Here is a 576,716-nt window from a genome sequence, read left to right on the forward strand (position 1 = left end):
AGACTTAGTACAAATGTTATAGTTAAATGTAAAATAGAAGTTCTATAGCAAATTCGAATTCGATTTCAGAATTTTGTCACCACTGGGAAATGGCAGCACTTTAACGAGAGAAATTCTAGGGCAGGGAATAAAATGTAATATGAGTTGTGCCAAATATCAAGACAAGCCTATTGACTCAATAACCTATCATTAAAATTATCCGTTGTAGCTGAAGACTGGATGGTGGCCAGTGTAACCCTGACATATTAAAAGGACTCCAGAGGTGATCCAGGAACCTATCGACAGGTCAGCCTGTCTCAAGTGCCTGGAAAAATCATGGAAACTATTTAAAATAATAAAATCACAGAATATATAGACAGACATTATTTAATGGGACACAGCTAGCATGGATTTACCCAAGGGAAGTCTTGCATCACAAATCTACATTTTTTTGAAGGAGTGAATAAACGTGGATAAAGGTGAACAGGTAGATGTGGTGTATTTGAATTTTCAGAAGTCATTTGACAAAGTCCCTCATGAGAAGATAAGTTCTTGGAGGAGAAATCCATTAACTGCTATTAATCAAGTTGACTTAGGGAATAGTCACTGCTATTACTGGCATTAGTAGCATGGGATCTATTTAATGTTTGTACTTGTCAGGTACTTGTGACTTGGATTGGCTACTGTTGGAAACAGGAAACTGAGCTTGATGGACACTTGGTCTGACCCAGTATGGCATATTTTATATTCTTATATTCTAGAATATTGTGTCCGAATACAAACACCCAACTTCTGTTTGTTGCCTGACTTTCTGACTACCTATTTAAAACAAAACACGTGAACACACTAAATAATATACCACAATAGTGGTATATTATTAAGTAAACAATAGTTTACTTCTCACCAATAATTTTAAGTTTTAAACATTTCTCCAAGCAGTATTTACTGTTTTTTTCCAGCCACCAGTAAGGTGATCCTCTCCTCTCAGTGCTCCTATCAGTGCTTACCAACAAACTGTACAGATAGATTATTGCCTGCTTTTTTTCTACTAGTTATACCTTTCCCTATGCACCCTAACATTCCTGTGATTCTGTTTGCCATCTTATCATACCGTTTTGCTAACTTGAATTCATCCATATGATCACTCTGAGTCTCTCTCCAGGTTGTTGAACATCAGTATCTCACTGCACATCATGTACTGCTGACCTGGATTTCTGCAACTCAAGTACAGAAAGGGAATAGGGAATAGAAAAAGAAGGGAGACAGAAAAGGAGTAGGATTGAGGACTGGAGGTACGAGGAGAACAGTTAATTTTTCAATTTGGCTTTCATGTTGCCCTTTGTCCCATTCACCTTCTTTTATCTATTGCTTAAGAACATAAGAACATGCCATACTGGGTCAGACCATCAAGCCAAGCATCCTGTTTCCAACAGTGGCCAATCCAGGCCATAAGAACCTGGCAAGTACCCAAAAACGAAGTCTATTCCATGTTACCATTGCTAGTAATAGCGGTGGTTATTATCTAAGTCAACATAATTAATAGCAGGTAATGGACTTCTCGTCCAAGAACTTATCCAATCCTTTTTTAAACACAGCTATACTAACTGCACTAACCACATCCTCTGGCAACAAATTCCAGAGTTTAATTGTGCGTTGAGTGCAAAAGAACTTTCTCCGATTAGTTTTAAATGTGCCACATGCTAACTTAATGGAGTGCCCCCTAGTCTTTCTATTATCCGAAACAGTAAAAAAACGATTCACATCTACCTGTTCTAGACCTCTCATGATTTTAAACACCTCTATCATATCCCCCCTCAGCCGTCTCTTCTCCAAGCTGAAAAGTCCTAACCTCTTTAGTCTTTCCTCATAGGGGAGCTGTTCCATTCCCTTTATCATTTTGGTAACCCTTCTCTGTACCATCTCCATCGCAATTATATCTTTTTTGAGATGCGGCGACCAGAATCGTACACAATATTCAAGGTGCGGTCTCACCATGGAGCGATACAGAGGCATTATGACATTTTCCGTTTTATTCACCATTCCCTTTCTAATAATTCCCAACATTCTGTTTGCTTTTTTGACTGCCGCAGCACACTGAACCGATTATTTCATTGTGTTATCCACTATGACGCCTAGATCTCTTTCTTGGGTAGTAGCACCTAATATGGAACCTAACATTGTGTAACTATAGCATGGGTTATTTTTTCCTATATGCATCACCTTGCACTTGTCCACATTAAATTTCATCTGCCATTTTGATGCCCGATTTTCCAGCCTCACAAGGTCTTCCTGCAATTTATCACAATCTGCTTGTGATTTAACTACTCTGAACAATTTTGTATCATCTGTAAATTTGATTACCTTACTTGTCTTATTTCTTTCCAGATCATTTATAAATATATTGAACAGTAAGGGTCCCAATACAGATCCCTGAGGCACTCCACTGTCCACTCCCTTCCACTGAGAAAATTGCCCATTTAATCCTACTCTCTGTTTCCTGTCTTTTAGCCAGTTTGCAATCCACGAAAGGACATCGCCACCTATCCCATGACTTTTTACTTTTCCTAGAAGCCTCTCAAGAGGAACTTTGTCAAACGCCTTCTGAAAATCCAAGTACACTACATCTACCGGTTCACTTTTATCCACATGTTTATTAACTCATTCAAAAAAGTGAAGCAGATTTGTGAGGCAAGACTTGCCATGCTGACTTTGTTCCATTAAACCATGTCTTTCTATATGTTCTGTGATTTTGATGTTTAGATCACTTTCCACTATTTTTCCTGGCACTGAAGTCAGGCTAACTGGTCTGTAGTTTCCCGGATCGCCCCTGGAGCTCTTTTTAAATATGGGGGTTACATTAGCTATCCTCCAGTCTTCAGGTACAATGGATGATTTTAATGATAGTTTTCAAATTTTTACTAATAGATCTGAAATTTCATTCTTTAGTTCCTTCAGAACTCTGGGGTGTATACCATCCGGTCCAGGTGATTTACTACTCTTCAGTTTGTCAATCAGGTCTACCACATCTTCTAGGTTCACCGTGATTTGGTTCAGTCCATCTGAATCATTACCCTTGAAAATCTTTTCCAGTACAGGTACCTCCCCAGCATCCTCTTCAGTAAACACCGAAGAAAAGAAATCATTTAATCTTTCCACGATGGCCTTATTTTCTCTAAGTGCCCCTTTAATCCCTCGATCATCTAACGGTCCAACTGACTCCCTCACAGGCTTTCTGCTTCGGATATATTTAAAAAAGATTTTACTGTGAATTTTTGCCTCTACGGCCAACTTCTTTTCAAATTCTCTCTTAGCCTGTCTTATCAATGTCTTACATTTAACTTGCCAACGTTTATGCATTATCCTATTTTCTTCTGTTGGATTCTTCTTCCAATTTTTGAATGAAGATCTTTTGGCTAAAATAGCTTCTTTCACCTCCTCTTTTAACCATGCCGGTAATCGTTTTGCCTTCTTTCCACCTTTCTTAATGTGTGGAATACATCTGGATTGTGCTTCTAGGATGGTATTTTTTAGCAATGACCACGCCTCTTGCACACTTTTTACTTTTGTAGCTGCTCCTTTCAGTTTTTTTCTAACTATTTTTCTCATTTTCTCAAAGTTTCCCTTTTGAAAGTTTAGTACAAGAGCCGTTGATTTGCTTACTGTCCCCCTTCCAGTCATTAATTCAAATTTGTTCATATTATGATCACTATTGCCAAGCGGCCCCACCACTGTTACCTCTCTCACCAAATCCTGTGCTCCACTGAGAATTAGATCTAAAATTGCTCCCTCTCTCGTCGGTTCCTGAACCAATTGCTCCATAAAGCTATCATTTATTCCATCCAGGAACTTAATCTCTCTAGCGTGTCCCGATGATACATTTACCCAGTCAAAATTGGGGTAATTGAAGTTTCCCATTATTAACGCACTACCAATTTGGTTAGCTTCCCAAATTTCTCTTAGCATTTCACTGTCCGTCTCACCATCTTGGCCAGGAGAACGGTAGTATACTTCTATCACTATAGTCTTCCCCGACACACAAGGGATTTCTACCCATAAAGATTCAATTGTGCATTTAGTCTCGTGCAGGATGTTTATCCTGTTGGACTCTATGCCATCCTGGACATAAAGCACCACACCGCCTCCCGGGTGCTCCTCTCTGTCATTGCGATATCATTTGTACCGTGGTATAGCACTGTCCCATTGGTTGTCCTCCTTCCACCATGTCTCTGAGATGCCAATTAAGTCTGTTATCATTCACTGCTATACATTCTAATTCTCCCATCTTACTTCTTAGACTTCTGGCATTAGCATACAAACATTTCAAAGTTTGTATTTTGTTTGTATTTGTTTGTATTTTCATTCTGCTTTTTAATTGATAGGGATAAGTTACAGTCTTTTAGCTCAGGTGAGTTTTTAGTAACAGGCACTTGGACTACTTTTCTTATTGTTGAAACCTCACTGTCGGGATGCCCTAATTCTAATGCATCATTATCCACTTGAATTTACAGAGAGAAAGTTCAACACATAAAAACAAATATGAGATGATACCTTTTTATTGGACTAACAATACATTTCCTGACTAACTTTTGAGAGCTAATACTCTCTTCAGATCAGAATTCAAACGAACAATAGATGACATTACCAGGAAATATAAAGTAGTGTGTTTGCCATAAGTGAAGCATAAAAGGTATTCCAGTGATAGGGTGAAGGGGACGAATGCCTTTTATGCTTCACTTATGGCAAGATGAGTCTCTAGAATGAGTTATGCAAAATGTAAATTTGTTATAAACTGGTAAGTAAAGTAGATTGGCCAGAGAGCCCTATAGTTAAGTGTTCAGCTTTCTTTATGACTAAAATATCTCTTTTCTATGCAGAAAGTATAGATCAGTGCTTCAGAAGGAATTACATATGATGAATATGAGAATACCTGCATTAGCCTTAGATGTGTATTGTTTCCTATCGGGTGCCACATTTAACTCCTCTCATAACCAAAGTGCATTTTCACATCTCACGTGCTAAACCTGCTAAGAAGTGGAAATACATACTTTGAAATAAATATAATTCCTACAGTAGTGAATCCACCATTTATAATTATATACAGCCCTCTAGTGTCAAGTTTTATATTTTGATATATATATATATATTTATTTATTTATTTATTTTGATAGGCATGGAAAAATATTTACAAAGCTTAAAATGCTAACAAATTTTTAACACAGAGAAATGTTTTCCCTTATAATTAAACAGTTTTCTTTTCCTTTGGGCTCTTCTTTTGTTTCAGCTATTTTTTTATTTTATTTTGCTTTTTCCCTTCCTTCAGCCTCTCTCCCAGTCTCCTCTACCTCAACCATTACCGTTCCGAGTCACTGGGTATCAAGGGGAAGCCTTAGATTGCAGCATTTCTCCTTGACCCCAGGCCAGCAACAGTAGCTCTTCTTGGCCCTGGACATGCTGCAACACCAGCTTCTCTTGGCTCCAGTCCAATGACTCCTCTTGGTCCTTGCCAACCCCAAGCAGGCATCTCCTCTTGGGCTCAGACCAGTAGCAGGTACCGAATGCCAAATTTTAGGTGTCCAGGAGCCCAGGATATTTCCACTCCTGTACATAACTCTTCTGTTTTGAAATATATGCTCCTCTATTTTCATATTGGTCTTAGAATGAACCTTATATCTAAATTCACTGTTGTTTGTGTTCACACTAGAAGAGAGTCAGAGAATAAGTTAATTGTTAATCCTAGGGTACTTAAATCAACCCAGGATGGTAATTTTATTCCTGGAGTAACTAATACCAGATTGAATATATGTAAATGGAGTTTTGCAGTCAAAACAAAGATTACATTTGATCACAAATAAAAACTAATATACATTTAATACTGGAATAATTCCCCAGTGTTTCTTTTTGTACTCATAAAATGTTTTGTGTTTTCTTTTACACTTTCAAAGAGAAAATTTGACAACATAGCCAACTTAATCAAAGTGAAAACAAAATTTACCCTTTTGTCTAGCCATGTTAATTACTTTGAGCTTGTTTCACCCAAATTCAGAATTTAAAAACATTTCCAGTACAGAGATATTCATTGATTTTGCTGAATACAAATAATCACATCTTAAACTAATAATAATGATATAGAAGCCTTGAGTATTCCAAAGAAATGGAAGCAGCACTCTTTATGTCAGCTTTTTAGACTAGTTCTTGCTCCCAAGCAGATAATACATTATCAGATTCATTAAAATATACATGACCTTCATTTAAGGTTGCCAAGTCTAGATCAACCAAATAATAGGCTGATCCCCATTGTATACATGGATGTGTAGTTCTGATTATTTAAGCAACTTATTTAAAGGTATTTATCTTGAAAACTGCATGGGAGGGACACCAAAGGTGGCCTCCCATGCTTGTACATGAAATATTTTTCTATTTTATGGTTAGGGAATCCTCAGTCTTTGACAACAGTGAATTATATGTTAATAGTTAAAACTGAGTTCCGTAACTTAGGTGTAATGTGGGATTCCACTTTGATGCTGAAGGCTCAGGTAAAAGAAATAGCCAGGAGACCATTTTTCATATTGAAGGTTTTAAGATCATTAAGAAATTTGCTACCATTATAGGACTTTCGACTGATAGTCCAAGCTCTTGTGCTCAGCTATTTAGATTACTGCAATGCTATTAATCGGGCCAATACAATACAGTGCACTCCAGTGGAGCGCACTGTTAGCCCAGGTTTGGCCACGCATTTTCTGGATCACCAGGAATAACTAATAGGGCCATCAACACGCATTTGCATGTTACGGGTGCTATTAGTTTCGGAAGGGTTGGCCACGTGTTTTCGACACGCCAGCTTTACCCCTTATACAGTAAGGGAAAAACTGCTTTTCTGTACACCCTCCGACTTAATATCATAGCGATATTAAGTCGGAGGCCCCAAAATTTAAACAAAAGTAAAAATTTAAAAAAAAAAAAATTTAAAATGTGCCCACGGCCCGTGGGTCGGAAGATGGATGCTCAGTTATGCCAGCGCCCGTTTTCCGAACCCGTAGCTGTCAGCAGACTCGAGAACCGATGCTGGAAAAATTGAGCGTCGGCTGTCAAACCCGCTGACAGCTGCAGCTCCTGTCAAAAAGGAAGAGCTTGGGACGTTCTAGTGTCCCTAGTGCCTCCTTTTACCTCAGGCCCTCATTTGCATACTAAATTGCGCGTTCAGGAGAGTAGCCTGGGCGCGCGTCGGGAGAGCGGGCACTTGCCTCGGAGCACCGGCTCTCCCATGGATTTTACTGTATGTGGGAATGCTGGCAAATTTGGTAAAAGTACTCCAATTGACACAAAACACTGCTGTTAGGGTGATTTTCAACTTATCATGGGGGCTATCTCTAAAGTCCTAAGTTGCACTGGCTCTCAGTTATATATATAGAATTCAGTTTAAGATATATACTATAATATATAAATCAATTATGCAGGAATCTTATGGATTGGCTGGTAAAGTAGACAAATATGTACCTAGTCATACAGTGTGATCGGCCTCTGAAGAATTGTTAAGAATACTCTCTAAAAGTCTATCGGCTAGCCAGAATAAGATTGAGGGCTTATTCCATCATGGCTCCTATTATGTGGAAGAGGTTGCCATTATGGCTTCGCCAGGAGCAAGATTATTTCGATTAGAAAATTGCTGAAAGCAGAATTATTTAAAAGGGTATACGATAATGAAGAAGAGGGAATGCTGAGGTGAAGTGTGACAAAGTGTAAGATTCGTTAATTTTGTAATGATGTTTTTAACTGTTGTTTTTACTGTTTTTGATTTTTTATGTATGTTTTTTAATTAATCCACAATGAACAAAATGGATTTTGCAGAATAAAAGCTGTAAAAATAAATAAAGAAAATACAAAGAAAAAACATTTTGGCCTCTACATCCTGCAAGGCTGCACTAAAATACCTTTTTGGGATATGCAAAGCCACTTGTATGATATAGCCAACATCTGGAATTAGGAAGAGAAAGGGCATGCTGCTGGCATGACATCAACTTGAATTAATGGTGGGAAGCAAAAAGTACCTGCCCAAACTTCAGTCATCACACAGCCTCATTTAAGTATCCACAAAGCTATTCACAAACATCTCCAGCTTGACCTCCAGATCCCACTCAGACTCCACACCTCCACCAGACCGATTAGAGAATTGTACAAAGGATCACTACACATCCCCTCTGCCAAAGCATCTCGCTACACAGCCACCAAAGAACGAGCATTCTCGATAGCAGGTCCCACCCTCTGGAACTCTATCCCACCAGACCTCAGATTGGAACCCTGCTTACAAACATTCCGGAAAAAACTTAAAACGTGGCTTTTCCGCCAAGCTTTCCTATAACAGGTCCAACTTTAAAAACCTTTTTATTTTACTTCCTCGCCAGACATGTACCTAACCCTGCTTTATTCTACACAAAATGGTTATTTATTTATACAAATGGTTATTCTCTCCCTTCCTCTTCCTTCCTGCGTCCAAGTTTTTTATACACCTTGTTAAATGTAACTTTCTGACTCCTGTTAAAGCCCTATTGTTAAACAGTTGATAATGTATGTTAACCCTGGTTTATTGTAAACCGATCTGATATGACTCATGCCATGAAGGTCGGTATATAAAAGAATTAAATAAATAAATAAAATAAATAAATCTTCAGGAGCAGGTACATGCCTCTGTTCACTGGAAACAAGTGGGCAAAGTAAACTATTACCAAGGGCATACTCTGAAACTCTACACATGTTTCGCAGCACACAAATAAAGTTAACTGAATGCATGTCCAAAAATGATGACAAAAAATATAAAACTTTATGGATTTGGAATAAAGATATGGATTGTATTATGTTATCGCTCTTTGAATTTTATGCCTGGAAGCGCAGAACCTTGCCTATAGATTGCAATGGGGATTTTTTTGCCGTTTCTCAGCACCATTGCTCATCTGCCCTTCCTGTGTCTGTGAGATCCTCATTTTTGAGTACTATGGTTATACCCTGACTAGCAAGAAACTGGGGCCTCTTTTTTTCCCCCTGCTACCCACTGTAGAAAGTGCTAACAGGGCCACTGTCACTCTTACTCCTGCTAGTATTTTTCTCTTGGCCAAAGGAGGCCCAGGTTTGCTGTATGTACCAGATTCTTATTGCGGTCATGAAGATGATGGTGATAATTTGGGGGCTGGAATAATGATTGGGAAATCACCTGCTGTCTTCTAAGAGTCTGTGGATCCACTTGTGGTAATTCTTTCTTTCTCCAGAGCCTTTTCTTTTGGATGTAACTGATGCTACTATTTGTTTTGCCAAACTCTGTCAGCATATATTAAGCAGTACTAGTGTCAGTATACTCAATGTTACCAAGTATAGTGTCTTTTGTTAATTTGCAAAACAAACTGTGCACACAATAAACAATTTTACATTTATTTAAAGTGACATATTCCAACAGCTAAATGTAGAATATTTTTTTCTACCTTTGCTTCTAAGTATTCTTTTACCAACTCTTCTCTGCTTTCATTTTATCAGTGATTATCTGGTTCTCTTTTCTCTCCTATTTCTCTTCTACTTTTCCATCTTCCACCATTGTCTTGTGATATCTCTCTTTCAGTACATTCCTCTTCAGCTCTTTTGGCTCCTTCCATCCCTCCCCATGTCTTTTCTTTAACCCTAATCCATCCAGCTTCTCCTCTGACCCTCCATCTTTTCATTTCCCTCTCTAATCTTCACTGCCTCCCACCCCCCATACCCCTCCACTACATATTACCTTCTATGTCTTTGCCCCATCCCAGTCCTCCATCTTCCTGTTTTTCTCTCACTTCACCCATTTCCCTCCTATTTCCATCTCTGCTTCTCTACTGTCATCCATCTCTCACTTTTTTGTTCAGCCCCAAGTTCCCCCCATCTCTCATTATCTCCGGGCCTCAGGAGACAAGAGGGGGAGCGGACGGACCGGGAGTCTGCTTCTTCTCCCTCTCCCGGGGCGCCGAGGCTCTCTCCCAGGCCCCGCCCCCTGCGCGACAACTCCGACCCAGGAGTTCTGGCACTCACGCTGCACTATCCGCGCGCCGCACCTGCACGGCCGAGCCTCTGCTGGGCTCCCCCACAGCGGAGCGGTGACGTCGCCGAGACCAGCGCTGTGTCCGAGCTGGGCAGCAGGCGCGCGCGCGTGACCTCCCCCCCCCCCACCCTGCGGCGCCACCCCCACTCTCGCGCTTTACACCTCCTCTGCTGCCGAAGAGCGCGACTGGCACCCAGAGCTGGGCACCGGGGGACACTGAAGTAGACAGCCGTCTCGGCGCGCGCAGGTGAGAGCACATTCCCGCACGAGCATTTGCAAACTTGCAGCCAGTGGTGGCGATGGAATGCATAAGCCCTGGGAACTGTCCGAAGGACTGACTCCGGAGTGCTGCTGCGCGCAGCGCCTGAGTCAGTAGCGGACGAACCTCAGAGAGTCCGAAGTATGAACCGGTTCCTTCCCTAGCGTCTAGGGATTGGCATTGGCAACATAGAGATGAAGTTGTAGATTAGATATGCATACCCTTGCGTTTTATTAATATTAATTAATGTGTTTTATTCATATTAATTTGTTGAGCATTATCGTTGCAACCCACGAGTTGGTGAGGCGGGAAGTTTCTGAGTCTGGGGCGCTTGCTTTGCATCGGGAGGGCGCAAGACTCAGTCCAAAGCGAGCAGGGCAGCTTCGCATTTCAGCGCTAACTGCCCCCCCCCCTCCCCCTCCTTTCTCTACAGTAATCTACAGAGAAGAGTGAAAGACGTGAACATGTCCGAGTTCTGGCTGATTTCTGCTCCTGGGGATAAAACGAACCTGCAGGCCCTGGAGAGGATGAACACAGTGACTTCCAAAGCCAATCTGTCCTGTAACTCCAAATTCCTCATCCCAGACCTGAAGGTAAAGCAGGAGGCACTGGCATGCCATTCCCTTCTTGACAGAGGGGCCTCTCAGCTACGCACTCTACACTGTGGCAAAAGAAAAAAAAATGTTACTGAAGGAAAGTGTTTTGTTTTATTCAAAACAGGATTCTGTTTATTAAAGCAGCACTCCCGTGCCCATAGGAAAACCAAATCTTAAAGCTCTGCAGTGCTGAGTTTTCAAAACTTTTAAGGGTTGTAAAAATAAAATAGTTTATGCCCCAAAATTATGTCTTAGTTTTCCTTGTATTGAAAATAGTGGTGAAGTTCCTTTTCCCACTTTTTAGTGATAGAACATTGCAGGCATTTTTTTTATGACGGGAATTATATTATGTTTGTTGCACCTAATAGTTCTTCATTCCAAAAGAAGGATGAAAAATGGAAAGAGAGACTAATGGTTGAGTAAGCAGTCATACACCCATCTTGTGAAATCTTTCCATTGACAGAAAGGCACCACAAATTTAAAGCGAAACACTGCTAATTTTTTGTTTGTAAAGTGTACTTATTTTAATATGCACAACATTGCACAAGTAAGGAAAGAATTGCAGAACAATTCATATGAGCACCTTTCCCCCCTAAAACTAGATCCATAAGTTTAAAGGGAAAAAGTAATTTTTTTTCAGTTTTGGACTCAATCTATACATTTTCTGGGAAAGCATTATTTTGATTTCTATAGCTATGCCTATTCTGAAAATGTAGTTGCTTCAGGAGATATGTAGACATACATTTTCATAAGCATTTTTTTATTTTAAGCAAAAAGTGCTAAAAAGTACTGTTAAGAGCATTATTACGATATATCAAACTGTACTTCTCTATATGTGTAAAGTATACAGTGTTTGGTCTGTTGCAGGTGGGGACTTTAGATGCTCTTGTTGGTCTCTCCGATGAGTTGGGGAAACTTGATATCTTTGCTGAAAGGTAAAATAGAACTTATTTACTCCATACAAATGAGGACCTGACATTGTTTTTACAGTACACAGCACTCTTGCTCAGACCGGACTTATGCTTGCTTACACCTGGTGCTAGAACTCAGCTCAGGTGGATCAGTTTGGTTTGACCAGTGCGGAAACCAGAATGTTAGTATATGAGATGCTGGAAGAATGTGCATAGTCTTGTTTGCCAGTGAAGGTCAGTGGGGTTTAGTTTTGAGGCAGGCTATTTTTCTGCAATGCAAGATGCAAGAAAGCAGATTTAAAGAATCATTTTTATGCTGTGCTGTGCAAAACTCTGTTGCACAATATTTAGATGTCCAGTATGTGTCAGTTACATTATTGCATTAACATTTTTTATTTTTAGTCTTTTTCCCTCATGGCACCCTGCAGCCCTTACATTTTGTTCAGCTGTCATGCTGGTTTTTTTTTTGCATTTCCTTTAAGACATACTGTTGATTGTTGAGATATTTTTGCATGCGGAAACAGATGTAGTCCTTATCTTGAGATTTCTCTTCCTGCCTGATCCCTTCTGTGATATGATAATCTAAGATTTCTATCACGGTTGCATTCACATGGAAGTTAACTGACATGTTCCAGACATTCTGAAATCACTGACTGGTAGAAGCAGGAGTTTAGTCTTTTGCCATTCTTCTCTTCTGTGTTGTCTCCCTCTGTCCAATAAAAAAAAAAAGCATAGTTACATTATACTCTTTTTATAATTAGTTTGAAACTACATGGTTGGCATAAAATATGCACTGTATTTCTACTACATTTTCATGAGTGTTAATTTAAAGCTGTAGGGCTTGGGTGATATGGTCATAGGTTGAAGAAGATCCAGAGGTTTCTGGCAGTTTTGATCCGGCAGTTTCTTATAAGAAAATAGTGCCGGGCGGGCCCTGAGACTTGAACCATTTTGACATCACAATTAGCACCAATTTCAGGGCCATCCAGCATAATTTTAAAAAGGATTCTGGCAGGGCAGGAGCGAGTGGGGAAATTCTCCTGCCCCTTTCTTGTGCCTAGACCCCATGGAAGGGTAAAGTGAGTGCCGGGGATCTTCCCTGGCCCCTGAAGATTTATTGAGGGGGTTGGAGGGGCGACAGAGGAGGCTGGAAAGGCCCCAGGAAGCAGCATTGGAGTTTGAGGAGGCCCCATTTCAATATGTATATATATATTTTGTTTTGGGGTGGTTTTGTTTTAATGTTCATTTTGGGTCGGCAAACAAATCAAACTGAAATAAACATTATGACAAAACAAAAATACAACTCCTCCTCCTTTTCACTCCCCGAAAAGAAAAAATGAACTGCAATGAAAACATTTTGGCTAAACATCCCAGACACATAAGCCTGCATCAGTAGCTGTCTTACCTTGGACCAGCCTGATGGGACAGTGACAGTGCTGGGCACTGTTATACGGAGGCACCTGAGTTTGATTCCTGCCTCAGGTCTTCCACTCCCTGAGTCAGCCAAGCTGGGGAACCATAGTCATCATGCAAGGGCAACAAGAAAGTGGTGCTGGTCGTTTTTATATCACATTCGGCACTGATCTCAGCGCCCACCAACACTATTTTTAGAAAGATTCTGGTGGGGCAGGAGCCAGTGGAAATCCTGCCTGTCCCTTTCTTGTACCTGGACCCCCCCATGGGAGGGGTAAGAAAGAGAGAGAGAGAAACAGAAAGGAAAAGAACATCAGTTTACCCAAAAGGTACTGGGAGGGCTCAGGGAGGAAGGGTACCTGCCCCAAAGAGGTTACCTACCTGGGAAGAATGTGGAGAAAGTGAAAAGAGACTGAGTTTGTTTTTTGTGCTATTTTGGACTTTTGAGTTACAGTAAGTTGGAGCATTGCCACTGGTGTTTCCAGATTTCTGGATTTTGTTTTTCCTGCTACCAGTTTCAGAAAGGACTTTAGTTTTGAACAACAGCTTGAGCATCGGAGTAGTGATTCGTGAAGAGACTGGGTTGTAAGAGCAGAAGGACCCCAGCATGAATAAAATCCTAAGGGTCTTGAAAAGTCAGTCATGGGGATTTGCGTGGTCTGTGACTCTCCTTAAATGCCCCTGTGCCCGAGAGCTGACTGGGACAATGGTTACATGCACATTATGAAGCGTGCCTGAAATGATCAGAGTTGATCTAGCTTTGTACCCTACTCAAATTCCTTATATACCCAGTACTGCCACTCACTCTCTAAGGATTTCTAGTATGCCACTGGGAATGGATGCTATTGATTCTGACAGTGCCCTCGAAAGCTCATGCTTTAATAAATTGGTTTCTCTATAAGGTGCCACTCGACTCCTGTCATTGTTGATTCTGATGTTATTGTTCATGGAATTAGGTTGAAGGAAGACTGTTATTAGCTATTTATACTTTGATGTAATGTTTTATAGTTAAATCTTTTTATTTATTTATCAAACAGCAATACATAACATGATGCTGGGTTACCGATGGGCTCTTATCGGTGACCAGCTTGAACAATAATCAATACAATAAGTCAAGTATCCCATAAACCCCCTCTCCCCCTAGCCCTACATGCAGTTTAGAGCAGAGGTCGACTAACTAACAAAACAACATATAAAAAACAGCCCTTCTGTGATTCTATTGGTCAAGACATGGAGATATTTTGTCTCTTTATTGAAGTTGGGGAGTAAGATCTCTCAATTTTTAACTTTAAAGGGAAATAAGGCTTTTTTTTTTAACCAATGGGCTACCTAAGGTTTGAGGAATATTTCACAGTTCTTTGATGAGGAAGCACATATTCAGACTTTTCAAATGCTAATGTCTGGATATGATTTGGAACAAAAGCATTTTTATGCTTATTTGCAGACCAGACATTACATACACTCATTGCAGCTGAAGGATTGGACACAATCGTTATACAACAATTCTTAGTGCTTGGGAAAAAGAATTGGGAACTACTTTTAGTCAAGATCAACATGCCAAGCTGTTTAAAAGAATATGCTCATTCACTTGTAATGTAAACCTTTAGGAATTGCAATTCAAATTCTTGATGCATTATTACCAGTATATTTATTTATTTATTTTATTTATTTTTAATTTTTATATACCGAAGTTCTAGTAGGGACTACAAATCACTCCGGTTTACATAAAACGAAGAACTGCTCAACAGATAGCGGAGCTTTACATGGAACCGTATAACATATGGAACAGAATAACTGGTTGACAATTTAACATAGTGCTAAATAAAGTGATAATATTTTAACTGGTAATAAATAAAGAAATATAATTTTTTATATAAGAAGTATAACTATTTAATGTAGCAATAAATATAAATATAAGCAATGCCTAATATATATATGAAATAAAGTGAATTTTATTTCATATTTATTTATATTTCATATTTATTTATTTATATTTCATATTTATTTATTCACAGCAGAGGGCATTTAATATGAGTATTTCTACCACTGGCCAATGTAATAAATATCAGGCAGCATTAGGGACTTTAGGCCACCTTTTTTGGGACGTTTGAAGATTGCATCTTTTTGGCATTCTATAATAAGTTATGTTTCTACATCCACTGGAATAATATTCCCTTTTCAAGCTAAAATACTTCTTTTGGATGTTCATCCTGACGATCTTGGTACTGATCATTTTCACACCTTATAGGTGGGTAAAATACTTTTAAAAGCAAAAAAATGTACTTTACAATGCTGGCTTGTACCTAATCCCCCAACGATAACATTGTGGAAGAATCAAGTTCATCAGCTTTGTATTTTTGAAAAGTATATAGAGCGGATGGATATTTTCCAGAGAAGGAAAGATTTCTAACGTGTTTGGGACCCCTAGATTCAATCATTGTCTCCTTGTGCGAAGTTGATTTAATGTTTTATAAGTTGACAGAACCCTTGAATTGATAATGACCTTAATTTGTGGTTGGAATTGCATCCCTTCTATTTTGACTAGTGTGCAATTAAAGGTTAAATTATTTAAACCTCCCCATTTGCGGGAATATTGGTCTTTTATTTTTTTATGTTAGGCAGGAATAAATCCAGGGCTCAGTTTGTGGGGGAACGGCCTGGAATTTTCTGGCACTTCTTGTCATGCTTAAGAGGGTGTTCTGCTCCAGCACCTGCAGGGAAGAGAAGGGGATGGGTTGAGCATGGAACACGCAGAGAAGAAAACAGCCAATGTTTATAGTTTATAGTTTACTGATTTTATAGACCGTCACATCAGCCGTAGCCTTCACAAAAGTGTACAAATTATAATTAGAATAAGAAATACAATAATCCAGCCCCTTTTCTCTTATTCCCCGTCTATCCCCACCTCTTGCATGGAAGTAGAAGGGAAAGGGGTGATGCTGAGAAGCAGACACATTGCAGAGCAAAGAACAGACTCAGAAAAAGGGTTTGAATTAGCACAAGTTTGAAACTTGGGAGCAGTAGTGCTAATTGTCAAGGCTTCAATGGCACTAACAGCTCACAGCTTTCAAATTTATGCTAATTCAACCCCTTTTGGTTACCATTAGCGAGGGTTTAATTCCTGACAGAACAATCCAGAACGTCATTCCGCCACTTTTTTCTGGGACCCATGAAAGCGGAGCAAAGCTGGCAGCGTATATCAGTTCTAGATCCCTTGAGGAAACAACAGAGGCAGTAGTTGCATGGTTATTTATGGCCTCCCCCCCCCCCCCCCTCCATCCTTGGAGGAAACAGAGATCAGAGAGTTTACGGCTGAGACAAGGGCAGCCGCATGGCTCTGATTCCTGTATGTGTGAGTGTGAGAAAGTTCACACCTGGCCCTGGTGCCGTCCCTTTACACAGGTCACTCCTAGCCCCGCCTCTACTGTTCCACTTCCTTTTTGTCTACAAAGTAAGCCCTGAGTAAATCTCTGTTTTGCTGTTTTCTACAGTCACTGACAACGTCTCTTGCATACTTCCAAACTTCTGTTATCCGTTCCATGCTTACCTTAAGAACATAAGAACATGCCATACTGGGTCAGACCAAGGGTCCATCAAGCCCAGCATCCTGCTTCCAACAGTGGCCAATCCAGGCCATAAGAACCTGGCAAGTACCCAAAAACTAAGTCTATTCCATGTTACCGTTGCTAATGGCAGTGGCTATTTTCTAAGTCAACTTAATTAATAGCAGGTAATGGACTTCTCCTCCAAGAACTTATCCAATCCTTTTTTAAACACAGCTACACTAACTGCACTAACCACATCCTCTAGCAACAAATTCCTGAGTTTAATTGTGCGTTGAGTAAAAAGGAACTTTCTCCAATTAGTCTTAAATGTGCCACATGCTAACTTCATGGAGTACCCAGTAGTCGTTCTATTATCCGAAAGAATAAATAACCGATTTACATCTACCCGTTCTAGACCTCTCATGATTTTAAACACCTCTATTTATTTATATTTATTTATTTATTTATTTATTTATTTATTTAAGGTTTTTATATACCGGCAATCATGAGCACATATCTTGCTGGTTTACATGGAACGGGAGTGCATTAAATACAACAACTAGAACTGTGGTGATCGAAGGAGCAGTTACAAATAACAAGGGTAGCAGAACTTGGATAAGAAGGAAGAGATAGGAAAGAATAAACGGTTGAACGGTATACAAATAAATTAAATGCTATGTAAAAATGGCATGATTAATGGCTGAATATTTGAAGTCCTTGGTTTGTATCTATAACGTGATATTAGATTGTGTCTGGGAAAGCTTGCTTGAATAACCATCATATCCCCCCTCATATCATATCCCCCCTCATATCCCCCCTCATATCATATCCCCCCTCATATCATATCCCCCCTCATATCCCCCCTCATATCATATCCCCCCTCATATCATATCCCCCCTCAGCCATCTCTTCTCCAAGCTGAAAAGTCCTAACCTCTTCAGCCTTTCCTCATAGGGGAGCTGTTCCATTCCCCTTTATCATTTTGGTAGCCCTTCTCTGTACCTTCTCCATCGCAATTATATCTTTTTTGAGATGCGGCGACCAGAATTGTACACAGTATTCAAGGTGCGGTCTCACCATGGAGCGATACAGAGGCATTATGACATTTTCCGTTCTATTAACCATTCCCTTCCTAATAATTCCTAACATTCTATTTGCTTTTTTGACTGCTGCAGCACACTGAGCTGACGATTTTAAAGTATTATCCACTATGATGCCTAGATCTTTTTTCCTGGGTGGTAGCTCCTAATATGGAACCTAACATTGTGTAACTACAGCAACGGTTATTTTTCCCTATATGCAACACCTTGCACTTGTCCACATTAAATTTCATCTGCCATTTGGATGCCCAATCTTCAAGTCTTGCAAGGTCCTCCTGCAATGTATCACAGTCTGCTTGTGATTTAACTACTCTGAATAATTTTGTATCATCTGCAAATTTGATAACCTCACTCGTCGTATTCCTTTCCAGATCATTTATATATATATTGAAAAGCACCGGTCCAAGTACAGATCCCTGAGGCACTCCACTGTTTACACTTTTCCACTGAGAAAATTGACCATTTAATCATACCCTCTGTTTCCTGTCTTTTAACCAGCTTGTAATCCACGAAAGGACATCGCCTCCTATCCCATGACTTTTTAGTTTTCCTAGAAGCCTCTCATGAGGGACTTTGTCAAACGCCTTCTGAAAATCCAAATACACTACATCTACCGGTTCACCTTTATCCACATGTTTATTAACCCCTTCAAAAAAAATGAAGCAGATTTGTTAGGCAAGACTTCCCTTGGGTAAATCCATGTTGACTATGTTCCATTAAATCATGTCTTTCTATATGCTTTACAATTTTGTTCTTGAGAATGGTTTCCACTATTTTTCCCGGCACTGAAGTCAGGCTTACTGGTCTATAGTTACCTGGATCACCCCTGGAGCCTTTTTTAAATATTGGGGTTACATTGGCCACCCTCCAGTCTTCAGGTACAATGGATGATTTTAATGATAGGTTACAAATTTTAACTAACAGATCAGAAATTTCATTTTTGAGTTCCTTCAGAACCCTAGGATGCATACCATCCGGTCCATCCAAGCTCTATTGTTTGGGGGAATTTCAGTGGATGCACAGAGTTAGAGAACTGGAGGTGCAGGATTTATATTGACATTCTGTCCCTTCCTATAAATTCCAGACTTCACTCTCATAGCCATATAGAATTAGTTGAATGAGGCTATCAAATAATTTTATAGTAGTTTTACTAGAAGGGTGAAACTGGCCAGCTTTTTAAAATTACGCAGAAGCCCCTTTGGACTTTTTTATTAACACTTTTTTTTAACCAATTTTAAAGCAGGATCCATGCTATAGAGGTGGGTATGATGAAGAAATGTCATTTTGGCTCTCCCCCCCCCCCCCAAAAAAAAACCCTTCTTCTGTCTAGAGATGCCACTGATTTTCTGTGACCTTAAGCATTAGTACAAGAAGGATTAAGGGGGGGGGGATGCTGGAAAGGCACACAAATGCATTGGCCCCTGGGCGCCGGAGACCCTTGGAACGCCACTGGGTGTGAACCATATGGGGCCGCTAGCGGTGGCAAAGAGGAGTGGAGATTTGGTGGGCCGCGAGCAGTGCCCAACCTCCTCACAACCCAGAAAACCACACAGCCGGTGGGCGTGATCGAGAACGATGTAAGAGTCGGGGCCGAGACCGGGGGGGGGGGGGGGGGCGCAAGGGAGACGGCTTGCCTAGGGCGCCTAATCCCCTTGCACCAGCCCTGGGAGTAGAAGAACTTTGTTGGAGGGAAAAGAGGAAGACAATGGTGCGCACACACAGGTAAATCATAAAGTCAGCACCCATGTAGTGGCTTATGTTGAAAGAGTGGTGGTCTTAGTTCTTTTTCCCAGTAAACAGATGTCTATATCACTATAAAAAATACCATCATAGTTTGACCCTAATCAGCACCCTTCTGAGCAGAGAGGTGTTCCCTCCAGAGCAGGACTGAGGCACACTGACGGGCTGTTGAAAGGAAATTTGCACTGCCACTGTTTGCACTGTACCTGTTCTCTGGATAAATGGTGGGCTGTCAATCAAGAACCTTTCAAAAGCACTACAAAATTCACAAGAAACAACAAAGAAAAAAGAAATGGACCGAACACGCAGCATGCTTAGCAATGAAAAAGGTAAGAGGAAAACAAGTGATCAAATAGGGTCCACGGTATTATAGATAGTAGGAAAATTTGGGCCTAGCACTCTTTACTACCAGTCTGGGTTTCAATTTTTGTGTATGAATACCTAAAGAAAAGAAGTTCATAGGGACCATATGCCAAGATGTCTTCTAATTGCTTGTTACAAAATACATATATGTTATTAGCATGATTTTACCATCATATCCTATCTAACATTTGGTATTTACAATAGTATAGTGGTTAATGAAAGCAACATTTGATAGCTCTGGAATGGGAATCAGGGAAATAGTTATTTATTTATTTAGATTTGATATATCACCTCATGGCAATCTCTAGATGGTTTGCAATAAAAATCATATACAGCATAAAAACAAAATCATTAAAAATAGCAATAAAATACAAAAGCAGTACAAACAGAACAGCAAACATAACACAGCAAGAATATAAAATAACCCATACCAGTATATTGTCTTAGTATCTCATTTCATTAGTTCTCCTACCTTAACAATAACCTATAAGTATTTCAGCTAATGGCTCCAGACATGACTTTGATCCTCCGTTTCCTGATGTTCCAGGTTCCTTGATGTCCTGCTCCTGTGTCTTTGTCTTCAGCGCTCTTGAGCCTTCTGGTACCTGTTAGGCCGGGGGAGCCTCGGATGATGTCTTGCCCGAGCGTGGACTAGCCTACAGGTGGACGTGTGTTCTGTGCTCCTGAGCAGTCATGCCCTGCCAGCCGTTGGTGGAGCTTCGGACGACATTGGCTCCGTCGGAGTTCTGCTTCGACTGGATCCTTCCCTGCACTTGTCCCGCTCCCAGCGTGGTCCATGCCCAGCCTCCTCGGGCTGTGTAGGGCGTGCAGTGGGACAGAGTGGTCCGCGACTCAGTCCCGCGGGTGGGCTGAGTAGGGCGCCCTGAGAGACAGTGCCAATGTCCTTCCGCCCAGCTTCTCGTCTCGTCTGGACTTCGTCAGTTCCTCGTCTTGTCCTGGATGCCGTTGCATCACTCTTGGTATCATGTCTTGTTCCTGATGTCGTTGCATCGACCCTGGTTCGGGATGCCATCGCATCGACCAGTGGTCCGTGATGTCTTCACATCAGCTTTGGTGTCAAGTCTTCGTCCGCAATGCCGTTGCATCGATCCTGGTGTCATGTCTTCGTCCGCGATGCTGTAGCATCGATCCTGGTGTCATGTCTTCAGGTCAAGGCCCGTCTGCCCTCGACCTCAGGCCAGACCTGCTGCTCCATGCTGTTTCATGCAGCAGGTCTGTAAGGGCTTGGAATGGTCGGAGGACCATTCACATTCCAACATCATCTGTTGTTGGCCATGGGAGCTTGCCGGCCTGGCAGAGGGTAAGACCGTCAGCCTGGTGGAACACGCCGTCAACCCTCGGTTTGGTCCTGGATCCGTCTGGGGTCAGGCTGAGGCCCAAGGGCATACTAAAACAACCGTTACGTAACAGAATGCAAAGCCTTTCGAGGCCGATCTCAACAGAATGCAAGGCCTTTCGAGGCCATCTCTCTCAACAGAATGCAAGGCCATGTGCCCGACGGTGGTGCTTCACCGATGGATCCGCCTTGTTTTTGAGTCTTGTTTGTTCCTGGACTGGTTATGGGACCTAAAAGTTTTTTCAGGATTTTTTATGTCCTCGACCCGCTGGAGGTGCCAGTTTTGCCACTGTTACGACCTACTGGAGGCGCCAGCTGTCTGGATTTTTTTTTAACGACTTGCAGGAGGCGCCTGCATCCAGACCTTTTTGTAATTCTGTTTCCAGTGTTGGGGTTTTTACGACCTGCAGGAGGCGCCTGCACCCCTACTGGGTTCCCTCCCCCAGGTCTTTTTGGTGTTTCGTGGTGCTTCTTGTCTGGGTCTTGTTTGTTGTTTGTTGTGTCTTGTTGTTTGTTGGTTGCTCGTTTGTCCTGTTCTCTGTTTATTCATTGTCTGTTTTGTTTTCCGCTTGTGCTTCCCGGTTATGTGTTTCCCGTCTCCTCGTTCCCGTGTTTTGTTCCCTCGTTTCCCTTCTCTCACTCTTCGCTCTTTCGCCCTTCACTCCTTCGCTTTCCGCTCTCTCGCTCTTTGTTCTTTTGCTCTTTGAGCTCCCTTGCTCTCCGCTCCCTCATTTGTGTTTGTTGTATTGTCGGTCGCGTGGTCACCGTTCGCTTGGTCGCGGCTCGCGTGGTCACCGTTCACTCGGTCGCTGCTCGTGCGGTCACCGTTCGCTCGGTCGCTGCTTGCGTGGTCACCGTTCGCTCAGTCGCTGCTCACGCGGTCACCGTTCGCCCGGTCTCTGCTCGCGCGGTCACCGTTCGTCCGGTCACCGCTCGCTCGGTCTCATGTTCCCTCGGTCTCGTGTTCCCTCGGTCTCGTCTGCTCTTGGTCTCGTGCTCTTTGGTCTCTCGTTGTTGTCTTCTTGTGTCTGTGTTTCTACTGTTCTTGCTTTGTTGATTTCCTGTTGCTTTGCTTTGTTCATTCTGTCCACGGATTTACCAGCTTCCATTTTTTGGACCCTCGAATCCCTCCATCCAGTATAGACTGATACCCTTATCCTCGAACTGTTGATAGGAGGTTTGAGGAGGGGGGCGTTGAGGAGGGGGTATTGTTATGAATCCCTCTGCCCGCGGGTCTCCCGCGAGCAGGCTCACTCACCCCATGCTGCTTTCTGCCCGACGTGGCTGGTGCCACCAGAGTCTGGCCTCCCACGTGGCCGGAGCCGCGGACTTTGTGCTCCCCTGTGGCCCGGAGGCCATCCATCGCGGCCGGAGCTGCGGGCCTTTTGCCCTCTTCAGCGCGGCCGGGAACACCGCCATCGTCAGCTCCTCTTCGCGGCACAGAAGCCGCAAGCCCCAGGCTCGAGTAGTGGCTGGAGCCGTGCCCGGGGCCTCCTGCAGCGGCTGGAGCCGCTGCCGTCATCAGGCCTGCTCCTCAGGCCCTGCCCTGCTTCCTCTGCATCTGACGTCGGTGCAGGCCGCTGTCCACGGTCCTGCACAGCTCTCCTGCTCCTTAGGCGCCGGCGCGCGCCTCTCTACAAGATTTAAAGGGCCAGGCACAGGAGGTTTGCTGGCCCCACCTAGGGAGTGGACTTCCTGTACCAGCCCTATAAAAGGGCTGCTCCGTCAGTCAGCCTTTGCCTTGTATCGGAGTTGCTTCACTTTGGAGGCTCCTGCCTGCCAGAGCTCCATCAGGTCTTCATCGTCTTCTCCATGGAGTTCTTGTTGTCACGCCATGTCAAGTTATGTCTTCGTTGCCTGAGGTCCCTGTCCAGGTATCCTGGTGTCTCACTTTGATCCTCCATTTCCTGATGTTCCAGGTTCCTTGATGTCCTGCTCCTGTGTCTTCGTCTTCAGCGCTCATGAGCCTTCTGGTACCTGTTAGGCCGGGGGTCCCTCGGATGATGTCTTGCCCGAGCGTGGACTAGCCTACAGGTGGATGTGTGTCCTGTGGTCCTGAGCTGTCATGCCCTGCCAGCCGTTGGTGGAGCTTCGGACGACATCGGCTCCGTCGTTGGAGTTCTGCTTCGACTGGATCCTTCCCTGCGCTTGTCCCGCTCCCAGCGTGGTCCGTGACCAGCCTCCTCGGGCTGTGTAGGGCGCGCAGTGGGACAGAGTGGTCCACGACTCAGTCCTGCGGGTGGGCTGAGTAGGGCGCCCTGAGAGACAGTGCCAATGTCCTTCCGCCCAGCTTCTCGTCTCGTCCTGGATGCCGTTGCATCACTCTTGGTATTATGTCTTGTTCCTGATGTCGTTGCATCGACCCTGGTCCGGGATGCCGTCGCATCGACCACTGGTCTGTGATGTCTTCGCATCAGCTTTGGTGTCAAGTCTTCATCCGCGATGCCGTTGCATCGATCCTGGTGTCATGTCTTCGTCCGCGATGCCGGTGCATAGATCCTGGTGTCATGTCCTCGTCCGTGATGCCATTGCATCGATCCTGGTGTCATGTCTTCGGGTCAAGGCCAGTCTGCCCTCGACCTCAGGCCAGGCCTGCTGCTCCATGCTGTTTCATGCAGCAGCTCCGAAAGGGCTCGGAATGGTCGGAGGACCATTCACATTCCAACATCATCTGTTGGCCATGGGAGCTTGCCAGCCTGGCAAAGGGTATGACCGTCAGCCATGGTGGAACACGCCGTGAACCCTCGGTTCGGTCCTGGATCCGTCTGGGGTCGGGCTGAGGCCCAAGGGCACACTAAAACAACCGTTATGTAACAGAATGCAAGGCCTTTCGAGGCCGATCTCAACAGAATGCAAGGCCTTTCGAGGCCGTCTCTCTCAACACATGTACCCTAAACCCCCTTACTATAAATTTGCTACAGGTTTGATATAGAAGGAATTTAATTCAAAAGAAAAGTCAATAAAATGGGTAATTAGATAGTTATAAGTAGGTTACTTGTAGTGTGTTGTGGGTCATTGACAGTCAAATATAAAATAAATCAATAGGCTAAAAGTACTTTACATAAGAACATAAGGTATGCTATACTAGGTCAGACCAAGGGTCCATCAAGCCCAGTATATTGTTTCCAACAGTGACTAATCAAAGCCACAAGTACCTGGCATGTACCCACTAATGCTCACGCCTCACCGCAACCAAAGAAAGAGCATTCTCGATAGCAGGTCCCTCTATTTGGAACAATTTACCTCCAGACCTCAGACAGGAACCCTGCCTACAAACATTTCGAAAAAAACTTAAAACCTGGCTATTTAGCCAAGCTTTCCCTTAATCTATTCACTTTCAGAACTCCACATCTCAAACCTACAGGACAATTTACATAGTGATACCCTTTTTATCACAATGGTTATCCCTCTGTCTTTCTCTTTCTTCTATTCCCAAGTTCGATCTCCTTGTTATATGTAACTTTTTACCTCCTCTGATTATTTTACTGTTAAATGATTGATAACAATGTTTTTTTTCCCCTTGTTCCATGTAAACCGATTTGATATGACCCCTGTCATGAAGGTCGGTATATAAAAGAATTAAATAAATAAATAAATAAATAAATAAATAATGCTGGCAACAAGTAGTGGCTATTCCCTATTGATTAATAATAGTTTATGGACTTCTCCTCCAGGAACTTATACAAACCTTTTTTAAACTCAGCTACACTAACTGCCTTAACCACATCCTCTGGCAATGAATTCCAGAGCTTAATTGTGCATTGAGTGAAAAAGAATTTTCTCCCATTGTTTTAAATGTGCTACTTTCTAACTTTATAGAGTGCCCCATAGTCCTTGTATTATCTGAAAGAGTAAATAACTGAATCACATTTACCCATTCAAGTCCTTCTGTGATTTTGTAGACCTCTATTATATCTGCCCTCAGCTATCTCTTCTTCAAGTAGAACAGCCCTAATCTCTTTAGCCTTTCCTTAATCAAGAGCCATTCTTTTCCCTTTATCATTTTGGTCACCCTTCTCTGTACTTTCACCAATGCAATTATATCTTTTTTGAGATGCGGCAACCTGAATTGCACACAGTATTCAAGGTGTATTCTCACCATGGAGCGATACAGAGGTATTATGACATCCTCTGTTTTGTTTGCCATTCCCTTCCTAATAATTCCTAACATTCTGTTTGCTTTTTTGATTGCCACAGCACACTGAGCTGATGATTTCAATATAATATCAACTATGATGCCCAGATCTTTTTCCTGGGTGGTAACTCTTAATATGGATCCTAACGTCATGTAGCTACAGCATGGGTTATTTTTCCCTATATGCATCACCTTGCATTGTCCACATTATATTTCATCTGCTACTTGAATGCCCACTCTTCCAGTCTCGCAAGGTCCTCCTACATTTTATCACAATCCACTTGTGATTTAACTACTTCAAATAATTTTGTTTCATTTGCAAATCTGATCATCTCACTCATCGTACCCGTTTCCAGATCATTTATAAATATATTGAAATGCACCGGACCAAGTACAGATCCCTGAAGCTCTCCACTGTTTACTTTTATGAACTGTGAAAACAGACCATTTAATCCTACTCTCTGTTTCCCTTCTTTTAACCAGTTTGCAATCCACAAAAGGACATCGCCTATCCCGGGACTTTTTAGTTTTCTTAGAAGCCTCTCATGGGGGAAACGAGAGGAGAAGCTGGGAGCTGGTGGTGAGCTTTTCTTTCCTCAACTGCCTATTATTGCAGAGGCATCTGACATCATTGGGAGACCCCAGACTGCCTATATCAACTGAGCGGCAGTGGCATTCGAGGGGGAAAGAGAGGAGAAGCCGGGAGATGATGATGAGCTGCCTTTCCCCCAACTGACTGTCATCACAGAGGTGTTTAACGTCATTGGGAGATCCCGGACCGCCTATATCAACTGAGCGCCGGCTTTTTTGGAGCATCTTAATCCCTTATGGGGAAGAAACGGAAGGTTAAGCCCTTTTTTCAACATTGTCTACCATTCAGGGTCTGATGGATTGTCATCTTATCCAGCAAATTGATGGTGCCACAGTGAACAGTGTTGGGGAAGCTTCCTCTAACTCAGGGGCCTCTTTAAGTCCAGGCATGAATTTATCCCCTCTATAGCCTAGGTCAACCATAGATACTACCGAACATATCAGCCCTCCGGGAGGTGATTCTTCCTTGTGACAGCTGTGTGGTCCTGATGTTCAACTAAACAGTAATTTTTCTTTTGTTCATCTACCTTTGACCATGGACTAGGCCAGAGCTTTCCAAACTTTTCATGTTGATGACACACTTTTTAGACAAACATAATTTTGGGACACAGTAATTCAGTAACCAGAGGTTAAAGGTTAAACGAACAAAATGTATTTCGACAATTTATGTATGTTTCCTTAAATATATACATAATAAAATGTTTCACGACACAACCTATCTTGTGAAAACCTTTCATTTTTATTAAAAATATATAATATTCCAAGATTAATGTTATTGTTATAATTTTTGAGTAACAATAATAAAACAAAGTTATTGTGTTATTCAATTTACCTCTTTAATGAGATATATGAGCTTGATGGGATGAACACAGCTTTTGAATATTTGGTGTTAATAAAAAAAGTCCAAAGGGTCTTCTGCATAATTTTAGAAAGCTGGCCAGTTTCACACTATATAATTATTTGATAGCCTCATTCAACTAATTCTATATGGCTTTGAGAGTGAAGTCTGGAATTTATAGGAAGGGACAGAATGTCAATATAAATCCTGCACCTCCAGTTCTCTAACTCTGTGCATCCACTGAAATTCCCCCAAACAATGGAGCTTGGATGTTTCCCTTACAGCTCATCATACTAAAAGATATTTTCAAATTCTGGTGTCACCTCACAGTAACAGCAGCACAAACACCTTCCACTGCCAAGCACATTGTGAACTAACACAAAACCCTGCAAAAAAGACACTCAAAATCTATTCTGCAATCCCATCATAACATAACAGTAATATCACCAAGGACTCAAACAACAATAATCCTACCTGTGAAAAAGCAAGGGTAAATATTACACTGGGTCCTAGAATACCAATACACCACCTACTGAGGAAACAAAACAAACCAGATTGCTATAGATCCCTATACAGACACTACTGTTTGTATTGTGTGACCATGATGAGAGATTCTGCTAGCAGTTAGTCAGCCTGAGTGACTCACTGTTCTGTTGATTAACAAATGTTGGTTCCTATTCAAACCCAATCACACTACCTCAACACTTTTCCAAGTGAGTAACTGAGCTGAACTATTCAACTTTTTTACTTAGATATACACTGCTCCTAGCTTATTTCTAGCTTCTGGCTACTTTTTGGGATGTTTTTTTTTTGTGGGTTTTTTTTTCTCTACAAACACTCAGTATTAAATACAAACACTCAGTTCTTTAAAAGTCTGGAGAAAACCTTCTCCATTACGTCTGGGGATAGGTGGCGATGTCCTTTCGTGGATTACAAACTGGCTAAATGACAGGAAACAGAGAGTAGAATTAAATGGACAATTTTCTCAGTGGAAGGGAGTGGGAAGTGGAGTGCCTCAGGGATCTGTATTGGGACCTTTACTTTTCAATATATTTATAAATGATCTGGAAAGAAATACGACAAGTGAGGTAATCAAATTTGCAGATGATATAAAATTGTTCAGAGTAGTTAAATCACAAGCAGATTGTGATAAATTGCAGGAAGACCTTGTGAGGCTGGAAAATTGGGCATCAAAATGGCAGATGAAATTTAATGTGGACAAGTGCAAGGTGATGCATTTAGGGAAAAATAACCCATGTTATAGTTACACAATGTTAGGTTCCATATTAGGTGCTACAACCCAAGAAAGAGATCTAGGCGTCATAGTGGATAACACATTGAAATCGTCGGTTCAGTGTGCTGCGGCAGTCAAAAAAGCAAACAGAATGTTGGGAATTATTAGAAAGGGAATGGTGAATAAAACGGAAAATGTCATAATGCCTCTGTATCGCTCCATGGTGAGACCACACCTTGAATACTGTGTACAATTCTGGTCGCCGCATCTCAAAAAAGATATAATTGCGATGGAGAAGGTACAGAGAAGGGCAACCAAAATGATAAAGGGAATGGAACAGCTCCCCTATGAGGAAAGACTAAAGAGGTTAGGACTTTTCAGCTTGGAGAAGAGACGGCTGAGGGGGGATATGCTAGAGGTGTTTAAAATCATGAGAGGTCTAGAACAGGTAGATGTGAATCGTTTTTTTACTCTTTCGGATAATAGAAAGACTAGGGGGCACTCCATGAAGTTAGCATGTGGCACATTTAAAACTAATCGGAGAAAGTTCTTTTTCACTCAACACACAATTAAACATTGGAATTTGTTGCCAGAAGATGTGGTTAGTGCAGTTAGTATAGCTGTGTTTAAAAAAGGATTGGATAAGTTCTTGGAGGAGAAGTCCATTGCCTGCTATTAATTAAATTGACTTAGATAATAACCACCGCTATTACTAGCAACGGTAACATGGAATAGACTTAGTTTTTGGGTACTTGCCAGGTTCTTATGGCCTGGATTGGCCCCTGTTGGAAACAGGATGCTGGGCTTGATGGACCTTTGGTCTGACCGAGAATGGCATGTTCTTATGTTCTTAAGCTGCTAATGACCTCTGATTGTATACTGTGTCACAATTTAGGCTGCTAGGCAGCCTCCCAGCCAGAAGCTATGCTCTGCCCACTCTAGCCATCTCCTTGAAGGCTGTATGACTCAGCAATAAAAGCCCTATAAAAACCTCTCTCACAGATGGCACAGTGCCTCTTCATTAAGTCACCTTGGCTCTTGTCAACCTTGCTTTTATACTTGTTCCTGTGTGGCCTTTGTGCCTTGCCATATTTTCATGTGGTCTTAGATGCCTTCTTGCTCTGCCTTGCCTTATTTCCAGTGTGGCCTGTCTTGTCCCTGCTTTATTTGTTTCCCTAGTTTCTTGTCCATTGCCTTGTCTTGTATTTTCCCTGTCTCAGCTTTGGTTCCTGTTTGCCTGTGTATACTTTGTCCTGTTCTTGTGTTCTTATCCTATTTTTGTCTTGCACGACTGCACCTTCCTCTGGCCCTTCTGCTCCTTGTCGGCCTCCCAGCGGCATTTCTTGCCTGTGGGTCTAAGTCTCCCATTGGCCCAATCAATCTGTATATCTTTCTGCTTTGTCCGTGTTCCCAGTGTGACCTGTTTTGGCTTTCTTATCTTGTTCTGTTTGGTCCTGTGTTCATTACTTGTCTGTCCTGTTCCCTGTGGGCCTCCCAGTGGCCCTCCTGTTTCTGTGCTTTGCTTAGGTCTCTCAGTGGCCTATCCTATTTCAGTGTCCCTTGTATTGCCCTTGTGTTGTCCAGGCCTGTCTAGCCTGTCTAGATCCTGCCTTGCTCCCCTGTTACTGTTTAACTCATGTTTTACTTTGTTCATACCTGTGTGTGTTACCCTGTTCCAGCCTTGCCTCTCCATGCTCCAGCCCTGCCTGCCTTGCCTCTCTGCCCAGCCTCGTTTCTGTGCCCTGCTTTACCCTGCCTCCCAGTCGGCTTCCCTTGGACTGATCTGCTGCTGAATCGGCTTGACTGATTCTGCCATTGCCTGCCTTGACCTCAACCTGAACCACTGACCTCATTTGAACTCTGCCTGCCTTGACCACAATATGCCATGTACTCTGCCAGAGAAGTCATACTGGCTACCAGAACCTGCGGGGCTACTCAACCCAAGGGGAAGGTGGCCGGCCAGGCAGAAGACCCTGCCCTGCTCTACCGTAGAGCCCTATACCATACCCGAATCCAGCCTGCCTGAGCATGACATACTATTTTTCTGTTATGTTGTACACTTTTCTATTATTAAAATGCTAATATCCTATGAATATATGGTGCTATTTGAACATATACCTTGCTTTGGGTGAATTTCATATTCAAAAGGGCAGGTAATAAAGCCTAATAATAATAATAATAATAATAATAAATAATGGGCTTTACTGCAGTTTTGCTCCCTCGGACAGAAACCTGGTTTTGACCATTGCAGGATCCCGGATACACATGTCTGCTGCCGGTCGCTGACAATCGGCTGGACCTTGGCTATGCTGCCTGCCTGTGACCCTAGCTACTATGGGCCTTCCTTTATGTTGTCAGCAGAGACCCCACCTAAGTCCTGCTGGCTCCAGCACTTAAAGACTGAACCCAAGGGGAACGTGGGCTGATACAGGTGAAAGTCCCGATGGGTCTCTGTTTTGTCTGGGTCCGCCTGCTGACAGTGGGAACCTGCAGGGCTCCTACCTGCAGGTAGAGTCAATCCTACCTCAGTCTAAGGGTCCATGGCTAGAACAATGCTTTTGAATTCCATTAGCTTACTGCATCAGGGGTTAACTCATTTTTAATGCATACGTAAAGAAAATGTGCACAGAATACATTTTTTACTCATGTTTTATTACATCGGCCCCTAGGTGAGTTGAAGAAAAGCAGAAGCCAATAAAAATTAAAATTATGAAAAAAATCGAAGGACAATACTGAAATTTCATTTGACTATAAAGAAATTGTTTGCCTTCAAGGAGTGTTTCTTGTTAAAATATCCTGTTTTGGGAGAAAGAGATAAAATATTTTTATCGGCAGTAGAAATGTCTACCTATATGCAGTTGAGAGCCATGTTTGTTTTTGATTGATTTTGAATAAAATTTGAATAATGGAACTAAATAATCATGCATGCCTTGTATAGTAGTAGTCGTAACATAGTAATGACAGCAGAGAAAGACCATCTGGTCCATCCAGTCTGCCCAGCAAATTTCCTATGGTTGTGACTGCCACTCCATGCAGGTTGCCCCCAAGCCTTATGTTAGGGGTAGTAATATTAATCAAAACCAAGCAATTGTCAAACCCATAACAAAATTACTGCTAGTAACATTTTTCAGAGTGAGCAGTCTTCTTGATAATTCAGACAATACTGTTTGAACATGCTTTACTTTTGGACTTGACCAAAGAAGCAGTCCTGTGCTTTTCCCCTAATGTCTATGTACCAGTATCATGGACCATAAAATCCAGGGCCCAGCATTCACCATCAAAGCAGAGAGCGCTGTTGCAGTTGTGTTAAAATCATGTAAGCTAATGGGTTAAGGGTAGTAATCTCCATGCCTTCTGATAGGGGTAGTAGCTGCTGCTCCTTGCAGGTTATCCCCATGTCCCCTTTTCTTCATTTTTGGAATTCCATGCCAGAAGAGATGTGAAGATGAAAACAGTAAGCAAATTTAAAAAGGTATGAGATAAATACTGTGGATCCCTAAAGGCTGGAGGTGGAATGAAGAAACTGATTAAAAGACAGGAAACAGAGAGTAGGATAAATGGTCATTTTTTTCAGTGGAAAAGATAAACACTGAAGGGATCTGTACTTGGACCAGTGCTTTTCAATATATTTATAAATAATCTGGAAAGGGGTATCATGAGTGAGATGATCAAATTTGCAGATGACAAGGTTATTCAGAGTAGTTAAATCACAAGCAGATTGTGATAAATTGCAGGACAAACATGCGACACTGGAAGATTGTGCATTGAAATGGCAGATGAAATTTAATGTGGACAAGATCAAGGTGATGTATATAGAGAAAAATAACTCATGCTGTAGTTACACAATGTTAGGTTTCGTATTAGGAGTTACCACCCAGGAAAAAAATCTAAATATTATAGTGGAAAATACATTGAAATTGTCAGCTCAATGTGCTGCGGTGGTCAAAAAAGGAAACAGAATGTTAGGAATTATTTATTTATTTATTTATTTGTTGAGTTTTATGTACCGTCATTCGGTGAAGCCATCACATTGGTTTACAAAATTCAAAAGGTATTTTCTTAACAATTGTGAATTAAGGGTATAACAGGATACATATTATAAACGTAAAGTTAATCTTTTTTTATAGTCCAGAATAAAATCATTAGAAAGGGAATGGTGAATAAAACAGAAAATGTCATCATGCCTCTGTATAGCTCCATGGTGAGACCGCAGCTTGAATATTGTGTACAGTTCTGGTTGCTGCATCTCAAAAAAGGATATGGTTGTATTGGAGAAGGTATAGAAAAGGGCAACCAAAATGATAAAGGGGATGGAACGGTTCTCCTATGACGAAAGGCTAAATAGGTTGGGGTTGTTCAGCTTGGAGAAGAGATGGCTGAGGGGGGATATGACAGAGATCTACAAAATCATGAAAGGACTTGAATGGGTAAATGTGAATCAGTTATTTACTCTCAAATACTAGAAGGACTAGGGGGCATGTCATGAAGTTAGCTAGAAGCATATTTAAAACATTGGAGAAAATTCATTTTTTACTTAGGGCACATTTAAACTCTGGAGTTTGTTGCTAGAAGATGTGGTTAAGGCAGTAGTGTGGTTGGGTTCAAAAAATGTTTGGATAAGTTCTTGGAGGAGAAGTCCATAAACTGCTATTAATCATGTTGATTTAGGGAATAGCCACTGCTTATTACCAGCATTAGTAGCACGGGATCTTTTTAATGTTGGTACTTGCCAGGTACTTGTAACCTGGATTGACCACTGTTGGAAACAGGTTCCTGGGCTTGATTGACCCTCAATCTAACCCAATATGTCAACTTCTTTTGTTCTTATGAAAAGGGGGCATCGGGTTAACACTTTACAATCTTCAGAAGAAAGCTCTCACTGGGCACTGTGCCAGTTGTAAGAAGAGATTGAGATCATACCCAAAATATCATGGTTTATAAGTGGGGTTCAGTCCTGTCATAGTATTGACAAAGCAAATCCAGCTGGAGACATTAACCTGAGAGAGAAACACTCAAGTGAAATTAGGGAAAAATATGCAAAGAGGAAATCTTCTTGCTGAGAAGGGAAAGTTAGTATCTCTGGAATGGCTGCCCTGTGCTGTCCTAACACGATGAGTGTTATTGGACCTCCAGAATAGAATATATATACAGAATGTAATGCACATAGATGTGAAAAAGGGAACTATGTTTTAAGGTACAACATTATCTTTGGATAATTCTTATGTTGGTCCACAAAATGAAAAAAAAAATGCATATAACTATCAATTTTGTAGTATTAAACTAAAATCCATTTTATGTATCTATTGGAAACTTGAGTCATTCCTGAGTAGTAATCTAATTTCTAATGAATACCTATGATCAATAGGATATCACTTTGTAGCACCTTCTTCTGATTGGTTTTTCAGTGTTACTTGTCACTAACAAAGTTTCTCTTTTCTCTCTAAGTGTAATAAAGAAAATTGCACAGTATATAGCAGAAGTTATGGAGGACTCAAAAGACAAAGTTCAAGAGAACTTACTGGCCAATGGAGGTAAGGAATGTGAATACAACTTTATTATCCTGTTGAGGTGCTGTTTTACAGATTGTGATTTGCACACACAGCTTATTTTTTCATTATTGATAAAAAGCCTATTGCATGATATAGAAACCAAACATTGTCACTCTATGTTACATAGTTGGTGTATTTAGGATTCAAGGATTGGATGAAACAGGCCATTGATGTTGCACATTTTTATGGAGTTGTTAAACGCATGATTTATTTTTGCACTTGCTGGATGTTCTATTGATGGGCCACAAGTTTTCAAAACCAGTATAGCAGTCTTCATTTGTTAGAAATTGAGAAGACTCATCCAGGCTGTTCCTGTGCAGTTTTGCCTGGACAAGACATTTTTACAATAAGATTAAAATCTTGCTAGCAATTGACTAAAGAAAAAATGGTTTAGAATTAAAAGACCCTGGGCCTGGTTTACTAAGATTTTTCTTTCATTCTGTGTCTGTAGAAAAAAAGCTTAATAAATCATGCTCCTTATCCTTCAAACCTACTCAGTAGCCATGTTTAGAAAGTCATAGTCATTTTTAAAGGATCCCTAAAAATGTAGTATTTAAAATAACACTGAAAATACACACTTGAAATGAAAAAACATTTCAGGAAGATTTAACAAAGCCTCCCTAGACCTCAAGGGACAACCTTAGGCCTGCACCTCCAAGTGGAGGAGTAGCCTAGTGGTTAGAGCAGCAGGGTAGGAACCAGAGAAACCAGCATTCAAATCCCACTGGTGCTTCTTGTGATCTTGGTCAAGTCATTTTATCCTCTATTGCTTTGGGTACAAACTTTGGTGGTGTGCCCTGTAGGAAATACCTACAGTACCTGAATGTAATCTGCTTTGATGTGTTGAAAATCAAATTAAAAAAAAATCACACTCCATTCCTAGTTAAAATAATCAAATACATAGCCTTCTAACAGCTTTAAACCCTGGTGGAGGAAGGGCAAATTATCAACAAATTTCAGTTAGGTTTCAGGAAGAGCCATAACACAAACAGTCCTCTTGGTTCTACTAGAGGACATCCTCAAGGCCTCTGATGCAGTAAAGCCCTTTACCCTGATCCTACTTAACTGTTCAGCCTCTTTTGTTACCATTGATCATGATATCTTAATAAATAGACCAGAGACATGCCAAGCCTCACATGTTTATGCATGAGACGCACACATCAGGAAGAGGTCTCATACTCTCACACTGTGATCCCTTCCTCTCATGCATTAACTGTAGCAGCACAATGATGATGTGCCTACAGGGTACCCACCTCCTAGTGGGCAGAAGAAAAAATATGGCAGCATCTCAGTGACATGGCTGTGGGATTCCCATACCCCATGGGCATAAGAAAAAAAAAAAACCATGGCAGCACAGTGTTGACATGCCCACAGAGTTCCCATTCCCTATAGGCTGAAGAAAAACCATGGAGATGCTGAGGAGCCTGTAGGCCTGGCAGGCCAGAGGAGGGTAAGTGAGATTGGTAGTGAAAGGGAAAGGAGGTGGAGGGAGAATGAGAACTTCTCACTTCTCTGCTTCCTCCTCTCTCCCCTTCCCACTAGGAATGGAGGGGAGGAAAGGGGAGCTGAGCTAAGCAAGTGAAAGGGAAGGGAAAGAAGGGGTGAGTGAGAGAAGGGAAATGCATGAGAAGGGAGGGAAAGAGATGGGTGATAAGGAAGGAGGAGGAAGTGAAGAGAAGGGAATAGAGGGGAGGAAGAATGAAGGAGAGGAAGGGATAGGGGTGAGTTGGGAGGGAAGGGAGGAGGTAAAAGTAAGAGGAAGAGAAAGGGAGATGAGTGAGATGGTAGGGAAGGAAAAGGGGAATGGAATGAGAGTGAGTGAGTGAGAGGGAAGGGGTGAGAGAGGAGGGGAGAGAAGAGAGAAATATGAGCAAAGGTGTAACAGGAGCAGCCCTCCAGCTGCTCCTTGAGTCCTTTTGGACTGTTCAGAGGTGGACATGTGAACCCTTGGTTCCATTGCTGGGAAAAGAAGGACCAGTCTACAAATAGACCAGCTTTAGTCAGCTGACAGGCCATAACCAAGCCATAACCAAGCCAAACCAGTGAGCAGGCAAAAGTTAAGGCAGTTGCTAAACAAGGCAAACCTCAAAGACCCAGGACACACAAGCACAACCCTATTGTTTAGGCATCACTCAACAGAATGAGCAAGCTTATATGCAGGAAGATCAAGGACTAGGGATGTGAATCGGCTTCAGTCGATTGAAAATATCGGACAATATTTTCAAAATCGTCAGAAATCGGGGGCTCCCCCGAAACGATAGGAAAACCCCACGATATTGATCATGGGGGTTCTCTTATCGTTTTGGGGGAGGGCGGGAAAAACGGCACACAAAAATAACCCCTAAACCCACCCGACCCTTTAAAACTAACCCCTTTGCTTCCCCCACCCTCCCGACCCCCCAAAAAACATTTTACAGGTACCTGGTGGTCCAGTGGGGGTCCCGAGAGCGATCTCCTGTTCCCGGGCCATCGGCTGCCACTAATCAAAATGGCGCCGATGGCCTTTGCCCTTACCATGTGACAGGGTATCCGTGCCATTGGCCGGCCCCTGTCACATGGAGGGAGCACTGGATGGCCGGCGCCAAGATGGGAACGGGAGATCGCTCCCGGGACCCCCACTGGACCACCAGGTACCTGTAAAATGTTTTTTGGGGGGTCGGGAGGGTGGGGGAAGCAAAGGGGTTAGTTTTAAAGGGTCGGGGCGGGTTTTTTGTTTATCGGCTCGGGCGCAGCCGATAAACAAAACTGCGATCGGGCCCGATTGAAAAAAAAACACATGTGAATCGGAACTGGAATCCGAACCGATTCCGGTTCTGATTCACATCTCTATCAAGGACCTCATCAAGGTGAGCCACAGGAAGTCCAGGGTGGTGGACCTATAAAACCAGGAAGTGAAGCAAGGCTAAATCCAAGCAGGAAACAGACATGGGGCTAATGTCAGAAACTATGCCAGAATTCTCACAGGCGCCAGAAGTCAATGCTGGAGTTATTTTACAGAAGGAAAGAGGATGGTTGGGTGATTAAGTGAGTGAGAAGCAAGGGGGCTGAGTGAGTGAGAGGGAAGGGGGAAAGGGAAGGAGGATGGGTGAGTCAGTGGGAAGGATCAGGAGCAGAATTGGTCCTTGTGGCCAGAAGAAAAGAGCAGGAGCAGCATCTGGCCATGATACAAGAGGAAAACGTAATAGACCGATTGGCTCTATGGGCTGAAAGTGAAAGTTGCCACAACTTGTGCATTCCAGAGGGGGAGAAGAGTGTGTATGTTTGTGCATGCATGTGAGAGTGCAAGCATGTATGTACAAGAGGATGAACCATGTATGTTAGTGTGTGTAGGTAAGAGGGGGGCAAGGTTTGTGTGCCACCCCCCCCCTCCCTCAACTATTCTCAGCAATCTCAGGGTGACTGGAAATCAAACGTTCTCAGGTATGGAGCATGGAGAATTTCTTTTATCCTTAGTTTTAATTAATGGTTACCTTTTGATGAGTCTGCTATTTTGAAATATTTTTTCAATTGAATCTTTATTGGTCTTTTCATATATGGCAACATATTGAAGAAATAGAATTTGAACAAGAGTTTGAAATTACAGTAGTTCAAATGCTACAATTCCACATCATGGAGCCTATAAAGAAAAATAAGTAACAAATAAATACAACTCACTTCAGTTAAACCTCACCAAAACTATCTATCTAAGAAATATGTTACCCCTTAACAATCACACCTCTTCAACAGTTAAAGCACTATTATCTCTAACAAATAATTCCCAGTGCGAGGGATCAATGAAGGTATACTTATTCCCCTGGAGGGTAATTAAGCACTTATAGGGATATTTTAAGAAAAATAACCCCCCCCCCCCCCCCCATGGATTGAACCTTTGCTTTCAAAGAGAGGAATGCTTTCCTACACAACTGTGTCTCACATGCAACATCAGGAAACATTTGCATAGCTGCTCCACAGAACTTTTCTGTCTTGTATTTAAAGTGTTGATGCAGAATCAATTCTATATCTGCTTCAGCAACAAAAGAAATAATCAAGGTAGCTCTTGTTGATATTGTATCCTGGGGGTTAGTTAGGAAAGCTGACCCATTGGAGCTATTGAATGATGTAAATACATGTATATTTCCTTCTTCCATAATTTATTTGTTATTCTCAGTTTCATAAAAGCAACTTGAAAGAACAATTCCTTTCTCCTTAACTGTTTGTAATACCTTTTTAATATATTTTCTAAAAAACACTCCACTGAAAACATTAACCTAGCTTTTGGAAAATTAAGTATTTGAAAATTGTTTGCCCTCATAATATTCTCTAAGGACTCCATTTTAGAGTGGACTCAGTTAGTGAGGCATTTTGATTCTTAATTCTAGAGGCTAGATTGTCTAACTCAGAAAATTTAAAAACTGCCTCCGCTGTAAAGGAAATAGAATGATGAAGATTCATTTCAGTTTGAGTCACGATCTTCCAAGCATCTCTCAATGTTATTTTAGCTGGTCAGATGTTTTGCCTCCTTTTGCCCCCTCCTCAGTTGCACCAGATGACAGGTTCACTATTACTGGAGCAGGGGATAGGTACAACTGCTGCCAGTTGCTCTCTTAGGGGTGGTGGACTAACCTGTCCACCTCCACAACAGAGAGTACCCTCCAACTGGGCTAGAACTGTAGTAGTAGCCGCACGTCCACCTTCATCTACCACCACAGAAAGCGGCAAATCCAAAGAACTCTTTCGGGGTACACTACTAAATCCAGAGATATTCATAGTTCCCAAGTCTGCGCTTCCCCCTCCCAAAGGAGAAGAGGTAGGTTGGGGTGGTGGGGAAGAGGTCTCACATGAAGTCTCGTGCGGGATACTTCTCGCCTGGTCTCCAGAAGGTGTTTGATAAAGTTCCTCATGAGAGGCTTCTAGGAAAAGCAAAAAGTCATGGGATAGGTGGCGATGTCCTTTCGTGGATAACAAACTGGCTAAAAGACAGGAAACAGAGAGTAGGATTAAATGGACAATTTTCTCAGTGGAAGGGAGTGGAGTGCCTCAGGGATCTGTATTGGGACCCTTACTTTTCAATATATTTATAAATGATCTAGAAAGAAATACGACGAGTGAGTTAATCAAATTTGCAAATTATACAAAATTGTTCAGAGTAGTTAAATCACAAGCAGATTGTGATAAATTGCAGGAAGACCTTGTGAGACTGGAAAATTGGGCATCCAAATCGCAGATGAAATTTAATGTGGATAAGTGCAAGGTGATGCTATAGTTACACAATGTTAGGTTCCATATTAGGTGCTACAACCTAAGAAAGAGATCTAGGTGTCATAGTGGATAACACATTGAAATCGTCGGCTCAGTGTGCTGCAGCAGTCAAAAAAGCAAACAGAATGTTGGGAATTATTAGGAAGGGAATGGTGAATAAAACGGAAAATGTCATAATGCCTCTGTATCGCTCCATGGTGAGACCCACCTTGAATACTGTGTACAATTCTGGTCGCTGTATCTCAAAAAAGATATAATTGTGATGGAGAAGGTACAGAGAAGGGCTACCAAAATGATAAGGGGAATGGAACAACTCCCCTATGAGGAAAGACTAAAGAGGCTAGGACTTTTCAGCTTGGAGAAGAGACAGCTGAGGGGGAATATGATAGAGGTGTTTAAAATCATGAGAGGTCTAGAATGGATAGATGTGTATTGGTTATTTAGTCTTTCAGATAATAGAAAGACTAGGGGGCACTCCATGAAGTTAGCATGTGGCACATTTAAAACTAATTGGAGAAAGTTCTTTTTCACTCAACGCACAATTAAACTCTGGAATGTGTTGCCAGAAGACATGGTTAGTTCAGTTAGTATAGCTGTGTTTAAAAAAGGATTGGATAAGTTCTTGGAGGAGAAGTACATTACCTGCTATTAATTAAGTTGACTTAGAAAACAGCCACTGCTATTACTAGCAACGGTAACATGAAATAGACTTAGTTTTTGGGTACTTGCCAAGTTTCTTATGGCCTGGATTGGCCACTGTTGGAAACAGGATGCTGGGCTTGATGGACCCTTGGTCTGACCCAGTATGGCATGTTCTTATGTTCTTATGTTATGTCATCCATTGGCCCTCTCACTAATGTGGGGCAGCTGGAGAACAAAAAGACTTCCTTTTCCTTTTTCTCCCCATTATTCCTTACACAGAAAAAAACCCACTCTAAAGGGCATTTCTTTTTGGCATGCGAGCAGTGGCTCACAACAGGGCATCCGCATATGAAGTTTGGCAAGGACCCCACATGAAAGCTGTCCTCCTTGGGCCAGATAAAATAGCAGTGAGTAACAGCAGCAATTCAGGCAGGCTCACTTCTCTCACCGGGGCGTCCGCCTATGAAGTGTCGGCAAGACTCCAGATGAAAGCTGTCCTCCTTGGGCCAGATGAAATAGGGAGTAACAGTGGCAATTAAGGCGGGCTCCCAATTTAGGTGGGCTCTGCTCTTCTGAAATATTTTGATTTTTGAGTACTTTTTTAAAATGTTATATATTTAATTATTGAATGTTCTGTTTGTCTGCTGGTTTGAAATATTCTTGAACATTATCCCAAAGTGTGTTTTTACACCTTGAAAGTGCATAAACTGCACTAACCTTGCATGTCCTGCTATGATAAAAATAAGGTGCAAAATCCTTAAGTTTGGCCCTGTGACTTGTATTTAGAAAGAAGACTTACGTGATAGCTAGTTTTTTGTAATATAGGGAGTTTCACAGATTTACTTCCTCTGAACAGTAACATTTATGTTCATCGTTACTCATGTTACAATAAAATGGGAAGAACGTATTTAGCCAAATGATTTTATGAGCTGTTAAAGCTCCAAGCGTCCATTGATAATTATGGACTGAATTCAAGAGCTCTCTGGGAACCAGAAACTCAGCCTTGTGATGTTATGAAGTTTTTGTTTTTCTCACTTGCTTTGTTCTAGGAAAGAAGAATAAACTGCAGTGTTTACAGAGTATGTTGAGTATTGAATGTTGCCTTCTTGTGGCCATAACTAGCATGCCCTTTGCCTCTCACTCCTGGAGGAGTCTCAGTCTGGTTGTAGGGGTACAGTGATCAGGTTATGATGGATTTCTCAAGTAACGATCTCGTAGCTTGGTCACGATATCCGTATGACTCAGATAGCAGCACGTGCATGCCTGTTTTTTGTTTTCCCTTGTTTCTTCGTCTCTGACTGGTCTGCATGCCCAAGGACCTGTGTGAACTATCTACACTTGAATGTAAGACCTGCGATATGGTTTTCAATCATTGCAAGCATCTATTTTTCCCTGTTCATTTTCATATGAAAAACTGAATGTTTTCTTCCTATAGCTAAGGATATATTTGTATAGTATAAATGTTAAGTTGAGTACTCTGGCTGTCCAAAAATTGTATTGCTGCATGTTTATACTATCTAAGCTTATTCATATTGCATAAAAATATATAAACTCATCTCAAATGAGCAACATCAATTTTGAATTTAATTTACCTTTTTTTAATTGACCTGGTTATTCCACCTTTCTCTTTTTTTCTTCCAACTCAGTTGGAAGCAGTGCTAGGATTCTGGCATCATAAGCTTTCATTTACAACCTCCAGGGATTTTTTTTCCCCTATTTTAATAGACCTTCCTACCCACTGTTCCTAGTCTGGTCATTGCTGCAATGGTCTGAGGCTGGAAGCCGTGCATCAGGGCTCCTTCTGGAAGACCTGGATCATGGGCTGTATAGCCTGCTACCACGTGTCATCTTTAATGATGATCATGACTCCTGCCGGGGCTGTGAGCACCACTTCTGCAGCATCACCAGCTCGTTGCTGACCCAGGTGTGGAAGATCCAGGAATCAAAATAGGTACTTTCCACTTAGCAACGCACAGTAGTTCCAATGATCCACCAGGCTACCTGATGTTTATGCTTTGCTAGGGTGCCTAACTGCAGAGGTACACCTGTACTTTTAAACCCACATAAAGCAACCCATAGTCAAATACAAAGCACCCATGCACATTGTGCAGGGATCTTGGCATGCTATGAGGTCAAAAGTATGTGCAAAGTTTCAGATGGCTAAAACTCCACTTACCTGAATATGGTTGATTTAGACAGGATAACTATTTTATCTGCATAAAAGGCACCTTAATCTTTGAAAATGTGCCCCTTCCTTTCAGAGCAGTTGCTTTTGTAATGGTTAATGACTTCACAAAGGCACCCTGACAGTTACAGCAAACCAAAATAACCAGAACAAGCAACATTAGAAGCTTTATATAATTTTAATTTAAAAAATTATTTAACATTGCTTTTTTTTTGGACTGGTATGGGTTTTCTTTGTATAGACTTTCTTCTCTTAGTGTTTCAAAAAATGTCTGGATTAATTAGTATCACACAAATAGTAATAGCAAAGTGAAGAAACCAAAATATTTAGGATGGGGAAAAAAGCACATTTTTATATTTTAATACTGGTGAAAGATAACTAAGCTATAAAAGGATATTATAGTGTCCTTTAGATATAGGAAGGATTAATTCTCACTGCTGTTTTGAAGGGCATTCCATGACTAATGTGTGACTGATACTCATGAGATGTGGAAAAACCCTGCTTCAGTCATGATTTCATGATTTAGTAAGAACAAAACCTTTATCTAGTGGGCAATTATTATAGATTCTTCATAATAAAATAATGACAGCAGAAAGAGAAATTGAGCCTCTGGTCTGCTCAGTTATTCTGATCTTTACAGTAAAGGATGTCTCCCAACTGCCAGTCCTAAGAGCTTGACCACTTGTAGGATATTACTCCTTATCCGAGTCAGTTTTTTTTTCTCAGTGGTTCTCTGCCCCTAGGTAGGTGATCATACATGATTTCATACTTAATCCAATAGCCAGCTCCCCCACGTCTTATCACTAACTATTTACTATTCTGAAGTCCTGCCAAAACTAGTGAGGCTGTTGCCCAGATATCTGATCTCTCACTAGGTTAGGCCCCCAAGGACTGCTAGACAGTACCCGCCACCACAAACTTGCCAACGCTGACCCAGCTGGTTTCTGGGGAGTTGAAGCCTGCTAGTACCAACCTAGCTACCCCATAGCTTGCAGTATCAATAGGTCCTGCTTCCTTTATTTTGCTTTATCACCCCTCTCCTTGCCTCTGCTCCAGAGGGTGTGAAGGGTGAATTGTTTTTAATACTGGACCTTTCAACCCTGTTCCTACCACAGTCATAGAATTTGAGAGCAATTATGAGACCATGAAGCAATAAGGGGCCATGCCCAGGGAAGATCTCCACATCTGCCTATGGAGAGGGTTATTGAGAAATGGATGAGAAACAGGAATGCCTAGTGGGCTGATCTGTCTTCTAGTCAGTGTGCCTTAAAAAAACAGTGCAGTGAAGCTTGAAACATGATCAACGAGCAGAAAGACTATCTATGGTATAGCAGTACTAAGTAAAGGAAAGAAATAACTAAGATGATTATCATAACCTGACGGAAACTCTTCTTTTCACATTTCTTCCCATCTAGCTGCTGCCTGCCTGCCTGACTCCTGATGGCTGCAATCAGAGAGCAGCTCACAGAACTGATGGCTGGGGGCTCTGTAGAGTTAGAGCTGTCATGAAGGGCATAATTAGGGATTTAATGTGGGACAAATGAAATCATGGGACAATTTTAATATTTTTTCAATCTTTCCTTTCAAAGGAAGTTTAGTGCACTCAATACTTTTTCTAGTATGTTGCAATTTGGTTTCAGGACTTCATTTTTATAAATTAGATTCATCCAGTTCAGAGAAATCTTAGGTTTTATAGGGAAGAGGCTAAGGGACACAACCAAAGTGGGACTGGAGTTTTCATTGCCAAGTGTTGGCTGTACATATTTTGATTTGCTGCTAATGTGTTTTTGTCTGCAGGCACAGACGAGAGCTTTTGACTTGCTTCTCATTTCCCCTCAAGCTCTGTGGCCTGAGATGTTGCTGCTAACCATAAAAACTTTTATAATAATTATTTGAAATAAGCTTAATCTTTACTTGATCAATAGAACATCTACTAGCAAAAACAAATTTAGCATGGACCAACCAGATGGTTCAGCACAGCAGTGCTGCCATATGAGAGACTGGCTAATTTTCCTGAGCCTGGCTCCTGGTCTCCTGATCCTCAGTCCAGCAGGGGCTGGGGATGCTGTGGAGTCAGCATTCATAGTCCCCAGGAGAGAGGAGTACTAGCTATCATGCCACAATAATATTGACTAGCTAATCTCAGAGTGCATGTGTACTGGATTCCAGAGGGAGCCAGGTTCTGTGACTTCTCACTTTCAGGTCAATACAGTAAAGTGCGGCTGCGGTGACCCTGCTTCTAACCCGCTTTCTACTCACTTTTCGGCCGCGTAAGTCCAACCCGCGATACACTATTCCCTTTAACCCATTCTTACCGCCTCTTTAAATCACCGGGTAACCCCTTCCGCCCGCGGCATGTATATTAGCCTGACTTATAACTGCCTGACTTATAACTGTTCAAGCAACTGTGTATATAAATAAGCGCTAAACCATATATATAAATTATTAGAGAACTTTAACAAATTATCTTGAGGACTGCCCATGGCCTCCCTCGCATATTCCAATGTATATTATAATCTTTATTCCCCCTCTTATTTCCTACTCCAAGTTTACACATCCTTGTTATAATGTAACTTTATTCTCCTTCAAATTGTCTACTGTTTTGGTTGGTTATAGTTTCTACTTGTTCGATGTAAACCGAGTTGATTTGATTTGTATCAAGAAATTCGGTATATAAAAGCCTTCAATAAATAAATAAATAAATATTCGATGTAAACGATCGAATTAGCTATTCCCTCCCATACAGTAACGCGCGCCCCGACTATCGCTTTTTTACCCTGTTGTTTTGCCGCGCGTTTAACCTGCTAATTTACCGCCTACCCCTACCCCTGCATTAGAGGCAGGGGTAAGGGTAGATGGCAAACTTTCCCCCAAAAGGAAACCTAAAAACCTAAAATCCCCTCCTCCCGAAGCGACTCGACATGTTACCAACTTACTTTTTGTTGCTTTCAGCCCCTTCCCTTCTCTGCCATCCTCCGGAGGGGGGCAGCCGGCGGCGAAAGCGGCTTGCAGTGGTCCCCCCCCGCGCAGGTCCCGGTTCTCCTGGCTCAGCCCTCATCTGCTTAAGGAAGATTGTGAAGTCAGGTAAGAGCCCACTGTTCTGTGCCCTCTCCAGTCACGGCACGAGTGGAGCGAAGCGAAGCGTACTTTCATTGGCTTGAGCGCCCGTCAATTTGGGCACTCAAGCCAATGAAAGCACATGGACGGGTGTGCGTGACGCACGCCGAGACATCACGCACGCCCGTCCATGTGCTTTCATTGGCTTGAGCGCCCGTCAATTTGGGCGCTCAAGCCAATGAAAGCACATGGACGAGCGGGCATGACATCACCCACCCGTCCATTTGCTTCATTGGCTTGAGCGCCCAAATTGACGGGCGCTCAAGCCAATGAAAACACATGGACGGGACGTGCGTGATGTCTCGGCGTGCGTCACGCACACCCGTCCATGTGCTTTCATTGGCTTGAGTGCCCAAATTGACGGGCGCTCAAGCCAATGAAAGTACGCTTCGCTTCGCTCCACTCGTGCCGTGACTGGAGAGGGCACAGAACAGTGGGCTCTTACCTGACTTCACAATCTTCCTTAAGCAGATGAGGGCTGAGCCAGGAGAACCGGGACCTGCGCGGGGGGGACCGCTGCAAGCCGCTTTCGCCGCCGGCTGCCCCCCTCCGGAGGATGGCAGAGAAGGGAAGGGGCTGAAAGCAACAAAAAGTAAGTTGGTAACATGTCGAGTCGCTTCGTGAGGAGGGGATTTTAGGTTTTTAGGTTTTCATGGGTTAAAGTTGGGATCCACTTCCTGGTGCCTGTCATTTCAAATGTCATTTGAAATGACATTTGAAATGACAGGTACCAGCGCACCTAGGATACTGTATAGGTGCTGTATTAAGCGCCTATACAGTAAAATGGTTTGTGCGGGCCTAACGCATCACAGACGCTTCTTGGACGTGGCTTGCATTTGCAAGCTATTTAAATACAGTATCGAGCGGTAGGTGAGCAGGACTGTGCGTGCGGCAAACGCGGGTGCGCCCGGCACTAACGCAGCTCTTCCTACCGCTCCTTACTGTATCGGCCCGTTTGTGTGGGGAAACCCTGGGTGGCTGTGAATGAAGGCTCATCATGGCACCATAGCCTTAGTAGGGGCTGGTTCCGACTGAGGTAAAGAACCAGAGTAGCAGGAGCAAGCAGCCAAATCAACAACAAAAAAAAACCATTAAAAAAATAATAAAAAAAGTGTTACTGCATTTGTTTACTGTAATGCAATACTTTTAGTTATAATAAAAGACACTAGTTACATTGCTCTGCACACCATCTGGCTGACAGGACAGAAACAAAGTTTGCAAGTTTACTTGGATAAATTTACAACCAGTATCCCTTACAGTGTTCTTACAGTGTGAGATGGAAAGAAACAGAGAGCCAGAGTCAACTGTCAGTGAGTCAACAACTCCAGAGGGGCTGAGCTGTCCCTGGTGTCAGCAGTGAGATAAGATGATGTCAGTCTTGCTCAAAGTTTATTTTATTTTATTTTTTTATTTTAGCCTTCCTTGAACTTATTTCTCAGTTCAAAACCTTTCCACTATGTTCCAGACAGATCATTCCTCTGAAGGCACATATACCTTCCAAGAACTGTTAATTGATGATTTTATTCTCATTGTATGTTATGAGTTTAAACAAAACACTTTTTTAAGTCAGTTAGGGTAGGTGCTAACAAATACAAGTAAAAGAATGAAAGGGAAGTTTGGGGAAAATGTATATAATCAGATTGAATGGAGGCAGTGGAAGGGAGTAAAAGCAAATAAAATACAATATATTAAAGGTTCAATCACATAGGATCCACACAGCAGAGCAAGTTGTATGCAAAGAAGCAAATGGAAACTCTAGGAGGCAGATGCAGTACCATGCACTTTGGCTAGCGCACCACTTAACACGCGATTGGATGTGCGTTTTGGACCCGCTAAAATAACTCCCGATGCAATACAGGGATTAGCATGTCCAAAACGCGCTTCCAAACCATCGTGTAGCTAATAGCGCCAATCACATGTAAATTGCATGTAGATGAGGCTATTACCCTGTGATTCAAAAAATTCCAATGCATCCATTGTAATGTGGCAGGTTTTATGCCAGTCTGGGAGCTGACGTTCAGGCATGCCGTGCTCCAGGACTCAACCACTAAAACAAAAACCTTGCTTTCTCTAGTTTCTCTTATTAGTATTGTCGAGATACTAAGTAGGAGGAACCACAGAAATCATTTAAAAATAAAAAGTCTTGAAGAAAAAAGGAAAAATGTCTGGTGGGGTGGACAGCTCAGTGTCTGCTCTGCTGCTCAAATGGAGAGGTAGCAGGCTGGGGTGACGTTTGGTGGCTCCGGTGACTCACAGAGGGAAGGTGCTGCCACTCAAAAATTCATTTATTTACTCCATCACATTGCCAGTTGGTCTATTCATTGTCACATGTCAGAATGCCTTCCTGAAAGGGGATTGGTCCTTTTAATGACAAGTGTCAGTGAAAAGGACCAATCGGGAACAGCCTTGCTGGGGGGTGGGGAGGGAGCTCTGGCCAGCTGCTGGGCACTTGATGCTGTTGGTGCACAGCCACGTCTCCTGGGCGCCCGATGCTTGAACAATAGGGCTGCACAAGTTTTACCTAGCGTGTCCCTTTTAGCGCAGCAGCTCATTAACATATTACATCGCATGTCCAGGAGAGGTGGATGTGCGCACGTTGAAAAAAACATGCGCCCAGTTTGGAAGCATGTTTTTACCAGTGATACTGCATCGGCCTGTAGACGTGTGGGACAGAATTAACAGGAATTTGAGGCATATTAAGTATAAGAGAGTCCAAAGAACCAGTATAATGGGCAGCAAAAGCTGCTATAAGCTGGAGGGAGTTTCTAGGAGCACCTTACTAAATTACTGTATGAAAGTAAGGAGCATCTTAGCAAGCAAATCAGAGCTGGCCAGAGCCCCATTGATAAGGATTTTGTAATCCATCCCTGCAGTAAGCTCCGTTTAGCTAATTCACGGATCTTTTGCTGTGGTTTTTCATTGCTGCCACATCATAGTCCATTATGCTCCCCCCCGACCCCTGAGTTGTGCGTGCTGCCCTTGCACTGTGCCTCAACAGCTCAATGAGCAGGAGCCTAGTCTTGGTAATTCATCCCAGGTCTCCCACATGAGACATTTCCACGCCCTATAAATGTAAATGTTTAGCTGGATGACAAGAACATTGAAATAATTATTAGGAGACTGGGTACCAAGGGATGGTTCTGAATATCCAGGCATCCTCTTACCAAACTTTCCAAATATGATCAGTAACATATACCATGTTATGTTATTTGTGTGTTTACAGCTGTAGTTGTTCAGCGTATGGCTGTGTTCCAACATTACGGTCCTGATCACACTCTTTCAAATGGGATTGCAATGCATTAGAATGCTATGTATGCAATAAAAACAAATTTGAAGGCAAAGTCCCATGAAGACTGCATTGTACTTCCCCAAATATAGCCCAGAGGTGCCATGATCCTACATATACCAAGATTCTTTACGCGTCTCTTTACCAAACCTAAGACCCACCTCCCCCACCCACCATATTATTCCCCAGGTAAAGGAGCATGTGATTGCATTCTTACCTCCACACTGTACCTCAGGTATATAACTCATATGGCTGAGCTCTTACCTCAGTGTAGTGCTCATAATCCTTAAATGTTGTATGATATCTATATGTAATATCTTCAGTCATTTAACATTTTGCTTTGTTACTCTAGCTTATGCACACGTTCTTGTGCTCTGAGAGCTCTGATCTTATTATGTAAAGTCTGAGATACTTCCATTGCAAAGGATTTCCTAATGTTGGTATCTCTCCAACTGTGTCTCACAATAAGAAGTAACAAGTTCTTTCCACTGTTATGAGACTTGCAATGCCAGAGAAATCTAATAGGGTAAACTGAAGCGCTTCAGAGTTGAAAGGTCTTAAAGAAAGGATAGCAAAGCAGTGTAATGTAATGTTGATAGTATCACAACTGGAAGCTATTTTTTGCTGAACTCCCGTAGCTGTAGCTGACTTCATTAATGCTGGTTGTTAAATGGAGCAGAAACAATATTGTTATTACTATTCAATTACTGTTCAGTAAACAAAGTCACAAAGGGAGAGAGCGATTTAGTCATATAGACACTGAGGACGGTAGAGCTGAACTCTCTCCTGGGAATTCTCGTTATTTATAATTTAATGCTCTAATCACTAGACCAAATTCTTTCCCTACTACTCCATTATACAGCGTAACAGGAGACTATTAATGGTAAGATGTATTTCATTATTTCATTTATATAATTGAAAAGATAACAAAAACAGCCTGCAAGCACTTTATTCAAGCCTGCTGCGGGTGTGCTGAAAACTTATGATTGCAATTGTAACCTGGGCCTCTTAGCCAAAGACTTTCCAGCAGGCCTGGTGTATAGGATTATGGTCATCAATCACAATGGAAGTCTAGAGAAATAAAAGGAAAAGAACCCAATGGTAAGGTATAGGCTAAACAATTTCACTGCTGCCCAGAAACAGCTAAAGCGGTACTGAGTTTATATATTTTCACTCCATGATAATTTCACTGAGCAATGTAATTAGAAGTAAAACACAATTGAACTGAACAAGCAAGTAGTGGAGCACAGGTTGAACACTAGCAATAGATTATGGGGTGAAGATGAAGGGAGCAGTAAACAGCATCCATTAAAATGACTGCTTGTTCTCCTGTGCACCTTTCTCTGCCCCTCCTCCCCACAGCGCAGTGATGTGCTAGATAAGAACACTTCATCATATTCTTTTCAGCTGTGGTCCGAAGATGGTTGGATCCCCCATGAAACTTTTCAAGATGAGTTTGAAATGCAGGATGGCTCGAGGGACATTTATGACAGCATTAAGACACAGCTGCTTAGGTCTGATGGGACATTGTGGGATAGGACTATACTCTCATGGGTAGAACGGGTCTCGATATTAATTGGACGGGGAAGGAAAAATATATTGCTGCTATATAGAGCCATCACCTTGACATATGAAGCGGGGGAACCTATACTGACCTTGATCACACAATGGAACACGGATTTAAGGTTGACTGACTGATAAAGACTGGGGGGCAGTCTGGAAAAAGGGGTCAAGGTCTCCATTTGTAGTCGCAGGACTGAACTGATGTACAAGTTGGTGAGGAGAATTTAAAGAACTCCACTCTACTTTGCCAGGTTTTCTCCTTCCACGTGCTGGTGGAGGGGTATTGGGGGGGGGGGGGACGACACACATATGTTCATGTCTGGTGGGAATGGGCCTTGGTGCAGGGTTTTTGCAAGCAGGTGGCATCGATGATTACGGATATACTGGGACACCAAGTGCTCTTTTGCCCATAACATGCCTGCTTGGACTTTGAGTAGATGTATCTTTGGCAAGCCAGCAGCGTAAGCTGTGTACATCTCATACACATGGCTAGATTTACTATTGCGACACATTGGAAATCACAGCTGCTGATCTCTCACTGGTACAAGCTGCTCCATGATACAGCGGTCATTGAGAAAACGTTTTCTCTCTGTAAGAAGTTGTTTTTATATCGTAGAATATGGGAACCTTACTGGAAATATCTGACTGACAGAGGAGGGGGATCCCTGGGATGAAGCTTTTCAGGGTTTAGTATGTACTGTGAGCCAAGATGATTTGTATGTAATGTATTCGTTTCTCTAGTCCTCATGTACTCTAGTAAACATTAAAATGTGTGATCAAGGCATATGTTTGTTCTTAAGACATGACTGGATGGTATATTGTTAATTGCTTTTGTGAATCTCTGCCTTTGGTTTAAATAAAACGTTAAAAAAAAATCATATTCTTTGGTATTCTTTGTTTATATGATTTGTATGCAAAGATGATTTGCATATCTGCTGCAATCCAAGACCTCTGAGTAAATAAGATGCTGTGTTTCATGAGTAACATTTCAAATTAACAAAGTGAAATAGATTTTATGATGAATGGTTGCACATTGTAAATTGATGAAGCCATTAAGTTTCTTGTTTACAACATGATGATTCTATTGCTTTGACTGTGTACTTGAACATACATGAAAGTCTAATGGAATTATTTGTATCTTTGTAGTTGATGTGATTAGCTATCTGACCCGTTTTGAATGGGACATGGCTAAATATCCAATAAAACAGCCACTGAAGAACATAATGGATGCATTGTCAAAGGTAAATCACACTATGGAAATATGGAAATCTTGCAGAACATGCAAATCCTTACTCTGTTTTAGGTTTCTCATTTCTTTTGAATCATAATTACACAAGGACATAAAGTTTGGTTGACAGCCTATCTCTGTACTAGCATGTGATTTATGGACTGTGAATCATCATGTGATGATGATGATTGAATTCTGTATGATATAAAGCACCAGACTGCACTGAGGGAGAAGGAGAAGCTATAGAATACCAGGACTGGAGTTCAGTCTTCTGGTGATAAAGAAAGCACATGTTTTGTTCCGAACCCCCACAGTAAAAGCAAACTGCAGAGCTGAGAGATGCTGCTAGCAGCTGTTTATTGCTAAGGGGTAAATTGAAAAATATTCTGAATATTCATTTTAAGGAATTTAAGACTATAATCCCTAATTTTTCCATTCAGGAGGGAAAACCTGAATGCTAGATATGTGGATGCCCCTCACCAGAAGGTCCAATGTATCGCGTGAGCTAAACATAGAGGTCTTAACATTTACAAGAACACAAGTGAAAGTCTAATGGAACATAAACTCTTTTCTTGAGAGTAAGATGCGTTAACTGTATTTCAAGAAACAAATTGCAACTCAGTGCCATTAAAGCAATCACTAGTATGCTAACAAGACATAACATCAGTAATGAACTCCCACCTGCAGAAAGAAGATAGTACTGGATGGGATAATGAATTTTTCAAGCAGAAAAATGTGTAGCAGTAATGAAGAGCTTTCATCGCAGGCAGGAGGAGGGAAGGCAAAGAGGGCAAAGAGGGTTTGACCTCCCGAGCCTCTTCCTTTTATTGTACATTCATACAAAGGCAGATGATGTGTCATTACATGATTGGCTACTTTCCCATAGCAACAGAAGAGTCATTACACCATTGGCTTTGGCTCAGGGGGTGTGCACGGATCATATCATTGGCTGCTGAAATCTATACCTCCTGACTTTGTCCTGCCTCTGACTAGGGAAAACCCAGCCCTTCTTTCAGGCTAACAGGATTAATTATAGGCCAGAGAAATACATGAAGTCAGGTATCCTCTCCTAGGCAGAGGGGCTTAAGCACAAGTGATGCTTTTATTCAGGCAAATGTCAGGGAGAAGGGAAGTTAGTGTTTAACCCTGAAATGGCTTGCTGGCAAGCGCATATTTCCCACATCTCACCCTTTTTGTTTTTGTTTAGGGCAGCACAGTAAAGCTTTAGACCCTAACTGAAATCTGTTATGTCTTGGTATGGGCTGGAAATAGGGGAAGAGGGATTATGGAGAGAAGAAAGCTGATTCGACGTGGTGTGCCAGCTGCCGATGAGCTTCTGAATCTCCATATCACCCAGAGCTGGTGCAGGTGGTGTGCCAACTCTGCAGGGCTCCGGATTCCCTATTAGGCATCTTACAAGACATCTTTGTATCCGGGCTGAGAGCAAGGTTTCAATATGGATATGAGGGTTGGGTATGCACTGAATACAGCATCACAGGCAGATAGTTAAGATAATCACAGTAATTATAATAGAAATCATCCCTTTTGAGACCAGAAATATCAGGGAGCCAGGACCATAGCCAGTCCCATGGAGAAGTTGGTATTCTGTCTGAAAGTGGTGCATCAGCAACCATGGTTTCTATCTGCTCTATGGTATGTGTGAGGTTTGCTTTATAAACTGATATGTACACACAGCAATGAGATCCAATTAATGCACAAACACCACCCTTTAAGGCTAAAATGTTGTCTAAGGTTAAAGCTAAAATAGTGTCTAAGGTATAGCTGTTCTGTAATGCTACTTCTCTAATCTGAGAAACTTCTGTTGTGAGTAGTTTTAATGCATGAACTGTCTGATTAAATATGGCAGTCGTCCAGTTAGCTAGGATGTGTAAGTCTCTGTAATTTATAGCTGTCCCCATTGGAGGAAACAGGCTTCTAGCTATCTGAGTTTTTGTATACTTTTCTATGGGATTATTTATCGCCTCCCTTTTGTTACGGAGCCTTGCTTTGGGTAAATTTTTGACTGCATAGTATGAGGGGAGGATGTAGCCTAAAGTGCATCTGTCTCTCCATCTTGGGGAAATGTACATATATGCTCTACGCCCACATAACATCCGTATGTTTCCTAACAGATTAGTGGACATGTCATTGGTTATCATTTGGGCTATATAACTACAAAAGGTAAATCCTTCATTCCCTCTATACTTTCTGTACTTGCTTGGGTTTCCCACTGCACATCCTGAAATCTGCCAATTGCATACATATGTGGTATAACTATGCAAGTGTTCAGTGATTAATACAAATGTTCAGTTACAATATGGATATTTCCCACCTGAATCCCTTTCCATCCCCTGTATCATAGTCCCAACAAAGAGCGGCAGTCTCTTGAATACAGCTACCAATGTGTAGTATGGTATTATTAACTGGAGAGTTAATGAAAACCTCTCTGTAAAGGATAATTAGTCCATACTGTAAGGTTAAATGGTACAGCATGCATCAGTAGTTCTCCGCGGGCATGGGTTGGCATGTGTGTGCAGATCTAACAGTCTGTTCGATACAACAGGTGTGAAAAGTTCTGTGCATCGAGGATGTACAGTTGTCCTGTCAGAGTCCTTGTTCTGAAATCGCCATAGCTGGAGAAATAAGGCAAAGGAGGATGCAGAACACAATTGTTAATGAGTTGGCATTCAGGCAAGAAAAACGGCTAATAAGTTCTCTGGAGTTTTCTCAAGGCCTTGCTGTTCTAAGAGTTGTGCAGATTGGTTGGATAGGGCCTTGATCTGTCCCCAGGTCATGTGGTGCTGCTTTTTGCAAGGAGTCCGGACTCTGTCCTTCTGAGGGCTGTGGAGGCTCAGGGAGAAGTTTGGGATCGGGTCCTGTAGACCTGGACACCTTTCCATCTTTCCATCTTTCCACGGCTTGATACCTGTGGAAGCAAGCAGAGAAACATATCCTCGTTCCCCATTTTAAGGGAACGGGACCGTACCAGACATTAAATATTCTATACAAAACTGATGGCTGTGGGTGACTAACCCTAGTCCCATAATGATTACTCATGGCTGTGGTCTTAAATTTATTTTAAGTGATTTAAACAATACTTTGTTCAGCCAGTCCTGTTTAGGGGAAAATCCGGGGGCAATCCCCCTTTTTTCTTTTTGTTTGGTCCAGAGCTCTTAAGCGTATGGTTGGCTCTCTCCACAATGGCTTGCCCTGTGGTGTTGTAGGGGATGCCAAATAAGTATTTAATATTCAATTAACAAAATTCATGCAAAGGAATGGCTGCAGTAAATAGAGCCATTTTTAGTTTTCAGAACGTAACCCCATTATCAAGAAAGTTTTTATGCAGTGATCAATTTTCATTCAGTAAAATAGCAATAAATGTAAATTAATCATTTAAAGGAAAAGTCATTTGCAGTAAGCAGGATCAAATGACAAGTATATTAGACATTACATTAAACATATGTTACACAAGACTGACATATATTCATTCATCTTGCAAATATTAATTTACACAAAACTGACACATATTCATCCATCCTGCAAATATTTCTTGCATCAAGACAGACAACAGATAACACATAATATGAGCTAAAAATCTTATCAAAAAGTTATCAAAAACAAAATTAGATCAAGGATCAAAAATCAAAAGTCAAAAGGTGTTTAGAAAAATGTTTGAAAATGTTAAAATAAGCTGCAAAGTGTTCATCTTCACATCTCCTCATGGCAGTGTCAATCTGGAAAATATTAAAAACTGGCATACAGCAAAAAATTACTAAGGTAAGGATAAAAGTGAAATTCTTACTTTTTTAACCTTGAAGAAATCAATTCTATGATTCAATTTAATAAAATCAATTTGGAGTTGCAAGAAAAGGCTTGGGAGGGATTGCTTTAGATGTAGCAACCTCTATCAGTAAAAATTTTAAGGTTCAGAATTCTGTATAAATTTTGTGAAAAAGAAAATAAAACTGAAGTGTCCTTAATACAGAAGGTCTGTAGGCCTGAAAAATAAAAACTATTATACAACAGAATTATTAAAACAATAATATAATATAACTTGTAGAATAACATAGCGCCTCCTAGTGGAGACCCCATCATTACTTTATAGATTGCAACTATTGTTCCAGGTTGCAATCAATAATACTCTGAGCTTAAATTCAATGTTGAATATCAGAATAGAATTTCTTCTTATAATTATTAGAATAGGAAATTAAACACGCTGTTTGCTCAGCTCTGTCTGCTGCATGCTAAAGTTTGAAAGTATTAAAAGATTAAAGACATATAGAAAGTAGAGAGAGAAATCGCAGGACTAAGTCCAGTTTTTTTCTTTTCAAAAGTTCTCCCTCCCTCCCCCATGAGTGGCTAGCAAGAGTTACAGAAAAAGGGGGGGAGGAGCAGTGTTTCTCAAAAGAAAAGAACTACACCCAAGGAGTTAATCCTTCAGTCAATAGAAACTTAAAGATAGCTTTGTTTAACAAATTAGATAACATCGACCACAGACAATGGCTTGGCAAGGACTGGTTCCTTGCAGACAGATACTATTTTTCTCCTATAGGAAAATTGCAATAAGAAACTGTGCGCTGGCAATTCAAACTATAAACTTAAATCTCAGAGAAATGGAGTCATTTTAAATGTGAGCCAAATAAACTTTGCAAAAGGGAAACTTTCACATGTAATTTACACAGAATATTATTCAAATTTCAGTACAGTTTGTAACATAAGCTCTGCATACACTTTGTGTGGGGGAAATACTCTCAGAGTATGCAGATTTTTTGTAACAATTCAAATAGGAATAGAAACCATTTTTTCCAAATTTGTACTGTTTGTAAAGAGAAACCATTTTTTTTTTTTTTTTTTTCATAGTGATATTTTCTTTGCTTGTAACGCAGGAGTCTAATTAAATCCTTTTTTTCATAATGATATTTTCTTTGCTTGTAACACAGGCCCAAGGTCTTACACGCGGATTTCTTTGAAGACCTGGGGGCATAGTCACTGCACATGGCACTCAACTCTATTGCTGCCACACCTAGTTCTTTGTTTCTTTCTGTAATGGGAAGGGCTTGAATCCCTTTCAATAATTCCTCTCTTGTGAGATTTCCATGTTCTAGGTGAAATCCCATGGTGGTTGGTGGGGGGAAGGGCTTGCAGGCAAGATGGAGGAAGGCTAGTTTTTCTGACCTCAGTGTTTTCTATTTCCTGGGGCATTTTCTCTGAGGTGGATGCAGAGGAAGCCACAGGAGCCATGTGAGTGTGTGTCCCCAGATGTTCTATTTCATTTTCTGTCCCCCTTTGTTCATGGTTCTTTTCTGAGATGGGGAAGGCTTGAAGTCCTTCTAATAATTCTGTTTCTGTAAGGTTTTCTTTCTGCAGTTTCTGCTGAAATTCAATGCTAATCGCCCCACCCAGGCCAGGTGGTGGCTCTATTGTTCTCAAGGGTTGCTTTTCTGAAGAAGGCGGAGATGTGTGAATGGCTTGTGCCTTGAGTGTAGGTATGGGGAGCTGAGGATACAAAGAATTTGCTGTCTCTGAGGAAGACTGAGAAGATGGGGGAAGGGTATGTCTGCCTGCTTCTAAAAGCACATGGTGTTCAATGGCTTCGGTACATTTTTGCCAGATTAATCTTAGTTTTATGGGAGCTCTGGGAGCCGTATGAAGATAATTGCCGATTGAAATCCAATTCTGGGTATTTAGAGTTCCAGACTCCATAGAATACCAAGGGCAACGGCAAGCTATTTCACTTATTAATGTTTCTAAGTCCCCCAGGCTGACTTGCGCTATTTTTCTTCTGGTGATGAAATAATGATTATTGATGATTTGCTGCAACTTTCTGGCATGTAGCCGCTGCTGTACAGTCAAATCATTACCCATTCTTACGAGTGTGGGGAACAAACTTGCTGAGAAATACTTAAATATACTAAAAAGTACTTTAATATACTTACGATTGCAAATCTGTTGAACGATACGTATCTAGGCTATGACCAGCCGAAATAAGCATGGAGTTTATCATCACTGTCGCGGGTCACCAGATGTAGCAGTAATGAAGAGCTTTCATCGCAGGCAGGAGGAGGGAAGGCAAAGAGGGCAAAGAGGGTTTGACCTCCCGAGCCTCTTCCTTTTATTGTACATTCATACAAAGGCAGATGATGTGTCATTACATGATTGGCTACTTTCCCATAGCAACAGAAGAGTCATTACACCATTGGCTTTGGCTCAGGGGGTGTGCACGGATCATATCATTGGCTGCTGAAATCTATACCTCCTGACTTTGTCCTGCCTCTGACTAGGGAAAACCCAGCCCTTCTTTCAGGCTAACAGGATTAATTATAGGCCAGAGAAATACATGAAGTCAGGTATCCTCTCCTAGGCAGAGGGGCTTAAGCACAAGTGATGCTTTTATTCAGGCAAATGTCAGGGAGAAGGGAAGTTAGTGTTTAACCCTGAAATGGCTTGCTGGCAAGCGCATATTTCCCACAAAAATGACTGATAACCTTAACATTCCCAAATAAGAAAACCCAAAGAAGTTAGGTTATGGCTCAGATTTATAAACTCTCCTGGTCAGGGGTGCTGAGAAACCTCTAAATCTACCTCATATTTATCATGTTTGTATGTATGTATTTATGAGCACAGTGCCTTGTACTTTATTTAATATGCCTTGGGCCTACTTTTAGGAAAAGGTAGAATATAAACAAATAAAGGATTTTCTTGAAGAATGAAAATGATATGGGGCTTGATATTCAGTTCTTATCCAGCTAAGTTAGCCAGTTACAATTATCTGCCTAATTTAGCCAGGATAGCTGAGCCACTGAATATACCCAAACAAGTTTTAAGTTAGCTGGGTAAGTTTATCTGGTTAACTTTAGATCTGCTCAATAGCAAGTCTGACTTATCTGGCTAACTTACAGAGTCATTTATCAAAATGTGATGTGGGCTTATCGCGTGCATTAGAGCATTATTGCACGTCATAACGCTCTACCGCACGCGATAACTACCGCATCGCAATGGTAAAATTTAAATTAAGGGAAGGGGTGGAGTTAGGAGTTTGGGCGGGGTTAAAGCAAATGAGGTGGCAGCACCACCACAGGCGATAATGTTTTGGACATTATCGCCAGCAGTAGTACGGGTAATACCACATTTTGCTGTGGTGCTATGGGGGCAATAGTGTGCAGCATGGCTGCAATCATGGCAGGCGAAAATGCACTACCATGATGTGGCTGGCTGCACACTTTCAACCCCCCGCCTTTTTTTGTTTCACACGTCATCATTCTGCTGTCATCATCGCAGAATGATGAATCCCCCTGTTAGTTGGATAAATCTGATTATCGGCACTTATCTGGATAAGGGGGTCATTTTCTATTGGTATCGCATGCGAAAGAGACTTTTCCACACGCGAAAAGTCCCCTTTTGCATGTGATAGCTTGATAGAGGCGGAGTTGGGGTGGAGTCGGGACTGGAAGAGGAGGAGTCGGGCGTCATCGGGGGGGACGGGGGGGACGACGCAGCGGTAACTTCGCTGGTGGCGATAAGGTAAGACCCGTTATCGCCGCCAGTAGTGCGCCCAATAGCGCCAGCTTTCACGGTGGCACTATTGGGTGTGAAAGCCGGCAGCGATAATACCGCAGTGGTGCGATTGCTGCCGTCTTTCGCAGGCCCACTCCCCCCCCCGCTCCCCGTTACCGCGGAATTCAGAAAGCCATGCGATATTAGAAAATCCAGCCCTAAGTTAGCTGGTTAAGTAGCTCTTCCTCGTTACACCCCCATCCTGCCCACCACTTAGCTGGATAAATAAGCGGCAGCTGCTGAACGTGGCTGAATATTTAAATGCTTCTACTTACCTGGATAAGACCCTAGATATCCAGCTAAGTAGTGCTGAATATGCGCCTCTGAGGGTTTGGAGAATCACAAACCTTTTGTGGTTTTTTGTGTGGAGAACCTGGGTTTCTATCAATAAGACTGGATCACAGAAAAATAGCTGTAGGTTGTATGCACAGAGGACGGTATTACCCATAAAAAAGGTGATAATGCTCAGTATAGGTAATTAATGAATGTCATTGGGAGTATTATGTCCAGTTCAGGAGGCAGTACTTCTAAAAGGATATAGACGAGTAGATGCAGTCCAAAGAAGAACTTTCAGAGTCTGAACCTAAAGCCCCATGAAATGAGATTTAAGAACATAAGATAAGCCATACTGGGTCAGGCCAGGGGTCCATCAAGCTCAGTATCCTGTGTCCAGTGGCCAACCAAGTCACAGGTACCTGACAAGTACCCAAACATTAAATGAATAGATCCCAAGCTACAAATTCTTAATAGTAGTTTATGGAATTCTGCTCTAGGAATTTATCCAAATCTTTTTTAAACCCAGTTACATTAACTTCCATAACCATGTCCTCTGGCAATGAATTCCAGAGCTTAATTATGCATTGAGTGAAAGAATTTTCTCTGATTTGTTATAAATGAGCTACTTGCTAACTTCATGGAGTGCCCCTATTTCTTCTATTATCTGAGAGAGTAAATAACCAATTCACATTTACCCGTTCAAGTCCTTTCATGATTTTGTAGACCTCTATCATATCCCTCTCAGCCGTCTCTTCTCCAAGCTGAACAGGCCTAACCTCTTTAGCCTTTCTTCAGAGGGGAGCCATTCCATCCCTTTATCATTTTGATCGCCCATCTCTGTATTTTCTCCTGTGTAACTATATCTTGAGTTGCGATGAACAGGACTGCACACAGTATTCAAGGTGCGGTCTCACCATGGAGCGATACAGAGGCATTATGATATCCACCATTTTATTCGCCATTCCCTTCCTAATTCCTAAGATTCTGTTTGCATTTCTGACCGACACAGCACACTGAGCTGATTTCAATGTATTATCCACTATGATACCTAGATATCTTTCCTGGGTGGTAACTAATGTGGAACCTAACATCGTGTAACCACAGCAAGAGTTATTTTTCTCTACATGCATCTCCTTGCACTTGTCCGCATTAAATTTCATCTGCCATTTGGACGCCCAATCTTCCAGTCTTACAAGGTCCTCCTGCAATTTATCATAATCCAATTGAGATTTAACTACTCCGCATAATTTTGTCATCCGCAAATTTAAGCATCTCACTCATCATGCTCCTTTCCACATCATTTATAAATATATTAAAAAGCACCGGTCCTAGTACAGATCCCTGAGGCACTCCAATGTTTACCTTTTTCCACTGTGAAAACAGACCATTTAATCCTACTCTGTTTCCTGTCTTTTAATCAGTTTGCAATCCACAAAAGGATATCACCTCTTATCCCATGAATTTTTAATTTTCTTAGAAGCCTCTCAAGATGGACTTTGTCGAACACCTTCTGGAAATCCAAATACACCACATCTACTGGTTCACCTTTGTCCACATGTTTATTCACCCTTTCATAAAAATGTAGATTTGTGAGCAAGACTGCCCTTGGGTAAATTCATGCTGGCTATGACCCTTTACTCCATGTCTATCTAAATGTTCTGTGATTTTATTCTTTATAACAGTTTTCACAATTTTTCCTGGTATTGAAGTCAGGCTCACTGGTCTGTAGTTTCCTGGATCTCCTCTGGAGCCCTTTTTAAATACTGGGGTTACATTGGCCGCCCTCCAGTCTTCAGTTATCATGGATGATTTTAATGATAGGTTACAAATTTTTACTAATAGGTCTGAAATTTCATTTTTTAGTTCCTTCAGAACCCTGGGGTCCAGGCGATTTACTACTCTTCAGTTTGTCAGTCTGGCCTACTACATCTTCCAGGTTCACCATAATTTGGTTCAGTTCATCTGAATCTTCACCCTTGAAAACAGTTTCCGGAACGGGTATCTCCCTACATCCTCTTCAGTAAACGCCAAAGCAAAGAATTTGTTTAGTCTTTCCACAATGGCCTTATCTTACCTAAGTGACCCTTTAGCGTCTCGATCATCTAACGGTCCAACTGACTCCTATAAGAACATAAGAAATTGGGACAGACCAAGGGTCCATCAAGCCCAGTATCCTGTTTCCAACAGTGGCCAATCCAGGCTACAAGTACCTGCAAAGTACCCAAAAACTAAGTATATCCCACGATACTGATGCTAGTAATATCAGTGGCTATTTCCTGAATTAACTTGATTAATAGCAGGAAATGGACTTCTCCGAGAACGTCTCCAAACTTTTCTTAAACCCAGCTACACTAACTGAACTAACCAAATCCTCTGGCAACAAATTCCAGAGCTTACTTGTGCGTTGAGTGAAAGAATTTTCTCCGATTAGTTTTAAATGTACTAAGTGCTAACTTCATGGAGTGCCCCCTAGTTCTTCTATTATCTGAAAGAGATTAAATAACCGATTTACATTTACCTGTTCTAGACCTCTCGTGATTTTAAAGACCTCTATCATATCCCCCCTCAGCTGTCTCTTCTCCAAGCTGAACAGCCCTAACCTCTTTAGTCTTTCCTCATAGGGGAGCTGTTCCATCCCATTTATCATTTTGGTCGCCCTCCTCTGTACCTTCTCCATCACAACTAGATCTTTCTTGAGATGCGGCGACCAGAATTGTACACAGTATTCAAGGTGCAGTCTCACCATAGAGCGATACAGAGGCATTATAACATCCTCTGTTTTATTCACCATTCTCTTCATAATAATTCCTAACATTCTTTTTGCTTCTTTGAGTGCCACAGCACACTGAGCCGACGATTTCAAAGTATTATCCACTATGACGCCTAGATCTCTTTCCTGGGCAGTAGCTCATATTATGGAACCTAACATCGTGTAACCACAGGATGGGTTATTTTTCCCTATATGCATCACCTTGCACTTATCCACATTAAATTTCATCTGCCATTTGGATGCCCAATTTTCCAGTCTCACAAGGTCCTCCTGCAATTTATCACAATCCGCTTATGATTTAATTACTCTGAATAAATTTTTATCATCCGCAAATTTGATTGTGTCACTCGTCGTATTCCTTTCCAGATCATTCATAAATATATTGAAAAGCACGGGTCCTAGTACAGATTTTTGAGGCACTCCACTGTATACCCTTTTCCACTGAGAAAATTGTCCATTTAATCCTACTCTGTTTCCTGTCTTTTAACCAGTTTGTAATCCATGAAAGGACATCACCTCATATCCCATTACTTTTTACTTTTCCTAGAAGTCTCTTATGAAGAAATTTGTCAAATGTCTTCTGAAAATCCAAATACACTATATCTACCGGTTCACCTATATCTACATGTTTATTAACCCCTTCAAAAAAGTGAAGCAGATTTGTGAGGCAAGGCTTTCCACTATTTTTCCTGGCACTGAAGTCAGGCTAAATGGTCTGTAGTTTCCCAGATCGCCCCTGGAGCCCTTTTTAAAAATTGGGGTTACATTAGCCACCCTCCAGTCTTAGGTAGAATGGATGATTTTAATGATAGGTCACAAAGTTTAACTAATAGATCTGAAATTTCATTTTTTAGTTCCTTCAGGACCCTGAGGTGCATACCATCTGGTCCAGGTGATTTACTACTCTTCAGTTTATCTATCAGGCCTAGCACATCTTCTAGGTTCACCGTGATTTGGTTCAGTTCATCGGAATCATTACCCATGAAACCTTATCCTGAACGGGTATCTCCCCAACATCTTCTTCAGTAAACACTGAAGCAAAGAAATCATTTAATCTTTCTGCGATGGCCTTATCTTTAAGTGTCCCTCAATCATCTAACAGTCCAACTGACTCCCTTGCAGGCTTTCTGTGTTAGCACCCCCGGCCACGGCAAGCCGCGACCGGGGCCAAGTGTCATGGCCGCCTGTCATGGCAGTCCGCGGCTTAGACTGGGCCGGCGGGTGCAAGGATAATAGTACCTGGGGCTTCGGGAGTCGGTCGGGGCTCCGGCGGGGCAGGCTGCCCTTCTGCCTCTCTCCTGTGGCCTCTGCCGCGTCTGTTCGGGCCGGCTGGCTCCTCGGGGTTGGCTCCGCCCCCATCACTTCCTCTAGGGCTGCGCGCGCGTCTGAAGACTATTCTTAAAGGGGCCATGACAGGAAACTGTCATGGTCCTCTCAGAAACTTCGCCTCCAAACATCCTGTATTTAAGGCAAGGTCTGGTTCTCAGACCTTGCCTTGGTATTGAGGTTCCTGCCTGGGTTTGCTCCTGTGTTCGCTATTCCTGGTTCTTCGTCCCGCTCTGCTTCCCTGCTCCGTGGATAGATTCTTGGCTTCTGACTTCTGGACTGGTGGACGTGTCTTCTCCTGGCTTGATCCTGGAACGGCGTTGGACCCTTCTCCTGGCTAGATCCTGGTATGGCTTTGAACCATTCTCCTGCCTAGACCCTGGACCGGACTTTGACCTCGTCTGTGTCCCGAACCCCTGGACCGGCTTTGGACTACTCTACGACTCCGTCCTCTGACTGCTTCGACCTGCTGGAGACGCCAGCCGTCTGGAATCCACGACCTGCAGGAGGCGCCTGCATCCAGACCTTTCTTCAGTCCTCAGAGGAGTCTCCTAAGTCCCAGCGGCTGGATCCCTACAGGCTCCTCCTGGGGGGGTTGCGTGCTTCCAGGGTGAAGTCTTCAATCAACTTCTTCCTGTCCAGCGGCCTCGCCCTTCAACGGTAGTTGCCTACCTCGAGACAGGGGTCCACTTTCATAACATTCTGCTTTGGATATATTTTTAAAAACCATTGTGATGGCTTTACCGAACGATGGTATATAAAACTCAACAAATAAATAAATAAATAAAAGATTTTACTGTGAATTTTTGTCTCTAAGATCAACATCTTTTCAAATTCTCTCTTAGCCTGTCTTATCAATGTCTTACATTTAACTTGTCAGCGCTTATGCTTTATCCTATTTTCTTCTGTTGGATCCTTCTTCCAATTTTTTAATGAAGATCTTTTGGCTAAAATAGCCTCTTTCACCTCACCTTTTAACCATGTTGGTAATCATTTTGTCTTCCTTCCACCTTTCTTAATGTGTGAAATACATCTGGACTATGCGTCTAAAATGGTATTTTTAAAAAATGACCACGCCTCTTGCACACTTTTTACCTTTGTAGTTGCTCCTTTCAGTTTTTTTTCTATTTTTCTCATTTTATCAAAGTTTCCCTTTTGAAAGTTTAGTGCTTGAGCCGTAGATTTACTTACTGTCCCCCTTCCTGTCATTAATTCAAATTTGATCATATTGTGATCATTATTGCCAAGCAACCCCACCACCATTACCTCTCTCACAAAATCCCCTGCTCCACTAAGAATTAAGAACATAAGAACATAAGAACATGCTATACTGGGTCAGATCAAGGGTCCATCAAGCCCAGCATTCTGTTTCCAACAGTGGCCAATCCAGGCCATAAGAACCTGGCAAGTATCCAAAAACTAAGTCTATTCCATGTTACCGTTGCTAGTAATAGCAGTGGCTATTCTCTAAGTCAACTTAATTAATAGCAGGTAATGGACTTCTCTAAAATTACTTCCTCTCTCATCAGTTCCAGAACCAATTGCTCTATGAAACTGTCATTTATTCCATCCAGGAAATTTATCTCTCTAGCATGCCCTGATGTTACATTTACCCAGTCAATATTGGGGTAATTTAAATCTCCCATTATTATTGCATTACCAATTTGGCTAGTTTTCCTAATTTCTCTTAGCATTTCACTGTCCGTCTCACCATCTTGATGGTAGAATACTCATTTCTCACAGGAGAAGCAGGATGGTAGTCCTCACATATGGGTGGCATCACAGGATGGAGCCCAATCACGGAACATTTCTGTCAAAGTTTCCAGAACTTTGACTGGCCCCTACTGGGCATGCCCAGCATGGCACTAACCCTGCAGCCAGCAGGGAGCCCCCTTCAGTCTTCTTTTTTCCGCGCAGCAGTAACCACGCGGTTAAGGAGCTCTGCAGAAATTCCTGGGCAGAATTATTCACGGAATTACTAAAATTTAATTTACCCCACAGGGGTGCCTCATTCAACGTTTTTCAAGCCGCGGTACTCTGGTAAATTTTTTACCCATTTTCCGTCGATTACCGTCGAGTTTGGCCCTCGCGGCCTACTTGCCGTCGACTGTACCGCGGCTCAATTTTTTCATGGCCATAGCATTGGGGTTCCGCCGGTGCCCGGACTGTAATCGCACCATGTCCATCACAGACCCTCACAAAGTCTGTGAAATGTGTATCGGAAGTGAGCACGATGTCCTAACCTGTACCAAATGTGCCCTTATGATACCAAAAGGTCGCAAGGCTAGAATGGAGAAGATGGAGCTTCTCTTCCGTGCTCAAACCCCGATGCTGTCCATTGCATCGGCGTCAGAACCGGCACCGTCAACTTCGTGCCAGCATCGACCTCCAGCCGGTGACCGTCCGGCATCGACGACTTCTCGGCCTTTGTCACCCTCTACTCCCCCTCAGGACCGAGGGGATCATAGAGATAAACATCGCCACCGGCATCGAAAGTCTCGGACCATCGAGGGAGCAAAATCATTGACCTCGCCATCGTCCGAACCGTTGTCGAAGAAATCCCCATCCAGAAAAGGCACCGACCTTTTCGACGACTGGGTCATCGAGGCAACCCTCACCCAACAGGGTATCGGGAGCCGCGACTCTGCTTTTAACGGTGGTCCCTCTGGCTATGCCTCTGCCTCCTTCTTCTGTTCTGGAGCCGGGGCTGTTTGCTCCAGGTGTCCAAGAAGAACTGAACCGGATGGTTCAGGAGGCCATCGACAAGGCAATGCATCGACTCCAGGTTCCTCTGGCACAGACACCAGTACCGATTGCAGAACCGACCACTGACCTGATTCCAGCAGCGTTGGCACCGCTGCTGTCGAGGATGGAAGTGCTTATGGCTGCTTTTCCACCGATGGACACCGGGTCACCGATTGCTCCGGTGCCCTCCCCGCTTGCGTTGTCATCGGGAGGAGAAACACCGTTCCGCATCCCTCCTTCAGGAGTTCTGCCGATGCCTCAGCCATCGATGCCGATACGTCCGGTGCCACCGATCCACCCATCGATGCCGACGCGTCCATCGGCACCATCGAGCCATCCATCGATGCCCTCGATGCCTGCACCGGTGCCTTCGATGCCTTCATCGGTGCCTCCAGTTATTCATTCGAGTCCTTCGGAGCCTTGACCAGGACCTTCAGAGATCCCACTGCCCCATCCTCCTCTAGCCCCTAGAGGAGCAGGTGCTGATCCCTACGACACCTGAATTGATGATTCTTCACCAGACATTGATGATTTTCCTTCACCACCTTCACCTACTGAAAGTAGAAAGCGTTCTCCTCCAGAGGACTTTTCCTTCATAAATTTTGTGAAGGAGATGTCTGAATTGGTACCCTTCCAATTGCAGACTGAACAAGATAACAGGCATCAATTGATGCAGCTGTTACAATTCCTGGATGCTCCCAAGGAAATAACCTCCATCCCTATCCACCAGGTTCTTCTGGATCTCCTCAAGAAGAACTGGGAACATCCTGGCTCTGTGGCTCCAGTGCACAGGAAAGCTGACACCACCTATCTCATTCAGTCAGCTCCAGGTTTTTGCAAACCTCAATTTGATCACAAATCTGTGGTTGTCGAATCTGCCCAGAAAAGAGCAAGGAGATCAAAACCTCACACTTCCTTTCCCCCAGGCAAGGAAGAGAAATTTCTAGATGCCATTGGTCCTACTTAGTCCCATCTCAAACCTTATCGTTCATTGGGGCAGACTTGGACACCTTGCAGGCAAAGGCTTTCCTGCCTCGACAGCGAGCTCTCACTCTTGTGTCTCTTGCACACCAGCTGCAGTCTCAACACTCCACGACTACACACCACTTTCTCATCCTCCTGGGACACATGGCATCCTCATTTCAGGTCACCCCAATGGCGTGCTTGGCCATGAGAGTCATGCAGTGGACTCTGGGTCACAATGGACTCAATCCATTCAGCCCCTGTCTACCATTGTCCACGTAACCGACTCACTACGTCTGTGTTACGCTCTCCTCCTCCAGAGGGGAGAAGATAGCAATCTGTTATCGCTCACCCTGCCAGGAGGGCAGAGTTAGCAATCTATTCTGCTTTTTTCCTGAAAGGGGGAGGAGTTAGCATTCTGTCATGATCTGCTCCTCCAGAAGGGAGGAGTTAGCTATCTGTAATGCTTACCCGCCAGGAGGGCGGAGTTAGTAATCTTGTTAGCGAACTGCTGTTAGATACTCCTGTAAGGAAGGAGGTAGCAATCTGTGATGGATCAACTCCCCAAGGAAGAGGAGTTGGTAATCTGTTCAATGATACTCTTCTGAGGAGAGGAGCTAACAATAGATATATTGTACTTCGCTACTGAGATAGCAATCTATCATGCCTCCGCTACGGAGTAGCAATCTGTTATATATAGGCTGCTGGCAAGTCCCAAAGAGAGAGAAGGTAGCTATCTATATAATACTTCCGTAAGCGGTGGTAGTGGTCGGTAGTGGTTGGCTCCCACAAAGTGATAGTAATGTAAGGAATGACCACTTAGAGGAAATGGTGAATCCCTGGGCTGATGGCAGATGACAGCACCCCCAGGAGGAGATCCTGAGAGGAATCACCGGCTAGGCTAGAATATGAAATAAACACAAATATGTCTTTATTAAGCTGGAAGCTGGACCACCAGGGGGTGGCAGTAGTGAGTCGATGTGTTCGGCAAGACTGAAGTCCTTCTGATACTGGAATATAATCTTGGGGTTACTGAGCTGTAGAGAGAGACTAGAAGTAGTGAGTAGACAGGGTATACTGGATACAAGATGGTACACTCACAATAGTAGATGTCTGCAATGGTCCCTATGCCACAGAGTCTTCAGTATATTCAGGACAGGAGCCGTAGGCGAGCACAGGTTCCTATAAACAGTCTGTAATAAGATCTCGCAATAGCTGTATATGAAATGGCTTCTAGAGTAGAAGATATTCTGTAAAGGATTCTAGGAACATGGGCCCGCGTGGAGCGAGTACCGGTTGCTATCTGCAATCTTGCCAATATAACTCTCGATCTCCATTACCTGCGATAACGTCTTGGACGGAAGGGAGTCTTCAGAGCTATAGGAATGTATGCTCTCATGGAGCGAGTACCGATTCCTATCTACAATAGAACTCACTGTGTTCATGTCTGCGATTGCTTCCAGGCAATGAGGAGTCTTCTGAGTATGCAGGGACGTAGGCCCTCGAGGAGCGAGTACTGGATCCCGTCTTGGCAATCTGAAATCAAGAAAAGAGAACAGAGCCCCCGTGGAGCGGGTACTCCTGGTAAGTTTGAAAAGGCCGAGCAGTGGAGAAGGATTCCCCTAGCTGACTCGGATCGTTGTTGCAAGTATCGTGGACTGCCGAAGCAAGTCCTGTTGGAGTTCCTTGCTAAATCATTAGAGGTTAGCAAACAAAGACCTTTTAAAGTGGAAATGGATGACGTCACTATGGGGGGACGCCCCCAAGGTTCGTGCCCTTGCTGGTACAAAGTCTGGAGCGCGTGCGCGCCCTTACGTCATCAGGAACATGGCGGATCTGTAGCGTCAAGCCAGCCCGGGGACACCGGGACCAAGAGGCAGGGAGAAGCCGCGGCTGCATCTGTCCATCAGAGCCGAAGGGAGTCGCTCCCAAGGTAGAGAGGGTGGAGCGAGGGGCGAGAAGAGGCACGAATGCAACAGTCTGTCTCTCGCCTGGTGGAAAAATCAGATCAATCTCCTTCAGGGCTTGCCCTTCCAGGCTCCAGACCCTCAAATAACTCTCACCACCGATGCTTCCAACCTCGGCTGGGGAGCCCACGTGGCCGATCTGCAGACACAAGGATCTTGGTCTCCAGAGGAAGCCAAACACCAAATAAATTTCCTGGAGCTGCGAGCAATCAGATATGCTCTCAGCATATTTCAGGATTGCCTCTCCAATCAAGTCATCCTGATCCAGACGGACAACCAGGTGGCCATATGGTACATCAACAAACAGGGAGGGACAGGCTCCTAGCTTCTGTGTCAGGAAGCTGCACAGATATGGGCAGAGGCCCTCTCCCACTCAATATACCTCAGGGCCACCTACTGTTGCGTTCGTGCTTGTTCTCGCCCTCGCTCCACCCTCTCTACCTTTGTGGTGACTCCCTTCGGGTCTGACAGATAGATGCTGCCGCGGCTTCTTCTCACCGTTCTTCCTGGAATCCCCGGGCTGGCCTGACGCTGTGGATTCGCATGTTCCTGATGATGTAAATGCGTGCGCTCCAGAGTTTGTACTGACAAGGGTGCGAACCTCGGGGGCATCCCCCGTAGTGACATCATCTGCTTCCACTTTAAAAGGTCTTTGCTTGCTACTTTGAATCGAGTTAGCAAGGGGAATTTTTCTACGCTGCTCTGCCTCCACCACCTTACCAGGGGTACCCGCTCCTCAGGGGCCCCGCTCTCTCTTCTTGATTTCAGATTGTTAGGATGGATTCCGGTACTCGCTCCATGAGGGCCTACGTTCCTGAATGCTCAGAAGACTCCTTACTACCTAGAAGCAATCGCAGACGTGAACACAGTGCATTCTATTACAGATAGGAACCAGTACTCGCTCCACGAGGGCCTATGTTACTAATCTCCGAAGACTCCCTTCTGTCTAAGACATTATTGCAGGTACGGAGATCGTGAGTCATTATTGTAAATTGCAGATAGGAACCAGTACTCGCTCCATGAGGGCCCATGTTCCTAAATCCCTTCTCAACTCTCTTCTATATCAGAAGTTATTATATACCTTTATCTGGTACATTACTGTTAGATTGCAGATAGGAACCGGTACTTGCTCCTTGAGGGCCTATGTTCCTAAAACCCTCCAAATACTCTCTTCTATTCTACAAGCCATCTCCTACACAGATAATGTGAGTTCTCATTTCAGACTGCATATAGGAACCAGCACTTGCCTACTGCTCCTGTTCCTGAATATACTGCTCTGTTGCATAGAAGCCATTACAGATATCTACAGTTGTGAGTGTATCATCTTCTACTGGTTATGTATCCAGCATACCCTGTCTACTCACTACCTATAGTCTCTCTCTACAGCTCAGCAACTCAGAGACCGCAATTCCAGTATCGAAGGGACTTCAGCCCTGCCGGGCACATCAGCTCACTACTGCCACCTCTGGTGGTGCTACTTCCTGTCTAATAAAGAACTATCTGTGTTTGTCTCCATACTCCAGCCTAGCTGGTGGTCCCTCTCAGGATATCCTCCTGAGGGCGCTGCCATCGGCCCAGGGATTCACAATTCATCTCAGTGTCATCCCTTACACTACTAGAGCGGTATTATAAAACTGCCACTCTGTGGGAAGCCAATCCACCACAGATCATTAACTCCGCCTACGGAGTATTATAATTGTTAGCTCTTCCCCTTGGCAGGGGGATTCATAACAGATTGCTGACCCTCTGGCGGACTTATAACAGATTGCCACTCTTAGTAGCATGGATTGATAACAGATTGTTAACTCCTCCCTCTCCAGGAGGGGATCCATAACAGACTGCTACTCCTCCCCCTACTGGAGGAGCTCGATAACAGATTGCTAACTCCGAGCAGCAGAATTACAAGCGATTGCCAACTCCTCCCCTCTGGAGGAGCAGATCGCCAACACCTACTTGCTGGGAGTGGACAATGTGTTGGCAGACAAGCTGAGCCGCACCTTTCAACTGCAGGCGTGGTCTTTCAACCCCTCAGTAGCGAACCCGATCTTCCACCAATGGGGTTATCCTCAAATAGACCTCTTTGCGTCACCTCAAAATCGCAGACAACTTCTGCTCTCTCACTCGCAGCCAACACTATCAGCCAAGAGACGCGTTCTCCCTATCATGGGTAACCAGTCTCCTATACGCATTCCCTCCACTTCAACTTCTCTCGAAGACTCTTGTGAAGTTACATCAGAACAAGGGAACCATGATCCTGATATCAACCCACTGGCTGTGCCAAGTGTGGTTTCAAATACTTCAGGATCTCTCCATTCGCAGGCACATTCCCTTGGGAAAGGACCCGCTTCTAATCACTCAAAATGCCGGGTGCCTACGCCACCCCAATCTTCAAGCCTTGTCCCTGACGGCATGGATGTTGAAAGTTTAATCCTTCAGCTACTTAACCTTTCTGAACCAGTTTCCCGTGTCCTGATTGCTTCACGGAAGCCTTCCATGAGAAAATCGTATTCTTACAAATGGAACAGGTTTATGTCATGGTGCTCTTCTCAATCCCTTGACCCCTTTATCTGTCCAATCACCAAGTTTCTGGACTATCTCTGGCACTTGTCAGAGTCAGGTCTAAAACCTTCCTCCATCAGAATGCATGTCAGTGCGGTTGCTGCCTTCCATACAGGTGTTGGGGATGTTCCTATTTCAGTACAACCCCTTGTAACACATTTTTTGAAGAGCTTGCTTCACTTCAAGCCTCCTCTGCGTCCTCCGGCCCCTTCTTGGGACCTCAACCTAGTTTTGGGTCGGCTCATGAAACCACCATTCGAGCCTCTTCAATCCTGTGACCTTCGATATCTCACATGGAAAGTGATTTTCCTTTTGGCAATCACTTCCGCTCACAGAGTTAGTGAATTACAGGCTCTATTACTTACCCGCCTTACACTAAACATCTGCAGGACCGGGCAGTACTCCACACTCACCCTAAATTCTTACCTAAGGTAGTTTCGGAGTTTCATTTCAATCAATCCATTATACTACCTATCTTTTTTTCCCAGGCCCCATTCCAATCCAGGAGAGCAGGCTCTGCATACCCTTGACTGCAAATGGGCTTTAGCGTTCTACTTAGACCGTACAGCTGCCCACAGGAAAAGCCCTCAATTGTTTGTCTCTTTCCCTCCTATCAAATTGGGCCAGCCTGTGGGTAAGCAGACTCTCTCCTCCTGGTTAGCGGACTGCATATCCTTTTGCTATCAGCAAGCAGGCATTCCACTTCAAGACCGTGTTAAAGCACACTCTGTGAGGGCCATGGCGACTTCAGTAGCACACCTATGATCGGTGCCGCTTCTTGACATTTGCAGGGCTGCCACCTGGAGTTCTCTCCATACCTTTACAGCCCACTATTGCTTGGACAAAGCCGGAAGACAAGATTCCATCTTTGGCCAGTCTGTCTTGCGCAATCTGTTTACAACGTGATGTACCAACACTCTTCCGCCTGCCCGGTGGGGTTCAGGATGCCCTCAGCCAAATTTCATCCCAGGCCTAGTGCCTTGCACGACTGGGTACATTTGGTGCATATTCGGACATCCTCTGCTCGGTACTTACCCATATGTGAGGACTACCATCCTGCTTGTCCTGTGAGAAAGCAAATGTTGCTTACCTGTAACAGGTGTTCTCACAGGACAGCAGGATGTTAGTCCTCACGAAACCTGCCCACCGCCCCGCGGTGTTGGGTTCGTAACGTTTTCTTATTTTATTTTTGGCACTACCTGTAGCTTTTTAACAAGACTGAAGGGGGACCCCTGCTGGCTGCAGGATTAGTGCCATGTTGGGCATGCCCAGTAGGGGCCAGTCAAAGTTCTGGAAACTTTGACAGAAATATTCCGTGATTGGGCTCCATCCTGTGATGTCACCCATATGTGAAGACTAACATTCTGCTGTCCTGTGAGAACACATGTTACAGGTAAGCAACATTTGCTATCACTATACCTTTCCCCAACACACAAGGGGTTTCTACCCATAAAGATTTGATTGTGTATTTAGTCTCATGCAGGATCTTTATCCCAGACATAAAGCACCACCCCGCCTCCCAGATGCTCCTCTCTGTCATTTTTTATAATTGTTGATGCGAGATCCATCCACACACTATTTATCGACATCTCACCCCTTTTTTTACACGTTAATAATTTTATTTTATAATTTATGTTAATTTGTTTTTTCTTTTGGTTGTTTTATTTATTATATTATATTTTTTTCATTCATTCATTCTTTATTTTACTTTACCTTTTATATACTTTTCTTCATTTCTTCTTTTTTCATTTTTTATTTTTCATTTTTAATTTTTCCATTTTGAATTATTACAATTTTTTGCGTTGTCTATATGTGCACACAACTTGCATTTGCACTTTTGTTTGAAGTGTATGCCTAATGTAATTTATACACACACATGCATGCTATGAACTATGCCAATATGGATATTAAATACTATGTAGTTTTGATAGTGATTCACTATTTTGTTGCTTAACATTTCAGTACATACGTGTTTATACGGAGATATATTCAATTTTAATATGTAATTTTAATATGTGTTTATTATTTATTATTATTTATTTATTATATATGTTTGACACACATTTTATTTGTTGTCTCAAATTTTACATGTATGTGTGTGATTTTATTTGTTTATACTAGCCCCTGAGGCAGCTCTTTGAGCAAAACTCAGCCAGAGTCAGGCAAGGTTCAATAAAATCCTGTTTTACACCGATCCATCCACTTGTGTTCATTGCTGACAGCCACCTTGGATCGATTACCGGTTTGCTTTCTTGGATCATTCACTGCTATACATTCTAATTCTCTCTCACAGGCTTTCTGTTTTTATTATGAGTTTTTGCCTCCATGGCCAACTTCTTTTTTTTTCAAATTCTTTCTTAGCCTGTCTTATCAATGTCTTACATTTAACTTGCCAAAGCTTATGCTTTATCCTATTTTCCTCTGATGGATCCTTATTCCAATTTTTGAATGAAGATTTTTTGGCTAAAATATCCCTTCACCTCACTTTTTAGCCTCTTTCAGGACATATATCTCTCTATTCTAGCAGGGGAATAGATTTGATTGATGCATTTGACTGTCTGTGACCTTGTATCAGAGGCCAAACCACAGCAGCCACAAACTTATACTTTGGAGGGTTTTTGCTACATTGTGTAGAAGTGTCACATCCTGATTTTCAAAGTTATCATCCTGTGGTTTTACTGTATGCATGAGTGTGGCCAGCAGCATTGGCCAGAACTATGGTTTGTAGTAAATTCAGCTGGCAGTTCTAGGACCACACTGAAGACAGAAAAAAGAGCGACGCTAGGACCCTTTCAAATATTAAGACTACGGAACAATCCATGAAACTAACAAGTAGTAAATGTAAAACAAATCGGACAAAGTATTTTTTCATTCAGTACACAAGCTGCGGAATCTGTTGCTGGAGGATGTGATCAAGGCACTTAGCACAGTGGGGTTTAAAAGAATTTTGGACAAGTTTCTAGAAGGGAAGCCCATAACACATTATCCCAGTAGGTTTAGGGGAAAGCCACTGTGTATTCCTGGGCATGAGTAACAAGAAATTGGATCTATTCTTTTGGATCTGCTGGGTACTTTCTAGTGACACAGAATGACCACTGTCAGACAAGATGCTGGGCTCAGTGGACCTTTGGCCTGATAAAGCATACATTTCTTATGCTGTTATGTTCCACTTCACTACCTGAGGGTGAGAGACTGCTGGAACTCAAGAATGCCACTCCCAAATGTGTTCTTTTAGGGTTATACACTTCTCATACCTGTTTAACAGAAAGTAGATTTTACAAGAAGGGTTTATAATATGTGACTCAAAGTGAGTAGACTTAGGAGTAACAAAAGAAGATGTTTCTTCATAGAAAGGGTGATGGATATGCAGTGCAGACTCGCATCAGATGGTAAAGGCATTGCATAAGCACAGAGAATCTTTAGATAAGAGGATGTCAAGGTAAAGTTTTGGGTTGGGAAGGATCTGTAGTACTACATGAGGACTGGGAAGACTAGATGGGCCTTGTTATCTATGATTCTATATTTGTTATGAATACCAGTTGTTTCTTTTCTGTCTGAGTAACTCAATATATGTTAACATTGCTTAGTTATTCTGAAAAGTAAAAACTGAATGTAACTTTGAAGGTGTTACTAAATATATGCACAACCGTTTATGAATGCACAAACTCAATAGGAAAAAAGAATTAGAATATTAATAACCTAAGGGTTAATTCAAAACATTGGCTGACATCTATTTTTCTATCCTTTTATGCAGATTGCCAGTGAGGTCAGTGAGTGCTACTAGGGCGGGGTTTTCCAAACCTGTCCTGGTGACCCCACAGCTATTTGCATTTTCACGATATATGCATGAAAGAAACTTGCATACATCGTAGAACCTGGATATGCAAATCTTTTTCATATATACTGTATTCATTATGGATATCCTTAAAATCCAACTGGCTAGGGGGTCATCAGGACAGGTTTGGGAAGCCCTGTACTAGAGCAGTATGATGTAGGTCCACTCTAGGAAAAGTGTTGATTCACATCCGTATGCTGATCACTGAAGTGGTGAAGGAATAATTTTATTATTTTTTTTTTTTACTGCTGCAGAGTTGGCTATAAATAAACTTTTTTGCTTTCTCCTGTATTGCACTTGGAGATAACTGTTAGGGAACTAAAAGGTTAGACTTGAACCTCTTTAGTTGTCTACCAACTTAAATAACTATGGGCCAGGTTCATTAAGGCTTTTCTCCCATTTTGTGTCTACGGGAAAAGCCCTTAGTGAATCAGGTACTATATTTAACTTTCTGATATCATTAACAGCTAGATTTGGAGATGTGTATGGCGTCGAGATCTGGCACCAATGCCTCGAGCATTCCCGCCCCCCCCGATGTCACCCTGACTTAAAGAAAACATTACACATACAAAAAATTAAGTGGATGAAGAAGGCCACAGCTTTATTGTTGTTAACAACAGATTAATCAACCCTGGTGCAAGCCAAATACACTCCCGGCCCCAAACCGGTGCTCCTCCGGGCTGCCAGCCGTGTTTCCTAGCGAGGCAGCCTCTTATGCCCGGCCTCCCGCCGTGATTTCCAAGCAGGGGGGCCCCACCTGGGTCGACAAAGTCACCCTACCGGCTCGATCACCTTAGTTTTTTCTCAGCACGGTTCCTTAACAAAAATGTAAACCACAAGGCTTACTATAACAATGTGTTTTACTTAAACAATAAAGGAAAACAGAAATTGTGTGGGTTCATATATTACTAATTATCCCTGAGCAGAGACCCCATTTACCACAATTTCTCTCACTAAGGTCACTCATTAGCTCGCTGTGCATGCTGTTTTAATACTTTGGATACAGCAAAGTGTATGAAGCAGCACCACATGAATGGTTTTGGAGGTTTGTGTAATTATGGTTAGAGCAACGATCTCTCTTCTCATCCATTGTAGGGGGCCTTGTGATCTGTTCAGTCAAGAAAACAGCTCCTGCTGTTGTAGTCTGAGTTCAAAGGTTGGATTACAGCAGGGATTGCCAACTAACCTATCTTAACACTGACAAGTTGATGGAATCCTACTCTAGTCCTGTTGGCCTATGACTTTCAGCCCTCCTTTTCTTACAGAAATTGAAAATGACCTGGTGACATTGCAACAGTAATTGTAGTAAAAATGTATAGAGGAGATATTGACTCTTGTTTTAGAGTGACATGGGGAAGGAGAAGGGTGAGGAGTTGACTTTTGAATAAGGACCAGACCATTCAGTTGCACAGAGAGGACTATGTAGGCCAAGAGCTGTTCCCAGGGTCAGTGCTCCCCCCCCCTTCCAGACAGTTCCATATTTTCTGCCTCTTTTTCATGGATCCTCATGGATCCTCTCACCCTCTCCCATTGGCTTCACCAATTGTTTCCTTTCTTCTAACTGCTCACCTCAACTCACCTGTTTTGCTGATGCGGCAGAGTTGTGCACCATAGCCCTCTGCCTGGCTGCTATCTCCAAGCAGCACTAGCCGCTGCACTATGTCAGTAAGCAGAAGGAGTGAATGGGGAATCAGAGGAGGCAGGGGAGGGGGGCAGAAAGGGCAGGAAAAGGGAGTGAGCGGAGGCTCATGAGGAAAGTGAGTGGGGTTGCAGAGAGGGGAGGGACTGAAAGCATTTGGCACCCTAAGCAATCTGCTAGTTTAGGTTGTTGCCTATACAGCCTTTTGGTAGGTGAATATTCTCATTGTGGATGGACGATTATAATTTCATTTGATAGTATCATTTGATAGTATCTAGTGTCTATAAAAGTAAGAGAAGGCTACGCAAAACTTATGGTCCTCAGAAGATTGAAACCATTACTCACACCTGCCCACTTCAGAACAGTATTGCAAACACTTATCTTTTCCAGCACTGACTACTGCAATGCACTCTTACTAGGACTCCCAAACACATCGATAAGACCACTCCAGATACTTCAAAATACTGCAGCCAGAATACTGATGGGGAAAAAAGAGAAGCGACCGTATAACTGAAACTCTAGCAGACTTACATTGGTTGCCCATCGAATACAAGATAAAGTACAAGGTCTTATGCACCATACACAAACTAATATATGATAAAGAAGCAGACTGGCTAAACACAGCCTTACGAGTACACGTTCCACAAAAAATCCTCCGCTCAGCAAACAAAGCACTACTAACAATCCCTTCAGTAAAGTCAGCAAAACTAACCCACGTGAGAGAAAGAGCTTTATCATTGGCTGGGCCCATACTATGGAACACTATGCCCCCTGAACTCAGATTACAGAATAATCTCAAAACTTTTAAGAAAAATTTAAAAACATGGCTCTTTAAAAAAGCCTTCACTAAAGAGTGTGGAGGGTAGAGAATGAAAGTACAGGGTAATGCAGATGAGAATGAATTTACTCAATCCTACATTTAAGAAGTAATATCTCAAAGAGATAGTAACTCAATAATATACCTGGACTAGACCAACCTTGCTCAAATATTGATTTTATTTATGAAATTGTAACCGAACTTTATTGGCACCTGTTAGAATGTACAATAACCTACATTACATACCTTAGTCTGTGTGCCTATTTGTAAACCGTTGCGATGGTGTATAACTTAGCGACGGTATAGAAAAGTTTTTAAATAAATAAATAAATAAATAAATAAATAGTAAGCAGTGGTAAAACACCTCTTTCTAGGAGATATTTTGTTCCCTTCACTTCTATTCTTTGGGTCCTAATTAACTTCACTGCTTCATCTCATGCACTTATCTTCAGTGTAAGTGTAACCGATAGATTTACTGTATTTACTTATTTAAAAGTTCTTCTATATTGGCCATACACTGCCCTAAGTGGTTTACAAAGTAAAAATGTTTGTAATCATAAAATAAACAAAAACTTAAGCAAAAGACAACATCCAAGTTTCCATTAGTGTTTTCCTTACTTTTTTCTTTCTTAAAGGGTGGAACAGACTTAGGCCTGGATGGATTAGGAGAACTGTCACAGCTTTATATTATCTTTTACCTTTAGGCCATTGGTTCAATCCAGCTCATATCAGTGGGCACTTAAGAATGTGCCCTATATGAACTGAGCTGGTAGCATAATTTCTGGGGCCATATCAGAAGCATTCCTATCAGAGTTCCTGTCAGATTCCTACAAATCTGTAAATTGTGCTGTACTCCTTGTCTCTGATTTGTAACATGAAGAGTTCTCTGTTTAGCATTTTGTTTAGAAGCTGAGCCTCCAATTCTCTATTTTCCTGTTTGTCATGTATAGAGCCTTTGCAGTGGAGTCTTTTGTATTTTCACTTATGAGTCTTTTAATCTTGATTGATTTTTTTTTGCTTTTGTATTTTAGCAAATGTCACAGATAGATACTGATCTCAAGTCCCGGGCAACAACATACAACAACATCAAAGGAAACTTGCAAAGTCTGGAAAGAAAAACTGTGTACGTATAGTCATTTATATGCATATATTTGTCTTTCATTGTTCTTAGTTACATCATTTTAACACCTGCCATGGACTTTCACTTCTTTTTTAAGAAGTGCATATTATCACTGCCCTCAGAGGGAGGGTGGAATTCCAGCTATTATCCAACAGAAACACTTATGAGTGGGACTCAGGTGCTTGCATGTTAGTCTCTACTAAGGATTGTTGCTGCAATGAAGGGCTTTAGAGAGGATGGTGGAACCTGTAGGAATTTCACAGATGTGGATACCTTATAGTACATTACTAGATTTAATCAATAACCTTATACAAATGCATTAGCTTTAGGGAGACGTTAAATACACTTTAAGGTAGTCAGTAAATTTTATTTTAGTAGCATAAGGTAAAACAAGGTTTAATACAGTATAATTATTTCTTTTCTTAGTTGTCTTTAGTTTTAAATGAACAATCTGTGATTCATACAGAAGACTGTCTCATATGAAGTTGCCAAGATCGTCACATGACTGCAGACTGCAGACTCCATGTTTGTATTGCTTAGGCTTGCACTTTTGGTTCAGTCTGTGTACACAGCAGCAGGCCTCAAGTTCAATGATGCGCATCCTTATTTAGGAGCAATAAACCCCTAGCAGTAATAAGTAAAAACCCAAGAAACCTCAGCTGTCTAACCCTCTTCTCACATCTATCAATGACAATTAACAGGACTGGGGCAAGTTCTAACGGGACTGGAAGCTGGGGTGTGGAAGACAATTACCACTACACCAAAGCAGACCACTGCTGGAATAAGCACTGAACACTGACAGTTGGCAAAGAGAAATTCTTTATTAATAAGATATCTTAGGAGCAATACATAATACCACACCGAAGTACAGAACATGTAAAGCTCAGAAGCTGTGCAGCAAGTTTTATACATCTCTTCCTCCAAACCTTTACGTGAATGGGTTAGTTCCTTTATTTGCATATTATCTTCTGACTGGTTAATACTTTTATTTCTATGTTAAAAATACTGAATTCTTGTAGGTCATATGATTTCTTGTAAGTTAAGCCCAGAAGGCAGAAGCAAAATGTAATGCTTTCTCATTAGCATTCCAGCAGCCTTGGCAATTTCTGCAGGTCTGATCAGTTCATTCTTATTATGCTGCTATTATCTTTCTGCTTCTTCACCGAAACCCACTGATCTATCTCCATAGAGAACCTCCTTGGAGCAATAAACACCTTACAAAGGGGTTTATTAAAGCATGCTTCACTGCTGTTCAGCATGATGGTCTAGACAGTTCCTGTGCTCACAACATAGTTAATAGTGGTTTTTGAATTTTTGAAATGCACTAAAACATATATACATTGAGGATTTGTGCAGAATGTATTTGCATGTATTGTGCAAGGGGACAGGGTGAGTGCATTTGATCCCAAAGCTATCGCCATGGGATAACTGTTTCCCCCATCATTGCATCTGCTTTAATTTTGCTCCTTTCTTCATCCCTGCCCTCTGTTCATGAAGACCACACACCTGAGCTGATCAGGAGTTGTAGGACCATTGCCGGGTTATGCAGCTCCCTGGGTGGTTGAAGGAGGGGGTCCCATATCAATATTGTGGTAGGCCCAGGCAGGTGGAGATCCCACTCTGTTGCATCATTGCAGCTAGCTGGCTCCACTTTTAATGATGTGACTGTATAGGAACGGTTGTGCAAGAGTTTATTTCCGCTACCTCTGTAATGACATCAGTAGTGGTGGCAGCATGGCACCCTGGGTGACAGCCATGAGTAGTAGTATACATAGAGCTACAAACCCAGCTCCTCTGTGCTTTGCTGCTTTTACCTTTGCTTATGCAAACCAATGTTACACACACAGCAGCAGAGTAGAAGCTCAGATATTGCTAATCTGTCAATGTTTGTAAACTGTTCTTTAGTTTGGATGAGAAGTAAAAATATGTGTAGAACGTTAGAAAACTGGCTCTCAGACCTCTGGATAATCTGGTTACTGATTAAGAGGACTAGCTATGTTATAATGTTCTATCCAATATGGCATACTATAATAGCATTATAGAGTCTTTGACTAAGAACTTAACACCTGTATATGCTGGAAGTTGCAATTAGGATGTCCGAAAATAGAATTTGTACAGAATCTTTAGATATATAGATGTATGCAGTTTATAGCACCAGTAACTATTTTAAAGCTCAGGAACATGCATTCCTTTTGCTCCAATGAATTAGATTTTAGCACTATGAATGTCTGCATGTCTAAGAGACCTGACTGTGTTCTTATATGTTCATCTGGGGCAGATTTGGCTATTGGGCATTTGGGTAATGCCCTGGTGAGCTGGTCTGGCTGTAGCAGACTTATTCCCTGAAAGATGCAGGGGTTTGCAAACCCCTTGTCACAACTGAGGGTCCAGCTAGGGCTGGGGAACCACTATAGGGGCAGCACAGGACTTCAAGCAGGGCAGAGTGGATCTTCTGCCTGAACCAGCTGTCTTCCCTGCAGGTTGAGCCTTTGAGTTCTGGTGGTCGGCAGGTCTTAGACTGAACCTGAACATTGAGGCGTGCAGAACTGGATACTGAGGCAGGGCAGGGATGGTCCAAACACGGACAGGACTAGACAAGACAGACCAGGACAGGACAAGGACAAGATAGAACAGAACAAAGAACACAGAGGCCTAAGGCAGCGTTCAGAAGGCCTGAAGGCCACTAAGCATAAGGCCCAGAGACTTCTAAGCAAGGGGAGGCCTGAATAGGCCACAAAGTAAGGTTCCAGGTAATAGAAGGCTCTGAGGCCACAAGGCAAGGTAAGACAGAGATGGAAGGCCCAGAGGCCACAGGATTAGGCAAGGTAAAGCTGGAAGATCCGGAGGCCTCAGGACTAGGAAAGGCAGTGCTGGAAGGCCTGGAGGCATAGGACTAGGCAAAGCAGAGCTGGAAGGCCCAGAGGCTACAGAGCAAGACAAGAACAGGGCCAAGCAGGAAGCTGAATAGACTCAATGACAAGGCATCAGGTGTAAGAGGCAGGGCTAAATAGGCCAAGCCCTGCTGACTCATGATCCTGTGGAGACAATGGCTGAAATGAGAGCAGGTGTATCTCCAGAGGTGGCAGGGAGGCTGCATAGCAGGCTGGATCAAAACATCCCTATACCTTGTGCTGTAACTACACTGGCCAAACCAGTGAGTTTAGCAGCTCTAATGCAGCAGTTCTAAAACTGACCTGACTTGCACCCCTTTGGAGGTGACTTGTTATGCATGTTCAGCCACTTACGTAGCTATTCTTTTTGTAGGCTCTACCATACTGCCAAGTTGAAGCTGGCATGCATGTCCTGCCCCATTGGGAGGAGACCATTGCTGCTGGCTGGCAATGAAACACATGTGCTGTGGTGGTGAGGCGAAATGGCAGTGTTAAGCCCCTCACCTCTGATCCAAAGCAACTCTGCATAGCCTCCAGCAGCATGTTCCAAGGACCTGGGATAGAACTTCCTGTAACTATGGACATCCTTTTGTTATGAAAGTGGACCCCTGTTTCGAGGTAGATAGCTACTGTCGAAGGGCGAGGCCGCTCGGACTGGAGAGGCTTGATAGAAGACTTCACCCTGGAAGCACGCAACCCCCCCAGGAGGAGCCTGTAGGGGTCCGGCCGCTGGGACTTAGGCAACTCCTCTGAAGACTGTAGAAAGGTCTGGATGCAGGCGCCTCCTGCAGGTCGTGGGTTCCAGACGGCGGGCGCCTCCAGCAGGTCGTAGCAGTCTGAGGACGGAGTCATAGAAGAGTCCACAGCCGGTCTGAGGTTCGATACACAGGCAGGGTCTGAGTCCAGTCCAGGGTCTAAGCAGGAGAAGGGTCCAAAGCCGTACCAGGGTCAAGCCAGGAGAAGGGTCCAACGCCGTACCAGGATCAAGCCAGGAGAAGACACGTCCACCAGTCCAGAAGTCAGCAGCCAAGAATCAATCCACGGAGCAGGGGAGCAGAACGGGACGAAGAACGAAGAACCAGGAACACAGGAACACACTCAGGCAGGAACCTCAATACCAAGGCAAGGACTGAATGCTCAGCCCTTGCCTTAAGTACAGGAAGCCAGGGGAGGAGTCTCAGGGGGAGCCATGACACTTCCTGTCATGGCTCCTTTAAGAATACCCATCAGCCGCGCGCGCAGCTCCTAGGAGCAGTGGAGGAGGAGCCAGATCGCCGCTGAGCCATGCCACCGATCCCAGCAGTGGTGGCGGCTGTCAGAAGAAGGGGCTGCCTGCTCCCGCAGGAACCCTCGGCACTACCCGACGTCCCAGGTAAGCTATTTCCTGCGCACCCGCCGGCCCGGCCTCAGTCGCGGTCTGCCGCCGCCGGCGGTGCTAACACCTTTTATAGGTCCCCTAACTAGGACTTCCTAAGGTACTGGCTGATGACATCACATCCTCCATGAGTATATAACGAAGTCCTTTGCAACCAGCTGGTGCCTCAGCAACAAGTACCCTGGCATTCTTGTGTCCCATTGTGTGTTACTAGTTGTCTTTTGTGCCTTGATTGTGCCTTGTCTCCTTGGTTGCCTTCTTGTTGTCTTGTTCCTTGCCCATCCGGTCCTGGTTTTCTGTCCCTGCCCATGCCCTGTCTTGCTTGCCTCTTTAGCCTTGTTTGTCTTCTCTGTCTTCAACTTTTTTTTTTTATAATTTATATTTTTATTAAAATATAACATTTTGAACAAATGAATATATTCAGGAATTCCAGAAAGTAAAAACAAAAAATATACACACATTATTATTTAACACTCATTTTCAGGATATCTAGCCCACATCTAGGGAGAGTGGGAGTAAGGTCAGGTAAACTGATATATTTCTAATTTCAACCATTATTTATACAGCCGGTATTTCTACTGATGTCTTATCCCTAAGAAACCGCTCTAAATGTAGCGGGTCATTAAACACAAACTTATTATTACGATACACTATATGACACTTACAGGGGAATTTCAAATAAAAACTCGCTCCTAAATCTAACACTGATTGCTTTTGAGACAAGAACTGCTTTCTGCGCGCTTGTGTAGCACGCGAAACATCAGGAAAGACCTGGATCTTCTGGCCACAAAAATTCTGTTCTTTAAATTGAAAATATTTTGCGAAGAATAGGTCTTTCTCTTGTCTCAAGGAAAATGAAATTAGTAAAGTTGCTCTAGACGAGATATTGTCCATGGAGTCTTCTAAAAAAGTAGAGACCCCAGGACTTTCTAAAATATCAATTCCCCCTTCTTGTGTCTGTAATGTTTTACCTTTTGGGATATAGTACATCTTTGAGAGTAAAGGAATCTGTGTAGAATCATAAGACAAGATCTCAACTACATATTTTTTATATAATTCAAAAGATGACAATAATCTAGTTCTCGGAAAATTTAACAACCGCAAATTACAAGAACGTAACTCATTTTCTAATAATTCTATTCTATTATGTAGGATGATATTATCTTTAATGGATGATGCCACTATTGCTGGAATATTAGTAACTGTAGAGTTCAAATTTCCAATCAAAGTTTCAATTTTATTAGTTCTATCTTCTAACTCCACAAACTTTTCCCTGGTTTCCACAGAGAAAGTATGGACCTTAGAAACAGAACTAGACAATTTCTTGTCTATTTTGGTTGTTAACCTCCATAGATCCAAAAGTGTAACACTTTCAGGTTCTACCTCATTTTCGAATCCCTCATCAGTTACATTAAAAATTATAGCGGGACATTTGACTGTTGAATTAACAGCCAAGTTCCCCCCATTCACATTATTAATTTGCAACTGTATATTTCCACTTGGTACTGTCACCCCCTTAAATTCAATAGGAGGTGAACTTCCCAAGGGATTTATACCTCCAATAGCCTCAGGAGTACCATCCCTTCTAGGCTGTATATGAGGTTGTAAGGGCCTAGGACTTAAGGATATCCCCAATTGGGAATCACCTTCTATCACGTCCTCTACAATGGACTCCCCAATACGAATTATATGGGAGTCCATGGGTCCTGTCGTTCTTGGCACCGCTGATATAGGAAAAGAAGAAAAATTTTTCGACTTACGTTTTCTACCCATAATTATCTCACAACAAAAATTTTTTACCAGGGGCGCGCCCCTTTGGCGCGCGGCTTCGGCTGCGCGCCAACGGCTGCGCGCCGCAGGGCCCACGATCTTATAGTGTCCGGGTGGCGCCCGACACTGACGTCACAGCCTGGGTCCGCCCACTCGGTCTGGGCTCGCTCCTCACCACGTTCTCGAGGGGATAGTAAGTCTCTGGCTGCACTCCTGCAGCAAAAACGGATGCCTCTCAGCTCTCTGACCTTCCTCCGCGCTCCCCAGTCAGTCGCCGCAGGGCCCACGATCTTATAGTGTCCGGGTGGCGCCCGACACTGACGTCACAGCCTGGGTCCGCCCACTCGGTCTGGGCTCGCTCCTCACCACGTTCTCGAGGGGATAGTAAGTCTCTGGCTGCACTCCTGCAGCGAAAACGGATGCCTCTCAGCTCTCTGACCTTCCTCCGCGCTCCCCAGTCAGTCGCCGCAGGGCCCACGATCTTATAGTGTCCGGGTGGCGCCCGACACTGACGTCACAGCCTGGGTCCGCCCACTCGGTCTGGGCTCGCTCCTCACCACGTTCTCGAGGGGATAGTAAGTCTCTGGCTGCACTCCTGCAGCGAAAACGGATGCCTCTCAGCTCTCTGACCTTCCTCCGCGCTGCCCAGTCAGTCGCCACAGGGCCCACGATCTTATAGTGTCCGGGTGGCGCCCGACACTGACGTCACAGCCTGGGTCCGCCCACTCGGTCTGGGCTCGCTCCTCACCACGTTCTCGAGGGGATAGTAAGTCTCTGGCTGCACTCCTGCAGCGAAAACGGATGCCTCTCAGCTCTCTGACCTTCCTCCGCGCTCCCCAGTCAGTCGCCGCAGGGCCCACGATCTTATAGTGTCCGGGTGGCGCCCGACACTGACGTCACAGCCTGGGTCCGCCCACTCGGTCTGGGCTCGCTCCTCACCACGTTCTCGAGGGATAGTAAGTCTCTGGCTGCACTCCTGCAGCGAAAACGGATGCCTCTCAGCTCTCTGACCTTCCTCCACGCTCCCCCTTCTCTGTCTTCAACTTTGATTGATTCCTGTCTGCTGCATATCTCGATCTCTGGCTTGGTATATGTTCTGCAGTCTGCTTTCCTCGACCTCTGGTTTAGTAACCATTCTGCTGTCTGCTGCCTGCCACACCCTTGCTTGGATTGGACACTCTATCTGGACAGCCCCAGGGACCACCTAAGTCTTGCCGGCTGGCAGAACCCAAGGGCTCAACCTGCAGGGAAGGTGGCTGATATAGGAGAAGCTCTAGTTGGACTTGCCTAGGCACTTCTCTGCCAGCTGCTGGTGTGGGCCTAATTGGTTTGCTTGTTAGGCTGCATCAACACGTTCTCTGTCGGTGTTACGCTTCATACCCCCAACATGTGGTGTTTTCAACAACAAGCTATCCCACAATCTTAATTAAAGCATAATCATACCCCCCAATCAAGGCTCACACATTCCCAACCACTCATACCATAATACACTCATCATATTTCAGTATCCCAAATAAAATTACATGTAGTAAGAGAACAAACCCCTACTGACAAGGAGGTTAACCATCCATGGAAGTATGCTGTTGTGAAGTTCTATGGAAAAGAATTGTGATTATAATTGGTGTTTTAAGCACGCTGTTGTGCTGTGGTATATATACTGCAGTGCATGAATTGGAATTCGGGTGGGGCCAAAAACCTTTGGATAGTGATCGATTTAAGGAAGATATTTAGAGAAGATTTGAGCGATGTGAAGAAGCGGTGTGGGAAGATTGGTGAAAACAGTGATGCTTTGATTTACAAGACAATATCGGAGTTCTGGAGGGATTTTATCCAAAATTCCCTTTGATGAATGTCCCCTGAAGAAGCCCGTTGAGGGTGAAACGAGGGTCCTTGTTGGGAGCCGTATGAGTTATACCAATCGAAGTTGGGAATTCAGACTTCTTATACTGAGGGGAGCTGTTTGAGTTAAGCCAATTGATGTTGGGAATTCAATCTACTGATACTGTGTTGTCATTGTTATTATTGAACCTTATTGTGGATTTTGGGTAACTTCCATATTGTATTATGTGGCACAATTTACTGTAGTGGGGGGGGGGGGTTGTTCTCTTACTACATGTAATTTTATTTGGGATAATGAAACATGTATTACTGAGTGTGTATGAGTGTATTATGGTATGAGTGGTTGGGAATGTGTGAGTGTCGATTGGGGGGTATGATTATGCTTTCATTATTAAGATTATGGGATAGTTTGTTGTTGAAAACACCACTTTAGGGGTATGAAGATCTTTAAAAAGATAGTTTGTATAAGAATGTTAATAAAAAATTATTAGGTGATTGTGGAAATAAATGTTATTTTAACATATATGTACCTCTGATCATTTTGATGATGTTTATGTGATATATTTAGAGGGTCTGTACTAGACCAGGTGACCCATCTGGATATGTTACTGATGTCACAGCCATCTCACCTCCAGTACCTCCTCCACCAGCCTTGCCACCAGCACCACAACTTCCTCCATCAACCTACTTTATTAGATTTTTATATTCCACTTTTTTTCAGCACTTCAAAGCAGATTACATTCAGGTACTATAGTTATTTCTCTGTCCCCAGAGAGCTCACAATCTAAGTTTGTATCTGCTCAAAGTCACAAGGAGCAGCAGTGGGATTTGAATCCTGGTCTCTCTCGTTCAAAGCCAGCTGCTCTAACCACTAGGTTACTCCTCCACACTCAGATGCTGGGGTTTCATCAATGTTGGATGCATTTTGACCTGCAGGCTCCCCTCTTTCTGATTGACAAAACCAAGGTGATGTACAGTACATCTTGTCCTAGCTAGGGTGTCCTGCGTTAGCCTGGGCCTCGGCTCTGTGGAAGAGGGATGACCCCCATACTCTCCAACTTGGACCAATTCCTTGTCAAGTTCCATTTGATTTTCCATTAACTTGGTTATTCCTCTTTGGCTACTATGGAGCTCCTTCAGATCCAGCAAGGCTGCAGTTCAGTGGAGGAGTATGCTGTACATTTCCAAACCTTGGCCTTGGAGCTTCAATGGAGAGAAGACAGCCTGACTGCAGTCTTCTGGCTAGGACTCTCAGAGGCAATCAAAAACAAGCTGCTGTCTTTGTGGACCCTTGGGCTCAAGTAGGATTGACTCTCCCTGCAGGGAGGAGCCCTGCAAGTTCCCACTGTCAGCAGGCAGACCCAGGCAGCACAGAGACTCGTCGGGACCTTTACCTATACCAGCCCTCGTTCCCCTTGGATTGAGCTTTTGGGAGCCAGGGCCAGCAGGACTTAGGTGGGGTCTCTATGGATGGCAGGAAAGGTCCACAATGAGGTGGGTCATAGGCAGGTGGCAATCATACGTAGTGGAAGTCCAGGCAATGGTCAGAGGCAGGCAGAGGTCAGTCGTATCTGGGGTCCAAGCCAAGGTCATAACCAGGAATCAGTCCAAAAGGAGTGAATGGAGATGGATAGGCAGAATAGGCAGGCGAGGACAATCATAGGAAGGCAATGAGGATGGAGACGAAGACAGAAGACAAACTGGAGACACCTGGATGAGGAACATAGAAACATAGAAATGATGGTAGAAAAGGACCGATGGTCCATCCAGTCTGGCCAGTCTGCCCAGCAAGCTTCCCATTGTGGACAAGCTGGACAAGGACCTGAAGAAAAACTGGACAAGGGTAGGAATGCTGTAAGCAACACACTACTCAGGAGTAGGTGGACCTGTTTCAAGGCAATGAGGGAAGGAGTGAGTAAGCCCTTTATAGGGCTTAGCTTGTGAGGTCATCAATGGCGCTGCAGGGCTTTTCCTGCCACGGGCTCTTTAAATAAGGAGAGGTCAGCTGTGCACGTGCCTATGGAGGGGTGTGGCAAGTTGTAGCTGTCAGCGTCTTGCCACATTGGGAGCCCAGGGTGACGGCTCAACCAGGGAGGTGAGTGCGGCAGTTTGTGGTGGCTGTCTGTGAACCATCAAACGTAACAGTACTCCCCTCTTAAGCCCCCTTCTCAAGGCTCTGGGCTTCCTGGGATACTGCTGGTGAAAGTCCTTCAGGAAATTGGTGTCCAAAATGTTTGAAGATGGTTCCCAAGAGTAGTCTTTTGGGCCATAATTTTTCCATGAGATTAGATAATCAATCTTTTTACCTCTCTGACGGGAGCCCAGGACTTCTTGGGTTTCATAAATATTGTCTCCATCGGCTGCGACTTCCTGCGGTTCAGGCAGGATTCTGGAGGACCATGAAAGCACCACTGGCTTTGTTCTCCTTTACTTTTATCTATGAAAGCTGGTCTGATCACACTACCAATCACCCTGTTTCACTCATGTGAAACATGTTATGGACTTTTAGGGTGGGAGGTAGCCTTAGCTGGTACGTGAAGGGGCCCATTTGTCAAAGTACCAGGAAAAGTCCAATAAAATGTGGGGCCAGGCACATGGAAGGAAGTCCTGGAAGAAAGTGCTGGGTACTCAGCCAAACTTTTTCCCCATCTTGAATTGGGGAGCTGGCCTCCTATAAGTGTCAGCCTTTCTCTTAGCCTGGGCAGCAGCTTTCTCAGTCAATTGATTATTTTGGTCCCATTGTTCATGAAATTCCTGGACGGACAGCTTAGCTGCTGGCGACGGAACTGTCACAGGCTATGGCAGAAGAGGTAGAGGATGTTCCCCTTAAACCAGTTGGAAGGGCAAGGAGGCCATGGCTGCATTGACATGGTTATTATGAGAGGATAAAGGTAGAAGAGGAGCCCAATTGTCCTGGTGATTATTGACATACGAGTGAAGGAAAGTCTTGAGGCTACGGTTGGTTCAGTCTGCTTGTCCATTGCCTTGCAGGTGGAAGGCTGTTATATAATAAACCCTAATGCCATACTTTCTGCAGAGAGAACGCCAGTACTATGCGGTGAACTGTACTCCTCTATCCAGGAGTATATGTTTTGGTAGTCTATGTAAACAAAAAATGTGGTGGACAAAGACGTGCCACTTCTGGAGCCGAAGGAAGGCCTGATAGTGGGATAAAATGGGCCATCTTGGAGAAATGATCAATCACCACCCAAATTACGGTGGTGCTGTTAGAGACAGGAAGGTCAATGATAGTCCATGGATAAGGGGTCCAGAGTTCCCTGGGGGATGGCAATGGCTGCAATAGACCCCAGGTTCAGCCATGCAGCGCTTTTTGCTGTGCGCAAGTGGGGCACAAGTCAACCTAGGCCTTGACATCTTGCTTCATGTGGGGCCATCAGTAGTGTCATTGAAGCAATTCAAGAGTTTGTGCCCATCTAGAGTGACCTATGACATGGTTGTCAAGGGTCTATTTCAACACTTTCTTATAAAATCTAGAAGGTACAACCATCTTCCCTGGAGGGACAGGTACCGTAGTGGCCAAAAGTATCTTAGCAGGATAGATGATGTACCTAGGAGGTTCTGGATCATCCTCAGTTTGGATGGAGCGAGAAAAGGCATCTTCCCATTGGTTCTTGAATGCTGGGCAATACCATAGTTCAAAACCAGAGTGACCGAAGAACAAAGACAAACGGACCTATCTTGCATTAAGTTACTGAGCTTGGTGTAGATGTTCAAGGTTCTTGTGGTCTGTATATATTGTAACATGGTGCTGAACTTCTTCGAGGAGGTGACTCCACTCCTTAAGAGCTAGTTTGATGGCTAGGAGCTCTAGGTCTCCAATGCTGTATTTGCATTCAGCTGGCGAGAACTTCTTAGAAAAAAAGGAATATGGACAGAGTACCCCTTCAGGGGTGTGTTGGCTGAGGACAGCCCCTCTCCCCAGGCTAGAGGCATCTACCTCTAGGATGAAGGGGCATGTAGAATCCAAGTGACATAGGCAGGGTTTGTCAGCAAAGACCTTCTTTAACTGTTGGAATGTGTCAATAGCCTCAGGGGCAAATCTTTGGTGTTGGTGCCCTTGTGGGTGAGGGCGGTAAGTGGGGGCTGCCACAGAGGAGTAATTTGGAATAAACTGACAGTAATAGTAAATCCTAATAACCTTTGCAAGGCCTGAATGCCTACTGGGTGAGGCCAGTATATGATAGCTTCAGGGTCCATCCAGAATCCGTCACATGAGACTATGTATCCAAGGAAAGGAAGCTCCTCTTGCTTGAAGAGACAATTTTCCAGTTTGGCATTGATTATTCTCTCAGCGCGAATGTCTCTGTTGCACAGGAGATGGACCCATGGGCCAAGGTGGGGTTGACGCTACCCGCAGGGTGAGCCCTATGGGTCCCCACCATCGGCAGGCGGAGCTGGCTGATTGACAGAGGCCGGCTGGAGCTTCGCCAATACCAGAATATTGCAATTTGCAGCCTAGATTTGATGCACCTTGTATTTTGTATAAACCATTTGTTACCAAAACTGGTCTTTTCACAGCTTCAGGATTTTATCCCAATAACAGTAAAGTGCTCTATGACAATGAAAATAACAAACCAAAAGTGTAATAACAAATGTGTGTACCTTTATTCTATGTAATCATGAACACTAAAACCAAATTAGCTTCCAAAATCCCAAATGGAAAAACACGTTCTTTTCTTATCAAGTACTGTTCAGAAAGGCTCTTTAGCCTAGTGGAATGGTGAGAAAAGTTAGGAATGTGTCTTGAGGGTTATATTCTTGGGGTTGTTGGCTACTGACCTACTGAGTATTGAATACCATTGGGGGATGATCTGTTTAGTCTTCAGCTGTCTTGATTGAAAAGCCAAGTCTTCAGTTTGTAGTGAAGAGTCAAGTAATCGTTAGTGTCTCATAAGGAAGAGGAAATTAGTTCCTCAGTTAATAATGCCTTTATTTAGCCCACCAGACTGGCCCATTTTTTTCTGTTCTTAATTCTATAAACTATTTTTTTTTCTATTTTTTAGGGGTAATCTCCTCACTCGTACCTTAGCTGACATAGTGCACAAAGATGACTTTGTCCTGAACTCTGAATATCTTATTACTCTTCTGGTTGTAGTTCCCAAGTAAGTTGATCAGTTCTGTCATACTTACTTTTTAAAATCTTTTTTCCTACATGAGGGAGAATAATTTTCAAAGGGATTTCTATGATGTGCTTTCCCCGTAGAAATGGCTCTTTTGAAAACTACCTGGCCAGTATGTGTGAAATTTTAAGCACACTGGGGAGAGGCATTCCAGGTGGTTGGGTTGGAGTAGGGTTTGCATTTAAGCACATGGGGGCCAGTATTCAGCTTTTATCTGGATGAGCAAGATAGCTGGATAAGCTTATTCGCTAACTTGGCAGAGATTTTCTAATTTATCCAGCTAACTATAGCATAGCCAGATCGCTGTCCTAGGCTTATCTGATTAAGCCAGATATGGTGCTTATCTGGCTAAATTAGCCGGATAAGTAGTTGTTCCCCAATAAGTCCCATCTTGCTCCTCACTTATTTGGCTAACTAATTTGCAGATAAAGAGTTAGCCGGCTAAGTGGTGCCCGTCCCAAGGGCCAAACTTTCAGACAGCGCTACTTAGCTGGCTAAGTTGGAACTTAACGGGTTAAGTGGTGCTGCATATAGACCTCATTTTTTTCAAGTTTTAAAGTATGCACATACATTTTCCCGAATACCTTTCCCACCCAAAGTAACAGGAGCAACTTTGTGTGGGTAGGTTTCACGGGATGATTTTCAAAGCAAATTTACACTCAAATTCACTTTGAAAATTGGTGCAAATTTATGCAGGCGCTTAAAAAATTACCTCTTTAATGTATGTTTTGTCTTCCAAAGGACAACCTATGCTGCTTGGCAGAAAACGTATGAATCCCTCTCTGATATGGTGGTGCCTCGTTCAACAAAGTAAGTGAATTTTTCTATTAGCTCCTTTGAGCAAACCAAGACATTAAAATTGTGTAGGGAATAACTAATAGGAAGTACCTTCAGTTGAATATCAAGGGGCAAAGCTTCTTCTGTTATGTTTATATTTATTTAAAATGTATTTATCGCCTATACACTAAGGTGTAGATTTTATAAATCTACGCACGTGCGTACTTTTGTTCATGCACCAGGCGTGAACAAAAGTACGCCGGATTTTATAAGATATGCAGGAGAGCGCTGCTTTCAATCAATTTACCCAAAAAGGGCAAAGATGAAATTGGCCTGTAGTTATGAGGATCAGTCGGATCTAAAGCAGGATTCTTTAGTAGGGGCTTAACAGAAGCATTCTTAGGACAGGCAGGTGGAGTGCCCTGAGAGAAGGAGAGATTAACTAGTACTTGAAGAGATGGAAGATGGCTTCTTCGAGCCCCTTCAACATAACAGTATTGCAGGGGTTCAAAGAGCACTGAGCAGGATTCATTTTGGTGATGATTTGACCAAGTTCCAATGAAGTTCCAGTTATTACTTTCCTTGTGATGCTTCACAAAGAAAACCTATGGCTCCCACATGCTCTGATCTATATTGCCAGAGAGAACTTTGCACTTCTTTTTCCAGCCAAGCTGCGAGACTTCCACAAAGGTAAAAGCTTGTATTTGATTTCCATGGCTGAAATAGACATGTTTCTGGCTTCTTTGACTGAAGAAGGACCTCATGGACTAGCTGAGGGCATGTGTGCAGATTTTTGTTTAAGTGCTGAGGCCCAGGCACATGTGTTGCAGAAAGACTTTTCAGGAATCTGTTCTTCCATGCAGGTGGAGATCTGTGTTTTTACTGGCTTAAATGGGAAGGGTTTACTTTCGTCCCTGGCTAGTTGTTCTTTTTGGGATTTTTCTCTGTTCCTAACACAGATGGGCAATGCTCATCTGGGCCTTTGGCTACTTTTGGAACTGGATTTTGACTGGTGGGCAATTTGTCTATAAAATTCAAAAGGTTGTTCAGTTCTTAAAGTTGGGGACAAATTTTCCCCTCTTATTTTGAAAGGATGGGTTTTCATCTATTGCACAGATATTTGTGTTTGACTTTTACTCTTGCAGTATTCTTTTTACTTAAATATGTAGTTCTTTAGGAGGAATGCTGCATGGGCACACCCTGGATGATAGAGGTGGTGGTCACTGGTCCCTTGGAGCAGAGGGAAAAGTGTGTTCAATTGTATGTGTGTTTTGTTTGGTATTGTGTGAGAATTGATATGAGTGGGGGTTCAGTGATGCCAAGTTGTGGGTCAAAATTCTGGAGCATATTGCTTTCAATTCATATGCATGTTCAGAAGTATTATGGAGCTTAGACTTCTGTGTAAGTTACACAGGCTATGGTACTTATTTGGCTATTTTTGATGGTTAAAATCAATCTTGTTACACTCAGTGTAGATGGTATACACTCATCAATTAAGGGGTAGATTTTAAAAAGCATTTACTCGAGCAAAACTGGTTTTTGCTCGAGTAAATACACTTTACTCAAGTAAGTGGGCTTTTCAAAATTGCTACAATATATGCCATTGAATTGTCCATAGGATTTACTCAAGTAAGTGCACTTTACTCGAGTAAATAGCTTTTGAAAATTGCTACGATAGTATGTCACATTTACATGCGTAACTCCTTTGAAAATGACCCCCTAAGTGTAAGAAACTTTTTTGTTTATTTCAGTGGTTACAATCTCCTGTTCTTCTACAGGAGACTCCTCTTTCTGAATTATTAGGATTATTAGGAAGGGAATGGTTAATAGAACGGAAAATGTCATAATGCCTCTGTATTGCTCCACGGTGAGACTGCACCTTGAATACTGTGTACAATTCTGGTCGCCGCATTTCAAAAAAGATATAGTTGCGATGGAGAAGGTACAGAGAAGGGCGACCAAAATGATAAAGGGGATGGAACAGCTTCCCTATGAGGAAAGGCTGAAGAAGTTAGGGCTGTTCAGCTTGGAGAAGAGACGGCTGAGGGGGGATATGATAGAGGTCTTTAAGATCATGAGAGGTCTTGAATGAGTAGATGTGAATTGGTTATTTACACTTTCAATAATAGAAGGACTAGGGGGCATTCCATGAAGTTAGCAAGTAACACATTTAAGACTAATCGGAGAAAATTCTTTTTCACTCAATGCACAATAAAGCTCTGGAATTTGTTGCCAGAGGATGTGGTTAGTGCAGTTAATGTAGCTGGGTTCACAAAAGGTTTGGATAAGATCTTGGAGGAGAAGTCCATTAATGGCTATTAATCAATTTTACTTAGGGAATAGCCACTGCTATTAATTGCATCAGTAGCATGGGATCTTCTTAGTGTCTGGGTAATTGCCAGGTTCTTGTGGCCTGGTTTTGGCCTCTGTTGGAAACAGGATGCTGGGCTTGATGGACCCTTGGTCTGACCCAGCATGGCAATTTCTTATGTTCTTATGCAGAGCATGCAATACTAAAAAGGGAATGGAAAGGGGTTCCTTTTCCCCTTTCTTGTGCAGACAAAGGGTGTAGCTATTCTTGCTGGTATGGTGGTTACTTCCTTTAACCAATAAGCCTTGAAACTGGTGATGCAACTACAACAATGCTCTCTGCTTCAACAGCAGGGGGGGAAGGGGAATTGGATTCAGACAGCAACCAGCAAGGGTCCAGACTTTTACAGTCTAGAGAACAAATAACTATGGGGTAACTTGCCGATGTGGCTGTTTCTACCCTTAACCAATAAGCTGGATACTTTTGATGCAACTCCAACATTGCTGTCTGCTTCAACAGCAAGGGGTAAAGGAGAATTAGATTCAGACAGCAACCCCATTGAGGGCCCTGACCTTTACAGCCTGAGAAACTGATAAGTATGTGGATAACCTGCACGGCAAGGCAGATACTACCATAAGCTTGCTGGGCAGACTGGATGGATCATTTGGTCCTTTTCTGCCGTCATTTCTATGTTTCACAAGCAATACCCCTTTTTGCTAGGTACCAGTTTATAAGATGAAGAAGGGAGATATTGTTGCAGAGGTGGACCCTTGGCCAGAGGTGGAGTTGATGCTATCCGTGGGGAAGCCCCCACAGATAGCATCGGGAGGCGGAGCAGAACGGGAAGCGGAGGCCGACTGGAGCTTCGCTAATACCAGCCCTCTTTCCCCGCAGGTTGAGTCCTTGGGTACTGGGGCCAGCTGGTCTTAGGTGGGCCTCCTCATGGATGATCTCATGAAGGATGTTCAAGGCAGGGATCCAAGAAGCAATGGAGACACAGGGTCCAAAGGAGCTGAGCTCAAGACAGCCTGGATCCAGAAGCCCGGACAGGCTGAAGTAGGCTAGAGAACAGGAACAGATTAAGTCAGGGCTTGTAAGTAGGCAAGAGCCTAAGAAAGTCCAAGTAGTCAGCTGGAGGCAAAGTCAGATTCAAGCTGGAGTCAGGGCAGGTGGCTGAAGACAAGGTCAGGAGCAAGTGGAAGTCAGGGCAGGCGGCTGGAGACAAGGTCAGGTGCAAGCAAGGGTCAGAGCCAGAGGATCCGTCCAAAGCGTGGTCAGGAACAAGCAAGGGTCAAAGCCAGGAATCCGTCCAAAGCCTGGTCAGGAACAAGTGAGGGTGAAAGCCAGGAATCCGTCCGAAAGGTAATCAGGAACAAGCGAAGGTCAGGAAGAGGATGAGCACAGGAGCAAGAACACGGAAGAGTAGCAACTAAGCACATGACTGGAAGCTGGAGACCTGTTGCCAAGGCAAAGACCAGATGGCGGGGCCTGCCTTAAGTAGCAGGACCCGGCGAAGTCATCATCTGGGGCCGCTGGAAGGTTTTCTGCTGTGGCCCCTTTAAAGTCGGGGGAAGCACGCACGCGCCTAAGGCAGAGTGACTGGAACTACATGGTGGTGGCATCTTTCCTCCGCGCATTTGGGGATACCTGACTGGGACTGGAGGAGGCTGCGGAGCTGCCGGAGGTACCTGGGAATGTGGTAGGAGCACGAGCGCATAGGCGACTGCCTACCACTGCCAAAGAGTAAGGGCCAGGTCCGGGACCTGGACATTGGGGGTGAGTAGGGCCTGTTGCGGGCCTTCCGCAGCCGGGACATGCAACAGATATGTTATCATAGCTTTTTGCAGCATAGATGCACCTAACACATATTCCCATGATTTCTTTGTGAATTTAGTGGGTAAATTACTTCAAAATCTGAATTACCACCTCGTTGTAGGCGTTGATTTCAACATAGTAGCAGATAGAAGCATAGATTACAAACTGTCGAAGGTATCCAAAATAGGGGATCAAAACGTGGGAGTTAACTTCCTATGAAAAAAGTTGGGAGTTATTGACATCTGGTGCATGCTGCACTTTGGAGAGGTGAACTTTACTTTCTATTCCAATCCACATAAATGCTATTTGAGATTAGACTATCTGTTAATATCTGAGTCGTCATTCCCAATGGTCCAAATGTCTTATTGAAATATCTGTTTCTGGTCATGCATCTGACAATATGGGTTTGGAATTAGGGGACCCGCCAGTAGGTCTTTTGGATGGAAAATAAATCCAGGGCTAATACAAATGAATCTTTTTAGAAATATTTGCAGTAACAGTGGGCAGACTCTGTCTTGTAATGATCAGTCACAAATAGCTTCCTTTTTGTTATGGGAATCAGATAAGGCGGACATGTGTGGGGCCATTGTCGCATATGTCAGTAAGCAAAACAGATAAGAGATGCAGAAATATTAAAGTTAACTAAAGCAATACAAGAAGCAAAAGAGATCCATCAAAGCAGGCTGGAAGATTAATAAAAGAAAGTAGTAGATCAACCATGCATGATATTGAATCTTTGCTATATTTGAGAGCTGCCAACTATTATATATGATATATAAATGTGGGAATAAAATAGGGAAAATGCTTGCTAAATTAGTGAAAGTAAAGGGATCCTGCTTCTTTATTACTGGGATCAAGGATACAAGGGGGAAGATTGCTACTAATACTGAAGATATAACACAAAGATTTGTAGAATTCTTTAAGGAATTGTTGGCCTTCAAGGAGGAAGCTAGATATAAGACATGAATTATTTTGAGATATAGGTTGACCCTGGATAATGATGATAAAAAGGGTTGCTTTAAATCAACCAATAAAGGTTTCTGAAGTTTTTGCTGTGGTCTAAAAACTGAAGCTGAGAAAGACTGTAGGACTAGATGGACTGGGATCGGAATTTTATAAACATTTAAAATTCCTGCTCCTACTTCCTTTAACAAAATTATATAATGGCATACTTGTACAGAGTACACTCTTGATAGAGATGGATCAAGCATTTATTGTAATATTGTCCAAAAATAAAGATCTGATAGAAGTGGGATCTTATCGGCCAATATCACTAATTGATGTAGACAAGTTATTAGCAGCAATACTGGCAGCTCAACTGATTGTGGTTCTACCAGGTCTGTTAAATCACGACCAGGGCCAGAAATGTATGCAAACTAATTGTAGCACTTCATACTGATAAAAATAAATCTAATATGTACTTCAGAAAAAAAACTTTTGGCTCTGAGGTATGGAGCCATATGGTTTGAGGCCCTACAAACTTTGGTGTTCAGGATAATTTCCTTGACTGGATCTGTGCTCTTTATTCTAATCCCAGGATGAGGGTATTAATGACCAGTTTTCTAGCTCCTTGAAATTGAAGGGTGGAGTATGCCAAGGCTGCCCTTTGTTACCATTATTATCCATTCTCTCTGTGGAACCATTGACGATAAAGTTGCGGACCAAATTACAGTTTAAAGGAATAAAGGTAGGTGCAGCAAATCTCACATTTTCCATATTTGCAGATGATATTCATTTATTTCTGGGGGATGCAATACATGAGATCCCAATGCATTTTTTTCAGATTTCCAGAAATTTGCGGGACTGAAGATTAATTTTGAAAAATCTGAGGCATTCTCTTAATAACACACTACACTTGACATGGCCAGGCCATTTTCCATTTAACTGGGCTACGGAGGCTTTAAAGTATCTAGGGCTCTGGATTCCAAGGGATCTTACTAAGCTTTATGTGAGAAATGTTTGTGGTACTGTTTCTCAAATAGAATCACAGTTGATGGTATGGAAAAACTTGCCTATTTCCCTTTTGGGGAGATGTGCTCTTTTGAAAATGACCATCTTCCCTAAAATGTATTCAGACTTCAAATGTTGCCCTGTTGGTTGAATAAAACTCATCTAGCATTGCTCATATCACATTTTACAGCCTTTATTTGGGGATGCAAAAAAGGCAAGAGTGAATTTTGAAAAATTGATGAGAAGTAAGGAATTGGGATTAAATTTATCAAATTTTAAGATAACACACTTGGCAAGATGCGTTTCATACGGGAATGGTATACTGTAGATTACTACTACTGTGTGCCTGGGTTGGTGGTTGGTATGCTTCAGCCATGGTCCCCAGTGTCCCATATACATTTACATGGCACTTAGGAAGCGAAGTTAGCTAAAAATAATATCTTAGAGGTAGATTTTAAAGGGCCAGGATGAAACATAATCAGGAAATACATGCACAAGTTGAACTCGCGCATGCCCACTGGATTTTAAAAGCTGCTCAGATGTGTGCATATCTCCCGCTGCACAACATCTTAAAGGTTTTCAAAAAGGGGTGGAGCGAGGATCTAATCTGGGCTGGACATGGGTGTTTTGGGGCGTGGCCAAGAGATATGCTTGTAAGTACTTAACATGCCTGGGTGCACACCCAGATCCCCTGCTGCATAAATTCCCTTCTACTAGGGACGAGGTATAAGTTTAAAAAAAACCCATTTAACCATACCTGAGGGGTTTTAAGGGTCTGGGGTAATTTGGGGAAGGGGGGGGGGGGGGGTTTGTACGCCATTCAACCAGGTGGGTTGGGAGGACCTAGCTGTTAATTGAGTGAACTGGTAGATGAACTGGTTCAACTAGCAATGGTGTGGATGCGCACCCCTTTTAAAATTCCCAGACTTCAAAGGTAGAAACAGGATTTACGCACATAGGCATGCACCTACTTAAAATTGGGAAGACATGCGGTTAGGCTATTTTATAACATGCATGCATATATGTGCACAAGTTATAAAATGGCCACGTATCTGGGCACACACCGACACACATGTGCCAAAGTGCGCCCGTGCGCCAGTTTGAAAGTTACTGTCCCTGTGAGGGCAGATATGATGGCCTGGAAATGGTTTGCTACTTGGTGGGATATGAATAAGTCAGACACAATGCTGTTGCCATTGGTGGGTGTTGTGGGCTTGGACCCTTGGACAGAGGTGGAGTTGGCACGACCTGCAGGACCCCACCATCAGCTTGCAGAGTCGGATGAGGCAGACACAACTGGAGCTTCACCTGTAGCAGCCAGTGTTCCCCTTGGGTTGAGCCTTTGGGTGCTGGGGCCAGTGGGTCTTAGGTGGGGGCCTTTTTGGATGGTCAGAATATCCATAGAGGAGGCTGGAGTGTGCAGGCGAAGTCGAGGGCAAGCTTGGGTCCAAGGCAGATGGCATTTTAGGATGGGCAGAGGTCAGTGGCAGGTGGAGTTTAAGAGGTGTCCAGGAAGCAAGCCATTATCAATACCGGGTATCTGTCCAAGCGAAGGCCAGACGGATAGGCAGGCAGAGCAGCATGGAGAAGACAGACAGGACATGGAACATAGCAGAACTGAAGAACTGATCAGACAAACTGAAGGACAAGGACAATGAAGACTACTGGAACTAAAGACAAATGAAGACCAGAAACTGAAGACCAGATGAAGACCGGGAATGCTGAGGCAACTCACACTACAGGGACTGTAGGAGAACTATTGCTGAGGCGAAGACTAAAGAGAACCAAGGCCTTCTTAAAGGCCAGAGGCAATGAGGTCATCCATGGGAGGTGCGGGTGATTTCCCACCGTGGGCCCTTTAAATCTGGCACCATCAAGTGCGTGCAAAACTAGGGAGGGCTCTGGAGAGTGCCAGTGACATCCTGCTATGAGGGTGTGGAGATACTGGTTACAGAGATGGTTTTCAAGGGTGATGAGTCAGATGAACTGAACCAAATCACTGTTAACCTGGAAGATGTAGTAGGCCAGATTGACAAACTAAAGAGTAGCAAATCACCTGGACCGGATGGTATGTATCCCAGGGTTCTGAAGGAACTAAAAAATGAAATTTCAGATCTATTAGTTAAAATTTGTAACCTATCATTAAAATCATCCATTGTATCTGAAGACTGGAGGGTGGCCAATGTAACCCAATATTTAAAAAGGGCTTCAGGGGCAATCCGGGAAACTATAGACCAGTGAGCCTGACTTCAGTGCCTGGCGAAATAGTGGAAACTATTCTAAAGATCAGACTAGGGGGAATGCCATGAAGTTAGCAAGTAGTACATTTAAAACTAATTGGAGACAATTCTTTTTCACTCAACGCACAATAAAACTCTGGGATTTGTTGCCAGAGGATGTGGTTAGTGCAGTTAGTATAGCTGGGTTTAAAAAAGTTTGAATGTTCTTGGAGGAGAAGTCCATTAATTGTTATTAATCAAGTTGACTTAGGGAATAGCCTCTGCTATTACTGGCATCAGTAGCATGGGATCTACTTAGTGTTTGGGTTCTTGCCAGGTACTTATAGCCTGGTTTGGCCACTGTTGGAAACAGGATGCTGGGCTTGATGGATTCTTGGTCTGACCTAGTATGGCAATTTCTTATGTTCTTATGAGGTGTCTGGCCTGGAGTAGTGCAGCGGCCTGCTGCGCAGCTGCACCACCATTCCTTCATAGTGTTAGGGGTCAGTGCTGGTGGTCTGGGCCTGGAGGTAAGAGCAGCAGTATGCGGGGGAGACCTACAGACCACCAAATGCAGCAGTGGGTATTAGGAATTTCTCCCTAGGCTTGGATCAAGCAGTTTTTCGAACAAAGTATCTTAAGGGGTTAAGATTTTTGGAATATTTGTATGTAGATGAACATAGTCGGGCGGATTTTAAAAGCCCTGCTCGCGTAAATCCGCCCGGATTTACGCGAGCAGGGCCTTGCGCGCCGGCGCGCCTATTTTCCATAGGCCGCCGGTGCGCGCAGAACCCCGGGACGCGCGTAGGTCCCGGGGTTTTTGGACGGGGGCGTGTCGGGGCGGGGCCGAACGGCATGGCATTTTGGGGGCGGGACGTGGCGTTTTGGGGGCGGGCCCGGGGCGTGGTTTCGGGCCGGGGTGTTCCAGGGGCATGGCTGTGTTCTCCGGAACCGCCCCCGGGTCGGATCTCGGTGTGCCAGCAGCCCGCTGGCGCGCGTGGATTTACATCTCCCTCTGGGAGGCGAAAATCCATGGATAAAGGTAGGGGGGGTTTTAGATAGGGCCGGGGGGTGGGTTAGGTAGAGGAAGGGAGGGGAAGGTGAGGGGAGGGCGAAAGAGAGTTCCCTCCGAGGCCGCTCCGATTTCGGAGCGGCCTCGGAGGGAACGGAGGCAGGCTGTGCGGCTCGGCGCGCGCCGGCTGCCCAAAATCGGCAGCCTTGTGCGCACCGATCCAGGATTTTAGAGGATACGCGGCTATGCGCGTATCTTATAAAATCCAGCGTACTTTTGTTTGCACCTGCTGCGCAAACAAAAGTACGTAATCGCGCAATTTTTAAAAATCTACCCCAGTGTGTTGAAATGCAAGTGGAATATGATCTTCCCCGCTCTCACTTGTTTGCCTACTACAAGCGAGACACTATTTGAGCTCAATAAATTGGTTTACCAAAAAAGTAAAACTGGGAAAAAAATGATTGAAGTGCATGAGGTAGTGTCAAGAAAAATTCTATGTCTCAGTGATATGCGTTCTGTATGTCTAAACTTTCCCATAGGGTGCTTACTGAACTGAGCAGCTACTGGAACAGGGAGTTGAAAGTGGAGATCATCCAACAGGCAGACTTTTTTTCAAAATTTGCATGCTGACACTATTGACAGCTCTGTGAAAGAAAGGTGGTTTAAACTACTGCATCATTTTTTAAAAATCAACAATGTCAAGAGGCAATGTATGAGTTTAGATAGTTCCTGTGGAGCCGATGTAATAAGGCTCGCGCTGAAATTGGTGCATATTTCCTTTTTTTTTTTTTAGCATGCGCGGCAATAGCAGATGCCTTTATGGGAAGTAATATAGGGGAAGGAATGCAAATTAGAAACACGGAAAAAACGTGCACATTATTCAAAAATAATTGTTTCAGCTCCTACCAAGCCTTTTACTTCATTGCTGCATTGGTGTGGTTGTGTGTCTGTGCAGCCTTTTCCTCGCTGGGCGCCTGAGGCCGCTTGGCATGGATCAACCCTGCTGAGGGGGAGCAGGAGGCGATGCTGCCTGGAGCCACAGAACTTTCACTTAACTCCTGCCCTGACCCAGGCACTAAAAAACCTGCTTTAAAAAACCCACGCTAACCGATCTCCCTGCTAAGCCCGTGAATAGATAATTACCTCCTTTACATGCATGTGCTTGCACTCATGCAAAACTTGTTGCGGGTTAATGCGCAGGTATGTGTGGGGTTTTTTCCACGCTAAATGCATTATTACATATGCACGTAAGATTAGCATGGAAAACCATGTGTAATTATCTGCGCAAAAACCCATGGCAGGTTTTTTTTTTAAGATGGCGCCGGTCGTCCATTGCTACCATGTGACAGGGGCCGGCCAATGGCACCGATAGCCCCTGTCACATGGGTGGTCCAGTGGGACCCCACTGGACCACCAGGTACTTTAGGAAAGTTTTTGGGGGGTCGGGAGGGTGGGGGATTCTAAATAATTAGATTTAAAGAGTCGGGGTGGGTTGTTTTTTTTTGGCTCGGGACAGTCAAAACATGATACCGGAAACGATTCTGGAACCTATTCACATCTCTAAAGGTTTATCCATTTTGAGATACTCTCCAGAGTGGAAATAATATGATGTATCTGAGGAGGGCATCACTGTATTGGGGGTTGGGGAGGGGGGCCATGAGGGGATAAGAACATAAAATATGTCATACTGGGTCAGACCAAGAGTCCATCAAACCCAGTATCCTGTTTCCACAGTAGCTAATGCAAGTCACAAGTACCTGGCAAATACCCAAACATTAGATAGCTACTACTGCTTCTTATTTACTGTCATAGCAGTTTATGGATTTATCCTCTAGGAACTTATCCAAACCTTTTTTAATCCCAGTTACACTAACTGCTATAACCACATCCCCTGGCAACGAATTCCAGAGTTTAACTATGCGCTGAGTGAAAAAGAATTTTCTTTGATTTGTTTTAAATGAGCTACTTGCTATCTTCATGGAGTGCCCCCTGATCTTTCTATTATCTGAGAGAGTAAATAACTGATTTACATTAACTTGTTCAAGTCCTGAAGTCAGGCTCACCGGTCTATAGTTTCCCGGATCACCCCTGGATCCCTTTTTAAATATCGGAGTTACATTGGCCATCTTCTAATCTTCAGGTACATCGGATGATTTTAATGATAGGTTACAAATTTTTACTAATAGGTCTGAAATTTCATTTTTTAGTTCTTTCAGAACCCTGGGGTGTATACCATCCGGTCCAGGTGATTTAAAACTCTTCAGTTTATCAATCAGGCCTACCACATCTTCCAGGTTCACCGTGATTTGGTTCAGTTGATCTTCATCACACATAAAAACCTTCTCCGGAACGGGTATATCTCCAATATCCTCTTCAGTAAACACTGAAGCAAAGAAATTGTTTAACCTTTCCGCGATGGCCTTATCTTCTCTAAGTGCACCTTTAACCCCTTGATCATCCAAATGTCCAACTGACTCCCTTGCAGGCTTTCTACTTCAGACATATTTTAAAGTTTTTATTGTGAGTTTTTGCCTCTAAGGCCAACTTTTCAAATTTTCTCTTAGCCTGTCTTATCAATGTTTATATTTATTCTATTTTCATCTGATGGATCCTTCTTCCAATTTTTGAATGAAGATCTTTTCACTAAAATAGCCTCTTTCACCTCACCTTTTAACTATGCCAGTAATTGTTTTGCCTTCCTTCCACCTTTCTTAATGCATGGAATACATCTGGTCTGTGCTTCTAGGATGGTATTTTTTTTTTTTTAACAATGTCTATGCCTGTTGCACACTTTTTACCTTTGTAGCTGCACCTTTCAGTTTTTTTCTAACTATTTTTCTTATTTTGTCGAAGTTTATCACTAGAGCCATGGATTTACATACTGTCCCCCTTTAGTCAATAATTCAAATTTGATCATATTATAATCACTATTGCCAAGTGGCCCCACCACCATTACCTCTCTCACCAACTCCTGCATTCCTTTGAGAATTATATCTAAAAATGCTCCCTCTCTCGTCGGCTCCTGAACCAATTGCTCCATAAAACTGTCTGTTATTCCATCCAGGAACTTTATCTCTCTAGCATGCCCTGATGTTTCACTTACCCAGTCAGTATTGGGGTAATTGAAATCTCCCATTATTATTGCACTACCAGTTTAGTTAGATACCCTAATTTCTCTTAGCATTTCACTGTCCTTCTCACCATTTTGGCTAGGTGAACGGTAGTATACTCCTATCACTATTCTCTTTGCAACACACAAAGGATTTCTACCCATAAAGATTCCATTGTACATTTAGTCTCATGCAGGATCTTTATCCTGTTGGAATCTATGCCATCCTGGACATAAAGTGGACCCTGCCACCAAGATGCTCCTCTCTGTCATTGCAATATAATTTGTGCCCCCATATAGCACTATCCCATTGGTTATCCTCTTTCCACCATGTCTCTGAGATGCCAATTAAGTTATGTCATCATTCACTGCTATACACTCTAATTCTCCCATCTTACTTCTTAGACGTCTGGCATTTGCAAACAAACATTTCAGAGTGAGATTTGTTTTTGTATTTACATTCTGCTTTTCAGTTGATAGGATAAATTGGAATCTTTTAGCTCAGGTGAGTTTTTAATTATAGGCACTTGGGCTACTTTTCTTATTATTGGAACCTCTTTGTTGGGATGCCCTAACTCTAAAGCTTTATTAGTAAAATGCATAAAGAAAAAAAAACAAAACAAAACCACGTTGACTCTTCCTCATTAAGCCAAGTCTGTCTATATAGCCAGTGATTTTATTCTTATAAATGGTTTCTACTATTTTGCTTGGCTCTGACGTCAGGCTCAGCGGCCTGAAGTTTCCTCGATAACCCCTAGAACTCTTTTTAAATATCGGCGTAACATTGGTCACCTTCCAATCTTCAGGAATCATGGCTGATTTAAATGATATGCTTTCGTTTCGAACAAATGCAAAAAAAAGTAACAAATTAGGCCATTTTTGGTTCATACAAAATGATATGAACTGAAAATAGGCCTCGGATGAATATTAATGAAAATTTGTATGTATATTCATATTAATTTGGTAAAAAACCCCAAAATTTAAAAAACGGGCTTCTGGCAGGGCAGGCCTTCGCCTAGTCCCATCCCCAGGCCATTCCATTGCAAAGGCCCAACCAAGACTGGGTCCTATTGCTGAGGCCCAGGCCTGGCCCAAGACCAGAAACCAGTCACCTAAGCCTGGGTCAAAATGCTGGGGGTCTAGAAAATGACTGGTCCCATCACTGAAGCCTGGGCTGAGGCCTAAACCTGACTCAGGCTCCTGGTCTCCGAGGGCTGGCCAAGCCCTGGGCCTGGGAGCAGGCCTTCCGGCAAATTCTTTTCTTGCTCTAGTGACTAAAAATGATGATCTCTGCCTGGAGGATGTGCTGCAGTGATGATGCTGGGCCCCAGCTTGTTTTTCATTTACAGTGATATCAAAGGGGTTTTCCCCCATTTACTTCAATGTTAAATGAAAAACAAATGGAACAATTTTTTTTTTCATTCCAAAACTAAATAAACCAATGAACTGAAACTTTTTTTTAAGGATGCATATCTCTAGTACAGATTATTAGTAACAGGTAGCAATTGGCTTAGTATGCAACAGCATCAAAATTGCAAATAGAACGTTAAGTATTATTAAGAAAGGAATGAAAAATAAAATGGAATGCCTCTGTATCAGACCATGATATGACTGCACCTTCAGTATTGTGTGCAATTCTCATTGCCCTATCTCCATAAAGATATAGCAGAACTAGAAAAGTACAGAGAAGCGCGACCAAAATGATAAAGGGGATGGAATGACTCCCCTATGAGGAATGGCTAAAGAGGTTAGGGATCTTCAGTCTGGAGAGGAGATATGATAGAGATCTGTACAATCTTGACTGGGGCAGAATGGGTAAATGGGTAACTGTTTACCCTTTCCAATAGTACTAAAACTAGAGGACACACTATAAGGCTAATAAGTAGCATATTTAAAACAAATTAGAGAGAGTATTTTTTTAACTCAGTACACAAACTATGGAATTTTTAAATTTTTATTTGTACCTTCTTATATTCCACAGCTTCCAATCCAATTGTCCAGTGTGGATTAAAAATGAACATTCATAACTGGATATCAACAAACTCACAACAAATATATAATCAATAAAATATAAACAAAGATGATTTTAAGAACATATAATAAATAATTAGTATATAATTAGTATATATCTTTTTTCGATTCTGTTCCTCATTGTTTTATGGTCAAAAGATTTGGGTTCACCCTGATCTTACAAGGATCACTCAATCTCATTGAAAAAAATTTCTTTTATTGCGCTCCGAGGTACAATCTAAAGGGGGTCATTTCATACTTTTTTACCCTTGCAAATGCCTGGTAAGGTATAATAATGCTAATTATGTTTTTTTGAACCAGTTTAACTTTGGGTGATTTTGGATGCTCCATTGTAGTACACCCGACTGGTGGTTTTTCTCAGTGTTTTCTTATTTTTTTTCTTTTTAAATACCTTAATTATAAAGACCGCTCGATTTTCTCTTGCCCTCCCTCTTTTCTTGAAATATATGGGGTTGTATGTTTATTTCTAAGATGATATTGTAAGATTCTTTTTTCTGTTTTTTCTTGTACACCTCATTTTCTAAACAAGGTGCTGCTTGTAATTTTGAAATTGTAGAAAAATAAAATAAAATAAAGCCTTTGGCTTTTTCCTAAAACCAAATAGTCATGGTCGTCCCTTAAAACACAATATATTACAGGCTACTGAGCCTACAAATGGAAAGGCTCTGTTTCTGATCTCTTGCAGCCTATAGTTATAGAGGGAGAGAATCTAAAGATGATTTTGACCTAAGGAGTGAATTTGACACTTTGGAACATAATAGATAAGCAACTTTTTAAGACATGAAGAGTTCTGATAAAGTGATTTATGAATAATGGTGCATAGTTTAAGTAGAGCCTTTTTGTACTGGAAGCCAGAACATGTGGTGAAAGCAGTTAGCACAGCTGGATTTAAATAGGGATTAGACAGGCTCCTGGAGGAAAAGTCCATAAACTACTATTAGCCATGTAGACTAGGGAAAGCCACTGCTTATCCCTGGTTATGAGCAAGAAGGACTGAATCTATTTTTTGCAATCCTGCTGGTTACTTGTGATCTCGATTAGCCACTGTCAGACAGGATGCTAGGCTTGATGGACTTTTGATCTGACCCAGTATGGCATTTCTTATGTAGGAATCATTTGGGGTCTCTATTGCATGCTGGTTACAATAACCTTTAGCAGAAAAATATCTTTGTATCTGTTTGTGAACTAATGGGGATTTTTTTTTTTAAATCTAATCACATGAGGAGCAGGCATTCAGGTTTACCATTGTCCCAAAACATATGAATTCTTTTCTTTCTGTAGGATGATTGCAGAGGATGCAGAAGCAGGGCTCTTCACAGTCACACTGTTCAGAAAAGTGATGGATGATTTCAAAGCCAAAGCAAGAGAAAACAAGTATGTTTTAATCGCTTTTACTACCTTGGGAATTTAGAAATGTGATTAGGAGAGTTCCCACTTGCCTGAGAATCTCACGTTCTAGGACACTGTGACTCCAAAACCAAGACCACCCACTGCATGCAAAATGGAGAGGTGATTTTAAAGTTTTATTTTCGCTTTGGGGCCTGTTTTCAATATGTTAGATTCTGTAGCATTATAAATAAAGGCAGAATGTCACTGTGTTTGCCGTTTTTCCTGCAGGGAAATATGAGATTGGTAGTAAAGTAAAAGAGAAGAGTTACCACCAAGCTAATGAATTTCTTATCTTTCAGGTTTATAGTACGAGAGTTTTATTTTGATGAGAAAGAAATGCAGTCAGAAAAGGAAGAAATCACACGATTAGCTGCTGATAAAAAACAGCAATATGTAAGTAATCATTTCTTTTAAGACTTATGATGGTAACTTCTGGATTTGTCAAGGATTGCATACTCCTAAGTGCTGTACATTTTACAGAATCTAAACTATATGCATCTAGTGAATGCAGAATTTAGTCTGCAAAGCCTGAAAAGAAGTGTAACCCCCCCTTTTTTTAGTGGGTGCCTGGAATGCAGAGGTTCACAGTGTCCCAGGGCCACAAACAGCCTTTCTCAGTCCACAAGCCCCAGGGTGCCAGGGCTCTTTCCGCTGGGTGTGGGAGGATTTAACCTTCAAGGCCCTAGACCAACAGGGAGGAAAACAGTCTTTCTCCCTCTCTCACGGGTGTATTCATGGTTGGATGACATGGACTTAGGATCACTTTCTGGACACTGGACACTGGACACTTGGGTGGGATGTTCCAGCATAAAAATTTACTGTAAACCAAAGAAATCTCCAAAAAAAATCAAGTTTCCAATTATCTTCACAAAAACATCCAAATGTTCTTTTTTGGTCTTGGGCCTACTCCTCTGAATAAGTGTTCCCTAGTGGTGGATACTGGATCCTTCTGTCTTCTTCTGGTGTTGAAAAGGACCTCTCAGGTAGAGAGTCCCAAAACAGAAAAAAAACAATGTCCTTCTCAGCTTCATCTCCTGGGCAGGAATATTGGCACAAAAATTCCTCCCAAACCAACAAGAACCAAACGTTTCTCAAAAACTCAAAGTCCTCTCCTGAGGCAAGAATTGCTTCCCCTCCTTTTCCTTAGGGTGTTGGCCATCAATTTTCTTTTCTCTGTCCTGATCCAAGTAGGGGGTACAATCCTCCTGATGGCAGAAACAGGGTGTCTCCTTAGTACAGAAAAAGAAATGGCTCTCCAAAAGACTGTTCCTCCACCAAGACAAACCCTGCCACACTGGTTTGCTGGGCCAGGAGTCTCTCTCTACATCTACCGGTATGATGTATGCTTACTAATACCGGTATATAAAAGTTTTTAAATAAATAAATAAAATAAATACTTTCCACTTCTCTGGTATCAAGCTGTGGGGTCTAAAATTGAGCGCTACTCTAACATATACCTACAGTACCTGGATGTAATCCACTTTGAAGCGCTGAAAAAAGTGTGAAAAGCGGAATATAAATCTAAATAAATAAATAAACCCCCCTTTCCTACTTTGAAATCCAAAACAAAATGGCCACACCTGCTCCCTGCTGGCTGACCAATTCAAGCAGCCTCACAGGAGGTACTTACTTTAGGGATAGTCCGCCAAACTTTCTCTCTTACACCCTAACTAATAGGTAGATTTTAAAAGTGTTGTTCACGCAAAAACGGCCCCATACACGCATACGTGGGCCATGCATGAGCAATGAGAATTTTAAGAAGCCGGGAAGTACGCGCATATCTGCCTGTGCGCACGTCAAGAATAAGAAGGCAGAAAAAGGGTGGGGCAGGGCATTCCAGGGTGGGGCCAAAACTTACATGTGTAACCCCTGAATTTTATAAGGCTAAACATAGCAACACATGCCATTTTACCTGCGTAACTTTATTACTGGTCCTGATGAGGCACAAGCCTGGCCTGGCCACTGTTGGAAACAGGATGCTGGGCTTGATGGACCTTGGTCTGACCCAGTATGGCATGTTCTTATGTTCTTATTTTGGGCCAGAGGCATCCTGAACATGGGGGAGGGAAGAGGAGTAGAGAGAGAGAGAGAGAGAGAGACAGCCTCTGTTAGAGAGCCAGTCTGATACTCTGTATATCTCCCACTGTAAGAGGGGTACTTTTAGCTCATAGTGGGTTTTTGGGGGGGCAGTGTTACAATGACCTGTCTAGGATGCAAGGGTCTGTAGACCCTTGTAACACTGCCCTCCTCAAAACCCACCCTGAGTTGAAAGTGCTACTCTTAAAGTAGGAGATTATATAGTGTCATATTGTCTCTCTCCTCCCCCCCCCCCCATTGTCACTCGTGAGTACGCGCGTAAAGGCTCCACACATACGCGCGATAGGAATATTTTAAATGATATGCGTAAAATTAAGCATATTTTTGCTCACATGCCCAATCTGTTAAAATTTACCTGTTAAACCATAAGCTAGGGACAACACAGAATAGGGAAAAGGAAGGTCCATATAGAAGCATTTGATTGCGAAATGTGAACATTTATATTGGAGTAGTTTATAGTTTATTTTGCTAAGTACTGCAATGCAGTCTTGGATGGTAACTTTCAAACTGGCGCGCCAGGCGGCCATTGGTGCTTGTGCATCAGCGTGTGCCGAGGGAAGCAGCCATTTTATAACTTGCCCGCATATATGCGTGTATGTTATAAAATAGCCTGGCCGTGCGCCTAATTTTAAGTGAGCGCGTGCATAAGCACGCAAATCCCGCTTCTACCACTTAAGTCGAGAGATTTTAAAAGGGGCAAGTGCCCACGCTATTGCCAGATGCACCAGTTCTTCCGCCAGTTTGCCCAGTTAAAAGCTAGGTCCTCCAGATCCCCCCCTAGTTTAATAGCCTTCACTACCCCCATTTAGCCTAGATCCTTAAAACCCCTCAGATATGGCTAGTTTTTTGTTTTTTTTTTATAAACTTACATGGCACTAGACCTTGGTGTGTACCCAGGCACATAAGTATCTGTACACACATCTCTCGGCCCACCCTGGAATGCTCGTGCCCAGCTCAGACTGCACCCAGACCATGCCCCTTTGTGAATCTGTGTGAGGCGTGCACCCAGCGGGAGATATGCACGTATCTGGGCAGCTTTTAAAATACAGTGGGGACACGCAAGTCTGACTTATTCACGCATCCCCTAATTGAGGTTGTGCGCGCCAGGCTTTTAAAATTCACCTTTTAATTTGTGGCTAACTTCTTTCAGAAAACTCATTTTGCTGAATATTGTACTCAGTCTGTACTAGGGAACACTATGAACTGGATTGTTGAGTCCCAGGATCACGTCAGACTAAAACATTTCTCTAATTTGTCCAAAATCTTCCTTCTTACAGAAAGACAGATGAGATATAAGTAAAGAAGAAGACATCTTTTTTTTCCCTACTTTTTGGAAAACTTAAGGGGGAATTCATTGGCACTTATTTTAAGCAGCAAAAAAAAAAAAAAAAAAAAGCCAGTTAAAATAAATGGCTGATTTTTGGTGACAGGTATGGAATTAAGAAAATGAACTTATTCATCGTGGTGAAGACTTGCATAAACATATTCCTTACGCTTATCGCTCAGACTTCACATCAATGAGCTCTTTCCTGAAGATTAGCCAAAAACATATCACGTGCTATACAATCATTGTAAAACATGCCATGTGTATCTAACCCCATCTCTGGTCTAGGGAGGGCAGGGCACATGAAGGTCCTGGGGCCAATCGTTTAACTTTCTACCACTCTGACACAGTCCAAGGGCCCTGGGAGGGGGACTAAATCCTCCAAGACCCAAGATGGCTGGGATGGCTTTTTAATTGTTACTTGGGGAGGGGGAATGTGTGTGCCAACAAATTCACTGGAGGCTCATAACGGCTATCCAAAAATAAATCTTTACTGTCCAAGTTCCGAAATAGTAAAACAACACTGTTTGCATCAGTTCTTGGCATAAGATGGAATTTATAGTTCTGCAAGTGTCTCAGTACTGGGCAGGGAAACTCTCACCCTCCATGGTTGGGCTGAGTAAGGTCCCCAGGTGGACAAGATATCCTTAATTGGGATGGAAAACGTCTTTCAAAAATACTGACGGAAAAAGGATTACAATCTTTGCACAGTCTCCCACAAAGTGTCTCTTTCCCAGAGTGAAGATGCCAGATGAGTGTCCTCAAAGTAGAGTTTTAGGTCTTATTCACAGTTCTCCTCTTCAGTTGGCGCAAGGTGATTTTTTTTTTGTAGAAAAAGTCCGGTAGCAGCAAACACCTCATCTCTCCACAGATGCTCTCTCTTCAGCAGGAAGAGTGGCCACAAAATTTCTCCTGGGAACACAGAAAAATCTTCGCAAAAATGTAGAAACTCTGGAAACCTCCTGCAGCGGGTCACTTCTGATCCAACCCCCTCTGTGAGGGCTGGAGAACATTGGAGTATTCCCTAACCCCTTATGGAACCTAATTGTTGGCTTCCTCACATCCTCCAGCCAGGGATACCAGGGCTCTTGCAAGAAGGAATCCTCAAAAGACAAAAACATCCAAAAATATGGAACTAGCACCAAGTAGGCACTGGCCCAGGCTGTGCAACCCAGTATCCAGGCAGGGGAACAACTCAAGAAAACAATCCTACACTCTCAATCTCCTAACCAAAGAGCTGCACACTGCTTTTATATACAACAGGGGGGGCTGACCATTCCAGCAAACTCCGTAGAGGAGCTGTAACTGCATCTACATGGCCCAAGCATGAATAGATGATGTTGGGCCTCTCTTTTCCATACCATCCCTATTTGTGTGGTACAACAAAACGTAATTACAATTAAAAGTGCACATTATATTAAAATAGAATGAAATACCATGAAAACAGTGAAAAATTCCAGTAGAAAAACTCAGCAAAACTGTTAAAAAAAATTGGATGATAGAAATGATGGATTTATATCATTCGCTGTCTACACGGCTCAGCAGATGCTACAACCATAAGCTTACTGGGCAGACAGGATGGACCATTTTGTCCTTTGCTGACATAATTTCTATGAGTCTATGTTTCAATAACTCATGAGATCAGGAATCAAGTGATACAGACCACTATATACATATACACACATTTACACAGAAAAAAAACACTCCCTGCGGAGTGGAGTAAAGCACAATTGTGGTGTTCGAAATTACTTTTTTTTATTAAATTCATAGAAAAATATCATGGATGCGATTTATAGACATATTTCTTGTATGGAAGAGGTCTGAAAGAGGTTTAAAAAATTGTGTCACATGGCTCAATACAGTAGATGGTAACTTGCAGTTTACTTTAACAAGTCATAGAACATCTGTATCTTTTTTAGATCTGAGGGTATACAAAGATCAAGGAAAGCTAGTTACGACGATTTATTCCAGACCCACAGACAGAAATCATTTATTACACTATAACAGCTCCCATCCCCTAAATTTGCGAGATAATATACCCATAGGAGAGTTCTTACGTCTCAGACGATTATGTGATGGAATAGAAGAGTATAGAAAGCAGGCGTTGCATATGCAAGAGACGTTTTTATCTAGAGGTTATCCCAAAAAAGTCACATCATAACAACCTGTCATTCATTATTAGTCATTTGTATAGCACATGTCAGCTGCACAAGACAGACAAGACACACGGCAAAACCATAAAAGAGGTTTTGCATTAAGTGAGCAAGGCCATGACTGAGGAGGTTTAAAATAGGAAGGAACAAGCAGGCTGATGCAAAAAGCTGCTTTCAACAGCACGCACATTTTGTGTGCATAAACCTTACTGCCGATGCAGCAAAGAGTTATACATGCGTAAAATGTGCATTTGAAACTGTGCCTTCAGCTTAGCGCCCTTGCATGGAAGTTCCACGCAAATGAGGGCATTAACCCTTACCTCCCAATGCAGAGAGGTGTGATGGCTTAACTAGCACTGGAAGTTTTACTCCTGGTCTGAGGTGGAGTAAAGTTTCCAGTGCTAGTTAAGCCTCCTCTAAAAAGGTTGAGGTCCATATTCAAAAGCCATGCCCCCCCCCCCCCCAGTACCTTAGTTTTGGCCCACTCCTGGCGCCTCCAGTGCTTATGATTCCAGCACTGCCTCTGTCAGAGCAGCGCTGGAGGCATCGGGAGCAGGGCAGCGTATCCCTCACTCCTGGCAAGCAAAAATAAGGTAATGGGGGGGATGGGGGATAGTTAGGAGGGAAGGGGCGGGGGGGGGGGGGGGGGGGCAGCGCCTCATCATCCTTGCGGGTGGATGGGAGGCTGATTTTTCGATTTCTGAAAAACTGAGACAAGGGGCCCCGGAAGCAATTTTAGCGATTTATGCAGGATTAAAGGGCTGAGGAGAGCATGGCCCAACAGAGCCTTTGTATGATGTTTTTGGTGGGGGAGGGAGGGGATGGCCCGCTGGTCTTTTTCATTTCTTTTCTTTTGTTTCGTTATGACAGCAATACTTATCTTTTAAAGATATCCGGCTAAGTAGCAAGCTATCCAGGCACAAAAGGTCGGATAACTAAAAAAAAAACCAACCTACCTGGCTATATTCAGATAATGCCTGGAATATTTTTTAGTTATCTGGCTACATGTAGCTAGATAACTTTAGAATAGTAAATTTAGAAGGATGTTTTTCCCACTGAATATATGGGACATGTTATCCGGCTAACATTAGCAGATTACCAGTAACTTGTTCACTAAATGACCTTCTGAATATTGGCCTAGTTGATTTTAGTGGTTTCCCCCCATGTTTTAATAAAAGGCTAAATAGTTTTGAGATGGTACCTGCCTGCGAGTTTGGCTCCCCATAGCAGCTGTCCATTTGGGCAAGACCAAACTTGCATCAGTTCTTCCCTCACTGTAGCTCCATCTTGCCCCTCTTGAGGACATCAGAGGCACCTCTCCTCCTGCTGGCTCACTCCCCTGCTCTAGCCAAGGCCAAATACCCAGGTAGGGGAGACACCGGAGGCAGCCTTTAAGAGGCAAACTGCCGAGTACCTCCACCTGCAAGAGACTCCCCCTGCTCCCCCAAGTTAAAATGCGCCTTCAGCCTGCGCCGGGTGCACATTTTAATAAACCTTTGCAGTCAATGCATTTTTTTAAACTTCTGATGCATTTGCATCACATTAGCTTACTTCATCAGGAATTAAAAAAATAAAGTAGCTTGTGCATTAGGAAACTGTGCGTTACGCACAGTTTTAACGCACAGCTTTCTGCATCGGCCTATAAATCTGGTGGCTGGCAAGTGGGCCTAAATAGTAAGAAGCTTTAAGTAAAGTGGTAAAGAACCAACAGTTTACCTAATTGGTGAATCGGCCACAAATTACATTTTTGTCCCAGAAGTAATTTATAAAAGAAAAGGAAAAGGTGGGATGCATGGTTCAGGGGAGGGAGGGAAGAAAGACAGTAAGCAAGCAGAGTATACATGCTGTGCGCCTCCAACTTCTGCTGGGGCCTAAGCTCCACCGCTCTGGAACTAGCGTCACCCATAACATTTCCTCCCACGTGGGACCGGAAGCGGAAGTAGTGTAGCATGGGCTCGCACGAGCAGGAAGGAGTAAATGCTATGGCTGCCGCAGCCCCTGCCTTCAGGAATAGTAGCATGAACTAGTAAGAAGCAGAACCAGCAGACGAGTGAGCCACGGGGCCTGTTCAGCGTCAGAAGCAGCGGGAGGAAGAGCCGTGGGCTGCCCAGCATTAGGAGCATCAAGGGGAAGAGCAGCAGGGCCTGCCTGTGGCCTCAGGGAAAACTAGGAGGAAGAGCCATGGGACCCAACCACAGCCTCTGGAGAAGTAGGAGGGAGAGCCACTTAGCCTGGCCGTGGCTTAGGGAGCAGCAGGAGGAAAAGCCGCAGGCTTGCTCATGACATTGTGAGCAGTAGCAGGCCCCACAGATCTTCGCACATTTGTCCAGGAACAGGAGGAAGAGCAGGGTTGCAGCCCACATGGTCAGAAGAATAGGGAGCATTCCATCAACTGGTAGCTGAAGGAGGAAGCTGCTGTGTGCCTCTAGATGGAGGAAAGGTGAGAAAGAAAAAGTATGTATGTGTGCATATGTGAGCAAGAGAGTATTTGTGTATGTGTGAACAAGATAGAGAGCATGTGTGGATGAGAGAAAGGAGAAGGTTTATGTGCAACAAATCTCCCTCTCCTCCTGCTAATCCAAGATAATCTCGGCATCTGGAAATGAGAAGTTCCAAGGTCTGAAGAGTAAAGGATTTTTTAAATCCCAATTTGTTTTAATTATTGGTGTTATTTGAGGGGGGTCTTCTGTTTTTGAATTATTTTATTAATGTTTGGAAAATTTTTGTAAGTTTTTTAAATTATTGGATGGTCTATTCATCAGTTTATTTAAAATATTTGTTCTTTTTATTAGTATGATTTTGCTATTATGATTGATGCTTTATATTTCATGATTTGATGTTTTATGAGGAATGGTAAGGTCTTGGTTTTTCTATTGTATACTGGGCCTTTCTGTTTGCTTGTTTCTATTTTCTGTTTTATGGTGTCTTTATTCTGTATTAGGTAAGGGTCAGTCTGTGTTCTATATGTGTGACAGAGATGAGGCATTCTGCTAGCATGTAATTGTAGAGATCTTGGGCAACCTGGCTTGTTCTGTTTTCCTAATATGAGATGTATTGGTATTTAGGGCCTGGTGTAATATTTGCAGGGCTGGTGGTTGGTGCTATTTTGGCATGCGAGGTTTACTATATTGTATTGTAATTTAGTTTTTAAGGATTTCTGAGGCCTAAGCCAGCCAACATGCATTACAATAGGCCTGGTACTATGAATTCCAAGTGTCTTTTTGCAGGGTCTTCGGGTTGGCACCCCAATAGTGCATGTAAATATATATGTTGTAAGTGATATTTTTTCCTCAGTAAACTGTACTGTGAATGTCCTTTTTCATGTAAAATCTATTATAAATGTGTGCGAGGAGGGTGTGACTGGGGGAAGTGCGCACAAGGCCATAGGTTTCACTTAGGGTGCCTAATGCCCTTGCACTGATCCTGGGCCCAACCTGGTCTCCTTGGGGATTTCCCTGAGGTCAAAATAGTGCTGGTCTCAAGGTCAGCCGATACTACTTTCCTATATAGCCGTACAACAAAATGGCGCTGGCCGGCCCCGAGACCAGTGACATTTTAACATTGCTATGATGAAGGTCTCATGGTCAACTGGTGCCATTTTTAAGGGATGTCAGTAGGGCAAGAGGAGATTGATAATCCTTCTTGCCCCTTTTTCTATGCAGGACCCCCATGGAATGGGTTAATTGGGGCTGGGTGGGTTCCTGCCCCAAGCACTTTTTTTTCAAGGGTGGGGCCCAGCCCATACAAGGTAGCACCACCAACTTGGTCAGTCACCTTACACCCCTGCTGCCTTATGACTGTTTACAGGAAAATAGTTCTGTTTGCACGAGGACTGAGGGAAAATGAGGAGCGGGAGTAAGACTAGAGAGCACACAACAAAAAATGAAAACTGCTCTGCTCCTTCATGAACCCCTCCCCTGCTGACTGAAGGAAAGATGCTGAACGCCATCTCCATGTCCTGCGGGTAATGTGTACCAGCAAAAACTTTCTTACCCATACTCCATACTTGCTTATTTGCAGCACTGATTCATTTCCTAATGTTTTTCAGCTCCAGATGGCAAATACCTGGAGATATTCGCCAAACTGTCATAAATGAGGATTTGGGTACTATTTGGTATGGCTCAAACCCCTCTTCCCCCCCCCCCCCCAATAAAAAGATATTTATTATTTCAAGTTTTAGACTGATAGATCATAAAGAAGATTCTAAGCGGGTAACAGCAAAAGCCTGCCAATTAGGTGTGCAAATATTGTAAAGAGCAACTTAAAACAATTTTAAAACATAATTGTACCATTCTCATCTTAAGTATGAAATCTAAACATTAAACAAAAAATCATCTTCCATAAATGCCCTAGTGTCATAAAAACAGTTTCCAGTATATAGCTTGCATAACCTAAATATGACCCAAGGGTCAATCCACAGACATGCACACAAGGAATCATTCACCCCCACACTTAACATGGTTTATAAACTGCCACCCTGAAGCCAAAATGCTAAGTAAATTTACTCCTGCCTAGAAATGCAGCTCTTATTATAGAGTACAGAGTATAGAAGTGACTGTCACTTTTAATTTATTTTTATCTTATGGCAAAATAGGCAAACCCTTCTCAAACAAGCTATGCTTTTTTTCTGTCACATACCTTGATAGAGAAGTTCTTTTTTTATAAAGCGATCAATTGCCTTTTCTTATGGTAAAAGTAACTTTTAAAGTTACTTTTCTGGCGTAGATCCTGACATTCCTCTTTTGAAAGTGCCTTGCCAGACTCTTATGTCTTACACTACCATCCTAATTCTCCCAGGTACTACATATGCCCCTTCCTTTTCAGTCTTGCTTTATCTTCACATTCTCAGTTTCACAAATACATTAGCTATAACACATACTCTGTCAGATAATGCCTCAGCACTAAACGACGCCCACTTAGAGTTATTTATTTATTTTAAGTTTTTCTATACCGGCATTCGCGATGAGTATCGCATCATGTCGGTTTACAATTAACAAGTGAAGAGGTAACAAGAGGTCATAAATAACAATAAATAACAAAAATTAAAAAAGGTAGTAGTAAAGTAACAATATACAAGTGAAAGTTAAGGGTTGCAGTTACAATAAAACAGGGTAGTAATAACTTGGAACAGAGAAAAGAGTTATCCCCTTGGATAACTTGGAAAGAGTTATCCCCTTGACTACTCAGAGGGTCTTTCCAAGCCCTGCCCAGGCTCAACTGCACCTGTGCACATACTCCTACACTGGCAACCTCCCACCTGCCAACTTAGGGCCTCATTTACCAATATCGCATTAAGGGGCGTTTCCCATGCAAATGAGGCTTTTTTCGTGCAGTGGGGAAACTTTGCGATTCGCGAATACATTTTCCGCAAATCGCGAAAACATTGCAGCACACGAAGTTTCCCCACTGCGCGATAAAACACCCAAAGCATCATCACAGTGCACGAAAGTGTCCAGACAGCCTATTTCAGTGTTGAGAGAGAGAGAGAGAGAGAGACTTGCTATAGTGTCTCTTCCCTAGACAGGTAGTTGTATCCCTATGAGAGGCCCACCTAGTAACTTGAGGTGGGGATTAGGTATTAGTGTAGGGGGTTGGGGGCCACTTTCACATTCAACATGAGACGTACGAACAGAACAGTGGTCTCTTGTGAAGATTTGATGGCCTTCGGCGTGAGGAAACTCACTCCAAGATGAGATTTGGACAATGTTCTCTCCACCTAGCTTGATCTTGGAGTGAGTTTCCTCACGCCGAAGGCCATCAAATCTTCACAAGAGACCACTGTTCTGTTCGTACGTCTCATGTTGAATGTGAAAGTGGCCCCCAACCCCCTACACTAATACCTAATCCCCACCTCAAGTTACTAGGTGGGCCTCTCATAGGGATACAACTACCTGTCTAGGGAAGAGACACTATAGCAAGTCTCTCTCTCTCTCTCTCTCTCTCTCTCTCTCTCTCTCTCTCCCCCTCCCCCTCCCCCTCCCCCTCCCCCTCCCCCTCCCTCTCCCTCTCCCTCCCCGGATACTGAAACAGGCTGTCTGGAAACATCATGAACCACGATAAACCTTTACCGGCCTCTAGCGCTAACACTGTGGCTGTTTTGCCGCACATGATAACTCTTTCCTACTTTACATATGCTCCGCCCCCTGACTACAAAATTAAAAATTTGCATTCGCAAATCGCGTTAACGGCTGTTAGCGCGATTTGCGGAATTATCTCCTGCGGCAACTCCTTGGAAAATGACCCCCTTAGTTTCCTGCTTACCTCTAGGCAACTATCCTGCCTGTAAACTATCCCTTGGTAGTTTCTAGGGCCACCAAGACTCAACACAACCCAGGGGTCACACGGTTTTTGGAAATGCACCCACAGATCAAAGAAAATAGTGGTATTATGAATCAGTCACAAAACAGAGCTAACAAATTTAAAGAGTTAATTAATAAAAAAAACCAGGAACAGTGAATGGAAGAAAGATTCAATTTGCAAACAGTAATAGATAAGAATTTAGCTAACCACTTTCACTATATTTATCTCGTGCCTAGGGAGCTACAGAATAGGCTGCCAATACCTGCTGGAACAGTTCTTTAGCACAGAGATCTTATCATTCTGTACTTCCAGCCAAGTCTAGCAACTTCAGAGCTAGTTCTCTATGAGCTGTATCTGAAGGGCCAATCAGGGCACAAAATACTAGCAATAGCCCTCTGGACAATGGCTTTCTGACCAGTAATGACTTTCTGACCAAGGGCACTGAAGGATGTTAGTTTTACAGCTCCCTAAGGATACTGGGAGGTTATGCTTTTTAAGCCTCAATTTGAGTAGAGCAAGCAGCCCAAGCCAATTTGAACTACAGATCGCTTACAGACCAGCTTAACAGAAATGAGTTTTCTCTGGGAAAATATAAGTCCTATAGCAAAACAAGAAATCACAATGTGCATAAACCCCCTGTTTTCCCACAAATATATCTGAGATACACAGTCATCTATTTCAGCTTCTCTTTAAGAAGTATATAGTGTACTTGCTTCTTCTGCAGAACACACATCACCTCACACCAATGACTCCCAAACATGTCATGACCCCAAAGTCAGAGTGTACTGCCCAAAGGATGCATGAGAGATCTGCTCTTCGAGAAACAAGTAAAAAAAAAAAAATCTGTAAATCCTGTATGTAAAATTGTGCTCTTCTGAATACTTACCACAGGAGAACTGTCATGGACATTGGTAAACTGGCTAAATAGAAGCAGCTTTTGCAATTTTTACACAATGTCAAAAGGTCCAAACAAGACCCTTCATCACCACAAAAAAAAATTCATACTGCTAGCAGGGAAACTAAAACCTTCCATGCAAGTTTTCATGAAGGACCTGCAATCCCTAAAGAAGTGGTGAGCACACTTTCTGGGCCATGCTTTGTCACCTTCCCTCCCCTCTCTCCATCCAAGCAATTGGTTGCATTCTTTGCTTCACATTAATCAAAAAAAAAATGTTTTCTGGAAATGGAATCAGGCTTAGTGTACCAAATACATTTTTTTTATTGGAAAACAATATTTAATATCAATTTATATCCACTGAATGCTATTTTCTTACTAGCTGAAATCTGCAAAAGATTTGCAATTGTTTGTGTCTTTATTGTCAAATCTACTTCTTCAGGGGTCTTTCTCCCTCCATCCACCCTCCCTCACTTGTTTGTTTCTGTCTTTCTCCTTCTCCACCCGACATTCTCTCTCGTTCTCTTTGCCTTCCCCTTTACCTTACCTCTATGCCATTGATTACTAATCTTTGGGCTGTGCGGGGAGCGGGTAGCTCATACACCTGGCCCATCACTCGTGCCCCTGTACCGTATCATTCACACCATCGTCCTAAAAGGTACTGATGACAGTGAATCATGGTGCAACTAAAGAAGTTAAAGTAGAGCTGACATCCTTTACAGCACAATTCTCTTTATTTCAAAAGAGTGGATGAACTGGAGGAAAGGACTTCCTTGTTGGAAGAGACTGTGACACTACTACCAGGTTAAAGTCAAAATTATTACTGAACTCAAAGGAGACTTCAAAGATGCAAACCGAAGTTGGAGAAACAGTCTGACAATTTTGGGGATTACAGAAGGAATAAAAGTTGAAGATCCAGTGAACTTAATGGATACCTCTGCAAACGTTAGTGGAACTTCAGTTTATGAAGACTTTGAAATTGAAAGTGCATAGAGTGGCTTATCTGAACACTAGCAACAAACATACTCTAAATCAGTAGTGATTCCTAACTTGACATAATCTCAGCTATTGGAAAACTTGAAAAAAGTCAAGCTATGGGCATCTTTGCCATAAGGAAGGAAAGAAAAATGTTTCTTATGCATCTACTGTATATAATATCATAGCATAATGAAGAAGATTCAGGCAATACAGTTTCTGGGGCATTAGATTTACTGAAAATTTACTGCTTTCCAGCTGGGCTAAAAGTTTTTCAGTAGTGAACAGCCCTCTGCTTCCTGTTCCAACCCCTTCCCTTCTAAGCAGTGTACAGTGAACAGGAGTGGAAGGGGGTGAGCCTGGAGCAGACATAGCAGAGCAAAGAAGAGCCACTCTGGATTAGGAAGCAGTCTGTCTCTTCCAGTCATGATGGGAGAGGGGTGAACCTATAACAGAGCAAAGGGGGATCATTTTGGGGAGATTAGGAAGGACTGAGTTGGAGATGATTGAGGATGAGAGAGGATCAGCTGAGGGGCATGTGTCTGTTTGTGGGGGGGAGGGAAAACAGTGTTTGTGTGTATGAGAAAGAAGGGGTTGGTGCAAGATGCATTTATGCATGCTAGATTGGGTGGGAGATTAGAAAGGGGATGCAAGGGAGAGCAGGACCAAAGCACAATAGGGACACTTGCGTCCTCCTGATCTCCAATTAAGATCATATTTCTCTTGATCTTGGATTTTATCCCTCACATTCTGAAACATCCCTTCCATCCTACCTCTCCCTTCTCTCCAGATCCTGAAACCCACCTCCAAACCCTTCCTCAATGCCAGAACATCCATCTTCTTCCCCTAACTCAGGTTCCTGATATTTCCCCTCTCCCACACATTGTGAGGCCACAGGGCTGTAGTGTTGTCCATCTGTCAGCAGGGACCCTCAGGGTGCTAAGTTATATGCTGCCTCAGTCCTCCAAGCTCTTATGGCTTGGAGGTCCTTCTGGCAGCCATGTTGCAATGTCTCAGCACTGCCCCACTCATTTAAGCTGCCTTGCCCTCAATACTCTCTCAGCTTCGAATCCCTTTGCTCTTAATTCTGTTTCTAGAAACTTTGACTAGGCACACTGAGCATGTGGGGTCCCTCTTCAGTCTCTTTTTTCTGCAGATGCGTGAGCTTCGCAGTTTGATTGACCTCTTAAAAACTTGGCTTTTGCCTTGTGGGAAAACTATTTTTTCGCAGTTTTTCGCAATCATTTTCTTTGAGTCCATTGTCTAGTCTCTCTCGGTGTCACCCTATAGAGTCCTTAATCAGGGTTTTCAACATTTCAGGTAAGTTTCTTTTCTCAGTCGGTTCCCCCCCCCCCCCCCACTCCCTGATGGCAGTGCCTCAGTGCCTGTTGGCCGTTGATGCCAGCGGTTATCATTCCATCCTTCTACCCTTTGTTTCGCCCCGGCATGACCACGTCCAATTTTCGCTGATGCCCCCAGTGCTCGAGGACCGTGTCTATCACTGATTTTTGTGACACTTGCATCCTCTGCCTGGGGACATCGTATGACCGCCGTGGTTGCCCCTTGTGCGCTTAGATGACCACAAAGGGATGTTGACTCTTCGGGTCAAAGAAGTCCGAGCCATCGGCATCAGTGGCATTGGCATTGGCGGACCTCTGAGCTGCACCGATGGAAAACCATGCCATTGACATCGGCAGGACCGTCTGTTACATCAAGGTCACCAATGGAGAGGGGTGCCGAGACCGATCGCTGTTGATCTCCGGTCCAAGGATGCTGCATTAATTATTCTCGACCTAGGCACTAGGGAAGGATTAGGACAAGCATCGAGGGAAGCCAAAGAAGCATCAGCACTGGTCCCCATCTATGCACGGTGCCTGGCACGAGGATGCACCGGCTTTTGCCAAGATGTCCCCAAAGCGATCCCGTGGTGAGAAGCACCCAGGTCCATGATAGTCTCCACCGGTCTTGATGCTAGTTGCCGATCCCCCTCGTGGATCCGAGGAGGATCTGGCCACCCCTTCTTCCTCCCAGGCATCGACAACATTTGAAGAGGAGCTGGAGCGTCAAATCCAGCTGGTGAAGCGAGAGCTACAGGGCTTCAGTCCTGTGGCACTGACAGCACTGGAGGCAGTGCCACCCATCCTTGTACCACTTCTGGAGAAGCTCAGTGTGTTTATCAGGGTATTACTGACCCAGCTGGAGTCAGTTCCCGGGATAGCATTGGTGCCTAGCAGGGCACCGAGGCCTCCCCCTACAGATACTGTGGTCATTGCTGGTTCCACTGAGAAGGAAGCTCCACTGAGGCCTGCAGTCCCCCGTCTAGTTCCATCGATGCCTGCACCTCTGGACATAAGGCGAGCACCTAGGGCCCCATCCCCTGTGGCATACAGTGATGATGAGGATCCCTATGATCCTTGGGGGGATGATCAAATGGAGTCCTCCTCTGAGAACTCAGATGGTCTCCCATCAGACCTTTTTCCTCCAGATAAGCAAAGGAAGTCTCTGCCTGAGGACTTAATCTTCTTAGGGTCTGTGAGGGTGATGGCAGAGGCCACCCCATTCCAGCTTTTGACAGAGGAGGATGCCAGGGACAAAATGCTTGAGAGCCTTCAGTTTGTGGGGCCTCCTATGGAGATCATGGTGGTCCCGATGCATGAGGTCCTTAAGGAGTTGCTGCTGAGGATTTGGGAACACCCCCTCATAGTGCCTCCCGTTAACAAGAAGGCAGATGGGGTTTAGAAGGCTGCTGGATTCGTTAAACATCACCAGTCGGTGATGGTCAAATCTGCCCTCAGGAGGGCTAAGCGCTCTTGAACCCATTCCTTGGTGCCCCCAGGGAAGGACACAGAGCGATGGAAACTTTTGGGAGGAATGTGTTCCAAGGTACCATGTTTATTGCCCACATCGCTGCCTACCAGATCTACATAAACCAGTCCTCTTGGGACATCTGGAAGCAGGTGCAGGAGTTGGCTGAGCAGCTGCCTCAACAGCAAAACACCCTCATGTTGCTGGTGCACAAGGGACTGGAGTGCAGGAAACATGAGATCCATGCGACCTACGATGTTTCGAGATGGCATCAAGGGACTCTGCAGAGGGAATCTGCGCCCTCATAATGGCATGACTGCGGGACTCGGATCTCCAACCAGACGTACAGGAATGACTTACTGACGTGCCATGTACTGGAGAGAATCTCTTCGGAGATAGAGTGAGGGATGCTGTGGCTCAATTCTGGGACCATCATGAAACCCTCAAACTCTCCACCAGTACTCCAGACCTGTCTTCTTCCTCCTGGACCGTCAAGGCTGGGACCAAGGAAGTCTTTTGCCAAAAGAAGTACTATCCTCCGCCTCCTTGATCCCATCAACACCATCAGAGCTCCCACAGCTGTCCCAGGAGGCAGAGAGCTCCCAAGCTCCAGACAGCTCCACAGCAACTCCAAGGACAAGGTTTTGAGTGGGCTGTAGGGATTGTAAGCCAATCGCCCGTACCCAGGTTGATGGACCCTTTGGTTGGGGGCAGTGGCCCAGTGTAACCTCGGACCAGTGGGTTTTGTCCATCATCCCCAAGGGTGCCAATTAAATCTATTGGGTGTCCCGCCAAGTTGCCCTCCATTTACATAATAGGAGCCGGTAGCACTTCAGGAGGTACTACAAACAGAGCTCTCCTTCCTCTTAACAGCCAGAGTGGTCGACCCATACCACCAGTGCAAAGAGGGCAGGGATTCTATTCCAAGTACTTCCCGATTCTAAAGAGAACAGGACTCCGTTCCATCCTAGACCTGAGGGCCTTGAACAAGTTTCTAAACAAAAGAAAAGTTCAAGATGGTTTCCCTGGGCACCTTGATCCCCCTTTTGCAAAAAGGTGACTGGTTATGCTCCTTTGACCTAAAGGACGCATACACCCATATCTTCCACTGTCTCAAGAAGTATCTCCAATTTGTGGTGGGAACACAGCACTTCCAGTACCGGGTATTGCCGTTCGGGCTTGCGTTCACTCCCCAGGTCTTCACAAAATGCCTGGCCATGTTAGCGGTGCACTCTGGATGATTGGCTGGTCAAGAGCATGTCTCAGGCAGGGGCTACCAGGTGCATGCACTTGACGATTCGGATGTTGGAGTCACTAGGGTTCGTTCTCAACTACCCAGAGTCCCATCTCAGCTCATCACTTACATAGAAACATAGAAACATAGAAATGACGGCAGAAGAAGACCAAATGGCCCATCCAGTCTGCCCAGCAAGCTTCACACACTTTTTTCTCTCATACTTATCTGTTTCTCTTAGCTCTTGGTTCTATTTCCTTTCCACCCCCACCATTAATGTAGAAAGCAGTGATGGAGCTGCATCCAAGTGAATATCTAGCTGATAAGTTAGGGGTAGTAGGGGTAGTAACCGCCGCAATAAGCAAGCTACACCCATGCTTATTTGTTTTACTCAGACTATGTTATACAGCCCTTATGGTTGTTTATCTTCTCCCCTGCCGTTGAAGCAGGGAGCTATGCTGGATAGCTTGAGGTATCAGTTTATTCTTCTCCCATGCTGTTGAAGCAGAGAGCCATGTTGGATATGCATCGAAAGTGAAGTATCAGGCACATTTGGTTTGGGGTAGTAACCGCCGTAACAAGCCAGCTACTCCCCGCTTTGTGAGTGTGAACCCTTTTTTCTTCTCCCCTGCCGTTGAAGCAGGGAGCTATGCTGGATATGCGTGAAGTATCAGTTTTTTCTTCTCCCCTGCCGTTGAAGCAGAGAACTATGCTGTATATGCATAGAAATAGAAGTAACAGGCTTATTTGGTTTGGGGTAGTAACCGCCGTAACAAGCCAGCTACTCCCCCCTTTGTGAGTGCAGATCCTTTATTCCACATTTCCTCTTGCTGTTGAAGCTAGAACGATGTTGGAGTCACAGTAAGCATGTGTACGTTTATTGAATAAGGGTATTGTCTCCAGGCAGTAGCCATCATTCTGGTGAGTCACCCACTCTTCATTGGCGGCCTCTTGACTTTATGGATCCACAGTGTTTATCCCACGCCCCTTTGAAGTCCTTCACAGTTCTGGTCTTCACCACATCCTCCGGAAGGGCATTCCAGGCATCCACCACCCTCTCCGTGAAGAAATACTTCCTAACATTGGTTCTGAATCTTCCTCCCTGGAGTTTCAAATCGTGACCCCTGGTTCTGCTGATTTTTTTCCTACGGAAAAGGTTTGTCGTTGTCTTTGGATCATTAAAACCTTTCAAGTATCTGAAAGTCTGTATCATATCGCCTCTGCTCCTCCTTTCCTCCAGGGTGTACATATTTAGATTCTTCAATCTCTCCTCGTACGTCATCCGATGAAGATCCTCCACCTTCCTGGTCGCCCTTCTCTGTACCGCTTCCATCTTGTCTTTGTCTTTTTGTAGATACGGTCTCCAGAACTGAACACAGTACTCCAGGTGAGGCCTCACCAAGGACCTGTACAAGGGAATAATCACTTCCCTTTTCTTACTCGATATTCCTCTCTCTATGCAGCCCAGCATTCTTCTGGCTTTTGCTATAGCCTTGTCGCATTGTTTCGCAGACTTCATATCATTAGACACTATCACCCCAAGGTCCCTCTCCTGCTCCGTGCACATCAGCCTTCCCCCCCCCATCAAATACAGTTCATTCAGGTTTCCACTCCCCATATGCATGACTTTGCACTTCTTGGCATTGAATCTCAGCTGCCATATCTTCGACCACTCTTCCAGTTTCCTTAGATCCCGTCTCATTCTCTCCACTCCTTCCGGCGTGTCCACTCTGTTGCAGATCTTAGTGTCATCCGCGAAAAGACAAACCTTGCCTTCTATCCCGTCCGCAATGTCGCTCACAAAGATATTGAACAGGACCGGTCCCAACACCGATCCTTGCGGTACACCATTTAAAACCGCTCTCTCTTCAGAGAATGTTCCATTTACCATCACACATTGTCTTCTGTCCGTCAACCAATTTGCAATCCAGGTCACCACCTCGGCACTCACTCCCAAGCTTCTCGTTTTATTCACCAGTCTCCTGTGCGGAACCGTGTCAAAAGCTTTGCTGAAATCCAAGTATATGATATCGAGCGCTCTTCCTCGATCCAATTCCTTGGTTACCCACTCAAAAAAGTCAATCAGATTTGTCTGACAGGATCTTCCCCTGGTGAATCCATGTTGCCTCTGGTCCATCAATTCTCCGGACTGTAGATAGTTCACTATTCTCTCTTTCAGCAGTGACTCCATTACTTTTCCCACCACCGAAGTGAGGCTGACCGGTCTGTAGTTGCCAGCCTCCTCCCTGTTCCCACTCTTGTGAAGCGGGACCACCACCGCTCTTCTCCAATCACTCGGCACCACTCCCGTTTCTAGGGATCTATTGAACAGGTCACACAGCGGAGCCGCCAGAACATCTCTGAGCTCCCTCAATATCCTTGGATGAATCCCATCAGGCCCCATGGCTTTGTCCACTTTCAGGTTCTTTAGCTCTTCCCACACATTTTCTACTGTAAAAGGATTTTCATCTATTCCACTTCCCACCAGTTTTTTGTTGTGTAGAGATGGTCCTTCTCCAGGGTCTTCTTTAGTGAACACAGAGCTGAAGTATTCGTTTAATATTTCTGCCATTTCTTCGTCTCCCTCCACACATTGATCATTACCACCTTTCAATTTCACTATACCACTTTGGATCTTTCTCTTTTTGCTGATGTATCTGAAAAATGTTTTGTCTCCATTTTTTATCTCCTTGGCAATCCTCTCTTCCGCTTGACTTTTTGCCAACTTGATTAATTTCTTTGTCTCCCTCAGTTGAATCAGATATTCTTCTTTGTGTTCCTCCCTTTGGGATCTTTTATATATCTTGAATGCTGTTCTTTTAGCTTTAATTTTGTCAGCCACCTCCTTTGAGAACCAGATAGGTTTCAATTTTCTTTTGCTTTTCTTTACATTTCTAACGTATAGAGCAGTTGCCTTGGTGATTGCTCCTTTTAGATTGGTCCACTGCTGATCCACATCTCTCTCGTTCTCCCATCCTTTAAGTTCTTCCTCCAGGTACTTCCCCATTTCCTCAAAGTCTGTGTTTTTGAACTGTAAAACTCGGGTCTTTGTGGTTCTTTTCCCTATTCTTTTAGTGATATTAAACCATACCGTTTGATGATCACTGCTGCTGAGGTGGGCACCCACCTGGACATCTGAGACATTATCTGCATTAGTGAGCACTAAGTCGAGTATAGCTCCTTCTCTGGTGGGTTCCAACACCATTTGTTTGAACAAAGATACTTGCATGGCATCCACTATCGCTCTACTATTTTTAGTTTCTGCAGATGGGATTTTCCAGTCTACATCTGGCATATTAAAGTCACCCACGATCACTACTTCTCCCTTCTTACCTATCTTATGGATGTCTTCAACCAGGTCTCTGTCCAGCTCTTCCTTTTGGTTTGGAGGCCTGTAAACCACTCCAATATAAATGGATGCTCCGTCATCTTTTTTTAGGTCGAGCCATAGAGCTTCTTCCTTACCCCAACTTCCTTGTAGCTCAGATGCTTGGATGTTGTTTCTGACATAAAGGTCACACCTCCCCCTTTTCTATCCTCTCTGTCCTTCCTTAACAAGTTATAGCCTGGTATTGTTGTATCCCAATCATGAGATTCTGTGAACCATGTCTCTGTGATAGCAACAATGTCCAATTGTGCCTCAGCCATTAGGGCCTGCAGATCTGGGATTTTATTTCCCAAACTATGAGCATTTGTGGTCATAGCCTTCCAGGTACTCTCTTTAAGGTTATTGCTTTTCCTGGACTCCTTATAAGATATTAGTTGAGGTTTGCTATTCACTTCACTCTCTCTTTTTTTAGTTGTGCCACTGTTGACAGAGTTATTCATCTGAATAAGATTTTTCTTTTGGTTATGGATCATGAAATACTGCATGCATTGTGTTTTTTCTCTCATTTCTGGTAACACTTCAATGTTTTTCTGAAGAACTTCTTCAGTTTTTAATATAGAGATGGCTTGTTGTTCTTTTTGCATTTGGTACATTGTGTGTCTCCTCATCACAGGTCTTATTCTACCTGAGCCCACTGTATTCCTGGATTTTAAAGAACTTAATGACCTGTTTGAGTGGGGGGGGGTGTACCTGTTGGCTGCCCATCTGTCAAAAATGGGTGACTGTGGGGCCTACCTGAGCCTAATGAATCTCCTTTTCTTGACTCCTGGTTTTTTTGTGATATTGGGGAATTATGTTCTGAGTAATGCAATGTGGGTGTATTACTTTTAATTGAAGCTAATTGATCTTTAATCTCAGACAGCTCCTTTTTCAAGGAAGAGAGTTGTGCACAAATTGGGCAAGCTCTAAGTGTCCAGATGCTTTCCCTCAGAATAAAGGCTCCACAGCAGTTACATTGGATAGTCCTCATCATGGGAATTTGTGAATTGTATTTTCTTGACTTTTACCAATGCACTAATTTATCTCGCCGCCAATGGTACTTTAGGCAGTCTTTATTAGAAAACAAGCCCCAGGGGTGGGTGGGTACAGGGGCAGGGTGGGAGGGAGGGAGTCAAACAGTTAAGCCTGGTACAAGCTGGGTTAAGCAGGGCACTTCTGGACGGCTCCTTGCTTTTGGCCAATTGTTTTAAAAAACAGTCTTTATGCCCCAATTTTTGTTTGACCAACTTATTTATGCCAGCTAATTTCAAAACAGAGAGACTTAAACAGTTTACAAGCTGGAGAGCGATTTGGTATGGGGGGTGGGGGTTTTTTTTGGTTTTTTTTTCTTTTTTCAACTTATGCAGCAGACAACAAAATTAACTTACTAGAGTAATATCTTACTATCAAGAACTGAAACACACACTATAATTAAAATTAAAACACACAGGAATTAAGAAGAGAAGCTTTCTACACAAATTCTAAGCAACAGCAGATATACTTAGCTCAATGCAATATACACTGCCTCCAAGAGAACACACTCTAACGTGTGCCCAGGACCACAATGGCTCTCCTGCTCAAGGTCTGAGACACAATGGCTCTCCTGCTCAAGGTCTGAGACACACCCAATTCAGTTAGATTACGTCACTTCAGGACGGCTCCTTGCTTTTGGCCAATTGTTTTAAAAAACAGTCTTTATGCCCCAATTTTTGTTTGACCAACTTATTTATGCCAGCTAATTTCAAAACAGAGAGACTTAAACAGTTTACAAGCTGGACTTCAATTAGACTTCATCAGAGCCCTGCTAGACACAGCTCAGGCCAAGGCCTTTCTACCGCGCCAGAGGGCCGTTGCCTTGGTGACCATTGCGGCAGACGTTCAACAGAGCCAGCAGGTATAAACCTGGCACATCTTGAGGCTGTTATGCCATATGGTTGCAACAGTCCATGTCACTCCCTTGGAAAGCTTCCACAGGTGCAGAACCCAATGAACCCTGAGGTCACAGTGTTGTCAAGCCACTCAGAGCTTCCAGATTGCATCCAAATCATCCCGTTTGTCAGGGACTCCTTGTCCTGGTGACAGGTATTTTCCAATCTGGAACGGGGGATTTTTCTTTCAGAGTCTCCCTACTCAAATTGTGCTAACCATGGATACATCTACCCTGGTGTGGGGAGCTCATGTGGATGGGCTCAGCACCCAGGTCTGTGGTCTACCCAGGAACGTTCTTTTCAAATCCACTTCCTGGAACTCCGGGCGATCAGGTAGGTGCTATGGGCTTTTAGAAATCAGCTGTCCAACAAAGTTGTCCTGATCCAGACTGACAACCAAGTAGCCATGTGGTATGTTGTCAAGCAGAGAGGCATGGTATCATACCTCTTGTGTCAGAAAGCGATCCAGATCTGGTCATGGACCCTGTCTCATGTGATGGCACTCAGGGCCATGTACCTGGGTGAATGAGGTAGTGGACAGGCTGAATTGAGCCTTCAGACCCCATTAGTGGTCCCTGGACTAGGTGGTAGCGAATTGGATATTCTGCCTCTGGGGGACCCTGGATGTAGATCTGTTTGTTTCCCCCTGAAACAGGACAGTACCTCTGTTCAGCATCCTGTCCAGGTAAGATGGCAAACCAGTCTCAGATGCCCTAGCCTGTCATTGGGGCAAGGGTCTTCTGTATGCATCTCCTCTGATTCCCTTAGTAGCAAAGACTCTCTTGAAGCTTTGCGAGGACAGAGGGACTATGGTCCTGTATCTTGGGCCTCAACGTGATTTAGCTCAGCTGATGAAAGCTCCTTTTGAGCCAACGGGCACCTGTGACCAGAAGTACCTGACCTGGAATGTCAAATTTTTGGTGGTGGTCACTTCAGCACACAGGGTCAGTGAGCTCCAGGCTATAGTGACTTATCCAACTTGCACTAAGTTTTATCATGTGTAAACTTGGCACTACCACTGCACAGGGGTTGAATACTTCTGCAAGAAGCATTTTTCAGTTTTTAATTTTATTTTACAAAAAATAAAGAGAAATAATGAATCGTGACTTTGAAAATTTACTTTAACAGCCTACTGGTTTGCAATAAACATCCTGTCTGGAACAATCTGTGTATCATTTGTAATTCACACAAAACTACTGACTTTTAGGGGGTTGAATACTTAAACCACTGCAAATTAAACCATGTCTTTCTAGATGTTCTGTGATTTTGATCTTTAGAATAGTTTCCACTATTTTTCCTGGTACTGAAGTCAGGCTCAACAATCTATAGTTTCCCGGAATGATGGTTTGGAATGATGTATCTTTGAAAGATATAAGGGCCAGATATTCGTACTTACGCATGGGCGTAGATTTGTGCGCGCAACAGCGTAGCGGATCAAGTATGCCCCATGACCACAAAAATTCTCCATCCAGACAAGGAAAACAGGAAACCCTGGTTTACACCCGAGTTGAAGTCGCTCAAACAAGAGCTCAGATGTAAGGAGCACAGATGGCGAAAAATCCCCTCCACAACAACCCTCTTGGCTTATAAATCTTGTCTAAACTCTTACAGAAACGTCATCAACAGAACCAAGAAAGAATTCTTCTCAAAAAAGATCCACCACTTTATATCTTTGACTCTAGAGCTCTGTTCTCCTATGTTTCAGCCATCACAAAACCAACTGCCCCCCTCATACCAGACACACAAGCGTCCAACAAAGCCAACGAACTGGCAGTCTACTTTGAGAAGAAAATCGACACCCTCCTCGCACCACTCAAGGGGCCCCTTCCTCAACCGAACTACTCGACCACTACTGGACCACAACGCTCACACCCAACCCCCCAGCATCAAAAATCAACTACAGCTCATCTGGCCTCCCTCGAGCTAACATCCACCTTAGAAATTGAAAACATCCTTAAGAAGATGAAGCCCTCGTCCCACCCACTAGACCACATCCCTTCCAATCTGATGTTTTCCATTCCTAACACTATCGCCAAACCGATAGCAGACATAATAAACTGCTCCCTGTGCCAAGGCCAGGTCCCTGACCATCTCAAACTTGCAATTCTCAAGCCTCTCCTCAAAAAACCTAACCTTCCAACCACCGACCCAGCTAACTTCAGACCCATAGCTAACCTCCCGATGATCGCCAAGATCATGGAGAAGGTTGTAAACAGACAACTAGCTGAATTCCTAGAAGAAAATGACATTCTCACTCCAAACCATTTCGGATTTCGAAAGGCATTGAACACTGAATCACTTCTAGCCTCGCTCTCGGATACCATCCTCATTAATCTGGAAAAAGGTCAACCTTTCCTTCTCATCCTACTGGACCTCTCCTCAGCATTCGACACCGTGAACCATTCTTACCTCCTTCAGCATCTAGCAGATATCGGTATAACAGGTTCAGCGCACAGCTGGTTCAAATCTTTCCTTGAAAACAGGCAATACAGGGTTAGGATCAACAACAAAGAGTCACTCCCAATCAGATCGAAGCGGGGGTACCCCAAGGATCATCCCTTTCACCCACACTATTTAATATTTATCTCCTCCCACTCTGCCATCTTCTATCCAACCTCAAGCTAACTCACTTCCTATACGCGGATGACATCCAGATCCTCATCCCGATAGCGGAATCCCTCCACAAAACGTGGTCTTACTGGAACAGCTGCCTTTCAACAATCAAAAACCTGCTCAACAGCCTCAACCTTGTGCTAAACACTAGCAAAACGGAAATCCTCATAATTGCCCCAGACAATTGCACCCTGCTCAACCAACCTAGTTCCGCCCAACTCTCTTCCACATCAATAGACCACACACCGCAAGTAAGAGATCTTGGGGTGATTCTAAACCAACTCAACTTCACCAAGTTCGTAAATAACACCACCAAAGAATGCTTCTTCAAATTGCAAGTTTTAAAAAAACTAAAACCACTTCTACACTTCCGAGACTTCCACTTGGTACTACAAGCTATCATCCTCCCTAAACTGGACTATTGCAACTCACTCCTCCTGGGCCTGCCCGCCAGCACCATCAAACCACTTCAGATGGTTCAGAATGCGACGGCTAGAATCCTCACTAACACCAAAAAAAGGGAACACATCACCCCTATCCTCCAGAATCTTCATTGGCTGCCGGTAAAATTTAGGATACACTTCAAATCCCTTATGATGATTCATAAGGCTCTTCACAACATCTCCCCCCTCAACCTATCATTCCAACTGCAGCAGCACACTTCCAAGAGACTGATCAGAAGTGCATACCAGAACATGCTTCACACCCAGCCGGCTAAAACCTTACTGAGGAAACGAGCTATGTCCACAGCAGGTTCCCCCCTTTGGAATCTGCTCCCACCGGACCTCCGCCAAGAACCATGCCTTTTGACTTTCAAAAAGAAGCTTAAGACTTGGCTATTCACCCAAGCTTTCCCTGAGAGCTAAAACCTGATAATACAATAGTCGTTATATATACCTATGTACATATGTTTTCTGAATTTGGATCCTAGTTTCAGTTAACTGAGTTTTTGAATGTCTCCCTAAAAGTGTTCCTGTACACCTGTTTTAATGTATTCAGCCCCAGAGGCGACTGTTCAGTTCCATGTAAACCGGTGCGATATGTATTGTATACAGGATCATCGATATATAAAAATAAAAAAATAAACAAATAAATAAATAAATGCCCTGACCCCGCCCCTTTAGTTAAGCCCTGGGACTTACATGCGTCCTGGGGCTTTACGCGCGTCGCTGTGCCTTTTGAAAATAGGTCCGGCGCGCATAAATCCAGAGGATTTATGCGCGTAACCTTTTTAAAATCCAGCCCTCGGTATCACTATTCAATCTTATTTCTTCATACCTTTATATCAGGATACACTCAAAAGGTGACAGTAACAAAAACCACAACATACAGACATCTTTTGAGCATTAAGCATGCTGTTCAGTCTCTGTGATGACCTGGGATGTGCACATTTATCAGATGAAAATTAACCAATGCTCACCTAATTGCTTCACCACATTTTCCTCTGGCTATGTTTTAATCTCATAACTGATTTTTGTGCTTGGATTGATTGACTTTTCATTTTGCTGTATTACTTTTTGTCTTGATCATTATGCAGTGGTTTAAAGTGCTATATTAATAAATAGAACATATATTTATTTATTTAACAGTTTTATATACCGCAGTTCCGATAACAAAGTTACTAATCACTTCGGTTCACATTTCAACAATTACAATGACAATATAAAGAATAATTTATAATGTCTTACATAGAACAGGGTGAGTGAAACTTGGATAATAACTTACAATGAACAGGGAGATACAATGAACAGGGAGATACAATGAACAGGGAGATATTTTTTCTTACAAGATATATATATCTTGTAAGAAAAAGAAATAGATATTGCCTTTCTTAAGTAAGGTCTTGCTACTGGCCTTTTTGAATGAACTTGAGCCAGAGATCAAGAAAGTAATGGGAACTACCCACAAATCAGAAGCATGAGTATATTTTCTGTATAACATGATTATGCTAAGTCATCCCCTTCAGTGCTTCAGGCCCTCATAGCTCACAGCAAGGAACACTACCCCTAGAAGAGGTGAACTTTTTTTAATTTTAAGCATTTTCTGTAATTTTGTTTTAATATGAATGTACTGTATGGTTATTGTTTGTAAATTTAGTTGTGTGTGAGGCAGTGGTTCCAAAATTTAACTTTGTGACCTCACAGCCAGTCAGTTTTTCAGGATATCAAAGGGAAAAGCAGCCTAGTTGATTAGTGTAACAGGCTGAAAACCAGATCAGCTAGGTTAAGTTCAAATCCTGCTTCTTCCACTGACACTTCTTGTGACATTGGGCAAGTCACTTCACCCTCCATTGCCTCAGGTACAACAGATTGTAAGCCCTCTTAGGCAGGGAAGCAACTATAGTACCTGGATCATAACTCTTCTCTAGCTCAGATTTGGACAAAGAGAGTAATTAAAATTTAAAATCCAAATTGAATATACATGAGGGAAATTTGCATACATTGGAAAAGTATATATACATTTTATTCTATGCACATAAATTATGAATAGCCTAAAACCTGATTGGCAGTGGGATCACTATATTTAAATACATTTTTATTGAAGTATATAGTTCAATATACAATTTGAGCAAAACACCATTCACTCTGGGAGGATGCCATCATCCTATTGACAACATAGTTTATCCATACTACATTTTAGTATTAGTACAGTTACCCTAGAACAAACATTTGGTCCCACAAGTTGCATTCAGAAGATCTATTGAAGAAATCTGTTCAGCCTTTCCCTACATGCTACATGTCTCACAAAAGACCTTACATATCCTTCCCAATTTGTCTAAAAACAGTGAACTAACCCCATATATTTGAAATGATCCATAAGAAAGGCAATCGCCTCCTGTTTTTCTTCCACTCATCACTTTCTTGTCTCAGCTTACTTATTCCAGATATACAGTGTGTTTCAAAATGATGGACGCAATTTCATGATGGGTCCATCTTTTTGAAACACCCTGTGTTTCTACATTGTTTCTTCCCTTTCTTGTAAAAAAATATTTTATTTAATCCCCTACACTCAATGTAACAGTATACTAAATACACAAACCATTTCCCATTGCCGTATCTATAAATTAATTATGCAGCATTCTCCAGAGCCAACATATAAATAACTATTGCAATCATGTTGATATGGTACTACCCCTCTCAAATCCCAGCATTGTGACATATCTCGGTAACTAACTTATTACATTCAATTTTTTCCCTAATTATTATTATGGCTATTTTATTATGTACCTTATGCATCTTCCAGATAAATACTGGGGAATCTGCAAGTTTAATCTCCTCAATGCTATCTTAAGACCCATGCATATATATTGCAGATTACAACACTTGTAATGCAGAGCATAGTCCCATATATGATCCCTACCACATCATGCATTTTTAAACCTTCTCCTAAAAATTCTTACATGAAACAATGATCATTACTAAAATGTAATAAATCATAATTAAAGTTGAGAGTTGTATTAACTAATAGCTGGGCATTTCCCAGCAATTTTCTGGAGCCTTTATGCTGTGGAAACAAACCAGCTAGGTCTTTTTATTGTGTTTATAGTTAAATTTACATTGTTAGTTTTCAATTCCAAAGATAGATTCACCATCAGATACAAACACAAATCATGTCATGTGTGCATGATCCTCATCAGTTTTGCTGACTCCCCCATCATGTGGAGATCATTGTATCTCCCTGGAATATTCAGATTGCCTCTTTTTCCCAAGAATGTAAACTCAGAGCCTCCATAATAACTGATTGCAATTAGGTTTGCCACTTTTAGGTCAATGCGCATGTTCTCACACCCTTTGTAATACAATAACATACAACCACAGGTGATCTCTATTACTTCATGGGTTCTCATATCCAGTGAAGGATCTAGGATTTCGTTACTCGTATGCAATGTGGTGCTGTTGAGCCTCCTGTCTCCCCCCCACTACCACCACATAAGGTCAGACAAGAGGGGAGCAAGAGGCCCTGCACCACTTGCAACAGAAGAGGGCCGGAAGGCTCATCTGCATAATCTACCCAGCAGCCTCGGGAGAGGACTCCAGAGATCACAGTAAGCTATCCAGGCTTCGAACTCCACAGTCCCAGTTTACAGAGGCCTTGCACCACTTGCAGCAGAAAAGGACCTAAAGCTACATCTGCATATTCTACCCAAACTTCCTTACTATACTCTATCCACTTTCCTTGCTATACCTTGTCTTTTACTAGACCTTATCTGTTTTTATTTGGATTTATATGTTTTGATTTTACATGGTATTGTGCTTGTTAGGAGTAATTTATTGCAGATTTAATCATAAGGAATCTAATTCAAAACAAGAAATAATAAGTTGGGTAACTAGGACGATATAGGTAGATTAATTGTAGTGTTTTGAAGGTTAATGCCAGACATATATAAGATAAATCCATAGACTAAAAGTACTTTAGGTTAGCTTTACATCCCTACTCCCTTAGACATTTTAAATCGATAATAAATCAGCAAAATAATGATGCAGGAAGTGGTCCAGCAGCGAGAGGGAAGCTTTCCAGTCTTTTGCACTGAGTACCACATGTATGATTATTTCCCAGCTGGCGAGCGGTCATATGTGTGCGCTAAGAGCAAAGAGCTTCAAATCCTCAGAGGAGGAGTCTGATCTCTGGAGGCTAGAGTGGCAGACCTGGAGGAGCTAAGGGAGACAGGTGTATATAGAGGAGACCTTCAGGGACATAGTCCCACCTCAAATTTGGTAGTCCCTGTGTTGCTTTGGAGGAGAAAGTTCACCTGGAAAGAGAGCATCAGCTTGATGAGGCAGGAAGCAATCCTGAAGCTAGGACCTGCCCTCAAGGTGATGTAGTATCCTCTCACACAGAGGATAGGTCTCCAGGGGCATGTGCTCAGAAGGGAAAGGTTAGGATGGCCGTTATAGTTGGTGATTCAATTAAAGGTTGATAGCTGAGTGACTGGTGGATGTGAGGATCACTTAAACTTGCCTGCCTGGTGTGAAGGTGGCGGACCTCACGCATCATATAGTGGAGGAGCCGGCTGTCTTGTTACATGTGGGTACCAATAACATAGGAAAGTACAGGAGAGAGGTTCTGGAAGCCAAATTTAGGGTTTTAGGTAGAAAGCTGAAATCCAGAACCTCCAGGGTAGTATTCTCAGAAATGTTCGGTGTTTCATGTGCAGGACTCCAGAGGCAGGCAGAGCTCCAAAGCCTCAATGCTTGGATGACGGTTCAAGGAAGAGGGTTTTAGATTTGTTAGGAACTGGGCTTCATTTTGGGGAAGGGGGACCTTTTCCAAAATGATGGGCTTCACCTAAACCAGAGTGGAACCAGGCTGCTGGCAATAACCCTTAAAAAGGAGATAGTGCAGCCTTTAAATTAGATATTGGGAGAAAGCTGATAGCTGCTCAGAAGCGTATAAGAACATAAGAAGTTGCAATCCTGGGTCAGACCAAGGGTCCATCAAGCCCAGCATCCTGTTTCCAACAGTGGCCAATCCAGGCTACAAGTACCTGGCAAGTACCCAAACATTAAGTAGATCCCATGCTACTAATGCCAGTAATAGCAGTGACTATTCCCTAAGTTAACTTGATTAATAGCAGTTACTGTACTTCTCCAAGAACTTATCCAAACCTATTTTAAACCAAGCTACAATAACTTCACTAACCACATCCTCTGGCAACAAATTCCAGAGCTTAATTGTGCATTGAGTGAACACATTTTCTCCAATTTGTTTAAAATATGCTACTTGCTAACTTCATGGAGTGCCCCTAGACCTTCTATAATCCGAAAGAGAAAATAACAGATTTACACTTACCCGTTGTAGACCTCTCATTATTTTATAGACCTCTACATTATCCTCCCTCAGGTATATCTTCTCCAAGATGAACAGCCCTAACCTCTTTAGCATTTCCTCATAGGGGAACCATTCCATCCCCTTTGTAATTTTGGACGCCCTTCTCTGTACCTTCTCCAGTGCAACTAATTATTTTTTGAGTTGTGGTGACTAGAACTGTACATAATACTCAAGCTGCAGTCTCATCAAGGAGGATAGAGACATTACGACTTTTTCCGTTGTATTCACCATTCCCGTCCTAATAATTCCTAACATTCTGTTTGCATTTTTAACAGCCGCAGCACACTGATCCGACGATTTCAATGTATTTTCCACTGACACCTAGATCTTTTTCCTGGGTGGTAAGTCCTGATATGGAACCTAACATCGTGTAACTACAGCAAGGGTTATTTTTCCCCCGATATGCATCACCTTGCACTTGTCCACATTAAATTTCATCTGCCATTTGAATGCCCAATCTTCCAGTCTCGCAAGGTGGACCTGCAGTTTATCACAATCTGCTTGTGATTTAACTACTCTGAATAATTTTGTATCATCTGCAAATTTGATTAACTCACTAATTGTATTCCTTTCCAGATCATTTATATATGCTCGAAAGATGGACTCTGGCACTTTTAGGTTAAAGCACCTTAAGCTCTAAGCTCGAAAGATGGACTCTGGACTCTGGCACTTTTAGGTTAAAGCACCTTAAGCTCTAACCCACATCCTTTATTATTATTATGTTACAATACTTCCTGCCTTTTTTCTTCCAGCTATATTTAGCTTCCAAGTTTCTACTCCTTGTTAAATGTAACTTTACCTTATTCTCCCCTATTGTTATTCACTTTATTATTTATTGCTTCAGTTATCCTTGTTCTATGTAAACCGATCCGATATGGTTATCACTATGAAGGTCGGTATAAAAAAGTGTTAAATAAATAAATAAATATATATATTGAAAAGCACCGGTCCAAGTACAGATCCCTGAGGCACTCCACTGTTTACACTTTTCCACTGAAAAAATTGACCATTTAATCCTATTCTCTGTTTCCTATCTTTTAAGCAGTTTGTTATTCACAAAAGGACATTGCCTCCTATCCCATTACTTTTTAGTTTTCTTAGAAGCCTCTCATTAGGGACTTTGTCCTACACCTTCTGAAAATCCAAACACACTACATCTACTGGTTCACCTTTATCCACGTGTTTATTAATCCCTTCAAAAAAATGAAGCATATATGTGAGGGAAGACTTCCTTTAGGTAAATCCATGCTGAATGTGTTCCATTAAGATTCCAGATCTACTTACAAGTCAGTCATATTAATTTGTGCATCTTTCATGTGTGGCTTCTCCATCCAATATAAAAATCAGCATGAAGCTAGACAATATTGCTAAACAAAGTATTCTTGTTGTGTTATCTTTATTTAACCTCTTTAAACATTGGCAATACCATAGTACTGGGCATGCAATATTAAACTGAACTAGATTTAAAACTTACTGCAAAACAGAAACAAAAGGTTAAAATCTATTAAACCTGTATTTTCAGGGTCCATTGTTACGTTGGCTAAAAGTGAACTTCAGTGAAGCATTTATTGCTTGGACTCATGTGAAAGCCTTGAGAGTTTTTGTTGAATCTGTTTTGAGGTAAGTGAATAGAGTTTCAATAATACAAAATAAGTTAGCAGAATATCATTTTAGTAATTTTAGATATGGAAAGAATCTGCTATGAGCTTTTGGGTACTATATATAGATGTATATATATGTATACCTCTCTCTCTCTATATATATATAAATATATTATTCAGATTTATTATTTTTTCAAGTGTAAGTTGAAAAGGAAAGATGCTTCTTCCTCTGCTCGCCCGTCCCCCCAAAAAAGAGAATGAGATGAAAGCACGTGAGTGCATCTGTATCATCTATATCTATACACACACATGCACACGCACAGTAGATATGATATAAAACTGGCAATGGGGTCCAAAAAATTTGATCTGCATTATAAGTGAGCCTGTGTTATATCAATTTTATATATTTTGCTGTGATAGATAATAAGAAAGATGTGATAATCATATTGTACAATTTTTTTTGGATGCTGAAATTAAAGATTTTATGGAAATAAAGGTTTTATTGCTAAGAACAAAACACCTGCACGCTGTCATTATCAAGTAAAAAGAATCATGAAATAGGAGCCAACCTTTGACTACGTTATAAGCGATTTAGCATTATAATTGGCCTATAGTGTGTGTGTGTGTGTGTGTGTATATATATATATATATATAAAAACATAAGAAATTGCCATACTGGATCAGACCAAGGGTCCATTGAGCCCAGTATCCTGTTTCCAACAGTGGCCAATCCAGGTCACAAGTATTTGGCAGGATTCCAAAAGGTAAATAGATTCCATGCTGCTTATCCCAGGGATAAGCAGAGGATTTCCCCAAGTCTACTTTAATAATGGTTTATGGACTCTTCTTCCAGAAAAAGGTGGGAGAAGCATCTTTTCCTTTCAACTTATCTTAGGCATGAAAAAATGATTGAATTAGGAAACATTCAAAACTTATGAACAATAATACCAGTGTGAAAATTTCACACCATATTACTGTTTAAATACTTGCCTCTTAAACTTTCAATTCAAACACCTATCTTATGAACAGGTTAAAGCCTTGGCAATGGTATTGCTGCTTAGCAATTTCAGCTGAGCTAATTCAAGTATTTTTCTGTGTACTATAAAAGTACTTAGCATATGTTTCATATCATGTGCTTTGTAAAAGTCATCACATCCTTGTATATTTTTCACATTTTGCTGTTTAAAAAAATGCATAAAAGTAGGAGCTTATTTTACTGATCTACCTAATATACTCCACACTTTCATTGTGAAAAGCAATTATAGAAATATTCCACAATAATTAAGAATAAAATCCCAAAAAGTCTTGATTTCATAAGTCATCATATCCTTTGTCATAGCAATCCTAAATTAACTTCGTCTCCAAAATTTGCCTTAATGCGGCCATGATAGTTTAAAGCCCACCTATGCCCAATCACAGTAGTTAGTGTAGCTGATTTGAATACTCTTGGATGAAGAATCAAGCTGTTCCAGTTGCATGAAGTGGATCTGAAGCAGAGGTCAAACATATTGAATAAGATGCTCACAAAATTACTCAGGGATAACCTTAATCAAAGGTACAGTTGAAGACTAAGAACATTTCAATGTATTTTAATATTATGTGGCTTTATTACTTGCCTTTTTGAATACAAAATTCAATCAGTGATTTACTGCAAATCAAAATAGCATATAAACAGAAATCATTTGCAGATTTACAGTAAAAAAAATTTATCACGGATTATTACAGCAAAAAATAACAGCAAGTAAAAAGGTATACTGTAAGGGGATTTCTGGGTTTTACCCTCTCCACACTGCTTCCTTTTTCCAGCTCTTCCTCCAATTACCGTGAAATACACATACCGACCATTTATCTGAGTAAATTCTTATTTATTCAGGAGCTATCATAATGATACTAGTACAGGGACAGCCCTTATCGTTAGGGAAACAAAAATAAGAAAACAATAGATACAAAAACATATTTGACATCCAGTGCTTATCAGATTACAGAGTTAATGCTAGCATCACATCCCCTAGCGTAGACTTGCATACCAGAGCTAAAAAGCCTATCTTTCTAACCCACTGATAGGGATGGAGATTGGAACTCTTAGTTTCTCACCAACGCAACAGACATTTAGTGCAGTCTGCTCCCTGTGAAATGGCCTCTGGACTCCAAGATGGCAGGATCTGCCTCCTGCTGGCAAGGTCATTCAGAGCTTAGGAGAGCTTCACCTTATCACTGGCTAGCAACAAGGTGCACTCAGCTCCTCTATTCCTGGACATCTTAGAGGGATCAGTCTCTCTCTCTCTCTCTCTCTCTCACTCTCAGTGCAGGTGCAGGGAAGCACAAGCATTACTCAGATCGATCTTCTTCTTCTGGATGGGTAATGATTGACCAAATGTGAGTGCTTGCCCCTGCTGCTTTTAAGGAGTCACCCATGCATAATTCAGCAGCTTCATGTGTAGTCAGGGAAATACACAATTAAGGCTTTTGATAGGCTGCAGCTTCGTGCGCTTTTTAGAGTTTTTTGTGTTTTCTCCAGGTTCAGAGATAGGCCAGCATGACAACTGCTAGTTGTTCACATCTGACAGTGAACTGATAAGCCATGGTCTGGGATTGGTCCCAGGGTCATAAAGAGGCCACTAGTGTTCTGCTGCACATATTCGCATAGCACTAATTATCCTTACATTTTCTCTTGCCATCATAGGGTGCCATCCAGGCTGATAGATGCCCATAAATCTGTCGAGCTGGTCACGTACACAGCAAGTGCAAAAGTCTCTCATCTCTGTATTTGGCTGCAGATAGCCATACAGGCCAATGTCCATTTTTTCTGAAGTCAGAGAGTCCATCTTAGCTCCTTGTCCTATTAGCAAGAATTAGGATTGCCCTACATTATCTTAGGACTAAATTTAGCTAGATCAACCAACACTGACTAAATTCTACTAGCAGTACAATAGAAATATTAGGGACTAAAAATAAACACTGTGGCAAAACAGTTTTGAGAAGCACCTTTAAGGCATCTGAGGTGAAGCCAGGCAGTTTCACATAGTCAGTTTAGCATCTTTATGTCCTGTATTGGGCATCAAAGGCGTGACACAAAAGCCAGGCTTTTATTTGCTTCCTGAAATGGAAGTGGTCACATATTTATTAGAACTCTTCTGTGAGAGACTTCTAGAGGGCAGGTACTGCTCCTGTGAAGGATCAATTGCACGTGTTTGTTCTTTTGATTTCTTTTGACAATGGAATTGACATTGAGGATCTTAGTGGTCTGGACAGCGTGTATAGTATAAAGATAGTCTTTAGTTAGAAGGTTCAAGATGTTCAGAAAGTCAATTTTGCCTTGATCCAAGATAAAACCTTTTTGTAGACATCTAAACCTTCGGTTCTTGAGTTTTCCTAAATTATCTGGGTCTTGGGCAGAGACATATTAAAAAGGTATTTCATTGATGTCTTGGGAATGCCAGAAGGGAGTTGTTCTATTAGTAAAGCTTTCTTTTTTTTTCTTCTGGAAGAAGAGGTAGAGTTTCCTCCGGGCTCCCCTGTTCAGGACGGTGGATTAGATGTATCGGCTTTAATTGAGAGTTCATCTTTAGAAGGAGAAGAAAGAGGGACCCTTGTGGCTACCCTTTGGGCTTGAACAGGATTTAAATATTGTTAGATTTGGTGGCTCATGGGATGCCTCATTCAGTCCCAATGGCACCAGCAACTTACTGCGGCCAATGCTGCTGAGTGCAGGACTAGATACTGCCATGCTGTTGCTCCTCTAGTTCTCCTTAGACACACGCACCCCCGATGCTCGCCCTCTTGAAGGGCTCATGGCAAGAACTCAACCACAGCACCTCCAATGACATCACTGGGCCTCCACCTTAAAAGACTCCTCCTGAGGAGCATCTGACACCTCAGCAATAGGTCTCCTGCTATGCCTAGTGCTTCAGTGCAGGTTGCTTCGTTCCTATGTTTCTGTTTGGGTTCCTGTCTTGTCTTCACTTTCCTGTCTTATTCCTGAGTTCCTGTCTGCCTTGCCTTGCCCTTACCTAGCCCCTCCTCCTGATCTGCCTTGCCCAGCTGTGCCCTAGCCTTTGTCTAGGTCTTTATCTTGTTTCTCTGTCTTATTCTCTGGCTTGCCTTCCTGGATTCTGACCTCTGTTTGAACCTTGACCTTTCTTTGACTGCTGCCTGGATCTCACTAAGCCTTGCCTGCTGCCTGCCCCAAACTCCAGCCTGTCTTCAGTCTGCCTTCAGACTCTTATCTGCCTGACTGCCCCAGGGACTCACCTAAATCTTGTTTGCCACCAGATCCCAAGGGCTCGACCTGCGGGAGAGGCAGCTGGTATAGGTAAAGCTCCAGTTATCCTGCCGCAGGATATATCTGCCAGCTGTTGGCATGGGCCTTGCGGCCTTGTCCGCTAGGTGGTGCCAATCACACCACAGAACTAAGGGTCCACTGATACTGAGCTAATAACAAATAAGATATTGAAAGTTTATTTTCATAAAGTGTTCTGTCCCCAGCAGTGGGTACATGTTTGTGTCTGTATATACTGTGCTTAGTGTTGAAACACCTTTTTTGTAACCCACGATAAAAACCTGTGAGCCTTGCCTTTAAGGGAGCTTGCCCTTAAGAGAAGTTCCCTTCATCCTTTGCTTCTCCCACTTGGGAAGGGTCTATATGCCCTCACAATCTAACTTGAGTCTTCTTAAGTGCATTATTGGCTCAAGGGACTGCCCTTCATGTCCCCCCCCCCCCCCCCGTGTCACATGGATCCTAGGCTCGCTACCATTGGATCTTGCCCTCTAGCCCCAGCTTATGGGGACGTTTCCTATAATCACTCTCCAAGACTGTTAGTCAGTCTCAGCCATGCTGCCTCAAAGCTGGAGGTGCTTGCAACCTGTGATGCAATCAGCTTTTTAACATTCCTTCTTATCGCTTTAATTCTAAAGATTAAATCAGCTTCAAAACCCCTTTGTCTTCTCACCCTGCATCCCAAGAAACTCCGTTCTCCTTTCTCCTGCCTATTTCCATCTACAAAGGTCTTTGCCTGGGGCTATACGCTTGGAAGCAACAATTGTAAGTAATGGAAAATTATCTGTACAATAAATAATTTCAAACTTAAGAGATCTTTGTCCGAAGACTGATTGGGAAGGAAAGTTAGCTGTCTGGATGAGGGAAACTCTGACGTTTTCTATTGAGCAGGCACATAAAGCTCAAACATTTTTTGGGAAGAAAATTTGGATCTATCCAGTTGTTGCAAAATCCACCCAGGAGAGAAGAAAATTTCTTGCCATGCATCAAATAACTTTGGCTGTTGGAGCCACTGTTTTGCTCAGGTACCCTTGCAAATGTATTATAAAATATGCTGGCTCTAGATATCAATTTTTCTCCCCTGAGCAGTTATGGTTTTTTTCCTTCATCAAAAGATTGTCACCAATACTCAGGCTGTTTAATGTTGGTGCTCTAGAGACACATTAGGCTTTTTCTTATATTTTTTTGCTCTCTTAGTCTTTATTTTTTCCACCCCCCTTTCTTAAATTGTGGGCTACTGGGAATTAAGTATTATATACTGTTCTAATTGGAATTATAAAATATTCCATGTTTCTTTACAAGTTAATTCTTGTTTGTAAATCAGGAAATTTAAAATAAATTTAAGAAAGAGAATAAAGAGATAGTCTTTCATTCACGTAGTTAAGCCAGACTCCTTTTAGATCTTTGATCAGTATCAGCATTCTGAATTTCATTCTAAACGGTACTGGTAAGCAGTGTAATTTGTATAGGATGGGTGTGATATGGTTGCACAATTTGCATCCCTCTATTAGTCATTCTGCAGAGTTTTATATTATCTGGAGGTTGTGAAATGCCTAGACCCTTGTATAGTGCATTGAAATAATTAAACCATGTGGTTATTATGGCATGAATAACTAGATTTGTCTTCATGATGAAAGGGCTAAGTCTTCTTAAGTTTTGTAATAGAAAGTGACAGAATTTTGGGACTTCTAATGATGCAAGTGAGCTAAGAGTTTGCATTGGAGAGAGATTCATAGAGGTTGCTATTCATCTGCATTATTTGGGGCCAGTGAAAGTATTCCAGGTAACTTATCGCAAGGATTGACAGCTATTTTCCTAAAGAAGAGCAGTGGAACAATTTCCTTGATCACATTTATGACATCACAAATGCTAAGGCCTGCTAGAGATGAGCGTAAACATTCAAAGATCAAGATGGCAGCTGAAACAGCAAGTGTGTTGTGTGGCATGAAAGATGAGATGATAAAAGAGATCTCTAAGAACACGTCCACTGCTTGGAGAACTGGCTGAGCAGGTTTAAAATGTCGATGGATAAAATAAGAGAAGAGTTCAACAATATAAGCTGCCCAAATGTCTGATTTAGATCATTGTGTAACTGCATAGGAAATTATGAAGGGAAACATTGAAATACAAATTGAAGCATTGTGCAAAAAAAAAAAAAAATGCAGTGCCAATGGAAAGGATTGAAGACCAAGAGAACTGCAGAAGAAGGAGCATTTCTATTATTGGTCTTCCCGAACTGATGAAAGATGTTGATTTTCTTCAATGGGTGCAAATTGGTTACTTGAGCATTTAGGCCCATCTTTGAGATAGAGCCAGTAGTAGTAGAATGAGCACACAGGATTGGGCCTTACAAAGAAAATTCTAAATGGCTGAGGCCAGTCATTGCCTGGATTTTGAGCTAGGCAGAAAGGTAAAAATTTGGAAAGGAGATCTCCAATACAAAGGAGTGAAAATTTTGCTATTTATTGACTATTCTATTAAAGTGTCCAAGAAGCAAAAGGCACTCAATACTACTTATAAGGACATAAGAAATTGCCATGCTGCCCAGCATCCTATTTCCAACAGAGGCCAAACCAGGCCACAAGAACCTGGCAATTACTTGCACTGAACTGCATCAGAGAAACATTACATTTATCTTGATCCCAGCAAAACTAAATTACTTATGATGAGAAAATGCTGTTACAGTCAAAGGAACAAATTCATAACTTTCTGAAGCAATTGCCATAGTCATTTTTAAGTGGAGCAGTAGCATTTAGAGCTCTACCCAATGTTCTCTTACATTAAACTGCTGTGGTAAAGCCAACATATTTAAGCAACTAAAGGTAGTGCTCAGGTATATGAAGTGGTCTGGATGTTTAAAATTATGACATCAAATCAGAAGACTTCTGCTTTGGGATTCTTATTCGCAAGTTATTTTGACTCTGCATTTTTGTGTCAAGATGTGAGCAATACCATAAGGAAACTGTTAGTTTTGTTTGTGAAATCATTAGATAAAACAGCCAGAATATAATTTCAGCATTTTTGGTCATATGACTGTTCTAGAATTTAATAGATTTGGTTTACTTTTTTATTTTGATCATAATGGTGTCTTCTAGTATGTTCTGGAAAAGCCAATGTTGCTGTGCCACAATGAGATAAAGCAAACAATATTGGTAATATATACAATAAAAAGTCAGATTAAATTAGATTTAGCCAAAGCAGGAGACCAGGAACAGTGCTGGAGCCAGGTGAGCTGTCCTAGAATTTTATGTGTAACTGGACTTTAGTAGTGCTTGGCTTAATTATCCCTTAGGGGTAGATTTTTAAAAACGGCGCGTTCGCGTACTTTAGTAGATACGCGTGTAGCCGCGCGTATCTGCTAAAATCCAGGATCGGCGCGCGCAAGGCTGCCGATTTTGGGCAGCCGGCGCGCGCCGAGCCGCGCAGCCTGCCTCCGTTCCCTCCGAGGCAGCTCCGAAATCGGAGCGGCCTCGGAGGGAACTCTCTTTCGCCCTCCCCTCACCTTCCCCTCCCTTCCGCTACCTAACCCCCCCCCCCCGGGCCCTATCTAAACCCCCCCCCCTACCTTTGACCGGGGATTTACGCCTCCCGGAGGGAGAAGTAAATCCCCGCGTGCCAGCGGGCTGCTAGCGCGCCGAGACGCGACCCGGGGGTGGTTCCGGAGGGCACGGCCACGCCCCCAGACCGCCCCAGGCCGAAACCATGCCCCCGGCCCTGAAACGCTGCGTCCCGCCCCCAAAACGCCGCTTCGATCGGCCCTGCCCCCGACACGCCCCCGACACGCCCCCGACAAAAAACCCCGGGACTTACGCGCGTCCCGGGGCTCTGCGCGCGCCAGCAGGCCTATGGAAAATAGGCGCGCCGGCGCGCAAGGCCCTGCTCTCGTAAATCTGGGCGGATTTACGCGAGCAGGGCTTTTAAAATCCGCCCCTTAATGTGCAACTGATTATACCACACCCAGAAAGTCTAGTAGTTAGAGTCCTATGTTCTCGCAAAATATTATTGTAAACCTCTTCCCTACTGTGGGAGGGGCCCCAAACATAACTCCACTTCTCAGCTGCGTGTTTAGGGACAGGCACATGTAGTGCACCCACACAACTAAAGGGTCTCCCAGGGATGGGGAAGAGAGGTTGGAGCAGAGAATAGATCAATAAATGATAACATAAAACCCACCTTATGTAGCCACAGCAAGTATTGCATATAAAATCAGTGCATGCACAAGTTACACAGTGCATTTAGATTCTTATACTCTATAGCAAACACAGACAAATGGCATTATAATAAAAAAAGAAAGATTTTAACATGGAAAAGTGGGGAAAATCAGGTTGTAAGATATAAAAGAAAAATCACTAGCCATTCTCTGTATCTCAGTTCAGTTAATTTGCAAAATACTTCAAACTCCTACCTAAATTTTGGCCAGAATAACAATATAAGTTCTCAGTTAAGTCTCACGTGAGTTCTGTTTTCCTTTTCTTTAGGCAAGCTGATCCACTTTGTGCTTGATGCAGATTCTTGAAATCCTGAGCTCAGTTCAACTGCAGTGTCCACTTGCTTCAGGAGATTGGAAGTCCCGATTCTCACAAAAAAAAAAAAAAATTCCCTCTACTCTATATGAAATTGTGACAAATTTTCTGAATTTCCCTGCAATTAAGTCAGCATGATACTGGGTAATCACGTGATGCTCTGAAGGGTGAGGATGTGTCTCTCCCTTCTCCGTTCCCCACCATCCCCCACCATTTCCCCCCTCAGTCGCTTAATACGGGACCCCCCACCTAGTTTGTGGTCACTAAACTCCCCCGATTCTGTGGCAGACGCAGCAGGTCCGAAATTGTGGTATGGTGGCACGCTTGGCAAAACGTGACAAAGAAAAGGACAAGGTTCGGCCCCCGGAGCCACAGCCAGAGGACGATTTGGGATCTCCCGACTCCCCGTCGGTCGCGGCTCTCACTGATATTAAGGTGGCAGTGCGGGAAGCGCTTCAGCCAGAGCTGCAAAGCATTTCCACAAAATTAGATGAACTGACCACCTCTATTACAAGCTTTGAGATGCGGGTGGGGGAAGTGGAGCAGCATATTTCGGAACTCCAAGATGGCTACCGCGACCACAAGGCCGAGCTCCAGGCTCTCAAGCTTACGTTGGCCAAATATGCTGATCGTATAGATGATCTGGAGAACTGTTCGAGCTGCTCAAACCTCTGCTTCATGGGATTGCCAGAGACCCTGGGAGAGAGAGACCTGGCAGCCTTTTTGGAGACATAGCTCACGAGTGAGCTGAAGTTGTCAGCTGAGCATGGCCCGCTGCGAATCGAGTGCGCACATTGTCTGGGGCCTAGATGAGAGGATTCTGACCGCCCGAGAGTGCTGATAGCAAAACTTTTAAATTTTACCCATAAAAGTGATATTCTGCGGGCAACTCAGGCGGGTAAATCTCTCCTTTATGAAAACCGAAAGGTCCTTATTTTTCAAGATTTTTTGGCCTCGCTAAGTGCCCAACGTAAAGCCCTAGCCCCGTTCTGCACGCAACTTTACGCTAGGGGACTAAAGGCTACGATTATTTATCCGGCCCGCTTGCGCGTTTCTACAAAAAATGGGGTCCGCTGGCTCGCCACACCGGCAGAAGCTAAAGCATTCCTGAGCCTGGAAGAGGCCCAGCAGGCAGCATTGCCCAGGAATACCTCCTCTTGATCATTTGCGGCCTGACATATACACTGCAGCATTGCTCAAGAAGCCGGGGGCAGAAATTTTTTGTCAGGCTGTCTGGCTTGTTTGATATAATGCTAGTCTGCTTCACTGAGTACAACTACTGGACCCGGGAAAAGCTTATCCGCCGCGATGCCAGGAACTAGTGAGTGGTTTGAACTCTGTATTACCTGCATTAAGAGTTGAACTTTCTGGGGGGCTTTTTTCTCCAGGACAGTTACAGGCATCTGAGTTCCTGACTTAGAGCTGACTTTTGTTGCTATTGTTAGCATTCTATCTGGGGGGGGACAACACACAAATGTAATCTCTTAGCCTGTTTTTTTGTGGTGGGCTCAGATGGGAGGGGGGGAGATTGGGTGGGGAACGGAATGCATGCGGGTGATCTCCACTAATTGAGGGATTGGATGCAGACGGTTATTGGGATAGCGGGAAGAAGGGGAGGGGGGAGTGTGAGGGAAGGGAAGGGAAGGGAGGGATCATATTTCGAGGGGTTTGGGATATTCAGTGGGGAAGTCATCTGATCTTATATATAGAAACATAGAAACATAGAAATGACGGCAGAAGAAGACCAAATGGCCCATCCAGTCTGCCCAGCAAGCTTCACACATTTTTTCTCATACTTATCTGTTTCTCTTAGCTCTTGGTTCTATTTCCCTTCCACCCCCACCTTTAATCTAGAGAGCAGTGATGGAGCTGCATCCAAGTGAAATATCTAGCTTGATTAGTTAGGGGTAGTAGCCGCCGCAATAAGCAAGCTACACCCATGCTTATTTGTTTTACCCAGACTATGTTACACAGCCCTTATCGGTTGTTTTTCTTCTCCCCTGCCAATAAGCAAGCTTCTCCCCTGCCAATAAGCAAGCTACACCCATGCTTATTTGTTTTACCCAGACTATGTTATACAGTCCTTATTGGTTGTTTTTCTTCTCCCCTGCCGTTGAAGCAGGGAGCTATGCTGGATATGCGTGAAGTATCAGTTTTCTTTTTTTCTCCCCTGCCGCTGAAGCAGAGAGCTATGCTGGATATGCGTGAAGTATCAGTCTTCTCCCATGCTGTTGAAGCAGAGAGCCATGCTGGATATGCATCGAAAGTGAAGTATCAGGCACATTTGGTTTGGGGTAGTAACCGCCGTAACAAGCCAGCTACTCCCCGCTTTGTGAGTGCGAACCCTCTTTTCTTCTCCCCTGCCGTTGAAGCAGAGAGCTCTGCTGGATGTGTGAAGTATCAGTTTTTCTTCTCCCCTGCCGTTGAAGCAGAAAACTATGCTATATATGCATTGAAAGTGAAGTATCAGGCTTATTTGATTTGGGGTAGTAACCGCCGTAACAAGCCAGCTACTCCCCTCTTTGTGAGTGTGAATCCTTTTTTCCACATTTCCTCTTGCTGTTGAAGCTTAGAGCGATGTTGGAGTCACAGTAAGCATGTGTATGTTTATTTAATAAGGGTATTGTCTCCAGGCAGTAGCCATCATTCTGGCGAGTCACCCACTCTTCATTGGCGGCCTCTTGACTTTATGGATCCAGAGTGTTTATCCCTCGCCCCTTTGAAGTCCTTCACAGTTCTGGTCTTCACCACATCCTCCGGAAGGGCATTCCAGGCATCCACCACCCTCTCCGTGAAGAAATACTTCCTGACATTGGTTCTGAATCTTCCTCCCTGGAGCTTCAAATCGTGACCCCTGGTTCTGCTGATTTTTTTCCTACGGAAAAGGTTTGTCGTCTTTGGATCATTAACACCTTTCAAGTATCTGAAAGTCTGTATCATATCACCTCTGCTCCTCCTTTCCTCCAGGGTGTACATATTTAGATTCTTCAATCTCTCCTCGTACGTCATCCGATGAAGATCCTCCACCTTCCTGGTCGCCCTTCTCTGTACCGCCTCCATCTTGTCTTTGTCTTTTTGAAGATACGGTCTCCAGAACTGAACACAGTACTCCAGGTGAGGCCTCACCAAGGACCTGTACAAGGGAATAATCACTTCCCTTTTCTTACTCGATATTCCTCTCTCTATGCAGCCCAGCATTCTTCTGGCTTTAGCTATCGCCTTGTCACATTGTTTCGCCGACTTCAGATCATTAGACACTATCACCCCAAGGTCCCTCTCCTGCTCTGTGCACATCAGCCTTTCCCCCCCCATCGAATACAGTTCATTCGGATTTCCACTCCCCATATGCATGACTTTGCACTTCTTGGCATTGAATCTCAGCTGCCATATCTTCGACCACTCTTCCAGTTTCCTTAGATCTCGTCTCATTCTCTCCACTCCTTCCGGCGTGTCCACTCTGTTGCAGATCTTAGTGTCATCCGCAAAAAGACAAACCTTACCTTCTATCCCGTCCGCAATGTCGCTCACAAAGATATTGAACAGGACCGGTCCCAACACCGATCCTTGCGGTACACCACTTAAAACCGCTCTCTCTTCAGAGAAGGTTCCATTTACCATCACACATTGTCTTCTGTCCGTCAACCAATTTGCAATCCAATTATGGTTTGTTGGGAAGCTTGTTCACTAGAGCACTCAGGTAATCGTTTATTCTGGATGTGGGGTGCACTGTTGGAGGTGGGGGTCTTGGCTGGGGAGACCCTCACTTTGCTAAATATTCTTCTTTTTGTTATAAACTATGTCACCACTGTTTTAAATGGCTAGCAGTGATATTAAGATTTTTTCCTGGAATATCTGTGGTATTAACTCCCCTATCAAACGCACTAAAATCTTAACGACTCTGCAGAGGAAATCAGCGGATTTAGTTTTCTTACCAGAAACACATCTAAGCGATGTGGAGCACACTAAACTGTGTAGAAGCTGGGTAGGAGCAGTCCACTTTGTTTCCACTACTACCAGATCTACTGGGGTTGCGATTTTGGTTGGGAAACATGTCCCTTTTAAGGTTATAACTGAAATCAAAGACCTCTGAGGCAGATATTTAATCTTGGTCACTGAAATTCACCATTGCATATATGTTCTATGTAATTTATATGCCCCCAACAGTCCCAGTCTGGACTTCTTCAGGGCAATCCACACTCAATTACTTCCTTATGCAGATCATGCAATAATCGTGGGGGGAGATTTTAATTCAGTCCGGGAGCCTCAGCTAGACAAATCCACATCCAAGGTGGGTGGCTCCACCACGGACAATGGTATTCTTTTTCTGGAACGATCGTTGCACTTGATGGATACATGGCGAATGCTGCATCCCCTGGAAAGGGATTTTACCCATGTCTCCCAGGTACACCCTACCCAGTCCAGACTGGACTATATACTTATTAGTGATCATATTTTCTCTAAAGTGCAAGAGGCTCGCATAGATGACCTGATAATTTCTGATCATTCCCCAATGTGGATCTCGTTACTTGGCTCTCATTCCTTACTGCAGACATTTCTTTGGAAATTCCCATATTACCTGGCCGATGATATCCACTTTACCGATTTTCTTCGTGAAAAGTGGAAGGACTATCAGCAACTAAATAGAGAGCACTTGAATGACCCCATTCTTTTTTGGTACACAGCGAAGGCAGTTCTGAGGTGGGATATTATTGCATATACGGTGCATCGACGGAAAATGCTAGACAAACAACTTTTGTCTCTGAGCACCCAATTACAGGCAGCAAAACATTCTTTGACCAACGTGCATACACATCCTAATAAAAACCGATTTCTCACCTTGCAAAATTCCATTAACACCCTGTTATACCAACGGGCGAAAAAAGTTTAATTTATTATCAATATAAGCTATTTCAATTTGGCAATAAATCTGGCAGACTGATGTCTCACTTGATAAGAACTCAACGGAGCTCCTGTTATATATAGGCCATCCAACACCCTTCTGGGCGAATGGCATTTGACACCCCGACCATCCTGAAAATATTTCATGCTTATTACTCCGACCTTTATAGGTCTTAATCCTGGGACCCCATGGCCTGAACCCGATTCCTCTCCTCACTTGAGTTGCCTCGCTTAACTTCGGCACAACAGCACTACTTAAATCAACCTATTTTGGAAGAGGAAGTTAGGCAAATTATTAAGCAGGCTAAGAATTTTAAGGCTTCAGGACCCGATGGCTAGACAGCAGAATTCTATAAGCCACTGTCAGATTTATTAGTTTCTCCCCTTATGTAAACCTTTAACACCCTCATTTCCACGGGCTCATATCCTCCTCATACCAATACCGCACACATCACTCTCATACCCAAACTGGGGAAGGATCACTTAGCTACCAAGGCTTATCGACCCATCTCTTTATTAAATCAAGATAAAAAATTCCTGGCTAAAATTCTAGCAGACCGATTGGCGTCTATAATCCCCTCCCTAATTGACCCATGTCAGGTAGGCTTTGTGCAGAAACGATACGGGTTCACTAACATCAGAAAGGTACTGTCAGCTATAGCCCTTTGTACGCAGGTGGGTGAGCTGTATCTTGCGGTAAGCTTTGACGCTGAAAAAGCGTTTGATAGAGTTGAGTGGGATTATCTCTTTCAGATTCTCCTGCATATGGGGTTTGTGTGGCCTTTTGTGGTCGCGGTCAACCTCTTATGTCACTGTCCAACGGCAGTGATTCTAGCTAATGGGTCGCGATCCGAAAATTTCCCAATTAATAGGGGTACCAGACAGGGCTGCACCTTGTCCCCATTATTATCCTCCAACTTGAACTCCTACTACGCATGATCTAGCAGGTTTGTGCTGTGCGGGGAGTTTGATTTGCTACCGAAACATTTAAGTACGCTGCCTTTGCAGATGTTTCTAACCCATCCCACAACCTCCCTCCCGGCTCTTTTACAGATATTCAAAGATTTCTGACTTTTTTCTGGCCTTAAGCTTAACGCTGACAAGTTGGAGGCATTAGTTTTCCCTCAGTCTGGGAAAACTGGGAAGGTCCTTTCCTCTCCTGTGGGCACAAGAGAAGTTAAAATATTTGGGGGTTTGGCTGTCTACCCACTTGTCTCAACTCTACTCCTTAAATATATCCCGTTTACTTACAGACACCCAGGAGAGATTGCGGACTTGGCAGTCCCTCCCTTTGTCCTTAGGAAGTCGCATTAACCTGTTTAAAATGGTACTCCTCCCCCGGAGGCTCTACTTATTCCAGAATCTACCTCTGATATTAAAGCATAGTGACCTGGTGAATTTGGAAAAGGGAATACAGGCTTTCATCTGGCGTGGTGGGAAGCCACGGATCTCTCTTAGTTATTTGAAACTACAGTGGACGAGGGGAGGCCTGGGGATCCCTGATATGGGGCTTTATAATTTGGCCAGTAATCTAAGACTAGTTTGTGATTGGGTGCTGGGAAATGCTGCTTACATGAACCTTATGGTGGAGCGCGCTCTTATTGCCCCTTTAGACTTGCTCTATGTACTTCAAGCTCCCAATGGGGTCCTGCCTTTTTGAGCTCCGTTGACTGTCTTAATTGCTCCAATTCGACATGCCTGGCTGCTGCTTACTAAATTGCTGTCCTTGCCTTTGCTGTGTGCCTACTTATTGCCGCTTCGGGATAATGCGGGGTTCTTGCCGGGGTGACAGTCGGCGGATTTCTGACGTTGGGATATTCTGGGGTTTGTGCAATTGGAACATGTTTTGGATGGTGCAGGCCAATTACTACCTCTACTGGAACTGCACATGCTGTATGGTCTGAGTGGTTTACAGGTCTTTCCATACCTGCAGCTTTGTCATTATGTTACCTCCTTACCCCAATCTTCTTTGCAACCCGCTGTATTTCAAGCCTTAGAAAAATTCCTATCGCTAAACAATCAACAAGCACCCTCGCTTTCCTACTATTACAAGCAACTGAGGCTGCAGAGGAAGATGGATCCCAGTTTGCAGCTAGCTGAGCATTGGATTGCAGAAGGAATATTTACTACACCATGATTCTATCTAGCTTTTACTTATTACCCACAGTGTCAACCAATATGTATTTCCGTGAAATGCAATACAAGTTCTTATGGAGGGCATTCATTTCCACCCCGCTAGACCCTTATGTTCAATCTTTGCCGCATAAATCCAGGAGCTTGATTCTGAACAATTGATGGACTACATCCAGATCTATTCTAAGTAATAGAGTATGTCTCTATCCTATTGTAATGATTATGGTGACTTCATCCTTTCTTTTAATGCGGGGGGGGGGGGGGGACAAAAACGGGGGGGGGAAGAAAACAGGGGGTTAGCAAGGGAGAGAATTTGATATGGAGGGGGAGGATCAGGGGAGGAAGGGGGTCCGAGTAGATTGGGGAACACTCTGTGGGAGATAAATGGATTGATCTGCTGTTGTTTTGTTGACTTTTATATATTATTCTGTGTGGATGCATAAGGATACCTATCTCCATACAGCAGTTATATGTCTTTTGTTACTAAAACAATAAAAGTGGTTAATAAAAAAAAAAAAAAGTCAGCATAATACTGAATGTATGCAGATACTATTCTAAATATTGTTGTTATAGCTATAAATGAAACAAAAGGTCAGAAAATTCTTGAAACTCACACTCTCTTCCCTCGCTACAAAATAAAAAAAATCACAGCTTTCTCAGCACTGCTATATAATTACTATTTACAGACTATGGATAGAAGGAATGCTCCCCTCTGTCTGCAGCTGCCCTTTCCATTGTGGTAGCAGCCATGTTGCTGGGGGAGGAACCTCACCTCATTGCTATGTCTTTCTGTCCTTTTCTCGCTCTGCCTGTCTGACTGTACACAAAAGACAACCTTTTCTTTATACCTAATTTAAAAAGTTAATTAGCAATAGATCCCTTGCTCCTCATTGGCTCTGGTCCAGGATTACATCCCAAGTTCTGATTCCAAGAACTGTCATAGGTCCATTGAACTCAAAATGATCCTTCTGCCAAAATATCCATTTAATCCCAGCAAATGTAGCCAGGTCCACTTGGTGTCACTGAAGTTCAAGGGAAATACCACAGGCTTCCAGCCATGTCACCACGCCCCCGCCCCCCCTCTCGTAGTAGAGTCAGAGGGGACTTCTGTAGGCTTCAAAGGAAAGCATTTGCATGGCTGCTCTCTGTCTGACCAACAAGGTTTTGCCATGTAATTCACAAGTCACCATTTGCTTTTATCCCTGGCATTGATTACTTCAAATAGAGAGTGAACTGGGGTTCTCCTCTTTACAATTTAATTCACCTTTGCTAGTCAGAGCAAGAGCAATATCTTAAGCTTCTGATTTACATTATATTACCACAACACACAAGACATATAGGGGTGGATTTTCATACTCCGCGAATAGGCCTACTTTTGTTTGCGCTCCAGGCGCAAACAAAAGTACGCTGGATTTTAGTAGATACGTGCGGAGCCGCGCGTATCTGCTAAAAACCTGGATCGGCGCGCGCAAGGCTATCGATCTTGTATAGCCGGCGCGCGCCGAGCCGCACAGCCTACCCCCGTTCCCTCCGAGGCCGCTCCGATTTCGGAGCGGCCTCGGAGGGAACTTCCTTTTGCCCTCCCCTCACCTTCCCCTCCCTTCCCCTACCTAACCCACCCACCCGGCCCTGTCTAAGCCCCCACCTTACCTTTGTCGCGGGGATTTACGCCTCCCTCTGGGAGGCGTAAATCCCCGCGCGCCAGCGGGCCTCTTGCGCACCGGGCCGCGACCTGGGGGCGGGTACGGAGGGCGCGGCCACGCCCCTGGACCGCCCCAGGCCGTAGCCACACCCCCGTACCCGCCCCCAAAATGCTGCCGACACGCCCCAAAAACGCCGCGATGACCGGGACCGCCCCCGACACGCCCCCCTCGGAGAACCCCGGGACTTACGCGAGTCCCGGGGCTCTGCGCGCGCCGGTAGGCCTATGTAAAATAGGCGCACCGGCGCACAGGGCCCTGCTCGCGTAAATCCGGGCGGATTTACGCGAGCAGGGCTCTTAAAATCCGCCCCATAGTAAGAACCTGCATACATAAGATTACTATCTACTGGAGAATTTGGTTTTTGTTATATTCAGCCACATACAAGACAGAAGTAGGAGAATTAATCAATATCTATTAGAAAACAATAATCCTGCCCACCAAAAGAACAGAACAGATTATACAGTAGAGATATAAAGCAAACAATATTGGGAATACACTCAATAAAAAGTTAGATAAATTAGATTTAGCCAAAGCAGGAGACCAGGAGCAGAGCTGGAACCAGGTAAGCTGTCATGGCTATTGATGCTGCAAAAGGGATTTCTACCAAGTGTTGAATCAAGGGGAACAAAAAGTTATGCAATCAAAGCTTTCTGATTTGGCATATTTCTATAATTGTTTTCATAATTTACGTGTAACGCATAATATATAGATCAGTGAAACTACCTCCTAGTTTATTGCATTTTAAATTTGTATTTTTTAGACAGCAGAATATGAAACATGTTTAATGGTGTTGTGGCATTCGAGCTGTCAAGGACTTGAATTCAGCCAGAGAAATCACACTCAGACTCTGCTGTAACTTCAATGTATTTATTTACAGTGCCACAGAAACAAAGTCAGAATGGCAAACACAAATGCAAACACTTAAGATTTTTATCTGGTCTCAGCAACTCAAAGTAACTAGGCACTTCCCAGAAGTCTGCCCATCTTCACAGTATCTCTCAGGCACTTTCCAAAAGTCTGCCTACCCTCTCCCAGAGAGATCTGGAGCTCCTACTCTCAGATTCATGGGGGCCCATCCTTTCCCCGCTGGCTCAACAACTTAACCTCCCACCCAGCAGGGTTCCACCCATAGACATTCTCCCTCTAGGGGATTTAAAGGGGACAAGGCTCCTGGTCTGGTCCTACAAATGCTCACAAGGGGACAATAGGGGTGCTAATTCACAGCCGTGAAGACTTTTACAAGGCACTTTGATTTTAACTTCTAAGCAGACTTCCCCTTGATTGATCTGAAGGCTCTAATTTATTTTAAAAATTCTGTACAGAGAATTTTTCCCAACATCTGAATGAGCTCTTACACATCTGTTCGTAAATTTGTATTTACTTTTGTATGGCAGTCAACAGATACAATACTCTGACCATTGTATTTGAATTCTACCCACTTTAAAAGTTGACCACTTCGAAAATTAATTTTTTAAACCCCACTCTATTATATGTTTGTGTTTTTCATTCTCAAAATCTAGCACCAGATCAAATACAATGAAGAAAATAAAATCAAAGAATCAAGGGGTGAGACTTGCTAAGTTTGTTATAATAAATTCAGTCTAAAAATATATCATGTAGTTAAATCCTATAACAAGAGCAACAGAATACAATATTTGGGAATTAGTCTGTCTTCACATCCAATATGAAGGATATCCTGAGGCAAGACAGGAGGACTTATATTCATAAGTTCCATCTTCTCCGCCAGAGGATATGGAAGATAAAGATAAACATTCAAATACTTCAAAAATACATAAAAATGCTCAAGAGGCTTAGGACAATAGTTTTGAGTTACATGGAATACAAACATTCTAAATAGTTTTGGTGATAAAGGAAGTTCTAGAGTGGGGTTGGGGGGGTCATAGTATGAAGCTGGAAGGAGGACTCAGAGGCAGAGGACAGCCTCCCTGTGGAGGTTATGGAAACAGACAGTAACTTTCAAACGGGTGCGTGGGCACGTGTGCGCGCGTTCGTCAGCCTGCACCCAGAGATATGCAGGCATTTTATAACATGTGTATGTATGCATGCATGCATGTTAAAAAAACAGCTTGGCCGCGTGCACAAGTGGGCGCGCACCTGCTTCTACCGCAGAAGTGGGGAAATTTTTAAAAAGACGCGCGCTGATGCAATAGCCTGTTTTACCAGTTCCTCCAGTCCTTCAACCCCCCATGGTTTGGTAACCTGTATACCTCCCAGTTACCCTGACCCTTAATCCCCTTTAGATATGGTTCGTTTTTTGTTTGTTTTTTTTAACGTTCAGGCCATCCATAGCAGAAGTAAAGTTATGCGACAGGGGACCTCAGTATGTGTTAGATCGCGTAAGTATTTACATGCAAATTTCTGATTCAAGTTCCGAAACATCCATGTACTGACCCTTGCCCTGCCCACACCCCTTTCTGAGAAGCACGTACTCGCGTATCTGCTCAGCACACGGGAGCCCAACATATTCGCATATCTCGTAATTAATGCGCATGTTGGGCTTTTAAAAGTCATCTGAAAGAGTGTGTATTAGAATTTAAGAAAACATGGGACAAGCAGAGGGTCCTTAGCTGTAAGGGTAAAACCAGAACCCAAGTAGAATTGGCTGTCTATCAGGACATCATATTCTGTTTCTATTTACTGTGATTGCTACTTTACAGAAATTTCTGTATTTATCTTTCATTAACTTTATGCTTTAAAATTTCATGAAACCACAATTGTGGGTAATATAGAGAATCCAGATTCTTAATTTTATTTTTTTAATTGAAGAGCTTTAGAAAAATCTCATTGTAAATTTATATACATTTTTTAAACTTTTTATTTATGATTTATTATTAACAAGACAAATACATACTTTGTAAGAGAAACAGTAAGGACAATAATAAAAAAAAACCAGGACAACATAAATGTCCTTACATTAGTCCATAAGAAAATAACAGGTAAGGGGGCGGAGGGAAATAAAAGGAGTATAAAAGAAACAAAGTAAAGAAATGTGTTAGCAAGAGGGAAAAAAAAAGAGTCTGTAATTAAATTAAATTAAATACAATTCAAGGTTATTAAGACAACAGGGGAACTGGAAAACATGTTACAATTCTCCTTGCATCTAATAAGGATTTAAGCTGTTCAGGAAAAAGAAAACAAAAAGAGCAGATTGAAATTTAACAAAACATTTGCATAGCTATCTGAAGGTAAATGTAGCTCCCAAATCGAAAGTATTTTTCCAAAAGGCCAAAAAACCCCATCTCTTTTCCTGGATAACTCTAGAAATGTCAGGAAAAATTCTTACAATCTGACCATAAAAAGGAAAATTCAGATTTTTAAAATAAGACATCACAAAGCTAACGTCAGATTCTGAAACAAAAGAAATTAAGAGGGTTGCTCTTTCAACAGTTTCTGGGCCTAATGTCTCAAGAAAGTCAGTTAAATTAGCCAAGGCCGAAGTTAATTGAGCCACTTGCCCAGAAGAATAAGCTGAGGTTGGCAAAAAGGAAATTTTACTTGTTGAAGGAAACTTTTCAGATGAAATTTTTAAGACCTCAGCAAAATATCTTAAAGTCACCAATGGCACTTCCCCAATAACCTTAGGAAAATTTAACAAACTAAGGCCTGGATTTATCAAAATGCGATAAGTATCGCATGCGATAGCAAAAGGGGTGAGTTTGTTGTATTCAACCACTGGTGGATCAGAGAGAGAGAGAGAGAGAGAGAGAGTGAGAGAGAGAGAGAGAGAGAGTGAGAGCACCTAGCCATAGTGTCCTCTCCCTAGATAGGCATTTGTATCCCTATGGTAGGCCCACCTAGTAACTCGAGGTGAGGTTTAGGTATTAGTGTAGGGGGTTAGGGGCCACTTTGACAATCAATGTGAGACATACGAACAGAACAGTGGTCTCTTGTGAAGATTTGATGGCCTTCGGAGTGAGGAAACTCACTCCAAGATGAGATTTGGGCAATGTTCTCTCAACCTAGCTTGATGGACACTCTACCTGGGTAACATCAAGCTAGGTGGAGAGAACATTGCCCAAATCTCATCTTGGAGTGAGTTTTCATAGGGATACAAATGCCTAATCTAGGGAAAGGACACTATGGCTAGGCTCTCTCTCTCTCTCTCTCCCCCTTCCCCTCCCCAGGAGCTTGAAATCTACTCAAACAAGCCTTTCTGGAGACATCGCACAATGCGATAAAACCTTACCGCCCGGTAATGCAAGCTATCGTACAGTTTAACGCTATTCAAAAAGGTGTAGTTAAAATCGGCGTTAAGTCTGTGCGATAGCATTTCACAGACTGGCAAACCCGGCCCACTCCCTGCCCCTAATTCCTCCTCTTTTTGAAATCTGCATTGCACCATACGATATGGTGCTATCGCATGCGATAAAGACGTTTTCACATGTGGTAAGGGCCTATCGCATGCGTTAATGGGGCTTTTCGCATGTGATAAGCCCTTAACGCATGTGAAAACGCCTTAGCACATTTTGATAAATGACCCCCTAAGGCATAAATTAATTTTGCTATAATTAGGCTAATTTTCCTGATACCGCATTGCATAGGTATTTTTTCACAACTCAAGTTAAATTTTTCGCACCCGCGTTATTTTCACATCGCAAGCTGAGAAGTCTATCGCAAGCTGCATTACCGACAAGATTTTATCGCAATTGATGATTTGGGCTGCTGGCTAGGGGGAGAGAGAGAGACTCCGTAGAGGCTCACAAGAGTTAACTTTTTATAGCACTTTAAGAGGGGCCACTACTAACTGAGTGAGGTTTGAGGAGTGGATTCTGGGGGGCAGTTTTACTTGCACAGTCATACGTACGAACAAAACAGTTACCATTAGTGAAGGTTTAATGTGATTTGGAGGGATGAAAGGTAAAAGAAGAATAGATTTGAACACTTTACTCTCTGCCTACCTTGATTACAGCTAGGTGGAGAGAGCATCAAGCTAGGAAGAGAGAACATTTTACAAATCTACTTTTCTTTTACCTTTCATCACTCCAAATCACATTAAATCTTCACTGGTGGTAACTGTTCTGTTCGTACGTATGAATGTGCATGTAAAATTGTGCCCCAGAACCCACCCCACCACACAAACCTTACCCAGAGTTCATAATGCCTCCTCTTACAGTGGTATAAAAAGTTTAAATACAAGTGAGCCTCCACAGAGGCTCTCTCTCTTCTCCCAAACCGGGATTTGCGATAAATCCCATAATGCACAGTTATCACAGGCATAACGCACAGAAAAAAAGTGTAGTTATTTCCGGGGTTAAATCCTGTGATAATGTGCATTACATTATCGCACGCAACGTTAACCAACCCTCATTTCCATTTACTTCACCCAAACTCCTCCCTCAACTACTAATTTTAAATTTGCATATGCATTTCGCGATGTGATATTTACCGCATATGTTACGCAGTTATCACGGGTGTTAGGATATTATCACATGTATTAGGGCCCTAACGCATTTTGATAAATGAACATGTGTGAAAAATTTTGAAGAGTCTTCAGTCTTCGCAACAGGAGAGCTCTGTGCTGGATCAAGGTGGTTTGAACTGCTTGAATCTTGTTCACCTCTTGATGTAACCCAGTTAGTCTATTGCCGTGTTCCTGAAGCAAAGAATCATAGCTAGAGACCTGAGGATCCAGTCTACCAAGGACAGTCTAATTTAGTAACAGTCATCACCAGACCTTGTTAAAGTGCTCCATAAGCTTCCACAAGGCATCTAATGTGACCACCACAGGCTTCTCACATCTGGCTGGTAACTCACCCAGTTCAGCTACAGCAGATGAATCAGTCCCGCAGATCAGCCCAGGAACAGCACCAACTTGAGAGTCCTGTGATAGAAAATCGACTCTCCTTAAATAGCGATAGAACAGGAGATATTAACAGCCAAGGAAACCACTTCAGGCAGAGACACGGCTAGCTCCTTTGTCCCTGCCCACATCAAAGCAGCAGTGACTTCATCAACTTGCACAGATATCATATCATAGAGGGAGCTAGATCTCTGTAGTGAAGGGGAATCACTCACAGGGACTGAGGGAAACCTCCTCCCCTGGCTGGCCAGTTGCTCCCTTGTTGGAACCAATAATGAGGAGCATGATCCTGGATAAAATAGACTCCGGAGACATGGAGGACCTGATGGTCAACTGACTAAGTAAGTTTATGGGCTCAGCGGGGAGAACCTGTATCTTTCCCTTCCCCTTAGGCAGCATGAGTACAAACAAGGAAATAAAACCAACAAGAAGGTATCTTCTGTCTAGTCTCTCACAGCCACCTTGTTTCCATATACCTTTTGATAAAGTCTAACCTCCTACTCGCAGAAAACTAAAATTTGGCCCTGTTGAGATGCATTGTTGCTTTAATGAATAAAGTCTAGTAAATTTAATTTGCAATCATATTTGCTAATATAACTTACTTTTAAATATGTTGAAGGTATGGACTTCCTGTGAATTTCCAGACTATGCTCTTACAGCCCAATAAAAAGTCTACTAAACGTTTAAGAGATGTTCTAAATGCCATATTTAAACACCTCGATGAAGCAGCAGCAGCAAATATAATGGATGTAAGTATTCGCACCATTACAGTTTGAAATTGTTATATTTTATGCACCATCCAGTTTTGATTGGTAAGAAACTCCAGCACTAGTATTTATTAAAAATGGACTCCTTGTGGACTAACCTGACATCAAGTTTGTTTTTTTACATTAGGTTTTATAGAATAAAACCTGATGCAGGGGCGGATTGGCCTATCGGGGGATCGGGCATCCCCCGGTGGGCTGGTCACGCTAGTCATGTGGTCTGCTGAGCGCGGCCGTGACAGAGCCACGCTTGGCAGTCCACGTGGTATCTCCTGGGCTGCGAATCCCCGGGCCGGTCTTCATCGGGAATCCGCCGCTGCACTGATGCCATTGATTATGGCACACTTCCTTTTTAAGGGTCAGAAATGTAAAATATTTAATTAACATCTTCAAAATGAAAATGCAATTTAATAATCATTTGGGCCTTTTAGAGAAAAGGAGCATATTGCTTTGACCTGTCTTGTTCATTTAAAATATAAAAGAAAGGGATCTGGCAAGTAATTCAAAACAAATACAAATGTGTGCCTGACTAAAAGAAAAGTACAATAGATAATTTTTCAGTGTCTTTCTCTCCCATGCACCCCTAAGCAGATTCTTTGATTTATAGACCCTTATCCCAGACAAGAGACATTTTCATGCCAAAAATCAGTGATTTATCTAAAACAATAGAGCGGCCCAGTCCTTATCAATAGATTAATTATTGTTCCTTTGCAGGTCATTGCCAAATTAACAGTAAATACACTACATAAATCCAGAAAACTTTAATTTATACATCCCTTTTCCCTTAATCAACCTAAATTATCTAAGAATGCAACAACATTAAGATGCAGACAGCAATCAGCAGAGAGATGGGGGCCTTCCAGTCTTTTGTACTGAGTACCAAATATATGATTATCCACCAGTTGGTGAGAGTTTGTACTTCTTCGCCACATGCAAAGAGCTCCTGGCTCTCAGAGAACGAGTCTGATTGCTGGAGGCTAGAGTGGAAGGACCTAGAGGAGCCTAGGCAGACAGAGGTATATAAAGAAGACCTTCAGGCACATAGTTGCCAAGTCCCAACTCCAGTCTGGCAGCCCATATGCTGCCTTAGAGGAACAAAGTCACTTGGATGGAGATCACCACCTTGGTGTAGCAGGAAGCAATCCTGCAGCTGGGTCATTCCATATCAAGTGGACCAGGGGTCCATGCGCAACCTCCTCCAAATCAAACAAAAGTTTGCATGGATGTTCTTGGGTCTCAAACAAAACTGTACTAAATTTTCACCTGGATCTCCATTGATTGGAGAACTAGGGGCAGTTGAATGGCGGTCACCTCTGAGTATCATGCTCCGTGCAACCTAAAATGGCCCCTGAGGTGTTGTCTAGGTGCTGCAGCCAGACAACACCTCTCAGGAGCTAGAAATTTTGTGGATAAGTGCAACCCATGGTGGTATGTCCCAGTGCAAAGTTTGGAACATAACATGAGCTTGCCTCCCTTATTATAGGCCAGCAAGTATGTGAAAAATGTTACAAATAATTTTAGGCCTATTTTGACTCCTCATTGCTCCCGATGTATATGCCAATTCAGGCCATAACTGGATCAGTAGTCATGGCTCATGACATACCTAGAATTTTCACTATGAGGCTTTGTAGCCAATTGGAAGTAAAGATATAGTTACATAAAGACATGTCACCTTTTTATCCAAATTTTCGCCATTTTTTGGGTGCAAATATCTCTACTGTCTAGTTTTTAATTTTTCTTTCTAATGTCATTTGATAGAACACCTTTTTTTTGTTACAAAGGTCACCTTGTTTCATCTTGGACCCAGCCTTGCTTTGGTCAGAATTACAGTCCCAAAGACAAACATTATTTGCATGCTTGAATGCACTGTGTTAAAAAGAGCCATCCTATCAATGTGTGACAAAGTGCCTTGTGAATAAATGTACTGCCTGCCTGATAAGTTGTTTATAGGTGCATCAAGGGTAGCAATAATATGCTTTTCTGGAACCCAATAGGTGTCTCTACGGGGTGGCCAGTAAAATGACCACATGTATATCCAATCCACCAAGAATAATCATAGATGCAAGCTACATACTGACCAGGTTGGAAGCTGGATACTTGAAGGGCAGGAAAATATTCACGTTCATGTTCTAGAACACTTGCCAGGTTCATGTTCTGACTTTGATGACTAATTTATGAAAATATGTCTAAATAAATGTGTCAAAAGCTAAAAGTGTGGAAAGCATAGCAAAACTGAGCTGCATTGTAAACTTTCACATCTCTAGTTCATTTGCATGTTTCACATTTGGGTACCAAAGATGGTTCTTTTTAACATAGTGCATTCAAGCATACAAATGATGCTTGTCTTTGGGACTGTAATTCTGACCAAAGCAAGGCTGGGTCCAAGATGAATAAATGTAGCAATAAAGGTACTCTATCAAATGACAATAGAAAGAAAAAAATTAAAAACTACATATTTGCACCCCAAAATGGTAAAAATTTGCATAAAAAGGCGACATCTCATTATGTAACTATATCTTTGCTTCTAGTTGACTGCAAAGCTTCCTAGTGAAAATCCTAGATGTATGGCATAGGCCATGATTACTGAACTCGTTATGGCCTGAATCAATGTATACATCAGGAGCAATGAGGAGTCAAAATAGACCATTTCTTTTGTAAAGTTTTTCACGTATTTTGCTGGCCCTCCACCAAACCACTTCAAATGCTCCAGAACGCGGCTGCGAGAATCCTCACAAACACCAACAGAAGAGAGCATATTACACCCATTCTCAAAGATCTGCATTGGCTCCCTATAAGCTTTAGAGTCATGCACAAAGCCCTTACTATCATTCACAAAACCATTCACCACCAAATCCACATAGATTTGCAACTCCCACTCAGGCTCCACACTTCCACCAGACCTATCAGGGACGTTTACAAAGGATCCCTACACGCCACCCCCGCTAAATCCACTCATCTAACAAGCACTAGAGAACGGGCCTTCTCAACAGCGGGACCTAGCATATGGAATGCCATCCCACCAGATCTCAGACAGGAACCTTGCTTGCGGACATTAAAAAAAAAACTTAAGACCTGGCTGTTTCGCCAAGCCTTCCCGTAACTAATCCGATACCAGCTAGGTTACTGAATAGGTCACAGATACCAGTCATGTAACTAGACAATCCTCAGCAAAGTCTCTGTTACCGTACTGTTATTGTTACTGAGTTACTCTGTTACTCTTTCCGCCTCTAGTGCATTCCTGTCCTCAACCCATTTCCCCTGATTCATTGTAACTTTCCTGCAACTTGTTTATGTTAAGGTTAAAGTTCTTATCACACTGTTCTTTGTAAACCGATTTGATATGATATTTTTCATGAAGGTCGGTATAAAAAAAGTTTAAATAAATAAATAAATGTTAGGCTCCAAACTTTGCACAGGAACTTAGCACTAGAGGTTGCGCTAACTTAGCTCTTTGCATAGATATTAGTGCAAATTGCGATAAACTGTCTATTAGCATAAAGCACGCCCCTTTTGCTATCGCATGCGATTGCATTTTGATAAGTCCAGTCCTTAGGTAGAAAGTTGAAATCCAGAACCTCCAGGATAGCATTATCTGGAATGCTACTTGTTCCCCACACAGGTAAAACTCCAGAGTCTCAATGCATGGATAAGGTGATGGTGCAGGGAGAGGGCTTTACTTTCATTAGGAACTGGGCAACATTTTGGGGAATGGGGAGCCTGTTGCAAAGGATAGGCTCCACCATAACCAAGGTGGAACCAGACAGCAGGCATTAACCTTAAAAAAAAAAGATAAAACAGCTTTTAAATTAGAACATGGGGGAAAACACAGTCACTCAGCAGCAGATGGTTCAGAGGGAGGTATCTTCAAAGGATACTAAAACAACAGAGGAAGTTAGGGTATCCCAGAGGTTCCAATAAAAGCAAAAATAGCCCATGTGCTTACTAGTAAAAAAAAAAAACACCTCAGAAGATTCCAAATTATCCCTGTTAACTGCTAGGAAAGTTGTATGTACACATAAGAAAAGTACCTTGAAATGTCAGTATGCTAATACCAGAGGTTTAAAAAGTAAGATGGGAGAGTTAGAATGTATAGCACTTAATGAAGATTTAGACATAATTGGCATCTCAGAGACCTGGTGGAAGGAGGACATTTAAAAGGGACAATGTTATACTAGGGTATAAATTATATCACAATGACAGGGTGTACCAGCTTGGTGGGGGTGAGGCATTTTGTCAGGGATGGCATAGAATCCAACAGGATAAATATCCTGCAGGAGACTAAATGTGCAGTAGAATCTTTATGGGTGGAAATTCCATGTGTGATAGAGAAGAATATAGTGGTGGGGGTATACTGCCATCTGCCTGACCAAAATGAACAGACAGACTCTGAAATGCTAACAGAAATTAGGGAAGCGAAGAAATTTGGCAGCACTGTAATGGAGATTTCAATTACCCCAACATTGACGGGTAAATGTCACATCAAGACATGTTAGGGATAAAGTTTATAAATTAAATAAATGGCTACTTTACGGGGTAGCTGGTCCAGGAACTGATGAGACGCAAAGCCATTTTAGATCCCATTCTTAGTAGAATGCAGGATTTTGTGCGAGAGGTAACAGTAGTGGGACCGCTCAGCAAAAGTGATCATAATGCGATCAAATTTGACTTAATGACTGGAGGGAAGACATTAATTAAATCTACTGCTTTAGCTTTTAACTTTCAAAAAGGAGACTTTGATAAAATCTGGAAAATAGAAAAATACTAAAAGGTGCAGCTACACAGATCAAGAGTTTACATTAGGCCTGGACATTGTTTAAAAAATATCATCTTGAACATTTTTTGAAAATACCAGATGTATTCCATGCATTAAAAAAAGGTGGAAGGAAGACCAAATGACTTCTGGCATATTTAAAATGTGAGGTGAAAGAGTCTATTTTAAATTACCAGAACTTTTCAAAAATAAAAAAAGGGTCCATATGAAGAAAATAGGAAAAAGAATTAGCATTGGCAAACTAGATGTAAAACACTGATAAGGCAGGCAAAAATGGAATTTGAAGAAAAGCTGGCCAAAGTGATAGAAACTCATAATAAAGTTTTAAAATATATCTGAAGCAAGAAACCTATGAGGGAGTCAGTTGGACCGTTAGATGATCGAGGGAGTTAAAGGAGCACTTATGGAAGTTAAGGCCATAGCAGAAAGACTAAATTAATTATTTGCTTTGGGTGTTTACTGAAGAGGATATTGGGGAGATACTCATGCCAGAAGCAATATTTTAGGGTGGCGATTCAGAGGAACTGAAACAAGTCATGGTAAACCTGGAAGATGTAATAGTTCAGATTGACAAACTAAAGAGTAGCAAATCGTCTGAACCAGATAGTTTACACCCCACAGTTCTGAAAGACCTAAAAAATGAAATTGCAGATCTATTACCAATAATTTATAACCTATTGTTAAAAATCATCTATTGTACTTGAAGTCTGGAGGGTGGCCAATATAATGCCAATCTTTAAAAATGGCTCCAGGGGTGATCTGCGAAACTAGAGACTGATGAGCCTAACCTAAGTGCCAGAAAAATCATAGAAACCATTCTAAAGAACAAAACTACAGAACATATAGAAAGACATGGTTTAATGGGACACAGCCAGCATGCATTTAGACAAGGGAAAACTTGCCTCACTAATCTGCTATATTTATTTTGAAGGGGTTAAACATGTGGATAATGGTTAGCTGATGCATATAGTGTATTTGGATTTTCAGAAGGTGTTGGACAAAACCCCCCATGAGAAACTCCTGAGAAAATCAAAAAGGCATGGGATAGAAGGCAATGTTCTATTGTGGACTGCAAACTGGTTAAAAATAAAAGATAGGAAATAGAGTGTGGGACTAAAATGGTCAGTTTTCTCAGCAGAGAAAGGTTAACAGTGGAGTGCCTCAGGGATCTATACTGGGATCACTGTTCCCTCTAAGTTGTGTGCATGTAGATAATAAACCCTACGCAAACAGCAAAATAAAGCACACACTAGAAATCCTAATATTTGCATCATATTGGCTTAGTGCACAAATGTGAACTTGGCTTAAAAAGTTGCACAAAAAATCTTTGTGCATGCAGTTTTTCAAAAAATTGAGGGAATATTGACTGGGACCACTGCTTTTTAATATTTATAAATGATATGGTAAAGGGAACGACGAGTGAGGTGATCAAAATAATTTTGTGTTGTCAGCAAATTTGAATTGTTAAATCATAAGCAATCATAAGCAAATTTCTCTATGTAACCCACTCCAGTTACACTTTGAAATACTCAGCAAAGTGTGCAGTGTTGGTCAAAAAAGCAAACAATGTTAGGAATTAGGAAAGGAATGGAGACTAAAACAAAGAATGTCATAATACCTCTGTATCATTTCATGGGGAGACTGCACCTAGAGTATTGTGTGCAGTTCTAGTTGCCAAATCTCAAAAAAGATAGTTTAACTGTAATAGGTACAGAGAAGGGCAACCAAAATGATAAAGGGAATGGAACCGTTCCTCTATGACAAAAAGCTAAAGCTGTTAGGGCTCTTTAGCTTGGAGATGAGATGGCTGAGGGGAGGACATGATAGAGATCTATAAAATCATGAGTGGAATACAAAAGGTAAATATGAATCTATTATTTATTCTTTCAAAAAATGCAAAGACTGGACATTCCATGAAGTTAATAAGTAGCATATTTAAAACAAATTGGAGAAAATTCTTTTTCACTCAACGCACAATAATTCTCTGGACTTCATTGCCGGAGGATGTGGTAAAGGCATTTAGTATAGGTATGTTTAAAAAAGGTTTGGACAAGATTCTAGAGAAGTCCATAAACTATTAACTGGGTAAATTTGGGGAAAGCCATTACTTATCCCTAGGCATTAGCAGCCTGGGATCTATCTGCTGTTTGGGATTTAGCCAGGTACTTGTGACCTGGATTGGCCACTGTTGAAAACAGGATATTGTGCTTGATAGACCCTTGGGCTGATGCAGTATGCCACCCCGGCCAACCTTTCACACATCAAGAGCCACAAAACCAGAATTCACAGTAGCAGAAAGCCGCCACACATTTTTAAGAGTGATTGGGGGGGGGGGGGGGGGGGGGTAGGCAAGGAAGAAGACTGCCCCTGAAAGAAAAGACCAACTCCCTCCCTTCCAGATACACACAAACAAAACCCTTCCACTCTCTCTGACACATACATAACCCTTCCACTTTATCCTTCCCAGACCCACATACACATACTTTCCACTCTCTCCCAGACACAAATACACTCTTTCCCAAACACTTACAGAAAACCCTTCCACTCTGACACAAAGCACACACATATATTCCCTCCACTTTCTCTCTCTCCCACGCATACAACTGTTCTCTCTCTCCTAGATACAAAGATGCTCACAACCTTCCACTCTCTAACACACACACAATCCTTCCTCTTTCACCCAGACACAGATAAACACAGCCCTTTCTCTGTTTCTTATCTTCACACACATACATTCTCGATTATGCAACCCTGCGGTGAGGAGGTTATGCCCTCCATTGATGCCGGGGGTCCGAGGGGTTCCCCATCGATGCCAGGTACCAATTTTCCTCGGGGCTTCAAGGGAGATCTGGCTAGACCTCCTCAACCCATCCTGACGTCAGCAGCCTTCAAGGAGGAGCTAGAACGCAGGTGCCATGGCCTGGATCGTTCTACTCCACACAGAAACTGCCTGATTACCTCCTGCACCTCTTGGATGCTGATTTAAAAACCAACTCTGTTAGCGTACACCTAATTGCTATTGGTGCCTATCACCAGAACATGGATGGTTCGCCCATCTCTGGGCAGCCCCTGGTGGGGCACTTCATGTGGGATCTGCTTCAGTTGAAGCTCCCTCTGTGGCCTCATGCTGTGTTTTGGGACCTCAATGTGATGTTTGCTCAGCTCATGAGGGCTTCATTTGAGCCGCTGTGCTCCTGTGACCTCAAGTACCTGACCTGGAAGGTCATGTTTTGGTGGTCACTTCAATGCTCAGAGTCAGTGAGCTTCAGGCCTTGGTGACGTATCCACCCTATACAAAGTTCTTTCATGATAGGGCAGTTCTGCGCGTACACCCTACGTTCCTGCCTAAGGTGGTGACGGATTTTCATCTTAACCAGTCAATCATCCTGCCCACCTTTTTTCCCAAGCCTCATTCGCACCAGGGCGAGCGGGCTCTGCAGTTTGGATTGCAAGATAGCCTTAGCCTTCTACCTGAAACGGACAGCAGGCCATAGGCAGTCCATGCTACTCTTCATCTCTTTTGACAGGAATAGATTGGGAGTTGCTGTTACTAAGCAGAGTCTGTCCAACTGGTTGGCGGATTGCATCTCCTTCTGCAATGCTCAGGCGGGACAGCAGCTTGGGGGCCATGTCAAGGCTCATTCTGTCAGAGCCATGGCGACTTTGGTAGCCCACTTGCAAGCAGTCCCCGTGGACGAGATCTGCAAGGGTGTGACATGGAGTTCTCTCCACCTTCGCCTCTCACTGCTGTCTGGACAGGGATGGCCAACATGATAGTTTCGGCCAGTCCATTCTTCGGAATCTTTCAGCTGTAGAACCCAACTCTTCCTGCCTATGGCCCATTGTTTAGGTTTAGGCTGCCTTTCTGTTACCAACAGCACCAGTGGTGGAGTGCCCGTTGGAACCTGATTAGGTATCTGTTGGTCTCATTGTTGTTAGGAAGTAGCCTGTACTAGGGATTCACCCATGTGAGGACTACCATCCTGCTTGTCCTAGGAGAAAGCAGAGTTGCTTACCTGTAACAGGGGTTCTCTTAGGACACATGGATGGTAGGCCTTACGAAACCTGCCCACCACTCCGTGGCGTTGGGTTTCTCCTGTTTGTTATATTATTTTTTCATAATTCTATATTACGAGACTGAAGAGGGATCCGCTGTGGATAGTGGCATCCTCAGTGTGCGTCAATGTTTCTAGAAACTTTGACATAAGTTGTCCATGCTGAGCTCTATCCAATGTCACCCCATGGGTGAAGACTAACATCCTGTTGTTCTAGAACACCTGTTACAGATAAGCAACTCTGCTTTTATCCATATCCACACCACACACTCAAAGCCGCTGTCTCTTCTGCTCCTCACTGCCAGAGACTGATACTGCTTAGGCCATGCTGTTTCTCCCGATTAAAGGTTTTTAATCACACATGCCATTGCGAGACAGACGCTAGGTAGAAATCAGTGTCATTCTCTAATTTATACCACTGGAAAAGGGGGTACTTTTAACTCTGTGTGGGGGTGGGGTAGGTTTGGGAGTGGTTTTACATATACAATCAGAAGTAGAAACAGCAAAGTTGGCATCACTGAAGATTTTGTCGTCTGAATCACTGAAAGCTACAAGGAGTTGATTTGTACAATGCACTCAACCTAGCTTGATGCACTCTCTACCTACCACCCTTCCAAACCCCACACCAGGTTAAAAGTACCCTCACTTAGTGGTATAGAGTGACATATTGATTTCTATAGAGGCTCTCTCTCCTACCCACCGCACCGCATGTGCGATAAAAGGCATAACGCCCCTTGCGGTGTATTAATCACCATGTGAAGTGAAAAATAGCACAGGTGTGAAATTTATTGCACCTTGTGGAAATTACCTATGCAACCCACACCCCTTTTTTTTTTTTTTTTTTTTAAGTCGCAGGTGCTATTTTCACTGGGGTAGATTTTATAATTTTGCGCGAGTGCGTACTTTTGTTCACGCACCAGGCGCGAACAAAAGTATGCTGGATTTTATAAGATACGCGCATAGCCGCGCGTATCTTATAAAATCCGGGGTCGGCGCGCGCAAGGGGGTGCACATTTGTGCAACCTGCGCGCGCCGAGCCCAGCGCACGCTGCCTGTTCCCTCCGCCCTCCCCCCACCTTCCCCTCCCTTCCCCTACATAACCCACCCCCCCCGGCCCTATCTAAACCCCCCCCTTACCTTTGCTGGCAGATTTACGCCTGCTGAAAGCAGACGTAAATCTGCGCGCGCCAGCGGGCTGCTGGTGCGCCATCACCCGACCCGGGGGCTGGTCCGGAGGCCTCGACAATGCCCCCGGGCCCGCCCCCGAAATGCCGCGTCACGCCCCCGAAACGCCACGTCATTTACGGAACGCCCCCAACACGCCCCTTTTACGAAGCCCCGGGACTTACGCGCGTCCCGGGGCTCTGCGCGCGCCGGCGGCCTATGCAAAATAGGTGCGCCGGCACGTGAGGGCCCTACGTGTGTAAATCCGGCCGGATTTACGCACGCAGGGGATTTAAAATCCAGCCCACTATTTTTATTGCATTTTGATAAATCTAGGCCTTAATTTGTTGGCTCAAATTTTAATGGGGCTATGTCCCCTGCATTCCACTCCTGTCTGGCACCTATGCCTTCCTCCTCCTTCATAGCAGTTGGCTCAGGTGAAACGTGTGAAACGTTGCTGCAAAGGGAAAGAATTGCTGCTTGCAGGATGCAGACACGCAGTTGCGGATGCATCGGCAGTCGAAAAAACTAATGTGGCTCACGCGATGCTGGTTGGCTACTCCTGTTTACACTATTTTAATTTGATTGTTAACCCCTAGTGGAGGATTGAGCAGATAGAGGCCTGGCACAGAAATGTAGTCTTCCGTTTTAAAGTCACTTCTGACAGAACAATATTTGGTTTGTGTAACAGGAAGCATCAGCTTAAGCTCACATTGGGCAGGTATCCACATACATATAAATGCACCATCACAACTGACAAACTTGCATTCTCCACAAAATGTTAAGCTTTGAATATAGCTTGAAATAGAAGTACCCTTTTTAGTGAGCTGAAACAGTTATATATCAGTGTGGAGTTTACACTGCTACAGCTTTCCCATAGTCTATGAATAAATTGAAGTTTTCAGTGTCTACTACTGTCAGTCTAGGACCTTTCCCATTTACTAAATTTCATAAGTCCCCTCAAAATGCTTATCCTGTTTTAGAAACATTTTCTCAACTTGCTGATGCTTTAACAAAAACACAGTTGAAGAATAGTAAAATAAGGACAGAACAGTGGTTATTCCATTTTCCAGCAGCCCTATTTTCTAAGCTGCATGAGATACCAATTTCCATAGCACTGAAAGCAGTATGCTTAAATGTCAGGCACAAGAGGAGTGTGTATTGAGGTAATAATTGATGTACACAAAGTTAAGATCTGGGAAATGGATAATTAATTGAGGACTAAGAAAGGAACAGTCTAAAACTGAAAAATACTTTAATGCTATATATGATTCTGCTAATTCAAATTCCTCATGTACAATTACATCAAAGAGAATAAATTATCTATAGTGGCCTGAAGAGCATCAGACCTTTCTATTCTGAAAATGATAAAAATTGAAAACAAGAGTTTCAGGCAGAAGTAATAGAACCTACTTTCTAGACACATTTCTGCATATACATGGTTTCCCCCCAACTCTCCTTCCTAAATGAAAACACCTGCCAAAATCATCTTAGTCTCCCCTGTCATGTCCTGAAAATCTGGTATGCACAGGACACCAAATACAAACGTTACTAGGATGGGGACTGTGCAATGGGGAAAGCCAAGTTGCTCACCTATAACAGTTATTCTCCATGGACAGCAAGATAAATCAGCCACATAAGTAGCTGATGGTGCTGAGATGCAAAAGTTCTTTCAGAGTTAAGAAAAACTAAGGATTTCTTTTTTTTTTTTTAGTATATGGGGGCTTTTGTCTTTGAGAAAGACTTGCTGCCCTCTGCAAGAAAGCTGAAACTGGAAAGGAAGCTCACCTTTCAACATGACAATGACCTAAAACACACAGCCAGTCCTATATTTAGAATGGCTAAGTAACAAAAAGGAGTGGCCTAGTCAGAGCCCCCACCTCAATCCAATGAAAAATGTGTGGCATCACTTGAAGATTGCTGTCCATCAATACTCCCCAGAACCTCAACAGAGCTTGAACAGTTTTGTAAAGAATGGTCTAATATTGACAAATCTAGGCCTTCACCATCTTTGAACAACTTTCCCAACAGATTGACAGCTGAAATTTTTGCCAAAGGTGCTTCCACCAACTACTGTCTCAGGTGGAGAAGACTTATCTAATTGTTGGATTTCAGTTTTGTTTTCTGGATGCACTAAAAGATGTGGTGTATAGTGCATTAAAGAGCAGAAAAATAAACCTCATTTAACTGCATGCAAATCTGATGCAATAAACAACACAATGTGAAAAATGTTTGAGTAGATGTTAACGTGAAGGGTCCAACAGAAGACCTGTAGATTCCTTATCACCAGAATAGGAGAAACAAAGATTCTGAACCTTTCTGAGAATCATCTAAAACACTAGGAGGGTCTTCTGGTGTTGACCTAGGAGGACGACATGATATTGAGGCAGGATCTGCTTTTTGATCATTTCCTCTCTACATTGAAAAGATGGAATAATGGACTGACTGGCTAATTTGGAGGCCAGTGTCCAAAATGGAGGTGGTGTCAATTGTGGCCTCTCACAAATATATGTTTTGACCAAAATCCAACCACATCCTAGCGACAAATGGGTGGTGTCTTTTGTGGTGGAACTGCTGGTAAAGAACAGTTTGATTCACAGACTAAGACTGATATAACTAACAATTTTTTTCTTTGCTGGCAAATCCTGCTTTAGTTTTTAATTTTTCTTTACCAAAAGAATCTTCAGTTTGGCAAGATTTTGGTGTTGATAATGTTTAAAAAACTTTGCCAAAGAGGCATGCTGCCAGTGGTGTCATTCTTTACACCAATCTCTTTTCCATATCTTTTGGTGCAGACTTTGTATTTTTCTGCATCAGTGGGTTGTGGTGCAATCATCTTTGTGCATTGAGCACGACTTACTGCCCTGCTTTTTACTGGATGGGGAATGAGGTATGAGCTAAGCCAACTCATAGTATCCCTACTTTCTAAGAAACATCAAATATTAATATACAAAAGCTGAGAAGAAATATCTCCTTTTTATTCACCACCATACATCAACAGGTTCCTACATCAGTATTCTAAATAGAATAGGTGGAAAATATGCAGCAAGTTTCCCAGATGGGTCCTGAACTGGTGTAACAAAAACCTCGCAAGACGATCAATCACTATCATTTATTTATTTATTTAAAAGTTTTTATATACCGCGTTAGGGTTAGGTATCTAACCATCTTAGCGGTTTACATAATAAAACACACATAATCATTGACATACATTAAAATACAATAAAATTACAAATTACATTCATTTATATTTGTATCTTCCATAGTGTTTAGGGGTTTGAAGACAGAATTGATGCGTTCAGCTTATTATGTTATAAGCATAGGCGCTTAATCGTTTGCTAATAGCATTATTATCTTCATTTTATTATGTTATAGGCACAAGTGAATAAATAGGTTTTCAGAGCTTTTTTGAACTCGTTTCGGTTTTCTGTTAGGCGAATGTATCATCACCAAAGATCAGCAGTGATGACTTCACCAACTTCTTTAATCAAAAAATCAAATTACTCATAAAAAACAACCTAAAAAATGACTCTCAAGACCAGAAATTACTGAACATTCAAACAAAAACCTGGTCCAATTTTGAAACAGCATCTTCCTTAGAAACCCAAATGATCATAAAAAAAATGAACCCAACAAAACACACTATTGATGCCAATCCCATTACAGCAATAAAAAATCTCATTCCATCAATCACCAAAACAATAACAAAAATTGTAAACCTTTCCCTCACTGAAGGAAACTATCAAGAAAGCCTAAAATCAGCCATCATCAAACCCATTCTAAAAAAGAATAATCTAGATCCAGAAAATCCACTGAACTACAGACCCATATCAAACCTCCCATTTTTTGCAAAAATCATTGAGAAAATCGTCCATACTCGACTCACCGATCACCTTGATGAAAATAACATCCTCCTTCCTTCTCAATTTGGCTTTAGAAAACAACTTAATACAGAATCCTTACTACTTGCCATGCATGACTTCGTACTCAAAGGTTTTGAAAAAGGCCAAAGTTACCTTCTAATCCTCCTTGACTTATCGGCAGCATTTGATACTGTAAACCACTCTATACTGATTAATCGTCTTTCTGAAATTGGTGCTAACAAAACAACTCTTCAATGGTTCTCCTCCTATCTGTCACAAAGATCCTACCAAATACTACTTAATGATTCCCTATCAAAGAAAATCAACTTAGACACCGGAGTTCCCCAAGGATCCGCCCTTTCAGCGACACTCTTTAACATTTATCTTCTCCCACTACGCCACTTCCTTACAAATCTGAATCTAACCCATTTCATTTCTGCTGATGATATTCAAGTCTTAATTCCAATAAAAAAATCAATTGAAGAAACATAAATTAACTGCCAATTACCTAAACAGCATCAAGGAATTACTAAACATAAAACTCATCCTCAACTTTGACAAAACTGAATTAATAGTACTTGACAGAAAGAACAACTCTCTGCAAACACAGACTCTAAATCTCATGAACCAAAATTCAAGCTTACCTCCAACCAACCATGCCCGCAACCTTGGAGTAATAATCAACAAAGAACTTTCATTTTAAAACCATATATCAACAAAAATTAAAGACAGTTATCACAAACTACTTATACTCCGTCATCTAAAACGTTTCTCTCATATAATGACTTCAGATCAGTCTTGCAATCATTAATATTCTCCAATATAGACTACTGCAACTCTCTACTCCTCAACTTACCTCCAAACACCATTCAACCTCTCCAAATCCTGCAGAATGCAGCTGCAAGAATCCTTTCAGGTGCCAAAAAGCATGACCACATCACCCCAACCCTCATATCACTTCATTGGCTGCCAATAAAATACAGGATCGAATATAAAGTCCTTTCCATCCTACATAAAATTATATATGAAGAACAGAAAAATTGGCTAAGCCCCTACATTGGTGGTGGGGTGGAGGGGAATTAGGGCTGGAGGGTACTGGAAGCCAATAGTAACAGGTGGGAAAGAGAAAAAGGGAAATAAAAATGGATAAAGAGCGTAGGTTGCTGGGCAGACTGGATGGGCCGTTTGGTCTTCTTCTGCCGTCATTTCTATGTATCTATATGTTTCTATACCCCAAGTAGAAACCTGAGGTCAGCAAATAAAGGACTCCTAAAAACACCACCAACGCACTCAAATCAACTCACCTCTACTCAAAATAGAGCGATATCCCTTGGTAGCCCAAAACTTTGGAACTCCCTCCCAAATAAACTCAGAATTCAAGAAAACCTAAAAACATTCAAAAAAGAATTAAAAACTTGGTTGTTCATAAAGCATATCAAACCACCCAAAGAATCAACTAATCATCACCGCCCTCCATTACAACCTCATGATTAAATGAATATCAGCACAACTATGCTTTTCTAAAATAAGAATGAACTCGTTTTGATCTTAAGCATGAATTTGTTTACTACTAAGCCTAATAACATGTTATGTTTTTACACCCCTTGTCAACCCCTTTATCCCTATAACATTTTGTAAACCATTATGATGGTGTTATGTTGACGTTTCTGAATGACGGTATATAAAACTTGTTAAATAAAATAAATAAATAAAAATAAATAAAATAATGGAAAGGAAATTAGCGGATAAGAACATTTCTCCTTTCATCTCATCTTGCTAAACCAGTCCAGCCCTCACAAGTGAGAAATACCAAAGCTTCAATCACCCGGGTATGAGGAAGCAAGGGCTGCCTGCAAAACTCCCACCCCGTAAGCAGATTCTTCCTGCACCAACATGTCAAAACTATAGTGCTTCACAAAACCAGTCCAGCCCTCACAAGTGAGAAATACCAAAGCTTCAATCACCCGGGTATGAGGAAGCAAGGGCTGCCTGCAAAACTCCAACCCCGTAAGCAGATTCTTCCTGCACCAACATGTCAAAACTATAGTGCTTCATAAAAGTATTCAAGGACCACCACTTAGCTGCCCTGCATAGATCAGCTGGCATGAGCACATGAACTTCCACCCAGGCCGTCGACTGTGCCTTGGTGTGGAGTGAGTATGCACCAATTTTGAAGGCTTCTTGCCCTTGAGCAAATAAGCCAAATCAATCGTTTCCTTTATACAGCGAGCCAGAGGCCACCTCCCCTTTCCACGTACCACCAAATAAGACAATGTCAGACTTACGGAAGGCATTAGTGACCACCAAATAGTGCAGAATAATTCTAAGCACATCCAGACATCTAAAAAACAGTCTGGCCCCAACACCACCCGCACAAAAGCCGGGAGGGAAATGTCTTGATTGATAATAAACTTAGGGGCAGATTTTAAAAACTTGCGCGAAAAGCAGGCGCGAACAAAAGTACACTGGATTTTATAAGATACGCACGTAGCCGCGCGTATCTTATAAAATCCGGGGTCGGCGCGCACAAGGGGGTGCACATTTGTGCAACCTGCGCGCGCCGAGCCCAGCGCGCGCTGCCTGTTCCCTCCGAGGCCGCTTCGATTTCGGAGCGGCCTCGGAGGGAACTTTCTTTCGCCCTCCCCCCACCTTCCCCTCCCTTCCCCTACCTAACCCACCCCCCCGGCCCTATCTAAACCCCCCCCTTACCTTTGTCGGCAAAGTTACGCCTGCTAAAAGCAGGCGTAACTTTGCGCGCGTCGGCTGGCTGCCCCGCTCCGTGGTCCGGTCCCGGGGGCTGTTCCGGAGGCCGCGGCCACGCCCCCCGGAACACCCCCGGCTGAAATCACGCCCATGTCGCCGCCCCCGAAATGCCGCGCCCCGCCCCCTAAATGCCGCGTCATCCTGACACACCCCCCGACACGTCCCCAACAGGAAGCCCCGGGACGTACACGCGTCCCGGGGCTTTACGTGCGCTGGCGGCCTATGCAAAATAGGCGCGCCGGCGCGCACGGGCCTTTGAAAATCCGCCCCATAGAATTCATTTTAGAAGAAAGGACAGCACCAGATGAAAGGTAACCACACCCGACAAGATCACTAGAAAGGGATCCTGGCAAGACAAGGTTTGCAGAACAAATTTCCACCAGGAATGCTGTTTTTACTGATAGATCCTTCAATGAAGACTGTTTAAGTGGCTCAAAGGGGGTTCCGGTTAGGGCTTTTAACACCAAGTTAAGAACCCACGAAAGAATGACAGGCCAAAAAGTGGGATGCAGTCTTCATGCTCAAGAAGCGGGACACATTCAAATGATCTGCTAGGGAAACACCTCTCAATGAGCCCTGTAGCATGAGATGGCTACCACTTGTACCTTCAAGGAACTCAAGGCAAGCCTCTTGTTTAGCCCGTCCTGAAGAAAGCTAAGATACAGGGCACCTCTGACCTGGACCCGCAAAACTACTCAGCCAGCCACTGCAAATGAATATAGGCCAAAGAACTGGACCATTTGAGACTTCAAAAGTGTTCAAATCATCGTCAAAGAATATCCTTTCTTGTGGAGCATCTCCACTCAAGAGCCAGGCTGCAAGACAGAATGGAGCTGGGTTGTCAATTACAACTGGCCCCTGAGCAGAAGGCCCCGCACCTTTGGGAAGTGAAAAGTTTGGTCTACTTCAGCTGAATGAGGTCTGCATACTAGGGCCTGCAAGACCAGTCCAGCGCAATCAGCATGACCTGGTTGCTCTTTAGCTCCTTCCACTGTATTGGCCTGCCTATGAAAGCCTATGGGGGGAAACATGTACAGGAGCACTTCCTCTGGCCAAGCCTGCTTTGATGCCCAATCAACCCTTATTCCCACTGCCAGCTAAAGAATTGGTTTATTTTCACATTCCAACAGGTCGCCATCAGATCCACCTGTGGACAACCCCGCTTGTGACAGATCTGGCAGATGACTTCAGAGTGTAGGAGTGTAGCTCCCATTCTCCGGGCTCCAACTTATTTCGATTGAGAAAGTTGGCTTGAATATTTTCTAGACTGGTGACATGGGCTGCCGAGAGCAACCGTAGGTTCCTCTCCGCCCAAGGAAACAGGAGTGTCGTTTCTGCTGACATGCCCCAATTCCGGGTTCCCCCTGCCGATTTACATATGCCATTCCCTTGGCGTTATCCAGGAGGACACGAATGGCCCTCCTCTCCGAATCAGCGGGAGAAAGTGGATAAGAGCCAGCCGAATGGCCCTGGTTTCCAACTGGTTGATGGTCCATTAGGACCTCGTCACAAACAACTCCCCTGAGCCACCTGATCCTAACAATGGCCCCCCTAATCTGGAGAAGCTTGCATCTGTCACCAAATCCAGGATGCTGTGATTAAGCTGACTCCCTTCAACAGATGCAAAGGAACCATCCACCAGTGTCTCAGCAAAAACCACATGCTGTAATTCTGGGACTCCAGAGACCATCTTGACAGAAGTGATGCCTGAAGAGAGCACGTGTGCCCTCACCCAAGGGACTAGTTCCAGGGTCACTGCCATCAATCCGAGCACCTGCAAGTAGGTCCACACAGAGGGAACAGTGTCTCTAGGAAACTTTGGACAGAGTATCTTGCAGACCCGTTCTTCCATGGAAAACACTTGGCTCACCTGAGTATCGAACCATGCCCCCAAGTATTCTGGGGACTATGTGGGCTGAAGAGTACTTTTAGCAAAACTGATCACCCAGCCTAAGCTTTCTAAAAATTGCACTATTTCAGTTACATATATCGCCTCCTGAGATAGAGCCCAGTAGTCAAGATATGGGTGTACCATAATTCCCTTGCACTGCAGAGCTGCCGATACCACAACATTTTACCTTGGTGAACACACGTGGTGCAGTTGCTAGGCCAAAAGATAATGCTTGGAACTGAAAATGTTCCTGTAGGATGCACCGATCTAGTTTCTGAGGAACTCTCCCTTTTGAAATGCAGCAAGGACAGAACGCAGAGTCTCCATGCAAAACTATGGAACCCACAGACATCAATTAACTCTTCAGGTCCAAAATGGGACGAGAAGAACAATCGTTCTTGGGCATCACGAAATAAATAGAATAGTAGCCCTGTTCCCTTTTTGAGGGAGGAATAGGTATCACTGCCCGCAAGAGTTGCAGCTTTAATAAAGTTTAGGGGACAGCCTGCTTGACTGACAAGAGCAAGGTGACACCATAAATGTCCCTAACAGGATTTTGAAGGTTAATGCATAACTTGAATGGATAATCTTCAACACCTACCAGTTGGTCATTACCTGGGTCCAATTCTTGTAAAATGCCACAGGAATCAGAAGGGAGTGAACCCACAGGCCCTCAGGAAGTGGCTCTGCCAGCCCCTGTGTCAGAATCAAACATCCAGCCCTTTGCCTTTTGGCTCCATGAAAGGACTGAACCCGGCCTCTTGGGCCAGAATAAGCCATGGATGTGGCCCCAAAGAACCGTCTACCCAGATGATACAGACTAGAAGCCCCAAATTGCCCCCTACCTCTGCCTGCTGTATAAAAGGAGTGGCCTTTGCTCACTGGTAAATGCTGGGGCTCTGTGTCTCCGAGGTTCTTCACCAACTGGTCCAAATCCTCTCCAAACAGGAGCTTAGCCTTAAAAGGGCAACTTTCGCAGGTGGTTCTTGGACCAAGAGTCAGCTGCCCAATTAAGAATCCACAGCATCCGACCAGGACAAACTCAGTCACAAATCATACAAAGCATCCACCAAAAAGGCTGAGGTGGACTCCATCCTGGCCACCTCCTCACTCTCCGGCAGCTGCTGTATCCAATGAAGAGCCTGGACCACCATAGCTGAGCAAATAAAAATCTGGACCATCACTGACAAAAACCAATTTTGCAAGGGCGGCTCCATCTTACTGTGCTGTGGATTCTTCAGGGACATGCCCCCTGCAAAGGAATGATGGTACACCCAGTGACAGCTGGAACCAGAGCATCCACCGCTAGAACCTGGAAAACTTTCTGCACCAAAGCCTGTGGAAGAGGATACAACACAGCAAGAGATTAACACCCCATAGCTTGGACTCAAGAGGATTCCCACTCTGCCAACATCCATTTCCTCTACCTCTAGGTGGAGCGGGAAGGTGGTGGCAGTCTTCTGCTTTCCCTCAATTATAGAATCCCACAGTGGAGTCTCCTGAGGCTTTGACCCCTCTGGATGAAGACAAATAATAACTTGCTCAAAGCCTCAGGAAAAGGAAGGAGCTCCCAATCCTCTGGAGGTGCCAATATAGTCATCTTCGAACTCCTCCAGATTCCCCAGGTTCCACTAAAGTGGCCCTGGCACCTCAACAGCAGGCTGTATCCTCTTGGTGGGAATCTGGGGAGAGGGGACTGCCAAGGCCTTGCACGGGGTTTTAACCGGGGCCCCGCATGGCAGCGAATGAGGCTTGGGAAATGCACAAACGTCCTGGTGAAGAAAGTAAAAAACTTCAGGGGAAACTCCCCCTGGGTCTTGGGATTGAACCAGAGAAAATTTCCTGCGCGGCTCCCCCTGTAGTAACCACCGGCACCAAAAGTGGAGGTAATTCAAACCCCCCCTCATGTCACAAAGCTTCAGGGCCATTTAGGCCCTAACATGTGGTCTTACTCAAAATGGCTGCTGCCTCTGGAGCCCATGCGGCTGACTGCATGACAGGGCCTTCCAGAGTTGGTGTGTCAAATCATGCTAGCAGGAGCTGCCAAAACCTCACTCAAGCAGGGACCAAAATTCTCACCCATCTGGAGGCAAACCAGGCACAGAGGGCCTCTCCCTTGAGGTCCGAAGAACCCCAAGTCTGAATGCACTGTGGCTTGATTTGTTCATCGGGCCCACCACTGCCTACTATCGTGAAGGAGAGAGAGAGCAAACAAAATGCTGCAAGCGCTCCAACCCCCCCGTGTTAGCAAGGCTAGTGCACCTTACCAGTGTCCCTGTACGGCCACTCCAGCAAAGTTCACTCTGAGCTTGCTTTACCTTCAGGTGAAACTTTCTTTTTTTATATGGCAAAGATAGGCAAAGGGGGGGGGGGGGGGGGGGGAGGGAGAGAAATAGAAACTCAGGGGAGTTAACAAGCACACTGACCCAAGGGAGGGGGCAGGTGAAAGCTCCTCAGCAGAATACAGAAAGCTACTGCTTTCTGTTTGTTTGTTTTTTTAATTTTAAACGCTCCAGCCAAGCTAAACCAGGCACCCCCCTCAGAAGTTGAAAGGGTCTGACCTGAGATCCAACCGATGAGCTGCTGCACCACTCCAGTCCTACCGTTTGCTGGAGGCAGAAAATACTGGATTCCTGCTGCTACCACCACCTAAGTAGTGGTGTGATGTCACACAGGAAGACCGTGTTGTCTGCTCCTTCTGCTGGTAGGGGGAAATAATCCACTTATTGGGGTTGGACTGGTGTAGCAGGATGAGATAGAAAGAAAAAAAATACCCAAAAACTTCAAGCAGCTGTGCAAGCCAAAACATATTGGTTCACCCATGCAGAAGATAAAGGCTGAGGACTCACATGTCAGGCAGCTGTATGGTAAGGTCCATACATACTCTGAAAAAAACAAGGTTTTTCTGCGCTTTGAGACTGTTTTGCCAACTTGGTGCCAACAAAGGTTATCACCCACTTGTGTGGATGAATTTATCCTGCTTGTTCATGGATATTGGGAGAAGAGGATACATACACAAACATGGCAATCTCATAAGCCTTCTTCCCTTCAAGAAAGTAGGATAAAAGTTGAGACTTCTCCTTTAAGGTTAATTAATTCTGGGTTTTCCCTTTGCCTTCCATTTGAAAGGAAAAAAACATCCTTCGTTGCAGAAGACACTGATAGAATAGTGATGTGAAGAGCAGATTAAACACTTCCATAAATCTTTTATCCTGAAAAGTTTATTTGTATGCCCAGTACAACATTTCTAAGGACCTTCATTTTCAGTTTTTATTTTATTTTTCCTGGGAATTTATTAGTGTTTATAACAAGAACAACAATTATAGTTACCTTTTCTCCTCCCACTGATTTCTCCCCTTGTACTAAACACTGAAATGACAAAATAAAATAAAAACAGAAAAATGAAGGTCCCTATTTTGTAACAACTTAATTAATGCTCAAAACAGAGTATAAAATTTGTCTCATCTTCTTTTGTAGGCCGCTTTGGATATCCCTGGTTTACATCTTGGCAGCCAAGAATATTATCCATATGTCTGCTTCAAGATTGAGCTTAGCCTTCTAGATTATAATTAAAAATGAGTATCAGACACTTTTGCTCTGTAAATTCTTGCTTAGAAACTTCCTAGCTATAATGTAAATGTTCCAGTCTCCTCCACCAGAAAAACTTTATTATGGATAAAAAGAAACAAAGAATGTACAAGTTATATTCTGTAATAAAACCTTTTGACTTTTTAAAAATCATAAATGTTCTAGAACTCAGAATGCGTGTTCAGCCTGGTGGAATACTTGCTTGCTTCAGAAAAAGGCAGAAATGATTATGGTTGTATTTATTTTTTTGTATATTATACCGAGATATAGAAGAATGTTTCTATTTGAAAGGCATTGTGTCTCAGAGCTCAAATAAGTAAAAAATAAAGATAATTTAATGAATATATTACATGAATTTTTTTTACACTATACGCTCTATAAAAATATTACATATTTAGGTCTTCACACAAACTACCGCAGAAGTCTTTAAAGCAACATTTTTACATAGGTGTCAAGGTTGAAATGAATACAATACTAAATAAAAGTGCTATATATTAGTGTAACACTTAATGGTATAAATAGTATTTGCCTAAAAATTCTCAAGGTTTGTTCCAAATGCTGTATGCTCCCAGGCACTAGCGAACCCTTTCCTGGGCCCTTATTCATGGAGTACCAGTCCTCATGTAGGACCTCTCTCAGATGGTGGTGGGGGAAATGATTCAGAAAGATTCAGACTTTGGCAAGCATTACATCTGTAAAGAGGAAAATGGCTTTTAAATGTGTTCATACAAATGTATATTATAGAACATATAGAAACATAATAATGGCAGAAAAATCATATGGGCCATGTAGTCTGCCCATCCACCCAACTTAGCTTTACAATCCCATCACCCACTCAGATCTCCAGTGTTTATCCTATGCTTTCTTGAATTCAGATACTGTTTTTATCTCCTTCACCTTCACTGGGAGGCTGTTCCATGCATTCACTACCTTCTCCGTAAAGAAATATTTCCTAAGATTACTCCCGAGTCTACCCCCTTTCACTCTCATCCCATGGTCCCTTGTTCTAAAGCTTCCTTTCCGTTGAAAGATTTGCTTCCCATGCATGGAAATCTTGGAGATATTTAAATCTTTAGTATCTTGCCTTTCCTCTAGGTCTATACATTTTTAGATCTTTAAGTATGTCCCTATATACATTGATGAGTAAGCATTTCAATACAGTCCTATTTTGGGTTTGAGTATGTTGAAATGCTGCTTCAAGAACCAGTATATGAGGAAATAAGAGCGATAGGATTTTGAATCATGACAATTATGTCTTCATTAGAACTCATATGATCTTAGCTTTCATCTGAAGCAGCATTAAGACTCTTGCATATTGTAGTAAACATTACAGACCAGCAAGAAACATGTATACATACCTTTTAGTAAGACACACATACGGTCTTATCTACTCTGAGATTCAGGATAGTGTCATAAGGCTAGTCCACAACTGGGTGATCTCATATCATTTAAACTTCTGTTCTTCTAGTGGTTCAGAAATGATTCTCCAATCTAGTGCTTTACAATTTAAAGCAGTAATATTACCCCATGGTACCAACATGTGTTTTTCAGCTGTTTCATGCTTTTCTACAACCTCATTCCTATTCATCATATACCCTTGCTCCCTCTTCTCAGAAGCTGTACCCTGTCTCAAAATATATGCTTAGCAGAGCCAGTAAAAGATAGGAAAATTGGTTCTTACCTGCTAATTTTCATTCCTGTAATATAGCAGATCATTCCAGATCAGTGGGTTGTGTATCCCTACCAGCAGATGGATTCAGAGAACAAAAACTTTGGACACTGCTACATAAGATAGTGCCACCTGCAGTCCCTCAGTATCGGCTTGTACCCAAGCCCTTGAAACGAAACTTCAACTAAATTTCAACCAAGGGCAACCGATCCCTCCCAACTAACCAGAGGTCTAGGTCACCCGAAATAAACGAAACATACACTGGTAAGCCACCAGCCCTGCTGTTGAATAGAAATTCAATCATTCCTTCAAAATACTAAAATCTCCAGACTGTCTTTCAGAGTCAGAATGGGGTGGGCCTCTGGAATGATCTGCTGTATTACAGGAACAAAAATTAGCAGGTAAGAACCAATTTTCCTTTCCATACTCAGATCATTCTAAACCAGTGGGATGAACCCAAGCCAGCTTATACTGGGCAGGCCTCCGAAAGACACGCCCGCAGAACATTCTCACTGAAGGACGCCTCCTCCTGCACCCTGACATCCAAACGATAAAACTTGGTGAAAGTGTGAAGGGAAGATCAGATAGCTGCCCTACAAACCTCCTGCGGATAAAGAAGTTGACATGCTGCCCAGGAGACCGCCTGTGCCCTTGTGGAGTGGGCTCTCAACTGCACAGGAGCCTTTAGAAATGTACACAGAAGCGATAACTTCCCGAATCCATCTAGAAAGGGTAGCTTTCAATGCTTTGTCTCTCTTCTTGGCCCCAGCAAATAAGACAAAGAGGTGGTCTGACTGTCAAAAAGCATTAGAAACCTCCAGATAGCGGAGAAGGACACGCCGCACATCCAACAAATGCAGCTACCTCTCCCGGGAGGAATCACAGGACCAGTCTGGAAAAGCTGGAATTTCCACCATTTGACTGACACAGAAAGAAGAGACTGCTTTGGGCATGAAGAAAGGAAGGAACTGTTCGCAAGGATACCCTGTCCTCGTAAATTCTCAGGAAAGGGTCTCTACAGGATAAGGCTTGCAGTTCCGAAATCTTTTGTGCCAACAGATAGCCACCAGGAACACAGTCTTCAGAGTCAAATCCTTCAATGACTCCCTCTTCAATGGTTCAAACGGTGCTTCGAATAGAGCACGGAGTACCAAATTTAAGCTCTAGGTCCAGGCATACTTTGTGCACTGGCGGACGCAAATGCTTCACCCCTCTAAGAAACCTGATGATATCCAGATGCGTTGTCAGTGTTACGCTTGGGCTCCGGTCAGGAGTCGTGAACACCACCCAGCAGGGTGGCTCCAGGTGGAGAGAGACAGGAAGCTAGAAACAGTGTCAGGTTCCAGGCTGGGTCAGGGCAGGCAGCGAGTATCAGAGTCTGGGTTCAGGCTGGGTCAGGGCAGGCGGCAAGTAGCAGTGTCTAGGTACAGGCTGGGTCAGGGCAGGCGGCAAGTCAGTGTCTAGTACAGGCTGGGTCAGGGCAGGTGGCAGTCAGCAGTGTCTGGGTCCAGGCTGGGTCAGGGCAGGCGGCAGTCAGCAGTGTCTGGGTCCAGACTGGGTCAGGGCACAGTAAGCAGGGCAAGGCAGGTCAGAAGGCCCGTAGGCCACACACACACAGAAGGCCCGTAGGCCACACACCATAAGCGGAGCAAGGCAGGTCAGAAGGCCCGTAGGCCACACACACACAGAAGGCCCGTAGGCCACACACCATAAGCGGAGCAAGGCAGGTCAGAAGGCCCGTAGGCCACACACACCCAGGAGGCCCGTAGGCCAGGTATGGAAATCAAGGAAGATGGCCCAAAGGCCGCGCAAGGCAAGGCAAGGAAAGGCCCGAAGGCCGCGCAAGGCAAGGAAAGGCCCGAAGGCCAGGCAAGGCAAGGCCCGAAGGCCACGCAAGGCAAGGCAAGGATAGGCCCGAAGGCCGCGCAAGGCAGGCTAGAGCAGGGAGCCCAGGTGAGCTCGATGCCGAAGCACCGAGGCAACTGTCAGGCAGGGTTATAAGGACACACCCAGAGCACAGAGTGGACAGATAAGATGGACTGGGCCTGTCCGGAAAGCCAGCACTAGAGGGACCCCTGGTGGTGAGGCGGTTGCACTGCAGCCAAAACTGTAACAGTCAGCTTCTGACCCTGAGCAACATCTTGGAGGGCTCCCAAAGCAGCTACCTGAACTTGAAGTGAATTAAAGGTTAAGCCCTAGCTAACCCCTGCTGCAGAAAATCCAAAATTTAGCACAGCCCCGTAGCCACGGGGCTCAGGTTCCTCTGCAAGCACCAACCTTCAAACACCTGCCAAACCCTGGCATACGCCATCGACATAACAGGTCTCCTAGCCTGAAGAAGAATGGAAATTACAGACTCAGAATACTCTTTCAGATGTAACCTCCGCCTCTCAAAAGCTAAGCTGCGAGACAGAAGTGATCGACCTGATCCAAGAATTTAGGTCCCTGACGCAGAAGGCGCGAAAGATGAACTAGACAAAGAGGACTGTCCTCCGCCAGTCGTACCAGATCCACGAACCAGAGACGCCTGGGCCACTCCGGAGCCACGAGCACCACGGACCCATGATGTAACTCTATCCGCCTGAGAACACGGCCTATGAGAGGCCATGCTGGGTGGAGCCCCACTGACCCATCTTCCCTCCTTCGACTGAAAAACCAGTTTTTGAGTTGGTTAGAGTTGCCATCAGGTTCAACTGCGGAGCGCCCCATCTGGCACAAATGTGATTCCACGCCTCTGAGGACAACTCCCATTCTCCAGGGTCCAAGAGCTGTTGGCTGAAGAAGTCCGCTTGCACGTTTTCCACTCTTGCGACGCAGCGATGCCCCCGATATGAATCTCTGCCCAGGCAAACAAACATTGCGCTTTCAGTGCCACCACAGGGCTCTTGGTTCCCCTCTGCCTGTTGATATATGCCACTGAGGTCGCGTTGTCAGACAAGACGCACATCATCCAACCCTTGACTATGGGGAGGAACATCTGAAGGGCCCGGCGAACCGCCCAGGTTTCGAGTCTGTTGATGGACCAAGATTTCTCAGACATTTGCCTCAGGCCTTGAGTGGTCTTGTCTTGACACACCGCTCCCCATCCGGAGAGGCTGGCATCCGTAGAGATGACCACCCAAGCCAGGGGTCCAACTCCACCCCTTTCTCCAGGTTGCGATGAAACAGCCACCAAGAGAGACTGTGTCTGGTTTCCTGAAGAGGAGGCAATGGAATATGGAACTGCTCAGAGACAGGGCTCCAACTGGACAACAGTGCACGCTGTAAAGGTATCAAGTGCACAAAAGCCCAAGGCACCAGCTGTAATGTGGAAGCCATGGAGCCCAGGACTTGGAGATAATCCCAGGCTGTTGGCACCGTCAAGCGAAGAAGGCCTTTCACCTGAGTCTGTAACTTCCGCACTGTCACCATGAAGACCTTGCCCTTGCATGTGTCGAACCGCGCACCTAGGTACAACAGGCCTTGAGTGGGCACCAACTGGCTTTTCTGCAGATTGATGACCCAACCAAGAAACTGTAGGGTGGTCATCACTCTCTGGAGAGATCTCTCGCGGTCCTCCCAAGACTTCATCCGGATGAGACAACCGTCCAAACATGGATTCACCAAGATCCCTTCTTTACGCAGAGCTGCTGCTACTACTACCATCACCTTGGTGAATGTGCGAGGAGCCATGGCCGGCCCAAAGGGAAGAGCCCGAAACTGAAAATGCCAACCCAGCACCTTGAACCTTAGGAATCTTTGATGGTCCTGCTGGATAGGAATGTGCAGATAAGCTTCCATTAGATCTAAGGACGTGAGGAACTCCCCTTTGCGCACCGCCGCAAGCACTGTTCGGAGCATTTCCATGCGAAACTTGGGAACTCGTAGGCACCAGTTTACCTTCTGCAAGTCTAGGACAGGACGAAAGGACCCTTCCTTCTTGGGAACCACGAAGTACACAGAACATAAGAACATAAGAAGAACATAAGAAAATGCCATACTGGGTCAGACCAAGGGTCCATCAAGCCCAGCATCCTGTTTCCAACAGTGGCCAATCCAGGCCATAAGAACCTGGCAAGTACCCAAAAACTAAGTCTATTCCATGTAACCATTGCTAATGGCAGTGGCTATTCTCTAAGTGAACTTAATAGCAGGTAATGGACTTCTCCTCCAAGAACTTATCCAATCCTTTTTTAAACACAGCTATACTAACTGCACGAACCACATTCTCTGGCAACAAATTCCAGAGTTTAATTGTGCGTTGAGTAAAAAAGAACTTTCTCAGATTAGTTTTAAATGTGCCCCATGCTAACTTCATGGAGTGTCCCCTAGTCCTTCTACTATCCGAAAGAGTAAATAACCGATTCACATCTACCCGTTCTAGACCTCTCATGATTTTAAACACCTCTATCATATCCCCCCTCAGTCGTCTCTTCTCCAAGCTGAAAAGTCCTAACCTCTTTAGTCTTTCCTCATAGGGGAGTTGTTCCATTCCCCTTATCATTTTGGTAGCCCTTCTCTGTACCTTCTCCATCGCAATAATATCTTTTTTGAGATGCGGCGACCAGAATTGTACACAGTATTCAAGGTGCGGTCTCACCATGGAGCGATACAGAGGCATTATGACATTTTCCGTTTTATTCATCATTCCTTTTCTAATAATTCCCAACATTCTGTTTGCTTTTTTGACTGCCGCAGCACACTGAACCGACGATTTCAATGTGTTATCCACTATGACACCTAGATCTCTTTCTTGGGTTGTAGCACCTAATATGGAACCCAACATCGTGTAATTATAGCATGGGTTATTTTTCCCTATATGCATCACCTTGCACTTATCCACATTAAATTTCATCTGCCATTTGGATGCCCAATTTTCCAGTCTCACAAGGTCTTCCTGCAATTTATCACAATCTGCTTGTGATTTAACTACTCTGAACAATTTTGTGTCATCTGCAAATTTGATTATCTCACTCGTCGTATTTCTTTCCAGATCATTTATAAATATATTGAACAGTAAGGGTCCCAATACAGATCCCTGAGGCACTCCACTGTCCACTCCCTTCCACTGAGAAAATTGCCCATTTAATCCTACTCTCTGTTTCCTGTCTTTTAGCCAGTTTGCAATCCACGAAAGGACATCGCCCACCTATCCCATGACTTTTTACTTTTCCTAGAAGCCTCTCATGAGGAACTTTGTCAAACGCCTTCTGAAAATCCAAGTATACTATATCTACCGGTTCACCTTTATCCACATGTTTATTAACTCCTTCAAAAAAGTGAAGCAGATTTGTGAGGCAAGACTTGCCCTGGGTAAAGCCATGCTGACTTTGTTCCATTAAACCATGTCTTTCTATATGTTCTGTGATTTTGATGTTTAGAACACTTTCCACTATTTTTCCTGGCACTGAGTACCACCCCTGGCTCTGCTTCGCAGGAAGGACTGGACAAATGGTGTTGAGATCGAATAGCCTCTGGAGAGTCACCCACATGGCCGCTCGCCTACCACGAGAAATCACACGAGACTCTACAAAGGCGTCCTGAACTGGAAACAAGAAATCTAGAGCGTAACTGTACTGGACTACCTCCAAGACCCATCTGTCTGAGGTAATCTTCTCCCACGCCTTGTAGAAGCTGGATAATCTGCCTCTTACAGCTTCTACGTGGGAGTGGGGGCCCCTGGCCTCATTGGGGAGGCTTACCGCCGCCTGATCCCTGACCTATACCATCTCTGGGAGTCAGAGGACCTCCACGAAATGACTGCAGACTACCGGAATCTTGCCTGGACCCAGGGGGAGGAACAGGTTTACCAGAATGAAAACGCTGAGAATCCCTAAAACGAGCTCGTAAAGGAAGACCTTCTTACTTAGCTTCCTATTGCCCAGCAACCTATTGCCCTTAGTCTCCCCCAATAGCTTCACCAACTGGTCCAAATCCTCCCCAAACAGGAGTTTTCTCTTGAAGGGGAGATTACAGAGCTAGAGGTGCGAACCAAATCATAGAGAGCATCAACCACATAAGCCACTCCTGCCTCAAGGCTGGCCGCTTGCAAGGGCAAAAAGTCGCCCACTGTTTAGATTTCAAAAATTGAAATTCTATGGTCACCCGGTGCAGATTTTTCCTGATATTGCTAAAAGCTCTCAGTTGAAAAGAAAAACATTTCTTGCAATGAGGGAAGAAGCTATAGAGCGTGGAGCAAAGTATTTGTTGCGTTTTCCCTGTAGATGTGTATTAACCTTTAGGGGTTCTAAATATGTTTTTAATGAACCGGAGCAATTGCGTTTATATTTAGATTCACATTCTCAATCCTAAAGAAACTCCGTATAGTAGTTGGATATAAATGATAGTTATCACTCACAGCACGGTTAATTTGGTGTAAACTTAGTATAAACAATTCTTAGTAGTATTGCTCTAGTTATCTATTGGTCTCAGATTTCTTAGGGATTTATTCAATATGAGCGCAGATCAATTTATGGTAAATTTCTTGTATATCTTGAATGATGATACATAATGAATGATAATTTCTTGATCTGTAGTACACATATTGTAACTTGTTTTCTTGTAATAATGTTAAAAAATTCAATAAAATATAAATTAAAAAAAAAAAAGTCGCCCACTGCTACCACCTCTGCAACCTTCTGGACCCAACACAGACAGGCATGCAGCATCATGCTGGCACACACCACCGCACACAGGCAGAGTGTGGAGACCTCAAACAAACGCTTCAGCTGAATTTCCAGTTTGCGGTCCTGCATGTCTTTCAAAGCAGCCGCCCCAGCCACCAGGATTGTCGTCTTCTTGGTGACTGCCGAAACAGTCGCATCCACCCGCGGCACTTTCAGAAGATCCAAGGTCTCCAGAGAGAGGGGATACATTTTTGCCATCCCTCGGCCCACCTTCAAGCTGGAATCAGGAGAGTCCCACTCCCTTGTCACCAACTTCCTGGACAAAGGAAAGGCAGTTGTCGGTCCTTGCAGACTCACTGTCCTATTCACTGTCCGACTCTTCCTGAGAGACCTTAACCCCCAACTCTTCTAAAACTTGAGGAACCAATGGGCGCAGCTCCTCCAGCTTAAACAGCTGGACAACTCTAGGGTCATCCCCCTCCGGGATTGGGAATCCATCCAAGGCCGGGTCATCCGTGTTGGATCTCCCAGCTCTGGGGAGGGCTCAGGTCCCGGGGCCGTCCCCTGTGTGTCTGGGGGAGGGGGGGAGAGCCACCCCCAAAGCATCCCTGCTGGAGGCTGTGTCACCCCACGCCTGTTGGAGACCTAGGGGCCGCAGGGGATCCTGAGGAGAATGTTTGGATCTCCTGCTGGAAAGGGTCCGCCAACCGTTCCACTGTCCTTTAATTCCGGATCTTTGACTGGCCAAAAATGTCTGATGAAGAAGCAGCACAAATTAAGGAGAGAAGACCACAGGCTGCTCCCCCACCCCCTGCGGGGGCTTGAGCTGTACAGCGTCATCCGGAGGCACGCAAACCAGCTCCATAGGGGAAAGGGGGAATCCCCCCCTGGCACCATGAGGTCAGAATCCTCGAGTTCCAACGCAGAGGCAGGAGGCCTGGCCAAACGGAGGCCTAACCTGAGCGGCCCCCTCCTGAGCGGCCTACCTCTCCCGACCTGCAGTTAATGCAGAGAGAGTGCAAATCCAACCTGCCCCCTGGCGATCTTGGATTTCGGTGCCATGTGGTGAACCGTGGGAGAGCTCAGACGAAAACAGCAACTGCCGAAAAGGAGGCGCTCTTGGCTACCTGCCGGTGGACCAAAGCGCCTGCAGACCAAGGCACAGGGGCTTGCAGCTGCCTGCCCCGAAAGTGTCACTCACATCATGGGATGTGAGAAAGAACCAGCTCATGCCCTGAAAAGGGAGCCCCTTCCCTTCAGCAAGCGATTGCGTCTGATGTCGCACCCACCCGGAGCCCCAGGCTGCAGACCCTCACGCCCCAGTCACTGACCGGTCTCCTCAGGCCGCAGTACCCACTGTCCAGGCCGGCCCCCAACTGAGGAACTTCATAGGTTCTGATGAAATCACTTTTTTTTTTTTAAAATAAACACTTTAGCCAACCTCAGCAGGACCAGAGGAAACCAGGAACAGCTTCGGAGGCCGAGGGAACCAGAAGCCTCTGGTTATCAGGCTCTCCAGCAGGGTGCGGGCGAAACACAGTCAGGGGTATCTCACCCCCAAGATGCCCAGCTCCACTAGGGGATGGCCCGCAACGGTGCCTAACACCTCAGGGAGCAAAATCTCAGCTAATCTAAACTACACTTTTTTTTTTTTTTAACTAAGCCCTAGACTGCAGGTTTGCATCTCCACCATCTGCTGGAGTCAGAGAGATACTGAGGGACTGCAGGTAGCACTCTCTCTTATGTAGCAGTGTCCAAAGCTTTTGTTGACTCCATCTGGTGGTAGGGCTATACATAAGAACATGCCATATTGGGTCAGACCAAGGGTCCATCAAGCCCAGCATCCAGTTTCCAACAGTGGCCATAAGAACCGAGCAAGTACCCAAAAACTAAGTCTATTCCATGCTGCTGTTGCTGGTAATAGCACTGGCTATTTTCTAAGTCAGCTTAATTAATAGCAGGTAATAAACTTTTCCTCCAAGAACTTATCCAATTCTTTTTTTTAAACATAGCTACATTAACTGCACTAACCACATCCTCTGGCAACAAATTCCAGAGTTTAATTGTGCGTTGAGTGAAAAAGAACTTTCTTCGATTAGTTTTAAATGTGCCACATGCTAACTTCATGGAATGCCCCTTAGTCTATTATCCGAAAGAGTAAATAACTGATTCACATTAACCTGTTCTAGACCTCTCATGATTTTAAACACCTCTATCATATTCCCCCCTCAGCCATCTCTTCTCCAAGCTGAAAAGTCCTGACCTCTTTTAGTCTTTCTTCATAGGGGAGCTGTTTCATTCCCCTTATCATTTTGGTCACCCTTCTCTGTACCTTCTCCATCTCAACTATATCTTTTTTTGAGATACGGCGACCAGAATTGTAAAAGACATTCAAAGTGCGTTCTCACCATGGAGCGATAGAGGCATTATGACATTTTCAGTTTTATTCACCATTCCCAATAATTCCCAACATTGTTTGCTTTTTTGACTGCAGTAGCACACTGAACCGATGATTTCAATGTGTTATCCACTATGATGCCTAGATCTCTTTCTTGGGTGGTAGCTCCTAATATGGAATCTGACATTGTGTAACTATAGCATAGGTTATTTTTCCCCTATATGCATCACCTTGCACTTATCCACATTAAATTTCATCTGCCATTTGGATGCCCAATTTTCCAGTCTCAGAAGATCTTCCTGCAATTTATCACAATCTGCTTGTGATTTAACTACTCTAAATAATTTTGTATCATCTGCAAATTTGATTACCTCACTTGTCTTATTTCTTTCCAGATCATTTATAAATATATTGAAAAGTATGGGTCCCAATACAGATCCCTGAGGCACTCCACTGCCCACTCCCTTCCACTGAGAAAATTGTCCATTTAATCCTACTCTCTGTTTCCTGTCTTTTAGCCAGTTTGTAATCCACTAAAGGACCTTGCCACCTATTCCATGACTTTTTACTTTTCCTAGAAGCCTCTCATGAGGAACTTTGTCAAATGCCTTCTGAAAATCCAAATATACTACATCCACCGGTTCACCTTTATCTACATGTTTATTAACTCCTTCAAAAAAGTGAAGATTTGTGAGGCAAGACTTGCCTTGGGTAAAGCCATGCTGACTTTGTTCCATTAAACCATGTCTTTCTATATGTTCTGTGATTTTGATATTAGAACACTTTCCACTATTTTTCCTGGCACTGAAGTCAGGCTAACTAGTCTGTAGTTTCCTGGATCGCCCCTGGAGCCCTTTTTAAATATTGTGGTTACATTAGCCACCTTCCAGTCTTCAGGTACAATGGATGATTTTAATAATAAGTTACAAATTTTTACTAATAGGTCTGAAATTTCATTTTTGAGTTCCTTCAGAACCCTGGAGTGTATACCATCCGGTCCAGGTGATTTGCTACTCTTCAGTTTGTCAATCAGGCCTACCACATCTTCTAGATTCACCGTTATTTGGTTCAGTCCATCTGAATCATTACCCATGAAAACCTTCTCTGATACGGGTATCTCCCCAACATCCTCTTCTGTAAACACTGAAGCACAAAAATCATTTAATCTTTCCACGATGACCTTATCTTCTCTAATTGCCCCTTCAACCCCTCGATCATCTAACGGTCCAACCGACTCCCTCACAGCTCTGGTTCAGATATATTTTTAAAAGTTTTTACAGTGAGTTTTTGCCTCTGCAGCCAACTTCTTTTCAGATTCTGTCTTAGCCTGTCTTATCAATGCATTATCCTATTTTCTTCTGTTGGATCCTTCTTCCAATTTTTGAATGAAGATCTTTTGACTAAAATAGCTTCTTTCACCTCCCCTTTTAACCATGTCAGTGATCCCTTCACCGGCCTGGAATGATCTGAGAATGTATGGAAGTCTCATTACCCCCTATCTGGAAAGGCCTACCAGTATTCTTTGCTTCACAAAAAAATTTCCCGCTCAGCAAATTCCATCTCTTTAGAGTAAGAACTAGTTCTTACAGAAAATCTAAATTCTGTTTTATTATACAGATATTGTAACTAAAAGCACATGAAAGATGTTATATAAAATGGTACTGTATTCTCTTGGTCATGTCTAAAATAAGGGGTTTGAGTCCCGCTGTCGCTCCTTGTGACCTTGGGCAAGTCACTTTACCCTCCATTTCCTCAGGTACAAAACTTAGATTGTAAGCTCTCTGGGGAAAGGGAAATACCTACAGTACCTGAATATAAACCTATGTGATATCTCAGATCAAATGTCAGTATATAAAAATAATAAATAGATAAGTTTTACTTTTTGTCAGATAGTGTGTTTAAAAAAGGTAACAAAAAGACATACAATTTAAAATTTCTAAAGAGGTCACTCAGTTGTTGGAAGATGTGTTCTTACTTCATCTAGCTAGCTCATTTCAACCAACTACAGCTGATTTTAAAAACCAAGCATGGTTTTGTTTTGTTTTTTTTAGTGTAAAGCATAATCAGAAAAAAAAGGAAATTGCAATAAATGTTTTGACTGCCAATTATTTAGAACAATTTTGGGTAATATTACTGCTTAAGACCATAAGACTACTTGCTGTACCATAAACTAAACATACTAATATTTGCATTTGTTACCACCTACAAAAGAAAAGAATGTAATGTGTCAAAAATATGTTTATTTTTGAATTGAAACAAAAGATGGTCAATCTTAAATGAATGAAAAACCCAAATCACAGATTTCAAAACTGGTTACAGTAACAGCCAAGAAAACATTTGAAATACAATGAAAAAAAATGAAACTTTTCACATGGGATGATAGAAGCTGGTAAGTTTTTTTGTCAAAACACTATTTGTTATGCAGAAGACAATCAAAATCACTGATGCAACAATTCATAGAATTTTCTATTGTTCTCGTGAGAGGCCCACAGTTCCATGGTACAGCGATTCAATTCCACTTGTCAAGCACTAGCTTTTCTTTTAAAGTCACTGCTGAATCCAGCTGATTGACAGGATGTTGCATAACCCTGTTTCACTCTCTCCCCCAAGAAAAATTTTTTTGAAGTTTCAAATGAAGACCTCACAATTCATCTTTACCAAAGTCATCAAGCTCTACATCACTCAGATCAATATCATCTTCAGCTGGCAGCTGTGAAAGAAGGAACAGAGTTTTATTTAGAACACATACTTGTATAAACACAAAAATTTGCAATGTATAATAAACAGTATTTGAGAAACTGAAGTACCAAGAGTATTTTACTTGTCCTGTTGAAATAGGCGTTTATTCATTTTCAATTATTTTTGCTTTAATTGCTAGGAGAATTGGCCACAAATGCCCAGAATCTACCACAGCTGTCTTATGAGAAGCATTTTACACAGAAAATTGGGCCCAATGTGTTGAATATCATTTGCTCGTGTCCTGTACAAGATTAAGGCATACCTGTGCTTATGATGCTCTTACTCAATATATGCTCAACTATTTTTTTCCCCCCCAAATTCGATTAACTTCATTAAAACTGCTCCTGTATGGGGAAAAGCAAGATGGCCGCTGTGTGAACAGGCAGGCAAAAAAGCTCTCTCCCTGTTTTCTTGTGAAACTGTTCTTACTTGTGGAAAATGTCACATTCTAAGAGAAAAGCCAAGTTGAGAGAGGCAGCTTCTTCTTCGCCGGTATCTGAAAGTCAGCAGACTAGGATTGAGACTTTTTTTGCCATCATAGCAGGAACGAAACTGGAGGAAGCAGCCTCTACAACTGCCGAAGCAGAGCGGGCCGCAGCGTTGTTGGCTGATGAGATCACCCTGAGCACCATCAATCCCCCTGTCTCCTATCCCTCCGGATACAGCGTTAATAGAGGTGAGCTCCCGATGAATTGAAGTTATGACTGGACTTTCCTCCAACCCAAGTATTGGCATGTTGAAGGGAGACTCACCTAGAAGCTGGGAGGAGGGGGAATTGGAAATAGGAGATTGCGAGGGGGAGCACACCAGGAAGGGAAGCTAAAGGGAAGGAAACCTTGCTAGATATTTTAACTCCAATGGAAAAACCCAAAGTTTGTGGCATGCTATAAAATGCTTAGAAAATGCAATATTAAATCTAACGAGAGTAACGGCAGAGTCAAATCAGAAATTTCTAGTTATTGAAAAAAAGATGAGTCTGCATGAAAATAAGACCCAACAATTGGAAGCAAGAGTTGAAAAAATGGAGAAAATACAGACTGAGATTTTGAGAGTTGGAGATGTGAATTTAAAAAGATTAGAAAATCTGGAGAACCAAACTAAAGGCCTCATTTTCCAATATCGCATTGGTATTGCATGCAATACCGAAAAGGGGTGTACCTTATGCTAATAAGCATGTGTATCGCGAATTGCACTATCAGCTATGCGAAAGGCTGTTATCGCAAGTTGCGCTATTAGCCCAATTTGGGCCACGTTGTATCACGAGAGAGCGGTATTTGTATCCCTATGGGAGGCCCACCTAGTAACTCGAGGTGAGGTTTAAGTATTAGTGTAGGGGGTTAGGGGCCACTTTCACATTCAATGTGAGACGTACGAACATAACAGTGGTCTCTTGTGAAGATTTGATGACCTACGGAGTGATGAAACTCACTCCAAGATGAGATTTGTGCAATGTTCTCTCCACCTAGCTTGTTGTTACCCAGGTAGAGAGTCCATCAAGCTAGGTTGAGAGAACATTGCACAAATCTCATCTTGGAGTGAGTTTCCTCACTCCGTAGGTCATCAAATCTTCACAAGAGACCACTGTTATGTTCGTATGTCTCACGTTGAATGTGAAAGTGGCCCCTAACCCCCTACACTAATACTTCAACCTCACCTCGAGTTACTAGATGGGCCTCCCATAGGGATACAAATCCCTGTCTAGGGAGGAGGCACTATGGCAAGGCGCTCTCTCTCTCAGCCTGCATCATACTGAAGCAGGTCTGTCAGGAGACATCATGAACCGTGATAAACTAGTGCACAACATAACACAAATGAAATTCTGCTTTGAAAGAGAGAGGAGAGACTACAGTCCAATTTACTTGGCTAAGCTAAGAATTCTTTAAATTAAGCCTTTTTACAAAGCTTTAATTTTGCTATTCTGTCTACTGTTAATCTTATGTGCCTATTTCTCCAGATATTTTTATAACTGACTTAAATTGTTGTGTGGTAGTCTGATTGTGCATCATTAAAATCTTTCAGGTATCTGAAGGTATGTATCATATCGCCTCATATACTCTCCCCAGGGTATATGTATTTAGGTCCTTCAACCTCTCCTCACAAGTCACTTGGAGACCCCCACCATTTTTGTCACCCTTCTCTGGACTGCCTCCATCTTGTCTCTGTCCCTTTTGAGATACGATCTCCAGAACTGAACACAACACTCCATGTGAGGCCTCACCAATGACCTGTATAAGGGGATTATCACCTCCTTTTTCTTACTGGTTATTCCTCTCTATGCAGCCCAGCATTCTTCTGGCTTTAGCTATTGCCTTATCACATTGCTTTGCCGTCTTCAGAACGCAAGACACTATCACTCCAAGGTCCCTCTCTTGCTCCGTGCACAACAGCCCTTCATCCCCCATCATATATAGCTCTTTTGGATTACCACACCCCAGATGCACGAGTCTGCACCTCTTGGCATTGAATCCCAGCTGCCATATCTTCGACCACTGTTCAAGTCTCTTTAAATCAGTCTCATTTCTCTACACTCCAACCGGCATGTCCACTCTGTTGCAGATCTTAGTATTATCCACAAATAGACAAACTACCTTCACTCCCTGCCATAATGTTGCTCACAAAGATATTGAACAGTACCAGTCTGGCTTTGATATTCTAGAATTTCTATAACTGCTGTAAATTGATAAACTTGGTGTTTGAATTTTGACCATGTATGCCCTGTTTAAATCAATAAACAGATTTTTTTTCTAATTACCACATTCCAGGGCTTCTTGTTGTAGCTTGGAAGAAGAGGCATGCACGATAACATGTTCTCAGAAAGGAGTTCCTATCAGTTTAAGAGCCAATGCTGATGTCTCTTATTGCTGCAAGGTACTGAGACCAGAGCAGGAGGCTGTGGTGACTCTTCTGTGGCACACCTAATCTGGTCTGAAGGTACATCATTGTGCCATGGCACACTGGGTAGGAAACACTGGTAAAAAATTGATCTATCTGTAATTGGTATGCTAAAATTCTACATTGCAGCATTGCTGATTAGAATATTTTCCTCCCTGCAGCATCCAATTTTGCAACTTTTGCTGGAAGCATGCTAGAGTAAACTTTGGTCTTTTTTGCTTTCTTTAATGCCATTTTCATAACTATGGAATTGTACAGAAGTAGGGTTTTCTTTTGTCCTGGACACTGTTGCACTCATGTCTATTTTCTTACCTACCAGTGCTACATTCAGAAGGTTCCTTCCATATTTTCAATTGGAGAGCTTAAAGTTGTTTGTGGACTGTGACCTCAACTGATTACTTGGACAGCTGGATGTACCAGAGTACTCCAGAGAAGTTGTCCAGTAGGAAAGACCTCCTCCTGGAGATCAAATGGAACAGAAGTTGCCATCTTTTAGAGAAAAATTAGGCAGGGCATATCATCCAGTGGTGGTGTACTCTTCACTGGCTCTGGTGATAATATTACATGGCAGCTCTACAGAATTTGAGACAGACTGGAAAGACTGTTTCAAGAAATGAAAACGAATCTTCTATGAACCAGATTATCATAACTGGAGAGTCCTTTGAGGTTGATTTTACCTCCAAAGCTACACTCAGGTTTGACATCTGCAGAGGTTATAGACTTATGATAAGTCGTTATCAAAGTTTAGTCTGAAGATCAGATGCAAATTTCTCCAAAACAGGTTGCTTAATTGAAGCAGGAAGGTTAGCGGGAAAGTGCTCCATATAAATGCAAAGTCTATTCACATCTTCTGACTGAAGGGAAGACATTCAGATGACTCCTGTTGTGCTAAAGATGATGCATCTGATTTGGGTACTAGGACTGGAGATGAAGATCTCATATGTCTGTCTTGGCAATGAAGGTTGTCTGCACTGTAAGTTTCTGTATCCAGATAGGTAGCATGGAAAGCATTGTGGCTTTCAAACTTTTCCATGCCAAGGACGACAGTACGGTCAGTAGAGAGACTTCAAGTATCTCTGGCGTTGAGGCAAGTTTTGGCACTATGGGTCTTGCTGTATTAATGCTCTTTGGTGCTAAACAATCAGCACTAGAAGTAGTTGGTGCAGTAAACCTCTGTGCTAGAGTCTTGGCAAGGGTGTTGCTTGGAGAATGGTGGCACTGAAATATATTTTTATATCATGTACTTTACAACTTGCATTAGTAGTAGGTGACATATGACTAACTCTTAGAAGTCTTGGACCTATTTCTTTTAGGTACTGGTCTTTGAAGATTCTCTTCCTTTTAGAAGATAAGTACATTTGATATTTAACCTTAAGCTCTCTATGCGAGCGCGCTCAGGGCGACATTCTTCCTCGTGAAAAGCAATATGCAATATTTGATCGGGGCCAAGGAAATGAAGGTCTAGTCTAGACATTTTATGCTTCAAGTGGAACATAATTTAAATGGCTTTTACCTGACCTGGAAGATTTTTCATGTATCAATGAAAATAATGAGGAAAATTATATGTAAATATAATTTTTTGTGAAGGCTCACAAGAAAAAAAACAAATGAGAGAAAAATAATGAAAGAAAATTAACAAGTGTAGAAAATATCCCAACAACTAAGGCAGTTGAAGAAAGCAAAAACCAAAACAAAACATATTTTTGCTTTGGCAGAAGAGAGACCGAGTGGGAACATGCAAGTCTTCTTGACGTCTGGAGAGCATGTACATGTCAGTGCCAGATGATATTACCTACTTGTGTGGTTGGATTCATCCTGCTTGTCCACAGAAAATAGTTTCACCACATAACAAAAGTACACTTACATCACAATTAAACCACTGCCTCAGCTGCAATATACATTACTGATGAAGACACCAAGCGAGCAACTATGCATTATTTATATTTGCTTTTCAGTCAGAAAGGCTAATAAAATTCATATTCAAGCTGTATGTAATTTGCCTCTTGATTCTATCTGTGATGCAGGTAATTTCATTTGAATAGACAAGTACATTCACAAACTGATGCTGTAGAGAAGTCAGACATAGCGATCCTATTTCTTTTATATTTTGATGCCTTACCTCTCCATCTTTACCATCCCAAGGTTCCAAGATATAAATTTTAGGGAGAGCTCCTCCACCTACTGGTGAGGTGGATCCACGACCAAATGACAGCTCCCTGAAAAAAAATAAAATCATAGGATTAATTAAATACAGTTGTGAATATAAGTTTCCATACCCCTGGCAGAATTTGTAAGATGTGTAATATTTTAAGAAAACGTAAGTTAGACAAAACACGTCTTATTTTTAGTGTTTTTCAAACTACTATGCATCACAGAATAGCAATCAAGGAAGTAATAAAATGACTGTTCAAAAGTTTGCATACTCTTGAATGTTTGGGCTGATAATTACACTCAAGTTGACACACAGGTTGAGATAGCAATGAAAGGTAGGTATCCACACCTGTGCATAGGCAGGGAAATACAGACTGATTCAAATGAAACTCCGAAACCACTTTCAGCAAAAAGAAAGGAACAATCCTAAGCTGTAATGCCCCTGGACTCATTCACAGAAATGGCTCAAGGCAAGAAAGAGCTTGCAGTTTGAAGACCCATTGTGCTGAACAGATTGCTGTCAGAAAAACTGTTTTCAAGGTGAGCAGCAGTGAAGAGAGAACACACAATGGCTGAAATGTAGGACCCGCCAAAAAACACAAGACCATATTAAGGTCCCAAAGAGGCACTGGTAGCTACAAGGAAGGATGTAGATGCTTAACTCCCTTCAAAAACCTGAACACATCTGGATGGAAGAAAACGGTCCACCATTGACCAGCCCCCAATAGCAAGCAAGAGCTGCTGCCTGCACCTTCAGAATGTTTAAGGCCATGCCTTTAACCAACCCTTTCTGCAAAAATTCTCATATCAGTGGAATTTCAGCTTGCTCCTCACACCAGATCTTGAACAATCTCCAAATCCTAAAGTAAGCTAGAGATATAGAAAACTTCCTGATCCAGAGCAAAGTGAAATCACTGCAGAAGAATAACCAAGCTTCAGCAACCGAGCCCTCTTAAGGCCAAATCTTAAGACAAAACAGACCTGGATCGTCATGCAGTATGGGCCCCTGATGCAATAAAATCTTCTTGAGTGGTAGCCTCAGAGGACTGTCCATCAGTAGCCTCTGAAGATCGGCATATCAAGGCCTCCGGGGCCAATCCGGAACCACCAGAAGTACAGTTTTGGTCTGTCTCGCAATCTTTCAAATGAATTTGCCTATCATTGACTATGGTGGGAAGGCATATAATACCTCATTCTGTGGTCAAATGTGAACAAGAGCATCTATGCCCAGCGCTCTCAGATCTCTTCTGCGACTGAAGAACCATGGTACCTTCATCTTATTGGAGCTTGCCAGTGAATCCAGGTACAAGTGATTCCAGTTGCTGGAGTCCCTATGAGTTGAAAAGCTTTGTCTGCCTTCTGAGGAAGTTGGCCCTTACACTGTCCTTCCTAGCAATTTGGGAGGCAGATATGTTCTGGAGATATTGCTCTGCCCACACTTGCGGGTAGATTTTCAAAACGCGCGATTTGGCGTACTTTTGTTGGCGCATCAGGCACCAACAAAAGTACGCTGGATTTTAGTAGATACGCGCGTAGCCGCACGTATCCGCTAAAATCCTGGATCGGCGCGCGCAAGGCTACCGATTCCGTATAGCCGGCGTGCGCCGAGCCGCGCAGCCTACCTCCGTTCCCTCCGAGGCCGCTCCGAAATCGGAGCGGCCTCGGAGGGAACTTTCTTTTGCCCTCCCCTCACCTTCCCCTCCCTTCCCCTACCTAACCCACCCCCCCCCGGCCCTGTCTAAACCCCCCCTTACCTTTGTCGGGGGATTTACGCCTCCCGGAGGGAGACGTAAATCCCCGCGCGCCAGCGAGCCGCTAGCGCGCCGGGACGCGACCTGGGGGCGGGTCCGGAGGGCGCGGCCACACCCCCGAGCCGTAACCACGCCCCGGACCCGCCCCCGAAACGCTACGTCCTGCCCCGAACACGCTGAGCGGATCGGGCCCGCCCCCTGACACGCCCCCCTCGGAAAACCCCGGGACTTACGCGAATTAGGGGGCTCTGCACGCGCCGGTAGGCCTATGTAAAATAGGCGCACCGGTGAGCAGGGCTCTTAAAATCCGCCCCTATGAGTGTATTTACCTCCACTGACACCTGTTGGCTTCTGGTTCTGCCTTGATGATTGATAAGGGCCACTTTTGTGGCATTGTCCAACCTTATCCTTCCCACTTGAGCTCCCAGCCGCTTGGCAAACTGCAAGCATGCCAGTCGAATTGCATATGCTTCCAACTGATTGATGGGTCCACTGCCACTCCTTGGCATTTCACCAACCTAGTACCACCAACTCTTGATATGGAGCCTCTCAATCCAGAAGGCTTGCATCTTTCGTAAGCACTAACCAGTCTGACATCTCCAAGAAAATCCCCTTCTTGAGATGACTCGCTTTAAACCACCACTGCAACTGGACACTCATCCTCACTATGTACTCCTGTGACTATGGATTCCTCCGGGAGAGCAACGCATGCCGATAGGGCCACATGTGCACTCTTGCCGAGGTAACTATGTCCAATGTGGCTGCCATCGATCCTAGGACCTGTATGTTAGACCACACCGTCGGGGGAAAAGTCCATTTCAGGGCCTGAACGTGGAGTAACTAACTTCTGAATGTGATTCTCCAGTAGAAACACTCTGTCCTGCATCACAATGAATCACATGCAGAGATACTCTAGCATCTGAGATGGCTGTAAACTGCTCTTAGCCAAGTTCACCACCCAGCCTAGCAACTGAAGCAAGGAGATCACCTTGCAAGATGCCAAGTGACTCTTGTCTGCACTTTTGGCCCGAATCAACCAGTAGTCCAAATACGAATGGACCAGAATGTCCTCCTTGCACAGAGACATCGCTAAGACCTTCATGACCTTGGAGGTGGTGCTGCACGCAGTAGCCAGCCCGAAGGGCAGGGTCTTAAATTGATGACTACATCCTAAAACAGCAAAGCATAGGAAACAATGATGTTCCTTGTGAAAGGAAAATTAGTTCTTACCTGTTAATTTTCGTTCCTGTAGTACCATGGATCAGTCCAGACCATGGGCTGAGCCTCCTTTCCAGCAGGTGGAGACAGACCAAAACTGATAGGGTATCCTTTATGAGGACCGAGCCTACCCTGCAGCCCTTCAGTATAACCATTGTCAAAGCAGAAAAAGGCATAAGATCAAGCAAGTAACAGAATAACTAGTAATTTAGTGTAAACAATCAGAGCAATAGAACAAGTGAATGAACTGTTTCTAAAATGCTCTTGCATGACTACAACCCCTGATCATTGTAAAGATGCTTCCAGTGCCTGTAATAAAATTCCATGAGAGCCATGCAGAGACACTGACTCCTATAGGGAGAAAACAGGAGAAATTTGAGTGGACAGACAAAAACGGGAGGGCGTCTGGACTGATCCGTGGTACTACAGGAACGAAAATTAACAGGTAAGAACTAATTTTCCTTTCCCTGTACGTACCTGGATCAGTCCAGACCATGGGACTGTACCAAAGCTTCCCTACAAGGGGTGGGACCTGGGTAGTCCCACTCGAAGCACCTGCCAACCAAAGGAACAAAAACATCAAGGCGGTAATGACGAGCAAAGGTATGGAGGGACTTCCATGTAGCTGCTCTGCAGATTTCCTGCGGAGAGACCGACTGACTCTCTGCCCAAGAAGTAGCTTGAGAATGCAAGGAATGAGCTTTCAAACCGTCCGGGACCGCATGGCCTTTGCAGATATAGGCCGAAGAAATTGCCTCCTTCAACCATCAAGAGATCGTAGTCTTAGAAGCTTGTTTGCCCCTATTTGGGCCACTCCACAAGACAAAGAGATGATACGAGACCCGGAAGTCATTGGTAACCTCAAGGTAATGCAACAAGACGTGTTTAACATCCAGACGGCAAAGGTCACCGCCTCCGGACCCCGCGATATCCTCAGCAGAAGACGCGAAGAGTTCCACCGACTGATTTACATGAAAAGAGAAAACGATCTTTGGCAAGAAAGAAGGCACTGTTTTGAGAGACACACCCGAGTCCGAAAACCGCAGAAAAGCATCTCTGCAAGAAAGGGCTTGAAGTTCCAACACCCTTCTGGTGGAGCAAATGGCAACCAAGACGACAGCCTTGAGCGTCAAGTCCTTGAGAGTAGCCCGATGGAAAGGTTCGAAAGGTGCCGAATAAAGAGCCCGAAACACCAAATTTAGGCTCCACGAGGGACAAGTGGGCCAGACGGCCAGTTTCAGGTGTTTAGCATCCCTGAGGAAACGGACTACATCCGGATGAGAGGCCACCGCCCGACCCTCGATGGTGCCCAGGAGGGAGCCGAGAGCCGAAACTTGTACCCGCAAAGAGCTGACAGAAAGACCCTTAGAGAGTCCCCGTTGCAGGAAGGTGAGGACTATAGTGACCGAGGAGAACGGGCCGAAACACCCCACTCCTCGCAGGCGTTTTAAAAAACCTTCCAGACCCGGACATAGGCCAGAGACGTAGACTGCTTGCGAACCCTGAGCAGGGTGGAAATAACCTCTTCCTTGTAACCCTTTCGCCTCAAACATCGCCGTTCAAAAGCCATGCCGCTAGACAGAAACGATCCGCCTGGTTGAAAAATACGGAACCCTGCCGAAGAAGATGGGGCAGGTGGCTGAGGTGAAGAGGACCGTCTGCTGCCAGATTTACCAGATCCGCGAACCACGGCCTGCGGGGTCACGAGAATGACCGGACCGCGATGGAGCTCTATTCTCCGGAGAATCTTCCCTACTAACGGCCACGGCAGAAACATGTAGAGGACGTTGGGAGGACAAGGAAGAGCCAGCACGTCTACTCCCTCCGAGCAATGCTCCCTCCACCGGCTGAAGAACCGGGGAACCTTGGCGTTGCCCAACGTCGCCATGAGATCCAGGTGAGGGGGACCCTTCCTGCAAACAATGAGTTCCATGGCCATGTCTGACAACTCCCACTCGCCGGGATCGAGATACTGGCGACAGAGTCGGCTTGAACATTCTCCTTGCCTGCTATGCGTGAGGCAGCTAGGCGATCCAAGTGCCTCTCTGCCCAGGAAAAGAGCTTGCTGGCTTCTAGCGCCATCATACGACTTCGAGTACCCCCCCTGGAGATTGATGTAAGCCACCGTGATGGAACTGTGACAGAACTCGAACCACCTTGCAGCGGATCAGGGGAAGAAAAAACCTTAGGGCCAGGCGCAAAGCTCGGGACTCCAGGCGATTGATGTGCCAATGGGACTGGAGTGGGGACCAGTAACCCTGAGTCGCTTGAGATTGGCAGACCGCCCCCCACCCGGAGAGGCTGGCGTCCATCGTGACTATGACCCACGAGGGAGTCAGAAGAGGCATCCCCTTGAGGAGGTGTGCCGGCGACAGCCACCACTGTATGTTGGCAATGGTAGAGTCGGAAAGAGGCAGGACCTCCTGGAACTGCTTGGACACCGGTTGCCAGCGGGATAACAACATTTTCTGTAATGGACACATATGTGCAAACGCCCAGGGGACCAGGTCGATTGTGGAAGCCATGGTCCCCAGAACCTGCAGATAATCCCAAGCCGTGGGAAGCGGTATGGAAACAAAACTGTCCACCTGATCGATCAGTTTGAGTGCCCGAGAGTCTGGGAGAAAAACTTTCCCGACCCGAGTGTTGAAGCGAGCTCCCAGAAATTCCAGAACCTGAGAGGGCTGAAGATTGCTTTTGGAGAAGTTGCTTATTCAGCCGAGCGAAGTGAGGAGGGCTAGTACTCTGTCGACTGCGCGAGCGCACAGGGCGGAGAACTTGGCCCTTACCAGCCAGTTGTCCAGATAAGGATGGACTAAGATTCCTTCCCGGCGGAGTGCAGCTGCCACAACTACCATGATCTTGGTAAAGGTGCAGGGAGCGGTGGCAAGACTGAAGGGAAGAGCCCGGAACTGAAAGTGCTGGCCCAGGATATGAAAACGAAGAAATTTTTGATGTTCTTGTAGAATTGGAATGTGGAGATAAGCCTCCGTCAGGTCGAGAGAGGCTAGAAATTTGCTGGGGCGGACAGCTGCGATCACCGCCCTCAGGGTCTCCATTTTGAAACGGGGAACCCTGAGGGCCCGGTTGACCCTTTTGAGATCCAAGATTGAACTGAAGGAATTGTCTTTCTTGGGAACGATGAAGTAAATGGAATACTGGCCGGCGCCTTGCTCTTGTACTGGCACCAGAATGATCGCCTCCAGTTCCTGGAGCCTGACCAGGGTTTGACAGACCGCGGGCCTCTTGGACGGGCCGCAAGGGGAAACGAGATATAGATCCGAGAGGTCCCGGGTAAACTCTAACATGTAACCGTGTTCTATCACCTCGAGGACCCAGTGATCGGATGTGATTTTGGCCCACTCCTCGCGAAACAGAGAAAGACACCCATCTAAGTTTTGTGCGGAGGAATGGACCGGCCGGATCTCATTGGGGAGTGGACTTGGTGGCCGAGTGTTGCTGGTAGCCATCCCGGAAGCCTCGACTGCCCCGAAAGGAATGATACCACGACTGGGACCTGGACATGTCGCCTCTAGGATATGAACCACACGCCCTGTTGCCGTACCGGCATTGCCCCCTAAAGCGGGTACAAGTCAGAAAGAAAGACTTCGATTGTTTGGGGCAGTCCTCTGGCAGCTTATGGACTTTGTTCTCACCCAAGGGTTTAATAAGCTGTACCAGGTCCTCGCCAAAAAGCAACTTGCCCTTAAAGGGAAGAGTACCCAGTTGAGCCTTCGATGAAGCGTCCGCGGACGAATTGCGTAGCAAGAGGCGGCGTCTGGCCGAAACTGTGGAAACCATAGCCTTTGCCTGGACACGAAGTAAGTCATAAAGGGCATCCGTGCCATATGCGATGGCACACTCCAAACATTCCGCCTGCTCTGCCTCTGCAGACGGGAGGTCCTGGGTGCTGAGTAATTGTTGCATCCACCTAAGACTTGCCCGCTGCATGAGACTGCTGCAGATTGTCGCCCGGACCCCGAGAGCTAGGACCTAAAAAATCTGCTTCAAATAAAATTCAAGCTTGCGGTCCTGAACATCCCGCAACGCTGTGGCACCCACAACTGGGATGGTAGTATGCTTAGTTACCGCGGTGACTGAAGAATCCACCTTTGGAATTTTCAACATGTCCAGGCAGTCCTCGGGAAGCGGGTAGAGCTTATCCATAGCCCTCCCAACCCGGCGACCAGTCTCAGGGGCTTCCCATTCCCGTAGGAGCAGTAGTCTGTGCATAGGATGGAACGGAATGTACGCGGTAGTGCCCTAAGTCCTGCCAGAACCGGGTCCGCATTTGGAGTCATTGCCGCCGCCGCCACAGAATCATCCGGCGGGGCATCAATTCCTAATTCCTGGAGCACAAAAGGAATGAGAGGTTCCAGTTCCTCACACTGGAATAAGCGTAGGACACGGGAATTGTCGCCCTCGAGCGGGGAAGCCTGACCACCCGCACCCGGAGAAGGCCTTGTGGATCAGGAACCGCGGCGGGAGACGGCACGGGCATCCGAGGGAGCTTCGGGGGGGGGGGGGGGGGGGGTCCCACCTCCTCCTGTAGGTTAGCTAAATATGATTTGTGCAGTAGCAGCACAAAATCAGACGAAAAATGGGCCCGGGGGGGCGAAGGAGGGTCCGTGTCACACCCCCCCCACCCAGAGAGCGCACCGGGCTCAAATCGGGGGGTAAAAGTGGCGAATTTGGCTCCTCTGCCCTGGGAGAAGCAGAGCCTGCATCGGGTGAAATACCCAAGATGGCCGCCGTTCCCGCGATTTCTCGGGACGGGAACGGCCTGGCCATGCATTGAGGAGCCCGACCCTGGGCTCGAGTGATCTGCGCCGGAGGAGCCCTCCCCACCCGGGAGGCATCAGGAGCACACCCCATCTCGGGAGAGCCGGCTCTCCACAGGCCAGGCACAGGTTAGAGCGCAGCATGAGGAAAAAACACACAGCCGCGAAGAAACAGAAAACAGCTGATAGGGGAGTCCCAGAGGAGAGGAGCAGAAAATCGAACCCCGCTCCCTCCTACAAATAAAAATCTTGCTGCCTTTGTTTTGTTTTTTTTTTTTAACTTGTACAACCAAAGTACAAAATTTGACTGCTTCTTTATTTTTTTTTTTACAGTCACAGGGGAATTCGCATCCCTGAAAGTGCACCCGAGGAATGGACCTCTCAGAGCAAGGCAGCAGACTAAGGGTGAGTGACTGGCACCACCAGTATCGCCCACAAGAAGGTCACCGGGAAGGGAACCTAGGCTGAGCAAATCAAGGGGCCAAGCCCCCCTAGGAACCCCAAGAGTGAGGGAGACAGAACTGTCTCCCTGACACAGTTAATAAAAATGACAGAAATTTACAGGTAATTTTTTTTTTTTTTTTATAAAGAAATCAGATAAAAACAATACTTGCTTGAGCTTGCCCCAGAGAAAAGAATCAAGAAGAAAACCCCGAGGGGAAAAAAGGGCAAGCTAACAGGGAACCACAGGGTGAGCTGTTCCACCTGCTGGAGACAGACAAATACTGAAGGGCTGCAGGGTAGGCTCTATCCTCATATAGGATACCCTTTCAGTTTTGGTCTGTCTCCACCTGCTGGAAAGGAGGCTCAACCCATGGTCTGGACTGGGAATGGGAATATGTAGATAGGCCTCTGTCAGGTCAATAGATATGAGAAATTCCAGTTTGTATTGCCATTATTACAGAACCTGGAGTTTCCATTCTGAAATGAGTCACACACAAATGTTGATTGACTCCCTTCAGATACAGGATAAGCTGAAAGGACACCTCTTCCTTCTTGGGAATGACCAAATAAATGGAATAGCGCCCGTATTTTCTTGCGATCAGGGAACAGGAATTAAGGCCCTCAAATCCAACAGCCTTCATAACATAGCCTCCATTGCCACTCTTCTGTGAGTTGCATGGAGAGACCATAATGCATCCGGAGGAATTCAGAGAAATTCTAGAACATAGCCATCCCATACCACTTCCAGGCCCCAGTAGTCCATTGTAATCCTGGCCACCTTTGATAAAAGCGAGATAGACACCTGTCTATCTCCTGATCCAGTAGGTAAGCCCCCACATTACTGTGAAGATCGAGGTGCTCCCGCCCCAGAGCCCACATCCTTTTGAGGCTTTTTAGGCTGAAAGGTCTGAGATCTTCCAAAGGGACGAGACCTTTGAGTAATTGCTTCTCTGTAAGGACAAAACAGACTGGAATCCATGGAGTGGCCCTTCGCTCCAAAAGGACTCCCCACTATCTTCTTGTCCTCCGGCAACTGAGGAAGCTTGGATTCGCTCAAGATATTCTCAATCTTCTCCAACTCACTTTTGAATAAAAAGAACCCTTAAAAGGGTAACCTTGTGTGAGATTGGTCTTGGAAGTAGTATCTGTTGACTAATTCGCAGTCACAATTGGCACATAGCCACTATTATAGAAGCCACCCCTCTAGTGGCTGTCTGTACTAAATCACAGTCTGCATCAGCTAAGAATGCAGCTCCCAGTTCCATCACTGATCTGCTATAGGACCCCACTCCTTGCATCTCTTGAGAGAGACAAACCAGTCCGAGCCATCACGCAGCAGCAAGAAACAATTCATTGCCATAGCTTCAAAGGCCTGTTTAAGGCCTTTGAAGCTATGGCAATTCCTCACCTTTAGGAATTGCAACTGTTCCCTTGCTTTCAGATCTAAGGGGTACAAACCAGCTAAAGCATGTGCCCCTTTAGAACTTGCCTCTGGGGCGTTCCATTCAAGGTCAAGAGGGAGACCAGAGCACACAATCCCCTCTTTATAGGTTGCTTCGCTTCCACTGGGCGCCCCTGCAGAAAAGCCTGAAGGCCCTGGAAAAACTCCACCCAGGAGAACTTGCTAACATGAAGTTAGCAAGTAGCTTATTTAAAACAAATCGAAGAAAATTCATCATCACTCAGCACATAGTTAAATTCTGGAATTCATTGCCAGGGGATACAATTTCAGCAGTTAGTGTTACTGGGTTTAAAAAAGGTTCAGATAAGTTCCTAGAGGTTAAATCCATAAATTGTTATTACAGTAATTAATAAGCAATAGTAGCTGATCTATCTAATGTTTGGATACCTGCAAGTACATGTGACTTGGATTGGCCACTGTTGGAAACAGGATACTGGGTTTGATGGACCATTGGTCTGACTCAGTATGGCATTTCTTATGAGGATGGATCCATATTGGGGTCCATAGGCCCAAACCTGGCACTCTCCAACCCTTCTCTCGGGGATGCGTCTGCCATTAGGAACAAGAGTGGAGAACTGTCCGCTGTGTCGCCTCCTGCCCCATTCCCCTCAGGAGCCACCTTAGGCCAAGGAGATGTTCCAACATCATCAAAATCTGTAGTAGCAAAATCACCTTGAGCATTTAAACCGTGCTGACACTAGTGTAGAGAGAGCAATGGCTGGATTGCCCTTATATGGCAAGCCTCACAGATAGCAAGGCACTTAGAATTTTTTGTCCACTGCACCATAGTGTTTCTGCACTCTGCTCTAGGTGGTTTCCTGGGTGTACCCACATACGTGCATGCCCACATCAGGACACCGCCTTACGGTGAAAATGCACGCAGAAAAAGAAACCGCTGCTGCAGCCTATCACACAGCTGACTGAACCAAGCCTGAGAACCGGGGCCTAGCCAAAAGCTGCTGCTTAACCAGCCAAGCCCAAGCCGCCTCACTCTACACTAACTCCCCACAAAAGTGAGAGGGAAAAGTGGGTAAGAGGCAGAGGAAAATGCCAAGAGAAGGAGGACCCAGTAAGGGAAAGGGGGATGGGGGGTGGGGAGAGGAGAAAAAAAAAAAGGGCCTAAAACTTGCCTTTTTTTTAAAATATTTTTTTTTACTAGTTTCAACAATAACAGAGGATATACAGAACTGTTAAGTTCAAATAAATATATCCAGTATGGGTTAAAGATTTCAAAACATTACCCCTATTACAATCAGGAAATAATAATACATAAACCCTTATCTGGATTTTAATACAGGTAATTTGGGGTGACAAAATGTTGTATAAGCAGAAATCAAGGAAATAAACACAAGATTTATTAAAGCCTTGGAGTTAACTGGTCTTATCTCTATTTACGCCAATCCCCCCCCTGAAGGTTCTTGTGAGTGGGAGTCGAGGAATACACGTAATTGATATGGTTCTCTAAATATATATCTAACATTATTAAATACCACCACACAAATACATGGGAAACGTAAGGAATACTAAACTCCCTTCGCCCTTGCTTCCTCTCTCATCTCGAGGAATTTTTTTCTCTTAATTTCAGTATTCTTAGTAAAATCCGGAAAAATTTTTATCGGATATCCATAGAATTTTAGAGTTTGATTTCGAAAAAATGTTTTCAAAATTAAGTCTCTTTCTGAAGGGGTAGATAGTTGGATAAACAATGTTGCTCTATCTTCAACAACAAGTTCTTGGGATTGTTCCAGTATTGCAGTCAAATCAAATGTTGCTTCCTGATTTCGATTTTGTTCGCCGTTATTTCACTGGCAGCCTGAGCGAAATAATATATCTTTTCAATTTTTGGCAAATCTTTCTCAGCAAATTTTAACATATTCAGTAGATAGCTTCTGAATAGTTCTCGATGGGATAACAAATGCATTTTAGGAAAATTAATAATCCTTATGTTATTCCTTCTCAGCTGGTTCTCCAGTGTTTCCATTTTCTCCTTATGAAAATTCTCAGATTTTATTAAGTTCACTTGTATGTTTTCCACGTTAGTTAACTTTCTCTCTATCCCTCCGATTTCAGACTCCATCTTCTCAACTCTTCCTTCCAGGACCTGATTTTTTGAGATACTCTCTTTTATCATGCTAGTTAAGGATACAATCGCCTTCTCCATAGAAGAAATAGCTTTTAAAATTTCTTCCAACGTTGTTTTAGATGACATAGATTTAGAGACTTCACAAATCACTTGAATATTCCCCTCGTCCCTCTCATCCTGCAGGGGGTTAGCACTCACAGCGGCTCGATACTGCAGCTCCTCCGGTTGACCCCTGGAACCCGATCTTTCAGGGTTCTCCGAGGGCAACAAGCTTTCCTCATTCCCTCTCTGGGGTTCTACCTCCATGGAAGTTCCCGGTTTCATTGCATGCAGAGCTGATGGTATTGCTTTCAGATCTTCCCTCTCGCTCGGTGGGGCTGGGGCAGTTGGCGCGCTGGGGCTTAATGAGATCTCCGTGGCCTGGGAGCTCAGCGTCTGCTCGTCACTGAGATCTCCAGCGGCCCCTCTCACCAGCGAAGTTACCAGTCCGGAAAATGCCTCCTCTATCCGAGGCTGTCGTGTTAGCGGAATCGGAGTCGAGGTAATATTCTTTACTTTGGCTTTACGCTTTGTATGGGGCATGATGCCTTTTTTTTTTAATCCTGAGTTCCGCCCTCCCTGGCTGAGAGCATGATCAGGTCACTGGCTACAGAACATAAGAAATTGCCATGCTGGGTCAGACCAAGGGTCCATCAAGCCCAGCATCCTGTTCCCAACAGAGGCCAAACCAGGCCACAACAACCTGGCAATTACCCAAACACTAAGCAGATCCCATGCTACTAATGCAATTAATAGCAGTGGCTATTCCCTAAGTAAACTTGATTAATAGCCATTAATGGACTTCTCTTCCAAGAACTTATCCAAACCTTTTTTGAATCCAGCTACACTAACTGCACTAACCACATCCTCTGGCAACAAATTCCAGAGCTTAATTGTGCGTTGAGTGAAAAAGAATTTTCTCCGATTAGTCTTAATTGTGCTACTTGCTAACTTCAAGGAATGCCCTCAATCCTTCTATTATTCGAAATGGATTTTTTTTTTTTTTTTAAGTTTACACCTGGTCAAGCTTCCAGACTTAAAAGCACTCAACTGAGGGAGGGATCAAAACAGGTGTCACCTCAGGAGCTCAAACTCCTAATCTTCAATCTTCAATTTATTTTTTACCACAAGCAATCCTCACAAGGGAAATATATGTCCACCATCTACTGGAGACAGAGAATTCTGGTAGGCTGTCAGGGTAGGGCTATGTCATTATCGTTAGCAAGTTAGCTTTAATCCATCTCCCATCTACTAGTAGGAGTGCATAACCCACTGGTGTGGATTGGCCTGCCTGAGTGGAAAATCTGGTAAACAGAAGCAGATAAGGACCATTTGGCTCACCCATTCTGCCCAGCTTTACCTTGCTTACACTATTCTACATCCTTTGAGGAGATATGCCCGTTATAATATAAAAGCTTGGCTGCCATTAGTTGGCATGTAACCAAGCTGTCTGCTGCCTATGGTAGATTTATTTATTTAAGAGATGACTAGTCAACCTCCCCCATTTTTCCCCACTTATGCTTTTCAACCTGTGATGTCTACACAGATACAAAATTCACTTAACTCCTAAATATTTCTTTAAGCACTACAGTTTTACTTTTTTTCAAATATCACTGACCCTAAAGTCCTTAAAATGAGGTATGTTTTGTCTGCCTTCTCTGATATGCATCATAAAATTAAGCTCACAGGCATGCAAAATAATTTTGTAAAACCAAATTAGTACCTGAGAAACTCATTGATTCCTTGCTCACTGAAAGATCCTTTTAAAAGAGCAAACTTCATCTTCCGTGAGTTAATTGCTGCCATGGCAGGGTATCCAAAGCCCCCAATTCCTAGCGATTTTTCAAGATCCAGCTGAGCACCAGCTTCTGTCCACACCCACCTTAAACACAATGAACAAGCATGATCACTTTGTACACCACAAATGTATACCTTCATTCTACTGCTCTAGTCTTTTTTTTTTTTTTTTTAAAGATGCTGGTATGTTTCAAGTTTACAGGAAACAGCAAAATGATGTATATGCATCATTGGTGATAAAGAAAAAAGAAAAAAAGTTTCATCCAAAATGAATCTCTGTAAAAAAAACAAAACAAAACAAAAAAAACCCCAAAAAACTACAACCTTCATAAATCTTAAGGATGGTGTACATACACACATTTATATAATTGTTGAGAAAAATAAAAGTACTAGGATTTATTAAATAAGTTCATAACCCTTGTCAAATCTTACACACAGTAAACAGCAACGATCAAGTAGCTTTAATCAATTGAAGATGACTTTAAAGTGTACAATAGTATCACCGATAACGACAGCTGAACAAACTGAATAAAATTCCAAGTTAACAAAAATCTTTGGGATTGTTTTTAGGTTTTGAACATGTACTTAATTTAACACATGAGATGGTGTGTGTGTATTTCAGAATGTTAAGTGCATCTCCCAGGTGCTGACTTAGACCTTATGCCTCATATCAGGGACATATGTCAAAATACTTAAGTAAAAATATATATTTGGTTATATGTTAATTAAATACATGAATATACAAGCACACAATTTAATGAAGTTGATCATAAGCTACCAAATATGTAAGGCTAAATCGGAAGCATGCTACAGACTACACTCTTAAGAGATCCAGCAAACTTGAGCAGGGATCATTTCAGACTGTGGTATTCTCACAGTCACTCCCTAGTATGACATCCTAATGAATATAATTATGAGATTTGCATACTTTGGGTCTCCATTACATGCAAATATCTTATATGCATATTCATTGTGGCAATCCTGAAAACCCAACTGGATAGCTGTGCCTCCAGGAGAGGGTTGGGAAACACTGGATTAGAGATGCCATAAGGGACATTGGAGAAATTACTTACCTGATAAATTTTGTTTTCCTTAGTATAGAGAGATAGACTCAGGACCAATGGGTTGTGTGTTCCCCTGCTAGCAGATGGAGACTGAGCCAGGTTTCAAAGCTGACGTCTCCCTAGCTATATCCCATGCAGTGACCTCAGCCATTCAGTTTTCTCTTCAAAAAGTCATTGTGGACATATTATTGAAGAACTTGGATACAACTTGATTAAAAACGATTTAAAAACTGGAGACCGCCACTGAACTCAACCAACATAAGCACCAAAACTCAGCAATACTATAAATGCCCCGAACTAGGGATAGGGCAACGGCTTACCTGTATTCATATGAAATAGAGGTTTGCCTCATGGGTGATTCCTTGGCAGCCATGTGTGGGATGCTGTGTCCATCTGTCTACACTAAGGAAAATGAAATTATCAGGTAAGTCATTTCTCTATTTCCTAGCGTGTAGCCAGATGGACTCAGGACCAATGGGATGTACAAAAGCTACTCCCAAACAGGGCAGGAGGCTGCTCGTGGTCCGGTTAGCATCACACTCGCAAAGGCTGAGTCATCTCGGGCCTGAATGTCCAGGCAGTAGAACCTGGAGAAAGTGTGTAAGGAGAACCACGTTGCTGCTTGACAGATGTTGGCGGGAGACAGTAACTTAGCTTCCACCCAGGTAACTGCCTGGGCCCTGATAGAATGAGCTTTGACCTGAAGGGGTAAAGGCTTCCCTGTCTCTACGTAAGCTGCCTTGATTACTTCCTTGATCCAGTGAGCTATGGTAGCTCATGAAGCTGCTTTGCCCTGTTTCTTTCCCCTGTGAAGAACAAACAAGTGATCTGTCTTGCGCACTGGTTCTGAATGTTCCAGATACCGCATTAAGAGTCTGCCAACATTCAGATGACGAAGGCGGCGGTAGTCTTCCGTGTCCTTGTGTCTATCCAGGGATGGTAAGGAGATGGATTGGTTCAGGTGAAACTCTGCGACTACCTTTGGTAAGAAGGGGACAGTGGGAAGCTGTACTGTTCCTAAAGTAAATTGGAAGGATGGTTCCAGACAAGACAGCACCTGTAAGTCAGAGATGTGATGAGCCGAGCATATCACTACCAAGAATATTGTCTTTAGTGTTAACAGGCTTAGCGACAGGTTGTGCAGTGGTCTGAAGGAGGGCCCTGCTAGGAAGTCCAATACTAGATTGAGGTTCCTTAGGGGGACTGGCCATTTTAAGGGTGGTCTGAGTTGTTTAACCTCTTTTAGGAAACTGGTCAAGTCTGGATGTACCGAAAGACTGTTTCCGTTCACCTCGGCCCTGAAGCAGGAGAGGGCTGCCACCTGGACCTTGAGGGAGCTGAGGGACAATCCTTTGTTCAGGCTGTCCTGTAAAAATTCCAGAATCATGGGGGATCTTGGCCATCCGTGGGGGCATCCTGCACTCCCTGCAACAGGTCTCAAATATTCTCCAGATCAGTATGTACGCCAGGGACACTGAGAACTTCCGTGCGTGGAGCAATGTGGGGATCACTGCCGCTGAATAACCACGCTTCGTCAGGCGAGTCCTCTCAAGGGCCAGACCGTAAGAGAATAGAGTTGGGTCTTCATGAAGATTCTGGCCTTGCTGGAGAAGGTCCTTGTGCAGGGAGAGGTAGAGAGGACTCTCCACATACCACAAGCACCGGTGCCAATCCAGGGCCATCACAAGGGCTGATCCTCTGTGGTGTTCGATCTTGCGGATGACCTTGCCCAGTAGAGGCCATGGAGGGAAGGCGTACAGTAAGTCCTCCTCTGGCCAGGTCTGGACAAGGGAATCAATGCCTTGGGAGCGCTGATCTCATCTGCGACTGAAGAACTGGGGACCTTTCCCATTGAGAGATGTAGCCAGTAGGTCAATGGATGGGAGGCCCCAGCGATCTACTAGAAGCTGGAATCCTCTGGTCGACAGCCTCCATTCCCCCAGGTCCAGGCTTTCCCTGCTGAGAAAGTCCGCTGTGACATTGTCTTTTCCTGTGATGTGGGAGGTAGAGATCCCTTGTAGGTTTAATTCCGCCCATTCCATAAGGGGTGTGGGGGGGGGGGGGGGTGGATGGAGGTCTATTTCCAGAGTCACCTGGTGGCTCTTGGTTCCTCCTTGGCAGTCTATGTAGGCCACCGTTGTTGCGTTGTCAGACATCACGCAGATTGCTTGCCCCTGGAGCCTATGGCTGAACTGTAGACATGCTAATCTGACTGCTCGCACTTCCAGGCGGTTTATGTTCCAGTTCGCCTCTTCCTCGGTCCACTGTTCCTGACAGTCAGCTCCCCTCCCTGGAGGCTCTCTTCCAACAACTTCGCCCTGATCAGTCAGTCGTCCAAGCAAGGATCCCTTGTTTCCTCAATGCCGCCGCCATGACCACCATGATTTTGGAGAATGTTCTGGGGGTGGTTGCCAGGCTGAAGGGTAACACTTGGAACTGGTAATGTTGGCCCAGTACTGCAAAGCGTAGAAAACGCCAGTGGTCTTGACAGATTGGAATATGGAGGTAGGCCTCAGATAGGTCCAGGAAGGTTAAGAATCTCCCAGTTGCATTGCCATTATGACAGAGTGGAGGGTTTCCATGCGGAAGTGAATTATCCCCAGACGATGGTTGATGCTCTTGAGATCCGGGATGGGTCAGAATGAGCCCTCTTTCTTGGGCACGATGAAATAGATGGAATAACACCAGTATTTACTGGGGGTGTAGGTACTGCAGTTATAGCCCTCAGACTGAGAAGCCTTATTAGTGTGTATTCCACTGCCAGTTTCTTGTGCTGGGAGTGGCAAGATGTCCAGAGAGATGCTGTGGAATTCGAAAGCATAACCATCTCGTATGATGTCCAGTACCCATTTGTCCGACTTGATTTCAACCCACCGCTGATAGAAGAGGGAGAGTCTGTCCCCTATCCACTCTTCCCGAGGCCGGGTCATCAGCCCAACTTCATTGGGAAGTTTGTGTCGAAACTGAGCCCAAACCTATTCTTTTATTGGTTGTCTGTTCCGATAGGACTGAGGTCTTCGAGGGCCGAGCTGACTGAAATGACTAGTTTCTGTAGGGCCGGACACGCTGGGAGCCTTTGGCCAGACCCCTCATGGGTGAGAGGCACTGTGACTTTTTTCTTCTCTTCCGGTAGCCTAGGCACTGGAGATTCACCCCAGTTACTGGCTAGCTTCTCCAATTCGCTTCCGAATAGGAGAGATCCCTTAAAGGGCATCTTTGTGATGTTCGCCTTAGAAGTTGCGTCCACTGACCAGTTTCACAACCATAACTGTCTTCTGGTCGCCACCACTAAGGCTACTCCTCTAACAGAATTTTGAGCTTGCATCCGCCAGGAAGGCCGTGGCGGGTTTGGTCCCCTCTCCGGCATGCACCCCAGAGCTATCTGCCTCTCTGGAGAGAAGCAGACACGAGCAAGCCACCAGGGTACAACAGGAAGCGATCTGCAGTGTCATTGCTGTCACATTGAAGACTTGCTTAAGGATGAATTCCAACCACCTAACGTGAGCATTCTTCAAGGCCACTCCTCCCTCTACAGGGATAGCTGTTCGCTTCGAGATGGTGCAGACCAGGGTGTCCACTTTTGGGAAACGCAAGCGTTCCTTGACCGCTGGGTCCAGAAGATACAAGGCTTCTAAGGCCTGACCTCCTTTAAAACTTGCCTCCGGGGCATCCCATGCCAGGTCAATCAATTCCTGGACTGCTTCCAGCATTGGGAAATAGCAAGGGGCTTTCTGTAGAGACACCAGGATGGTATTCTTCTTTGGCTCTGACAAAGGGTCTATGCCTGGAACTCCCAGAGCCTTCAGGGTCTGGGAGAATAGGGCCGGTAATTCATCTCTGTGGAAAAGAATCGAAGCATGGTCTGGGTATGGCTTCAGGCCTGGAGGGGATTTCCCTGTCCTCTAACAAATCCCCGTTGTCAGTGGTGTCTGTGTCTCTTGTCAGGAATACCCTTGGTGAGGCGAGGCATGACCCAAGGCATGCTGATAGGGCTGGGAGGGCGAGGCCTTCCCAGTTGGGGTTCAGCCTGGGCTGACTGCTCCTGAACAAATTCCAACCAAGAGAAGGCCGCTAGGTCCATATTTGGCCCAGGAGGAGCTGGGGGGCGGGGCTCTCGCTGAACTGCCCTCTCCTGGGGAGGACACAGCCCCGGAATTGCTCAGGTCCAGGGCGCTGCCGGATACGGTTGTGGCTGACCCATCCTCCGACTGGGATGGGCCAGGCTTGGAAAAATTTTGAGAATCCAGTCCTCCATGAGCCTCCTCACTGTGCTGACACAGGAAGGAGTCCAGGTCAGACTGTGCGGTCCTAATATGGCAAGCTGCGCAAAGGGAGTGTCGTCAGCTTCTTTGCTGTTGGGGCCATAACCTCTGTAGCTTGCTTGTTTAGCTGGTTGATGCCTCTTGAGTGTGCACAGACTCGCCTCGGCATGCCTAGATCCAAGCGGCCGCTTATGCACGAAGGTGTGCGTGCGCTTAGCTGTGCACATAACTGCACACATATGTGTGTAATTACGCACACATTAGGCCGGCCCACACTGCGCGTATTGACAGATGAAGGGGGAAAATGGCACCAAACCGCGCACAAGATGGCGGCGCCCAGGATCGCCACATGGAGAGTCCACCGAGCCTGAAGCGGGGCCTAGCCCACCGGGGGGGAGGAGGGGGGCCACTCAACCCCCTCGGAAACCCCCTTCCCTTGCCCGAATTAGATCAAAAAAGATATCGGTACGGCGCACTGAGCAAGAAGATCGGAGGAAAGACTTACCAAAGCCCTTCCACATCTCTGGTTTAGAGGCGTTCTTCTCTACCTACCTGGTCTCAGTGCTTACCAGCTGAGTACAGAGATGGTCTCTGCTGCGGAGGGAGAAGGCTTAGGCCTTCACCGCCGTGCTTGGCTTCTGCATCCGTTGCCTTACAGCTGCTTCAGCAGCAAAGTCCATATTGGGAGCCAGCTACCGGACCAAGGCACATCTCTGAGGGATCTCGGAAATCACCTCAGGAATTCTCAACTGGGGGGAGGGACCCCCTTAGGTATCACCGCAGGCGAGTAGGGCTCAATCCTCTTTTCAATTTGAAGATAGCAAATGTTGCTTACCTGATGTAACAGGTGTTCTCACAGGACAGCAGGATGTTAGTCCTCACAAATGGGTGACATCGAGGATGGAGCCCTGTACGGAAAACTTTTCTGTCAAAGTTTCAACAAGCTTTGACTGACACTGGCACACTGGGTGCACTGAGCATGCCCAGCCTGCAATTATCCCTGTGAGCCACAGGTGTCTCCCTCAGTCTCGTCTTATAGCTAAAAAGCGCAAGCGAAACTAAAATAAAAGTATGCAGACCCAACTCCGCGGGGTGGCGGGCGGGTTTCGTGAGGACTAACATCCTGCTGTCCTGTGAGAACACCTGTTACATCAGGTAAGCAACATTTGCTTTCTCACAGGACAAGCAGGATGGTAGTCCTCACAAATGGGTGAGTACCGAGCTGAGGATGCCCGGGAATGCACCAGATACACCGCAGATGCGCAAAGGCGTAATGACTGAGGTGGAAATGGGAACAGAGGGCATCCGCAACACCATAATGGGTTCGTGGAAGGATGTTGGGTAGTGAATTGAAAAAAGTAAGAGTAGGTGGACTGGCCAAACATGGAGCATGCCGGCTAGTCAAATGTAAGCAATAATAGGCTGCGAAGGTATGGAGAGGACTCCAGGCTGCAACCTGATAAAAAAGTACAAGCAGCAGTAACCAAAGGGAAGCTGTTAAGGCTAAGACGGACACAACAGTATGTGGATACCCACAGTGTTGTAGTGAAATGTCTGCTTGTTGGTAGGAAAGGAAATATAGACCACTTAATCAGAAGGATTAGGTCTGTGTGGCCACTGGAAGTAGCAGCTTGACCCTTGCATGAAGGAAAGAGTCAAATGGAATTCACATGGAATGCAGTGCAATGTAGATAGAATGTAAGCGCAGCATTACTGTCCAGGAATGTGGAAAACCCAGTCTCTCCCTAGGGCGAGAGAGAGAGGTTAGGAAAAATTAATAGAGTATTTCCTGAGGAAAGGAGATACAACATCTACCTGAAAAGGATAGAAAGTTGAATGCGTAGAACTACTCAGTGGCAGAGGAACGGAGTCAGGTGAGTATGGAAAGAGTGCATAACTCACGGACCCTGCTGGCAGGAATGACATTAAGAGGGAAAGAAGTTCCCTTGCCAAACTGTGGAAGAGAGGAATGGAAAGGCTCAAACGTAGAATGTATGAGACTTATAAGGAGAATATATATGTTCATTCCGTGATTAGAGAAATAGAGGCGGCTTGATCAGTGGATAATCCATGGTAAGCCGACTCAGAGAGGATTACCGAAAACGGGAACCCAACTCCCAAAACGATACACCTCCTAAGAGAAAGGTGTATCTATGTGGAGGATGTCTGGAGAACAGAATCCGAGGGAGTAAGAAAAAATGGTGGAAAAGTAAAAGGGGTAATACCTCTTTTTTTTTTTTTTTTTTTTTAGCGTCAGGAGGTAAAGCCTGCCATATTAAACGGCAAGATTTATGTTTAGAAGGTTTTGTGACGCTACCAGAACCTAAGAACATCAGTAAGTCTATGATTTGGGACTGACTGGTGAGAGAATAAAAGGTTACTGATATGATGGATTGAGAAGTATGGGAAAGCATACTGATCTCAGTCAGGGAGTGGGGAAAAGAATACTGAACCCCATCCCAGTTCAACATTAGAAGAATGCTGGCTACGAGAGGCAGCAGAAGAGATATATTGAAGAGGCCTTTGATGGAAGAAAAGGCATCTAAGGGAACGCATAGGAAACATGTGCAGGGAGCAGAACCTGTGCATCGTATGGAATGATGCAGACGCCGAGGAAAGTTTAGTTAAACTCAGCGTTAAAAGATTTGCCCTGTACACATGTAATTGAGACCATTCGAGAGGATAGAACCTACGTGGAGAAGGTCTGATAGAGCGTTCATTAAATCTCTTAGATATGTGGCCCAAGGACGCATGAAGTGAACAAGGGCCAAGGGTAGAGCTGCGCAGCTGTCTAGCAGAGCAGCTAAGAGGTAATGCGTGCTTATGAGTTGGAAAGCACATTGTCCCTATGCTGTCTGTCTGTATGCACAAAGAATTGTTGCAAAAGCAGTATTGGAAGGCATAAGGGCATAACTCATGGGTGCAACGTCCAGGAAGTTTATGAGAAACTATGCTGGAGTGCAATAGATGCATAATGGGTTGACAGCTTTCAGGAGAAACTTTATAACCCTAAGGAATTGCGAGCATGAGTCGAAGGAGACTAGGTCCTAGTTCGAACTGGGATAAGAATCAGGGACGAAAGCAATGAAACCACTTAGGTCCATTGAGTATAGAATGTCACTGAATATAACCCATAGCAGTTTTGAATTATGAGAAAAATGCATAGTGGGAAGAAACCCCATAGCCCAACCATGAAAAGTTGAAAGGCTGAGGTTATGGAAAATATGCGCAGGGACATATAACAATGAATCAGAATGTCTGTGCGCATGCTGGACAAGAGGGTCTTAAGACTGTGGTGTCCAGAAGTGTTACAGAAGGGATTTATGGCAGTGACAGTAATCCCAGTTAGTAAATGTATAGTGAGTCCTGAAAAAAGTGAGAGCTCCTTGCATGTACTGAAAGTGGTTAGCAGTAGTCTATGCAAGGAAAGTGAATGATGTTACACTCCGCAGAGAAAACAGCATTCACCAACAGTGATGCAAGAGACAGTTCACTTACCGAAGCTGGTGCCAGCGGCAGAGCTTGGGGTTGTAATGTTGACTCACCATAAAGCACATAGAAACATTAAAATAATGTACTTACTGCAGTATGGAGTGATGGTAACCAAAGATACCATTGTACCTGTGACGTCTAAAGAAAGTTGGATTTTCTTAGGTCCAGGATGTGCGGAGAGTAACTAATTTTCTGTTAAAAGAAAGAATAGTGCAATTAAAACTCCCCAACCCCCCTCCCTTCTCCCCTCTGCACTTCGTAGCGCCTGGGGGAGTGTACCGGGACTTTGGTACAAGGTGGGGTGGCCGCTCTGATATCTGACCAGATGGGAGACCAGGAGGTGTCCCAATGGAGGATATCATGTAGGCTCCTGCAGGTGTGTGAGCGGTAAGTGGTACCCGCATTTCTGTATGCTGTACAAGGAGACACTGAGACCTGTGGCCAGGCCTCAAGGTGGACTTGTACATGGGGCAATGGTTGCTGAATCTCATGTTTAGCAGATCAGCCAATGCAGCTGGACCTTGGTTGGGAGGGAACCAAGAGTCAGAGCATTGGTCGGCACAGGGACTTGTTACTGACAAGAGAAGAAGCCCTGCTGCAATCCCAAGAAGATAGAGGGGTTCTCCTGATATTGTGGCTAACATAGCTAACATAGCGATATGTGACACTAATACAGTTCTAAAAGGCACATGACCCAGAACTTTTCGAACCACGGTCCGAATGGGAGAACACAACTCTATGGGAATGCCGCCGAAGCGGGTACTTACCATCCGACGTGGATCGCCACAAGACGAGCCGGTGAAGATTGTTGACTCCGACGGTCTCCGGAGTCCTCAAGGGTAAGGCCGGGGACGTAAACGTCCATCTCGCTCTGAAACCCGGTATGGTGGCACAGGTACAGAGGAGACAGGCCAGGCGTGAGTGGCGTTTAGACTGCTAAGTGTAACAGATGGCCATAGTCCCACACCACTTGACGGTGGGGCACGCCAGGAACAGAGGAGCCCTAACGGAACTCATGTTCCCTTCCCTCGTCACAGCGGCTCGATGTGTCGTGACGCCAATGCAGAAGCTGTCGGACCTGGATCCGGAAGTTCTGGATCACCAAGGACTGCCAAAACTGTAGGAACAGTGCTGATGGCAGTGGTGATGTCGCTCTGCCCGAGCGTTGTCCAGCCTGGAGAAGGATGGCACCGATGTGCTGGATGGCGTCAGCGGCGGACGATCACGATGTCGGCGATGATGGGTGCCACGGTGCTCGGCCCGGTCTTTCCCCAGCGCCGAGATGGAAGCCCTCGTCGTCCTGGAAGGCGATCGATGACGAACTGTCAGCACGCCTGCTCTGCTCCTGACACAATGGAGTGTCTTAAGCTAATACGGGGCTTAAAAAAGAACCCAAAGCGTGGAGCAATGTGAGGAGGCGAGGGTATTATGTGGCGGTGCTATGTCGGTATTGACGATATTGAAGGCAACCTAAGGGGCTTCGAGGATATCATCAAAATGGGTATGAAAAATCGTCGATGACTGGCCAGGAGAATGATGACAGTGACGGGCACTGACAGCAGTGGCATAGGTATCTTTGAAATGATGTGGAATCGAATAATCGAAAAACATTGCCGTTATTGAAAAAGATACCGGCATCGACTGAGTCGAAGTCGAATCAATAGGGCGTCAAGGACACAGAAGGAAAACGGAGGTGTCGAGGGCATCGATGCATGGAGGCGGGCATTTATGCCGTTTGTGGCATGGCCACGGGCATCAACTATAGGGCCACAGACGTTGACGGTATCGATTTGGACAGACTCAGATTTCCAAGTGTACATGGCATCGGTGCCCCAGACACGTGTGTCGGTGGCATCGATATGGACACGTATGGAATCGATGGCATGGATCTCCCAGTCGATGAATTCCATCCCGGCATCAACGCCAGTCCTGGAATCGGCATGGGCATCGATGCCAGCCATAAGGCTGGCATTGGCATCAACGCCCATCCACGGAATCGAGCCGGCATGGATACCCACCAATGGGACCCACCTGGGCATCGAATTTCACCGATGGGAGCAGCCTGGCATCGACTGCCCTCGATGGATGCATTCTAACATAGATGCCCATGGATGAAACACCTGGGCATCGGTGTCCATCGATGCAAAAGGACCCGGCACCGATGCCATCGACGGACGGCCATCCGGCACCAATGCCATCGACGGACAAGCCATCCGGCACCGATGTCCATCGATGGGGACCATCCGGCACCGATGTCCACCGATGGGGACCATCCGGCATCGATGCCCACCGACGAATCGATGTGGCACCGATGCCCACCGATGGAAAAGGGCTGGACATCAGTGGGGAGGATGGGGCATCGATGGCATCCCCAAAAGGGGGGGTGGCATCGATGAAGTGACCCTGGGATCGTTAAAAAGTGTCTCGGGCAGCGGTGGCGGCGACCCGAGTATGCATGGCAGTGACTAACAGCGTGTGCGTCAATGGCATGCATCCGGGTAGGGACGGCACCGAGGAAGCCCAAGGAAAAAAACAGTGCGTAGGAGGAAAAAGCCTGGTAGCACTGAAAAGCAAAAAACATGGATAAAGGCATCAGGGCACCGTGGGGGGAGGGGCGCTGATGACATATAAAAGCCCAGGGCGGTTTAGGAGGGTCCCGGTGTAGCGATAGGGTATCGACTGCGTGAGGGTACCAGGGAACGAAGTACTTGAAGCTACAGAGGTCCTAAAGTTAAGGAAAAAATCCCTACCCCACTAGCATAAGCAAGCAGTGTCACAGAGATACTCGCAAGCTGTTTAAAGCTAACTGAAAAATGGGGGAAGGGAAGGCTTCAGTCAGTTAACAGCCTTAAGATAGTGACAGGAACCGACCGAAAAATAAGAATTAGTACTCACCGAGCGTCGTAAAAACGTACGCGGAGGGAGACCTGTGCAGGGAAAAGTGTTTTTTGAAGTGAAAAGTTAAGTGTTTCCATGAGGTAATTAGTTAAAAAATCCTCACAGAGCTCCAACCGCTATGCTGACTGCAGAGCGGAAAAAAGAAGACTGAGGGAGACACCTGTGGCTCACAGGGATAATTGCAGGCTGGGCATGCTCAGTGCACCCAGTGTGCCAGTGTCAGTCAAAGCTTGTTGAAACTTTGACAGAAAAGTTTTCCGTACAGGGCTCCATCCTCGATGTCACCCATTTGTGAGGACTACCATCCTGCTTGTCCTGTGAGAAAAAATATTTCTCCTTTGGATTAATGCTGCAATCTCGCTAAACACCACTGCCGGTGTGGGGACAGCGTCCACACTTGCTAGAAGACGGAGAGATACCGAATGGCTGAGGTCACTGCAGGGATATATCTAGGGTGACGTCAGCTTTGAAACCTGACTCCTTCTCCATCTGCTAGCAGGGGAACACATAACCCATTGGTCCTGAGTCCATCTGGCTACATGCTAGGAAATAGTGCACTCCTGCAAATGTTTTTTTCATCTGATTGAAGTAAATGTAATCAAGAGTTAGAACCAGCATCAGCATCACTGTTCCTACAGGAAATAAGACTTGCACTATATCACCAATGGATCCCTGCCAGCACCCTGTAGAAAAGCAAGATATACAGCCATGACATCCAGTAAGGGCAATAATATGCTAACAACCTCTCTACCAGTCAAGCAAAACAGAATGATGGTCCCAATCCAGGGCATTTCTCCCCAAGCACTGAAGAGTGGGCAGCAGTTTCTCAAACAGGATATGCGGTGCAACCATTATGGGAAGTGTCCTTATGCTGCAGCAGTGGTAAACAGATCTGTCATGTAATTACTATTCACAAGTTTTAACTTCTGCTAATTCAACCACTACTCTGTTTTGCTACTACGGTCCAATATATGCTATGTACTTACTGTTGATTTTAAAATTTTAATTTATTTAAAATAAGTGTGTATCAGCAGTATAAGCTGCTGTGAATCTCTTAATTTATGTTATGTGCAATGTATTATTTTGGTTAGTGGCATGCAAGGATAACCAAACTTTACTCACCCCCACATTTTCTTCTTGTACTTGTCTGCCAGTTTTAAGATTACTTCCAAGTAAGAATTTCTACCTGCAGCTCCTGTGTATCAGACATAGCATATCAAGATAGGACCAGAAAATATTTGAAACAAAGAGGAAGAATTTACATTTTCTCCTTACCAGTGTCAAGGATGTGAGGCAATACAGAAATAATACAGAGTTGATGATCTTCACAAGTCTTCGTTAAAATACTTTCATTAATGATCTGTAAAAGCGAAGCTGTATTACTTTGGCTGATCAAACTATACAGAGAAATAAATGACCTGTAGTAACATCAAGTTCTTAAAACTTTCTGCCTTTGATATCCAACAATTTCTCTCAGCTGATGTTGCGTCAATAAGCATAAAAACAATTTTCTAAGTCAAATTAGTCTTGCAAATAGAGCATAATATTTAATACAATTTGTTAACACTTTAATTTAATAACAAAGTAAATAGATAATCTTAGCAGCATACAAAGAATACCCAGTGGTACACTGACATTGACAAACAAAATTTAATATAACGACAAACTAGCATAAATATTATGAACTGGAAATCTGGATGACCTACAGCGAATGTACAGTAGATAAAAGGGTATATAGGCACCTTCCCAACCTCAACAATATTACAAGTGGGAAAGTAAAGAAGTAAACAAATATGCAGCTGACCAATCAAAAGTTTAGATTTTCCTGGAACCGAGAAAGTGCCCCAGCAGCCCAACGAGGCCAGATCCAATTCCTACTCTGAAATTCGAGAAATCACATGACACCATAAGTCTTGTACCTAATGAAAACATACTTTGTCAAATTTTTATTAAATATTTATTGTGGGAAGGGGCTCAATGATTTGCAAGCACAGAGCAGACCTTATATATAAGCTTCCTGGTGCTTTTTCACAAAATAAATCCTTCTGTTCAGCCCTCTGCTTGAGAAGATGTCCACCACATATGAAGTCATGATCTTCCACCACATTCTTCCAGCAGAGGGCTGAATAGGAAGGATTTATTTTGTGAAAAAGCACCGGATAATAAGTGCGATGAAGAAGCCTGTTTATAAGGTAAGATCTGCTCTGCCCATGCAAATCAAGCTACATTGAACCCCCTCCCACATTAAATATTTAATAAAATTTGACTTAGTATGCATTTTCATTAGGTATAAACATAAGGAAAGAATTGATATAAGCATGATGGATCACAAATAGCTGTCCAAAAACTGACACCAATCCCAGCTTTTTAGAATTACCGTATTTTTCGCTCCATAAGAGGCACCTGACCATAACATGCACCTAGGATTCAGAGCAGGAAAATAAAAAAAAAAAATAATGGTGTGCTAAACCGGCTCTGTTCCTGGGCGTCTATGTGTCTTATGGAGCAAATTAGAGGAGGACAACATTTGTTTTGGTCCCCATTTCATTTTCGGGTCTGGGGAGGGTCATTTCTGTCAACTCCCTGGATCAAAACATGTTTATCCTTCTCTTTGTTGGGAAAAAAAACCCCATCCCAACCCTTTAAAGTTAATTAACTACAACCCCCCACCCCCCAAGACTTGCCAAAAGTCCCTGGTGGTCCAGCAGGGGTGCGGGAGTGATCTCCTGTACTCGGGCTGTCAGCTGCCAGTATTCAAAATGACGCCGATAGCCTTTGCCCTTACTATGTCACAGAGGCTACCGGTGGCATTGGTCAGCCCCTGTCACATGGTTGGAGCAATGGATGGCCGGCGTTGTGGGCCGTCCATTGCTCCTACCATGTGACAGGGGCCTACCAATGCCACCGGGAGCCCCTGTGATAGTAAGGGCAAAGGCTTTCGGCACCATTTTGAATACTGGCAGCCGACGGCCGAGTGCAGGAGATCACTCCCGCACCCCCGCTGGACCACCAGAGACTTTTGGCAAGTCTTGGGGGGGGGGGGGGGGGGGCAGGAGGGTGGGGGTTGTAGTTAATTAACTTTAAAGGGTTGGGATGGGGTTTTTTGTTTTGGGGTTTTTTTATATTTGCTCCATAAGACACAGACATTTTCCCCCTACTTTGGGGGGAAAAAAAAGTACATCTTATGGAGCGAAAAATACAGTACATTGACTAACATGGCTAAATAGTCTGTCTGCTGACAGGCATTTGATGTCATGAAATAGATGACTTGGAAACTAAAAAAAAACCCAGCAGAACCTCTCCAAATATCAAATAAAAAAAAAGGGGGAAGAGAAGAAAATTATTCCTTACCTGCTAATTTTCGTTCCTGTAGTACCATGGATCAGTCCAGACAGTGGGTTATATCCCCCGACCAGCAGATGGAGTCAGAACAGAGTTTGAGAGCGTCAGCATATAGAGTAGTGCACCCTCTGCTGGAGCTCAGTATTATGCATAGCAAAGCCCAAAAGCAAAACACAACATTTTGGATCCAGATCCGTCCCCAAATAGGAACAGAGAAAGATATAAGTAAACAAACGGTCAACGGGACCACCAACAGTCAACTTGTGAGGAGCTGTGAACAGTAACAATAATCAGAGACAAACAGAATGAAAGTTACCTGGAAGAATCCGAGCAGGACCTAATGAAACCCCTAGTGGCGGGCGTCTGGACTGATCCATGGTACTACAGGAACGAAAATTAGCAGGTAAGGAATAATTTTCTTTTCCCTGTACGTACCTGGATCAGTCCAGACAGTGGGATGTACCCAAGCTTCCCTAAACTGGGTGGGGTCCTGAGAGACCTGCTCGGAGAACTTGATCGCCAAAAGAACCCGTGTACTGAGGCGCCAGGTGTAGTCTGTAATGTCTGGAAAAAGTGGGCAACGACTTCCACGTCGCCGCACGGAAGATTTCCTGGGAGGAAACTGAGCGAGATTCCGCCCAGGACGCCGCTTGGGATCGCGTGGAATGAGACAACACGCTGCGAGGCGGCACCCGCCCCGCCACAATGTAAGCCGATGAGATGGCGTCCTTTATCCAGCGCGCAATAGTCATCTTGGATACCTGAGAACCTCTCCTCGGTCCTGACCAGAGGACAAACAAATGATCGGATACCCGGAAGTCATTGGTAACCTCCAGGTAACGGAGCAGCACACGCTTGACGTCCAGGAGCCAGAGAGACCGGGGTTCCTCTGGAGCGAACGCTGGAAGCTCCACCGTTGGATTGACGAGGAAGGCCGAGACCACCTTTGGTAGGAAGGATGGCACCGTACGAAGGGAAACCCCGGAGTCGGAGAAACGCAGATAAGGGTCCCGGCAGGACAAGGCTTGGAGCTCAGATCCGGCGAGCAGAAGAGATGGCTACCAGGAAAACCGTCTTGAGGGTCAGGTCCTTGAGGGAGGACCCCCTCAGGGGTTCAAAAGGAGGGCCCGACAGCGTTCGCAGCACCAAGTTGAGGCTCCAAGAAGGGAAAGGATCCCTGACCGGTGACCGTAGGTGTTTGGCACCCTTCAGAAAACGTGCGATATCCGGCTGAAGGGGTAGAGAGCAGTCCTTCTGTACCAAGACATTCAAGGCCACCACCTGAACCCGGAGCGAATTATAGGCGAGACCCTTATCCAGACCATCCTGTAGGAAATGAAGGATCAGCGGGACAGTCGCCTCCATGGTTTGGACCCCGCGGTCGGAGCACCAGGCTTCGAAGACCTTCCAAACTCGAACGTAAGCGACGGAGGTCGAAGGCTTGCGGGAACGAAGCATCGTTGAGATCACTGTCTCCGGGTAGCCTCTGTAGCGGAGACGGCGCCGTTCAAAAGCCAGGCCGCAAGACAGAAGAGTTCTGCCTGCTCGAAAAATACCGGCCCCTGACGCAGAAGATGAGGAAGATGGGACAGGCGAAGTGGGCCGTCCACAGTCATCTGAAGTAGATCTGCGAACCATGGCCGACGGGGCCATTCCGGGGCGACGAGAATTACAGTCCCTCGATGATGTTCCAACCTACGGAGAACCTTGCCGACCACAGGCCAAGGAGGAAACACATAGAGCAGTTGATCCGACGGACACGGAAGGGCGAGGGCATCCACCCCCTCCGCGCCGCGCTCTCTTCTGCGGCTGAAGAAGCGTGGAGCCTTGGCGTTGAGAAAGGTCGCCATTAGATCGAGGCGTGGAGTCCCCTAACGACGGACGATGAGCTGCATTGCCTCGGAGAGAGCCCACTCACCGGGGTCTAGCTGTTGACGACTCAGGAAGTCCGCCTGAACGTTGTCCACCCCGGCGATGTGAGAGGCCGCTATCCGGACGAGATTGCTCTCCGCCCACTCCATCAGGGAAGTTGACTCGAGGGAGACATGCTTCTTCTTGCCCCCCTTGACGATTGATGTAGGCCACGGTGGTGGCGTTGTCAGAGAGGATCCTCACCTCTCTGTGTCGCACCAGGGGAAGAAAACGCTGGAGAGCGAAACGCACGGCTCTCGTTTCCAGGCGATTGATCGGCCACTTTGCCTCCTCTGGCGTCCAAGTCCCCTGCGTGGCGCTTCTTTCGCAGACGGCGCCCCATCCCGCGAGGCTGGCATCGGTGGTCACCATCACCCAATTGGGAACCTCGAGCGAGACTCCCCGAGCCAGATGCGAGGGGACAAGCCACCAATCCAGGCTTTTCCTGGCTAATGGTGGAAGCGGCAGGATCACCTGATACTCCTGGGAGACTGGTTTCCAACGGGATAGCAGGGACGCCTGCAGTGGACGCAGGTGTGCAAACGCCCAGGGTACCATGTCGAGGGTGGAGGGCATTACTCCCAGGAGCTGCAGATAATTCCAGGCGGTTGGTTCTTCCAAAGCCGAAAACCGAGACACGTGCTCCCTCAGGGCTTGTGCCTTGTCCTGGCGCAGGAACACCATACCCCGCCGGGTATCGAAGCTCGCTCCTAAGAAATCCAGGTGTTGCGAGGGCACAAGGGAACTCTTTGGAAGGTTCACCACCCAGCCCAGAGAGTGTAGAAATTGTACTACTCTGGCCACTGAGGTCTGACCATGTGAGAAGGACTTCGCTCGAATCAGCCAGTCGTCTAGGTACAGACGTACTAGGATACCCTCCTTGCGGAGGGCCGCCGCCACCACTACCATGATCTTTGTGAAGGTCCGGGGTGCGGTCGCCAAACCGAAGGGACGCGCCTTGAACTGAAAGGGTTGACCGAGAATCTTGAAGCGAAGATACCGCCGGTGAGCCGGCAAGATGGGAATGTGCAAGTATGCTTCCGAAAGATCCAGTGAAGCGAGGAATTCTCCCTTGTGCACTGCGGCAATCACTGATCGAAGAGTCTCCATGCAGAACCGGCTGACCCCGAGGGCCTTGTTTACCTCCTTCAAGTCCAGGATGGGCCGAAAGGAACCGTCCTTTTTGGGAACGATGAAGTAAATGGAATAGTGGCCCAAGCCCACCTCGAAGGGGACGGGAACGATGGCCCCTATTTCCTGCAGTCGGTCTAGTGTTTGTTGAACTGCTATCCTCTTGAGATCCGAACCGCAGGGGGAGAAGATGAACCGGTCCCTCGGGGGGCGGACAAACTCCAAGGCGTAACCGTCTCTTATGGTGTCCAGCACCCACTGGTCTGTGGAGATAACTGCCCACTCCTCGTAGAAGTCCATGAGGCGGCCTCTGATCCGGGGAGGTGAGAAGTGAGCTCCTTTGGCATCATTGGGAGGACTTTGTGGGCGGATTTCCCTGCCCTGGACCCTCTCTCGCGGGCCTCCGCCCACGAAAGGAACGAGACCAAGGCTGGGATCTTGTCGGCTGTGTCCGGGAACCGGACTGCCGGTAAGACCTATAATGTCGCTGTGCCCTGGCCCTGGTTCTACCAGAAGAAAATGACCTGAAGGAACGCTGTCTATCCTCCGGCAGCCGATGCACCGAATTTTCCCCCCAGTGACTTGATGATCTGATCCAGGTCCTCTCCAAATAAAAACTTCCCCCGAAAGGGGAGGGAGCCAAGGCTAGACTTGGAAGAAGCATCCGCCGCCCAGTTGCGAAGCCACAAGAGCCGTCGGGCTGCTACAACCGAAACCATGGACCGCGCCATTACGCGAAAGATCATACAAGGCGTCCGCCCCGTATGCTATGGCAGATTCCAGACGGTCCGCCTGGGCGGCCTCTTCGGGGGGCAACTCCTGAGAGGTGAGAAGCTGCTGTACCCAGAGTAAGCTGGCCCTTTGCGCGAGCGAACTGCACATCACGGCCCGCATATCTAGGGCGGAGACTTCGAAGACCCTCTTGAGGAAGGTTTCTAGTTTACGGTCCTGCGTATCCCGCAGGGCCGTTCCACCCGTGACTGGGATGGTCATCCTCTTGGTCACTGCTGACACCGCTGAATCCACCTTGGGCACCTTGATAAGATCCAAAAAATCCTCAGGGAGCGGGTATAGCTTTTCCATGGCGCGTGTGACTTTCAAGGACGCCTCTGGAGTGTCCCACTCCCTGGTGAGAAGCTGTAGGAAGGACTCATGGATAGGGAAAGCCCTTGCCCTCGGACGGAGGGTGGCAAGTACTGGATCCCCTTTGCGAGAAGAGGTGGCGACGGCAGGAGCCACAGGGATCGGCGGATCTGGAGGTGGGTCGAGGTCCAGCTCCTGAATAATATGGTGGATGAGTTCATCCAGCTCTTCTTTTTGAAAAATCCGTAGGGCTCGAGGGTCATCCCCCTCCGTATGTCCATCTGGATGCGCCTCCGGGGGTTCCGGGGAGTCGTCTCTCACCGGCGAAGCCGCCCCCGTGGTATGCCGGGGTGGCACGGGAGAGGGACCCGGCAGGGATCCAGGCATAACGGGCGAGGCGGTGAGACCAACAGCAAGTTTAGGAACCTTGGGGGGAGGGGCCCCCAGGGGATTCGGCGCCTGCGCTCCCATACCCTGCAAATAAGCCATGTGCATTGCCAGAATAAAATCAGGTGAGAAAAACGGGGAGCTGATTGGAATCCCTGGGGGGGGGGGGGGGGGGGGGGGGGGGGGACCGTCCTGGGAGCCCCGGGCGGGCAAACCCCCTGCCGGGGGCAAAGCCTGTTGAGAGCCAGTGCAACCAATCCTGTCTGCATCTGGGAGTGAGTCCGTCTCACGCTGTCCCCCTAAAATGGCCGCCGTTCCCGCCAAAGGCGGCGTCGTGGCCGGCCCGTGCCGCCCGGGCTGAGGAGGAGGCAGGTTCGAAATCACACCGGAGGACTGCAGGGTGCCTTCCCCGTCGGGGAAGCACCGCTCACAAAGCCCCTCCCCCCCTCAGAAATTGATTCCCCGGTTCGCCGCACGCCTCACACCTCGAGGACCGCGGTATGTCAGCACCGGGAAAAAAGCCTCGGGGGGGGGGGCAAAAACGAGCTAGTGCCGCGGGGGGGCCTGGAATGGCCCTAACAACCCGCCGAAGGGGTCCAGGAACTGCGGGAGAAAACCCCCGTTTCAGTTGAGCACACACCCGCGGGCGGAGCTTGCGAACCACGGGACCCACAAACGACGCGTGGAGCGGCCGGAACCACCGGCATCCATGGGGCACCACCAAAAAGAAGCAAACCTGTGGAGAAAGAAACTCAAAAAACTTCCACTTACCCCAACGGAAGAGGAAAGGAGTACAGAATAGAGAAGGCAGAGCCACAGACACACGCCTCCTCAAAAATTGAAGTTTGGTTTTTTTTTTTTTTTTAATTTTAAGGATCCAAAATGAAGAGAAACATAAGACAGGGAAATACTGTGGAGAAAAAGAAAGAAATAACCAAAAATGAAGAAACCCTGTCAATCTGGGGGAGCTAGTGGATCCCCCCACTCACATCTGCTGGAGTCAGAAGAATACTGGGCTCCAGCAGAGGGTGCACTACTCTATATGCTGATGCTCTCACACTCTGTTCTGACTCCATCTGCTGGTCGGGGATATAACCCACTGTCTGGACTGATCCAGGTACGTACAGGGAAGAATTGTTACTCATGCAAAAAAATACCAACAAATGCAGTTATCTACACAAACTGAAACCGGTATCAGAAAACAACGCTCAAAGATGTAATCTACTGCCTCCCGCTACACAATGGGCCTCAAACAGTCTCAGAGACCAGTGCTATAGTTCCATCTGTTTGAGACATGCACCATAATGAGGATCCTGCCACAAGTTTATACAGCTTATGTAATCCTTGAGACAGGCAATGGGTGGTCACCGAAACATTGGCCAATGTCTGGGCATGCTACATAAATCCATAAGTGCTAATACTGTTTTTGTGCTACATAAATTTAAGAGATAAAAACCTTTACTAAAATAGCACTTAATATATTTCTCTCAAGCCATACCAACTACTAAAAATTAAGAATTGAGAATATAGGCAACTGAACTACTGAATGATGGAATCATAGTGCTGGCCTCTGAGACTGCTTGAGGCCCATTGTGTGGCGGGAAGCAGTAGATTACATCTTTGTGCATTTTCTGATACTGGTTTCAGTGTGTGTAGATATTGCATTTATTTATTGGCATTTTTTACATGAGTAACAATTCCTCTTCCCTTTTTTTTTGATCATGAAATGGATGACTGCATTTCACATTAAAATTCAAATCATAAAGTTTTAAGTTGCATGATTCCAGAATATTTTTGATTGAGAATTCCCTCTCTATATTTTTGCAATTAAGTATTAAGGTGAACTGTCATTCATATGAGTCAGAAAAAGATCATGTAATCTGTACTGGACACAACAAGTAGAGTTTGCGGAATATAAGCACTTTCAAGACTTTTGCTCTTGCAAACTTACCTCTAGGAGTTCAGGTGGGGGTGCACTCTCTGAAAAGAGATCCAGAGCACGAGTAACTATATCAGCTTTTGATCTTCCACCATCATAATCAATGGGGTCTTCTCCCTTCTGAAAAATCTTGATTGTGGGAAATCCTCGAATCTGGAAGTTACAAACCATATAAAACAATCATTTCAAAATACAGAGACAAGGTATCTCATTACAAAAGGAAAAATGATAACAATGTTAACTTTAACTAGTGCCACATTTCTTGGCTTCACGTCACAAAACAGACCAGGTTCTATCATATCCAAATACCAAAGTTCTGATTCCGAACTCCAGCAAGACAATGGATTATACAGCTCTCATGGTGTAATCTTGGGAGCAGGGAAAAAATTCAGAAAAGTCAAAGTGTAATAGTAATTGGAGTTCATTCTGAAGTAGAGAGAGCGTTACTAGCAGTGTTCCTCAAGGATCAGTCCCTTAGCTTGGTTCTTTTCAACATTTTCTTGCGTGACATCACAGGAGGATTGTTGGGAAAAGTTTGTCTTTTTGCCAACGATATCAAAATCTGCAACAGGCTACACAGCCAGGAAGGTGTGGAAAACATGTGGGATCTAGTAAAGCTCAAGGAATGGTCAAGTGTCTGGCAGCTAAGATTAAATGCTAAAAAATGCACAGTTATGGATTTAGGATACAAAAAACCAAGGGATATGTACATTGAGGGTGAGATTTGTAATCACAAAAATAACCCCAGGATCTGGGTGCGACTGTATCCGATTATTTTAAAGTAGCCAAACAGGTGGATAAGGCAACAGTAAAAGGCAGAAAGATGGTTGGGTTCATAGGGAAAGGCATGATTAGCAGAAAAAGGGAGGTAATATTGCCCCCGTACAAGTCTCTGGTGAGACCTCATTTGGAATACTATGTACAATTCTGGAAACTGCACCATCAAATAAACTGGATGGAGTCAGCCCAAAGGTGACTACTAAAATGGTCAGTGGTCTTCATTCTAAAGCACATGGGGGACAAAGATCTAAACATGTATATCCTAAAGGAAAGGCAAGATAGGGGAGATATAAATTAGACATTTAAATACCTCCAAGGTTTCCATGCACAGGAGACAAGCCTTTTTCAATGGAAAGAAGGCTCTAGAACGAGGGGGGTAATGGGATAAGGGTAAAAGGGGATAGACTCATGAATGATCTTAGGAAGTATTTCTTTACAGAATGGATGGAACAGCTTCCCAGTGGAAATGGTGGGAACAAAAAAGCCCCCCCCCCCCAGTATTTGAATTCAAAAAAGCATAGGATAAACTCAGTGGATCTCTAAGGTAGTGATAGGAATTATAAAGCTAAATTAGTTGGGCAGATGGGCAGACTAGATAGGCCATATGGTCTTTTTCTGCAGTCATGTTTGGTTTTTTTTTGCATACAAAGAAAGACAAAACAAAACACTTGTACTCAAAACAGTTTTATTTTTCAAGTGGTAAAGAGTTTGGGGAGGAAATAAGAGCAATTACACCCATCTGTAACTTATTCTCAAGATAGTACATATCATGGATTTACATGAAGAGTCAAGTTTTGCCACCTCAGGAACAGGAGAATAAGCACAATTTAGGAAGAAGGTATCTGAAGCTAATTTGTCTTGAGTCCCTCTTTAGGGTCCTTCTGTTCAGAGAAATCTCACACAGATCCCCACTTGCAGAATATCTGGATTTGCTACTTCCCTGTCCTTCCTGTTCAGGATCTGATAATCTGTCTGCCAGAACATTCTTCAGGTACATGGTTCTTATGATCTTTTCTTGAGAAATGACCCAGATCTACATCTGGACAGCTTACCGACTCAGGAGGTACTAGCCTGTGCATCTCTACTTGTTTATGTAGAACACAGCTTGAACTGCCTACCTGAATGAGAACAATTTTGTTTGCCAGTTAATCTCTGAAAACCTTTAGAACATACACAATCACCCTTAGCTCTAGGAAACTTATGTAATGGAGATTTTCGTGAGCAGACCAAAGATCTAGGGTGTAAAGCCCCTCTACATGAACTCCCCAGCCTAGGCTGGAGGCATTTGTGGTTAGAGCAATTTGAATTGGGGAAATTTAAATAGATTCCTCTGGCTGGATCAGATCGGATCAGCCACCAGGACAGAATCCTTGAGCTGCTGAGTTATCTGGATTCTCTCAAAAATCTTGACTGGTCAGAGTCCAATATCATCATCAATTGGTATCATTGGGCTTCTCTCATAGGGAGATATGCCAAGGGTGTTATATGCACTGTTGATACCATGAGGCCCAACAACCAACTGAGGGGGGATATGAAAGAGGTGTTTAAAATCATGAGAGGTCTAGAACGGGTAGATGTGAATTGGTTATTTACTCTTTCAGATAGTAGAAAGACTAGGGGGCACTCCATGAAGTTAGCATGGGGCACATTTAAAACTAATCGGAGAAAGTTCTTTTTTACTCAACGCACAATTAAACTCTGGAATTTACTGCCAGAGGATGTGGTTAGTGCAGTTAGTATAGCTGTGTTTAAAAAAGGATTGGATAAGTTCTTGGAGGAGAAGTCCATTACCTGCTATTAAGTTCACTTAGAGAATAGCCACTGCCATTAGCAATGGTAACATGGAATAGACTTAGTTTTTGGGTACTTGCCAGGTTCTTATGGCCTGGATTGGCCACTGTTGGAAACAGGATGCTGGGCTTGATGGACCCTTGGTCTGACCCAGTATGGCATTTTCTTATGTTCTTCACCTTAACATGTTTCATTTGTTGTCTAATCATTTATTTCTTCCACTGTGGACAGCAGCATGATGATCCTCTTATAGAAGAAAGGTTTTCAACTGAATTGTACCTAGAAGAGCTCCTATAAATTCCAGTTGAGGTGATGGACACAAATGGGATTTGTGATAATATATTGGAGGTGGTGTTTCTCTATTATAAATCTGAAATTTCCTGTAATCTTGAAATATCTTTATATGGGAGTAAACATCCTTTAAATCAAAGCAGCACAGCCAGTCCCCCTTTTCCAGGAAGGGAATTAAGATGCTCAAAGAAATCATCTTGAACTTTTCCTTTACAGAAATTTGTTCAAAGCCCTTATGTTAAAGATGGGATGGAATTCCCTTGTTTTCTTTCGAATTAGAATGTACTTGGAATAAAATCCCTGCCCTCTTTCTCCTTGTGGAATGGGTTTGACTGCACTGGCCTCTAAAAGCGGAGAATTCCTTTTGCAGCAGAAATACCATGAGCTTCTTAGATGGTAATTTGAAACTTCCATGTTATCTGTATACTTTTCTGATTATGTTGAGAACCTAAGTGTGAAGTTATTCTGGGCCAACAATTTACGTAAAACCTCAGCCTTCTTCCCAACAGGAAGATTCTCTGGCATACTGGGATCCTGCTATGTCCTCTTGATACAGACAAAACCCCATCCCTGATTTTGGATGGTAATCTGGATGAAGCTTTTGGGTCCCCTGTTGTCTGGGAAAGCAGTGAGATCCCTATCCTTAACAGGGATAAGGATGTGCAGGATAACATCTCCTTGAAGGATTAGAAGGGCTTTCTTGGTGCCCATTTGAATATTCCTAGATGAGGAAGGTGGGTCTGGAGTGGCAGTGGAGAGCATCTGAAGCATAGCACAGTGTAATTTAATCCATAATGTCCTGAATTTAAGGAGCTGTCATCTAAATAGGACATTGGGACATAATGGGTTAATTTGAGACACTGCTTCTTTGACATCATCTCTGAAGAGATTCTCTCCATTGCAAGGCATGTCAGTGAGTCTTACCTGCACATCTTGTCTATGGTCTAATCCCACAACTATGTAAGCCCGAGGGTGCCAGTACCTAATGAACAGACAATGCCATTTCCAAAAAAATCATTGGTCACACAATGTGTTTTCAAACGCCATACCCTTGGGTCCACTAGTGACTCTAGCGTATTGTGTTTCTCCTGAAGGAGATACTCCAACATTCCCTTTACCTCCTCTTTCAATATGGCCCATGAATGGGTGACAGAATGCTATGTGGGTACTGAGCATAGCAGCTGATAAACTTTTTTCCCAGTGAAGTCAAGGATAAACAAATCCTTCCCCCAGTGCCCCCCCCACCTGGGGGGGGGGGGGGCACTGAAGAATGAGTTCTAGATCTTTTGGCCTTTAAGAGACTGATTACAATTGACTGATGAGGATAACTTTTCTAATCCAGAAGCCTAGTGGACATATAACATTGTGTCTGCCTTTCTGTTTATTGGTATCATATAGGGGTCTCCCACATTCTTATCTGTATCACTGATGGGTACTGCCATGATTTCCATGGGAAAAAGGGATCCACAAATGAGTATGTTATCCAATTCTGCCCTGGTCTTTTCCTCAAAATCAGTGGCAAGGTCTTCTAGAGGAGATTTTTTCATGTGGAGGAGAGGAATCTGAGGAGAGTCCTGTGGACTCCTCTTGATTGTAGTAGGCCTCAGATTCATAAGCATACCCCCAAGAATACTAAAGACATCGAATCAATCATAGTTTGGCAATGTGGTCTGAGCATGTAGCTATCTAGAAGATAAGGCCTCTGACATTAAGGTGAACTGAGGGCTCCGCAACAAAAAATGTCATATTTATTTCCAATTTTTCTTTAGAGAAAAGAAATTTAACCAGTGGACTCTATGGAGAAAAAAATAGATGAAAGGGGCCCTGCATATCAGTGTTGTGGGACAGCATGCACATGCTCAGTAAAGCAGGCCACAAGCTTCTAGAAGCCCTGAAGTAAACATCATTAACCAGATACAAGGAATCTGAGCATGTTTGCTCGATCTGACGGAAGGAATGCTCTCTCTTATAAAGAATCTAATCAGGTTCCAATTAATTTGATTTTCTGTGAGGGAATTAGAGGTCATTTCTCAAAATTCACCAGGAATTTTAAAGACTGTAGCTGTACTCACCTCCCTATGAAAATCTATACTACATCTTCCTTGGAATTTGCTGCCCCAAGCAAGATATTCGTGTATGGGAAGACTCAGATGCCCTGTCACCTGAGATGTACTTCTACTATAGCCAGGCACTTAATGAAGATCCTTAGTGCTGCTGAGAGGCCAAAGGGGAAAATAGTTAGGGTACTTTGGTAAACCACAACACTACTCTGCACTGACAGTGAGAAGAGTGCATATCTATTCCCCCCTTTGGATGAAGGTGAGGATTGTGTGAATTCATTTTGAACCACTTCTGGAGTATATACTTGTTCAGGCTTCTTAAATCCAGGATGGGTCTCAGAACCCCAGATTTCTTGGGGATAAAGAAGCAGCAGGAATAGAACCTCTGGCCATAGTGACGGGGTTGAACTGGTTATATGGCCTGCTGTTCAAGGAGCAATTCCACCTATAGGCAGAGTTACAGTGAGTGAAATGGATCACAATTGAAGGCCAGGAGAAACAAAAACAGTATCCAGACAATCTTTGGTGATCTTGTGCCACTCCTCTCGATAGTACTGGATTCTGCTCCCTACTGGAGAAGATAGTTGCTGGGTTGGGAAAGTGGTAAAAAACTTGGTCCAGTTTTGGGTTGGATCCGATGTGCTGTTTTAGATTGACAGTACGAGCCAGAAATTGTTGCTGTTGCAGAAGTAGAGGCTGCATCAGGTATCTGTGCAATTTCCGGAAGGAGCATCTCTGGAAATACAGCTTTTTAAAAGCATAGAAAGAACTTCTTGCAGAAGAATACTCTGGCTTCTCGATAGAGACTGAAATGCCACATGTTGTTAATTTGAGTGACTGAAAAGGTGATCACTCAGGCAAAAACATCTGACAACTTTTCATGATCATATAGGCTGCTGGCTTTCAATCAATCCATGTGGCGAGCTCTGATGAATGCTGCTGAGGTACATGCTATGGTATCGAACGTCTTGTAGTTGCATCAAAATAAGATGGCATATACACTCTTCTGCATTCAGGAGTGGCTGAAGGTATGTGATGATTCCTTCACCAGGTGGAAGGAAAGGCTTCAGTTTCTGTATTTAATTGTGTAAGTATTGAACCATGTAGAGCTGATATGTGGAGATTTATACATTTTGAATGGAGCTTTAAAATGCTATCTTACCAAAGTTGTCCAGTAACATAAGATCCTTTCCTAGGAGTATTTGAATATATCCTTTACTTTGGTCTTTTGAGAGCTAATTCTACCACAATTGATTGATGGGAAATTTATATTTGAAGTCTACTGCCTGGCAACTGGGGCAAAGAAAATAGGTTTTGCCCCACATCCTTGTTAGTAATTCTGGTACGATATAATGAATTGGAATATCTGCTAGTTCCATTGGCGTGTCCAGAATTTGGAGGACTCCAAAGACCTTCATGCAGAGATCTTTGTCTTTGTGAACACTGACCCTGAATTATTCCCCAGCTTGTCTAGAAATCTGGAGTAGGAAAGGTCTTCTGGTGAAGATGAGTATTCTGGAGGCTCTGGGAGAGGGTCAGAGGGGATTCCCATCAATCTCGCTTCAGATTCTGGAGGGCACACTGATCCAGGACTTTCATGACAAAGAAGGCGACTAAGGAGAAATCTTTGGTTGCCTCAGAGGGGTATTCTCCTGGTGAACATCCTCTGATTGGATGGACTCCACTGTAAGTGACTGACAAGAACCACCGCATAGGGGTTCTGAAGGAAGATCCACTCAAACTGCTGATATTGGGACTCTTCCTCATGGGATTAAATCTGATATCCTGGAAATGAGATGTTAGAAGGTACCTTTCTTATCCTTAGCCACAAGATGTAAAGAAATCCTTCACCAACTATCATCTAGTCTAAGGGCTGATGAGCCCTTTTGTCCTGGCATGGGCAGTGGAAAATCCTCTTCAGATACCAGAATAGAGTCCTGCACATCCTCTAGGCTCTGCAGAATTTGAATTGGAGGCAGATTATATGTGACAGTACCAGAGAACAAACAGGATCTGGAGCCTCCAGGCATAGCCTTTGTTCTAGTAATTTTGTTGGAGTAAGGGATCTGGTAATTGGTGGGAGTATGGGGTAACGTATCCCCCCTCAGCCCCTGTCAAAATTCTGTGCAGGCCAATATATATAGCTACATTGGAAGCATTGCTGCATGATGTGTCGACAATGGACTAACTTCCCCTGATAAGGGTTTTGAGGAACAATGCATTTAATGTTCCAGGGCTCAAAGTATCGAGGATTTATATATGATGGTGTCTTCTGCTTCAATGTCATCAATGGTACAATGCACCTGAGACACTGCTTTTTGCACAAGTTGCTCCGTAGAATGGTGTCTCTTTTTCAATCCCGAGAATTTGGCCTGTTCCATCATAAGAACATGCCATACTGGGTCAGACTAAGGGTCCATCAAGCCCAGCATCCTGTTTCCAACAGTGGCCAATCCAGGCCATAAGAACCTGGCAAGTACCCAAAAACTAAGTCTATCCCATGTTACCGTTGCTAGTAATAGCAGTGGCTAATTTCTAAGTCAACTCAATTAATAGCAGGTAATGGACTTCTCCTCCAAGAACTTATCCAATCCTTTTTTAAACACAGCTATACTAACTGCACTAACCACATCCTCTGGCAACAGGGAAGATACTTTTGAGGAGCTCCAGCTCAATTCAGTTCCTGGAGAAATCAGAGTTGCTTACCTGTAACAGGTGTTCACAAGACAGCAGGATGTTAGTCCTCATACATGGGTGACTTCATCAGGATGGAGCCCAATCACGGAACACTTTTGTCAAAGTTTCTAGAACTTTGACTGGCACCACTGAGCATGCCCAGCATGGTACTATCCCTGCATCCAGCAGGGGTCTCCCCTCAGTCTCATGTATAATAAAAAGTACGTACAAAAAATAAAACAAATTGCAAGCGTATCCAACTCTGCGGGGTGGCGGGCGGGTTTTGTGAGGCCTAACATCCTGCTGTCCTGTGAGAACACCCGTTATAGGTAAGCAACTCTGCTTTCTCACAGGACAAGCAGGATGGTAGTCCTCACATATGGGTGAATAATAAGCGGAGGATGCCCGAGCAATGTACCAAAAGCACCAAAAGACGTGCAACAGGCACAACAGGGGTGATTTTGATAACTGGCAGCCTGAAATTCTCAGCGGGCTGTTGGAAGGAAGTTGGGTATTAAGCTGAGAATAAATTACGCAGAACAGACCGGCCAAAAATAGAATCTTGTGTGCCAGCTTTGTCCAGGCAATAATGGGCAGCAAAAGTATGGAGAGAACTCCAAGTAGCAGCTCTGCAGATGTCAGCAAGAGGTACAGACCGAAGGTGTGCTACCGACGTTGCCATTGCTCTAATGGAGTGCGCTTTAACACGTCCCTGTAGTGGAAGGCCTGCTTGTTGGTAGCAGAAGGAAATACAGTCCGCCAGCCAGGAGGACAGGGTCTGTTTTCCCATCGGGATTCCCAGTTTAATTTTATCAAAGGAGACAAATAGCTGGGTGGACTTCCTATGGCTTGCAGTGCTTTCCAAATAAAAGGCCAGTGCACGCTTGCAAGGAATGCAGAGCCCGCTCACCTGGATGTGAGTGGGGTTTCGGAAAGAAAGTAGGCAAAACTATGGATTGATTTAAATGGGAATTCAGACTACTTTCGGTAGAAATTTAGGATGAGTGCGAAGGACCACCCGATCATGAAGAAATTTTGTGTAAGGGGGTAAGTAACCAGCACCTGTAGCTCACTGATCCTGCGAGCACACATCAAAGCAAGAAGGAATAGCACCTTCCAAGTGAGATGCCGTAACTCGCAGGAATGCAGAGGCTCAAATGGAGGTTTCATGAGTCGCACTAATGCCACATTAAGGTCCCAAGCAGGGGCCAGGGGATGGAGAGGGGGTTTGAGGTGAAGCAAGCCCTTCATAAAGTGCACTACTAAGGGTTGTGTCGAAATAGACATCTCCTATACCCTTATGGAAGGCAGCCACCACACTGACATGTACTCTAATGGAGGAAGTTTGTAGACCAGGTGCCAGAGGTAGTCTAAAAACTTCTTGTGGGGCAGGTAAAAGGAAGTGAAGTGCACCACAATGAAATCTTTTCCATTTAGAATGATATCTTCTAGTAGAAGGCTTTCGTGAAGCTACCAGGACCTGGGATACAGAGTCCGAAAGATTGAGAGGCCGTAAGATTAGCCTTTCAACATCCAAGCTGTCAGCGACAAGGCCTGAAAGTTGGGATGGCGCAGTTGTCCGTTCTTCTGAGATATCAGAGACGGATCTGTGTCCAGGCGAATCTGTGGACGGACAGAGGTCGCGAAGGATGGGAAACTAAACCTGACACGGTCAGTAGGGTCTATGAGGATCATGAGACCCTTGTTCTGGCGTAGCTTCACGAGAGTCTTGCTGATGAGAGGAAGTGGGGGGTAGACATACAGGAGACCTGTTGCCCAAGAGAGGGCGAAGGCGTCCCTCGGTGGAGTTTTGTGACTGCGATGTAGGGAGCAGAAGTTCTCCACCTTGCGATTGTGAACCGATGCAAAGAGGTCGATGCTCGGATACCCCCACTTCTGATCCGCCACTGCGGGGTTTAGGGACCACTCGTGGGGCTGAAATGCACGACAGTTTGTCCGCACCCTCCAGGTAAGTCGCTCTCAGTAGCATGGACTGAGAGAGAGCTAAATCCCAAATTTGCACTACTTCCTGACACAGGAGGTAGGAACCAGTCCCCCCCCCCCCCCCCCCCCCCCGGCTTGTTGATGTATCTCATCGCTACTTAATTTATCTGTTTGGATTAGGATTGTTTTGTTGGATAAGCAATTTTTGAAGGCTAGAAGGGAATATCTGATAGCCCTGAGCTCCATAAAGTTTATCTGATGTTGCACTTCTGCTGCAGACCAGGTTCCCCAAGTTTGCATGTGGTTGACATGTGCTCCCCACCCTAGAGTGGAAGCATCTGTTGTCAGAATTATCCAGGAGATCACTCCCGGACCCCCCCAGTGGGGGTCCGGGAGTGATCTCTCAAAAGTCTCAAAAGTCCTTTGCCCTTAGTATGTCACAGGGGCTACCAAGGACATTTTATAAATGTTTTGATTTACTTGTAAATTTAAAAGGATATAAATAAAGAATTAAAAAAAAGAAAGAAAAGGGGTCAGGAGGGTGGTGGGTTGTATTTAATTAATTTGGCAGGTTTTGGAGGGGTAAGGGCAAAGGGCCATCGGCGCCATTTTGATTGCTGGCAGCAGACGGCCCAAGTCCAGGAGATCACTCCCGGACCCCCGCTGGACCACCAGGGACTTTTGGCAGGTCTTGGGGGGTCATGAGGGTGGGGGGTTGTAGTAAATTAATTTGGCAGGTCGGGGGGGGGGGGGGGTCAGGAGGGTGGAGGGTTTTGTTAGATTTTTATAAGACGACCCCCGGCGTATAAGACGACCCCTGACTTTTGAGAAGATTTTTAGGGGTTAAAAACTCGTCTTATACGCCGGAAAATACGGTAATTGGGAACCAGGGAGTGAAATTATGGGTTAGACTTTAAGGTTATAGTGTATGAATAATAACCTGTGTGTTCCCTTAAAACAATTTTCAATGTAGATTGAATATTTTATAAATGTTTTGATTTACTTGTAAATTTAAAAGGATATAAATAAAGAATTAAAAAAAGAAAGAAAAGTACTCAATTCCTGTGACATCTGACCCTGCTGATAAAAAAAAAAAAACCAGAGGCTTCAGAACCCTCTCTGGGCAGTCCTCTAGTTTTGAGGCAAGCTAAGCATAAAACCCCCAAAGCAAAAGTGTGCTTGCAGCCCTTCCTCATCAGGAGCGTGGGCAGTCAAACTAAGAATGGCAATGAAGGAGCTCACCTTTAAAACTTAGAGGAACTTACCCCCAAATGCAGGCAACACTGGTCGCATGAAAAGCCTCAAGCTGTTCCAGAGTGGCTCTCCTGTTTTCTTTTTAATAAAAGTTTAAAGGCAGAGAAGCCATAAGTAGAGAAAAGGGGGAAGGAAGGGAGGCAGACTCAGAGGATTTTATTTATTTTTATTATCTGCCATCTCAAACCCCTCAGGCTCAACCAAACTTCCTCTGGAACTAGGAACCTTCTGAGAAAGCATGCTACCTTGCTATTAGAAAACCAGAAGCCTGGCCCTAGGGTACAGGACAAACTCCTTACCCCAATCTCAAAAGGTTAAGCAGGCCTTGTCAGAAAAAAAGTTCCACTGCCCCATTGGTACATCCTACCATTTTAATGGAAGTAGAGAATACTGAGGAATTTTCTGGATGGCACCTCGCACAAGTGGCTGTGATGATGTCAAAGAAAACTGTATTCTCTATCTCCATCTACTGGTAGGAAGGAACAACCCCACTTGTCTGGAATGATGCAGCAGAACAAGGAAGAAACTCTCGTAACTAGTCGCAAATGTATTATGTTGATCCAACAGAAAAAGTATCACAACTTGTTTACTTCTTGCATCATACCTTACAATGATTTAGACACAAATATGGATGGGACAAAAAAAAAAAAAAAAAAAGCACTAAATAAGCCCTCTATGGGTTGAAAAAATAAATACACTTTGCATACTCACCCCATATCGGCTTGTTAACATCTGGTTTACTGTAGCATCTACAGCTGCTAATTTTATTTTTCCTTTTGTTTGTTCTTTAACTTCTGTAGCAGCAGCTGCCCATTCTGGCTCTAGACTAGGAAAAAAAACAAATTACTTTTAAAAATGTTTTTTCTATTCTATCGCTTTAACGTAAGTTGAATCTATCATCCAGTTTTAGATTTTCCCTTCCTTCCAAAGCACCGGCCAATGCAAGGTTTAATTTGAAATCATTAAAATGTGTCACTTGTGACATTCCTGCAAAGACTTAAGATCTCCTGCAACCTGTCAATACCACACAGAAGAAAACTTCAGAGCTATTTATGCAAAACACAAATTTAACTTGATCTATATTTTCATATTTCTTTTCATTGTTCAACATTAGGTTTAGAATACTTTATGCCTGTATTTACTGATTTCATGCTCAGATTTTTGTGGCATCTAGTTTATTACTATGGAAACAAAAATCCCGTTACCAACACTACTAAAGAAATAGGGTGATACGGAACACCAAAATCCTTATCTATTCTCTTACTATCTCATTTAGACTATTGCAATCTGCTTCTTAGTGGTCTTCCAATGAACCTTCTCTCCACACTACAAGCTATTCAAAATTCAGATGTGTAACTTTGAAAGAGGGTGAAATCTTGGCTTTTTCAGTGTTATATCTGTGAGCAGTATGTTTTGATTTCTTGGCGCAGGGTAGGTAATTTTTTATCAATTTTAATTTTTAGTTTAAATTTTGCTTAGTTTGTATGATTTGTTTTTGATGTTTTTATTAGGATTTGTTATTGTATATGGATTTGTTTGAATTTGCTGTACACCGCATCTACCAGGGATCCCCTGCGTGAGAGGTCAATAAGAATACACACACATACATCTCCTCTTTCTCAAATCACTGCAAAGGGCTCCCTATTTACTTCTCATACAATTTAAGTTTTCTTACTCACCTATAAGTGCATTTGTCCGCAGCTCCTTATTACCTCTCCTAACTCTTCCTATACTTCGCATGAGATTTGCTCAATGAGGCAAGTCATTTATCTATTTGGATTTAACAGCTTTACTGAAAACGCTCAAAGCAGTTACAAAAGAAACAATATGTACCAAAATTACAAAATTTTTATGTAGAATAAAAATATTCCCGCCCTCATCACAACCCAACTATCTAATAGTATCCAACAAAACAAAACCAGTAATTGTTTAAAAAAAAAAAAAAAAGAATTACAACATACCTAATATGCCCTCTCAATTATCCCATCCACCTATCAGTTCAATCCAGCTCACCATAAAGCCCTATAATTAAACCAATTTTAAAATCTTAAACAGTAATATTAAAAAATCAGGAGATTCTAAAACAAGTGAAATCCAATGAATAAGTGAGATCTTATGCCTAATATACCCAATCAGCCATGATTTAGTCTTTTTCCTGAATCGAACAAAAGAGGATTCAGAACGGAAGTCTACAGCAGGGGTGCTCAAACCAGTCCTACAGCCCCCCCCAAAGACAGTCTGATTTTCAGGATAAAGCAAATGTTGCTTACCAGTAACAGGTATTCTTACAGGACAGCAGGATGTTAGTCCTCACATATGGGTGACATCACAGGATAGAGCCCAATCACGGAACACTTTTGTCAAAGTTTCTAGAACTTTGACTGGCCCCTACTGGGCATGCCTAGCATGGCACTATCCCTGCAGCCAGCAGGAGTCCCTCTTCAGTCTAGTTACAAAGCTACAGGCAGTGCCGAAAAATAAAAGAAAATGAACCCAACACCGTGTGGTAGCGGGCGGGTTTCATGAGGACTAACATCCTGCTGGCCTGTGAGAACACCTGTTACAAGTAAGCAATATTTGCATTCTCACAGGACAAGCAGGATGGTAGTCCTCACATATGTGTGAGTACCGAGCTGAGGATGTCCGGGCATGCACCAAATCTACCCAAGACGTGCAACAGGCACAACAATTAGGGTAGAATTTGGGGGAGGGCATCCTGAACCCTACCGGGCAGGCGGAAGGGTGTTGGTACATCACGTCGTAAATAAGTTACGCAAGACAGACTGGCTGAAAATGGAATCTTGTCTTCCGGCTTTGTCTAAGCAATAGTGAGCTGTAAAATATGCAGAGAACTCCGTGGCAGCCCTGCAAATGTCAGGAAGCGGCACTGATCGTAGGTGTGCTACTGAAGACGCCATGGCCCTCACAGAGTGTGCTTTAACACGGCCTTGAAGTGGAATGCCCGTTTGCTGATAGCAAAAGGATATGCAATCCGCTAGCCAGGAAGAGAGAGTCTGCTTACCTACTGGCTGCCCCAATTTGTTAGGATGGAAAGAGATAAATAATTGAGTGCTCTTTCTGTGGGCAGCTGTATGGTCTAGGTAGAACGCTAAAGCCCGTTTGCAGTCAAGGGTTAGCAGATCCTGCTCTCCTGGATTGGAATGGGGCCTGGGAAAAAAGGTAGGTAATATAATGGATTGATTGAGATGAAACTGATACTACCTTAGGCAAGAACTTAGGGTGAGGGCGAAGTACTGCCTGGTCCTGCAGAAATTTAATGTAAGGCGGATAGGTAACTAGGGCCTGTAGTTCACTAACTTTGCGAGCCGAAGTGATTGCCAAAAGGAAAATCGCTTTCCATGTGAGATAGCGAAGTTCACAGGATTGGAGAAGCTCAAATGGTGGTTTCATAAGCCGACCCAAAACCAGGCTGAGGTCCCAAGAAGGGGGCCGGAGGATGCAGTGGAGGCTTGAGGTGAAGCAAGCCCTTCAAGAAGCATGTTACAAGGGGTCGTACTGAGATAGGGACATCCCCGATACCTTTATGGAAGGCGGCTACCGCACTGACATGCATTCTGATGGAGGAAGTTTTAAGACCTGACTCTGACAAGTGCCAGAGGTAGTCTAGAAACTGCGGGATTGGACAGGTAAAGGGATCACGGGCCTGAGAAGAGCACCATGATGTGAACCTGTTCCATTTGTAAGAGTAAGCTTTTCTCTTGGAAGGCTTCTGTGAAGCAATCAAGACACGGGAGACTGGATCAGAAAGGTTAAGCGGCTTTCAACATCCATGCAGTCAGGGACAGGGCTTGAAGATTGGGATGGTGAAGGCAACTGTGGTATTGAGTGATTAGAAGCAGGTCTGTTCCCAGAGGAATGTGCCTGCGAATGGAGAGATCCTGAAGTATTGGAAATCACACCTGGCGGGGCGCTATCAGGATCATGGTTCCCTTGTCCTGACGTAACTTCACGAGAGTCTTCGAGAGAAGTGGAAGTGGAGGGAATGCATATAGGAGACCAGTTACCCATGATAGGGAGAACGCGTCTCTTGGTGGCTAATGTTGGCTGCGAGTGAGAGAGCAGAAATTGCCTACTTTGCGATTCTGGAGTGACGCAAAGAGGTCTATTTGAGGATAACCCCATTTTTGGAAGATGGAGTTCGCTACTGAGGGGTTTAGAGACAACTTGTGCGGTTGGAAGGTGCGACTCAACTTGTCTGCCAACACGTTGTCCACTCCCGGCAAGTAGGTAGCCCTGAGGTACATTGAGTGGGAAGAGGACCTCCACCCAAATCTGTGCAGCTTCCTGACACAGAAGGTAGGATCCTGTGCCTCCCTGTTTGTTGATGTACCACATGGCCACCTGGTTGTCCGTCTGGATCAGGATGACTTGATTGGACAGGCGGATCAAGCGGATCGAATCTGGAGACCAAGAACCTTGTGTCTGGAGATCGGCCACATGGGCTCCCCATCCGAAGTTGGAAGCATCGGTGGTTAGAGTTACTTGAGGGTTTGGCGCCTGAAAGGGTGAGCCCTGTAGAAGATTGATTTGATTCGTCCACCAGGTGGGAGACTGACGGAGTGAGTCGATGATGTGGACAATGGTCGACAGGGGCTGAAGGGATTGAGTCCATTGCGACCTTAAGGTCCATTGCATGACTCATGGCCAGGCGAGCCATTGGGGTGACCTGAACTGAGGACGCCATGTATCCTAGGAGGATGAGAAAACGATAAGCAGTCGTCGAGCGTTGAGACTGCAGCTGATGCGCCAGAGACACGAGAGTGAGGGCTCATTGTCGAGGCAGGAAAGCCTTTGCTTGTAAGGTGTCCAAGTCTGCCCCAGTGAACGATAAGGTATGAGATGGGACTAAGCAGGATTTGTCGTAGTTGACGAGAAATCTGAGTGAAATTAGAGTGTTTAAGGTGAGACGTAGGGATGACAAAGCGGCTTGCTGAGTCAGAGCCCTGATTAACCAATAGTACAGATAGGGGTAGATGTGAACACCTTGAGTCCTGAGGAAGGCGGCAACCACGACGAGGCATTTTGTAAAGACTTATGGTGCAGATGCTAGGCCAAATGGAAGCAATGATACTGATAGTGCTTGGGCCCTACGAGAAACCTCAGGTATTTGCGATGAGATGGAGTTGTCGCAATATGAGTGTATGCATCCTGGAGGTCAAGAGAGCAGAGCCAGTCTCTTCTTTGTAGAAGAGGAAGAAGCGAGCCCAAGGTTACCATCTTGAACTTTTCTCTCTGGAGGTACTTGTTGAGGGCTCGTAGATCCAGAACTGGACGAACACCTCCCGATCTTTTGGGTATTAGAAAGTACTGGGAATAGAGCCAGAGGCCTTGCTGAGGGAATGGTACTGGTTCTATTGCTCTGGACTGGAGTAGGAGGAAGACCTCCTGCTCCAGGAGCAATAAATGGTCGGATGTTTTCCACGTCATTAGAGGTGGGGAATCCGGTGGGATGGAGAGAAAATTGAGATGATAGCCTTGAGCAATCATTGCTAGGATCCAGTGGTCAGAGGTGATTGATTGCCATATGTTGCTGAAATTTATTATTTATTTATTTATAACTTTTATATACCGAGGTTCAAGTAACAGAATTAATTATCACTTCGGTTTACATTACAACCAGCAAACGACAACAATGACATAGTCTTGTCTTACATTGAGCAAGGTTGAGAAACCTGGATAAACATAACTTGGGAGAAAACAGTGAAACAGAGTGGAGATAAAACTTGTAAAAACAACATATGGGAGAAGGTGAAGTGAAAGCGTGGTGAGATGTACTCGAAGGGTGAAAAAACCGGTATGGCGGGGTTGGTTAAAGGGGTGAGAAGGGGATGAAAATAGCGGCTTTGTTACAAAAACTTAGGATACTTGAGGGAACGCTTAGGTCAGGACAGACAGGTGGGGCTGAGGAGGAAAAGAGTGGTTATGGGAAAGCTTGGCCAAACAGCAGTGTCTTAAGTCTCTTCTTGAAGGTGATTGGACATTGTTCAAGCCTTAGGTCAGGTGGAAGCAGGTTCCACTGCTTGGGGCCGGAAGCGGACAAAGCTCTTTTGCTTAAGGACGTTTTGATAGTAGATGCTTGAAGAGTACCTCTCTGGGCTAGTCTTAGAGGACGGGAGGAGGAGTGGAGTTGCAAAGGAATTGTGAGGTCCAGTGGAGTGATGTTGTGAATGACCTTGTGAGTAACTGTTAATAGTTTATAAAGGATTCTGAACTTTATTGGGAGCCAATGTAGCTTCTTTAAAATCGGGGTTATATGGTCCCTTTTATTGGATTTTGTGAGAATCCTTGCGGTTGCGTTCTGTAACAACTGGAGCGGCTTAAGTGAGATATCTGGCAGGCCGTGAAGAAGTGCATTGCAATAGTCAATTTTTGAGAAAATGATAGATTGTAAGACTGACCTGAAATCCTGGAAATGGAGGAGGGGTCTTAGCCTTTTTAGAACTTGGAGTTTGAAGTAACACTCCTTTACCGTGTTGTTGATGAAGCCTGTGTAGCTCATTTGGCTGTCCATGATTACCCCGAGGTTTCTGACTTGGCATAACTGCCCTCCCACTGGTATGTGTGGTAATGGAATCTGGCTGCTGCTCTCTACGTGAGAGTCAAAAGCCAGAAGCAGGGCCTGGCTGGGGGGCTGTCTATGGTTTTTGTTTTCGGGTCTGACGAGACTGTGATTTGAGGAATGGTCTTGCAGAACGACATCTGGCTGCTGGCGGGTAGGACTTCTTTGGTCTGTAGAAAGACTTTTTAGAGTCCTTCTGGAAAGGCTGTTTGGAAGGATAATCCGAAGGTATCAGAGAGAGCTGTCTGAGAGTCTCATGATGGCCCTTTAGTTCAGCCACCTTCTTTTAAATCTGCTCGCCAAAGAGATTGTCTCCTATGCAGGGGAGGTCAGACAACTTATCTTGGACTTCCGGTCGAGGGTCTGAAGACTTGAGCCAAGCCCATCGTCTTGCTGAAATAGCAGCTGCAGATACTCTGGTTGCAGTGTCAAAGATGTCACAGCATGATCTGATCTCATGTTTACCTGCTTCCAAACTCTTGTTAATTAGGGTGTGGAGTTGTTCTGGAAGTGACTGAGGCATGGAGGTTGTCAACTCCTGTATCTGCTTAAAATTGACCCTATTATAGTGGGTCATATAGAGCTGTTAAGCGTCAATTCGGAGGATCAGCATTGATCCTTGAAAGACTCGGCGACCAATGGCATCTAAAAACTTCTGTTCCTTGCCAGGGGGAAAGGAAGTGTGAGGTTTCGACCTTTTTGCTCTCTTTTGCGCAGATTCAACACCACAGATTGGTGATCCAACTGAGGCTTCTGAAAGCCTGGAACTGACTGCACCAAATAGGTAGAGTCAGTTTTTCTGTGGACTGGTGCAATGGAACCAGGATGTTCCCAGTTCTTCTTGAGGAGATCTAGAAGAACTTGGTGGATAGGGATGGAGGTGATTTCCTTGGGTGCATCCAGGAATTGAAGCAACTCCATCATTTGATATCTGTCATCCTGCTCCATCAGTAATTGGAAGGGGACCAATTCAGACATTTCCTTCACAAAATTTATGAAAGAAAGGTCCTCTGGAGGAGAACACTTTCTACTCTCAGTGGGTGAAGGAGGTGATGGCAAATCGGTGCCTGGTGAGGAATCATCAATCCAGGTATCATAAGGATCAGCACCTGTCCCTCTAGGAACTGGAGAAGGACGGGGTAGTTGGATTCCTGAAGGTCCCGGTCGAGGCTCCGAAGGCATCGGAGGAATAACCGGAGGCACCGATGAAAGTAATGAAGGCCCTGGCGCAGGCATCGAGGGCATCGGTGGATGGCTCGATGGCACCGATGGAGGTATTGGCACCAATCTCGATGGCTGAGGCAGAATTCCCGATGGAGGGATGCGGAACGGTGTTTCTCCTCCCGATGATAAAGTAAGCGGGGAGGGCACCGGAGCCATCAGTGACCCGGGATCCATCGGTGGAAAAGCGGTTATAAGTGCTTACATCCTCGATAGCAGCGGTGCCAAGGCTGCTGGAATCAGGTCAGTAGTCTGTTCCACTATCGGTACCGATGTCTGTGCCGGGGGAACCTGGAGTCGGTGCATCGCCTTGTCGATGGCCTCCTGAACCATCGGGTCCAGTTCTTCTCAGAGACCTGGAGCAAGCTGCCCCGGCACAGAAGAAGGAGGCAGAGGCATAGCCAGAGGGTCCACCGTTAAAGACGGAGTCGCGGCTCCCGATGCCCTGTCGGGCGAGGATTGCCTAGGTGACCTGGTCGCCGAAAAGGTCGGTGCCTTTTCTGGATGGGGTTTCTTCGACGGCGGCTCAGACAATGGCGAGGTCGATGGTTCAAGACTTTTGGTGCCGATGGCGATGTTTCTCTTTACGATCTCCTCAGTCCTGAGGGGGAGAAGAGGGTGCTGAAGGCCGAAACATTGTCGATGCCGGCGCGATGTTGATGGTGCCGGTTCAGATGACGTCGATGCAATGGACGGAGTCGGGGTTTGAGCACGGAAGAGAAGTCCCATCTTCTCCAATCTGGCCTTGCGACCTTTTGGTGTCATTAGGGCACATTTGGTGCAGGTCAAGACATCGTGCTCTCGTCCAAGACACATTTCACAAACTTTATGCAGGTCTGTAATGGACATGGTACAAGTACAGTCTGGGCACCGACAGAACCCAGACGCCATGGCCATAGAAAAATCGAGCCGCGGTACGGTCGACGACCAGTAGGCCGCGAGGGCCAAACTAGTCTTCATCTTTTCTAGTCCTCCAACTTTTTGCACCTTATTATGAATCCAACCCCCTACCCATATCTCAATCTTTCCTCCAACTACTTTATCCCCCCTCCATATATGCTCTCTTTTCAGGTTCCCATCCTCCCCTCCCTTCAAAATTACTTCCTCCCTCTCTTATTGCAGGCTCCTCTTTGTCCTCCCACCACCCCTTGTTTCTCTCCTCTCACACTCCTTTAAGGTCCTCCCCTCCCATCTCTGCCCCCTTTTCAGGGTCTTTTCTCTCCTTCCAGGTCTTATAATTCTTCCATTCCTTTCCTTTGTCAGGAAACTAAGCCCCTTCAAAGAAATCCTTGATCTTACCCCAATTATTTATTTATTTATTTATTTATTGTTTTTGTTATACCGAGTTTCATGATAGGCATCACATCAACCCGGTTTACAAATAACAAGGAGTGTAAAGCATAACGTAACGTAAAAAACAATATTTTCAATAAGAACCTTGAACTTTAAATACAGTGAATCAGAAAAAGGGCTTCTCTTTTCCTTCACAGCAATCTCAGCAGGACCAAGAGCGGAAAGAGAATAAGAGCAACAGGTGCAAGACTAAGATAGTGTGAGCAATAATATAATAGACCACTACAGTAGCGGCGGTATCAGTAGAAGCCAGACAATAGCAGCATTGGAAGTGAGAGTGAGGGAGGGAGAAAGAGGAGGAAAAGAAAGTTGGAAGCTGATAGTGGTGACAGCTATAATCGGGCAGATGGGAGTATGGAGGGAAGGCAAGCAGCAACATTGGGAAGGCAGGAAAGAGGTAGGTAGTGGCAGCTGATGGGAGGGAGGCAGAGGGTGGCAGTCAACTGCAATAGTACGAGTAGGCGAGAGGGTGGATGAAGGCAACAGCAGTTTTGATAGGTGGACACAAGGGAAAAACAGCCAAAGGCAAATTAGCATCAGGGAGGTGCATGGTAGGGCCAAATGGTTGGCAAGCAGTCACATTTTTGAAATACTGTTACTAATAATTGTAGCCGCTAGTCACACTATAAAAAATGAGACTTGTTTTGATATGTGATAATAGAAAGTTTGCATCTTGTCCCTCACTGATATGTATATTGTTTCACAGAAACCAATATCAGCTGCTTCTCTAAAAGCAAATATTAATTTTAAATACTGCCTTACTTTTTGCAGTGTCCACACCAGGGGGCAAAAAACTCCACCAACCAAACATCATCACTATTAAGGACAGTCTTGTCGAAATTATCATCATTCAACTCAATGACATCCTTCTTGCTGCCTGCTCCATTTTCTCTGCCTCCCTGTAAAAGAGGAATGACTTAGTTAACATTTCAACAAGGACAGAAATTCCTATTGGTCTTTTAAACGTACTTATTTATTTAAAAACTTTTCTATACCGCCATTTAGTAATGCACCATCACAACGGTTTACAATTAGGCACGTAAATAAGTCTGGTTTGGTTTATGAATTATCTAGAGGGTGCCAATAAATGTTTCGGTTACATGTTTCAATAATATACTCTAGCAGTCACTGAATCTTATGGTGTTCAGCTGCCAGTGCTTTTGAGCACATTTAAAGAGGCAGCAAGATGAGAAGTTTGGGAATGTTTTTGCTTCCTGCCTTTAGTTCTAGTTAACCTCACAGCAGATTGTTTCTTCTTAATGCAATAAAGCTAATAAACGTATATGGCTTTCCAAAATGCATAATTCTTAAAGCCGCAGATTCTTGTTTTGTTTTTTGGGTGGAGGATTTTGGAACATAAGATATAAATAATTATTTTTGCTTGCCTTTGTATGAACAACATCCTGCGGAAAATATTTCCAGGTTCCACATTTGGATGTGCCTAGCATATGATGCTGTAATTTCAATTCTGACCTTCATCCCCCTAACCATTGTCACAAGGACACAAAATCCAGCAAAAATACCACAATATGCAAGATATAAAGATGGCCATTTTGTGATAAACTATAGTCTTAATAAAGATATCAGTAGGATTCCTGGGGCATGAGTCCAAAATCCCAGTGTGCATATGAGTTTGCAAGTCATTTTTCCACCCTGCATCTCATTTACTCAAATGGAATCAAAGCCAAATTTAAGATGAAAGCACCAAATAAGCAGTGGAAGGAGAGCAAGGGGTTTCCTCTTTCCCATCCCCTTGAAAAGCAAAAAGCTGCATGGACAGTTCCAGTTTTTGGACACATTCACAATTTGGCACCCAAGGCACGTGCCTTTGCCCAAATCCAGCTCTAAGTGTAACTGCATTATTATTGACAAAAGACAGCCCATATTGGATGGCAGATTCAAAGTAATAGAAAAATATATACCACCGTCATGGAATATCTCACACAGGGAACCAAATACAAATAAAGTCAGGAGAATCAATAGAATAAAGAAATGTTCATATTCAAAGGAGATTAATCTTAAGGAGCATTAAAAATCGCCTAGAGAGGCTAATAATTTGCTCCCAATGTATTCTGGCTTCGTGTTTTAATTATCTGTCTCAATGTTCTTATTGTTCTATATAAATCAGAGAATCCTTTTTTGGAAAAAATGTTTTTGTGGTAATTAAATAAAGTGCACTTATCTTACATAAATTGCAAAGAATTCACTTTGCTGGAGATTCTATGTATCACATATAGTTGAGTAATTAGCTTTCATTGTTATTATGAGCACCAGCATAAAGGAATTCATTATTCAAAAATGTAAACCCTTCTCTTCACAGCAATTTAGGCAAGCATACCAAGTAAATTCATAGCGTGCCTCAGCTACATGTGTTCTGTACTCCAGCTAGTAGCTGAGGCACGCTATAAATTTACTAGGTATGCCTGTCTTAAGTGCCTTCTAGTCTTCCTGTTCTTCGAATGTTTTGCCAGACATCACCTGAGGAGGGCAACCTTCTACTATTCTATTACAGATACATGGCTCATTTATATGTGGAAATGGAATATAGTTGCAGATTAAATAGTATATCTAGAAACAAATCAGAAAACCAAACTTTCCAGTGTGTAAAAAATCCTTAATTCCTAGCCTCAGGCTGGTTAATGGTGTTATTCGCAAGTGATAAGAGCTAGTTTGCTTACCTTAAAATGGTGTTTTCCATAGATAGGAGGAAGAATTAGCCAGGACATGAGGGGCAATGTCATCTGACAGCAAAGAACGGACTTCTCTCTCTGCTAGTACAGCTTTTGCTCTAAGCCTGTGCAGGAATTCCTGCGCGGTTATTGCCTCATGAGTCCACCTCAGTTAATTTTAGGGCTAACCTAGCTAGGTAGTCAACTTGCCAGGGAGGCAAGTAAGTATTTAGTATGGCTAATTCATTCTATCTACAGAAAATAACTTTTACAGTAAGAAAAATTGCTTTTTCTGTCAAACAGGGCTAAATTAGCCATGACATGTGGGGAGTCCCAAGCTGAGGATTGCAATGGAGTGTTTTGAGTACGTAATCCAGTCCCCACTCTCCTTAGTAGACTACTGAATGAACAGGGTACACAAAACTGTCTTACTGGCACTCTTAGAGAGATTATCCAAACAGTAATAGGATGCAAATAAGTTTACTGACAACCATGTTGCAGATATCTTTGAGTAGTACTGCTCGTAAATGACCCACTGAAACAGTCATGGGTCTGACTTGATGAGCTTTGATGGTATCTGTAATTTGAATACAGCCTAGAGTGTAGCAGTGTGCAATGCCAGATAGACAATGTACATTTGGCCACTGCTATGCTTAGTCTCTTTGGATTGTAGGAGACAAAGAGCTGTGAAAGCCATTCCCAGACTAAGGGTAAGCCGATTATGAGGCAGAGTTCTTTTCTTGTAGTATTCCAAGGCCCTTTTAAAGCCTAAGAGATGAAGGGCCTGTTCACCTTCATGAGAATGTGGCCTCGGGAAGAATGCAGGTAACACAATGGATTAATATGAAAAGGGGATACTACGTTTGGTAGAAACTTAGGGCGCGTGTGGAGTACTACTCTATTGTAGAAGAATTGCATATAAGTTCTCAGACTTCTGGCTGACATTTACATTTATTGCATTTATAAACCGCCAACACTAAAAAAGCCTAGGCGGTGAACATAAAAACACACAATGTAAATAAAAAATAGAAAACACATTTAAAATCAAAATGTGTTGCATAAAAACAAAAATAAAAAAATAAAAACAGTAACTTGAAAACAAAAAATTAATATGAATAATAATCAAATAGGTAAAATATGATATGATAAAATTAACCATAAGCTAGATTAAATTAAAAGGTCTTAATGAGTTTTCTAAATTGAGGAAGAGAATCAAAGTCTGATTTCAATTGGGAAAGAGTTCCATAGAGTTGGTGCTGCTACGGAGAAGGCGCATTTGCGAGTAGTGCTGAGTTTGGCAAATTTTTGGAGATGGGACATCAAGTAAACCTCTTTATGAAGAACGAAGTAATCCGGCGGGCTGGTAAAATTTGAGGATAGCATTAGCCCAGTGACATTTTTGCTCATTGAGAAACTTGTATACAAGCATTCTGATTTTGTATTTAATGCGTTCGTTGATGGATAGCCAATGTAAATCTATTAAAGTAGGAGTGATGTGTTCATATCATTTGGTACCAGAGATGAGGCGAGCAGCAGAATTTAATAGAAGTTGTAGAGATTTGATATGTGTTTGAGAAATGCCAGTGTATAAGCTATTGCAGTAGTCAATTTGGAAAATGGATGCCTAAAGCATAGTGTGAAAGTCTGATGAATGTAATCGTTTTTTTTGACATTAGTGAGTACAATCCTGTAAAATCCTTGCAAAATGACATGCTTAATTTGAGAACGGAAATAGAGAATGCTGTCGATAAGAAAACCTAAACTAATAATATGTGTCTGAATGGGATAAGACTGACCTCCTAAACTTATGGATTTTTCGTTGAAGGTTGAGCGAGGACAGAGTATGACTAGGAACTCAATTTTGGAAATGTTTAGTGATAACTTGTTGTGTTTGAACCAGGAGATAATAGTGGAAAAACAGATTATGAAGATCATCTAAAGTGTGCTGCCATGATGATTCAATGCCAATAACAAATTGCATGTATGTCATCGGCATACAGTTTGTAACACGTAGTCAACGAGGAAAGAATTTTGCAGATACATAAGTATATGTTAAAGAGGGCAGAAGAGAGAGCTGAGCTGTGGAACACCAGTTTTGATATGTGAATGAGAAGAAACTTCAAGGTTGAACTGAATACACTGAGATAGATATGAACGGAACCGTGTTAGAACTGTCCCATTAAGGCCAAACACCTGTAGACGATACAGTAGGATATGATAGACTATATCAAAGGCTGAAGAAATGTCTAGAGAGAGACAAGCAGATATTGTCAGCCAGAATCAATGCCACATCTGAGTGTATCTATCAGACAAGAGAAGAAGTTCGGTATTCAAACCATGTCTGAAGCCATATTAGTGAGGGTCAAGTCAGTCATGTCTGTCTAGATCTGGGAGTTGTGTCAGTACTACAGATTAAAAAAAATTTTAAATGAAGGGTAATGCTGAAATCTGTCTGTAATTTGTTGGTTCAGTTGGATCAAGGATTTTTTTTTTAAGGTGTGGACAAACTGCCTGTTTCAGAGAAGCGGGGTTCGTTCCTTCATTAAAGGGAGAGATTAGTCAATTTGGAGATGATGGGAGCAAGAATATTACTGCAGGCTTTGAAGAGTGAAATGGGGCAGGGTGCTGCCAGACAGAAGGTATTGTTTGTTTTAGTAATGAGATTTTCTACTTCTAAGGTTGAGACATACTCGAAATTTTCCCAAAGAGAATTAATGATTGGTTCCAGACTAGTGTACCACTGGGGCACTGAAAAGAAGGGAGGACAGTTTTTCTATTTTGAGATTGAAAGCAATTGAAAAAGAATTAGCAGTTAGGGTAGAAGAGGTGCAGGTTTGTGATGGACAAGGATCTGAAAGCCTTCTAACTATGGCAAACAGAACCTTTGGGTTGTATCCAATTTTATAGATTTTTTTGGGAAAAAAAGTCTTTCGTAGCCGCGTTGATGGAGGATTGAAAAGTGATGATGAGTGAGCGAAAAGATTGTGCATATTCAGATGTCTGTGTTTTTTTCCATCTTCGTTCCGCTTTTCTGAGAAGCTGGCGTGTGAGAACAATGATTTGGGATTTTAGACAAGGTGAAAGGTGGATTTCGAGTGATTAAGCGACTTAAGTGGAGCTACTTCAGTTAGGCCGGAATTGAGGAAGGTATCCCATTCCTGTACTGCATCTTGGATGTTATGAAAGGATGCAGAGGCTAAGAGAGGTGAGATAGTGGCAATGAATTTATCAATATCAATAGGACCATGGTGGAGCTGTTGTGAAAAGTTGGGTATGGAATTTGGTTTTGGGACTACACCAGGAAGACGAAACAATGAGAAAATGATCTAATCAGGGCATTGGTGTGATGTTTATGGTTTGAGAAGAATGAAAAAGTAGATTTGTTGAAAAAACGAGTTTCAACATGTGTCCGCGTTTATGAGTGGGGGCTTTGATCATTTGAGACCATCCAAGAGAAGACAGAATTTGCAGAAGAAGATTGCAAGAGGGAGAAAGAGGAGTTGCGTCAGCATGCAAAATTAAAGTCACCAAGAATTACTATTTTATTAAGATCAAATTTGGAGAGAAGTAGTTGTTCAAAGAATGGAGAAAGGTCAACAGATAATTTCGGAGGAGCATAAACTAAGCAAATGTTAATATCATTTAGTGAAACAATGATCATTTCAAGGAGGGAGTTACCATTTAAGTTTTGAACTTTAACATGCCATTTTGATTTATGGAAAATTAGAAGTCCCCCGCCATGTTTTCTGGAGCATGGCTGGGAGATGACAGAGTAATTGGGAGGACATAGTAAATTTAACACAGTATGATCACAGTCTAACAACCATGATTCTGTAAAGCAAATAGAAGTCTAGCTGTTCAGTATGTATGACATCATGGATTAAATGAGATTTGCTTTTGACAGAATGAGCATTAAGGAGTGAAAAGGAAATCTGAGCAGGAGAGCTATGGCTGGTAGAGTTTGTTAGAGAGATTTAACGAGGTCAAGTAAACTTACTGTGACGTTGAGTGAACATGAAGTTACCATAGTGACCTTGACCCAAAATTTGAAATAGAAAACTCTTTTGTGGGAAGGGTAAAGCAGAGTTGCTTACCTGTAACAGGTATTATCCCAGGACAGCAGGATGTAGTCCTCACATATGGGTGACGTCACTGAATGGAGCCCTATCACGGAAAACTTTGTGTCAAAGTTTCTAGAAACATTTCATTGGCAATGAGCATGCCCAGCATGCCATTATCCCTCAAGCCACAGGGGTCTGCCTTCAGTCTTGTTTGTAGCAATAAGTGAGAGCGAAAAATAAAAATAAACATTTTGGACCCAACTCCGTGGGGTGGTAGGTGGGTTTCGTGAGGACTACATCCTGCTGCCCTGGGATAACACCTGTTACAGGTAAGCAACTCTGCTTTATCCCAGGATAAGCAGGATGATAGTCCTCACATATGGGTGATTAGCAAGCTACAGGCTGAGTCATATTTGTTGCAGCCCAACAGCATACAACAGGCACAACAACTGGTGTACTGTTGGAAAAAATGAGGCAGCTGGAAATCACAGCAGGTTGGATGTGGAAGGAGTTGGGGTTATACTGGAAATAAGTTCTTTAAGACAGACTGTCTGAAGGCTGAATCTTGTAGTCCTTCCTTGTCCAAGCAGTAATGAGCTGCAAATGTGTGAAGAGAGCTCCATGTTGCAGCCTTACAAATGTCAGCAATTGGTACTGAACGATAGTGTGCTACTGAGGTTGACATTGCTCTTACTCGTCCCTGGAGAGGAAGGCCTGCTTTTTCATAGCAGAACTCTATACAATCTGCTAGTCAGTTGGAGAGAGTTTGTTTGCCCACTGCCAAACCCGGTTTGTTTTTGTCAAAAGAAAGAGCTGGGTGGATTTTCTAAGGACTGCAGTGCGCTCTAGGTAATATATTAGCGCACATTTACAGTCTAAAGTGTGTAAAACCCTCTCGCCCTGGTGAGAGAGGTCTTGGGAAGAATGTGGGCAAGATAATGGACTGGTTCAAGTGAAAGTCTAATCACTTTGGGAAGGAATTTAGGGTGAGTACGGAGGACCACTTGTCATGTAGGAACCTGGTATAAGGTGAGTATGTTACAAGTGCTTGTAACTCACTTTCTAGCAGATTAATAGCTACTAGAAAGAAAACTTTCCATGTAAGAAATTTAATATCACAGGAATATATGGGCTCATAAGGAGAACGCACGAGCCTTGATAGTACTACATTAAAGGTCCCATTCTGTGACTGGTGGCCATAAAGGGGGTTTTAGCTGAATTAAACCTCTCATATACCTACTGACAAGAGGTTGCGCTGAAATCGGGGCATCCCCAATTCCTTTGTGGTAAGCTGAGATGGCACTCAGGTGCACTCTTACCGACGAAGTCTGGAGACCAGAATCTGAAAGGTGCCAGAGATAGTCCAATAAAGATGATATGGTGTAGGAAAAGGGGTCAATACTTTTCTGCATGCACCATGTGGTGAATCTTTTCCACTTACAATAAGATTTTCGTGTGGAAGGTTTTCGTGAAGCTACAAGCACTTGAGACATTAGTTGAAAGTGAGTGGTTGGAGGATCAAGTTTTCAACATCCAGGCTGTGAGAGATAAGATCTGAAGGTTGGGATGGTGCAGCCGGCCCTGATCCTGTGTTATTAGAGTGGGTGCTGAGCTCAGGTGAATTGGTTCTCTGATCGAGAGGTGAAGAAGTATGGGAAACCATACTTGTCGAGGCCAATGGCTATGAATATCATTGACTCTTTGTCCTGTTGGAGCTTCATTAGAGTTTTGGCTATTAGCGGTATCGGGGGACATGCATATAGAAGGCCTGAATTCCAGGGATGAGCAAAGGTGTCCATGGCTAACTGGTTTCTCTGTTTGTGCCGGGAGCAAAATTTGTCCACTTTGTGATTCAGTTCGGATACAAAGAGGTCTATTGTTGGTTGACCCCAGCATTGGAATATTCTGGATGTTACCAAAGTATCTAGGGACCACTCGTGGGGATGGAACTGATGACTGAGGCGATCTGCAACTACATTGTGTATGCCTGCTAGATAAGTGGCCCGGAGAAATATGGAATGTGTCAGGGCCCAGACCCAAATCTGCACAGCTTCTTGGCAGAGGAGATAAAAGTCTGTGCTTCCTTGTTTGTGCAGGTACCACATGGCAACTGTGTTGTCTGTTTGTAATAGAACAGTCTTGTGTGAAAGGCAGTCCTTGAATGCAGAGAGCATAACGTATAGTTTGAAGCTCCAGGAAGTTGATTTGAAATGTTGCTTCGAGTGTTGTCCAAGTACCTTGAGTCTGAAGATTGTCCATATGTGCTCCCCAACCTAAGGTGGATGCATCTGTGGTTAAGGTTATTTGTGGAACTGGTTGCTGGAAGGGTAGGCCTGCTGTCAAGTTGTTCGTGTTTGTCCACCAGAAGAGAGGAACGTAACTGGTGGGTTATTTGAATCGGAGATAACAGTGGTTGAAAGGTTTGGAACCACTGTGATCTCAAAGTCCATTGCTTTATTCTCATGACTAATCTGGCCATAGGAGTGATGTGGACCATGGAAGCCATTTGGCCCAGCAGTATTAGGAATTGATAGGCTGAGGCTGTTTGCTGTGCGCGCAGAGATGCAGCTAGCCTGGAGAGCGTATCTGCGCAGTCGATTGCCAGGAAGGCCTTTGAAACTGTGGTTTCCAACTCCGCTCTGATGAACTGTAGGAGGCGAGATTGAGTTAGGTGGGATGTTTGGTAGTTGATAAATCCCAATGAGTGAAGCAGATTGATAATGAGTTTGAGAGCGTCGAGAGCTCCTTGTTTGGATTGGCTCTTGATGAGCCAGTCGTCCAGATAAGGAAAGACGTGTATGCTTTCTTTGCGTAGATGGGCCACAGCTACTGCTAGACACTTTGTGAATACACAGGGTGCAGAGGCCAGTCTGAAAGGCAGAACCCGGTATTGAAAGTGTTTATGTCCCATTAGGAAACTCAGGTACTTGCAGTGAGGTGGGAATATTGGAATGTGAGCGTAAGCGTCTTGAAGATCCAGAGATCACAGTCAATCTCCTGTTTGAAGAAGGGGGAAGCATGGGGCCTAAGGACACCATCCTGAATTTTTCTTTTCGTAGAAATTTGAGATTTCAGAGGTCTAAGATGGGGCAGAGGTCTCCTGTTTTCTTTGGAATGAGAAAATAGTAGGAGCAGAATCCTCTGCCCTGCTGAGGTCGAGGAACAGGTTCCACAGCCCTGGCACTCAGGAGGGTGGATAATTCTGTTTCTAAAAGAGTGGTATGATCTTTGTGTATCCAGAGGGAGTTTGGTGGGGAATCTCTGGGTACTGTGAGAAAATCCAGATGGTAGCCTTGTGTTATAATGGATAGTACCCATTGGTCTGTGGTAATGTTTGTCCAAATGGGTAGAAAATAAGAGACCCGGCCTCAGACTGGTAGATTTTAATTTGGATTTTTGGAGAGGCTGCTGTTCTCTGGGAGTTTTTCAAAACCTAGATGCTTGGCCTGTCTGAGGGGGGAGGCTGAGATCTGGATGCCTTTGGTTGCCTGGGATGACCTCTTTGGGATGGCCTTGTCTTGCCACGAGGAGCTGGTGGATAATATCTTCGTGGTCGAGAGAATGGCTTTCTTGTATCTTTCCTGGATGGGCGTCTTGGCAGAAGATGGAATTTCTGCAGTAATGGAGAGTTGGCGCAGAGTTTCGTTATGATCTTTCAGCTGCGCAACTGCATCTTGCACCTTTTCTCCAAACAAGTTCTCATCAGTGCAAGGAAGGTCATCTAATTTTTCTTGGATCTCAGGCCTGAGGGTGGATGCCTTCAACCATGCCCATCTTCTAGCACTAATGCCAGTGGCTGCCATTCTGGAGGATGTCTTGAATGAGTTGTAGGCCGTACGTACCTCGTGCTTCCCAGCTTCAAGAACTTTGTGTATGATGGAAGTGAAGGTGTCTTGATGTTGTTGTGGAAGAGTCTCTGAATTCTTGAATCTGCTTCCACAAATTTCTCTAGTATTGCGTCATGTATAATTGGTATGAGGCAATTCTCGATAAGAGCATGGAACATTTTACGTCCTAAGTTGTCCAAGAATTTTTGCTCTTTCCCAGGAGGTGAACATGAATGAGGACGAATCCTCTGATCTTTTTTGCGCAGACTCTACCACAACAGATTGATGGAAACCAGGTATGTGTTGCACCAAATATGTGGCATCTGTCCTTCTGTTTACCAGTGGAACAGTGCAGGGATGCTCCTAAAGGGAATGTTGGAGGTCAACCAGCACTTCATGTACTGGTATGGTGATTATCTCTTTGGGACATCAAAAAATTGAAGGACCTCTAAAGTCCTATGTCTTGTATCCGCTTCTGTTGGAAAGGGATAGTTTCTGACATTTCCTTCACAAAGTTTGAGAAGGAGAGGGCCTCAGATGGTGATTTTCTCCTTTCTTCTGGTTGAGATGGGTCAGATAAGATATTCTCAGTAGAGGAACTGGTGTCTACATCCTCCCAGGTATCTGATAAGGTGCGTGGAGGAGGACTGGAAGGAGGAAGGGAGAATGGCATAGATGGATGTAAGGTTTTCGATGGATCCATCGATGGTTTCTGTTTGTCTTGGTGGCATCGATGGCAATGGATGCGGCATCGATGGAAGAGTCGGACATCTTGATCCCGAGAGTCCTGACGGTCCTGGTATCGGCTGAGGCATCAATGGCTGTGGGTCAGAGTATGTGCCTTCGTTGTTCGAAAAGCCCGGAATCGGTATCGGGTCTGTCGGATGTTTGATCGGTTCCTTCGGCATTGATGGAGCAGGTTGCGTCGGTAGAACACCGATCAAAGTATCAAGCTTAGTCAGCAGTGGTGTGAGAATCGATGGCTCCGGCATCGGTGGTGGTGTTGGAACCGGCACTGGTGGATGTAACTCTGAAGGCATAGATGACTGCCTGGCGGATAAATCCATCCAGTTCCTCCCGTATAGCTGATGAAGACAAAGCAGCTACAGGGGGTGGCAGAGTAGGAAAAACTGGCTCCTCCACAGATCCCTGTGGGGGCACAGTACCCGGCACGAATATCGGTGGGGATTGCCTTGGACTTTGAGGTGTCGAAGGCATAGATAGCTCCTCTACCCTAGTCCTCTTCGGGGGCGGTTTAATAGCCATCGAACCTGCTCCAAAATCGGATCCAGCACCGGGTGTTTCTCGATGTCTGTGTTTTTCCTTGGTGTTCGGTTCTATCACTGAAGCAGCTTAGTCACGATTTCAATGGAGACAGGGATGGTTGGTCACCACTACCCTCATGTATTCGGCAGATTTTATTATTAACTTCTTGGAAACACCTGCCGGTGAAGATTGCACTGATGTTGACGGGAGCAGCTGTATTTTAAACAGATGCTCCATCTTTTCTAGATGGGCCCATCTACCTTTTGATGTCATTTCGGTGCATTGAGGACATGAAGAAACATTATGTCCTGTGCCAAGGCATAAAACGCAGTCTATGTGGGGATTGGTGATAGACATCGTAAGAGGGCAGTTTGGGCATTTTTTGAAACCGGTTGCCATAATGACAAAAAAAATTAAGGCCGGACAGCTGTTGACGGCCTTCAGGCACCGAGTAACAGTGAGAGCGGTATTGCTGCAAATAAGTATTGTACTCACCGATCGAAGAAAATTGAAACCGAGAATGGGAGACTCCTATGAGGGGATATTTTTCTGAGGAAATTAACACTTTTTTTCCATAAGGAAATGTGTGAGGAATCACACAGGGCTCCTAACCGAGAGGCAAATTGCAGCACAGAAAAAAAAAGAGAGAATGAAAGGAGACTCCTGTGGCTCGAGGGATAATGGCATGCTCAGTGGGCCAGTCAAAAGTTTCTAGAAACTTTGACAGAAAGTTTTCCGTGATAGTGCTCCGTCCAGGGACGTCACCCATATGTGAGGACTATCATCTTGCTTGTCCTGGGATAAAAGACATTTTGAGCACTCGGCAGTACCTGACACGCACAAAGGAGCTCCTTCGTGCGTGCCCTCCCGGCGCGCAGTGCCTCCGGCATCCCTGGCTGGCTTTTTAGGCATCTGGACAGGTGACATCACGGGGTGGGGCTAATCGCCACTACGGTACATGAAGCCAGAGGGGATAGCAGACAGTCCTGGGTCTCTCTCCCTGCGGAGCTAGGATGGCAGCAAGAACCCTCACAAGTAGGGAGAGACAGTGTTGAAGACTGGAGCTTTGGGTATCTGCCTCCTCCCCTCTGCTATCAGCTGAATTCCACGTCTTGGGCTGTGTATACTCCAGTCCTTCCCCTCCAGACAAGAGCCCTCTACTCCAGCTAGCAGGTGGTGTGGAAGGTTGGACAGGATTGGGGAGGGGTCCTGGAGCAGGTTGCTCTCATGTCAGTTCCAAACTCATCCACTCCTGTCCTCCACTGTTACTGATTTCAAGGAACATAAAAAAAAACAAACAGAAAACAAAAAACTTTCCATGTCAGAAACCTGAACAAAGCAGACTTCAATGATTCAAATGGCGGTTCATGAGTTGTGCTAGAACCACGCTCATGTCCCATGGTACAGATGGTTTTACAACTGGAGGTTTAATATGCTATATGCCTTTCATGAATTTGGATACTAAGGGATGAGTGGAGATTGGCTTACCCTCTGATTGGGTATGGTAAGCATGCATCTCCATGCCATAGCAGCTAACATGAATGAAATAGCAAGAACTGAAGTAGAAAGAGGCAGGAGAATGGATCTAGGGCCTTCTGCTCACACCACATGGAAAACCTCAGCCACTTTCTAGTGGAAGGCTTTCTAGAAGCCACTACAACCTGAGACAACTTCTGAAAGATTGAGTGGTTGCAACACTAACCTCTCAACATCCAGGCTGTGAGCAACAGGGCGGATGTATCAACCTACCTCGATCTTGCGTGATGAGATCTGGGAAAATCCCCAGATTGATTGGCCTCCAGACGGAACACTCCTGGTTTCCACTCCTGCAGATCTGTCTTGGCCAATAAGGGGCTATGAGTATCATAATCCCCTTGTCCTCACAAAGCTTCAGTAGTCTTCGCTACTAAGGGAAACAGAGAATATACGTGTACAGAAGTATTTTGCCCAAATGTTGGGCAAGGGCGTCTGAAGCTGGTTTCTCGTCTGTTCTGTACAGGGAGTAGAACTGATGCAGATTCCTGTTGCAAAGGGACATGCAGAGATCCATGTCCAGGCTCCCCCAGGGTTGGATTATCTGATTCACAACCTGCAGGGTCAGGGACTATTCGTGGGGCCTGAATGCATGACTCGATCTGTCCACTAACACATTCTCCATTCTGGCCAAGTACATGGCTCTGAGCACCATCCTATGGAACAGGGCCCATGACCAGATTTGAACTATTTCCTGACACAGGAATTACGACCCTGTATCTCCCTGCTTGTTGACATACCACATTGCCACTTGATTGTTTGAATCAGAACAGCTTTGTTGGACAGCCAATCTCTGAAAGCCTATAGCTCATTTCTCATCGCCCGAAGCTCCAGGAAATTAATTTGGCAACAACTTTCCTGGGCAGACCAGAGGTCCTGGGTGCTGAGCCCATCTACATGAGTTCCCCAGCCCAGGGTGGACACATCTGTGGTTATGACTATTTGGGTCCTTTTAAAGAGAACCCCCGTTCCAGATTCTAAAGTACCCGCCACTAGGACAAAGAGTCCCAATGGGGCGAGGTGACTGATGCGATCCTGGAGGATCTGCATGGCCTGGCACCACTGTGGCCTCAGGATCCACTGGGCCATGTGCATGTGCAATCGTTAAGGGAGTAACATGGGTGGATGTGGCCATATGGCCCAACAACCTCAACATGTGCCATGCTGACACCTGCTGGCTCTGCTGAAACTCTGCTGCGATTTTCATCAAAGTAATGGCCCTCTGACAAGGCAGGAAGGCCTTGGCCTGAGCCGTATGTAGCAGGGCTCCTGCGAAGTCCAATTGAAGTGAAGGGCTGAGGTGGGACTTTGGATAGTTGCTGACGAACCCTAGTGACTCCAACAACTGGATAGTCAAGTACATGGACCCGAGAGCCCCTGCCTGAGATGTGCTCTTGACCAACCAATCATCCAGATAAGAGAAGACACACTCCCAGCCTGTGGAGGTGTGCCGCCACCAGAGTCAGGTATTTTATCAAGACCCATGTGGCGGATGCTGGCCCAAACAGCAACATCCAATACTGGAAGTGCTTTTTTCCCCCACCACAAATCAGAGATACTTCCGGTGACTTGGGAAGATCTTAGTGTGCGTACATGTCCTTTAGATAGAGGGAGCATAGCCAGTGCCCTTTTTACAATGGGGGGGGGGGGGGCAAGGTGACCAGGGAAACCATCTTGAACTTTTCCTTTTTGATAAATCTGTTCAAGGCCCTTAGGTCCAGGATGGGATGGAGTCATAGAAACATAGAAATGATGGCAGAAGAAGATCAAACGGCCATCCAGTCTGCCCAGCAAGCTTTCGCACTTTTTTTTTTCTCTCTCATACTTATCTGTTACTCTTGGCTCTTAGTAACCTTTTTTATTCTATTTCCCTTCCACCCCCGCCATTAATGTAGAGAGTAGTGTTGGAACTGCATCTAAGTGAAATAGCTTAATTAGTTAGGGGTATTAACCACCGCAATAAGCAAGTTACACCCATGCTTATCTGTTTATCCAGACTAGGTAATTCAGTCTTTGTTGGTTGTTGCCTGAATATAGATCCATGTTTCTTCATTCCCCCCTGCCACTGAAGCAGAGGGCTATGCTTTATATGCATTGAAAGTGAATTGAAAGAGTCCTCCTGTTTTCTTTGGAATCATGAAGTACCTGGAGTAAAAACGCTGCCCTCTCTGCCCTGGTGGAACAGGCTCGACCACTCTCACTGTTAAGAGGGAGGAGAGCTCCATTAGTAGTAGGTATGTGCAATCGTTTTTTTGACATTAGTGCATGCTAACAAAACAGTCATTTTTTGTTAGTGCACACTAACTCCCATTAGTGCGCACTAAGCCGAAAAACAAATTTTCACGAAAAAAAAAAAGATCCGCAGGAATACGAGATTTTCCCTTGGCCACACGAACCTGAAAGCGGAAACGATCGGGCACCCGATGCACATCTCTAATTAGTAGTACCTCCTGATGTTCTACAGCCCCCAAAACAGACCAAGGGCAATTTAGTGGGGTACCCAATAGGTTCAATTGGTACCCTTGAAGGACGATGGAAAGAACCATGATTAGTCTAAAGTTATACTGGGCCACTGGTTCGCAAAGAATCATAGCCTGCCCCCAACCGGCAGATCCATTGCACCGGGTACGGGTAACTGGACTACACTTTATGGCCCAGTCAAAACCCCATCCCTGGAATTGAATGAGGTGCTGGATGGCCTTGGGGGCTCTCTGCTGCCTGGCATGGCTGCGGGAGGTCTGATGTTGCTAACAAGAGTGAGGGGGCAGGGGATAGTACGTCCTCTTGCGAAAGAAAGAAAGACTTCTGCCCCGATCTTGCCGACCTCCTATCCGAGGATGATAGGTCCAGAGTGCTGGCAGAGCATTGTTGGAGGGTTTCATGGTGGTCCTAGAGCTGGACCACAGCATCCCTCACCCTATCTCCGAAGAGATTCTCCCCAGTACACAGCTCGTCCCTGAGTCTTTCCTGTACCTCAGGTCGGAGATCCGCCATTCTGCGGATACAGATTCTCATTGTAGAGACTCTCTATGTTGTCTCCACATCGTAGGTCGCTTGGATCTTGTGCTTCCTGCACTCCAGGCCCTTATGCACAGCGATATGAAGGTGTCCTACTGCTGCTGAGGCAACTGCTTGGCCACCTCCTGCATCTGCTCATGTAGAGCTGGTAGGAAACTATGCAGGCAATGAGCATTGCTGCCTGAAAAACCTCTCCCCCAAGAGAGTCCACCACTCTGTGAGACCTTCCCAGAGGTGCTGAGGAATGGGTCTGAGACCACTTGGTTGTCTTGACAGAAGATTTGACTACCACCGACTAGTGGGGAAGCTGTCACTTATCGAACCTGGGAGCCTTCTGGACGATGTAAACCCAGGCAGCCTTCTTATTCATGGGAGGCACCATGAGAGGGTGTTCCCACATCAACAGCAATAACTCCTTAAGATTGTTGTGTACCGAAACCGCCACGATCTCCTTAGGAGGCTCCATGAACTGGAGGATTTCAAGAATTTATGCCTGGCATTCTCCTCTGTCAGTAATTAAAATTGAATTGCCTCCACCATCACCCACAAACACTGCGAAGGTTGTGTCCTAAGGTGGAGAATATTCTGAGAGGAGACCTCAGAGCCATCAGAGGAAGTATCATCCCTCCAGGGGTCATAGAGGCCCTCATCCTCATTGAAATCGGCAAGGGATGGGGCCCTAGGAACTCAGCCTTCGTCCAGATATTCAGGCACTGGTGGAGCTGGATGAGGGACTGCAGACCTCTGCATCTCAGCCACCTTGGTGGAGCTTCCTCTTCTGATGAGCTGGCAACAACCACCGTATCGACAGGGGAGGCTGTGGTACCTTGATAGGCACTGACACCAGCCCAAAAACCAATGCCAACGCGCCAATAAGCACATAGAACTCCTCCAACAGCGGCTCCGGTGCAGTCTATGCCATGGGACAGATGCCCCACATTGCCTGCTCAACCACCAGTTGAACTTGCTGCTCAAGCTCCTCAAACACTACCGATGCCAATACTGACTGGGAGGAAGAAGGGGTAGCCAGATCCTCTCTGGAACTGAGAAGAGTATTGACGACTGCCATCAGGATCAGTGGATACAGTCACGGATCCCTGGAACCGATGGAAGACTGGTGCTCCTTTCCATGGGGTCACTTCGTGGTCATCACAACATGTGTTGGCACATCCCCATGCCTGGCACTATGCATCGATGAAGATCAATACCGATGTTTCTTTGGCTTCCCTTGATGCTTGGCACAGTCTTTCCCCAGTGCTGAAGTCAATGTTGAGGAACCAGACATCCTCTGCCTGGAGAAGCTTGACTGTGACCAGTCACTGACGGTCTTGACAATGGCTCAGTGTCCATCACTGCGGCTCCATGGTCTTTAGATGCCTATGCCACTGGCTCTATCTTCTCCAACCCGAAAATGTGCTCCATCTTATCAAGCCGAAGATGACATCCCTTCAGGGTCATCTGGACTTATCTGCGGCAACCCCAGATGTCATCTGATGTCCCCGGGCAGAGAATATATTCATCATGGGGATCTGTGATGAATATGGTCCTTTGGCACTGCTTGAAAGAAGACATGGCCATGACGGGACAAAATAAATGGGAAGCAAAATCAAAATAGATGGTGGTGGGCACCGAAGACCTGCCATTGCAAAGAATCAACAGCGAAAGGAAGCTTACCAATAGATGACAAAAATCCTGACTAGGAATACTACAGGGAGGACAGAGAGGGACCAGCATTGAATGCAGGAGAAAAAAAACACGCATTAAAATGAAAAACTGGAAAGTTTTCCAAAAGGTGCCAAAAAAGCCAAAAGTGAGCTCACAAACCATGATACTGCAGTTCCGCAGAAAAAGACTGAAGAGGGACCCACATGTGGACACTTGGTATAGGGTATGCTGGACACGGACCCCGTGTGGAAGCATGGTATAGAATGCTGGGCACACCCAGTGTGGCAAATCAAAGTTCTAGAAACTGACAAAGTTTTCCATGTCTGGGCTCCATCTGATGATGTCACCATGTGTGAGGGCTACTGTTCTGCTTGTCCTCAGAGAATTAGCTTGTTGACTACATTTTACAAATCTGTCAATGGATAAACATTCCTGAAAACTTTAAAAGAAAATTATTCCTTACCTGCTAATTTTCGTTCCTGTAGTACTTAGGATCAGTCCAGACCGTGGGTTATGTCCCCCGTCCAGCAGATGGAGTCAGAGCAAACTTCCAAGGGTGCTGACATATAAGCCTGTGCACCCCCTAGGGATCCTCAGTATCGAGAATATCAAAGCCCAGAGACAAAACACTTGACAGGAAAGTAGGATGGATCAAGCACCAATCAAATTGTAACCACATAAAACAAATAACCAATGCAACTTGCAAGGAGAACTGTGAAAGAACTAAGCAACAACACAAACATCAGGATGTAGGAGTGTGAGAGACAGGGGATAGAACGTACACGAGCAGGCGTCTGACCAGCACTTAGCAAACCCGGGTGGGCGTCTGGACTGATCCTAAGTACTACAGGAACGAAAATTAGCAGGTAAGGAATAATTTTCTTTTCCCTGTACGTACTAGGATCAGTCCAGACCGTGGGATGTACCAAAGCTTCCCTAAACCGGGTGGGTCCCTGAAGACCCTGCTCGGAGAACCCTGTCTCCAAAGGAACCCGAATCACCTACCGGTAGTTGCAACCGGTAATGCTTCGAGAAGGTGTGCAGCGACTTCCATGTTGCCGCGCGACAGATTTCCTGAATTGGAACATGTTGAGACTCCGCCCGGGACGTGGCCAGGGCACGCAACGAATGAGCCCGGACTCCCTCCGGGGGCGCCTTCCCGGCGCCGATGTAGGCCGAGGACACCGCTTCCTTGAGCCACCGTGCGATAGTCGTCTTAGACGCTTGCAGTCCTTTCTTGTTACCGGACCAAAGCACAAAGAGATGGTCGGACGCCCGGAACTCATTGGTCACTTCCAAGTAGTGCAGCAGAGAGCGCTTCACGTCGAGACGCCGGAGGGCCTGGGGCGCATCCGACGGGAAGGCCGGCAGCTCCACCCACTGGTTCAAGTGGAAGGAGGACACCACTTTAGGTAGGAACGAAGGGACCGTTCGAATGGAAACTCCCGAGTCCGTGAAGCGTAGAAACGGTTCCCGGCACGAGAGCGCCTGAAGCTCGGAGATGCACCTCGCCGAGGCTATGGCAACCAGGAACACCGTTTTAAGTGTGACGTCCTTAAGGGAGGCCTGCCGCAGTGGTTCGTAGGGAGCCTTTCCAAGGAGCCGGAGAACCAGGTTGAGATTCCAGGAGGGATAGGGGTGCCGCACCGGCGGCCGCAGGTGCTTGACTCCCTTGAGGAAGCGCGAGACGTCCGGATGAGACGAAGGATCTGGATTTCCCGTGGTATGAGCCAGGGAGGCTAGAGCAGAGACTTGCACACGCAGGGAGTTGTAGGAGAGACCCTTCTCCAAGCCCTCCTGGAGGAAGGCCAGGACCTGACGGAGCGAAGGTGCGGTCGCGGATGCTCCACGCCCAGCACACCAGACCTCAAACACCTTCCAGACCCGTACATAGGCGAATGAAGTGGAGGTCTTACGTGCCTTGAGAAGAGTGTCTACCACGGTTACTGCATATCCTTTGCGCAGGAGACTCTGCCTCTCAAAAGCCAAGCCGCGAGACAAAAGTTTTCCGCCTGGTCCGAAAATACCGGACCCTGATGGAGCAGCCGCGGAAGGTGTGACAATCGCAGAGGTCCGTCCACTACCAGGTTGAGTAGATCCGCAAACCACGGACGCCGCGGCCATTCTGGCGCCACCAGGATGACCTGCCCTGGATGATCTTCTATCCTCCGCACCACCTTGCCCACCAGAGGCCACGGAGGGAAGACGTACAGCCGAAGATGAGGGGGCCAGGGTAGCACCAGGGCGTCCACTCCTTCCGCCCCGTGGTCTCTTCTCCGACTGTAGAACCGCGGAGCCTTTGCATTGCAAGACGTTGCCATGAGGTCCATGGCGGGTGTTCCCCAGCGCCGAGTGATGAGCGACATTGCCTCGTCGGAGAGAACCCATTCCCCTGGGTCCAGCGTCTGCCGACTCAGGTAGTCCGCCTGAATATTGTCCACGCCTGCGATGTGGGAGGCCGCCAGGCGGTCGAGGAACCGCTCCGCCCAGGCCATGAGACGGGCCGCTTCGATGGCCACCCCCGGGCTCTTGGTGCCTCCCTGTCGGTTGATGTAGGCTACCGTGGTCGCATTGTCCGAGAGAACGCGGACCGCCCGTTGTCGGATGAGGGGCAGGAATTGAATGAGCGCCAAACGGACTGCTCTGGTCTCCAGGCAGTTGATCGACCAGGCCGTCTGTTCCTGTGTCCACTGCCCCTGGGCCGAGCTTCGGAGACACACGGCCCCCCAGCCGGTCAAACTGGCATCGGTAGTGACCACAATCCACTCCGGCGACTCCAGGGGACACCCCTGTGCCAAGTTCCTGGGGTCTAGCCACCAACGAAGGCTGAGTCTGGCTGCCGGCGGAAGAGGTAGTATCGCCTGATAGTCCTGCGAGACCGGTTTCCACCACGAGAGTAGCGCCATCTGTAGAGGCCTCAGGTGTGCAAAGGCCCAAGGTACTAGGCTGATGGCGAAAGCCATCGATCCCAGGATCTGCAGATAATCCCTCGCTGTTGGGACTGGGAGAGAGGCAAAGTGGCAAATCTGCTCCCTGAGCGACTGGGCCTTGTCCGGCCGCAAGAAGACCTTGCCTTGAGCTGTGTCGAAGCGCGCTCCTAGGAAGTCCAACTGCCGCGACGGGAGGAGACTGCTCTTGCCGAAGTTGACTACCCAGCCGAGAGACTGAAGAAATTCGACCACCCTGTCGACTGCTTGCTGCCCTTGAGAGAAGGTCTTCGCTCGGATGAGCCAGTCGTCCAGGTATGGGTGTACTAAAATCCCCTCTCTTTGGAGCGCGGCCGCCACAACCACCATGATCTTGGTGAACGTCCTGGGCGCCGTTGCCAACCCGAAGGGGAGGGCCTGGAACTGGAAGTGTTGCCCCAGTATCTTGAAGCGGAGGAGCCTGTGATGGTCCGAGTGTATCGGAATGTGTAAGTAGGCCTCCGTCAGATCCAGGGAGGCCAGGAACTCCCCCTGATGAACTGCCGCGATGACCGAGCGAAGGATTTCCATGCGGAACCGGGGTATCCGGAGGACCTTGTTGACTTCCTTGAGGTCTAAGATGGGACGAAAGGATCCATCCTTCTTGGGCACCACGAAGTAAATGGAATAATGACCCGAGCCCACTTCTCCGGAGGGGACGGGTGAGATGGCCCCCAGGGCTAGGAGCCGGTCCAGTGTGCTTTGTACTCCCAGGCGCTTGTGACTTGACCCGCAGGGTGAGAAGACGAATCTTTCTTTGGGGAGATCCAAAGCGTAACCGTGCCTTAGAATATCTAGGACCCATTGGTCCGTGGTGATGTTGGCCCACTCCTCGTAAAACCAGGCTAGTCGTCCTCCGATCCTCGGGAGGGAGGAGTGAGCCGGCCTGACATCATTGGGTAGACTTGCCGGAGGAGCCCTGCGCCGAAGAGTCCCTGGGTGGTCTACGGCCACGAAAGGACCGGGTCCATGACTGAGACCTGTTCGAGGGGTTTCTCGGACCCTGAGACCTGGAGCCCCGAAATCGCCGTTGAGTGCGGGACCGATTCCTGGAGAAGGAAGTAGACGGACAATAAGACCGCTGGCAGTCCTCGGGCAACCTATGTACGGAATTTTCCCCCAGGGATTTGATGATCTGGTCAAGATCCTCGCCGAAGAGGAACCTACCCTTGAAAGGTAGAGACCCTAGGCTGGATTTGGACGAAGCGTCCGCCGCCCAATTTCGAAGCCACAGCAGGCGCCTGGCGGAAACAGCCGAAACCATGGTCCTTGCCAGGACTCGCAGTAAGTCGTGGAGGGCATCGGCCCCGTAGGCAATGACGGCCTCCAGCCGGTCCGCTTGCGCCGCTTCCTCCGGTGGTAGTTGCTGTGAAGTAAGGAGCTGCTGCACCCACCGAAGACCGGCTCGCTGGGTAAGAGAGCCACAAATAGCTGCGCGGACCCCCAGCGCCGAGACCTCGAAAATCTTTTTGAGGCAGACTTCTAGCTTTCTGTCCTGTACATCCCGGAGGGCCGTTCCCCCTGTCACGGGAATCGTGGTCCTCTTAGTGACGGCAGAGACTGCCGAGTCGACCTTGGGTACTTTAAGCAGGTCCAAGAAATCGCCGGGGAGAGGGTAGAGCTTGTCCATCGCTCTGCCCACTCTGAGAGATGCCTCCGGCGTGTCCCACTCCCGCACCAAAAGATGGAGGAAAGACTCATGAATCGGGAACGTTCGCACCAGGGGACGTAAGCCCGCCAGGACAGGGTCCCCTTTTGAGCTAGCTGAGGCTACGGAGGGGGCTGGGGGCCCCGGCGGTTCGACGGGCGGATCGAGATCCAATTCCTGGAGGACGTGTGGGATGAGGTCAGACAGCTCCTCCTTACGGAAGATCCGGAGCACCCTTGGGTCGTCACACTCCAGGTGCGCTGCCAGGAGCGAATCATCGTCAGCCGTCGAAGCCGGGTCACTCCCAGGATCCTGCGTTGGAGCCACTCCGCTGGGTGGGAGAGCCAGGAGCGTCTTATGGCCGCCCCCCGAGGGCGCTGGATTGGCCCCCCCCACCCCCACCAGTCGGGGCATCTTCGCGGGCGTGGGGTTCGCTTGAGCACCACCTGGGGACCCCCCCGCCGGCTGCAGGCTCTGGAGGTACGCCTGATGCATCAAAAGGACAAAGTCCGCCGTAAACCCCCCTGCTGGTGGAGGAACGGCGAGCGAGAGGTCCTTGGAGGGGCCCGCAGCGATGGGGGGGGGGGGGACAATGGAGCTAGAATCGGCCTTAAACGCGGCGAAAAACCATGTTGAGACTCCTCCGCCTCAGAGTCAGCCGCGCTCTCCAGCTCTAAAATGGCCGCCGCTCCCGCCAAAGAAGGGGGCGGGGCCCTTCCCCTGGAGCCGCGGCGATCCGAGCCTGACAGCGAAAAAGTCGGGGAAGCTGGTCCGGTCTCCCCCCCGGGGAGACCAACCCCGGAGGACACGTCTCGCGATCCGCCCTGCCCCGGGTCGGCGCCGGGAGACCCCTTAAGGCGCTGCATGGCGCGCGGCCGGGAAGAAGAGTCCCCTCAGCGACCGCCCCTAGGCCGGAGCCGAGCACTGCGCGCCGCGGGAGGAGCGGGCTCGTCCGCCCAGGCTCAAACAACAAACCCTCCCCTCAGGAGCAGCAGGGGAATGAGACTTCCCTGCTGTCGCGACCCCGGGGAATGGAGACGTTGCGGGGCCGAGGGGGAGGGGGTTCGAATCGCGGCGCGCCGAAGGGGAGAGGCTGGCCCCACCAGCATCCACCTGAGCCGTCCGACGGCGAAGCTGTGAAGAAAAAATAACAAGACAGCAAAACTTACCGCCGGAAGAGAGGAGAAGAGAAAAAGGCAGGCAAGAGGAAAAACCCAGTCCCGCTGGCAAGCTAACCAGGGCTGAGAGACCCGGGCAGGGGCTCAAGCCTCCCTGAAGTGAGAAAAAAAATTTTTCTTTTTTTTTTTGTCTATTTATTAATTTAGAAGCCCAGGTCTGCTTGATCCTGTCCTGAAAGAAGAAAAGATGATAGAAAAAATGTAGCAGAGGCCACACACTGGGGAAGCAAAGGTTCCCCCACTCACATCTGCTGGAGTCAGAGAGATACTGAGGATCCCTAGGGGGTGCACAGGCTTATATGTCAGCACCCTTGGAAGTTTGCTCTGACTCCATCTGCTGGACGGGGGACATAACCCACGGTCTGGACTGATCCTAGTACGTACAGGGAACACCTTTTAAGTCAATCGTCTCAACAAAGATGTAGGGTGCCTGCCTGCCTTCAGTTTCAGCACTATCTGCTCCTATTCCAACTCCAGTCCCTCCCCATGCCAAGAGGCTGCAGGCAACATTCTTCTGTTGTTCCCTCCACCCCCTGTCCTGAAGTGAAGGGGAAGGGGAGGTGAAATTGAATTTGATAGAGAAAGCAGTCAGCATGTTTGATCTTTCAACGATCACTTAAATCCTTATCAAACCAAAGATGATTTTGATATAATTCTTGCATGGAGAGATGTTTCTAAAGAAGAATTTCATCTTTATACAAATGTTCCCGCACCTGCATATGTGGCCATTCATACAGCATTTACAGAGACTTGAATGTGGTTTGTTTGTTTTTTTAAGTCTGCAACTGCTGGTGTCCCACGGCTGGCATAACACATTAATTTCAGTTCATAGAAGCCTTCATCAATAGCACCACTATTGATAGGTTTCAACTTATGCTAGTTCAACCCCTTTTTGTATGTTACCAAGTGTCCAATACATGTGTACATTTCTTTAGGTGTAATTCACAGCACGATAAACTGCTGATGAGGACATTTTCAGTATACATACTGTAAGTTCATATACTCTAATATGACAAGACCTTTCTCAAGAAAATATAAACAAGAATGGTTACCACTTTCAATTCAAAACAGTCATATTTCAGTTAAAACAACATACAAATTGATAAACTGATTTTTTTTTTTTTTTTACTTAGTACATTTAGGGCCAGATTTTCAAAAGCATTTACTCGAGCAAAACTGGTTTTTGCTCGAGTAAATACACTTTACTCAAGTAAGTGGGCTTTTCAAAATTGCTACAATATATGCCATTGAATTGTCCATAGGATTTACTCAAGTGCACTTTACTCGAATAAATAGCTTTTGAAAATTGCTATGATAGTATGTAACATTTACATGCATAACTCCTTTGAAAATTACCCCCTTAGTGTATATAGTTTAAATATTGTTTAAAAACAAATATGAATGATTTTCAATAAAAATTTACTTTTAACATTGAAACTTTTTTCAAACTTTCTATATAATTGCCACAGAATTTTGAAAAAAACCTGCCACAGGAAACCAGGGGCTCTGGTTATGACATTCCTTGCAGTTACTGGGGTGAACTTTGAACTTATTTATACAGCAAGATGAGTGAAGTTTGCAAGGACGTATTTTAAGGCAGTTTCTCTCAGCCCTGTCTTGTAGGTACACTTAACTATTTTGTTTTCATATCACGAGAGAGATTTCTATACACTGGGTCTCCAAAGCACATAAATCTATTGAATTCATACTCATCATGGCTATCCTGAAAAACAGAATGGTTAGGTGTGCTTCCAGGACTGGGTTGGTAAACACTGCTTTAAAAGGTATTATTTCCATCCAGCTTACTGGGACCTACACCATACTTGTGGCTTTGAGTGACTCTGCTGGCAGGCAACCCATTATGAATAATTGGCCTGTTAACTCTGTTAAGCATTAGCAACATTGCCAGTTCAAACTGCTCTTGAACAAAGCAAACACAGATTCATTTTATAGTAAAGAAAAATAAATTAAGACACACAAATGTCAGAAAATGACTTTAAAAGTAAAAGAATCATTTTCAATATGCAAATATGCAATAGTAGGTAAGTTTGCCACATAACTCATAGAATCATGAAAAATTTGCTGCAGGAAACTAGGAGAACTGGTCATAATACATAAAATGAAATGTCTACTGAAGAGTAACATTCTTTCCCACCTCATACTTACTGTAGAAGTGTATGCAAAACCTTATTTCAAGCTGGACAAAATGCTTCATTCTCTCTTGTAACAATGAAAAATATTCCTGCTAATGCCATGTACTCTTGACAGAGGAACTTAAAATAAAAATATTTTCCATAGGCACAGGAATAAAAAGCCTTTTATAAATAAGACAGTCTGTTCTGCAATACAGCTTTTAGACTGAATGTTTCATGTATACCTGTCTTCCAGAATCATAGCCACGTCTTCCACCGAGACGATCTTTGACCAATGATTGCAGAGCACTTAATGCAGCATCAACAATAGCGTCACTTGTCCTTCCTCCTAAGTATATAAAACATTAGCCAAGTTAACAAAGAACAATTCTTTGTATTTCACCATACATCTTCAAACCCAACTCCTTGATGCTTGCCTGGATGTCTAAGGAAGTCCCGCTGACCTGCAACCTCGACAGGTGCCTCAAGGTGCTCTCTTGCGCCAGCTTTCTTCCCTCCCTAAGCCTCAGTGCACTACTTTTGCTGCATTGCCAGGTCTCTATGCACAGGGGATGCAAACCCTTTACTCTCCTGCATCACACATTGGGGTAGATTTTAAGACTAGCGCGCGGGCGTACATGTGTGCACGCTACCCAGCATGCACACATACGCCCGATTTTATAACATGTGCATACATGCTATAAAATCAGGGGGTCAGCGCGCGCAAGGGGGTGCACACTAGTGCACCTTGTGCGCGGGCTTCCCCGGTTCCCTTCCCCCTAACCTTCCCCCCCCCCCCCCAATTTATCATCTCACCTTTTGCACCTGCCTGGAAGCAGGCGCAGGCTGTGCCTGCCGGCACGCGATCCTTCAACACAGCGGTAAATGGCCGCTGTCTCTGAGGCCTCTGGCCCCGCCCACACCCCAGGACCGCCCCTTTAGTAAAGCCCTGGGACTTAGACGCGTCCCCGGGCCTTTATAAAATAGGCCTGGTGCATGTAGAGCTTTTAAAATCCAGCCCATTGTGTAGCTCTGTGGTCTGAATCACAGGGCTGGCCATAGAATTTTCCCCATTCTCTCCAATTTACAGAGAAGAATTTCCAAATAAATAGTCACTAGAAGTATACGAAGTGAAAAAAAGAAGACAGCACAGGTGATTTCCAACCACTGAAAATACAATGTTCTGAAACAGGAATTTCGCATATATAAATAGGAATAGTTACTAAGTAGTAAACAAGAATTTTTATAAACAAATTAAGCATAATAGGGCCATCTATACACAAAATTCTGAACAGAATGGTATTATACATATGATCAAGGAGAGCTACTATATTCATAACCAGTGTAAAGCATTTTATTCCTGTTTTCCCTCTGAATTCCAAATCTGAAAATGGATTTTATTTTCAAATTGAAGAATGTCAGTTTAAGGAAAACTGGTTTTAGCCAACAGAAAAAAATACCACAGTAGAAAACTTAACCAAAGCAAGCCAAGGAAGAAAGGAATAAATATTTTCATCTCAGAGCTCGTCCATGACTTCAATCCAATGAGCCTAGACAACCTACCACCTCAGTACTGATAATTGACAAAAATGATAAGCCAGTGTAGGAGTCCTTTTCTAAATAAAACAAAAAGTGCTAGCACAATGCTCGTACATAGTTTCAGAATTTATGGCAACAATGTGCAAGAAAATTTATCTTCCATGTTTTAATTCCTCTGGTCTTTCTGGTTCTTCTACATCAAGCTCCAATCAGAAAGCACATTTCCGATTTAAAAAAATGCCAATATGTATTATGATGAAAGACCTTTCCTTTCCTCATAACTGATAGTAGAGCTATGCACTGTCTAGGCTCTCTGTTTTACAGCAATTCCTGTAGCAGATGAATAAATGCAGAAAAGCATTCATACATACAAACCACAGAATGATAAAAACAACAAAATCTGAATTCTACATTTACCTTGGTAATCTTCTGGTTTATTCTTATTAGATCCAAAAACTTTAATGGTGGGGAATCCTCCAACACCATACTGACCACCCAAAGATTGATGCTTATCCGCATCAACTGCACCAACCTTCACAACACCCTGTTTACAAGGAAAAAAAATATGAAGAAATTCATTTACTTGTTGCAACCATAATAGCAATTAAATAAAAATGTAAAGGAGGTGGACTCATTTATATTCTGCTTTTCAGCACTTCAAAGCAGATTACATTCAGGTACTGTAGTTACATGGCCTCCCATGGGCTTAAGACAAGCAAAATGAAGCCAAATGGGCTTTGGACAATTAAAAAAATAATTTTTTCAATACTGCTGTGGAAACCTTTGATTTATATATTAGCTGTACCCAGTTGCCAAAAGCATACTGGTGTAGGAACCAAGCTGTCCTCTCTGAATTCTGGGAAAGATCTCTTAGAAACTGTACCAGGATACCATGGGGCCAGTTCTGGTCTACACGTCTTGCTGACAGCAGTTAGCAAATAAACAACTAGTACAAGAACACTGAAAGAAACTTTTTGATTACTTTCTGAGCTTCTCTAGTAGTCCTCCATTTACTTCTTTTTAAAGTATTAAGTTAATGCATTTATCTTTTATTAACTAGCTTTTAGAATCAAAACAAAATACTGGAAATTTAGAGAGGATGCCATTCAGTTTCTTGGAGTGCACACATATGTAACAAAAACAGAGTTGCTTATCTGTAAAAGGTGTTCCCTGAGGACAGCAGGATTTTAGTCCTCACACATGGGCAACATCATCAGAAAACATATGTCAAAGTTTCTAGAACTTTGATTAGGCACACTCAGCATGCCCTAAACCACACAGGTCCCTCTTCAGTCTCGTAACATAGAATTACAATTTAAATAAAAAAATAGGAGAAACCCAACTTCGCGAGGTGGTGGGTGGGTTTCGTGAGGACTAACATCCTGCTGTCCTTGGAGAACTCCTGTTACAGGTAAGCATCTCTGCTTTCTCCAAGGATAAACTGGATGGTGGTCCTCACACATGGGTGAATACCTAGTTATAGGCTGCTCCCCAACACAAAAAGGGACCAATAGACACCTAATCAGGCACCAATGGGCACACCACCACAAGTGCTGTTGGTAACACAAGGGGAGACAGCCTGAACCCAAAAAAAGGGTCCTAGGTTGGGAGAGTTGGGTTCCTCACCTCAAACAGGTTCAGGATGACAGACTGGCCGAACCTACTGTCGCATCGGCTATCCCTATCCAGATAGTAATGTGATGTGATTGTGTGGCGAGAACTCCATATTGCAGCCTTGCAGATCTCCTCCATGGGAACTGTTCCCAAGTAGGCCACAGACACTGCCTTAGCTCTCAGTGTGAGCCTTGACATGGCCCCCAAGATACAGTCCTGCCTGGGCATAATAGAGGGAGATGCAATCTGTTGGCCAATTGGATAGTATCTGTTTGGCAACGGAAACACCCAATCTATTCTTATCAAAAGATACAAAGTAGGGCGGACTGTCTATTAGTTTCTGTCTGCTCCAGATAGAAGGCTAAGGCTCGCTTGCAATCCAAACTGTACAATGTTCCTTTGCCTTGGTGCAAAATGGGTCTGGGATAGAATTATTGGCAGGACGATTGACTGGTCAAGATGGAAATCTATCACCACCTTAGGCAGGAATTTAGGTGTTTACACAAGACCACCCTGTGGTGATAAAAGTTATTAAGTTGGATAAGTCACTAAGGCCTGGAACTCGCTGACCCTGCATGCTGAAGCGACTGCCACCAAAAATATGACTTTTCAGGTCAGATACTTCAGGTCACAGATGCGCAATGGCTCAAAAGGAGCTTTCATCAGCTGAGCTAACATCACACTGAGGTCCCAAGATATAGCAGGAGGACTTAGGAGAGGCTTCAACTGAAGTAGGCCCTGCATGAAACATAATTATAGGCTGTACAGAGATGGGCGTACCATCTAGACCATGTTGGTATGCGCCAACTGCACTAAGTTGAACAGAGTTGGTTTCAAGCCAGCCTCCAATAGGTGTAGAAGGTAATCAAGTAGTTTTTGTGTGGGGCAGGAGAATGGATCTAGTGCCTTCTGCTCACACCACACAGAAAACTTCTTCTACTTCAGTCCAAGGGCCTTCTAGTGGAAGGCTTTCTAGAAGCCACCAGGAGCCGAGACATGTTCTGAAAGATCAAGCAGCTGCAGAATCAACCTCTCAACATCCATACAGGTTGGGATGTCGCAGCCTACCCTGATCTTGCATGATGAGATCCAGGCAAGTCTCCAGACTGATCAGTTTCCAGTTGGACAATTCCCGCAGGAGTGGAAATCAGACCAGTCTCGGCCAATGAGGGGGTTATAAGGATCATAAGTCCCCTGTCTTCGCAAAGCTTCAAGAGAGTCTTCGCTACTAAGGGAATCTGAGGATACACATACAGAAGACCCTTGCCCCAATGACGGGCAAGGGCATCTGAGGCTGGTTTACCATCTGACCTGTACAGAGAGCAGAACAGAGGCATATTCCTGTTGCAGGGGGGACGTGAAAATATCTACTTCTTGGCTCCCCCAGAGGCGGAATATCCGATTTGCTACCACCTGGCCCAGGAACCATTTGTGGGGTCTGAAGGCTCAACTCAGCCTGTCTGCTTCCACGTTCTCTGTCCTGGCCAGGTACATGGGCCTGAGCACCATCTTGTGGGACAGGGCCCACGACCAGATCTAGACCGCTTCCTGACAGAGGACATATGACCCCGTACCTCCCAGCCTGTTGACATACTACACGGCAAGCTGGTTGTCTGTCTGGATCAGGGCAACTTTGTTGGACAACAGATCTCTGAAAGCCCATAGCACATATCTGATCACCCGAAGCTCCAGGAAGTTAATTTGACAAGAACGCTCTTGAGCGGACCAAAGCCCCTGGGTACAGAGTCCATCTAAATGAGCTCCCCACTCCATGGTAGATGCATCTGTGGTTAGAACAATTTGAATGGGGAGACTCCGAAACAATACATAGAAACATAGAAATGAAGGCAGAAAGAGACCAATCGGCCCATCCAGTCTGCCCAGCAAGCTCCCACGCTTATCGTCCCATATTTATCTGTTTCATCAACCACCAAGTTCAGGGCCCTTGTTGGTAACTGTTTGATTCAAATTTCCTGCCATCCCCTGTCATTGATGCAGAGAGTAATGTTGGAGTTGCAAAGGTGAGCATAAGGCTTAATGGTTAAGGGTAGTAACCGCTGCATCAAGAAAGTTACCCCGACTGCACAGATCAATGCCTTGTTGTATGTTGTCTGAATGTAAATCCTGTTTTCCACATATCCCCTTACCGTTGAAGCAAAGAGCAGTGCTGTATATGCATTTAAAGTGATGTATCAGGCTTAATTGGTTTAGGGTAGTAACCGCCTTAATAAGCAAGCTACCCCCATGCTTATTTGTTTACCCAGATTGTGAAGTTCAGTTCTTGTTGGTTGTTATCTGAATGCAAATCCTCTTTTCCACATTTTCCCTTGCTGTTGAAGCACAGAGCAATGTTGGATTTGCATTAACTGTGCAAAGGCTTATTGAATAAGGGTAGTAATCAGGTAGTAGCCTCCACTCCAGTACTCCATCCCTTGGTTCTTCTCTTCATTCCCATCCTCTAGCCTTTATGGATCCACAGTTTTTAATCCCATGCCCCTTTGAAATCCTTCACAGTTTTAGTCTTCAGATCAGTTTTCAGTCTTCAAGATCCCCTGTTCCCAATTGGAAAGTACCCACCAGCAGGACAGTGAGTCCCAGACAGACTGGGTGACTCGGATACAATCTTGGAGGCTCTGAGTGGCCTAGTGTCCATAGGGCTTAGCGCATGTGAAAATGTGCCATGGAAGTAACATGAACAATTGCGGCCATTTGGCTCATCAGCCTCAACATGTGCAGGCAGATACCTGCTGGCTTTGTTTAATCTCTGCTGCAATGGTTTGGCAGGGCAGAAAGGCCTTGTCCTGAGCCGTGTCTAGCAGGGCTCCTATGAAGCCCAATTGAGATGACGGGCTAAGATGGGATTTCGGGTAGTTGAGAACAAACCCTAGTGACTCCACCACACGAATGGTCACGTGCACGGACCCGAAGGCTCCTACTTGAGACATGCTCTTGACCAGTTAATCGTCCAGATATGGGAAGACATGCACTTCCAGTTTGCAGAGGTGTGCTGCCATCACGGCCAGGCATTTTGTGAAGACATGTGGGGCGAACACTAGCCCGAATGGAAACACCAGGTACTGTGACTGGGAAAGATCTTGATGTGAGTGTATGTTTCCTTTAGGTCTAGGGAGCATACACAATCCCCCTTTTTGTTTTTTTGCAAAAAGGGGGGAGGGGGGGGAAATCAAGGTGCCCAGGGAAACTTTTTTTTTTTTTTTTTTAACTTTATAACCTCTGATCTCATAGAAACTTCCTTCTTTCCAAAGTAGATTTTGCAAGATCTGGAAAAATCCAGACTTTCCTTTAAAAGAAACATTGCAATGAGAGAAAAATAAAATGAAGACCATTATTCCTATCAGCAAATTAACACGAGAAACAGACTGGGCATCAGAATTGTCTAGAAAATCAGTTATATTAAGCAAAGTCTCTTGTGAAACTGTCCTTTTGATCAATAACTGAGGGTTTCTTCGCTGATGGTAAGTAAAACATTTTCTGAATTGGAGGAAAAGCTGACTGATATTTGTAAAACATCTTTCATATTGACCTTAAACATTTCCAAAAGGAGAAATCAATGGTGCTTGGAGGAAAATTTATGATCCGTAAAATTCTAATTTTTAGAAAAAACATTCTCCAGGTTTTCAAGTCTACGAGAAACCACAGCAGCTTCCACAATTTGCTTGAACTGAACTTCTTTATCCTTAGAAATAGAATCCTCCAGATTAGATACCTTACTTTCACATCGCAGTAAACAATCTTGCTGCTGGATTTTAGAATGAATGTCCAGAGTAACTGAAACCAGTGATGACACAATGTTCAATCAAGGCCAGAACACCCCATAAACTATCCAAAAAGTCACCATATTTGGTTTAATAATAGAAGGCCTGACCTGGAGGGGGTTAATAGCCGCCTGTACCTCCTGTGAATTGGCACCCAGAGTCGCAAATGCAGGGGAGGTTTCACTCAGATTGCGCTCCAAAAATGCTGCCACCAAATGACCTCCCAGACTCCTGGAGAGAATAGAGTGTTCCTGTAAGTTCCCGCTGCACTTCACCATCAGCAAAGGGACCAACTCCGCTCAACAAAACGGAAGCATCACTGGTGCACTGTTCTTGTCCTGTCATAACAGCCTCCGTCAGAATGGGAACTCCAGGAGGCCTCAGTGTGGACTGCTCCACTGGGCTGTGTGAAAAAACTCAGCTGCCGTCAAACCGGAGGCCCCAATGCTGGCTAAGTCGGCTTCTGGTGTCTGTGGAGGCTGATTAGACAAACTCTGGCATTGTAGTCTGCCGGGTAGGTTATCAAAATGCCTTTCCTTTTCCCCATATTGAAAGTGATAAAGAGAAAAAGCACCGCAGAAAAACTTGGAGAAAGGAAAGTGGGAGTTTCTATTTGTGCTAGCAATCAGGGAGCCACTTTGCCATGAACCCCCAGCCCCCCAGGGAAACCATCTTGAACTTTTCTTTTTAGAAACCTGTTCAAGGCCCTTAGATCTAGGATGAGATGGAGTCCTCCTGTTCTCTTTGGAATCAGGAAGTACATGGAGTAAAACCCCAGCCCTCTTTGCCCTGGTGGCATGGGCTCGACTGCCTGGCCGTTAAGAGAGAGGAGATCTCCACTAGTAGTACCTCCTAATGCACTAATGTACCCCACAATGGGCCCGAAGGGCAATTTGGCAGGACACCCAATAGATTTAATTAATACCCTTGATGGATGATGGAAAGAACCTCTTGATCTGATGTTATACTGGGCCACTGGTTCACAAAGAATTGTAGCCTGCCGCTGACCAGAGGGTCCAACTTCCCAGTTATGGGTGACTTGCTTAAGCTCCCCAAGATCCAGTCAAAACCACATCCTTGGAGTTGACTAAGGTGCCGGCTGGGACTTAGGGGCTTCCTGCTGCCTGGGATGGGCATAGGAGCCCGATGGTGCAGACGGGAGTAGAGGCGGCAGAAGATAGTACTTGCTTTGGCAAAGGAAAGGTTTCCTTGGCCTGTCTTGCTGGTCTCCTAAAAGAGGAGGACATATCCCAAGTGCTGGCAGAGAGTTCTTGGAAAATTTTATGGTGGTCCCGCAGTTGGGCCATAGCGTCCCTCACCCTATCTCCGAAGAGATTCTCTCCTGTACATTGCATGTCGGCGAGTTTTTCCTCTACTTCTGGTCAGAGATCCTAGGCCGCAACCATGCCATTCTGCGAGCGCCGATTCCCACTGCAGAGACTCTCAATGCCATTTCAAACACATCATAGCTCGCTCAGACCTCTTGTTTTCCACACTCCAGGCCCTTCTGCATCAGCAACATAAGGGTATCTTGCTGCGTTAAGGCAGCTGCTTGACCACCTCCTGCACCTGCTTCTAGATGTCCCGTGAGTACTGGCTCATATAGAGCTGATAGGCAACAATACGGGCAATGAGAATGGCACCTTGAAATACCTTCCTCTCAAGAGTATCCATTGATCTGTGTCCTTCCCCAGGGGCGCCGAAGAATGACTCCAAGAATGCTTGACCCTCTTGAGGGCGGATTCGACCACTGCCAACTGGTGGAGCAGCTGACGCTTATCGAATCTGGCAGCCTTCTGGACAAGGTAGATCCCATCCACCTTCTTATTAACAGGAGGCACCGTGAGAGGTGTTCCCCTATCCTCAGCAGCAGCTCCTTAAGGATCTCTGCACCGGACCGCCATGATCTCCTTAGGAGGCTCCATGAACTGGAGGATCTCCAGCATTTTGTGCCTGGGATCATCTTCTGTTAACTGAAATGGGATGGCTTCCGCCATCACCCTCATGAACCCTGTGAAGGTCAAGTCCTCAGGCGGAGACTTCCTTCATTCCTCTGGAGGAGAATAATCTGATGGGAGACATTTGGAAGAGAACTCCAAAGCATCATCCCCCAGGGGTCATAGGGGTCCTCATCCTCACTATAAGGTACACGGAATGGGTCCCTAGGTGCTCGGCCTTCATCCAGAACTGCAGGCACTGCAAAAACTGGGGTGGTGGTGGGGGGGGGGGGGGGGGGGGGGGGAAGTATGCTATAGGCTTCTGTTTCTGCGGTTCTTTGTGGAGCTTCCTCCTCAGAGGAGCTGGCAATGACCACTGGATCGGTAGGGGGAGGCCCTGATGCTGTCTCGGGAACTGACACCAGCTGGGTCAGTAATGCACCAATGAGCACACAGAGCTTCTCCAGAAGTAGTATGAGGACGGGCGGCACAGGGACCGGGGCCATCTGTGCCACAGGACTGAAGCCCTGCAGTGCCTGCTGGACTCCGCTCTCCAGCAACTCCTCAAACATTGCTGATGCCAACACAGACTGGGAGGAAGGAGGGGTGGCCAGATCTTTGAACCCCCATAAGGATGAATTTTTTGGTTCTCTGTGCTCTTCCTCAGCTGGCAGGGTACATGGGAATTTGATAGCAGGGGAGATTTCAATCTCACATTAAACCCTTTACTGGGTAGATTCTTGTATGGGAGTTATTTTCTAAAAAATGAGTATAATTATGGCTGAAGGCTTGGATCGGAACATTGTGGGTGGGAATTAGCACAATGTGACTCTTTATTCTATCACATTTGTTATGATATGTGATTTACCACTTGCTCACTGTATATATGTCTGCTTTCATGTATACATGCCTGCTCATTTTGTACTAGTTGCACTCAATAAAAAAGATTAAATTGGGAAAAAAAAAAAAAAGAAGATCCATAGTGAGTTTTAGAGAGTTGAGAGCTCCTTGCTTGGATCGACTATTAGCCAGTCGTCCAGGTAAGGAAACACGTGTACGGTGCTTCTGCGTAGATGTGTGGCAGCCACTGCTAGGCATTTGGTGAACACTCGAGGCAATGAGGCCAGACCAAATGGCAGAACTCTGTATTGAAAATGTCTGTGACCCACTATGAAGCGCAGGTATTTGCGGAGATGTGGGAATATGGCAATGTGTGTGTATGCGTCCTGAAGGTCCAGAGAACAGAGCCAATCTCCTTGCTCTAGTAGAGGAAGCATGGTGCTGAGACACCATCCTGAATTTTTCTTTTTGAAGGAATTTGTTAAGATTGCAGAGGTCAAGGATGGGGCGGAGACCGCCCAATTATTTTGGAATCAGAAAAGAACGTGAGTAGAACTCTCTGCCTCTCTGTACCAGGGGGACGGCTTCTACAGCCCTGGTTCGCAGAAGGGTGGAAAGTTCTGACTAGAAGCAATGTGTGGTCTTTTTGTGCCCACAATGGATTGGGTGGAGAGTCCGGGGGTACTGTGAGGAAGTTTAAACAGTATCCCTGGACTATGATGGAAACTTTAACAAAAAAGTGTTCTGTGACAGGGCTCAGTCTAATGACATCACCCATATGTGAGGATTACCATCCTGCTTGTCCTGGGAGAATAATGCAAATCCTGAGATTGCACCAAGGATGAGCCATCAAGACCAAGACTGCCATCAGAATGTCCCTCATGCTTAACACTCACTCACTGATGGAGGCAGATACCCATGCTTCTTGGTCTCCACCTAATGCACATCATTGGAGCTCCGTGATGCTGGAACTGAAGAGGCTGAATCCTTTGCAACTTTTAAGTGGGAGGGGACAGATGATCCATCGCCTTGGACCTGCCTGATGCTTTAGGAACCGTCATGCCCTCTCAGTACTGAAGTACTGCCAGAGGTCAATGCAGCTCCTGATTTCTTCAACATTAATGCCTCAGAGGCAGAGACTGATGGGCCATATTTACAATTCCCAAAGTGCTTTTCCATGAGGACAAGCCAGAATGGACATCCTCGAATGTCATGGCCGGCCCCCCGGCAAAGGGCACATTCATCATGGGGATCCACAGTAGACATGAACATCTTGCACAGGGGGCTCTTGTTAAAACCACTAGCCTTCTCTATTAGGGGCACTAGAAGAAAAATTATTGCAGTGAAATTGAACGATGACAAAAAAAACCAAACCCACACCTCAATGTACTGATGCCTATGCACATGACTGCTGAAAAATAGTGAAAACCTATAGAGATGACCAAAACAAAAAAAAAATGCTTACCAAGGTTGATTAATGGGGATAGAACAAGACCTTAGGGCACAGCGAAAGATTATGCCTGCACATTCAAGAAGCAGGTTGTTTCCCAACAAGAGAAAACTGCGACATGTAGGCTCCACAGAAAAGATGAAAAACTGATGGGTCCTATTCTGCAGGCTGACATGCCCAATAGGGCATGCTCAAAATTTTGGAAATACCTACAGTACCCGAATGTAATCCACTTTGAAGCGCTGAAAAGTGTAATATAAATAGATAGAAACTCTGAAGTCAAATTTCCATGACAATCTCCATATGATGTAGGTCACCCTTGGGCAAGTACTGCCATCCTGCTTGTTCTCTGAGAATAAGAAGTTCCATGTACAATTAATGACACCTACTTTCCAGAAATCACATGTGTGTGTGTGTGGGGGGGGGGGGGGGGGGGGGGGGGCACCCAGTCTTATCAGAATTATCTTGGAATCCCTGACACGTACTGAAAATTTGTTATCAAGGGACAAACACACAGCAATACAAGCAGTTTTCTTCCTTTCAGAAAGCAGGCTGAAAATGTATTTTTCCCCATCACTCAGTCAAATGAAGCTCAGATGGAAGGACATGTTAGAAACCCTATCAGAGTTGTAAAATCTTGGCTCCTTCCTTTTATAGTGGTTGACAAGAAAAAACAGGATTTCTACTTAAAACACAAATTTAGTAGCAGCATTAAAAAAAACATCCACCCCATTTTTCAACAATTCTGAGGATTGCCAGAAGGCAAGTTTGGGAGGCGGGAGGAGATGGAGGAGATGGAGAAAGACTCCCTCTCCAAGCTACTTGAATCCAATTAAAAAAAAAAAAAAGCCCTGCAGAATTTTCTGTGGGACAGCCTTAAAAACCATGTCTGGTATTCTATAACAAGTACATCCTCAATTATCAAATCAAAGTACATGAAAAAAAAATCCTACCAAATAAGGGTATGAATGTTTACAGGAAGGCTCAACTTACTTTTAGTGCAGTTGCTGCTTTCTTCCAGTCTGAGGTTAACCTTTGACAATGACCACACCTTTTGAAAAATAAATGAGCAATTTATTCTCATAATGTTTCAGACATGGATTCACACAGTCTTTGCAGTACATAGGCCAGAAGAACTGTTTACATACACAATGTTGAAAGTGAGAATGAACTTGCTATGGAGATTAATGTTTTTTTCAGGAATATCATGGCACTTACCCCATTGTACAACTAAATATCCCTTATCCTCAAGAAAACATTAAAAACAAGAAACAGAATAGGTAAAAACAAACAAAAAACCCCCTCAACCTTCGCTCCTATGCGCAACTATACAGTTGGCTTAACCCAGTCTTTACTTCACAGACAGGAAGCCACTTCTAAAACTGCAAACTTTATTAAAAGATAAAACAGGTAAACCGTTTTAGTGTGCATAAAACAGAAAAGAGCAACCAAAGCAATCTGAGACACAGAAAATAATGGCAGGTAAAAGAGGATGCTTCTGCAGGACAAGTCGCTTCATCCTCCATTGTCTCAGATATCAACATATGGTATGCCCTATTGGGAATAGGGAAATATGAACAAGTGTCTGAATGTAATCTGCTTTGAAGTGCCAAAAAGCGGAATATAAATATATAAAATTTAGAACATTTAAATAAGGGTAGGTCAGTTGCTGAAGCGCACAGACCTAGCCAAACTGACTGAACATAGTAGTGTTGCCAGGTATTTATGAAAGAATAAGTATGCTTTGCCAAAAAAAACAAAACAAGCCCAAAATAAATTCCTTATTAATCTATATTAATTTATTTTACATTTATTGCAGTTTATAAATGCACAAGCATATCATGTAAAAAGCAAAGAAAAAAACCCACATCCAATCTACCATGTAATAAAATAAAAATCAATGTATTTTTCATGAATCCTTTTCGCAAAAAGCCAAAACTCATCATGACTATAATAAAATAGCATTAATAATCAGAACAGGTATAGAGCAGAGCTAGGACAATTCACATTTCAACTAACATGAAAAAAAATATTCAAATTTTGACATCACCTCAGCAAAAAATATTCCTCCACTGCTAAACATTTAGTGAAGTAACACAAACTCCTAAAAAAAAAAGTGAAGTCTAGAACCTTGCCACACCATACAGTCACAGCAGTGATTCTCAGGACTCAAACAGGAACCTTATGAAAAAGCAGCAATGCAAATACTAAGCCAGGCCCTAGGTCATTAATACACCATCTACTGGAGTAACAAAGCAAGCCAGACTGCTACAAATACCTGCAGGGAAATTATATGCTAACAGAAATACTGCACCTCGGTCACACACAGGCAAAACAGAGATCGACCCTTACCTATTATAGAAATAAGGTATTATAAATTAGAAACAAAAACATGCAGACAAAATAAAAATAAAAAGCTCGAGAAACCAGACTCAATGGAATACTGAACAGCAAAATACAAAAATATAAGAAATGCACATTCCCAAAGATGGCATATTCTAATTGCTAAAGTCTCAAAATAATTTTTTTTTACCCTTGTATTCTGATCTTTGTATTTTTCTAATCAGTTGGTCCCGGTCTCTTTTTTCCCTTGTCAGTCATTTCCTAATTCCTTTTCAGGGTTTCTTGTTCTGTTTCTTCTCCTGTCTTCTTCCCTTTCACATACATTTGTTCCTGCTCTCTCTGACTCCCTCATACACACACACATATACAAGCTCTCTCACATTCTCCACACACAAACTCCCATTCTCGCACATCCAGATGCACACTTAGGCTCCCAGTCTCACCCACACACACACACAGGACCTTTTCATTAGGAACAACCAAACTCCTACTTCAGCTGTAGGTGGGATGGGATCCTGCGATGGCCTTGCTTCTGAGGCCCTTTTCTTCGCAGTTATGGGGATAGGATCCTGCAACGGTATTACTTCAGACAACCCTGGCTCGGTGGGCATGAGCCCAACCAAGCCCACCTGTAACTATGCCACTGGCGCATCAGCCAATCAGATGCGACAGGAACAGCAGGGCACGAATCCTGCCCAAAAAACCCAAGTTGGAACAAAAATAGCACAATAATAAGAAACGAACAAGTTAAAAAAAAAACCCCAAAAAACAATCAAACAAATCCTCCCTAAACTCACAGTAAATAAGCCAGGTTGGCAACACTAATATACAGAGGAAAAGTCTCCCATGATTCCCTGTTTTCAAGTCAGAGGTTAACCCTTTAGTGCCAGTAGCCACTGAATTCAGCAGAATCACTGAACATGCAGCATATTAAAAAAAAAAAAAAAGGACAGCAGGATGTTAGTCCTCACACATGTGGTACATCAGATGGAGCCCAGCACAGAAAACTTTCTAGAAAATTTGACAAAAACTTTGACTGACACACTGAGCATGCCCAGCATGCCATTATCCACACGGGGTCCCTCTTCAGACTTATAACATGTAGGGGTAGATTTTAAGACCTGCGCGCATACATGGACAAGTGATTTTATAACATGCACACACGTGTTATAAATCGGGAGTCGGCACGCGCAAGGGGGTTCACAATTGTGCACCTTGCCCGTGCTGCCTTCCCCCCGTTCCCTCCCAGGCCGCTCTGAAATCGGAGCGGCCTCGGAGGGAACTTCCCTACCACTTCACCCCACCTTCCCCTAACTCCCCCAGCCCCCAGCCCTAAGCTAAACCCCGCCAAAAAAATTATCCTAACCTGTTGCGCCTGCCGGCCAATGATCCCCCAATACAGCGGCAAATGGCCGCTGTGCTGGGAGCCTCTGACCCCGCCCCACCCCCTTTTGAAAGCCCCGGGACTTAGACGTGTCCCGGGAATTTGCGCACGTCGCCGGGCCTTTTTAAAATAGGCCTGGCGCGCGTAACATTTTGAAAATCCGGCCCATAATTTGCAAAACCTAACACAACCCGAAAGAAACCCAACTCCACGGGGTGGCGGGCAGGATTTGGGAGGACTACCAACCTGCTATCCTTGGAGAACAAGGATAAGCAGGCTGGTAATCCACATACATTCACTCTCCCCCCCTCCCCCCCCCCCCCCCCCCCCCCGCAGACCTGGGTCTCCAATCCTAGCTCCTCAATTACTTCTACCCCTTATATTCACACAACCACTCTAACCCCACCCCCTACAACTCCTAACCTCTCCCCCTCCCTCTCCCCCCATCTATTTTCCACCTCCTTTTCACCCCCTCCCTCTACTCTAAACTACCTCTTCCCCCTCACCCCCCATAAAGTGAATTTATCAGGACTACATATTGTATATAAAAAACTTATATATAAAAAATTTGTTCCCAATCACGTGTATATATACCTCCTTTAATTGTGGATACCCCCCTATATATCAGAATCTCCCCCTCCCCCCCCCCCCCACCCCCGTTTAGATAACCTCTTTCATGTATCACACTTTTATAATTTTACTTATATAATCTAATCTGTTATTTGTATGCTCTGAATGTTCCTTATTTAATTATCTAATTACGCAAAAATTGTAAAGCTGTTGCTCAGTTCTGTTATATGTAAACCGACGAGATGTTCCCAACGTTTGTCGGTATATAAAAGTTACTAAATAAATAAATAAATACATGGGTGAATATGTAGCTATATGCTGCTCCCAACATATGCAGCATTTAACGGAAGCAAACGTGCACAACTAGAGCTACTAGAACATGGGGAGCAAGCCTGCACCCAAAGAAAGGGTCCGAGGTAGGAAGAGCTGGGTTTTAATGGCTGAAATAGATTATGGAGGACAGACTGACCGAAATGACTGCCACGTTGTCCATCTTTTTCCAGACAATAATGAGGGGAATGTGTGGAGGGAACTCCAAGTCACCGCCCTGCAGATCTTGTGTATGGGTACCACATGCAAGTGAGTCACCGAAACTGACATGGCTCGAACCGAATGAGCCTAAACATGGCCCTCAAGCTGTAGTCCCGCTTGTGCATAACAGAAAGAAATACAGTCTGCTAGCCAACGGGATAAGGTCTGTTTGGACACTGCAACTTTCAACCTATTCCTGTCGAAGGAGACAGAGTTGAGTGGACTGGCGGTGAGGTGCTGTTCATTCCAGGTAAAAATCCAGGGCTCTTTTACAATCCAGCGTGTGCAGGGCATGCTCACCCTGGTGAGAGTGCGGTATTGGAAAAAAGGTGGGCAGGATAATGGGTTGATTAAGATGGAATTCCAAGACCACCTTTGGAAGGAACTTCGGATGTGTACGCAAAACCACCTCATAACAAAATTTTGTATAAGGGGGGGGATACAACACTAAAGCCTGAAGCTTACCGACCCTGCATGCTGAGGTGACTGCCACCAAGAAGATGACACTCCAGGATAGGTACTTCAGATTGCAAAACCTCATGAGCTCAAACAGTGCCCTCATGAGGTGGGCCAAGACCACACTGAGGACCCAGGAGACCGCTGGGGGTCATGTGAGGCTTAAGTTGCAATAAGCCTCACATGAAGTGCCCAACAAGTGGAAAGGGTGGAAAAAGAGGAGTCGTCCATCCTCTGATATACTCCAATGGCACCGAGATGAACTCTCACCAAAGTGGTCTTCAAGCCAGCCTTGGAGAGATGCAACAGGTAGTCCAAAAGCCTTGGCGTGGAACATGAGAATGGGTCCAAACTGTGCCCTTCTCACCAAATAGAGAACCTCTTCCACTTGAGATTGTAAGATCTCCTCATGGGAGGCTTCCTGGATTCCAACAGAAATCGAGACATGCCTTCCGAAAGGGTCTACAAGGTCACCCTGTCAACATCCATGCCGTGAGGAACAAGGCTCGGAGGCTGGGGTGATCCAGCCTACCATGAGCAGGTCTGGAGCAGTCCCCAGCTGGATCGGAGGGCATGAGGCCAGGTCCTGCAGAAGCAGGAACCAAATCTGGCATGGCCAAAAAGGCGCAATCAGGATCATGGTACCTCGGTCCTGTTTTTGAAGTGTCTTTGAGACCAGTGGCAGGGGAGGATAAGTGTACAGAAGGCCGGTGCCCCAGTGACATAAGAAGGCATCGGACCCCGACCCCATGCCCACTCAGACCAGGGAGCAGAGCCCATCCACTTTCCTGTTCTCCAGGGAAGCGAACAGATCTATGTCTGGGGGGCCCAAGAAGCAGATGCAGTTCGCGACCTCCTGATTCAGGGACCATTCGTGGGGGGGGCAGGAGGTCCGACCCAACAAATCTTCCAGGATGTTGTCCGTCCCTGGGAGGTACATGGCTCAGAGAAAGATGCCTCTCGCAAGAGCCCAAGACCAGATCTGCACTGCCTCTTGGCAGAGGAAGAATGATCCCATCCCCTCTTGTTTGTTCAAATACCACATCACCTCTTGATTGTCGGTTTGAACCAGGACTACCTTGTTAGTCAAGTGATCCTGGAATGCACCACTGTGAGTGCAACATCCACTGCACCCTGCGTATGTGCAAGCGAGTAAATGGTGAGACATGAACCATCACTGCCATATGCCCCAAAACTTGAGGAAATTGGATGCCAGAAACATGCAGGCAGCATGAGAATACCCTTGTTAGAGAATTGAGGGTTATTGTCCGGTCCTGGGGCAATGAAGTCCAACTGTAGCGACGGCTAAAGGTGGGATTTTGGGTAACTGATTAGAAATCCGAGGCCCTCCAGAACACGTAGAGTAGAATGTAGGGAATGTAATGCCGCTGTCTGGAGTTGCTCTTGATGAGCCAATCGTCAAGGTAGGGAAAGACATGTACCCCTTTGCCTCCTGAGATAAGCCCCCACCACCGTCAGGCATTTTGTGAAGACGCGGGGTGCCGATGCCAGGCTGAAAGGCAGCACCCAATGATAGTGCTCCCCTTCTACCATGAAGCGAAGATATTTCCGATGTTTGGGAGAAATGGGAATATGGGCGCATATATCAATAGAGGTAGCAGAGCCAGTCCCCCGCTCTGAGGAGAGGGATCAGGGTTTCCAACAAGATCTTCTTGAATTTTTCTCTGACAAGAAATTGGTTTATGGGGTGAAGGTCACCGGTTGGGAATCAGGAAATACCTGGAGTAGAAACTTTTACCCTGCTGGCCTGGTGGTAACTGGTTCGACTGCTCAAGTCATTAAGAGGGCAGAGAGCTCTACTCGATGCATTTGCTTGTTCTCTGAACACCTCCTCAGAGGACATGGAGAACGTGGAGGAGTCTGTTGGAAATGCAACCTTTACCCCTTCCGCACAATGGATAAGGGGTTGGTATTCTGGGGTAGGTTTTGCTGGCTCAAACATCCGTGGTGGGGTTCTGAGGTGGGGCAGAGATCAGGTAAGGGGCACATGACTTGATCTAGCTGGTGCCAGCTGGGGTCTTGTTCTGGACGCAGGCGGATAATACTTTCAAGGCCCGCAAAACAGGTATCTTGTGAATTTCCTGGGTGGCTTCTGCCCAAGGGCTGTGTGTCAGAGGTGCTGGCCGACAACTGCTGAAGAGTTTTGTGATAATACAGTCTCCTTAAATTTTGTTCCTGATGAGGTTCTCCCTGCTACAGGAAAGGTCCACTAGATGATCCTGTACTTCAGGTCAGAGGTTGGAAGCGCAAAGCCAGGCCATGCGCAGAGCCCCAATGCTGGCCGCCACAACTCTCGTGGTTTCAAATACGTCATATGCAGAGCGGACTTCATGTTTGTCACAATCCAGGCCTTTTTGAGCTACCTTCTGGAAATCATCCTGAAATTGTTGTGGGAAGTGTTCCACCAAATCCTGGACTTGCTTCCAGAGGTTTCTGGAGTACTGACCCATATAAAGTTGTAGCAGGTGATCCTGGCCGCTAACATTAAGCCCTGGAATACCCACCATCCAAGAGTGTCCAGAGCTCTGTGCTCACGACCTGGGGGAGCCAAAGCGCGAGTACGTATCCTCTTTTCTTTCTTCAAGGCCAATTCCACTTCTACCTACTGGTGTGGAAGTTGACAGCATTCAAAACCTGTGGTGGGCTGGACCAGATAAGACTGCATCGGTCTTCCGGATCACTGGTGGGATGGAAATGGAGTGTTCCCAGAGCCAGACGATGAGCTCCTTAAAGATTTTGTGTACTGGCACAGCCACCACTTTTTCAGGAGCATCAATAAACTGTAGGATCTCTTAAAAAAAATATATATATATATTATGCCTAGAATCCTACTCTGTTAAGTGCTGGAAAGGCATTGACTCTGCCATGGCCTTTATAAATCCAGCAAAGGTCAGATCCTCTGGTAGGGATTTATCTCTCTCCTCTGGCAGAGAAGGTTCAGAGGGCAAATCCTCAGACTCTGCTGTGAAGGAAATTGATGCCTCTCCCTACCAAGGATCGTAGGGGGCATCTCCTCACTCAGAATGCCCAGAGACACTTGAGGTGGAGCTCCCACCGGGGTCTTAACCAGAGACCCTGAAGGCCTTGGGAGCATTGGTGGATCCAGAGTAGGCCCCAAAGGCACCCACAGAACCCAGGGAAAATTGGCAGCTCCGACAGCATCAGGCAGAAGGCCCCCCAGAGGACAAGGACCGGCTGGGGTGTTGTGCATAGTCTAGGCGCCGTCAACCCCGATAGACCTTCCTCATTCGAGGAATCACTCACTGGGATTGGCACCGGTGAAAGCAATGGCGAGGCACCCTGCGATAATGAAGGGACTCAGGGTTGGCTGCATTAGTAAGGCACCAAGCAGCAGATCAAGCCGCTCTAACAGAGGCGCAAGCACCAATGGAGTCAGCTCCTGCAGCAGTGGCGGTCCCGGTGGAGGCTCGATGCCCTGCAGGACCTGGCCGACCGCCAACCGCACACGTCTCTCCAACTCCTCCTCAATCACTGCCGAGGACAGGACAGCTCGAGGAAGAGAAGGCAGTGGAATCAGATTGCCCCTGGAACTATCGGGGGGAGTACCGAACCCTTCACTGGAATCTGTGGGGATCGTTGAGGTTCCTCGGGTTGTACAGGGGGTACATCCTCAACACGGGACTGCTTTGGGGGAGACACGGACGATGTTGGTGCCTTCCTGTGGTCAGTGTTAGACAATGAAGACTAGTGACAGTGCTTCCTGGACATTTCCCAGTGCTTACCCTGGTCCTTCCCTAGAGCTGAGGGAGATGGAAAGGAACCTGATCTGGAATATTAGGATATCTATCTTGGCCGGAACCCTGCCCCTATTTCTGGATCGGGGCCCAGTAGCAGAGGGGACACCTAGAGGGTTATGACAAATCTCCTTACCCTGTGGTGTCAAAGTACCGGACAGGGATGTCGATGGCTCCAATTTCTTGGCGCCGAATAGTTTCTTCATTTTATCCAGGCATGCCCGACGACCCTTGGGGGGTCACTTGGGCACGAAGATCACAGCCATGGACATCATGCAATGCCCCCAGGCACAGGACACAGACCTCTTTTGGGGGGGGGGGGGGGTGGGTGTCTGTGATGGACATGGTCTGGGGCACTGGTGGAAGCTGGATGACACCATGGGAAAAAGAAAGCGGCGCACAGTCAAAGCCCAGCAGCCACCAGGAGGCAACAGTTGGTAATCAACTGCAAACTACAAGGGAAACTTAGCGATACAGAGAGGAAAAAACCTTGAAAAGACGCAGAAGGACCCAACGGAACTCAGGGAAAAAAAAGAAAAGTTGTTTTCTACAGCAAAAAAATGCTAGCTCCACAGCCGCGAGGCTTCAGCTTCGTGGAAAGAGACTGAAGAGGGACAACGCGTGGACTCGTGGATAGTGGCATGCTATGCATGCTCAGTGTGTCAAAGTTTCTAGAAACTCTGACAAACGTTTTCCGTGCTGGGCTCCATCTGATGTCACCCATGTGGGAGGACTACCATCCTGCTTATCCCTGGAGAAACAAATAAACTTTATAAAGAATAAAAGCATGAATAGTATTAGAAACAGAAAAGGCTGTTGTGGTAGCAGGACCCTGTGAAAGCAGGATAACAGTAAACAAACAGGAAAACACCTGTTGAGACTGGAATCCACCCTTAAAGGTTTTTGTGTGACAAAATTGCATTTCAGAGCAATGGCTATTGGTATACTGTATCTAATATTAAAACCCGTATCTTTGCCTATGCAATATACTTGAAAAAGATTGAAAAACCAATTAAAAAGTTAGTCATCCAAATTTTTAGGAGCCAGGATTTAGATCTAAAAAGAAGGGGGTAGTATTAGAGGTGACTGGGCAGGGCCGGTGGAAGCACTAGACGAACTAGGCCTGGACCTAGGGCACAGGGTATTAGGGGGCGCTGCGAGCAGTGGTTTCCCGAGATGAGCCAATGCCCCAGGGTGCAGGGAGGCTCATGTGGCCGTCGGTGGACCTCATCCCACTGGCGGCCGAGCAGCGACACAAAGCAGGCAGATCGGCAGGGCCATGGTGGAGTTCACGTCACCACGGCCCGAAGAAAAAAAGAGTCGCTTTTAAACGTGCAGGTGCTCCTCCTCCTTCCTGCCTGCGCGGCCCCGGAAGAAAACGTTGCCGGAGCCACGCGGGCAGGAAGGAAGAGCACGTGCAGAAGAGGAGCAGCGCTTACAGGCCGCCGCAAATCCCAAGTCGCAGCTGCCCGAGAAGAGGAAGAGGCCCGGTAGAAGGGCCGCCGCGGATCCCACCCTGCGGCGACCCTTGAAGAGGAGGCCCAGAGGTGAGAGAGAGGCTGAGGGTCTGTAGAGTGTGTGTGTGTGCATGTATGAGATGAGTTGAGAGATTGTATGTGAGTGAGTTGAGAGACTGAGTGGGAGTGAGGACCTGAATGTTTGCAGAGACAGAATGTGAGGAGCCTCTGTGTGAGCGTGTGAGAGACAGCATGTGCCAGTGAGAGACTGTATGTATAAATGATTGTATGAGAGAGAGCATATGACAGTGAGAGCATGTGTGAGCGTGTGAAAGCATGTGAGAATGAGAACCTGACTGTGTGTTTGAGGGAACAAGATGGAGAGAAAAGAAATAGAAAAAAAGGCAATATAAAAGGAATTGGCAAAAAAATAAGAAAGGGAAGGTGGAAAAAAAACAAAAACCTGTGACCAACAGATTAGAAAACTAAGATCAGACAGCAAAGGTAAAAAAACCAAACAAACCAAAAAAAAACTACTTTTTAGTGATTGGCATGTGCAATCTTTGGGAATGTGCAAGAGTAGCACTTTCTCTATGCGGATCTCACAATGTACAAGATCAGCATGAAGGAAGTGGAAGCCCATGGGGTCTACACAGAAGAGGCAGCAGAATGGGCTTCAGTGCCAGTAGCAGCAATTGACGCTTCCCCAATAGCCATGTGGCAGCAGTGATAGTGGCAGCAGAGGAAGGAGAGAGGTTCCGGGTTACTGGCAAAAGAAAGAGAGGGGGGGTCTGCCTTTAGTGTGTGCATGTGTATGAATGGGACTCTGCCTGGGGGTGTATGTGTGTGAATGCATGAGAGCCTGCCTAGGAGTCAGTGTGTGTGTATGTGCGCGAGAATGACTGGGAGCTTGCCTGGGTGTGTGCGTTTGTGAGGGAGCCAGTGAGTGTGATAGCATGACACACTCAGTGTATGAGAAAATCCAGGGGAGTAAGAGAGTGTGTGTGTGTGTGTGGGGGGGGAGGGGTGGAGGGGGAGAGAGTGTCTTAGAGCCTGAGAGTGTGTCAGTGTCTGAAAGTGAGAGATTATGGTGGATATAAGAGCATGAATGTGTATGTATGTGACAGTGCATGTGTGAGAGAGAATGGACATAAGAACATGCCAAACTGGGTCAGAACAAGGGTCCATCAAGCCCAGCATCCTGTTTCCAACAGTGGCCAATCCAGGCCATAAGAACCTGGCAAGTACCCAAAAACTAAGTCTATTCCATGTTACCGTTGCTAGTAATAGTGGTTATTTTCTAAGTCAACTTAATTAATAGCAGGTAATGGATTGGATAAGTTCTTGGAGAAGTCGTCTTTTTTTTTTTTTTTTTAAACACAGCTATACTACCTGCACTAACCACATCTTCTGGCAACAAATTCCAGAGTTTAATTGTGCGTTGAGTGAAAAAGAACTTTCTCTGATTAGTTTTAAATGTGCCACATGCTAACTTCATGGCATGCCCCCTAGTCTTTCTATTATCCGAAAAAGTAAATAACCGATTCGCATCTACCCGTTCTACACCTCTCATGATTTTAAACACCTCTATCATATCCCCCCTCAGCAGTCTCTTCTCCAAGCTGAAAAGTCCTAACCTCTTTAGTCTTTCCTCATAGGGGAGCTGTTCCATTCCCTTTATCATTTTGGTCGCCCTTCTCTGTTCCTTCTCCATCACAATTATATCTTTTTTGAGATGTGGCGACCAGAATTGTACACAGTATTCAAGGTGCGGTATCACCATGGAGCAATACAGAGGCATTATGACATTTTCCATTTTATTCACAATTCCCTTTCTAATAATTCCCAACATTCTGTTTGCTTTTTTTGACTGCCACAGCACACTGAACAGACGATTTCAATGTGTTACCCACTATGACGCCCAAATCTGTTTCTTGGGTAGTAGCACCTAACATTGTGTAACTATAGCACGAGTTATTTTTCCCTATATGCATCACCTTGCACTTGACCACATTAAATTTCATCTTCCATTTTGACGCCCAATTTTCCAGCCTCACAAGGTCTTCCTGCAATTTATCACAATCTGCTTGTGATTTAACTACTCTGAACAATTTTGTATATCTCACTTGACGTATTTCTTTCCAGATCATTTATAAATATATTGAAAAGTAAGGGTCCCAATACAGATCGCTGAGGCACTCCACTGCCCACACCTTTCCACTGAGAAAATTGTCCATTTAATCCTACTCTCTGTTTCCTGTCTTTTAGCCAGTTTGTAATCTACGAAAGGACATCACCACCATGACTTTTTATTTTTCCTAGAAGCCTCTCATGAGGAACTTGGTCAAATGCCTTCTGAAAATCCAAGTACACTACATCTACAGGTTCACCTTTATCCACATGTTTATTAACTCCTTCAAAAAGGTGAAGCAGATTTGTGAGGCAAGATTTTGTTCCATTAAACCATGTCTTTCTATATGTTCTGTGATTTTGATGTTTAGAATACTTTCCACTACATTTCCTGGCACTGAAGTCAGGCTAACCATCTGTAGTTTCTCAGATCACTCCTGGAGCCCTTTTTAAATATGGGGGTTACATTAGCTATCCTCCAGTCTTCAGGTACAATGGTTGATTTTAATGACAAATTACAAATTTTTACTAATAGGTCTGAAATTTCATTTTTTAGTTCCTTCAGAACTCTGGGGTGTATACCATCCGGTCCAGGTGATTTACTACTCTTCAGTTTGTCAATCAGGTCTACCACATCTTCTAGGCTCACCATGATTTGGTTCAGTCCATCTGAATCATTACCCATGAAAACCTTCTCTAGTATGGGTACCTCCCCAACATCCTCTTCAGTAAACACTGAAGAAAAGAAATCATTTAATCTTTCCGCGATGGCCTTATCTTCTCTAAGTGCCCCTTTAACCCCTCGATCATCTAACAGTCCAACTGACTCCCCCACAGGCTTTCTGCTTCGGATATATTTTAAAAAGATTTTACTGTGAGTTTTTGCCTCTCTGGCCAACTTCTTTTCAAATTCTCTTAGCCTGTCTTATCAATGTCTTACATTTAACTTGCCAATGTTTATGCATTATCCTATTTTCTTCTGTTGGATCCTTCTTCCAATTTTTGAATGAAGATCTTTCGGCTAAAATAGGTTCTTTCACCTCCTCTTTTAACCATGCCGGTAATCGTTTTGCCTTCTTTCCACATGTGTGGAATACATCTGGATTGTGCTTCTAGGATGGTATTTTTTAACAATGACCACGCCTCTTGCACACTTTTTACTTTTGTAGCTACTCCTTTCAGTTTTTTTCTAACTATTTTTCTCATTTTATCAAAGTTTCCCTTTTGAAAGTTTAGCACGAGAGCTGTGGATTTGCTTACTGTCCCCCTTCCAGTCATTAAATCAAATTTGATCATATTATGATCACTATTGCCAAGCGGCCCCACCACAGTTACCTCTCTCACCAAATCCTGTTCTCCATTGAGAATTAGATCTCAAATTGCTCCCTCTCTCGTCGGTTCCTAAACCAATTGCTCCATAAAGCTATCATTTATTCCATCCACGAACGTTCTCTCTCTAGCGTGTCCCGATGATACATTTACCCAGTCAATATTGGGGTAATTGAAGTCTCCCATTATTACCGCACTACCAATTTGGTTAGCTTCCGTAATTTCTCTTAGCATTTCACTGTCAGTCTCACCATCTTGACCAGGTGGATGGTAGTATAATCCTATCACTATAGTCTTCCCCAACACACAAGGGATTTCTACCCATAAAGATTCAAGTGTGCATTTAGTCTCATGCAGGATGTTTATCCAGTTGGACTCTATGCCATCCCGGACATAAAGCACCACACCGCCTCCCGGGTGCTCCTCTCTGTCATTGTAATATAATTTGTACTCCGGTATAGCACTGTTCCATTGGTTGTCCTCTTTCCACCATGTCTCTGAGATGCCAATTAAGTCTGTCATCATTCACGGCTATACATTCTAATTCTCCCATCTTACTTCTTAGACTTCTGGCATTAGCACACAAACACTTCAAACTTTGTTTTTTGTTTGTATTTTCATTCTGCTTTTTAATTGATAGGGATAAGTTAGAATTTTTTAGCTCAGGTGAGTTTTTAGTTACAGGCACTTGGACTACTTTTCTTATTATTGGAACCTGTCAGGATGCCCTAATTCTAATGAATCATTAGTATCCTTTGAAGATACCTCTCTCCGAACCATACGCTGCTGAGCGACTGTCTACTTTCCCCTTTGTTCTAGTTTAAAAGCTGCTGTCTCCTTTTTAAAGGTTAGTGCCAGAAGTCTGGTTCCACCCTGGTTAAGGTGGAGCCCATCCCTTCGGAAAGGACTCCCCCTTCCCCAAAAGGTTCCCCAGTTCCTAACAAAACTGAATCTCTCTTCCTTGCACCATCGTCTCATCCATGCATTGAGACTCCGGAGCTCTGACTGCCTCTGGTGACCTGCACGTGGAACAGGGAGCATTTCAGAGAATGATACCCTGGAGGTTCTGGATTTAAGCTTTCTACCTAAGAGCCTAAATTTGGCTTCCAGAACCTCCCTCCCACATGTACCACAACAGCCAGCTCCTCCCCAGCACTGTCTAAAATCCTATCTATGTGACGCGTGAGGTCCGCCACCTTCGCACCAGGTAGGCAAGTTACCAGGCGATCCTCATGTCCACCAGTCACCCAGCTGTCTACATTCCTAATAATCGAATCACCAACTATGACGGCCGACCTAACCCTTCCCTCCTGGGCAGTAGGCCTTGGGGAGATATCCTCAGTGCGAAAGGACAATGCAGCACCTGGAGAGCAGGTCCTTGCTACAAGATCCTTTCCTGCTACACCAGGTTGATGATCTCCAATCATGAGACCTTCTTCCTCCAAGGCAGCACCAGGGCTGCCAGTCTGAAGTTGGGACTTGGCTACTATGCCCCTGAAGGTCTCATCTATATTGCTCTCTGTCTGCCTCAGCTCCTCCAGAGATCGGACTCGTTCTCTGAGACCCAGGAGCTCTTTGCATCGCATGCACATGTATAACTTCTCACTGGTGGGTAAAAAAATCATACATGTGACACTCGCTGCAAAAGACTGGGAAGCCCCCCTCTTGCTGCTGGACTGCTGCCTTCATCTCAATTTTGATCAGTTCCTAGTTAAGTTTTAGGTTGCTATGGGAGTAGGAATGTGTCTAATTAACGTCCTTTAAATGTATTAGTGAATTCGCTATATGTCTGGTAGTGGCCTACAGGGGTTTGATCAAACTCTCAATCAAGTTGGTTTTGTTTTTTTTTGTGAAAGTGGCACCTGCCTATAAATTAAAGGATGAGCTAGGGGTGGGTGGGCGAGGGGTGGGATGGTTGGGAAACACAAACAGTCTAACTTCAGTTAGTCAGCCAGAGTGACTCACTGCTCTCTTGATTAACAAATGTTGGTACCTATTCAAACCAAATCACACTACTTCAACACCTTTCCAAGGTGAGTAACTGAACTGAACTTTTCAACCTTTTTACTTAGGTATACACTGCTCCTAGCTTATTTCTAGCTTCTGGCTAATTTTTTTTTTTGGGGGGGGGGGGGGGGGTGTTTGTGTGTGTGTGTTTTTTTTCTTAAACACTCAGTTCTGCTTACTAGCTGCCTTATTGACTATTTAAAAATACAGTCTAACTTGTTTATTCACTGCCTTACTGACTATTAAAAGCACAAATACACAAGCACACTAAATAATATTCCCAAATAGTTAACTTTTCCCCAATACTTTTAAAAATAAGACAATGTCCAAAGCAAAAACTTACAGATTCCTTTCAGCCACCAGCAAGGTGATACTCTCTTCTCAGTGTTCCCACTGGAATGTGAATATGTGCGAGAGAGAGAGAGAGAGAGAGAGAGAGAGAGAGAGAGAGATGAGAGAGAGATAGAGATAGAGAGAGCAGAGATGTCTAGAGCTCAGAGACGAGAGCTAGCTCGATCTATCTCATCTCTACTCTACTATCTCTTCGTGATCTTATCTCTCGCTCTATCTATTCTTCTCTTCTCTCCTCTCTCTCTCTCTCTCTCTACGCGATCTCTCTCGCGCTCTCCTCTCTCTCTTCTCTCGTTTTCTCTTTCTCCTGCTCTTCTCTCGCTGCTCCTCTCCACCTCCTCCTCCTCTTACACTATCCTGGTGACTTCGACTAAAGATCTCCCACGAGGGGACAAGCAGGGCTTTTTTAAAAATCCTTATATTTTTAATTATTGGATGTTATTGAATATATTTGCTTTTTGAAATATTTTATTGGTGTTGTGGAAATTGATAAAAAAGTATTGATTTTAATTAATAGAAATTCCTATTTATCAGTACGTTTTAACAATATTCATTTTCTTATGGGTTTTATAACTATTATAACTGATGCTTTATGTTTCTTGATTTATTTGTTTTTATGAGGACATGGTGGTTCTATTTTGTCTATTTGTTACTAACAACGGAGTCTGCTTCTGGAGTTTCCTTTTCCTTCTCAGTTTTTGTCTAATTTGTGCTCCTTCCATTTTGTATTCTGTATTTGGTGAGAGTGTCTCTGCTGAGCGTGATGAGAGATTATGCTAGTATGCAGTGTCTGTATAGGGAGCTATAGCAATCGGGTTTGTTTTGTTTCCTCAGTAGGTGGTGTATTGGTATTCTAGGACCCAGTGTAATATTTACCCTTGCTTTTTCACAGGTAGGGTTATTATTGTTTGAGTCCTTGGTGTTATTACTGTTATGTTATGATGAGATTGCAGTATAGATTTTGAGTGTCTTTTTTGCGGGGTTTTGTGTTAGTTCACAATGTGCCTGGCAGTGGAAGGTGTTTGTGCTGCTGTTACTCTGAGGTGACACCAGAATTTGAAAATATCTTTTAGTATGATGAGCTGTAAGGGAAACATCCAAGCTCCATTGTTTGGGGGAATTTCAGTGGATGCACAGAGTTAGAGAACTGGAGGTGCAGGATAGCAAGTGTTGCTTACCTATAACAGGTGTTCTCACAGGACAGCAGGATGTTCGTCCTCACATATGGGTGACATAACAGGAAGGAGCCCAATCACGGAACACTTTTGTCAAAGTTTCCAGAACTTTAACTGGCCCCTACTGGGCATGCCCAGCATGGCACTAACCCTGCAGCCAGCAGGGGTCCCCCTTCCGTCTTGTTTAAAAGCTACAGGCAGTGCTGAAAAATAAAATAAGATGACATTACGAACCCAACACCGCGGGGCGGTGAGCAGGTTTCGTGAGGACTAACATCCTGCTGTCCTGTGAGAACACTTGCTACAGGGAAGCAACATTTGCTTTCTCACAGGACAAGCAGAATGGTAGTCCTCACATATGGGTGAGTACCAAGCGGAAGATGTCTGAGAAATGCACCAAATGTACCCAATAGGCACAAATATTGGTGAGGAGTTTGGTAGAGGGCATCCTGAACCGTAACGGGCAGGCGGAAGTGTATTGGTATGTCACGTTGTAAACAGGTTACAAAGGAGAGACTGGCCAAAGATGGAATCTTGTCTTCCTGCTTTGTCCAAGCAATAGTGGGCTGCAAAGGTATGGAGAGAACGCCAGGTGGCAGCTCTGCAAATGTCAGAAAGTGGCACCAATTGTAGGTGTGCTACTGAAGTCGCCATGGCCCTCACAGTGTGTGATTTAACACGGTCTTGAAATGGAATGCCCGCTTGCTATTAGCAAAAGGATATGCAATCCGCCAACCAGGAGGAGAGAAAGTCTGCTTATCCACAGGCTTCTCTAACTTGTTAGAATAGAAAGAGACAAACAATTGAGTGCTTTCCCTGTAGGCAACTGTACTGTCTAAGTAGAATGCTAGAGCCCGTTTACAGTCAAGGGTATGCAGAGCCTGTTCTCCTGGACTGGAACCTGGGAAAAAAGGTAGGTAGTATTATGGATTGATTTAGATGAAAATCCGAAACTACCTTGGGTAAAAATTTAGGGTGAGTGCGGAGTACTGCCCAGTCCTGCAGAAGTTTAGTGTAAGGTGGATAGGTAATTCCCTAACTGTGAGCTAAAGTGATTGCCAGAAGGAAAATCACTTTCCATGTGAGATAGTGAAGATCACAGGAGTGAAGAGGCTTGAATGGTGGTTTCATGAGCCGACCCAAAACTTGGTTGAGGTCCCAAGAAGGGGCCGGAGGACGCAGTGGAGGCTTGAGGTGAAGCAAGCCTTTCAGAAAACATGTTACAAGAGGTTGTACTGATCTAGGAACATCCGACACTTTTATGGAAGGCGGCTACCGCACTGACATGCATTCTGATTGAAGAGGTTTTTAGACCTGACTGATAAAATGCCAGAGATAGTCCAAAATCTTTGTGATTGGACAGGTAAAGGGGTCAAGGGACTGAGAAGAGCACCATGACGTAAACCTGTTCCATTTATAAGAGTAAGATTTTCTCGTGGAAGGCTTCCGTGAAGCAATCAAGACACGGGAAACTGGTTCAGAAAGGTTAAGGGCTGAAGGATTAACCTTTCAACATCCATGCCACCAGGGACAAGGCATGAAGGTTAGGGTGGTGGAGGCACGCATCATTTTGTGTGATCAGAAGCAGGTTCTTTCCCAAGGGAATGTGCCTGCGAATAGAGAGGTCCTGAAGTATTGGAAACCACACTTGGCGTAGCCAGTGAGGTGCTATCAGGATCATGGTACCCTTGTCCTGACGTAACTTCACGAGAGTCTTCGAGAGAAGAGGAATTGGAGGGAATGCATAGTGTAGACCGGTTGCCCACAAGAGGGAGAATGCGTCTCTGGGCTGAGAGTGTTTGCTGCGAATGAGAGAGCAGAAGTTCTCTACTTTGCATTTTTGAGGAGATGCAAAGAGGTCTATTTGAGGATATCCCCATTGTTGGAAGATGGTGTTCGCTACTGAGGGGTTGAGAGACCACTCGTGCGGTTGAAAGATGCGACTCAGCTTGTCTGCCAACACATTGTCTACTCCCGGCAAATAGGTGGCCCTGAGATACATCGAATGGGAGAGAGCTTCCGCCCATATCTGTGCAGCTTCCTGACACAGAAGGAAGGAGCCTGTGCCTCCCTATTTGTTGATGTACCACATGGCCACCTGGTTGTCTGTCTGGATCAGGATAATTCGATTTGAGAGGCAATCCTGAAATGCCCTGAGAGCATATTCGATTGCTCAAAGCTCCAGGAAATTTATTTGGTGTTTGGCTTTCTCTGGAGACCAAGATCCTTGTGTCTGCAGATTGGCCACATGGGCTCCCCATCCGAGGTTGGAAGCATCGGTGGTGAGAATTAATTGAGGGTCTGGAGCCTGAAAGGGCAAGCCGTGGAGGAGATTGATCTGATTTTTCCACCAGGCTAGAGACTGACGGAGTGAGTCTGTTACTTGGACAATGGTCGACAGGGGCTGAATGCTTTGAGTCCATTGAGACCTTAGTGTCTACTGCATGACTCATGGCCAAACGGGCCATTGGTGTGACCTTAACTGAGGTCGCCATGTGTTCCAGGAGGATGAGAAAGTGACGTGCAGTCGCAGTGCTGAGAATGCAGCTGGTGTGCAAGAGATACGAGAGCAAGAGCTCGCTGTCGAGGCAGAAAAGCCGTTGCCTGCAAGGTATCCAAGTCTGCCCCAATGAACGACAAGGTTTGAGGTGGGACTAAGTAGGTTTGTCATAGTTGACTAGAAATCCTAATGAAATTACAGTGTGTAAGGTTAGATTGAGGGACGACAGAGCAACTTGCTGAGTGGGAGCCCTGATTAACCAGTCATCTAGATAGGGGTAGATGTGAACACCTTGGGTCCTGAGGAAGGCTGCAACTACTACGAGGTATTTTGTGAAGATTCGTGGCGCAGACGCTAGGCCGAATGGAAGCACTCTGTATTGATAGTGCTTGGGGCCTACTAGAAACCTCAGGTATTTGCGATGAGCTGGAGTTATCGCAATATGAGTGTATGCATCCTGGAGGTCCAGAGAGCAGAACCAGTCTCCTCTTTGTAGAAAAGGAAGAAGCAAGCCTAAGGTTACCATCTTGAACTTCTCTCGCTGGAGGTACTTGTTGAGGGCCCGTAGGTCCAGAATAGGACCAATGCCTCCCGATTATTTGGGGATTAGAAAGTACCGGGAATAGAATCCTAGGCCATGCTGAGAGTAGGGTACCAGTTCTATTGCCTTGAACTGGAGAAGTAGGGAGACCTCTTGATCCAGAAGGATGGAGTGATCGGATGTTCTCCACGTCTGTAGAGGTGGGGAGTCCGGTGGCATGGAGAGAAAGCTCAGATGGTAACCCTGAGCAATTAATTGCCAGTACCCATTGGTCTGAGGTGATTGAGTGCCATATGTTGTGGAAGTGGCACAAATCGACATTCCAGTGGTATGTGAGGTAATGGAAGCTGGCTGCTGCTCTCTAGGTAGAAGTCAAAAACCTGAAGCGGGACCTGGTTGAGGAGCTGCTTGTGGTTTTTGTTTCAGTGTCTGACGAGACTGGACTTTTTGAAAAGGTCTCGTGGAACGGGATCTGGTTGGTGGCGGGTAGGACTTCTTCGGGCGGAAGAATGACTTTTTAGAGTCCTTTCGGAAGGGCTGTTTAGAAGAGTAGTCAGAAGGCATCAGAGAGAGCTGTCTTAGGGTCTCATGATGGTCCTTAAGTTCCGCCACCGTACGTTGAATTTGTTCGCCAAACAGATTATCTCCTACACAGGGCAAATCAGATAACCTGTCTTGTAACTCAGGGCGAAGGTCAGAAGACTTGAGCCAGGCCCACCTTTTTGCCGAAATAGCTGCAGATACCCTGGTAGCAGTATCAAAGACATCATAGGATGATCTGATCTCATGCTTGCCTGCCTCAAAACCCTTGTTTACTAGGGTTTGGAGCTGATCTTGAAATTGCTGAGGCAGGGAGTCTGTCAAGTCTTGTATCTGCTTAAAAATGATCCTATTATATTGGGTCATATAGAGCTGATAAGCGGCAATTCGGGAAATGAGCATTGATGCTTGGAAGACTCGGCGACCAATGGCATCTAGAAACTTCTGTTCCTTGCCAGGGGGAAAAGAAGTGTGAGGCTTTGACCTCTTTGCTCTCTTCTGTGCAGATTCTACCACTACAGATTGGAGATCCAATTGAGGCTTCTGAAAGCCCGGAGCTGACAGCACCAAATAGGTAGTGTCAGCTTTTCTGTGGACTGGAGCAATGGAGCCAGGATGTTCCCAGTTCTTCTTGAGGAGGTCCAGAAGAACCTGGTGGATAGGGATGGAGATTATTTCCTTGGGAGCATCCAGGAATTGGAGCAACTCCATCATCTGATGTCTATCATCCTGTTCAGTCTGCAATTGGAAAGGAACCAATTCAGACACTTCCTTCACAAAATTTATAAAGGAAAGGTCCTCTGGAGGAGAACGCTTTCTACTTTCAGTGGGTGAAGGTGGTTAAGGCAAATCATCGGTGTCTGGTGAGGAATCATCAGTCCAGGTGTCATAGGGATCAGCACCTGCCCCTCTAGGAAGTAGAGGGGGATGGGGTGGTGGGATACCCAAAGGTCCTGATCGAGGCACCGAAGGCACCGGCATCGATGGATGGTTCGGTGGTGCCGTCAGGCGTATTGGCATCGATGGTTGGATCAGTGGCGAGGGACGTATCGGCATTGGCAGAACTCCCGATAGAGGGATGCGGAACGGTGTTTCTCCTCCCAATGACAGAGTAAGCGGGAAGGGCACCTGAGCCATCAGTAACCTGGGGTCCATTGGTGGGAAAAGCGGCAATGAGTGCTTCCATCCTGGAGAGCAGCAGTGCCAACGCTGCCAGAATCGGGTCTGTTCCACAATCGGTACCGGAGGAACCTGGAGTTGTTGCATCACCTTGTTGATGGCTTCCTGATCCATCTGGTCCAGTTTTTCTCAGAGACCTGGAGCAAGCAGCCCCGGTTCCGGAAGAGAAGGAGGCAGAGGATAGCTGGAGGGACCACTGTTAAAGGCGGAGTCGCGGCTCCCGATACCCTGTTGGGCGAGGGTTGCCTCCATGACCCGGTCGCTGAAAAGGTCGGTGCCTTTTCTGGACGGGGTTTCTTTGACGGCGGCGTTGATGATTTCGCTCCCTTGATGGTCCGAGACTTTCGATGGCGATGTTTGTCTCTACGATCCCCTCGGTCCTGAGGGGGAGTAGAGGGTGTCAAAGGCCGAGATGTATTCAATGCCGGACGGTCACCGGTTGGTGGTCGATGCTGGTGCGAATTTGATGGAGCCGGTTCTGACGAAGTCGATGCAATGGACGGAGTCGGGGTTTGAGCACGGAAGAGAAGTTCCATCTTCTCCAATCTGGCCTTGCGACCTTTTAGTGTCATTAGGGCACATTTGGTGCAGGTCAAGACATCGTGCTCTCGTCCAAGACACATTACACAGAATTTATGGGGGTCTGTGATTGACATGGTGCGATTACAGTCCGGGCACCGATGGAACCCCGACGCCATGGCAAAAAATTGAGCACCGGTATGGTCGACGGCCAGTAGACCGCAAGGGCCAAACTCGACGGTAATACGGATAAAAACTTACCAGAGTACCGCAGCTTGGAAAAGTTAAAGGAGGGACCCCTGTAGGGCAAATTAACTTTTAGTAATTCCGTGAGGAAAATTCCTGTCAGGAATCTCTGCAGAGCTCCTTAACCGCGAGGCTACTGCTGCGCAGAAAAAAGAAGACTGAAGGGGGACCCCTGCTGGCTGCACGGTAGTGCCATGCTGGGCATGCCCAGTAGGGGCCAGTCAAAGCTCTGGAAACTTTGACAGAAGTTTACTGTAATTGGGCTCTATCCTGTGATGTCACCCATATGTGAGGACTACCATCCTGCTTGTCCTGTGAGAATTATATTGACATTCTGTCCCTTCCTATATATTCCAGACTTCACTCTCATAGCCATATAGAATTAGTTGAATGAGGCTATCAAACGATTTTATAGTAGTTTTACTAGAAGTGTGAAACTGGCCAGCTTTTTAAAATTACGCAGAACACCCTTTGGACTTTTTTTTTGTAACCAATTTTAAAGCAGGATCCATGTTATAGTGGGTGTGAAGAAGAAATGTCATTTTGGTTCCCCCCCCCCCCAAAAAAAAATAAAAATTCTTCTGTCTAGTGATGCCACTGATTTTCTGTGACCTTAAGCATTAGTACAAGAAGGATTAAGGGGGGGGGGGGGATGCTGGAGAGGAGAGGATACAAATGCATTAGCCCCCGGGCACCGGAGACCTTTGCTACGCCACTAGGTGCGAACCATATGGGGCCACAAGCGACGGCAAAAAGGAGTGGAGATTTGGCGGGCCGCGAGCAGTGCCCAACCTGCTTGCGACCCAGAAAACCACACAGTTGGTAGGCGTGATCAAGAACGATGTAGGAGTCGGGGCGCAAGAGAGAAGGCTCGCCTAGGGCGCCTAATCCCCTTGCACCGGCCCTGTGGGTGGGAAAAATGCGGGAGTTAAAGTTGGGCACAAGAAAAGGGAACAAAAAGGTGACAAGTTTATAGCTGTGGCTCCTGCACAAGTTCCATTGAACAGAAGCTGCTGCAGAGGGCAGGTGCAGTCCCCAAGCAGGTTGTGCAGAGGACAATATGACACTTTGGGCCACACTAGGTCACAAACAGTAGAGATGTTGGTTAGCTAAAAGATTGGGGGGGGGGGGGGGGGAATAGAAAGGAGGCAAGAGAGGTGCAAAAAGCTGGGTGAGGAAAATAAAGGAAAACTTCCTGTCTCCCCCAAAAAGAGCAACAAATAAAAAAAAACAAAACAAATAAGCCACAAAAACACACACAGTCATCACTGGTACAAAATGATTGCATTTGCACTGAGAGCAGTTCCTGAAGTCACTGGCCTGCTTTAATGATGTCATTCACAAAAAAACAGACTGAAAAAGAATTAGAAAATTACCAGCATGTAACACTCAGCAAAAGGAATAGAATAAAAAGGCAATGTACGTGGAAAACATTTACAAAGATATAATTTATTTATTTATTTAGCATTTTTCTATACCGGCATTCAAGATTAGAATCACATCATGCTGGTTTACATAAAACAAGGGGGTGTAAATTAAAAAAAAAATAAATAACTGAACAGAACTTTAACAAGTGAAATGAAAAACTCTGAAGTTACAATAAAACAGGATGCTAAAACTGGATGGAGGAAAGTTTAAAGGAATTTAACAGTAAGAGCCATTATTTACAGTATTATAAAAATGTCTGATTGTGGCTGTCGTTCATATACGATTCAAATAGGGTCTGGAAACGCTTGTTTGAACAACCACGTCTTAAGCCTTTTTCTGAATGTTCTAAGGCACAGTTCTTGACGAAGTTCCGGTGGAATGGCGTTCCATAGAGATGGTCCTGCTGTAGAGAAAGTTCGGTCTCTAAATTTATTTATTTAGGTTTCTTATATACCGGCATTCATGATAAAATCACATCATGCCTGTATATGTTGAGAGGTTTTGGCATGGGGGACATATAGTGAGTCTCTGTAAGCTTCTCTAGTAGGTCTGGAGGAGGTATGTTTTCTGAATGGGATTTGTAGGTTTAGTGGAGCTTGGTGATGGATGGCTTTAAATATTGTGGTAATGGCCTTATGCATGATTCTGTAGTGGATTGGCAGCCAGTGGAGGTCTTTAAGGATGGGAGAAATGTGGTCTCTTTTCCTCGTGTTTGTCAGTATTCTGGCTGCCGCATTTCGTACCATCTGAAGAGGTTTGGTGTGAGAAGAGGGGAGACCTAATAAGACAGAGTTACAGTAGTCTATCTTAGAGAAGATTATAGCTTGCAGAACCGTTCTGTAATCTTGAAAGTGAAAGAGTGGTTTTATTCTTTTCAAGACATGTAGTTTATGGAAACAGTCCTTAGTTTGGTTGATGAAGGGTTTAAGGTTTAGCCGATTATCAATGATAACCCCTAAGTCTCTTGCTTGGGTGATGTGAAGGTTTGATGGTGTGTTCAAGGTGATAGTACTGTTTTCTGGGGAGATGAGAAGGAGTTCGGTCTTAGAGGAATTTAGAATTAAGTTTAAGTAGGTGAGGAGGCCGTTAATTTCCTGAAGGCAGTTTTCCCAGAATTCAAGTGTTTTAGTAATAGATTCTTTGGGGGGGGGGGGGGGGATCACGATCTGGACATCGTCGGCGTATAAGAAGTGTTTTAGGCTCATTTTGGTTAGCAGCTTGCATAGTGGAAGGAGGTAAATATTGAAGAGGGTGGGGGACAAGGAAGAACCCTGGGGAACTCCTAGGGAGGAATGGTGACGGAGTGATTCTTTGTTGTGTATTTTAACCTTATAGCTTCTGTTATCAAGGAAAGTTTTGAACCAGGCCAGAGCAGTTCCTGTTACGCAGATGTTTGACAACTGGTTTAGGAGGAGGATGGAATGGTTAACAGTGTCAAAAGCCGCTGAAAGGTCCAGGAGAATCAGTAAGAAGAAGGAGTGACCTTTGTCTAGGCCCATGATGAGATAGTATGTCAGGGATATGAGTAGGGATTCTGTGCTGTTTTTCGGAATCCAAATTAGGAGGGTAACAGAATTTTGTGGTCTTCGATATAATCCGATAATTGTGTATTGACTAATTTTTCCATGACCTTGGCTATAAATGGGAGGTGGAGATTGGGCGGAAGCTATTGGGATCTTTAGGGTCCAGATTAGGTTTCTTTAGGAGTGGTTTGATGGAGGCCAGTTTAAGATCATCTGGATAGATTCCCTGGGATAGAGAACAGTTAATGATGTCCGCCAATGCTTTGGAGATGGAGTCTGGGATTAGTAGTAGCAGCTTAGAGGGGATTCGGTCGAAGGGATGAGAGGAGGGTTTCATTTTCTTCAAAACTGCTTGGATCTCTGAGGTTGTTATAGGATCAAAAGATTTGAGAGAGATGTCTTTATTGGGGTGGTGATAAGAACTAGAAGGCGAGGTGGTGTTGGAAGGAAGCTGTGATAGGAGGTTAGTGATTTTATTTCGAAAGAAGAGGGCCAACTCTTCTGCTTTTGATTGAGCTTGGTTGAGTGGAATGTCAGGAGCGTTGATTTGTGTTAGATTGGAAACGTATGCAAAAAGGGCTTTAACGTCGAAGATGAGGTCATGTATTTTATGAGCATAGAAGTCCCTTTTTGCTTTTAGGGTGGAGCTCTTGTAGTGCAGAGCAAGCTTGTAGGCTGAGAGGGTGCTGTGGCCAGGTGCTTTACGCCATTTACTCTCTTTCTGTCATAGGATCTGTTTGAGTTTTCGAAGGTCACTAGTGAACCATGGTTGTCTTTTGGAAGAGTTGGGGTTAAATTTTGTTGTTGTTAGCGAGCATAATTTATTTGCTATGGCCTCTGTTAAGATGCTCCAGGAGTGGAGAGCTGAGTTGGGAGAGGAGACGTCAATGAGTGGGAGTTCTAAGGCCAGTTGTTTGCCGAGTTCATCCAATGAGCAGGTGTTTCTGTAGAGAAATGAAGGTTGAGGGAGGTGGATATTATTGGATTCCACCAGCGTGATGGTGGTGGAGATTAATGTGTGGTCTGACCAGGGAACCTGCTTACATACTGGGTGGGATGAATGTGTGATGCCAGAGTTTACAAAGATAAGGTCCAAAGTGTGACCCACTTTGTGGGTAGGTTTGTTAATTATCTGCTTGAATCCCATGGCTGACATGGCGGTGAGGAAAGCCTTGCAGCTGGATGAGCGTGTGGGGTTGTCGACATGCAAGTTGAAATCTCCGAGGATTACAGCTAAGGAATCCAGATGTGTGTGATGCTGTTATTTCAACAAAGATTAAAGTGCCTACAAAGGACAAAACAACAAAATCTAGAAGGATGCCTTCTGGAGGAGTGAAAATGTGGCGAGAAGTATCTTCTTGTACAGATAGCATAACTAGTTGCTCCACCACTGCCTACTGGTATATGATCTTTGAGAAAGTGCCAGAGCTTAGAATCTGCATGACAAACCGTGACACACAAAGAAACATCAAGCAAGTATCAAGACATTTAAAAAAAAGACCTAAAAAACTGGCTATTTAGCAAAGCTTATCAAGACCATAACTGACATTAGATCCAGCATTTTTCTATTATTTCTGTTTTTATGGATTTTTTTTTAGATAGTAAATAAGTATCCAGTAAGAAAATTCATACTATTTAATCTTTCATTTTATTTGCTACAGTCTTACTGAATTTTATTCTATATTTTATTATCTTATTGCATTTTTATTAACTATGTAGACCGTTGTGATGGTATGACAGACAGAAATTACTACTTCCCTGATAATATCCTTTCCTCTAAAGCAGTGTTTTCCAACCTTTAAGTCCAAGGAGCAACTACATTAACAAAAATGTTGCGTGGCATACCAAACTCCACCAAGCTGGCAGTGCAGACATAGAAAGGCCTTATGTGGCCAAAAGCAAAGCTAAGGAAGCACTGAAAGTCCCACCACTCTCTTTTCCAAATTTTAAAACAAAGGAAGAGTGCGTGGAAACACACAGGAACCTATCACAATGGACCAGCTCTATGTACAAGTGGACGAGAAGGAAAAAGTCAATGTGGTACAGGTAGCTACCTTGGTTCGTTACCTTGACAAAAATAAGATTCTACAAGCCAAAAGAAACCTCCCTTGAAATCAGAGGAAATTCTCAATGCTGATATTATCGAAGATCAGTGGCCGTAAAGGCTGCCAGAGCTCCTTCACTACTACTGCTCCCAATGTACAGAAAGTCGCATGCAATGTTCAGAACATGCTCTCCCCATCTGGAAGGACTGAAAGGTGGGTCAAGATGAGGAAATGCCGTTTGAAATGTGTGCTACACAAAAGCAGGTCCAGCTATATGTACCCTGCATGCTCCCATTATCTACCACACTATAGATCTCGTTTGTAGTTTAAAAAAAACCCAAAACAGAGGCATGCATGATTACACATTCTCAGAAAGGAGCTGTAAAATGCTGAGAGTAGAACTTATCTGCTGGTCTGGATTTGAGCATCAGGCAGTGGTGATTTTTCTGTGGCACACCTGATCAAGTCTAAAAGGCACACTGGTTGGGAAACACTGCTCTAAAGGCGGCAAGCCAAGCCTCACCAATGGGTTATGCACTCCTGCAAACATATGGAGACGGAGTAAAACTGACTCGCTGACATATAGCCCTGCCTTGACATCAGCCTACCAGTATCTGCAGAAAAGCCAAACTGTGGACAAATTAATACTTGAACACGACTGTTAACAGACAACCACTCATGCTTCCAACCAATTGGGAAACACTGAGCTCAGCAAAAAAGTTAACATCTTAGGAACTGTTTATTTCACTTACCAGTCCTTCAAACAAAACAAAATAAACACCACTCTGCATCATCCCCATATAAAGGATGACCTAAAAGCAAGTAGGCAGCCCTCGGTGGGTTATGGATTGGCTTGTCTTCCTTACAGGAAAGGAAATTAGAAGTTAAGTAGTAATTTCTTCTTCTGCACTCAGCCAGGCCAGTCCACAACAGTGGGATGTACCAAAGCTATTGCCAAAAAGGGTGGGAGGCTGCTTGTGGTCCCATCAACACCACACGTGCGAAACCTGTGTCCTGAGCCCTATCGTCAAAGTGGTAATGCCTGGAGAAGGTATATAAAGGATGACCATATTGCTGCCCGGCAAACTGACAGGAGTCAACAATCGAATATCTGCCCATGAGACTACCTGAATTCTAATGAGCGCCTTGACCTGTCTAAGTAATGGTACATTCAGATCCACATGGGCATCAGTGAAGACTTCCTTCAGCCAATGGACTATAGTCACCTGTGGGACAGAACCCCTTGTTTACCTCCACCACAGCACAGATGATCAGTCTTCCTCAAGGATCTAGTAATTTTCAAGTACTGCACCAGATGCCACTTGACATCCAAGGCATGCGAAAACGATAATCCCATTCATCTCTATTCCTGTCCAGAGTGGGCAGGAAACAGACTGATTCAAATGAAACTCCAAAACCATTGTTGGTAAAAAAAAAAGGAAGGTACAGTCCTAAGCTGCACTGCCTTCTGGAGCCATGCCCCTGTAGCTCGGAAGATTGCCTTGCCGAACAGACTGCCACCAGAAGAATAGTTTTCAAGGTAAGCAACCACAAGAAGAGAGCATGGAGTGGCCGAAATGTAGGACCCGCCAAAAAACACAATATGAGATTAAGATCCCAAAGAGGCACCAGAAGACACAAGGAAGGATGAAGATGCTTGACTTCTTTCAAGAACCTGGACACATCTGGATGGGAAGACAAGTGTCTACCACTGACCTGTCTCCAAATGCAAGCGAGAGCTGCTACCTGCATCTGCAGAGCGTTTAAGGCCAAGCCATTAACCTTCCTGCAAAAATTCCAATATCAGTGGAATTTCAACTTTAAGAGGACGAGAACCTCACAAGCCACATCAGCTCTACACTTTCCAAACTCCAATATAAGCTAGAGATGTAGAAAACTTCCTGGCCCAAAGTAAAGTGGAAATCGCTAAGGAATAACCGCATTTCAGCAACCAAGCCCTCTCAAGGGTCAAACTATAAGACAAAACCGACCCAGTAATGGCTCTTGAAGCAAGAGATCCTTCCTGACTGGAAGTCTTGAGAGGACAGACAGATCAGCATACCACAGCCTCTGGGGCTAATCTGGAGTCACCAGAAGTATGGTCTCAGTCTGACTCGCATCTTCCAAATCACCCTGCTGATCATCCACTCCATGGCCACACCTGGACAAGAGCATCAATTCCCAGCACTCCCAGATCTCTTCTGCGACTAAAGAATAGTGGCACCTTCATGCTGGAACTTGCCATCAAATCCAGGTACAGCCGACCCCAACTGTCCACTATGAGTTGAAAGGGCTCATTCGCCAGCTCCCACTGTCCTAGGGCCAAGACTTGTCTGCTGAGGAAATCTGCTCATACATCGTCCTTCCTGGTAGTGTGGCATGTGGGTATGTCCTGAAGATATTGCTCCACCCACACCATAGGTGCATCTACCTCCACTGTACTTGGACTGGTGCTTTTCAATATATATATAAATGATCTGGAAAGGAATACGACGAGTGAGGTTATCAAATTTGCAGATACAAAATTATTCAGAGTAGTTAAATCACAGCAGACTGTGATACATTGCAGGAGGACCTTGCAAGACTTGAAGATTGGGCATCCAAATGGCAGATGAAATTTAATGTGGACAAGTGCAAGGTGTTGCATATAGGGAAAAATAACCATTGCTGTAGTTATACGATGTTAGGTTCCATATTAGGAGCTACCACCCAGGAAAAATATCTAGGCATCATAGTGGATAATACTTTAAAATCGTCAGCTCAGTGTGCTGCAGCAGTCAAAAAAGCAAATAGAATGTTAGGAATTATTAGGAAGGGAATGGTTAATAGAACGGAAAATGTCATAATGCTTCTATATCGCTCCATGGTGAGACCACACCTTGAATACTGTGTACAATTCTGGTCGCCGCATCTCAAAAAAGATATAGTTGCGATGGAGAAGGTACAGAGAAGGGCAACCAAAATGATAAAGGGGATGGAACAGCTTCCCTATGAGGAAAGGCTGAAGAGGTTAGGGCTGTTCAGCTTGGAGAAGAGACGGCTGAGGGGGGATATGATAGAGGTCTTGAACGAGTAGATGTGACTCTTATTTTCACTTTCGAATAATAGAAGGACTAGGGGGCATTCCATGAAGTTAGCAAGTAGCACATTTAAGACTAATCGGAGAAAATTCTTTTTTCACTCAATGCACAATAAAGCTCTGGAATTTGTTGCCAGAGGATGTGGTTAGTGCAGTTAGTGTAGCTGGGTTCAAAAAAGGTTTGGATAAGTTCTTGGAGGAGAAGTCCATTAATGGCTATTTATTTATTTAGAATTTTTATATACTGACATTCTTGATACAAATATCAAATCAGATCGGTTGCCATTATAACAAAACAGTCGCGGTTAAGGAGTTACATTAAACAAGGTGTCAGAACAATAGAATGTAAATATTAAATAGTCGTAAATGAATGAATCGAACAGCGTTAATATACGTAACAAAATAAATAGACGTAACAAAACGAATAAAATAAAACTGAATGATACATGTAACAGCGAACAATGTTAATGGGCGTATCATGAACTAATGCATCTACTAGGGTGTCTTTCATAACATATGGACTGTCCAAATCAGGCGTTATCGGGCCCTAAGGGAAGTGAGAGTGATCATGGGTCTTGTAGTGAGCTGTTATGCCCTTTGGCCGGTGTCCAAGTGTTCTTGAGATTCCGGGAAGGCTTGTCGGAAGAGCCATGTTTTTATGTGTTTCTTAAAAGTTTGATGACATGTTTCTTGGCGAAGCTCCAGAGGCAGTGAGTTCCAGAGGGTGGGCCCGGCTGTAGAGATTGCTCATTTTCTTAATGAGGTTTTGACTTAGGGAATAGCCACTGCTATTAATTGCATCAGTAGCATGGGATCTTCTTAGTGTTTGGGTAATTGCCAGGTTCTTGTGGCCTGGTTTTGGCCTCTGTTGGAAACAGGATGCTGGGCTTGATGGACCCTTGGTCTGACTCAGCATGGCAATTTCTTATGTTCTTATGTGGATTCCACTGGGAGAGCAATTTTTGCTGAAAGGACCTCATGTGTACCCTCGCCCAGTGAACTACTTCCAACGTGGCCACCATAGATCTGAGCACTTGCAGTAAGATCATACTATTGGGCGAACAGTCCATCTTGAGGTCTGAACATGAGCAACTGATTTCTAAATGAGACTCTCCAGCAGAAACACTCTGCCCCTGCCATATCAAATTGCACGCTGAGGTAGTCTGGGGTCTGAGATGGCTGTAAAGTGCTCTTGGCTAAGTTTACCACCCAGCCTAGTTCCTGAAGCAAAGAAATCACCTTGCGAGATGCCAAATTATTCTCTTCTGCACTTTGGCCCAAATCAACCAACCAGTTGTCCAGATACAGATGGACAAGAATGCCTTGCACAGAGCCACCACCACCATAACTTTGGAGAATGTTCTGGGCGCAGTAGCAAGCCCTTTGGGCTTGCTACTGCGCCCAGACAGGGCCTGAAATAGATAATGATGTCCCAGAACGGTGAAATGTAGGAAACAATGTTCCTGATGAATGGGAATGTGCAAATAGGCATCCATCAGATCAAGAGCTGTGAGAAATTCTTTTTGCTACAATTATGAAGCGCAAAGTTTCCATCCTGAATGCCAATGTGCAAATGCAGATTGTCTCCCTTTAGATCCCAGATGGGTCAAAAGGACCCTGCTTCCATCTCGGGAATGACAAAAAAAATGGAATAGTGCCCCGTATTTTCTTGTGATCTGGGAAGTGGAATCACAGCCCTAAGATCTATCAGCCTTCTTAACGTAGTCTGCTCTCTTCAATACAGAGTTGCAGGGAGAGACATCTGGAGGAATTCAGAGAAATTCCAGAGCATAACCGTCCCTTACCACCTCCACATGCCTTCACTGCTGCACACTCCCTCATCCTTAAAAAAAAAAAAAAAAAAAAGTCCACTTTCAGACAAAGCACTCAACCGAGTGAGGAACCAACAAACCAACAGGTGTGTCTCCTCAGGAGTTCAAGCTCTGGTTCACTTCTCCTAATCTTCTCTCTCTGCTTTTAGTTTATAAAACAAATAAATAAAATCCACAAGGGAGCTACATGTTCACTATCTGCTAGAGACTGAGAATAGTGGCAGACTGATGTCGGGGCAAGGCTCTGTGACATCAGTGAGTCAATTTTACTCAGTCTCCCTCTGCTGGTAGGAGTGCATAACCCACTGGTAGACTGGCCCGCCTGGGTGCAGAGGAATGTTACCCCATCAGGATTGCTCATCTTTTGAGAATTTCTTGTAACAAGGTTTCCCCACTGATACATCTACATCAGCTACCTGCCAAATCAAACTTCAGACAAATATGCTAGGTTTCCTGCAGGACTCAACTATGAAAGTTACCCTATTCTACACACAAGCACATGTTCTGATTGAAGAACATGATACTTATTAAAACAGGACTACATTAGGATAAGGGGGGGGGGGGGGGGGGAAGGGAAATCCCTCATGTATTTTCCAACTGTAGTGGGAGGAATAGCCTAGTGGTTAGAGCAGTGGTCTATGAACCAGGAGACCAGGGTTCAAGTCCCACTTCGCTCCTTGTGACCGTGGGCAAGTCACTTTACCCTCCATTGCCTCAGGTATGAACTTAGATTGTAAGCCTTCTGGGGATGGGGAAATACCTACAATACCTGAATGTAAACTGATGTGATATGTCAGATTGAATGTCTGTATATAAAAAAAAATTTAATAAAAATAACTGGTTAATGAATACTTACCATGGAGCGTAGAATTCTACCAGCCATAGACTGTCACTCTGAATTACTTCACTGTTAAAATTTGTGGGCGTTAGCTCTATGACATCATCACTAGAGGAATATAAACTATTCACTGCCAAGATGAATGTGCAGGACACTGCACCTACATAAAAAAACAAAACAAAAACAGAAGAATAATATGTTTATGATCAAGTTCAGAAACAACCAAATTGTCATGTTCTCTTCTATACTATAGATCTTAATTAGTTCTCAGGCATTAAATACTGTATACTAACACTGGGGAACACAATTTTCGTTGAGTTAGATCTGACACTTGTTTTTGACTAAATTTTGACATCTGAATCCAAAAATGACCCCAGTTTCTCTATCACTTTAACTTTTTAAGGTACAGGATACCCTCCCTTTGACCCAAAAATCATACAAAATGTACAGGAAATAAAAGAAAACAATTACCTGAATATACTTAGTTATTTTATTCATACAAAAGCTATATATTGTTACTGTAAGTCAAATTGTGTACAAGTAGTAAAGCTCTGCTACCAAACATACATATTAAGGTAAAAAATTTACGTATAGCTTTTCCGGCAGTGTTCAATCTAGGGACAATCTCGCCTGATGCTCCAACAATAGTCAGCCATCAAATGTACATCCTATCTACCCTGATACTGTGCCATGACCTTCAAATCTTGGTGGAATCATTCACCTTGCTCATCACTGACTGCACCAAGGTTTTTTGGGAAGTCAGCAAGATGGCTATGCAGAAAATGCACCTTGCTGCTCATGTTGCAACGAAGCATTTTGAAGCTCTCCAAGAGTTTCTGGACAATTTCGGTGTAATTCTGTGCTCGTGTATTTCCAAGAAAGTCCTTGATAAGGTTTCTGAATGGACAACCAAGCATTCTTTTGGAGTTCTGACATTGTCCCAATCAAATGTTCATCTTTAATGAGCTGCTGAATCTGTGGACCGTCAAACACACCGGCCTTTATCTTTTCAAAAGACAGGCTAGGAAATGCCAAAATGAGATACTTGAAAGTCTCCTTCAGTTGGCAAAGCTTTAACAAATTGCTTCATGAGATCCAGTTTTATGTGCCGAGGTGGAAATACAATTTTCTGTCAACAAGTTATCGCAGTTTGTGGTAATACCTATGCGACGCGCTAAGATAGCACACTGTGATAAACAGCCTATTACCATAAAACATGCCCCTTTTCCTATCGCATGCGATATTTAGTGCATTTTGATAAACCCAGGCCTAAGATAGGCTATAGAGAAAAAAAACTTGACGTGATAGAAGAAAACTGCAGTTTTGAAATCAGCATGCTATTTAAGTCTAAAACAGCTGAAAAATCGAACTCAACAGGAATGTTAGAAATTGTTCCCCAGTGTAGTATATGTAATAAGGAATTACATTATTTACATTGTTCTAGAACTATACTGCAGAAGCTACAATAGTTAAGAGTGGAATAAGGTTTATTTCACCTACCTGTTCAAATACATTTTCTATTAAACGTTGGCTGTCTAATTTTGAGGCTTGTTAAAATGACTCAAATGCACTTGACATATGACCAAATTAAGTTATGATAAATATGTATATGATTTCTTGTAATCAAATACAAAGTCTGGGATTTCTCTCTTCACAATTGCTTACTTCTCTTTCTCCCTCCAAATACCATCCACTGGAAGGAAAGAGACCTACCCAGAAACATGAGGACAAACAAAGAGAAAGCAAATGTTGCTTACCTAAAACAGGTGTTCTCACAGGACAGCAGGATGTTAGTCCTCACATATGGATGACATCACAGGATGAAGCCCTGTACGGAAAACTTTTCTGTCAAAGTTTCTACAAAGCTTTGTCTGATACTGGCACACTGAGTGCACTGAGCATTCTCAGCCTGCATTTATCCCTGTGAGCCACAGGTGTCTCCCTCAGTCTCATCTTATAGCTAAAAGCGCAAGCAAAACTAAAATAAAAGTAAAAATGTATACAGACCCAACTCCGCGGGGTGGCGGGTTTCATGAGGACTAACATGCTGCTGTCCTGTGAGAACACCTGTTACAGGTAAGCAACATTTGCTTTCTCACAGGACAAGCAGGATGGTAGTCCTCACATATGGGTGAGTACCTAGCTGAGGATGCCCGCGAGTGCACCAAATGCACCCAAGACGCGCGAAAGGCGCAATGACAGGAGTGGAATTTGGAACGGAGGGCATCCTGAAACCCTAACGGGTTGGTGGAAGGATGTTGGGTAGTTAAACCGAAAAGAATAAGAGTAGACGGACTGGCCAAATATGGAGCATGCCAGCTAGTCGTATCTAAGCAATAATGGGATGCGAAGGTATGGAGAGAGCTCCAGGTTGCAGCCTGATAAATATGTACAAGCAGCAGCAGCCGAGGGGAAGCTATTGAGGCTGGGATGGGCGCAACAGAGTGTGGTTACACATACTGTTGTAGTGAAATGCCTGTTTGTTGGTAGGAAAAAAAGATACAGACCGTCAATTAGGAGGAATAGGTCTGTTTTCCTACTGGAACTCGCAGCTTGACTCTTGCCACAGAAGTAAAGAGTTAGGTGGAATTCCTATGGAATGTAGTGCGATCTAGATAGAATGCAAGAGCACTATTATTGTCCAAGGAGTGGAAAAATCCTCTCGCTTTGGTGAGAGAGGTGTTGGGAAAAATGGGCAGAGTATATTCTGAGTAAGGTGAGATGCAACGTCTACCTTAAGAAGGATATGAAGTTGAATACGTAAAACCACTCTGTCACGGAGGAACGCAGGGTCAGATGAGTATGTAACAAGGTGTGTAACTCACTGACCCTGTTGGCAGAAGTGATGACTACGAGGGAAAGAATTTCCCATTGCAGACTGTTAAGGGAGAGGAATGGCAAGGCTCGAACAGGGAACTCATGAGTCTTGTAAGCACTAATATATAGGCCCTAGTCCGTAACCAGTAAAAATAGAGGCGGCTTAATCAGTGGATAACCCATGGTAAGCTGACTCGGAAGGGGCTGAACCGTTAATCGGATATCCTCACTCCCAAGTGGTTCACCAATTGGAATCGAGGCGTACCCATGTAGAGGATGTCTGGGGAGCAGAATCCAAGGGAGTAAGAGAAAAGAGTGGTGTAGAAATAAAGGGGGTAAAACCCTTTTTTTTTTTTTTTTTTTACGACACGTGGTAAATCATGCCATTTTGAATAAGATTTATGTGTAGAAGGTTTTTGAGACGCTACCAGTACCTGAGAACATCAGTGAATTCATATGATGAGACTGACCTGTGATAAGGCGAATTGGTTACTGGTGTGATAGATTGAGAAGTATGGGAAAGCATACTGGTCTCGGCCAGGACGTGGGTCTGAGAACAGTGAACCCCGTCCCGGTGCAGCATAATAAGGGTGCTGGTTATGAGAGGCATCGAAAGACACATATTAAAAAAAGAGGCCTATGTTGCAGCAAAGGTGTCCATGGGAATGAATTGGAGACATGTATAGGGAGTAGAATCTGTCCACCGTATGGTTTGATTCAGATGCGGAGGGCAAGTTCGGTTGACCTCAGCGCTAGATTTTCCTCGCCACACATATAATCCAAGACCATCCGAAAGGATGGAAACTTATGTGGAGAAGGTCTGCTAGTGCGTTCAGTAAGTCTGTTAGATAAGTGGCCCAGGGATGCATGGAGTGAGCAAGGGCCAAGAGTAGAGCTGCACAACTTCCTAGTAGAGCAGCTAAGAGGTTGTGCGTGCTTGTATGTTGGAAATACCACAATGTCACTATGCTGTCTGTATGCACAAAGGTTTGCTGCATTAGGCAGTATTGTAAGGCATAACTCATGGCTCAAAGCTCCAGGAAGTTGATGTGAAACTCTGCATGGAGTGGAAGAGACGCATATTGGGTTGAGAAGATGTTAGTTCGAACTCTGCAACCTTGAGTAAATGTGAGCATGAGCAGGACCAGTCTATGTTTTGGTTCTAGATCTGCAATATGGATCAGGGATGATAGTGGTTGAACAGCTTAGGTCCACTGATAATTGGATTTCACTGAATCTTACTCATAGCAATTTTTTGGGACCTATTAGTAAATGCATGGTGAAAAAAATGCCATGGCCCAACAAAGAAAGAATTGAGGGGCTGAGGTTATGGTGTATGCGTGCACAGACATATAGGAATTTGTCAGAATGTCTGCGCGGTTGGACAGGAAGTACGTTGTGACTGTGGTGTCCAGACGTGTGCTATATGGGATTTATGGTAATGAACAGCAATCCCAGGTAGTAGATTTATAGGGAGTCATGAAGAAGGTAGAGCTTCTTGCTTGGGTTGACTGATATGCAGCTGTCCATGCAAGGAAAAGCATGAATGATGTTTTACTCTGTAGAGAAACAGCAGTCCCTGCTAGTGATATAATGAAATACCCAAGTTGCCGAAGCTGGTGCAACCAGCAGAGCTTGGGATTGTAATATTGTTGACTCACCATGAAGCACACAGAAAGAATAGAGGAGAGAGGCAAACTACTTACTACGGTATGGAAGTATGGTGACGAGAGATAGCAAATGTTGCTTACCTGATGTAACAGGTGTTCTCACAGGACAGCAGGATGTTAGTCCTCACAAATGGGTGACATCGAGGATGGAGCCCACCACGGAAAACTTCTGTCAAAGTTTAAACAGAACTTTGACTGGCCCCTACTGGGCATGCCCAGCAAGGCACTGACCCTGCAGCCAGCAGGGGTCTCCCTTCAGTCTGATTTTCAAAGCTACAGGCAGTGCCTAGAAAGTAAGAATAAAACGAACCCAACACCGCGGGGAGGCGGGCGGGTTTCGTGAGGACTAACATCCTGCTGTCCTGTGAGAACACCTGTTACATCAGGTAAGCAACATTTGCTTTCTCACAGGACAAGCAGGATGGTTGTCCTCACAAATGGGTGAGTACCGAGCTGAGGATGTCCCGACTTGCACCAAATGTACCCAACGGTGTGCAGCAGGCACAATAAGTGAGGAGAAATTTGGGAAAGGGCATCCGCACCCAACCGGGTAGGTGGAAGGGTGTTGGTCCATCAGGTTGGAAAAAGGTTACGCAAGACAGACTGGCCGAAGATGGAGTCCTGTCTTCCAGCCTTGTCCAAACAATAATGGGCTGCAAAGGTATGGAGAGAACTCCAGGTTGCAGCTTTGCAGATGTCAGGAAGCGGCACCGATCGAAGGTGTGCCACTGACGTCGCCATGGCCCTCACAGAGTGTGCTTTAACACGGTCTTGAAAAGGAATGCCAGCTTGCTCATAGCAAAAAGAAATGCAGTCCGCCAACCAGGAAGAAAGAGCCTGCTTACCCACGGGTTGTCCCAACTTATTAGGATGGAAAGAGACGAATAATTGAGTGCTCTTCCTATGGGAAACTGTACGGTCTAGGTAAAAAGCTAGAGCTCGTTTACAGTCTAGGGTATGCAGGGTCTGCTCTCCAGAGTTGGAGTGGGGCCTGGGAAAAAAGATAGGTAGTATGATGGATTGATTGATATGAAACTCAGAAACTACCTTAGGTAAAAATTTAGGGTGAGTGCGGAGTACCGCGCGGTCCTGCAGGAGCTTAGTGTAAGGCGGATAGGTAACTAGGGCCTGTAATTCACTAACCCTGCGAGCTGAAGTAATAGCCAAAAGGAATAACACTTTCCAAGTGAGATATTTAAAGTCACAGGAGTGCAGAGGTTCGAAAGGAGGTTTCATAAGACGACCAAGAACCAGGTTAAGGTCCCAGGATGGGGCCGGAGGACGCAAGGGCGGCTTTAGATGGAGCAAGCCCTTAAGAAAGCGTGATTCTAGGGGTTGTACTGAAATAGGATTACCCCCAATACAGTTATGGAAGGCGGCTACCGCACTGACATGCATTCTGATAGAAGAGGTTTTAAGACCTGATTCAGAGAGATGCCATAAATAGTCCAAGAATTTGGAGATTGGACAGGAAAGGGGATCAAGGGACTGAGAAGTGCACCATGATGTGTACCTTTTCCATTTGTATGAGTAAGACTTTCTTGTGGAAGGCTTTCGTGAAGCTATCAGGACCCGAGAAACGGAATCTGAAAGGTTGAAAGGCTGAAGGACTAACCTTTCAACATCCATGCCGTCAGGGACAAGACTTGGAGGTTGGGATGGAGGAGGCATCCGTCGTTTTGAGTGAGCAGATGCGGGTCCTTTCCCAGAGGAATGTGCCTGTGGATGGAGAGATCCTGGAGTATTGGAAACCATACTTGCCGTGGCCAGTAAGGTGCTATCAGGATCATGGTTCCTCCGTCCTGGCGTAGCTTCACGAGAGTCTTTGACACAAGAGGGAGTGGAGGGAATGCATAGAGCAGACCGGTTGTCCACTTGAGGGAGAATGCATCCCTCGGCCGAGAGTGCTGGCTCCGAATGAGAGAGCAGTAATCGTCCACTTTGTGGTTCTGAGGGGACGCAAAGAGGTCTATGCGGGGAGAACCCCACTTGTGAAACAGAGAGGTCGCTACCAGAGGATCGAGTGACCACTCGTGTGGTTGGAAGACACGGCTCAGCTGGTCTGCCAATACATTGTCTACTCCCGGCAGGTAAGTGGCCCTGAGGTACATGGAGTGGGAGAGGGCTTCCGCCCAGATCTGCGCAGCTTCCTGACACAGAAGGAAGGAGCCTGTGCCTCCCTGCTTGTTTATGTACCACATGGCCACTTGGCTGTCCGTCTGGATTAAGATTATCTGATGAAAGAGATGATCTTTGAAAGTGCGGAGCGCATAGCGGATTGCTCGAAGTTCCAGGAAATTGATCTGGTGTTCGGCTTCCTCTTTGGACCATAACCCTTGGGTTTGAAAGTCATCCACATGGGCTCCCCAACCGATGTGAGAAGCGTCGGTGGTTAGGATTACTTGCGGATCCGGTGGAAGAAAGGGTAAGCCCTGAAGGAGGTTGACCTGAGTCGTCCACCAGGTTAAGGATAGGCGCAGCGCTTGTGTGACTGTGACTATGGAGGACAGAGGCTGAAAAGCTTGAATCCATTGGTGTCGTAGAGTCCATTGTGTTACTCTCATGGCTAGTCGGGTCATGGGAGTGACTTGAACCGAGGATGCCATGTGCCCTAGGAGAATGAGGAACTGGCGAGCCGTGGCAGTGTTCTGAGACTGGAGCTGGCGAGCCAGGGACATTAGGGTGTGGACCCTCTGAAGAGGAAGGTAAGCCTTTGCCTGTAAGGTGTCCAAGTCTGCCCCAATGAAGGATAAGGTTTGAGACGGGACTAAGCAAGATTTCTCGTAATTGACGAGAAACCCTAAGGAAAGGAGTGTTTGAATTGTCAATTTTAGGGAGGATTGAGCTATCTGTTGGGTGGAGGCCCTGATTAGCCAATCGTCCAGGTATGGGTAGACGTGGACACCTTCCTTCCTTAGGAATGCTGCTACCACTACGAGACATTTGGTAAAGACTCGTGGGGCAGAAGCTAGACCGAAAGGGAGGACACGGTATTGATAATGGTCGTGGCCTACTAGAAACCGCAGATATTTGCGATGGGATTGTGTGATCGCAATGTGGGTATAAGCGTCCTTGAGGTCGAGAGAGCACAGCCAATCCCCTCTTTGTAGCAGAGGGAGCAGCGCGCCTAGGGTTACCATTTTGAACTTCTCTTTTTGAAGGTATTTGTTGAGGGCTCGAAGGTCCAAAATGGGACGTAGTCCCCCTGATTTCTTTGGTATTAGGAAGTATCTGGAATAGAATCCCGTGCCTCGTTGAGAGGGAGGAACGGGTTCTATAGCATTTGATTGCAGAAGAAGGGATACTTCCTGTTGTAATTGAGCCAAATGGGTGGATAGACTCCACGCTTGAAGAGGCGGGGAGTCTGCCGGAAGAGTTATGAAGTTGAGGTGGTAACCCTGTGCGATAATTGTTAGCACCCACTGATCTGAGGTGATCTGCAACCAAGGTTGTAGAAAATGGTACAGTCGACCTCCTACAGGGATGTCCGGAAGAGGGGTTTGGCATGTGTTCCCTACAGGGGAGTCAAAGGCCAGCCGCAGGCCCAGGAGGAGGGGCTACGGTAGGCCTTTGTTTCCTAGGCTGACGCGGCTGAGGCCTAGTAGAGGATCGAGCTGGACGAGGCCTGGCCGATGGAGGGTAATAACGGCGTGGTCGAAAGAATGACTTCTTAGAGTCTTTCTTTTGCGGTTGCTTGGAGGTCAGCTCAGGTGGGACAGATGAGAGTTGTTTCAACGTCTCAGCAAGACGATCCTGAACCTCTGGGCGAAGGTTGGATGATTTTAACCAAGCCCAACGTCTGGCTGAGATGGCTGTGGCTGAAACTTTTGTGGAAGCATCGAATATGTCGTAGGCAGTCCTAATCTCGTGCTTCCCTGCCTCAAATCCCTTGTGAAGAAGGGCTTGAAGCTGCGGTTGGTATTGGTCTGGCAACGTGTCAGCATAGTCTTGCATCTGCTTAAGGATGGCTCTGTTGTACTGAGTCATGTAAAGTTGATATGAAGCTATGCGTGAAATCAACATAGCTCCATGATAGACTTTCCGTCCAACACTATCTAGGAACTTGTTGTCCCTGGTAGGTGGGGTAGAAGAGTGTGGCTTAAGACGCTTGGCCTTCTTCTGCACGGACTCAACCACAACAGAGCGATGATCCAGTTGAGGTTTTTGGAAACCTGGTGCTGACTGGACAAGGTAGGTGGAGTCAGCTTTTTTGTTAACTGGGGACACTGATGAAGGAGATTCCCAGTTTTTCTTGAGCAGATCCAAAAACACCTGGTGTATAGGGATGGAAGCGATGATTTTTGGAGCATCCAGAAATTGAAGGAGTTCCATCATCTGGTGTCTGTCATCAGCTTCAGATTGTAGTTGAAAAGGTACAACTTCTGACATCTCTTTCACAAAATTAATAAAAGATAGATCCTCAGGAGGAGATCTTTTTCTACTCTCTGTAGGAGATGGTGGCGAAGGCAAATCTGTGTCAGAAGATGTATCATCATCATCACCCCAGGTATCGTAGGGATCAAGTGGGGCTTGTAGCCCTGATGGACCTGGCTGAGGCTCTGAAGGCATCGATGGAAACCGAGGTGGAATCGGTGCCGTAGGTGGAACCAGAAATGGCATCGATGGCTTCGGTGCTGCTGATGGAATCGGTGCCTGGCGTGGAATGGATGGAACCGAAGGTTATATCGGTGGAGATATACCAGAAGGCACCGATGGAACCACCCCGGAAGGGGGAATCCGGAACGGTGTTTCTCCTGCCGATGAAAATCCAGTCGGAGACGGTGGTGTTGTCGATGGTACTGGAATCACCGATGGAAGGGCCGTCATGAGCGCCTCCATGCGGCTCAGTAGCGGTGCTAGCGCTTGTATCAACGGCTCGGTGGTCGGTTCCCTCCTCGGTGGCGAAGCCGGTGCCGGTGGCGGCACTGGAACCGGTGCCGGAGACGGTGCCGATGGAGGTTGCAATTTCTTCATCGCTTTCTCGATGGCCTCCTGGACCAGCCGGTCCAGTTCTGCCCGGAGACCAGGGGTAACCATACCCGGCTCGACGGGAGAGGGAGGCTGAGGCAGGGCCGGAGGGACCACCGTAACCGGTGGGATCACGGCCCCCGCACCCCGGGAGGGTGAGGGTTTCCTCGATGCCGGCGAACGAGACGTGGAGGGTGTCCGGTCTGTTCGCGGCTTCTTTGTCGGTGGCTCGGCTTGAGCAGAGGTCGATGGCTGTGGATCCTCGACAGGCCGAGACTTGTGCCGTCGATGGCGGTGCTTTTCCTTCCGATCCCCTCGCCCATCCGGGGAAGGGAAGGGACGGGAGTCGACGGCCGAGAAGCGATCGATGGCGGACGGTCACCGGAGGGTTGACGATGATGGTACAACTTCGACGGTGCCGGTTCCGATGACGTCGATGCTATCGATGGCGTTGGGGTGGGTGCATGGAAGAGGAGCCCCATCTTCTCCATCCTGGCTTTGCGACCCTTGGGTGTCATTAAGGCACATTTGGTGCAAGTCAGGACATCATGCTCACTACCCAAACACATTACACAAACCCTGTGGGGGTCTGTGATGGACATAGTCCGGGTACAATCCGGACAACGGCGGAACCCCGTTGCCATGGCCTGAAGCCAAAATTTAGGCTGGGGATCGGTAAGTGCCAACAGGCCTCAAGGGCCAAAATCGACGGTAGTCGATGGAAAAAGGCAAAAAACTTACCGGGTTCCGTAAGATGACTAAAAATTTGTCGAAGGGAGACCCCTGAGGGGCAAATTTTCTTAGGAAATTAACTTCCAAATTCCTGTCAGGAACGTGGTTAGAGAGCTCCTTTCACCGCGTGGCAACTGCTGCGCGGAAAAAAGAAGACTGAAGGGAGACCCCTGCTGGCTGCAGGGTCAGTGCCTTGCTGGGCATGCCCAGTAGGGGCCAGTCAAAGTTCTGTTTAAACTTTGACAGAAGTTTTCCGTGGTGGGCTCCATCCTCGATGTCACCCATTTGTGAGGACAACCATCCTGCTTGTCCTGTGAGAAACCATTTTACCTGCACCTTCTGAAGAAAGTTGATATTTCTGATGTCCAGGATAGGCGGAGTGTAACTATTTTCTGTTGAAAGAAAGAATAGCGAAATTAAAACTCCCCCACTCCCCACCCTTCTGCGCTTTGTAGCGTCCTGGGGACTGTACCCTGAAACTTGGTACAAAGTGGGGTGGCCGCTCTGATATCCGGCAAGTTGAGAGACCAGGAGGTGTCCAACTGGCGGGGCTGACGTAATCAGGATATCATGTAATCTCCCACGGGAGCGTGAGCGGTAAAAGTCGTACCCGCATTTCTGTGTGGTATACAAGAAAGCATTGAGACCTGTCGCCAGGTCTCGAGGTGGACTTGCAATTGAGACAGTGTTTGCTGAATCTCGTGTTTAGTAAATCAGCGAATACATCTGGAATTTCGGTCTTTAATTAGGAACCAGAAACCAGAGTATTAATCAGTACAGAGTCCCGTTGCTAACGAGAGGATGTCCTGATATAATCCCAAATGACTGGTAGAGAGGTTCTCTTGGTATTGTGTCCGAAATAGCTGGCAATAGCGATATGTGACACTAATACGGTTCTTGGCAGGCCAGACGACCTAGAACCTTTCAAACCATATGGCCCGATTTACAGAACAGGTCTCAATGGGATTGTCGCTGAAGCGGGATTAGAATAGAGTACTTACCATCTGTTGTGGATTGCAGAAGGACGAGCCGGCGAAGACTGATGGCTCTGTGGATTTCAGAAGTCATTGAGGGATAGCCTGAAGGACGTACACGTCAGACTCAACTCTGTAACCTGGTATGGTAGTGCAGGTATAGAGGAGACAGGCTGAGCGTGTCTGGCGCTACCACAGTAATTTGTTGAGGGTCAGAACCCCACACCGGTGTCAGTGGGGAATGCCTCGGGTACAGGGGAGCCATTATGACTCATGAACCCGGCCCTCTTTGCAGCGGCTCGATGTATTGTGGCGCCAGTGCAGAATTCTGAACTCAGTCCGGTCATTCTGGAGCATGGAGGACTGCCAGTGTTGTGTGGAACAGTGGCGGTGGCAGTAGCAATGTTGCTCGGCCCAGGCATTCTCCAGCACCGAGTAAGATAGCACAGATGTGCTGGATGGCGCCTGCCCACTACAGATCATACAAAACATGGCAGCAAGACTCCTTACCAGTAATCCCACGCGCGATCACATCTCTCCTGTACTTAAAGCTCTACACTGGCACCCTATCTTTTACAAAGTACAATACAAGCTTGCCTCGATCATACATTCCTCAATCCACAATATACATGCGCCATGGCTCTCCTAAAAATAAAAAATCTACACCCCCCTCCCGTCCACTCAGATAGTCTAACCTAATGCTAATAGATGCCCCACCTCCAAAGCTCACCCATCTTGAGGAAACCAGAGAATGAGCATTCTTCTCCACCGGTCTAATCTTATGGAACAGCCTACCTAAGAAAGTAAGTTGTTTCCGAGAAAGAACTTTCGTTAAAAAAAAGCCCTAAAAAAAAACAACTTACCTAGCTAAATGATAATGGAATACCCCCAACATGTCCCTCTTCAGATGGTTCTACATAGCGGACTACTGCCCTCACCTCTGGGCCCTATCTCAAAAATGTACTCCCTAGATGCTTATTTGCCTCTCCCCCTTCCTGAAGAACTATGTTGTTCTCCCTTTTTAGTAAGAATGATGCATTGTCTTGTTTTTTCTTTTCATTTGACTGTGTATGTTCATATTGTATCCCGCTCTGAACATAGGAAGGGTGGGCAATAAATGTTCTTAAATAAAATAAAGAAAATATAACTATGAATATTGGTGGTGTTACGTTCTTTATATTAAGGCTACAAAGAGGAACAAACAAGTACATTGAATTCATAGCACTAAATTGATTTAGTCTCTTATTTATAAAGAAAATATTTAATGACAAGGATAAGGGGGAGGTAGGGGGAGTGGGAGAGGGCAGTAATACCAAATGCCATTACTGTAAAAAAGTATCAAACTGAAATTTGTTTTTACTGTATTGCATAATCTTTTCAAAGCAGCAAATATATGCAAAACAAGTCACCCAATAAGGAATAGACATACTAAAAACAGGTCAGGTTAATTTGATTTATGCGAGAGCACTGTGATACTTCTTGAAAGAGGAGGAACAGATGTACATGGGTTTTTGTCATGATCTACAATCTATGTTTTATATGGATTATGAATACCTAATTTATCCCACCTAAAACCATAGATAGTCAGGTTAGAAATTCATTTAAATAAAGTTATCTGCAAAAAAATGCTTTTGTTTTTTTTACTCAAGAGAAAAATTATGGAACATTTTGCCAGAAACAGTAATTATGATTTCAATACCAAATCAAAAGTATGTTAGGTGAGTTTGGAAAAGAAACTTAGTAGGATGATAAAGCAACATGCTAAGGAAAAATGTTTCATCCTCCTGCTTGGCAATGGTCAAAATGTAACTTGTCTCCAGTGGATTCAGGTGACAGGGCATTTAGCCCCTCCCCCCAAATTGTACAGGTTCTCAATTTCAGCCAAAAGGCCAAGAACATCCCTAGCCAAAATTTTGGTTGAGGAATCAGAGGTAAGTCACCACACCTGGTGTCACAAATTTTTCACTTTTCTTTCTTTTTTTTTTTTTTTTTTAAGAACTTGCTACAGATGCATAGTAATTTATCACCTTTTTCTGGCTAATGTAGAGAGAGAATTGTTAGGCAGTCAGATGAAAAACCTTGAGAATGCCAACAAAACCAAACTCGCAAGCCCTCCCCTCTTCCAATTTCCAGTTTGAGATTTATAGAAAAAAAACCCCCCAAGAAAGCAAAGCAGCCAATATCAAGTCACAAGGTCTGCCACAATCTCCTGCAACTTTCATATAATTCCCATATACAGTCATTAGCATACCTACTTTTTACAGGATATATTTTAAACTATTTCAGAATTATAGCTAACCTTAAAGCTCAAGAATATTTAAAAAGTTGAAACAAACATTCTCAAAACTTTCATATTTTCATTAGGAAAAGGTGCTGCCAAGCAGCCCAATTTTGGAATATTGAAAGAGGCCATTACATGTGACTCTTGCTGAAATGACAATCATCCCTGCTTTAAGGACCGTTTCTATATATATTGGGTTGGGGGGTGTCAATCTGAAAATATAATAAAACATATCAATTAATTCAATTATAATGATGCACTTTTTTTTTTTTAATTTGTTCTGTGGCACAATTTTCTTCTGTAGTATTTGATTTACTGCAGACATTGAAAAGGAAAAAAGTGCCTACTATCTAAACTTCAAAATTTCAGGCTTATTCTCTTTTGTAAGGACTTATCTGAAAAGTATGTTGAGGGAGGATGTGAGCGGAGGGACAGTCATTTCTATTCCTTCTGTTACGTCTATTGTCTATAGGTTGCTCCAAGAACAAGTGGCTTCATATCTAGAGAGGCAAATCTAAGAAGCTGACGGTGAAAACAGAAGTTGGGAGCCTTCCAACTATGCCAATCACTTTCCCCTCTGGGTGAGCTGGTGGGGCATAAGGAACTGGGATACACACATACAAAGGAAGCTAGAAGCCTGGAACACAGTGGGATGTGGGAGCATACCAGGAAATTAGGAAAACAAAGGAGATCAAAGCAGGAACATTGAAGGGAGAATCTGAAGAAAAAAAGGCTTCTAGATTCAGGCAACAAAGATAGAGCCAGAATATGAGGACCAGAAGTAGGACCAAGATCTGGCAACTGACATAAAGCCTGAGTATAAATACAGATCTGAAAACAAGATGGTCACAGAGCTGGAAGGACTGGATAGATAATCCAAGCAGCTCACAGTAACATCTGCAAGACAGAGGTGAAGTCAAAGGATCCTCACATTATTACATCTTGGAAGCCGTAAAAATCCCAGAATAATTTGGGGGAAAAAAAATGTTCTGCGTATGTGCCTCTGAGAAACTGGCACAGAGATACTTCCCACTAAAATCAGCTGAGAGCAGCACCTTTCATTCATTCAGAATTGGAGCACAACTATTAGATATTATGAATCTATTTTGAGAAAAAAGTGTTTCCTTTATTTTTCATAATGGGTACACAGTCCATCAGATAACCAGGTCTCAGTATCCAGCATATTCTTAATCTTTTTGTTTGGTTGATATATTAGCCCAACCAGGCTAGGATACTAATTTCACAGCCCAGGACAACATCTGGGAACATGGCATTGCCAGTCTGTGAAGCATAATAGGCACTTAAGACACAAAGAATAGGTATTCAAGACCAACAATGACATTTGGTTATAGATTTGAAATTCCTAAGGCATGAACTGATGCACAAAAGAACCAGCTTATACACCTAAAGTAAAGTTTTGGGTCATTTAATTTCAGAATGGCTTTTCTGGATCCTTGATTTGAAACTAGGCCTCAGCATATCCACATCTTTATCTCATTTGATTTATATTGTTGAGATTACTTACCTGATAATCTCCTTTTCCTTAGTGTATGCAGATGGACTCAGAACAAGTGGGTATAGTGTGCTCGTGCTAGCAGTTGGAGACTGATCTGACGTCAGCACGGGTACATATACCCCCACAGGAAGTGAAGCAACTCAGTAATCTTCCTTGCAAAAGCTGTTATGGATATATGTGTACTGACCGATCAATGAATTAGTGAAACAGGATTCCCCTGACCGATTGATAGTAGCTGGAGACCGCCAGCGTTCCCAACTGGAAGGTGTCGACACCTGGTAGAGTGGACGCTCTCGTGTAAGAAATGACATGCCTTACCTTGAATTGGTGAAACCCATATATATACTGGCAGCCGAGCGGGATGGCGAGTCCATCTGCATACACTAAGGAAAAGGAGATTATCAGGTAAGTAATCTCAACATTTCCTAGCGTGTAGCAGATGGACTCAGAACAAGTGGGATGTACAAAAGCTACTCCCGAACTGGGCGGGAGGCTGCCTGAGGACCGCGTAGGACTGCCCTCGCAAATGCTGTGTCCTCCCTGGCCTGGACATCCAGACAGTAAAATCTGGAGAAGGTATGGAGGGAGGACCATGTCGCCGCCTTGCATATCTCCGCGGGTGACAACATCCTAGATTCTGCCCAAGAGGCCGCCTGCACTCTGGTGGAATGAGCCTTGACCTGCAGAGGTGGTGACTTCCCGGCCTCTACGTAGGCCGCTCTGATAACTTCTTTGATCCAGCGGGCGATGGTGGGCCGTGAGGCCACTTCTCCTTGTTTCTTCCCGCTGTGAAGGACGAACAGATGGTCCGTCTTTCGTACTGCTTCGGTCATTTCCAGGTATCTGGGCAGCAATCTGCCGATGTCGAGATGGCGTAGCAAACGCCCTTCTTCTGATTTCTTCAAACCTGCCGTGGTTGGCAAGGACATGGTTTGGTTGAGGTGAAATTGTGAGACTACTTTAGGTAAAAAGGAGGGAACCGTGCGAAGATGGATAGCCTCTGGAGTGATTCTGAGAAAGGGATCGCGGCAGGACAGTGCTTGTAGCTCTGAGTGCGGCGTGCTGAACACACGGCCAGCAAGAACACCATCTTCAAAAGTTAGAGAACGGAGAGACAGGCCCCGGAGGGGTCTGAAGGTGGCTCCCGCGAGGAAATCCAAAACTATGTTGAGGTTCCACAGGGGCACTGGCCACTTCAGTGGCGGACGAATGTGCTTGACTCCTTTCAGGAAGCGGGAAACATCCGGGTGCGTGGCAATGGTCTTGCCATCCCTCCTGGGACCATAGCAAGACAGCGCAGCCACCTGAACCTTGATGGAGCTTAGGGAGAGACCCTTCTGAAGCCCATCCTGCAGGAAATCCAGAACAATAGGGATTGTGGTCGCATGTGGATTGGTGCCATGAGTGTCGCACCAGGCTTCAAATACTCTCCAGATCCTTATGTAACAGAGGGATGTGGAAAACTTGCGAGCTCGGAGTGTATCTATCACCGGCTCTGAGTAACCTCTTTTCTTCAGTCTAGCCCTCTCAATGGCCAGACCGTAAGAATTGAGCCGGATCCTCGTGGAGGATGGGACCTAGACGTAGCAGGTCCCTGAGAGGAGGCAGGGGAGGGGGCTCCCCTGTCAGTAGTCTTCTCATGTCCGCGTACCAGGGTCTTCTTGGCCAGTCTGGTGCCACTAGAAGAACTAGGCCTCTGAAACTTGTGTATAAGGGCGCCCAGCAGGGGCCACGGCGGAAAGGCATATAGCAGGGTCCCTGGAGGCCATGGATGAACCGTGAGAGAACGGATCTCGCTTGCGGCTGAAGTATCGGGGTACTTGAGCATTGGACCTGTCCGCTAGTAGGTCCATGTCCGGAGTCTCCCACTGATCCACAATCATCTGGAAGGCTGTGGGGGACAGCTGCCATTCTCCCGGATTTAGGCTTTCCCTGCTGAGGAAGTCTACCGCGGTGTTGTCCCTTCCGGCAATGTGGATGGCGGAGATGTCCTGGAGATTCGCCTCTGCCCAAGCCATCAGCGGGGCTATCTCTAGGGACACCTGTTGGCTCCTGGTTCCGCCCTGTCGGTTGATGTATGCCACCGTGGTGGCGTTGTCGGACATCACTCTGACTGCTCTGTTCCGCAGTCTGTGAGCAAATCGCAGGCAGGCTAACCGGACTGCCTGTGCCTCTAGACCAGGGGTCGGGAACCCATGGCTCGCGAGCCAGATATGGCTCTTTTGAGGGCTGCATCTGGCTCGCAGACAAGTGTCGCCATACTTCGCGGTTCCCCGCTGACCCAGCTGCTCCCCGGTCCTCCGCCGCCCGGGCTTAAAATGCTGTCAGCCCGGGCGGAACGCGGCAGGACAGCTGGAGTCAGCGGCACCGGCGTGCTCTCTTCTCCCCCCCACCCCCAGCGGCCCGGAAGAGGAAGTGGAGAGCATCGGGTGCCTGCGCGGGAAGAAGAGACCACACTAGCGTGGTCTCTTCTTTCGCGCAGGCACCCGATGCTCACCACTTCCTCTTCCGGGCCGCGGGGGGGAGGAGAAGAGAGCACGCCGACTGGAGTCATCCGGGTGCCTGCGCGGGAGTCATCGGGTGTCAGCCGGGTGCCAGCGCTGGAGTCATCGGGTGCCTGCGCGGGTCTTCCCGCGCAGGCACCCGATGCTCTCCACTTCCTCTTCCGGGCCGCGGGAAGAAGAGAGCACGCCGGTACTCTCTTCTTCCCGCGGCCCGGAAGAGGAAGTGGAGAGCATCGGGTGCCTGCGCGGGAAGACCCGCGCAGGCACGCTAGTGTCCGACGGGAAGAAGACTGCAGCGCGGCTCGGAGGAAAATGAAAATCTTCAACCGCGGCCGATGGGACTCCGCCTTCGCCTCCGCGAGGGCTGAAAATGAAGGAGGTTAGCGTTGGGAGGTGGCTGCTGCTGCCGCGAGTTCCCGGGGGGGGGGGGGGGGGGGGGGGGGGAAGGGGGAGAGAGAGAGTGAATGAATGAGCGAGCAAGCATGTGTGTTTGAGATCCTGTGTGTGTGAGTGAGAGATTGCATGTATGTGAATGATTGAGAGCCTGTATATGTGAAAGAGAGTATGTCTGTGATTGAGATCCTGCCTGTGAGAGAGAGCATGAATGTAAGTTTACCATTGGGAACCTGTATGTGTAAGTTTGTAATTGAAAACCTGTTTGTTTGAAAGAGTATGTGTGTATGATTGAGATCCTTTGTGTGTTAGAGAGATCATGTGTATGTATGATTAAGAGCCTGTGTGTATAAGTAAGAGAGAGATCATGTGTGTCTGTGTCTGATTGACAGCTGGTTTAGGTGATGGAGCATGTGAGTATGTGATTGAGAGCCTGTGTTTAAATGAGAGAGAGAGACCATGTGTGTATGTGTGTGATTGAGAGCTGATTTAGGTGAGGGAGCATGTGAGTATGTGATTGAGAGCCTGTGTGTAAATGAGAGAAAGAGAGGACATGTTTGTAAGCATGTGAATGAGAGTCTGTGTGTGAGAGAAAAAGACAGCATGTATTTATGTGATTGAAAGCCTGTGTGTGTGTAAGCGTGAAAAGATAGACAGCATGTGTGTAAATGTGTAATTAAGAGCCTATATAAGTGAGAGAGAAAAAACATTTGTATATGTGAGTGACTGAGAGCATGTGTGTATAGGTGTGTCATTGAGAGCCAGTGTGAGAGAGAGCGCTGGTATGTGACTGAGAGAGGAGAAAGTTCCAAGCAAACCACCCCACCTCCTGCTAATTCAGAACAATCTCAGGACACCTGGATATCAAACGTTCCCAGGTATGCAGAGCAAAAAAATTTTTGTATCCTTATTATTTTTCATTACTGGATCTTTGTGTCTGCTATTTTGAAATATTTTGTTGGTATCTGGAAATGTTTTATATGAGTTTTTAATTATTGGATATTCCACTCATCAGCTGTTTCGAAATATGTTCTTTTTGTTAGTACAGTTTTACTGCTGATGATTTTATATTTCTTGATTTGTTTTCTAAGGATGTGTGATGTTTCTTTTTTCCTTTGTTACACTGCATACAGAGACTCTGGCTTGTTGCAGTTTCCAATTCAGTTTTTGTCTGCATGCTTCTTGTTATGCGTTTTGGTCTCTTTATTCTATGTTAGGTGAGGGACAGCACGTGATTCAGGTGAGGTTTTCTGCTGGCGTGTAGTTTCTGTGTAGGACTCTATAGCAGCCTGACTTGGTCCGTTTTCCTAATAGGAGATGTATTGGTGTCTTAAGGCCTGGTGTAATATTTTCAGAGACTTATTGTACTTTAAAAGTGTGATCTTACATAAAATGCACACATTTACTTGTATTTAGTTTTAAACATATTGTATGGCTCTCATGGAATTACATTTTAAAATATGTGGCGTTTATGGCTCTCTCAGCCAAAAAGGTTCCTGACCCCTGCTCTAGACGGTTGATGTTCCACCCCGACTCTTCTCTGTTCCACCGTCCTTGGGAGGTGAGCTCTTCGCAGTGTGCTCCCCATCCGCTCAGGCTGGCATCTGTGGTGAGCAGAGTCCACGTGGGGGAGGACATCTTTGACCCCCTGCTCGTGTGGTCGGACTGCAACCACCACCGTAGCTGGGTCCGCACTCTGGCTGGTAGAGGTAGATGCACGGAGTAATTCCAGAAGCGTGGGCTCCATCGAGAGAGGAGGGAGCATTGTAGTGGTCTCATATGGGCCTGCGCCCAGGGTACCACTTCCAGGGTGGATGCCATGAGACCGAGAACCTGCAGATAATCCCAAGCTATGGGCCGGCTGGCTCCCATCAAGGACCGTAGACGCGTCTGGAGTTTTAACCTTCTCTTGGTGGTGAGGCTGATTTTGTCTGCCTGGGTGTCGAACTGGACTCCCAGGTATTCCAGTGATTGGGAAGGCTGTAGGCAGCTCTTGTTTAGGTTGACTACCCATCCCAGGCTTTCCAGAAGGGAGATCACTCTGTTGGTTACCCGATGGCTCTCCTCTCGTGATTTCGCCCTGATCAGCCAATCGTCTAGGTAGGGATGGACAAGGATTCCTTCCCATCTGAGCGCCGCTGCTACCACTACGATCACCTTGGTGAAGGTCCGCGGCGCCGTGGCTAACCCGAAGGGCAAAGCCCGGAATTGGAAGTGTCATCCCAGAACCTTGAAGCGTAGGTAGCGCTGATGATCCCGATGGATCGGGATATGCAGGTAGGCTTCCAACAAGTCTAAGGCCGTGAGGAATTCCCCTGGCTGTACTGCGGTCTTGACTGAGCGCAGAGTTTCCATGCGAAACCTCGGGACCCTTAAGTATCGGTTGACTGACTTGAGGTCCAATACGGGCCGGAAAGTGCCCTCTTTCTTGGGTACCATGAAATAAATGGAATAGTGCCCAGAATCCCTTTCCCATGCAGGTACTGGGATTATGGCTTTCAAGGACAGGAGCCTCGCCAGGGTAGCTTCCAATGCTGCCTTCTTGTGGATTGGACACGGAGATTCCACAAACCTGTCCGGAGGGATGTGATGGAAATCCAGATAATACCCCTCTCGGATGATGGCGAGGACCCACTGGTCCGACGTAATCTCGACCCATCTGGGGTAGAAGAGAGTTAACCTGCCCCCTATGGCTTCGTCCCCCGGATGGATCGGCTGATTCTCATTGTGGGGTGCGGCCGGGACCCGAACCCGAGCTGGCTCCCCTCTTGTGCTGCTTGGTCCGAAAGGACTGGTGCCTAGCCTGAGGACGAGGTGCCTGGTAGAGACTCCTATAGGGAGTGAAGCGTTGGGAGCTTCTACCTCTGGAGGGCCTCGGAAAGATGCGCTGGTTCCTCTTGGACCTGTCTTCCGACAGTCAAGGTACTGGAGAGGCGCCCCATGTGCTGGCCAGTTTATCTAGGTCGCTGCCGAACAGGAGAGAACCCTTGAACGGCATTCTTCTTAGAAAGTTTAGAAAGTAGAAAGTAGATTTGGAAAACACGCTCAGCAAGCGTGAAGGCGCTCCAAACTGCTTTGGAGACGGAAATTACTGAGTTGCTTCACTTCCTGTGGGGGTATTTGTACCCGTGCTGACGTCAGATCCGTCTCCAACTGCTAGCACGAGCACACTATACCCACTTGTTCTGAGTCCATCTGCTACACGCTAGGAAATCTACCTTTTGGCACTTTAAAGCAGATTATACTCAGGTACTATGGGTATTTCCCAAACCCCAGAGGGCTTACAATCTTACCATTAGATCCACTAAGCCATGATGTTTTATCGCAAGAGGGGATCCTGCTGCAATAGTGCCCTCCCCCACCCCGAACCGAAAAAGCATTGTGGATATATGACGCACTCTTTGGTCTTGTGGCCATACACCGTAGCACAAAAGAATGCGGTGAGCTGCCCTTTAATGTGATGGTGGCCCCAAGCTCACGAGATTGCCATTGCCTTAAAAGGCACTGCCGGTCTGAAAATGAAAAGATGTGGCAAACAGAGTTTGAGCGGGGGGGTCAGTGCTGACCCCTTTCTCAATCTCGGGCTGCCAGTCGAGGTAGCCCCAACTCCTTGAAAAGTTAAAAAATTGAACACTTTAAGACACGCGACAGCCCCCCCCCAGTCCATCCTCAAAATCACCCAAAAAAGGAGACCCTCTACAAGCTCCTCTAACCCTCCCCCAAACCTGTCAAGGGATCCCGCAAAGGGACCAGGTGCACCCTTGCACCCAGCCTAGTCAGCGCCATTTTCCAAAATGGCACAGACCTAACCTTGACCAAGCCATGTGGCGGAGGTCCAATCCCCAGTCACATGGCTGGGACAAGGTCTAGTCTGCGCCATTAAGTGTCAGGGTCCCAGGCCTCCCACTGCACATCTAACGCATTTCAATAAGGTGTTATTTTAACTGACCTTCTTGGTCAGCTGAAATAAAATATTAACATTAAATTGACAATGCATGACCTTATTTTCATGTATTTGCTTCATTATAATAGGGGAGAGTATGTGGGCGAGATTAAAAATTAAAAAAAAAAAAAAAAATCACATGTATCCTGTAATATCACTCTTTTGCAGTGATATCATGTGATATGATGTGTGTTAAAGCCCCAACGCAGCTTAATGAATCACCCTACAAGTTTGTACCCAAGACAATGGAGGGTAAAGGGACACAAAGAGCATCAGTATGATTTGAACCCTGGCTTCCCTAATTCCAACCTGCTGCTTTAACCATTAGGCCACGCCTTCCAACCATCTCGTCTCAAAATGGCCCTTCAACTCAGATGTCATTTTGCATCCAAGGCTCACTGTTCCAGAAATATTTAAGTTCTTAGAATACCCATTTTTTTTTTTAAATGGCATTTCATAAAACCTATTCTGATTTAATTCTATATTTGCATCCAGTCCTTTTAAAAATGCCAAAAAATATTTCTAAGAACAATGATTTAGATGTGTGCCTCCTGAAATCAGCCCAGTCTAATTGTCAAAATCTGTTTAATCTTAGCTCGCCAAAGATCTGGCAACTAGACAGACCTCACAATACCACCTGTTTTTGTGTTCCTCATGCTACAATTCTATCCCCAAGAAAAAGACTTGAGTTACTAAACTAATATTTATGTAACACCTATAATAAGCAGACATATCAACATTATAGAAAAAACTGCAGTACATACATTTTTATCAATTGAAAAAACAACCCCAAATCATTTTTACAGCATCAATTTAAAATATCTTTAGGTAAACTAATGAAAGAAAACATCTTACATTCTTAAAATCTGGTAAGGAACTTTAAAGTAAAATGTTTTAACAACCTGATTTAATGGAGAAATTACTTACCTGCTAATTTCATTTTTCTTAGTGTAGAGAGATGGATGCGGGACCAGTGGGTTTATGCTCCCCTGCCAGCAGATGGAGACTGAGCAAGCTGACATCACAGTATATGCAACTCTGCAGTGACCCCAGCCTGCCAGTATTCTCTTCAAAAGCAAGTGTGGACAGACTAGCAAAAAAACTTGATTAAAAACAGGAAACCAAAACTGTACTCAACAACCATAAACACTGAACTCACGTAAGATTCTAGGTACCCCAAGCTAGCGACTGGATGAACACTTACCAGTAATCACTTGGAACCCAGAGCCCCACAGGAGGACTATTGACACACTCATGTGGCAGACGAGGGTTGGAAGCTCCCACTAAGGAAAGCGAAATTACGTGCTAATTATTCCATTTCCTAGCATGTAGACAGATGGACTCAGGACCAGTGGGACATACCAAAGCTACTCCCCAACACAGTGAGAGGCTGCCCGCAATCCAATCAACACCACATATGCAAAGGCTGCATCCTTCTGGGCCTATACATCCAGACAATAAAACCTGGAAAAAAAGTGCATAAATAGTATCACGACGCAGCTTAGAAGGTATCGATGGGAGACAACACTGAATGAGTGAGCCCTAGTGGAATAAGCCCTAACCTGCTTTGTGGCATCCACATACGCAGCTGTGACTACCTCCTTAATCCAATAAGCTATGGTAGCCTGTGAAGCCAGGGCGCCTGCTTACTCCCACCATGGAAATCAAACAGGGGATCTGTCCTTCTAAAAGGTTCAAAAACCTCCAATAACTGCACAACAAGTCGCTTGACATCCAAGGAGCACAAGAGGAGATAGTCCTCTGCATTCCTGACCTTATCCAGGGATAGCAAGGAGATGGACTGATTCAAATGAAAGTCCGAGACTATCTTGGGAAAAAAGGATAAACAGTATGCAGCTATAATGCCCTCAGAATCACCTGAAGGGATGGCTCCTGGCAAGACAAGGCCTGCAGCTCAGAAATTTGACACACTGAACGAATAGCCACCAGGAACACAGTCTTCAAGGTCAACAACCTCAAGGAAAGGCTACGCAGCAGTTGGACCGTAGGGCCTGCCAAAAAATCCAGCACCAAGTTAAGACTCCACAATGGAACCGGTAACCTCAGGGGAGGCCTAAGATGCTTCACTCCCTTTAAAAAACAGGCCACATCAGGATGAAACAAAGAAACATCATTCACCGGGCCTCTGAAACAGGCAAAAGCCACAACCTGCATCTTTAAAAAGGGTTGAACTAACTCCTTGTTCAACCCATCCTGCAAAAAATCCAGAACGAGAGGCATCTTAACTGAATGAGGAAGAACACCCTGCTACTCACACCAGGCCTCAAGCACTCTCCAAATCCGCATAAAAGCCAAGGAAGTGGAGAACTTGCAAGCGTGGAATAAGGTGGCAACCACCGCAAAGGAATAACCAAGCTTTTACAGGCGAGCACCCTCAAGGGCCAAACTAAGACAGAACTGAGTCAGATGCTCATGAAGAACCAATCCCTGCTGTAATAGATCCATGTGCAGCAGAAGACGAAGGGGGATCCCCACCATGAGTCTTCACAAATCCACATACCACGGATGCCTGGGCTAGTCTGGTGCCACCAGGAGTACTAGCTTCTTATGGCCTTCGATCCTGAGTATTATCCTGCCCTGCAAAGACCACGGAGGAAAGACAAAGCAATGTTTCTTCTGGCCAAACCTATACGAGTATCTATTACCAGGAACCACGGATCTCTCCTGCGACTATAGAATAGAGGAATCTTCGCATTGTGAGAAGTCACCAGTAAGTCTAGGAACAGAAGGCCTCAGCGATCCACAATCTGCTAAAATGCCTCGGCTGACAACACCCACTCTCCTGGGTCCAGACTCTCCTTGCTGAGAAGTCTGCTCTTACGTTGTCTTTTCCTGCAATGTGAGAGGCTGAGATCTGCAGATGACCTTCCGCCCATTTCATAAGCTGGTCTATTTCCTGCGACACTTCGTTCCTCCCTGGCAATTGATATAGGCCACTATCACCGCACTGTCCGAAATCATGCAAACCGCTTGATCCCGTAGACTGTGGCTGAACTGCAAGCATGCCAGCCATACCGCCTGGGCTTTCAGGCAATTGATGTTCCAACGAGACTCTTCGGCATTCCAACACCCTTGGGTTGTTAACTCCAGACAGACAGTAAGCCCTCCAACTGTGGAGACTTGCATCTGTTGTGAGTATCAACCAGGTCAGAGAGGATGAGGGAACTCCCTTTCTCAGATGATCTTCCTGCAGCCACCACTGGAGGTGGGAACAGATTTCCATCTGCAAGTGGAGCCGAACCTCATAGTCCTTAGACTGTGGGTTCCAACGAGACAGCAGAGAGCGCTAAGAGGAAGCATATGTGCCCCTGCCAACAGTACCACTTCCAGGGTAGCCACCATCAAGCCGAGCACCTGTAGGTAGGATCACACCGTCAGGAGTATGGTGTTCAGCAACTGATGCACTTAAGAATTTCTGGATCCGAACTTCCAATAGGAAAACTGTCCTGCCCAGTGTCAAACTGGACCCCCAGGTACTCCAACAACTGGGATGGTTGAAGATTGCTCTTTGTCAGGTTCACAACCCAACCAAGCTCCTGCAATAATGAGATCACCTTGAGGGTCACCAGGCGGCTCTCTTCCTGAGGCTTGGCTCAAATCTGCCAGTCGTCCAAATACGGCTGCACTAGGATCCCTTCTTTTTACAAGATCGCCGCTAATACCACCATAATCTTGGAAAATGCTCTGGAAGTGGTGGCTAGACCAAAGGGCAGTGCCAGAAACTGATAATGGCGCCACTACACCGCAAAGCGTAGAAAGCACTGGTGTTGCAAGTGGATGGGAATATGAAGGTATGTCTCTGAAAGATCCAAGGAAGTAGAAATTCTCCCGACTGCATCGCCATTATCATAGAGAATAAGGTTTCCATGCGAAAATGAGTCATCTTTTAATAACAGTTGATCCTCTTGAGATCCAGGATGGGACGAGAGGGGTCCAACAAAATAAATGGAATATCATCCCATACACTTTGAGACATGGGCATTGGAACCACAGCCCTCAGCCTGAGGAGCCTTTGAAGCGTTAACTCCACTGCCTGCTTCTTCTGCAGGGAGTGGCAAGGGTACACCATGAAAATGTCCTGAGGAATACTGCGAAATTCCAACACCTACCCCTCTTGTATCACCTCCAGCCGACGGGAGAGGGAGAGACTGCTGAAGGTTGACCCTCTGTAAGGATGTAACCACCTGGAACCCCGGAGACGACCCCTCATATCAAAGGGGCGCTGTAACTACTTCTTATCCTGCAGCAACCTAGGACTCGCCCCACTTACTGGCCAGTTTCTCCAACTCACTCCCAAACAAAAGCGAGCTTTTGAAGGGCATCTTGGTAAGATTAGCTTTGGAGGTTGCGTCAGCTGACCAATTTCACAACTAGAGTTGACACCTGGCCGCTATCACAAAAGCCACTCCTCTGCCCGAGGTATGGACCAAATCACAGTCTGCTAAAAAGGCAGCAGGCAGCTCCATAACCAATCTGGAATTCCCTCTAGACTCAACCTCCTGAGAGAGAAACAGACAAGACGGTGCCCCTAGGGCACAACAGGAAGCAATCTGTACCGTCAACGCCACCGCCTCAAAGGTTTGCTCAAGAACAGCCTCAAGCCTTCTGTAATGTACATCCTTCAAGGCTGCTCCTCCCTCTATGGGGATAGTCGTCTGTTTAGAGGCAGCACATACCAGTGCATCCACTTTGAGAAAAACATAAATGCTCTCTTCACAGCTGGATCCAGGGGTTACAGGCCTTCAATGTCTGATCCCCTTTAAAATTTGCCTCTGGGGCATCCCATTCCAGATCAAGAGGATTTACGTAAGGAAACCAAGGAGTTCATAACAATGAAAGAACCACAACATGGTTTGATATGGTTCCAGCCCTGGAGGAATTTTTCCATCTTCCATGGAATCATGATCAACCTCATCATCAGTGCCATTTGGATTTATAAGAAACACAAGAAATTGCCATACTGGGTCAGACCAAGGGTCCATCAAGCCCAGCATCCTATTTACAACAGTGGCCAAGTCAGGTTACAAGTACCTGGCAAGTACTCAAAAACTAAGTATATCCCATGCTACTGATGCTAGTAATAGCAGTGGCTATTTTTTAAGTCAACTTGATTAATAGTAGGTAATGAACTTCTCCATGAAAATATCCAATCCTTTATTAAACCCAGCTACATTAACTGCACTAACTATATCCCCTGGCAACAAATTCCAGAGTTTAATTGTGCGTTGAGTGAAAAGAATTTTCTCTGATTAATTTTAAATGTGCTACATACTAACTTCATGGAGTGCCCCCTAGTCCTATTATCCAAAAGAGTAAATAACTGATTCACAATTACTCGTTCTAGACCTCTATAATATCCCCCTCAGCCATCTTCTCCAAGTTGAACAGCCCTAACCTCTTTAGTCTTTGGGAGCTGTTCCATCCCCTTTATCATTTTGGTCGCCCTTCTCTGTACTTTGCCCATTGCAACTATATCTTTGAGATGCAGCAACCAGAATCGTACACAGTATTCAAGGTGCAGTCTCACCATGGAGCGATACAGGGGCATTATGACATTTTCCGTTTTATTCACCATTCCCTTCCTAATAATTTCTTTTTTGACTGCCGCAGCACACTGAGCCGACGATTATCGGGATATTATCCTATCGAGAACACCCGCAAGGAACCGAAGTGAGATATTGCGCCTAAGCATAGGACTGGAAGGAGCCACCGGCCGAGGGTCCGACCAGACAGGTATGGGGGAAGCGGAGGACTGCACCTGAAGAAAAGCTTGTAAGGCTTGAAAAAATTCCACCCAAGAAAAAAAAAAAAAAAAAAAAAAAAAGACAGCCAGGTCCAGAACAAGCCCAGAAAGAATTGGAGTTGATCCCACAGAACTGCCCTAGCCTGCAAAGGAGCCAGGTCAAGGGAGAACCAAGTTCTGGCATCCCTCCAGTCAAGACCGTGACCAACTCATCATCAAAATGGGAGGAACCAGGCTTAGCAAAATCTAAGAAAAACAACTCTCCCTGAGCGTCTTGAGCAGCGTTGACACAGGTTAGAAGCCAGGTCAGGCTGAGAAGCCCTAATATGACAGACCACAAACAGGAAGATGCTTAGGCTTCTTACTTACCGGCAACATTGCGGCGGTAAACGTGCGTTTGAATGGCTGGTGCTCAAAGGGGAATGTGCACAAACAATAAGCACCTAGAAGAAAGTACAGCAAGGCACGTGCACAACTTGTGCCAAGCTAAGTGTGTTAACAGTGTAAAATGTGCACACATAAAAAGCACTTCCAAAAACAGAGTGTACAACACGTGCACAGAGTCAACGCACTACGCACACCGACGGCCTGTAGAGGGCAGCAGAGCATGCACAGGAGCGTGTGAAAACCACACAGCAAGAGAAAAAAAAAAAGTGTGGGACCTAATCCACCAGGGGCCGCTCAACCCACCAGGCTGCCCAGCCCTCCAACACCAACTGGAGTGGGAATGAACGTGGGTACGGCACGCAGAGCAGAGACCAGAGGAAGTCCTGAAACCCCTCTAACTGTCTCTGCTTCAAAGGTAAACCTTGTTGTTTTTAAACAGTACCTGAGCTCAGTGATGGTCTCTGGCTCTGGGGGGTGGGGGGCGCGGCATCTGCCTTCACCACCACGCTTGGCCTCCTTTCAGCTGAATTAGCAGCTAAGTCCACACTGGGAAACCCAGCTACTGGACCAAGGCACACCTCTGAGAGACCATGGAAATCACCTCAGGAATTCTCAACTGGGGGAGGGACCTTTAGGTATCACCACAGGAGAGCGGGGCTCTCTTCCTTAATTCAGAATTTAATATTTCTCCTTCCAAAAAGCTCAAAGTCCACCATCTACTGAAGACAGAGAATACTGGCAGGCTGGAATCACTGCAGGGTTATATATACTGTGACGTCGGCCTGCTCCATCTCCATCTGCTGGCAGAGGAGCATAAACCCACTGGTACGGAGTCTGTCTGCACGCTAGGGAAAAGTACCCATAATTACACATACCACAAATTAAGCAGAGCTGCTTACCTGTAGCAGGTGTTCTCCTAGGACAGCAGGATGTTAGTCCTCACAGATGGGCGACATCATCAGATGGAGCCCGGCACGGAAAACTTTTGTCAAAGTTTCCAGCAAGCCACTATCCGCACGTTCACACGGAGTCCCTCTTCAGTTTCATAATTTAGAATTCACGAGCGAAAAAACAAAACAAAAACGAAAGGAGAACCCAACTCCGCGTGGTGGCAGGTGGGTTTCCTAAGGACTAACATCCTGCTGTCCTAGGAGAACACCTGTTACAGGTAAGCAACTCTACTTTCTCCTAGAACAAGCAGGATGGTAGACCTCACAGATGGGTGAATACCAATTTTCAGGATGCTCCCTGGAAGTGGTATGAGCAACCAGCATCGAACTAGGTGCCAATGGGCACAAAACTAACTGCAGTGCTGTTGGTAAGATAGGGAGAAGCCTGAATCCAAACCATGGGCTTTAGGCAGTAAGAGCTGGGTTGAAGCCTGGAACAGGTTGCGAAGGACAGATTGGCCAAAACTACTGTCTTGTTGACCATCCTTGTCCAAGCAGTAGTGGGCAGTGAATGTGTGCAGAGAACACCACTTCGCAGTCCTTTAAATTTCAGTGACAGGGACTGCCCGCAAGTGGGCCACTGACACAGCCATAGCTCTCACAGAATGAGCTCTAACACGGTCTCCAAGCTGAAGGCCCGCTTGTGTGTAGCGGAAAGAGAATCTGCCAGCCAACTCCCAATCTGTTCTTGTTGAAAGATATGAAGAGCTGAGTGGATTGTCTGTAGCTTGCTGTACATTTCAAATAGAAAGCTAAGGCTCTCTTACAGTCCATGTGTAAAACCCGTTCGCCCTGGTGCAAATGGGGCCTTGTAAAAAAGGTGAGCAGAACGACAGATTGATTGAGATGAAAATCAGTCACCACCTTAGGCAGGAACTTTGGATGCATACACAGACCACCCTATCATGAAAGGGTTTTGTTTAGGGCAGATACTTTAACCAAGGCCTGAAGCTCACTAACCCTATGGGTCGAAGTGACTGCCACCAGGAAGAGAACCTTCCAGGTGAGGAACTTCAGATCGCAAGAATACATAGGCTCGAACGGATCTCGCATGAGCTGCGAACACCACATGAGGCCCCAGGACACAAAAGGAGGCCTGAGGTGGGGCTTCGGTTGAAGCATGCCCCCCCAGAAACTGCCCTACTATAGGCTGCACAAAGTTGGGCGTACCAGCGACACCGTAATGGTAAGCGCGAATGGCACTCATGTGGACCCTGACTGAGATGGTTTTCAACCTAGTCTCGGAGAGGTGCCATGGATAGTCCAGTAACTTCAGAGTGGGACAGGAGAAGGGATCGAAGCCAAGCCCCTCGCACCAGATGGCAAACCTCCTCCACTTCAGCAGGTAAGACTTCCTGGTGGAAGGCTTCCTAGTAGCTACCAACAACACCTGAGAAATTTCGTCAGAGGGGTCCAGGGGCTGCAGGATTAAGATGTCACCATCCAGGCTATCAATGCTAAAGCTCAGAGATTTGGATGGTGCAGTCTGCCCCAATCCTGCGTTATCAAATCGGGAGAGGTCCCCAGACAAATGGGCTCTCTGACAGGTCCCAAAGGAGCAGAAACCAGGCCTGTCTGAGCCATGAGAATCATGGTCCCCCGGTCCTGTTGGAGCTTCAAGAGTCTTCATGCTAGAAGCCCACCAGGTCAAATTTGGGCTCATCACACTACAGAGTCTTCTTAGTGGCAGGGTGTGTGAGCCCTACCAGCACGTGATTTCATTTGCCATGAAGCAGCCAGGTCCTCTTGCTCCTGGCAGGGGTGGGAACCCCTCCAGCGCATGTTTCGGCAGCTGGGTCCTCTTCCTGCACCCTTTTGGGTCCGATGCTGTGCAGGCTACATATAATGTAAATTTAAAAAAAAAAAAATCAATAGGGGGCCAGAAGAAAGCTGATGAGCTGGATTTGCCCTGTAGGGCCATAGTTTGCTGAATGGGATCCAGCTGGTAGACTGGGAACAGAGGTTTAACGCAGTATTTCCCAACCAGTGCTTCCCACAGGTGTGTCACTGAACAGTCACCACTGCCCAAAGCTCAGATCCAGATCAGTACCTCACAACAAGAGACTAACAGTGGCTCTTAAATATGAAGGAGCTCCTCAGAATGTGGGTAATCAAAAATACCTCTTCTTCCTAGCTTCAGCACGAGCCCTGGCATGTGGTAATTAGTGGACAGCATGCAAAGTATGAATAGCCAGGTCCTGCTTTGTGCACAGAGCAGTGCCTCATTTTCCTCCTCTTGAGAGTCCTCCGAGTACTTTCAATCTCTGCCTTATCCTGGGCTGAGTGATACAGGGAGAATGTGCACAGAGCACTGGATGAGACTCATTCTGAGTGTTGGGAGCAGCAATAGTTAGTCCGAGGGGAATTCTACGCTACTGGGGAACACAGAATTTGCGCAGAATTCCCCCCTGCGCGGAATTGCCAAATTCTGTGCAGAAAATGGCAGAGGAGTCCCCAGCATGCCGCGAACGGAGCGTGTGAAGTTGAAGGACCTGGCGCGCCATTTGTGGCAAAGATGAAGGCTCCCCGTGTGCCGCACTCCGCTCGTGGCGAAGATGAAGGCCCCCGTGAGAGAGAATGTGTGTGAGAGAGTGAGAGAGAGAATGGGAGGTGAGAGAGCGGGGGGGGGGGGTGAGAGTGGGGGAAGGGGGAATGCTTGAGTGTGGGTGTCAGAGAAAGAGAGCCTATATGAGGAGATTGTGAAGGAGAGTATGTGTGTGAGAGATTGGGAGCTCGTGTGTATGTGAAGGTGCTAGCCTGTGGAAAGGGATTGTGTATGTATGAGACACAGCCTGTGTGAAGGGGTGCATGAGAGAGAGAGACATAGCTAGCCTGTGTGAGGATGTATGTGTTAGAAAGGGAGCTTGTGTGGGTGTGTATGCAAGAGAGATGGACCCTGTATGAGGGAATGTGTGTGTACGAGAGAGTGAGGGAGCCTATAAGAGGGTGTGTGTATGTATATACAGAGAGGGAGCACGTGTGAGGGGCAGTACTAAGAACGGGGTCCAACTCTGGGTCTGGCAATAGAGTGGAAGGGGTTGAGCCTAGAGGTAGAAGGGAGAGATACTGCAGGTGGAAGAGTTGGGGCCTGAGAGGGCAAAGTGGCCAGGGGAGTAGGGACAGCGAGTGGCATGGACACTCTTATAGTGAATTTCTAGGGAAATTCTGTATCTCTCAGTAATAATTTTCCTGTATTAATTAAAAATAATGAGCCATTATACAATATAAGTTTATTACTTAAAGACTGTCATGTAAATTGTGTTATTTTGACCAATATAAAGTTTTTGTGCGCAGAATTCCCCCAGGAGTAAACAGTAGAGAACCTGTAACAGCTAAGGAAAGGAAAAGCGCCTGCTGCCTGCACCATATTGAATTCTCCCTTCTTATGCACTTGCATAGAGAAGGAACTGGCCCATTGTGACAATTTAATGTGTCTTTATTCCTTTTGTCCCTTTAAAATTTGGAAAAAAAAAAAGAGACCATGTTTCCCTAGGTCTTTTTTTGGCCATGAGTCTTCTCCATGTCTGCACTGCCTGGTCCATGGAGGCTGATAAGCCAAACATTTATGTAAGTGTGGCTTGAGCTTGCAAAGGTTGACAACCACTGGTTTAAAGCAAAACGTAACAAAAAGTATTGAAATTGTATTCATAGACAAAGCTGGCAAACACACACACAATTTAAACCAAATCTAATATATATCTTCAATCGAGACTCCTCCCCTTCAAAAATAGTCACGTTAACTCATCCAACATTGCAGCTACCATTTGTGCTCGAGAGGGGGGGGGGGGGGAGAAGAGAGAGACAGACAGAAAGACAGAGCCAGCGAGAATGTATGTGGGATTGAGAGTGTGTATGTGTAACTGTGATTGAGAGCCTGTGTGTAAGTGATAGCATTTGATTGAGATCATCTAGGTAAAGTGTGTGAGAGAGAGCATGTGTGTGATTGAGAGAAACTAGTCAGAGGTGATGTGTGTATATAGGAGAGACAATGGAAGTGACTGGTCAGGGAGATGACTGGAGTATGTGTGAGAGAAAGTGATTATGGGAATGAGAAGCCTGTGTGTGTGTGTGTGAGAGACATAGCATGGGAGTGGGGAGCCTGTATATGTAAGATAGAACATGGGAGTGGGAAGCCTGTGTGTGTGTGAGTGCACGTGCATGAGAAAGCGACTGTTCGTGAAGGTGTGTAAGAAAAAGACTGGTCGGGAGACGACTGGTGTGTGAAAGACAGAAACTGGTCATGGGGGTGTGACTGGTGTGTGTGTGTGTGTGTGTGTGAGAGAGAGACAGAGAGACTGGTTGTGGGCCCTAAGGAAGAGGACCATGCGTACAGAGCTTCAGTCACTACTGCTTCTGGTGTGTGCTACTGGCCTGCATGGAAGAGGAGTAGGAGAGCTGCTGGAGGGGGTTAGTAAAGGTGGCTTTTTAAGTTTAATTTTCTTGAATGACTGCCATTTTAATTACTGAATATTATGTGATGTATCTGCTGTTTTGAAATATTTTATTGGTGTTTGGAGAATTTTAAATAATTTTTATGAGTTTGTTTGATATTATTCTGTTCATAGTTGTGAAACATTTATTCTGCTTATTAGTATAGTTATACAATTATTTCTGTGTTGGGATCTATAGCTGCTTGGCTAGTTCTGTTTTCCTAATAGGTGGTGTATTGGTGTTTAGGGCCTGATTTAATATGTGTAGTGTTTCCTTTTCATAGGTACGGTTGTTACTGTTTGAGTGCATGCCATAATACAAGTGTAACTGTGTGTGTATTAGTTTATATGCATTACTGTAGATCCTGGGAGTATGTTAGATCGGTTCTATGTGACCGAGGTGAGGTATTTTACTAACATGTAAGCATTTATATCAGTCTTATTTGTTGTATTTTCTCAAGGGGGACATGCATTGGTGATAAAGTGCTGTCTTTTCATAAGTTGGGCTATTGAGCCTGGTAGTAGGAGTTTGTGTTGCTGTTACTGAGATGACACTAGAAATAGAATATCTTTTTTGTACGGTGAATTGTACAGGAAATGTCATAGTTCTGCTTTACATCCATAATTGTGGGTAAGGGGGGTCCCTCTGGATGCAAACTGTACTTTTACATTTAGCCCTATGATGGTCATGTGTTCGGTGTGTCCCGACAGAAAAAAGGTTGAGAACTACTGCTTTAGATGACTCTTAACAGACCGGTAAGATCAAGACTATCCCGGATCGATGACCTTCCCGTTGGACAGCTCCTACATCTCCCCCCCTTAACTAGAGAAAGAACTTGAGCGTGTATTTTAAGCATTTCCAACAGGTTTCTAAACATTTGCCGAGGGTCAGTCTCAATGTGTTTTTAAGTGTCTTTTCCACAAGTGCACGCCTCGACTATGAGAGTGATACTTTACATGCATCATACACGTGCTAATAAGGATCAGAAAACAACAACAAGTAACACTGGCTTAAGCCATTCAGCGGAAGGAGGAGACAAACAAGCCAGAATTATTGATCAGCTACTAATGCCCAGCTACCCCACAAATACCCAGTAACAGGACTCAAACTCTCAGGTAAGCTAGGTCACCCCACCCCCTCCAAACTTGCATCAAGCACACATTTTTTAAGTGTAATAAACTACATGGTATTGTTTAAAGCAGGCAAAAAAATATTCTTCTACAGAAGAACTCAACACTAATATTTCTATTTTCATCCCCAAGGGCAACGCCGCCCCCCCTCCCTCCTACGTTATTCACCTCAATACACCAAACAGCGCTGACGGACCCACGGTGAGATTCTCGCACTTGGTAAACGGATTAAACACGAGACTATAAACAGCCAGCTACCGGTGGGAATGTCCCTACATACTTCTTGCCCGCCTCTTTCATTAATACAAGGCAAGTCCAAATCGGACCTTCCACCGTATCGGGTGCAGCACCGGACTTGGGGAGAGGGAGCACCAAAAGCATCACGACTTCCAAGAACAAGCACGTGACTGGAATCGGACCGAAAAAAATACTGGCTCCAACAAGAGGATTCTGCGGGGCAAACTAATTCCCTCCCGCCCACCACCGAAGAGCAGCAGCGTCCATACCGAACACGAAGCGCTTCATGCCGCCTGGAGCCTCCTTCCGCTGGGGCCTTTCCTTGCCGCTCGGGACTTTCTCACTGCACCGACCGGCGCGTGAACCAAGCCTCCGCTTCCAAGGCGAATGGGTGCGTGAGCTAGCCGTGGCCGCAGCTTATTGGTCCGGTCGGGGACTCACTCAGGCGGGTAGCCAATCAGAGGTGGACGGGTACTTCTAAGTGGCTCGCTGAGGGAGGTGGAAGGCAGTCATTCGTCGCGCGTAGCCCTTTTCTCCCGTAAGAAACGCGTAGAAAGCAGAGGAAATTGCCAAAAACCGAATCACTCATCTCTCACGGCGGCCATGTTATGGTTGTCAGAGCGTGCCCACGGTATAGCTATACATGTAAGAATATGGAGCGTTTTTTTTCCTGTTCTCTTCCTTTCCGTGGGGGCGGATGTAATCAATTGCACGGATTCCTGCATTAGAGAATAGGATAAATCTAGGAGGACTAGGAGAGAACCTGTAAACATACATGAAAGGAAGTCTGTACCAAGTTTTGTATTCCAAAACGAATAAACAGGTCTACATGTATAAGAAACTTTAAGTATATTTCTCTGTGACGGGATGAGCAATTCTGCCCCAAAGGAAGATTCTGCCTCTTACAAATGGCAGCAGTGACTCCAGCTGAGCGAAGTGCACTTTGTATGTGTTAGGGATCTCAACCAGCCTCTGCCCCTACACAAAAACATGATGGCAGAAAAAGACCGTATGACCCATCTAGTCTTCCCCCTCTGCCCAATTAATCTAGCATTATAATTCTCATCATTTCCTTGAAGATCCCCTGTATTTATCCCATGCTTTCTTGTTTTGTCTCTACCACCTCTACTGGGAGGTTATTGCATGCATCCAACACCCTCTCTGTAAAGAAATATTTCCTAAGATTACTCCTGAGTCTACCCCCTTTCAACCTCATTCTAGAACCTTCTTTCTGTTGAAAGAGGCTCATTTCCTGCGCATGGAAACCTTTGAGCTATTTCAATGTCTCTGTCATATCTCCCCTATCTTGCCTTTTCTCTAGGATATACATTTTACATCTTCAAGTCTGTCCCCATATGATTTAGAACAAAGACCACTGACCATTGTAGTACCCACCTTCAGGACCAGCTACATCCTATTTGTATCCTTTTGAAGGTGCAGTCTCCAGAATTGTACACAATATTCCAAATGTTTCACCAAGGGCCTATACAAGAGCAATATCACTTCCCTTGTTCTGCTGACCATTCCTTTTCCTATGCAATCAAGCATCTTCCTGGCTTTTGCCATCACTTTAGCCACCTGTTTGGCCACCTTAAGATCAACAGATAGAATCACCCCAGAACCTGCTCTTCCTTTGTGCTTAGAAAAAGTCACCTCCAATAATGTACCTCTCCTTTGGGTTTTTGCATCCTTAATGCATTACTCTGCTGTTGTTTTGCATTAAATCTTAGCTACCAGAACTAGATCATGCCTTGAGCTTCACTAGATCCCCCCATGTTTTTCACACCTCCCTAGCTGTCCACTCTTACAGAGTTCGGTATCATCGGCAAAAAGACAAATCTTTCCTGTCAATCCTCCATTATGTCATTCACGAAAATATCAGTGTAGTGTCAGTTTGTTAGGGAGGGGTTCTGAGTCTGGATAAAAAGGCTGCACTCCTGTGATGCAGTCAGAGGAAAAGTGAGGATTCCAAAAAATGGATATCAGAAGGATATTTATCTCCCCATGGAGTGGTGATAGTGGGTCTTATTCCTTCACAAGTAGTGTGCCAGAGGAGAAAAAGTGTTCAAGCTCAAATAAGGTGGCTGGGATCTCACACTGGGAGGAAAGGTGAAAGGAGTCTAGACAAGGATCAGACCTGTAATTTTGTGTGCAACAAAAAGTTTTCCTGTAGAAGTTCTGAATCTGAGGAGTCCAAGGAAGAAGAGAATTCTTCAGAGTCCAATGGACGAGTGTACTGAGGAAGACTAAAGCTAAACAGGGTTAGGGATGAGATGCCATATCTCTGGCAAAGGGGGCTTTGGGGTTCCTCTTGCTTACCCAAGGTGTGACTCCTAGACTCATGGTCTGATGGGTGGGAAAGTCTCACTGCACTCATAACAGGCCACTTTTGGGGCCTGCCTACTGCCCAGTCAAAATGAAATAACACAAATATCAAGAGGAGAGGGAACTGGATGGGGAAAGAGGGGGGAAATAGCAGAGGAAGGAGTCACCCTAAATTCTAAGAACCAAAATACACTGGTGTCATACTGCATTCGGACCCTAGTGATGAACCAGCTGGCGAGCATCATGCTGTGGCACCGCTTCACTGCCCCTGTGCCTGACTCCACGGCCTAAGGTGAACGTCAGCCTTCTCTCCAAGCCCGAGCCAGTTGACAAAGGCTGCTGTTTCTATAACAGAAAGGTGGACTCCCAGATACTTTAGAGTCTCCCTGCCCCACAAGAGGTTCTCGAGCAGGTGAGGGAGAGTGTCCATTCTCTGCGGCCCTAAGCCAGGGCATTTGATCCAGTGATGAGAGTAGACCTACTGGCAGTCCTGCACCCTCCAAATCAGCTGGGTCCTGAGTCACAAGAAGGATGTCAGCATAGGCTGACAGGGTGACCTGCATGTCCGACTCTCTTAGCACTAGCCCTGGGAGCTGCCTGTGCGGCAGACACAGGAATGGCTTGATGACTAGCGAGTACAGTTGGACAGGGGCACCCCTGACGTACCTCTTTCCCAAATGCCAGAGATGCTGTCAAGGACCAGCTCACCTTGATGAGGCATTCTGCCCTCAAGTACAAGAGATGAAGGAGCCCTGCAAACCTGGGGTCAAAGCTGAACACCTGCAGTGACCCCAAGAGATATATGTGATCCATCCTGTCAAAGACCTTCTCCTGATCAAGGGACAAAAAGCCCATCAACAAGCCAATCCTACTAGCCAGATGATATCCTGGACTATAAAGATACTGTCAAAAATTGTCCATCTTTGACTAAGATCTTATAGTCCATGCAGAGCAGGGAGACCAGGCACCAGTTTCATAGTCGCACGGTTCCCACCTCTTGAGCAGGAAGATAAACACCAGGTGCCGACACGACAGGGCAAGTACCCAATCTGCAGAGTTTTGTTTAGGACCCACAGAAGATCAGGTCCTAGTATGTCAAAAAAGAAGCTGACAAATTCTGTGGTGAACCCATCGATGCCCAGGGACTTCCCTCTTGGCATCTGCCCGAGGGTCTCTGAGAGATACCCCAGGCACAGGGGCATGTTCAGTCAGGTGTAGCTGGACTCCTTCACCACTGGAAGCCCCTCCCACAAGGCATGGCAGGCATCCAGGTCCACTAGATGCAGTGAGAAGAGACCCGCAAAGAAGTTTTGGTCCTTCGCCCAGATCTTATCCAGCTCAGTGAAGGGAGTACTGTCAGCAGACAACAGGCATGTTATCTGCTTCCTGTTCCCCCTCCTTCTCTCCAGATCATAGAAGAAGTGTGAGGAACTGGACACACTACTGCATGAAAGCCACTCGCTCTCACCATCCTTTGAGAAGAGCCAGTGTACCCAGAACTCCCTCATCCGTGAGGAGTGACTTGTTGAAGTGCCAGTGGGTCGACCTGGGCTGGATGGAGCTCAGTACTACCCTCCGAGCCACTAGATTGTGCTCTGAGAGGGGGGCTAGATCCACTGCATGATGTGGCCCAGTGCATCAACCAGTGAGAAAGATACCAACAGTTGATCCGAGAGCAGTGTGACAAGGTGGTGGCTAAGGCCAGAGGGATGTTGAGCTGTAGAGAGAGAGCAAACCAGCAGAGAAAAGGAGGTGATAATGCCCCTGTACAGATCATTGGGGAGACCTCACCTAGAATACCGCACTCAGTTCTGGAGAACTCATCTCAAAAAGGATAAGGACAGAATGGAAGCAGTTCAGAGAGAGGCAAGCAAAATGTGGGATCTGCATGGAAAGCCTTATGAGATGAATATGAAGGATCTTAATATATTTACCATGGAAAAGAGGAGAAACAGGGGAGATATGATACAGACCTTCAAATACCCGAAAGGAATTAATGATGCAGAAAAATAAAATCTTTTTAGATGGAAAGAAAACTGTAAAACTAGAGATCACAATATGAAATTCCAAGGGGGAAAACTCAGGAACAATGTCAGGAAATATTTCTTCCCAAAAAGGATGGTGAATGCATGGAACATCTTCCTGGAAAAGGTGATGAAGATGAGCCCAATAATGGAATTCAGAAGGGCATAGGACAAACACAGAAGATCCCTGCTAGCTTGAGAATGGAAATGAGAAATTGGGAACTTTTCTGCTATACTTATAGTTTACATTTAGGCTTGGGGGTGGTGTGCACAGAAAGGCAATTGTTACTGCCCTTAACAGAAGGCTTTTATCCTATAGACAGAATGGAGGAAAAAACCTTAGTAAATCAGGCCCTAAGAAAACTAAGAGTGGTCGTGTGCTACAGTCATATATTTGGTGTGCAGATATCCAACGGAGCAGTATGGATGGGAGGTAAGATATTGATGTGCACCAAGCAAGATGATCATATTTGATAATGTCAATATAAACCCTTACCTGAACAAAGTAAATATCACTAGTGCTTCTCTTTAACATCATTTTTATCTAGGCACTTTGATATTTCACATAAATAACTCCACCTTTCAACTATGTTACTATAGTGGAAAATAAATTTCTCTAGACAAGACCAAAGGATTTTGCAGGGAAAGGGAAGAGAGACTGGAGCAGGATAAATTGTGCCCCTGAGCACTACAGGTAATTATACTTAATTAGTCTTTATTTACTTGTTACACAGTTTACATCTCTTAAACTCTGTATGACAACTAAGCTCAACCAATTTATTGTTAGTAAAAGAACGTTTATTTTTAAAGGAACACTTTTTTTTACCAGCTGGGAAATAAATGCCAGATTGGTAAAAAATTGACATAAAACTGTATCGTAATTTTTCATTTTTCAGGATCAAATATTCTCTTCTGCTTACTGTCTATCTTTGGTTTACAGGGCCAGAAATTATTTCAGTAATCCCAGAATAAAGAAACTGTTCGATAAGAAAATGATTCTTTTTCACTAAATTAATTTTCCAAGAAAATCAGTAGTTGGTTTACTTCACTTTGTTAAACTGAACTTTTGATTTTTGGCAAGAAATGCTCTGAAGTTTCAGAAAAATATAATAATCAATATAAACAACTATGGGGCTAATATTCACACTCTCAATATTAATGGAAAGGCCAAAGTTACATTTTACCTGGAGTTTTTGCAGCAGTTTTCAAAGGAAAAGTAAATAGGGAGTTTTGCTTTGAAAATTGTTGCTGGTTCAAAGTGAGTGTGGACAATTGCATTTGCTTTTTTTTCAGGTAGCATTTTGCTGCAAACATAAGCACATATAATTTGAATTCTATTTATGTGCATACATTTCTTCCTCTTACCTAAACTTGCCCCCAGGAATGCATCCTCTTGATATGGATAAAGGTATGCACATTGCATTGTGGACAATATGCAGACTTTTAGCTACTTTGATGTGAGCAATTTTTAGATAGCCGACTTACACAGGTAAAATGGTTTTTACCCCAAAACTCGCTTTGAAAATTGTTCTGTGTGTTCTTTCCTTTTACAAATGCTTCACTATAGTTAAAGATATTAGAACAATTTCAATATTCTTCCTTTAACAAGGAATCATAAGAAAATGCTAGCAATTCTCATCAGAATTATTCAGTTTCAGAAGTGGGTGTTATTGTATGAGCTCAAATAACAACGGTAACATGGAATAGACTTAGTTTTTGGGTACTTGCCAGGTTCTTATGGCCTGGATTGACCACTGTTGGAAATAGGATGCTGGGCTTGATGGACCCCTTGGTCTGACCCAGTATGGCATATTCTTATGTTCTTATGTTCTTAGGTTCAGTGAGTTACAGAGGTCTTCTATCAATTGTAAAGCTTCCAGCACAAATTAGCACCTTCACACAGGTGTACTATTGCTACGTTTCGCAGCTTGTGGGTAGGCCCCATGAGTGCTCCACTCTCCTGACACCATGAACAACCAGCCCCTCTCTGCAGCAGGAAGCCACCATTGCTGCTCTTTTCTGAAGCTCCCCTAGGCTTGTGCAACTTAAAGGACCTGAGGCAGGAAACTATTCGTAGCGCCCACTGATGACGTCAGTGCTTCAGCCCTATAAAAGATCCTCCATGACGTCCTCTCTTTGCCTCAGCAACAGGTCATCTACTGTCCCTGCAGAGTGAATTGCTGCTTTGTTCCTGTACTCCTGCTTCTGCTCCCGATTCTGTTCCTGTTCTTCATCTTTTTGGCCCAGTCTGCCTCATTTCTCCAGCCCAGTTTCCTCATCTCCAGTCCCTGTGAGTCCTTCTCCTTGCTTCACTCACTTACCCTCTCACTGACTACTGGACTTGATCTCAGCTAGGACTCTGACCACTCTTGTCTTCTGGCTGTCCCTGACCTCAGCCTGGACTCTGACCATTCTTGCCTTCCCCCTCCCTCTGACCTCAGCCCATACATTTGACCACTCTTGCCTGCCACCTGCCTCTGACCCAAGCCTGACTTTGGACATGCTGTAGCTTTCTTCTAAGAGACTCTCGCCTAAGACCTGCTGGTCCTCAGAACCCAGGGACTCAACCCAAGGGGAAAGGGTATATCTGGTATAGCTGAAATTCCTGACCTCTCTCTCACTTGTCTAGGTCCGCCAATTGTCAGTGAGGACCTACAGTGCCCTCCCTGTAGGTTGAGCCAACCTCACCACAGCAAGAAGAGTCCATGAATCTTACAGTTTGTTGAGGCCATGGACCTGGTGGTCTTGTCTTCTGGTAATTCTGGGCCTGGCCCAAAGAATACAAGAACAACAAGGCATACTGATCTAGGTGATGACAGTTCTGGAGAAACTCGCACACCACATGGATGCTCTGACGCCACCTCCAGTGGTTTTGCACCCCCCCCCCCCCCCCCACTAACACTGTCATCATCTCCCAAGACCCCTTTGCTACATGGATGATCCCAAGGATTGTGGTTTTTTTATTAATCAGTGCTGTATGCACTTTGAGCTGCAGTCCAGTCTCTTCCCTATTGATCACTCTAAAGTTAAATATATATTTTCTTTGCTTGGTGGAACTGCGCTTTATCCCAGGACAAGCAGGATGCTAGTCCTCACATATGGGTGACGTCACTGAACGGAGCCCAGGCGGGAAAACTTTCTGTCAAAGTTTCTAGAAACTTTTGACTGGCCCAGTGAGGCCACTGAGCATGCCCAGCATGCTATGATATTCTCTGCCACAGGTGTCTCTCTTCAGTCTTCGTTTCTCCGCGCTGCAGCTAGCATCGCGGATCCGGAGCCGTTGAGTTTTTTTACCTCAACTGTTACTCGACTTAATAGTCGTGATATTGACATTCTCTGTCACAGAAAATCTCTCGGGGGTTTTTCTTGCCGGCCGGTAAGTAACCCAGTCAAAAATTTTGATTTCGGAGATCTTAAAAATTCTCCTCAGTCGAATCGGCGGCCGTCGATTTCACGATGTCCACAGGATTTAAAAAATGCCCTGTGTGTATGAGAAAAATGTCTCTTACAGACCCGCACACCGAATGTGTGGTGTGTTTAGGAGATAAGCATGATGTTCATAACTGTCCACAATGCGCGGAGATGACTCCAAAAACCAGGAAAACCAGGCTTGAAAAAATGGAACATTTATTCAGCCTGCAACTGATACCTTCCCTGTCGCAGTCGTCGAGGTCGTCTCCGGCTGGAGCGACTAAGCGAGTAATACTTAAAAAACCTCGCCCGAGACCTTCGGGGGATCACTCGTCCCCTTCATCGTCCTCGACGAAATCGATGGAAAAATCGAAGTCGAAACTTCGACACCGTCATCGAAGCCCCTCGTTGTCCGACCCGGCTTCCCAGGAACCCTCGACAGCGAAACGGCCTAAAAATCAGGAAACCTCGGAGTCTTCAATGCCTCGGCCTACCTCGACTCCGTTGCCGACACCAGAGCCCACACAAGAACTTGTGCTTCAGCCTACGCCACCGCCCTCAACCGCTCTGCTCCCAACGGTTGTGCGGCCGGAATTGTCGGATTTAATCCGTCAAGCGATTTCACAGGCTCTGAAGGAACAATTTACCATACCGACTTCATTGTCGATGCCGATGTTTTCTACATCGATGCCGGCAAATTTGCCGATGCCGGTGAGCACACCGATGCCGGGTCATTTTTGACTCCGACGGTTCAAAGAGATTCGACGTCGACACCAAAAATCATTACGTCATCGACGTCGATATACGCTCAAATCCCGGCTATTTCATCTATATCGATACCTGCAATGTTACCACCGTTGACAGAATCGACACCGAGAGCGCTACCCTCGACAACTTCATCGAGGCCACCTATCCTTCCCTCGATAACAACAGAGCAAGAGGATACTGATGCTCAGGAATTGGCACTTTTTCGACGACTTTTACAAAAATATCAAAAAGTCGTCGACACAGCTCCTCAGAAAGTTATGGAGATGAATCCTCCAATAATTTCTATCGATGACCCTTTACCTGGACCATCAGGTATTTCTACTAAGACAACCCCAAGAACACCATATCAAGAACCAGATGAAGAAGATTCTTGGGATGATCAAGGGACTAATACATCTTCTGAAGAGTTCATGTCAGAACCATCACCACCTGAAGTAAGGAAAAGATCCCCACCTGAGGACTTATCCTTTTCAAGTTTTGTTCAAGAGATGGCGGATACAATTCCATTCAAACTTTCATCAGAAGATGATTAAAGACAGCATACCTTAGAGGTGCTACAGTTTGTGGACCCACCAAAACAAGTTTTGGCAATTCCCATCCACGAAGTTCTGTTGGACCTACAACAACGAGTGTGGGAACACCCTTGCACGGTTCCAGCAGTAAATAAACGGGTAGACACTACTTACCTAGTGCAGCAGGCACCAGGTTTTCAAAAGACACAGTTACCACATCAATCTGTGGTAGTAGAATCTGCCCAGAAAAAATCAAAAAGGGTACGTCCACATTCCTCAGCTCCCCCAGGAAAGGATCATCGCTTTCTGGACTCTTTGGGCAGAAAAGTGTACCAAAGCGCACTTTTATCTTCCAGAATCTCTGCTTATCAACTGTACATGACACAGTACCAGAGGGATCTCTGGAAGCAGATGGAGCACTTCACGAATTCTCTTCCAGAACAATTTCAAGAATCCGCACAATCAATCATTGCCAAGGGCCTGGAGGCTGGGAAACATGAGGTTAGGGCTGCTTATGACAATTTTGACACAGCCTCAAGAACAGCAGCAGCTGGCATCACAGCTCGAAGATGGGCCTGGTTGAAGGCATCAGATCTCAGGCCTGAAGTACAAGACAAGCTGGTAGATCTGCCGTGCCGTGGAGACAATTTATTTGGGGAAAAAGTGCAGGATGCTGTCCAACAACTTAAGGATCACACAGAGACCTTAAGGCAGCTGTCACAATTACCTCAAGAACCAACAACTCAGGCACCTATACGTTTTCCACGTAGGGAACCTAGACGTCCATACTACAGGCCAAGAAGGTACTACAATCAACCTACTAGGGCTAGACCTTCTAGACCTACCCAGCGCTCTCAGGCCAGGCAACCAAGAACAGCCCGTACTCAGCCTCCTCCACAGACTGGTCCAGCTACGGGTTTTTTTAACACAAATCCAGAGATCAGACCCACCCTCCAAAACCCCAATCAAAACATACCAGTGGGAGGAAGAATTTCCTATTTCCACACAAGTTGGGAAAAGATAACAACAGACCAGAAAAGGGAAGTGATTATCCCCTTGTACAGGTCCTTGGTGAGACCTCACCTGGAGTATTGTGTTCAGTTCTGGAGACCGTATCTCCGAAGAGACAGAGACAAGATGGAGGCGGTCCAGAGAAGGGCGACCAAAAAGGTGGAAGGTCTTCATCAAATGACTTATGAGGAGAGATTGAAGAATCTAAATATGTACACCCTGGAGGAAAGGAGGAGCAGAGGTGATATGATACAGACTTTCAGATACTTGAAAGGTTTTAATGATCCAAAGACAACGACAAACCTTTTCCATAGGAAAAAAATCAGCAGAACCAGGGGTCACGATTTGAAGCTCCAGGGAGGAAGATTCAGAACCAATGTCAGGAAGTATTTCTTCACGGAGAGGGTGGTGGATGCCTGGAATGCCCTTCCGAAGGAAGTGGTGAAGACCAGAACTGTGAAGGACTTCAAAGGGGCGTGGGATAAACACTGTGGATCCATAAAATCAAGAGGCCGTCAATAAAGAGTGGGTGGCTCGCCAGAATGACGGCTACTGCCTGGAGATAATACCCTTATTCAATAAACATACTCATGGTTACTGTGACTCCAACATCGCTTTAAGCTACAACAGCAAGAGGAAATGTGGAAAAAAGGATTCGCACTCACAAAGTGGGGAGTAGCTGGCTTGTTACGGCGGTTACTACCCCAAACCAAATAAGCCTGATACTTCACTTTCAATGCATATCCAGCATAGCTCTCTGCTTCAACGGCAGGGGAGAAGAAAAACTGATACTTCACGCATATCCAGCATAGCTCTCTGCTTCAACGGCAGGGGAGAAGAAAAACTGATACTTCACGCATATCCAGCATAGCTCTCTGCTTCAACGGCAGGGGAGAAGAAAAAAGGATTCGCACTCACAAAGCGGGGAGTAGCTGGCTTGTTACGGCGGTTACTACCCCAAACCAAATAAGCCTGATACTTCACTTTCAATGCATATCCTGCTTCAACGGCAGGGGAGAAGAAAAACTGATACTTCACGCATATCCAGCATAGCTCTCTGCTTCAACGGCAGGGGAGAAGAAAAACTGATACTACACGCATATCCAGCATAGCTCCCTGCTTCAACGGCAGGGGAGAAGAAAAACAACCAATAAGGGCTGAATAACACAGTCTGGGTAAAACAAATAAGCATGGGTGTAGCTTGCTTATTGCGGCGGTTACTTCCCCTACTACCCATAACTAATTAAGCTTGATATTTCACTTGGTTGCAGCTCCATCACTGCTCTCTACATTAATGGTGGGGGTGGAAGGGAAATAGAACCAAAGAGCTAAGAGAAACAGATAAGTATGAGAAAAGAAAATGTGAAGCTTGCTGGGCAGACTGGATGGGCCGTTTGGTCTTCTTCTGCCGTCATTTCTATGTTTCTATGTTTCTATATTTCAATGGGTACTTTCCATTGTAGCTCACGGTTACAAACTAAATTTTCTCTCAATTCCTCCAGAATTCCCACCAACTTCCTACCCACAACAAAATTCCCAAATAATTCAATTACAAATAGAATTATCCACCCTCCTGACAGCCAGGGCAATTCAACCAGTGCCCAGGTCTCAGCAGGGCAGAGGATTCTACTCCAGATATTTCCTCATTCCAAAGAAAACTGGAGGCCTACGTCCCATCCTCGACCTCAGAAATCTCAACAAATTTCTAAAGAAAGAAAGGTTCAGGATGGTTTCTCTAGGCACAATGCTCCCACTTCTTCAAGCAGGAGATTGGCTCTGTTCTCTGGATCTTCAAGATGCTTACGCTCACATTCCAATATACCCTCCTCATCGCAAATATCTGCGCTTCATGGTGGGCCTTCAACATTACCAATACAGAGTACTGCCATTCGGACTGGCATCTGCTCCCAGAGTTTTCACCAAATGTCTTGCTGTAATAACAGCACACCTACACAAAGAAGGTGTGCACGTTTTCCCATATCTAGACGATTGGCTCATCAGAAGCCAATCTCAACAAGGAGCAATACAGTCTCTCAACAAAACTATTGCTCTACTACACTCCATGGGATTTCTCATCAATTATCCAAAATCACATCTAACTCCAAACCATCTCCTACAATTCATAGGAGCAGATTTGAACACCAACCTCTCAAAGGCATTTCTACCAGAAGATCGAACAAACACATTGTCTCTACTGGCAAACTCGATTCACTCCAAGAAACAAGCAACAACTCATCAGTTTCTAACATTACTAGGCCACATGGCATCCACAGTTCATGTCACTCCTATGGCAAGACTAGCCATGAGGATAACTCAATGGACTTTAAGATCACAATGGATCCAAGCCATTCAACCACTTTATTCTCCAATTCAAGTAACCCACCAACTACGTTCTTCTCTACTGTGGTGGGTGAACAAGGACAATTTGTGCAAAGGCCTACCTTTTCAACAACCAGTCCCACAAATAACTCTGACTACAGATGCATCCACCTTGGGTTGGGGAGCTCACATAGGGAATCTCCAAACACAAGGAACATGGACAAAGCTCGAAGCAACATTTCAAATCAATTTCCTGGAACTTCGAGCTATACGTTATGCTTTGCATGCCTTCAAGGACTGCCTTACAAACAAGACTGTGCTGATCCAAACAGACAACACAGTAGCCATGTGGTACATCAACAAGCAAGGAGGGACAGGCTCGTATCTCCTTTGTCAAGAGGCAGCTCAGATATGGGGTTGGGCCTTGAACAACTCCATGTTTCTCAAGGCCACTTACCTAGCAGGCATTCACAATGTAGTGGCGGACAGACTCAGTCATCAATTCCAACCACACGAATGGTCCCTGGATCCCACAGTAGTGACCAGGATTTCTCACAGGACAAGCAGGATGGTAGTCCTCACAAATGGGTGACATCGAGGATGGAGCCCACCACGGAAAACTTCTGTCAAAGTTTAAACAGAACTTTGACTGGCCCCTACTGGGCATGCCCAGCAAGGCACTGACCCTGCAGCCAGCAGGGGTCTCCCTTCAGTCTTCTTTTTTCCGCGCAGCAGTTGCTACGCGGTGAAAGGAGCTCTCTAACCACGTTCCTGACAGGAATTTGGAAATTAGTTTCCTAAGAAAATTTGCCCCTCAGGGGTCTCCCTTCGACAAATTTTTAGACATCTTACGGAACCCGGTAAGTTTTTTGCCTTTTTTCCATCGACTACCGTCGATTTTGGCCCTTGAGGCCTGTTGGCACTTACCGATCCCCAGCCTAAATTTTGGCTTCAAGCCATGGCAACGGGGTTCCGCCGTTGTCCGGATTGTACCCGGACTATGTCTATCACAGACCCCCACAGGGTTTGTGTAATGTGTTTGGGTAGTGAGCATGATGTCCTGACTTGCACCAAATGTGCCCTAATGACACCCAAGGGTCGCAAAGCCAGGATGGAGAAGATGGGGCTCCTCTTCCATGCACCCACCCCAACGCCATCGATAGCATCGACGTCATCGGAACCGGCACCGTCGAAGTTGTACCATCACCGTCAACCCTCCGGTGACCGTCCGCCATCGATCGCTTCTCGGCCGTCGACTCCCGTTCCTTCCCCGGATGGGCGAGGGGACCGGACAGAAAAGCATCGCCATCGACGGCACAAGTCTCGGCCTGTCGAGGATCCACAGCCATCGACCTCTGTTCAAGCCGAGCCACCGACAAAGAAGCCGCGAACAGACCGGACATCCTCCACGTCTCGTTCGCTGGCATCGAGGAAACCCTCACCCTCCCGGGGTGAGGGGGCCGTGATCCCACCGGTTACGGTGGTCCCTCCGGCCCTGCCTCAGCCTCCCTCTCCCGTCGAGCCGGGTATGATTACCCCTGGTCTCCGGGCAGAACTGGACCGCCTGGTCCAGGAGGCCATCGAGAAAGCGATGAAGAAACTGCAACCTCCATCGGCACCGTCTCCGGCACCGGTTCCAGTGCCGCCCCCGGCACCGGCACCGGCTTCGCCACCGAGGAGAGAACCGGCCACCGAGCCGTTGATACAAGCGCTAGCACCGCTACTGAGCCGCATGGAGGCGCTCATGACGGCCCTTCCATCGGTGATTCCAGTGCCATCGACAACACCACCGTCTCCGACTGGTTTCTCATCGGCAGGAGAAACACCGTTCCGGATTCCCCCTTCCGGGGTGGTTCCATCGGTGCCCTCTGGTATATCTCCACCGATATATCCTTCGATTCCATCCATTCCACGCCAGGCACCGATTCCATCGGCAGCACCGAAGCCATCGATGCCATTTCTGGTTCCACCTATGGCACCGATTCCACCTCGGTTTCCATCGATGCCTTCAGAGCCTCAGCCAGGTCCATCAGGGCTACAAGCCCCACTTGATCCCTACGATACCTGGGGTGATGATGATGATACATCTTCTGACACATATTTGCCTTCGCCACCATCTCCTACAGAGAGTAGAAAGAGATCTCCTCCAGAGGATTTATCTTTCATTAATTTTGTGAAAGAGATGTCAGAAGTTGTACCTTTTCAACTACAATCTGAAGCTGATGACAGACACCAGATGATGGAACTCCTTCAATTTCTGGATGCTCCAAAGATCATCGCTTCCATCCCTATACACCAGGTGTTTGTGGATCTGCTCAAGAAAAACTGGGAATCTCCTTCATCAGTTTCACCAGTTAACAAAAAAGCTGACTCCACCTACCTTGTCCAGTCAGCGCCAGGTTTCCAAAAACCTCAACTGGATCATCGCTCTGTTGTGGTTGAGTCCGCGCAGAAGAAGGCCAAGCGTCTTAAGCCACACTCTTCTACCCCACCTACCAGGGACAACAAGTTCCTAGATAGTGTTGGACGGAAAGTCTATCATGGAGCTATGTTGATTTCACGCATAGCTTCATATCAACTTTACATGACTCAGTACAACAGAGCCATCCTTAAGCAGATGCAAGACTATGCTGACACGTTGCCGGACCAATACCAACCGCAGCTTCAAGCCCTTCTTCACAAGGGATTTGAGGCAGGGAAGCACGAGATCAAGACTGCCTACGACATATTCGATGCTTCCACAAAAGTTTCAGCTACAGCCATTTCAGCCAGACGTTGGGCTTGGTTAAAGTCATCCAACCTTCGCCCAGAGGTCCAAGATCGTCTTGCTGATTTACCCTGCTTAGGCGACAATTTGTTTGGAGAGCAAATTCAGCAGATCGTGGCAGAGTTAAAAGACCACCATGAGACGTTGAAACAACTCTCGTCTGTCCCACCTGAGCTGACTTCCAAGCAACCGCAAAAGAAGGACTCTAAGAAGTCATTCTTTCGACCGCGCCGTTACTACCCTCCATCGGCCAGGCCTCGTCCAGCTCAATCCTCTACTAGGCCTCAGCCGCGTCAGCCTAGGAAACAAAGGCCTACTGTAGCCCCTCCTCCTGGGCCTGCGGCGGGCCTTTGACTCCCCTGTAGGGAACACATGCCAAACCCCTCTTCCGGACATCCCTGTAGGAGGTCGACTGTACCATTTTCTACAACCTTGGTTGCAGATCACCTCAGATCAGTGGGTGCTCTCAATTATCGCACAGGGTTACCACCTCAACTTCATAACTCTTCCGGCAGACTCCCCGCCTCTTCAAGCGTGGAGTCTATCCACCCATTTGGCTCAATTACAACAGGAAGTATCTCTTCTTCTGCAATCAAATGCTATAGAACCCGTTCCTCCCTCTCAACGAGGCAAGGGATTCTATTCCAGATACTTCCTCATACCAAAGAAATCAGGGGGACTAAGTCCCATTTTGGACCTTCGAGCCCTCAACAAATACCTTCAAAAAGAGAAGTTCAAAATGGTAACCCTAGGCGTGCTGCTCCCTCTGTTACAAAGAGGGGATTGGCTGTGCTCTCTCGACCTCAAGGACGCTTATACCCACATTGCGATCACACAATCCCATCGCAAATATCTGCGGTTTCTAGTAGGCCACGACCATTATCAATACCGTGTCCTACCTTTCGGTCTAGCTTCTGCCCCACGAGTCTTTACCAAATGTCTCGTAGTGGTAGCAGCATTCCTAAGGAAGGAAGGTGTCCACGTCTACCCCTACCTGGACGATTGGCTAATCAGGGCCTCCACCCATCAAATAGCTCAATCCTCCCTAAAATTGACTATTCAAACACTCCTTTCCTTAGGGTTTCTTGTCAATTACGAGAAATCTTGCTTGGTCCCGTCTCAGACCTTATCCTTCATTGGGGCAGACTTGGACACCTTACAGGCAAAGGCTTACCTTCCTCTTCCGAGAGTCCACACCCTAATGTCCCTGGCTCACCAGCTCCAGTCTCAGAACACTGCCACGGCTCGCCAGTTCCTCATTCTCCTAGGACACATGGCATCCTCGGTTCAAGTCACTCCCATGACCCGACTAGCCATGAGAGTAACACAATGGACTCTACGACACCAATGGATTCAAGCTTTTCAGCCTCTGTCCTCCATAGTCACAGTCACACAAGCGCTGCGCCTATCCTTAACCTGGTGGACGACTCAGGTCAACCTCCTTCAGGGCTTACCTTTTCTTCCACCGGATCCACGAATAATCCTAACCACCGACGCTTCTCACATCGGTTGGGGAGTCCATGTGGACGACTTTCAAACCCAAGGGTTATGGTCCAAAGAGGAAGCCGAACACCAGATCAATTTCCTGGAACTTTGAGCAATCCGCTATGCGCTCCGAACTTTCAAAGATCATCTCTCTTATCAGATAATCTTAATCCAGACGGACAACCAAGTGGCCATGTGGTACATAAACAAGCAGGGAGGCACAGGCTCCTTCCTTCTGTGTCAGGAAGCTGCGCAGATCTGGACGGAAGCCCTCTCCCACTCCATGTACCTCAGGGCCACTTACCTGCCGGGAGTGGACAATGTATTGGCAGACCAGCTGAGCCGTGTCTTCCAACCACACGAGTGGTCACTCGATCCTCTGGTAGCGACCTCTCTGTTTCACAAGTGGGGTTCTCCCCGCATAGACCTCTTTGCGTCCTCTCAGAACCACAAAGTGGACGATTACTGCTCTCTCATTCCGAGCCAACACTCTCGGCCGAGGGATGCATTCTCCCTCAAGTGGACAACCGGTCTGCTCTATGCATTCCCTCCACTCCCTCTTGTGTCAAAGACTCTCGTGAAGCTACGCCAGGACGGAGGAACCATGATCCTGATAGCACCTTACTGGCCACGCCAGGTATGGTTTCCAATACTCCAGGATCTCTCCATCCGCAGGCACATTCCTCTGGGAAAGGACCCGCATCTGCTCACTCAAAACGACGGATGCCTCCTCCATCCCAACCTCCAAGCCTTGTCCCTGACGGCATGGATGTTGAAAGGTTAGTCCTTCAACCTTTCAACCTTTCAGATTCCGTTTCTCGGGTCCTGATAGCTTCACGAAAGCCTTCCACAAGAAAGTCTTACTCATACAAATGGAAAAGGTACACATCATGGTGCACTTCTCAGTCCCTTGATCCCCTTTCCTGTCCAATCTCCAAATTCTTGGACTATTTATGGCATCTCTCTGAATCAGGTCTTAAAACCTCTTCTATCAGAATGCATGTCAGTGCGGTAGCCGCCTTCCATAAGGGTATTGGGGGTAATCCTATTTCAGTACAACCCCTAGTAACACGCTTCCTTAAGGGCTTGCTCCATCTAAAGCCGCCCTTGCGTCCTCCGGCCCCATCCTGGGACCTTAACCTGGTTCTTGGTCGTCTTATGAAACCTCCTTTCGAACCTCTGCACTCCTGTGACTTAAGGTATCTCACATGGAAAGTGTTATTCCTTTTGGCTATCACTTCAGCTCGCAGGGTTAGTGAATTGCAGGCCCTAGTTACCTATCCGCCTTACACTAAGCTCCTGCAGGACCGGGCGGTACTCCGCACTCACCCTAAATTTTTACCTAAGGTAGTTTCTGAGTTTCATATCAATCAATCCATAATACTACCTATCTTTTTTCCCAGGCCCCACTCCAACTCCGGGGAACAAACTCTGCATACCCTAGACTGTAAACGAGCTCTAGCTTTTTATCTAGACCGTACAGTTGCTCACAGGAAGAGCACTCAATTATTTGTCTCTTTCCATCCTAACAAGTTAGGACAACCTGTGGGTAAGCAGGCTCTTTCCTCCTGGTTGGCGGACTCCATTGCTTTCTGCTATGAGCAAGCTGGCATTCCTTTTCAAGACCGTGTTAAAGCACACTCTGTGAGGGCCATGGCGACGTCAGTGGCACACCTTCGATCGGTGCCGCTTCCTGACATCTGCAAAGCTGCAACCTGGAGTTCTCTCCATACCTTTGCAGCCCACTATTGTTTGGACAAGGCTGGAAGACAGGACTCCATCTTCGGCCAGTCTGTCTTGCGTAACCTTTTTCCAACCTGATGTACCAACACCCTTCCACCTACCCGGTACGGTGCGGATGCCCTTTCCCAAATTTCTCCTCACTTGTTGTGCCTCCTGCACACCGTTGGGTACATTTGGTACAAGTCGGGACATCCTCAGCTCGGTACTCACCCATTTGTGAGGACTACCATCCTGCTTGTCCTGTGAGAAAGCAAATGTTGCTTACCTGATGTAACAGGTGTTCTCACAGGACAGCAGGATGTTAGTCCTCACGAAACCCGCCCGCCTCCCCGCGGTGTTGGGTTCGTTTTATTTCTACTTTCTAGGCACTGCCTGTAGCTTTGAAAATCAGACTGAAGGGAGACCCCTGCTGGCTGCAGGGTCAGTGCCTTGCTGGGCATGCCCAGTAGGGGCCAGTCAAAGTTCTGTTTAAACTTTGACAGAAGTTTTCCGTGGTGGGCTCCATCCTCGATGTCACCCATTTGTGAGGACTAACATCCTGCTGTCCTGTGAGAACACCTGTTACATCAGGTAAGCAACATTTGCTATTTCAACGTTGGGGACAACCAACAGTAGACCTCTTTGCATCACATCTGAATCACAAAGTGGACCACTACTGTTACCGATACAACCTGAACAAGAGACCATCCAAGGACGCATTTGCTCGCCCTTGGAACTCTGGCCTGTTTATGCGTATCCTCCAATACCACTCATAACCAAAACTCTAGTGAAGCTACAACAGGACAAGGGGACCATGATTCTCATAGCCCCATACTGGCCTCGACAAGTATGGTTTCCCACACTTCTAGACCTCTCAGTCAGGGTTCCCATTCGCCTGGGAGTAGCTCCCACTCTCATAACTCAGGATCAGGGTCGGTTACGCCATCCCAACCTTCAATCCCTGTCACTGACAGCTTGGATGTTGAAAGCTTGATTTTACAACCACTCAATCTTTCATCTAACATATCCCAAGTTCTTATAGCTTCACGTAAACCTTCCACAAGGAAGAACTATGCTTCCAAATGGAAGAGATACACTTTGTGGTGCAAGCAAAGCGACATCAATCCTTTCACTTGCCCTACAAAGTCTTTACTAGACTACTTGTACCATCTTTCAGAATCTGGTCTACAGACTTCATCTGTAAGAGTACATTTAAGTGCAATTTCAGCTTACCATAATCAGGTGTCAGATACACCTATCTCTACGCAACCTCTCGTCAGAAGATTTATGAGAGGTTTAATTCACCTAAAACCACCAATTAGACACCCAGTCACACAATGGGATCTAAATTTGGTTCTAACTAGACTCATGCGTTCTCCCTTTGAACCCATTGATTCCAGTGACCTGAAATTTCTTACATGGAAAATTATCTTCCTCATAGCCATTACATCAGCTAGAAGAGTTAGTGAGTTACAAGCACTTGTCACATATGAACCTTATACTAAGTTCTTACATGACAGGGTGGTTCTCCGTACTCATCCTAAATTCCTTCCAAAGGTAGTTACGGAATTCCACTTAAACCAATCTATAGTTTTACCCACATTCTTTCCAAGGCCTCACTCTCACCAAGGGGAAAGAGCCTTACACACCTTGGATTGCAAACGTACTCTGTCTTTCTACTTAAACCGCACTGCAGTTCACAGGAAATCCAATCAACTCTTTGTTTCCTATGACCCAAACAAACCAGGTAAAGCAGTGGGTAAACATACTCTATCCAACTGGTTAGCAGATTGCATACAGTTTTGCTATGAAAAAGCAGGCCTTCCTCTCCAAGGGCGAGTAAAGGCGCATTCAATAAGAGCAATGTCAACTTCAGTAGCGCACTATCGTTCTGTGCCAATACTTGACATATGTAAAGCAGCAACATGGAGTTCACTTCACACTTTTGCAGCTCATTACTGTTTGGACAAGCAAGGAAGACAAGATTCAGCCTATGGACAATCTGTCTTAAAGAACTTGTTTCCAGCTTAAAACCCAACTCCTACTACAACCAAACTGCTGTGATCTTCGGCTGACTCATTCAACAGAAACATTGCACTACACAATGACTCAGCCTCTAGCTCGCTATTCACCCATATGTGAGGACTAGCATCCTGCTTGTCCTGCGATAAAGCAAAATTGCTTACCTTGTAATAGGTGTTATCCCAGGACAGCAGGATGTAGTCCTCACAGAACCCACCCGCCACCCCGCAGAGTTGGGCCTCATACTTTTATTATTTTATTTTTGCTAACGCATTTGCTACATACTAGACTGAAGAGAGACACCTGTGGCAGAGAATATCATAGCATGCTGGGCATGCTCAGTGGCCTCACTGGGCCAGTCAAAAGTTTCTAGAAACTTTGACAGAAAGTTTTCCCGCCTGGGCTCCGTTCAGTGACGTCATCCATATGTGAGGACTACATCCTGCTGTCCTGGGATAACACCTATTACAAGGTAAGCAATTTTGCTGACCTGGACTTCTCCCATATGGGAATGTGAGGAGCTGATGCTTCAAAGTCTTCCTGACTCACTCCAACAATTTTGCCTAGTCTTTGAGGAACCCAGCTGAACCTCCTCCCTGGACACTGACTTGTTTAGGATCTGCGAGGGTTCCCAAACCCTTGGAGAATACACCATTGAATTCCGTACCCAAGCCTCAGAGTTACACTGGGGTGAGGATAGTCTTAGGGCCATATTCATGGTGGGCCTTTCAGGCCGAATCAAAGAAGAATTAGCTGGCCAAGATGTACAGTATTTCAATTTGTACAGTATTACCCTGTTTTCCCCCCTCTTCCCCTCTACCCAGTTCGCTTATCAGTTTCATTGTAAAGCCCAGTTGGCCACTTTATGTTACATGGAAACCGATGTGATGTTTACCTAACGAATGTCGGTATACAAAAATTGCAAATAAATAAATAAATAAATACCCACCTTGCTGGAATACCTGATCTCCCTAGCTGGGCACATTGATCGCCATTTCCAGGACCGGGCTCAGAGAGTAAACTGAACCGATGGCCCTTCTTGGCTCCTCGTTTTCAACATCCTTTCACTCTGGCTCCCACACCAGACCGAAGGACTGTAGACAAACCCATGTAGTTAGGTAGAAGCAAGCTTTCTCTAGAGAAAAACTTTGTGTTGTAGAAACGCGGGAAGCGGTTCTATCTCTGATGTTTTCGTGTGCCCCTGGGCCCCGATACAGCCACAGAGGAGCTCCAGCAAGCACCGAGGCAGGTGAGAGGTGCCCCAGCATGGGTTAAAGAAGGAGAGCGATGACCTCAACCACAGCCACACCTGTACGCAGCAGAAAGAGACCCAAACAACACAATGTTGGTCTCATGAGTGGTCCTCCGACTACTCCAAGCCCTTTCGGACCTGCCGCATGGAGCAGCAACTGCGACAGGGCGGACAGTGGTCAGAGGATGAGGACATCAAAGAAGAAGACTTCAACACATAAAGAATGCAATCTGGATATGTGGAGTGAAAAGGAACTCTGGTCACGTATATGAAGAAACTCTGGAAAGGCTATAAGTTGCTTGAAGAAGACTTGGTCGGTACCGAACATCACACGCCCTACACAACCTAGCTGGACTGGTCTCGGACCACACAGGCAGCGCACCCTACACAGCCGGGGTAGGCTGGTCATGGACCACGCTAGTGGTTCCCCACACAAGTTAGCAGAGCTGAGTTGGTACTGCACATCACGTGCCCATATACTCAGTCAATGAAGACAGGTCAAGGACCACGCTGGTGGTTCCCCACACAGAGAAGATGGAGATGAAGTGAAGACTCTGATGAAGCCTGTTCCAACTACACCCTGCACAGCTGATAAAGGTCAGGCAGGGCCATGCCGGAACGGATCGGATAAATAGAGTTCATTCGTGAAGAGGAGGCAGGGTGCAGACTTCGAGGAGCCAGACAAGGTTTAAGGTTCAAGGGGATGCCTCTAAAATGAAGGTTAAGCTGGAACCTCTTGGATACTTGTGCTGCCAGGACGAAGATGTACCGGATAAGGAAGACATCACGACGAGACATCTGGAGACCTTGACGATGAAGACGAAGACAAAGCGTGAGAACATCACGAAGACACAGGATCCTACATATAACAGAATGCCTTGAGAAGCAGATGATGAGAAGTCCTAAGGAGTACTGGCTCCTTGCGAAGGCAAGGAAGGAATGAAGACAAGACCTTTATATACTGAAGAGGAGGCGACTGAATTCACAGGCTGGATAAACAAGCGTGGAAGAAGCTGGCTTATTACAGCGGTTACTACCCCAAACCAATTAGCTGGATACTTCACTCAGATGCAGCTCCAGCACTGCTATCTACGATGGTGGGGGTGGAAAGGAAATAGAACCAAAAAAGTTATTTAAAGGGACAAGAGTAACAGAAAAGTATGAAAAAAAAGTGTGAAAGCTTGCTGGGCAGACTGGATGGACCATTTGGTCTTCTTCTGCCGTCATTTCTATGTTTCTATATATATGTTAAGAATCCAGATGTCACCTAAACCTCCTGAAACTCTAAGCGATATGGAACGTCCTACAAACCATCTCCACTCAAGTCAACGGCAAACGCCTTATGGTGTACACAGACAACCAAGTCGCCATGTTTTACATAAACAAAGAAGGAGGGTCAGGTTCCTGGACACTCTGTCGAGAAGCGGTTTGGATATTCCAGTGGGCAGAGTCAGCCAACATATTGCTCCAGGCCACTTACTTACTGGGTCTAGACAACATCACGACGGATCGCCTAAGCAGGGTTTTCCATCCATACAAATGGATCTTGAACCGGGATGTAGCCCTGACCATTTTTCAACAGTGCAGCTTCCCGGCAATCGATCTTTTCACCACGAAGTACAACCGGAAAGCTCAGGTCTTCTGCTCCATTTACCCCAGCAGGAACCGCTATACCCCGGATGCCTTCCTCATCCCATGGACGGAAGGTCTGTTCTACGCCTATCCTCCCATCCCTCTCATATCCAGAACCATTCAGAAATGCATTCAGGATGTAGCAAACTTGATTCTCATAGCTCCAGCTTGGCCAAGACAACCATGGTACGCTTATCTCATACGACTTTCTGTGGCCCCACCCATCCCCCTAGGGGCCAGCCAAACTCTCCTCACTCAGGAAGGGGGAACACTCCTCCATCCGATGCATCAATCCCTTCACCTAACGGCGTGGAGATTGAAAGGACAGTATTAACACACCTCCGCCTTCTTTCGCATATAGAAGACATTCTTATTGCCTTCAGGAAACCTTCTACCAGGCTCAGCTACAAAGGGAAATGGCATCGCTATTGTGAGTGATGCAAATCAAAGGAACTTGATCCATTCTCGTCTTCCGCCACAGACCTTCTGGAATACCTCCACACTCTCTACCAGACTGGTCTCACTACACATCTGTCAGGGTGCACATCAGTGCCATTGCAATTTTTCATCATCCTCACAATGGCGTACCCATTTCCAATCACCCACTCGTTTCCAGGTTTATGCGGGGCATGCTTCGCCTCCGACCACCAGTGACGAAGCCACCGGTACCCTGGACCTTAATATTGTTTTAGAGCAACTCATTATGCCTCCATTTGAGCCTTTAGACACCTGCCATGTAAAATACCTCACCTGGAAAGTAGTTTTTCTGGTGGCGGTCACTTCAGCTAAAAGAGTCAGTGAACTTCAAGCCTTGATTCACTACCCACCTTACTTAGAATTCTACCACAACAAGGTTACCTTTCGCCCTCACCCCACCTTCCTGCTCAACATGGTATCCGCTTTTCATCTGAATCAAACAATAACCTTGCCAACCTTCGTACTAAAGCCTTATCACAATGAACGGGACTGCCTCTTTCATTCGCTGGACTGTAAATGAGCCTTAGCTTACTATAAAGAGAGGACTCAAACACTCTCCAGACCTTCTCAGCTCTTCCTCTCTTTTAACCCTTATGCTCCTGGTCAACCCATCTCCAAGAGAGCTATTGCCAGCTGGCTGTCACAATGTATTCACTTCTATTATGAGAAACGTGCAATTGCATTGGACAGCAGAGCTCATGCTCATCAAATACGGGCTACAGCAACCTCCATTGCCCGTCTCAGGAAGGTACAACTGCTCGATATCTGCAAAGCATCTACATGGTCCTCTATGCACACCAACAAATGACTCCGATGCTGCAGTGGGCTCCGCAATCTTATCCAACTTCCAACAACGCTGAGACTGTCTACCTTCCATTGTGATTTGTGTTCTGGACTTCTAACACATACCCCAACAGGACACAACCCAGGGGCTTGGGATGCCCAGACAGCATGGCTAATTCAGCCTGCCATCGACGGGAAAAAGCAAGTTTGCTTACCATAAATGGTGTTTCCGTAGATAGCAGGATGAATTAGCCTTGCAAACCCTCCCACCTCCCTAGACAGTCTTGAAATCCTTCTATTTTGCAATATGGCTTGGCTACTAAGAGACTGAGGGGGAGGGCACCAAATCGCACGAGAAAATGACCGTGCAGCCACCCAGAGTTCTAAACTCTGTGATTCCTGAAGGAGAACTTCGCCTACAGGTCACCGTGGACGCCTCCCAGACAGCATAGCTAATTCATCCTGCTATCTAAGGAAACATTGTTTACGGTAAGCAAACTTGCTTTTAATAGTAATAGAAAAAAATGAGAAAATCAAAATACAGAAAGAACAGATAAGAAATCTCATCGCCAAAGTGATCATTGTTTTTATTGTGGCAAGAGAGGTCATTTTAAAATTGATTATAGAAAAAAAGCTATTGATAAAAGCGAGAGATTTTTACCTCTTGATTATAACCACTTTTTTCCGTCGATAAGCAGGGCATTTAGCCATGCACAGTTGGTGACGTCATCCATGATGCCACGAGGCGGAGCTACTCTCTTAGCTCGAAGAGCTTTGAAGTGCGCATGACCTCGGGTTCCCACACTCCTTGAGCTCCCCTTCAGTTTTAGTTTTCCGTGGTTACACACGGACGTGTGGCTACTCTCGCCCTGACTGAAAATTAAAACTTCGTAAAAAAATCTCGACAAATAGCAGGAAAAAGAAAAGAAGATGCCAAGGAGCCCAGGTTTTAAATATTGTACCTGCAGCAAAATTATGTCAGTGACCGACGGGCATAATTATTGCTACTTATGCCTCGGTCCCAGCCATGATCAGGCCGCGTGCAGGGACTGTGGTAAAATGTCCCCACGGGCCAGAAGACAAAGAAAAGAAAAAATGGAGAGGATGAGGCAAACATATGCCCCCTCCCCGACGGATGATCGTTCGACCCCGATCCAAGGCCCCTCGATGCGCGCACTCAGCCTCAGAAGGCCGTGCGTCGCATAGTGCATTGGCGTCCACGCATCATGTGTCGACCACTCCACTGACTACAACGCATGTGCCGTTTGAAACCAGTGTTACATCCTGCGTCGATGCCTCATACGATGCTACCGACACATGCATCGACTCCATTGAAGAAGTCGATTTCTACGACGCATCACGACGCATCTCATCAAACTACGACGCAATTACCTCAAAAACTTTCTCCCCTGCAACCGGAAAAGCCAGTCTCAGCACCAAAAATTCCAAATAAATTGGGGAAATCTCTCTCAAAGATGAAACATACTATAACTCCATCTGAGCCAGGAGATCATCACTCTCCTTCACCAGTTTTATCAGATGTTGTTATTGAGGACTCACCAGGTGACTGGGAATCATCCTCAGATCGAGGTGCTCATTCTAAACACTCCAAAAAGAGACCAAGGGCTCCTCATTTATCAATCCCTAAGACGCCGTCTAAACGATCAAAAAAATCGACCAGATTACCTGACCATCCATGTTGTCAAACAACTGAAGAAACAATGTCTCAAATAACTACGCTGTTACATACGTTCTTTCGTGGTTTACCATCTGATCCTAACATTTTACCACCAGATTCTCAGATTTCTACATCACCACATGTTTCTCCTGATCTAACTCATGACCTGCCATCTCCACAACCATCACATTCCCCTCTCTCTTCTGTTCACACAATCTCACCAGATCCTTCTCCGGTGTCATCTCCTGGAAGTTCAACAGGTATTCCATCGGACCCCTCACAAGATCTTCCTCAACCAGCTTCTCCACCGGAAGATTTAACTTACGCTAAACTCCTAGAAAAATTGGGTTTAGCCTTAAATATAGAAACTCGAAAACTTCCAGACCCAAGATCTGAGGTTATGGGGATTCTCCAAATACTGAACATTCCAATTGAACCAACTGCTCTACCTCCTCACCAACTATTGGAGGGTCTTATGGATAAAGCTTGGGATACTCCACACCTTCTTCCATCTATTTCTAAGAAAATAGATTTAAAATATAGAATGCAAAAAGCCTCCTACTACTCAAATGTGCAGGTTCCTCACAATTCAATAGTAGTAGAATCAGCAATGAAGTGGGCCAAGAAGAACCAACTATACTCTAATACACCTCCCAGAAAGGACAATAAACTCCTAGACGACTTTGCAAAAAAGATTTACCAAAATTCTATGCTTAATTCTAGAATTAACCATCATCAGTTTTACATTATACAATATTTATTCAATTGTACTCAACAGCTGCAACCCTTGTTAACTACCTCACAAAGAGATGCTCCGCTGCCTCAACCCTTCCTAGACCTACAGGAAGGCTTGTGTCACTTGTTGCGGAGATCATATGAAGCCTTTGACACCTCCGCAAGATCATCAGCTACTTCCATTTCCACTAGACGTCTGGCATGGCTTAGGGCCAGCAGTATTAGAGAAGACGTACATGACCGACTAACCAATTTGCCTTGCAGGCCAGATAATCTCTTTGGAGAGAAACTCAGAGAGACGGTTTCTCTTATTAAAGCACAGAATATAGCGGTCCAGTCTTTAACGACACCTCTTGATACGCCTTCATCATCTAAGCGTTTCTTTGGTCAATACAAAAGAGGTTACTACTATCGCAGACCATACCGCTACTATCAACCCTACCAACCTAGTTATAGGCAACAGCCTTTCCAACCTCAGAGACAACAAGCCCAACTGCAAGGACAAAGACCACGGCAAAGAACACCAAGACAACAAAAACCACAGCCCTCTCAACAGATGCCAAAGCAATCTTTTTAAATCATCTTGCCACAACAACAGTTCATGTGGTGGGGAGACTATCCTTATTTCCTTCCCAGTGGTCCAAAATCACCACAGATCGTGTTGAGCATAATACTTCAAGGGTACCAGCTACATTTCAGCTCCTTCCCAACTCTTCCACATCTCATTACTTCCAAGACTCCTCAAAATCAAGTCCCTTCTCTCAAGACGGAAGTTTCCATTCTCCTCCACCAGAAGGCAATTCAGCCAATTCCTTCTTCTCAAAAGGAAAACAGTTTCTATTCCCAATATTTCCTCATTCCCAAAAAGTTGGGAGGCCTACGCCCTATCTTAGATCTTCAAGCTCTAAACAAACACCTCACAAGAAAAAGATTCAAAATGACTTCTCTCAAAACCGTACTTCCCTTTCTGCAAGCGAACGACTGGATGTGCTCGCTAGATCTAAAGGATGCGTACATTCACATACCAATTCAAAAGGATTTTTGGCGTTGCCTTTGTTTACAAGTTGTGAATCATCACTACCAATATAAGGTACTCCCATTTGGTCTTTCCTCTGCCCTGCGAGTTTTCACGAAATGTCTTGCTGTTGTTGTGGCACACTTACGCAAATAGGGAATAAACATATTCCCTTACTTGGATGATTGGCTTCTAGTATCTCCCAATCCACAACTCCTGAAGCAACAGGTGGAATGCACGCTCCTTTGTCTAGAGAACTTAGGATGGATAGTGAATTATGAAAAGTCTCAATTCCATCCTTCACAAACCTCTGGACAGAATCAAAACCTTACAATCCCTTTCTCAGACTCTTTTACATCGGACAGTAGTTCCAGCTCGACAAATAATGGTACTCTTAGGGCATATGGCGGCAGCAATTCATGAGTCCAAAATACTCGTCTACACATGAGACATCTCCAGTGGGATCTAAAATCTCAGTGGAACCAATTGACAACAGCAAATGTCCCACAAAGTACGGATGACATGCTCCATGAAAAAAGACATAAAATGGTGGCTCTGTCCGCCCGTTTTGAATGAAGGAAGTCCTTTCCAACTTCCTCCTCATCAGATAATACTCACAACAGATGCTTCTACGAAGGGCTGGGGTGCCCATCTCTTACATCTAGACACTCAGGATCTTTGGTCAGAAACAGAACAAAGTCTCCAAATAAATCTGCTGGAACTAAGAGCAACCAAGAACTCTTTGATTGCATTCCAGTCATGGTTACAAGAGAAATCAGTAATGATCCATACCGACAATCAGGTAGCCATGTTCTATATCAACAAACAAGGGGGATCTGGTTCGTTGACACTTTGCAAGGAAGCGGTTCAAATATGGGAATGGTCAGAATGCAACAGGATCTTCTTACAGGCATCCTACCTTCCAGGTCTTGTGAACACAAGAGCAGACAAACTAAGCAGTTTTCCATCCCCACGAATGGTTGCTCAAGCAAATGGAAGCAGACAAGATTTTCTCAAACTGGGGTACTCCAGAGATAGACCTCTTTGCATCAGAAAACAATCGAAAGGTACAAAGGTTTTGTTCTCTTCTTCCCAGCGCGCACAGGATGTCACAGGACGCTTTCCTGATTCCTTGGGAGAAAGGCTTTCTATACTCATTTCCTCCCATTCCACTAATTTCACGCACAGTCCAGAAATGTATTGCGGACAAAGCAGACCTAATCCTAATAGCTCCAGCGTGGCCAAGACAACCGTGGTTTCCTTATCTACTTCGTCTCTCAGTCACTCATCCAATACTCTTACCGAAAGACCCCTTTCTCCTTTCTCAAGACGCAGGGAATCTGATTCACCCCATGCAGTCCTCCCTTCATCTGACAGCATGGAGATTGAACGGCAGTTACTGAGTTCCCTGAACCTTTCTCCAGACATTTTGGAAGTCCTCATAGCATCCTCATAACATCTACCAGGAAGAATTACGCCTTCATATGGAATATATATTCAAAATGGTGCGCCCATCAGAGGCTTGACCCCCTTTCTTGCCCACCTGAGTCGCTGTTAACTTATCTCCATCATTTATCCCGTTCAGGCCTGGCAGTAACTTCTATCAGAGTTCACCTTAGTGCTATTGCAGCTTACCATGTCACGAATGAGGGCTGTTCCATCTCTACCCATCCATTGATTTCCAAATTCATGAGAGGCTTGCTTCGTCTGCACCCGCCTTTTAAAAAGCCAATAGTGCCATGGGATATTAACATAGTCCTCGAAGCGTTAATGAATCCATCCTTTGAGCCCATGTCAACCTCCATGCTTAAATTCTTAACGTGGAAAGTACTTTTCCTAGTGGCTATCACTTCTGCAAGAAGAATAAGTGAACTTCAGGTGCTAGTAGTCAATTTTCCATATCTTCAATTTCACCATGATAAGGTGGTTTTACGAACTCACCCTTCATTTCTACCAAAGGTCGTATCTGATTTTCACTTAAATGAGACAATCTCCCTTCCAGTTTTTCCCCCAAAACCGCATTCTAACGATCGACAGAAATTTCTTCATACCTTAGATTGTAAAAGAGCTTTAGTCTATTACAAGAACAAGACAGACTCACTCAGACATTCTTCTCAATTATTTGTCTCCTTCAATCCAAACACTCCAGGTCAAGTGATGTCAAAGAGAATGCTTTCCAACTAGCTTACCGCCTGCATCCAATACTGTTATTCCACAAGAGCAATACCTCTTACTGGTCCTGTGAAAGCTCATCAGATTAGAGCCACTGCAGCTTCTATAGCGCACATTCAAGGAGTACCTATCCAGGACATTTGCAGAGCAGCGACCTGGTCGTCTGTTCATACATTTACATCACACTATTGTCTCGATCAGCAGTCTGCTTCAAATTCCTCCTTGGGATCTGCAATTCTAAAAACTTTTTCATAAGTATCGATGGCTGTCCACCTTCCGTTGGTTGCAAAAAAAAAAGAGAAATAAATTCACTCAATTAAAAAAAAAACATTTTTTTTCATTATTGGCAATATCTGTTTGCAACCTATGTGCTTGGGACCCCCACTATACATGGCTAAATGCCGTGCTTATCGATGGAAAAAAGCAAGTTTGCTTACCGTAAACGGTGTTTTCCGTAGCTAGCAGGGAATTTAGCCATGCATTCCCACCCACTATGCATTCCCACCCACTATGCATGGCTAAATTCCCTGCTAGCTAAGGAAAACACCGTTTACGGTAAGCAAACTTGCTTATTTACTTGTAAACAAGAAAGCCCCGAAGTTTATTTAGTTACATATGATTAGGAGTGGAATCCTTACAATTAAGCTGAATAATGGACATTACTGATATTGTGCTAGTTTATACTGCCATCATGAGGTTTATTTATGAAATTGCAGATTATGAAGACCAAATGATATATATATTTAAAAGTTAATAAATAAAACAAAGAATGAATATTATAGTAAAAAAATAGAGAGGTTTGCAGGTAATCCAAAAGCCCTATTCGAAATAGTGAATAAATGAACTGCAGACTCAATTCAATCAGAGACAGATTCTAACCTAAACTTAAACCAAGACTTAGCACTTTTTTTCAAAACAAAATTGATCTGATAACCTCTAGTTTTGACAAGTGTCCCACCTAAGAAGTTAAACTGAATAAATATGATCTACCCAAATGGTCTGACTTTAATGAAATTTCAGTAGATGAGATATGTAAATTGATCCAGAATTTAAGTCCAGCACAACACCCTCTAGATATGATCCCAATCTCAACATTAAAACAGATAGAGCAAACTATTGCCCCAACAATAACGACGATCACAAATCTATCACTATGCGATGGTGTTTTACCAACAGATCTAAAACAAACAATAATTAAACCCATTCTGAAAAAAAAAGGTATGGACAACAAAGCCCCGAGTAACTATAGACCAATCTCAAATCTTCCACTACTTGCAAAAATCATTGAAAAAATAGTCTTAAAGCAATTAAATGAACATCTTGAAGACAATGAAGTTCTTTAACCAACACAATTCGGCTTTCGAAAAAATTTAAGCACTGAAACTTTGCTTCTCTCTTCACGATTACGTATTAAGAGGCTTTGATACTGGGAAAAAATATATACTGCTGATGATTGATCTCTCAGCAGCTTTCGATACCAATGACCACAATATCATGATACAAAGATTAACCGAGATTGGAGTATGCAATAAACCTCTAGAATAGTTAACATCATTCCTACATAATAGAACATACCAGGTTAAATTTAACAATATTATATCAGACATTATTAACCTTGATACTGGTGTACCACAAGGCTCTGCCTTGTCGGCGACCTTATTCAACAACTATCTGTTCCCCCTGTGCCACCTTTTATCAGGACTCGGGCTAAAGTATTTTTTATATGCTGATGACATTCAGATTTTAATACCAATCACCGATACTGTAGAAAAAGCCTTTCAATTAATATTATTGTACCTAAATGTAATTAAACAACTTCTTAATCAACTGAAACTCTGCATTAATATTGCAAAGACCGAAATAATTGTGCTAGAAAGGAAGATATCACCAAACATTAATAACTTATCATTTAATTATGAAAATTCTCAAATTAAAATGTCATCTTCAATTAGAGACTTAGGGATGTATTTAGATCAAGAATTAAATTTTAAAATACACATTGCTAATAAAACAAAAGAAGGATACTATAAACTGCTAATATTGAGAACACTAAAGCCTCTGTTAAAACTAAAGGGTTTCAGAACAGTGCTTCAGGCTTTAATCTTTCAGTCCATAGATTATTGCAATTCTTTACTGCTTGGATTACCTTATACAACACTTAGGGGGTCATTTATCAAAATGCGCTAAGGCATTTTCGCATGTGTTAAGGGCTTATCGCATGCGAAAAGCCCCGTTAATGCATGCAAAAACGCCTTTAACGCATGCAATTGCACCATATCATATGATATTTGTGCAAGGTTCTCTCCACCTAGCTTGATGTTACCCAGGTAGAATGTCCATCAAGCTAGGATGAGAGAACCTTGCACAAATATCATCTTGGATTGAGTTTCCTCTCTCTGTAGGTCATCAACTCTTCACAAGAAACCACTGTTCTGTTCGTACGTCTCACGTTGAATGTCAAAGTGGCCCCTATCCCCCTACACTAATACCTAAACCTCACCTCGAGTTACTAGGTGGGCCTCCCATAGGGATACAGATACCTATCTAGGGAGAGGACTAGGCTTGCTCTCTCTCCCTCTTTCTCTCTCTCTCCCCCCCCCCCCCCCCCCCCCCCAGTGGTTGTATGCAGGAAATACAACAGGTCTGGCACTTATCGCAAAGTCTGAAAACGTTATCGCAATTTGCACTAACTTAGCTCTTCGCATAGGTAATTAGTGCAAATTGCGATAAACTGTCTATTAGCGTAAACCACACCCCTTTTGCTATCGCTTGCAATACTTATCACATTTTGATAAATCCAGGCCTTAGACCTTTACAAATTATGCTAAATTCTGCTGCAAGGTTATTAACAGGTACCAATAGAAAAGAACACATCACGCCAATACTGAAGGAACTCCACTGGTTATCAATCGAACAGCGAATACAGTTTAAAACTTTATGCATTCTTCACAAAGCAGTACATGGGGAAAAAGTGGAGTGACTGAACGCCACAATACGGGAACACACACCCCAAAGAAACTTAAGATCTGCCAATAAATGCTTGTTATCTATTCCTTTGATGGTTTCAGCAAAATTAACTACGGTAAGAGAAAGAGCGTTACCACTCGCTGCCCCAAAAATCTGGAATAATTTACCAGTCAAAATTTGACTAAAAACAAAGGGGTAGATTTTCAAAGGGTTACGTGCACAAGATATGCGCGTAACTCCCGAAAACCTACCCCTGCGCGTGCAGAGCCTATTTTGCATAGGCTCGGCGGCGCTCATAAGCCCCGGGATGCACGTATGTTCCGGGGCTTTCCAAAATAGGCAGTCCGGGGGCGGGGCCGGGGGGCGTGGCGGCGGTCTGGGGGCGGTCTCGAGTGCTCTGGCACAGCGCACCGGCAGCTGGCCGGCGTGCGCAAGTTAAGCATGCAGGCAGGCGTAACTTCTGAAAAAAGGTATGGGGGGATTTAATTAGGGCTAGAGGGTGGGCTAGATAGAGGAAGGGAGGAAAAGGTGGGGGGATTGAAAAAAAAGTTCCCTTCTTGGATGGAACAAGGAAAGCCATCGGGGCTCCCCTTGGGCTCGGCGCCACTTGCGCACGCCGACCCCATGTTATAATATGCTGCGCGCATGTTATAAAATTGGTTCGCGTCGGGTAGCGCGCACAAATGTACCACACGCGTGTAACATTCTCACAGGACAAGCAGGATGGTAGTCCTCACAAATGGGTGACATCACAGGATGGAGCCCTATACGGAAAACGTTTCTGTCAAAGTTTCTACAAAGCTTTGACTGACACTGGCACACTGAGCATGCTCAGCCTGCAATTATCCCTGTGAGCCACAGGTGTCTCCCTCAGTCTTCTTTTTTACGCTCTGCAGTAAGCACAGCGGTTAGGAGCGCTGTGAGAAATTTTAACATTTTTTCCTCACGGAAAGATTTAAACGTTTACTTCACAAACACTTTTCCCTGCACGGGTCTCCCTCCACATACGTATATTTGACGCTCGGTGAATACTATGCCCTTTTTTTTCGGTCGGTTCTTGTCACCTTTCTGGCCTGCCAACCAACCTCGGCCTTCCCTCTCCCTATTTTTTCAGTTAGCCACACATAACCTGCGAGTGTCCCTCTGTGACACTCTGCCTGGTTATTAGCGCTAGTGGGACAGGGACTTCCATGGTTTCTGTTGCCGCCAGGGCCCCTGTAGATTCAGGTCCTTCGATTTCCTCAGAACCCTCGCGCAGTTGATGCCCCATTGCTACCATCGGTACCCCCTTCAGACTGCCCTGGATTCTAGATGCCATCGGTACCCCTCCCCCTGCGGTACCCTGATGCCATCCTCCCTGTATCGTTTCTGTCAGTGCTGTCCATGTTTTTCATCCATGGCACTGATTTTTCCTTGGGTTCCATAGGTGCCATCACTGCCCGGGTGGATGCCATCGACCCACACCTTTGTCTCGTCGCTGCCATCCATACTTGGGTCGATGCCACTGTTGCCCAGGGCACTTCCATCGATGCCAGGGTCATTTCATTGATGCCATCCTTTATTTTATGGATTCCATTGGTGCCCAGGGCCTTTCCATCGATGTTCAGGTCCTTTCCATCGATGGGCATCGATGCCAGGTCTATTCCATCGATGGGCATTGATGCCAGGTCGATTCCATCGATGTACATCGATGCCAGGTGGTTTCCATCGATGAACATTGATGCCCAGGTGGTTTCCATCGATGGGCATCAATGCCAGTCAATTCCATCAATGGGCATCCATGCCAATGCCATTTCCATGGATGCCATTGATGCCAGTGCCAATTCCATAGGTGGCATCGGTGCCAAAGTGGATTCCATCGATGGGGTCCATGCCAACATCAATTCCATCTGTGCCCATGTCCGTGGCACGGATGCCATGCATGCCATTGCTGCCCATACCGTCAACGTCCGTGGCCATACTGTCGATGCCCGTCGCCTTATCACCGATGCCGTCGGTACCCGCCTCCATACATCGATGCCCTCGACGCCCACATCATTTCCATCGGTATCTTCGACGTTCCTATCGATGCGGTCATCGACTCCGTCGACGCTGGTATCATTTTTCCGATACCAACGATGTTTTTTCGAATATTCGATACCACATCGTTCCCATAGATACCTACGCCGATGCCGTCAGTGCTCCATCACTGTCATCATTGCTCTTGCTGAGTCATCAATGTTTTTTCATATACATTTTTGACGATACCCTCGAGGCCGCTGAGGCCGTCATCGATACCATCAATACTGAAATAGCACCGCCACGTAATACCCTGGCCTGAACACAGTGCTCCATGCTTTGGGTTCTTATTAAAGTCCCATATTAGCCTACGACACTACATAGTGCCAGGAGCAGAGCAGGCATGCTGACAGTCCGTCATCAATTGCCATTCAAGAGAGCGAGGGCTTCCATCTCGGTGCTGGGGAAAGACTGGGCCGAGCACCGTGGCATGCATCGTCACCGACGCCATCCAGCACATTGGTGCTATCCTTCTTGATGCTGGACAATGCTCTGGCCGAGCAACATCACCACTACATCAGCACTGTTCCGCACAGTTTTGGCAGTCCTTGGTGCTCCAGAAACACCGGATCGAGGTCCGAAGAATTCTGCACTGGTGTCACGAGACATCGAGCCGCTGCGATGAGGGTCGGGTTCACGAGCTCGTTAATCAGCTCCCCTGTTCCCAAGCGTGCTCCACTGTCATTGGTGGGGGATTGTGGCCCTCCGCTAATTATGGTGTAAGCGCCAGCCACGCCCAGCCTGTCTCCTCTATACCTGCGCCACCATACCAGGGATCAGAGTTGAGACGGACGTCTACGTCCACAGGCTACCCCTCGAGGACTCTGGAAATCCACAGAGCCAGCAATCTTCACCAGCTCATCCTTCGGCGATCCACGTCAGATGGTAAGTACCCGCTTCTGTGGCATTCCCATTGAGATGTGTTCTTTAATTCGGGCCACATGGTTCTAAAGGTTCTAGGTCATGTACCATCCAAGAAACATATTAGTGTTACATATCGCTATGCTAGCTATGTCAGCCACAATACCAGGAGAACCTCTCTGTCATTTCTCTGGGATTGCATCAGGACTTCCTCCCTTTTTCAGCAACGGTGCTCTGTACTGATTAATGCTCTGGCTTCTGGTTCCTGCTTCAGAACCAAAGTTCCAGGTGCATTCGCTGATCTGCTAAACATGAGAATATGCATTTGTTCTTTATAGTTAAAGGAGTTATATTAGGCACTCCGGAGTTCCGTTATTTATGTTAAGCCTGTTGCTGTCATCTGTTTTCTTCCTGTAAAGCCTGTTGCTAATTTATTGTTTACTGTAAACCGAGGTGATGTATATTTTTACGTGCCGCGGTATATAAAAATCACTAAATAAATAAATAAATAAATGAGATCTAGCAAATACTGTCTCAAGTGCAAGTCCACCTTGAAGGTCTCGATGTCTCCTTGTACACCACACAGAAATGCGGGTAAGACTTTACCGCTCACACTCCCGTGGGAAGTTACATGATATCCAGATTACATCAGCCCCTCCAGTTGGACACCTCCTGGTCTCCCAACTGGCCGGATATCAGAGCAGCCACCCCACCTTGTACCAAGGTTCCCGGTACACTCCCCCAGACGCTACAAAGCGCAGAAGGGGGAAGGGGGGGTTGGGGAGTTTTAATTACACTATTCTTTCTTTCAACAGAAAGTAGTTACTCTCCGCCCATCCTGAACCTCAGAAATACCAACTTTCTTCAGAAGGCACAAGAAAAATGGTATCTCTCGTTACCATGCTTCCATATCGCAGTAAGTACATTACCTCTAATCTTTCTATGTGCTTCATGGTGAGTCAACAATATTATAATCCCAAACTCTGCCGGTTGCACCAGCTTCGGCAACTGGGGTATTTATTGAATCAGTATTGGTGAATGCTGTTTTCTCTGCGGAGTACAACATCATTCACGCTTTTCCTTGCATATACAGCTGAATAACCACAGTCACTCCATGCAAAGAGCTCTCACTTCTTCATGACTCACTATACATTTACTAACTGGGATTACTGTCACTGCCATAAATCCCTTATACAACACTTCTGGACACCACAGTCATAATGACCTTCCTGTCCAGCATACGCGCAGACATTCTAATAAATTCTTACATGTCCCTGAGCGCATTGTTCCACAACCTCAGCCCCCTCAATTCTTCATTGTCGGGCCATGGGTTTTTTTCACTATGCACTTTTCCTCATAGATCCAAAACTGCTATGGTTAGGTTTGCGTAGGATGCATTCCTTGTGCCATGGACGAAAGGTCTCCTGTACGCTTACACACTGATCCCTTTGATCTCCAAGACAGTGCAGAAGTGTATTGCGGACGTGGCCGACCTCATTCTGATAGCGCCCGCCTGATCCAGGCAGCCATGGTACGCCTATCTGGTATGACTTTCCATTGCCCCGCCAATTCCACTGGGCAACAACGTGAACCTACTGACTCAGAACCCGGGCTCCCTACTTCATCCCATTCACTCTTTGCTCCATCTCAATGCTTGGAGGTTGAAAGGAGCGTATTGAGTCATTTGCATTTGTCTTCAGGGGTGCAGGATGTGTTGGTGTCATCTAGGAAGACATCCACAAGAGAAATTACCAAGGGAAGTGGCTCCAGTACTTAACCTGGTGCGGGGACAGGAATGTGGACCCTTTTGCCTGTTCCCCTGAAGAACTGCTTGAATACCTTCTTTCTCTGTACAGAGTAGGCCTGGTGACAGCATCGGTGCAAGTCCACGTGAGGGCCATAGTGGTTTACCACCAGTTGCATAACAGACTGCCAGTGTCCAACCATCCCCTGATCTCTCGATTCATGAAAGATTTACTACGGCTAAGACCACCGGTGACCAAACCACCTGTCCCGTGGGATCTCAGTACGGTGTTGGAGCAGCTCATGGTCCCTCCCTTTGAGCCACTGCATGCTTGTCACATGAAATATCTCACATAGAAAGTGCTCTTTCTAGTGGCCATTACCTCGGGAAGGAGAGTCAGCGAGCTGCAGGCGCTGGTGCATTATCCCCCATATCCGCAGTTTTACCATGACAAGGTCATGTTACGAACTCACCCTTCATTCTTGCCGAAGGTGGTCTCGGCTTTTCATCTCAGTCAGACCATCATGTTACCAACATTCTTCCCCAAGCCCCATGCTAATGCAAGAGAGGGATTGCTCCACTCCCTGCACTATAAACAGGCTTTGTCTTACTACAAATGCTGGATACAATCCGAAGGCAGAGCGTCTCAGCTGTTCGTTTCTTTTAATCATAATGCCCCGGGACTTCCGGTGACCAAGATGACACTGTTGCCTGGATTTCGCAATGCATCCAGTTCTGTTATACCAAGTGATCCACGACTCTCGCTACCTCACCCAAAGCCCATCAAGTGAGGGCGGTGGCTGCGTCAGTCGCTCATCTTCAACAAGTTCCCTTACTGGATATCTGCAAAACCGCCACTTGGGCCTCTCTATACATCTTTACATCCCACTATTGTCTTCATCAGCAAGCCTCCAGTGACGCAACATTCGGTTCGGTGGTCCTGCAGACTGTTGCAAGGAAAGGAGGCTGTCCACATTAAAAGCCACGAGCGCTTAAATGACGCTCAGTGGTAACAGGGTTATACCACATCTTTGAACTGTGCTCACGACAGACAGCATGGCTAATTCAGCCTGCTTATCTGCAGGGAAAAAAGCAAGTATGCTTACCGTAAATAATGTTTTCTGTAGATAGCAGTATGCTTACAGTAAATAATGTTTTCTGTAGATAGCAGTCTGCTTACAGTAAATAATGTTTTCTGTAGATAGCAGTATGCTTACCGTAAATAATGTTTTCTGTAGATAGCAGTATGCTTACAGTAAATAATGTTTTCTGTAGATAGCAGTATGCTTACCGTAAATAATGTTTTCTGTAGATAGCAGGATGAATTAGCCATGCTGGCCTGTCCACCTCCCTGGACAGCCTCCGGATGACACACTTTGCGTGATGGAATATGTTATGGGCTGAGTGCAAGTTGGTGTCGGTGCCGCTCGGAAAAGGATGCACAGCCACACAGAGCAAAGCTCTGAGAGCTTGGGAAAGCTCCGCCTCGGCCGCCTGGAGGATGTCCCCACCCCAGACAGCATGGCTAATTCATCCTGCTATCTACAGAAAACACCAATTATGGTAAGCAGACTTGCTTTTTTACCCGCTGTCCTCACATTGCTGACCAAGACTTGCTTTTTCACTTTGACAATGACATACCTCAAGCTCAGAGAATAAAATGTCATAAGGAAACTCTAGATGGCACTCTTGTTTCATCCTATCACCTACTATCATAAAAATTTCCTTTTATACAAGAGCTTGCACTGCATCGATTCATTCAGGTTTTTTTTCCCCCATGCTGTTTGTAATTTGAAATATATTTATTGAATATAGGCAGATACTGTTTATGGGGGTGTGGTCCATGTCAGTGGGATAAAGGTCTAAAAATACTACAGAGGCTTTATTTTCTTTATGATTTTTTTCTGCCATCTTATAACATTTGAGAACAATAAAATAGAAACAGCTCCAAGAAAAAGGGGCTAAATGAACAATAATGCAACACAAGCTAAAAGGATCAGGAATCAAGGCTTTGAGCCTTTTACAGAAGATTGCCATGGAGCAGGGCTCTTCCATATTTGGAGGAAGCTTATTCCAAAACAAAGGCACAATAAGAGAAAGGGTGTGACACCAAGAGAAGACATGTTTAATGCATAGGATGGGATAAAGTATGATATTTGGATTGAAGAGAGGGGCCATGCTCATAGTTGCATATTAAGGCAGAGAAAGCATAGCGATAATCCATGGAGGTATAAAAAAAGGTGGAAGCAACAAGTTTGAACATAGCATGATGTTTGGCTGGAGGCCAGTGCAGTGTGCAGAAGGAAGTGTGATATCGCAAAACAGAAAGACAAAGTAATATGCATGCAGGAGAATTCTGCAGAATTGGAAGTGGGTGCAGAACAGAATCTGTCAGGCCTGCAAGGAGACTAATGCTTTAATCTTATCTGAAGAAAAAGACAGCATGTAGGAGTAGAGGGCGAGTATCAAATATAAGAAAGGAGTAGATTTTACCAATGTTATGAGAGTAGTAATGGAGGGAAGAACAATTTGGAAATATAGGGGTAGATCTTTAAAAACTTCCGGTACCAAAAAATTTAAGGCGCACAGAAGTTTATTCAATCCTGGCACAGCATGGTGTCGATTGGCCTGGGGCTCCAGGTCCTCACGCAGGTCTTCATAGAGGGACAAGATTGCCTGTGAGCTCAACCGGTAGGTTCGGACAACATCTCGCTCACGCATGCCAAAAAGCGGTTCGTGTGCGAATGACACGTCCCGGCCGGTGGGCGGCCCGCTGAAGGCCTCCCATGCAGATGGCACGGTGCCCTGCCTGCAGGGAATACAACAGATGGTAAAACACTGATAAAATAGACGTTATTCCAATTAGTAGATGAACACATGTGCGGATCTCTGGTGTACAGTTTGAATGGCGGTACACAAAATTAATGGTACATATGAATGTGGCTAGAGAGAGATGGACAAATAGTCCACCATCACTGTTCAGAGTTATGTACAACCAAGCATTTACAAATTGTTTCAATGCAGATATATTATAGCAGCAAAATCAAAAAAATAGGAAATAACACATAAAAAACGAAGCATGGTACACAAAAATAATGTTACAGATGAATGTGGCTAGAGAGAGATGGACAGATAGTCCACCATCACTGTTCAGAGTAATGTACAACCAAGCATTTACAAATAGTTTCAATGCAGATATATTATAACAGCCAAATCAAAAAAATAGGAAATAACACATAGAAAAAACGAAGCATGGCCATGGACATGGAACAGCAAGAAAAAACGAAGCATGGCCATGGACATGGATCAGCAACACTGTTATAGACAACCCATCTCTGGGCGCCCATCTTCCGGTGTCGGTAGAGACTCCTTTACGGACACCGGAAGATGGGCGCCCATCTCTCTGCATCCATAGAGGCTTCTCATCTTCGCCTCCACCTTATGGACGATGTTCACGGGCACCCATCTCTCTGGGCGCCCATCCGGCGTCGGTAGAGGCGCCCGTAGAGACGCCTTACGGACGCCCGAAGATGGCCTCTCCATCCGTAGAGGCTTCTCATCTCCGCCTCCGCCTTACGGACGATGTTCACGGGTACCCATCTCTCTGGGCGCCCAGAGAGATGGGCGCCCATCCTCCGGCGTCGGTAGAGGCGCCCGTCGAGACGCCTTTACGGACGCCCAAAGATGGCGCCCATCTCTCTGGTCGCCCATCGTCAGGCGTCGGTAGAGGCGCCAGAAGACACAGACGCCATTCTTTACTGCTAAACAAAAACAGATCACGTACCTCCTCCGGTCTTGCAGCTGGGTTCGCCTCTCCAATCTGCTGATCATTTCCTGCGTTTCTCAGTCGAGCATATCTCCTTCTCCTACACGACCGAATGAAAATTAGCACCAGAGCAATAACATACAGGTTGTCCATGGCGCTGTCCGGTACGAAACTGATCGAATGCCACACTAACGCCAGGTAAAAGGTAGGCGGTAAATTAACAGGTTAAACACGCGACAAAACGGCAGGGTAAATTAGCGATAGTCGGGGCGCGCGTTACTGGATGGTAGGGAATAGCTAATTTGATCGTTTACATGCAATATACATGCTGCGTGCGGAAGGGGGTTCCTGGGGATTTTAGGACACGATAGGAGTAGGTTAAAGGGGATAGGGGATCGCAGGAAGAGCTAACGCGGCCGGAAAGTGAGTAGAACGCGGGTTAGGAGCGGGGTAAACGCGGCTGCACTTTACTGGATAGACCTGTTTGTGAGTATATATTTCTTAGGTTGACTGCTATATATTTAATCACTAGGTAATTTTCTTATGCCGGAAATGTTGCATATGGTTAACAAATTTAATATTCCAGTCCTAACTGGTCAAGGTCATTATGGTGGGATTAAAAGGAGACATACAGTGGATCAGAGACATCATGAGTGTTATTTAGTGTATCCTACTAGCGGAAATGTTTGGGATTATTTAGATGCTTCAGGTTATGTTAGCAAGCTTAAAATAGGCTTAGTAAATGCTTGATCTGTTAGACATAAAAGAATTTTAATACATGGATAGTTGATTCGGCTTTGGATGTTCTATTTGTAACAGAGTCTTGGCATTCTGATGCAGATTGTGTATTATTGAATCAGATATGCCCTTCAGTCTATGCATATGAAGGGTTGGCCTGGAAGATTGTCCTTAACTTTTGGTTCCAAGTGTAGAAGGTATATAAAAAGTTGGACCTTTTGTTTATTGTTCACCAACCACTCAAAAAACAGTCATTTTATAGTGCTTGAAATGTTGACAGCTTTACATATGAGCAAGGGCAGATTGCAGGAAAATATCAGCCTGGGGAATTGTTTTCAAAATCAGCCCATGGGGTTTCTGTCTGACTCCATTATGTGCTTTCCCCTGTAGCATGATTTTCAACAGTTCCCAAAAGCATGCCAAACTGATGCTTCAGAGGTACATTATGTGACCTGGAGCATGACAGAATTGAGCCAAAAAATCTCTAACATAAATTTCACATTTTTCCTAAATAACCAAGTAGCAGAGCATATCCTAGACCCGGGGTGAGCAAACAGAGCTGCAGGCCCCCTTACATCCATGCAATCCATTCTCCTATATCTATCCTGGATTCCTGATCTAGTATTAAAGTCTCTTGCCAACCAGTCAGCTCTTGAACGAGTTGCCAAGCAATAAAACAATCACATTGCCAACCAGTGTCAGACACAAATACCCACACACTCACTCTTTCAGACTGTTACGCCCGTCGGTCGCAGATGGCTGTGACCGCTGTTTCTCACCTCTTGCTTGACCACACTGACTCCTCTGGGTCAACTTGCGGCCTCCGCCAGCTATCGCCAGTCTACACGCCCTGGTTCCCGGGCCCCCCTGGACAGCGTGAACGCTGCCGACCGCCATCTTGCCCTCGGAGTCCCTTAGGCGCCCGCGCTACCTAGCCAGTCTTATGCACGTCATGGCGGGAACCTCGGGGGCGTCCCCCTCAGATGACATCATTCTTCAAGGACTCTTAAGCTGGCTGGCCCTGCCTACCTACGACTTGGCACAGGGAGTTCCCTCATTGTTGAATCCGCTTCGCTCGCTACAGACGCTTGTTCCAGCTCCTGCTTCCATGGCGTGAGACATTCCGGGTACCCGCTCCTTGGGGGCCCTTCCTGTCTCTGGCTATCCGCTCCTCGGAGGGCCTTACGTCTTGGACTTCTGCCTGCTCTGTTCCCTGGGGCCTTCTCTGGAACTTCCACTCTGCTACAGTGAATACCCCGCCTCTGTGGACCATTGCCGAACCATTGCTACTGAGGAACCCTCATCGGTGTACCCCGCTCTGCGGACCATTGCCGTATCATCCCTACAGAGGACTTCTCTGAGGGTATACCCCACTTCACAGACCCTGGGGCTCCCCAGCGCCTGTGTGTTTCTGCTTCTCTAAAAAGGTTTCACGGACTCTCAAGCTAGTACTAATGTCAGCCCCCTGTGCTGATGTTCTGTGACTCCACTACCTGGGGTCGCTGTCCCTACTTCCTCTGCTTCTCATCTCTCTCTCTCCAGCAATTGTTGCTCTATGCACCTCACAGCTGAGACCTCGCCTCCCAACGGTGAGGCTCACGGGGCTCCTCCCCATGGGTGGTACCATCCCTCACCTCAGCCCAGGGGCCCACATACCCACAAATCCTAACAGATTGCCAAGTCCATGGACCCGGGACAGGTCTCAGCACTCCAGGCCATCCCTGGCCTGGCCCAGTGAATTACAGAACAACAAAAGATTCTGGAGACTTTGGCTAATGCCATCAATCAATTGAACAATCGGCTGGACGCGGCCTCGATGCCTGCCAAACTTAGTCCTGCTTCACATGTGTCACCATTCCGGCCTACAGTGCCTCTGCCGGCACCTCCTCGTTTTGCAGGTGATCCCTTATTGTGTAGGGGCTTCTTGAACCAGTGCAACATGCACTTTTCCTTACAACCTGCATATTTTCCTGATGTAGTTTCCAAGACAACATACATCCTATCCCTCCTGGATGGAAAAGCATTGGGCTGGGCATTGCCCCTTTGGGAAAGAACAGGTCCAATCCTCCAGGACCTGCCGGGCTTCCTCGCTCTATTTCAGTCCGTATTCGACGACCCAGGTCGAAAGGCCATCTCCGGATCTACGCTCCTGCATCTGCAACAAGATTCCAGATCTCTGACTGATTATTTCATCGAGTTTCCACTGAATTGCACTGGGACTTGGGCTGCCTGCTTGCTATATTCCTCGAAGGTCTGAGCCCATGTTAAGGACAAACTAGCAGCACAAGAACTCCCTGAGACGTTGGATTCTCTTATTGACCTCGCCGGTCGCATCGACCACCGTCTTCAAGAGCAGTCGCATGAGACCAGAGGATCCAAGAGGATAGCTTCAGGGGCTCCATGCAATCGTCCAATGTCATCCGCTCAGCCTGCTACTACCCAAGGCACCGAGGAGGAAAAACCAATGCAAATGGGCCACAGTCATCTATCCTCAAAGGAGAAGCGTAGATGTCAAAGAGCTGGTCTCTGCATATATTGTGGTCAACCAGGTCATGCGGTACCCTCCTGTCCACTCTGTCCAGGAAACTCCCAGGCCTAGGTTCTGCCGGAAGTCTTCTCCTAGGACTGACTTCACCCTCTCCTCCATTGACTCTGCCTCTCTCCATTTACTCGGATGCTCAGGAATTTTACACCCTGGCATTGGTGGACTCCGGAGCCGTTGGAAATTTTATCTTAAGGCAACTTGTGGAACACCTTCGGATTCCCACCATCCATACGCCAATGCCATTATTACTCTCCTCCATTCATGGCGAGCCACTACCAGGCGAAGTTACTTTCTCCACGGTTCCCATTCGACTCTGCACACGGAGACCATTTCCTTTCTAGTACTGGACAAGGCTATACACCCTGTGGTCCTGGGATTACCATGGTTAAAACTACACCCTCCACAGTTTGATTGGAGCACTCTACAATTGTCCGAATGGAGCAACTCCTGCCATAAGAGATGCTTGGAAGTCACGTCCCCATTGGCTTGCCTGGTTACCACAACGTCCCTTCCAGGCCTTCCACCATAGTACTCCTCTTTCATGGATGTGTTTTCCAAAAAGGCTGCAGACACTCTACCTCCTCACCGATCATTTGATTGTGCTATAAACTTATTGCCTAACACTGAGCCTCCCTGCGGAAGGGTCTACCCACTTTCACTAACAGAGACAAAGGCCATGTCTGAATACATACAAGAAAATTTAGCAAAGGGCTTCATTCGGCCTTCCAAATCTCCTGCTGGAGCGAGTTTCTTTTTTGTAGGGAAGAAGAACAGCTTCCTCTGGCCGTGCATAGATTACTGCATCTTAAATTAGATTACCCAGAAGGACCGTTACCCTTGCCATTAATCTCTGAACTCTTCGACAGGCTCCAGGGGGCCAAGATATTTATGAAATTGGACCTCAGGGGATCCTGCAATTTGGTCAGGATCCGTCACGGCAATGAATGGAAAATCACATTTAACACCCTCGACGGCCACTTTGAAAATCTGGTAATGCCGTTTGGCCTTTGCAATGCCCCAGCGGTGTTTCAGAATATGATGAACGAGATCTTCAGAGACATGCTCTACAGTTGCGTTGTGGTCTATCTGGACGACATCCTGATCTTTTCACAAGATCTCCAGAGTCACCACCAGGACGTCACCAACGTTTTGCAACACCTAAGGGACAACTGGTTGTACACCAAGGTGGAGAAATGTTCTTTCGACCAGGAGTCTGTCCCATTTCTAGGTTATGTGGTATCAAGTCAAGGTTTCCAAATGGATCCACAGAAGACCAAGAGCATATGCGACTGGCCTCAACCAACGGGCCTTAAGGCGCTCCGAAGATTTCTGGGGTTTACGAACTACTAAAGGTCGTTCATCCATCATTATTCTACACTGACCGCCCCACTCATAGCCATGTCTCGAAATGGAGCTAATCCCTCTCAGAGGTCACCCGAGGCCGTGACTGCCTTCCAGGAGCTCAAGGAGGCATTCCTACAAGAGCCTTGCTTGCATCATCCCGACCTCTGACGACCCTTCATTGTCAAGGTAGATGCTTCTGACGTTGGTGATGGCGTGGTACTCAGCCAGCATTCAGCCAATCTGATATGTGTGCCTGAGCTGGAAACCAACATGGAGAAGGTAACTGACCCAGAATCTTCTGCTATCTTAGCCTATGTGAACTCCAAATGCCTTACTGAGCCTGCCCTGCAGGAATTCCAAGGACACCTGGACAGCAGTTGAAGCTGGCGCCACGCTGTGATGCCTAATTATAGGGTCACAAAAGGAGGAGGCAACGGTTGGAAACTTCAGGCTATACTGTCACAATAAGAGGCACCATTTCCAGGGGCATCTGTATATACAGCCTAAGATATGATAATTTCCCTGATCAACAAGATTCTAACAGAACAAAGGACTATCTAAAGAGGGATGGTAAATGGGCCCCACCTTGGAGAAATAATCAGGGTAGCTTAGAGACAATCAAATCATGCTATTGACATGACAACCAATGTAAATTATTCTCTGGGTAGTCACACACTCTTAGAACTTCTAACCTAGTACTATATTGTATGTTACCTATAAAAGAAGGATCAATTCCTGTATACAAAGAGATGCTGGTCAGTTTGTCAGAGAAAGGCCATGCAGCATCTCCCAATACTTATATTGATCAATAAAAAAGTATATTTTCTACAAAATATAAATATTCTTGTATCCCTGTATATAAGCATAGGGCTTAACATTTTTGGCGCCTGAACAGGGACCTGGTGGCTGCGGCTACCATGTATTGTGGAGTCTTGCATTTGAATCTGTGGACAGGCTCAGATCCAACACTGGTACTTGGACACATTGGCTCCTCCCGTCCGAAGGAAGTTCCTAGATAAAGATTTCTGGATGTCTTTTTCTTAAAAAGTGATACCTAGAAGACAGAAGAGAGAGGGCCCCCACTGAGGGTAGGGGATGACAGATCTGTTTGTAAGTATTTCCTCAGGCCTACATAATCATCTTGTAAGTATATTTTTTTATATATATTTTATCATTGTTTTAGTAAGTGTATTGTGTTTTTGCATTCTACAGTAGGTAGAGTAGATATTGTATAGTACGCATTGTATATAAGCTATTAGGTTTTAAAACAATAAAATAAAAAGATTTTAGGGCAGACATAGGAGATATATTGCATTCTTACATTCAGTTTTTTGTGGTGACAGGGTGTCATCTAGTAGATAATATGAAAACTCCTTTAGAAGATGTGTTGGAAACCAACCCGCTTAATGTTAAACAGATTAGACATTTTCATGAGAAGTGGTATAAGCAGTCAGGAATGTTGCACTGCGGATGGAAGGGAGCGCTCCCCAGAGCGGGACAAGATGTGTGCCCCTGTGGCGAGACAGTCCATGTCTGGGAACTGGAGAACCAGGAACCTTTACCAAACCTGCACGCCCAGGTGAGACCATCAATGCAATGATGGTCTCTGAATGATCCTCCAACCATTCCAAGCCCTTTTGGACTAGCCACTGGGTAGTGGCTTGAAGCAGCAGGCCGGACAGAGGTCATGGCCGGACGGAGACGTAGAACAAGACGTGGCAAGGCAGACGAAGACATCAGATGTGGCAAGGCAGACGAAGACTCAGGCTTTGAGGTAGACGAAGACTCAGTCATTGAAGTAGCCGAAGACTCGGTCATTGAAGTAGACAAAGACTCGGTCATTGAAGTAGGATGCTGAGAAGAAGGATGCTGGACAAGGCAAGGTATGGCAAGACAAGGCAAGGTTAAAAACCTATGGTTTAAAAGTCCAGAACCTCCAAGCAGGAAAGTCCCTCTAGCGCCATACTCAGCCCCACCGGGCTGGTCGCGGACCACATGAGCAGGAATCAAGCTAGGACATCAAGGCAAGCCAGATATTGGACATCAAGAACAAGGTAAGTCAGACAAGGGCAGAAATGATTCCATAGCACCGTCGGAAGTAAAGACCCATCAGCGCCCCACACACCCCACCGGGGGTGGTCGGACCATGGGGGACGGGTCAGAACAGAGCTGAAGACATCTGGACAAAGGTACCAGGAATGGATAGGCATCAGGAACGGGTGGACAACAAGACATCAGGAACGGAAAGACATCAGAATGTCAAGAAACATCTGGGACAACTTGAAGATATAGACATCAGGGTGTCAAGGATAGATGGACATCTGGACATAGGAACAGGCGGACAACTGGATATCAGGAACGTTGAAGACATCGGAGCAGAGACCGGAACATGGAACAATGATGAGACATGGGATCCCACACAGAACAGAGTGCCTAGGAGGAGAAGCAGACAAGGAGTCCTAGGGAGGACTTACTCCTTGCAAAGGTAAAGCTGGAATGACGGTGAAGCCCTTTTTGTAGGGCAGAAAGGACGACTCCCAGATGACATCAGCAGGTAGAGCCAGGAAGGCCATTCCCTCACTGGCCCTTGAAATCCAGGAAGAAGGCACAGCCCCGTGCCTAAGGAAAGGAAGCAGGAGAGGTGCAGGACCCTGGACAGCGGCCCTGCTAAGGAAGGAGGAGCCGGAGGCGGCTCCCTGTCGCTGAAGGCGAAGCTGAGGGTGACTCCATGCCGCAGGATGACTGACATCGGCGGTGGCCTCCGGGCCGCGAAGAAGAACCGAAGTCCACGGCTCCCTGCTGTGCTGGAATGCCGGGGGTGGCTCCATGCTATGTTATGACCTGGTCCAGACAATGGGAAAAGTGGTTTGGGACATATCTCTGATGACCTCTACTTTCTCTGAAAGGAGCCAGATGTGTTGCACTGGAGGTGGACCCTTGGCCTGGTGCAGGATTGGTATGGCCCTCTGGTCGGACCCAGAAGAGCGCCTGCCACCAGGAGGCGGAGCACACGAGGCGACAGAGGCTAGCTGGAGCTTCGCCAATAACAGTCTGGGGTTTCTGCAGGTTGAGTCCTTGGGTACCCGGACCGCCTGGACTTAGGTGGGCCTCAGAGTGACTCCCGGAGAGGTAGCGGGGAGGTGTGCCCATCATGAGCAAGGGTGCGCGGCTGATGCAGAGAGGATGAACCAGACCTGAACTGGAGACTTCAGGGAGGTAACAGTTCAAAAAGGTTCTCCGGACGGAACAGGCAGCGCCTGAGGGTCTGGTCAGGAGAAGGCCGTGGTCAGAGTCCAAGCAGGTCGGTCTAGTGGTCACAGAAGGCAAGAAGAGGGTGTCTGAGTGAAGCGCAAGGGTCAAAGCCAGGGTATCCGTCCAGAAATGGTCATCCAAAGCGAGGGTCAAATCCAAGGTCAGTCCGAGCGTAGTCAAGGCAAGCAAGGGTCAGTTCCAGGCGGCGGTCAACGTGGTCAGGCAGGCAGAGGTCAGTTCCAGACAGCGGTCAACGTGGTCAGGCAGGCAGAGGTCAGGTCCAGGCAGCAGTCAGTCTTAGTCAGGCAAGCAGGGGTCAGTACCAAGAGTCAGTCCGAAGAGTACTACCAGGGAATGTGGAGCAGGAACAAGACAGACGCTGAAAACACGGAGGACCACGGGAGCACTGGCACATGGAGATGCTGGAACAAGGAGACACTGGAACACAGGATCAAGGAACAGGCAAACTAGAAACACTGAGGTGTTGACCCGATTGCCAAGGCGAGGTTCTGGGGACAGAGCCTCGCCTTATATACCGGTGCTGCATGCTGTCATCAGGACGCATCCGAACCGGGTTTCCTGCGCTTGGCCCTTTAAAGTCAGCGACGTCAGCTGTGCGCACGCCTAGGGGCAGGGCCGAGGAGATGGAAGACGCGGAGCCCCCACAGAAGCTCTGCTGAGAGGCCTGTGGTGTGGAAGAGGCCGAGGATGCCTGGGGAGAGCGTTGGGGATGTTGGGAGCTGGCGTCTGCGGCAAGGCTGGAACTGGTGGAGGGCAGCGCGAGGTGAGCAGGCCCGACTGTGGTACCAACGTGGCCGGGATGTGCAACAGGATAACATGAAATGCAGGGTGGCCAATAGTTTGGTGAGCCTTGGTATAGTGTGGGACCTTTCCATGACCGGATCCAGATCCCCTTGGATTTCTTCAAATAATTCCAGGATAGTCTGGGAGCTGAGGCGATACTTGCTAACCACATAATCTTCTGGCATGCCCAGCAATGAGGCTCATGAAAGAAAGATGCGCTCCCTGTTTCTCCTTCCCTGTGCCCTCCTGCATGCCAACTGCTGCCGTGTGTCTCAATCCTCTCCCTATGGGGCCAATGGCTGGGGCTCTCATGTAGGTACTTCTCTTTCCTGTTCTTGTGGTTGTTGTTGTTCTTGTTGTCTGCAGTGAGCATCCTGAAGCAGCCAGTATCCCCTAACAAGTAAACTTGCAAAAAACATAATAGGTTTAGGAAGACAGGCCAGGTAAGAAAAGGTGTTTTTATTGTCCCAAGAAGGGAATGGTAGGTTTGCCTGATAGAAGGCCTCATTTTATTGCGCATAATAATAGCAGCGGTATTAGCCATGATCCGTGATAACGGCCGCGGTCGCACGATAAAAACCTTTTCCCACTCTAAAGCAAATAAAAAGGTGTAGTTATTTCTGATGTTAAATACTGCATTAGTGTGCATTATTCTATCGTGGAATGCAGTAGGACACCCTGTTTTGCATTAACCCCTCCCATTTTCATACTCAAAAAAATTTGCATGCTAGTTTGCAATCGGATATTTATCGTGCGAGCAATCTGCGATAGACCCCATTTAACGTGCATTAGGGCCCTAACGCATTTTAATAAATGACCCTGTTGATTTGCTGCTTTTCTTAGTTACCTTTTTGGGCTGTTTGATTTTGTTATTTTCACCTCTCACTTCCTATATTGCTTGGGGATGACATGCCAATTTCATTGTCCACCTCCTGCCACCCCACCCTCTAGTTTAAATGCCTAATGATTTGAATTTCTCACTTAGCATCCTCTTTCCTACCACAAACAAATGTAGCAAACTAAAAAGATCTTGAAAAGATTGAACATAAAGAGGTATCAGAATCTGTTGAAAGTTTATAAACATACTTTATCCACCCTTTCCCAAGTTTCTCATTTACAGGCCGATTCAGTACGTGTGACCAAACGGGGGCTAATGGTGCGTGGAAAACGCGCGTCCAACCCCCCTGAAACTAATAGCACCCTCAACATGCAAATGCATGTTGATGAGCCTATTATTTAGTCCCGCGCGATACAGAAAGTAAAATGTGCAGCCAAGCCGCACATTTTACTCTCAGAAATTAACGCCTGCACAAAGGCAGGCGTTAATTTCGGCTGGCACCGGGAAAGTGTACAGAAAAACAGAAAAAACTGCTTCTCTGTACACCCTCCGACTTAATATCATAGCAATATTAAGACGGAGGTCCCAAAAATAAAAGAAAATAAAAAATCTTTAAAAAAAAAAAAATCGGCTCGAGGGTTGGAAAACAGACGATCAATTTTGCTGGCGTCCGTTTTCCAAACCCATGGCTCTCAGCGGGTTTGACAACCGATGCCGATAAAATTAAGCATCGGCTGTCAAACCTGCTGACAGCTGCCGCTTCTGCCAATAAGGAGGCGCTAGGGACGCACTAGTGTCCCTAGCACTTCCTTTTTACTGCGGGCCCTCATTTGCATAGAGAATCGCGTGCCCAGGAGAGTGGCCTGGGCACACGTTAGGAGAGCGGGCACTCGCCTCAGAGCGCCGGCTCTCCCGTGCATTTTACTGAATCGGCCCGTTAGTGATTAAATCAGCAGATAAAAGGAAAGTAATTGTGATATAAGATCATTCAGAATATAAGTATATGTCAACAATACAAAATATTATTGTCCCATCTCTCAAGATCGTACAGAACCTTTGAAAAAATTGATTTCAAAGTTGGTTGAACCAGCAACATTTTTGATGGTCAAAGGAAAAGCTTATTTTTATCAGTTTTTCTTCCACCATTTATTCTGTTCCAACTATTTATTCTGTTCCAAAGATCAAACTAGCCAACTTTTTTCAAATTAGCTGTATATGCTCTGATATTGATGCCTTTAATCAACAGGCAGAAATATTGGCTGAAAGATTCTATGAGAGAGGCTATCCTGTGAAGGCAATCAAGCAGGCTTATAAACATACCCGGTTCTCAGATCATCGAGATCTTTTAGAATACAAGCCATGCACTGACAATTCAAGATTAGTATGTGTATTAAAATAGACTACTACTGCAGCAGCGATTAAAATACATTGGCATGTGCATGCATTGCATGAGCTCTTTAAAGAATAGACTTTGATAGCATTCTTTTGTCGATCTATTATCAGAGATCGAGTTGTGCATTCCTACTTGTTTATACCCGATATGTTGGAGGCCAACAGCGGACACACTAAGTGTAATTCCTGCAACTTATGTGCAATTATGATAGTAGGTACAGAGTGGACAGATCCAGTGACTGGCTATCATGTGAAAAGAAAAGCAAGTTTGCTTACCGTAAATGGTGTTTTCTGTAGATTGCAGGATGAGTTAGCCATGCTGTTCGGGACATCCCTCTGGGTGGCCGAGGCAGAGCTTCTCAGATCACAGAGCTCTGTGCGGCTGCATGTCCTTTCCTGCGTGGCCCCATGTTTCTCTTTAGTCTATATCATAGCGTCTTTGCGAAGCTTGAAACTGGAGAATGTCCAGGGAGATGGGCGGGTCAGCATGGCTAATTCATCCTACTATCTATGGAAAACACCATTTACAGTAAGCAAACTTGCTTTTATCACACAGATAAGCAGGCTGAATTAGCCATGCTGTTAGGAGTCCTGAACTGAAGGTTGTGAGCGCAGTCTGAAGACCCTTGGAAGAGACGCAGTGTACTCCCGCCATCCCACAATGTCACTATGGGCACAACCCACTTGTGTTGTGGACAGTCTCTTATCTCATCACTAATTGAAGTACTGCTGAGCCCAGCGCTGCGTCCGATGCGACTTGCTATGAGACATGAAGGTGTGCAGTGATGACCATGTGGCAGCTTTACAGATGTCCAGTAAAGGAACCTTGCAGAGATGAGCCACCGAAGCTGCCATTGCCCTCAACTGGTGCGCTTTTGAGGCGCACCAGTTGAGGGCAGTGGAAGGGAGTGGACAGTGGAGTGCCTGAGGGATCTGTATTGGGACCTTTACTTTTCAATATATTTATAAATAATCTGGAAAGAAATACGACGAGTGAGATAATCAAATTTGCAGATGACACAAAATTGTTCAGAGTAGTTAAATCACAAGCAGATTGTGATAAATTGCAGGAAGACCTTGTGAGACTGGAAAATTGGGCATCCAAATGGCAGATGAAATTTAATGTGGATAAGTGCAAGGTGATGCATATAGGGAAAAATAACACATGCTATAATTACACAGTGTTGGGTTCCACATTAGGTGCTACAACCCAAGAAAGAGATCTAGGCGTCATAGTGGATAACACATTGAAATCGTCGGTTCAGTGTGCTGAGGCAGTCAAAAAAGCAAACAGAATGTTGGGAATTATTAGAAAGGGAATGGTGAATAAAACGGAAAATGTCGTAATGCCTCTGTATCGCTCCATGGTGAGACCGCACCTTGAATACTGTGTACAATTCTGGTCACCGCATCTCAAAAAAGATATAATTGCGATGGAGAAGGTACAGAGAAGGGCTACCAAAATGATAAGGGGAATGGAACAGCTCCCCTATGAGGAAAGACTAAAGAGGTTAGGACTTTTCAGCTTGGAGAAGAGATGGCTGAGGGGGGATATGATAGAGATGTTTAAAATTATGAGAGGTATAGAACGAGTAGATGTGAATCGGTTATTTACTCTTTTGGATAATAGAAAGACTAGGGGGCACTCCATGAAGTTAGCATGGGGCACATTTAAAACTAATCGGAGAAAGTTCTTTTTTACTCAACGCACAATTAAACTCTGGAATTTGTTGCCAGAGGATGTGGTTAGTGCAGTTGGTATAGCTGTGTTTAAAAAAGGATTGGATAAGTTCTTGGAGGAGAAGTCCATTACCTGCTATTAAGTTCACTTAGAGAATAGCCACTGCCATTAGCAGTGGTAACATGGAATAGACTTAGTTTTTGGGTACTTGCCAGGTTCTTATGGCCTGGATTGGCCACTGTTGGAAACAGGATGCTGGGCTTGATGGACCCTTGGTCTGACCCAGTATGGCATTTTCTTATGTTCTTAAGTAGCAAGGTTTGCTGATCCAAGCATTCCCTGACTCAGTAGAACAGTAGAGCCTCCTTCACCATTGAATCCGGGAGGCTACTCACCAGAATAAACAACACCGCTGACATTGATGCTTAAATCAGCCTTTTTCCAACAAATGTCATAGTATTCCTGAGGCACGGTGTCCCACCCTCAGATGAGCCAGTTACCTTTAGTTAAGAGACAGCTAGCCGACGAAAATTGTTTTTTTCCTCATTTTATTTCACCCTGTTAACAGTGTTACTGGACCCAAGTTTTTAGGCTTCCTTGTTTTAATGTAATGCCTTGTTTGCGCAGATTGCTATGGTTTAATGTAAACCGAATTGATTTGTAACTTGTTACAAGAATATCGGTATATAAGAGTCCTAAATAAATAAATAATAAATACATCTCTTGGTGTAGCAGAAGTGAATACACTGGGAAATCCAATTTGACAGAGTTCGCTTCGACACTGGAAGTCCAGGGGCATTCGGATTGAAGGAAACAAACAGCTGCGAAGCCCTTTTTTCTGAATGTGTCCTATGCTTATATTAAGCTAAGGCTCTCTTGCAGTCCAGTGAGTGGAGTCGTCGTTCAGTGTCATTCTTGTGAGGTTTCGGGAAGAATGTTGGCAACGTGATGGTTTGATTAAGGTGGAAAGCTGAAACCACCTTGGGCAAAAATGAGGGATGCGTTCACAAGGTAACTTTGTTGTGATGAAATTGCAGATATGGAGAGTAATGAACCAATGCCTATAACTTGCTGACCCTTCTTGCGGAGCTTACAACTACCAAGAAATGTACCTTCTATGTGAGATACCTCATGTGACTGCTCTCCAATGGCTCAAAGGAAGGAAGCATAAGGTGCTCCAGCACTAGGTTGAGGTCCCATGGAACAGGTGGCTTCAGCACCAGTGATCTTAATTGCAATATCCCCTTCATGAACTGTGGGACCAGTGGGTGGTTGGACACTGGAAGGCCGTTGCACAGGTGATGATAGGCTGTGATGGCACTCACAGGGATCCGCACTGAAGCCTTCGCCAGTCCCACTAGATACAGAGAATGGGATACTCTAGCAGTAATCCTGGGGAGCAAGAGAAAGGGTCTATGTCCCTGTCGCTACACCAGGCCGAGTATCGGTGCCACTTGCCCCCATAAGTTTTCCTGGTAGAACTTCCTGGATGGCACCAGGATGTCCTGGATTTCTGTCAGCAGGTACAAGTAGCTTAATACTGTCTTTTCAAACTCCATGCAGTGAAATGTAGCGAGGAGTGCATGGGATGAGATAAGGTGCCACTATCCTGCATCAGCAGATCCATACTGTCACCCAGGGGAATAGGCGGGGTGATGGAGAGTTTCACAAGTTAGGCATACCACAGTTGCCTGGGCCAAGCTGGAGCGATTAGAATGAGGTCTGCAATGTCCACGATACACTTCTGTAGTTTCCTGGAGATGAGTGGGATTAGAGGGTAGGTGTAAAGAAGCCTCTCTGTCCACGGTATGGTGTGATTCATCTGCTGGGGTAGGCGGAGCAGACGTTTTCCACCTTCCTGTTGCATAATGTAGCAAAGAAGTCCATGCATAGAAGGAGCCACATCGCAAACAACTCGTCTGCCACCGCCTGGTGAAGTTCCCATTCATGCGGATGGAATATTTTGCTCAATCTGTCGGCCATGGCGTTTGCTATACCCGGTAGATAGATTGTTTGGAGGGTGATGGAGCGCTCTTCTGCCCACTCCAGGATGTGGACCGCTTCCCGACATAATATCCATGAACCAGACCCTCCTTCTTTGTTTATGTAGAACATGGCAACTTGGTTGTCCATGTGAATCATGACAGTCCACCCCCTCAGGAATTTCTCAAACGTGTGTAAGGCAGTTCTTATTGCCCAGAGCTCTAAGAGGTTTATTTGCTGTCCTCTCTCCAATCTGGACCAGAGCCCTTTCATCTACACATGTTCCAAGTGGGCTCCCCACCCCTTGGTTGAGGCATCCATGTTAAGGACCTGGGAGGCGGAATGGTGCTCCAATGGAAAGAACTGTTGAGCGTAAGCACCACGCCAGGTCCTGCAGCATAGCTGGGATCAGATTTATTCTTTTGGTAAGCAGTTGGGAGAATTGAGTCCACTGTGCCTTCAATCCCCACTGCAGGTGCTGTATGTGCAAATGAGTGCACGGCAATGAATATATTGCCTCTGCCATGTGGCCCAGTAGAGTCAGGATCCGAAGGGCTGACGTGTTTGCGCAATCCTTCGTTTGAAGAGTCAGGGTGCAAAGCGTATAGGCCATGTCTGCCGGCAAGAATGCTATTCCTGCCACAGTACTTATTCGGGCCCCAATAAACTGCAGATTCTGCGTGGGTTGGAGGCTGGATTTTTCATAGTTGATGATAAAACCAAGACTCTCTAGACAATGGATTGTTGTTTCCAAGCTGTTCTGTAGAGTTGATGGTTTTGGGGCAACTATCAACCAGTTGTCCAGGTAGGGGAACAATTGGATTCCCTTCTTTCTGAGATGGGCCACTACTACTACCGCTAAACAATTCATGAAGACTCTTGGGGCACACAATAGATCAAAGGGCAGAACCTTGAACTGATAATGGCACATATTAACTTGGAAACAAAGGTAGCGCCAGGATGAGCGGTGCATCGGGACGTGTGAGTAGGCATTCTTGAGATCTAGCAAACAATCGTTGGGTTGCAGAAAGGATAGAATTGACTTGAGAGACATCATCTTGAACCTCTCCCTGCACAGAAATCTTTTGAGAGCCCGCAGGTCTAGGATCGGGCAGAGCCCCTCAGACCTTTTGGGGATGAGGAAGTATTGGGAATAGAATCCCTTGTTCAGCTAGTGGTGAAGAATGTACTGAATCAATTGCTGATGCAGTAAGTTGTTGACTTCCTCTCGCAGCAGATGCCCGTTTTCTAAGCGGGGCTGATGAGATTTTACTAGGTGCAGAAGGCCAAGCATGCTCTTGAAGTTCAAAGGGTTACCCTCTCTGATGATGTTCAGTACCCAACGATCGGAGGTATTTGCTGTCCAAGAATGATAAAAAGATGATACTCTGCCCCCCACTCATAGCGGTAGGAGTGGCCTGGTCATCTCTAAAAACCCTGTTGGGGCTTTGCGTTGTTGTTCTGCCGTGGATGCTGCTGACACTGGCCCCGTTGTCTGCTCTGGTTTTGCTGCTGTTGTGACTGTGGTCTGCTCTGTTGAAAAGCTGGCGGATGATAGGCTGGGTATGGCCTGTAAGGCTGCCGCTGGTAGTAAGCCCTTTTAAAGCTCAGGTAGTATTTTCTGCTCAAGGACTGCTGATCCATGGGAGACACTAGTGACAAGACCGCTATATTTTGCTCCTTTAATTATGCGACTGTTTCCCATAACTTGTCGCCAAATAAGTTGTCAGTGTGACATGAAAGGTCTGCTAGTTTTTCATGAACATCCTCCCTAATGGCACTAGTCAATAGCCACGCCATTCTTCGGGCTGCTATGGCCCCTGCTGAAGTCCGGGCAGAGGTCTCGAAGGCCTCATAGATGGTCCTCAAAAGGTGCCTCAACCCTCTTCCATGTCATAAAATTGCTGCTGTGAAGGCGCTTTTGACGAAGCGGTGGTAAGGTGGGGCTTCAAGGACTGTACACACTTGTACAGGTATTGCATGATTTATAACTGATGCTGTTGAATTTTCACATTCAGCATACCTGCTTGGAACACTCTTTTCCCAAAGCCAAGCAAATATTTGCAGTCCTGGCCCGGAGGGGTATTCGAATGGAGGCGGGTCTTCTTGGCGCGCTTCAAGGCCAATTTGATCACTACCAAAGTGTGTGGAATCTGGACCATGCTATAGTACGGCGACTGCCTCATTCTGAACTTTAGGTTCATTTTTCTTAAGGTCGCTTAACCATCCCAGCTCTTCTCAGCCAGGGCGGGAAGCTGCTCTTCTTCAGACTGAATTCACTGGGGACAAGGCCGCTAACAAGATGTCAGAGTCAGGCCCTCTTGGGTGGAGCTCCTTCTGTTCTGTCTTAGAAGACTTCTTGTGTCTATTCTGGAGGGGTTCCTGCATCTGCAAGGAAGACCTCTTCCTCTTGGATATTAAGGACAGATCTGAATAAACCCATCCTGAGGATTCAGAGGAGCTAGTGGACCTTTGCTTGGAAACAGGCTTGACATCTGAAAAGCCCAGCTCGACCATCTCTTCTGGGGTGAACACAATTTGAGGGTCCCTCCCTGGATGAGGCTTACTGGGGGGTTTCCCCAATGAGGAACTCAGCTCTGGAAGTGCTTGATGCAAATTTGATGCTTCTTGTGTCATGGACTTTGTTGCCCCCTGCTCCTGCATTGGTACTTGCATCGAGGATATTTCCTGCGTTGAGCTGGACGACGCACGTTGGTGGTGCTTCGGAGCGTCGAGCTACGATGCATCCTTGCGCAGGTGCTTCAGCTTCGACGCAGACCTTGACGGTGCATCTCATGCGTGGTCTTCGAACTGTGTATCGTGTTGGTTGGAGGCGACACCCCTTGGTCACAGTGCTTCGTCGCTGGCATCGAGGCCTCGATGTTGGCCATCCCGGATTTATGTGCGGGATGTGGCAGGGCTTCTCCTGATGCTTCAAATAGCTAGATTCTCCAGTTCCCAGAGATACTCCCTACCAATTTAAGATCTTGGGGTATATCCTGGCCCTCACTTCCATGGAGCCCTGCTGTCTGGCTGCTTCTGTGTGACTAACCCCTTTTTGTATTAGCTGCTTAATTCATCACACTTCTTTTCCCAGGTTCCTTCTACCTGGAACTACATCTCCCAAAATGTCATATTCCAGGGCAGCCTCTTTCCCTATGCCCCCTAGTGGCCAGATACCATACTTTTGGGAAAGAACACTATTTTACACAGTATCCAAATTAATTAACATGGCAATCAGACTTTTTTGTTCAAATTTATAATGGGAAATAAGTTCACCTTACCATATGCAGTGAAAGAATGCAACTTCTGACCACCTAAACATAACACCTTGTACTTGGAAAAGCAAGGAAGGACATTAGTCAGTGATTAAAACAATAAAAGTGACTGATCACTCACTAATGTTTCATGACACTGATAGTACAATGCATTCGATTAATAGTAAAATTACTGTGGAATTTGAGCATTTTTGCAAGACAGCCTGAACAGAAACAGAGATGGGGAAGACAGTTTATATAGCATCTGTTTCTTTTTTCAGAATAACATACTTGAGTTGACTGTAGCATGACTATCCTGTATCTCAGTGCCACTAATTGTTTTCCATTGAATTGGGCACACTATGAATAATTCTGTTTTTCATGCAGTAGCTAGGTAGAGCACTTTTCTGCCAGCATGTATTTAATATATTCACAAATTTAACTGTACTTTGTTTTTGTAAACTTCTGAAAGTATATTTCAGATTAAAATTCTAGTAAAATAAAACCTCCTAATTTCAGTCTTTTTTCTTTAAATTGATTTTCTGGAAAAGCCGATTTCTATTAACTGCAATCACAGTCATTGCAATTGAAATGACTCACAGCTTCTGGATAAATATGATAAAGGAAACATAACAGAACATGCAAATGAACCTCAGGTTTTATTTTTCAGTTCCTACTTTTAAAGTATAATTGTTGTTTATGAAGAATGTTCTTCATTGTGTCTTGACTTTTAAATAACAGCAGTTGCCAGTCTTATTACAAATTGTTGTGAAGCTGGGTGCTGAATAATAACACTTCTTAGATTAGTTAAAATTACTTATTTAAGAATGTAGTGCAGAGCCTATGGGGCTTGGAAGCTGCCATGCACAACTATGGTTTGTTTTGGGCATTCCATGCCTATTTTATTCTCCTTCTGTAATTGGTGCTGTGAGCAACAGAGGATCTCAGGAGTTAGGGTGATCAGCTAACCCAGTTTTTCTCAAGGACAGGCAGATCCAGTCCTGATTTCATCCCCCAACCCCTAGCCCCTAATAGTTCCTGTATAAGCCAGTGGGAAAAGGAGAGGCTTTTCTCTTTTTCCATTGGCTTGACAAATAAACTCATATTTATTTGAGTGGAGGAGGATCCAAGATGGTGGCATACTAACACAGTGCTATTGCTTGCTCCAATATTACCTTTGTTTTTTCATTATCTTGCAATGTTTCTATTGATTTCATGGAGTGCAAGAGGAAGATAAAAGTACGGGTTTGTTCCTCCAGATCCATGCTAGCTGTGCTATCTGGCCTGATTGACTCCTCCTTCCATGAGGCAGTTCAGACACAGGCTTCCAACCCTGTTCCTCAATGGCTTCACCATTAGGAGGAAGAATTTTCCTGGTGAGCCTTTGAGGTACCTATTTCTTGGAATATGAGACTTCTTCAACTTTGGAGTGGGGGTAGGGCGTCACATCTCTCCCCTGCTGCCAGTGCCAGTGCCTAGTGACTTAAGCACCCTCTGTACCAGGGTGCTGTCTGATGATGTTATCTTGGAAGTGCTGTACGGATGGGAGCAGACCAGAACTCAAGGAGGGCATGCAATGTAGCAAAGGTCTGCAGGGGATAAAAGCAAAGAGTTTGGGTTGGGAGATCGCACACAAAACAAAAAGAGAGCGAAGTCTAAAGTGACGGCAGATTTATTTAAAAGATTTCAAAGTAAGATATAAATACACTGCACTATCTACAGGTGTGCTCTAACTATCTGCTTCTCTTGAAGCTAGGACTTCAGAAGGAGGGGCCCAAAATTGAAAGCTGGCCGTTTAAGTAACTTAGCCGGATATGACTAATTTTGATAAGTAATGATGTATATTCAGCGAAATGGCAAAGCACTCCCCTTCATGCAACCCTTAGTGTTAACCATTCCCTTGTTTTTATCTCCCTTGTTAACAATTTCCATGTTTATTATTGTTAATGTATTGACAAAGGAAAAGCTTGATTTCCTGCATTTTTTGTTGGAACGTAAACCGATGTGATATGTAAAATCAAACACCGGTATATAAAAATAAATGAATAAATAAATAAATGTGCGCACTTCGCTGGATAAGTCTACCCGGCTAAGTTTAGACCTGCTCTATGGGGCGTCTAAACTTAGATGTAAACTTATGCAGCTAAATCCGAATATTGTTAGTTAGTCATATAAGGGGTGGTTCTATCATTAGGCAGGGTGAGGCGGCCACCTCAGGCAGCAAAATTTTGGAATGGCAGAAAGTACTCCAAAACAGCTCTGTGATGGCTGTCTCACCTTGCTTCTAAATAGAAAACATCCAAGGGGAGAAAGAGGCTGGTGTTGGTGGCACCTAATGATGATACGCCCGTGGGGATCCTAAGCCCCGCAAGCTGGAAGATGATGTTAGCAGTGGCGTCATTACTGTGAAATGATGTGGAATCTCCCACGGGGCAAGAAAAGGATGCTAGCCATGCAGTGGGGAAATGATGCCATGCCTGTGAGGATCTCAAGCTCCGGAGGCATGAAGAAGATTTGCTGGCCCTGCTGCTGCCACTGCATTATTACATGGAGCCCCACAGGTACAGAAGTGTTCAGTAGTACCTGCACCACCACAAAGCAATGACTTGAAGCCAGGAGGGCCATTGCTGGTGCAAAATGATGTCAGAGTCCTACAGCTGTGGTGAACTGATGACATGCCTGCGGGGATCCCCTGCCTCATGGGCAAGAAGATGCTAGTGGCAGTAGGGTTCCAGTGGGTGGGGTGTGAGGAAAGGGAAGAGAAGTGGGGAAGTGGAGGAGTGAGTGAGGGAAGGGGAGTCTGAAAGGATGGGAGGGGGAGTGAGAAGGAGGGGTGAGTGAGAAGGAAGGGGAGGAGTGAAGGGGAAAGGAGTGTCTGAGAGAGGAAGTGAAGGGGTTGATTGTAAGGGGATGGAAAGGAAGGGATGAATAAGAAGGGGAGGGAGGGAGTAAGTGGAAAGGAAGGGAAGAGAAGGGGATGTGTGAGTGAGAAGGAAGAAAAGGAAATGGGGTGTCAGTGAGATGGGAGTGAGATGAAAAAAGAGAGTGAAAGGGTGGGAAAGAGAGGGAGCAACTATCTTGTGTGTGCGAATGGGAGAGAGTGCAGGGCCAGTGAAAGCACAAGACAGATTAGATGGCCACCTAACATGCCACAGTTTTGGGAGTGGTAAGACTTCAAAGATTGTGACTCCTTGTTCTTCCTTCCTGCATGAGCCCAGAGTAGGAAGTTGTGTCATCTGGGTCTGTGGGCATAGGAAGAAGAAGATGTAATCGCAATGGCCAAAAGGAGCAGGATCAGCATTCACCCACATGATCAGAAGAAATGAGCAGCATCAACCTTCGACCTGGGAGGAGAGAGGAGGAGTCTTTGTGGCTGCATGAGATGAAGGTAGAGACTGCTGCCACTTGTGAATTCCAGAGGGGAAACATAGGGGCGGATTTTAAGAGCCCTGCTCGCCTAAATCCGCCCAAATCCGGGCAGATTTAGGCGAGCAGGGCCCTGCGCCGGTGAGCCTATTTTACATAGGCTCACTGGCGCGCGCAGACCCCAGGACTCGCGTAAGTCCCGGGGTTCTCCGAGGGGGGCGTGTCGGGGGCGAGCCCGGTCGTCGCGGCATTTAGGGGGCGTGTCAGCAGCGTTTTTGGGGCGGGTCCGGGGGCGTGGTTACGGCCCGGGGTGGTCCGGGGGCGTGGCCACGCCCTCCGTACCCGCCCCCAGGTCGCATCCCGGCGCGCTAGCGGCCCGCTGGCGCGCGGGGATTTACGTCTCCCTCCGGGAGGCGTAAATCCCCTGACAAAGGTAAGGGGGGGGTTTAGACAGGGTCGGGGGGGTGGGTTAGGTAGAGGAAGGGAGGGGAAGGTGAGGGGAGGGCGTTAGAGGATTCCCTCCGAGGCCGCTCCGATTTCGGAGCGGCCTTGGAGGGAATGGGGGTAGGCTGTGCGGCTCGGCGCGCGCCGGCTATACGTAATTGATAGCCTTGCGCGCGCCGATCCAGGATTTTAGCGGATACGCGCGGCTCCGCTCGTATCTACTAAAATCCCGCGTACTTTTGTTGGCGCCTGGAGCGCCAACAAAAGTACGCCAACGCGCCTTGTTTGAAAATCTACCCCATAGTGTGTGTGAGTGAGAGATTTGTGTTATGTGTGAGAGAGATCATGTGTTTTTGTGTATGTGTGTGTGTGAGAATGAACATATTTGGAGTAGTATTTAAAAGCCATTTAGATGAATAACTCACAAGTTATCCATCTAAATGGCTTAAACAGCATATAAATTATAGCCGGATAGGTTGTTATGCAGCTATAATTTAGCCAGATATAAAAGGGGCATTTTAAGTGCGTTCTGGGGGCTATGGTTATCCAACTAATTGTGTGTATATGAGAGTGGATAAGGTTTGTGTGCAGCCCCCCCTTCCCCCATTGTTTCAGGACAATATTAGGGTGATTGGAAATGAAAGGTTCCCAGGTATGGAAAACTGGGAATTTGTTATATCCTTATTGGTTTAAATTATTATTGGATGATATGTGATGTGTCTGCTGTTTTGAAATATTTATTGTTTTGGAAATTTAAAAAAATGTATATAAGAGTAACTATAAAATGTTATTCTTTTAAAGTTTTATCATATTTATTTGTTTTATTAGTGTGGTTTTGCTATTATGATTGACTGGCATGATGTACCCACGAATGTCGGTATAAAAAAGCTAATAAATAAATAAAATAAATAAAATGATTGATGTTTTATATTTCATCATTTTATTGTTTTATGATGTTTGGCAATATTTCTATTTTTCCATTGTTGTACTGCATACAGAGTCTGACTTTTTGCAGTTTCCAGTTCTCTTTTTGTTTGCTCATTTCTATTTATACTTTATGGTCTCTTTATTCTGAGAGTCTGTCTGTGTTCTGGTGCATGACCGAAGTGAGGTATTCTGCTACCATGTAGGAATCTATAGCAGCCTGGCTTGTTTTGTTTTCCTAATAGGAAGTGCATTTTTGTTTTAGAGCTGGTGTAATATTTGCAGTGTTGCATTTTTATATGTAGGGTTCTTACTGTTTGAGTGTTGGCAGTTTTGGTTTGGGATGTTTATTATATTGTAATTTGTAGTTAATTTTATTCATGGCTTTCTGGAGGCCAAGCTCAAACCCAATGCACTTTACAATAGACCTATATTGATTTATTTAATTTAAAAGTTTTTGTATTCCACTAATTCCAGCTCATTGTTCAGAGTGAATTAAACAAAATAAGCTTATTGGCACCACAGCAGTGTATGAAATACAATGTACGTTGTTGTAAGTGATATTTCTTTCTCAGGAGACTATACTGGGAATGTTCTTTTTCATGTAAAATCTTTTATTAGAAATGTGTAATTTCTGTGTGGTGAGGGCTGGGGGAGGGGGCGCTGGCCCTCATACAGAATTTTACCATTCACCCATCTCCCACTTCCCCAGGTTGCTAATGATGGGGAATGGTGGGAGGCATGTAGTAGGGTTCCCTGGAGTTGCCAGCTTCCTAGAAATATTATTACTTCACTCTTTTTGCCTCTCCTCTGAGAACTCTGGCTCCAGTGTCCACCCCTTTCCCAGCATTTCAAATCATTAAAAGGGATCAATAACTCACCCAAACCGTATTGCTACAAAATCAACAAAAACTTAAAAGAGAAAAGATAGTATCAGGTAAATGTGCCTTAGTTCTACTCCACTGTCTATCACCCACAATGTGCCCCAGGCAGTATCAGCCCAATCGACACTAAAGTTGTAATCATCTATTGTCTCCCTCTCATAAAAAATATTTTTTTTTAGATAATATATCCCTAAGGAAACATTTTTATATATTATAAATTTCTTTTCTCACAGGACAAGCAGGATGGTAGTCCTCACATATGGATAACATCACTGGATGGAGCCCTGTACGGAAAATGTTTCTGTCAAAGTTTCTACAAAGCTTTGACTGACACTGGCACACTGAGTGCACTGAGCATGCTCAGCCTGCAATTATCCCTGTGAGCCACAGGTGTCTCCCTCAGTCTTCTTTTTTCCGCTCTGCAATAAGCATAGTGGTTAGGAGCTCTGTGAGAAATTCTAACACTTTTTCCTTACAGAAACACTTAAACTTTTACTTCACAAACACTTTTCCCTGCACGGGTCTCCCTTCGCATACTCGGTGAGAACTATGCCCTGTTTTTTCTGTCTGTTCCTGTCACCTCCCAGGCCTGCCAACCGACTGCGGCCTTCCCTCTCCCTATGTTTTCAGTTAGCCACACATAGCCTGCGAGTGTCCCTCTGTGACACTGCCTGGTTATTAGCGCTAGTGGGACAGGGACTTCCACGGTTTCCGTTGCTGCCAGGGCCCCTGTCGATTTCAGGTCCTTCAATTTCCTCGGTACCCTAGTGCAGTCGATGCCCCCATCACTACCGTCGGTACCCCCTTCAGACCATCCTGGATTCTTAGATGCCATTGGTGCCCCTCCCCCCGCGGTACACTGATGCCATCGGTCCCTGTATCATTTCTATCAGTGCCATCCATGTTTTTCATCCATGGCACTGATTTTTCCTTGGGTTTCATCGGTGCCATCATCACCCAGATGGATGCCATTGACCCACACTTTGTGTCATCGGTGCCATCCATGCCCAGGTCGATGCCATCGTCGCCCAGGGCACTTCCATCGATGCCAGGGTCATTTCCATTGATGCAATTCTTTATTTTATCAATGTCATCGATGCCCAGGACATTTCCATTGATGCCATTGTCCATGGCATTGATGCCAAGTCGATTCCATTGATAGGCATCAATGCCAGGTTTGATTCCATCGATGCCAGGTTGATTCCATCTATGGGCATCGATGCCAGGGTCGATTCCATCAATGACATTGATGCCCAGGTCGATTCCATCGATGCCACTGTCGATTCCACTGGTGGCATCGATGCCAATGTCGATTCCATCGATGCCATAGATGCCAAAGTGGATTCCATCGATGCTAATCTCAATTCCATCGATGGCATTCATGCCAACATCGATTCCATCGGTGCCATGTCAGTGCCATCGATGCCCATGTCGGTGGCATCGATGCCAACGATGCCATTGGTGCCCGAGTCGATCCAATCGATCCCGTCGACATCTGTGGCCATGCCGTCGATGCCCGTGGCCATCCCACTGATGCCATCTGCGTCCGCCTCCATACATCGATGCCCTCGACACCCACGTCACTTCCATCGGTGTCTTTGACGTTCCTATCGATGCGGTCATCGACTCCGTCGATGCTGGTATCAATTTTCCGATACCAACGATGTTTTTTCGATTATTCGATGCCACATCGTTTTCATAGATACCTAAGCTGATGCCGTCAGTGCTTCCGTCACTGTCATCATTGCTGCCCGGATCATCGCCATTTTTTCATATATATATTTGACGGTACCCTCGAGGCCGCTTCAGCCGCCATCGACACCGCCAATACCGACATAGCCACGTAATGCCCTCACCTAAACACAGTGCTCCATGTTTGGCTTCTTATTAAAACCCCGTATTAGCCTACGACACTACATAGTGCCAGGAGCAGTGCAAGCATGCTGACAGTCCGACATCAGTCGCCATCCAAGATAGTGAGGGTATCCATCTCGGCACTGGGGAAAGACCGGGCCGAGCACCGTGGCATGCATCGTCACCGTCATGGTGACCATCCACCACCGATGGATGGTCACATCGGTGCTTTCCTTCTTGATGCTGGAGATTGCTTGGGCCGAGCAACATCACCACTGCCATCGACACTGTTCTGCACAGTATTGGTAGTACTTGGTGCTCCAGAAACACCGGAACGAGTTCCGAAGAATTCTGCACTGGCGTCACGAGACATCGAGCCGCTGCGATGAGGGCCAGGTTCACGAGCTGTTAATTGGCTCCCCTGTTCCTGAGGCATGCCCCACCGACATCGGTGTGGGATTGTGGCCCTCCACTAATTATGGTGGTAGCGCCAGGCACGCTCAGCCTGTCTCCTCTATTCCTGCACCACCATACCAGGCATCAGAGTTGAGACGGGTATCTACTCCCTCGATGACTCCTGAAATCCACGGAGCCAGTAATCTTCACCGGCTCGTCCTTCGGCGTTCCACGTCGGTTGGTAAGTACCCGCTTCTGCGGCATTCCCATTGAGATGTGTTCTCTAATTCAGGCCACATGGTTCGAAAAGTTCGAGGTCATGTACCTTCTAAGAACCGTATTAGTGTCACATATCGCTATTCCAGCTATGTCAGCCACAATACCAAGAGAACCTCTCTATCATTTCTTTGGGATTGCATCAGGACCACCTCCCATTTTCAGCAACGGGGCTCTGTACTGATTAATACTCTGGCTTCTGGTTCCTAATTCAGAACTAAAGTTCCAGATGCATTCGCTGATCTGCTAAACACGAGATCCAGCAACTACTACCTCGTGCAAGTACACCTCGAAGCCTGATAACAGGTCTCGATGTCTCCTTGTACAGCACACAGAAATGCGGGTAAGACTTTACCGCTCACGCTCCCGTGGAAGCTTATATGATATCCAGATTACATCAGCCCCTCCAGTTGGACACCTCCTGGTCTCCCAACTGGCCAGATATCTGAGTGGCCACCCTACTTTGTACCAAGGTTCCCGGTACACTCCCCCAGACGCTACAAAGCGCAGGGGGGGGAGGGGGGTTTGGGGAGTTTTAATTACACTATTCTTTCTTTCAACAGAAAGTAGTTACTCTCCGCCCATCCTGGACCTCAGAAATACCAACTTTCTTCAGAAGCCACAGGTAAAATGGGATCTCTCGTCACCATGCTTCCATATCGCAGTAAGTACATTACCTCTAATCTTTCTACGTGCTTCATGGTGAGTCAACAGTATTACAATCCCAAGCTCTGCCGGTTTCACCAGCTTCGGCAACTAGGGTATTTCATTGAATCACTATTGGTGATTGCTGTTTCTCTACGGAGTGCAACATCATTCACGCCTTCCTTGCATGCACAGCTGCATAACTACAGTCAGTCCACACAAGGAGCTCTAACATCTTTATGACTCACTATACATTTACTACCTGGGATTACTGTCACTGCCATAAATCCCTTATACAACACTTCTGGACACCACAGTCATAATGACCTTCCTGTCCAACATACAAGTAGACATTCTAATAAATTCTTACATGTCCCTGCGCGCAATTTCCATAACCCCAGCCCCTCAATTCTTCATTGTTGGGCCATGGGGATTTTTCACTATGCATTTTCCTCATAGATCCAAAACTGCTATGGGTTAGATTCAGTGAATTTCCATTATCAGTGGGTCTAAGCTGTTCAACCGCTTTCGTCCCTCATCCATATTGCAGATCTAGAACCAAAACCTAGTCTGATTCTGCTCATGCTCGCATTTACTCAGGGTTGTAAAGTTTGACCTAAAAGCTTCTCAACCCAATATGCGCCTATTCCACTCCAGGCACAGTTTCACATGAATTTCCTGGAGCTTGTAGCCATGAGTTATACCCTTATGCCTTTCAATACTGCCTCTGCAACAAATCTTTGTGCATACAGACAGTCAGCATAGGGACAATGTGCTTTCCAACTCTCAAGCACACACAACCTCTTTGCTGCTCTGCAAGGAATCTGTGCAGCTCTACCCTTGGCCCTTGCTCACTTCATGCATCCTCGGGCCACTTATCTAAGAGATTTACTGAACGCACTAGCAGCCCTTCTCCATGTAGGTTTCAATCCTCTCGAATGGACTACATATGTAGCGAGAAAAATCTTCTAACGCTGAGGTCAACCGAACTTGCCCTCTGTGTCCGAATCGAACCATATGGTGCATAGATTCTACTCCCTACACATGTTTCCAATGTATTCCCATAGGCGCCTTTCTTCCATCAAGGGCCTCTTAAATGTGTCTCTTCTGCTGCCTCTCATAGCCGGCACTCTTCTAATGTTGAACCGGGATGGGGTTCACTGTTCCTCAGACTCACGTCCTGGCCGAGACCAGTATCCTTCCCATACTTCTCAATCTATCACACTAGTAACCAATTTGCCTTCTCACAAGTCTCAAATCATAGACTCACTGATGTTCACAGGTACTGGTGGCGTCACAAAACCTTCCACACATAAATCCTACCATTCAAAATGGCATGATTTACCACATGACGCATACAAAAGGGTATTACCCTTTTACTTTTCTACACCACTCTTTTCTCTTGCTCCCTCGGATTCTGCTCCCCAGACATCCTCCACATAGGTACACCTCTGTTCCAACTGGTGTATCGTTTGGGAGTGGGGATACCCGATTAACGGTAAACCCCTTCTTGGCAGCTGAGATTCAATGCCAAGAAGTGCAGAGTGATGCACATGGGGTGTGGAAATCCGAAAGAACTGTATTCGATGGGGGGAGAAGGGCTGATATGTACGGAGCAGGAGAGAGACCTTAGGGTGATAGTCTCTAATGATCTGAAGTCGGCGAAAAAATGTGACAAGGCGATAGCTAAAGCCAGAAGAATGCTGGGCTGCATAGAGAGAGGAATATCGAGTAAGAAAAGGGAAGTGATAATCCCCTTGTACAGGTCCTTGGTGAGGCCTCACCTGGAGTACTGTGTTCAGTTCTGGAGACCGTATCTCCGAAGGGACAGAGATAGGATGGAGGCGGTCCAGAGAAGGGCGACCAAAAAGGTGGAGGGTCTTCATTGAATGACTTATGAGGAGAGACTGAAGAATCTAAATATGTACACCCTGGAGGAAAGGAGGAGCAGGGGTGATAGGATTCAAACTTTCAGATACTTGAAAGGTTTTAATGATCCAAAGACAATGACAAACCTTTTCCGTTGCAAAAAATATCAGCAGAACCAGGGATCACGATTTAAAACTCCAGGGAGGAAGACTCAGAACCAATCTCAGGAAGTATTTCTTCACGGAGAGGGTGGTGGATGCCTGGAATGCCCTTCCGGAGGAAGTGGTGAAGACCAAAACTGTGAAGGATTTCAAAGGGGCGTGGGATAAACACTGTGGATCCATAAAGTCTAGAGGATGTGAATGAAGAGAAGAGGCAAGGGGGTGGCTTGCTTGTGGGAATGACGGCTACTACCCAGAGATTAATATCCTTATTCAATAAACATACAGACAGTTAATGCGACTCCAACATTGCTCTGTGCTTCAACGGCAAGAGGAAATGTGGAAAAAAGGATATGCATCCACAAGAAAGCAGGGGAGTAGCTTGCTTGTTACGGCGGTTACTACCCCAAATCAAATAAGCCTGATACTTCACTTTCAATGCACATCCAGCATAGCTCTCTGCTTCAACAACAGAGAGAATGAAGAAAAGATGATTTATATTCAGCCTCAACCAACAAGGAATGAATTACATAGTCTGGGTAAACAAATAAGCATGGGTGTAGCTTGCTTGTTACGGCGGCTACTGCCCCGAATCAATTAAGCATGATACTTCACTTGGAATACATATCCAGTGCAGCTCACTGCTTCAACAACAGGGGGGAATGAAGTAAAGAGGATTTATATTCAGATAACAAACAAGGACTGAATTGCAGAGGCAGGGTAAACAAACGGGAGTAGCTTGCTTATTATGGCGTTTACTATCCCAAACCAATTAGCTAGATACTTCACTTAGATGCAGCTCCAGCACTGGTGCCTGCATCGATGGTGGGGGTGGAAGAGAATTGGAACCAAAAAGTTACCAATAAGGGCCCTGAACCTCAGCGGTCAGAGTAACAGATAAGTATGAAAACAAATAGGTGTGAAAGCTTGCTGGGCAGACTGGATGGGCCGTTTGGTCTTCTTCTGCCGTCACTTCTATGTTTCTATGAGTCAGCTTACCATGGATTATCCATTGATCAAGCCACCTCTATTTTCACTAGTCACGGAATGGAACCTATATCTTATCCTTATAAGTCTCATACGTTCTCCGTTCGAGCCTTTCCATTCCTCTCATTTCACAGTTTGGCATGGGAAATTCTTTCCCTCATAAATGTCATTTCTGCCAACAGGGTCAGTGAGTTACACACCTTGTTACATACTCATTTGACCCTGCGTTCCTCCGTGACAGAGTGGTTTTACGTATTCAACTTCATATCCTTCTTAAGGTAGACGTTGTATCTCACCTTACTCAGAATATACTCAGCCATTTTTCCCAACACCTCTCTCTCACCAAAGCGAGAGGGTTTTTCCACTTCTTGGACAATAATAGTGCACTTGCATTCTATCTAGATCGCACTACATTCCATAGGACTTCCACCTAACTCTTTCCTTCTGTGGCAAGAGTCAAGCTGCGAGTTCCAGTGGGCAAACAGACCTATTCCTCCTAATTGACTGCCTGTATCTTTTTTCCTACCAACAAGCAGGCATTTCACTACAACACTGTGTGTAACCACACTCTGTTGCGTCTGTCCCAGCCTCAATAGCTTCCCCTCGGCTGCTGCTGCTTGTACATATTTATCAGGCTGCAACCTAGAGCTCTCTCCATCCATCACTTCAACCAAAGTAAAGAAGATCATCCAGAAAATCAACCCAGCATCACACCCCATCGACACAATCCCAGTCAAGACTCTCAAACTCATCCCTGATATCATCGCCAAACCCATCGCAGACATAATCAACACCTCACTTGAACAAGGCATCTTCCTGGAAGCCCTGAAATGTGCCATAATTAAACCCATCCTCAAAAAACCACATCTCAACCCCTCCGACCTCACAACTAGAGACCTATCTTAAATCTCTCCTTCATATCCAAGATCATCGAGAAACACGTGAACCTCCAACTATCCGAGCACCTAGAAAATCAAAACATCCTGTACCCCACCCAACATGGCTTCAGAAAATCCCTAAGCACTGAGACTCTCCTCTTATCACTCACAGACACAGCACTGAGAGGCATCGACGCTGGTCACTCTTACCTCCTCATCCTACTGGACATCTCTGCCGCTTTTGATACCGTAAACCATGACATACTCATGACACGACTGATGGAGATCGGCCTAAGTGAAAACACCCTCAATTGGGTTCAATCATACCTATCCAACAGATCCTACAAAGTTCGCCTCAACAACTGCGAATCAGACCAATACCCACTCCCCCACGGAGTCCCACAAGGATCATCCCTCTCTTCGACCCTGTTCAATATATATATGCTCCTGCTCTGTAAATTCCTCTCCAGCATGGCCCTCGTATTCTACATCTACGTAGACGATGTCCAGATTCTTCTCCCCATCAAAGAAAGTTTAACCAACACCATCGCACTCTGGGACACCCTCACCATCCAAATAAAGAACCTCCTCTCACAGATATCCCTCACCCTCAACCACAAAAAAACTGAAATACTACACATATCAAACAAACCCTCTACCAAAACCAACAAAGACATCACCTCCAGCCAACCATACACCTCCCTCACCAATGAGGTTAGAGATCTCGGCATCACCCATGACTGAGATCTCAACATGAAAAAACACATCAGCATGACAATCAAAGAGGGCTTCTACAAATTACAAGTCCTCAAAAAACTCAAACCACTTCTTTTCCACAATGATTACCGCACAGTGCTACAATCCCTCATACTATCCAAGTTGGACTACTGTAACTCCCTCCTCCTTGGACTGCCTGCCTCCACCACAAAACCTCTCCAGCTGCTTCAAAACGCAGCAGCTAGATCTCTCACAAACATCAACCATTCCTCACACATCACCCCTATCCTAAAAGAACTACACTGGCTCTCCATATCACACAGATCACAATACAAAATTCTCACCATACTTCACAAAACCATCAACAACCAAAAAATCAAGTGGACCAATGACCCTCCCCAACTACACCACAGCCAGAAAAACCTGCGATCTCAAAACACGGGCTTACTTATCATACCCCACACTAAACTAGCACACCTCACCTCCACCAGACAATGCACCTTCTCTGTAGCTGGCCCCACACTTTGGAACAAGCGTCCCTCCCAACTCAGACTGGAACCCTCCATCCACTCATTCAAAAAGAAATTGAAAACATGGCTATTCCACAAAGCCTACCAACACACAACCTAATCCCCTCCCCCTCCCCCCCTCCTCCTCCCATGCCCCCCCACACCTCCCCCTCCACCCCTATCCCCCCTAGCACCCTCCCCCATATACCTAAAGCTCACAGCTAAAGCAGGAACTTCCCACTCTGCAGACTTTGCATCTTAGACTCTCCATTGCAAACATTTTATTTATTTATTTAAAGTTTTTTTTATACCGATTTTCCTGCATAAAATGCATATCAAACCGGTTTACAATGAAACAGAATGAGCAGGAAGTAAAATTCCTTAGTCTAATACATTTAAACGTCAATAATGAAATAATTTTAAACAAAGCAAAAAGCTAAATAACATTAATAAAAGTTAAATTATTAACATAAACATAAATATAATTATATTAGAAGGAGCACAAAGGTTAGCATGAAGGGGAGCACAAAGGGGAAAACCCCTTTGTCACGCCCGGCACACGACGCCTGGTGTAATCGCGTCGTTAATCGGGTCGCCGCTGGCTGGTCGTCATGACGTCGGGAGGGGGGGGGGGCGAGTCTTCACATCGCTGATTTTCTCTTTTAACATCTCAGTTCATTTTTACTATTTTTTTGTGTCTTTTTCTCACAAGATGTAGTTTTCTTTAAGTGCCCGATGGTAGTGGGCTGCCCCTCTTTGTACATACGGCCTCCAATATTGAGACTCTCCACTCCAATAACCATCCTTTAACATCTATCGTTATACTTGTTAAATGTTCACCCTCCAAGGTTTATTGCCACTCGTTTTAAAGTTCGCAATCAAAATTAACGTTACAATGTATATTTAGTACCAATTACAGTTAATGATACAATGTAAAATAGTACGACCTCCAGTCATACTATTCCAGCTGTTATGATGTGAACCGATGTGATGTACGCCAACGAATGTCAGTATATAAAAGCAAATAAATAAATAAATACCTTCGCAGTCCATTATTGCTTAGATACGACTAGCCGGCATGCTCCATGTTTCGCCAGTCCGTCTACTCTTATTCTTTTCGGTTTAACTACCCAACATCCTTCCACCAACCCATTAAGGGTTTCAGGATGCCCTCCGTTCCAAATTCCACCCCCGTCATTGCACCTTTCGCGTGTCTTGGGTGCATTTGGTGCACTCTCGGGCATCCTCAGCTAGGTACTCACCCATATGTGAGGACTACCATCCTGCTTGTCCTGTGAGAAAGCAAATGTTGCCTACCTGTAACAGGTGTTCTCACAGGACAGCAGGATGTTAGTCCTCACGAAACCCACCCGCCACCCCGTGGAGTTGGGTCTGTATACGTTTTTACTTTTATTTTAGTTTCGCTTGCGCCTTTAGCTATAAGACGAGACTGAGGGAGGCACCTGTGGCTCACAGGGATAATTGCAGGCTGAGCATGCTCAGTGCACTCAGTGTGCCAGTGTCAGTCAAAGCTTTGTAGAAACTTTGACAGAAAAGTTTTCCGTACAGGGCTCCATCCTGTGATGTCACCCATATGTGAGGACTAGCATCCTGCTGTCCTGTGAGAACACCTGTTACAGGTAAGCAACATTTGCTTTCTGTCTCCCATCCATCCCATTATTAATCCACAAAGAAAATACTTAGCTTCACAGGTGTTCAAAGAAAACCACCCAGATGTTCAAAAAATTCACCCGACATGAACAATGTTTTAGCAATCATGCCTTCATCAGGGGGTTTGTATTAAACCATTCATACTTGTAGACGTCACCACTTCATCTAGCGGACAAAATCCTAAAAAGAAAAACAACAAAAATATCAAATTATACACAAAGGGACAGCTTTTCAAAAGGTTACGCGCGCCGGGCCTATTTTCAAAAGGCCTGGCGACACGCGTAAAGCCCCGGGACACGTGTACGTCCCGGGGCTTGCAAAAAGGAGAGAGAAGGAGGCGGGGCGGGGCAGGGTCAGAGGCTTCGGGGATTGCGCGCCGGCAGTTGGCTGGCGCACGCAACTTCAGCCCCAGGGCTGAAGTAAGTTTTAAAACAACAGAAAAGAAGAGAAAGGTAGGGGGGAAAGGATGGGGGAGGTAGGGGAAGGGAAAGTGGGGGGTAGGGAAGTTTCCTCCGAGGCCACTCCGATTTTGGAGCAGCCTGGGAGGGAACGGGGGAAGGCAGCGCGGGCTCGGTGCGCGGAAGGCACACAATTGTGCACCCCCTTTCGTGCGCCGATTCCCGATTTTATAACATGCGCACGCCTGCCCGCGCATGTTATAAAATCGGGCGTACATGTGTGCGCCGGGTAGAGGATTTACGCGCTTAGGGGGGTGTTACACAAGCCGGGCCTATTTTATAAAACGCCTGGCGATGTGCGTAAAGCCCCTGGATGTGTCTAAGTCCCCAGGCTTTACTAAAGGGGCAGTCCGGGGGCGGTGTGTGAGCGGGGTCAGAGGCAGCAGTTGGCCGGTGCGTGCAGTTTACTTACTTAGTTACTCAGGGCTGAAGTAAGTTTGGAAATAAAAAAAAGAAGAAGGAAAAGGTAGGGGGAAAGGGCTGGGGAGGTAGAGGAAGGGAAGGGAAGGTTGGGTGGGGGAGGGGGGGGGGTAGGGAAGTTCCCTTCGAGGCCGTTCCGATTTCAGAGTGGCCTGGGAGGGAACAGGGGAAGGCAGCGCAGGCTTGGCATGCACAAGGTGCACAATTGTGCACCTCCTTGCACGAGCCAACCCCCGATTTTATAACTACTACGTGCCTGTTGCTCACAGGCGAAGTTATGTTTTATTGTAAACCGGTGTGATTTGTATTTTATACAGGAATTTCGGTATATAAAAGTTAAAATAAAAAATAAATAAATCTATTTACATTTATGAATGTAGATTCTATAATCCATATTGGAGAAGGTTTCCTTGGAAAATGCGGAATATAAGTCATTATTAATTAATAACTCAATCAATAAATATGTTTTTTTAGGAACAAATTATAAGCTTTGCTTTTTAAAGATGCTTTTAAGTCAGAGTCTTTTTAAAGGGGCTATTCTCTCTTAATTTGTTTTATTTATGTTTGTGTTTTTATGATGATTTGTATACCATGGGCTAATATTCAAATATAATTGGTTATCTAAATTATCCAGGTATTAGTTATCCGGTTATTCAGCAGGATGGCTATGTGGATAAATGCTAGTTAACCAGATAAGTTACCATATTTTTCGCTCCATAAGACGCACCTAGGATTCAGAGGGAGAAAATTAAAAAAAAAAATGTTTGTGCTAAACCGGCTCTGTCCCCGGGCGTCTGTGTGTCTTATGGAGCAAATTAGGGGAGTGCATAACTTTTTTTTTTTCTCCCCATTTTGTTTTCGGGTCTGGGGAGGGCCATTTCGGTCCACTCCCCAGATCAGAAAACTTTTCTTTCTCTGGGAACCCCCCCAAACTCCCCCCCCCCATCCCAACCCTTTAAATTAATTAACAACCCCCCACCCTCCTGACCCCCCCCAAGACCTGCCAAAAGTCTCTGGTGGTCCAGCGGGGGGTCCAGGAGCAGTCCGGGAGCGATTTCCTGAGCTTGGGCCGTCGGCTGCCAGTAATCAAAGTGGCGCCGACGGCCCTTTGCCCTTACTATGTCACAGGGGCTACCGCTGCCATTGGTCAGCCCCAGTGACATAGTAAGGGCAAAGGGCCGTCGGCGCCATTTTGATTACTGGCAGCCGATGGCCCTTTGCCCTTACTATGTCACAGGGGAATGATTAACTGCTTTTCTGTACACCCTCCGACTTAATATCATGGCATCCGGTTTCCGAACCTGTGGCTGTCAGCGGGTTTGAGAATCAAAGCCGGCAAAATTGAGCGTCGGCTGTCAAACCCTCTGACAGCCGCCGCTCCTGTCCAAAAAGAGGTGCTAGGGACGCGCTAGTGTCCCTAGCGCCTCTTTTTACCGCGAGCCATAATTTGAATAATTTTATTTACTGAATCGTGCGCACAGGAGAGTGGCCTGTGCACTTGACGGGAGAGTGGGTGCTCACCCGCTCTCCCGCGATTTTTACTGTATCGGCCTGTCTGTGATTACCTTGGCTAAGTAAGGTCAGACCTAGCTGGTGTTTGAATGAGGGACTACCAGGGTATACCAGGCAGCTAGCTGGATGGAGGGAAGCCAGTGATCTTTAAACAAGCAGTATATGGACTAAAAGAAGCATATGGACTAAAAGAAGAACCCAGTTTATATTTTTCACATTCTGTGGTTTACCCATAACATATACATCAAAACCTTTTTTTAACGAAAATAACTACATTCTTATAATATCAATTAATAAACTAGAAAGAGGGCATACAACATACATGAGCACCTGGGACCAACTACAATAAAACCCTGCACTTTAGAGGTCAGACCATATCAGTAAATGGTACCTCAAACTAAGGCCACCTATTGAATGTACCTTTTAGCTGATTATAAGACTTTCAATTAAGATTGCTTGTGGGCTAAGAATTAAGATCACCCACTGTTGAACAAAACAGGCACTTGCCATGGTAACACTATCTATTAATTAAGAACATGGAACATAGCCACATTTCACAGTTACGGAATTGCATAAGTATAGTTTCTCTGTGTTAATAGATCCCATTTACTCTAAACTGAAACTGAATAGTCATTAAATACATGATGCAACATTCATTTATAATCCAGTGTCAAAAAACCTTAGTATTTGCAAGGCAAGTCACAAAAATGACACATGGGGCTAAGTATCCTTCTCCTGTCACTCAGTCTCTTACAGTCCCAGTTCTACAGGATTCTCCACAGGGTGGGGGTGGTAGTATAACCTCCTGGGTCCTGGGTGTTAAAGCCTTAGGAACCTCTTTAGTACCAATCATAAATTTGAAATCAGTTATAGTGTTCCAAACATAACTTTATTGATGAATTAATTCAAATATACTGTGACACATAATATACTGTTTCTTTCTTTCTTTCTTTCTTTATTTATTTAATAGTTTTTTATATACTCTAGTTAAAAACATCACCCCGGTTCACAATGTAACGTAACGTAGCAACAGGCTTTACAATGATTTAGGATAGAAAACATAGACATTATTTAGCTTTACAATAAATTAGAATATATAAACATTATAACAATTAATTCAACTTGAGACTGGTGGTTATATGATAAACTCTTAAGGAGAGTAAAAGAGAATAGGTTCATTAACTATTCACAAGGCAACTATTCACAAGGCAACAAAGTATATGGGCGGTAGTGGAAAGGTAGAAGGACGTTGGGGAAGGTTGGGACGAGAGGGGAAGAGGAAGAGGGGAGGGTGGAAGGAAGGGCAAGGGTGGAGGAAGGATGGGGAGCAGGGAAGATGGGGGGGCGGGGATGAGGGGGGTCGCTAAGCTTAGTAGAGGCGTGTCAGTCAGGAGGGGTGTGAGGATCGGGTATGTATCTTTGGGCGTGGTTGGTTAGTCGGGGTATGCTGATTTGAAGAGCCAGGTTTTCAGATTCTGTTTGAATTTTTTGTGGCAAGGTTCCTGGCGTAGGTTGTCTAGTTGTTGTTGTTGGTCTGGTTGTGTTGTGGAGGTGGAGATGTTCAGGGAACCTTTACTTCTTTACTCTTTCTTTACTCTGTCTTATAAACATCATTTCACATAATCAAATCTGTAAATCTATGATTCTGTAAGTCCTTTACATATTCCTCAGGGACCTTTATCCTTGAATTGTATAAGAGGCCATCCCTGGTTAAGACATAAGATATAGGGTCCTCTTCTCCCAATTTAAACCCCAATACAAATACCATAGACCCAAATACTAGATTATTTAAACTTCTCTCTTTATACCTGCAGGGTATTTTTCTATGTATTACATACTAGTTTGGTGCCACACCTGCTCCTCTCAAGCACTGGATGCTGAAAAGGTATCCATTCCTTCTTCCTCCAGTCGAGTTTTTGCTGGTTGGGCACAGAACCCCTCAAACTGAGGAACACCAGGATCTCCCAGGAATTCTCCCGCTCCTTCTCCTTTCTGAATAGTAGAAGGAAGGGTGGATGAGGGTTACGTTCTGTGTGTAAAGTTAGGCAGTGGGCCCTTGGGTCATGGAAGAGATGACTCCACCCACAGGGAGGAGCCCTGTGAGGACTCACCACGACAGGTGGGATCTCAGCAGTGATTGACAACAGAGGCAGTAGCTTTATTATACCACAAGAATAACCCGATGAGCGGTTAATAAGCTCAGTCTATGTAAATAGCCTGCAAGCAGGCTTCTCCAGTAGAGGTCCACAGAGCGGAGTAATCTGGGAGATGCTTCCTCTAGACAAGACTTGTAGTGAGGATCTCCAGTAGTGGTCCGCAGTGCGGGATAGGCTGGAGACTGAAGCTGGTGTTTGCACAAGATAATGTAGATCCGGTAGTGGCCCACAGTGCGGGGTAACCCGGGGAGTACCTTCTCTGGATGTAGCCTTGTGCTGGCGATCTCTGGTAGTGGTCTGCAGCGCGGGGTAGGCCAGACGCCAATGGTCATGGTTGCAAGAATAACCCAAGGAGCGGTTTAATAAGCTCAGTCCATGTAAATAGCCTGCAAGCAGGCTTCTCCAGTAGAGGTCCGTAGAGCTGGGTAATCCAGGAGATGCTTCCTCTAGATGAGACTTGTGCTGAGGGTCTCCAATAGTGGTATGCAGTGCAGGGTGGGCCGGAGACTGAAGCTGGTGTTTGCATAAGATAATGTAGATCCGGTAATGGCCCGCAGTGTGGGGTAACCCGGGGAGTACCTTCTCTGGATGTAGCTTTGTGCTGGTGATCTCAGGTAGTGGTCCGCAGCACGAGGTAGGCCGGACGCGATGGTAATGGTTGCACAAGACAGTATGGATCTGGTAGGGGTCCGCAGAGTGGGGTAACCCGAGAATCCACACAATGAAGGAAAAATAGATCCAGTATTCACTCAGTGTTAGAGGAAGCCAGATGAGAGTAGGCAGTGAGGAGACCCGGAACAGGAGTACTGGAGGGTCGTCTGAGGAACGGTAATGAAGCTCACTAAAAGGAAAGTGAGATAGGTAAGATGGCTCTCCGAGGAGCAGATAGCCCTGGGTGTAACAAGGCCCCCGAGGAGCGGGTACCAAGATCACCCAGACAGGAACAGCGAGACAAGTCCCAGAATGGCGGAATTGAGCAGGACGGGAATCCTCGCTAACTCATAGCTTGGATGGTCAGCTGAGTTTAAGTATTGTAAGTGGATAACATCATGCGTTGGGGACGCCCCTGAGGTTCCCGCTATGACACGTACAAGAAGGGGGCGGTCACGTACCCTAGGTTACCCCGGATGCAAGATGGCTACCGGGAGCGCCCACGTCATGGGGGTCGGTGTTTGGAAGCAGAGGAAGCCATCCTCCCTAGACTCGGTGCTGTAGGAAGAAAGGAGGTAAGCAACAAAGGTCGCAGCCACATGCGACCAACGGGCGCAACAATGAAAATGTCCTCTCCAAATAAAATTCCTCACTGGACACTTAAATTAAAAAAAAAATCACTAGAGTTAATTCAGAACCATGAGGCATGAGTTGTACATTTTTGTGCTAGTTTTCAAAAGCTTCTAAGCAAAGGTTGTGGGCCTTTGCATAGAAAAAATTAAGAGAACTAAGTAAACACTCCTTCCTGCTCAAAAGCTGAATGAAAAGCCACACAGACACTAGGGTCCACTTGCTTTTATGCAAGCAGGACCAAATCCTTTGCAGCCTTTAGAGAGGGTGCTGTGACACAATTGTTACATTCCTCTAAGCTACCTGACTTCAACCTAACCACTAGGCCAAACTCCTTTAGTAGGGAACCAATTGGGGACAGATGATGTATAACCATTTGTTCAGGGGATCATTTCTTGATAGTCTAAGGGTTATTTTAATAGCAGTCAATCAGACGGTACAGTGGACTGTGGGTGAAAGCACTGAAAAGCAAGGGTGACTAATTCTCTGTAAAGCAGATTATCCTGTGTTAATAAGCCCATACAACTCCAAAGGCTCTGTTTTCAAAACAGGTCTGCTTTATTTGCACAGGAAGAATATTTTCAATGCTGCTTCACAGGCGCAGGTAGAGTATACACAGTTCTAGTTTTATTTTTCTGTGCTGAACAAGTGGATCAGTTTCACAGTTCCATTACACAGATCAAATATTTTATATAACTCTCTTTCTAGATAGGATTTTCATGGAAAACTTAAGGATATCTAAGCATTCTGCATTTCCTAGCTTTCTTGGGGTGATTGTTGCGCTGGAGGTGGACCCTTGGCCTGGTGCAGGATTGGTACGGCTCTCTGGTCGGACCTAGAGAGCGCCTGCCACCAGGAGGTGGAGCACATAAGGAGACAGAGGCTAGCTGGAGCTTCACCAATAGCAATCCAGGGTTTCCGCAGGTTGAGCCCTTGGGTACCCAGACCGCCTGGGCTTAGGTGGGCCTCTGAGGGTCTCCCGGAGAGGTGGCAGAGAGGTGTGCCCACCACAAGCAAAGGTGCACAGCTGATGAGGCAAGGATGAACTAGACCTGAACAAGGATCACCGGAGATCTCTGGAAGAAAACAGGAAATGAAAGTCCTCCGGGCAAGATAGGCAGCGCCTAGTGGTCTAGTTGGACGAAGGCCGTGGGCAGCTTCTGAGCAGGCTGGTCTGGTGGTCACGGGAGGAGCGAACAGAGTATCCGAGTGGAGGGCAAGGGTCAAAGCCAGGGTATCCATCCGAGGGTGGTCAGCCAAGGCAAGGGTCAGTTCCAAGATCAGTCCAAGCGTAGTCAAAGGCAAGCAAAGGTCAGTTCCAGGCAGCGGTCAAGTGTAGTCAAAGACAGGCAGAGGTCAATTCCAGGCAGTGATCAAACATGGTCAGGCAAGCAGAGGTCAGGACCAGGCAGCAGTCAAACATGGTCAGGCATGCAGAGGTCAGTACCGTGTATCAGTCTGAGAAGATACTATGAGAGGAGGAACGTGGAGCAGGAAACAAGATAGATGCTGGGACACAGAGGGACCTCAGGAACACTGGAACAACACAGGAACGCAGGAACACTGGAACAGAGACTAGATTAAGGAATGCAGGAACAACACAGGATCAAGGAACATAGGATGGCATCTAGCTACACCGGAGGTGTCGACCCGATTGCCAAGGCGAGGTCCTGGGGACAGGGCCTTGCTTTAAATAGGAAGCTCAAGTGTCATCATCAGGGCCTACCGCGGAATGAGTTCCCGTTGCGGACCCTTTAAAGAGCTGCGGGATTTATTTATTTATTATTTATTTTAAATCTTTTCTATACCGTCGTTTGGAAGATACCGTCACAACGGTTTACATCAAGGCACATAAAGTTAATGATACTGTGATTCATACACTTACAAGGGTGCCATAAGGTTCGGTAACATAGTTGGTGATCAATAATGTTAAATGTAACTAATCATGTCCATGTCTCTATCTCGGTATCCTCCCGTGCCGTGGTCTCGGCACGGGAGGATACCGAGGCCCTGCGCAATGCTTGCAGGGTGGCCTGGGAGGTCGAAGGGTCAGAAGAGGCAGACGCCTCTGACACGGAGCACTGGGGATGGTAGTGACTGGCTGCGGCAGTGGGGGATGCTGGACTAGGTCCTGTCTGAGTACGGGCCAGGTGAGCACAGCCGTCAGCGGTGGGGCCGCGGACGAGATGCGCAACAGTGATTGATCTTCTGTCTCATTCACTACAGAATGCTTCCTTTTTAAGCAGGTTCCATAAGATAGAGTTTAGCATATCCTTAGGATCTGTGTTGGAAGGGCTCCCTTTCACTAATTGTTCCAGGTTCTCATGGTTCAGATATTTGTAACTAGGGGTTAAAAATACCATAAATGGGTAAATACATTTGTTTTGGTTTTTTCTGATCTGAGATCTGAGGCTGTAGAAAGCATTGCTGGGACCTGGCTTGCTTTCTTTCCTTTGGGTGTTTGCCTGGGGGGGGGGGGGGGGAACTGTTGTGGATCAAAGTAAAGAATCTGAAGCTGTGTGACAAGACTTTCTAAGTGATAGACTTCAGGGAGTAACAAAACAAACAAACAACATTTTGATATCAGTGCTGGCAGGAAAATAACACCTCCAGTGGACGTAGAAGCTTCAGAGGAGGTGGGAAGAATCAGTTGTGAAGTTTTTTTTTCTGTCTTCACCTCCAGTTACAAGAGGCGGGCGGGACTGAAGTAGAAAGACTTCAGCAGGAAGAGCAAGACTGAAGATTCTAATTGTCTGCTTTCAAAGAGAGCGCACTGTTAGCCTGCTATTGGACGCCTGGAGGGGGGGGGGGCGCTATTAGGTCATTGTTGAGGGCGCTATTAGGTGCCGCGGGTTGGACGCACGTTTTCTCCCCTTACTGAATAAGGGGTAAGGGAAAATGCGCGTCCATAGAAACATAGAAACATAGAAATGACGGCAGAAGAAGACCAAACGGCCCATCCAGTCTGCCCAGCAAGCTTCACACATTTTTTTCTCATACTTATCTGTTTCTCTTAGCTCTTTGGTTCTATTTCCCTTCCACCCCCACCATTAATGTAGAGAGCAGTGATGGAGCTGCATCCAAGTGAAATATCAAGCTTGATATTTCACTTGGATGCAGCTCCAAAAATGTGTGAAGCTTGCTGGGCAGACTGGATGGGCCGTTTGGTCTTCTTCTGCCGTCATTTCTATGTTTCTATGGACGCGCGTTTTCCCTTACCCCTTATTCAGTAAGGGGAGGAAAACGCGGGTCCAACCCGCGGCACCTAATAGCGCCCTCAACATGCAAATGCATGTTGATAGCCCTATTAGGTATGCGCGCGGGATACAGAAAGTAAAATGTGCAGCCAAGCCGCACATTTTACTTTCAGAAATTAGCGCTGACCCAAAGGTCGGCGCTAATTTCTTCCGGCACCGGGAAAGTGCACAGAAAAGCAGTAAAAACTGCTTTTCTGTGCACCCTCCGACTTAATATCATAGCGATATTAAGTCGGAGGTCCCAAAGAGTAAAAAAAGTAAAAATAAATAAATAAATAAAAATTAGAATTCGGCCCGCGGCTGTCGGGCAGAAAACCGGACGCTCAATTTTGCCGGCGTCCGGTTTCCGAGCCCGTGGCTGTCAGTGGGCTTGAGAACCGACGTCAGCAAAATTGAGCGTCGGCTGTCAAACCCGCTGACAGCCGCCGCTCCTGTCAAAAAGGAGGCGCTAGGGACACGCTAGTGTCCCTAGCTTACTGCTCTGCAGTAACCACTATGCTTACTGCTCTGCAGTAAGCATAGTGGTTAGGAGCTCTGTGAGAAATTCTAACACTTTTTCCACACGGAAACACTTAAACCTTTACTTCACAAACACTTTTCCCTGCACGGGTCTCCCTTCGCGTACGTTTATTCGACACTCGGTGAGTACTATGCCCTGTTTTTTCGGTCGGTTCCTGTCAGCTCCCTGGCCTGCCAACTGACTGTGGCCTTTCCTCTCCCTATGTTTTCAGTTAACCACACATAGCCTGCGAGTGCCTCTCTGTGACACTCTAACTGGTTATTAGCTCTAGTGGGACAGGGACTTCCACGGTTTCCGTTGCTGCCAGGGCCCCTGTTGATTCAGGTCCTTCGATTCCTCGGTACCCTCATGCAGTCAATGCCCCATTACTACCGTCGGTACCCCCTTCAGACCGTCCTGGATTCTCAGATGCCATCGGTATCCCTCCCCCCATGGTACACTGATGCCATCGGTCCCTGTATCATTTCTATCAGTGCCATCCATGTTTTTCATCCATGGCACTGATTTTTCCTTGGGTTTCATCGGTGCCATCATTGCCCAGATGGATGCCATTGACGTACACCTTGTCTTGTTGGTGCCATCCATGCCCGGGTCAATGCCACTGTCACCTGGGGCACTTCCATCGATGCCAGGGTCATTTCCATCAATGCCATCCTTTATTTTCTTGATGCCATTGATGCTCAGGTCCATTCCATTCATGGGCATTGATGCCAATGCCGATTCCATCGATGGGCATCGATGCCAATGCCAATTCCATGGGTGGCATCAATGCCAATGTCAATTTCATCGATGCCATCCATGCCAATGTCGATTCCATCGATGCCAATGTCGATTCCATCGGTGCCCATGTCGGTGCCATCAATGCCCATGTCGGTGGCATCGATGCCATGGACGCCATTGGTGCCCGAGTCGATCCAATCAATACTGTCGATGGCCATGCTGTTGATGCCCGTGGCCATGCCACCGATGCCGTCGGCGCTGCCTCCATACATTGATGCCCTCGATGCCCACATTGTTTCCATCGGTGTCTTTGACGTTCCTATCAATGCGGTCATCAACTCCGTTGATGCCGGTATCATTTTTACGATGCCAACAATGCTTTTTCGATTATTCAATGCCACATCGTTCCCATAGATACCTACGCCACTGTCATCATTGCTCTGGCCGAGTCATCAATGTTTTTTCATATATATTTTTGACAATACCCTCGAGGCTGCTGAGGCCACCATTGACACTGTCAGTACCGACATAGCACTGCCACGTAATGCCCTCACCTAAACACAGTGCTCCATGCTTTGGGTTCTTATTAAAGCCCCATATTATCCTACGACACAACATAGTGCCAGGAGCAGTGCAGGCATGCTGACAGTCCGTCATCAGTCGCCATCCAAGACAGCAAGGGCATCCATCTCGGCGCTGGGGAAAGACCGGGCTGAGCACCGTGGCATGCATCGTCACCGACACAGTGACCATCCGCCACCAACGCCATCCAGCACATCGGTGCTATCCTTCTCTATGCTGGACAGTGCTCGGGCCGAGCAACATCACCACTGCCATCGACACTGTTCCGCACAGTATTGGCAGTCCTTCGTGCTCTAGAAACACCGGAACGAGTTCTGTAGAATTCTGCACTGGCGTCACAAGACATCGAGCCGCTGTGATGAGGGCCGGGTTCACGAGCTGTTAATCAGCTCCCCTGTTCCTGAGGCGTGCCCCACCGACATCGGTGGGGGATTGTGGCCCTCCACAAAATACTACCATGGTAGCGCCAGCCACGCTCAGCCTATCTCCTCTATACCTGCGCCACCATACCAGGCATCAGAGTTGAGATGGGCAGGTTTGGCTGCTGGTGGCATCCCAGCTACGGAGCTCTGTTACCAGCATTAGGGGTAAGAGAGGAGGCTTGCAGGGCCATCCCATGAGCAGCTAAATGTAACAGTATCCCCCCTCCAAAGCCCCCTCTCCAGTTTTCTGGGCCTGGGCTTTGTGGGGAATCTCTTGTGGAACTCAGTTATGAGTTTAGGGGTTTTCAGATTGGAGGCCGACTCCCAAGAATTCTCCTCAGGTCCATAGTTTTTCCAGGAGATAAAATACTGTAACTGGTTTCAGACTCTGTAGGGAGATACCTCATGTTTTACCTCTGAATCAGCCAAAGAAGTATACAGGCCAGTGTGCTGACAGGCCCCAATTGCTATCACAACAAGAGAAAGAATTTACCCAGGTGAACTTTAAAACAGCCCTGTTTCAATGGAAAATGAAGACTTTGCCCTGATACACTGAAGGATACTTTATTAAGATGTGCCTGTTTGCACATTCCTGTGTCAATAGAAGCAAAGCAGACAGAGAAACAACAACTTAAGCCCAAAAGCAAGATTCATGGATGAGCCAAAGCAAGTCCACAGGTCAGAAAGACCTGTTAGGGAGCGAGAGGTCTTGAGCATAGGAATGCTCAGAGGCCTTCGCAATCTGTTAGGGAACTCTAGGAGAGCAGTCCCATTTCCAAGGGGATTGTGTGCCCTTGGGCCATGGCATGACCCCAGAGAACTCCAAGGTGGTACCGAGGCAGGCGAGACATGTCTGAGCCTGGGCTGAGACCAGGAAGCCAGGCCCCCACCGACCTGCACAGCCTCGATGAGGCCAACCATGCAAGGTTGGTCCCTGAGTGATCCTCCAGCCACTCCAAGCCCTTTTGGACCTGCTGCTGGGAACGGCAAAGGAGGCAGGCCGGACAGGAGGCAAGGGTGGACGAAGACTTTGGAACATGGAAGACTCAGACAAGGAACTTGGAATGTGGAGACTCAGACGAGGATCTTGGAACGTGGAGACTCAGACGAGGAACTTGGAAGGACTCTGAGCACTAGGAAGACTCAGACGAGGACTCAGGATCAAGTACTAGGTTGAGGCTGTGATGCAACGCACCCTACACAGCCCACCCACGGGACTGGTCATGGAACACGCTTGAACGCAAAGCAAACTCCAGGAGCAGAAGTGGACTTTAAGACTGGAACATGTCGAAGATTCAGTAGAGGCCTGCACCGTTGCACGCCCTACACAGCTGCCCATGGCTGGTCATGGACCACGCTGGAGCGGAGCAGGTTCTGGCAGAGTCTTGGTCATGGACGGAAGCAGACACAAGTGAATCCGAGGGCTGGAACAAGCCTCAGGGAACAGGACCAAGACAGGACTTGGCTACAGGAAAGGATGACCCTCCGGAGGCTTGTGCTTCAGACAAGAAGAAGGCCTTGTACCACGTAGCGCCCTACACAGCCCCCCATGGGCTGGTCACGGACCACGACCATGGCACGCCAAGAAAGGTGGACGAGGAACCAGGGGTTCGGGACATCAAGACTGGATGGCGGAACATCCAAAACATCAGGGCTGGATCACGGAACATCAGGGTAGTGTAATGAGAAAAGTTTACCAAAGGACAGGACAACAGAGCAGTGTATTTCTCATAATCAAAAATCTTTATTTCTTATGCGCATAAGGAAGTCAGCTCCTAAGCCTGAGAGACTGACTTAATTAGATATCCAATTGAATGTACTTAAATACACTTTTGCCCAGGAAGTTAGTACAACCCTCCTTTGATTTAAGATCACAAGGTGAAAAAACATTTGCTGACACTTCTAAACATCCTGAGAACTCCAAATACCCTTGATTTTATAACTCTTCATTGTATCTGGTTGAAGTTCAAAAGAGAGATGGGGCGGTAAGACGCAGGGGATAAAGGGTCTCTTCCTGGCTTGGGTATCAGTATGATATGCGCTGCTTTAGTGAATGCCGGGTATGCCCCCGACTATATCAAAGCGTTAGAGGACAGCAGGCCCCCCAACTCAGCGGACAGGGTTTTATAGAATTCCGCCGTAAACCCATCCGGTCCAGGAGCTTTTAGGCGAGGAGCTAGTTGAATGGCTTGAGAAACCTCATGGGCCGTGATAGGACCTTTTAGGCGGGCACTCTGTTCCAATGTTAAACTAGGAAGGGTCACTCATGAAAGGAAACGGTTTGTCTCGATTTAATTTTCCCCATCTGAATAGTAAAGTTCCGAGCAAAACTGGCGGAAAATAGTCAGGATTTCGGGGGTATCATTAATTACTTGTCCAGCAGGGTTGCGCAACGCCGCAATCTGTGTCGAGTGATGAGCTCTGCAAATTAAATTAGCCATCATTTTCCCCGCCTTATTGCTGTATTGAAATAATCGATATTGATAATAAAGCAAACTTTTTTTTGCCCTCTGGTGAAGCAATGTGTTTAACGCTGCTTGAATAGCTATCAACTGTTTCCGATTGTCGCGCATGTGAGAGTGTATGAGAATCCGTTTTGCTTTGTGGAATTTAGCCGTCAATGATAGCAGGCGCTTATCCAGCATTTTTCTGCGATGGGCTAAATAGGAAATAATGTCTCCATGGAGTACGGCCTTACCAGTATATCAAAAAAGAACTGGGTCCTCCACATGTTCCTGATTTAATTGAGAGTAGTCTAACCACTTGGCGCGAAGAAACTCATGGAAATGATTATCCTCAGTTAAAAAGTTGGGATAACATCACATTTTAGAATAGGATGGCGAGGAGGACCAGGTGAGCTCAATCCAAATGGGGGCATGGTCAGATATACTGATCTCCTCTATTTTAGGGTCCCCAACTTTGGAGAAGGCGTGGTCACTAATGAAAAGGCAATCTAGGCACAAATTGGAGGCATGGGCCCGGGATATATGGGTAAAACCAATATCCATGGGATGTAGTGTCCTCCAAACGTCCACCAAGTGTAGAGAGTTCTCTAAAAATGCAATCCCCTTACCAGGTGGACGAGACAGATGAGTCCCATGTGAAGAATCCGAGCCAGGGTCTCTTACCACGTTGAATTCCCCTCCCACAGTTAGAGTATGGTCCAGGTACGGCAGGAGCCGACCGTAAATTTCCCTAAAAAAAGGCAGGGGTGTAGTTGTTGGGAGCACATATGTTACATAAAACCACGGGTGTATGAAAGAGTTCTGTGATTAGTATAATGTACCGCCCCTGAGGGTCTTTCAATTCCTGTTGGATGGTAATCGGTATCCTCTTGTGTATTAGGATGGCAACCCCTGCAGATTTTCTGGAAGCGGAGGCGTAATATACAGTACCCACCCAGCCCTGTTCCTATGTTCCTGGTCTGTGAGATGAGTCTCTTGTAAAAAAGCTACATCTGCCAATTTCCTCTGCAAGGCCGTGGAAATCTTAGTGCGTTTGACTGGGGAGTGAATTCCGCACACGTTCCAGGAAACCACCCGAGTCTTTAGAGCCATCGGTGCTGGGGCCTATAAATCTTAAAGACATAGAAATCCATATTGGCGGTGGGGATGCCCTCCCAGCATGGGCACCCCCCCCCCCCCCATCACCTTGTTCCAAACTGTCATCACGGGGATGACTCGCCGACAGTGAATACCCAGCATATCAATAAGAAACTACAAATCCAAAACGAGCCCCAAAATTCCGTGATATCAGCCTGTGCCGCATGGAGGCCATCTTGATTCTCTGAGATGTGCACCTCTACCTCCGAAAAGCGTTTTTCAAAACCGGCCATACCCGCCGTGAGCTCTGTCAGCTGCACTGAGATCTTTTTGAACTCCGGTGCCAGAGCTTCAATCACTGCTGCCATTATTTCAGCAAGAGTGGCAGGTGGCGGGGGCACGATATCAGCCATCCCGGCGTTCTCCTCGACTGGCGGCTCGGGCGCCCGCACCTTGTCTCTTTCTTTCGTTTTTTTTGTGTTTTGAGACACCATCTGACCACTGAAAAGTATCAGGACGCTACTGCTAATCTGTTTGACTGCCCCCACGACGAAAAGTGATGGTTAGGAAGGGCAGGATGGGTCTGGATGTAGCGGTCGAGCCCGGAGAAGGGAGTTCACATCTACTCCCTTCAGTGCGTCACGTGATCTCATCGAGACTTATGTGCTTTTGTACAATATTTTTAAGTACATGTATTTTTTTTATTTTGCAAGTATTTTAGTCAACCTTGTTGTGGTCCCGGTCGCGACCCGGCCCTTACCTCCTTGGTCCTGTTCTGCCTCTGGGAGCCTGCGGCCCATTTCGCGGCATCCCTGTGGGGGATACGCCACCAAGAAATCCTTCCTGGACGCCATTTCCTTAGGCGTGCGCGCGAGCAGCAGCCGCGCTTATGAAGGCCTTTTCCCGCCACTGAAGGCTCCGCCTTACCCCTGACGTCAGACGCTACGGCCTATGTAAGGCCGCCGCAGAGCCCAGAACTTTGCCTTGCAACGGGGTTCCTTGCGGTTCCCAGTTTCTCCGAGCCCCGGAGTGTGCTATTGCGTTAGCAACTCCGTTCCTGCCTAAGACTTGCTATGCTTCTGTGTCCAAGTCCTGCCTTTGTTTCTGCTTGGTTCCAGTAACCTGTCCTGCTTCAGTTCCAGCTTGGATCCTGTACCTGTCCTGCTTCAGTGCTTGCCTGGTTCCAGTAACCTGTCTTGCTTCAGTTCTAGCTTGGATCCTGTACCTGTCCTGCTTCAGTGCTTGCCTGGTTCCAGTAACCTGTCTTGCTTCAGTTCTAGCTTGGATCCAGTACCTGTACTGCTTCAGTTCCTGCCTGGTTCCAATAACCTGTCCTGCTCCAGTTCCAGCTTGGATCCAGTACCTTTCCTGCTTCAGTTCCTGCCTGATTCTGGACCCTTGCCTGCCTGCTTCAGTTCCAGCTTCCGTGATCTCCTAAGTCCCAGCGGCCGGGCTCCTACGGGCTCCTCCCGGGGGAGCTCCGACTTCCAGGGTGAATCCCCTAAGTCCCAAGCGACTGGGCTCCTATGGGCTCCTCCCAGGGGAGTACCAGCTTCCTGGGTGAAGCTCACCGTCCATCGCCTGCCTGGTATCGGCCTCTCCGCCTGCCCTCAAACAGAGACTATAGTCCATCTCTTCCCAGTCTCCCGCAGGCCGGCCCAAGGTTCCACTAAAACAGATAATTCACAACAAATCTGGCTTATTTTGTTTTCTAAATAGGAGGTATATTTTTGTTTTAGAGCCTCATCTAATATTTTCAGAGTTGCCTTTTCGTAGGTAGGGTTGTAGTGCTGGCAGAGCTGCTTTTAGTATAGAAAGAGCTGTTTTTGGTATAGGAAGTTTGCTATATTGCAATTATTTATTCATGGATCTCTGAGGGCCAAACCCACACATATTACATGTTATAACATGCCTAATACCATGTGTTCCATGTGTCTTTTGAATTTAGAAGAGAGGAGGTGAGGGAGTGAGACCATGGGGGGGGGGGGGGCAGGGAGGGTGGACGGGCAGCACATGTGGGAGGGGAAAGGGGACTGAGGGAGCAAGACTGAATCCCCTGCTATAAATGTCACTGCATGCCACTGAAGGCAGCAAATCTTCAATCTGCCTGCTGCCCCCATGCCCCCTGATTTTTGCCGCACTAGGCATAGGCCGAGTGTGCCTATTGACAAATCCAGGCCTGACTGGAGGAGAGATAGCAGGAGAATCTTCCCTACTCCTTGATCTAACCTTACCTCTCTAAAGGGGTACCAACTCTCTTACAGGGAAGGTTTCCATAAATGGATCAAAAAGAATAAATAAGACAAAATAGATCAGACAAAAGACTGATCCCAAGAGGGCAAATCAGGAAAATCCTCTAAACCAAGTTAGCAAAAATAATTAATGGGAGGCAGTAATATCCTGCCTTTTGAAAGACTAATCAAAAATCCAACTAAGAATCCAAACAGAAATCCATACCTTCAGATAATGGCAGGGCTTTATATATTGTTAGAGCACACCATCTGCAGCTCCCACATGAGGGAATCAAACCCAAAATTCTCTTCACTAAATCTCTCTGAACCTCCCCAGTTAGATAGTACAGTCCTTCTGGTAAGGAAACCAAAGGTTTCCAACTTCACACCTTGGAATGCCTCTCTGCTGTTTGCATAAAAGTACGTGTGAAACCAGGTTACATTTAGAGGCACAGAGCCCCAGTCTATATTATAGCATTCCTTTGCACACACTTTATTTTATGCATGCAAATGGCTTTGAAAATCAGACTCTTTAAAAGTCAAGGAGATTATGACTTTAATTAATTTTCTTTCTGACTTACAGCAAAAATAAGGCAAGCAAATATGATTCATATAATGATCAGGAGTTCTCTTGAAATTTTAAATTCTGAAAGTTAAGAAGTTCTGTGTTTCCAAATCAGGAGATATCATTATGTTTATGGAAATCAGAATAATAAGATTGTAATTTTAAACAAACAAAAAGATAAAAAGACAATTAATGTCAGTTACTTTTACCCTCTTTATTCTTGAAAGTTTATGAAATAAAAAAGAATTCCAAAATGAGGTTTACTGATGCCATGATAACGACATGATGCTAATAGCTCTGTTGGAGTCTGAATGGGTAAAAAAGAAAAAAAAACCGGCGAAGACTATAATTTGCAATAATTTTGTGTTTCTCTGTTATTAACTGGTCATGACGAATAATGAAGCATTAGCAGCTTCTTTTTCTGTCCACCCACACAGAAAATTGTCTACTTTAGAGTCCTACAAAGTAGATGGTTTTATCTATCTTGGTGTTTCTTTTCTTTATTTCAGCTAGTACATAAGAACATAAGAAAATGCCATACTGGGTCAGACCAGCATCCTGTTTCCAACAGTGGCCAATCTAGTCCATAAGAACCTGGCAAGTACCCAAAAACTAAGTCTATTCCATGTTACCATTGCTAATGGCAGTGGCTATTCTCTAAGTGAACTTAATAGCAGGTAATGGACTTCTCCTCCAAGAACTTATCCAATCCTTTTTTAAACACAGCTATACTAACTGCACTAACCACATCCTCTGGCAACAAATTCCAGAGTTTAATTGTGAGTTGAGTAAAAAAGAACTTTCTCTGATTAGTTTTAAATGTGCCCCATGCTAATTTCATGGAGTGCCCCCTAGTCTTTCTATTATCCGAAAGAGTAAATAACCGATTCACATCTACCCGTTCTAGACCTCTCATAATTTTAAACATCTCTATCATATCCCCCCTCAGCCGTCTCTTCTCCAAGCTGAAAAGTCCTAACCTCTTTAGTCTTTCCTCATAGGAGAGCTGTTCCATTCCCCTTATCATTTTGGTAGCCCTTCTCTGTACCTTTTCCATCGCAATTATATCTTCTTTGAGATGCGGCGACCAGAATTGTACACAGTATTCAAGGTGCGGTCTCACCATGGAGCGATACAGAGGCATTATGACATTTTCCGTTTTATTCACCATTCCCTTTCTAATAATTCCCAGCATTCTGTTTGCTTTTTTGACTGCCGCAGCACACTGAACCGACGATTTCAATGTGTTATCCACTATGACGCCTAGATCTCTTTCTTGGGTTGTAGCACCTAATATGGAACCCAACATTGTGTAATTATAGCATGGGTTATTTTTCCCTATATGCATCACCTTGCACTTATCCACATTAAATTTCATCTGCCATTTGGATGCCCAATTTTCCAGTCTCACAAGGTCTTCCTGCAATTTATCACAATCTGCTTGTGATTTAACTACTCTGAACAATTTTGTGTCATCTGCAAATTTGATTATCTCACTCATCGTATTTCTTTCCAGATCATTTATAAATATATTGAAAAGTAAGGGTCCCAATACAGATCCCTGAGGCACTTCACTGTCCATTCCCTTCCACTGAGAAAATTCTCCATTTAATCCTACTCTCTGTTTCCTGTCTTTTAGCCAGTTTGCAATCCATGAAAGGACATTGCCACCTATCCCATGACTTTTTACTTTTCCTAGAAGCCTCTCATGAGGAACTTTGTCAAACGCCTTCTGAAAATCCAAGTATACTACATCTACTGGTTCACCTTTATCCACATGTTTATTAACTCCTTCAAAAAAGTGAAGCAGATTTGTGAGGCAAGACTTGCCTTGGGTAAAGCCATGCTGACTTTGTTCCATTAAACCATGTCTTTCTATATGTTCTGTGATTTTGATGTTTAGAACACTTTCCACTATTTTTCCTGGCACTGAAGTCAGGCTAACCGGTCTGTAGTTTCCCGGATTGCCCCTGGAGCCCTTTTTAAATATTGGGGTTACATTTGCTATCCTCCAGTCTTCAGGTACAATGGATGATTTTAATGATAGGTTACAAATTTTTACTAATAGGTCTGAAATTTCATTTTTTAGTTCAGAACTCTGGGGTGTATACCATCCGGTCCAGGCGATTTACTACTGTTCAGTTTGTCAATCATGCCTACCACATCTTCTAGGTTCACCGTGATTTGATTCAGTCCATCTGAATCATTACCCATGAAAACCTTCTCCATTACGGGTACCTCCCCAACATCCTCTTCAGTAAACACCGAAGCAAAGAAATCATTTAATCTTTCCACGATGGCCTTATCTTCTCTAAGTGCCTCTTTAACCCCGTGATCATCTAACGGTCCAACTGACTCCCTCACAGGCTTTCTGCTTCGGATATATTTTAAAAAGTTTTTACTGTGAGTTTTTGCCTCTACAGCCAACTTCTTTTCAAATTCTCTCTTAGTCTGTCTTATCAATGTCTTACATTTAACTTGCCAACGTTTATGCTTTATCCTATTTTCTTCTGTTGGTTCCTTCTTCCAATTTTTGAATGAAGATCTTTTGGCTAAAATAGCTTCTTTCACCTCCCCTTTTAACCATGCCGGTAATCGTTTTGCCTTCTTTCCACCTTTCTTAATGTGTGGAATACATCTAAACTGTGCTTCTAGAATGGTATTTTTTAACAATGACCACGCCTCTTGGACATTTTTTACTTTTGTAGCTGCTCCTTTCAGTTTTTTTCTAACAATTTTTCTCATTTTATCAAAGTTTCACTTTTGAAAGTTTAGCACGAGAGCCTTGGATTTGCACACTGTTCCTCTTCCAGTCATTAAGTCAGTCTTTTCCATGTAAAACCCAGGACCTTTTAAAAGCAGCTTATAGTTTTAAATACTTGTCTAATTTGTACTTCTATGTTAATTAAAAAACATATCTTTTTAACCAGGGATTTGAGCATACTGGAGGAATTTAATAAAGATTTGTGGTGCATTTATTTTGTTTAAAGTTTTTATTGATTTTATATTGTTTTAGTTGTTTGGTTATGCATTTGATGTTTAATTTTTATATGTTCATTTTGTAACTTGCCTTGAACTATGAAGAGTGCAAGAAATAAAGTATTATTATTTTTATTATTATTACTATTACCTTATTATTTTTCTGAAAAGTGTACCATCACAGCACCAATATTTTGGTGCCGAATCATTCAAAAACATAAGAACAAAAGAATTTCCATACTGGTTCAAAACAAGGATCCGTCAAGCCCAGTATTCTATTTGTAACAGTGGCCAATCTGTTGCGCTGGAGGTGGACCCTTGGCTTGGTGCAGGATTGGTATGGCCCTCCAGTCAGACCTGGAGAGTGCCTGCCACCAGGAGGCAGAACACAAGAGGAGACAGAGGCTAGCTGGAGCTTCACCAATAGCAATCCGGGGTTCCCTCAGGTTGAGCCCTTGGTTACCCGGGCCGCCTGGTCCTAGGTGGGCCTCGCAGGGTCTCCTAGAGAGGAAGCACAGGGAAGTGCCCACCACGAACAAGGGTGTGTGGTCGATGTTTATGTAAGAGTGTCCAGAGGTCGCAAGAGGCCAGAAGAGAGTGTCCGAGTGGATAGCGAGGATCAAGGCCAGAGTATCAGTCCAGAATGGTCAGCCAAAGCAGGGGTCAGTACCTATAGTCAGTCCGGGAGTAGTCAAGCCAGGATGAGGTCAAGTTCCTGGCAACGATCAGGAGTAGTCAGTAGACAGGCAGAGGTCGATTCCAGGCAGCAATCAGGAGTAGTCGGAGAACAGGCAGTGGTCAGGCCCAGGCAGCAATCAGGAGTTGGAGAACAGGCAGAGGTCAGGTTCAGGCAATCAGGAGTAGTCAGAGAACAGGCAGAGGTCAGTACCGTGAGATCAGTCCGAAGGGTACTACCAGGGATGGAGAGACAAAGGAACAGGAGACACTGGAACAAGAGACACTGGAACAAGAGACACTGGAATAGGCAAACTAAAGAACACTGGAGTGGACGACCCGATTGCCAAGGCAGGGATCATGGGTCTGAGCCCTGCCTTATATATGGTGGTTTTGTGATGTCATCAGCGTGCGCCTCCCGGGGTTTTCCCATGCTTGGCCCTTTAACGATGGGAACTCCACTGTGAGGCCTGTACGGGAGACTGAGAGTGGGGGAGCCGGGGACGCTGAGAACTGGCTGTGGCTGCGGGGAGGAGAGCCCTGAGCTCGTGGACAGGAGAGCAAGGTGAGCAGGGCCGGCTGCGGAGTGGCCTGGGCCGGGACGCGCAACAGTACCCCCCTTCTAGGCCTCCCCCTTACCGGCCTGGGCTTTTCAGGATGAGCCCGATGGAATTCCGACAGGAGATCTTTGTCATAGATTTGGTGGGAAGGAGCCAGTCTTTGTGACAGAAGGCGTAGCCTGATATGTTTGGTGCTTAGCCAAACCTTCTGGCCAGGCCAGAACAGGGGTGCGGTGTGACGATGAGCGTCCGTAAAGTGTTTGGCCCGCTCAGCCACCTGGGTCAGTCTTTCCTTGATTTGATTCCATATTCGCTGTATTTTCTGTGCAGTAGACTGGGCTGCAGACGAGGGAACAGAGAGTGGCACAGGTAGAGGCAGGCCTCTACCTGTGCCAAAGACCACAGAGAAGGGTGATGTATCAGTAGCAGAGGCAACATGCATATTATGGGATAACTTGGCCCATGGCAAGATGTCTGCCCAGTTATCCTGTTGATCATTGATGTAAGATCTTAAGAATGTTTTCAGGGAGCGGTTTGATCTCTCAGCTTGTCCATTCGCCTGAGGGTGGTAGACTGACGTCATGTTCAGAGTAATATTAAACTTTTTGCAAAGTGACTGCCAGTACTTGACGGTGAATTGTGGCCCTCGATTGGAAAAAATCTCTTTGGGTAACCCATGTAAGCAGAATACGTGGGTTAAGAAGAGTTTTGACAGTTCAGGAGCCGAGGAGAGGCTTGGAAGAGGAATAAAATGTGCCATCTTTGAAAAACCGTCAATAATAACCCAAATGACCGAGTTGCCCTTTGATGGGGGCAGCTCGATGATGAAGTCAGTAGAGATGCTTGACCAGGGTTCAGTGGGAGCCAGAAGAGGTTGGAGGAGTCCCCATGGATGGCCAGTCGGAGGTTTTTGCTATGCACAGATGGGACAAGAGTCCACATAACTACGGGAGTCTTTAACCATGCTGGGCCACCAGTAGTGTCTTCTTAACATCTCGAGGTTCCCAGCCTGGCCAGGATGGCCGGCTAATTTCGAGTCATGGGCCCAGTGAAGGACACGCTCCCGGAGTCGGCATGGGACCACTGTCTTTCTGGCTGGTACCGTGGTGGTAACAGCGAGGGATATGCATGCTGGGTCTATAATGTGTCTAGGAGTCTCGGGCGTATCTTCTGGTTCAAGGGAGAGAGAGAGAGCAGCTGCTCGGGTATTCTTTGCTGCTGGGCGGTAGCGGAGTTTGAAGTGGAATCGTTCGAAGAACAGCGCCCAGTGAGCCTGTCTTGGGTTCAAGAGCTGGGCTTCCTTTAAGTGTTCGAGGTTCTTGTGATCTGTAAATATCATGAATTTATGTTGCGCTCCTTTTAACCATTCATGAAGGGCCAGTTTCACAGCTAAGAGTTCACAATCCCCAATCGTGTAGTTTTGCTCCGCGGCAGAAAACTTGTGCGAGTAGAAGGAGCAGAGTACTAAGACCCCCTTGGAAGACTATTGGCTCAGGACCGCCCCGGCCCCAATGGTGGAGGCGTTAACTTTGACAATGAAGGGGCGGTTAGGATCTGGGTGTTATAGACATGGTCCGGTGCAGAAGGCCTCTTTCAAGGCGTAGAAAGCAGATTGAGCCTTGGATCTCCAAACTTAGAGGTTACTACCTTTGCTAGTCATGGCCGTGAGAGGAGCAACTAGTGTGGAGTAGTTAGCGATGAAGTTCCTGTAATAGTTTGTAAACCCAAGGAATCTTTGTAAGGCTCGGATGTTGTGTGCCCGACCCACGGAGGTCTGCAGGCCGGTCCCCCACCTACCCCGGGATGCCTCGCAGCGGCAGCAGCATCCTTGAGGCCTGTTCAGGCCTGGCTGGCTTCTTCGCACGGCGTTCCCTCTGCGAGGGAGACACCGTCGACGTTGGTCGCTGGCTCCGCCCCTCTAGGCACGCGCGCTTGCTGGGGCACAAAATTTAAAGGGACCAGCGCGGGAAACTGGAGCTCTGCCCCCGAAAGTCGTCAGATGCCGACAGGGATTTAAACCCTGCGGCCTGTCTGATTCTTTGCCTTGCAATGAGGTTGCTAGTTGCTGTTCTCGGTGTTCCTGGCTTCTGACTTTGGCTCTGTCCCTGGCTTCTGACTTCAGCTTCATCCCTGGTTTCTGACTTCAGCTTCGTCCCTGATTTCTGATTTCAGCTTCTGTCTCTGGTCCGTGACTTCAACTTGCTCTCGGTGTCCTGTTCCACTTTGTTCAGGAGGCCCCGCCTAAGTCCAAGTGGCTTGGGTCCTCACGGGCTCCTCCCAGGGGGACCTCAGGCTTCCAGTTGTGAAATTCCAGTTGGCCTCCTGTCTCCAGTTTCAATACTCCTCAGGATTCCAGGACTCCTCTTCAAGACTCACCCACAGGACTCTGCACGTAAGTCCAAGCGGCCCGGGTACTGATGGGATCCTCCCGGGGGGATCTCAGGCTTCCAGTGGTGAAGATTCTACCGGTCTCCTGCCCTGTGCCGCCTCCCAGGTTCAACCTCCACGTGGGTTCTCACACAGTGTGCCATCACCTGTCCTAGCCAGCTCAAGGGTCCTCGAAACCCAATAGTTTGCAAGGCCATGGACCCGGAGGACGTGGCTGGCCTAAAGGCCATCCCCGGAATTGCCCAGCATCTACAGCAGCAGCAGCTCTGCCTAGATGTCCTGACGGTGACAGTAGAGAGTCTGGCCAACCATCTGGATGCCACAGCTGCAGCAGCATCTCCTGCACTGGTTTCCTTGTCCGATTCCAGACCGGCGTCGCCCACACAACTGCTGGTACCACCCAGGTACTTATGGGAAGCAAAGCGGTGTCGTGGATTCCTCAACCAGTGCTACATCCGTTTCACCCTGCTGCCTTCTCAGTTTCCGACTGACCTAGTAAAGACCAGCTATATCGTGTCCTTACTAGACGGGAAGCCCCTGGCCTGGGCCTCCCCATTATGGGAACGTAAAGATCCCATTCTTGGGAACCTGGAACAGTTTGTCTCTGCCTTTCGACGTATTTTTGATGAGCCTGCCCGCAGACCTACAGCAGTTGCCGAGTTACTTCAGTTACTCCAAGACACCTGTTCCCTTGCTGAGTGCGAGGTAGAATTCAGCAAGCTGGCCACCAAACTAGACCGGAGGTAAGGGCAAAGGGCAAAGGGCCATCGGCACCATTTTGTTTACTGGCAGCCGACGGCCTGAGAGCGGAAGATTGCTCCGGGGACCCCCGCTGGACCATCAGGAACTTTAGGCAAGTTTTTTTTTTTTGGGGGGGGGGGGGGGTCAGGAGGGTGGGGGAGTTGTAATTAACTAAATTTCAAGGGTTGGGGTGTGTTTGTTTTTTTTCGGCGAAAATTGCCAAGAAAAAAAAAAAGACCTGTTGGAAAATAAAGTTTTCCACAGGTTGCCCGACCCGGCAGAAAAAAATGAAGCACATCCAAGCAAAGCAGCACCAACAGTAGGAAGAACACTCCAAGACACTAAAAGAGGGGCAACAGTAGCACCAGCAGTGGCATCAACACCCCCAAGGCAATAAAAGAGCAGCGAAACAGCACCAACAGTGGGATGAAGACCCCTCAGCACCATGAAAGGAGCAAAGCAGTACCAACATGGAAACATAGAAACAAAGAACATGATGGCAGTTGATTCTGCCCATCCACACCTCCCAATCAAACACATCAAAGTTTCAAAAAAGAGGAAATGGAACCAGCAGTGGCATGAAGACCCCAAAGCACCACAAGAGGGGAAATGCATCACAGATAGTGAACTGAAGCCAAAGAAAATTCAGTTGTCCTAACATGCAAATCAGTCCTCAGACCTTGGTATAATGAAAAAGACTAATTGAAATATCTAAGTACAAGAAGATAATGACCTTACCATCCTTGTGCAGGGTCAAACCAGAGGAAATCTCTGGAGAAGGTTTGTGATGGTCCTAATATAGTTTTCCTATGGCATCAATGGGGAAGGAACCAGGGGAGAGTCTTCCCATATGCTCTGCCTCTTCTGAGGTAATAACACCCCAATACAACAAGGCAGCCCAGTGCCAGTTCCCTCCCATCTGCCTCTTCAATGCCACTTGGGTGCCCAAGTTTGTCAGATTGAGGGTCAGACCTTAGATAGTGTTAGGCTGGTAGTGTTCCATGGCTTACAGGTATCATGCCTTCTCTTAGTTGGTCTTCTTGGGAATGCAGTCTAAAATGGTATAATCCATCAAAGGCTATATAATGGATAAGATCAATAGTAAGTAAATACTGTAAGGAATTTTGAAAGAAGTTTAGAGAAAGAGTCCAAGAGAGCATGCTTTACAATTGGCCATCCATGCCTCAGGGGCATGGATGGTAGTTGGAATGCATGTGATTGTGGATGGGGGACTAGACTTGATGTACTGTTTACTAAAATTTGCTACAGGGCCTAGTAAATTCTGTGTCAGCCTCTGATTCATAACCAAACTTCAGACTTTAATTTGATGTACCCAATGAAAAAAAATGAAAATAAAATGTGAGGAAGAAGAAGTAGCTGGCCACTGGGCATTCCCCCAGCAAGAAAAATCACACTCATGCATATCAGTAGCAAAATTACCCCAGCAACTTCTTACTTTTCAGTCTGCCCTTCTGTATTCTCGTATTGAACTATATGGTGTTAGGGAGAAAGGTGACATAACATTGCAGCTCCAGATCTCCTCAACAAAAGCCCACGAACAAGACACATCCTGCCTTTGGGGGAGGAAGAATCCATTTCTCTCTGCTTCAAATGGAAGACCAACTTCCAGTATCTGTCTTCTGTAGCTGCTACAAACCAGAGAATTGCACTCTGAGCTAATGAATAGAAACATAGAAACATGACAGCAGTAAAATATCATACGGACTATTTAGTCTGCCCATTCACATGAACTGCTCAGCTCTATAGGCCTTACTGCTCCTTCAGAGATCCCCTGTGCTTGTCCCATGCTTTCTTGAATTCAGATACTGTCCTTGTCTCCACCACCTCCAATGGGAGGCTGTTCTATGCACCACCACCTTTTCTGTAAATAAATATTTCCTTACAATCAGATTACTCCTGAGTTTATGCTCTATCTTCCTTATCCCATGACCCCTTGTTCCTGAGCCTGCTTTCCATTAAAAGAGGCCCATGTTTGATGCATTCATACCTTGGAGGTATTTAAATGTCTCTACCATTTTTCCCCTATCCCACCTTTCATTTAGGATATACATGTTTAGATCTTTAAGTCTATCCCCATATTCGTTACAACAAAGACCGCTGACTATTTTAGTAGCCACTGTCTGGACCGATTCCATCTGGCTTATATCCTTTTGAAGCTATGGTTTCCAGATCCGTTCACAGTATTCCAAATGAGGTCTCACCAGGGACTTATACAGGGGCAATATCACTTCCTTTTTTCTCCAAAGCATTCCTCTCCCTATGCACCCAAGCATCATTCGCAAAAAGACAAACCTTTCTGATAGTCCTTTAACAATATTTATTTATTTTGTTTATGAAAATGTTGAAAATGACCGATCCAAGGACCAATCCATGAGGCACACCACTAGTCCCTCTTCCCTGGGAGGAGAAGAAAGAGAGAGTAACAGAAAGGAAGGAAGAGAGGAAAAGAATAGAGAGAAAAGATTAAGAATGAAGAGAGTGATCCTAGTGGGAAAGACAGTAACAGGAGTAATGGAGAAAGAGAAAACAGAATGAAGAGAAAAGCTACTGAAAGAGGTGCAGGAAATGTGCAGCAATATGTAAGGCAAACGTTCCTGGAGCTCACATGAATGAATTTTTAATTCATCTGAGGAAAAGTTAAATGAGGCCTAAAGTGTACAGGCATGATGTAAACCCTTAAACCTGATTCCTTATACAGAGGCCAAAGTGTCAGAATCAAATCTTCAGGAGCCCCACAGAGACAGCTCATAAAATGCGGTTTTTAAATTGATGAGCTCTCAGCATGTAACCAGCAAACTTCTTATTCTTCAGTGAATTCATCTGTCCATCTATATGTATATATATAGCACAACAGTCAATCTCTGTTATACTTAACTTGCTAAAAAATATTTTACCAAATTACTTACAAAATCTTAAATACAATGGCTATAGGATGGAGGCACCTATATAGTTCCATGTTCTGATTTGCCATAGATTAAAATGGTTACCTGCTGTTTAAGAACAGTGAAAAACATAATGACGGATTATTTGCGAGTTTCTGTTATTCCTAGTCCCCATTTATTTGAGGACTTCATAAACAGCAGATATCAGATATTTCTTTTCGTGTTTCAGAATGGACATTTGTTTTTCTGGATGTGTGTGTGGGGGGGGGGGGGGGGTGGGGGGGGGGGAGGGGGGGGACCTATTCACAATAGCTCAAATCAAAAGCAAAGTACATGGGATTATTTTAATCCATGTACAATGCACCGGTTTTCAAAGGGAGACCAACCCGCCTCGTTCCCCTTTGAAAACGAGTAGATGTAAAGTCTGTATATTAGAAGCGTCTGCATGCTTTGCACAGTTGTTTGTGCAGGTGGCCGAGCAGTAGCACAATAGCACGTGCACTTTTGGAAGTCCTGATATGTATTCGGTTTTCCTTCCCTGACCTAAACACTCCCACAGGAATGCCTCCTTTTAATCCAGCCAGAAGGAGACTTGCTATGGAAGCTGAACATGCATTTCAATCAGGCCATTGTATTCAGGTAAACATGCAAATGGCTTGGAGTATTGTCTGCTACACAGGCAGTTTTCCAGAAGGAGCTAGGCACCTTCCTTACTCTTTTTAATTATTGGTTGCCCTGTTTCCCCATCCCCTGTTCTATGTAATTTCCATTACTTTTGTTTTAATGTAAACCAATATGATGTGTATTTTAATGTCGGTATAGAAAAATTGTTAAATAAATAAATAGGCACCTAATCACAGAATTATGTGACTAGATATCCTGATCTGAAAATTGCTCCAGGTAGAGCAGCTAAATATAGTGTATGTACTTCTAGCCATTGAGTTGAAGGCAATTTTCATCCTGGGGAATTTACCTGGGTAACTTTTTTGTTATCTAGGCAAGCTCCTTTGAAATTTGTACTGCTTGGGCAGGAGCAGTGGGCAAATTCAATCTTGCCTACTGTTTCCAAGGACTATGGAAACAGCCTGTATGTATACATGGGTTGAGAGGCAAGTGTTCATAAAAGGAATGCTTTTTTTTCTTTCTGTTAATAAGGGAAACTCTCTATTCCTCTTCATTCCCCCTCAGTTTGAGCCCTGGGGATAACATGGTGTAGGGGTGAGTTGCCAACCAATGCATCCTCTCTATCAGGCCGATACAGAAAAACGCGCAAGAGAGCACAGGCCACTCTCCTGGGCGCGCGATTCAGGAGGGTGGCCTGTGCAAATTAGGGCCCGCGGTAAAAGGAGGCACTAGGGACACTAGCGCGTCCCTAGCGCCTCCTTTTTGACAGGAGCGGCGGCTGTCAGTGGGTTTGACAGCCGACGCTCAATTTTTCCGGCGTCGGTTCTCAAACCCGCTGACAGCCACGGGTTCATAAAATGGATGCTGGCAAAATTGAGTGTTCGTCTTCTGACCCGCGGGCCGATTTTTAATTTAATTTTTTTTTTAATTTTTACTTTTTTTTTACTTTTGGGGCCAGTTTTTTCTGCTTTTCTGTACACTTCCCCAGTGCCAGCAGAAATTAACGCCAGCCTTTGAACAGGCGTTAATTTCTGAAAGTAAAATGTGCGGCTTGGCTGCACATTTTACTTTCTGTATCGCGCGGGAATAACTAATAGGGCCATCAACATGCATTTGCATGTTGCGGATGTTATTAGTTTCGGGGGGGGGGGGTTGGATGTGCGTTTTCGACGCACTATTACCCCTTACTGTATAAGGGGTAAAGTTAGCGCGTCCAAACCTGTATCGGCCTGTATGCGATTAGAGTAAGGGCAATGGCTTCACACTTAAAATACATCAAAGAAAACATCAAAGGCCGTCTTCTCAGAAAGCACTCATGGTTCCTTCTTGTATTTACAACACCACGGCACATATTTTAGGCTCTCTGACTGCGACCCAAGAAACTTTATCTTATTTGTTTTCACAAGGATTCTGAAAGGGAGAGAAAGAGATTTTATGATATTTTTCTAAGCAGAAAGAAGCAAAATGAAATCTAATATTTTAGGTTGGATTAGGAAAAATGCAACTGTAATGAGACATGAAGCCGAAATAATGAAAAGGGGTGAAGCAAATCAAAGAGCTTCTGTGGACTCGATACTTGTGATGCCAGCCAAACCTAGTGCTGTATTTAGTCAATCCACTGTCCTTAGTTTGCAGTGGACGATAGTCAAGACTTGAACTAGCACATTTGTATAATCGTTTACCACAATATAGAAAAGTCCAGGGCAGTCCAGGGCAGTCAAAGCAAAAGCTAGAGATACTTTTTCAAAACTGTACAACAAGGCAATGGCCAGAGCTGTAAAACCACAGGGAGAAGTGCAAGATTGGCTCTAGGCTAATTGGCACCCCGTGTGAAAACTGAAATTGGCACCACAAGCCCCCTTCCCCCTTGGTAGCAGATGTGGAACAGCACTCCCTCCTTTAACAGTGGCTCTGCACAGAATATCCATCTTTCTCCTCCCCACACTTCATTTACTTCTGCCTAGCACCAGCATCCCCACTGCTCTGTCCTCTTTCCTCCTGACTACAGTGCTCATCATCTCTCTCTCTCTCTCTCTCTCTTCCTAGCATTCTCTTCTTTCTTTTTCTCCCCTTTCCTGCTCAGCAGCATCCCCCTCTTTTTCTCACCTCTGCTCCACCCCTTACACCACAGATAGAAGTCTCCTTTCTCCTGCACAGTATTCCTGAGTCTCCTGCTTTTTAGATATCCTATGTGGAAAGGTGCAGGAGGGAGGAGGCAGTGGCACCCCCTTAAGTATGACACCCTGTGCATCTGCATAGGTCGTACACCCCAAAAGCCAGCCCAGGAGAAGTGTAACTAGTAGAAAAAAAAAGAGGTGATAAGGCATCTATAGAAGTTATTGTTGAGACTTTATCTGGATTATTGTGTATAGTTCTGAAGGCTGTATCTTCAAAAGGATATAGACAGTGTAGAGAAGGACTACTAAAATAGTGCAGAATCTTTACCACAAATTCTATGAAATAAGGACCTAAGTATGCACAACCTAGAGGAGAAGAGTTAATGTGTATGTTGACATGGGAGTAGGGGAAGGGTGAATAATAAGTTAGAGATATTCAGATATTTCAAAGATATAACTAATGCACAAGATTATCTTCTAGGCCAGGGGTGGCTAACTCCAGTCCTTAAGAGTCACAAACAGGCCTGTTTTTTTGGAATCTGCAATGAATAAATATGAGATAAATTTGCATGAACTGCATCCACTTTATGCAAATATATCTCATGCATATTCATTGTGGATATCCGGACAACCATGCTTGTTTGTGGCTCTTAAAGACTGGAGTTGGCCACCGATGTTTTCCAGGCCCTGAGCATTGTTCAAGTCTTAAGTCAATACTAAAGACTCTTGTATACAGCACTGATAATCATACTGGAAGCAGTGGGTGGTTTCCAACTTAATTTTTACTGATTAAAGATGAAAATTGATGAAAAGATATTGTTATTTGCAATTCGTTTTACAGCTGCATATTTTCTAATAAATTTGTGACTTTCAGCTTCCAGTTAATATAGTCTGTTATTGATGTCAATTGATATGTCTTGATATGCTTTATGTCTGATTCTGTTCAATTAATAGGGTAGTTTTGGAGCTTCCTCCCAGAATTTGATGATTAGGATAATCTTTTCCCAATTTAAAAGTACTAATTTAAAGTTCCATTATTCATACCTTAGTTCAGTTATTCAGTCAGTCTCCTTGCTGGTACCAGGAGGGTACCTCCATACTCCTCTCTTCAATATCTTGATGATTTGGATTTGGTTAGCACCGGATGATGCCACAGATCTTCTTCATTGCCAACTTCTCCCCCAGGAATGAACCCAGATTCATTCCTCCACCAGGACTAATTGTTGCGGAGCGCTCGGAGAGCGATCCCACTCCTGGGAGAGGTGTGTGCCCTTGGGCCATGGCTCGACGCCAGAGAGTCTGAAGAGGTGCCGCGGGAGGCGTGGCATGCCCAAGCATGGGCTAGATGGAAGCAAGCTGGAGAGAAGACTGGAAGACAGGCCCTCCTCCAAGCCTGCACGCTTCGGAAGACCCAACAACGCTATGTTGGTCTTGTGAACAGTCCTCCGACCGTTCCCAGCCCTTTCGGACCTGCCGCAGGGGTACGGCATGAAGCGGCAGGCCGGATGGAGGCCAGGGCAGCGAGGACTGGAACATGGATGCAGACGAGACTCAGAAACAAGATACTGGAAGTGCAGACGTAGACTCAGGCACAGGTACTGGAAGTGCAGACGTGGACTTAGAGACAAGGTACTGGACGAGCTGACGTAGACTCAGAAGCAAGGTACTGGAAGTGTAGACGTGGACTCAGAGACAAGGTACTGGACGTACTGACGTAGACTCAGAAGCAAGGTGCTGGATGTGCTGACATAGACTCAGAAGCAAGGTACTGAAGGTGAAGACGTGGAGTCAGGAACGAGGTATGATGCATACAGGAGACTCTAGGGCGAGATACGAGACTGGCAACATGGAGCGCCCTACACAGCCCACCCGTGGGGCTGGTCACAGACCACGACAGAGGTTACCGCAGGATACCAGGCTTTCAGAAAGTTCAGGAATAGGGTAAGGCTTTCTCACAGATTCAGGAACGAGGTGCATGGCTTGCATCACGAAGCGCCCTACTCAGCCCGCCCATGGGGCTGGTCACGGACCACGACATGGCTTGCCGCAAGGCACCAGGACATCTTGAAGAACAGGAATGAGGTGCTAGCTTTCAGGAGATTCAGGAATAGGGTAAGGCTTTCCTACAGACTCAGGAACGAGGTGCAAGGCTTGCATCACGAAGCGCCCTACTCAGCCCACCCATGGGGCTGGTCACGGACCACGACATGGCTTGCCGCGAGGCACCAGGACATCTTGAAGAATAGGAACGAGGTGCTAGCTTTCAGGAGATTCAGGAACAGGGTAAGGCAGGTAGCTGCACACCTGGCAGTCTATAGCAGGGTTTGCTGCACACCGGCAGCCTGAAGCAGGGATTGCTGCACACCGGCAGCCTGAAGCAGAGTATGCTGCACACCGGCAGCCGAAGGCAAGGCAAAGGCATCAACTGGACTGGAACACGGGATCGGATTGGAAGACAGGCCAAGGGCAAGAACAGGAACAGGCAAACATCAGGGCTGATACATCAAGCAGATATCAGGACTGGAACAGCAGGTAAACATCAGACGAGACAAGGAGCTCCAACAGAGAACGAGTAACACTGGACCTTGCAGAAGGCTGGAACTCAAGGCAGCTCCTGGAATGAGGATCTCAGGAGTGACCAACTCCTTGCGAAGGCAACGTTAGACTGGAATCTGAGCCCTTTAGTAGGGCTGATGATGACGACGCCCTGGGAGGGGCCAGCAGGGGGCCACACCTAGCTGGCCCTTGAAGAGGAGTAGAGGGGCGTGCGCCCGCGCCCTAAGAAGCTGAAGAGACAAGCTGGAAGCTGAGGGAGTCCTCCCGACCACGTGGAGAATCCAAGGAAATCAGGCAGGCCGCGGGGCAGGGCTGCTCTGAAGGTGGAAAGGTGGCAGGCTGCTAGCGGCTCCCAGCCGCGAAGACTGAAGCAGGAAGGCAGAAAGGTAAGCTGGCTGCAGGGAGCTGAAGAGACTGCAGGCACCGGCAGGGACGACCTCCCTGCCGACCAAGGACCCGGGCTGAAGCAGGCACCGGCAGGGACGCCATCCCTGCCGGCTGAAGAACCCCGGGAAGCCTGCAGCGCGTCGGGGGAACACCGGAGCGGGTGGCAGCTGGCCCAGCCGCCTGAAGGAGCTCCCGGTGGCCCGACCCTGCCGCACAGGGCTGGAGGCAGCCTGGAAGGGACCTGGCGGCGGCGGCAGGCCTGCCGCGAAGAAAACAGCGTCAGCGGCCCGACTGACCGCGTGGGGTAAGAGCCTGCCCGCGCTCCTCGCGGGCAGGATCGCAACAGTACCCCCTCCTCAAAGCCCCCCTCAAGCCTCTGTTCAACAGCATGAGGAGAGGGCAAGCGAAGATCCAAGGACAAGCTGCTACTTTCTTGGCGAGTAACTGTAGCGAGAAGAATACCGGAGCAGAAGACAAGGCAGAAGAAGTGGTCAAGGTCCAGGCAAGACAAACACAGACAAGGAACGCAGAAGACGGAGGTCAGGCAGGATGCAGAATACAGAATGCTGGATGGCATCTTGGTTCAAGGATCAAGTAGCAGCAACTGGAGTCCTTCCAAGGGTTGACTTGAATGGAAGTCCCAACTAAAGCTGAAGCTGTAGTGCAGAGAATCAAGCACAAAAGTTCAGTAAGTCCAAACAGGAGCAAACCCAAGACTGGGCGGAATCTGGAAATGGCTAAAGTCACCCTCGGGTGAAACACTCAACCACCAACAAGCAAGCAAACAAGCACACAACCACTAACAAGCAAGCAAGCAAACACTCAACACAAGCAGGCAACCAAGGACACGACGAGAGACCAAGAGCACAAGACCGGGAGCAGACGAAACCAAGGAAACACGGGACCACGCGGACACGAGACCGAGGGAACACGGGACGACGTGAACATGAGACCGAGGGAGCAGCGACCGAACGAACGGAGACCGCGCGAGCAGCGACCGAGCGAACGGAGACCACGCGAGAGACACCGCTCCTCTTAGATGGCGTTCACTGAGCACATTGGTGCTAGGATACTCAAACATGCTGGAAAAAACAAAACTTTTAAGAAAGGGAAACCAAAGATATCTAGATGTACCCATTGGAATAGTGCCACAGGATAAAACACTAACACTGAGCTCTGATTGATAGCCTAGAATTGCTTGGTACAAAGAAATCTGAGCCAGGACAGCTTAAACAAAGACATCCTTACTACGTATGCCTGTGATATGCATACTATATATTCTCATCCCCTGCCTTAAATTCCTCGGTATAGAGGGAAGCACATGCTCAATGATATATCTGACTCTGACGTTGAACTCCCAAGAGGTGTAACCAGACTGTCACTGGTGGATACCCATGGAGCATATTCAGGTATGTGTGCAGATGTTGAACTGACTAGTTCTTTATTTACCTTTTATATGATCTTATCTCTCTCTCTCTCTCTCTCTGCTGTTTTGTGCATAAGCGTGTGCTAGCAATAGTTTTGTTTTCTTTGTTATATTTTTTACCAGAACCCTTTTGTATTACAATATTGTTTTATATAGTAAACTTTTCTATTGATCTCTTGTGTTTGAGGTATCTGTTTCCCTGTAGCACTTACTACTAATGTCCTGCCCATTACATCCAGCCACTCAGTGTACCAGGAAGCTGGTTATTACACTGGTTATGCTATTTTACTTATATTCTGCATCATTCTGCTCTCTTTGTTTAATTTGAGGAGGGCATATATGGCCAAGGATGAATGATGGTGAACACACATCATTTATAACAGCACTTCGTAACTAAGAAATGTTACACACTCCCTGTTCAGAGGAACATCGCTTGAGGAGTAGCACAGGATGGCAGGATGGGAAATAGTGGTCTTCTACCTAGCCTGCCCCCTTCCCTGCAGGTTGGGCCTTTGGGTGCTAGGGGTCAGTAGGACTCTAGTGTGGTGCACTACATGGTGAGTCTGTGAACAGGCTGGACCCAGAAAAGCTGTGGACAGGCTGGACTAGGCAAGGCTGTGGACAGGCTGGACCAGATGAAGCTGTAGACAGGCTGAACCAAGGCTGGGTCTAGGAGAAAACACAGGACTAGGATAGAGACAGGATGCAACAACACCAGACTAGGACAGGGTAGTCTGAATTCTTCGTGCAGGAAGGATTGAAGATTTTGGGAGTCAAGGAGGTAATCTGGTCAGATCATAGGTTATTGAATTTATGTTTCAGATGCGGAAACCTAGTGGTATGAGGGTGTGGAAACAAATTAATAAATGTAGAGGTAAAATTGATGGTGATCTTTTTTGGTTGGCTTGGAGGAAGAAAGAGCAAGAAAGAGCTTAATTGGCCAAGGGATAGTTTGGATCAAATGGTATCTATTTGGAATAGTTCTTATCTCAAACGTTGAATGACATGGCTCCTGTGAAAACAAAAATAAGTAGGGCAAAAAGTGTATCCAAATGGTTTTCTGTGGATTTGCGGATTCAATGACAATTGGTGAGGAGATTAGAAAGATTGTGGGTGAAATCGCACATATGGCAAGTTGGTTTGCTATGGCATAAAGCAGTGAATAGGTATTCAGATAATATTATATGAGCTAGGAGGGTTTTAGTTGAACGGGAGATTGAAAAGGCAGAGTATGTGCCGAAACAACTATATAGGACAGTGGAAGTTTTACTGGGAGGAAATTGCTAACTGGGAGTTACTATTCCAGATTTATTTTATTTATTTATTTTATAGGTTTTATATACCGTCGTTCGGCATCGCTATCACAACGGTTAACAGAACAGTGCATCAATCAATATACATTCATTAATTACATAATTCAAATAAAAATATGGAGTATACAAATTATTAAAAATATATTGCACATTGGAATATAAATACAATAAAATCTTAAAATACAAATACAAATGCTATTTATACTAAGAGCACCTTAACATTATCATTACAGGAGTAAGAAATGTCAGTTCAAGGCGGGATTAAGAGTTAGGGTTACAGAGGGTCTGGGGCCTATTAAAATAGGGAGAGTAGTAAGTCAGGGATCTGGATATACTGTTGTGAAGAGCCATGTCTTTAGGTTCTTTTTGAAAATTTTGAGATTTGTTTGTAATCGTAGATCGGATGGGAGTGTGTTCCAAAGTTTGGGGCTTGCTAGTGATATTGTACACTCGCGCACTTGTGAGAGTTGGGCCGAGCGAACAGAGGGGATTGTTAGACTTGTCTAGACTCAAACAGTTTTGCCCATTGTTGGCAGGAAAAAGTTCAAATTTGTAATCAAGAGTTGGAAGGGAGATATAGGAGAATGGGAAAGGATGCAATATTAGACTGTGATATGAGTTCACAATTGATTGAGAGTTTAGTTGAGTTTGAGGAGTTGGGCACTTTAGAATTGAAGGAAAGTTTGTCAAGCTGTAGAGTGACTTGATGTTTGTTGAACCCTTGTCCTTCTTTTGTGATCAAAATGTGTCTGGATGGTTTTATCCCTATCCTACTTCAGATAGTGGTCAATACAATACTAGAAATGACAGCAGAAAAGGACCAATGGTCCGTAAGGTCTGCCCAGCAAGCTTTCCATGGTAGTATCTGCTGCGCCGTGCAGATTACCCCCATGTATCAGTTAGTTTTACTTGATGTGCTTTGCTATGTGCTTTGCTGTAGAAGCAGTCCTGTATTTTTTCCTTAATGTCTGAGCATCAGTACCCCAGACTGTAAAAAAGTCATGGCTTGCATTGGTTGTCCCTGAATCCACATTTCTCTTTTCTTTTATCCCCACCCCCCCTCAATTGAAGCAGAGAGCGATGTTGCAGTTACATCAAAAGCATTAGGGCTTATTGGTTAAGGGTAGTAATCCCATGCTTCCATTAAGGATAGTATAATCGCTGTACTTTACTGGTTACCTCCATACTCATCAGTTCCACAGACTGTAAAATTCGGGGCCCTAGATGGTTGCTGTTTAAATCCAATTCCCCTTTTCCCCTGCCATTGAAGCAGAGAGCAATGTTGGAGTTGCAGCAAAAGGATCAAGGTTTATTTGGCTAAGAGTAGTAACCACCACACCAGCAAGTTATCCCATGCATGCTTTCTTCGTTTCCTTTAGGACTTGGCCATAAAAGCAGTCCAGTGCTTTTCCCCTTATGTCTGCGTAACAGTATCCCAGACCATGGAAATCAGGGCCCTCGGTTGTCATCTGAATCAAATTCTTCTTATTCCCCTGCTGTTTAAGTAGGGAACAATGTTGCAGTTGCATTAAAAAGCATCAAAGCATATTGGTTAAGGGTACTAATCTCCATGCCTCCTGCTAAGGGGTAGTAACCTCCATACCAGCAAGTTACCGCCCCCCCCCCCCCCCCCCAGACACTTATCTCATTTCTGACTTCTAGCTTTTAGAGATCCACAGGGGCTGATTTTAAATTTTGCGCGCGTGGGGTACATTTGTGCACACTACCCGGCACGCACAAATGTACACCCGATTTTATAACATGTGCATGCTGCCGTGCTCATGCAAGGGGCTGCACACTTGTGCACCTTGCGCATGCCGAGCCCTAGGGGAGGCCCGATGGCTTTCCCCGTTCCCTCCAAGGCCGCTCCGAAATCGGAGCAGCCTTGGAGGGAACTTTTTTTTTGTTCCCCCCCCCCCCACCTTTCCCCACCTTTCCCTCCCTTCCCCTATCTAACCCACCCCCCAGCCCTACCTAAATCCCCCCTACCTTGTTTCGTAGAGTTCCATACGCCGGCTCGCTGCCAGCGCCCGACACAGGCCGCTGTGTTGGGGCACTTGGCCACGTCCCTGGACCACCCCCGGACCGCCGCCACGCCCTGCCCCTGATTTCCATGGTCTGGGATACTGTTACGCAGACATAAGGGGAAAAGCCCCACCCCCGGCCCACCTATTTTTCGAAGCCCTGGGACATACGTGCATCCCAGGGCTTGCGTGCGCCGCTAAGCCTATTCAAAATAGGCTCGGCACACGCAGGGGTAGGTTTTCGGGGGTTACACGTGTATCTTACACATGTAACCCTTTGAAAATCTACCCCACAGTGTTTATCCCAGGCTCCTTTGAATTCTTTGACTATTTTCTTTTCACCATCTCCTCTAGAAAGGCATTCCAGGCCTCCACCACCCTCTCCATGAATAAATATTTCCTGATGTTGTTTCTGAGTTGTCCCCCCCCTGGAGTTTCATTTTGTGACCCCCTAGTTCTATTGTTTTCTTTCCAATGGAAAAAGTTTGAAGTCCATACATCATTGAAACTTTTTTCAGTATCCAAAGGTCTGTATCATATCTCCTCTGCATCTCCTCTCTTCTAGGGTATACATATTCAGATCCTTCAGCCTCTCCTCATAGGTGTTCCTATACAGTCCCCACACTATTTTTGTTTCCCTTCTCTGGACAGCCTCCATCCTGTCTCTATCCTATACTAAGAGGGGAATACAGAGAAACTTATCCTGCGGTGCTTATACATAAAATTATCTTAGTACATAGGATGAAACGTGGACAATTTAATTGTGTGATAATGTTGGTATGTCACTTGTGGTAACTAACTTAGCAAAAGTACTGCAGTTTTGTACTTATATCTCTGTAGTTCATATATACAATATATCCATATTCATAAGCTGCTTAAGCATATTACATGCACATCATTTCAAGCAATAGATTTCTTAACATTAAAACACTCATTTCTTAAAATAAAATTGCATTTATTTTGCTAGCTCTGCTTTTCTTAAAATAACTGGGTAGTTGCTCTGACAGTGATATTTCTGGCTGCTTAACAAGAGTAACTAGGCAGCTGTACAGCACAGCAATGTGTCTTTCTACCTTTCAAAATAGCACCTTAAAATACTGTTATCTCACATTATCATTAAAATATCTTGATCCCAATATTCACTATGCAAAATATGTATTTTTGGCATAGCTGAGTAAAAAGAGGCCATTGACCCATCTTTTCTTCCACCAGTGTTAGTGATCTCACGCCTGTGATTAATTACCATTTCTATCCTGACACCCTTCTTGCTTCCCTAAATACACAGTTACTTTCTCTAGCAGTTTCAATTTAGATCTAATTATTTAAACTCAGTAAGAGAAAGAGCACTATCCCCAGCAGGATCAGGGTTATGGAATGCACTACCATCCGAATTAAGGCTAGATGTAAACTCGCAGACATTTAAAAAGAAATTGAAAACATGGCTATTCCTGCAAGCATTTACGTGATGAGTTTTGTTTCGATGAAAGTATTTTAGTCTAGTTTTATTTGTTTTTATAATATTTTTTATGTTCTTATCATTTCTTGTTTTATTCTCTTATAGATTAGATTAGATTTTTATTTACAATGCCTGTTTATTTACTCTTATCATTCTTTCTTATGTATATTTTATCTGTTATTGTTTGTATACTTGCTGTAAACCGGTATAAAGCTATCATGAATATCAGTATGTAAAACCAACCAAATAAATAAATAAATAAATAAATAAATTTATTTCCCTAGTTTCTGTCGTGTCCCTGTTTCAAAGGTGTATTACACAGATTTCACACAGAGGCAGCAGAAACATTCAGTCCTTGCTTACCCAGTTCCAGAAAAATATCAAACAGACAGCTGCTTCCTGCCTATTCCCCTCTAGCCTTTTGGTCTTCCTTGAAAACCTGGATTGGATCACTCTAGCTGTTCTGGGAATAAATATCTTACAGAAGACCTGATCAGGATTGTATTTGAAGGCTATAACTCCTTTCCTCTGAGGCCATCAGTTGTATTCCAGCTCTGTGTCTCCCAGCCCAGCAATCTTTCTCCCCAGAGTTTTGTGTGAGTGTGGGAATGTATGTGTGTGCCTATGTGGGGATCTAGTGGTGTGCAAATGCTGATATGCATGTGTGTATACAGGTGAGGTCAGATAAGTGGGTCTGAATGTGTACAAAGGTGTATTGGTGGATCTACTTCTGTGGTAAGTGTGAGGTTGTACCCTTTTCTGTTCCTGCCCTTTCCTGTATGGAGTAGGTGAAATGGAAATCCGGGGTCCTTCCCATGTTAGGAGTGGGCCCCTGAATGGGCTCTTCTCCTCAAGGGGAGAGCCCGAGATCTGAAGGTGGAAAGGATTTCTTCCTCCTCCCGAGGATTTCACCAGTTTTTCCTCTTATTGAGGAATAGGACCGAGGACAGCAGGAGTGGGGGTAATTTCATAAGAACATATGGGTCAAACCAATGGTCAGACCAAGGGTCCATCAAGCCCAGTATCCTGTGTCCAACAGTAGCCAACCAAGTCACAAGTACCAAGCAAGTACCCAAACATTAAATGAATAGATCCCAAGCTTCTAATTCTTATTGACTTCTGCTCTAGGAACCTATCCAAACCTTTTTTAAACCCAGCTACACTAACTGCCATAACTACATCCTCTGTCAATGAATTCCAGAGCTTAATTATGCGTTCAGAAAGAATTTTCTCTGATTTGTTTTAAATGAGCCTCTTGTTAACTTTATGGAGTGCACCCTAGTCCTTGTATTATCCAAAAGAGTAAATAACTGATTCACATTTACCCATTCAAATCCTTTCATGATTTTGTAGACCTCTGTCATATCCCCCCTCAGCCATCTAGAGGAGACTGCTCCAAGAGGTTCATGGTGTAGGTATGCTGGGGAAAAAACCTACACGTTATGGAAGCAGTATGACATGGAAGCTGATGTGGGAGCTTGGTGACCCACGAGATTTACATTTGCAAGACTGTGAGTAGCTCTGAGAGCAGGAAATTGCATTGTGGTCTTATTTGGTTGTGAATTTTGATATGAGTGAATATTAGGATGAAGGGCATCCCATTCCTGGGGAATCGAGGTAACAGTGAAGGAAAAATCTGAGGTGTAAAATCAACCTTTGGTGTATAGGGAGGAGTGTTTAGTTTTGAAGCATTGAGGCCCAGTGATTTGCTGAAGGAATGTATGAGAGATTTGGTAAAATCTGCTTAATGTCTGGGGTGTTCCATTATGCCCCTGAGTAATGGTTATGGTGGGGAAAAGTAAAATTACTGGCTGTTGATTCCTATGAATTCTGATATATTCAGTATTTATAACTTTACCTGCTTCTGTTACATTTGCTGGCTCACAGGACATCCCAGTGAGCCGGCACACTCACTCTAGCACCCATGGATGCTGCTCTTCTCTTTCTGGTGGCATGGACACCACCACATGCTCTTTCCAGCACTCTCCATAGGCATGTGCCTACTCTTAAAGACTCCATGGGGGAACCTCTGCTGCTGGCGCTTGGAGATGACATCAGATGGCTGGGTATTTAAATCTCAGCTGTGCAACTAACAGATGCCTCAGCAACAGGTTGGCTACATCTTGTATGTAGTGTGAGTTGCTGCTTCTCCTCTCCTGATCCTATGCCTGTCTCATCTCTCCAGCCCAGCTTGCCTTCATCAACTAGGCAGCTGTACAGCAGCTTGTCCTTATCCAGCCCTTGCCTCATTCTTACCCTTCTGTGTCAGTCCTTCTCTTTGTCTCCTCCGCCTACTCTTGGACTGCTTTCTGGATCTGACATTAGCCTGGACCTTAACCACTCTTTTCTGCAGCCTGCCTCTGATCCTCATCCGGATATCGATCATTCTTGCCTGCTGCCTGCCACTGACCCTAGCCTGATAATGTACCTACACCCTCACCTCATCCTTAGAGACTCTTGCCTAAGAGCCCCCGGAACCCAAGGGCTCAACCTGAGAGGAAAGGGGTTGTTAAAGGTAAAGTTCCTGATCTCTTTCCAGTGTAGCTCTGCCAGCTATCAATAAGTACCTATGAGGCCTTCCCTGTAGGTTGAGCCAACCTTACCACAGCATAAAGGTCCATGAATCATAGATTGCTGAGGCCATGGACTCTTGTCCTCACTCCAGACAATACTGGGCCTGGCTCAATGGGTCCAAGAGCAGCAAGGGGTGCTGAAACAAGTAACTTCAGTTCTAGAGAAACTCACGCACTGCATGGATGCCTTGACACCTGCACCAGCTCCATCACCAGTGGTGCTGCTTCCAGTGGCTCTGCCTTCCAGTAGCACTATCACCTCCTCAAGATCAGTGCCTCAACTCCTAGCACCTCCTCGTCACATGAAGGATTCCAAAAAATTTCTCGGATTCATTAATTCATACCCCATGCACTTTGAACTAATGTTTCTCTTAATGGTAGCAACTGCTGCTCTGTGCAGTTATCCCCAAGCCTTTTGATAACCTTTTGAACACCGGGCACCCGCGCACAGGGAGGCCACCCACCACCACCACCGGGCACTCTGCTATAACTCACAGTGATGAGAAAGGAAAGAAAAGTGAAGGGATTTAATCTGGAACTGTGAGGGGAGGGGCGACGTGAGATCCCCGATCGGGAGACCCACCCTCCACGACGTCACTGATGACAGCGCAGGACAGTTAAATGGTGCTAGAACACCGGGCGCCCGCACACAGGGAGGCCACCCATCACCACCACCGAGCACCCTGCTACAACTCACAGTGATGAGAAAGGAAAGAAAAGTGAAGGGATTTAATCTGGAACTGTGAGGGGAGGGGTGACGTGAGATCCCCGATCGGGAGACTCGCCCCCACGACGTCACTGATGACAGCGCAGGACAGTTAAACGGCGCCAGAACACCGGGCGCCCGCGCACAGGGAGGCCACCCACCACCACCACCGGGCACCCTGCTACAACTCACAGTGATGAGAAAGGAAAGAAAAGTGAAGGGATTTAATCTGGAACTGTGAGGGGAGGGGTGACATGAGATCCCCGATCAGGAGACCCGCCCCCACGACGTACCTGATGACAGTGCAGGACAGTTAAACGGCGCCAGAACACTAGGCATCGCGCGCCTTGCAACGCGCGCTGAAGGGGCGCAACAAAAGGGCACTCCCCTTTGTGCACCCCTTCGTGCAACCCCTAGTGTTAACCATCTCCATGTTTTTTTTATATCCCTTGTTAACAATTTCCATATTATAAATGTTCAATGTATTAGACAAAGGAAACACCTGATTTCCTGCATTTTTGTTTGAATGTAAACCGATGTGATATGTAAAAGCGAACACCGGTATATAAAAATAAATAAATAAATAAATAAAATAAATAAACATTTACTGCTGGCAATATTTTTATTGAAAATGTTTTGAAAATTCAGACAGTGCTGCTTCACATGCTTTGCTTATAGATTTGGCTGTAGAAGCAGTCCTGTGTTATTTTCCCTTATGTGTACACATCAGTTCCAGATCATAAAAGTTGGAGCCCTTATTGGTTGCTGTCTGAATCTAATTCCCCCTTTCCCCCTACCAGTGAAGCAGAGAGCAATGATGGAATTGCATCAACAGTATCAAGGCTTATTGGTTAAAGGCAGTATAAGTTACCCCCATGCTTATCAGTTCCCCAGACTGTAAAATTCGGGCCCTTGTTGGTTGCTGTCTGAATTCAATTCCCCTTTTCCCCTGCTGCTGAAGTAGAGAGCAATGATAGAGTTGAATTAACCGTATCAAGGCTTATTGGCTAAGGGTAGTAACCCCTGCACCAGCAAGTTACTCCATGCACTCTTTTCTTTGTTTCCATCCTTTAGCCTTTAGGGATCCATGGTATTTATCCCATTTCCCTTTGAAGTCTTTCACTGTTTTAATCTTCACCACCTCCTCTGGAAGGGCATACCAGGTAGCGACCACCCTCTCTGTGAAGGAATATTTATGATGTTGTTTCTGAGATGTCCTCCCTGGAGTTTCATTTTGTGACACCTAGTTCTACTGATTTCTTTCCAACAGAAAAGGTTTGATGTTTGTATATCATTAAAACCTGTCAGATATCTGAAGCTCTGTATCATACCTTCCCTGTGCCTCCTTTCTTCCAGGTATACATAGTCAGATCCTTCAACCTCTCCTCATAGGTTTACCGATAATATCCCCACACCATTTTGGTCACCCTTCTCTGGACCACCTCCATCCTGTCTCTATCCCTTTTGAGATAAGGGCTTCAGAATTGAACACAGTACTCGAGGTAAGGCCTCACCAAGGACCTGTACAAGGGCATCACCATCTCCTTTTTCTTACTGGTTATTCCTCTCTCTATACAGCCCAGCTTTCTTCTAACATTTAGTTATCACCTTGTCACTGTAGCGATGACATGGCAATGGCCTGCAGTGCAGGGTACACCGAGGTGGCTCCTCATTAGTGCTGGCACGGTAGTGGCCCGAGGTACGGGGGTACACCAGAGAGGATCTCACAATAAAGCTGGTTCAGTAGTAGTCCGTGGAGTCAAGGTACTCACAGAGTGATAGTTCCAGGAGAGGTCCCGGGGAATGGGAACAGACCACAGTCCAAGGCAGAAGGCCCTTCGAGGAGTGAGTAGCCAGAGACGAGGAAGGGCTCTCGAGGAGCCGGTACCCAGAGTGTCTCATGCCGAAGTGCAGGAACTGGAACAGGAAGTCCGTACAAGAGAAGCGGATTCAGCAATGAGGGAATTCCTTGCTAACTCGTTGATAGGCAGGGCCAGGCAGCTTAAGTACAGCAGAGTGTAGATATCATCCGGAGGGACGTCCCCGAGGTTCCCGCCATGACGTGCTTAATACTGGCCCGTGTGTGCACGAGCGCCTAAGTGATCCCATGAGCAAGATGGCAGTCGGCAGTGCCCACGTTGTCCCGGGAACACCAGGGAGGTCGGCGGTAGCTGGCGGAGGTCGCCACTTTCCCCAATGATGTCAGGGCCGCATAAAAAGAGGTGAGCAGTAGTGGTCGCAGCCGTCTGTGACCAATGGGCATAACAGGCAGCAGGGATGTAGAACATTGAAGACTTTCCTGCCAGAAAGGAATTTGAAAATCCTTTTGAGGTTTCATGGATCAGAGATCTGCTGGGAGAAAGTGAAGTAGCAAATTCTATGCCAATGTGGTTGGTGACATCATAGGGTGTGGCACCATGTGGGCGTTTGTGTCCAATACCATTGATGAATCAAGAGCACAAGAATTAGAATCATCATAAAAGGAAGGAGTGCCATCCTCTCCATGTGAAGTGTGAGAGTGTGTGGTGAGCAGTGCTGGTGATCGTAGCAGAGGTTGCCCACTGTGAGTGAGAGACTAGAGCAATACCAAATCTCACAAGAACACTAGACCAATGACTTTAAAAAAAAAAAAGAGACCAGCCTAATACCTGAAAGACTCATTGAAAGAGTATACACTCATATGTTAAAAAAGCCATGTTATAATTGTATGTCTGTAGGAATATAGAAATATACGACTACATAAATCGATCCTTTGTAAACCGTTGTGATGGCGAAACCGAATGACGGTATATAAAACTCGATAAATAAGTAAATAAATAAATAAATAAATAAATACTACCTGTGGAGCCTGTGAACTGAGACTATGCGATATCTGTATTTTGTTTCTTCTTAATATAAAGAACCTTGTTTGGAACCTCCAACTCCAGTTTCTGTATTTGAACTGAGTAACCTAAAGCAGTTTTATCTGGGTTAAGGAGTTATCATGGTACTTAATTTTTCAGAGGATCTAATCCAGGGGTAGGCAATGTTGTTCCTGATGTGCCACAACCAGGGCTGCTTTTTAGGATATCCACAATGAATATGCATGGTGTATGTTTGCATGCACTGCCTCCATTATATACAAATATAACTCATGCATATTCATTATAGACATCCTGAAAAGCAAACTTCTTTGTAGCACTCCAGGCCCTGAGCTGCCTACCCCCAATCTAATCAATGCTATCAAGAGTAGAGAATCACCTTGGGAAGACCCTTACACCATCTGCTTGAATACAATTATATAAGAACACAATAACCCAGGTAGGGACTGGAACCCATCTCCGAGCGAGGTGTTATATTACACTGATGAAACAAAGTTCTTTGCCTGCAGCAAATAGGAGCTTGTAGTTTTAAGGTCCTCTAAGGTCCATTGTTGCTAATTTCCATCTGACATCCCAGATCTTGGCTCAGATCTGCTAGCTGCTGAGGTGAGAAGGCTTCTATGATTTTAGCCTGCAATGAAAGTTTTATAGCTTTGATTTACTATAAATAAGTAAAATAAAAATACTTACATTCTGCATGCCTGGTTAAAGAAAACCAAGAAATTCTGCAGTGGTAAACACAGGCTGAGTTTTGGCAGCCTGTGTTCTTCTTATCTGGTAGTTCTGAAAGACAGCATGATAAGGGTTTTAGCCCATTGTCAGAAGCGAGGAAGAAGGGAGACAGCTCATGCTGCTGGGTTGAAAGAAAGCAGGGCTCACAGAGAAAAAAAAGGCAAGAGAGAGCTTTGGGAAAGTTTCAAATCATGTTGCACCTGAGGTGGTAATGCCCCTTTTGAATCAACTGTGTCTTGCAGAGAAAGGAGAAAGGACGTCACATCAGCACAGATCTCCAGTAATGTAAATCATTCTGAGAAAGGCAAAACAAAAGTATTCAAACCAATGCCAGGCTCGATGTGAGGAAGCACTGGAGAATCCCTTTATATAATTTTCATTTCAAAACAATGTTTTTTTTAATTAAAGTTTTAGAAGCAAAATTTGGATGATGGCCCAGGAAGTGATTTGAGCCAGTACAAGTCTATGGGGGTGAAGGAACTGAAACAAGCACCCAGCAGCACAAATGTTTGTAAACCAGTTCAGAAATTGTAAACTGCTTTTATGCACAGTCACATAGATAGCGGTGTGGTTCAGGCTTTGGGGTTTCTTAATTAATTACAGTTGTTATAAGTTATCAGTTTACAGTTTTCCTCAATGTAGTTTCACCAACAAAGGAAAGATAATTATTTTGACACTTTGTATTATTAAAGTTAAATTTATTAATCTGGCAATTGAGAATATGGTTTACTGGGAAACAAGTATAAACATGAATTATGACACAAATGTATTTTAACCCTGGTACCAGGTTTTAAAACATTCCAAACAAGATACTTTCAGATAAGTATAGCAATATTACAATTTCTTGAGCACCCGTCCTGAATTGTCAGGCGCTCAAGGCACCGAAAGCGTATGAACGAAAGCCGTGACATCACGCACGCCCGTTCATGCGCCTTTGCTGGCTTGAACGCCCGTCAATTTGGGACGGGCGCTCAAGGCACCGAAAGCGTATGAACGAACGCCGTGACGTCACGCACGCCCGTTCATGTGCCTTTGCTGGCTTGAGCGCCCAAATTGCACTTCGGGCGTGCGTTCATCCATCTTCGCCGGCGGGGGCCGCTTTCGCCGCCGGCTGCCCCCGGGAGGCAGGGGAGCCTTGGTGCACGCCTCCGGAGGAGGGCAGAGAGGACTGTAAGAAAAAGTAAGTTAACTTTTGTTACACTTTATTCCCAATACTTTAATAGCATGTCGAGTCGCTTTTCGCCCTGCGCCTTGCTTCGGGAAGAGGGGAGAGAGGACTGGGGCAGGTGAGTGGGGGCTGGGGGATGGGATTAGTCGCGATCTGAAGAGTGGCTTTCCCGGTGCGTTGGATTTTAGGTTTTTAGGTTTTCTTTTGCTTCGGGAGGAGGGGAGAGAGGACTGGGGCTGTCCCGGAGACCGGCACCCATGGACGCGGCCAGGGCAGGTGAGCGGGGGCTGGGGTGGGGATTAGTTGCGATCTGAAGAGTGGCTTTCCCGGTGCATTGGATTTTAGGTTTTTAGGTTTTCTTTTGCTTAAAATTGGGATCCATTTCCTGGTACCTGTCATTTCAAATGTCATTTGAAATGACAGGTACCAGCGCACCCAGGATACTGTATAGGCGCTGTATAGCGCCTATACAGTAAAATGGATTGCGCTTCATGGACGCGCGTTGGATGCGCGTTGGACGTGGCTTGCATTTGCATGCCATTTAAATACAGTATCGAGCGGTATGTGATATGAACTGTGCGTGCGGCAAACGCGGGTGCGCCCGGCACTAACGCACCTCTTTCTACCGCACCTTACTGTATCGGCCTGCTAGGGAATTTCCCTAAATGGTTTTCTTGGTACTAAACAGAAAACGGGCCTGGTTTCAGTATCTTACAGAAAGACTACTGATCACCAGTTTTTCTTTCCCAGTTACTGCCAGCAAGGGTTTATGCTTGACTTTGGCTGAAAGGCTGAAGTAGTTAAGATGAGATACTGAATTTGTGACAAAAGGAAAGGAAATAAACTTTCTCCCTCCTCTGCTAAGATATTCTCTGTGCAAAGTTTAGATTACTTAACTTAGTCTTTTTGAAGGGTGATCTAGCCATGTGCTCCTGGGCCTGGATATCTCTGGAAAGGAAGTCTTTCAGTCCATCAGCTCTTGGCTCCTCTGACCTTTGTTGGGATTTTACATGTATCTCTATTTCCTCAGAACACAGATTCTGTCTCTCCCACTCAATAATTAGCTCTTCTGGAAAAGAACTGATTGTAGGGTTGTCAGATACACTCCTCTCTTCCTGGCTTCTGGCTCCAACTCCTGACTAACCCCGCCCCTCACACACAGACAAGCCAGCTAATTTGCACCTTTTCTTCCTTAAATGGTCTCCCAACAGCACAAATAGGAGCGAAAGCTGCACTTAGCAATTGAATACACACAAAAAAGTGCAGAAAAAACTTATAGGTCCAAAAGGTAATCAACTTTTAACCAACAAGGTTTATTAGAATTTCATATGGTGGCAACTCCACTGGGTTTATAATACAGTTCAGTAGGTCCCCCGACACGGACCCCGTGTTTTGCTGTCTGGCTGCGTCGGGAGGGACAATTATCTTTTTAACAGAATTCTGTAAACATAAATAAATATCATCAGGACCAAACTGGGAAAAAGGCAAGCCGAAACAAAGACAAATACATAAAAAACATACCGGATTCGTTGCAAATCAAGATTTCCAGGGAGCGCGCAGGCTTCCCTTACAATAGAAATTTAAAGCCAAAGTTTTGGCATGAAAAATACATCAGAGAAGAAAAGTAACCAATCAGAACGCTGGATTTTGAAGCCAATGAAAAGAGCAAAAAGAACAGCCAATCACAATTGTTAGCATCAGGTAAAATAACTCCATTGTAGTTCAGCATTCAGACCCTTTGGAGAAACTGTATCAAGTATAAAAATCCATTTTTGTTCCCTTTTGAGTAAAAGTTCAGAGAAGTTGCCACCCCGCAACGGGGGTGAACTACTTCAAGAACAAAGAAATAAAGATCTTGTACCAAATGAAACGCCTGAATCCAATGGTCAATGAGTGGGGCATTTTCCCGTAGGTGATTTAAATTAGAGCGATGCTCAATTATACGAGTTTTGATCATCCGGGTAGTCTTCTCTATGTACAATTTCTGACAAGGGCAACGAATAACATAACGAATAACATAAACCACCCCAGAGGTGGAACAGTCTGAAGAACCATATAGCACAAAAGTGTTATTAGAGATGGGATGTGTAAATGATGTTACATGAGACGTCAAAGAACAGACTGAGCAGTGACCGCAGGGCTTATGACCACTTGGAGATTGTGTACTAGGGTTATCAGAAAAATATGCAGAGTAGACCAGCATGTCCCTTAAGTTCTTACCTCGACGGTAAGTAAACCGAAGGGGGCACTTAAATGGTCTCCCAGCATTCTTTTGGCTTCCTCCTCTGCTGGCTATGTAATGCTGTTCTTTGGGCAGGCTAAACAGTAGAGCTTTTTTCTTAACTTGTTAACATTGTGAGTGCTGTATGCTGGTTCTTGCAGAACATTTGTCATTCACATAAGAGCACATGGGGGTTTTGATGTATTTTTATATTCCTTCACCTTGGCTGCGGCGGCTTGCAGTCTCTGCAGGGTTGAAAAACCCTTTTTGGCAGGTCCAAAACACATCACTTAGATTCAGACTCAGCTCGGTCCAAAATTTTAGGCTCCAACACATGATAAGTTCATGGGGCAGGAACCTGGTTTATAGTAGCTTGCTACAATACAATAAGAGTGTCTATTATTTGGTTAAGTAAGTAATATGGAGGCATTTTAAGTTAAATTGGTGAGATGTATATGATTTGTTGATAATATCCAATAAAGCATTTTTGTAAATTGAATAATACTTTGAGGCATCAATGGTGCCACTCTCATGTTTCCTTTCTAAACTTAGACTGAATCCATTTCATGGAGGTAAGCAAATAACTTCTCTTTTAACAGATGAATCTTGTAAGACAGGAAATGCCTCTGCATATGTTCCTATCTCAGAAGTTGTAAGCAAAAGCAGGAAACTGATGGGGAGGGAAGAATGATTAAGTAAAAGAGACCTGAGTTTAACTGCTTCAAATATACAAAAAATATATATTATAACAGTGTGTGAATTCTGAGAGAAGCATGAGAATTCTAAGTATGAGAGATTTGTACCAGAACTCAGCACAGCATGGGAAGATGGCTAAACAATTAAATGAAGATGTAAAACTCAGGAAAGTACTGTGGACTTTTGCTAAACTGCCAAATAAGTTCTGAGGTTGACAACCTTGTCATCCAATCAGATTTGAAATGAGCTCTAGGCAATTGAGAATAAATTGCTGATATTACAGAGTGCCCCTCTGATTGTCCTAAGGTTCAGTCATACCAATGAGATGTCTGGACATGATGTCAACTAACCAGATATCTATGAACTGGTTGTTAACCAAATTTCTGCCACTTATGACCAAATACCTACAATTACAAGCTAAAAATGCCTATGAAGACTACATATAAAACAGATAAGTTGAAACCAGGAAGATTGGAATGGACAAAAGGAAGTGCTGAGAGCGTAAGAGAACGCGCAGCAAAACCCAGCAGCCCCGTGGAATGTAATAATGGAAGGGTATGCAAATGAAATATGCACAGAAAATCTATGCAAACCAAATACATGTGCAAATACACGCGCTCATAGCCCTCTGAGGGGATCCGCCTTCTCTCAGCTCCCTCTCTGAAAATCACACAGAAATCTGCATTAATTATCGGTGTGTAGAGACCTGCGATTGATTCTTGGGGCAAAAGCCTTCCTCTTTTGTAAGCCATTGAGGAAGTTAGTGGGCCAGGAATGAGACTGAAATTGGGTAGAGCAATGTCTAACCCCTTCATGATCTGACCCGGACCGCGTGGGAGCTACTGTACAATGGTGGAGGCCAGTGAGCATGGGTAATGCAGCAGATATCCTTGGCTGTTTAAAGTGTCACGTGCTAAATGGAAGTGTAAGGCTCCGAGAAGCTTCACCAGGCCTGGAAAGGCACATCCACAATCGGATTTCTTCATACAGACTGAGAATGGGCCTGGAGCTCAGGCTATAGGTATGCACCATCCCCGGCAGCATTGTCCTCTGGTGGAATATCCGCTGCCTGCATGCTCTTCTGCAAGCAGCTTGAGCCAGGGCAACCTGCTCCTCTTGGGTCCTCTTCTCTTCCTCAGCAAGAAACTTCCTTCTCTCAGCCTGTTCCCTTTCTGACCTCTCTCTTCTGCCACCCTGTAAAGCTTCTGCTGCTGTTTTTCTTCGCCTCCAGACAGGCACTTTAACTTAATTCCTGCCCTGACCCAGGCGCTAAAAAAAATCTTAAAAAACATGCATTAATTGTTCTCCCTGCTAACTTGGCTCCCTGCAAGGTTCATTAATAGATGATTGCATTCTTTACATGCCATTTGCATGCAACGTGTGCTAAATCTACCATGGATTATTGAGCGGTTTGTGCACGCATTTTTCCATTTTAAATGCATTATTACTGTGGCAGACCCTCCTGGTCTGGCCACCAGATATCACTGTCTCTGTCTTTAGAATACACTTTGTAAAAAGCCATCCATACCCCTAAGTCTCTCCCACCTGGAGGTACTGGATTGGATGCCTGAACACTATTTAGCCCAGCTGTTTTAAGACACCGTGGGTTCAGATTGAGGAAGCAGTCAAGGAGTAAAGATGTATTTTTTCTACACTCTGGTGGGGCCTCCCAGCTTCACCCACAGGAGTTTATTTTAGAAGCGATGCCCTCCTGTGCACTCCCCTGCCTGAGTTTCTTATACTTTACAGTGATATAGACTTTTAAGTCTGATACCCTTTAGGGGCAAAAGGGCTCTCACCAGGGGACCAAATACCTGTGAGTCTACTCTAAACCCTAGGTAGGCAAGCACCAGTGATGGATCCTGCTGCGAGAGACAATGAAGGCAGAAGAGATATCCAGTTTTACCATTAGAAGTATGTTTTGAACTTAAACAGTGTGGAGAGGTTTTTGGATCCCCCTCCCCATTGGGATTTCAGCGCAGGAGTAATAGCCTGATCCCACTGATTTTTCCTTAAGAGAAGTCCCCAGAGAGCTCAGAGAATAAAGGATGGAAGAACAAGATCACGAGATCCCATCCGGATTTCCATCCAAAGGACCAGGACAGCCTAGGTGTCTGAGGAGAAGATGTCTAAATATAGGATTTTTCAATAAAGTTGGGGACAACTCCAATTGGTTTCCCACATAGCTGCTGGGAGAGTTATGTGCACTTAAAATCACCATGGATTCTACCCAGAGGTCTGGATTAAGGATCCCTACCTACAAAGGAAAAACAGTAATGTACCATCAGTCAGATGCAAACTCACACTTCTGGATAACGGACTTTAATTTATTATTACTAATCAGTAAACTTTATTTTAACACCCAGACCTGGTCCTGACTGAGTTATTACAGCCTCCCCCTCATGGGAAGCACCAAATGAATACACACACACTGGTAACCTTTCTCATCGTCTGATCCATAAGTGAGAGCTTCCCCCCATAAAAAAGTCTACCCCCAGGGCTTAAGAGTCAGCGAGGGATGGAATGGTTAGTTGGAGCAGCCCCTGAAGAAATAAATTAGTTGTGTGCCCGATGAAGCAACAATCCTCCAAGAAAAGGGTTATATTATATACATGTGTAAGATTAGCATGGAAAACTGCATGCAAAAACCTGCGGTAGGTTTACCATGGCTTATTACATTGGCTCCACTTTGAGCTGATGCCATACTGTGCAGGGTGCTTTTTCTATTCATTTCCAAAAATTACTAACATCAGGAGTGAGACTCCGCTTATCTGCATATCCAAAAAGAGGTCATAAAGCTCATGCATATTGTAATAGAATTGGTAATGTATTATATACATGATAGTGTATGTGTGTGTGTGTGTGCGCGCGTGTGTATGTGGAGGGGTTATTTGACATCTTACAGCCTCTCCTCTGCTTTTCCTAATATAGGATACGGAGATTTGTATTCATCAAGGTTTCCAAATATCTTTCAGTCATACATTTTTCTGGGTCCTGAGGTTGGGTGAATTGACTCCTGAGTGATATCCAAACAGAAAAATTACACTTTGTTCAAATCAAACATATTTTTGCATCATGTTTGCAATGATTAATATTTATGTTTTTTACATGATCACAATTATATATGTTCACAATGCTTCATTAGAAGTCATGGTTTAGATTTCCAACAAATGGTCTATTTCATTCAGATTTCCAAAGAAAAAGGCGATAGTGATCCAATCATTCATGTATCCTGACAGCTTGCTACTCTAACCTTCATTTCCTTGTCATGAAAACAGTCTTAACATCTAGCCTTGCATACAATATTTATACTGCCTTGTGTGTCCTTGAGAAACAACACTATTTTTGAAAGTACTTTGGCATCTATTTTAGTTTCACAGACTGGTATATGACAGTGCATTGTAATGACTGCATTATCTCAAACTTGGTGCTTTATCTGTGGAAATGTTTCATCTGCTGTCATGTATAATTCACCTACTTAAAATCTTTTTTGACTCTTCAAACAGTACCTGTTTTGATTTTAGTTTCTTCCTTGCTTGGCATCAAGATTTATTGTCAAGTCTACTATTTTTACTCCACACCATCAAGTTAAGATGACGAGAATGAGTAATCCATTCTTTAGTTCTTATTCTCTTCCATGATATCACTGTTATCTTCTCTTAAGAAACTATAATGGGGGCTCATTCACTAAGCTGCGGTATTTTTCCCCAAGAGAAAAATGCCACAGGAGTCACAAAGTCGCAGTAAGTGACCCCGCTGCTTTGTGACTCTTCTGGTATTTTTCCCTATGGGAAAATACTGTGGCCTGCTGTATTTTCCTGCAAGGGAAAAATATCACAGTAGCAAAAGCTCCCCAAAAACGTGCAGTGGTGGCCCGGGATTGTGGGACTGCCATCACTTAAAGGGGCTGCTCTGCTGCGAGTACACCTTCCTGTGAACTGTAAAAACCCTTAGGAGTCCACACAGATCCGTGTCTCACCCCTCCATCACCCTTGTGGGCGGATTGTTGTTGAAATAAATAAAAGTACAATTTTTGTAATTTTGATGCTGCTCCCTACTTCTCAACCCTTCTCCTTCTCTTCAAAAAATACAGCCCCTGGAAGACAGAAGGCTGGGTCCCCCTCCTGCTCTCCAGCCCACCCCCCAGACCCTTCCTTACAGACAAAATTATCCCTGGTGGTTTAGTGGACCCCTTGGACTCCTGCTTACTCACCAAGAAGTCCCTGGTAGTCTAGTAGGGGCCTGGAGTGCGCCCTAGCCTCTGGGCCCAATGACATCCATTTTCCAAAATGGCACCTCCCAGCCTTTGCCCTATTACTCAAGAGTTGTAGCTAACTTCAAATCAAATAACATAGCTTGTGAATGTTTTAGCAAGCCATGTTATTTGATTTTGCTTGTTTAGGGTATTAATTAGCTGTTTTGTATGCATATGCATACTAATCGGCTTATTTAAACACACACATACTGGGCCTGGAATAACGAGATATTTCAAATATCTTGAGTTATCCCATGTAGGGCAGTTTACTGTGCAAAAAATTGGTGTTTTTCACATGATAAATTGATAATGCAGTTTAGTGAATGAGTCCCATGGATTGTGTACATTTATCAGATTATCTATATTGAACAAGTGTTTATGTAAAGACTTTATGCTGGAATGCCATTCATGTGTACTTTTGGTTCTTATGCACTTAGAGATAGACACAGAACCCTAGGGCCTTGGAGGATAACCTCTTCCATTACTTGGGGCTTAAGGTGTTGCACGTCCCATCTGCGCTTGGCCTGCACCTGGGCCTGCTCACTTCACTAAGTCCTCCACAGGTCCTGGGCCGTCCTCCCCAGCAGCAGCAGCCAGTACATCTAGGCCTCAGTGCTGGGCCTTCCACCTCCAGCCAGGCCTCACAGCGGGGCTCGGCGTCCTCCGTGGCATCGGCCCTGCCCCTAGTCGTGCGCATGCAGACCGCCCGGCCTCTTAAAGGGCCAGGGGCAGGTCCCAGCTCTGCGGTGCACCCTAATTGAACGCTGTACTAAAGGAAGTGCATGCCTGCACTTCCTTGCCTTAGCAATCGGGTCAATCACATAGTGATATCAAGTTTGCCTCTGCGTTTCCAGTCTTTGTTCCAGTCTCCTTCCAGCCTTGTCCAGTCTCGTTCCAGTCCTGTTCCAGTGTCCTTCTGTTCCAGCATCTGTTATGGATCTGCTAGGGAGTTAGCAATCTGTTAGGAAAGCCCTGTGTTAGAGCTAGGAGTTAGCAATCTGTTATGAATCTACTCCTAAAGAAGGGAGGAGCTAGCAATCTGTTAGGTTTTACTCCTGCAGAGGGGAGGAGTTAGCAATCTGTTATGCTTTACTCCTGTAGGAGGAGTTAGTAATCTGTTATCAACGGAGTGCTTGGAGAGGACACTCAGCTGTAGAGGAATGTAGATAGGTGGATCCTTGGGCTGATGGCAGAAGACTGAGCCCCCAGGAGGATATCCTGAGAGAGACCACCGGCTAGGCTTGGATATGGAGACAGACACAGATAGTTCTTTTATTAGACAGGTTAGTAGAACCACCAGAGGTGGCAGTAGTGAGCTAATATGCCCAGCAGAGCTGAAGTCCCTCAGGTACTGGAACAGAGATCCCAGGGTTGCTGAGCTGTAGAGAAACTATAGATAGTGAGTAGACAAGGTATGCTGTGTTCATAGCCAGAACTGGATGACAAAACTCACATAAGGTCTTAATGAAGCTCAGTAGCTGGAAAGGGTTAGGCCCTCGAGGAGCGAGTACCTGGTTACAGGGAAAGCTCAGAGAGAGAGATAGTAACTCATAATATCTATATCTGCGCTAGCTACCAGGCAGTAGAGAATCTTCAGTGTTCAGGAACATGGGCCCTCGAGGAGCAAGTACCGGTTCCTATCGGCAATCTGAAATAAAGAAAAGAGAGTGAGGCCCCCGAGGAGTGGGTACCCCTGGTAAGTCTGAGGAGGCAGAGTAGTTTGGACGTGCGCGTGCACCCTATGTCATCAGGAAACATGGCGGATTCACAGCGTCGTGCCGGTCCGGGGACTCCGGAGGGAGACGGCAAGAAGACGCCGTGGCAGCTAGCCGTCCATCAGACTCAGAGGGAGTCGCTACAGAGGTAAAAAGGGCAGAGTGAGGGCGTCGAACAGCGATGGACTGCAACAGCATCCTTCTGTTCCAGTCTCCTGCTGTTCCAGCATCCTCCTGTTCCTGCGTCTCCCCAGGTAGTACCTCTCGGACTGTCTTATCGATACTGACCTCTGTCTGTTCTTGACCACGTTTGATTGCCGCCTGGATTTGACGTTTGCCTGTTTCCTCGACCATGTCTGCATGCTGCCTGGAACCGACCTCTGCCTGACCACCGACCACGTCTGACTGCTACCTGGAACCTGACCTCTGCTTTGACTGACTACCCATGGACTGACCTTTGGAACTTGACCTCTGCTTTGGCTGACTATCCACAGACTGACTACTGGTATTGACCCTGCTTTGGCTGACTGTTACCTTGACTCTGGCTTTGATCCTTGCCATACATTCAGAGACTCTTTTCTGGCCTGCTCTTGTTCCTCAGTCTCCAAGTCTGAACATCAACCGCGCACCCTTGATCGTGGTGGACATACCTCTGAACTTTCTATCAAGGAGATCCTACGAGGCCCACCTAAGACCAGGCGGCCCGGGTAACCAAGGGCTCAACCCAAGGGAACTCCGGGTTGCTAGTGGCGAAGCTCCAGCTAGCCTCTGTCTCCTCCTGTGCTCTGCCTCCTGGTGGCAGGCACTCTCTGGGTCCGACCAGGGAGCCTATCCTGCACTAGGCCAAGGGTTTACTTCCTGGCACAACATAAGGAGACTGAAAATTTTAGACCGTGACGTAGCCTTGGAATTGTGAACTCTTGAGCTCCCCGTAAATCATCTCAGTTGTGGTTACATACAGATTTTTGAAGACTTCCTACTTCTTTCTGAATTAATGATAAAAATATTGTTCTGCTTGATTACAACATATGGGTATGATTCCCATGCAACTAGAATTTTATGTCTAACTTGGTTGCACTGATTTTGAGGAGAACCTTGCCAATGAGTTGCATCAAAGTATTATTATTGTATTGCCTCTTCCTAACTTAGTCTAGTTTCCTTCAAGGAAATCAATCTTATAAAATCATCAAGTCTGTATGTCTGTCTCCCCATGTGTCTAGGGTTGCCAACTGGCTGCAGATTCACCTGATAGGGCTGATCTAGTCCTGAGTTTACCCCATCACATGCAGGGATTTGTAGTCCTGACTTTCCTAGCTTATGATGGGTGAAAACCAGGACAGGATGAACCCTTTCAGGTGGATTTGGAGCCAGTTGGCAACCCTACCCATGTGCCCCTCTTTCCTATCACCTTTCCTAAAAACGTTTGAACCATTCTTCCAATTTCATTTATGTTTCTGTGACAGAGAAAGCATCTGGATGTCTCCAGTTCACATTTCTCATGTGCTTGTGATGCCCCTGTTACTTAGGGTCTCTGTTCCTTTTTCCTTCCTATAAGAAAACAGACCAGTTTAGTTCAGTTCCATTATAGTCTCAAGGAGGTCAGAACACATTGTCATGTTTCTGAACATTTTTATAGCTCTCTTCTCATTGGTTGACATTGAGTATTTTGAAAGTTGATTTGCCATTGGTTAGTAGTCCTGACCATATGTAAATATTTGTACCAGGTCTGACAGGCCACCAGCAGTGGCCTTCTCCAAAGTTCTGCTGGATTACTCAAAACAACAGCTGGGCTAAATTCTTATAGCAAACAGCATTTTTATTTTTCTGTAGCCTCTGTTCCTTCACAGAGAACAGCTCCATTATATGCCTCTAAGGCACCAAGGTTATTCAAGACATAAACAGTATGCATTTAAATACAGGCCGTCATAAATTATATGTTGCTTCCAAATGCCTTTCAGCACTGTCTCCTCTTTTTCTATTCTAGCTCAAAGCTGCAGGATCTCCAAACCTCTTATAATATCCCCATCTGGGATGGTAGCTTTTGAGTTCAGATATGTATTCTTGCCATTTCTTTTTTTCTTTCAGATCCTAAGGTGCACTATATTAATTCATCTTCTGTTGAATCTCTTACAATGACCATTTCACTAATATACTTTAGTGTGGTTATTCAAGATGCCATATAATTTGTATACCTTCTTCATAATCCCTAACTCTAAAACTTTTCCTTCTTTTAAGTATAGCTGGGATTAACATAGTAATCAATCTATGGTACAAAACTTGATAACATTCCTTTTGTGCTTCTCTTAGGCTAATTTCAATCTACTTTTGAAACTTTCAGAACCAGGATACCCTGCTTAGTTCTACCTCTTCCCACATTCCACAGGAGAAAGCCTTAGGGCCATTTCAATAGCTGGCTGCTCCCTCTTTCCCTGTGAGTAACTCCCTTCAACCTTTAATGGGTATGAGTTTACCTTTTGGATCATTAGGTCAGAGCGACTTACTAATCCTATTTCTGAGGATCCCCACTTTATTCACACTTCTGGCTGCAGACCTGATGATGCTTTCTAGAGTGGAGAGTTGTTCAGGTCTCATGATTCTCTCCAGAAACCTTATGTTGCTATTCCTAGTAGCTAAAGTTAGCATCTATCTTGCCTCCAGTGTCTCCTTTCAGACAGGTTCCTGCCACCACTGCTCCTCTCAGATTCTACTCTTCTCACAAGCCACAGCAAAACTCTGAGACTCCTCCGGATTCTTCTAAGCATTGCCCAGTTAAGCCCGAGTGTCTACATTGAGTTCTACTGGGAGATACCATTTTAATTACTAGGGGTGTGCATGAACAAAATCTTTTGTTTCGTGTTGCTTTTTCATTTTCTTTGTCATTTTGTGTTTCATTTTTATTGTTTCCCAAGCTATGCTATTTTTTTGTGTTTTCTCATTTATTCCATTTCCATTAAAATCTATGGGAGGGGGAAAGCAATGCATCCTAGCATTGCAGTTTTCTAGCCAAGTTTTATCAAACTTGCAGACATCAGCAATAGAGGAAGCAGTATCCCGCAGCACCAAGAGTGCCACCACAGTGGCACAATGAGTGGTATGAACACCCTACAGCTCTGTGAGATGGCAAAGTAGCCAAACAGTGGTTCAAATACCCCACAGTACCAAGAGAGGGGCAAAGTGGCAGAAACGTGGAACAAACACCTCAAGGCACCATGAAAGCAGCACAAACAGTGGTATGAAAAGCCAAAGGCACCAAAGGATGGGCAAAGGGCAACAACAACAGTGGCATGAACATCCGAAGACACCATGAGAGAGGCAAAGTAGCACAAACAGTGGCATGAAGACTTCAAGGCACCAAAAGAAGAGAGAAAGCCGAAAGGCTCCAACAATAGTGGCATGAAAACCCAAAAGTTCCAAAAGACAGACAAAGGGAATTAACAGCAATGTCTGGTCATCTAGAGTAATCATTTCTCCAATGTACCGTGAGGTCCATAATGGCCCAATGTATAAATAAGTGGTCAGATCAGGATATGGGGCAAAAGACTAGTTGAACTATCAAATAGCTGAAAGATGGTGAACTATCCCTGGGCAGGGCGAAGCCAGAGGAAAATCTGGAGGAGGTCCAGAGCAGTCCTGATGAAGTCTCCCTATGGCATTAATGGGGGAAGAAAATAGGGGGACAGATTTGGAAACTGACTTCTTCTTTCCTCTGGTTTTGCTGATGCTGAGGCTTGTAGTGGAGAGTGAGTTTTCCAGCATACCGACCTCCCATACAAACACAGAGGGGCCGATGCAATCAGCTATGCGTTAAAACTGTGTGCTGAAATTCAGCACCGGGTTTCTTAATATACATGCTAAAAAAATAAGTTAACTTCCAATGCAGTAACCTAATGGTGTGCTAATACATGGGGAATTTATAAAAGAAAAGCATGCTTCACTTTTTTGAAGGAGTTAATAAACATGTGGATAAAGGTGAACCGGTAGATATAATATACTTGGATTTTCAGAAGGCATTTGACAAAGTTCCTCATGAGAGGCTTCTAGGAAAAGTAAAAAGTCATGGGATAGGTGGCGATGTCCTTTCGTGGATGTCCTTTCGTGGATTGCAAACTGGCTAAAAGACAGGAAACAGAGAGTAGGATTAAATGGACAATTTTCTCAGTGGAAGGGAGTGGACAGTGAAGTGCCTCAGGGATCTGTATTGGGACCCTTACTTTTCAATATATTTATAAATGATCTGGAAAGAAATACGACGAGTGAGATAATCAAATTTGCAGATGACACAAAATTGTTCAGAGTAGTTAAATCACAAGCAGATTGTGATAGATTGCAGGAAGACCTTGTGAGACTGGAAAATTGGGCATCCAAATGGCAGATGAAATTTAATGTGGATAAGTGCAAGGTGATGCATATAGGGAAAAATAACCCATGCTATAATTACACAATGTTGGGTTCCATATTAGGTGCTACAACCCAAGAAAGAGATCTAGGTGTCATAGTGGATAACACATTGAAATCGTCGGTTCAGTGTGCTGCGGCAGTCAAAAAAGCAAACAGAATGTTGGGAATTATTAGAAAGGGAATGGTGAATAAAACGGAAAATGTCATAATGCCTCTGTATCACTCCATGGTGAGACCGCACCTTGAATAATGTGTACAATTCTGGTCGCCGCATCTCAAAAAAGATATAATTGCGATGGAGAAGGTACAGAGAAGGGCTACCAAAATGATAAGGGGAATGGAACAGCTCCCCTATGAGGAAAGACTAAAGAGGTTAGGACTTTTCAGCTTGGAGAAGAGATGACTGAGGGGGGATATGATAGAGGTGCCCGTATGACATAGTGAGGGCAAAGGTAGTGCCGGCGCCATTTTGAATATTGGCAATACGGCCCGCGTGCAGGAGGTCGCTCCCGGACCCCCGCTGGACTTTTGGCAATTCTTGTGGGGGTCAGGAGGCCCCCCCAAGCTGGCCAAATGTCCCTGGGGGTCCAGCGGGGGTCCGGGAGCAATCTCCTGCACGCGTGATGTCGGGAGCCAGGAACCAAAATGGCGCCAGCGCTACCTTTGCCCTGTCACATGATAAGGGCAAAGGGCCACCGGCGCCATTTCTCTTAACGCAGCCGTGGCCAGAGAGCTGGAGATCGCGCCGGGACCCCCCCACTGGATCCCAGGTAATTTAAAACATTTGGGGGGGGTTTGGGAGGGTGGGGGATTTGTTTTAAAGGTTTGGGGTGGGTTTTAGGGTTGTTTTCGTGTGCCGGTTTTCCCGCCCTCCCCCGATTTACGATTTTTAACGATTTAAAAAACAAAACAAACACGACGCTCAGATTTCCCTCCCCCCCAGCCAAAATCGATCGTTAAGATGATCGATCACACGATTCACACCCCTAGTAATTATAGCATGGGTTATTTTTCCCTATATGCATCACCTTGCACTTATCCACATTAAATTTCATCTGCCATTTGGATGCCCAATTTTCCAGTCTCACAAGGTCTTCCTGCAATTTATCACAATCTGCTTGTGATTTAACTACTCTGAACAATTTTGTGTCATCTGCAAATTTGATTATCTCACTCATCGTATTTCTTTCCAGATCATTTATAAATATATTGAAAAGTAAGGGTCCCAATACAGATCCCTGAGGCACTCCCTTCCACTGAGAAAATTGTCCATTTAATCCTACTCTCTGTTTCCTGTCTTTTAGCCAGTTTGCAACCCACGAAAGGATATCGCCACCTATCCCATGACTTTTTACTTTTCCTAGAAGCCTCTCATGAGGACCTTTGTCAAACGCCTTCTGAAAATCCAAGTATACTATATCTACCGGTTCACCTTTATCCACATGTTTATTAACTCCTTCAAAAAAGTGAAGCAGATTTGTGAGGCAAGACTTGCCTTGAGTAAAGCCATGCTGACTTTGTTCCATTAAACCATGTCTTTCTATATGTTCTGTGATTTTGATGTTTAGAACACTTTCCACTATTTTTCCTGGCACTGAAGTCAGGCTAACTGGTCTGTAGTTTCCCGGATCGCCCCTGGAGCCCTTTTTAAATATTGGGGTTACATTTGCTATCCTTCAGTCTTCAGGTACAATGGATGATTTTAATGATAAGTTAGAAGGATTCTGTGAGCAAGAAAATATGAAGGTAGAGGTGTTACAGTTTGTAGATTCCTTGCATCAGCAGATGCAGGAGAGACTGGAACCTTTGACAGAAGACAGTACTTAAATGCTTGCCATGGTTTGTGACCACATAGGTAAAAGGGAGTCTCACCCTCTGGATCCCAGTATCTCACTTACATGAAGGAGAAATTGGCAGCTAGGGTGCATGAACAGGAGCATCAAAAGCAGAGGTGTAGTGGGGATGGAGTGCAGGAAAGAGTGAACATCCTAGTCAACTACCACTTCCTCCCCTACCTCAATTTCTCACAGCTATGTTGTCACCACAGAATAGTCTCACCTGATGCAGAATGTAGATAGAGCAACTTTCAGCAGAGATCTTAGCCCCACCTCATCAAAGGAGACCCCCAGCATAAATGGGATCTAACAGATCCCATTGAGGACATAGCCACAGTTACCTTTAAAGGTTTCATGTGCTTTTGGACTTTTTCTTCAAACTCCCTTCCTTTATAGTTCTTATTGACTATTAGTCTCATCTGGTATTTAGCCTTCAATGGTTTATATCACAGCAAATGTCAGGGGCGGCAGAAGTGCAGCACCCAAAACCAGGACCACGCTCTTCTATGATAACTGTTTCTCAGGTAATGGAGGCAGTATTTGGAAAAACTAATTCAGAAGAAGAATTGTATCCTGAATTCCATGAATCACAGGATATTGAACATCTAATGGCTGAAGAGAATTTGGGGATTTTAGCCAGTAGCATCTTAGCCTCCAGTGAGGAGGTGAAATTATACCACAGCAAAGAAGAAGATCAACTCTTAGCCTGAACTTCCAGTCCCTTCACCTAATAATGCTATACGGAAATTACATCAGGCCTCCCTTAGAGATTTCCTCTGGCTTCTATCTGTCTAGGGCTTTGTATTAATTTGGTTTATGCTCTTTGCCTCTCATTTATTTATTTATTTTATTTTAAAATGTTATATACCGTTATTTAGAGAGGTTCCATCACAATGGTTTACAATATCATAAAAACATAAAAAAATACTGTAAAAGTAAAAAAACTTAAAAGAACAGTTATTAACTATAAGTTATACTTCAAATCAAGAAAACATAAAAAGGATATTAATAAAAATAACTAGATATAACAATGCATCAAAAAAGTAAAAAAAAAAAAGTTAAAATACTGAAAAGGCAGAACAATAAAACATTATAATAAACATATAGTTCTAGCTGGCTAATCCATCTACTTCTGCTGGTTGTGTTCCTTATAGGCTTTGCAGAAAAGCCATGTTTTTAGATGTTTTTTAAACATTTTTTCATTCTGCTGCAATCTGAGGTTATCAGGTAGTGCATTCCATATCATTGGTCCTCATATGAAGTCTTGGGGTATCCTTGCCACTCTGGGTGGCTGGTGTGTGTATATATATTATAGTGCTTTCAGGTCTTCATGCCACTTTTTCTGTTGCCTTGACTTTCTATCAGTGCCTTGGGATTTTTCATGCCACTTTTGGTGCTTTATTCTCTCTTCGTGGTGCCTTGAGCTGTACATGCCACACTTGGTATCGCTTTGCTACTCTCATGCTACCTTGGGAGGGCAGGTTCATGGCACTGTTAGTGTTGTCCTTTCCCACTCTTTTGGAGCCTCGGATTGTTCTGGCCAATCTTGCTGCGGCTTTGCTCCACTCATAGTGCCTTGGAGAATGCTGGTACTGTTTTGCCCCATTATGGATTATTGGGCTATTCATTCCACGTTTGGTGCCACTTTGCCACAGTCTTGGTGTGTTGGCATACCCTTCACCCTTCTGATGATGTCTACCCACAAGTTTCATTAGACATGAATAGACTGCATTGCTTTCCCCATTGACTTTAATGGGAAATGAAGGCATGAATAAAATGAATAAATGAAAATTGTTTTCATCTGAAACAAACTAAATGAATGTTTGAAACCTACAAAATGGATAAATGAACCAAAACAAGTATTTTGCTTTTGCATATCCCTAGTAGTTACTGACTTTTTATCCCCTTTATATAGCAGATGCAAAGTTGGTGCCATAAATAAATAAGGGGGATTTAAAAAATAATTCCCTCTGTGTTGTTCACTGGCCCCACTTTCCCTCAATCCCTCCTCTTTGCAGCACAGGTAGAAGTATCCACACTGAAACCTGAAGAGGGCAATTTCCAGCTGCCCATTTTACTGGGTAACTACTTAGATACCCAGGTAAAATAATTTGAAAATTGTCCTCGCTATGATCAGAGCCAATACTGAACAGCACCAGAACACAATTGTCTTTTTTTAAATTATAGTATGTTTAAATTTTAGCAATTATTGTCAAGAATACACAATTGACAGGAAATAAGAAGCTAATCAACGTGGCAATTAACTCCAAAGAACAATATCCAAATTAAAACAAGAATAATCACTACATATCACTGTTAGCATCAAGCCATCAATATAATGAAGGAGCAAGTGGAAATAATTAAGACTAAACTAAACAATAGAAATTCAAACCTAGGCTGACGTCAAGCCCAGATTCAAAAGGAAAAACAATGAGACACTAATTACATACAAATATCAAGATCCCAATTTTAACCTTAAAGGATGTTAACCTCACACAGTAAAGGACAACAAAATCATAAAGATGTGGGAACAGATTGAGCAGAATTTGCCGAATGATCAAGTAAGATTTTCTCCAGCTATGGTAGATCGAAAAGCACATAACAGCATTGCATATTATTTAACTGTGCATTTAGATGGACATTTAAAAAAAGAAATCTGCTTGCAAAAGGAGAACACTTGACCTCATCCCCCCAAAATATCTCTGTTTATGCAGGGTAGTCCTGCAAAAGTCAGAAAGACAACCAGATTTTCTAATGGTAGAACAAGGTGTTCTTATTACAGAAGAAAGCTCTTAAGATCTGGTTCCTATTGGGGTCTAGGAGAAAAACTTTCAATAAGTAGGGGTGTACATGGAACAAAATATTTTGTATTACATCATTTTATTTTTTTTTTTACAATGTTTGTACTTTACTATTAGCATGCACTAAAACATCATAGTGAGACAAAACAAAATTTCATGAGTTGTTTTTTTTGGGTCATTTCTGATAGAAAATAACACAGCATGATATAACTAATATAGTTGATGTTTTCATGCCATTTTGAAATGACAGCCCATCCCTACCAGTAAGATGAATCTTGTAACAGTTTCCTCCCAGGCAGCAGTGAAACTTAAGGATGGATTTTCAAAGACTTATGCAGGAATTGCACTAGCAAAATCAGCATATATGCACATAAGCAGCCTCTGTGCGTGGAAAGCCAGTTTTCAGAAGAATGGGAGTATACGCATGCTATCTTTGCCATGCAGAAAAGTATGTGCTTTCAGAAAGGGTGCTTCAAGGGTGTTCCAGGGCAGGATTTGGAAGTATGCTCAGATTTACACATTTTACAAATGGAGTACATGAATACATCATAAAACATGTGTGTATGTTTTTATACCTGCTATTGAAGCTGTGCAGAGCTGGTGCAAGAGTATTTGGCACCCTAGACAACCGACAGTCATGCACCCCATTCCCCCAACTTACCTGCTGCATAGTGGTCCTTCCTACTGGCAGCAGTGGCTCCAGCACAGTGCTCCCTTCTTTGGCGGTATTGGCCTCATGCTGGTGGGGTTTTGTCACCCCTCTCCCCTAATTTTGGCACTCTAGTCGACCACATAGTTTGCCTAATGGAAGCACCAGCCTTGAAGCTGCAGAATTTAAACCTCACTTGTCTTTCGGGGCCTGAAGCTTGGAGTGGTACTCAATGCGGGAGACTGGCGATTGCTGGGAGCTGCTTGTTGCTTGTGTTTGCAGTTGGGTTAGTTGGAATAATTGTATCTGTTAAGAATTATCTGTATTTTGGTCCTTTTTCTGTAATTTATTCTTTGTCAGTTTATCTGTCTTTTCTGTGCCTCTCCTGCACTGGTAGGTACACAAACTTATTTGTTACTCTTTGGGGCTGAAACCTCTCCCTGGCTGGCTGTTCTGTCTCCCTCATTTCCCCAGGTGTGACCCCGTTGGGCTGGTGGAAGAAAGGAGTCCTCTCAGGTCCCGATGTGACAAGGGTGGTTTCTTTACGCATTCCATGGCACATCCAGTACTCTCCTTGTTAAACTTGTAGTGTTAAACCTCTGTCATCTGCTCTCTCAGGTTCCCAAGTTCCCATAACCCCTTGTTATTGTAAACTTATCTTCTTCGTTATTGTTAATGTTATAATACCCCTGTTCCATGTAAACTGATATGATATGATATGTTTCATGAATGTCGGTATATAAAAGAGTTAAATAAATAAATAAATAAATTCCTTGATATTCGCAGCTTTTCCCCTGGGGAGGATGTCTGTCCTTTATGTGGGTGCAGTGAGTTCAAAATAAATACTCTGGAGTCACTTCAGTAGTGTCCAAAATAAAAGTCTTTCCTGTAAATATTTGGTTTGATTTTGGGAGGTTTTTCCTACGAATTTTGGTTCATGGAATGTTTGATTTTTTTCATTTGTGTGAAAAAAGATGAATCAAAACATAAATAAAACCCCAAAAATGGACAAAAAATGAAATATGGGGCCTCCCAAGGCCTCCCATCCACCCACCCCAGAAAAATCAGGGGTCAGGATCCCCTGAGCCCCCACTTACCGGGAACAGTAGGGATCCACCAGCGAGGCCTAGGCCCAAACCGAAGTCTCAGGCCTTGCATAGGCCAAGGACATGGTAGGTCAAAGTGATCTCAACCTATGTAAAGACTGTCACCTCTGCCTCAGCCTAGGCCAGAACACAGGCCTAGGGCCCAGGCCCAAAGCCATGACCTGGCTAGGAAGCCAGGTCCCAACACCAGGGCCTCGACCAGTACCCAGGCCTGATTGTGTGGCCCGGCCCGAGGCTGGATTTCACACACGGGGCCTCAGCCAGGACCCATATATTCAAAATGGCGCCATCCCTTTGTGCACCCCTTCGTGCAAACCTTTGTGTATATGTAAAAATTTATTTTTATGTTTCCTTTGTTAACTAAGCTGTTTCATTGTATTTGACTAAGGAATTTTTTCCTGCTTTTTCTGTTTCACTGTAAACCGGCATGATTTGCATTTAATGCAAGAATATCGGTATATAAAAGTTAAAAATAAATAAATAAATAAATCTATTGAAGAAGAAAGAAGATGATGTCAGAGCTGCTCTGAGGCCTGGGCTTTGGGCCCGGGCCTGACCCAAGGACGAGGCCCAAGCATCTGGACCTGGGCTCCTGGCCAGGTCCTATTTAGGGCCTAGGAATGGGCCAAGGCACTGGCATTGGGATGGCATCAGGTCCTAGACCACAAGCTAGGCTGCAGCATCAGGACCTTGCTTCTGGCCATGACCCGGTGTTGGACCTGGGTCCCGGTGTTGGACCTGGGTCCAGGCTGAGGCCCAGAGGGTCAGGACATAGTCACTAAGCCGGGCCCGAGACACAGCCCGAGACCCAGCCTCCAGGCTGGCCCGCAGCATTGGGCCTGGGACCAGGTTGAGGCCTAAATGTTGAGACCCATGCTGGCTACTTCTTCGGATACCCAATGGATCAGGTAATGGATCAGGTCTTGGCATTGTGCTCGGGCCTGAGCCTTGTGCCCTGCTTTGGGCCTCATCCTATGCCCTAGGTGAGGTCCTGGCCTCAGACCTAGGCCTAGGCCTGATGCAGTCCTTTAAAATAAATGCTATGAATAAAGTTTGTTTCATTCAGGGGGCCCCAGAATGAACCTAATTGCTCTTATTTGTCGTGTTTTGTGCAGTGGTTTAAATGAATGCACATGCCTAATAGCTTGTCAACGGCAGAACTATTGGTAATGGAATAAAATAACTCATATATATATATATAGATGAATATATATATATATATATATATATATTATTATATATATATATCTAGAATTTATATACAGATATAAGCTTATTATGTGGGTAAGTTCCTGTTTATCTCCCTCTTGCCAAAGGCCCTGTAGTCTAGCCACAATGACAACTATGCTTCAGGGCCTGCCTGCTTTGGTAGCGTTGGATGGAGAAAGAGCTCAAGAAAAAGATCATAAGGGGACAAAGCTTCTTGCAAAGCCTGGTAGCAATGACGGGGGAGGAGGGAATGAGCAGAGGAGCCCTGAGGGGGCTCAGCAAGGAGAAGGGGGAGGAGAAGGGTATGAGGTTTTCCAGAATCCATCCTCTGTAGGGTGTAGCTGCGATATTGGACCCCTCACCCAAAAAAACATTGTGCTTTGGGGCTGACATCACATATAAAGGAACAATGCCATGTTGTTTTCCCCTGCAGTGTTTTGCCATAAGATGGCCCTCGCATGGTTCAAAACTTTTCTTAGCAACAGAGGCTACAAAGTTAAAATTTACAACAAAGAATCACCTCGCCACGACTCTCCTGTCGGAGTCCCTCAGTGATCTTCCCTATCCCCCACACTCTTTAACATTTACCTTCTCCCTCTATGCCAGCTCCTAACCAACTTAAAACTGAAACATTTCATATATGCTGATGACGTCCAGATTGTGATCCCCTTCAAAGAATCCTTCTCCAAAACTCTTGATCATTGGGAAACCTGCCTCCAAGAAATCAACAACCTCCTTGCCAGCCTAAACCTTATATTAAACACCTCCAAAACCGAACTCCTTCTAATCTACCAGAAAATGGCGTCACCACTACTACTCCTTCTGCCAATCCTCTCTCCACCCAAGCGAGAGACTTAGCAGTGATAATTGATAACCGGATGAACCTGAAATCATTTGTCAACCGCACAACTAAGGACTGTTTCTATAAACTCCAAGTGCTGAAAAGGATAAAACCTCTCTTCCACTCTCAAGATTTTAGAACAATTCTACAGGCAATTATCTTCTCTAAGTTAGATTACTGCAACTCTATCTTACTAGGTCTCCCATCTTTTTACACCAAACCACTACAGATGGTCCAAAACGCGGCAGCAAGAATTCTTACCGACTCTAGAAGAATAGACCACATATCACCAATCCTAAAAAACCTACACTGGCTACCAATCCACTTCAGAATCATCTTCAAGTCCATCACTATCATATATAAAGCCATCCATCACCATGCTCCTTTAGACCTACAATTCCCTTTAAGGCAACATAACTCTACTAGACCAACCAGAGAAGCATACAGAAGTTCCCTCCAAGTACCACATGCAAAAACCACGCGGCATATAACTCTAAGAGATCGGGCATTCTCAACAGCGGGCCCATCACTCTGGAACTCCATTCCATCTGACCTCCGACAGGAGCCCTGCCTCCCAACCTTACGAAAAAGTCTTAAGACTTGGCTATTCAAACAAGCATTTCCGGACTCATCCTAACCTTCACCCCCCCCCCCCCCCCCCCAACATTCATAATTTAGCCATTTCGATTCTTTGTAAATAATTCCATATAATGTTAAACTCCTTTAGTCTTTCTTTCTCTCTTCTCCCAGTCTGATCGCCCTTGTTCTTTGTAACTGCATTTTTTTCCCTCGCACAGGTTCCAGTTGCTATTGTTTTTTGCACCCCCCTTGTTCTATGTAAACCAGCATGATGTGATTGTATCATGAATGCCGGTATATAAAAAACTTTAAATAAATAAAATAAATAAGACAAAACAAAGGTACACCATTTGAGGTAGCCCCGACAACCAAAGTAGCACATTTAAAACTAATCGGAGAAAATTCTTTTTCACTCAACACACAATTAAACTCTGGAATTTGTTGCCAGAAGATGTGGTTAGTGCAGTTAGTGTAGCTGGGTTTAAAAAAGGTTTGGATATGTTCTTGGATTAGAAGTCCATTACCTGCTATTAATCAAGTTGACTTAGAAAATAGCCACTGCTATTACTAGCAACAGTAGCATGGGATCTTCTTAGTGTTTGGGTACTTGCCAGGTTCTTGTGGCCTAGTTTGGCCTCTGTTGGAAACAGGATGCTGGGCTTGATGGACCCTTGGTCTGACCCAGTATGGCAATTTCTTATGTTCTTATGTTTTTTGCCTCAAGAGTCGATCGCGCTGCTCGCTGAGGGCAGGCCTATCACATGGCTCTGATCGTCATTTTGGGAGCGTTGGTGCATGCCTCCCTTCAGGACTCACGCAGGTGAGTGATGTCATCGGACGTCTTAAAGGGGCGGTAGCTGAAGATTTAGGCTCGAGGCATAGAACTTGTATTGGAGCCTATTTTAAAGTGCAATCATCAGCTGTTCCTTTGTCCTGGCAACAGTCGATGGTGAGTGAAGTCTGCGAGTTTGCTCCAGCTACAGTTTTTCTTAGGTCCAGCTTGTTCCTGCTTCAGCATCAGCTTAGTTCAGCCAGTTCCTGCTTCAGCGTCAGCTTAGTTCAGCCAGTTCCTGCTTCAGCGTCAGCTTGGTCCAGCTAGTTCCTGCTTCAGCGTCAGCTTGGTTCAGCTTGTTCCTGCTTCAGCTTCAGCTTGGTCCATCTTGTTTCAGCTTCGTCCAGTTCCAGCTTCGTCCTGATCCAGCTTCAGCTTGTTCCAGCTTTGTTCTAAGCCTGCTTCAACTAGTGTTGCAACCGTCCCTTCCCGACGGCTTCATTCCGCCTACCTTTCTTTGCACCTCCTCTCACTATGGATGGACGCCTGGCTGCCGCGGCGTCTGCCTGCCATCCTCTCCGGCGTCCCCTGACCGGCTTGGGAGCTGCCTCCCGCCATGCTCCACTGGTACCTTAGGGTGCGCGCGCCGCACGGCCCTCACTCTTATTTCCTACTTGGCGCGAACCTCAGGGGCGTCCCCCTGTGATGACGTCACACTGCCTGGATATTTAGCCTTTGAGTTAGCAAGGGGAATCTTACGGATGGGATTCGCTCTCCATACCCAGCTACTCTGCCTCTCCAATTTCCATTGGACTCTTAACGCTTATGGAGTACCTGCTCCACTTGCTTTTCAGGTTGCTATCAGGAAACCAGTACTCGCTCCTCGAGGGCCCATGTTCCCTGACTCGCTGCCTGCTCCTACCTTCTCTTCTGCCTGGAAGGATTCGCTATCTTCAATACCAGTGAGTACTACCATCTTCACCTCAGAGCTGTTCCTTGGAACCAGATACTCGCTCCTCGAGGGCCTGCCTCCGTTCCAACCCTAGTGCCATCACCTATGTGGAACCGCTGTGTGAGTACATTACCTTCAAGCCTCTCTGCTCTCAGGGATTAGGTACTCGCTCCTCGAGGGTCTGCTCTCCCTATCCTGGGGTTCTCCATACTGGGTGTTATTATTTGTGATATTTGTGGGTGGATCCTTGGGCTGGTGGCAGATGACCATGCCCACGGGGGAAGATCCCGAGAGGGACCACCGGTCAGGCTCAGAGTTGGGAGAGAGTCACACACTAGTTCTTTTATTAAACTGTAAGTGAACCACCAGAGGTGGCAGTAGTGAGCTGGAAGAGCCTGGCTGGGCTGTAGTCCCTCAGGCACTGGAACAGCGATCCCAGGATGGCTGAGCTGTAGAGAAACTGAAGATATAGTGAGTAGGCAAAGTATGCAGAGTTCAGGAACAGAACCTGGATGGTAACACTCACACAATAGTCTCTTGAGGCAGCCCAGAGGCTAGAATGAAGTAGGCCCTCGAGACGCGAGTACCTGGTTCCAGGGAAAGCTCTGAGAGAGAGATGGTAACTCACTGGTGTTATAGGCAGCGGTGACTTCCTGGCAGAAGTTGCATTCGGTAGCAGGTCCAGGAACATGGGCCCTCAAGGAGCAAGTACCGGTTCTAGACTGTGACCTGAAAAGCAAAAGAGAGAGCGAGACCCCCGAGGAGTGGGTACCCCTGGTAAAGTCCGAGGAGGCAGAGTAGCAAGGTATGCGGAGAGCGAATCCCATCCGCAGCGATACCTGGAGGAAGCTAGGTAAGGTAACCTTTGCTAACTCAAATAGCTAGCGAAAACGAAGACCTTAAGTATCCGGTGAGGATGACGCCATCTCAGGGGGACGCCCCTGAGGTTCACGCCACAGCTGGTACTTGAGTCGGGGGCCGCGCCGCACATGCGCCCTTAGGCCTCAGGAGAACATTGCAGAAGGCAGCATCTAGCCGGTCCGGGGACACCGGAGGAGGTCAGCAAGATGACGCCGTGGCAGCCAAACTTCCATCAACCAAAGAGGGAGTCACCAAGGAGGTAAGGAGGGTGGAGTGGAGATGTCGGGCAGCGATGGTCGCAACACTGGGGCTTTGTGCATATTCCACTGTACTCATTATTCTCAGTTCTTTCCACTACAGCACTGCTACCGAAGGAATCGCTGTTCCAGCGCCTGAGGGACACTAGCCCAGCCGGGCTACTTCTACTGCTCACTACTGCCACCTCTGGTGGCTTTATCACATTGTCTAATAAAAGATCAATCTCTGTGTTATGTGTCCTAAGCTGAGCCTGACCTGTGGCCCCTCACGGGACTTCCCCCCATGGGCGTGGTCAGCTGCCACAGTGTCCAAGGGTCCACCCAAACCTCACTAATTATAGCAACTAGATCCAGCTACGGTTAAATCTTAATCCAGCCTGTTCCAGATCCAGTAATTTTCACAATTCAGCTACCTTCCAAAGACCAAATTCCAGAGGAACATGGACTGGTAGGAACTAATATTTTGTTGGGTTTTCTTCACTTGCGCTGCCTTCCGCTGACAATTTCTCAGGGGCTCCACCTTTGAGACGAACTTCATAATGTCACGAAGAAAGGGTCCACGATCTCAACATTGTCTCAGTCTGGCCTGTCTTGGTTTTGAAAATGAGTAAATCAAAAAATGAAATGCTAGCAAAATCATACTGAATAGTAAACTGAATATTCTCATCACATGTGTTTATCCATGTACCAAACTTTTGTAATGTTGCCTCATTGGCAGACCAAATCATAAACACACTGTCTATGAATCTCTTATAAAAAAAAAAAAAAAGATACAAGACAAAAATAGCGGATTGAAAACCTACCGTTTCTCAAAAATCATCATATACAAATTGGCCAGCGATGGAGCCATGGTGGCACCCATTGCTGTGCCAGAAATTTGTTGAAAAAAAGTCCCCTCAAATATAAAAAAGTTCTTTTTTTAGCATTATTTATTTATTTTAAATCATTTATTAATCCCCTTCCAGACAAGTCTTCCAAAGCAAATTACAGTATAAAATTGAAACAATCAAAATAATAATCACAATAATAAAACAAAATTAATTATAAACCATAAAAACAGTTAAACAAATTTTACTCTAATAATCCATCAAAGCATAACATACTGAGCTCTATGAGTTCTACACTTCAGGGGGAGAGGTAGTTGCCAAACTGCATCTGATTAACCTCTGGTCATTAATCATTATAAATCACTGTCATAAGCCATGTTTTCAAATTTTTCCGAAATTTTAAGCCATCCTTCTCTTCTCTTAAACCCAGTGGAAGTGAATTCTATAATGCTGGGCCCTGCGCACATAAATCCAGAAGGATTTACGCGCGTGGGCCTTTTAAAATCCGCCTCATAGTTTTTCTAGTAGAAGTGTTTACCCAGTAGGCCACTCTCCACAAGGGGATCTGGGTTGCTTTTCAGTAAGTGATCCACTGCTTGGGACTCCCCATTTGACACAGCTAATTCAGCCCTGCTTGTTGATGGAGAAAGAAATTTTGCTTACTATAAACAGGGTTCTCTGTAGACAGCAGAATGAATTAACCATGTTTAATACCAATCTGCCTCCCTGAGTATTGAACAGGGATATATCAACCCCATTGTGTTTCCTTTCAGATTTTGAGGTGGTAGTTGTCTTCAAATGTGCTGTTATTAATATAATTTATTAAAACAAGCTGTCTATAATTTATTAACCTACAGGATTCACTTTAGAAAATACTATACATCTTTTAATGTTTTAGTATAAATTATGCACTGATTTATTATTGTAATTTGCTAATTGTGAGTAGTGGATGACTTGAAGGAAAGATTAATGAGTTATTACTGGAAGAAATCCATAATTAAGTTTAATCACCTTGAACTTAATATTTACAAAGTGAACCACTATGAAATTTTACATGTTTGTCAGAGAAGGTAATGATTAAAACTGTTTTTATTACAAAAGCAAACTTAACTAGGATGAAAGTAAAACTATGTTGTGCCTTGTTTACAAAAGATTTAGGCATAAGTGCAGTATCAGAAAATAAACATTAGTAAGTTTGACACTGTATTTAAAATCAGGTACACAATCACATATGCTAAACTTGGAATATCACAGATGAATATATACATTTTTATTTTTATGATGAATACATAGCAGTATGATTTGCCTTTAATAACCTGCAAAGAAACAAGGACACTGTGTCCTCAGGCTTCCCAGGGTTTTTTGAGCATCAAGACCTCTGGTCCTTGTCAGTCTCAAAGAGTATCAGCAAAGACATTGAGAGTCCTATTTACTAATGAACATTATCAGTAATGCAGGCCTTAATATGCATTAAATGCCTTTGTTAATACTTAATGTGCATTAATGTGGCATTAGTGCATTTGGTTTAATCTTAATGCTCAGATTTTGCCATAAATGCTTGCAAATGTATTACAAATTAAAATGAGCAATCAATATGCAAAATTATGCAAAGCAGCTCATTTAAATATAATGTAAATCATATTAACACATGCATCCTTACTGATGACGCCACAAACACAAAACTTTAACTACTCTGCCCTGTGCTCAGTGATAAGTTAGGGTTGTAACCAGGACTGCTATGTGCAGGTTACCTGAGCCTTTTTGGAAGTCTGATGCAGTTGACCACCACTTTTTGCAAATTGGCTTGTATTCTCCCCTCTTTGGCCTGCTAAAGTTTCATATGACTGAGCAACACTCAAGTCTTTTCATTTTTTTTGCCCCTTCTCCTTCACCTACTCTTACCACTGTTTTCTGTGTCTGACCCAAGAATATTTTCTTTCTGTCATGCCTTGGGTTGCTATTATCTCTACTGATAGTCTAATCCGGGTATGTATCATCTTCTCAGTAAAGAAGCACTTTTTTATACTTCGTCTGCACCTTCCTCTATTTCTGTAGCTATATATCATGAATCCTGGTCATTGATAGTCCTATTCTATAGAAAATCTCATTTTTCTGTACTTTATTGAAATATGTTAAATATATGAATGTTTCTATCCTATCCCTCCTCAGGACTGGTGTTAGGCTCCCTAGGTGAAAATTCTGCCTTGTGACCGCCCCGTTCCAGGCCCCGGATCTGGCCAGGACCTTATTCACTCAGAGAGGCCCCCTCTCTTACACACGCTTTGATTTCCTTGTCTCATTCACACATGCTCCCTTACACAGGCTCCTTCCCTCTGTCTCACTAACACCATTGCTCTCTCGTACACACACAATCCCTCTCACTCACACACAAATATAAACAGAAGCGCCACTCGTGGCCCGCCAAGACTTTCCTTCTCTCAGCAAGGAGCAGGATGGGCGGTGCTCGCAGCCCCACATAGCTGCTCTTTGCCACTCCCTAATGGATGGCGCCCTAGGCGGCCTATTGGGATGCACCGGCCCTGCCCCTCCTTTCCTTTTTAGTGTCTTAAGCCTCTCTTTGTAGGGTCAGTTGTGCAAATCCTCTATCATTTTAGTAGGCCTTTCCTCAATCACTTCCAGCTTCTCAATGTCCTTACAAAAGTATGGTCTTCAGAACTGAACATAGTATTCAAGGTGGGGTCTCACTAGTAACATAGTAACATAGTAATGACAGCAGATAAAGACCAAATGATCCATCTTGTCTGCCCAGCAAGTTGCTCATAGTAGTAACTGCCACTCTGTGCAATTACCATCATGCCTTCTGTGAAAGGAGAAATTCCTGCTCCATGCAGTTACCCCCATGTCTTTTGTTAAGGGTAGTAACTGCAACTCTGTGCAGGTTACTCCCATGTACCCCTTTTTTCATTTTGAACATCTAGCATTTATGAACATAAGAACATGCCATACTGGGTCAGACCAAGGGTCCATCAAGCCCAGCATCCTGTTTCCAACAGTGGCCAATCCAGGCCATAAGAACCTGGCAAGTACCCAAAAACTAAGTCTATTTCATGTTACCGTTGCTAGTAATAGCAGTGGCTATTTTCTAAGTCAACTTAATTAATAGCAGGTAATGGACTTCTCCTCCAAGAACTTATCCAATCCTTTTTTAAACACAGCTAAACTAACTGAACTAACCACGTCCTCTGGCAACAAATTCTAGAGTTTAATTGTGCGTTGAGTGAAGAAGAACTTTCTCCGATTAGTTTTAAATGTGCCACATGCTAACTTCATGGAGTGCCCCCTAGTCTTTCTATTATCTGAAAGACTAAATTACCAATTCACATCTACCCGTTCTAGACCTCTCATGATTTTAAACATCTCTATCATATCCCCCCTCAGCAGTCTCTTCTCCAAGGTGAAAAGTCCTAACCTCTTTAGTCTTTCCTCATAGGGGAGGTGTTCCAGTCCCCTTATCATTTTGGTCGCCCTTCTCTGTACCTTCTCCATCGCAATTATATCTTTTTTGAGATGCGGCGATCCTCAATGTCTATCCCATGCCCTTTTGAAGTAATCTACTATTTTCATCCATATCACTTCTTCTGGGAGGGTATTTCAGGCATCCACTACCCTCTCCATGAAGAAATATTTCCTGATGTTGGTTCTGAGTCATCCCTCATGGAGTTCATTTTGTGACCCCCTAGTTTTATAGTTTTCTTTCCAACAGAAAAAGTTTGAAGTGGGTGCATCATTAATACCTTTCAGGTATCTGGAGGTCTGTACCATATCTCCTTTCCTCTAGGGCAGGGGTCGGGAACCTTTTTGGCTGAGAGAACCATGAACGCCACATATTTTAAAATGTAATTCCGTGAGAGCCATACTAACTACAACCCCCCCACCCTCCTGACTCCCCCAAGACCTACCAAATTCATTTACTACAACCCCCTACTCTCCTGACGCCCCCAAGACCTGCCAAATTAATTTACTACAACCCCCATCCTCCTAAACCCCCCCCCCCCCCCAAGACCTGCCAAAAGTCCCTAGGGCTCACAGACAAATCTTTAATAAAAAAGTAAAAATCTAACAAAAACCCCCACCCTCCTGACGCCCCCCAAGACCTCCAAAATTGATTTACTACAACCCCCACCCTCCTGACCCCCCCCCCCCCCAAGACCTGCCAAAAGTCCCTGGTGGTCCAGCGGGGGTCCGGGAGCAATCTCCTGGACTTGGGCTGTCGGCTGCCAGTAGTCAAAATGGCTCCGATGGCCCTTTGCCCTCACTATGTCACAGGGGTTGACCAATGGCGGCGGTAGCCCCTGTGACATAGTAAGGGCAAAGGGCCGTCGACGCCATTTTTGATTACTGGCAGCCGACGGCCCTTTGCCCTTACTATGTCACAGGGGCTACCGCCACCATTGGTCGACCCCAGTGACATAGTGAGGGCAAAGGGCCATCGGCGCTATTTTGACTACTGGCAGCCATCAGCCCAAGTCCAGGAGATCGCTCTCGGACTGCTCCTGGATCCCCACTGGACCACCAGGGACTTTTGGCAGGTCTTGGGGGGTCAGGAGGGTGGGGGTTGTAGTAAATTCATTTTGGTGGTCTTGGGGGGCGTCAGGAGGGTGGGGGATTTTGTTAGATTTTTACTTTTTTATTAAAGATTTGTCTGCGAGCCAGATGCAGCCATCAAAAGAGCCATATCTGGCTCCCGAGCCATAGGTTCCTGACCCCTGCTCTAGGGTATGCATATTTAGATCCTTCAAAATTATCTCATTTTTCTTGCTGATGATACCTCTGTTTTTGCAACTAAGCAAACCATTAGTTTTCTCAATTGCTTTATTATATTAACTGGCTACTATAGATTTATCTGAAATATTGATTCTTAGATCTCTTTCTTATTTAACATTTTCCAGTTCTTGTCCTTTTGACTTTAAACTGATCTATAGCTAATGGATTTTTGCATCCCTGCTTTTATATATTTATATATAATTATATATTTTTAGCATAAATGCTCATTTCCCAAACCCTTCCAGTGTTTTCAAATTTCCTTTCATTTTTTCACCTTGTGATGGAATATATAAGAAACTTCTTCAGAATACCTTAAGGGACTGGCCACAGCTACCTGGTCCAGTCCTCCTTAATTCACATGAGTGGCCTGTGCGGGCGCCGGGAGAGCGGGCATTCGCCCGCTCTCCCGCGGACTTTACTGAATCAGCCCATATGTAAGCCCTGCGGTTTCCCAATCCATGGCCGCTCCCGAGTGACCAGATATGGTGGCAGAAGAGGGACCTCCTAGCTAAATTGGGAAGCATAGTCAGGAGTCCACTACACAGAGGAAGAAAAAAGCAAATCACACCATTCAGAATTTTTTTCCTGAGGCCTGGCTGCAAGGACAATCCAGGGTCCAGTAGAGCAGGCCAAGGGGGCTGGTAAGGAAGGACAAGTTAGTAAGGGCCAGACAGGCCAGAAAGGGTTTTTTTTTTGTTGTTTTTCCTCTTTCCTTTCCCTGGAGAGCCATCCAACTTCACTGCTTGCACAGTGTGAGAAGCAGGTAATAAAGCTCCTCATGGCAGGGCAGTAACAACTGCAAGCTACAGTACAAAATCAAATTGGCCAGCAGCAGGTGCTGCAAAAGCAAGTTCTGAAACAAAACATGGTGCTAACCCAGTTAGCACAGGCCATGCAAACCACCATAACCACGTCAACTCTTTTGTTGTCCCAGGAGAAGACTCCGATTATATCCTGAAGAACTTTGAATGGACAGCTTGTTTAGAAGGATGGCCGGAAGATAGATTGACTACCTATCTGGGGAACCTCCTTACAGGGAGTAGTCAAGCTGCCTTTCAAACCACCAATCCGAAGGGAAGGGCTACATATGCCAAAGTCTAAACAGCCATCCTAGAGAGGGTGGGAATTGCCCCCAAAGTCTACCGACAACGGTTTCAGCAAGGAGTTCTTCAACCAGAGGAAATCCCAAGTAACCTTTTCCACAGACTTAAAAATGTGGCCTAGAAGTGGCTGCACTTGGAAGGGAAGACCTGGGTAAAGGTAGCTAAGGTGGTTCTGCTAGAACAATTCCTAGATGGCCTAGAATGCCCTATGTACAATGGGTGTGCCAACAACCAACCTTACATCAGAGACAGTGTTGGAAGTAGTAAAGACCTATTATCAAGCTCAGTCTATGCCTGAATCACCATGATCTCAGGGGAGACAACCCAATCTGGGTAAATGACTGCAAAGCCTTAAGGTAAGGAAGACCTGACAGCAGGTGGAGTCAGACAAGCTGGGTTTTTAAAGTCTGAGGAAAACAGCACTGACGGCCAACTCTAAGAAATGCTTGCTGGGAGGGAAAGAAGTCCAGTATCTTGGCTACACCGTTGGGAAGGGGAAGGTTCACCCACAGTTCCAGAAGATCGAAGCAATCACTTGGTTTCCAGTCCCACAAACACAAGCAAAAGAGAGAGCTTTCCTAGGCATTACGGGATATTACAGGAGGTTTATACCCAATTATTTGGAGAAGGCAGAACCACTCACAAGAATCTTGTTGAAGAAAGCACCAGAGAAGGTCCAGTGGTCAGCCGAAGCAGAGAAGGCCTTCGGGGCTCTGAAAGAAGCATTATGCTCTGAACTGGTCCTGATAAGTCCAGACTTTGCAGATCCTTGCAAGGTGCAGACTGATGCCTCAGAGGTAGGCCTTGAATCAGTCTTAGTTCAAGAGAAGGATGGTCAAGAATATCCTGTGGCATACTTCAGCTGGAAGCTGATGCCAAGGGATAGGATTTACTCAATGATCAAGAAGGAGACTTTGGTAATCAAATGGGCCTTAGAGGCTTTTCAATACTACTTGCTAGGACAGCAGTTCACACTCATGAAGGATCATCAACCGCTCATATGGTAAATAGAAACAAAGAATCCAAAGTGTGGGTGATGAGGTAGTTCCTGGGCCTGCAACCCTTCAGCTTTAAGATCTGACATAGGGAAGATAAAACACCAATGCAGATTTCCTGTCTAGAGAGGTGTCCCTAGCACAGGCAGATACTCAGCCTAGTAAGCCTAAGTTGAGGCGGAGGTATTCTGAAGGAATATATAAGTGTTAATGCAAAGGAATGCTGAGGTAAGTGGCCTTAATGCTGTACTTTAGTTTTTGCCTTTAAATAAAGCCATTTGTTTGGAACCAGATAGTTTGACTTCACTTTGTACTCCTGGCTGTTTCCCAACCCGTGGCTGCTCCTGAATGACCATACACTTCTTCTATCATGTCTATCAGTAGAAGAGCCAGTATAACCTCCCAAGTAGCCTTGTCAACTAGTTGCCTGAGGAATGCTCATGTACAGCATCCAGGATTTTCACACTTCTAACTGGGTGTTGCATCAGATAGGCTACACTCCACATATAGTAGACTGAAATCCCTTACAAGTAGGACCTCTCCTTTACATGCCATCCTGGTGATGTTTCTTTTTATGTGTAAATTCATCTCCTTTCCCTGTGCTGCTTGAGGCCTGTAAAATACTTCCATATTTATAACATTTTTCATAGGATTTTCCAGCTTAGCCCATGTTAATTCAATGTATCCAAGTTCATATTTTTAACATAATAATCATAATAATGTGGGAACAATATTTTAAAGTTTTTATACAGATAAATGAATATTTACTTGAGCAAAAATGCAGTTCGAAACTAGCCATATGGACTTTCACCTATATAGAATAATAAGATTGGTTAGGCTGGGGGAGGGAAAGCACAAACAGCGATTATATTTTCCAATCATTGTGCACACTTTTAGAGGTATGTCTTGCATCAGCTTGAATGCAGGTTCAAATACATGGGTACACATGTACCTATAGTGTGTGCTGCCTGAATTTTCAAAGGGAAACTCCTCAGGGAGATCCTCTTTCAATATGAGCTTGTAGGTTTGTGGGTTCAAAGTACCCTGCAAACACTAGGAGTGTGCGTGCTGAAGATTTTCATTTCAGGATTTGGAGATTTTTTTTTCATGTCGTGTTAAATTCACTGATAGACTGTGAAAGTGCAGCAAATGGCACCGCAAGAAGTAAGTTCTGACTTGCTCACACATCTAAGAGATAGAGGGGTCTATTCAGATTAGGCATACTTTTTAAAATCAACTCCTCTAGATGTATTATTTTGTATAACATTTTGAAAATCACTCCTGAAAGAGAAAAGATGATGTGTCCTAAACTGAGTTATAATTAAAATGTAAACTTTCATACTTAAAACAATACATGCTTTTAGACAACAAGTTCTCAATATAATTGTTAAGCGTCAGGCTGGGTGCATTCGGGATAAGTCTTTAACTGCCATTGTACTGAACAAAAGATATAATTAGCAACGCTGGTGGGAAGAATCTGGGTTTTTGCTATTTTTTTTTAAACAAATGAGCAATCTTTGTAAATAGACTGCTACTGTATTATAATATTCCCATGGTACATACTGTAGGAAAGCAAAGTCTTGACAAATAAGATTGAATGGATTGTTCCACTAAAATAGAAACTATAATGTGGAGTTGTTTACATTATTTGTTATATTTTATGGTAGATTTTGTTTCACTTTAATGGTAGCGTGTTGAGTGCTTTCTATAAATTGGTCATCCTGCTGGCCAGTGCTCATATACCAAAGTGCTGCTTTTGTTGATGTTTGTAGTATACTTGCGGCTATTCATTTTAGTGCTTCCCCATAGCCATTTTATAAAGCTGTCATTCCTTGTTATGCTAAGAATTACATTTAAGCCTGTTTTTCTGTTCCTGTCTACCAGAAATGTTAATATTGATTTTTGCATTTGCGAGTGCCAATAACATTATAAATCTATTATGGGTTTTAAATGACAGCATCAACATTTAGAACAAACATAACACTTTTGAAATAAATTGGAATCTCACCAGATATCTAATAAGAACATAAGAACTGTCATACTGGGTTAGACCAAGGGCCATCAAGCCCAGCATCCTGTTTCTAACAATGACCAATCCAAGTCACAAATAGCTGGCAAGATCCCAAACAGTAAATAGATCCCATGCTAGTAAGTAGTGGATATTCCCTAAGCCTACTTGGCCAAACCTTTTTTAAAACCAGCTATACTTAAATGTTTTAACCATATCCTCTGGAAATGAATTCCAGAGCTTAATTGTGCATTGAGTAAAAAGGAATTTTCTCCAATTTGTTTTGAATGTGCTACTTATTAACTTTATGGCGTGCCCCCTAGTCTTTGCATGTGACGGTAGCTTTGCAACCCTCACTAAATTTTATCTAGCTCTAGCTCATTGGAATTTTTGGAGCTTTGGCTAGCCCTTCCCCTTTTTTGGGGGGTTGGGTTGTGCTCTTTATATAATAAGTGAGCATGCTCAGAACAAGCTTTTGCAGAGAGGCTTGGTGGAGAAGCTCCTGAAGAGAGACCATCTAGAGGTGAGAGATTCTCTTGACTCAGACGTTTGGAAGTGGCTTTTTGGTAGTCCTCACAGCTCACCAGTGGAGGGTTTTGAGAATTGTTCAGATGGATACCCCTCCATTCCAGAAAGGTTGGCTTATCCAGTGGTTTCGACCTGCAACCAGTTAACAGTGGGACAGAGACTACTGATAGAGAGGAGATGGTATCCAGTTTTTGAAGAAAGACTTTTCCTTGCCCTACTTTTTATCTCTAGTTGATGATTTTGGAAGAAGAGAATTTTCCTGCTCTGAATGGGGAAAAAGTATTGGACACTATTCAGTGAGAGGAAAAACACGTAGAAGAGTTTTCAGCTTGGATAAAGACACTGTGGGGTAGATTTTGAAAGGGTTACGTGCGTAACCCCCGAAAACCTACCCCTGCGCGCATAAAAACTCAGAACATATATCTTTTTATATCTTCCAGTTTCACTGTGATTTGTTTCAGTTCTTCTGAATCATCTCCACTGAATATGGTTTCCGGCACGGGCATCTCCTCAACATTCTCTTCAGTAAACACCGAAGCAAAGAATTCATTTAGTTTTTCTGCGATGGCCTTACGTTCCCTAAAAGATGAATTGTAAAAGCTGGGCGCAGTCCAAAATTGGAAGATGGACACAGACATGCGGTTGTTCACCCAATTTTAAAAGCCACCCACAAGTCCCAATGCGTGACTATCTTGCATCAGAGAAAAAAAGGAGCATGGTGTGAGCGTTCCAGGGTGGAACCAGAAGATGTGCAAGCAAGTACCTATTCTCCTGGGCACAAGCTGAGGTCCAGTGCTACATAACATTACTTCTTCTATGAAGAAAGTATAAGTCTAAAAATAAAATTTACAGGCATCTGCACAGTGTTTGAGGGGTCTGGAGTTACTGGGGTGAGTGTAGGCTAAAGAACCAAGGTAGTTTAGAGATCTAGTAGCTGAACACTGAGCAAATTGGTGGGTGAACTGTTGAAACTGGTCATCAACTGGGCAGGCACACGTCTGTCTGCTATAGAATACTTTCAGTTGCACGTCCAGAAGCCGACTTATACTGCTGGGTGCGCACAAGCTTAAAATTAGGTGCACCTACATGTGCACCTAGGCTATTTTATAACATGTACATGTGTGTGCCTGCATATTATAAAACTGCATCTTTGGGTGCGCAACCACACTCATGCGTATATATGGGCCCGCACACCTGTTTCAAAATTATCATCTAACTTTCCCTTTAACCTGTCAGTCATTTAAAGGTCCAACCAACTCCCTTGCAGGTATTCTGCTTCGGGTAATTTAAAAAAAGTTTTTATTAAGAGTTTTTGTCTCTTTAGCTAGTTTCTTTTCAAATTCTCTTTTAGCCCACTTTCTCAATCTTTTACATCTAACTTTCCAATTCTTATGTTTTTTCCTATTTTATTCAGAAGGATCTTTTTTCCAATTTTTGAAAGAAGTTCTTTTGATAAACTAGGCTTTAACCTCACCTTTTAACAACACCTGCAGTCATTTGGCCTTTCTTCCACTCTAAATGCATGTAATACACCTAGACTGGACTTCTAAGGTGGTATTTTTAAACAATGACCACACCTGATGTAAACTCCTAACTTTTGTAGATGCACCTTTCAGTTTTTTCTATTTTCCTCATTTTATCAAAGTTCTCCTTTTGAAAGTTTAATGCTAGAGCTGTAAATTTACTTTATGTCCTCCTTCCAGTCTTTAAGTCAAATTTGATCACATTATGATCACTGTTGCAGAGTAGCCTCACCACTGTTACCTTTTGTACCAAATCCTGCATTCCACTAAGAATTAAGTCTAATATGGCTTCCCCTCTCATTAGTTTCCAGTCCAACTGCTCCATGTAGCAGCCATTTATTTCATCTAGAAACTTTACCTCCCTGGCATGTCCTGATGTTACATGTACCCAATCAATATCGGGGTAATTGAAATCTCCCATTATTATTGTGCTGCCAGTAATTATGTTCCTTACTGGAAAAGAAGACCAGCAAACATTAATGTTTGTTTACATCTAGCTGTGTTTTGCTTTCAGTTTTAAGTGAATCAGATATGCAAGAGATTCATATGGATACGAGATGAACTCTCTGCTCACAAATTTAAAAAGTAGTCTGAAATTCATACTTCAAGTTACAAATGCTAAGAAGAATACGACCTTATCTTAATTTTGTAGACTTGAAAACAGTCATTCATTCTCTAGTGATGTCAGCAGTGGACTACTGTAATTTACTCTATTTAGGCTTACTGCAAAATATCATGAGAGTGCTGCAATACATTCAGAACTCAGCAATGAGAATAACTGAGCGAATTCCAACCTTCCACCACATTACACCGTATCTGGCTAAACATCATTGGTTACGTATTTCCTCAAGAATAAAATTCAAGATACTGACACTAGTGTTTAAAGGAATCAAAGGTCCTTCCCCTCATAATGTAAATGCGGCTTTGAAACTATATTGCCCCATGTGAACCCTGTGCTCAACCTCTCAAATGCTTCTAGACATTCCTTCATCTAAGCATGTTCACTTGGATGAGACAAGAGAACATCTATTTTACATACAGGGGCCATCCCTTTGGAACACAATTCCCAATTCGAGTAAAGAGTGGAGTAGCAATAACAACACAGGAAAATGGTGAAGGCATTCCTATTTGAGCAGGTTTTTAGTTCATACATTTAACAGCAAGCCCTCAGAAGGTCACAAGTTTTCTTAGCATCAATGAAGAGTCAGCTGAACTGTTTTATTATGTTTTTATTATATTTTATGATTGTGTTTTATTAAGTTTTATGTTTATGTTCTTATTGTTTGTGATTTGAATGATTTAGATTATTTTGTTTACTAATTTATGAATGTACTTTGTAAATTGCTTAGAAATGTCGATAAGCAATAAATAAATAAATAAATAAATAAATAAATAAATAACTTACTTGGCTATTTGCATAATTTAGTACCCATAGCCAATGACTATATCCTACACAATGGGAGAGTTCTGCTCTGTGGAAGGCTGGGTTTATCAATCTGATTGATTGATTTTGTCTTTTCTAGTAAATGAACCTTTACTAGCCCTGTGATGTATTCTGACCCTGTGATTCAATTTGAGTCTATTCAAATGTATTATTATAAGTATTGCAACCAAAATAATGTGTGGCAAATAATGTACTGATCAATAACAGTTAGCAGTGAAACTTTGTTTTATTATTTTACATACGCATACATCAGTTGTGCATAATATTAAACTCCACAGTAAACAATATAGTTTAAGCAAAGGACCCTGACATTGCGCTTTGAAGTGTTTCCCAAACTTGTTTCCATTAGATTTAAAATTGGAGACCCTCCTGGTCCAGTTCACTCCAGAACAGTGGTTTATTTGTTTAATATACCATTTGATTTGGCGATGTTTCCAGCATTTTCATATTTACTTACGATGTAAAGGTCCGCGCTAGGATTTTCCAGCTTGTCAAGGTTTTCTACTCATTCGGCGCCACGGCTGATGTGCCTCTGTGGCTCTCAGTCAAACCTTATCCCGTGCTGCCCATTGATTGCCAGACACAAGTGTACATCTTGTCTCTTAATATATAACATTAATTTGTGGATATTATGGTCCCCCTGACGCAGCCCTGATGCGAAACACGACCGTGTCGGGGTCCTTTGCTTATACAATATTGTTTACTGTGGAGTTTAATATTATGCACAACTGATGTGTGCGTATGTAAAATAATAAAAAAAAGTTTCACTGCTGTTATTGATCAGTACATTATTTGCCACACATTATTTTTGTTGCTATATATTTATATGTGTGCGCTGTTTATTCTGCCCTTCCTTTGTGCTTGTTATTATAAGTATTGACATATACATCCAAATCAAGAAAACACAGAAATGTTGAAATTACAATGAAAACAGTTGAATGTAGAAGGTTTTTATTTACAGTATCTTCTTGATAAGAGTGCTGAATGCTTCCTTAATAGTTACTCATAGTGGGGTGACTTTTAAATGTGTTGCTTGTGCTAAAAGGCCCATATATGTGAGTATTTGGGCCATGCGTTAGCGATGTGTATTTTAAAAGCTGCTAATTACATGTATATATGCACGTACTTGAGAAAAAGAAAAGGGATGCGAAAGGGGCTTAGCATGAGCATTCCAAGGTGGGGCCAACAGTTATGTGCATGCATCAGCATTTTAAAACCAGCCACCGCAGTGTGCGGCTGGCTGTTAGCCTCATATGTTTACTTCTACTCCTGGTGAGGTTCAGGCCTAAATCGACTGGGTGAGGCGTCTGGGTCAATTGGGGGAGTATGGACTGAAGAACCAGAGGGTTCTGGATGACCTCAAGTCAGACAGGGATAACTGGTTGACTTGAGGTCATCCAGAACCTTCAATAATCATGATTTAAAATCTGTTTCCCTGCATGCGTTAAAGCCGACAAAGTTTGTTTGAGTAACCACTTGAAATTAGGAGCACACATATGCGTGGTAGGTGCATTTAAATTCATAGAAGCGTAAATGAGCACATGATTTAAAATTCCAATGTAGTTTGCTTGCATGCTCATATATGGTAGTCCTGGGTGCCTAGGCAAGCTGTTCCTTAATGTTGACCAATGAAGTCAGCTTATCTCTTGTAGGAAGATAGCCCACTCTAATTCTACTAAAAAGAAAACCCCAAACAACAAGAAAATTCCTCTCTATTTGCTAGTAATCATTATAATTCTTCAGATTAATCCCTACAAATGCTGTTTGCCTGACCTGCAAATGCCATTTGCATGCAAATGCCATTTGCCTGCAAGCTTTCCTTGTACAATTCCACTTGCTAGAAATAAAATAAACCAAACATTATCTGAAGGTAATTTTACCAAACTCTTTCTATATAACAACAAAATGTAAATAGGGCAAGAGTTAACAAAAAGAATAAAAAAAAAATGCCCACCTGGATTTTGAGGCCTTCCTGCATTGGCCTGTAGAAGTTGATATAGAGCACCTGGCACAGAATTGTTAATTTCGCACAGCATCACGTATTAGTAACCAAGCAGTTAAGAAAAGGTTTCCCCTATTAAACAAATTTTTATAACAATTCTTGTACCAGTTGTCTGCACAAAGGAGAATAAAGGATTGTCAAAGCCAATTCTATAGTTAATACACCATTTATTATTTCCAAAGTGACCCAAAGAATAAAAGGAACTAGAGATGTTTTAGCAATAACAATATTCAATCATTCCAAATATAAAAATTTGTATTTTCTTCAGGTAACAATAAGAATTTTTTTAGAAATTATCAATTGATATCCACACACTCTAGATTAGTTATAAGAACATAAGAAATTGCCATGCTGGGTCAGACCAAGGGTCCATCAAGCCCAGGATCCAGTTTCCAACAGAGGCGAAACCAGGCAACAAGAACCTGGCAATTACCCAAACACTAAGAAGATCCCATGCTACTGATGCAATTAATAGCAGTGGCTATTCCCTAAGTAAACTTGATTAATAGCCATTAATGGACTTCTCCTCCAAGAACTTATACAAACCTTTTTTGAACCCAGCTACACTAAGGGCCGGATTTTAAAAGGGTTACACGCTTAAGTTAAGTGCGTAACCCTTAAAAAAAAAACCTGCGCACGCCGAGCCTATTTTGCATAGGCTCGGCGGCGTGCGCAAGCCTGGGACGTGCGTAAGTCCCGGGGCTTTGCTAGGGGTGTGTGTTGGGGGGCATGTCGGGGGGCGGCGTGATGTTCCGGGGGGCATGGTGCCGGCCCGGGGGTGTTCCGGGGCGCATGACCGAGGCCTCCGGACCAGCCCCCGAGTCGGGTGATGGCATGGCAGCGGGCCATTGGCATGCGCGAGTTACGCCTGCTTTGAGCAGGCGTAACTTGTGTGATAAAGGTGGGGGGGGGGTTTAGATAGGGCCGGGGGGGATGGGTTAGGTAGGGGAATGGAGGGGAAGGTGCTGGGGGGGGGGGGGGTCGAAGGAAAGTTCCCTCCGAGGCTGCTCCGATTTTGGAGCAGCCTAGGAGGGAACGGGCAGCACGCGTAGCGCTCGGCGCACGCAAATTGCACAAATGTGCACCCCCTTGGCGTGCCAACCCCGGATTTTTTAAGATACACGCGGCTACGCGCGTATCTTATAAAATCCGGCGTACTTTTGTTCGCTCCTGGTGCGCGAACAAAAGTATGCTCGCGTGCTGTTTTTTTAAAATGTACCCCAACTGCACTAACCACATCCTCTGACAACAAATTCCAGAGCTTTATTGCGCGTTGAGTGAAAAAGAATTTTCTCCGATTAGTCTTAAATGTGCTACTTGCTAACTTCATGGAAATCCCCCTAGTCCTTCTATTATTCGAAAGTGTAAATAACCGAGTCATATCTACTCATTCAAGACCTCTCATGATCTTAAAGACTTCTATCATATCCCCACTTCAGCCGTCTCTTCTCCAAGCTGAACAGCCCTAACCTCTTCAGCCTTTCCTCATAGGGGAGCCGTTCCATCCCCTTTATCTCCATCACAATTATATCTTTTTTGAGATGTGGCGACCAGAATTGTACACAGTATTCAAGGTGCGGTCTCACCATGGAGGGATACAGAGGCATTATGACATTTTCTGTTCTATTAACCATTCCCTTCCTAATAATTCCTAACATTCTGTTTGCTTTTTTGACTGCTGCAGCACACTGAGCCAACGATTTTAAAGTATTATCCACTGTGATGCCTAGATCTTTTTCCTGGGTGGTAGTTCCTAATATGGAACCTAACATCGTATAACTACAGCAAGAGTTATTTTTCCCTATATGCAACACCTTGCACATGTCCACATTAAATTTCATCTGCCATTTGGATGCCCAATCTTCCAGTCTTGCAAGGTCCTCCTGTAATGTATCACAGTCTGCTTGTTATTTAACTACTCTGAATAATTTTGTATCATCCGCAAATTTGATAACCTCACTCGTTCTTGATACAAGTATATTTGTTTCTCTCAGTGTCAACTCTTATCCCTTATAATTGGATATACTAAATATGTATATTGCATGTCATGACACATAATTTGAACCACATTCACCAATAAAGTAAACTATATACTTGCACTTAACCATTCCACATCTCTATTGGTTATATACCTCAACAACACTAATGTTTAGTTTGGAACCGAACATGCATTAAGGCTGTCTGTAAAATGTTTTATGTCCCATGTGACAATATATAACTTAGCTCTAGTCTTCATTAGATGATTGAGTTCAGAGCAGTTAAATCACAAACAAATTGTGATAAATTGCAGGAAGACCTTCTGAGCCTGGAAAATTGGGCATCCAAATGGCAGATGAAATTTAAAGTGGATAAGTGCAAGGTGATGCATATAGGGAAAAATAACGCATGCTATAGTTACACAATGTTAGGTTCCATATTAAGATCTACCACCCAAGAAAGAGAACTAGGCGTCAAAGTGGATAACACATTGAAATCATCAGTTCAGTGTGCTATGGCAGTCAAAAAAGCAAACAGAATGTTGGGAATTATTAGAAAGGGAATGGTGAATAAAACGGAAAATGTCGTCATGCCTCTGTATTGCTCCATGGTGAGACCGCACCTTGAATACTGTGTACAATTCTGGTCACATCTCAAAAAAGATATAGTTGTGATGGAGCAAGTACAGAGAAGGGCGACCAAAATGATAAAGGGGATGGAACAGCTCCCCTATGAAGAAAGACTAAAGAGGTTAGGACTTTTTAGCTTGGAGAAGAGATGGCTGAGGTCTAGAACGGGTTAATGTGAATCAGTTATTTACTTTTTCGAATAATAGAAAAACTAGGGGGCACTCCATGAAGTTGGCATGTGGCACATTTAAAACTAATCGGAGAAAGTTCTTTTTCACTCAATGCACAATTAAACTCTGGAATTTGTTGCCAGAGAATGTGGTTACTGCAGTTAGTGCAGCTGTGTTTAAAAAAGGATTGGATAAGTTCTTGGAGGAGAAGTCCATTACCTGCTATTAATTAAGTTGACTTGGAAAATAGCCATTGCTATTACTAGCAACAGTAGCATGAAATAGATTTAGGGGCAGATTTTCAAAGGGGTACACGTGTACCCTCTGAAAACCTGCCCCAAGCTCCCCCTGCGAGCGCCGAGCCTATGTTGCATAGGTTGCTGGCGCACGCAAAGCCCCGGGATGCACGTAAGTCCCGGGGCTTTCCTGGGGGCCGTGTCGGGGGGGGGGGGGCATGTCACGGCCGGCGCGTCATCAGGGGTGTTCCAGGGCGGGCCTCTGGACCAGCCCCCGGACCGTAATATGGCGCGCAGGCAGCTGGCCTGGTGTGCGCACGTTACGCCTGCCTCGGGCAGGCGTAACTTTTGAAATAAAGGTAGGGGGGGAATTAGTTAGGGCAGGGGGCTGGTTAGTTAGGGGAAGGAAAGGGAAAGTGGGGTGCGCCGTAAAGAAAGTTCCCTCCGAGGCTGCTCCGATTTCGGAGCGGCCTCGGAGGGAACGGAGGCAGGCTGCGCAGCTCGGCGTGCGCAGGCTGCCGATTTTGTGCAGCCTTGTGCGCGCTGACTGCGGATTTTAAAAGATACACGTGGCTACGCGTGTATCTATTAAAATCCGGCGTACTCTTGTTTGCGCCGGGTGCACAAACAAAAGTATGCGCTCACGTACTTTTTAAAAATCTGCCCCTTAGTTTTTGGGTACTTGCCAGGTTCTTATGGCCTGGATTAGACACTGTTGGAAACAGGATGCTGGGCTTGATGGACCCTTGGTCTGACCCAGTATGGCATGTTCTTATGTTCTTAAGTTTTGCAACTGCAGCAAGCTAGTGTGGGTAATCTTTAGCAAAGCTGATAGAAGCTCTAGATGCTTGCAACAAGATGCTGGCTCGCGATGCTATCACTGGCTGGAACTCTTCACCCATGCGAATAATAACTCTGGTACCTCTTGAACTTGTAGTCTAGCTTCTTTACCTACTATCCTCATTTAATAAATAAATCAATAAGAGAAACCTATCTCCTTATTCCAATTCTTTTTTCCCATTGACTATGTCTTGGTACATGTGTGCGATACAGGAACCTTAGGGGTAGATTTTCAAAGGGCTACCACCCAAAACCTACCTCTGCCTCCCCCTGCACGCGCCGAGCCTATTTTGCATAGGCTCGGTGGCGCGCACAAGCTCCGGGACACGCACAAGTGCCAGGGATTGAAAAAATGGGCGTTATGGGGGCAGGGCGCCGGCCCGGGGGCGTTATGGGGGCAGGACCGAGGCCTCTGGAACAGCCACCAGACCGGGGGATGGAAAGCTGGTGTGCGCTAGTTACGCCTGCCTCCAGGCAGGCGTAACTTCTCCAACAAAGGTCGGGGGGGGGGGGGGATTTAGTTAGGGCTGGGGGCGGGTTAGATAGAGGAAGGGAGGGGAAAGTGCGGGGGGGGCGGAAGGAAAGTTCCCTCTGAGGCCACTCCGATTTCGGAGGGAATGGAGGGAACGGAGGAAGGCTGCTCGGCTTTGCGCGCGCAAGTTGCACAATTGTGCACAATTGTGCACTCCCTTGCATGCGCCGACCCTGGATTTTATAACATGCGCATGGCTGCACGCGCATGTTATAAAATCGGCCTAGATTTGTCATCGCCGGGTTGCGCGAACAAATCTACGCCAACGCGCATATTATAAAATCTGGCCCCTGGTAAAAACATGCTTTGTTGGAAAAACAGCACCATCTGTTGGATGTACAAGCAACACACGCTATCTACAATATAAATGGGCTCTGACCGACGGCCCGCAAATGCGCAGTAGAGAGCAGCTCTACCGCGCATGTGTGGACCATTGAGCTCTGCGCTACGTGCTGGGTGTCACAGAGGGGAGGAGGAAAGGGCAGACGAGTCGCCGCTCCGAGAAACGGCTCAGCCCATTCCTCCCCCACTGGGGAAGGGGGGAGGGAGTAGGGACTGCCGGACAGTTACACACAGGAGGAGGAAAGGGTAGAAGAGTCGCCGAGCCAGTCCGTCCACCACCGGGGAAGGGGGGGAGGGAGTTGGGATGGCCGGAGCAAAGCAAATGCAGTAGAAAGCAGCTGTGAAGAGATCACAAGCAGCTGCAGCTGCCAAAGCGCAAAGAGCTGAACAGAGAACAGCTCGTCCTCCTCCCCCTGAGTCCCACAGATAAGGAGAAGCCAAGTAAATATCCCGCAACTGAGTGCAGAGCAAAGACTTAGGTGGGGAGGGGACAAAAATCCACCCGTTTTAACTGTGTGAGAGAGAAGTGTGGTAATGTGCGCTGAAGGCGAGTGTGAGTGCCAGAGAGAGAGGGAGACTACGTGAGGGATTGTGTATGTGTGTGAGAGGTTTTGGGCGTGTGTGTGTGAGGGACAGAGGGAGAGTGTATGTGCAAGAGAGAGAGAGAGAGGAAGCCTATGTAGGGGGCTGTATGAGAGAGAGATTCTCTACCCCTCCCCAGCTCTCCACTTATAGGTTACAATGGAAGGGGTTCAGTGTAGAGGGGAATGGGAGAGCAAAGGAGTTGGGGCCTGTAAGGATAGAGTGAAAGGGGTCTGAGCCTGTCCCTCTGCCACCAGGGAAGGGGGGAGGGAGTTGTGATGGCAGGACCATTACGCCTCGCAAGATCCCCCTCGGCCACCGCTGCAGCTCCTACCATCGCCGCCACCTCTGGCCCTTCGTGGTGCTGGGATGGGGAGGAGCGGAGCAGAGCAAAGACATAGGAGGAGAGGGGACAAAACTCTTGCCCGTTTTAACGGGCTTAACGGCTTGGACTAAATATTTTACGATTCCATTTCAATGTTTCCAATTGCATTGTTAAATGGAATTTTCATAGATTTCGATTTATTTTCATTTTGAGTTAATTATTTTGTGTGACATTGCGTTGGAATTGAGCTGTGTTGTTTACCATACCGTTCATTTAGTGAGTATAGTTTGTTTTTTCTTTTTTCATTCTTTTTCATTTCTAGAATTATGTGGTTTACATCTAGACACGGATTGCTTCTCACATGGACAATTATATGTTGCATGTTCTAGAGTCGTCAAACCACACAATCTCTATATCTGCACAGACATTTTCAATTTACTTTTTCCTCTGTGTAACTTTACAAACAAAAATATTTTAAAAGTGCTTTGACTTTAAAAGCATAACATTACTCTTTCTTTTCACTTTAAGAATTTTTAATAAAATTTCGTTGTCTAGGAAACTCCATAGCAACAGCTTCTCTGCTACAGCTGTTCCAAGATTTGAATCAATAGAATTCAATTTTCCCAAGCAACAGAGATCAAGTTTATAAATAAAATTAAAATCTAGAGTCTCCAAATAAATTATTAATTCCTCCAAAACACAAAATAAACACATCAAACTCACCCTCTCCTTATTCACAACATCACTACAGTATCCATTCATCAAAAATCCCATGAAAAACTCCTCAGTTCAATGTCGTTCAAAATGCTTTAAACAATTTTAAAAGCAGACAAAAGCTTTTTCTCTGAACATTTCTTAGGTGTTTATCCACACTGAATCAATTCTCTCCAAGAATTTGTAATTTAACCTGGACTCCAGAACTACCTTTAAATAAAACTTTTAAAAATAAATCTTTTCAAAATCTCATTTTCACATGAATCTTACTTTAAACAAGTCTTTTTCATGATCACCACTAACAAAACTTTGGATTTTTAAAGTTTAATAGGCATTTCTGACCCACTTCCCCAACCAGTGTTAAAATGAATATGTATCTCTTTAAAAATGTATGTGAGCCTCTTCAATTTATGAATATTAAAAATACTAGGTTTTAGAATTTTAAAATGTTCTAAAAACTTTTGGGGTAAATTTTCAAAACCTTACGCGCGTATATCCCAGGGATTTACGTGCGTGGCTAGGCTTATGCGCGGCGGGCTAATTTTCAAAGGCCCGGCCACGAGCGTCAATCCCAGGGTCATGTGTAAATCCCGGGGCCTTGGGAAAGGGGTGGGGAGGGGGTGGTCTGAGGGCAGGGTGGGGCGTGGCTAGAGGTGCTTGGCACAGTGGCCATTTGCCGCTGGGCCTGGGGATCACATGCCGGCATGGTGCCGGCACATGCAACTTGCTCCTGCCCTGAGGCAGGAGCAAATGGTAAGACAAGGATTTGGGGGGGGGGTTAGGATAGGGCTAGGGGGCAGGAAGGTTAAGGAAGGGGTAAGAAGGTTAGTATAGGGGGTAGGGAAGTTCCCTCCCAGGCCGCTCCTAAATTGGAGCGGACCGAGAGGGAACTGTGGAAGGCCATGTGCAACGGCACGCGCAGGTGGCAGGTTGCGCCGGGTAGCACGCACAGATGGACACACGCGCACAAGTTTTTAAAATCTACGCCGTTATTTTTAACTAAAAAGAGTTTACAGGCAATACTCTAGTTAGCTCCTTATGTCATTGATGATGTCATTATAGGGTCCTAATTACCCTTGTACCAGTAAATCTCCTCAGCATCGAGCGTATTTTATTTTTAAATTTCTTGCAACAGCAACAGCTATAACACACATTTTTCCATTCATTTCAATTCCAAATTCCCTTGCAACTGCTGTCTCAGACTGCACACAGAGGACAGAATCGAAGCACCAACAGCGCTGACACATGCCACCCACATCGGCCTCTCTCAACATTTTTTTTTTAAACCCCCCTTATTTTTTAAACTTTCAACTTTCCTGTGCCGGCAGGAGACACAAGAGGCATCAGGAGACCCAGAGCAGCCACGGCACTAAAAATAGCCATCTGCTCTGGTCCCGACACTCCCTTCTCCACTCTAATGTGGTCCAAGCCGCCCACTTGCTGCACACTGGCAGCCACTCAATTGCGGCACCCACACTGAAACGCGGCTCAAGCCACCAAAATTCTCCTCACCCGCAGCACACGCCACTCACACACACACAAAAAACAATGCAGCATTCATGCCACCACCGGCTTGCTCCTCTCACAGCTCCTTCCCCACAAAACACGGTGATCAAGGTCTTATCATGGCACCTGCCGCCCCACTGTCAAACACGCGGCATTTCAGCCACTGAAACACATTTTTATAGGCCGATCAGCCAGACACCCTCCACCCCCTCCCCCTAGAAACCAGGTCAGTTCCACGGGCCAACCAAGCCCCTACAGAGAGATGTAGGTAAGTATTTATTTATTTATTTTTCTTTCCCTATCTATATTGAGGTACATTGGAAATCGGTGTGGGTACCTATGGCCTGAGGAGTGATTGTGACAGCTGGGGGCTATATTCATAGGGTGTCGCTCAAGCAGACTAGGCTCAGCCTGCTGTGAGAGAGCTTCTCCGTGGCCCATAGCACAACAATAAAGGGGACAGGCTTGTAGCTGGTTTCCCCTTGATTGAGAATGTGGTGAAAGCTATTAGTGTAGCTGCATTTAAAAAAGGTTTGGACAAGTTCCTGGAGGAAAAGTCAATTAACCATTATTAAGGTAGAGTTGCAAAAATCCACGGCTTATTCTTGGGATAAGCAGCTTGGGATCTATCTACCCCTTGGGATCCTGCCAGGTACTTATAACCTGGCTGGGCCACTGTTGGAAACAGAATACTGGGCTTGATAGACCTTTGATCTGACCCAGTATGGCAAGTCTTATGTTCTTATGTTCCAAGAGGGCCCGGGGTAGCCATGATTGTGCAGGGAGCATCTCTGGAGGGGAGAGGCCAGTAATAGAAAAGCAGTATTGGAGAGACCAGTCCTTCCCTGAAGCTTTTCTGATCAATCCTCTTGCTCAGGAGAAGTCCGCAATGAGAGGGGCCAATGGTACTGTGTTGCGCCACAATGGCTGAGTGAGTAGGGGCTGGAGAGAGAGAAGCACTGTTGCACTGCTGCAGCCACCACACATCTTCCCCCTGATGTGTGTGAAGGGACCATGATTGAGGGGGGGGGGGGGGGGGGGAGCCGTGACAAGCAGCAGGAGGAAATGATCACTGTTGCTGCCGGCCTCATGCTGCTGGGAGAAACCTGAAGCCGTAGTGGTGAGTGCCCTGAAATAGCGCCACTGCAGTTTTTGTTTAAAATCCTAAGAGAGGCATTGGGGAGCCCTTGGGAGGCCCCAACACAGAGATGAGGACCAGGCCATGATCCTTGCTGACATCACAGATGACGTCAATGAGACTCATGGAGTTTGGGGAAAGGGCACCAAAAATGTTAAAAATAAGCAAAAATAAGCCAAATTTAAATAAAATAAATATCGGAATTAGGTAACAGCACCCTGGCCTCCTGACTGACCTCACCTCCCAGCCTCTGGAGCACACTTTAAAAATGGATTTTGCCCCATTTGCATTCTGGGGTAAAAATCCCCCAAAATGGTTCTAAAACACTGGAGAACAAGTGGTGGCCATGTGAATGGATCCTGGGGACCTCTGCCCAGATATTGCTTGGAAGCTGAGAATAGGTGAATTTGAAAAATTAATACAAATACCTTCTATAAGCCAGAAAATGTTTTTTTGAAACTGGAAATGACATGTATGCATATAACTGAATAGGAAAAATATTTTTGCTGCCCAGAAGAATACCCGTCAAACATTTTTAAAGATAAAAAGTTTGAGACATATGAAGAATAGTAGAGTGCAAACACCCCTAAACTGAATGGCACGTCCAAATGTATCCTTAGAAAATTAGGGCCAGCATGAAAACCAGAGAAGAGTGTGAAGCTGTAACCATGGCAATGGCTTCCCCGGATACCAATGAGAGAGCTGACCCAGCATCACCTACCATGGTCACAGCACAGAGGCTTACAGGTGATTTTTAAAAGCCCTACAAGCGCCAAGGCCAGGAGATATGCGAGTGTCTCAGGCTGGCGCGTGCCATTCAGATTTTAAGAAGTGTCCAAGTATGTGTGTATCTCCTGGTCTGCACACAAATGGGAAAGGCAAAAAAGGGGCAGGGTGTGGGCGGGACATGGCTAATCCAGGTCTGTAGCATGAAATGTGTGCAATAATATTTATGCGCACAAGCACCTGCTGGGGTCCCCTACCACATAACTTTACTTCTGCTATATATGGCGTGTAAGTAATGAAACAAACAAACAAAAAATACAAGGTAGTTAGCAGGATTTTAAGGGTTGGAGCTAAAAAGGTAAAAGGGATGCATATTAACTAGGGGGTTAGGAAGTCCTATAATTTACTTGGGTGAACTGGGAACATAATGGGGAAGCTGGTAATTGTGTCAGCATGCGTATCTAATAAAATCCTGCCACTTATGCAGTAAAGCCAACATTTGCATGCACATGCACACGTCCATATAAAATTGCGTGCCCACCCATATACGTGTGTACAGCCATTTTTATATCATATGCACATATACCTGCATATGTTATAAAATGGTATTGGCGCGAGCCAGCATATACGCATACATGTATGCCTGTGTGGCTGTAGCAAAATTACCATCCCTGCAAGCAAGAAAAAGATTACAAAGGAATTTTAAAGATCTTAAAAATGCCCTGACCCAAAACCAATTAAATCTGATAGAAAGGGAGCTCATTAGAGTACATTTAAGGTGTCAATCAGCTGGCCTTGGGACCTTTTTGATGCAATGACATCATTGAGACAGGGATATCATTCACAACCCCTGAAAGCTAAGGGGCAGTTAGAATCTAAGCCGAGAGAAGCCTGAAAACTGTCAAGGTGCTCTGCTTGCAAGCCTAAGAAAGTATAAACACACCAAAAAGGGAGAAAGAACAGCGTGAGAATGTGTTGAGTGATTGAAGTCATTTAGACACTGTTTAAGGCAAAGGTTAGGGAGAGGTAGTATAGAGATATTTTAAAGAAACTGCTGTACCGCATGGTACAGAGCAGCTTATTAAAGAGGCTGAGAAATTGAAATTGGAAAGTCTGTCTGAGTTATGGACCATTGATGGGCAGAACTAATATAAAAAATAACTGCTAAGTACACTAAGCGAGTGATAGGTTCTTTTACTGAGGATGAAGCAGCTATGAGTTCCTCTCTGAATAAAAACACATTTTAACAGAGTTTTGTGACCACAGTCAAGGAGGGAAATTACTTAAATGCTGCATATCCTCTAAGAAAAATTTGAAGCAGAGCCAGAGAACTATCAGGTCGATACTGTAAGACTGCGGGAGAGCGGACGAACGCCCGCTCTCCCGGCGCGCGCACCGGCCCTTCGCCGGTGCGGGCGATTCAGTATTTAAATGAGGCGACGCGGTGCAAACGAGGAAAAGGAGGCGCTAGGGACACTAGCGCGTCCCTAGCGCCTCCTTTTGGCCTGGAGCGGCGGCTGTCAGCAGGTTTAACAGCCGACGCTCAATTTTGCCGGCGTCGGTTCTCGAGCCCGCTGACAGCCACGGGCTCGGAAACCGGACGCCGGCAAAATTGAGTGTCCGGTTTTCGGCCCGACAGCCGCGGGCCGAATTCAAATTTTTTTTTTTTTTTTTTTTTTACTTTTTTTACCTTTGGGGACCTCCGACTTAATATCGCTATGATATTAAGTCGGAGGGTGCACAGAAAAGCAGTTTTTACTGCTTTTCTGTGCACTTTCCTGGCGCCGGAAGAAATTAGCACCGACCTTTGGGTCGGCGCTAATTTCTTAGAGTAAAATGTGCGGCTTGGCTGCACATTTTACTTACTGAATCGCGCGTGCATACCTAATAGGGCCATCAACATGCATTTGCATGTTGAGGGCGCTATTAGGTGCCGCGGGTGGGCCGCGTGTTTTCCTCCCCTTACTGAATAAGGGGTGAGGGAAAACACGCGTCCAGAGCAGGCTGACAGTGCGCTCCGACGGAGCACACTTTACTGTATCGACCTGTGTGTGATATAAAGCAGCAGTGATAACAAAGTAACACCAACAAGAAAAGCCCTGCAGTAGACAGGTAGATTTGTAACAAAGTCCCAATTGCCTGAAGAAGGAGAGAAAAAGAGAGAATAAGTGTGAAAAGCATAACTTCTTTCTCTAAGAGTAGGGACAAATTAATTATCTTTTAATTTGGCTAGTTAGATTACTCCCAGTAACAACAAGCCATCTTGGAATACACACATACCTAGGGAACACTATAGATTTTAGTTGGCGGAAGAACAATAGTGCAAGGGAGATCGTTTTTATTTTTTAGTTATTTAAAGTGTATGTCAGTTGGTAAAAGAAGAAAAGAAGAAGGCTCAGAGAAAACTGAGCAACTGAGAGAAAACTGAAACTTCAGTAACTAACGGGCCGGTTCAGTAAAGTCTGCAGGAGAGCGGGTGCACAGGCCACTTGCCTGTGCGCGCATTTCAGTATTTAAATGAGGCCAGGCGGTAGAAACAGGCAAAAGGAGGCGCTAGGGACACTAGCATGTCCCTAGCGCCTCCTTTTGGCCCAGAGCGGCGGCTGTCAGCGGGTTTGACAGCCGATGCTCAATTTTGCCGGCGTCGGTTCTCGACCCGCTGACAGCCACGGACTCGGAAACCGGACGCCGGCAAAATTGAGCATCCGGTTTTCGACCCGACAGATGCGGGCTGACTTCAAATTTTTTTTTTCTGTTTTTTAAAATTTTTTTACCCTTCGGGACCTCCGACTTAATATCGTCATGATATTAAGTTGGAGGGTGCACAGAAAAACAGTTTTTACTGCTTTTCTGTGCACTTTCCCAGTGCCTGAAGAAATTAGCGCCTATTTTTGTGTAGGCGCTAATTTCTGAAAGCAAAATATGCGACATTTGTTTTCTGAATCACGCGGGAATACCTAATAGGGCCATCAACATGTTGAGGGCGCTATTAGGTTCGGCGGGTTGGACGCGCGTTTTCGGCCCCTTACTGAATAAGGGGTAAGGGAAAACGCGCGTCTAATGGCGGGTTAACAGTGCGCTCCATCGGAGCGCACTTTACTGTATCAGCCCGTAAGAGAGTAAAAGACACTTGAAGCAGGCAGATAAGTGTATGCGCTTCTCAAAAACACAGCTAGGCCTGAGCTTAACAATTAGGGAAAAGATATAAAAAATTAAACAGAAGCAGAGAGAAGAAAGAGAAGAGAAAGGCTAAGAAGGAAAAGAGCATAAGAAAAGTTAACATAAACAGTATGCAACATACAATTCTTACCTTGAGAAAGACCACTTCCAAAAGTGTCTGCCACCCTGAAAGAGAAAACAAAACTAAAACACAAAGGGGCGGATTTTAAAAGGGTTACACGCGTAACTTACCCGTGTAACCCTTTAAAACCAATCCTGTGTGTGCCGAGCCTATTTTGCATAGGCTCGGCGACGAGCGCAAGCCCCGGGATGTGCGCATGTCCCGGGGCTTGAAAAAAGGGGCGGGGCATGACCAGAGGCCTCCGAAGGCCAGCTAGGCCAGGGAATCGTGCGCCGGCATTTGGCCGGCGCACTCAACCTACGTCTGCCCAGAAGCAGGCGCAACTTAAATAATAAAGGTGGGGGGGATTTAGGTAGGGCTGGGAGGCGGGTTAGATAGGGGAAGGGAGGGGAAGGGAGAGGAAGGTGGGGGAAGCAAAAGGAATGGGGAAAGCAATTGGGGCTCCCATAGGGCTTGGCATGCACAAGTGTGCACCCCCTTGCGCGCGCCGACCCCGGATTTTATAACATGCGCGTGGCTGCACGCGCATGTTATAAAATTGGGTGTAGATTTGTGTGCGCTGGGTAGAGAAGTGAATCGGAACCGGAATCGGTTCGGATTCCAGTTCCGATTCACATGTGGGTTTTTTTGGATCAGGCCCGATCGCGGTTTTGTTTATCGGCTGCGCCCGAGCTGATAAACAAAAAACCCACCCCCATCCTTTAAAACTAACCCCTTAGCTTCCCCCACCCTCCCATCCCCCCAAAAAAACCTTTTACAGGTATCTGGTGGTCCACTGGGGGTCCCGGGAATGATCTCCCACTCTGGGCCGTCCTCCCGCTCCCGGGCCATCGGCTGCCACTAATAAAAATGGCGCAGATGGTCCTTTGCCCTTACCATGTGACAGGGTATCCGTGCCATTGGCCGGACCCTGTCACATGGTAGGAGCACTGGATGGCCGGCGCCATCTTGTGCTCCTACCATGTGACAGGGGCTGACCAATGGCACCGGTAGCTTCTGTGACATAGTAAGGGCAAAGGCTCTCGGCGCCATTTTGAATACTGGCAGCCGACGGTCCGAGTGCAGGAGGTCGCTCCCGGACCCCTGCTGGACTTTTGGCAAGTCTTCTAGGGGTCAGGAGGGTCCCCCAAGACTTGCCAAAAGCCCCTGGTGGTCCAGCGGGGGTCCGGGAGCGATCTCCTGCACTCGGGCCATCGGCTGCCAGTAATCAAAATGGCGCCGATAGCCTTTGCCCTTACTATGTCACAGGGGCTACCGGTGCCATTGGTCAGCCCCTGTCACATGGTAGGAGCACAAGATGGCGCCGGCCATCCAGTGCTCCTACCATGTGACAGGGTCCGGCCAATGGCATGGATACCCTGTCACATGGTAAGGGCAAAGGGCCATCGGCGCCATTTTGGTTAGTGGCAGCCGACGGCCCGAGAGCGGGAGGATGGCCCGGAGCGGGAGATCGCTCCCGGGACCCCCAGGTACCTGTAAAAAGTTTTTTGGGGCGTCGGGAGGTGGGGGAAGCTAAGGGGTTAGTTTTAAAGGGTCGGGGTGGGTTTAGGGGTTATTTTTGTGTGCTGTTTTTCCCACCCTCCCCCAAAACGATAAGGGAACCCCCACAATCAATATCGTGGGGTTTTCCTATCGTTTTGGGGGAGCCCTCGATTTCTGACGATTTTGAAAATATCGAAATTTAAAGTTAAAAATATGAACTATTTGATACTTGTGCGTTGTCATTCTACAAATGGGCTTTTTCCAGGCAGTAATGTTGTCATTTCAGTGAGCGATATAGCTCAGCGCAGCTCAATAAGCAGGTTAAAACCTATTTGTTGTTTTTCTGTTTAAAATCGCTATTAATAGACGTCAACACCGGCACTTATAGAAATCAAGCCGGTTTCATCTGCTGATATCTCTACGAGTGAAATACTACTGTGAAATGATAAATAAGACAGTTGCACTACTGTTCTAATATACGGATACACTGAAACAGTGCTGGCAGTGTTGAGCGGCTCTCCTTTAAGAACAAGAGAAGTTTCAAGTTAAGTTCTTTTATTTTTTCTAAAAAATTGCATATTGAAAAATTCTTTAAAAAACATATCTGTATGACCATTGATTATAACTTAAGACGAGGTCTGGAAAAGACCAGGTTCATTTTCTACTAAGAAGTAGAAATTTCCGTGTTATATTTGATGGTCACATATGTAACTTTCACAACCGTGTGTCTATGAAGCATAGGCGAATTTTGAATTTCACTATTGTTTGATTGATTATTCACCCTTCAGTTTTATTTCCACAAGTATTGCCATTCTAAAAATAAAAGCAGAAAGAAAGAACAGTATAAAAGCTCTGTAATGTTTTAATGTAATATTTTAATGTGATGTTTTAGTAATTTATTTAACAAGAACATCTAACAGTTTAAAATAAAAGTGAATTTTGTGTTTTGGAATAGAAGGTGGGTTAATCCTTTATTTAGCCTTGTCTCTGTACAATTAAGGGGAACTATTTGTATGCTTTGTTTTAACTGTTAAACCATACACCTCGTGCAAGTAACACCTCATCACCTGCTGCCTAGAGATACGACTACACTATAACACCTTTTACCTCAGCCATGGCAGGTCTTTGACAACACAGAGGGGGGTATCATTTACATTACCACATACTGCATTCCAATTTTCTTCATTAAAAAGTCATCTATTTCCTTAACCAACTACTTTAAATACCTAATCTTCCCAGGCGTAAAACGTCCTGCACAATCAATTCATTTTGTTTTTGCTTTGCTAGCCTGCACTTATGTCCAGCTTCACATCCTGGCTATCTCCGCATGAAACAAAGAAAGCTCATCTCTTTTTTTTTTTTTTTTTACCAGAGATTTTAAAGAGATACCTGCACTTGGTTATTTAAGTTCATTAGTATTAATTCCACTGCATCTTACTGGCTAAGAGAGATGAATGGGTATATGCACGATATCACTAGCCCTTTATTCTGAGAACAAAATTTACTATTCGCTGGTTTACATTTTAACACAGAGTCTCTGCCTCTGATAAATTCCTAGAACCAAAGGAAAAAAAATGAATATCTAAGTTTTTCACTCCTCATCTGAAGCCAGCATTTGTCAATGTTGCTATGGCAACCTAGCTAGAAACAAGGAGTAATTACCTGAAGTCTTTGTAGCTTTCAAAAGAACATTTAGTCCTCCTCTTCTGTAAAGCATATCCTGTTTTTACAACTAAAGTTTTACAGATACCACTGTGACCACTTAAAAAACCCCAAAACAAACTTAAGTTATTCACCTAGGCTGACTTGATTTGGAAAAGTATCTGAGGAAATGTGACTGTTCAAATATATAATATACTGTATAAGTAGAATTATATGTATATTCACTAACAAATACAGGTCAGAATCTTAATTAGTTGAAAACTATGATTTGAGTTGAGCAGTGACAGGTTTAGACTCTATGAAAATTGTTTGGTCCTCCTGCTTTGAATGGTGTTCTGATAAGGGTCTGCTAGTAGGGAAGGTAGTAACCAACACAGTGATAGAATTCCAGCATGACAAAGATAGATACATAGGGTGGTGGTAAGATCAAGGGAGGTAAATGCCCAGAGAACTAGGAAAGTCTCTGGTGACACAGCAGACAGGACAACTGGGCAGAGTATGAGCCTAGAATTATCTATCTGCAAAACCTATAAGAACATAAGATATGCCATACTTGGTCAGATCAAGGGTTCATCAAGCCTAGCATCCTGTTTCCAACAGTGGTCAATCCAAGTCACAAGTACCTGGCAAATACCCAAACATTAAATAGATCTCAAGCTACTATTCCTTACTGATTAATAGCAGTTTATGGATGTTTCCTCTAGGAAACTTTTTTGAAACCCAATTACACTAACTGCTGTAACCACATCCTCTGGTAATGAATTTCAGAGCTTAATTATGCTCTGAGTGAAAAAGAATTTTCTTCAATTTGTTGAAAACATTGAACATGTTACTTTGTTAATGTGAACTGGTTTTCACATTTATAAATTAAATATGTATATGCCAGGGGAAAGAAATGAGTAAGTTAATTAAATAATACTTTCTCCATTAGCAATTAAAGTCATGTAACATACTCATTGAAATGAAATATGTTAATGCCTTTCTGAATTTTTTTTGACTATTTCATTTCCTATGTTTGCAATTAAGATCATTAATCACTCCTACAGTATTCTAATTGCTGGAAAGAGTGTGTAGGAGCAATAAAAATTTGATATTTCCAATGCTTATGTCCCTTTATCCTCTACAAAGAAAGGTTTATATTTTCCAGGCCGTAAGTGTATTATGTCTGTTGTCCATTCTTAAACAGTCACAAAATCACTGTCCCAGGAGTGAAAATCAAACATACAAGTAGCACTCCTAGACAATCCCTCAAAAATGTAATGGAAATAAAATTATATATGAGACAGACACCATCAGAATGAGAAGATGACCAGTATTTGTTTATTAAATACTTCATGAAAGATTCTTGAACCCCTGTAATTAATCATGTGTCTCAGTCCTCTCCAGCCTTAAAATCAAAACATTTTTTAAAAATCTATTTTATATGCAATAAAAATTGGCAGCAAAAACTTGCAAAATTCCAACAATTGTCAATTTATCTGTATGTTGATCAAAGTCCAGACATGGCCACCATATTTAAAATTCCTTCTTCTTCTTCAGGGGAAGAATTTACAAACTGCAATGGCAATCCATCCTGCTTTTACTATAAGGACTGCATCTGCAGAAAAAGAAAGGATGTCATCAAAATATTTAAAAAAATCAAACTTGACCATTCTACTTCCTCATTCCACCCTACAGGTTGAACAGCCTGTAAGGAGAATATCCAGATCTGTTCTCTCATATTTAAATGACAGTCACGATCTCTTCCACAAAACGATAAACCAATCTTTTCTATGAGAGTCCACTTAATATTAATAAAAAAATGTTGCATCAACAAGCAGTGAGCAACAATTGGGGCTTGTCTTGCCATCTGTAAGCAACTCCTGTGTTCAATCGAAAATGTTCTTATCGGATATTTTGCCCAGCCTACATAGATTTTAAAACAAGGGCATTGTGTTAAATAAACAACATAACTTGACATACGGTCAGTATGGAAATGGAGAATTATAACATACAGAAAAAAGTGTAAGGCAATGGCATCTCAATATAATACAAACATAAAACAAAATCGCAAATAGGGGTACATTTTCAAAGGTACGCGCAGGTGTCCATGTGCATGCGCTACCCGGCGCGCACACATGGACGCCCAATTTTATAACATGCACGCGCAGGTGTGCATCTTGTGCGCACCAACGCCGTGGCCTTCCCCCATTCCCTCCCAGGCCGCTCCGAAATCGGAGCGGTCTGGGAGGGAACTTCCCTTCCACCTAATCTAACCTTCCCACCCCTTCCCCTAACCCCCCCCCCAATTCCTTTAACTTACCTTTTGTGCCTTCTCCGGACAGGCGCAAGTTGCGCACGCCGGCAGCCTGCCAGCACGCGATCCTCTGACAGCAGCAAATGGCCGCTGTGCCCGAGGCCTCTGACCCCGCCCCATCCCCGGACCACCCCACTCCCTCCCCGCCCCTTTTTCAAAGCCCTGGGACTTAGATGCATCCTGGGGCTTTACGCGCATTGCCTGGACTTTATAAAATAGGCCCGCGAGCGTAACCTCTTCTACGCACGTAACCTCCCCTACGCGCATAAATCCCATAGTGTAAGAGTATAAAAAATTCCAACACTAAATAAAAGTTGATAAATTGAGGTATCAGCAAGCCAATGAAACGCTTACTCTAACTTGACCACTGCTGGACTTTTCTTTCATTTACCTCAGGTGTGTCATACAAGCCAACATTGTGCAAACAAGCCTATTTTAAATGATATATTTTTGGTAGCAAGTAAAAACATCTAAATGTTCCTAGTAGCAAATACAAGAACCCGACATCAGCTGGTGTTCATCGTAGAAATCTGCATCAGGGGACAAAGTAAGAAACTACTTATCAGAAATGGTGTTCTCTGCTACAATTCTTTCAGTGCCTTTCTTCCTGAAATAGAAAGATTATCTGAGACCCTAATAATTCTTTTTTCCATATTCATAAGATCATTCAAAACTATATCCCTAAAAGTGAAGATATAGGGGTCCAAAGGCCCAGGAGAGTCCACTGAGATGATTTCTTAACTATAGACATATCTGTTTGTGATTGTGATTGTTCAGAAAAAAATAATTTTACCTGCAATGACCTAACAAATCTATGCAAGGCCACTCGAGATTGAAAGAGATTGTGTCTAATAATCAAAACAAAGAACAAACTTTGATTTAGTAGACTCTCTTGATCTTCAGAGATAGGGAAGTCTGTTAAATTTATTACTGCTGTTGGAACTGCATTTGTGATTTGGTTATCAGATGCCTCACTGACTCCTCCACACCATGGTTGAATCCCTGATGCTCTTAACAGAACTGAAGCAGTCTGCGAGCCCAAAAAATTGCCATGTGATGGTTCTCCTAAAAAACCAGGTTATTGATGCTGATCTTCCTCATCTGATCCACTGGACCCCTCATCTGAAGAGAAACTAATGTTACTCCCTTAACAGGTTCCTTTCTGGAATCACCCAACCAACTGTAGACATGATTATTCGTATAATACTGCTCATCCCTTTTAAATTTTCCAATCGTCACTTGCTTAATGCTCATGCAGATAGAGCAAGAAATGGTGTAGGGTGGGGGTGGGGCAGAGGGTGCAAGAGAGAGCCAGAAGTCGCAAAGAGAGAGGATTGGCTGAAGGGGAAGTGGGGAGGGGGCAGTGTTGGTGACCTTCAATTTTGGTGAAGGGAGAGTGGAACCAGAATGGGTGACAGAGAGTCATAGGTAGGAGGGGTTGGTGGCATGGAAAGAGAGGGAGTGGGTGGAGTATTGAGAAATATTAGTGGAGCAGGGTGGAGGAATTGAGAAAGAGGAACAGACTGGTGGGAGGACTGAGATAGATTGGTGTGGTCAGGCTGGGACTGATAAATAAAGAGAAGCTAGATTGAAACAGGGTGGGGGATATCAGAAAGATAGATACTGGTAGGAATGAGGAGACAGGGGGGTCCCCATTGGGGATTCCCTCACATATGGGGCAGTTGCTGGCCAAATGCTGTATTGGGCAAGGATTTCCACTATTAGTGTAACTCCCTTCTCATTGGGATAACCTGTGATGGCTGCAGGGGAAGTGAGTGATCCTTCTGCAGCATCAGAACTGGGGAAAACAAACCACCAGCAGAGTTCATCAAATCAGAAAACCAGAAGGATCTGGGAAGCCCAAAGGGAGACTTACACAAGAACAGGGTCCACACCACAAAGTAATCAAAATTTATTGTAAAGTCCAAAATAATCAGATCTAAAAAAATACAATAGGAATCTCAGGATACAGTCCAATTCAAAAAAACAAGAGAAAAAAGTACAAAAAAGGAACAACAGTCAGTTATCAGGTTAAAATTTCCAAATACCAATTCTTTCTGACTCCTCTTCACTATGGGCTTCCACAGCCGGGTAGGACATCACCACGGCAGTCCCTTTAAATGAATGCTTGTCTCTTGCCACTTTGAGTGGCCATTTTAAACATCTTAGACATGGCATCTGGACACTAAATATAATCAGCTGATTTGTATACCTTTTGTGTAAGTGTGCCTTCAATATTTGAGATGTTTTTCAACTTATTCTCGTTTGTTCTTTTTAGAAAGACACTGATACTTCTTTGAACACTCCTGATGCATTTTCGGACGAAATATAAAGTTTTGACGGGTGTGAGTGTGTTAGGAACAAGCTCTGCTGCTGCCAATGCTTCTAATCATTAAAGGAAGTTCCTTTCTCTTTAAATTTGCATTAAAAGAACTTAATAAAAAATTAAGATTGATGTGACGTTTCATGCATATTTGAAAAATGGACCTATGGTTATTTATGACCCGGGCATTTTGTGCAAGAAAAGTTATTTGCACGTATGGGTGCTATGATGGTCCTTCTGCCATCTTTCCTGCCTGCAGCACTTATGTCTTCTTTTGTTGATCTTTTCACAAATTAAGAAATTTAATTACATTGAGAAGTATAACTTAAATTGTATTGAATGCTACATTGGAGGTTAGACTACTTCCCCAGCCAAGACAGATTCTCTCTTTCTTTAGAGGTCTAATCCCTCTGGATATCTCTCCAATAAGCCTGGCCAAAACTCCTCCTGAGCTCTTCCAGCAACTCCAAAACTTCTCAGCTACACAAGTTTTAACTCTGCATTCTCATCACTAGAGAATCATTGGCTAGGAACCCTTGATAATTCTCTATCTCTTCACAACTTCTCCTCACCACTCTCCTGTGCCTCGTGCAGAAGCAACCCATTCCCCCCAGGGGGAAAACACCTCCCCTCAAGCAGTCTTAAGCACAGCTTCTTGAACTTTTCATGAGCTTCCTTTGCAGAAAGAAAACAGAGCTATCTGTTGAAACTTCTTAGTAACTCTAGGAAGGGTTACACTAGTGATTCAAGGCTTTGCTAATCACTAGCTCTGTCCCCCATGTATATTTCCAGCAATGAACAACGGGAAGGGTTTTGATGTTTTTTGAGTCCTCCCCTGGCTATAACCTCATTTTTTGGGGGGGAAAGACTTCTAGGGTTATAAAATCCCTTGGAGAATGCTCATTCTTCTGTGGGTAAGGAGATGAGAAGTGGGTTGAAGAGCCAGAGATTCCCCCAGGATCTCAAAGCAAGATGAGACAGGAGCTTGAGATTCACTCTGGGTCTCAGCTGAGGAGTGAAGGAGATTTTTGGTAGGCCTTTACTCATCAGAGTCAGATAAATATTAGAGAGAAGAAGTTGGAGATGGCTTTTTGGATGAAGATTGATTGACCAGTTCAGGGGAAAAGCATACCACTGGTCAAAGATCTTTTTTGCCCTGGTGACCAGATAATGGTGAGGAGAAGGACAAAGGAGACTTGAAGAATTCTGAGAGTTTGGATTACAGTTGCTGTTTTGACTTGTTTGGAACCCAGTTTACTATTTTTGTGTTTGGAGATATTTTTTCAACTTGAACAGTTTATGCTGGAGGTACACTCTAGTTATCCCACCCTGACTGGTAAGGATATATTTTCTATGGATGAAGGTGAGAAACCCTAAAATGGACAATGAAACCATATATATATAGGGGTAGATTTTAAAAAGGAGCGTGCGGGTGTACATGTCCACACGCTACCCGACGCGCACACATGTATGCCCGATTTTACAACATGCGCGTGCAGGAGCGTGCATGTCATAAAATCCGGGGTCGGCACGTGCAAGGGGGTGCACAATTGTGCACCTTGTGTGTGCCAAGCCTGTTCCGAGCCATGCTGCCTTCCCCCGTTCCCTACCCCCCCACCCTACCTTCCCTTCCCTTCCCCTACCTCCCCTACCCTTTCCCCCCCTACCTTTTTGGTCTTCTTTTTTTGTTTCTAAACTTACTTCAGCCCTGGGGGTGAAGTAAGTTGCGCCCACCGGCCGACTGCTAGCGCGCGATCCCAGGGCTTAAAGCCTGCCTGGAGCTTCTGGCCCTGCCCCCGGACCACCCTGGACTGCCCCCTCCCTGCCCCTTTTTGCATGCCCCGGGACTTACACGTGTCCCAGGGCTTAAAGTGCGTCGCCGGGCCTTTTTAAAATAGGCTCGGCGTGCATAAGACCGGATTTACGCACATAACCTGTTTAAAATCCGGCCCATATTTTTTTTGCTGATTTTGATTTTTGTTATTTTGGCCTGGGTACTTTTCTTTAAGTTACAGTAAAGGCTATTTTGAACACCATTTTGGACTCCACTTGATTTTTACCTTTACTCCCCAGTACATGGACTGAATGGACGAACACTGGCTTGGGTCATGATTTCTACTCATTTTGATAATTTTAGCTTCCTTACTCTTATCCTGGTCAGTTTGATACCTTTTAGAGATTTTTGATCTAGAGTGTAGTGGTTTACCATGCTAGGTGCCCTGAAAGAAAATTATTTCTCCTAATATGGACTTGGATCCAGAGAACCTCTGGTTGAGGCTAATTACCTACATGGGGGACTGGCTGCACTAGAATGATTGCCAAGGATTGCCATTACTAGATTGCTATTGCCACCTCCTTCCCCTGTGGACTTGGGTACTCATAGACTCACTCAAAAAGGAAGAGAGATGCCCCCCCCCCCCCCCCCAGCTTGGTGCAGGCAGTCACCCTGTTTGCCACTCTTTGTGATGACCCTGCTTCTTAAAGGGGACTCTCCTATCGCTTGTAAACATGATGCTCTTTTGTACTGTGCATTCTGATTTCTTGGTTATTGATACATGAAAAGATGGCTATCTCTAGTCCACATCCTTCAGCTGGAGGATTTGTTTTTTGTGATGGCAGACTAGTTGAGGGAAGTGGGAAGAATTAAATGGAGAAAATCCTGCCAGCTGTGAATGATGATTTTTTGGGGTATTTTCTAGTGACCTGGATTGGCCATTGTTGGAGAAATGATGCTGGGTTTGATGGATCTTTAGTCTGGTTCAGCATTACACTTCTTAAGTTCTTCTTAATATCCTTGGCACCTCCGTTTTGGATCTCATTAATGGTAAACAGGTACAGAATGGGTTGAAGTATTTTGAAGTTGGGCTGTAAGCCCAGCATTCTGAGGAAGGCATGTCACTTCTTCCTCTACCACCACCTTTGCTGCCCAAAAGTGACCAACAATGAAAAATTCCCCAGGGTGGTCACAGTCAAATAAGCAAGTCAACTCAGATTCATAATGATGCTGTGACTGCAATCTTACTGATATTTAAGGGATTATAATGGTTAGCACTGGAAATAGAACTGAAGGACTTATTTCCATGATAGTCACTGAAAGGGAAGATGGAAGAAATAACAAATAAGATTTAAAAATGATCTGGGTGGATGACTGTAGGGCTTGGTTGCAAGTGCTGTACATTGCCATGTGGAGGATTTGGGTTCAATTTCTGGGCCTGGCTTTTGGTTCTTGGATTGGTTGGGGCTGGGGTTACTACAGAGGCTTTGCTCAAGGCCCCTGAGAGGAGGAAGTCTCAGCAACTCAATGGGTGACACTTACTGGCCAGACTTAAGGTCCACATTAGCTATATTCCAGAGGGAGTCAAGGTTTGTGTCCTCGGCTCCCTCTGAAGTCACTGAAACGACTGGACTGAGTTGGGAGAGGAAAATAAAAATAAAGGAAAAACTCCTTAGTAATTGTGTGTGAAGGCTCATGGCACTATAGCCAAAGCCCAAGAGCCAAGCCAAAGCCAAGGAGGAAAACCTCAGCGCAGAGAGAATAGGGGCATTGATGTGATCCTGTTTTGAACATGGCTACTAAGAGAGGTGCAGGAGGATGGCAGGAGCGAGGCTTAAAGAATAAAATAGAAAACAACAAGTCGACAGGAAATGTTGTAATTGTTGAAGGATAAGCAGCTTAGTGCACTTTTGAAATAATACACAATATGCATTACAGCATTCGTTTAAATATGCCAAAAGCATCTTTTTCTGATATGCTACATTGTCTGCGTATTTCTTTGCCGTCAAAAGGTATTACAGTGGTGGGATATACTGAGATTTGGCGTGGGATATTCTGCCTGAGTTTTATCAATTGAAATATACTGCAGTGTTTAGCTTTGTAAGGATGGCTCTGCTAAAGTCACATGAAATTCTGAAGAGATGACTGAAAAGGGTAGCCAAGTGTTCTGTCCTGTATAAATCATTCTAGTAATGGAATTCACGTCATGCATTGCCAGGAACTGTCAAACTAGGCAATGGTTTTATCCCCTTAGCAATTAATCTCATTCCCCTGAGAAAGGCAAGATAATCAACAAAATCAGTGGGATTATTCAAGCTGGCAGTTCTTTTTTAGTGGCATGCTGTAGCTGTCTTGCAATTGTCCATTGAGAGAGACAGGCTTAGTTAAAGGAAGACTGCGTGTTCAGGTGCCCATGTTTTAAAAGAAAACATTTTGAATCCTTTTTAGAAGTGACAGTTGATAAGCCAACTACTTTTGTGTAGCAAACTACTATAAATCAGGTTCCTACTCCCACAAGCTTATCATGTGTTGGAGCCTCACAATGTGGACCAAGCTGTGTCTGAATCTGAGTGATATGTTTTGGACCTGTCAAAAAAGGGGTTTTCAATCCTTCAGAGACCACAAGCCGCTGCAGCCAAGGGGAAGGAATATAAAAGTACATTAAAAAAACAAAACAAAACCCTGAATGCTCTCCTGTGAATGACAAGTGTTTTGCAAGAACCAGCATCCAACACTCACAGTGTTAACAAGTTGGGAAAAGGGCTGTACACTTTAGCCTGCCCAGAGAACAGCATTACACAGGCAGCAGAGGAGGAAGCCAAAGGAATGCTGGGAGACCATTTAAGGTAGAAAAGGCACAATTTGTCTTGCTCTGGGAGTGCGGGGCAGGGAAGACCAGGAGTTGCAGCCAGAAACCAGGAAGAGAGGAGTGCATTTGGCACCCCTACAATCAGTTCTTCTGAAGAACTAATTATCAAGAAGGAGAGACAGAAGTCTGAGCTTTGAAGAAATAGAGAAACAGACAGCTGTTCTTGCTTCATAGCCAAGCTACATATAAAATCCCAACAAGAGACAGAGGAGCCAGGAGCTAAGAGATTGAGAGACTTCCTTTCCAGAGATATCCAAGCCCAGGAGCACATGGCTGGATCACCCTCCTAAGAGACAGAATTAAGTAATCTAACCTTTGCATAGCAGAGGAAGGTTTATTTCCTTGCCTTTTGTCATCTAGCCAGCTCCCCCATCAAGAGGAACTTCTTCATTTTCTTGATTGTTTTTTTTCCCCATACAATTTTGTGTTTGGGACAGGTTGCACCCTTTAGAAACTGGTGAGATTGGGATGGATCTGTTTTTCCCCCTTTTTTGAGTAAGCAGGGGTAAAGACAATTTTTGAAAGCTGTGTATTTTACTGCTCCCCCCTCACCTTTCGCTGTTAGCATACCCTATTTTTTTACTATGACAGGGACTACAGTCCCGTCAATAATAAGACCTGGGTGAACCCTAAATTAAGCTATAGAGAGAAGGTTAGAGCAGTGGGAGATACCATTCAAATGCAGCTCCTCCTCTTGAGGAGTCTAGAATGGCCGTCCCCCTCAGAGTCTATTTAGGAGCTCTCCATAGTGAGCTCGGGAGGCAGTCCCTTTAGGTTTTCAGAGTGTGCAGAGGTGTAAGGAAGTTAACTTTTGTTGTTTATGCAGGCCCAGTCAGAAAAAGCAGGCTAGCCCAGCCTGTGGGACCTGACCAAGGATGGGAAGGGTTTCTCCTTCCAGTACAGAACCTGTCTGGTGGAGATTCCCTCTGGGTCTATTTTAAGGCATTTTTGCAATTTTTATTAGGACATCTCACTGGACACCTGGAGTTTTCCTGCCCACAGGGATTGAGGAACCCCATATGTATGCATACCAGGGATAGGGAAGATTCACCCCTGAAGTAGTGGTGGTGACTTGCTGTGAGGAGGGGACTCTGATATTTTGATTCTGTTCCTTTTGGAGGAAAGAACACTTTTTGTTAGAAGATCCAGAAGGAAGTTTGACTGCCACTTTCTTCCTGTTTGAAGCATGAAAACATCTTGTTTCCATGGGGATCCTTATCATCATGGATCCTGAGCGAGAGAGAGTACTAAAGAGAAAGTGTAAAATAAGAGAAGATCCAGAAGATCTCCTAACCATGAGTAAAGGAAACAACCTCATTGGGGACACCCATCCAGTGATCACTACCCTGGGGAGAGAAAGGGAGAATTAGATCTCTGTGCTATAGTCTGTTCTTTCAAGCTATCGGTTTTGGAAGAGGTTTTGCCCTGCTTAAAAGACTCTGCCTGTCTGGGAGCTCCACTTAGTAAATCTATGAGAGTGAGAGTTTTCCCTTGTCCTGATACCAGTGAGTCCTGCACAGATAGAGGAACGTGACTGTAAAGGATTTGAGAAGATAATTTTGTGATGCTACAGTTTGTTTTGTTATTTATGATAAACCACATTTGTTTTGAAATGCCAATAACCATATATTTCTTGCAACAACAACCCTCATACGGGAGCCCAATCTTGACACTTGGAAATGTGTGTGTTTTTCATTCACTTTAAATATATATGGGATTTATAACCCATTACAAAGTGAATAGCTCACCATATATAGTATATAATCATCAGGTTTGTGCGGTAACTTATTATTCAAAAACGACTGTGGACCTTAAGAATTTTTTTCGTTTTTTTCGTTTTTAAAGTCCACACAATTTGTTCCTTGCAAAATGTATCCACAGATAAAGAAAAGCGAAAATCCACTTATCGTGATGTTGAATCGCATTACAACTTCATGTACCCTTCCCAAAACGCTCGAATCTGTACCACAGTTTGAACCTTAAACTGCTTTCTCCACAGCGCCCGACACAGCGTGTATTTCGTTTAAAGAACTCATCAGGGGCTCGGGCTTCAGGTTAACTACAATGCAGAAAAGCACAGTTAGATAATCAATTACTTTATGTTTTTAATAAGGGCTTTGAATACATACATTTTTACTCTGCGGATAGAACTCCTCTTAGCGTTTTGGCGTGTTTCTGAAAATGGAGCCGCCACACAAACAAAAAGGAGGAGATATTTAAACTTTTGACTGACTTGAATTGGAACCAATCCCAATCCACTTGTTATTTTCAATGGCAGCCAATGGATGACATCTCTTTAAATTAGTGACATTCATTCAATGGTGAAATTCATTCCAAACGGATGCTCTGTAGTTAATCTAAAAATCCAATGTTGCTCTTTATAATGTAATAAAGAACGAGTGTCACCACCACGTGGATAAATTGGAACATGATCTATTACTGTCCAATTCAAACTTGAAAAGTCATGACCGGCAGTCACACAATGTTGTACAATTGGGGCTTCCATATTCTTCATGTTAAGACAGCTACGATGTTCCCGTAGTCTGATTTTCATTGATCTTGAAGTGTGTCCAACATATAGTAAGGGACAACCGCATTGTATGATGTATACTACATTATGTGTATTGCAATCAGAAGAAAATTTTCTAAAAAAAAGTTTTAGTAACCGGATGTTGCCATGAAAGTCCCTCTATGGTGGAATTGCACATATCACAACAACCATAGGCTCTGTGATGTTGTTTGCTGAATTATCGGTGTAGCCCGAACAACAAAATTTTTTATGTTTGAGCCTCTCTGAAATGATATCAGTGGAGGTTCCAAAAAAACGGAATGCAAACTTAATACATGCCAATGTTGTTGTACACTCTTGATAATGACTGCCGACTGATCTGTATGTTGTAAAACCAAAACATCCCATTGTATTGATTTATTTATTTATTTATTTATTTATTTTTAATTTTTATAGACCGAAGTTCTTGTAGGAACTACAAATCAATCCGGTTTACATACAACTTTTAAATGCCCAAAAGAGTAGGGGGCTTTACATAGAACAATTGAACAATAAAACAGGTAACAATAGAACAATAACAATAATGATGGAACAAATAGAATAGATAACCAATTAAACATAGTAATATAGTAATAAATATTATATAGAAAATAAATATAAAAGGGATAGAGTAAATGAAGTGTGAATACAGTATAAATACAAAAGATGAAAGAGCTCAAAAATTAAGGTACAGTTGAAAAAAAAAAAAATCTTAATAGCAAAAAACAGTGAGATAACCCATGATTTGGGTTAAAAGACTTGATTAGGTAGCATTAGATGTCTGGGAAGGCTTGACGGAAAAGCCATGTTTTTAGCTTTTTTTTGAACTCCTGATGACTTGGTTCTATTCTTAGATCTGGGGGGAGCGCGTTCCATTGGTGGGGGCCTCCTGAAGATAGTGCTCTTTTGCTCAGTGATGATTTTACCTGTGGGGCTTGCAATGTGCCTTTGTATGCGCTTCTAATTGGTCTGGATGAAGTATGAGGTTGGAGTTGGGTGCTTAACATGATTGGAGCAAGATTGTATGTTGCTTTGTGAATAATTGTGAGCACTTTATAGAGGATCCTGTGGTTAATAGGAAGCCAATGTAGGTTACGAAGGATTGGAGTGATGTGATCTCTTTTATTAGAATTTGTAAGTATTCTGGCAGCAGCGTTTTGAACCATTTGTAAGGGTTTGATGGTATTTGAGGGTAGACCAAGAAGGAGGGAGTTGCAATAATCGAGCTTAGATAGTATGATGGATTGAAGTACTAGCCGGAAGTCAGAGAAGTGAAGGAGGGGTTTTAGCTTTCTGAGGACTTGAAGTTTGTAAAAGCAGTCCTTTGCGGTATTGTTTACAAACTTTTTTAGGTTTAGATTGTTGTCTAGCCAGGCTCCAAGATCCCTGACGTCTGGTGAGAACTTGCTAATTGAGTTTGGTTGAGAGGAGCTTGAAGAGATGGTGAGGGGATCTTGGGAGATAATGAGCATTTCGGTTTTGTTGTCATTCAATACTAAATTGAGGCTTGAGAGTAAGTCTTTAATTGGCTGTAGACAGTCATTCCAGTAGCTGATCGTTTTTTGAAGGGATTCTGAAATCGGGATAAGGATTTGGATGTCATCTGCGTAGAGGTAATGGATAAGCTTGAGGTTTGAGAGCAGGTGGCAAAGAGGGAGGAGATAGATATTGAAGAGGGTGGGTGAGAGTGAAGATCCTTGAGGGACTCCTTGATCTGAAAGAACTGGAAGCGATTCCTTGTTGTTTATCCTGACTTTATAGAATCTGTTGCTTAGGAAGGACTGAAACCAGCTGAGAGCTGAGCCTTTGATACCTATGTTGGCTAGTTGGTCTATAAGTATGGTGTGTTTTACCGTATCAAAGGCAGCGGATAGATCTAGAAGAATAAGGAGGTAGGATTGTTTTTTCTCTAGGTTGACGAGGATTGTGTCCGTAAGTGATAGTAAGAGAGATTCGGTGTTTAAGAGTTTTCGGAATCCGTATTGTGCCGGGGACAGAATGTTATGATCTTCCAGATAATCTGACAGTTGCTTGTTAACCGTTTTCTCCATCAATTTGGCTATGAGAGGTAGGTTTGCGATTGGTCGAAAGTTCGCTGGGTCTGATGGAGAGGCGTTTGGTTTTTTTAGTAGTGGTTTGAGGATGGCCAGTTTTAACTGGTTGGGGACTTGGCCTTGAGAAAGTGATGTGTTAATTATATCAGAGATTGGTTTTGAGATTGTGTTCGGTATGGAGATGAGCAGATTTGTTGGTAATGGATCCGATGGGTGGGATGATGGTTTGATTTTCTTGAGGGTATTTTCTATCTCCAGTGAAGAGGTAGGTTCAAAAGAAACAAGGCTAGCGTTTTGTTGAGGTAGGGATATGAGATGGTAGGTTGGGGGAATATTGTTGGTTGTGAGAGAGTAGGTGAGGTTGGTGATTTTTGTCTTGAAATAATTGGCGAGTTCGTTGGCTTTATTGAGTGCTTGGTAGTCGGGGATGGAGGGAGGAGATGGTTTAGTTAATGAGGAGACGTATGAGAAAAGTGCCTTTGAGTCAAAAATGAAGTTGTGAATTTTTTTTGCATAAAAGTCTTTCTTTGTCCTGAGTATAGCGTTCCTGTAAGTGTTGAGGAGGGATTTGTATATTGCGTGTGTCGAAGTGGTCGGGTTTTTTCTCCAGCTTTGTTCTTTGTTCCTTAGTGTTTGCTTGAGGGATTTAAATTCCGGGGTAAACCAGGGTTTTCTGTTGTCTAATGTGGGATGTATGGTTTTGGTTGACGTTGGACAGATTTGATCTGCAATTTTATTGTTGAGATTGATCCATGAGGTAGTTGCTGTGGTTGCGTCTGTGAAATCTAGTTGATTTAGTGATTCTGATATCTTTTCACTAAGGAGATCTAGTGAACATGGTTTCCTGAAATGGATGGTGGATTTGGTAGAGTCTTTAGGTGGTGGATTGTTGATCTCAAGTATCGTGTAGATGACCCTATGGTATGACCAGGGAACTGGCGAGCACGTGGGGTTCGAGTGGATGGTAAAGCTATTGTTAATGAAGATGAGGTCCAGTGTATGGCCTGCCTTGTGGGTGGGACTATTGACGATTTGAGTAAAACCCAGGTGACTGAGTGATGAGAGGACTGTTACACAGTTGATGGATTGTGGGGAAGCGTCCACATGCAAATTAAAGTCTCCCAGGATTATAGCGGGTTTGTCAGCGTTAATGTGTTTGGCTACAAGCTCGATAAGGAGAGAGGGATCCGATTCCAAGTTCCCTGGTGGGGCGTAGACGAGAGCTACTTGGATTTGTTCAGATTTGAAGAGGGAGAATTCCAGTTTAGAGGATGTGTTTGTATATTGTAAAGATATGTTTAGACCCTTTTTTGCTGCCAGGAGGAGCCCTCCACCCCTTTTTCTGGGTCTGGAGACTGAGAAGAGGTCATAAGATTGTGTGGGAAGCTGATTTGTTAGTACGGTATCTGTCTGTTTAAGCCATGTCTCTGTGATGGCACAGATGTCTGGGTTGACTTCTATAAGATAATCATTGAGGATGTGCGTTTTTTTGGAGAGAGACTGAGCGTTGAATAGGGTTAGAGTAAATAGAGAGAATCCTAGTATTTGTGTAATTGGTGATATCATTATTGGGATAAGCCTTTGTTGTCGTACAATGTGCTGATATGCAGGTTTTGTGTGTGATCTGAGTTTGTTCCAGATTGTGGGTATAGAGTAGCTATGCATCTTTGTGGTGAAATTGACTGGGGATGTTGCCAGAGAAGTTGCTCTAGTGCTGTAATAGCTGGAGAGACTGATTGCTGGATTGGCTAAATGCTGGAGTGTCTGGATGAAAGTAGAAGAGGCTAGAGGCTGGAGAGTCTGGGTAATTGTTGGAGAGGCTGGAGGAATGCTGGTGCGGCTGGAAGCTGGGTGGTGAGTCTGTGTGCTGGAGAGGCTGGATGAAGGAGGCTGGATGAGTGTTGGATGCTGTAGAGACTGGAAGAATGCTGAAGATTGGAAGATGGCCAATGTAACCCCAATATTTAAAAAGGGCTCCAAGGGTGATCCGGGAAACTATAGACCGGTGAACCTGACTTCAGTGCTGGGAAAAATCGTGGAAACCGCACGCCTGCGGCTCCCCTTTCCTTCTCGCTTCAGCCGCAGAGGCCACCCTCCGAGGTCACTCCCGCCCCATGTTTTCACTTCAGCCGCTTCCTGCCGTGGGTCCTCTTCTCCATGTTCCACCTGTGTGTCTGTCCGCCCTTCCTCTGATTGTTTAGATTGATAGTTTAGGAGAATATCATGCTCGTTTATAAGCTGCCTGTATTGCTGAAAGTGGATATCCTCTTTCCAAAAATCTTTTGGCCAAAATATATGATTGCTGTTTGAAATCATGATCAGAAGAACAAAAACGTCTCAGATGGAAATACTGACTAACAGGCAAGCCATTTTTGAATGCTTTTGGATGAAAGTTATGGTATCTAAGTAAATTATTTCTTTCAGTTGTTTTTCGATATAGAGAAGTTTTTATTGTACTGCCATCTTTAATGATTGAAATATCAAAAAAAGAGATTTGAAGCTTATTCTGTTCAAAAGTAAAATTTTAAATCATCATCAATTGAATTAATCCAAACAAAAAATACTTGTAATTGATCTTCACTTGATTCCCAAATAAACATAAAGTCGTCAATGTAACGCACCCAAAATGGTATATTTGCAAAAAATGGAGATGTATAAACATATGTAATTTCCAATTTATTCATTACCAAATTTGCCACAGAAGGGGCAACTGAGGACCCCATGGCAATCCCATGAATCTGTACATAAAATTGATTATGAAACAAAAAATAATTATGCTGTAAAACCAATTTTGCTATGGACATAAAAAAAGAAACAGGAATACGATAATCAAGGTCATCCAAAACTTCTGCCAAGCTTTCTAGAGCTGTCGTCTGTGAGACGTTAGTATAGAGAGAAATTACATCCATAGATACAAAGATCGATTGTTCTGTAATAGAAGTATAATTATCCAATTTTTTAAGGACATGGGTGGTGTCTTGTATATACAATTTCATTTTTTTAACATGAACCTGTAAAAGGTTGTCAAGAAAAATCACTAAAGGTTCCAAAATGGATCCGTTGCTAGATATAATTGGTTGCAAAGGTGGATTTTCTAAATTTTTGTGCACTTTAGGAATTCCATATAAGACCGGAATTCTGGGGTGCAAAACCATCAAAAATTGGCGTTCTTTTCTTGTGAGATATGGCGTGTTTCTCTCTAATAAAAGATCCTCAATTAATTCTTTCAACTGACAGGTGGGATCTTCTGGCAGCTTTCGATAATATTTACTGTCATTAACGTGTTCCTACAAATTCTCCATATATTGGCTTGTATTTTGAATGACAGCACTTTCTCCTTTATCAGCAGGTTTTATGGTTATTTCAGAATTAGTGGATAATGAATGTAATGCAGCCCACATACTTTTTGAAAAATTAACATATCTTTTCTTTGATGTATTCTCAATCTTTTCTATATCCTTTAGTACTAAGTCACGAAACGTGACAATGTGAGGATCCAAAGGTCCTGGTGGTATCCACTTGGATTTAGAGCGTACCAGGGATATGGTGTCTTGTGGGACCTCATGAAGTTCACAATATAACTTCAATTGAAGTTTCCGTACAAATCTAAAAATGGATATTCTACTGTCAAATGAATTATTTATTTATTTATTTATTTATTTATTTATTTATTTAAAGTCTCTTTTATACCGACATCTGTTCACACATCGCATCGGTTTACAATTAAACAGGAACAGTTGGGCAGAGCCCTTACATATAACATAGAAATACAAGTTAACTTTTGGGCAGGGCCCTTACATGTAACTGAGAACAATGAGGCTAAAACAGGGATAGGGGATAGAACTGACTATGCCGGGCAAAGTCCATAAAATCAATAAATAGATACAGCAAATCACTATATACGTATAATCAAAACTATTAACATAGCTATGAACATTAATAGCAGAGTCAAAGTACGAAATCGATGGGCGTAAGGCGACTTCTGAGAAATAGATTCTTAGCCATATAGACGATTCTTAATCAAGCAGTGGGGAGTTATGTAATGGAGGGTGACATAGGGTAAGCTTGCTGGAAGAGCCATGTTTTCAGTTTTTTTTTTTAAAGCGGGTGTGTATGTTTCCAGGCGTATATCGGGAGGCAGGGAGTTCCATAAAGAGGGGCCGGCGAGAGAGAAAGCTCTGCTTATGGTGGATGATAATTTGAAAGATTTGATAGGTTGGGCACATAGGGTTCCTTGGAGGGCTGTACGTGTGGGTCTATTCGAGGTACGGGGGAGGAGGGGGGGGGGTTGATCCAATTAAGGTTAGAGTTCGACAGACTTTTGTGGATGATGGAAAGGGCTTTATTGTGAAATTTATGAGGGACAAAAGATAAACCTAACTCCAGTACTTCTTTTTGTTCATCCGTCAGAATACTATCAAATAGATTAATCACTGAGGATCATACCGGGCTTTGGATCTCATTTGGGGACCTTCTCACTCTGAGTGGGCCTGCGTGATAGGGTCCTTGCGAGGTTGTCTGCGTTGTCCTCTCGACTGCCAGCGGCCTCTTTTTCCCTGGCCGAAAAAAGGTTGATTTCCACATGAGGACTGGCCTCTCCCCTGGCCATCATAAGATCCATTACTATCAGAACTGTCTGACCCATCACTGGATTTATCAAATGTAACATGTCGTGGAGCTAAATCATCTTTTTTGTTTAACCACTGCTAAACATTATTAGTTGAATAATCTTTTTCGTCCCTTTTAAGTTTTTTAACTTTAGCCTGCTTAATTGCAGAACGAAAGTTGTCCAGATCTTGTTTATATTTTTCAATAATATTGTTCAGATGATCAATAGAATATTCCATTTTAATTGATGTTTGAAGAGCTTCCAAGTTATCCACAGTTTCTGTGATACTTATTTTAGTACGTCCAACAATTAAGACCATGAGGTCATTAGAACATTTATTTAGCATAGAAATCCATTTGGCCATAAATGCTTCGTCTGGAATGAAAATGGTGACTTATTCATTCTTAAGCCACGAGACGTAAATATTGGATCATCGTAGCAGATTGTAATTCAAATCTTATTAATTTCTTTTGTAAATCCATATATTTTTGTTCAAAATCAATTTCAGAATGAGTCAGTTCTTCCTCCAATAAAGATTGACCTTGTAGCATGTCTGAAACACATTCAGCTGAATAGCTGAATGTTTCTTTTAGTTTTGACGGATCCATTTCACCAGTAATATTTAACACTAAGTACTTAACAACTGGATATAAACTATGGTAATAGTGTAACAATCGTTTTTATGATAAACCACGTTTGTTTTGAAATGCCAATAATCATATATTTCTTGCAACAACAACCCTCATACGGGAGCCCAATCTTGACACTTGGAAATGTGTGTGTTTTTCATTCACTTTCAATATATATGGGATTTATAACCCATTACAAAGGGCCGGATTTTAAAAGCCCTGCACGCATAAATCCGGCTGGATTTACGCGTGCAGGGCACTTGCGCGCCGGTGCGCCTATTTTGCATAGGCCGCCGGCGCGCGCACAGCCCCGGGACGCGCGTAAGTCCCGGGGCTTCGTAAAAGGGGGCGGGGGCGTGTCCGGGGGCGTGTCTGGGGTCAGGGTGTTCGGGGCGGGATCGGGGGGCATGGCACCAGCCTGTGGGCGTGTTCAAGGACTCCGGACCAACCCCCGGGTTGGGTGATGGTGCGCCAGCAGTCCGCTGGCGCGCGCAGATTTACGCCTGCTAAAAGCAGGCGTAAATTTGCCAACAAAGGTAGGGGGGGTTTAGATAGGGCCTGGGGGGGGGGGGGGGTTAGGTAGGGGAAGGTGCGGGGGGGGGTGGAAAGAAAGTTCCCTCCGAGGCTGCTCCGATTTGCACCCCCTTGCGTGCGCCGACCCCGGGTTTTATAAGATACGCGCGGCTACGCGCGTATCTTATAAAATCCAGAGTACTTTTGTTCGCGCCTGGTGCGCGAACAAAAGTACGCGCTCGCGCAAATTTATAAAATCTACCACAATGTGAATAGCTCACCATATATATTATATAATCATCGGGTTTGTGTGGTAACTTATTATTCAAAAATGACTGTGGACCTTAAGAATTTTTTTCTTTTTTTTTCGTTTTTAAAGTCCACATAATTTGTTCATTGCAAAATGTATCCACAGATAAAGAAAAGCGAAATCCACTTATGATGTTGAATCGCATTACAGCTTCAGGTGCCCTTCCCAAAACGCCAGAATCTGTACCACAGTTTGTTTTGTGACATTCACCATTAGTATTTACAGTAAATATTTTTATTTTGGACACTACAACAGTGACTCTAGAGTATTTATTTTCCACTGAATGCACCCACATAAAGGACCAGACATCTTCCCCAGGGGAAACATATAGGAATGCGAAAAGAAACCATCCTGTCACATTGGGACCTGAATGGACTCCTTTCTTCCCCCAGTCGAATGGATCCACACCTGGGGAAGTGAGGGAAACAGGACAGCTTGTCAGGGAGAGGTTCCAGCCTTGAAGAGTTACAAGTTTATGTACCCACCCATGCAGGAGAAGTACACTGGGATGGGGTTATATTATTATCCATATGAATATGTTGGTTGCCCCAGCTAACAGGCCATACCCAGTGTTATTTTTTCATTCGCTTCATTTAAAATAAGAGAAGTGAAAGTTTATATTATACTTCACTGCTGTTCTTTTCCCATTTAATGTTCTTGTTGGATTTACTGTCTACTTAGTACTTACACAGTATTAGTAAAAGGATTAATTACTGTTTTATTCTTGTGTGATGATTTTATCTGGTCTGTGGTGCCTCAAGTGAGTGGCACCTCACAAATCTGCTTCACTTTTTTGAAGGAGTTAATATACATGTGGATAAAGGTGAACCGGTAGATGTAGTGTACTTGGATTTCAGAAGGTGTTTGACAAAGTTCCTCATGAGAGGCTTCTAGGAAAAGTAAAAAGTCATGGGTTAGGTGGCGATGTCCTTTCGTGGATTACAAACTGGTTAAAAGACAGGAAACAGAGAGTAGGGTTAAATGGACAATTTTCTCAGTGGAGTGCCTCAGGGATCTGTATTGGGACCCTTACTTTTCAATCTACCTTATAAATGGCCTGTGACCGACGGCCCGCAAATGCGCAGTAGAGCGCAGCTCTACTGCGCATGTGCGGGCAAGGATGTCGATCAGAAAAAAAAAATGGCGGTGGGGCCGCAGGAGCGGGAGGAGAAGCAGCGGCGCCGCTGCTTCTCCTCCCCAGATCTGCCGGCAGATCTCGGGGGGGGGGGGGGGGTGTCACTCCCGCGCCCCCCCCCCCCCCGAGATCTGCCGGCAGGAGCGGGAGGAGAAGCAGCGGCGCCGCTGCTTCTCCTCCCCAGATCTGCCGGCAGATCTCGGGGGGGTCACTGGCGCGCGCGCGGGAGTGACCCCCCCCCGAGATCTGCCGGCAGGAGCGGGAGGAGTTAGTGGAGCCGGGTGAGGGTTGCGGGAAGTCGCGCTTACGGCGCCGGGAGGAAATGGAGGTGGGTGAAGGGAGGGAGAGGGGGACTGAGTGAGTGGGAGGGAGAGGGGGACTGAGTGAGTGGGAGGGAGGGAGTGGGGGGGCTGAGTGGGAGGGAGTGAGGGAGAGGGGGGACTGAGTGAGAGGAGAGGGAGGGTGGAGAGGAGTGGGTGGGGGAGGGGGGTGGTGAAGAGTGAGGGGAGAGAGAATGAGGGGGAGGTGAGAGACAGAGGGATGTAGCCCGTTTTAACGGGCTTTACGGCTTGTATATTTATAAATGATCTGGATAGAAATACGACGAGTGAGGTAATCAAATTTGCAGATGACACAAAATTGTTCAGAGTAGTTATATCACAAGCAGATTGTTATAAATTGCAGGAAGACCTTGTGAGACTGGAAAACTGGGCATCAAAATGGCAGATGAAATTTAATGTGGATAAGTGCAAGGTGATGCATATAGGGAAAGTAACCCATGCTATAATTACACAATGTGTTGCGGTTCTGGCCGCGAGCACCGCGGCCAGGCCCTTCCCGGACCTGCTCCCGTTTCCTGAGGCCTAGTCTGTGGCCGGGATGGCAGCGTCCCCGCTGGGGCTGCGCCGCTGCGAGCTCTCCCATGGACGCCCTGCTCTTAGGCATGTGCGCACGCCACTTGAGCGCTTTTCTAGGCCATTTCCCGCCGGTGGTGACTCCGCCCAAATCCTGACGTCAGACGCCGTGGCCTTGATAAGCCGGCCGCGGCCAGCCAGTCTTTGCCTTGCAATGGGTTAACCTCCCAGTTTCCTGTTGCACTGTGCCCTGGAGTGACTCGCTTGGCTTCGTCGCTCCGTTCCTGCTACAGTACCTGCTTGGTTCCTGCTTACCTGCTACAGCACTTGCCTGGTTCCAGTTCCTGAATCCCGCTACAGTTCCTGCCTGGTTTCAGTACCCGAATCCTGCTACAGTTCTTGCCTGGTTCCAGTACCCGAGTCTTGCTACAGTCCCTGTCTGGTTCCAGAACCCGAGCCCAGTTACAGTATTGCTACTGTCCTAGTCTGGTTCCAGTTTCCTGTCCTGATCCACTACTCGCCTAAGTCCCAGTGGTCGGGCTCCTACAGGCTCCTCCCGGGGAGAGTGCCAGCTTCCATGGTGAAGAGCATCTACGTCCTGCCTGAACATCTGCCTCCCGGTCTGCTGTTCATTAGAGACATTGTCCTCCTTTTCCAGTCTCCAGCAGGTCGGCCCAAGGGTCCACTAAACAGAGACTTTCATAACAGATTGCAAAGCCATGGACTCGGCGGATGCGCTTTCCCCTTGGACTTATTTATTTATTTATTTAATTAATTTAACAGCTTTTCTATACCGACATTAAAGTACACATCATGTCGGTTTACATGATAACAAAAGGTGGAAATTACAAATAATAGGGAAGGGGGGGGGGGGCAACTAAGAGAAGGTTCAAAACAGAGAACCTGACAAACTGAGTGAAAGGCGAGAAACGGGAAAGAGGTAACAAGATTAACGAGTCTGAGAGTTATTTACAATATTTACAAATGGAGCTGATAAGATTACATGGTCTAGAAGGATGGATTACACTGATTAAGGGTTTAGCAGGGTTTGGCAAAGGGGATAGGGCAGGGTAGAGATGTCAGGAGGGATTATTCCGGAAAGGCCTGGTGAAAAAGCCAGGTCTTTAGCAGTTTTCGGAATTTATAAGGGCATTGCTCCAGGCGAAGGTAGGGAGGGAGTGAGTTCCAAAGGGTGGGGCCTGCAATGGAGAGGGCACGGGTCCTTGTTGCTGAGAGTCGGGCTTTCTTGAGTGAGGGGACTTGTAGGGTGCACTTGAGGTTCGTTCTGGTGGGGCGGGCGGATTGAGCAGGTTGGAGAGGTTCATTGAGCTATAGGGAGTTGTGATTGTAGATAGTTTTATGTATGATGGTGATAGTTTTAAATAGGATTCGGGAGGGGATGGGGAGCCAGTGTAGGTCCTTGAGGATGGGGGTTATATGGTCAGATTTACGTGCGCTACTGATTATCCTAGCTGCCGCATTTTGAAGTATCTGGAAAGGTCTGATAGTGGAGAAGGGGAGGCCAAGGTACAAAGAGTTGCAATAATCCAACTTTGACGTTAGTGTAGCTTGGATAACAGTTTTGAGATCATGGGTATGGAGTAGGGGCTTGAGCTTTTTTATGACCATAAGCTTATAAAGAACCTCCTTTTATGACGGAGTTGATGTGGCTCTTGAGGCTCAGATGAGGGTCAATTAGAACACCTACATTTCGTACAGTGGGTTGTGCACTGAGGGAGGTGGTCACGGGGTCATTAGAAGGGGTCAGCATAAGGGTCTGATGGTTGTGGATGAGGAGGAGCTCAGTTTTTGTTGAACTGAGGGCGAGTTGCAGGGAGGTGAGCAGTGTGTTAATGGAGGCAAGGCATTTCTCCCAGAAGGATATAGTGGCAGATAGGGATTCACGGATAGGGATGATGATTTGGACATCGTCTGCATAGATGTAGAATCTGAGTCCAAGATCAGAAAGATGTTGGCAGAGAGAGAGGAGGTATATATTAAATAGGGTGGAGGAGAGGGAGGAGCCTTGGGGTACTCCTTGAGATAGGGTGAAAAGGGAAGATTCTGATGGGCCAAGTTTTACAGAGAAGCGTCTGTTGGTGAGGTAGGATCTGAACCACAGGAGGGCGGTGCCAGAGATTCCAATGTCGATTAAGCGGGAGATGAGCAGTTCGTGGCTTATCGTGTTGAAAGCCGCTGAAATGTCGAGGAAAGCGATGAGAAAATTTTGACCTTGGTTGAGGCCAGTGAGGAGGAAGTCTGTGAGCGATAGTAGGAGGGTTTCAGTGCTTAGGTTTTTGCGAAAGCTGAATTGGGAGGCGTGTAGTAAGTTATTGTCGTCAAGGTATTCCATGAGCTGGGCATTTACTACCTTCTCCATGATTTTTGAAATGAGAGGGAGGTTGGAGATAGGACGATAGTTGGTGGGGTCTTTGGGGTCAAGAGAAGGCTTCTTTATGAGGGGTTTGACTATAGCATGTTTGAGAGGATCTGGGATTGAGCCGGTGGACAGGGAGGAGTTAATAATATTTGCTAGGGGTTGGGCAATGGTAGTGGGGATGGAGAGTAGCGTTTTCGTGGGTATAGTGTCAGAAGGGTGGGATGCAGGCTTAGATTTTTTAAGAATTGCCTCAATTTCCTTAGCTGAGGTGAGGTCAATGGTGTTGAGTGAATGTTTCAGGGAGGAGGGGTTGTGGATGGGCTTAGGAGGGAGGGGCATGTTCATGGCTGTAGGGGGAAACCTGAGGAGAATGTTAGTTATTTTGTTGTGGAAGAAACGGGCGAGTTCTTCGCATTTTGTGCTAGTTTCTTCCTCAGCAATGAAGGGGGTGGGGGAGTTGGTGAGTGTAGTGACATAGGAGAAAAGGGCTTTCGGATTGAAAGTGTACTGGTGGATTTTGGAGGCGTAGTAGTCTCGTTTGGTATTTTGAATGGCTAGGCGGTAGGTGTGGAGGTAGGATTTGTAGGAATTGGAGTGCTGAAAGGTAGGGTCTTTGCACCAGGCTCTTTCTTTGAGCCTAAGGTTGTGCTTCATTTGACGGAGTTCCTTTGTGTACCAGAGTTTGTTGTTGGAGGGAGTGGTACATTGCTTATGGGTGATGATGGGGCATAGCTTATCGGCAATGTCTTGAGTAATACTGATCCAAGAGCTGAGTGCAGTGTCAGGGGATGAACACTCAAGGTTGTCCATGGATTCCGAAAGAACAGAGGTGAGCTCTTCAGTATTGCAGGTTTTGAGGTAGGAGAAGGAGTTGTTATTTTGTGGGTGGTTACAGGGGTTATGGGCACTAAGGGTGATCCGAGTCTTGATATACAGGATATACGCCACTTGCCTGGCTTGGCCCAGCAGCTGCAGTACCAAAAACAGTACCTCGAGGTCCTTATCGGTTCGGTAGGGGAGTTATCAGCCTGATTGGATGCCAGGGCCGCTTCTGCCCCAGACCGGGTACCCGAGGCCCCAGACTCTTCAGTGACGCAGCTGCCGGCACCCTCCCACTACGCTGGTGACGTAAGGACTTGCCGCGGCTTTTTGAACCAATGTTTTGTTCGGTTCTCTTTGTTGCCCCGGCAGTTCCCTTCAGATGCGGTGAAAGTGGCGTATATCCTGTCCCTGCTTGATGGGAAGGCCTTAATCTGGGCTTCTCCCCTTTGGGAAAACAATGACTCTTCGCTAACGGACTTACAACAGTTCATCACGAACTTTTGCCAGGCCTTTGTTGAGCCCGCCCGAGTAGCCACCTCTTCGTCTGAGCTGCTGCAACTTCGTCGGGGGGCTCACTCTTTGGCAGATTATGCAATGGACTTTCAGACGTTGGCCCAAGAAGTAGGTTGGCAAGATGGTAGTCTTAAGGCCATCTTCCTGGAAGGCCTCACCGGATGCATAAAGGATGAAATTGCTGCTCGAGATCTGCCGGAGGACCTCAATGCCTTAATTGAGATGGCTGCCCGCATTGACTGCCGCCTACAACGGGCCAAGGAGCAGCGCTCCTCTCGCCATAGTCCGGCTCATGGGCCGAGACCTGTGCCCTTGCCTAAGACTTCTCGTCCAGACGCTCCCACCTGTGAACCTATGCAGCTGGGACGGGCCCCGCTTTCTGCTGAAGAAAGGCAACGTCGCCGTTCGTTGAAGTTGTGCTTGTATTGTGGCCAGAAGGGCCACTTCTTGACACCCTGCCAGGAGCGTGCGGAAAACGCCAAAGCCTAGGAGGTCGGAAGGAGCTCCTCCTAGGCTGTGCTACAGCTCCTCAATGTACTGTCCTGGTTACCTTGGAATATCCTGGAGGCTCCTTTGAGATGATGGCGTTCCTGGATTCCGGAGCCGGAGGTAAATTCATCCTGCAGGACATAGTCTCCCAGTTGCGAATCCCTATGCAAAGACGGGAGGTCCCGTTACGAATTACCTTTATCCAGGGGACGCTTCTTCCAGGACCTGTCCAGATGTCCACCGCACCCATTACGGTCTGCACCGGGGCGATCCATTTGGAGGAGATAGCCTTCCTAGTCTTGGAAAAGGCTGTCCACCCCGTGGTGCTAGGGTTGCCGTGGTTACAGAAACACTCGCCCATGATCCAGTGGGATACGCTATAGATCGTCAAATGGAGTCCTTTTTGCCTAGCTAATTGTATGAAAGTGCCTAAGACTCCCGCACTTCCCTTGATGCACTCGGCCATGGGTCCTCCTGCACCTTATGAGGACTTTTCGGATGTATTCTCCAAGACCAAGGCGGAAATCCTTCCGCAACATCGTCCGTATGACTGCTATAGACTTGCTACCTGGTACTATGCCCCCTCGAGGAAGGGTTTATTTTTTATCCATACCTGAGTCCTGGGCCATGTCTGAGTACATTGCGGAGAACCTGGCCAAGGGTTTTATCCACCCATCCAAGTCACCCGCAGGGGCAGGCTTCTTTTTTGTCAGCAAGAAAGACGGCTCACTGAGGCCGTGCATAGACTATCGAGGCCTAAATTCTATTACCAAGCGAGACTGTTACCCGCTCCCGTTAATCCCATAGCTCCTTGATTGGCTTCAAGGAGCGAAAATTTTCACAAAGTTGGACTTGCGAGGAGCGAACAATTTAGTCAGAATCCGTCCTGGAGATGAGTGGAAAACCGCATTTAATACCTGAGACGGGTATTACAAGTATCTCATGATGCCTTTCGTCTTATGTAGTGCTCCGGCAGTGTTCCAGCACCTGATGAATGAGGTGTTGCGGGACCTTCTGAACACCTGCGTAATTGTTTACCTTGACGATGTGTTAATCTACTCCCAGGATCTGTCGTCACACCGTCAGCAGGTCCGTCAAGTGCTCCAGATACTCAGGGAGCGCGGTCTCTACGCAAAGCTGGAAAAGTGTAGCTTTGAGAAGACGTCCCTGCCGTTCCTAGGCTACATAGTCTCTGCAGCGGGCTTTCGAATGGATCCGCAGAAAGCGTCGGCCATTAAGAATTGCCTTGGCCGAGGGGTCTTAAAGCGTTGCAACGCTTCCTCAGCTTTTCCAATTTCTACCGTCACTTCATTCCCAATTACTCCCGTATTGTGGCCCCGTTAACTGCACTCACCCGAAAGGGGGCTAACACGGTAGATTGGCCTGCTTCTGCCTGTCAAGCTTTTGAGGCCCTTAAAGAGGCCTTCTTGTTGGACACCTGCCTTCGCCATCTGGATCCCAGCTGGCCCTTCATGGTGGAAGTTGATGCCTCCAATGTGGCCGTGGGGGCCGTACTGAGTCAGTATTCTGATTCCGGACAGTTGTTGCCTTGTTCATTTTTCTCAAGGAAATTCTCCCCGGCAGAGAACAACTACTGTGTTGGTGACAAAGAGTTACTAGCCGTAAAACTTGCCCTGGAGGAATGGAGACAGTGGTTGGAAGGAGCCAACCATCCAGCTGAGGTGGGATATGATAGAGGTGTTTAAAATCATGAGAGGCCTAGAACGGGTAAATGTGAATCGGTTAGTTACTCTTTCGGATAATAGAAAGACTAGGGGGCACTCCATGAAGTTAGCATGTGGCACATTTAAAACTAATTGGAGAAAGTTCTTTTTCACTCAATGCATAATTAAACTCTGGAATTTTTGCCAGAGGATGTGGTTAGTGCAGTTAGTATAGCTGTGTTTAAAAAAGGATTGGATAGGTTCTTGGAGAAGTCCATTACCTGCTATTAAATTGAGTTGACATAGAAAATAGACACTGCTATTACTAGCAATGGTAACATGGAATAGATTTAGTTTTTGGGTACTTGCCAGGTTCTTATGGCCTGGATTGGCCACTGTTGGAAACAGGATGCTGGGCTTGATGGACCCTTGGTCTGACCCAGTATGGCATGTTCTTATGTTCTTGTGTTGTTTGGGAAGGGCACAGAATTGTGGTATCAGGAAGATGAGGACCCGGTTTCATCCCCCACTTAGGCTACGAACCTGAAGATAAATCATATTAGTAAATATAATTTCTCATGTGGTAGTCCCCACCCCAAGCATAGGGGAAATTAATAGTCTGGACCAAGGGGGGCATATCTGAAAAAAAACCCTGTAAATTTATGCTTTAAGCTGCCAGGACTCAGTTAGCTTTTAGTCATAGTTGTACCTGCACCAAGAAAGACATAGCAGAACTTGAGAAGATACATTTAAAAAACAACTAAAGACCCACTTATTTAGGCTTGCTTTTTATCAGGGAATGCTGAGTATGTTCTGAAGTGATTTTTATTGTTTATGTTATATGATTATGTTTACAATTGTAATATTTGGATCATCTGTTTTATGTTTATTCTACATTGCTTTCTCAAATGTAATGTGCTTTTATAAATGTAATATGTCTTATTTAGATCATCTTTTTAAAGTATTTATTTATTCATTTTTCAAACATTATAAAGGAAAACAACAATATATGTACTTATAAGAAAATAAAGCACAGATAGACCAAAGATCATTGACACATAAGGGAAATAGTAATCTTAAGTTGAACCACAAAGTGGGGAAAATCAAGAGAGAATATAAGCATAGCCTTAATTAATATACATTGCCAAAACACAAGACTATGAATTATGTACTGAAGAACTATCCTTATTGTCAGTGCCGGTGGAAGGGTATCCAGCTGCCCTAGGCGGTGACGTTCTCTCTCTCTCACCCCCACTAAATCGCACAGACCGCACCTTGAGTGCTCCATCTGCAGATGCGATCTCACCCAGATCTCCATCGCTCCAGCCTCTGCAGCCTCCATCAGTTTTAAAAAATGCTGCCCTCGCATTGATCTGCGGCGCCCCGCCCACTTCAAGCACCCTAGGTGACCACCTAGTCCGCCTAATGGTCCCGCCGGCCCTGCTTATTGTGCAGGAAAGCATCTAATTAAGTAGAATAAAAAAAGAACTACTTATTACCGTCATATTTAACAATACACTTTCATGGAAATCTTAAAGTTAAAAGTAGCCCCCAAAGCTAAAATTTTACCCCTTAATTCCAAAAAAGATTTCCTTCTCAGTTGTTTAGATTTAGCAAAATATCATTGTCCACTGGTCCATAAAGGAAGAATCCCTACAATGAAAAATCTTTTTTAAAGTCAGCTCTTTGGCCATCTCTAAGTCAAAAATAACAAGTAAATTTAGCCCTTGAAGAAACATTCATACGTGAGTCCTGCAGTAACGCAGTCAAATCCAGAGTGCCTTCTTTCAGTCCCAAAACATTATCACTAGGGATGTGAATCGTTTTTCAACGATTAAAATTATCGTCCGATATTTTTAATATCGTCTTAAATCGTTATAGAACACAATACAATAGAAATTCTAACGATTTATCATTAAAAATCGTTAAATCGTGTTAGTGAGCACTAACTCCCAGTTAGTGCGCACTAACAGAAAATGATACAAATTTACACTTTCCAGGTCAGTGAAGGTCAGTTAGGAATGAATATGTATTCCTATTGGCTGGCTGTGCTCTTATCTATTGATGTTACCAAGGTTCCCACTGAGGTAATGGTTGGGGGGATGTGAAATGGAAACAGTTGGAAGCTTGACAAAAAAAGTAATGTGATGATCATCACTCATGTGACTAGAACTTGTTTGTTTATTATTTTTGTTAGCAGGCACGTGAAATGCCTAGGTAGGCAGGCAGTGCACCACTCCAGCAGTCACATCATTGCTTCCTGTGCATTGCATTATGTGCACACATTGACTCCAGCTTGGGGACAAGGCAGGTCTCCTTTACTGCACACATTGACTCCAGCTTGGGGAAAATGGCAGGTCTCCTTTACTGCACACATTGATTCCAGCTTGGGGATAAGGCAGGTCTCCTTTACTGCACACATTGACTCCAGCTTGTGGAAAAGGCAGGTCTCCTTTACAGCACACTGACTCCAGCTTGGGGACAAGGCAGGTCTCCTTAACTGCACACATTGATTCCAGCTTGGGGATAAGGCAGGTCTCCTTTACTGCACACACTGACTCCAGCTGGGGAAAAGGCAGGTCTCCTTTATAGCACATTGACTCCAGCTTGGGGAAAAGGCAGGTCTCCTTTACTGCACACATTGATTCCAGCTTGGGGATAAGGCAGGTCTCCTTTCCTGCACACATTGACTCCAGCTTGTGGACAAGGCAGATCTCCTTTACTGCACACATTGATTCCAGCTTGGGGACAAGGCAGGTCTCCTTTACTGTACCCATTGACTCCAGCTTGGGTACAAGGCAGGTCTCCTTTACAGCACATTGACTCCAGCTTGGGGAAAAGGCAGGTCTCCTTTACTGCACACATTGATTCCAGCTTGGGGATAAGGCAGGTCTCCTTTCCTGCACACATTGACTCCAGCTTGTGGACAAGGCAGATCTCCTTTACTGCACACACTGACTCCAGCTGGGGAAAAGGCAGGTCTCCTTTCCTGCACACATTGACTCCAGCTTGTGGAAAAGGCAGGTCTCCTTTACTGCACACACTGACTCCAGCTGGGGAAAAGGCAGGTCTCCTTTCCTGCACACATTGACTCCA

General features: G+C 44.9%; 2 protein-coding genes across 2 annotated transcripts; one reads left to right on the forward strand and one right to left on the reverse strand.

The window, feature by feature from the left end:
* The first annotated feature begins 9,988 nt into the window (after positions 1–9,988).
* Positions 9,989–187,801, forward strand: ATP6V1C2 (ATPase H+ transporting V1 subunit C2). The gene is made up of 13 exons (XM_029595892.1): positions 9,989–10,277; positions 10,723–10,882; positions 11,753–11,820; positions 33,558–33,643; positions 50,839–50,933; positions 78,403–78,494; positions 91,391–91,489; positions 92,249–92,317; positions 108,013–108,105; positions 108,420–108,513; positions 141,163–141,260; positions 165,216–165,345; positions 187,345–187,801. The coding sequence occupies exons 2-13, from the start codon at positions 10,754–10,756 to the stop codon at positions 187,438–187,440; spliced, it is 1,149 nt and encodes a 382-aa protein (XP_029451752.1). The 5' UTR covers positions 9,989–10,277; positions 10,723–10,753; the 3' UTR covers positions 187,441–187,801.
* Positions 187,802–200,347: 12,546 nt separating this feature from the next.
* PDIA6 (protein disulfide isomerase family A member 6) lies at positions 200,348–366,953 on the reverse strand. The gene is made up of 13 exons (XM_029595893.1): positions 366,808–366,953; positions 331,860–332,001; positions 299,056–299,113; positions 288,863–288,989; positions 287,152–287,255; positions 261,706–261,842; positions 252,501–252,615; positions 241,006–241,146; positions 232,476–232,560; positions 232,323–232,395; positions 219,411–219,569; positions 205,878–205,974; positions 200,348–200,837 (listed from the first exon to the last, which is right to left on the reverse strand). The coding sequence occupies exons 1-13, from the start codon at positions 366,824–366,826 to the stop codon at positions 200,769–200,771; spliced, it is 1,326 nt and encodes a 441-aa protein (XP_029451753.1). The 5' UTR covers positions 366,827–366,953; the 3' UTR covers positions 200,348–200,768.
* Between the last annotated feature and the right edge of the window lie 209,763 nt (positions 366,954–576,716).

This window comes from Rhinatrema bivittatum, chromosome 3 (assembly GCF_901001135.1).
Source record: "Rhinatrema bivittatum chromosome 3, aRhiBiv1.1, whole genome shotgun sequence".
In the NCBI taxonomy this organism is placed as follows: Eukaryota; Metazoa; Chordata; class Amphibia; order Gymnophiona; family Rhinatrematidae; genus Rhinatrema; species Rhinatrema bivittatum.

Excerpts from the sequence above, each read along its gene's own strand:
- PDIA6 (XM_029595893.1), bottom strand. Across the intron at positions 287,256-288,862 it reads TAAACCAGAAGATTACCAAG|GAGGAAGGACAAGTGACGCT; the intron begins GTAAATGTAGAA and ends TTATATACTTAG. Across the intron at positions 232,561-241,005 it reads CCCCACCTGAACTCCTAGAG|ATCATTAATGAAAGTATTTT; the intron begins GTAAGTTTGCAA and ends TCGCTTTTACAG.
- ATP6V1C2 (XM_029595892.1), top strand. The coding sequence starts at position 10,754 with ATGTCCGAGTTCTGGCTGATTTCTGCTCCTGGGGATAAAACGAACCTG. Across the intron at positions 91,490-92,248 it reads CTTCTGGTTGTAGTTCCCAA|GACAACCTATGCTGCTTGGC; the intron begins GTAAGTTGATCA and ends TGTCTTCCAAAG. Across the intron at positions 92,318-108,012 it reads GTGGTGCCTCGTTCAACAAA|GATGATTGCAGAGGATGCAG; the intron begins GTAAGTGAATTT and ends TTCTTTCTGTAG.